General features: G+C 42.0%; 5 protein-coding genes and 2 long non-coding RNA genes across 25 annotated transcripts in view; 3 read left to right on the top strand and 4 right to left on the bottom strand.

Moving 5' to 3' along the window:
* The window catches only part of SETD2 (SET domain containing 2, histone lysine methyltransferase), a 142,863-nt gene extending 8,303 nt beyond the window's left edge, over positions 1–134,560 (top strand). The window contains exons 2-21 of one of the 4 annotated variants that reach the window (XM_072653431.1): positions 23,641–23,656; positions 25,655–30,090; positions 33,302–33,433; positions 36,717–36,845; positions 42,709–42,832; positions 44,850–44,927; positions 49,900–49,997; positions 52,222–52,348; positions 57,658–57,792; positions 58,407–58,526; positions 59,650–60,327; positions 76,854–76,902; positions 78,131–78,311; positions 78,817–79,486; positions 87,247–87,381; positions 95,949–96,088; positions 107,558–107,669; positions 132,672–132,752; positions 133,001–133,102; positions 133,676–134,560. In XM_072653431.1, the coding sequence (XP_072509532.1) occupies positions 23,641–23,656; positions 25,655–30,090; positions 33,302–33,433; positions 36,717–36,845; positions 42,709–42,832; positions 44,850–44,927; positions 49,900–49,997; positions 52,222–52,348; positions 57,658–57,792; positions 58,407–58,526; positions 59,650–60,327; positions 76,854–76,902; positions 78,131–78,311; positions 78,817–79,486; positions 87,247–87,381; positions 95,949–96,088; positions 107,558–107,669; positions 132,672–132,752; positions 133,001–133,102; positions 133,676–133,837 (7,705 nt within the window). In that variant the 3' untranslated portion in view covers positions 133,838–134,560. Of the gene's footprint in view, positions 1–23,640; positions 30,091–33,301; positions 33,434–36,716; positions 36,846–42,708; positions 42,833–44,849; positions 44,928–49,899; positions 49,998–52,221; positions 52,349–57,657; positions 57,793–58,406; positions 58,527–59,649; positions 60,328–63,044; positions 63,328–76,853; positions 76,903–78,130; positions 78,312–78,816; positions 79,487–87,246; positions 87,382–95,948; positions 96,089–107,557; positions 107,670–132,671; positions 132,753–133,000; positions 133,103–133,675 lie in introns of those variants that run through there. The other 3 variants (XM_072653422.1, XR_011976980.1, XR_011976981.1) reach the window with 3 other exon arrangements.
* Positions 134,561–138,334: 3,774 nt separating this feature from the next.
* Positions 138,335–147,292, bottom strand: LOC140533583 (tumor necrosis factor receptor superfamily member 16-like). 3 transcript variants are annotated; one of them, XM_072653501.1, is made up of 7 exons: positions 146,268–147,292; positions 144,548–144,686; positions 143,731–144,024; positions 140,542–140,710; positions 140,230–140,372; positions 139,772–140,091; positions 138,335–138,461 (listed from the first exon to the last, which is right to left on the bottom strand). In XM_072653501.1, exons 1-7 carry the CDS (start codon positions 146,850–146,852, stop codon positions 138,420–138,422), a joined length of 1,692 nt encoding a protein of 563 aa, XP_072509602.1. In that variant the 5' UTR covers positions 146,853–147,292; the 3' UTR covers positions 138,335–138,419. The 3 variants fall into 3 exon arrangements, with proteins under 3 accessions (XP_072509602.1, XP_072509611.1, XP_072509622.1); XM_072653510.1 differs by having other exon boundaries at positions 144,554–144,686; positions 146,268–147,286; XM_072653521.1 differs by lacking the exon at positions 138,335–138,461 and having other exon boundaries at positions 139,323–140,091; positions 144,554–144,686; positions 146,268–147,278.
* A 1,199-nt stretch (positions 147,293–148,491) lies between these two features.
* On the bottom strand, positions 148,492–302,500 carry NBEAL2 (neurobeachin like 2). Of its 6 annotated transcripts, none has more exons than XM_072653420.1 (55): positions 302,142–302,500; positions 234,967–235,055; positions 233,960–234,109; positions 231,790–231,871; positions 230,842–230,969; positions 228,694–228,776; positions 219,021–219,106; positions 216,793–217,099; positions 214,928–215,034; positions 212,388–212,474; positions 208,882–208,965; positions 207,422–207,520; positions 203,675–204,288; positions 202,797–202,929; positions 201,629–201,748; positions 198,910–199,246; positions 194,512–194,594; positions 193,596–193,688; positions 192,272–192,443; positions 191,235–191,368; positions 190,104–190,263; positions 189,604–189,706; positions 189,319–189,472; positions 186,992–187,150; positions 185,494–185,653; positions 185,065–185,150; positions 183,544–184,119; positions 181,647–181,825; positions 180,831–180,990; positions 177,911–178,048; positions 177,133–177,438; positions 176,367–176,516; positions 171,390–171,547; positions 170,667–170,791; positions 169,858–169,984; positions 169,516–169,676; positions 168,329–168,462; positions 167,851–167,958; positions 167,022–167,117; positions 166,538–166,662; positions 166,290–166,430; positions 163,001–163,131; positions 162,551–162,660; positions 162,129–162,246; positions 157,653–157,750; positions 157,423–157,539; positions 156,875–156,964; positions 156,567–156,676; positions 156,154–156,326; positions 155,936–156,030; positions 154,823–154,939; positions 154,502–154,660; positions 153,214–153,362; positions 149,388–149,523; positions 148,492–149,298 (listed from the first exon to the last, which is right to left on the bottom strand). In XM_072653420.1, the coding sequence occupies exons 1-55, from the start codon at positions 302,190–302,192 to the stop codon at positions 149,197–149,199; spliced, it is 8,250 nt and encodes a 2,749-aa protein (XP_072509521.1). In that variant the 5' UTR covers positions 302,193–302,500; the 3' UTR covers positions 148,492–149,196. The 6 variants fall into 6 exon arrangements, with proteins under 6 accessions (XP_072509521.1, XP_072509491.1, XP_072509497.1 ...); XM_072653390.1 differs by lacking the exon at positions 302,142–302,500 and adding an exon at positions 273,046–278,509; XM_072653396.1 differs by lacking the exon at positions 302,142–302,500 and adding an exon at positions 252,003–252,358.
* LOC140533613 (uncharacterized) lies at positions 302,461–305,955 on the top strand. Of its 3 annotated transcripts, none has more exons than XR_011977007.1 (3): positions 302,461–303,118; positions 303,700–303,832; positions 304,330–305,955. It is a non-coding gene; the product is annotated as an uncharacterized lncRNA (long non-coding RNA). The 3 variants fall into 3 exon arrangements; XR_011977005.1 differs by having other exon boundaries at positions 302,461–303,832; positions 304,330–304,381; positions 305,845–305,955; XR_011977004.1 differs by having other exon boundaries at positions 302,461–303,832.
* Positions 305,956–320,910: 14,955 nt separating this feature from the next.
* On the top strand, positions 320,911–459,884 carry CCDC12 (coiled-coil domain containing 12). 3 transcript variants are annotated; one of them, XM_072653352.1, is made up of 7 exons: positions 320,911–321,166; positions 358,918–358,982; positions 375,785–375,864; positions 381,918–381,979; positions 382,322–382,356; positions 387,614–387,690; positions 388,280–389,099. In XM_072653352.1, exons 1-7 carry the CDS (start codon positions 321,071–321,073, stop codon positions 388,345–388,347), a joined length of 483 nt encoding a protein of 160 aa, XP_072509453.1. In that variant the 5' UTR covers positions 320,911–321,070; the 3' UTR covers positions 388,348–389,099. The 3 variants fall into 3 exon arrangements, with proteins under 3 accessions (XP_072509453.1, XP_072509464.1, XP_072509442.1); XM_072653363.1 differs by lacking the exons at positions 387,614–387,690; positions 388,280–389,099 and adding an exon at positions 459,799–459,884 and having other exon boundaries at positions 320,991–321,166; XM_072653341.1 differs by having other exon boundaries at positions 320,991–321,166; positions 387,614–388,372.
* LOC140533529 (uncharacterized) lies at positions 339,480–343,015 on the bottom strand. The gene is made up of 3 exons (XR_011976951.1): positions 342,427–343,015; positions 341,066–341,145; positions 339,480–339,784 (listed from the first exon to the last, which is right to left on the bottom strand). It is a non-coding gene; the product is annotated as an uncharacterized lncRNA (long non-coding RNA).
* Positions 450,935–524,359, bottom strand: PTH1R (parathyroid hormone 1 receptor). Of its 5 annotated transcripts, none has more exons than XM_072653291.1 (15): positions 524,212–524,359; positions 512,571–512,678; positions 485,535–485,637; positions 481,699–481,824; positions 477,577–477,687; positions 476,624–476,742; positions 472,135–472,229; positions 469,299–469,485; positions 468,676–468,829; positions 464,222–464,282; positions 463,819–463,885; positions 460,155–460,249; positions 459,841–459,982; positions 456,894–456,935; positions 450,935–456,196 (listed from the first exon to the last, which is right to left on the bottom strand). In XM_072653291.1, the coding sequence occupies exons 2-15, from the start codon at positions 512,643–512,645 to the stop codon at positions 455,816–455,818; spliced, it is 1,758 nt and encodes a 585-aa protein (XP_072509392.1). In that variant the 5' UTR covers positions 512,646–512,678; positions 524,212–524,359; the 3' UTR covers positions 450,935–455,815. The 5 variants fall into 5 exon arrangements, with proteins under 5 accessions (XP_072509392.1, XP_072509420.1, XP_072509401.1 ...); XM_072653319.1 differs by having other exon boundaries at positions 469,308–469,485; XM_072653300.1 differs by lacking the exon at positions 524,212–524,359 and adding an exon at positions 514,593–514,733.
* Between the last annotated feature and the right edge of the window lie 52,357 nt (positions 524,360–576,716).

The following is a 576,716-nucleotide window of genomic DNA, read 5'->3' as shown; positions in this document are numbered from 1 at the left end:
ATGAGAGTTGGTATACTTGATAAATTGGAAATAGTCAACAGAGGGAAGTTTAAAGGCTTCTTGTAGAAGGTGGGTTTTAAAGGAAGCTCCCTCTGTAGACAAATTCCATAAAATAAAGTAATATTCTTTTACTGTTGTTAACATCATATAAAGTTAACTCAGGAGCGTTTCTTGGACAAGTAACTTAACTTCTCTGTTTAAATATCTGAGGTCCATTCTGCCTCCTTGTTTTGAAATAAATCAGGGAAAACTCTTCAGTGGATATTATTGAAGCACCAACTTGACATTGGTCTAGAAAACCTTTTAGTGATGTTAAACTGTGAGATCTTGTTTTCTCGTAGATGAACTGATGCTTTTTATGTCTTCCAGAGACAAATGAGCCAGGTCTTTAATGTAAATCATTTGAAACATTGCTGTAAGGTTACACTCTGGCATTCGTTATTGCTAATTATGGTTTTTTTATTTGCTTCTGGTGTTTTGGAAAAGGTATTGCTGAGACTTGAGCTCTTGCTTATCAGCACTAATGAAATGGAACTCTGCAATAGCTAGATAGTTTAAAAAAAGTTATGTTTGCTTTCCCCATTATTTCACTAGCTACCTACCCTACTGCTACCCTGTATTTTGAGCCAAAAGACATTTTCCCATCTTAATCCCCATGTTTCTCATTAAGACTAAGATGAATTTATTTTGTCCTTGTCCAAGGAGACAGCTGGCTTAGAAATGATGGGAATAAGGAGAAAATGCTTTATTTCTATCAGCTGACATGTATTTTCCTCATCTGCTTCACCTCTACCTCTTTTGAGCATGCTTCTTAACTGCCTGACCACCACTCTCTCATATATTATCTCTCCTTTAGAATGTAAGTTTCCTTAGGGCCTGGATTCTTACTTTTTGTATGTGAATCATCTGGGCATAGGACTCACTGTTTGCACCACTTTTTTGCTGTTGAGGTCTTTGCTGTGTCCGACTCTTTGCAAACCCCTTTTTGGGGTTTTCTTGGCTATGGTGCTGGAGTGATTTGTCATTTTCTTCTCCAGCTCTTTTTACAAATGAGGAAACTGAGACACACAGGATTAAGTGATTGCCCAGGATCGTACAGCTAGTGTTTGAGCCTGGATTTGAACTTGAGTTTTCCTGACTCTCCTCCCAGTACTCTGTCTACTGTGCCCTTACATAAAATACTTTTTCATTCATTCAAGTTACTTTTCCTTGAATAGCCTTCTGTTCCTTCAGGCTTAAGGTAAGGGAAGCACTTTGTATACAGTGATGCCTTGCCTTACCAGTACTGTTGGTGACATGTCAGTGGGCTATGTATCTGCTGCAGCTTTTCTTCTGGGGTCAGATATACAAAAATGCCAGATGTGAAAATTGGAAAACTTTCTTAAATGTCCTCTTCTGATAATTGACAAAGAATTTGTTTCACTTTGTCTTTGTTCCAGTAATACATAAGCAACAGCAGTCTTTTGTTTCATACTGTACTTTCAGGAGCACTAAGAATTGCTGAAAAGAGGTGTAAATGTTGAAAGATTCATATATATTTTTTCAAGTATATCTCTTGTTTTTATATCAATTTTGCATTGTAACTATCTCCCCATCTCCAACCCCCACCTCCAGAGCCATCTCTTTTAAAGATTGATATCTCATTGTTCAATACCCATAGTCTCCTTTCCCTACAAAGAAAAGGGAATGTACCTTCTCTCTCTTCTTTGGGGCACAAACTTGGTTATTATAGTTTCACAGCTTTCATTTTCAATTGTTTTCTTTTCGTTATTTCCACTTAATTGCTTTAATCATCATGTATAAGGTTTTCCTCGTTCCTTGCTTTGCATCAGTTAATGCAAGTCTTCTCATGATTGTCAGTATAATTTCTTATAGTGTGGCAGTGCTCCATTACATTCTTGTATCAACTTTTTTTTTCCAATCTCGCAATCCCTGTGAGCTTGGAAAAATATAGGTTCTAATTCTAGTGTGTACCGGGATGTTAGTTAATAAGTGAGTGGGGCCCTCAAACGTTAATGAAAATTGTTTAGGATGATGGTACATGCCTGACATAATCCTCTCCCCATTTTAGTCTTCTGTAATTGACTGGTATATGGTATGAGGGTCTTCTTTCCCTCTTTCCGCCTTTAAAAATATACTTTAATTTGTCTGCCTTTGTAGAGTTCACCATCTCGTAAGGAGATAATGTAAGTACCTACTTTATTTCAGGTCTAGGATGGGGGAGATAAATACAACAACTTTTTATAATATTTTATTTTTTCTGAGTTACATGTAAAAACAATTTTTAATATTCACTTAAATATGTTTTTAGTTTCAAATTCTTTTTCCATTCCACTTCCCTGAGATGATATGGTAATCCATTTGATATGAATGCCACAACTTATAGCACCTTCATTTGCCTTTATTATTTTGAAGTAGTAGGGAAAAGAAGTGGTGGATAGTGAGTGTCTGGTCATTTCACCCAGGCCCTGAAATGTTAAGCAGTTTTTTTCTAATCTGTTTTGATTGCCTGCTGTGGATGTGGATACTCCTGGAGGGGGAACATAGTCCATTCATCCTACTGCCTAAACACTAGCCTTACTTTTACTAAATACTGCGTTACTTCTCTGGCTCATACTTGTCTTGAGGCAAGGGAAATAATTAAGTGTTAGTTTTTAAAGCATCCCTTTTTCTTCCCATACTACATTAATCGATGGGGGAAAATAAATAACATCCATTAAACTTTTTGTTGACTTAAGATTTCGATGTTAATTCAGCAAGCGTTAAACATCAGCAGTGTGCCTATCAGTAGAATGTGGATACAGAGGAAACGGGCAAGAGTCAAGGAGTGGGGTGTTTTTTGGGGGGAGGGAGAATAGAAGCATTTGCCTTAGCCTGATCACCAAGGTATGGACTTCATACATTCTACCCCATTTGGCATCTTGGTCCATCTTCTGAGCCTCATTTTCCTCTATGCCTACTAGAAATGATATCATTGTATCCACAAAGCAACAGTATACAGAAGTCCCACACCGGTTTATAATCGTTTGGTATTTTTCTGTTATTATGATTTTATTATTTTGCTCATGCCCTCAGATCTAAAAATGCAGTTCACTTAATGTAAAATGTTTTTTAAAGGGAGCTGTAAGGATATTCTTAGTAATATAAAGGCCTTTCTGTTTTGATTATATTCTGTGAGTTTGAATTTTTTAATATGAATAGAATATGAATTGTTTTATATTTCTTGAATTTTGCGGAGGTGAAAATTAATGTATCTTTAACGTAACTTTTTAAAGGAAAAGACAAGCATATGTTTTAAAAAAGTTAGTTTATAGGTAACTAATTCTTGAGTATTTGAATCATGACTGGGATATAAATTTTTGTTCAGTGTGAATTTTGTTTCTCTATAACTTAAATTTTGTAAACTTGTAATATGGTTGGTTCATGATCATCTTTAGATCTTATCTTTATATCTCAAATATGTTTACTCTTGTCATCCAGTTAGCTTCTGGGTCAACCCCCAACCCTTACTGGGCATGAGCTCAGGCAGTTTTAATATGTTACTTGCAAAACCTTACTATGGAGTTAGTTCCAAAGTCAAACAGAAATGATTTTTGAACAAGTGAGGTTTAATTTGATTTAAATTACTGCTTTAGACAGATTCCATTTTATCAGTTCTTTTTCACCAAAAGTTCTTTTAAAAAAAACATACCATACACAACTCAAATAAATTTGATGTCTGAAAGTACTTTCTTCTCTTTCCCTGCCCAGCAAGTCATTGCTTTAATGAAAATTTTTTTAGTTGAGAGATAATTCAATAAAACTAACCACATCAACCCAGTCTGACAGTAAATTCAGTGTTCCTCACCTGTAGTCTCCCACTTCTACAGTGAAAGAAGGGATGTGTGTTTTCTTTTCTCCAGACCAGCTTAATCATAACACAGCTTTCAGTTTATTCTTTCATTTACGTTGTTACTATACATTTTAAGGCAATAATTGTTTACAGTTATTAAAAAATAACTCTGAAAATGCTAGGCAAAAAGGTTGATTTTATTTTTTTGTTTGCCACTGTTGTAAGACAAATATTTATGAAATCTTTGGATAGCAAACCATCTTTAAATCAATAGTTTATTCATCCTTTTAAAAAGAATTTGTGCCATCAAAATTTGTAAAAACATTTTTGCCAGTAAAAATAATTTTTAGATTATTATAAATTATTTTTGATTGAAAGGTGTTTGCATATATTGCTATCCTTAGTGAAAATAGAAGGGCAGATTTTGTGTAGCAACATAATTTCAATTATGTTTTATATTGTAAATGATTCAAAAATCTTCATTGTTAAGTTTTGATAAAGCATTTTGACTTAGGAAATTTGCTTTAACTTGCTGACCCAAGCATAAGTTGAGACCTTAATAAAAGTTGATGGTGAAAGTTTACTGAAATAGATGGAACTAGGGATTGCTTTCTTCAGAACTTCTTTAGGTTTCAGTATCAAGTGAGGAGGCATAAAAGAAGTAGTACTTAGTGAAAGTGTTTACCAGTTGGGAGAATGCTCCGAGAACCCCAAGATGGAAGGTTTCCTGAAAGCTGGCAAAGTTTTCTAAATGCATGTATATGTGAATTATATATTACTTCTAGCATCAAGCTCTAGAATGCTTTGGGGTCACTTAAACATAGATTAACTTAGTAATGTGTATATATACTCAGAAAAATCAAGTGGATAAAGAGTGGATATTGCTCAGGTTGTGACATGAATTTAGATGGGAAACTCATTGAATTTAACCCATAATTTCTAACCCTAACCCTAAATGCGCTCTTCTACAGTTGCTGCAGTTGGGCAAGTAGTATAAACAGTCAGCATGTTGTATTTTAGGAGATATTAAAGTAAATGAAGGCCTTCTACAGGAGGAGAACTAGATCTTCTCTAGGAAGCTTATGGAATCACATGGAGAAAAATTGAGTAGGAAGAGATGATGTGGAGAAAGTTCCCATGCCCCAGAGGGTACTCCTGCTTCCAAAAATCTGCTGACAGCACCCGGATACATCTAGGATAAATTGGAACATCTTTGTTTGGCATTTAACGCCCAGCACAATGTGGCTTAAGCCTGTTATCTTTCCAGATTTATTTCAGGTTACTCACTCTCATGTATTCTATATTCCAGGCAGACTGGCTTATTTATTTAACGTAAACAGTCGTCTCATCCACCTCTTTCATATGCCCGGAATATATTTCTTCCTCACCCTTTCAGGTACTCAGTTCTGCTGCTTGTTCTACATCAGGCCTTCTCTGATTCTGGGCTCTCCCTATTCTGATATTACTTAGTATTTACTTCTGTAGTTGTATCTTTCCCAGTAGAATTAAGCTCTTTGAGGACACTGTCTATTTCTTAATTGTTTTGTATCTTCAGAGCCTAGCATACTATCCTGCCCATAATAGATACTTAAATTATTGTTGAAGTTTAGTTGACTCATGGCCCCATTGAAGTCAAATGAAAGACTTGTTAGATATCTTCAGTTAGTATGTATATTCCAATAGAATAAGCCTGTTCATATTTAAAAAATAGCTTTGTAATATAAATCTAAGTTTCTAAAAGTAAAGATTCAATGTCATTTGAGTCAGATCACCATAAAAAAAAATATACACCCCATTCTGTCCTATGAGTTTCAGTCTCTTTATCATCAATTGTATATTACAAACTGGATGTCTGGAGGTGGCTCAACTCAACATGTCTAAAGTGGAACTCAACCAATTCCTATCTTATAAACTTCTCTGTTTCTGTGGAAGATACTGCCATTCTTTGTATCTCATAATTTTTTGCCTCAATTCTATCCTTACCCCACTTAACTAATCAATTGCTAAATGATGTCATTTCTGTCTTCACAAAATCTCTTACAACCAATTCTTTCTATTCATTTACACAGTTACCACCTTAGTTCAGGCCCTTTTCAGTTTTTGCCTAGATTATTCCAACAGCCTTCTAAGTAGGCTCCTAACTTCAGATTTTTTACTGCTGAAGTCCATTTTTACACAGTGGTCCCACAATAATTTTCCTTAAGCAGAGATCTGACCGACTCCCTTGTTCAATCAGCTCCATTGGCATCTTATTGCCTTTGGAGTAAATTAAAGCCCCTCTGTTTAATTTTTTTTGTTTTGTTTTTGTCGAGGCAGTCATAGGTGGGTGACTTGTTCAGGGTCACACAGTGTCAAGTGTCTGAGGCTTTTCTTGACTTCAGGGCTGGTGCTCTATTCACTGTGCCACCTGACTGCCCCCTTTTTTTCAGTTTCTAAAAGAAATTCTATATGCAACATACCCCCACCTTTCTGACTTCATTGGGCATCACTCCCTCTCCTGCCCTGTACAGTCCGAACAAATTGACTTGCTCCCTTGTTACTCGCTTGGCACCCCGTTTCCTGTCGCAGAATGCATTCCTCCTTCACTTTTGCGTCAGATTTTCTCTCGTTAAGATGTGATTCAAACACCATCTTTTACATGAAGCCTTTCTTAATCTCCCCGAATGCCAGTGCTCTCTGTCCCTCCTAAAGTAACTTGTATTTAACTACTCTTTGTGCGTGTGTGTGTACACAGATGTATTAATTAATTTTATATTTATGTGGTACATGTTATTTGTATTTATTTATTGTTTCCCCCGTAGAATGTAAGTAAGCTCGTTGTGTGAGGAGGTATTGTTTTGTTCTTGGGAATTATATTTCCAGTACCTACCACAGTGTCTGCTATATAGTATGTGCTTAATAAATACTTGATTAGTTAACTGCAAAACAAAACAAAAAAACCCTTAGCAAAAGTTCTCTTTAGTTTTAAACTGTTTTTCCAGATAGTTCTGTTTAAAATATTCAAAAACTTCAATTTGAAGACTGCTGGCTATCTGATGTAATACCTAACAAGTAAATCTGTCAGAGGATTGGAAACTTTAACCTTCGTTAAAAGGTCCGTTGGGCATATTGGAAACCTTCAGGAACCAACCTTTCCTAAAGGCATATGGAGCTGAGGTTTTTGGAGCAGAACTTGAAGGAAGTAATCCCAGTTGAAATTCATGCCCCAGTCAAATAACAAGTGTAACTTGTTTTTTATTGAAAAGTAAAGTTAAAAACTTGAGAAATTCCTTTCAGAATTTTGGGGAGCATATTTCTACCCTTTTTTTTTTTCTTTAGTATTGCAGGTACTGTAGTTTTGCTCTTCTCATCATGCTTGTCATGTGTAGGCAGGTTCATATCACATAGAAATAATAATTCAGAATTGATATGTCTAAAGGAAATCTTTAGGGCAGGGGTGAGGAGCTTTCAACATGGATTCAGTCAAAGGGCTGCATTTAAGGACCTAGAGGACCACACTTAAGGACGGACCTAGGAGGCCACATATGGCCTCAAGGCTGCAGGTTCCCCACCCCTGCATTGGAGAAGCTATTGACTTACTTAGTCTGGGAAAAAAAACACAACTTAATTTGTACATTTGTGTTTTTTAAAATATTCTTGCTAGGAAGACTTTAAAATTCAATTTAGCAAGCATTTAAAAAAATTATTTATTTTTAGTTTTCGGTGTTCACTTTTGTAAAATTTTGAGTTCCAAATTTCTCCTCCTTCCTTTCCTCCCCAAGATGGCATGTAATCTGATACAGGCTATACATGTACAGTCATATTAAATGTATTTCCACATTAGTCATGTTGTGAAAGAAGAATCAAAACAAAAGAGGAAAATCATGAGAAAGAAACAACAAAAAAAGAGAAAATAGTATGCTTCAGTCTGCATTCAGAATTCATAGTTCTTTCTCTGGATGTGGAGAGCATTTTCCATCATGAGTGCAAGAAAGATTCTTAACAAAACTAGGAAAAATAAATTTTAGACTCATAGAGTCTTGTTATAGATAGATATTGAATTCCCACAATCAACTAATGTTTGCTGACTTGAGCTTTTCATTAATACACCTTTGCCCTATGAAGAGTCTTATTACTTTATAATCACAAGATGTATTGTATGCTTTTAAAGATGGTAAATTACTAGAGATCAGGCCCAGGTTTCCCATTCTCTTTCTGTAAATGGTATAGACATCATTCACTTTTAGGAACAATAAATGATTTTATGACACTGGACATCTATATCCAGGTGAGATTGTAGAATGGAAATAAGTAAACAGAAATTTAAAGAGTTAAAAGTATATTGGCTGTCATGCTTACCTTTGACTTTTTATATAATTTTATTGATGTATTTTGTCACTTTGATTTATCTTTCTACAGGCCCTCCCCCATATATCTATATGAACTTTTCTTGTAACAAGATTTTTAAAAAGAAAAAAAATCAGAAAAACCAAACATATTAACTAAGTTTGACCTAATTATATAGTGTTCCACATTTTTAATTCTCTCATACCTCCAAAGAAGGGAGATCTTATGTCTTTGGGACCGAGCTCGTTGTCAAATACTTTCATAGTGTTCAGTTTTGGTTTTTCCATATATATTATTTGTTTTTATTGTGTGTAGTTTTCCTAGTTCTACTTACTTTAACTTCACATTAGCATAAATATTCTCATGCTTTTCTTATTATCATCTTACAGTGTAGCAATAGGCCATTGTCAATCATAAATGTGTTATAAATATTTTAGTGTATTTTGGACCTTTTATATATGCCTAGCAGACATGGGATCTTTAGGGTTATAGATATTTTAATCTCTTAGCATAATTCTGAATTGCTTTCCAGAACAGTTGGGCCAGTTGATAACTCTGTCAACAGTGTATTAATGTGACTGGCTTTCTACAACCTCTCCAGCTTTGATTAAATCCCATTTTTTATTCTCATTTCCATTTATCTCTGCCAATTTACTGGCTGAGAGGGAAATCTCAGGGTTGTTTTGATGTGCATTTCTCTTATTAGTGTTTTTTAGAGCGGTGGTTGGCAAGACCAAATCTGGCCACCTATCTGTTTTTTGCTGGCTCACAAGCTGAGAATGGTTTACGTTTTTAAGTGAAGTTTTATTGGAACATCTTTGAAAAAAAATATTTTTGTTTCTGTGGGGGTTTTTTTGAACCATGATTTATTTAGGATTAATTTATTTAGTGTCTAGTTAATTTTTAATCTTTTATTTAAAGGCCTTTAATTGAATTTAATTTTTGATAGAGGATTTTTTAAATTTTTCTGTACTTAGGGCAGTTTTAGTGCCCAGTGACATGGTCATTTTTTGTAAAGGTACCTTGCATAGCTGAGAATATGTATAGTTGTTTCTGTTCCCATTCAGTAATCAACAGAAATCTGCCATATCTTACTTTAAAGAGATTCTGTTCTAAACTTTTCCTTAATTCCTTCCCCCTCCCCAACACCCACCCTACCTCCCATTCAGGTTGCAAACTCTCTTTTAGCTAGAATTGTTTAGGTCTGAGGAGGTGGTGTAGTGAGTGGTACTTTGAGGTTCACCACCATTAAAGTTTTACTATTTCTAGTAGTAATAAAGATGACTTTTTCCTTGATTAGATCTTATACCATTAAGCTTAATGTAGTTTCTGTTTGCTTTGGATCCAGTCTATTTTTATTGTTTCCTCACCTAAGATCATGATTGCTACTCTGATTTTTTTTAAGGTTTACCAGAAGCACGATAGATTTTGCTCCAGACCTGATTTTAACCAACTCTTTAAAATGTTACTTGTGTATGTCTATTCAGTTTTCTTTGGGTGCCATTGAAGGTGAGGTTCATGTTTAGCCCTCTCCCTCCACTTCTTCTCTCCTATTTGTAGAGTCCTCTTTTTCATGGGATTCATCATATTCCCTTTTTCTTCCCTTGAATTAACTTTTTAGTTTTCTTTTTGCATTTAAGTTATCAAAATATAACAAAGCTGCTCCCAGGCCTTTAATTACGTTAATTACTTCAATGAAGAGGTGAAGACGTTAGGATTCTGAAAAGATATTTATTTCTTCTTATTATAATAGAAGCACTTGTGGCGTAGACCCCTCCAGTTTCTCAGAACTTTGTGTTTTTTATATGTTTGACTGTTGGCAATTTTTTTTTTTTAACTCATTCTTTGAACCTATTTCCTTAATTGGGACTTTATGTTAGGGTCAGGCTCTGTGCACTTGAGGGAATGTTGGGGACTTGTATGATCCTGATCTGTTTACTCTGGGGTCTTGTTATTGTATTCTCTGGTTATAAATACTGTGATCTTTAATGACCATGAGGGCAGCTCAAATTACAGAGCTACAAACTTTCATCAGGCATAAAGTGGTGAGATTGGTAACCTGCCCTCCTTGTCAGACTCCCCAACCTAGTTTGGAAAAATTGGCTCCGTTAGATAGTAGCTAGCTCTAGCCCTAGGACTGGGAGGCTCTGTAGAGTTCAGAGTGATAGCTATCAACGAACCCGTAGTCCTCAACCTCATCACTGGTCATTTGTAATCAAAATGACAAAGTTGCAAGCCTACCCTGAGTGTTTGACCCTGGATTCTGTTGGATTTTTCTCTGAGGTCATTAAGCTAAAATTAGAGGCACAGTGTTGGGGTAATTAGTCATTTTCTTAATGATTTTCTTAATGATCATTTTATTAATAAAAGGATTAGTGACACTCTTGAATGCCAAAGACCATCATGGCACCGGACTCACAGTTTATATGCTCTTGGAAGAATTGGTGTTCAAAGGTAACAATCTACTCTGGTTAACACGTAATGAGAGAGAATGAATATTACAATGAGATGTAGACCTATTCTAATGAAGGGGTAGAGGATGGAACTTTGATTATGTCATTTACTTTTAAATTGCCCACCCTTGGACAATCTAATCAAAGAATTTATACCCCCTACTGAAGCCTGGGCAGAACATAATGGGCCAGGACTTTCACCTTACATTAAATTCCTTAGAAGGTTGGGTAGGATATAAATAACTATCATCAAGTCCTGTCCTTCAGAGGCAGAGCTTCAAAATGAGGACTTTAGAAAAAGGGAGAACTCTAAATCCTCCCAAATCATTGATTATTAGTAATAATCATTTCTAAGGCTGGAAAAGTGACTCACTGTGGATTTCTTATTTGCTCCTTGGTCCGGTAATTTTCCTTGACTTTTGTTGGAGTAGTTGTATGGCCTTACTTGGGCTATTTTGCTTCCATTTACTCTTCCATCTTTGCCATTTCCTCAACAAGCAATCAAGTGCCTGCCTTGGGGCTGGGGGGACAAGTGAAACACTTGCTATCTTGAAGTATGTTATATTCTTTTGGGGGAGACAAAAATTTTTAAATACGTGTGTGTTTGGAGAGAGTGAGAGTGCTAAATAGGTAAAAGGTGATGAAGAGAGGTTACTAACAGCTAGGAGAATCAGGAAAGGCTTCAAACAGAAGATAGTACTTGCACTAAGCCTTAAAGGAAGACTAATAGAAAGTCTAAAAGGTGAGAAGGGAGTGCCTTCAGAGGGGAACAGCTTATGCCAAGATGTAGAGGTAGACAGCATTCCATGTGGGAGGAACGACAAGGAAACCAGATTTCACTGGATTATAGATGGTGTAAAGGGGTATAATGGTTTGATGAGACTGGAAAGGATGGTTGGAGCCAGTCTGTGGAAGGTTTTATGTCAGAGTGTGACAGAGCTTTTAGAAACTAGTCTTTGACTACTACAATAATTTACATAGCATTTGGTTTCTGTAGTTCTGTTCCATTTTCACTTTTTGTCGTCGTTCTTTTTTTAATTGAAAATTTTTTTCTTTCCCGCCTCTCTTCCCTATTGAAAAAGAAAGAAAAAAGAAAACTCACATAACAAGTATGTCTAGCCAGACAAAACAAGTTCTCACCTTGGTCATATCCCAAAATAAAATTGTCATTTTGCATCTTGAGACCATCATCGTCATTGGTGCCCTGCAGTTGTTAATGCCCTGTATTGATCAGAATTCTTTTTTTTTTTTTCAAAATACAAAGATAATTTTTATTTAGTATTTTTATTTTTTCCCCAGTTACATGTTAAAACAACATTTGTTTTTAAAACTTTGAGTTTCACATTCTCTCCCCTCCCTTCTCATTGAGAAGGCAAGCAATTTGATATAGGTTATGTATGCATGTGTAGTCATGCAAAACATTTCCATAATAGTTATGTTGTGAGAGAAAACATGTACCCTCCCTCCCCAAAAAAACAACCTCAAGAAAAAGTAAAAAAAAAAGTACGTTTCAATCTATATTCAGACACCATGTGATCTTTCAAAATTGTCTTTATAATATCGTTTTACAAATTGTTCTCTTGACTCTGCTCCCTTCACTCTGCAACTGTTCACTCTGAGGAACATTGAATCAGTATTTTTTCTAGAGAATATCTACATACATGCATAGATTTATATATGTTTATATCCGTGTGTGGATATATATATATGTATGTATATATCATGTAAAATTTGCTTTCATATAGTTTAGGAGTTCTTAATCTGGAATCTACAGATCCATAAATAGATTTCAAGGAGTCTAAGAACTTGGATGGGGGAAAAAATTACATCCTTATTTTCACTAACCTCTAATAGAAATTTAGCTTTTCCTTCAATTATGAATTAAAGAAAATAATTTGAAAAGGGGTCCACGTATTTCATCCAATTCCCAAAGAGGTTCATGACACAAAAAAAGTTAAGACTAAGAATAGTTGAAATCTCAGTTACAGTGGAAAAAAACTGATGGTTAAAAATGTTATATTTGGAAATTATTTGAATATTTCCATGTGCATTGTTTCCTTATATCTATTTTTGTAGACTGGTGTGTATTTCTGTCTACTTTCTTACCTTTCTCTTTCAAAGTAATGAAATAAAAGCAATAGCTTTTTATGAATTATTTTTACGATTCTAGTTTGATTTCAGGTTCTAGTTGTTACTTGGCCAACTGCATATTATAACATATATCCCCCTTTTTTGCCCCTGTATGTCCTCTGGCTTTAAGAAATGTTTGAATTGAATTGGTTTCTGGTAATGTTGACTGAGAGTAGGCATTGTAAAGTAGCTAGGTCCTAACCACTACATGTGGAAGAATGGCATCATCATAAATCCAGAGCTGTGATTCTTTAAGGGCATGGTTATTAGAATCTAGCAAGAATCGTAAACCAATGTTTGGTTTGGTAGTCAGGCAATATGGGCAGTATGGTAGGAGCATATGGCATGACTTAGGTTTGAAAGGACTTGATTGAATACTAGTTTTGGTGCAACTTTGCTAATGCAATCTTTCTGAGTCTGTTTCCTCATCTCAAAATGGATGTAATTATACTTCAAGTACCCATCTCCACAGTGTTGTAAGAAAGATAGTAAACTTATTGGTATTTTTTTGTTTATGATACCAGATAACAATTTTGGTGACAGTAGTAGGAAAAATTATTCATATTTGTACTCTGTTTTACAGTTATCTTATAGATATAATCTTATTTGATCTTTATAATGAGCCTGTGTGGGAAACATTACTTACTATCCTTTCCACACTTAAGGAAAACAGACTATGACTTGCTCAAGGTCTGACAAAACTAATGACTGAGAACTTGATTCAAAATTGGGTCTTCCTGAATTCAGAATGGGAGTTTTTCACTAGCATGTTGCCTTTCGTGGTCCATGTGATGATATCTGAGAAAATTGGGTTTTACATGGCAAATTAATTTCATTAAATATGTTTGGAAGCTCAGTATGGAATCCCTTCAGCCAATAAGAGCTGTTAAATGGGATGGTTTTTAATATAATCAGTTGGTTAATAAACATTAAGTGCCTCCCTATGTACCAGGCACTGTGCCAAGTTGTGAGAATACAAAGAAAGTCAGAAGACACTACCTGTTCTTAAGGTGCTTACAGTCTAATTGGGAAGATAATATGCAGACAGTTATGCACAAACAAGATATATACAGGATAAATTAGAGATAATCAACGGAGGGGTGTGTGTGTGTCTGTGTCTGTGTATCTGTGTGTGTCTGTGTGTGTGTGTACACATACACATATATACTTGTGATAGGCTAACCAACTAGCAGACTATTGTTGTAACCCAGATGAGAGCCTGAACAAAGGTGGTGGCAGTTGGAAAGTGACCCTTAATAGCAACAGGGAAGTTAGGAATAGCAGAAGGTTTGGGGGAGAGATAGTGAATTTGGTTTTCAGTGTATTGAATTTAAGATATTTGTAGGACTAGTTCAGGATATCCAATAGGCAGTTAGAGATGGGAGATTGGAGGTTAGCAGAGCCATTGGGATTGCATAAGTGAATTTGAGAATCATCAGCATAGAGATGGTGATTTGAATCCATGGGAGCTGATGAGATCACCATGTGAAATAGAATCGAGGGAGAAGAAGAAGAGGGCCTTGAAGGATCCTCAAGGTTAGTGGACATGACCAGACCATACTATGCTACGGCTTTCTTTGTTGCTAATGAGAATTATTAAGGATAGGTCAAAAACAAAAAAATATATATCCTCTGCTCTCTAGAAGCTTATGTGCTCTTGTGGGAGACAATATGTAGGTATGTAAATATATACAAAATAAATTTGTGAGAACAATAATTAGGTAGGAGGGAAGGAAGGGGGAAAGCACTACCAGCTGGATAGAAATCAGGAAAGGAGTTAGAGACAATGCTTGCTTGAGCTGATTTTTGAAGGTAATGAGGGATTCTCAAAGCTTAGATAGAAGAAAGATCCTTTGGTGTGAGGAACAGCAAGAAGGTCTGTTTGATCAGACATCAGACATGTATACACACCAGACTTGTGTATGAAAGGAAATATTGTGTCTAAGATGATAGAAGTAATTTGGAGCAAAGTTGGGAAGGGCTTTAAGTGCTTAAGAAAGGAATTAGTAATTGCCCTTAGAGGTATTATGAAGCCTTTGGAATTTAACAAGTGAGTTTATATGTTCAGGCCTTTGCTTTAAGAAAAATCTCTTTTACAGCTGTGAGGGAGATGGATTGAAGAGGGAGAAGGAAGGAGGCAAGGAAATTAGCATTTATTAAGTACCTACTGTGCTCCAGACATTGTGCCAAGCACTTTATAGATATTGCCTCATGTGATCCTCACAACAGCCCTGTGAGATGAGTGCTGTTATTACCTCCATTTTATAGTTGAGGAAACTAAGACAGAGGTGGAGAGACCCATCCAGGGTCACACTGTAAGAATCTAAGGCCCCATTGGAATTCGCATCTTCCCCACTCCAGGCCCAGGACTCTATTCACTGAACCTTAACTGCCAAGACTTGAAGCAGGTATATCAATTAGGAAATTGTTGCAATAATTTGTGCCCAGAGATTTCCACACATTCTAGTAAAAAATTAATTGTATACTAAAACCATAGTTGTGTTCTGGACAACAGTGAGTATGGAGAAGGGGAGGAAAATGATACCAGTGTTCTGCTAGAACTTAGGGTTATGCATGTTTTATTGTGGGAGGGACCTTCTATGTTTGCCTTTTTGGGTGTGGTAAAGGAATAATCATACCATTTCTTTTTTTAAAAAATTAAATTAGTTAGTTTAAGTTTAGATAACTTTTTAATATCCCCTACATTTCTCATCAGATTTCTCTCCACCACTTCCAGATTGTCATCCTTATAATTAAGAATAAAAAAAGAAAGGAAATAAAGTTATATAAAACCAACCAACATGTTTTAAAAGTCTGATGTCATATGAAACTCTGTTTACTCATGGTCTCCCACCTCTGGGGTGGAACTTGGTCATTTTTCAGCAATTAGTTTTGATTATTTTGTTTCTTTCCATTTACGTTATATATAATTTTTCTGATTCTGTGTAGTTCTTATTTCATCATACTAATTCTTTATTTGATTGTCATTTTTTAAGGTCAGAGGTGACATCAGTCTTTTGTGCTTTCAAATGCAGGTAAAAATGTGACGAGCTCTTTCAGCTATGTGTAGTTTGGTTTTTGCATTGATCGTAGTAGTGATTTTTAGATTGTCATGCATATCAGCTTGCCCTTTTGGTGTTCCTAAAGCATCATGCTTCTACTTTGTATGTAGTTGCTTTCTTTGCTTTGTCATAAAGCAGTGGATTTGGCACCTGTCAAATCAAGCCACTTCTCCATGCCCATTCACCTAAATGGCCAGTTATCAAGTTATGCTTGTCTGTGGAATTACTGTTTCGGGCCCCTTGTCTTTCTTTGTAATATTGAGGAGAGTACAGAGTTGTTATGTTAGACTATAAAGATAAGGAGGTTGTTTAATCTTCTTCGTATACTCAAATAATATTGGTATTACCTAATGGTGAAAGTTTGGGAATTGAATAAAAGTCAGTAGGTCCAGATAAATTCATGCAACAAATATTTACTAAGTGTCTATCATTGGAGAACATTGTGCTGTAGGGTAGGACAATGATACCAAATATTAGCTACAATTTTGATAAAGCTCAAAGTCTTTTGTTGGTCCAGTTTGAGTCCTGACTTCTAGACTGCCAGGTGATAGGAATTTTTTAAAAAATATTTTTAATACTTCCTTTGGATCCACCTCATTTAAAAAATATAAGTATATAGTATATGAAAAATTAGCATTATGCTGTCATTCACTTTAAAATTGGCAAAAGACAAAGTTGTGAAATTTATTTACACCTTCAGAGTTATAATATCCAGGAGAGGCAACCGAATGCAATAGAAAAAGTGCTGGATTTGAAGTTGGATGATCTGCTCTGTTACTTACCTGTGTTACTAGGGTGAGTCACTTCTCTGTGGGCCCCCATTTGACCAGTTAGTAAAACCTAGGGGGTTGTTAGGTCCTGTCTTTTGTCTCTGCTTTTGTCTCATTGGTTATAAGTTGAAAGAAGTGGGTTGGCTCTTAACATTGCCTTGTTGATAGTATTTTGTCATCCTTTCCTTTAAAACTATCATTTCCAAGAAAAAAATACAATTTGTTTTTTTAAAAAGTATTGAATTTTTTTTACTGTGTACTTGACAGCCATCCACAAACCTGAATGGTTCTGTATTCAAATGACAGAAAAGGAGTGGGAGGCGGTGGTGGGAGGTGGCTTGAGTTTCAGACCGCTTAGGAGGAGGGTGGGGATCAAGGCTGCTAGTTAAAGGCTTGACCTCAGGGAGAATGAAGAGTCGGTCTGTCACCTCTTTATATGAGACAAAGAAGGGGGTGAATAGTAAGGGAAAGGGAAGGAATAGTGGAGTTAGGCAGCCTGGCTTCTATTTCTGACTCTGTCACTGGTTTTGTTCCTTAATGTTTTTTTTCATTAGAACTTTTTACGTGTCTCCTAAGACATGAACTTTCATTCTATCTCAGGAATTATTCCCCAGTGGGAAGTATATCTTTTCTAAGAATGCCTTATACATATTATAGTTTACAACATTTCACTGTAGTCGAATATTTGTGAAGGAAATTTTCTTTTTGTGGAACCAAGAATTTGAAAATTGCTTGAGGAACGAGGCTATTTTCAGCAACAGTTTTATCAGATAATAAGAATGTGTTCTGAAGAGAATACATACAGACCTAATCTCTTCTGTGCTTTACCTAGAAACATTATAACCACAGAAAAGTTTCACTTTTCCATTGTTTCCTTTTCTGTGGGTAAGTTGTATGTATGTGTTTAAACCTCCATTTGGTTGGTTGTTGGCCTTCGTTTTGGAAGAGGAACCAAATGATATCACCATGTGAAGTTTCATTGTGTCCCACTGTGGATGACCAGACCAATATGAGCTCGAAATGTTCTACTACAGGTTGGGCACAGATAGTCCTGGTGAATATTTGGGGTGGATACTCCAGATAACAGCGTATAACGTTGTGACAGTAACTCAACCTGTCCATTCATCTATGTTAATATAAGTCCACAGAACAATTATGATTAAATAAAGACAGAACAGAACAGAAAGACTGGCATACAGTAGGTATGTGATTGGGAAGGGCAACTTCAAAGTAGAAACAAGATCATAGGGTCAGATTTAGAAATAGAACAATTAGAATTTAGATTGTTTTAAACACCTGTTATGTTACAAGCACTGTTAGGTGCTAGGAATACAAAGAAATATGACAGTCCTTACTCTTAGTGTGCCTGTAGTAAATCAAGTGAGGCAAGTTGTTTGTATTGATATACTAAAGAATTACAGGGTAATTGGATTTGGGGAGAGAAGGCTACCAGCTGGGGGTGATTGGGAAAGGCCTACTATAGGAGGCCAGTGCTTGAATAGGTATGACCATTCCCCTTTCCTCAAGGGGTTCCTGATGGAATTAAAAAACAAAACCAAAAACTCCTTGACTTTTAAAGTCCTTCATACCTCCTTCCTCTTCCTGATTTTTTAGACTTCTTATACCATACCTTCCCCTCCATGTACATTGTCATCCAGTGATACTGGCCTGTGTGCTGTTCCTCACACAAGACACTCCTTCTCCTAAGTCTGGGAATTTAAGTCGTCCCTCATGTCTGCCATGCTTTCACTCTTTATCTTTGCCTTCTTGTTCTTCCTGTCAATCCTTCAATTCTCAGCTAAAATACTGCCTTCTTCTGGAAGCCTTTTCTCATCCTTTTTAATGCTAGTGCCTGCCCTCCATAATCATCTCCATTTATCTTGTATGTATGCAGTTGTTTGCATATTGTCTCCCCCAATACTCTGTAAGCTCCCTGAGGGCAGGGAGCTCACCTTTCTGTATATCCTCAGCAGTTAGCATAGTTCCTGGCACCTAATTGGGACTCGATAAATGTCCTCAACTTAACTAGTTCTGGTTTTGGCAGAGAAAGCTCCACCAAATATCTGACTAAATGAAATCCCTATCACTGCTTTGTAATACTTGTGTGCTAGGCCTGTAATCTGTTTCCCAAACCTTCTCATCTATTTCTTCTTTCTGTTCAGGTGATCTGTAGTATACTACAGTGATAAAGAATTCTGTTTCTCCCTCCATTGATCTTCAGCCAAATACTTTTCATTATTCTTCCCCTATCTGGTTCTTTTTCTCTCTTTATATGATTGAATGTATTGTTGTAATGTGCACTGCTGCTTCCCCACCCCTCTCTTATATTTACTGAAACTGTTTCTTTTTTTAATTAAGGTATACTTAGTCAGAGCCATCGTGTACCTATTCACAGTCATAGATTTTTTTTTCCTGACATGTTTCAATAATATATAATGAGGTCAAATTTGTTTTCTTGTTAGACTCTCTACTTCCTCTTGTTTATTACCTAAACTTTGAAACTATGGGTTTTACTACTGGCTTATTTAATTGATTTTGTTTAACTCTAAAAAAGTTTGTTTTAAAATTCACTTTGACAAGACAAACAGCTGCACATAAAATGAGTAAATGTTACAAGATTGTCATTCTCTGGGAAGCCTTTCTTTTTTTCCTTCCCCAAAATTTGCACTGCTTATTTCACTTTTAAATTTTCTTTATTATATTAGATTTAGTGCTACATTTTTTATTTGACTTAAAAACTCCCTGGGGTCAGTGCTGTGTTTTATTCTTTGTATTTTTCTTACCTTAGGTTTTCAGTTTGTTCAGTGCTCAACAAATATTGAGTGAAGTGCCAGAATACGTGGTTCATGTATTAAGTTTCATAGGCCTTCAGAGGTGGGGGGAAATGGGTTGTGAAAAGATTAAGTCACTCAACCAGCCTTTATTAAGTGCCTAGTATGTATCAGGAACTATGCTGAGTGCTAGGGATACAAAGATAGGCAAAAAACCAGTTCTTTCCTCCAGGACCTCACAGTTTAATGCGGGAGAGAATATGCAAACAATTATGTGCAAACAAGAAATACACAGGATCAATTGATATAATTTCAGAAGGAAGATACTAGCATTAAGAGGGGCTCTGGGAAAGGCTGAAAAGTGGTTAAGAATTGAGGTAGATGAATAACTAGGAATTCTTGCTCTTTGGACATTTTCAGTTGGAGAGAAGTGCAGAGATCATTTAAACTGGGGATGCATTTCACTGACAGGGGGTTAATTTGGCCCATTCCCAGAATTCATCCCTCATCTCTGTGCAAGTGTTAGTTGGGAATGTGAATCTGATAGCACCCAGGAGAGAGGTGTATCAAGACAAGATATCAAGGGTACTGGCTAGGCCAAGATAGATCAAAAGGAAGTGTGCTAGAACCCTTGTCAACTCAAGATCTTATGCCCCTATATAAGGTTCAGTATTCAGAAAAGCAGAGATGATCTTTAGCAAGCAGTTACGAATATTGGAACCCTGATAGTGATTTAAGTCACCAGCATAAAAATGAAGCCATTGAGGATCAATGAAGAATCTAAAAGAGAAACAATGAAGATCTAAAAGAAAGAGAGTATAAAGAAAGAGAAGAGACAGAAGATAGAGGAGGAGCCAAGGGATGGTGGAACCATCCAAAAAGGACAGAGCAGTTAGCTGGGGGAAATAGTACTGGAATAATATGAGGTTACCTAAGGAAAGGAATTTAAGGAAAGAAATGGACATGTCTGTTACCGATGCTTCAAATTCATAAAGGTTTGCTTTAATTTTCCATTGCTGTTTATTATGATTTTTATACTCTCTTATTATTAGTGCAATAAAATGTTTTTTACAGTGGCTTGCCTACATAACTACATTGTAAGCTTTTTAAAAAATTATTTTTATTTTCTTAAATATTTCTCAATCATATATAAAAGTGTTTTTTAACAGTTTAAAAACTTGAATTCTAAATTCTCTTCCTCCTTTCTGCCCCTTCCCCTTGAAGATAAGAAGTTTGATTTTGATTATACTTATGTAGGCATGGAAAACATATGTCCATTTTAATCCTGTTGCGAAAGAAAACACAAAATAAAATAAAAATTTTAAAAATAAAAAAGTGTGCGTCAGTCTGCATTCAGAGTTTTATCACCTCTTTTCTGGAGGTGAATAATATTTTTCATCATGAGTCCTTTGGAATTGTCTTGTGTCATTGTCTTGATAAGAGTAGTTAAGTATTTCACATTGATCATCTTTCCAATGTTGCTTTTGCTTTGTACAAAGGGTTGTTTTAATTTGCATTTCTCCCCTGAAGTATTATACTCAGTTTTGCTGGGTAGGTGATTCTTGGTTTTAGTCCTACTTCCTTTGACTTCTGGAATATCATATTCCACACCCTTCGATCCCTTAATGTAGAAGCTGCTAGATCTTGTGTTATCGTGATTGTATTTCCACAATACTTGAATTGTTTCTTTCTAGCTGCTTGCAATATTTTCTCCTTGACCTGGGAACTCTGGAATTTGGCCACAATGTTCCTAGGAGTTTCTCTTTTTGTACCTCTTTCAGGAGGTGATCAGTGGATTCTTTCAATACTTAGTTTGCCCTCTGGTTCTAGAATATCAGGGTGGTTTTCCTTGATAATTTCATGAAAGATGATGTCTAGGCTCTTTTTTTGATCATGGCTTTCAGGTAGTCCCATAATTTTTAAATTGTCTCTTCTGAATCTATTTTCCAGGTCAGTTGTTTTTCCAATGAGATATTTCACATTCTCTTCCATTTTTTCATTCTTTTGGTTTTGTTTTGTGATTTCTTGGTTTCTCATAAAGTCATTAGCCTCCATCTGTTCCATTCTAATTTTGAAAGAACTATTTTCTTCAGTGAGCTTTTGAACCTCCTTTTCCATTTGGTTAATTCTGCTTTTTAAAGCATTCTTCTCCTCATTGGCTTTTTGAACCTCTTTTGCCAATTGAGTTAGCCTGTTTTTCAAGGTGTTATTTTCTTCAGCATTTTTTGGGGTCTCCTTTAGCAGGGAGCTGATTTGCTTTTCATGGTTTTCTTGCATCTCTCTCATTTCTCTTCCAGTTTTTCCTCCACCTCTCTAACTTGATTTTCAAAATCCTTTTTGAGCTCTTCCATGGCCTGAGCCCATTGAATATTTATTTTGGATGTTTGGGATACAGAGGCCTTGACTTTTATGTCTTTCCCTGATGGTAAGCATTGTTCTTCCTCATCAGAAAGGATGGGAGGAGATATCTGTTCACCAAGAAAGTAACTTCTATAGTCTTATTTTTTTTCCCTTTTTTGGGCATTTTCCCAACCAGTTACTTGACTTCTAGGTCCTTTGTCAAGAGTAGGGTATACTCTGGGGACCTGTAAGATAACAGTTCCTCCAAGGTGGCACAATCAAGTGTGTACTGGTCTGGGCGCAGGAAAGGATTTTTGTGCCCAGAATCTTAGCAGCGTTTCCTCTCCACAGGTACCTGACCTCCAGTTCTGCCAAGCTAGTACTGGGGGGGTGGGATTCAGTCAAGCTTGGGGGCAGGGCCTCCATTCAGTGCAAGACAAAGACCAGCTGCCTCAGGGCATCTACACAGGGCTGAGGTAAGACTCAGTTCTTCAATGCCCCCAGGGGTTTTTACAATCCATCTATGGTCTCAGGCTGTAGGGGCTGCCCTGAGAACTCCTGCTGCCTGCCTGATGTGAAGGCCCTTCTCCCTTCCTGTCCAGCTGAATAAACCCCATCACTGACCTTTGGCACCTGTGGGTTGAGGGAATCTGTGGACCTTCTGCTGCTGGGACTGGGGATTCCGCCCCGGAGGGCTCTGCTCCACCTCTGGTGCAACTGACATTTCCTGTGGGTCTTTCAGGTCATGCTGGGTTGGAAATCTCCTCCACTCTGTTGTTCTCCACTTCTGCTGCTCCAACATTTATTGAGAGGCCCTCTCTACAGGTGTTTTATGGGCTGTGTGGGGGCAGTGTCCGTATGTGTGTCTTTCTACTTCGCCATCTTGGCTCCGCCCCCTTAATTTGCATTTTTCTTATCAGTAGTGATTTAGAACATTTTTTCATGTGACTATTGATAGCTTTGATTTCTTCTTGAAAACTGCCTGTTCACAATTTAGCAGTTGAATAATAGTTCTTTTATTATTATTATTATTAATTTGACTCAGTTCCATATATATTTGAGAAATGAAACTTTTATGAGAGAAATTTGTTGGAAAAATTTCCCCCCAGTTTCCTATTTCCCTTCTAATTTTGGTTGCCTTTATTTTATTTGTGAAAAACTTTAGTTTTATGTGTGCAAAATTATCTATTTTACTTCCTATAATCTCCTGTCTGTTATTTAGTCATAAATTCTTCCTTAATTCATACATCTGACAGGTATATTTTTCCATATCTCCCTTATGTCTAAATCTTTTATCCTTTTTGGCCTTATCTTGGTATATACAGTGCGAGATGTTGGTTTATGCCTAGTTTCTTCCAAAGAGTTTTCCAGTTTTCTTAGCATATGTTATAAGCTCCTGGAGGGCAGGAACCGTATACTAATTTTCTTGTTTCGCACAGTGTTATTAATTGGTTATTGAATGAACAAAATTGTTAATGCCAAAGTGTATTTAATACGTAAATGAAGATTTGTGATTGGTACAGCAATATATTATTAAAAACACATGATACTCACCAATGCAGTTGTTTTAGATTGAAGAGAGACTTTTTCATTTGGTTTGTTGACTGGTATTTCTGTTCAGCGAGAGGCTAAATAAGATGATTGGGTCTGGTATATTATGTGTTTAATTTTGTGAAGTATAATCCTCTGTACATTGTCATGGCATCAAAGTTTCACCAAAACATTGGAAATGTTAGATTTTAAATCGTCGTGATTGAAACAGAGGCACATTCTATTCAGATTGTGTATTTTAAAATGACCTTTCTTACATAGTCCTAAGACATTTATTGTTTTGGGGTAAAGGGGAATAAAAAAACTTGTAAGTATTGCATTCTTCAATTTCTAAAAATTCTCAGATATTTACAGGGTTTTTTTTTCTCTTTTCTTTTACATGTGTTTTTGGCTGGACTACAACAGAGAAGAAGAAAATGAGGTGAGTACAGTTGAATCAATTTTTTAAGAGTTGTGGATTGACTTGCTTTTGTATGATAGTGCCTATTAGATTTGGATACAGACTGCAAAAATAAATTTGATTCTGTAAGGAATTACTATGGATTCAACATAAACTAAGGATCATTTTGCCTAGTTTTATCTTGATCTTTAGTAATGCTTAGGTCAGAGGAATTCTAATCTTTTCTGTCCTTTTCAACTAAAACATTTCAGTGCACAGCTTTAAACTGATTTCAGAATTCTTTGCATTGATACAAAATAATTACCTGAAAATAGTTTTACTAAAAATGAATTGGATAATAAACAGACTCAAGTATCCCATATTTAAGTTAAACTGCATTTTATTATCTCACAAAGCCTTAGTATTCATTTTGGTGGTTTATATCATAGTTACATTCTTTCTTTGATGTATGAAGGCACTTTGTAATTCCTGCTTATTAAGCAATGTCAGAAGCTATCTAGGGCTTTCTGTCTTTATAGATTTATTTGTGATCAGGCAAGTGCAAGCATTAATAGGAAAAAAGGAAAAATATTAGGCCTTCAAAAATTGAGTGAGATTGTTAAAAAGCACAAAAGATGTGGAGCACCAAAGTTATTATGGTTTCTCTCCCCACATGTTTTCTTTCAAGAGTTGTATTACTAGTTAGCATAATTTGGGGCAGTCTTTAAGATGATTGTATCTACATTTGTACACAAATGGACCCACCGTAATATTAGGGGAGGAGAATTTGATGGGGTCCTTTAGGAAGCCTAGGTTGTAGTTGTGGCTGCCAGTGCTAGCTATGGCATTCAGTGAAAATTTTTGAACCTTCCTGGACTTCAGTTTTTCCCTCCCTATAAAAGTGAAGGCTATTAGATTTTCTCTTTAAGATTCAATGAAGTGTATGCTATGGTTTATCTCAGGAGGAAAGTAGCCCCTTTCTGATTTGTGATATTATTAGCCTTCGTTCTTGATAGTTTTATGTTAATTGCAGTAATCACAATCAAAAAAGGATTTTAATTGAATTAACACAACTTTTGCTTTTATCAATAAAGTAGAAGTTGAGGAATATTTGTGATAAAACTTTTGAAATGCCATCACTTTGGCTACATATTCTTGGGTGAATTTCAAGGTTAGAGTGAATAGAAGTTTGTTTGGGAGATGCAGGAAACCTCCTGTTGGTCAAGTTCCTTGGAGCTACTTTGATCTGGGATGGCTCTATGGCTTGTTACCCCTTTCTTCTCTCTGTATGCCTCAGGACTTGGCCTACCTGTACCTTTGGGTTTGAATCCTGTTTCTGCTATGTACTACCTGTGCAACCTTGGGCAAGTCACTTAACTTCTTTGAGCCTTGGTTTCCTCATCTGTAAAATGAAGGAGTTGAACTAGATAACCTCTAAAATCCTTTCAAGTTCTGAACCCATGACCATGTGATCTGTTCTCCTACTTGGTTCTTCTAGTGTTTACTGTGCAGTGGTATACAGATTTCTGCTTCTCCCTCTGCCCTGATGTTTCTGAGAAAGCACACCACCCTTTTCAGATTTTCTAAGGGAAACAGAAAGTTTAGCTTCTTCACTTATGCTAACATCTGGACCTATTATCTGTAGCGCTGTCATTCCCTAGAACTCCCTCCTAGAACCAGCAGCCAAGCCACCTTCATCTCTTTCCTATATCTAAGCTCTCGCTCCTTGTTGAACCTTTCGCAGGTTTCCTCACTAGAGGGAGCCCTCATCAATTCTACCTACTTCCTCATGTTCTCTTTTATTCAACTCTCCAGAGTTCTCCTAAGTGGTAGTTTTCCAGGATCTTATAACTGTAATTGTATGCTATAAAAAATTTTATGCATATAATGATCACAATTCCCAGGACAAGTAAGAAATTCATTTTCTCAGACAGTAGGAGGCTTTTGAATTTATTTTCACCGTCCATTGAAAATTCACACCAAGCAGCCCAGTTTGAAGGAACTGTTGTAGTAATGACTACTTGTTTTTGTTCAATACAGGGAAAGATTGAAAATGTGCAGAAAATGGGTTTCATCAAAGGTCCAATGTTCAAAGGTGTTGCATCTAGTCGATTTCTGCCTAAAGGCACCAAGACAAAGGTGAACCTGGAGGAGCAAGGGCGACAGAAGGTTTCATTCAGCTTCAGCCTTACAAAGAAAACTTTGCAAAACAGGTTTCTAACTGCACTTGGAAATGATAAGCAAAATGACACTCCAAACTCCCCAGCTGTTCCCCTTCAAGCAGATTTTGTTCCCAAAATTAAAATGGATCCTGGAGACACTTCAGCTATTACAGAAGACTCTTCCCCACCAAAACCAAAGGTGGAATTGGGCAAAATCCATTTTAAGAAACATTTGCTTCATGTTACATCTAAACCTCTACTAACTGCTGTCCCGTCAGTAGCAGCATCACCACCTCTTTCCATAATACCATCACCAGTAGTAACAGAATCAGTAGTGGCAGAATCACCACCACAGTCCCCCCCTCCACCACCCCCAGCCCTACAAGTTAGAACACCATCACCACCAGCACCAATATCAGTAACAACAGCCTTGCCACAAATACCAACATCAGTACCAGTGGGGACATCATTACAATCCCCACCAATAGATGTAGCAGTTAGAGCCTCAAAAGAGTCTTTAAATATAGTAGTACCAGAATCTTTAGAATTGGACACTAAGCAAGATACATGTTCTTCTGAATTATTAGATATAGTATCTCAGAATGTGTCTGAGAAAGCAGATACATCTCCACGAAAAGAAGATTCCCATATTGGGAAGGAAGAAGAAACTCCAGATAGTTCAAAGAGTTCTCTGTGTTCTAAAAAAACAAGTTCTAAGAAGAAATTCTCACAATCTGAAGGCATGTTTCTTGGTTCAGAATCAGATGAAGATTCTGTACAGACTTCCTCAAGTCAACGGTCACATGATTTTAAGAATTCAGCAAGTGTGGAAAAGGAAAGAGATTCAAAAAAGAGCTTAGCTCCCTTAAAAGTTGAAGATTTAGGGAAATCTTCAAGATCTAAAACTGAGAGAGATGACAGGCATTTTAGTTATTCAAAATTAGAGCGAGATTCTCGCTATATGTCTTCCCGTTCTAGATCAGAGAGAGATAGAAGGCGAAGCAGGTCTCGCTCTAGATCTGAGAGAGGATCTAGAACTAGTTCATCTTATTCCCGGTCAGAGCGGTCACACTATTATGAGTCTGAACGAAGATACCATAGGAGCTCCCCTTATAGAGAGAGGCCACGGTATTCCCGTTCTTATACAGATAATAGGATGAGAGAGAGCTCTGATTCAGAAGAGGAATATAAGAAGATATATTCCAGGTCTAGTGATTCAAGACGTACATCTTCTCATTCTTCATTTTACAGAGACTCAAGGATATCAACTTACTCCAAATCTGATCGGGACAGCAAAATTGAATCCTTCCACATGGATGCAGAGAAAAGAGGAAAATATTCCTCAAAACCAGAAAGAGAATCAAAAAGGACTTCAGAAAATGAATTAATGAAAAGATGTTGCTCTCCCCCTAATGAAGTGGGATTTCGGAGGGGTTCATCTTATTCTAAGCATGATAGTAATGCTTCCCGTAATAAGTCTGTCCCATGGAAAAGTACACAAAAGCCTGATAAAATTAAAAGTTCTTTCTGTTGTATAGAATCAACTGAGGAGATTAAACATCACTCTCATTCTTTAAATTTACAGACTACTTGTTCAAAATCTAATGAATTAAGAATGGTTGTGAAAATTCCTGAAAGAGATAAAACTATATCTCCATCCTCAACTAATCGATTAAATGATTCCCCTACTTTTAAAAAGCTAGGTGAATCTCCTATTTTTAAGTCTGAATTTATGGGAAATGATAGCCATGATAGTATTAAGGAATTAGACACTTTATCTAAAGGGAAACACGATCAATTAAGAACTTCTTGTCCCATGGAATTAGATATAAATGGATCTCCTGGGGAGGAATCTGATTTAGCAACTTTTTGTGCCTCTAAAACTGAGGATATTTTTACATCTTCAGATGATAGTGTAAATAGATCAGAGGTATCTCCTTTGATAAAATCTAGTAAATCATGTGTATTACCATCAAATGGGTTTCAGAGTATAAACAGGTCTAAAGAAAAGAATTTGGATGATTCCTCTGTACAGCATAGTGAATTAAAAAGCTCACTTAAAGAAATGGACCCTTTGGTTCCTTCACAACAAGATAAATTTGGGTCTTTTCCAGTTATAACTGTAGGTTATTCTAAAACAGTTAAAGAATCAGTTGATTTGAGAGTTTCTTACTGTAAAACCAAAGATTTGGACTCTTATAATGCTTCAGATGACAATAGCCCTTGTTTGTATCAACTTGAAACTGAAAATACTGAACCTACAGTTATGAAGGTTATCCCAAACAGTTTTACGAACCAAGATTCAGAATTACAGTCAGTAATATGTGACAATAAAAGCTATATGAATCTTCATTCAGTACAGCCTACAGCTGAAGAATCTGAGCAAAACTTTAGGGTAAAGTCAGCATCTGTTAACCCACGTGACTCAAATTCACCTGTAGGAAGTTCAAGTGTTGCTTCTGTGTGTAGCCTTACATTAGGAATCAAAGTAGACAATCCATCTGTAGTACAACACTCTGAAGGGAATTTGCCTCTTGGTTTGGATACTGTCCTACAAAACCAAAGCACAGAATTTTTCAAACACACAGGAATAGAAATCATAGAATTGAATGAACAGCAAATAAATCCTGAAACAGGAAAAAGAATTGTATCCTGGAAGAATAGACATAACAGTGGACTGCCTATGAAATCTTTCCAAACAGAGGAGGTACAAGAGGAAACAAATGTCACATTTCCCAGTGGAAGAGAGAGAGCTGCATCCACAGATGAGCCATTTAACAAACAGGAAGGAAGTAGAAACATGTTTATTTCTGGTGTTTCAGAGTCTTTGTTTTCAGCTTGTAACATGATTAGAACTGTAGAAGAAGGAGATAGTGTTTCTCATGCCCCTAAATGTGACAGTAGTGGTAATGCATCAGAGTTTGTTTCTCCCCTCCATGGAGATTATTCTGATTCTTCACAGAGCACAAGTGAAGAAAGTGATTCAGAGGATACAGATTCTGATGATAGCAGTATTCCAAGGAACCGTCTCCAGTCTGTTGTTGTTGTGCCAAAGAATTCTACTTTGCCTATGGAAGAAACCAGTCCTTGCTCATCTCAGAGCAGCCAGGTTAATAGACACTATTCTGACAATTGGGAAGATGACAGACCAGAATCAAGCAAGTCTTATGAAGAAAGATTTGAGGGAATGATGAACAAAAATTGTTCTCAGACTGAGAAATTCTGTCTTTCTAAAGGAACAGATAAAAGCCCAGAAGTTCCTTATGTGGAGCCAAGCAGAAAACAGATGGAGAACCTTGAGCTAGAAGATGCCCAGCCTCAGAGTGATGGGGTTGATAGTACAAGTCAGGCAGATATTGTATCTGATACGATTGGTTTGAAAAATCTAGAAGAAAGAACTGCATCCAAAGAGTCATTGATCATAACTAAACCCATCCTGAGGCAGCAAGAAGAGCTACCAACTTATTCTTCTGATGGTTTTGAAGGTGCCCTAACAAAATCTCGGCAACAGAATAATTTCCCTAATAGGCCAGACAGTAGACTGGGGAAAGCAGATTCTGATAATTTTTCTTCTTCAGGGGACTTCTCTAGAGTGGATGGTTTCCATTCAGCAGAAGACCTCGGCAATCTGGGTTGGGACTTCTCCCAACCAGAAAAACCCAGTACCACTTATCAGCAGCCTGATAGCAGCTATGGAATATATACTGGATACAATTATCAGCAAAGTGCAGAACAGTACCGTAGCACACATAATTACTGGCAAGGCAATGGCTATTGGGACCCAAGATTGGCCAGTAGGCCTCCTGGGATTATGTATGATAGAGTACAGGGACATGTACCAGATTCTTTAACAAATGACCATGAAGAAGAAGATGAGGAAAATTGGGATGATCCTCGCAGACCTCATTTTTCCAGCCAGTCTAGTAAACTTCTTGCACATATTCATAGAGAGAAAGGATCTGTGCAGGCACATGAAATAAGTAGCAATTCAATTAAAGACCTTTCAATTGTAAATGAAAAGAAAGTCCCTCCAAAAAACCTGGAAAAAGGGGATGTGAAAGATCGAGGGCCTCCAAAGAAAAGACGGCAGGAATTAGAAAGTGACTCAGAAAGTGATTCAGATATGCAGGACAGGAAAAAAGTGAGAGTGGAGGTAGAGCAGTTGGAAACGATGTCCTCAGGTACAGCATTGGTTGGTCCACTGTGTGTTATGGATGACTTCAGGGACCCACAGCGTTGGAAGGAATGTGCCAGGCAGGGGAAAATGCCTTGTTATTTTGACCTTATTGAAGAAAATGTATACTTAACAGAAAGGTAAGTAATGCAGCAGGTACTCAATAACAGTTTGTCTAATTTTTGCATCCTCAAAGTTGGGGAGGTTTTTTTGGTTTGTTTTAAGTCGACCAACTAGAGGTCTGGTTGGCCCTTATATTTCATTGCATGGCATAAAAATTACTCATCCCTGTTTTGATTTGTAAAGGAGGTGATTTTTGTTTTGGAATTTTAAAATTTTGTAGATAACTACTTTGTGAGAAGTCAATTTTAGGCATGTGCCATTTATTTTTTTATGTGTAAGTTACTAGGGAAGGAACTTTTTTATTAAGAACAGTTCAGTCTTTTTTAATAAGTTCAATCTTTTTTTTCCTAAGATTCTTTTATTGAACTCCTGAATGAAGTATGTATGTAAAATTCTTGGAAATTATTCACAAAATTCTTTAAAAAAAAATTTTTTTTAAAAGAAACTTTTATAATATTCTTTTGTCTTTTCTGTCACTTGACAGAATTTGACAAGAGTCAAAATTCATAGTACCAAATAACTCAATTCAGTCATAGGTTATGTATATAATTATCCAAATTAGCAAGAATATGAAAGCATTTCTAGATGTTTTGAAAATTTCCAGTATGGCTACCTCTCAGTTTTAAAAGATTCATTAAGTTCCTTTAAAGTAACTTAATTTTTATGTCATGCAAAAGAATCTTCTATTTTAATTGTTGTCCATTAATAACCTTTAGACTTTAAGGTTGAACTCTGCAGTGTCCAATGATAGTTGCATGATAGGATTAGTAGGAGCCTCACAAAAGTATATCATCTTTTGAGTCAAAAATAATAAATAGAATGGCATATGTTTAAGATATCTGAAACAAATTTCATCCTTCTTTGGAAGAACTGGATATATTGAAACTATCAGATGGAAGAATAAGTATTATTGTAATTTGAGCATCTTTAATGGGCCAGTGGCTGACTTTTAGAGCTCTAAAATCAGTTGTGGAATGTTAAGAATTATGAGAGATCTCTAAGGAGATTGATTTAGTTGAATTTTCCCCCACTTAGTGAAAAATCTGAACTACAGCATCTGTAGCAACCATTCAGCTTCTGCTTAAATTCCCCTAGAGAAGAGAGGTCATTAGCTCTTAGGGCACCCTGTTCTTCATTTGGGTACTTCTTTTCATTAACAAGTTCTTGCTAGTCAAAATCTGCCCTTTTAAAACTTAAGTCCATTGCTCCTAATTTTACCCGTTGGAATGACATGAAATGAATCTGCTCCTTTCTTATATGACAGAGGTCTTCCAGATATTCAAATCTTGTCTTCCTAAGTCTTCTCTTTTGCAACCTGAACATAACTAGTTCCTTCAGTTCTTCATGGTTTCCAGGCAGACCCTTCACACATTGTTTATTGTCCTTTGGATAATATTTCATTTTGTACTCTGTTTTAAAATGTGACACTGGACCTGAAATAATAATTCAGATTTCTGACCATTACAAAATACAGTAGAAAAGTTGCTTTCTTTGATCTAGATGCCATTTTAATATTTGACCTAATTTCTGTGTTAGCTTCATTTTTATTTTTTGCAAGGCACTTGGGGTTAAGTGACTTGTCCATGGTCACACGACTAGTGTTTAGTAGTTGAGACCCAATTTGAACTCGAGTCCTCCTGACTCCAGGGCCTATCCTCTATCCCCTGCAACACCTAGCTGCCCCACATTAGCCTTATTTTTAAATAGCTGTGTGTCACTCAGCTGAAACAGTTCAGGAGCTTCTACTACCAAAGATAATATATTTTATATAAGTAACAGCCAGATACTGTTACCAAATGGCAATAAATTTGATTGGAATTTTTAGTGGGTAACACTTCCCAAATGACTTCTGTTAACATAATGTTGGAAAAAGCCACAGAGATCATATAGTTCAACCCCTTAACAATTCTTAAATCCTATCTATGGTCCGAATATAATATTTTACAATGAATTCAGCCTAAAATCTTGTTAGTTTTGCTGTGAAGTCATACTCCTATCTCATTTTGAGCTCCCAAATCTCTTTCATATAAATTGTTTGCTAACCATATTCCTCCCTTGTCACTTGCACAGTTGATTTCTTTGAACCCAAGTGCACAACTTGATATTTTCGGTATATTGATAGATAGCTCCATGTAAAGGCCATCTGAGAGAAGTGAATATATTTAATTGGCACAAGCCAGTCATTTCTGAAATTAATGTTGAAAGTTTTGACACTCATCACACTATTTAGATACTTTACAAAGATATGAACCACTGTATATACAGAGGAAAAAAAGAGAGACAGGCTAAGATTAAAATGACACTGTTTTCTCCTCTTTGTCATTTGAAGGGATTATTATTCCATCCCATTTTGTAGAGGTAGTTTTATTCAGTTCTTCTTGGCACTGCAGATCTAGTGATCTTCAAACATGTTTAAGGTACTAGAAGTCATTTAGCTTGTCCTCAAGCATGAGAGATGTCACTATATCCTTTCTTCAGTATTTCCTATTATTAAGGACAGAGATAAAGTAAGAGGCAGGAAGTCACATTTTTAGTTGAATATACATTTGCTTTCCTTTCTTGAAAGAACTATACCCATGTAATTGAATGTATTTCCTTTTTTCTTGGTTGATTTCTACACCTAGCACAGCTCAACATAGGGGTATGATGACTACTGTGTTACAGAATCGCTGTCTTTATCATCATTCTGTTTTGTTAGGTACTGGTGGGTAGTAGTTTTGAAGAAGTACATGAAGGAATCCCCAATCCTCTTAACAGAGAGGTCAATAAAAAGTTAACATTTAACTGCATATTCTGTATTTCCTACCTTATTTCATGCTCCTGTACCCATTGCATTTTCTTCAAGACAACTGTATCTGAAACTTGATGAAGCTGATCCTTAATTAGCCAGCTGAGTCACTGTTGTGCGACTCCAACTTATTTTATTTCTTCCTGAGCCTAGCACAGGTCTGTTCACGATTTGATTTACTTAGTGAACTCCTAACAGACCTGGAGGGAAGGAATCAAGGTCTAGGTTCCAAGAGAATAGTCTTGAGTTAACCCATACCATTACTTATAAGGGCCTTGGTTGACTAAAAGTCATATTGTTTTGAATTCTTATTGTTAATAGATTTTATCTCATTTAAAAAGCAAAAAATATACAATGAATCTATTTAAGACTAAGTTTGACTTAGAGATATCATTTCATTTGCTCTTAGTTAACCCATTTTTAAAAATTTTACTTATTAGAAAGAAGAATAAATCCCATCGGGATATCAAGCGAATGCAATGTGAGTGTACACCTGTTTCTAAAGATGATAGAGCTCAAGGAGAAATAGCATGTGGGGAAGATTGTCTCAATCGTCTCCTCATGATAGAATGGTAAATATAATTTTATTTGGAATACTAGCTTTTTAAAAATTTTTTCAGTCATTTTATTACATTCTATGTGCCTGTACTTTTAATATTTTGTCTGCTCTGTCAGATCACTGTCATCAGTACAGTTGTCTGTAGAGACTGTCATGCTTTGTAGTAGGGCCATAAAGAAAGTTCTCTTGTGATGGATGGCTTTCTGGAATTCCAGATGATCCTGATTGGGACAGGACAAATATCTTAGTGATTTTTTGTTTGCTCTTTTAAATCTGTCTTGTCATTTGCTATCTCTTCTAGGTATCCTGAAGTAGTTTAACTATTTGACAACATTATAGGATGAATAAAGGGGATCTTAGAAGTATTATGTTAAAATAATTTACAGATAAGAAAACTTGAGGCTTATCTACACGAGTTAAAGTGACCTTGAGCAAGGAACACACCTAGGTATTGACAGCTTAGGGAAAGGGGAAAAGTTAAACTAGACATTTCCATTATTTAACAGAATTGGCAAAACATTTGAAAACATGTTGTTTAGATATTTATTGGTGAACTACTTTAGGATAAGAGACTGTGCCAAGGCTTATTAATGATTACATTTTTTTTTTGTAAGTCTAGAATTTAGTGCTGCTCAATAAATGTTTACCTAGTGATGGACTATAATACCATCTCTGGCTACTATTGGCTCTGCCACTCTTGCTAGTCATTTAACCTTTCAGTGCTATAGGCAACTTTCTTAAGAATATAAGATGCAGAGAAAGTATGATCTTCATTGGTAGAAATAGTTTCTTTATCTAAGATATCTGTATACCAGTAAAATTACCAGTCCAATCCCTGTCCTTACCAGAATGATATTTTCAGGAATAGCAGTAGAAAAGTTGCTGTTGTCTTTAGACATTTGGATTTGGCCTTTCCTAATTGGTTTGTAGCATATTTGTTTATATTATGATGGCAAGTATCATAAAGGATCTGGATCTATATTTATGAATTATGTAAGGATGGTGAAGTGAGACACCTTAAAACATGGGCAGTAGGCACAGTTCTTTCTCACATTGTTTATGCTTAACTGAGATGAGACTAGTAAAGAAAATTGAGAGAGTCTGGTTTCTTATTCTGTGGTTTCCAGACATGATTTTGGAAATTGCCATGTTTTCTTGTACTGCTCTTTCTTGTGTCAATTCTTTTTCTCTACCATACTTCATGTCCATTTCATTATGCATGCTTAAGGTCCCTTTTTGCCTTGATACCTAGGCTCTTTCTGTTTTTTAATACAAATGTTTGATGCCTTCAGTGATTATGCTGGAAGCATGGTGAAAACTTACTATTAAATATGACTTCTATACATCAAATGGAAATTAATGAAATGTTCATCTAGATTCCTATCTGATATATCCATTTATTTGGTAGGGGAGTATGTTTTTTAATATGAAAAAGATATGATTGTTTTGGCAACTGATAACTATATGTACATTTGACCTCATATATTTATGTAGTGTTGTAAAGTTAAAAGTCACTTTCTTCACAAAATATGTGATTGGGTAGATAATATGAATATATTTTATAGATGAGGAAACAGTTTTGGATTGTGATTTGTTTTTCAGGAGCACACAACTGACGACTGAACTAAACTCAAGTCCTCTCACTGTCTAGAACTGTTTCAAATATAGCACTCTCTGAAAGTAATGTGTGTTTATATAGCATTTTCTAAAGCTGTATACACACAACAATGTTGAAGTAGTTAGAATAGGTATTATTATGGCCATTTTACACATAAGGAAACGTACTCAGGGAAATCAGGTGACTTGTCCAGGGTTGTAGAGCTGGTAAGTATCATAACTTGGGACTTGAATGCAAGTCTTCAGGCTCTAAAACCAGTTTTCTTTATACTATGTAACCTGTTACCTTTGCAGGAAAAAAGGAGGAAGAAGCCATTTTTCTCATTTTTTTAAGATATTATAATTCTTTTGATTAATCTCAAGGCATAGTATTCTGATATGCTAATTGCCATGTTAATCCACATATAACCCAAAAGGAGTTGGAGAGATAAGAGTGGGTGTTATTCTGGTTTTCCCTTTTTCAAACAAGAAATAAAGAAATCTTCATAAAGAAAAGAGAAAAGCAAATAATTAAAATGAGTCTTCTTGCCTCTGGTCCCTCCCTTTGCTAGTCTTTTCTGCCAGATAAATTTATCTAAAGCTTTCCTTTGGTCTTGTCATTTCCCTTCTTAAAAACCTGTTTGCTATCAGAGTAACATTCAGATTCTTTATCCTGATTGTCAAGGCCCTCTGTACCCATTCTGCTCTTTCCACTTTATCCCAAATTAGCCTTCGTCTGTGCACATCCAGCTCAGATGCTTCTTCTCTGAAAGCGTTTCCTCTTCACCTTGACCTGAAATGAGTTCTATTCTTTGTTCTATTTTAAACGGTTGTTTTGTTAACATCTCTTCTCTAGTCTTGAAATGGCATTTTCATCTTATTGTTCAATATTTCCTGTGTTTTCCAAGTAAGTTACTTGAGAATAGGAACTAGATCTTCAACTTTTTTTTTGTCATTTCTTGGGAACCAACTTGGTACTTGGTGTTTGTTTTAATTTGGGTCATTCCTTTTGGGATACCGACCAGAGGAAGAAGAAAAGACTCTTGTCATTAGTTTGCATCCACTCTGAGTAAACAAGTATTCTCAAGTGGCAGGCCTGTGTTTGTGAAGCTAGACCTTTCCTCAAATATTGATCTGGCAGTAGAATATATCAAGTGGCCCAAACTAATGGGAAGCAGATTTGATGGGGATGATGGAAAATAATGAATTGTGCAGATTAATAAACATACTTCATACTGATTTAGTCTTTGCGAGATAGCCTGTATGTATGTGTTATATGAGATAGGAAATTAGCATTTTCTTGTCTAAAATTCTAAAAGAGTATTGTTTACAGTCAGTATTATCAAATTTAATGTAACAGTTACTAAAATGACAACAATCAGAACTCTTTATCATCCGTATGTAGTAGAAAGAGAACAAATAGAATTAGGAGACTTCATTTGACCCTGGTTCTGAAATTTAAAAGTGTGGCCATAATCAGGTCATTTAGCCTCTTTGTTGCCTAGTTTCCTCATTTATTATTAGGGGATAATCATTTACTACACAAAACGATTGTGAAAGAATATATAAATTGCTCTGTAAGTGTAAGCTTGCTGCTCGTAGGAGTACGTTGAATTATATATGAATGTTGTATCTAAGAGTCAAACTGACCATTTTGAGTTAGTTCCTAAACTTTAATTTTTGCTACCATCTAATTTCAGTTCTTCCCGGTGTCCAAACGGAGACTATTGTTCAAATAGACGATTCCAGAGAAAACAGCATGCAGATGTGGAAGTGATATTAACTGAAAAGAAAGGCTGGGGTCTGAGAGCTGCCAAAGATCTCCCGTCGTAAGCCATCTCTCTTTCCTTTTTCAAACCAAACTCTTCCTTTATTGTGTATCTCTTGTAACTTGAACATGTGAGGTGCAGATAAATGAACTTTCTGCTTTGAGCATTAGTAACCGTCCAGCTAATGAAGTTGTCTAATAAATAGTGAAAATGCCTCTATTTGGGGAGCAGTTTGTTATCATGCTTGCAGTTACGAAACATCTTTTTTTTAATATTGCCAAAATGTATTACAGACACTTGTTTTTACTGTGTTATGATATCGTTTACGTTGTTTTGAATCGGCTTATCCACATTTTTCCTTCTTCTTTATGAAATCATTAAAAAAAGTAAATTCCAGAGCCAGTTACTTTGTATCCCATTTACACTGTGTGTCAGCACTGGGAGGGTTAGGCAGGTGGAGCTGAATGGGTAGGAGAGTGGAAGGAAGCAGGTTGGAGGGAAGAGCTTTCCATCCTGGTTTGTAGCAGCTGGTTACGCAGTAGAGGAAGCAGATTTTCCTGCCGTGTGCAGCATGGCCTTGAATAGAACCTGAGAACTCGCCCTCAAAACACTGCACATTTGGTGCTTTCCCTAAAGAACGTTCCGTGGATGTTGTGTCATGCTTTGCTTTAAATCTGTTTTTTTATCACCGTGTCTCAGCACTTGAAGAATGAGTGCTGTATGACGGCCAGTGTAAAAAGGCAAAGCAGCCTGACTGTGGGGTACAAAAGCACCCCGCAGAAACAGAGTTCTTGATTTGAAGACTGTGTTTGTAAATTTTACTGGCTATTAGGAAAAGTCTGATTCTCAAGATTCTGCGCATGGTCCTTTGTCTCTGCTGTGACCATATCATCACGTGATTTCAGCTATTATCTTTCTGCTTAGGACTTCCCAAATCCCTGTCTACAGCCTTGACCTTTCTGAAGGATAGACCCATTTTTTCTTTCGCCTGCTAGACACCCACAGTAGATGTCCTGTTGGCATTCCAAATAAAATATGTCAGAGAGTGAACACACAATTTAACTGCATTTCAGAAGCGCCTTTCTTTCTCACTGTTTTACACCATTTCATGACTATATGGCTTAAAACCCATTTTTATTCTGGACTCACCTTTCAGATCTAATAAGTCATGTTCATTTGATTTAGTTTGCCTTTCCATTGCCACTGCTGTAATTGAGGGTCTTGTGACTTCTCACTTGGGGTTATTAGTTCCCTACCTCCTTCTGATCTTCCTATATACTGTTACCAGGTGAACCTTCCTAAAGTCCATCTCTGGTCATATCACTTCTGCTTAAAAACACCTTCTGACTTCTGAGTCTGGTATTGAAGGTCTTCTATAAATATGGCTCACTTTATTTAAAAAAAGAGGTATTGTATTGGTGTTATGTCTTTTATTTTATAGGAGTCATTTAAACCTAAACCTCCCCCCCAAACTCCCCACCCTGTTCTCTGCCTTTGTGACAAATAAAGACAATCAAAGGCAAGTACCTAATGAAGAATGTGTCATCAGGCAGTGTGTATGTATTATTTTCGTAGTTCCCTGCCTCTTTCTGTATACAGCCCCTGATGTATGCATATGCATATGTTTGCGTGTCCTGGGGAGGAGAAGGAAAGCATACTTTACTGTCGGTTATGCAAGGTCTTCCTTGTATTTTCAGTTATTCAAGGTTAGATTTTTTATTTACATTGGTTTTATCTTGTATATTCTCTTGGTTCTACTTATTGTACTCTGTAGCTATCCAATAAAATTCTTTCCATGTTTTTCTTAATTTTCTCTTGCCATTTATTACTGTACAATAGTATTCCATTATAGTCATACATTATCATCTCTTCAGTCATTTCCCAATTGACGGGCCTTCACTTTGTGTCCTTGGCTATTACAAAGAAAGTTGCTGTGAATACTTTAGTATATCATTGCACCTTTATTTCTTTGATTTCTTTGGGGATGTAAGTCTGGTATCAGAAACAGGGTGCATATGATAATGCATACCACTGTCTTGCCAGTCACCTGGGCTTGTGGCCTTTGTCACTCTCTTCCCTTTCCCCCGTAACCGGTCTGTTGTCCAGTTCTGTCAGTTTTACCTTCGTAACATCTCTTGTAGATATCTCCTCTTCTTTCTCTGACAGTACTTCCACACTGGGGCAGGCCCTCGTCACTTTGCCCCTTCACTATGGCAATAGCCTGCTGCTTGATCCCATGCCTAATATCTGTTCCCACTTCAAACCATCCTTTATTCAGCTGGCAACTTGATCTTCCTATAGCACAGGTCTGATTTTTAAGAAATTCCAGTGACTCCTGTTACCTTTGGGATCAAATATAAAATGACATTCAAAATCCTTTGTAACCTGACCTCTTCCTCCTTGCCAGTTTTCTGATGACTTATTTCCATGTACTCTGTGACTAAATGACACTGGATAGACATCTCCCAACTCCAGACATTTTCACTGGCTGTCCCCTCCATGCGTAGTTTTTGCTAAAATCTTACCTTTTACAAGAAGTCTTTCTTGATCCCCCATAACACAGTGTGTGGCATATAGTAGATACTTAATAATTTTATTTAATTAATTTATTGATTGACTAAAAAATCAATTGATATTGACAAAAATTGACATTTTTCTTGGTTAATTTCAGATTGGCATTCAGAATACTTTAGACTTACAACTCTGATAACTGTGTGACTTTGTATATTTATAGTTCCACAGACCTTCCAACATCGATTGCTCCCATCTTTTGTTAACCAGTGTTGACCATTGTGTGAAATGAAACCTCAGAGTTTTAATTTGTGTTATTCTTAATATTGGTGATTATGTAATTTTTTTTGAAAAACTTTATTTTTCAATATGAACATGAAATATCAAAAGAGATAACATTTGGATATTCAAAGAACAGAAGGAGAATTGTATATAAAACTATGAATCTTTGTCATACACAGCTTATTAGTCTAAAATGGTAGGGAACCTTCAGGTAACATGTGGCCTTCTAGGTCCTTGGGTACACCCTTTTGACTGAGTCCAAGTTTTACAGAACAAATCCTTTTATTAAGGGGATTTATTCTGTAAAGTTTGGATTCTGTCAAAGGGCCACATTTGAGGACCTAGAGGGCCACATGTAGCTTGAAGGCTGCAAGTTCCCCACCCCTGGAAGGATATATTTAACATGATAACACCAGCACCTCTCTGCTTGTCTCCATCCCTTTCTGAGCTTTTTCTCCCTCCTTTGTTTTTTTTTAGTGCTTCATTGATGCTCTTCTTTTTTCCATCATCACTACTTACTTCTCCCACTTATTCCCCCCCCCCCCCAAAAGCCCTCCCTTTTAACATTCACACGTTGATCATTGTCTGAAAATACATAGTGCACTCTGCATGTCTTGTCTTTTACCTCTGCCCACAGTTCAAGACAGACTTTTTCATCAGTCTTTGGGAATCATGATTGGTTATTTCGTTGACCAGAGGTCTTAAGTCTTTGATTATTTTTTTCCTTTATGTTATTATCATCATATAAATTGTCTGGTTCTGTTCACTTCACTGTGCTGTTAATTCATACAAGTCTCAGTTTTCTCTGAATTACCACTATGATCATTTCTTATAGTGCAAAAATAATTCCATTGCATTCTATAAAATGACAACACTGACCTGAGTGTCTTTAGGGTCCTTTGAAGAGATAAAATTATATGATTATGAAATGACCATTTAAAGATATGGTGATCTGAAATAGTTAAGATTAGGGAAATAAGGCTTAATATTTTCTGCTTTCACAACAGGCATAATTAAAAATGAAAAATGTTTTCTTAAGACTTTTTCTTCAAGAGGAAGAAAAAGCGAAGTGTTTAAAATTAAGCACCCACTGTGCATAAAAGATAGGTGGGCACAGGAAGGGTACAGAGTAATTGTGATATATGATTCTTGTTCTCATGATACTTTATAATAAGTTTGAGCTATCAAGAACTAAACAGGTTGAAAAATAAAAAACACAGAGTTTTTAGTCTTTCTATTCTGGTTTTCAAAGGATCCTTCATGATTTGACCTCAGCCAAACAGGACCATCTATAATCCCCAAATAGACTTCATTGTTTCCCGCTGCTTATTACTCTGTTCCCCTCTGCCTATCTGTATCACACTAGCCCTCGAAAATTCGACCTAAATATCTCTTCAGATTCAGTCTGCTTTGTACACAGCACACTTCCACTGTTAGTAGTTGGTACTGATTCTATGCCATTCTTCTCTTTTTTTTCTCTTCATGTACAAATAACAGGTCTGTCATCTGGTCACCTATGATACTTGGTCACATGTGCATTGTTGCAAATGTCTTCAGTTTCTTACCATTTTACAAGCTCCTTGAGAATTCTCCAAGAGTGGAAATTTTCCTTGAAGAGATCATTTCAGTTCTACAGGCATTAAATACCTGCCATAGTGATTCATTTTGCTAGATTTTGGGGATGCAAAGGCAAAACAAAGCCACAGCTTTCAAGGAGATGTCATTTTTATTGAATATTTAATAAACAAATCACATTTGTTTGGGTACTTTAGTCAGTAAACAGAAGGATGCACACAGGATTTGAATAAATTGAGAGTGGAGGGTGGGTGGGACAAAACATGCCAAATGTGACTTATGGTGCTCAGAATGTTGTAAGAGGCATTGGGGATAAGGACTTCACATAAGTTTGTCAGATTCAGCAAAGCTGAACAGGAAATAGGATTGGTCATCTGGGACCAGATTTCACAGTTTCTTGGATTGCATCAGAGAGATTGAACTTTTATACTCTGAGTAGTGTGGAATCACTGATGATGTTTGAGTGATCAAATCTAGTGGTAGCATGGAGGAAGAATTGGATAGAGGAGAAGCAAATGCAGTTAGGAGATTTTTCTGTTTTTACAGTAGTTCACACCATTAGTTCTTGCTTGAAATAGTCTAGTAGCATTAAATTGTAGAAGAGAAGAAGAATATAAGAAAAAGTGCAGTGGAAAAATTAGTGACCCTTGGTGGCTGATTATGGGGAGGCAGAGAAAAGGATCCTAGAAGATTTTGAATTTAAAGATGACTTTGTACCTGGGTAACCGAAGAATGATCATGCCCTTAAAATGCATGTATAGAAGAAAAAGCTTGTTTTAGCAAAAGTGAGCCAGGTCTTTGTACTTCATAAGTTTGAAGTAATTAGGAGATGTAATTAGAAAGCTATAGCAAGCAAATACAAATGTGGAATGGAGCGATGAGAGGTTAGAACTGAAAATAAATATGAGAGCCATGTGTTGTATAGGTGAGAGTTTAGAACAGGAGAATGAAGGTATTAGGAAGTGTGTCTGTATGTGTGCATTTTGGGCAGAAGGGAGAGTGTGGGGGAGGGAGAGTGGAAGCTAACATGAGCCAAATACATCAGAACATAAAGGAAAGCCGGTGTAGTGGAGCATCACACCAACTAAGGGAAGAATTACATGAAAGAGCAGAAACTAAGTATACTAAATGCTACATAAGAATAATTGAGAAAAGAATACTGAATTTTTAAGATCCATGGTCATTTTAAATAAAGTTTAGGTTTGGGAACATTCTCTTTAAGGTCTCCAATAACTTTAGGATGATGTCAAGAGAGTAAGAGAATCAAGAATCAAGTAGCTTTTTGTTTGATTCAATTACATGTGCTAATTGTTTTCCTCCAGAGTATACAGCTTAAAATTATTCAGGTAAATTCCCATATTGCCTTAAAGCTCTTAATCTATTATACTGATGATGTTAATGTCTATACTATTTAAAGCTAAACTAGTATGCTCATCATTGTGTCTAGTTAGAAATAAGTTGATTGTCTAAAGTCATAACTTTTTAATTTGCATGATTGGGTAACTATTTGCAGTTTTAAATGCATTGTGCTTTTTTTCCCCCTTGAATTTTATAGGAATACCTTTGTTTTGGAATACTGTGGAGAGGTATTAGACCATAAAGAATTTAAAGCCAGGGTGAAGGAATATGCTCGCAACAAGAATATCCACTATTATTTCATGGCTCTGAAGAATGATGAGGTAAGTTAACTCTCAGGGATTGTTTCCCCTGGAACAAATAGAGAAATAATTATTGCATAAAATATTAGCTATTTTGTTGGACTTGGTAATTTACTATGTTTACTTTAAAATAACAGGGTCCACAAAGTATCAATAATAGTTTTAGTAGAAGAGAAGCTTTCTTTGATAGTCTAATGAAAGTGAAAGCAATTAACTTGGAGAAGTAAAAGGGAAGGGACTGAAAAAGGGGCAGTTACTTCATTTGTTTCTCTCAGAATAGAAGTTGAATAGGGTACCAAGTGATATACTGATGAATAGGAAGAGGAGCAGAGATCAGGGAGCAGATTGACTTAACAGAGAAAAAAATAAAGATGTTAAATAATGGTTTGAAGGAGAATGCGGTACTTTGTGTTTTTGCCAAGGTTAAGGTGATGTGAAGTGGAAAGACAGGAAAGTTTTTAACATAATAAATGCGAACTTAAGTTGATTTCAACAAATGAAATATAATTGGGTCAGGCATGGGAGTGTACAGAAGGGGAAAAAGTATCAGCATGGGAGAAATCTTTTAAAGTAAAGACACTTCTTTGAGTAAGGAAACAATGTTCTTGTACTAAATAATTTTTTATATGGCTGTATAAATCTGATGGGGAGACTGAGAGGGAAAATGTGATTTTGTTTTCCTTGTATACTTTATGCCAGACTCTTAGTTGAATAGATTACAGTCCTCTTCTTGTCAACAATTTTGAAGGCCCACTTCATGTTTCTACAGTCATGTATTGCATACGAGACATTGACAGCTGAGAAAGTAGTCTTCTCAAGAACCTCTAGAGCAAGGGTCGTTAATTACTTTTGTGTCATGAAACCCCTTTGACAATATGTAGCCTATAGATCCCTGGATTTAAGAATAATAATTTTAAATGCATAAGATGGAGTACATAGGAAGGCAAAGGAAACCAAATGTGCTGAAATATAGTTATAAAGATATCAGAAAAACAAATTCACTAGCTCCAGATTAAGAAGTACTGTTTTAGAAGGAAGTAGTTGATACAAATGAGAAGGAAATAAAAGATTAGACATGTCAAAAAGATGAGCAGATGAATTGACTTTCTTTTAACTTGCACATAGTAGGCTGCTAGATGGTGCTGTGGCTAGATCTCTGGGCCAGGACTCAGGAAGACCTGAGTTCAAATCTAGCCTCTCAGACACTTAATAGTTGTGTGATCCTGGACAAGTCACTTAACTTCAGTCTGCCTGAGTTTCCGCAAATGTAAAATGGGGATAATAACAGCATCTCTGCCTGTGAAGAAGAAATGAGCTGTTTGTAAAGTACTTTGCACGGTGCCTGGCACATAGCAGATGCTTAATAAGGGCTTTTTTCCTTCCCTATGTACAGAAAGAAGAGAAGTTATTAGGGAAGCTTTGCGTGCTTCACTGGGGGGAATGGTCATGTAATTTAACAAATGAGAAAAGTAGTATGACCTCTTAGATGAGTCAGAAAAAAGAAATTAGATCTTTGTTTAACAAAGAGTATGGTGTGGTATTTAAAAGTGAGTTTTTATAGACATTATTGTTGTGGGAAGGGACAGTGGATAGAGAAATAGCCTTTAGGTCTGGAAGACCTGAGTTCATACCCTGCTTCTAGTAGATATTAATTCTGTGATCTGGAGCATATTACTTAATTTCCCAGCTCCCCACACAGTTCTCCAAGACTTTTAAAGTTGTAGATTGCTAATTTATAGTCTTAGTGGAGGGAATTTCCACATGGAGAGTAAGTTCCTAACACAAATATAATCAGAAGCCTGGACCTTCTTCCATGCTCCTGTGTTGGGATTCTCAGTTCTTCTATTCCAATGGTACATATGTAATAAGGGATATAGCTAGGAATAAGAATTTTGTGTGTAAATATATGTGTATATGTTTTATATTGGGGTTTTTTGAGAATGTGTACTATATTAAGTTCCCCTCAGAATTTTGCTAATACTATGGGAAAATATAAATTTAAATCAGTTTTTAATCATTTTAAAAATTGCATTTGCAGATAATAGATGCCACTCAGAAAGGAAACTGTTCTCGTTTTATGAACCACAGCTGTGAGCCAAACTGTGAGACGCAGAAGGTAAGTAATAGACAATTGAAACTTTAAAAAAAAATGATGAAAAGATCAAGTACAAGTGTAAGTTCTTTTAGCACTTTATTGAATAAAATTTTAACTACCTTTAAAATAGTATAAAATATTTTAGCTTCAAGAAAGAATATATGTTTTTTACACACTTATATCATTTACATAATTTGTTACCTTGAAAATTTGTATATAAGTCAAATTTTTGTGTGTCATATCATTTAATGAAACTCTTTGTAACAATCATTGGTAAGTTATCCCAACCCTTCCCCCCACTCCCAGATGTTTTAAGTCAAGGTTTTTATGTATTAAAATCTTTTTACATTAGGGCACACATCTAACTGCTTTATTGCTCCCTATATAGATTATACCTGAATATAAGCATATGTTCTAAATTGAGGTATTTTTAAAAGTAGAAAAAAAACCATACATAATAGCTATACCTTTAAAATATTATTTTTTTCTACCACTGCATTTTAGAGAGAGGTAGAACTTGGACCTTAGCCTTCATAGGGCTTAGAAGGAGGCTAACAGAAGTGAGTTCATGGAGGCAGCTAGGTCGCACAGTGGAATCAGGAGGGCCTGAGTTCAGATCTGGCTTCAGACTTGACACTTACTAGCTGGGTGACCCTGGACAAGTCGCTTAACCCCAATTGCCTTGAAAAAACAAACAGAAGTGAGTCAGTGTCATTTATACCCCACTGTCATTTATACTCTGTTATACCCCTTTACCAAAAAAAAATTTCTTGGGCAGCCTTAGATGCTTCATGGAGTAACTCCAAGAGCTGGAACCCAGCAAGAGGTAGAGCTTGTGAGATAAAATGTACACTTTTGTTTTGGGGAGTATGGAGGAAATGCCTTCCATCTTCTGCTAGCACTTCACTTTCTGGGATATATAGTATTGAAGAGAGCTGATAGATTTCAAAAAGATGCTTTCAGTGCAACATTAGGAGGCATAGGGGAGTCGTCTCTCAGTGACCAGCAAGTCTGACCGCTAAGATTGTGATGATAGCAAGAACATTTGGTGGGAGAAAGTATAGGCCGTGTTTGAACCCATCATTGCTTGTTTTTCATGAGCCTTAAGAAATTTTTTCCTAAATTGAAATGTTACTTTTTATGTTGACTGACTTGGGATTTTTTATTGTGGTTCTTAATTGCTCTCACTATCCTCATCCCTAACTTAGCTTGATTTTGCAGATCATTAATCTGTCTGCTTCCTATCTGCTGCCTGCTTCCCTACTGCCTATAAACACATCCAAGGCTTCCCGCACACTCTCCTTTCTTTATGGGAAACCCCATAAGGTTTTCCTCAAAAACTTTCACTTGATCTCCCCAGTGTTAAGAAGGTCATCTACAATTGGTGCCTCCATTTCTGTCCTCTCCTTAAAACTCATTATTCAACTGAAATTACTCCCTTCAAAGTTAACAATGATGTCTTAATTGCCAAGTCTAATGTCTTTTTCTCAATCCTCCCTGATCTTTCTGCAGCCTTTGACACTGTTCATCACCCTTTTTTCTTTGACACTCTTTTTAGGTTTTTCTAGGTGTTCTCTCCTGGTATTCTTCCTACGTGTCTGACCACTCCTATACACAGTATGCTTTGCCAGATCTCGATTCAGGTCATGCCCAGTAGGGTGTCCCACAGGGCTCTGTCTTGGGCCCCTTGCTCTCTCTATACTATTTCACTTGGCAGTCTCATCAGTTCCCTTAGATTCAGTGATTATCTCTATACTGGTGATTTCCAGACTTACTTATTCAACCCTAACCTCTCTCCTGACCTCCAGTCTCACATCTCCATCTACCTAGTTGGACATCTTAAACTGGGTGTCACATCTTAAACAGCATTGTATAAAAGTGAATCCCTGCCCCCTTTCCTAACTTACCTATTTTGTTTAGGGCACCTCCAGTAACTTGGTCACTCAGTCTCATAATCTTTCATTCTTCGTCTCTATATCCAGTCTGTTGCCAAGTTGTACTAAGTCTCTTCTACTTTTACATCTCGTATATATGCCCTCTTCTTTCCACTGACCCTGCCACCACCCTGGTACAAGTCCTCATCCCCTTATGACACGACTTTTGCAATATAGCTTTCTGGCCAATCTCCGTGTCTCAAATATCTCCCCACTACAATCCATCCTCCACTAAGCTATTAAATTCATTCTCCTAAGTCACAAGTTAGGCTATCTTCCCTATACCCAGCCCCCTTGTTTGATAAACTTCAGTGACTGTACTCCTTCCACCCCTACCCCCATCTCCTCACCATATACTTTGCAATCCAGTGACACTGGCCTCCTTGTTGTACTACGAGCAAGAGATCTCCCAGTTCCATACGCTTTCGCTGACTGTCCCCATGCTTGAAATTCTCTCCTCATTTCCACCTCTTGACTTCCTTCAGATCCCTTTGACAAAAAACCATTCCCTGTGTTCCTTAATGCTTGTGGTTTGCTCTGAGATTATTTCCCATTTATCCTGGCTGTATCATGTTGGTTTATATGTAGTTGTTTGCATGCTGCTTGAGAACAGGGTCTGGTTTTTGCCTTTCTGTCCCTGTTGCTTAGCACAATTCAAGATATAAATGAAATTTTAAAATGTTGTCATTTCCATTTATCAGCAATACAAAATCACATAGTGAGAAGCATCAGGCATTAATATCATCAATTACAAACTAGTATTCCCCTAATGTCTCAAAATCCTGTAATGTTGTTCATAACTCTTCATCTCAAAACGCTTGGTATCATTCCCACTCACTAACGGAAAGGTTACCACATCAAAGCCATTTCCTCTACTTAGGCGCTGGTTCCCATTTCCTTCCCTACCCATCTCCATCAGATTGTAACCTCTCAATTATGCTTTGTGTTCTCTGTCTCTCCCTTCGCCCATTATGTCCTGCTATTCCCCCAAATGATCTTTTATAACTTCACTCTTCCACCTATATACCCATAGAAACTATGAGCACACATTGTGTTCACTTGCTTTTCCTCTCATTCATTCCAAAGCTGTCTTCTTAAAATTGCATTGTCTGATGGTCTTTTCTCAGTCTTCCTTCTTCTCTGCTTATGTGCAGTTTTTTGGCACTATCGATCGATATTCCACCTTTTCTCTTTATATAATCTCCCTGGGTTTTTGTGACACTACTGTCTCCTGGTTTTCATTCTTATTTTGTTGAAGTTTTTTTTTTTTTTTAACTAACTCATCTTCCTTGTCAGACCCATGGCATAGTAGGTGTTCCCAAAGTTCTGTTGTACATCTTTTATTCTCTGTCTTGATGCTTTATCAGTTACCATGTATTTTATTATTATCTCTGTCTAGTTGTCTCCCAGATCCCTCTAAACAGCCTCACTTTGTCCCCTAAGATTCACTTCCACATCGCCAGTTGATATGTTTAAAATCGTCTATACCAGAGACATCTCAAAGTCAACTTGTGTAAAACTAAACTCATTGATTTTCTACCCTTCCCCTGCCTCACCCTGCCTCACCCTTTTTACAGCTATCCCTAGTTATTTCAAAGGCACTGTCATTCTTTGGGTTTCCTGGGTTTATAATCTTGTTATTCTTGACTGTCTCAGCCTTCCTTAATCCATTTCTAGCCAATCATTTGTCAGATCTTGCCTGTATGTCTTGCAACGTAGCCATATCCACCTCTAGCCTCAGTTATTTCAACAGCCTCCTAATTGCCTCTCTACCTTAAGTCTCTTTTCCACTCATCTCCATCTTTCACACAGCTGTTCTAAAGGATAGATCTGATCATATTTTTACCTTATTAAATTCCAGGGATTCTCTATTGCTTCGGGAACAGGGATTCTTAATCTTTTTTTGTGTCTTGGATCCTTTTGGTAGTCTGATATATGAAGACCTCTTCTCAGAATAATGTTTTTAAAATGCATAAAATACATTCAAAATATTTTTTAAAACAAATTCATGAATCTCAGGTTGAGAACTTTTGTTCTAGGCAGGGGTGGGTAACCTGTGACATTCTAGACTGAATCTAAATTTTACAGAACAAATCCTTTTATTTAGGGGACTGAGGACCTAGAGGATCACATGTGGCCTGGTGGCTGCTGGTTCTCCACCCCTGCTCTAGAGTGTAATGTATACTCATCTGTTTAGCTTTTAAAGTTCTTTATAACTTTGACCCAATATATTTGATTTTAGGCCTCATCATACATTTTTTTTTTTTTGGCTTTCTGTGATTCAGTTGTACTGGTCTTCTCTCTGGTTCTTGCACGTGACATTCCATCTCCTGTGTTTATGCCTTTGCACCAGTAGTTCCCTGTGTCAAGAATGCTTTTCTTATTCCCCCCTACCTAAAAGAATCCCTGTCTTCTTTCAAGGTTACTGAAGCACCACCTTTTACAAGAAGACTTTCTTAGTCCACCTAACCATGATGCTCTCTGTCCAAAATTTCTTACATTTCAATAACTTGTATATATTCTCCCTATATTTATATATGTGCATGTTCTTGTGTCCCCTGATAGAATGAAAGCTTCTTGGACATAGGAGTTTTCATTCTTTATCTTTGTATCCTCAGTATATAACCCAGTACCTGACACTTAGTAGGCACTTTATAAATGCTTTGTTGGATTGAAATCCTTCTCCATTGGTAACATTGTTCCTATGACTTGGTTCATGTTAGGCAAGATCTAGCCATTTCAGACAGGACTGAGATTACTCAAGATTGGTTGAGGCTGCTGTCGTCTGTCAGAGCTTCAGTGTCTCATGGTGAAAGGTTGGGTGTTCTATTGAAAAGAGCGCTAGTCTTACCCAGACACTTTGTAACTCTTTGTATCAGTCTCAAGTCTCTTTCTCTGCAAAATGGATGACACTTCTATGCTAATTCTTTTTATTCAGATTGCATGATTATGTTCTGAAATGCCCTGTATTTATTGACATTGAATGTTAAAAATGAAAATGGTTTTTTAAAAAATTGTGGTTCCATTATAATTTTCCTTCTCATCTCATACTCTTCCAGTGGACTGTGAACGGACAGCTGAGGGTTGGCTTTTTCACTACTAAATTGGTTCCTTCTGGTTCAGAGTTAACATTTGATTATCAATTTCAACGATATGGGTATGTTGAAAAAAATTTTTCAACCTATTTTGACCAGGTATCTTCTGGGTTGAAGGTCATGGAAAGGATGTGTGAGATTAAAAAACTTTTTTAATCTGATGGTTTTTGTAAGGGTCTGAAGGACACTAATGCGTACAGTGAGATATTTTTCAGGTATCTAGATTTAATCTTTATCAGTATGGCCCTGTTCAGTATTTCCAAAGGGTTATTTGAAAAATAACGGTCTTGGGAATTAATTTATTCCAGTAGATAGGAGATTGTTTGGTTGATATTAAAATTACCTATTGTATCCAGAGCTGTTATGAAGATTAATTGAGAGTATATAAAAGTCCTTTGTAAACAATGAAGTACTCTGTCAAGTGTCACTTATTATTATCAACATTACTATTCCTACCATTATTGTTATACTTTGAAGTATTTTTGTTACTTTGTCATACCACACTTGTCACTTTTATTTTTTGTATAACCACGTTCATACAATTTCTCTTGCGTATGTGCAGACATGTACATGTTTCCCTTATGTAACCGTTGGCTGGAAGGGAGTAGAACTCCAATTACAATAAGCTAATTTGAGATGATTGGGCTATCTGCTTAATAGAGGAAAGCTATGTAAATGTGATAAACTCCTTTCCTCACCACTTAAGTGATATTCTGTGTTCCTTCATGTTGAGTTCCCTTCTCATTTATATTTTTCTCTATGTATTTTAGATTTGGAGAATTGATGAATAAGATAACTAAAAAATTTTTTCCTGGGTAAAATATTAATACACTCAACAACTTGTAGATGTTCTTACTCTGGAAGGCATGGATGCTATAAACAGTATAATTGAGTGTCTTGCATTTCCAAGAGGTCTTATTCCTAGATATTTTCAACTAAGCATTTTTCCTAGTTTATACAGCTTCTTTGCTTCTGTCAGAAAAACCATATGCTGACTACTTCAGAGTTCTAATTTAGTAATGTGGCATGCTATTTACTTTTTATTGAATTGTGTATTATTTTCAGCTTTGCTATTTTATGTCATTATGGTCAGTTAAGTCCTCTAAAAGGTAATTTTTTGGGGAAAGTGTATCCTGGAGAAAATGCAGATTAAGAAACTAAACAATCCAAAATAGCTGAACTTGGTTCCATTTGTAAGAATATAGGTACACTTAAGGGTTGCCTTGTGACTAATATGTCCCAAATGGAGCAAGTACAATATTTTTTTCTTTTACCTACTTAAGTCATTACATGGCTGTCACCTAATACAATAGTTCACACATAGTGGTACTGGGGCAGAGTACGATGAGACTCATACCTCCTCTGTTAGTAAGCCTGTGCAGAGAGGATGGTAACAAAATTGGTTAGGAGGATTAGTTCAGGTTTAAAGTAATGAGCATCTGATCTGGGATGGTATCAAGAAATGATGGAGAGATAAGAATGATATTGTGAGCAAGAACCTGGCCAGTGATTACTTACAGGAAATAAGGAGGCGCAGTCAGACATTTCAAGGTTTTGATTTGTGTTACTAAGAGAATCATAATGTCATTAAAAAAGACAAGAGGAGAGAAGCTCAGGGCTTAATAGACACTTACTAGTGTGTGACCCTGGGCAAGTCACTTAATCCTGATTGCCTCTGCGGAAAAAAAAGAATAAATTAGATGATAACTAATGTCCCTTCTAATTCTTAATATTCTCTGGCTCTGCTGTCAAGTCATAAAATCATAAAATTGAAAGGGATTCTAGAGAACATTGATTATGGCCCATCCCTGAACAAGAATGTGATAAAACCTGATAAGGGTTCATATCCTTTGCTTAAAAACCTCAAACGAGGGGGATTTGATTTCTGCATGAGGTAATCCAACCCTTTGGATAAGTCTAATTATTGTGAAGTTATTACTTGTTTCAAGCCTAAATTTATCATTTCAGTTATCTGTTGCTCATGTTCATACCTTCTCAGACTAAGCATGTGTCCTACACCTTGCCCCCCTGCCTGTCACATAGTAGGTCCTTAAGAAATGCTTGTCAGATTGAATGATCTTGAAGTAATAGCCCTTCAGATACCATGGTCCTTTTTGTATCCCCACTTCTGTAAAACACTCCGCAGTTCCTTAAACTAATCCTTGTTATGATATGAACTCCCTTTGATATATTTGCAAATATTTTCTGAAGATAATACACTATTTAACATTTTTATTGTCCTGTTTATTCAGTTTAACTGATACCTTCCTTGTGTTCCTTTGCCAGGAAAGAAGCTCAGAAATGTTTCTGTGGCTCAGCAAACTGCCGCGGATACCTTGGAGGAGAAAATAGAGTCAGTATCCGCGCAGCCGGAGGAAAAATGAAGAAGGAACGGTCTCGTAAGAAGGACTCTGTAAGTGTTCCATCCTCTTTCGTAATGAAGAAAATAGCTTCCTTATTTGTACTTTAAAAAACAAAAAACTATCTGAATATCTTAGTAATTGAGGAAAAAATGTAATTTCTAGGGTAAGTGTGGCAACTCTCTAGAAGTAAACATTGATAGAAGCTCAGTCTTGCATCCGTTTAGTTACCATTGAGGATCATTTCACAGATAGTGGAGCCCCTTGTCATTTCAGGAGCTTTTCAAACATTACTTCATCATTCATTTGAACAAATTGTTTTCACCCCAGTTATGGGGCTTTTCTGGTAGTAGATCACGGATGTAAGGTGGACAGAACGAAGCTCTAAGAGACACTAAATGCTGCTCCATATAGCAATTAGTTCAGTGGTGGGGGGAGGGCAAGAGTTAGATGCTAGAGTAACTATAGGCAAAATTATAAAGGGCTTTTCTCATTAAATACATTTTTAGGGCTATTTAAACAAAGCTCTTAATACAGTGCCTGGCACATAGTAGGCACTATATAAATGCTTATCCCCTTCCTCCTACTTACCAGTATAAAATTGAGATTAAAGGCTTTACTACATAGGTTTGCTGTCAGCCTAAAAGAGAAGAAGAATGAAAATACCCCACTAGGTCACTATACTTATTTCTGCATACTAGTCATAACTTACCTAAGAACTTTAGAAAGTATACATGAATTGGAGTTTAGTCTATATCCTTGAGATGACGGTCTCTCTGAGAAAACAGAACATGCCATTTTAAAAAATTTTGAACATGTCTCTTAGGTAGAGCAGTTGGGTGGTGGCGTATTTTGTTAAATGAGTATTGTGCTAATTGGTGACGTATTGCTGGAGAGTGAGAGAAAGTGGCTTCCAGGTTACGAGAGGAAACATCCAAGAGTTTCGTTGAAATCATTGATGCAAGTGATATGTGTAACGTGTTGACAGAAGGGACAATATTTAGTATCTCTTTTGGTTTGACCGGTACATTAAATATTTGGTTATTTCCTGTGAGATTTCAGTGAGTGTTGAAATTTGTCATGGATTTTGTAGTTGCGCAAGGAGGCAAATGCTCATAAGCAGATTCTGTTTTTCTAAATTCATGATAAAGCTTTAATTTTAAAAAATTTGAAAAGGTACTCTCTGTGTCCCCCTCCCTCTTTGATTTATAAAATATTTGATAAATTTTAAGTCTAAAACTTTGAGATGGGAGCTGAGGACACTACAATATTTAATTATTTTTGTGCTAGTCATTCCAGAAGTAGGTCTTGGAATTTGTGTCCATTTCAGGGTCAACTTCAAGAGTCTTAAAGGAAACTGGATTCACTTGATCTAGGCAGATAACAACTCATTTGGACCTTATCTCTAGCAAGTCTCTTGTCTCTGCTTTACTATAAATTCCCCTTTGAGAATCTGCCCAGTTTCCTCAAGCACCACCCTGTTATTCTTTAAGTAATTCAAGGGTGCAAGTACCTGTTGTTTTGTTTATCTGTCGTCTCATTGATCTTCTGTCTCCTTCTTAGAAGATGGCCACCTTGCTTTTTTTTTTTTAATTGGTAAGTCATATGTGATCGCAGTGAAGATGATCATTATTAGAATGTGGCAGCTCGTTTACCCTTATCATGGTCTTTCATATACTTTTGAATTACTTATAGTTTCAGTTCTTCTGAGATACTTTTGTTCCATGAATCTAAATGTTCTAGCATAATACCAGTTATAGACTTTCTTGTTGGTTTGATGTTCAGAATCTTTGAAGGCATAATTGTATTTTCTGAAATTCAGTTTAGCCTGACTAGTTCATTCTCTTCCTGCAGTGCTTGTGCAAGATACACACATTTGTGTACTGATTCAAAAAGTTGCCTTTCTAGGCTCAATGTGTGTTTTCCTTCATCTTTGCTTCTCAGTATTGGTTAGAATGTTCTTTATTATTTGCTGTAATTTTTAGTAAGGAAAGTTTGTTCTGAGGGGAGGCAGTGCAATTCCAGTATAAATAACAGCATACATAATATTTGACTTTTACTAAGAAAAAGACTTTGGTTGAATTGCACATAAAACATCTATAAAACCTCAACCTATCTGGGTGTCAGCAATTAATTGCATTATTGAAAAATGTAATTTCTTTAGTCACAGACATCATATAATCTTGCCTAATTTTTACATACTTGTGGGAATACTTTAAGGCTACATTTTAAGCTACTTTTTGCTATACTGAATCAATTCTTAAAAATCAACGAACAGTAGAATTACATTTTATGTTATCAGCTATGTACAGAATTCCATATCCTGTAATTCCAAATCTTCAGTTCTACTCTATGAAAGTCTTTTTTTTTTTTTTTCCACATTTGCCTTCCTTTACAAATCCTCAAGCAGTAAATTGCCTAAGGAACCAAATTTGGGGGTTTTTTGTGGTTCCAGTTCTGAAAAACACTTAGTCACTAAATTTAAGTGTTTTCATTGCATCTGCTGATACTTTGAGAATGTCAGTAGAAATGGCTGTAGACTTTGTCTACAAATGAGCTTAAAGAAAAAAATCTTTGGTTTTCATAAGTGGGAATAAACATCAATCTGTATCTGTTTTGTCCTTTCTTTTCAGAGATGGCATTGGATTATGGCTAAGCAGAACCATAATGGGTTTAATTCTTTGAAAATAAGCACGTTTTCTGTTAATTATTTTTGACATTTTTGTGTTGATGTCATTTTAAATAAAATTTTCCACTTAGACCTCACATATTTCAATATACTCACTATATTTTGGTCTCCTATTTTCTTAGGTCTTCAACATTTTTTTTGCGTGTATGTGCTTTATGTACATAAGCCATGAGTGCAGAACTGAGTCCAAAGATTTGTGATAGTCAACAAAGGCAGTGTGTATCATCGCATTTTCCAACTGCTTGTATGGTACTGAACTGATAACATTCTTTTTTGCACTGCTGGGCATGTCTTTTTTACTCAACAATATTTTGGATTTTTGTTGTGAGAGTTGGTAGGTTTTCTTTTTCTTTCATGATACAAACTATTGAATGCTTTCCAAAAAGTATATAAGCATATATTGACCGTTTTGGAGGGTTCAGGGGTCATTGGCATACATATGCTTTGATATAAATGTATATGCCATGACTTATGGTAGGAAAAGGAGAAAAGGTATCACTAAAATCCTAAAATGCACAGAAGAGAGCAGAAGGAAGTTCAGAATCATGTTAAATTTGGTGTGATGTATACTTTTTAAAATTGAGTAATAGAGCCTCACAACTTGATTACAGTCTGGGTTTCTTTTTCCTTCTGGTTTGCTTTGCATGTGGAAATGATGGTGCTCGTTGATATGTAAATACATACAAAGGAAGTTGGTAGAGTACCTTCCTAGGGATTTGTACATAGCTATGAAGTGTTTGATCCAATAATCATGGCTCTTATCTGGCCCTGCCACTTACCAGTTTTATGGAGAAGCTCCTCAACCTCACTTGACGTGACTGTTCTTTATGTTCTTTCGGTTGATGGTGTGAAAATTTTATTTTTCATTTGATAATTTTCCACTTCTTCCTTCTTTAGGAGTTCTGTTTCACTTCTGATTTATTTGCTTCTTAATAAAGTTTTTGATTAGTACTGAATCCTTTCTTGTGTACTGCTTTGACTTTTTAATCTTTGTGTGACTGTAACTTTTTAATTTTTGTTTTCAATTGCTGATTTTAAGGGAGTCTGGAATTCCTGCATTCTTTTTTTTTTTTCTCCTTCATTCTTTTCCTTCTGTTTTTGTTGTTGTTTGTAATCTCTTTTAGTTGGGCGGGATGGTGTTTAGGTTTTCACAACTTGTATCTGCTAGATATTGATGAATCTTCAAATTCCTTTTCTTAGGTCTTCAATAACTCTTTCAGGTTGCTTCTTCTATGGTGGTGTTTGCTTCTTCTTTAGGGGTATTTACATGATAGCTCTACATTTACTCCTATAGTTCTTAACATAACAATGATTATTGCATAATATTGTGTGCACGCCCTAAATTTTTTAAAAATATTTTAACATATTGTGAGAGAATGCATTCATTTATGGTTGTTATAGCAGATAATAGTTTTAAAAATTACTGTTTTTATGTAACTGGCTTGGTACTTGGATTCATGCCAGTCGACTCCAAATGTCTTTCAAAATTCCAACCTAAGTATGCGTATCTTTACAAAATCATTTTGGACCTAGGTGCTATTTTTATCATAATAAGTGTAATGTCTGGAGTTGGCCTTCATTTTTTTAGTCACCCCAGAATTTTTCATTTTTTTTCTAGTCAGATTTTTGGGGCTCTTCAATTACTTTTCTTATTTTACCTAATATAGGCTTAGGAATAAAGTGGGGGTTATTTGTTTCGGTTTAGAATGTTTGTGTGTGGGGAGGTGTATCTTACCTTCTTTATAAGTAGTTGTAGTTGCGGTAGTAATAGTAGTACTAGTATGAGGAGGCTGTTAAGGTGATCACATCAGTATGTCGTAGGGACTACTTGTAATCCTATGCCAACTTGACTCTAATATTTCTTGGGAACTTTTAATTAACATGATTGATATGCTAACTCAGCCTATGATATTTGTAGAGCCCAGTTGTTGAAGATTTCTGGGTTCCTTCCAGGCTGTCATAGCTCTAGAGCGTGCACAGTTTCTGCTTATCCATCACCCTAAGCTGCTGACATTCCTTTATTTTGCAAATCTTTATCCTTCCCACCTTATAACCCTTAGTGTTAACCTTGTATTCCAGATCCATTCTGCATTACCAAGGCCAGACTGATCTTTTCAAAAGACCACCCACATTAATCATGTTATATTATCCATACTCAGAAATTCAGATTTTTCTGCCTTTTTTTCCTCCATAATCAGCCCATATCCTCCCTTCCAGCCAAGCTGATCATCTTTTATATCTTTTACTCATTTTGGCTTCTTCCTTCTTACCTTTGCTCATTCTATATCTCTTCCCTGTCAGCTTTCCTTTCCACCCGCCTAAAATGGAATGCCCTCTCCTCTCTATATCCAATCTGTATCCAACTTCAGAGTCTGATTTGAAGTCTTATTTCTTCCATGAAGCCTTCTCTGACTTTTCCAATAATACAGTCAGTATTTAATTTTTTTTGTTCTTGAAGTGTGTTAGATTTGCCTTACATAAATTTTAAATTCCCCGAGGACAGTGACCTTCTGCTTCTTTGACTAATATCTTCTTTGGTTTCTAGCACCAGTTATGCCACGTAAGTACTCAGTCTATACTTGTTGATCGGTTATTTTCCTTTAACCTATAAAAAATTGTTATTTTTGTAATCCAGTTTTCTTTTCTTTTCTTTTCTTTTTTCTTTAATGCTAGGTGGATGGAGAACTTGAAGCACTTCTAGAAAACGGTGAAGGCCTTTCTGATAAAAACCAGGTGCTCAGTTTATCAAGGCTGATGGTTAGAATTGAGACTTTGGAGCAGAAACTTACCTGTCTCAAACTCATACAGGTGATTATTTGATTTCTAGTCTAAAGTATGAACAGGAATATTTAATCAGTTACATCAAGTCAAAATAAAGGAATTAATTCTTACTGGAATGGGTGCATTTCTTCCTGTTTTGGTATTTGTAAATGAATTTTTTTGAAACTTGGACATATCAGAAATTTGTTAACATAAAATAGTGATGACATCCAAGCAGTATATCTAGGTCTTCCCTGACTTTACAACCTTATCTTTATGCACTCCATCATGTTGCCTCTTTCTTTTTGGACAGAATGACAAAATAAAATCTAAAAAAATTTATTTTAAGGCATACCTACATTGTTTCAATTTGTTGGTAGAGACTGTAAAAAGCAAACCAACATTTAACTTTTTAACCACTTAGGATTGAACAGTTATTTTGTTAACCTTCATATATTTCTATATTACAGTGCTTTACATAGAATGCAGTTTTTCCCAAAGTGCATTTTTATGACAGTATCATAATATTGTAACTTTTTATATTTAAATTAATTCTGTAGCATAGATTCTAATTGTGACTCTATAAGATTTTGGCAGATAAGAATAGGATTGTTCCTATATATTCTACTTTGACTTTTCTTTCTCTCTTCTTTATCTTAAAGAACACCCAGTCTCAGTCGTGTTTAAAGTCCTTCCTAGAATGCCATGGGCTCTCTCTTCTGTGGATCTGGATGGCAGAGCTAGGTGATGGTCGAGGAAACAATCAGAAGCTGCAGGAAGAGGTCAATAATTTTAATTTATTATTCAATATTTGGCTCTCCTTTAGTTTTTTATAATAACTTTTATGGAGGTCTTTATATATGACCCAATTTTGGTAATTCAGTAAATCCATAATAATTATTTAGGTGGGGAGATTACTTAATCTATTATATATATTTGGGAAATCCATTATATACATTGGGAGCCTATGAAATACTATTAATGATAAACTTATACATCAACTTTGCCAGCAGTATAAAAATGCAACATCTTGTTTTTCTTGTGTATATCAGCTAATAATCTACAAGGAAAGATTATATATGATGGGATCTTATCAACGAATTTAGGGGAGGGGTCCTATACCTATAATTTTCATTGAGGTAGGAAATTTCTAGTGAAAATATTTCCTCTACCAAAGTTGATTAGCATTTGTTCCAGCCTTTATAGCCCGGAGACACTCAGAGGTTAAGTGACTTGCGCAGGATTATATAGTTAATATGTGATAGATCTGGGACTTGAACCCAAATGTTCCTGACTCTGATGTTGGTGGTGTTTCTATGACACTGTATTTCTTCTGGAAAAATAGTACCATTATTCAGTGAGGAATGTACTTTAGTTTCTCAACCTGTATAGGTGGAAAATGGAAGTTCATATAACCTGATTTGGCTAGCAGACACTTTAGAGATTATCTAGTCCAAACCATTTAATTTTATAGTGTAAGAAACTGAAGGTTGGTAACATAGTTTGCCAAAAGTCACACAGCTAAACCTGGGAACCAATTCTTTTTATTTCTAGGGTGGGAGAAGGAAAACATACGTTTTGACCCCTTTTTTTTTTTTTTTTTTGAAAGGCAGAAAGTTTAAGTTTATCATGCTGCATAGAACCTTAATAAGAGATTAGATATTTTGGATGATCCTTTTAACCATCTTATATCCTTGTGGTTCAGTTTTGATAGATTTTTATAGTCTAGTTTTCCTTTCATTCTATGGGAAACGGATGCAGTATGTTATATACTTGAGCTTTTGCATAAGCTTGTGGCAAAAAAAAAAAAAAAATTTCTATGAAATTCTTAAGCTTTGATCCAAGGGTTTAAAAAGTGAGCAATATATAAAATGATGAATTTTTGTCAAAATTTTGTTTAATCAGATTATAAAGACCTTGGAACATTTGCCTATTCCTACAAAAAATATGTTGGAGGAGAGCAAAGTACTTCCAATCATCCAGCGCTGGTCTCAAACCAAGACTGCTGTTCCCCATTTCAGTGAAGGTGATGGTTATTCCAGTGAGAATACATCACGTGCGCACACACCACTCAACACGCCTGATCCTTCCACCAAGCCAAACATAGAAGGTGATACAGATACTCCAAAGAAACTTGTGTTTCGTAGACTTAAAATTATAAGTGAAAATAGTATGGACAGTGCAATCTCTGATGCTACCAGTGAACTAGAAGGCAAGGATGGCAAAGAAGACCTTGACCAGTTAGAAAATGCTCCTGTGGAAGAAGATGAAGAATCACAGCCACAACAGCTACAGCCACAGCAGCTTACCCCACAGCACTTGCCACCAACCAAAGGTGACATTGAAACCTCAGTGGACAGCAGTAAACAGCCTGCCTCAGAGCCAGAGGCTGAACATGAAGCTGAGGCCAAAGAGAGTAATGGCCCCAAACTAGAAGAACCTATTGCTATGGAAACACCTTCCCAAGATGAAGAGGAGGGTGTATCTGATGTGGAGAGTGAGAGGAGTCAAGAGCAGCCAGATAAAATGGTGGATATAAGTGATCTGGCCACTAAGCTCCTAGATAGTTGGAAAGACCTAAAGGTAAGAGTAAATTGTGATTAGTTTTTAAAAGTGTAATAGACTTGAAGTTCAATGAAGGAGTCTAAATTAAATTATTTATATTTCACACATAAAAAGGATTGCTTTCTCCAAATTGGCAATATCTATTAATGCTAAATTCATATCAGCGTTTTCAATATTTTGCCTTGATTGTAGCCTCAAGCAAGTAAGGTTTACTACAGTCAGGCAAGTTATTTAGATGGCTCATTTTCTCCCTTGGTGGTAGCTAATGGTTTCTGTTTACTTTCAGTTTTCTATCACAGTTACATATTCTTATCACCACAAAGAGTCAATAGCCACATTAAAAAACTCATTACACTAATATAGTATATCATAGAATTTTCTTCAAAAAATAAAAGTCTGATTGGCCCTACTATCTTATTCAGTGATTATTCAGTTGTTTTTATGCATAAAATGTTGTGTTTTACTTCTTCCCCAGTCAAAGAGATTGATATTACCTTAGCTCTCAGAAAGTCTTCCTTCATATATATTTTTTTGTCAGAAGAGAGTAGAGATCTGTGAACCTTGTCCCTTTTCCATGATCACTTTCTGGAAGAACATGGCAAGGTGGGCAGTATTTACAAGGTTTAGGTTTTTATTTACAAGGATTCTGGCAGATCACATATGAACTAATGTGAGTCTGGACTGCAATCCTTTCAGGTTCTGAACTCAGACCTGGATTTTAAGTTTTAATAACTGTCAGGACTATAGGTTCTTGGCCCTTATGTCTTTAAGGTTTGTATCATTCCATTGTGGACCTTATATGGTCACAGGCCTGGTGCTGGCAGCACCGTGACCATCTGAGGAATCTGAGAAGTATTCAGATTTCACTCTGTCCTTCCACCCCACCCCTGGTTTAGTTACAATGGGGCTCCTGCTTAGAGGCAGCCTGTGAGAGTTTCCCACATCTGGCCCCAAACATCTGAGATTTGGTCCAGATAGGACTATGCTTTTATCACTGAAGTGATTACATGTTGGGGATTTTTTTTTTTCATTCTACTTCATAGGTACAATATCATCCATTTGTTGTGTTGAAATTCTTAATTGAGGGTTGAGCAGTTTGAGAAGTATTGTTGTAGATTCTTGAACTCCCTTGACTGCTTTCTTATTCGTGCCCCTATTCCATCACTTAGTTGCCCACTGTAACAATTCATGGAACACTTCCTCTTTCTGTCTGATCTTCTGGAAAGAATTCCCAGTGAATGTGCCTATGATAGAGTATAAGCAGCATTGTAGTGATCAGAATTATTAATAAGAATGGATGCAGGGTCATTCATTCAGCAGATTTTTTTTTGAGCACCTGCTGTGTGCAAGATAACTGGATAAAGCAAGGCAGGAGAGATAACTTGAAATATTTGGGGAAAGATTAGCAAATTCCATACCAAGGTGGCAGCACAGTAGGTAAGGTAAGGTTGGGAATATTCTAGAGGTTATAGTAAATGTATTGTGCTCTCCCTGCTGCAAAGGAATTATAGGATTTCTATTTAATTTAAATATGCTTGCCTCAGTGAGTAATGGTTTCAGTGATGGATTTTGTGTTTACCCCTTTGCCCAATATGTTTCGTAACAGCAAGTGTATTGTTGTGATTATCTTACTTTGCCATGTATGGGTAGAAAAATAATAATGTTTTTAAAAAATCAGGGTTTTTGTCAAACCTTGCTTGGTTTTGATATAATTAGTATATAGTATTAGCCATAGTTGAATGTGTCTGTCATATTATTAACCCAATTGAAATTAATTGTGGCAATTTAAAATTGTCATCCAAAACTCAAATTTATGAAGTTTACATAAGTTCCTCCTCTAACTTTTCCAAGACTGTTTTATCTGAATAAAAAATTTCACAGTAATATGCAGCCTGATGATCATGTGGGCTTGAGGTTTAAGATTTTTTTTTTCTAATTGAATAAAATGTGTACTTTTCAGTTTATATTTGTGTTCATCTTGACATTCTTGTCATCTAGAGCCACTGAATATAATTCTCTTTCTCTAAAATTTAATTTGTTCTGAAGTCATTCTTCATACAGATTTGCATTTCTGTGAAATTCTATACTTGCCTGTGAGCTGTGCTCTTGTTTTATATCACTGATGCTGAGAAATTTTTAATATACTTATGTCCTTAGTTACATTTATCATGGCTCTAATCTCAGAAATGTGGATAAGGTTGCTGTAGTTAACTTAGTTTTTTAATCAGTATAGCAGTCATTTTTATCTACGCATCTGAAAACAGGATACCCACACAACAAGTTATATGTTGTTTATAAACGTAGATGTGGTTTTTAAGAAATATGATAACCTAGTGTATTTGTTTTGTACCATCTGGGCACTGAGTTAACTACTTCTGTCTGACTTTCACCTATGTTATCAAAATAGATGCAAATTGAAAAGAAATGTCCTTAAAGTTCCAAGTCTTAGCAAATTTACCAGCCAGTAGATTATGATTTATCTGCTCAATTCATGACTTCTTGACCGTCTTGGGCAGTTGTATCCTTACTGGATTTATTTCACTTTACCTTACCCCTGACAGGTGAATTCACAAGTTTTATTAAACCTGATTTAACAGTAATTATATAAAATATGGATCATCGTTAGAAATAAGTCTAGGAGAGGGTGGGATGAGGGTATGAAGACTCATTACTTAAGCTTTGTCCTCCCAGATCTGATGATGATCCCCCTTGTAACTTGAACCATTTCCATCTAGCTTCTCAGGGCAGCAAGGAGCTTGTTAACATCACCAGCTGACCATGTGTCTCCTTTTCTCAACTCCATTTTCAACTCCGTGCTGAAGAAAAGAGAGAACCTAGCGTGCATTCTGTGAAGAAACAGGAAGATGGTTGGGAAGCTGGATGATGCATGAAAATTATAATAGGTGAAAAGAGGACAGAGGTGGTTAACTCACTGGCGCCGGCGTTATTTTGGTGCGTCCATTGCCGACAATGGACGTCGTTCCGGGAAAATCCCGACTCCTGGCGTGAAAGGATTAAGTGAGCTATCTTTTCTATACCTATATACACAGGACAACTGCCTTGGCTATACAAGGCTCACACATTTTCACTCTAAGTTGCAGAACCTGTGAGGAACATCAATAACATGTAATTCTTTGTCACCACAAACATAATCACATTATACATATTCACATGCACAGCCTTTACTGGTCTACATTTTCAGCAGAGACACTTGCATACAATTCCAATTGGAAAAGGAATTGTTGTACAGTATCTCCTATGCTGAAAATGTGCCCAAGGTCCAACAGGTCATGACAGTTGGAACAGGTAAACAGGTGATGGTTAAATGCAGCTCCTGTTCAAGATGACTGCAAACATCTGTGTTCGGTTGGATCCTGAGAAAAGGAGGTAAGACTCCTGTGAAATGACTAGTATTCATTGACATTGAGTAATTAGAGACTGCAGTGGTTAATATTTCCAGAGCCTTTCCTGTTGATGCTTATGGTGGATATGTAGCCAGAGGAAAGAAGCTTTGATGCTTAATAATAAGAAATTTAGAAGCAAGAGTCCCTGCAAAGTAATAAGCTTAGTACTTCTAGTTACCTGATTTTGACTTTTCCCTCTTATTCATCTTTATCTTAAGACAGTTGAATTTTTTTTTAATTCATAAGAATATATGTTATGGGTTTAGACACATAGTCCATTCAGCCCTAGGCTGTGCCCTCAGGAAAGCATAATTGCCCTAAGTAACCACATACCTAATAGGTTTGGGTTATATGCTCAAAAGAACTTGGAAAGAAAATGTGAAGGAGCCAGAAGTCTCAAGTTGATTTGAGTAAATATAACTCAAGAAGAAATACTTCTGTAGTACTAGTATAAATTATAACTTAATTCAGTTGTAATTTGGTTAAAAAATGTCCTCAGTTCTCTCTAAATTCCCAATAACCTCTACAAAGGCCTCTACATTTACTTATTTAAGTTGAGTTGTCTCACATTGTTGATTTTTCTCAGATTTTTTTTTTTTTTGAAGAGAAGAAAAGATATGCTAATGCTTCAAGTGTTAGGAGAAGTGTTAGCCTTAAAGTATGTGGTATTGAGTAAGTAAGCTAAAAATTAAGGGTAGGATTTTCAAATATCAAAGTATTCATCACCAAGTAACTAGTCATGTGCATGTCTGGCTAGTATTACTGAGTCATGAATGTATTGCTCAGCATATGGGGCAATAATCTGAAATATTTGGTAAGATCGTTAGGTTTTTTTTTTTAATTTTTGAATAGATTTTTAATGAATTGTTTTTTACTCCTATAGTTTCACCAGTATCCCTCTTCCTTCCCTTCCCAAAAAGCTATCCCATATAGCAGAGTAGTCATTTAAGACAAAAAGAAAAAGAGGGAAAAATCAGTTTAACTTATCAATACATTGAAAAATTTTCAAATTTTTTCAATGTTTAAACTTGTTAACCTCTCACCTTTTAATTTTTTTGTCATTCTCTCCATTTATAGTGATTATTTTTTAAATTAATATTTTATTTTCCCCCAATAACATGTAAAAAGTTTTCAGCATTCATTGCGTGTGTGCGTGTGTGTGTATGTCTCCTTTACCAAGCTGTTGACTTTTTTCATAATTTTCTTGCATCACTCTTGTTTCTCTTCCCAATTTTTCCTCTACCTATCTTACTTGATTGTAATAATTCTTTCTGAGCTCTTCCATGGCCTGAGACCAATTAGTATTTTTCTTGGAGGCTTTTGATGTAGAAATTTTGGACTTTTCTGTTGTCTTCTGGGTGTGTTTTTTTTAATCCTCCTTGTCACCAAAGTAACTTCCTACACCCAGAATTTGTTTTTTCTCTTGTTTGTTCATTTTCCCAGCCTGTTAGTTGACTTTTAGCTCTTTGGTAAAGTAGGCCTCTACTTCCAGGGTAAAAGGCGCACTACCCCAAGCATCAGGAGTTTTGTGCAGCTGTTTTCAGAGATATTTATAGGGACGTGTAAGTTCACATGGGCTGAATTGTCATCTCTTTGCAGATGACTCTCAGATCTTTAATATAGAGCCCTAATCTTTCCTGAGCTCAAGTTCCGCTGTTGGTTATTTAGAACTGTACTGCAGGCATTCTAAAATCAACATGTCCAAAACAAAGTTGATTATCTTTCTCCAAAGCCCTGTCTTTTTTTTCCAAAATGTCCTTATTTTTGTCCAGGGTATCACCATCCTTCTAGTTATCTAGATTCAGAGCCTCTTTGTTATTCTTTACTCTTTGTTTTCTCACCCATCTTTTCAATTAATTCCTGAATTTTATAGTCTGTATCTCCATCACACATATAGTATCTGTTCCCATTTGTTATGTTCAAATGACTTCCATTCTAATTAAGGCCCTTATCACCTCTTTGGCCAGGATTATTGCCTTCTAATTCGTATCCCTGCCCTAATTTTTTCCCATCTCCAATCCTTCACATAGCTACAGTTGTTATTCCTTAAGCAAAGGTCTAGCCTGTCTAATGGTGTGACCAGAGCTGCATGTAATATGTGAATGTACTATATTTTCATAATGAAAAGGTGTTTTCTCCTTTCATTACCTTTAACGATCACTTAATTAAGCCCTTATGATGGCCAAAATACTGCATTAGATGCAGGGGTAATTATTTGGCAGAAGTCTTGCCTTTATGGAGCAAAAAAGATATAAGCATATTCCTTATGCATTCCTTTCAACAAAAAGGAAAATAAAGAATAAAATAAGAAGAGTAGATTGATGGAGAGGATGATGTCTCCGCTTGTGGGGAGGGAAGCCTTCTTAGAGCAAATGATGTTTGAGATGTTTGGGCAGAAGTTCAAAAGAGAGAGCAGGAGATGGGCTTAGGGCACTCTGACCATAGGAAGCTTTGGAGGTCAAGGCATCCTAATAGTAAAGAACAGGGAAAGATGGAGTGGATTTCAAGTAGATATTTAAGATGGGATGACTAGAGAGAAGACTAATGCCATAGAAACCAAAAGAGGAGAGAAAGTAATTAGCTTATTGAAAATACTGGGAATGGGTGGAAATTTTAATCATTACTTTGAAATAGGTTATTTAAAAATTTTGCATGTCCCTGATTAGCTGTGGATTCTTGGAGCTAGAGGTTATACACAAATTTCTTGTCACAATACAGAAAAGGGTTACAGGAGGATTTTTAGATGATCAGCCTTTGAGCTGCCTTGAGCAAACTCTTTTGTTCCTCCAGAATGAGTATTTCTCACCTTTAGAAAGCATGTGAGGGAGCTCCATGTTATGGACCTGTAGAAGGAGTTATATAAGAGGGCTTTCAGAGCTTTCAGGGGGTTTGAGGATATGGAAGTTGTTCTTTGGATTTTCTCTTTAGATTATACAAGCACTGGTAAAATAAGTTGCATTAGAAGAAATCACTTCATCTTATTCAACAGAAGATTAGGTTTCATTAGAATTGTAGAATCAAAAGAGACATTACTTAAAGAAAAATCTGAAAATTCGTATTCAGTCTTTGATACTGTCTCGCTGTAAGACTATAGGCCTGCGTTCTTGAAGTTTCTTTCTGGGCCTTAATTTCCCTGTCTTGTAAAGTGAGGATCCAACAAGGTCCTCTCTAAATCCAGTGTTCTTTCCACTATATCATGCTGTGTGTCTCTCAAAAAAAAACCCCCAAACCTGGGTTGCCTTCTTATGCCATTTATATGATTATTTTTCACTCTTTTTCTCAAGAGTTTCTGCACTGTGCTTTTTGAATTCTGTTTCAGGCCATTACGTCTATAGACCATAAGCCCTTCAGTTTCATTTCAGAACTATAAAGAAGTTATAAAAAGTCCTAAGTCATCATGGGATTATTGACATTCATTACCCAAATGTAGATAGAGATACCTGTTAAGTTCCCTACCAGTATGGAAGTTGTGTATGTCCTATAGCTTATGCTGCTTTACTTTTTACAAAATTATTTTGATTTTAATAACCAAACATACGAAATCTAAAATTCTCCCTTCCCCCTTTCTGCATAGGTACAAGAAATTTGTGTATACCTCTCAGTTCCAGAAATCCATAGCTAAATTAGGGACTTGCAAAATTGCTATTATACTTAAACTATTTGAAAAATGTCTTTAAAAGTTTCTATTCATGCCTAGTATAAGTAACAAAACCCTTAGCATATTTATGAAAATTTATCACCCCCAATACATGGCTCCTCAGGTAGTTTGAAAGAAATATTTCTACTTCAGGAAGCTTTAAGCCAAAGTTGTTAGACCTTATAGCCTCCAGCTCTACAATATTGCTACAGTCCTTAGCTGAAACAGCACCAGTTGTATGCGTGATGGAGCTCATCCTTCTTGACCTCTGCAACATTTGACACTGTTGGCCTCCTGAATTCTCTCTCTCCTTTGAATTTCCATGTCGGTGCTTTCTCCTAGATCTTCTTCTTGTCTAACCAGTTCTCAGTCCCCAGACACTTCTTTCTTTGCTAGGACTGTCTGTGTATCTGTATCTACATATAGGTGTATCTATACATAAATATAGATGCAGATATAGATATACACACATAGATCTTGGGGGGTGCGTGCGTGTGTGTGTATAAATAAATAAAAGGTTACCTTAGGAAATAGTATTCTTTATTCTAGTGTTCACTTAGCAACCCTGAGGTTGAATTATCCTCTCTATCGATGTGATTCCAAGATCTATTATTTCCAGCCTCAGTCTCTTCCTGAAATTAATTTGTGTATTTAATTGCCTGTTAGACTTTACAAATTGAGTATTTATTATCTTCCCATCCCTACATACATATCCTTATACTGAACTTAACTGTTTCTTTTTAGATTTGCAATCTCACCATTGATTCACACACAGTTCCTCCATTCTCTGGTTTTTGGTTATAATATCAACATTATTCTTACCCTCCCTACATATCTAATTACTTAGCAAATCTTATCAGTTGTATGCCTGTCATCTATTGGTCCCCTTTTCTTCATTCACATAGCCACCACTGTAGTTCAGTCCTCTCCCCTTTACCATTACAGTATCCTTTTAATGAGTCTCCTTATTTTGAACTTCTCGCCTATATAATCCATTATCCGTATAGTGGATTGCTGTTCTGTAAGCTTATATCTGACTATGTCTCTTCTGCTCTAAATTCTGTAGCTCCCTATTACCATTACGTTCAAATGTAAATTTCCATCTAACCTTTAAAGGTGATAGTTTGTCCCCAACTTATCTTTACAATTTCATTTTATGTAATTTCCTTTCCAACTTCACTGAACAATACAACTAAACTGAGCAGCACTTTGTTCCTCACGTGGCTCATTTGTTTCCTATCTCTGTGCCTTTGTACTATGTCCACTTTGCTTAGAATACATCCCACTCTCCTAGAAACTTTCCTTGAAGATTCAAATCAAGCAGTGCCTGCTACACAAAGTCTTTTTTTCTCCTTACCTCTCTAACTTCTTTGTATTTAACTTCCTTGTATTTATATTGTATTTAGTATGTGTACATATATATACATATAGATGTGTGTACACATGTGTGTATATGTATATATACATGCATACATACCCACATATAGTATCCTCCAAAAGTATGTAAATTAATTACTTGATGGATTTTCTCTTTATTTAAAAAAACTTTTTGTGATATATCCCTAGCACAGTGCTTGGCACATAGTGTGAGCTTAATAAAATGCTTGTTCACTGATTATTGATTTACAACTCATCTTTATATAATTGCTTTACAGCTCAAAAAGTGCTTTTTGTCTCTTATGACAGGAAAATGTTACTAACGCAAAATATTTGTCCCATTTTACAAATGAGGAAATTGAGACTCAGAAACTAACTGGCCTTTAAGTCACAAAAGTAACAATTGTTAGGATCAAGACTTAGTGTCCACTATTTTCTGTTTTCATCACGCTCTCTTTCTTAGGAATAAGTCCAGATTAGTTCTGAATCATTAACTTCCAACCAGAATAGAAGGTTCTTTGGAGCCGTATGTTTATCTCCAAAGAACAGAAAAAGAGGGCAGTATGTGAAACCACGTCTCTAACGTACAACTTGCTTCTTTAAAATTATAAGGAGACAACACTATTGCTAATTAATTTCTCCCTCCAAAATAGTCCTTCCACCACTTTAAGAAAAGAAAGAAATAAAAGTTGTTGTACAGAGAGCGTAGTCAAGAAAAACAATTCAAACATTTACACTGTCCAAAAATATGTCTTTGGGAGGCGTAGCTTGTTTAATCATTGGTCCTCATGAGTTGTGGTTTGGGCTTTGCATTGACCAAAGTTAAATTTTTCAAAGTTGTTTTATATACCATGTTGTTTAGTTAATCGTTCTCATTTTCATTTTCACTTGGTATTAGTTCATACAAGTCTTCCCAGGTTTCTCTCAAATAGTTTGATTTTTTTTCTTGCTTCATAACAATATTCCATTACATTAATATACCATAATTTGTTCACTCTTTCTTTAGTTGATACATAGCTATTTAGTTCTATGTTGCTACAAAAAGAACTGCTATATGATATTTTTGTACATATGAGCTCATTTCCTATCTTTTTTTTTATCTCTTTGGTATGTAGGCCTAATGGTTGGATTCTAAGGGGGAGTATATTATAGTGACATAAAATTCCACATTGCTTTCTAGATGGTTGAGTGGATCCAGTTCTGTTTTCCTATATTCCCCTCCAATAACTGTCATTTTTGCCAATATCAAAGTATGGAGTAGAACCTCAAAGTTGTTATAATTATTTCTGACAGGGATTGGGGGCATTTTTCATGTCTTTGGATGGCTTGAGTTTCTTCCTTTGAGAACAATTTTTTATTCTTCTTTGACCATTTATCCACTGGAGAATGGTTCCTGTTCTTATATATTATAATGAATTCCTTATTTATCTACTATTATCAGAATTTATCAGTAAAGCTTAATGAAAAGTTTTTTTTTTCCTTCAGTTCACTGTTTCCCTTTTAGTTTTGACTGGCTTGATTCTGTTTGTACAAAAAACTTTTGAGTTTTATGTAATTAAACTTGTTCCTTTTGTGCTTTATAGTTCTCTATATTCTTATTTGGTCATGAACTCTTCTTCTTTCCATGACTGTGAAAGGTCTTCTAATTTGTTTATCATGTGACTTTTTCTATCTAATTTGTGTATCCAATTGGCTCTTACCTTGATCTTGGTCTAGTAGTTTTGTCCAGTCATGACACCTTAGCCTACCAATTGAGGTCTTTAAGGTCATCAAGCCTGATACTTCTGCCATTTTCTTCTCTTGGTTATGTTCTTGTTGTTTTCCACTCTTTTACTGTAGTGGGGGGTTTGTAAAAACTGATTCTAAAGAGTTTTGCTGCTTTTTAGTACTTTTTGGGATCTGGAATTATTGGATACTTTTCCTTTAAACCTTTTTAAACTCTTCTGTCAGTATGTTGGATCATTTCAGTCAGCTCTTTGTGATTTCATTTGGCGTTTTCTTGGCAAAGATACTGGGGTGCTTTGCCATTTCCTTCTCCAGCTCATTTGACAGATGAGGAAACTGAGGCAAACAGGGTTACGTGACTAGGAAAATAAAGAAAAAGGAAGCACATGAGAGAGAAGGGAGCAAGATAATAAAGGAGAAAAAAAGGGGAAAAGTTTGAAAACTGTACAAATGCTTAATTTTGATGAGGCTTAATGTGAGATTTTTCAAAACCAAAGAAAATGCATATAAAAATATTGATTTCGGTAGTAGGGTGAGTAATTTTAAATATTTTGTGAAGATAAAATGTTCCAAGTGGTATATTTCTGATGTTAACAAAAAAGATATTCCATGTGGTCTCTCTAAAATGAATATATGCTGGTAGTAAATGAAATATTTTTTTTCTTTTGGTTATTGAAAAGGTGCTTTGAAAGATGCAGTGACAGAGTGAAAATAGGATGAAAGTTTCTCACTAGATAAGAGAATATTTTCAAACTTCAGAAATAAAAAGAAATCAAAAGATTTATTTAAGCCCAAATTATTCTGGAGCCTTTTCTGTGGTGATATAAGGGGTAGAGTGCTAGAGATCGAGTCAAGAAAACTTAAGAGTTCTAGACCTGTGACCATAGGCAAATCCAGTTAACTTCCTCTTTCCTCCTTCCCCTATTTTAGTTTCTTCTTGTATATAGTAATGATAATACCTCACAGGGTTATGAGATTCAAATGAGAATTTATATAGAATGCTTTGCAAACTCTAAACTTCCCAACAATAAGAGTTATCCATGATGTCTTAGGAAGGTAGTGAGTTTCCCCTCATTGGAGGTCTTCAAGCAAAAAGCTATGTGGGTGGTTATTTATAAAATATGTTATAATGGGTTTTCCTTTGTGGTATAATTTGAACTAGATGGTGGCTGTGATCCCTTTCAGCTCTAAAGTGCTGTGATCTTTTGAAATCAGTCTGTGTGGCAGTTTATTATTCCTCAGAAGAGCTAGAGAATGTACTGAAATATGGACTGCTTTAAAATTTAACATCTATTATTTATTTTTTGTGGCATTTCCTTTGACTAATACCTGGCATTTTCATTGTGCTTTACAATTTGCAAAATGTTTTCCATTCACTCCCATTTGATCCTCAGAACAGGACAGTGAGATAAGCAGTGCAAATATATCCCCATTTTACAGATGGGGAAACCAAAGTTCTGAGAAGTCATTTGACAGAACTAGAATCTGAGCTAGACTCCAAATCCTTTACAGTTTGCATTATACCTCATCTGCCTATATAACTTGCATTGTTAACTTGTACTATTTTTGTGGAATAATTTGAATGTGCTTCTTATTAAGGGAAGAGAAAGTTTCCTACAAACAACAATGAAAACCTAAAATAGAGTGTGATTTTTTATTTTTTCATGGCTTGTCTTTTACACTTATATTTTACTATCAGGAATTGTGTATATGTGTGCATGCATATATACATCCATGCATATATACATCCATGCATATGCTGAATACTGGATACATATACATTGTATATCCAGACATCTATATATTCTCACAAAGTGTGTGTTGTGTGTAATACATATTAAGAGGCGTTGTGGTATACTGGAAAGAAATTTGATTTTGGTGTAAGACATGGGCCAAAATCTCAACTTGGGCAGTTCGCTTTAACTTTGAGTCTTCATGTCCCCCTCTGTAAAATGGGGACATTGAACCACATTTTTCAAATGCCACTTACCACAGCCAAGTCTTATTGTGTGTGTGCATGCATGTATGGGTGGAAGGTGTGTATCTGTGCGTGTAAGTAGGGCATGCTTTTTCTTATGGTGTGGAAGCAGTTTTGGTCTCTCAGGTTTGTGATAAAGGAACATGAGTGGTCTTCCCTAAGCTTGAAAGGCTGAGTGTGAACCTGTCTGTTCAGAAAGCAACCTAGAAAAGTCAGGCACTTACCAGATGGACAACAAGGTGTAGAATTTTTCTACTATAGTACTTACAGCCTGTGTACTAAGTCACAAAGGGAGTTACAGTTTATTACTGGAGGAAAGAGTGAGTGTACCCCTCTTGAACAAAATTTTGGATCCTTGAACTATTGGAAATTGATAGATACATATGTATATGTGTTTACTTGTAGGAGTACCTACATGTAGATTTTTTTCCCCTCTATAATGCAATTTACAGTTAAGGTAACATCAAGTTATATTGATTGTGAATTGGAAACATCTGAAAAGCTCATGGTGTTACTTTCTTTGTCCAAAAACTAAGCCTCATATCTATGATCAACCAGATCTGGATAAGGTTTTTAGTGACTTTATAATTGGCATTTAGAACATGACCTGCATTCTCTAGTATGGGAGGGCAAGAAGTAGTAAAAGTATGAAGTGAAGCGTAAGGGAGACACTGCAGCATTGAAAGACACTGGCATATGGATCAAAGAAAGCTATAGATGTTGTACATGAAAAAACTACAGTACTATATTTGGATTTAAAAAACAGTCTTGAATTTCTGTGATTGCATAAATATGTCAGCCTAGGGAAGTGTTCATAGAATCTCAAAGGGATAAAATGGAAAAAGAACTTTTTTCTCCTGAAATGATTCAATACACCTCAGTTATACTTTTAAGGAATCTGAGATTACCATTTTCCTTTCCAGTTTATCAGCAACAAGAATATTTCTAAATATCTGGTAATGGCTAATGACAGTGGCTATTAGATGGGTACAGATTTATTGGAATAGGTTCAGTTTCATACGTGAATATAAACAAAACTACATGGTGAGGTTGAGCTCGAGTTAAAAAACACCAAAAATTAGCTCTCTTCCATTTTCTCTCTCTCTCTCTCTCTCTCTCTCTCTTTCTCTTTCTCTTCTCTCTCTCTCTCTCTCTCTCTCTCTCTCTCTCTCTCTCTCTCTCTCTCTCTCACACACACACACACACACACACACACACACACACACACACACACACACACACACACCAGCACCAAACCCAAAAAGAAGCTGTTATTATCCTCATTATCTACAAAATCTCAGTAATCACTTAAGCTAATGTCAAAGATAATTTTTGTTATTTTTTTTAAGGACACATATGTAGAATCAGAAGTATAGTATGAGATCATGTATTCCAGTCCCTTCATTTTTAGGGGTAGCTAGGTGGATCAGTGGATTTGATTTAGCACCAGGCTTTGGAGTAAACAAGACTTGAGTTCACATATGGCCTCAGACACTTAATAGCTATATAACCCTGGGCAAGTCATTTAATATCTCTCTGCCTTATTTTCCTCAACTGTAAAATGGTTGTGAGGATAAAATGAGAAATTTATAAAGCTCAGTACAGTGCCTGGTACATGGTAGGTGCTATATAAATATTAGCTGCAGTAAAATATATAATATTTTATAGATAAGGAAAATGAGAGCAAACATTTGTACTTGGGCTGTCAGATTCCGATTTCAATATATTTTCCACTCCTTTCACATTTTTGACAAAACTCTAGAAATAATAACCTTGCTGAGAAGTCCAGAGCTCTGTATCAGTTAACATAATGTGATGATGATATCTAGATATTTTTCATGTTTTCCAGTGAAAAATTCACATTAACTCTTGTCATGAAACCATTTTAAATTATCATATTTATATGGTAGAGATCGTGGTGTTGCTTCCAGCTCTTGTGGTCATTTTATTTGTACTACTGCTATTGTGAATGATGGGAGTAAATTACTAATGTCAAGGCTCTAGCCGTTAGATTCTGCTTTCAACAGCATTTGGCACATCTTTATTTGGTAAATGTTTTAAAACTAGTTTGAGTTTCTGGTTTCAGTTTACCAGATGATTTTTTGAGTAGGGGGAAAATCTTTGTAAAGAATTTCCAGTGCTGTGTGTACTGCCTCCCATACTGTGGTGCTTGAGCTTTTTGAAAGAAATGTGTGATTACATATAGTCAGAAATGTCAGTTATTTGGAAGATAAATTTTCGTGTCAGTTAATTATGTCACAGCTTCATTTTTGCACTTAGGCATACTTGAAAACTCAGCCTGAAGCCTGGGGCCTTCATTTTTTTTTAGAGATGCCTAATCTTTCTGTGTCCTGCATTTACCTGATTACCCTCAGATACTGAACTTGCACAGCCAAGTTTCACAGTCTGCAGTTAACAAAGCCACAGAAATGGAGCAGGACTAAGACTGGGAATTTATCTCAATATAAAATTTTTATGCCAGGTTCCTAAAGTGAAGGAAGTGGAATGAATGTGTTTGTTTTCATATACTTCATCATTGAAGAAGGGCCATGTTTTACTTTCTTTTCTTCGGGGGCCAGGAACTGTGAAAGCTCCCTCACTGCCAGCCTCCCAAAGTGTGTGCTTCTGTAGTCACACTTTCAAGTCTTAGGAAGATATTACCTTCCTTGTCTTGGGCACTGACTTCTTTATCCTTCCTATTCTGTTTCCCTTCAACCCTCAGCCTCAGATCCCATCATTTGCGGGATTAAGGGGTGCTAATAACCCCAACCTCAGAGAAATATAGTTATTACTATATATAGTCATTACTAAAGGCTTAAAACAATTTTGTTGGGCAAAAATTTTTTTCCAAATTTTTTTTATCTATTTTCAATTCTGTTTCAAAAAAGGTTGTAGCTATTCAATAGTTCATGTGTTTTGTCACTGTTGCAGAAACACTCGGAGACTTAGTATGTACTAGGTTAGCTTCTTAAAGTGTATTAACTTTAGATCAAGGTTTCTTAACCTAAGGTCTACAGATCATATGGAATTTCTGGAAAGTTTTTGGCAAGAGGAGGGGGAGAATGGGAGGAGATGCCAAATTACATCCTTATTTTCCCTAATTTCTAACTGAAATTTAGACTATCTTTCAATTATTATGATTTTAGGAAAAACCCAACATTCTGAGAAGGGGTTCATTGGATCACCAGATTGTCAAATGAGTCCATGACACAAAGAAAGACTAGTCATCCCTGAGAGAGTCCAAAGGAGAGGAAGTAACCATAATGTCGAGAGATCTTGAAACTATGTCATCAGATGAATGGTTGATGGAAGAACTCTTAATATAGTATTAATATGATATGATATGAATTTTTAAGCAATTTAAAAACAATCTTGTAGAAAAGGAAATAAACTTCACATTTCTATAGAGTTCAGAACTAGAACCAATAAGTAGAAGTGACAGGAAAGCAGCTCATTCTAAAGAAGTACTTTATAAAAATGAGAGTTGTCCATCAGGGAAATGGGCTAACTCATTAATTCAGCACGCTGGGCCTGCTGTTTACCAGTCACTTGGAATTCCCTCCTCTCTCCCTCCCCACACCTTGTCCCTCTTTTCAGTGTTCAAGTCAAAACCTGACGGAAAGATTGGGAGGGAAGTTGAGCTAGATGCTCACTTAGTCTCTTTTAACTCCCAATGCTTTGTCAGAGCCATGGAAGAAAAAGGTTTTAGATGAATTTCATAAAACTGAGATGATATTTTCAGATTTATTTGAGGATGGGGGAAACAAAGTGAGGCAAAAGGCAACTTGAGAAGGAGATAACTATATCTAGGAACAGACTGTCCCCCAGCATTATCCAAAGTGGTCCTCCCTCCAGTTAGCAGGAGTACCCTCAGATGTCATGCTGCTCATTTTCAACTGCTGTCATATGTGAAACACTATGTAAATGTAAGCTCTTAATAATTATTATAGTAACCTCTGCTGCACTTACTTATAAAAAAAACTTCTGTAGTTTTTGTTGTTTCTTGTTCATACTATTTCTTAAAGGAAGGTTGATATAATTAACTCCAATTTATATTTGAGGGACCTGAGGCATACATTAAAATCAATAGGAAAATTCTTGAAAAAATTGTAACAAGCCCCTAGTCATCTTATTGCTAATGAAGACTATGCTAGATATAAGTGAAAGTGAACATCTCTTTTTAAACTTCCTGTTCATAAATCTGTAGCATATGTACATATTACCCTAACTCTTAAGCTATCTAGAGCATAGCATTTAAAACTTAATCAATGTGAACATTAATAGAGTATTGTGTAAATTATAAATGTCATATCCAGTTCTTTCCATTTCTCTCTTGCCATGTAAGGTTATCATTGTCAAATAATTGAAACTCTTTCCACAAAGTCTTTCCACAAAACTAACCTTCTTCCTGATTTGTTTTTAGGAGGTGTATCGAATTCCAAAAAAGAGTCAGACTGAAAAAGAGAACAATGGTAAGTATTCATTGATCCTCTACAAATGGGTTTATGTGTTTCCCTAGTTGGACAGAGTTCCCTGAGGGACTTTGGGTACTGTTGTTCTTTCTTCCTTGTGACTAGCATAATGTGCTCGATAAATATTTAAGGATGAATACCTCTTTAGGACCTTGATTCCTTCATCTATAAAATCAGGTGGTTGAAGTAGGTTTTCTCCAATGTCCTTTCTAGCTCCAAAGTTCTGTTTCAGTATAATACTTACAGTTATATCTAATGAATTGATAAAAAAATCATAGTGTTGTAGATACAGTTGCCTAGATTTTAACAGAAAGCTTTTGATAAAATATATCATATTTTTCTTGTGGAAAAGATGGAAGAGATGTGGGCTAGGACATTGGTAAATTTAGATAGATTCAGAAATGATTGACTAAGCATGATCATTATTACTTCATGTCAGCCTGAAAGATCTCCAGTGGAATTACCCAGGGATCTCTGCTTGACCCTGTGCTGTCTAATCTTTTTATCATTAATCTGGATAATGGAATAGATAGCATAAATTCAGATTGACAGAGTCCAAAAAGATGTTAAGACATTGGAAAATCAAGTTGAATTACTAAAAATGTACTTTGGTAGAGATAAATAGAGCAGTTAAGTGGCATAGTGGTTAGAATACCAGGCCTGGAGTCAAGAGGTCAAATTCAGCCTCAGACACTTAGTAGCAGCATGCCCATGGGCTAGTCACATAACTCCTATTAGCCTCAATTTTCCTTATTTGTAAAGTGGGGTGGAGAAGGAAATGGCAGACCACTCCAGTATCTTTGCCAAGAAAACCCCAAATGAGGTCACACAGAGTCAGAAATAAGTGGACAACAGCATCTCTGGGTACAAGCAGAAGATATTTGCTTTTAGGATCACTAAAGAGGAGCTCTAAGTATTAAAAGTTAAATTACTGAGATTTTATTATGGGGGGGAGCTGAGTTCTGTCTTGTCTTGTGGAATCAGTTATAATTATTCTATATATGAAGCATAATTCTTTCCTTTTGAGTTTTGGGGTTAGAGAACTTTTTAGAAAAGAACTATTTCATCATCCTGATGGTCATGAATAACAGTATCTCTTTTAAAGTTGTCAACCCATCCAGGATAGGTAACGAGTTCATTTAAGTTGAAATTTTAATTTATTTTGATAATACTAAAGGGGAAAAGTCTACTGACTTGGTTGTTTTAGTTAACCCTTTTTTTCTATCAGGTGATCGGGGAAGGGATAATGTAAGTCTCAGAGACCAAGCAGCTACTCCAAAAACTCCTAACCGATCCAGAGAAAGAGAACCAGAAAGGCAAACGCAGAGCAAAGAAAAAAAGAAACGAAGGAGTTCCCTTTCACCACCACCTTCTGCTTATGAACGAGGAACAAAGAGACCTGATGATAGGTAAGTGGGGTCAGTAACTGCTCTATAATTTGATCAAGGACAGAAGTACCTAAGGAAGCATTCCATAATTTCAATAGGAGGGAATTTGGATTGACGAGTAACACTACAAATAGACCTGCAATTTATTGAGAAATTGTTGATAGCCTTGAAGTGTGTTTGTGTGGTTGAAGTTGGAAGTTAAATTGCAAAGAGTGTGAGAAGTGATTGCCAAATGTGAAGGTAACAGGTACATTATAGAATGGTTTTCTAGGAATTTGGTTGTAAAAGGAAGCCAAGTTATAGGATGATAGCCTTGAGTGGAATAGCAAGGTCAGGGGAAGGTAAGTGGAAGCACAGGCATGTTTTTTAGGCCATATTCCAAGATGGAAGAGATGAAGAGACTCAGAGGGTTGATCAAAAAGGACAGGCTTCTGGAGAATATAGACTGTGACACATTTTGAAGTGCTTTGAAATTTTAAAAAATGGGCAAAATCTTTCTTGATCCTCTCGTTTTCTTCATTTTCAGATATGATACACCCACTTCTAAGAAAAAAGTACGGCTCAAGGACCGCAATAAGCTTTCCACAGAAGAGCGCAGGAAGCTCTTTGAACAGGAGGTGGCCCAGCGAGAGGCTCAGAAGCAGCAGCAGCAGATGCAGAACCTTGGGATGACGTCCCCTCTTCCCTATGAGTCCTTGGGCTATAGTGCTCCTCACCATAGCTTTGTTGGCTACCCTCCTGGTTATCCCATGCAGGCTTATGTGGATCCTAGCAATCCTAATGCTGGGAAGGTGCTATTACCCACGCCTAGCATGGACCCTATGTGTTCTCCTGCCACCTATGAACATGCCCAGACTTTGGGACATTCAGTAGAACCAACCCTTGCCAATCCTCAAGCAGTTCCAGTAGTGCAACATGTAGCAACACCAATGGAGGTTTCAACTTCACAGTACGTAGCACAGAATGAAGCTGTTGTCCATCAGGAACCTAATGTAGCTGTTTTGCCAGTACCTGCCCCAGGTCCTGTACAGGGACAAAGTTATGGTGTTTGGGAGTCTAATCAACAGACTGTCCCTGTGCAGCAGCCATACTCCCCTGCACAGTCTCAGACAGCCATATATTACCAGGGACAGACATGTCAGACTGTCTACGGTGTGACACCACCTTATTCTCAAACGACTCCACCAATTGTACAGGTAACTACTTTGCAAAATCAGTTTATCTTTGTTAGCATTCTGCTAGTCATTGTGCAAAAGACTTTTTGTAAAATGAGAGCAGTATTGGATTAAAATTTTAGGATCTTATTCTCCATTTTTTATGTTAATAGTTATTCCATGTTATTTTTATATCCTCAGATCTTTTCAAAATGGCAGCCATTTTACTACTGTGATTGAGAACTTGGTATCTTAATCACAAAACGTTTAAAAGACAGTTTACTTTCCCTCTTCTTGTCTGCACCTCACCTTTCACACTTTGTGTCCATTATTTTTGTGCCGTCTTGCATACTTCAGTACATGAATTAAGACGTGCTCTTATACGCCCAAGGTCCTTTATAAAAATGAAACATTAGAATTATTGATGCTACATGATGTTCTTGCACCTTTGGGTGAATTTTGGGATAATGACAGGAGTTGACAAAAGAATTAGTTATATTCTTTGTAATTTCTTTTTCATATCTGAATAGATTGATTCAGGAATTGGTATTAGGTCTGTGCTGAATCAGGAATTACTTAGAATGTTTTTTATCCAGTATTTGACTATCATTTGCAATATCTATGATGTCTTAACAATAAATACTTGGTATTTAAAAATCTGACTATAGTGTACTAATTAGATCTCTAATTAGACTTGTTTTTGTTACTTCTTCCTTTTTTATCCTTGACTTGTCATATCATTTGAAATTTACCAGAGTAGAAATTTTCTTGACACATTTGAGTGCCTACTTGCTCATACAAGTGAAACCATTCCTTTTGCAATCTGTTATCTTGAATCTAGTCATATAATATAAATTAGAGCCTGAAGGAATTTTAGAGAGGTCATACCTAAGGCCAGGGGTGGGGAACATGTGGCCTTGAGGCCGCAAGTTCCTCACCCCTGATCCAGACAGATCCCCTCATTATGAGGTCCAAAGATGCCAAAAGAATTTAAACAAAGTCTGTAATTAGAATCTTAGAGTTATCCAAGATACACCTCTATATAACTTGCAGAATGCGTATGACAATGGTGATTCTAAGCAAATGTCACCCTTTGTTATATAGAAAGTGTAAAATAGAATCCAGTTTCTCCATCCTGGTGGGTGAAAAAAATTCTTTAAGATTAGTCATGGACATCATTTAATAAATCTTCTTACTTTTTTCCCATCCCTGCCTACCTGCCGCTCATACTTTACCATCTGTAAGTAGGTCAGACCCACCTTCCATCTGTAATTGACCTGAAGTCTCATACATGCTGAACCACTAGGTATAATGGAAGGATTCAGGAGTAAGAAAATCTCTGCTTTCCATGTATTCTAGGTCATCTCAGTTGACCAGAGTGGACGTTCGTTGGGCCTGTACACAACTTCATATATAACTGAGGAAGTATTAGATAGGATGGCCCTGAAACAGAACTGGAATTTTACTTTTTTTTGCTGTTTTGTTTTTACCATATCTTGATTTCCATACATTTTCCTTTTTCCGCCCTTATGGAGAGCTATCTTTCCTGACTAAAAAATAAAAAGGAGGTCAAAAACAGTTCAGGAAAACCAGCCAGTGCATCAAAGTAGAATCTCACAGTATTCAGTTTTGATTTTGTTTCCACTGACATTGTTGTTTTGTTTTCCTAGTTCTGTTCATATGAGTCTGCTCTGTTTCTTTGAATTCTTTTTTGTTAATCATTTCTTAAGGCACAGTAATATCCCATTACATTCACTTATTTTTAGTTGTTAGCCATTTCCTATCTACTTTATTTCTAAGTCTTTGCCGCTACAAAATTGCTACATTGGATAAAAAGAAAAACCTGTTTTTTGTTTTGTACTTTTTAAAAATTCAGTAGAAATTCCTTCCCCTACAGGCTAGAGAGGAACATAGATAGAAGAAACTGATTGAATGTTTAGTTTACTTCATTAGCATAACTAAAAATGGGTCTCCAGAATAATTTTCCTCTCTTCTCTGGCATTGACTATTTCTGTCTTTTTCATGCTTTGCCAGTTTGGCCATTAGTTTGAAACTCAGGTCTGTTTTGATACTCATTTCCAATAAAGAAACAAAGTGGTACCATGGATAGATAATGCTAGGTCTGGAGTTAGAGAGACCTGGATTTATGTCCTGCCCCAGAGATTTAAGAGTTAACATGACCCTGAGCAAGTCATCTAGTTTCCGTCAGACTCAGTTTCTTCATCTGAAAAATAATAGCACCTACTTCACAGGATTGTTGTGAGGATCAAATGAGATAACACATAAAGTTCTTTGGAAATCTTAAAGCTACATAAATGCTGTATGACATTTTTTATTTGGAATAATTTTTCAGGACAATAATAGTTTTTGAATCTTCTTTTGAAAACTGTTCATGTCCTTTGAACCACTTATCCTTTCAGAAGTGGCTTTGGTCTTGATATTCATATTAGTTTCCTATATTTCTTGGATGTAAGGTCCTTAATGGAAACATGATATAAAAAATTTTTCCCAGTCAACATGTCCTTATCCTAGTTGTATCAGTTTTTACTGCAAAAATTCAATTTCATATCATTGAAATTATCTAGTTTAATAATCATATCTCTTGTTGAGTTACAATTCTTCCCCATCCTCCAGTCCTAAATGTGAAAGGTTGTCCATTTGGGTTCTCTATTTTTATGACATATCCTCTAATATTCAGGTCACAAAGTCATTTTGAGTTTGTTGAACACTGAGTTTGTTGAATTTGTTTCCAACTTGTCCTTTTCTAGTGTGTTCTACTGAGTTACTTTCTATTTTATGACTAGTACAAAATAACTTTGGGGAATACTCTTCACCCTGATTTTTTTTATTATTATTATTATTATTTTCCTTCTACTTCTAGACCTCTGAATATATTTTGTTATTTTTCCTCACTCAATAAAGTATCTCCTTGGTTTTTTGATAGTTTATCACTAAGTCCAAGTTAGATTGATGCCAAGGATACAAGAACGTGCAGCATTAAGAAAACAGTACAATCATATTGAAAACAAAGACAACTTCAAACCATTAACAGCAGATTTTTTAAAAAGAAAAGTTGTTAAAGTCCAGCACTTATTTATGCTAAAAAAAAAATACAAAAACTGGCATAGAATTACCATTTTTAATGTAAAAAAGGATACATGTGAAACCTCTTTACCATGAGGAAACTTTCCAGTAAATACAAGTATTAAACCCCCTTTTCCAACTACTTGATCTAGTTCTAGAAATACTAGAAACTGTAGTAACACAAGAGAGAAATTAAAGACAAGCTGAGAAGAAGGAAAATGAAAACGTGTGTTCTTGCTCTTGAATTTTATAGTTGAGATAGTAACTTAGATGAAGTAGCAGAATACAAAATAAACCCACCACAATCAGTAGGATTTGTGCATATTAAAAATAAAATCTATAAGTAAAAAATAGAGGATTGCAATTTTAAAGAATTAGAAAATGCATAAAACATGTGGAAATAATGTTTAATACTTACATAAAAGCAATTCTAAAACAATCATTAACGAAGTAAAGAAGGCCTTAGATAGTCTTATGCTTATGGTTGTACTGTTCCAATATAGTAAGTTATATTACCTAATCTAACAAATTTTATTCTATACCAATCAAACTACCTGGGGGATACTTTATAGAGCTTAGAAAAAATGATAAAATTTGTTGAAGAACTTTCTTCTTGGACAGTGTTTTTTATGTTTGCTTCAAGAGCTGTTTATCAGCGGTAGCATGCTGAAGCCAAGACATGCTCAGTATGTATCTCTTTTCCTTTGAGTCTTTGGAGATCATGAATTGCCATTCTTTAGGCACATAGCTTGAGACATTACTGCCTCAGTAATCTAAACGTTGTCAGTTTTAGCATCTATCGCTTCTGTGTGCTTGAGCTAGCTAAATTGTATCTTCCCATCTGTCTTAATGCCATTTCTGCTTCCTTAATGGGGAGTATCCAGACATGCTTCCTTTATCATTAATAGGATAGTTTCTTGGAGGGACTTCAGTAGACCTTTTTATTATTTATCTGTCCACTGTCTTCCCAGTTTTATCCGAAACATTGCTAGAATTTAGCTTGATTGCTTTGTTCACCAAGCTTTTTGAAAAACTTGTTTTCCTTTCTTTAATTTTTTGTTTTATGAGAAGATATTCATAAGGTTTTTGAATGATTTCCTATTCTTAATCAGGGTTTCTTCAGCTTGTTTGTATCATGGACCCCTTTGGCAGTCTGGTAAAATCTGTGGAAGTTGGAGTGGGGTGAGCAGGGCAGGTTTTGAAGGGCTTTGAATGTCACACACTTCTCTATTTAATTCTAGAGGTGATAGGGAGCTACAAGGTTTTATTGAGTAGGAGGGTGTGACATGGTCAGACCTGTGCTTTAGGAAGATCCCTTTGACAGCTGAATGGAGGATGGACTAGAATGGAGAGAGACTTGTGATGGGCAGACAGGTGTGGGATGCTGAGAGCTTGCACTGTCAGAGGAGAGGAGGGGGATGCATGTGGGAGGCATTAAAAAGGTAAAATTGACAGGCTTTAGCAACAGATTGGATTTGGGGAGTGAAAGAGTGTGAAGAACAGAGGATGACACTTGGGTTGCAACTGAGGGACTGGGAGTATGATGATGTCCTCCACAGTTATGGCAAAGTTAGGGTTAGGGGAGAGATAATGAGATCAGTTTTGGACATGTTGAATTTAAGCCTACAAGACTTCTATGGTTTGAGATGTCCAGTGCCAGCTGGAAATGGGAGACTGGAGTTCAGAAGAGAAGATAGGTCTGTGTATAAAGTAGATTCAGTGATCATCAGCATGTAGATGATAATTGAATCTATGGAAGCTGATGAGGTCATCAAGTGAAATAGTATGGAAGAGCTCAGGACAGATCCCTGTGTGATACCATAGTTAGTCAGGGGCAAGGGTAGAGTGTGACTTGAATGAAAGTCCAGCAAAGGACACAGAACCAGCATCACAGAAACCTAGAGAAAGGAGAGCATTAAGGAAGATCAAAGGTGTCCTCCTCCAGTGAGGTCAAGAAAGATAGCAATTGAGAAAAGATCATTGGATTTGACAGTTAAGAGACTTTAGGTATATTTTGAAGAAAGCAGTTTTGATTGAATAATAGGTTTGGAAGCCAAACTGCAGGGAATGAAAGGCAAGCAATGAGAGGTATTTTATTGTAGGATGGGTAAGATGACTTTGTCAAGGAGTTCAGCTGCAGCAGTGAGGAAAGGTGTGGGATAAATCAAGTGAGGGTCTTTTTGAAGATGGGAGGCCGTGTGAGCAGGTCTTTTGGCAGTAAGGAAGTAGCCCAGTAGGTAGGCTGCTGGGCTTGGAGTGAGGCATGTCAGGTGTGAGTTCTCAGGTGGCCATAGACACTTCCTAGCTGTGTAAGCTCTGCCTCCCTTTCTTCAGCTGTAAAGTGAGGATAATAACAGCATCTCCCTCCCAGGATAATTGTGAGAACAAATGAGATAATGTTTTTAAATGCTTGGCATAATGCCTGGCAGATAGCAGTGTACCATTCCAGGGACAACTTGAAGATAAATGGGAGAATGGGAACATCAGAGAGGGCAGTCTCCTGGAGAGGATGGAACATAGAACAATCACTTTGGCTTGTGTGAGTTTGGTTTTTATACATTTCCCTTTTTTTGACACCAGTAGTTTTTCTGCACAGGTGAGGTTGGAATTGTTTAGAATTGCATATAGTTTACTTCCAGTTTAGTACTGATTTTGGTCAGTAGTCTGACTGTACACAAACAGGTGACTGGGAAATGGTTCCCAAATTCATGACCATTTATATCATGCCTACTAAGATATACTTAATTTTATTTTTTGATGCTAGTTATAAGTAGCAATGTCTTGTTTTGATTAGTTGTGCTTTACCATGTCCAGTGCCTCCAGGTTCCTTTTTTGAACCAGAGAATTCAGGCAGTGTAGGCTTCTGACTTCTGTGTTGTATATCTTACTCCTTAATCTCATCGTTAGATGAGTTTTTACTATCTTCCCTTATGCCCACCTTTGCATTAATGTCACCAAATATAAAATTATATATTGCCTTGAACTGGTAGAATTTCTTTTCCTCTTTATCCTCTGCAGTAGAATGTTGTATATTTTCAGATGCAACAGAAGTGCTTTTTACAAATACATGAAAAGTTTTTTCATACACTTAGATTAACATTTAAATCAATCCATTTATTTTCTCCTCCAAAGACTTGTGAGACCTCCATACATTTAGCTGCAACTTCTTTTTGTCTTCTAATTTCATTTATATTGAAAATGTCATAATTTGAAATGATTCATTTACTGTGGTAGGTTACCTGTCTGATCACTGTTAAAGGATCTTGGTTAGAATACCAACAGTTAATTAACAGCTAAGTTAGTTGCCAGGTGACCTTAAAACTGTGATCCTTAGTACCTACTATTTGTTTTTCTGACAGTTACTCACCAAGTGCAAGAGGACTGCATTGGCGTGAGAGCCATTTTTCCTTATACCATTCCTTTCTAGCATGGTAGAACCTGCCAAAGCTTATGTTCCAGTGGCATAACTAAGAACCCAGCTTCAGTGGGACATTGGATTAGGAAAAAAGATAACATTTTTTCAAATATATATAAAGACCTGATATATAAAAGATTAGACCTCTAAAAGATGTCTTTTATAGCTTCAGGCTATAAAAGTTGAGATAGGTAAAAGTGAGAGGGAGACTCAGGAATTTTCTAACAATTCAAATAATGGAATGAGCTGCCTTGCAAGCTTTCTGAAAGCCAATGATTTCTGAAGAAGTGCTCAAGCAGAGATTGTGTGATCATCTGTAAATCATACTACAGAAAGAAAATCCTCTGGGCCTGGTAACAGATGCCTGTAATCCCAATTACAGGGGAGGTTATTGGGAGTCTAGCAGTTCTGAACCGTACTGGGTTATGCAGATCAGGTGTCCACACTTAATTTCAGCATTAAGATGGTGAGGAGACACTAGATTCCCTAAGTAGGGGTTATTCAGTTGAGTGGAAATGGGTTTGGACCTGTGAATAGCCCCTTTATTTCTAGCATAGGCGAGATGGGCAGACCCAGTCTTATAAAAGGCCCAGGTGGGAGGGAGGGATCCTGAGTTAGGAGTAAAATAGTGCTGAAAATGACTGCCAAGGTTGCTTTCATTTCTTTCGTTTCTTTGATTCCTTGGGTTTAATTTTCCCACAAAATTCTGCACTTTGATTCACTCCCTCCCTTTGTCCTTTTCTGGGATGGTAGAAGTAGTACTAGGGTTAAGAAGGTTCTATGAAAAGCAGTATAAGGTTATTTTCAGCACTGTGGTACTTGGCTTTTACACAATTAAATTAATTTCTCTTGTCTGGAACCCAAACATTTGAGAAGCTCAGCTAATCACCATATTTTTTAAGTGCTCTTCTATGACAGAAAAAAATAAGTTGGTGTTGGGAACACAAAAGACCCTTGAAGAAAAGTTTTTACCCCTGTGGTACACTATATTTTTTCCCTTTCAAACTTCGCAAAAGTTTTTAAAAGCGCTGGGTGATTTCATGTTGGGCTTTACTGTGTTGCATGCATGCGTGTGTGTGTGTGTGTGCGCGTGTGTGTGTGTGCGTAATCTACATTTCCTTATTATTTGTGTCTCCATATAAATATTGATGAGTCAAGAAAGCTTATGAAAATTTTAAAGCTTTGTTTCCAAATGTGATAACCTAAACTTTATCTTGGTTAGAAGATTCCACTTTTAATTATATTATCTTATAATTAATATGTTGTTTATTATAGTTTCATTTTCCTTATTTCTCTGTCACAGAGCTACACACAACCAGGGCTTCAGTACATTCAAGGGCAACAGATATTTACAGCTCATCCACAGGGTGTAGTGGTACAGCCAGCAGCAGCAGTGACTACAATAGTCGCAGCAGGGCAGCCTCAGCCCTTACAGCAGGTAAGAAATATTTTTCTTGTAGTTAATTATTTATTCATTGCTCACCATGTTTCTACCAATTTTTTGTTCTGGTTCCTCACAGATTTTTTAAGTATTCCTCAAAGTACATTCTGTTTATTTTTGTTTCTTTCCTGTATTTCATATTGAGAGGTGGTACCAGCACCTTCCTCTTTATCTGTTTATTGCATCCTTTTGTTGATTATTATTGTTTAGACTGTCATAGACAATAGTTAGGTGAAAATGATGAGGACCTTTGGGGGAAGGATGACCAAAGCATCTGAGTGGTTGTGATAGAGAAGAAAAGGAAATAAGTATAGTGACATGTACCCATAGAATTTGAGAGAATTTAAATAGAAAGAAAATAAGGCAACTAAGAGTTTTTTAAAGGGTTCAGAAGAAACATGGATGGGAGCCCATGAACTAAATTCTACAAGGGAACTTGGTCCTGGCAGGATAAAATACGTTCCCAAAGGGAGTTTTGGAAACACAAAGAGTAATAATTTTAATGAGGAAGAAGGGTGAGTGTTTTTATGCCATTGCGAATGTCATTCTTCAAATCACCATCTCCCACAAGTGTTGTACTTCCATGTTCATGAATTAAGAAATTCCTTTGTCTATGAACTCCTTTTCCTATTGTCTTCTAACTCTTCTGTTCATCTTTGCCTTGACCTTCCCATTTTCCTGCTTTTTAGAATCTCCCCCTTTGCTCTGATTTCACTTTGTTCTCTTCCCTGGTTTGACCCTGGGATAGTTGAATATTACAGACCTCTGCTCCCTTCTAATTCCTTGCTACTGTTTTTCCAGCTTAACCCAGTTCAGCCTCTGGATTATTTATTTCCACCAATTCCTTCTCTGCTGTTGTTCCCAGGCAGTTAAAGGATGCTGGACAAAGTGACATAACTTGCTTGACTAGACTTATTCCTAATTTTTTTGTCTAACCTCAATTTTTCCCTTACTGTAGCAGGCTAGTCTATTTACTCTTTTTAATTTTTTTAAAAATCTCACTTCTAAAAGCAATTATTTCGAAACTTTTCTCTCCTCAAGCCTCTGACACTACCTCCTTCCTGTACCCTGTTAGCAGATTTCTTCTCTGCTAAGAATATAGAGGCTATTCACTGAGCACTTTCTTTTTTACATTTCAGAATCTCTTGATGTCATCTCCCTTTCTTTTCTTTTTTAAGTCTCTGATGAAAATGTGGCTACCTCCACTAAAGCCAATTCTCCTCTCCCGCCCCCCCCCCCCCCCTTGTACCCATGATCATATCGCCTCTGGTAGATTTCTGCCCACGGTTATCTTCCCTTGCCCTCTTAATTTTCAAGCTCTTCCTTTCTGCTCTCTTATTTCTTGCTGTACAGATACAGCTATGCCTGTATCTTCCTGTCCTTCATAAGCCCTTAGTAAACCTGACTCTTCAACCTATCATCCTGTATCTCATATCGCTTTACCAAAAGCTATCTACTTTGGTTGCATTTATTTTCTCTTCTCTCATTTCTCAACTCCCTTTGTGCTCTGGCTTCTGATTTCATCACCGAACTAACAACAATCATCCTTTGTCAAGTACAAAGTGAGATTGCTAACAAGGAGAGAACATCAGGTTAAAATATAAGTTCATTTGTGAAATGGTGTAAGATTGATCATTATTATAAAATATTGGGAAGATATGCAAAACAACATCTAAGTTTAAAGAAAGATTGATAAAAGACCTAATTTCAAAAGTCATTGCAAAGACATTTAAGAATTAAACTGAAAGTAGGCTCATAACTGGACAAAAAACTGGGGGAAAAATGTGTAAAAACGGTGCTGAAGGAAAAAAATTAAAAAGCAGTTTGATTAAACCAAGTACACAAAGAGGAACTCCAATCTGGAAACAACACAGTTTTTAGAGTGTTGAAGGATCAACTCTGAGAGTATCAGCAAAAAGTTGATGATAACAAAGCATTGTCTTCTTTGACAACGAAGGATGAACGCACACACAGAACAAAGCCTTAAAAAAAAGAACAGGTTTTATATTTTTTAAAGCTAACCAAAAATATCAGTCACTCTCACTATACTCCCTTCTGCATGTTTTTCTGAAAAGAGCTGGAGGAAATCACATCTTGTTAAGTCCACTACAGATTTGTTGTAAAGCCTTAAACTGAGCCTAAACTTCAGTAAGCATTGTTTTATTCTGATCTTGCCTCATAAACGCCTGAGAAAATAAGAGACATATTTGCTATGAGCTCCCTCTTCATCTCAAAACTGATATTTTCCCCCACTCCTTACTCCTTTTCTCTAGTCTCTCATGCTGTGGCCCTTCTTAGGAAGACACTAACTCTGCTATATGCAATTTTGATCCCATCTCTCTTTGCTTCCCCAGTAGATTGCCCCCTCCCCCAATCATCTCTTTTCCCTATAGTCTTAAATCTTTCCCTTTCTATTAGTTCCTTCCCTGTTGCTTTCAAATATATCCAAGTCTCCTTATCCTTAAAAAACAAAAAAACCTTCACTAGATTTAGTGTCCCCTTGAAGCACTTATCCTTTATTTCTCTCTCTCTCTCTCAACCAAATTCCTAGCAAAAACTGTTTATATTTACTGTTTCTATTTTCTTCTTACTCATTTCCCTACCTTTCCTTTTGGTTTTGTGTTTTAATATCTTGTTTCTCATAAAGTCATTAGCTTCCATCTGCTGCATTCTAATTTTTAAAAAACTATTTTCTCCAGTGAGCTTTTGAACCCTGTTTTCCATTTTGCTAACTCTGCTTTTTAAAGCATTCTTCTTTCATTCTTTCATTGACTTTGGATCTCTTTTGCCAATTGGGTTAGTCTATTTTTAAAGGTGTTATTTTCTTCAGCATTTTTTGTGGTCCCCTTTAGCAAGCTGTTGACTCGCTTTTCATGATTTTCTTGCATGACTCTCATTTCTTCCCCAGGGGCAGCTAGGTGGTGCAATGGATAGAGCACCAGTGCAGGAGTCAGGAGGACCTGAGTTCAAGTCTCACCTCAGACACTTGACATTCACTAGCTGTGTGACCTTGGGCAAGTCACTTGACCCCAGTTGCCTCATCCTGGGTCATCTCCAGTCATCCTGATGAATATCTGGTCACTGGATTCAGATGGCTCTGGAGGAGAAGTGAGGCTGGTGACCTGCACAGCCCTCCCTCACTCAAAACAAAGTCAAGTACAACTCATGTCATTGTTCTCTGATGGCATGGTCTTCTTCGGCAACAAAGGATAAACACACACATCGTTTCTTTTCCCAATTTTTCCACCACCTCTCTTGCTTGATTTTCAAAATCCTTTTTGAGCTCTTCCATGGTCTGAGACCGTTGCATGTTTATTTTGGAGGTTTTGGACAAAGAAGCCTTAATTTTGATGTCTTCCTCTGATGGTGTGCATTGTTCTTCCTCATCCAAAAGGATGGAAGAAAATACCTGTTTATCAAGAAAGTAACCTTCTATAGTTTCATTTTTTTCCCCTTTTTTAGGCATTTTCCCAGCCTGTTACTTGACTTTTGAGTCCTTTGTCAGGTGGAGGGTATTCTCTAGGGACCTGTAAGTTCTCAGATCCTCCAAGGTGGCACAGTCAAGGGAGGGGAGTTTACTTCTCTCCTGGCCTGCTATCTGGTCTGGGAAGAACCATGAGCTTTTCTGCTGAGGATCTGCGAGTAGAATTTCCTCTCCACAACCTCCTCCACCAGCCAGTGCTCCTCCTCATCCCAGGACCATCACTCAGGGCTGAGATCCAGATCAGCAGCTTGATTCCCCCAGGGTCTGTAGGCTGAGAGCTCCTAAAATGGACACTGTGCCTCATCCACTGCTGTGGCTGGCCACCTCGTTCTCTTCTCACCCAGGTGAAAGTGCTTTCTCACTGACCTTTGAAGCTGCCTTGGGCATTTGTGGGTTGAGTAATCTGGGAATCTCAGCTGTTGCCCTGAGGCCTGCTCAGGTCTTGTCCCTGCCATGGTGGGGCCAAGGCTGGGCTGCGCTCCAAGTACTGTAACCTGACCACAGTGCGGTGCCGTAGACCTTTCCTGTTGGCCTTCCAGCTGTTTTGGGCTGGGAGTCTCTTTCACTCTGTCATTTTGTGGCTTCTGCTGCTTTAGAATTTGTTTAGGGTCATTTTTTATAGGTATTTTATGGACTATGTGGGGAGAGCTAGAGTAGGTGCCTCTTTCTACTCCACAGTCTTGGCTCCCTACCTTTACCAGTCTGACCTCATAACTGAGCTGAAACTACTGTCTCTAGATTTACAAGCCATCTCTTAATTGCTATTTCTGGTAGTCTTTTTCTTTTTTTTTTAATTTCTCATTATTCTGAACCTGTCTGTTGCTTTTAATACTGTTGACCTTCCTCTACTTAACTGTAAATGTTCTGAAGGGATCTTTTTTAGGCCTAATCCTATTCTTATTCTTTATTTCCTGCTTATTCTCCCTAGCTGCTTCACCTTTGCACTGGTTGCCTTACCTACCTCAGGGTGACCCCACCCTTAGGCCAACTTGGTGATTGGTGAGTCTCCACCTGGGTCCAGTCTGTTGGGAGCAGCTTCAACCATGGTGCTCACTCTGCTTCCTGATTAGTCTGTGGTCTGCTCCTTCTCCTTACTGGCCCCTTTGCCCACCTCTGGTACCTCTTTTCCCTCTCCCTACTATCTCTGCTTTCCAGCTTCTTTTTTATGTTTTGTCTTCTGGAGAATGTGAATTACTTGAAGGCAAGGACCATGTTTTTGCCTTGCTTTGTATCTTCAGAGCCTAGAACAGTTCTTGGCACACAGTAAGCACTTAATATAAATTAGTTGATAAACATTTATTAAGTGCCTACCTACTAAATAGTTAAACTATCTAATCTCTGTTCTCTCATTGGTTTCATAATCATTTCAGTAACAGTGGCTCTCACATCTATATATCAAGACCTAGTCTGGACTTCATTACCCTATCATTAATTAGCTATTACACATTTCATATTGGAGATGTTCAAACTAAGCATGTCTAAAGAGAGCTCATTATCTTCTCTTTTCCAGCCCACCTCCATTCCAATTTCCTTACTTGTGTCAAAGACACTAATATTCTTACATTCTTCCAGGTTTATAACCTTGATGTTATTTTCTTCTCCTTACTTCTTCCCTCATCTTTCATGTTACTCCCCTTTTCACATGGCCACTGCCTTATGTTCAAGCCCTTACCATCTTCATCCTGGATAATTTCAGTGACTTCCTTGGTTTTCCATGCCTCTTGTCTTTTCCTATTTTAGTTCTCCAAATAACTGCCAAAATGGTCTTCATTAAGCACAGATCTGACCATGTTACTCTCCTACTTAAATGCTCTGCTGCCTCATTACCTCATGTATTTTGGCTTTTAAATTCCTTTATGGTCCGGCCCTAAACTACCTTTCCACATTTATTTTCCCTCTTCCTGTCTTTAGTAGTTTAACAAAATTGGCTTTCTTGTTATTGCTAATAGGTAATACTCCATTTCCCATCTCTGTTTGTGTTTTTTTTACTTCCCATTTCTCATGCCTGGAATTACGTCTCTCCTTGCCTCGTCATAAAATCCCTTACTTCCTTCAGGACTTGGCAAAAGTACCACCTATATGAAGACTTCACTATTCCCCCCAACTACTAGTGATTTCCCTCAATCACCTTATCTTATATATATTTTCTGTTTATGTACATGTTATCTCTTCCATAGAAAACATTAGCTACTTGAGTCAGGATTAATTTCATTTTTGTCTTTGTATCTCTGTGCCTACAACAACAGCTAGCAAATGGTATGTGTTAATAAATGCTTTTTGATCAGTTGATTGAACCATATACCAACTTTACCATTTATTAATTTTTATTCATTCATAGAGGAAATTCCTAACATTGTCTTTTGGGAACAGTGTTTCACAGTAAAAATTCATCTTTATATTCATACATTTGACTGAATGGTGCTGGTAATACATGATCCCACTCTGCTTTTTATTTGACTTTAAAAAAGCATTTGATGCAGTAGAACAAAATCTTACCTTAAAGACCCTCCTGTAACAAGGTGTCTCCCCAAACGTGTTAAATAATGCAGAATTCTTTAAAAAGACATAAGAGAATTTTTTTATTCCCTTAGTTACTAATAATAAACAAGACTTAAAAAAGAGATACTTCTTAATAATGTTTGCCATTCTTATGGAGGATCTCCATCATAGAGTCCCAGTCAAAGGACAATTTCCTATAAATGGTGAGGTCCCCCAGATTTTTTTTTTTCTTGATGTATATATGTGACATTTTGGGGGTTGGTAGCTAGAAGGTTTTAGAACCTGTTAAATTAAATCTCTAATCAGTCAGGATAGTTCAGTTATTAACTAGACCCACTGGCAAATCCAAGGGTATAAAGAAGACTTATGTCGACTATGATATGGACAGACTTACACAGCTTATTGCATGTATGTGCATGTGTATCTATTTTAGGCCAACACTGCATATAGAGAATGACCTCGTTCCAGTATTGAGTAGGCAGAGGATTGTGAAGGGCTATATTGAAACAAAAGTGTATTACTGTTCTTCTTGTAATGGTATGTAGCTATAAGTTATGGAATAAAATAGTTGCAAAGGAATGGAAATTAAGGATCATTTTATAGAGTAATGGCGAAGCACAAATTGAGCTTGAGCAGGCTGCAACATATTCTGTTTGATGAATTATTCAAGAGTGGTAGTTTGTATTGTATGTCAAAGAAATGTATGATTAAAAAACAAATGGAGCTAGTAATGTAGTGATTGCAAATGATAACTAATAGTCTGTATGTTTCATGGAGAGCTCAAGAAATGTTCTCTCCACTCACCCCCCCTTTCCATATGTTGAATAGAATTGTGGGAAGACATGACCAACATTGACATAGAATGGATGAGTTTCTGCATGTTGCTGTCTGCATTATTGGGAGGAATATGCCAATTAGTGAAAATACAGGTTCATTCACATAGTACTATACATTAGGGATACAGGAACATGGTGCTTTTTATGTGTCACATATAAAGCGAATCTATAAGTATTTGGTGAATGCCTGCTCTCTTAGCCTATTGCCAGGCCGTGGAAGATAAGAAATTTTAGACTGCTTCTTCCCATAATAGAGTTTATTGTAGTTGGGGTAACAACACTAATATATATGTGAGACAGTTTATGGGAAAGAGTGTACATAGAAGTTAAATTGAAAGACAGTATGTAGGAGAGATCAACCTTGACTTCAAGAATTAAGAAGTGCTTCCTCAAAGAGAAAAGTTGGGTTGGACTTGCAGGTATATTTGGGAGCCCCGTGTGAAAAGAACTGTGTAAGCACAGACACAAAGACTTACATGTAGACTCCAAACCTTACCTTGCCCAAATAATCTATTTTTAGTGATTGTTTTATTTGTTTTGCTTTCCCTCTGATGAAAGTGCTAATGACCACCAAAAAGCAAGGAGGGCAGGGTAGAGAATGCTATATGAAGATCAGCCAAAGGAATTGCAAAAGTTGCATCTGGAGAAGAGACTCCTTGGAAACTTTTATGATTGTTTTCATATAAGTAAAAGCAGTATTTTGGTTTTTGGACATTTCAAGTACCCTCTTTCTCCACATTGAAGCTTTGCTTAAGGAAGGACAAACAGTTAAGCAAAAAAAAAAACCAAAACCAAAAATGATAAAAATTTTAAATATATATGTGTTCACATTTCTTCATGGTGGTAAAGGAGAGAGATGTTTGGATATCTCTGAAACCTTCAGTTTTTTTTTCAATTAAATATATTTTGATTTGTTCTTGGTTATCTTTTCATTCACATTGTTGTAGTACATGTCTTGGTTGTACTTATTTTAGTATGTATAAATTTAAACAAATCTCATGTCTTTCTGAACCTTTGATATTTTTCCTTAATGCATAGTAATAATCCATTGCATTCATATGATAGTTTTTCATCCCTTCTCATATTTACGGACACGTTTCTAGCTGTGATCTACCACCAGTAATACTGTTATGAATGTTTTGGTATTCAGTAGACATTTATTTCTGTCCTCAGTTTTCTTAGAGGAAGTTCTTTGGTATTCAAAATGCTGTCATGTGGAAGAGGGATTAGACTTGTTCTGCCTTCTCCTTAGAAAGCAGGCAAGAGCAGTAGCAACATGTGACAGTTGAAGAGGCCAGTTTCACCTTGATGAAAGCAAGTACTTCATCACAATTAAAGTTTTCCTTTTCACTTAGAGGTTTTTAAGCAAAAGAGTGGATTCTCACTGTAATATTTACTGTAAAGGACTGTTGTGCCTTATATAGGTTGGACTGAATTACCTCTAATTTCCATTCCAGCTGACGTTCTTTAGTTTTGTCATTGTATTCATAACCCATTGCTGATGAAATTTTAGAAAGAAATCCATTTCCCTGTGCCTTCTTTTGCAGATAATGGTACCCATTGTTCCCCTGGCTAAGAAAGCTTCATGTTAAAATTTTTAGAATGTAAATAAGTCAAATCAAAAGCTCAGTCCATCGGTTGGCATATGTCCATTTTAATTGTTTGCTACAAAATGAAAGGGTTTTCTGTCCTTTTCACCCAGATAGGACCACCACTGACCACAAATTCCTTTTGGCTTTCTTTAGCCAGAGTTAGTTGTGACAAATAACCTCCTGGATTTGCCACCACCTTCACCTCCTAAACCAAAAACCATCGTCTTGCCTCCCAACTGGAAAACAGCCCGGGATCCAGAGGGAAAGATCTACTATTACCATGTCATCACAAGGTAAAATCATAATTCACCCTTAAGTGTAGTTTTTCTTATGTAACTGGCTAGTTGTTAACACTTGCAGAATTTGGTCTTATGTTTGTCATTTGCTATTCCAGAGGCCTAAGTAGAATGACAGTAGCTGATTTTTAAGGGTGGTCAACAGCACGCAGCCACCATGATGCAAACACCTTTTTTAAAGTAGTTCAGGAACTAGCAATGACTTTATATGAACTTGAAAGGACCAAATGAGATGGTAATACATTCAGTTGATCCTCAACATTTGCGCATTTGTGGCTTATAGCTTTAAGCATCCTTGTGATTTTATTAGTAACCATATTTTCACTTTTGTGTTGGAAATCAAGCACATTTATGGCTATGCACATGGCACGCAGGTTTGTGGAGCAGCTGGTAGCCTACTAGATTCTGCTTTCTGTGCTCCCATATTCTGAGACCCTTAAGGATCTTCAATAGGGCACAAAGCAGATGTCACTGATAGAGAGTCTTTCAAGCTTCTGTCCTTCATGATCTCCAGTGCTATCCATCATCTGTGAAGGAGAGTATTGGAGGTGATGTTGAGACCTTTCCAGTCTTAGTGTCTTCCAACAGCAATGATTAAAGTCCCTGCAACCTCATGCTTGGTTTTTGGAGGGTGGCCACAGTAGAGAAGTTTACACCAGTATAATACACAGCAAAATGCCCTCACACTGCCAACTGATATAGTGGAAGGTAAGATTCAAGATAAAAAAATTTTAATTTTGAGAATTTTATTTGCTGTACAGTATTTATGGTACTGTAGATTTAATGTGTTATTGTGAATATGTTAATGTGAATATTGTCTGAAATCAGTGTTTTTTTGTTTTTGTTTTGTTTTTGATTGAGATGTTAGCACAAAAGGGGCACAGAATTCTGTGGAATTACTAGTGAAAAAAGTGTTTTACATGTTACCAGTTTTATTTTGTGTACTGCATTTTGTGAGTTATTTCATGATTAGCTGCTATCTTAAGAAAAATGCATATTATCAAAATTTGTTTTGTAATGAAAAATTTTATGTAGAAAAGTGTATTTTCAGCAATCTGTAGCAGAAGGTGACAATTTTTGGCTGTCACAGGAATGTAAGCCCCTATTTTCCATAGGTTCAGTGTATGAATATTCATACTTTTTACTTTCATGCCCTTTTCTAAGAATGTTACCCCTGTGAAAGTTGAAAGTTGACTATGTTTATAAAATATTTTGTAAACCTTCAGGTGCTTTCAAAATGATTGTTTTTTTGTTTGCTATAGAAAGTGGTTTGTAGTATAAAGGAACCAACCTTTGTTTTCGTAAGTCTGTTGTTGGACACTTTATGGAAACATTTCCCTAGTGTTAAGTTGGTTGTAGCTCATTGAAGGCAGTGCTATTAAATTTGGCCTCATTAGAAAACTTATCTAAAGCAGCCAGTTTTAACTTGATAGTTTTAACCAGAATCTCTTCCTATACTGAAAGGAAGTCTGTATCACATTGGTACAGGCCCCCATCACCTCACATCTAAACTGTAGCCTCCTCTTCAGTAAACTCCTGGAGCTTCCTCTTATCTCCAGAATCAAATATAAAATTCTTTAGCTTTTAAAGCCTTTCATAAAAACCTTTTCCTACCTTTCCAGTAATTTTATACCTTACTCTCCTCCACAGACTGTGTAATACAGCAACACTGGCCTTCTTGTTTTTCCTCTTACTGGACACTCACATCTCCCAACTTCAGGCATTTTCCCCGAATTTCCCATGTGCCCTCCTCCTTATCTTTGTCTCTTATCTTTGCTGGTTTTCTTTGAGCCCCAGTTAACTTCTACTTTTTGTATGAAATTTTTCCCAGTCTTCCTTAATCTTAATGCCTTCCATCTGAGATTATATCCCCATTTTATTCTGTCTTTATCTTGTTTGTGCAGATCTTGGAATCTTGCGATCTAAGCTAGCAAGTTGTCTCTCCCATTAGACTGTGAGCTCCTTGAGAAGAGGGATGAGTTTTTGCTTTCTGTTAACCAAAAGTCACAACTTTACAAGAAATGAGTAGTAACTTGATTTATTTCAAGAGAAAGGAGCACGTATGTTGGAGCTACTTATACTAAGTACCAAGGTGCTTGTGATATGAGCAGAGCCTTGGATATTTATGGATCTCAGCTAAAAGGGAAAGTCTTAGGGGAGACCAAAAAGACCACTCCCTACCCCAAAAGGAAGAAAAAGGGCAGAGAAAGGGAGGCGGAGCGTAGCCAAGATGACAAAGTGAGAGCACAGACTCACCCTAGCTCTAGCACAGATTCCTTCAGATACTTCTAAAAAGAGAATCTGAATAAATTTTAGAGTAGCAGAATCATCTAGGAGAGAGAGTGTGGCAGATTTTCAGCCCGGAACAACCTGAGGGCTGGAGGAGCACAGAGCACACAGACTGCACCAGCATAGAGTCTGCCATAGTGGAGCAGAGCAGGAATTGCCAGGCGGACTTCTGAAGCAGAACCAACAGTGCGGATTCTCAAACTTAACAGTACAGGATGGGAATCCAGCAGAACTGAGTGAGAAAAAACTCAGGCACCCACACCTCCCACACACATAACAGCAGCATCCACTCCTGAGACTATCAGCCCACAGATTGAAGGTTTGATAGTCACCTACTTGAACTTCTGGAAAGCACGATGGTGGAGTAGACTGTAAGTCCTCTGTCCCTCCCCTTGTTGACCTTGACAAACTCGGAGAATACTGTCCCAGGAAAAATCCTGAAATAGTGGGATAAGGTAAAGGGGAAAACAGTCTCTCAGCTCAGGAGGCTAGGGAGATCATCAAAGAAAGTCCATTTTGCTGTGACTGAAGGAGACCAGTTCAGGACCAGAACTCTCCCAGGTAGCCCCACCTCAGCCAACCAGGAGGAGATCCTGAGCCCTTAGTGGGTAAAGCCCGTAAGCGGCAACACTAGGACCACAGGGCATGCCTTAGCTCAGCCAGTGAATTGGGCAGACACCAGCATAGAAGGGGGTTCACCAACCACTGATCGTGCCTGGGTTCTAACTCAGGGGAGATCATCTCCTGTGGCCAGACCACCCCTCCTCCACATCTCACGCAGAGAGCTTCAGGGTAACCCTATGGAAACTCAGAAAGATTTCTCCTTGCCTCTGCCTTGGCACACCAGCCAGCTCAGCAACCAGAGACACTGCAGTATTCCAGCTGAAAGAACCTGAGGCCACAACACACAAAGACTCAAGTTCTCAGCATAAGAAACATGGGACAGAGCCCCCTGTGCCCCAGAAGCAGAAATCCAGGGAAAGGGGGGGAGGAGCCAAGATGGCGAGTAGAAGGATACACATATGCTAGCTCCGAACCCATAGCCCATAAAATATCTGTAAAGAAGAACTCCCAACAAATTCTGGAGCAGCAGAAGCCACAGAACAACAGAGTGGAGGAGATTTCTGTTCCAGAGAGCCCTGAAAAACCCACACGAAAAGGTCCGACACACCCCGGACCCGGAGCAGAGCCCAGCCCTGCCTTGACCGGGCTGCACCGAGAGGAGCAGATCCATGCAGGCTTCAGGGACGGAATCTCCAGTAGCCACGCAAGTCCCTCCACAGGTGCCAAAGATTGGTGGGAGGGTCTTTTCGGCTCGTTGAGAGGGGAGCGGGGGTCCCCATGACTCAGGCCCCCTCGGGAGGGAGGCAGAAGCAGAGGCGGCAGCAGACCTGGGCTCCCCAAGCAGGCAGGAGCCCAGATCCATTGTTGAAGGTCTCTGCATAAACCCCCTGAGGGAACTGAGCCTGAGAGGTGGCCCTGCCCCCACCTGAGCGCCTGAACTTAATCTCACACTGAATAGCAGCCCTGCCCCACCCAAAGCCCTGAGGCTGGGAAGCAGCATTTGAATCTCAGACCCCAAGCCCTGGCTGGGCAGATCTGGAGGCTGGGGGGTATGGAGAGGACACTCAGAAGTCAAGTCACTGGCTGGGAAAATGCCCAGAAAAGGGGGAAAAAAAATAAGACTATAGAAGGTTACTTTCTTGATGAACAGATATCTCCTCCCTTCCTTTCTGATAAGGAAGAACAATGCTTACCATCAGGGAAAGACATAGAAATCAAGGCTTCTGTATCCCAAACATCCAAAATTCAGTGGGCTCAGGCCATGGAAGAGCTCAAAAAGGATTTTGAAAATCAAGTTAGAGAGGTGGAGGAAAAACTGGGAAGAGTAATGAGAGAGATGCAAGAAAAGCATGAAAAGCAGGTCAACATCTTGCTAAAGGAAACCCAAAAAAATGCTGAAGAAAATAACACCTTGAAAAATAGTCTAACTCAATTAGCAAAAGAGGTTCAAAAAGCCAATGAGGAGAAGAATGCTTTCAAAAGCAGAATTAGCCAAATGGAAAAGGAAGTTCAAAAGCTCACTGAAGAAAATAGTTCTTTCAAAATTAGAGTGGAACAGATGGAGGCTAATGACTTTATGAGAAACCAAGAAATCACAAAACAAAACCAAAGGAATGAAAAAATGGAAGATAATGTGAAATATCTCATTGGAAAAACAGCTGACCTGGAGAATAGATCCAGGAGAGACAATTTAAAAATTATAGGACTCCCTGAAAGCCATGATCAAAAAAAGAGCCTAGACATCATCTTTCATGAAATTATCAAGGAAAACTGCCCTGAGATTCTAGAACCAGAGGGCAAAATAAATATTGAAAGAATCCACCTATCACCGCCTGAAAGAGATCCAAAAAAAGAAACTCCTAGGAACATTGTGGCCAAATTCCGGAGTTCCCTGGTCAAGGAGAAAATATTGCAAGCAGCTAGAAGAAACAATTCAAGTATTGTGGAAATACAATCAGGATAACACAAGATCTAGCAGCTTCTACATTAAGGGATCAAAGGGTGTGGAATATGATATTCCAGAAGTCAAAGGAAGTATTAGGACTAAAACCAAGAATCACCTACCCAGCAAAACTGAGTATAATACTTAAGGGGAAAAAAAGTTTTTTCAATGAAATAGAGGACTTTCAAGCATTCTTGATGAAAAGAACAGAGCTGAAAAGAAAATTTGACTTTCAAACACAAGAATGAAGAGAAGCATGAAAAGGTAAACAGCAAAGACAAGTCTTAAGGGACTTACTAAAGTTGAACTGTTTACATTCCTACATGGAAAGACAGAATTTGTAAGTCTTGGAACTTTTCAGTATCTGGGTAGTGGGTGAATACACACACACACAGACACACACACACACACACACACACACACACACACACACACCACAGAGTGAATTGAATAGGATGGGATCATATCTTTAAAAAAATGAAATTAAGGGGTGAGAAATATATTGGGAGGAGAAATGGAATGGGGCAAATTATCTCTCAAAAAAGAGGCAAGCAAAAGACTTTTTAGTGGAGGGAAAAAGAAGGGAGGTGAGAGAAAAACATGAAGTTTACTGTCATCACATTCCACTAAAGGAAGGAATAAAATGCACGCTCATTTTGGTATGAAAACCTATCTTACAATACAGCAAAGTGGGGGAAAAGGGGATAAGCAGGGTAGGGGGGATGATGGAAGGGAGGGCAGTGGGAGGAGGGAGCAATCTGAAGTCAGCACTCTTGGGGAGGGACAGGATCAAAAGAGAGAGCAGAAGAAATGGGGGGGCAGGATAGGATGGAGAGAAATATAGTTAGTCTTACACAACACGACTATCATGGAAGTCATTTGCAAAACTGCACAGATATGGCCTATATTGAATTGCTTGCCTTCCCAAAGGGAATGGGTGGGGAGGGAGGGATGAAGAGAAGTTGGAACTCAAAGTTTTAGGAACAACTGTCAAGTTCTGTTCTTGCTACTAGGAAATAAATACAGGTAAAGAGGTATAGAAAGTTATCTGGCCCTACAGAACAAAAGAGAAGATGGGGACAAGAGAAGGAAGGGATGATAGAAGAGAGGGCAGATTGGTGATAGGGGCAATTAGAATGCTTGGTGTTTTGGGGTGGGGGGAGGGGACAAATGGGGAGAAAATTTGGAACCCAAAATTTTGTGAAAATGAATGTTAAAAGTTAAATAAATTTAAAATGAAAAAAAAAAGAAAAGAAAGAAATCCAGGAAAAGGGCAGTCATCATGAGCAAGAAGCAAACCAGAAAAGCAAAGACCATAGAATCTTACTATGGGGACAAAGACCAAAATATGAATACGGAAGAGGTCAGCATTGAGACTGTACTCACATCTGAAACCTCAGAAGGTAATATGATCTGGTCTCAAGCCCAAAAAGCATTCTTGGAAGAGCTCATAAAGGATTTTAAAAGCTAAGTTAGAGGGGTAGAAGAAAAACTGGTCAATGATTTTAAAAATATAAAAAAAGAATTCACCAAAGAATTAAAAAGGAAAATTGGGCAAATGGATAGATACAAAACCTAACTAGAACAATTGGACAAATGGAAAAGAAGATGCAAAAGTTAACTGAAGAAAACAATTTATAAAAAATTAGAATGGGCAAGTAGAAGATAATGACTTTGAGACCTCAAGAATCAGCCAAACAGAATCTAAAGAACGAAAAAATTGAAGAAAATGTAAAATATCTCATTGGAAAAAAGTAGAGAAAATACAAGAATTATTATTCTACCAGAAAGCCATGATGAAACAAAGAGCCTGGACAATATCTTCCAAGAAATCATCAAGGAAAACTGCCTTGATGTCTTAGATTCAGAGGGCAAAATAGTCATCAAAAGAATCCACCAATCCACCCTTACAGAGATTCCCAATTGAAAAATGCCAAAGAATATTGTTGCCAAATTTCAGAACTATCAAGTGAAGGAGAAAATACTTCAAGGAACTACAGTAAGGATCACACAGGACCTTGTAGCTTCTATGTTAAAAGATCAGAGCAATTGGAATAGTGTATTTTATAAGCCAAAGGATCAGTTTCCCAGCAAAAGTGAGCATAATGTTTCAGGCAAAGAGATGGACATTCAATTAAATAAGGGGTTGCCAGAACTCAATAGAAAATTCGATCTTCAAATGCAGGTCTCAAGAGAAGTCATAAAAAGGTAAACAGGGGGAAAAAAATTTGTTACTCAACATGGGCAAACTGTTTACATCTCTATAAGGGAAGATGGTACTTGTTAATCTTGAGAATTGTATATTTATTATGAAATATAAAAGGGATACACATAGATAAAGGGAGTGAGCATAAATTAAATGATGTGATAACAAATGTGATTTATGGGTGAGAAGGGATTGTAATGGGAGATGTGAAGAGGAGGAGACAGGAAAAAAAATAAATTCCATCACAGGAAGAGGCACAAAAATATTTTACAGTAGAGTGAAAAAGGGGAAGAAGATGAGCATTATTTGAGAGGTACTCACATCTGATTGGATTCAAGGAGGGTACAACAAACTCAATTTTAACTGAGAGTACAACTTAATAGTTGTATTTAATAGAAATATTACTGTGTGTGTGTTCATCCTTCGTTGCTGAAGAAGACCATGCCATCAGAGAAATAATGACATGACTTGCACTTGACTTTGTTTTGAGTGAGAAAAGGCTGTGCAGGTCACCAGCCTCATTTCTCCTCCAGAACCATCTGAATCCAGTGACCAGATATTCCTCAGGATGGCTGGAGATGGCCCAAGAAGAGGCAGTTGGGGTTAAGTGACTTGCCCAAGGTCACACAGCTAGTGAGTGTCAAGTGTCTGAGGTGAGATTTGAACTCAGGTCCTCCTGACTCCTGCACTGGTGCTCTATCCACTGCTCCCCCTAGGTGCCCCTATGGTTCTCGTACCTAAACGAGGAAGAGCCAAAACAGAAAAAGAAAATTATAGACCAATTTCCCATATAACATAGATGTAAAAATTTTAAATAAGCTATTAGGATAAAGATTACAGCAACTTGTCACGAGAATAATACATTATGGTCAGGTAGGATTTATACTAGGAAGGCAGGATTGGTTCAATATTAGGAAAACTATTAGCATCATTGATCATATCAACAACAAAAGTAATAGAAACCATATGATTATCTCAATAGATGCAGAAAAAGCTTTTGACAAAATACAGCATCCGTTCCTCTTGAAAACACTGGAGAACATAGGAATAAATGGAGCCTTCCTTAAAATAATAAGCGGTATCTGCCTAAAATCATCAGCAAGCGTTATATGCAATGAGGACAAGATAGATGCATTTCCAGTAAGATCAGGGATGAAACAAGGATGTCCATTATTACCACTGTTAATCAGTATGGTACTAGAAATGTTAGCTTTAGCAATAAGAGAAGAAAAAGAAATGGAAGGAATTAGAATAGGCAGAGAAGAAACTAAATCATCATTCTTTGCAGGTGATATGATGATATACTTTGAGAATCAAGTAAAAAACTACTTGAAATAATAAACAACTTTGGCAAAGTTGCAGGTTACAAAATAAACCCACATAAATCACCTGCATTTCTATATATTACTAACAAAGCCCAACAGCAAGAAATAGAAAGAAAAATCCCATTTAAAGTAACCGTAGACTCTATAAAATATCTGGGAGTCTACCTGCCAAAACAAATCCAGGGACTATATGTACTCAATCAAAACATTTTTTGCATAAATAAAGTCAGAAAAACATCAATTGCTCATTGGTAGGCTGAGCTAATATAATAAAAATAACAATTCTACCTAAACTAATTTACTCATTCAGTGCCATACCGATCAAACTACCAGAAAATTATTTTCTAGAGCTAGAAAAAATAATACCAGAATTCATCTCAAAGAACAGACAGTCCAGAGTATCAAGGGAATTAATGAAAAGAAATGCTAGGAAAGGTGGCCTAGCTACCAGATCTCAAATTGTATTATAAAGCAGCAATTATCAAAATCACTTTGTACTGGCTAAAAAATAGAGGGGTAGACTATTGGAATAGGTTAGGTGCTCAAGACCCAGTAGGCAATGAATATAGCAGTCTGTTGTTTGATAAATCCAAGCACCCCAGCTTCTGAGGTAAGAACTCACTGTTTGACAAAAACTACTGGGAAAACTAGATAGTAGTGTGGTAGAAACTGAGCATAGACTAATGCCTGACACTATACACAAGAATAAAGTCCAAATGGGGACATGATCTAGGCATAAAGATTGATACTATTCACAGATTAGTGTATTTGTCAGATTTATGGAGAAATTTATGACTCAGCAAGAGATAGAAAACATTTTGAAGTGCAACATGCATAATTTTAATTACATTAAATTGAAAAGTTTTTGCACAAACAAACCCAATGCAACCAAGATTAGGAGGGAAGCAGAAAACTGGGAAAAAATTTTTTACAACTAGTATCTGTGATAAAGTCCTCATTTCTAAAATATATAGAGAACTTAGTCAAATGTACGAGAATACAAATCATTCCCCAATTGATAAATGGTCAAAGTATATGAACAGGCAATTTACAGGGAAGAAATTAAAGCTATCTATAGTCATAATAGAAAATGCTCTGAATCACTTAATTAGAGAGATGCAAGTCAGAACAACTCTGAGGTACCACATTCCCACCAATCAGTTTGACTAAACGTGACAAAACAGCAAGATGATAAATGTTGGAGAAGATGTGGAAGAGGTGGAACACTAATTCATTGTTGGTGGAGCTATGGACTAATTCAGTCATTCTGGAAAGCAATTTGGAACTGTGCCCAAAGGGCTACAAATACGTGCATACCCTTTGACCCAGTTATATTGCTTCTAAGACTGTATCCCAAAGAGATCATAAAAAGGGGAAAAGGCCCCACGTGCAAAAATATTTGTGGCAGCTCTCTTTGTGGTGGCCAAAAACTGGAAATCAAGGGGATGCCCATCAGTTGGGGATTTGCTGAACAAGTTGTGGTATATGAATGTAATGAATACTATTGTATTATAAGAAATGACAAATAGAAGGACTTCAGAAAAGCCTGGATAAGACATATGTGAACCGATGCTGAGTGAAATGAGCATAACTAGGAGGACATTATACACAATAACAGCCACGGTGTGGGAGGACTGTTTTTGATAGACTTAACCCTTCACAGCAATGCAAGGACCTAAAATATTCCCAAAGGACTCGAGGCAAAATGCCATCCACATCCAGAGAAAGAACTATGGAATTGGATCACAGAATGAAGCAGACTTTTCTCTTGTGTTAGGTTTTGTTTTGGTTTGGTTTTTCTCATGGTTTCTCCCATTCATTTTAATTCTTCTGTGCAACATGACTAATGTTAAAATGTGTTTAAGAAGAATGTATGTGTAGAACCCATATAAGATTGCATGCTGTCTCAGGGTAGGAGGGGAGAGGGAGAGAGAGAATACTTAAGACTTACGGAAGTGATCGTTGAAAACTGAAAACAAACAAATTAATTTTAAAAAGCAGGAAAGGGGGAGCATGAAGGAGCAGGATGGCAGGGGCAGCATTACTTTCCCTTGGGAACTGTTGGATCATGAAAACAGAATGGTCTGCTTATCTACAGGGGTTACAGTTTATCATTCTGGTGCAGCCTGACTGGTGCTTGTCTTGTAGCTTGTTCAACTCTCAAGGGCACACTGAGAGAGTTCAGTTAGGGTTGGAAGTAACAAATTGTTGTCGGGATAGGAGAGGACTTCATCCTGGGAAATAGGGCAACTCAAGAAAAAAGTTTGAGGGGGGGGGCCCCTCCTCACTTTATTCCCTGATTACTACACAACGCCTAGAACGTAGTAGGCACTTAACTAAATTCTTGATAGCTTAACAGGTAGAGGAGGTGACCTTGTAAAGGGGAAGGCCCATGTCTTCCTTGGAAGAATGTCTACCTTTTTCAAAATGCTTTTACCCTAACCTCTTCCTTTTGAAATTGTGTGTGTCGCTGACTAGATTAGCGTTCTGAATCCTGTTTTTTAAAAAATCGTTATGATAATGATGAAAAGTGATTAAACTCAGAGCAACACGTTTTCCTTAAAAATCTTTAATACACATGTGTAACTTATGAACTTAGTCTTCAAAATATTGTTTATAAATATTTTCTAGATTTTATTGTATTGTTTCCAGTTGTTCCGCTTTAGGCCTTTCTTCTTACCTCTAGCCCTTCTGTTTTTTTCAACTCTGAAAATATCTGAACACCATAGCAGAGTTATATAGCTATGCAACAATATTTGCTTGAGATGGCTAGCTTTTCCTGAATCCTTGACTTCTTTGTAGGCTTGTGGAGACCTGAAGAATACTAGAGTGAGAGTTCTTGGCCCCAGAAATCTGTATCCTGCTTTTTTTCTCTTTTAATCCAACCTTCAAGGAAACCTTATCTTAAGATGCAGACTACATATACACACTGTGCATGACCATTGCAAAACGGCAGTTAATGTTCAGTCAGCTTTATCTTTAGCTAATTAAGAAAATAAAATAGACTAGATTAGAAGAAAAGAAGTATTGTTACTGGTAATCGTGTCTACTTGACTCTTTGTTTTTTCATATTGTTGTTGAGTTGTGCTTGTTGCTAATCAAAAACTAAATAGTCACTATTTATCTATCTTTTTTTCTAGGCAAACTCAGTGGGATCCTCCTACTTGGGAAAGCCCAGGAGATGAGGCCAACCTTGAACATGAGGCTGAAATGGACCTGGGAACGCCAACTTATGATGAAAACCCCATGAAGGTGAGTATGGCCCTTTTTTTCCCCCTATTTACAAGTAGCCAAGTAGTCTGTCGCTACTCTTTTCACAAGAATAATAGTCCATGTTTATCTCAGGATGTCTTTAAAAAATGCTCTGGCTCTTTTTTAAACTATAGTCTAATCTGAAAATTGTAATCAGTGTTCGTTCAGTCCTGGTTCATTTACTGTTGTTCTGAAATGAAATTAATTTGGTTATGTAATAACTTCCGCAAACATGTAAATCTTTAAGATTTTTTTTTTAAAAGAAGCTCAGAATCCCATTTTGTCCACTGTTGTCCCCTTCCCCTCTGCCCCACAACCTTCTGAAAAAGAAAAGTCAAGAAAGAGAGTGCATTCCTTTACATGTGTCCTTTACATCTGATAGGGACAAGTGCCGAAACAGGAACAGATTGGGAATTTTATGCCTTTTCCAATCACTACGTAAAAGGAACTGTACAATCGTAGCACTTTCCACTCATAAGGCAGATTATCTACTTAAGATTCAAGCAACCTGGAGGAAGTAAGAAACTAAAGGCTTTTGTTCTGTTTAGTTCTGCTTCCCACCATCGTGCATCCAGTGAATATTGTTAGATTGTGCAGGATGGGGAAGATAGGAAAAGTAAAATAAAAGAGAAGCTGAATTCTTACCTTTTTATATTTTGTTAAGCATTAAAAATAAGTTGTTTTTTTCCTCCTTCCATGTATTTAATATTTGTTGGAGAGATGGAAAAAAACAAGTTAAGAATGACTGGAATTTGATAAATATCAGGTAAATAACTTCAGTCATTTTACTACCGCACTATTTACCATTGACTGTTGTATTGCCGTATTCTCTAAATTCAAATTCAAAGCACAACTTGTGTGGCAAAAATTATTTAAGGTTGTTTGGTCGTTTCAGTCATGTCTGACTCGTTGTGGCTCCGTTTGGAGTTTTCTTGGCAAAGATCCTAGAATGGTTTGCCATTTCCTTCAGCTCATTCCTCATATGAGGAAAGTGAAGCAAACAGGGTTAAGTGACTTGCCTTGGATCCCACAGCTAGCTGGTAAGTGTCTAAGGTTGGATTTGAACTTCCTGATTCCGAATCCAGTGCTCTATCCACTGCATCACCTATCTGCCATTATTTAAAGTAGTTGGGAGTAAAATAGAACTTCTTTTTTCCCTTCTGTATACTTTGGTTTTATTAATTGTAATTTGGTGGGGGTGGAATACAAAATAAAGATTTGAATTTCCCAATCTGTTAATTGGAGAAAATAATCTATCCCTTAGGGTTTTGAATGGAAAAAATAAAATAATTTACCTTAAAAGTTCTATATAAATGGCAGTTGTTGTTAACATTTTGAGAACTTTTTTCCTTTAATTTTCTATTTCACTGTTACCTTCTATGGATTCTTGATAAACAGTACACCAACTCAGGATCAGCTAAAACTCTGGGGATAGGGTGGCACCATAATAATCATATCCATAGTGTCCAACAGTGGAGATAATGTATTGTCTGCTGGGATGAATCACAACTTAGTGTGTATGTCAGTATTTGAGTTGGTCAGTCATTAAACATGTATTAAATGCCTATTACGTGCCCACTGTGCTAAGCCCTGGGGATACAAAGAACGGTAAAAGGCAATCTCTACTCTCAAGGAACTCATAGAATAACAGTGGAGACAACATGCAAGCAACCACGTACAAACAAGCTATATGCAGAATTTATTGGAAATAATCAGCAGAGGAAGGCACTAGGATTAAGATGTAAAAAAGAATGGGAAATTGGGGTGGGGTGGTGAGCAGAGCAGGTTGTGAAGGGGTTTGAATGTCAAACAGACATTTCTCTATTTAATTCTAGAGGTGATAGGGAGCTTCAAGATTTTATGGAGTAGGAGGCTGTAACATGGTCAGACCTGTGCTTTAGGAAGATCTCTTTGACAGCTGAATGAAGGATGGACTAGAATGGAGAGAGACCTGTGACAGGCAGACAGGTGTGGAATGCTGAGGGGTGGGCATGTCAGAGGAAAGAAGGGGGTACGTGTGAGAGGTGTTAAGGTAACTTTTTTTTATGATGGAGAGAAGGTACGGCAATTAGAGTTGCTCAATGCCACACAATAAAAGTGTGTTAAGTATCTGAGGCTGGATTTGAACTCAGGTTCTCCTGACTCCAGAGCCAGTGCTCTACTCACTGCACCACCTAGCTTCCCCTCAGAAGGTAAAATTGACAGACTTTGGCAACAGATTGGATATGGGGAGTGAAAGAGTGAAAAATTGAGGATGACACCTGGGTTGCAAACCTGAATGACTGGGAATACGATAATATCCTCCACAATAATGGGAAAGTTAGGAAGGGGAGACATAATGAGATCAGTTTTGGGCATGTTCAGGTCTTATAATTCATTATGTCCAATAGGCAGTTGGAGATGGGAGATTGGAGGTCAATAGAGATGTTAAGGCTGGATAAGTAGAGGTGATAGACTCATGGAAGCTGATGAGATCACCAAACAGAATAGAATAGAGCAAGAGAATAGGGCCCAAGACAGTCCTGCGTGAGACCCTGGTTAGTGGGCATGACTTGAATGAAGATCAAGCAAAGAAGACTGAAAAGGGACAATCATATGATTAGAAGAACCATGAGAGAGCGCTGTCATAGAAACCTAGAGAGAAGAGATCGCCAAGGAGAAGAGAAGCAGTAGTGTCAGAGACTTCGTAGAAGAAGTAAAGATAACAGCGATTTAAGAAATCATTCGTAACTTTGGAGAAAAATAATTTTGATTGAATGATGAGTTGGCAGCCAAACTTTAGAGAATTAAGAAAAGAAAGAAAAGTTAAGGAAGTAGAAGCACTTATTGTAGATAGCCTTCTCAGGCGGAGCCACAAAAGGGAGGTGAGAAGGATGTGATGATAATCAAGAGTTTGTCTCTTGACATTTTTGGTCCCATCCCTAAATGATAAGATTAGCTCCAGTAATCTGACTGGTGGAATTCAGTGACATGAGCACTTGAGTTAAAATTGATCTGTAGTCATTCAGTTCTACTGCTTGGGCCACGTTCCCTACATAAAACTACACATTTTCAACTTCTACCCTAGAATTTTAAAGGAACACAGAATAATTAAAGTTCACTGCATCAATTCTCAATGATTTTAGTTGAAAAGTATGTGGGTGTGATAACTTTATTTCTGTGGGAATCCATTATAAATTCAATCCAGGTTTTATGGTTCATCCTAAAGTACTTAATAAGTAAACACTGAAGTTTACGCTTAAATTTCTTGAAGGAAACATAATTCATATGTTACCTTATTTCTCTCTGCTTGATTAGATCTGAACATTAGAAGAAAAAGACTACATTTCAGGAATTTTGCAGGTTTGAAATCCCTGTTTGGCCATGTATTCTCTTTCATGGATCATGAAAGATGTGCTATGGTGCATATTCCTAAAGACAGCATGAAGTTTGCAGTGGGCATGAAAGAGAACCAGGACTGTCACTGCCCTCTGTGGGGATCTGGGCAGAGGAAATGTTCACTCCTTGTTCTTGACCTCACTACAAAGTACACACTTTTTTCATTACTTAGGTAAATAACATAGTCAGGCGTCTTCCCCAGGATTAAAATGCAAGTTGTGAACAGCAGCAGCAGCAATAGCTCCATGTAACCTTAAATCCCAAACAAGAAACTTCTATCAATTTTTAGTCAAATATCCCAGTACTTTATGTTGCCAAGAAGGAAAACTGAAAATAAAGCAGTTATCAAGATACAGTAACAAATCTACATCATTTTAATACTTTTGGAAAGCAAATAAAAATACTTTTAAAAAATTTATTCTCATTAATCATTTTATTTTTACATTACTTTCATTTCCATGTATCCCTTTCCTCATTTCCCAGTATTCAGTTTTGTTTTGTCTTTTGTTATTTGCATTTATTATATTTTGTGTTTGTGTATATTATTTTCCTGGTTCTGCATCAGTTTGCATCAACTCATAGGAGTCTTCAGTGCTTCTGTATTCTTCATAGTCATCATTTCACACATTGCATTAATGCTCAGTTACATTCCTGTATCACAATTTATTTGGCTACTCTTTCCAGTTAATAGGTATTTATCTGGTTTCCAGGTTGAGGTTCTGTCACAAAAAGAGCTGCCATAACAGTCCTCAGCACAGTATTTTGGCATAGATGAGAACATTCTGTCTTTGACTTCCTTTGACTATATGGGTAGCCATCAGTGGGATTTCAGGGAAAGGGTATAGACATTTAAATGTCTTTATTGTAATCCTAAATGGTTTTCCAAAAGAACTGGTACACTTCACAGCTCCACCAATGGTATCTTAAAGTACCTATCTTTCCACAGCCTGTACATTACTGACTATTTGTAATTTTTCATCCTCTTTGCTAATCTGCTGGATGTAAGGTAGAATCTTGGGATTATTTAGATTTGTATTTCTCTCATTAGTGATTTGGAGCAGTCCTTTTTTATGGATTGTTAGTCTACAGTCACTCCTCCAAGTAGTTCTGAGAACTATGCATATCCTTTGGCCATTTATCTATTTGGAAATGGCTGCTTTATCATATATTTTCAGTAGCTCATATATATGTATAATATTGGATATCAGACCTTTAGTTATGGAAATACTAGTAATAAGATGAGGTAGTGGCACTCAGGAAATATATTGCCTTTGTTTAAAAAAATGACACAGATCGTGACTCATGTATAAGTACATGCAGATCGTGGAGTATAATGGATTGTGTCCCTTTTGACACTGCTTAGGTTAGCAAAAGCTTCTTGATAAATATCCATGATAGAATGTGTTTTCAAGGAATGAATGATATACTTTTTACAGACTTGAAAGTGCTTTATAAATGTCAGTGGTTATCATCATTATCCTCATCCATCTGGTGCCTAGGAATGGGACTAGAGAGACCAAAGGATAGATAAAGCAAAACTGTAATTACATTACAGAGGGGTGCTTGAGGACTAGCCTTTTATCGTACACCTCTGTAACAGCTCAAGTATTCCAGTAGGAGACCCTCAGCGTAACCTTTTGTTTAATTTGTTTTAAACCTATTACCTCAAGACTCTTTTGTACTTAAACCCCACCACCCCACCCCACCCCACCCCACCCCACCCCAAAAAGTGTCTAAAGCATCCTCCTGGCTCTTCTCTTCAGTGTAATATACAAGTCCTAAAAAGTGTTTTTGTCTTGACATTTTTCATACACTTGCCTGCTGACAACTCCCTCTCCTTTATGCTTTTAAATTTGATTTTTGTGTCTTTGAGGGTTATTGGCTTTGGTGGAGCTAAGGAAAGGTATTATTACTATTTTCTAATTTATTTTTTGGTAACTTTATAAGTTCTGAGCTATTTCTCTCCCTTGCCACCACTTAGAAGGTTACCATTTCACTCACACACACACACACACACACACACACACACACACACACACACACATACACACATCACACATCACACATCACACACTTGTAACACCATAGTATGCAGATTTCTTTTTATCAGTGCTTTCTCTAGTGGTGGGTAGCATCTTCCTTTCCAATTTCAGTATTTAAAATGCTCAGAATAATTTAATCATTCAGTTATTCTCCAAACAATATTGTTGTTATGTACGGTATTCGTTTGGTTCTGTTCAGTTCAGTCTCCATTATCTCTTAAATCAGCCAGTTCATCATTCCTTACAGCACAGTAATGTTCCACCAGTTGTATACCGCAACTTGTGTAGCCATTCCCCAATTAATTGATGGGCATCCCTTCAAATTCCAGTTCGTAACTCTTTGGGTATCATTCCAGTTTGCTCTCCAGAATGGTTGGATCAGTTCACAGTTCCAGTTTCATATCTCTTCCAGCAATTGTCATTTCTCCTCTCATTTTAGCCAGTCTAATAGGTATGAGGTTTCATAAAAGGAGTTTGGGAGTACTCCTTTTCCGATTATTTTAGATAATTTATTTAGTATTGAAATTAGTTGATCTTTAAATGTCTGGTAGAATTCACTTGTAAATTCATCTGTTTCTGATGTTTTTTTTCCTTAGGAAGCTCATTTATGCCCTGTTCATTTATTTTTTCTAAAATGGATTTATTTAGGTATTCTGTTGCCTCTTCTGTTAATCTAGGCACTTTATATTTTTGTAAGTATTCTTCCATTTCACTTGAAATGTTAAATTTATTGGCATATAATTGGGCAAAATAGCTCCTAATGCTTGAATTTCATCTTCATTAGTGGTATATTCACCTTTTTCAGTTTTGATATTAGTGATTTGGTTTTCTTTTTTTAATCACTAACCACTTTTTTTATTCATTTTATTGTTTTTTCATAGAACCAACTCAAAATTTTATTTATTCAGTGGTTTTCTTACATTCTCTTTTGTTAATCTCACCTGTAATATTTAAGATTTCCAATTTAGTATTTAATTTGGGATTTTTAATTTGGTTTTCTTTTTTGAAGTGTATATTAAATTCATTGATCTGCTAATTTGATTACAATCATTTAGACATATTTAATTGATTATTGTTTTTGCTGTATCTCATAGGTCCTGGTATGGTTGTCTCATTATCATTCTTTTTGATAAACATATTGTTTCTATGATTTAATCATTAACCCCTCAACCTTTAAGATTAGATTATTTAATTGATTAATCTTTAACTGTGTTCCCATGGTCCCTAAGTATAATTTTTTTATTACATTATAATCTGAAAACTATGCATTTAATTTTTCTCCATTTAATTATAAAGTTTTTATGCCCTAATGTGTGGTCAGTTTTTTAAAAGATATGGTGCACTGCTGAAAAGGTGTATTCCTTTTTAGTCCCATTCAGTTCTTTTCCAAATATCTATCTTGTCCAGCTTATCTAAAATTCTATTCCTCTCTTTGACTTTTTTTTTGTTAGATTTATCTAGTTTTGAGAGGGGAAGGTTGAAGTCCCCCACTATTATAGTTTTTTCTTATTCTGCATGTAATTCATTAGGTTTTCCTTTAAAAATTTGGGTGCTTGTAACATTGGTGCATGTAGGTCTAGTATTAATTACTTAAATACTTTAGCATTGATATTCTTGAATATGGATTGACCTCATTAGCTGCAGTACTGCTTATCATAATGTAATTTCTCTTTTTTCTCTTCTAATTAGATCTATTTTAGCTTTAACTTTGTCTGAAATAATGATTGCTACCCCTGCTTTTTTTGCATCGGCTGAAGCATAATAAATTTTTGCTCCAACCCTTTATTTTCACTCAGTGTTTCTTGTAAACTACATATTATCAGATTCTCATTTTTATCCATTTCCATTTGGTGGATGAGTCCGTCCATTCACATCTAAAAGTTATTATTGCTAGTTGTATATTTCTCTCCATCTTGTTTTTCCTCACTGTTTATCCTTTTCTCCCCCTTCAGACCTCTGATTTGTTTCTGCCTGCTGCCCCCCCCCCACTCCACACACTCTTCTAAAAGTTCCTTCCTTATCCTCTCTCCTTACCCTTCCTTTTCTTAATCTGTACATTCTCCTAAGAGTCCCTCTTTTGTCCTATCCCCTTTCCCTCCTATTTCTCTGTAAGTTAAGAAGACTTCTGTATCCTTCTAGATATGTGTGTTACTCCCTCTTTAGCCAGTTCTGAAGAGAATAAGGTTCTAGCAATATCAGCTTTTCACTGTAACAGTTCTTCTGTTTACCCCTCAGTTTGTATGGTATAATTCATTGCTCTATTTTACTTTTCCCTACTCAGTTTTATTTTTTAGGGTCATCGCCTCATGCTCAGTGCAACCTCCCAACCTCTTCTATCTATGTATGCTTTTTCAAACTACCCTAGTAGAGATAACATTCTTAAGAATTAAAGGTAACATTTTCCCGTATAAGAAGTAAACAGGTTAACCTTATTAAGTCCCCTATAACTGGCCATTCATCTTTACCTTCTTGTGTTCCTCCTGATTCTTATAGGTCACATTTTCCATTCATTTCTGGTCTTTTCCTCCTAAATACCTGAAACTCCTGTAATACATTAAAATATCTGGTTTTTCCCCCTGCAGGATTACACTCAGCTTTGCTGGGTAAGTTATTCTTGGTTGCAAGCCCAGCTCCTTTGCTCCTCAGAATATCTTGTGGATGTCTTGTGGTCTTGTAACGTAGAAGTTGCTAAATCTTGCATTATCCTGACTAGCTTCATAGCATTTAAATTGTTTATTTCTAGTTGCTTGAAGTATTTTCCCATTGAACCTGGGAGCTTTGAATGTTTGTAAGTTTTCATCATGAGATCTTATTCAGGTGGTGATCAGTAGATTTTTTTTTCAGTTTCTCTTTAACCTTCTACTTCTAAAACTTCAGGGCAATTTTTCTTAATGATTTCTTGATATATATCGTCTCTTTTTTTTGGTCCTAACTTTCAGATAGTCCAACAATTCTTATATTGCCTTTCCTCGATCAGTTTTCCAGGTCAGTTGCTTTTCTAATGAGTGGTTTCATATTCTCTTCTATTTTTTCATTCTTTTGATTGTTTTTAAAAATATATATTTAATATTTTATTTTTCCCCAATTATATATAAAAATAACTTTAAGATTTGTTTTTAAAAATTTGAGTTCCAAATTCTCTCCCCTCATCGAGAAGGCAGGCAATTTTATATAGGTTATGCACACACAATCATGCAAAACATTTCCATATTAACTCTGCTGTGAAAGAATATACAAACCAAAAAAAAACCCACAAGAAAAAAGTAAGAGTTTCAAAAAGTGTGCTTCAGTCTGTATTCATACCCTTAATCATTTCTTTCTCTGGAGGTAGAAAGCATTTTTTTCACCGTTAAGTTCTTCAGAATTGACTTGGATCATTGTATTGCAGAGAATAACTGAGTCATTCACAGTTGATCATCATACAATATTGCTGGTACTGTGTACAGTGTTCTTCTGGTTCTGCATATTTTACTTTCCATCAGTTAAGATTTTTCTGAGAGCATCCTACTTCTTATAGTACATTAGTTTTCTGTGTACTACATATACCACAACTTGTTCAGCCGTTCCCCAGTTGATGGACACATCCCCTCAATTTCCAGTTCTTTGCCACCATAAAAAAGAGCCACTTTAAATATTTTAAAATTTTTTTGTATGTGTAGATTTTTTTTCTTTTTTGTTTTTGATCTCTTTGGTACAAAGACCTACTTAACGGTATCGCTTGGCATGATTTTATAGCCCTTTGGCCATAGTTCCTAATTGCTCTCCAGAAAGGTTCGGTTCACAACTCCAGCAGTGAATTCATGTCTTAATTTGCCCACGTTCCCTCCAACATTTGTCGTTTTCCTTTTCTGTCATATTAGTCAATCTGATAGATGTGGTACCTCAGTTGTTTTACTTTTGCATTTCTCTGATTAGTGGTGAATTAGAGCATTTTTCATATGACTAAAGATAATTTTGGTTAGTTCACGTGAGAAATTCTTGTTCATGTCCTTTGACCATGTATCATTTGGCGACTGGCTCTTGTTCTTATACATTTGGCTCAGTTCTCAATATATGAAATGAGGTCTTTATCAGAGAAACTTGATGTAAAATTTTTTTTCACACTTAAGATTACTGTATATCTACCACCATCCTATTTTCCCCCTGTTTATCCTATTCTCTCTCTTTTCATCCTGTCCATTCTCAAAAGTGTTTTGCATCTATCTTCTCCTCCCATGTACCCTCCCTTCTATTATCTCCCCCCCTCCCCCTTCCCCACCTCTCTTATTCCCTTCCCTTCCTACTTTCCTGTAGGGTAAGATACTTTTCTATACCCAACTGACTATGGATGTAATTCCCTCTTTGAGCCAGTTCCATTGAGAGTAAGGTTCAAATGCCCTCCTCCATTTTCCCCACATTGTAAAAAAACAAAAAACAAAAGCTGTTTTTTGCTCCTTTATATGAGATAATTTACTCCATTCTGCCTTTCTCTTTCCCCTTCTCCCAGTGCATTCCTCTTTCTTACCTCTTAATTGTATTTTTGTTTACCTTTTTTGTTTCTCTTGAGTCTCGTATTTGAAAGTTAAATTTTCTTTTCATCTCTAGCTTTTTCATCAGGAATGCTTGAAAGTCCTCTATTTCATCAAATATTCATGTTTGCCCCTGAAGGATTATACTCAGTTTTGCTGAATAAATGATTCTTAAAAAAAATTTTTTTGTATTTTATTTTTTCCCAGTTATGTGTAAAAACAATTTTTAACATTCATTTTTAAAATTTGAGTTCCAAATTCTCTCTCTTCCTCCCTCCCTTCCCCTTTACCCCCATTGAGAAGGCAAGCAATTCAGTATAGGTTATACATGTGTAGTCATACAAAACACTTCTATAGTAGTCACGTTATGAAAGAAAACATAGATGGCCCCCCCCCCAAAAAAAAACTCAAGAAAAATAGTATTTTTTTTTTTTAAGCATGCTTCAGTCTGCATTCAGATACCATCGGTTCATCGTCTGGGGATAAATAGCATTGTTCATTCTAAGTCCTTCACAGCTGATCATCCTGCAGTATTGCTGCTTCTTTGTACACAGTACATTTCACTTTGCATTAGCTCATATAAGTCTTTGCAGGTTTCTCTGAGAGCATCCTTCTCATCATTTCTCTAATATAGTAGTATTCCATCATAATCACATACCATTTGTTCAACAATTCCTCAATTGATGGATATCTCCTCAATTTCTAATTTTTCCTCCCAGAAAAGAGCTGCTATAAGTATTTTTTGTACATATCTTTTTGTTTTTTTATCTTTTGGGATACAGACCTAGTACTGTTATTACTAGGTCAAAAGGTATATGCATGGTTTTTATAGCCCTTTGGACATAGTTCCAAATTGCTCTACAGAATGGCTGAATCAGTTCACAACTTCACCAACAAAACATTACGGTCTCCTTTTTCCCTCATCCCCTCCAATATTTGTCATTTACCTTTGCTGTCTTGTTAGCCAATCCAATAAGTATGAGTACCTCAGAATTATCAGTAGTGAGAGATAGCCTTTATTACTCCATCTGAAAACTGATCATATCTTTTGATCATTGTTTAGTTGAAGAATGGTTCTCATTTTTATAAATTTGATGCAGTTCTCTATATTTTTTGAGAAATGAGGCCTTTCCTAGAGAAACTTGCTTCAAAATTTTTTTCACTTACAATTGCTAACTATAGTTCCCCCCACTATTCTCCCTAGTTATTCTGTTCTTTCTTTCCTTTCATCCTGTTCCCACTCAAAAGTGTTTTGCTTCTGACTAACCCCTCCCCCAATTTTCCCTCACTTTCCTATAGGGTAAGATAGATTTCTATGCCCAATTGAGTGTGTATGTTATTCCCTCTTTGAGCCATTTCTTATGAGAGAGTGAAGTTCATTCACTCCCTCTTAAACTCCACCCTCTTCCCTTCCACTGTAAAAACTTTTTCTTGACTCTTTTATGTGAGATAATTTACCCCATCTACCTTTCTCTTTCTCCTAGTACATTCCTCTCTCTCACCCTTTAATTATATTTTTTACATACCATCCTTTCATATTCATCTCACACCTGTGCTCTCTGTATGTACTCCTTCTAACTAGCCTAATAATGAGAAAGATCTTATGAGTTATAAATATCTTCCCATGTAGGAATGTAAATAGTTTAATAAGTTCATTATAATTTCTCTTTCCTCTTTATCTTTTTATGCTTCTTTTGAGTCTTACATTTGAAAGCCAGATTTTCTATTCATCTCTGTTCTTTTCTCAAGAATGCTTGAAATTCCTTTATCTCACTGAATGTCCATTTTTGCCCTCAGAAAGATTATACTCAGTTTTGCTGTATAGGTGATTTTGGGTTCTAATCTTAGCTCCTTTGCCCTCTAGAATATCATATTCCAAGCCCTCTGATCCTTTAATGTAGAAGCAGCTAGATCTTGTGTTATTCTGCTTGTGGCTCCACCATACTTCAGTTGTTTCTGTTAGCTGCAGTATTTTCTCCTTTAACCAGGAACTCTGGGATTTGGCTATAATATTTCTGGGAATTTTCATTTTAGGATCTCTTTCAAGAAGTGATCAATGGATTCTTTCAGTTTCTATTTTCTGGTTATAGAATGTCAGGGCAGTTTTCCTTGAATTTTTCTTGAAAGATGATGTCTTAGCTTTTTTTTTAATCATAACTTTCAGTAATTAGCTGTCCGGTAATTTTTTAGTTTATCTCTTCTCAATCTATTTTCCAGCTCAATTTTTTCTAATGAAGTATTTCACATTTTCTTGTATTTTTTGTTCTTTTCATTTTGTTTTGTTTGTCGCTGTCTCAAAGTCGTTAGCTTCCCCTTGCCCAATTCCAATTTTTAAGGAGTTATTTTCTTCTGTAAGTTTTTGGATTTCTTTTTTCCAGTTGATTATCTTTTCATAATTTTCTTGCATTGCTCTTTATTTTTTTTCCCTAATTTTTCTTCCATTTCTCTTACTATCATTTAAAGTTATTTTTAAGCTCTTTGAAGAACTCTTTTGGGTCAGTTCCCTATGTATTTTGAAAATGAGGCCTTTTTCAGAGACAGTGGCTATAAAAATTGTTGGCTCTCTGCTTCCCTTCTAATCTTGGTTGTGCTGGCTTTATACAAAATCTTTTTAATTTAATGTAATCAAAATCATCTATTTTGTATTTCATAATGTTCTCTAGCTCTTGTTTGATCATAAATTCTTTCATTCTTCATAGATCTGATAGGTAAACTATTTCTTGCTCTCCTAATTTGATTGTGGTATCACCCTCTGTGTCTAAAACATGTATCCATTTTGACTTTATCTTGATATACAATGTAAGATTTTGGTCTCTGCCTAGTTTCTACCATACTATTTTACAATTTTCCCAGTAGTTTTTGTTAAAATAGTGAGTTCTTATCCCAGAAACTGGAATCTTTGGGTTTATCAAAAAATAGATTACTGTAGTCATTGACTACTGTGTCTTGTGTACCTAACCTCTTCCACTGACCCACCACTCTATTTCTTAGCTAGTACCAAATGTTTTTGATGATCACTGCTTTATAATGTGATTTTAGATCTGGTATGGCTAAGCCACCTTCCCTTTATTTTGGTTTTTGGGGGGTTTTTTTGCATTTCTTTTCATTAATTCACTTGATATTCTGGACTTTTTGTTCTTCCAGATGAACTTCGTTATAATTTTTCCTAGTTCTATGAAATAATTTTTTGTAATTTAATTGGTATGACACTAAAATAAGTAAATTAACTTAGGTAGGATTGTTGCTTTTATTATATTAGCTTATTCTACTCATGAGCAACTCATGTTTTTCCAGTTATTTAGATTTGACTTTATTTGTATGGAAAGTTTTTCGTAATCGTGTTCATATAGTTCCTGGGTTTGTCTTGGCAGGTAGACTCTCAAATAATTTATAATGTTTACAGTAACTTTAAATGGAGTTTCTCTTTGTATCTCTTACTGTTGGACTTCGATAGTAATATATAGAAATCCCCATGATTTCTGTGAGTTTATTTCATATCCTGCAACTTTGCTAAAGTTGTTAATTATTTCAAGTAGTTTTTTAGTTAATTCTCTAGGATTCTAAGTATACTCTCATATCATCTACAAAGAATGATAGCTTTGTTTCTTCATTGCCTATTCTAATTGTTTCAATTTCTTTTTCTTCTCTTGTTGGACAAGCTAACATTTCAAGTTGGTCCCCAACTGAAAAATGGCCAAAGGATATGATCAGGCCATATTCAGATGAAGAAATTAAAGCTATCTATAGTCATGAAATAATGCTCTAAGTCACTATTGATTAGAGAAATGCAAATTAAAATGACTCTGAGGTACCACACCACCTCTATCGGATTGGTTAACATGATGAAACAGAAAAATGGTAAATGTTGGAAAAGATGTGGGGAAATTGGAACACTAATGCATTGTTGGTGGAATTGTGAATTGCAATGTGCAGTCATTCTGGAGAGCAATTTGGAACTATGTCCAAAGGGCTATCAAACCATGCATACCCGTTGATCCAGCAATACCACTTCTTAGTCTGTATCCTAAAGGGATCATAAAAATGGGAAAGGATCCACATGTCCAAAAATATTTATAGCAGCTTTTTTTGTGATGATAAAGAATTGGAAATTGAACAGGTGCCCACCAATTGGGGAATGACTGAATGACTGGGGTATGTGAATGTAATGGAATACTGTTGTTCCATAAGAAATGATGAGCAGGTAGACTTCAAAAAAAACCCGGAAGAACTTACATCAACTGATGGCTGAGTGAAGTGAGCAGAACCAGGAGAACATTGTGCACAGCAACAGTAACATTGTGTGATGATCAACTTTAATAGACTTGACTCTTCTCAGCAATGCAAGAATATTACACAGTTGCCAAAACCTCATAATGGAAAATGCTGTCCACGTCTAGAGAAGGAACTCTGGAATCTGAATAGGGATCAAAGCACACTATTTCCTTTTTTTTTCCTTTGTTGTGGTTTTTTTCCCTTTGGTTCTAATTCTTCTTTACCATATAACTAATGTGGAAATATGTTTAATATACATTGTACACGTATGGCTTATATCAGATTACATGCTGTCCTGGGCAGGGAAGAGGGCAAGGAGGGGAAGAAAATTTAGAACTTAAAATCTGATAAAAGTGAATGTTGAAAACTAAAAAATAAATATAAGAAAATTTTTTTGGGACTTATGACCATTTCCAATTTTTCTTTGAAGTAGAAATAGTTGTTTTAACTCAGTTACTATCTTCTGAGTTTGAACCCAGATCTTCTCTATCACCATAGCAGCAATCAAGTTCTCATTCTCTCTCTCAAGCAACTTATTTCTTAACTGTTAATCTGATGGGCTATAAAGTTGGGCTCCATTTCCTAGTTGTGGGAATTGAACAGTGGATAAAGCACTAGGATGAGCCAGAAATGAAAATGGCAAACTTCTCCAGTGTCTTTGCTAAGAAAACCTTAAATGGGATCAGGGATTGTTGGACATGACTGAAATGACTTGACAGTAAGGGAGGGATACTATCTCAAGCTTCAGGTTTTTCATGCTGTTGTTTTCTGAGCCATATCCAAGGACCTGACTTCAAATAATCCTCTGTGACCCTGAGCCATGACTAAGGCCTCCAGCAATGTTGTCACTGCAAAAGCTCTTACTCCTTGTAGTCCCACCTAGGGTTGCAAGCTTCAGCTCACCCTTCTATCCTGGAACCAAAAACAGTAGCCCCACTCTCATTTAAGTGACTACGGCCAGGAAGGCCCACCTCCCCTCTGTAAGTACTCTTATAAGTGTATACTTGCTCCTTACCTACAGTCACACCCAGGGACCCCCTAATGACCAGAGGAGAGCCCTGCAATCTTCCCTTGATCAGCTGTCTGAACCCCACACTATTAGTAGGTCAAAAGTTCCTCAGACTGAATCTGCTGCCACACAGCTGCCCCTAGGCTTTGTTGTTTGTTGATTTGGAAGTATCTACACTTTGGTCAGGCTAGACCACTACTTGAGAGGTCAGGTATTTCTTAAGATCCTCCCAAGTTATCTTTGTCCAGACAACTGCTTTATCCTGATTTTTAATCATTTCTGCCACGCTAAAGTTCACTTTGAGGCATTATTTTAAATTATTTTGGGGGAAATTTGGGAGACCCCTTCCATTGTAATTTCCTGCCTTATTCTGCCATCTCTTCCCAGAATCCTCTCTGCCTTCTTACTATTCTAATTTTTCTCTCTACCAATTTGATGGTGTTACTGGATAAAAAATATTGTACACTTGGGTAGTTAGAAATATACTTACAATAGTCTGGTAAAGTAAGCAGTTTAAGAATTATCTCTATTTTACAGACAAGAAAACTGGTACTTGTAATACTACCATATATGTAGCACTTGTAAAGTTTGCCAGTCCTTATCTGTTAGTTGTTGTGGTGATTATTCCCATTTTACAGATAAGAAAACTAAGGCTGAGAGAGATTGTGATTTTTCTAGAGTCATCCCAACTAAAGTCTGGGGGCATAACTTTTAAACCTTGCTCTCTCCACTGAGCCATGTAGCAGCCTAGTTGGTGAAGTGACTCACCCAAGACAAACCAGGGAAGGGTTTAGGGCTTCTGCTCCCAGACCCAAAATTCTGTAATTTGTTTTTGTTTTTGTTTTTTACTAAACCTGCAATTTCATTAGTGTAAGAGGCTCCACATATAGATCTTGTCTATGCCGAACTGTATTTCCCTCTGTCCTGTCCCACCCTCCATTTATTCTATTCTTTTTTGACCTGTCCCTCTGCCAAAGTGTTTGCTTCCAATTACCCCTTTCCCCAATTTGCTGTACCTTCTATTGTCCCCCTCTATATCCTCTTCTCTCCCCCACCCCCATTTTCCTGTATAGTAAGATTAGCATCTGTACCCAATTGAGTGAGATGTTCTTCCCTCCTGAAGCCAATCCAATGAAAGGAAGGCTCCATCTTTCCTTTCTTGCCCTCCATCGTCCATAAGCTCTTTCTTCTTTTATGTGAGATGATTTACTACATTCTACCTCTCCCTTTCTCTTTCTCCTAGTTCATTCCTCTCAATACTTAATTTTCTTTTTTAGATATCATCCCTTCATATTCAGCTCACCCTGTGCTTTCTCCCAGCCCGGTGTTATAGACTCTTCCTGTCGACCTTCCAGATTGTCTTGGGTTGGAAATTTGCTTCAGTCTATCCTTTTGTGGCTTCTGCTGTTCTAGAATTTGTTTACAGATTTTTTTGAGGGGTTTGTGGGGAGAGCTCTAGCAGGTCCCTGTTTCTACACTGCCATCTTGGCTCTGCCCAGAAAACTTCTTTTGCTCTCCTTTTCTCCTTAGTTCATAACTCCTTTAGAGCACTGGTTATCCTAATTAGGACATGAATTAATTTGTTTGTAATATTTAGTATTTTTAAAAAATTGACTTGTATTCCATTAAAGATCTGGTATTATGGTATGACTTCTTCCCCCAACTCTCCAAGGTTTCTTGCTGTATCATGTACTAGAAAAATCTAAGGCATGTTAGTCTGGTACTGAATTTGTATGTCTTCTGAGAAGTTTCAATTGAACATTCCAGCTTTAGGTATTTTTATCAGCCAAGAAAGAATTGTAATATATATACTGTAAGGAACCAGTTAAATAGAAGGAGGAAAAGCAAAGAATCAGTAAACTCTTTGCAACTGAAACGATTAGGCAAGAACTTGGATATTTTTCCAAAAGATGCATTGCACTTATAGGGAAAGTGAGACATACAGTAAAATGAAACGCTCCCTGGTCACAAAGAGCTTGCTTTTCAGTGGGGGAGATATAAGAACATATATAAGTATGTACAGAATCAGTATAAAGAGAATAATTACAACGTAGTTAAGTAAGAGATAATTGGAGAAGAGAAGCACTGACAGGGGAGGAGAGCCGAGAGAGGCTCCTTGCTGAACATGATACTTGAGCTGCTTCTTGAACAGAAGAATTCCATGAAGTAGAGCTGGGGATTTTGTACATTCTAGAGATGGGAATATCTTGTGTGAGGAGCAGGGAGGAGGTCAGCTGGCCTGGACTTAAGAGTAGAATAATATCCAGGGAGCTTGGAAAGATTGAAGAGCAGGTTGTGAGGGTCTTTTTAAAAGTTACACGGAGGAGTTGATAATTGATCATAGAGAGAGTAAAGAGCCCATAAAATTTTAAGTAGGAGAAGAACATAGATCTTTATTTAAGGAAAATCAGTTCGGTAGCAGTGTGCAAGATGGTTGAAGTAGAGATTTGAGGCAAGGAGGACCAGTTTGGCCTTTGCAGTAATACAGGCAGGAAGTAAAGGTTTGAACAAAGGTAAGGAGCTGTGTATAAAGAGAAGTTATCAAGTGCTGGAGATGTGATAGAAATAGAAAGATTTCACAGTTGGTTAACGCATAGAGTGAGGAAATGAGGATTGTGCCAAAGTTATGCACCTGGTAAACTGAAAGGGTAGTGTGGTGCCTTTAGCAAAAATAGGGAAATTGGAAAGAGGTAAGATTTTAGGAGAAAGAGCTCTGTGCTGAGTTAAAAAAATGATTAGTAAAACATGGCCCCTTTTCCTTTTAGAAAAGGCAATGATTGTTGTCAGTGATTGTAGAAACAGCGCTGAGTTGCATGAGTGTGTTCCATGCATGACTCAAGAGAATTGGTTAGAATTTTAAGTAGAGTGGATGAGCTTTGATTCATCAACCAGTGCGTGGTACTACTAATATTTCACTTAACATTTATGCTTTAATTCTATCTCCCTCTGTTCCTCTCCCAGTGATATTGAAAAGAATTTTTAAAAAATAGATTGTCTTGTTGCTGGATTTTTTTAAAGGCGTGTTCTGTTGAGATTGCCAGACCTGGTTCTTCATTTATGGTCGTTCCCTTGAAAAGTTTCCGCACAAGCTTTTTTTTTTTCCCTTTATTCCTTTAGAAAGTGTTGACTTTTAAATTGCAGGATATTAACAGCAGTTTGTTACTGCTTTCTTCTCCCCTCTCCTCCTTTTTCCCCTTTAGGGGCATTCTTAGGATAAATGGGAATTTTGGCCTTTTGGTTCCAGGTTTCTGTTTTTCATGCTGGCCCTAGAAAGTGGTTGCTAGGAGTAGATATTTTTGAATCTTTTTTTCACATGCTGATGTGGGCAAAAAAAATCAGATGTGAAACTAATTACAACTATATTTTTGTTTGGTGTTCTGAATGCCACACATTAAATCATTTGGTTCTTGTACCTATATGTTCAAAATATGGATTCAATTTTTTGCTCTAACCAAAACTAAAAATTACTTACTTTGTACAGAATACACCCCCATTAAGGCAATACTTTTTTTTTAGCATTTTACTGTGGTCACTTCATAATACTATACGTAAGTTACTTGGCATTTCCTGTTGCTCATCTGAAACAGTAGATTCCCATTCTTTGTCATATTTTGAGCTTAGACTAGTTATTGAAGCTGATTCAATTTAATAAACATTTATTGAATGCATATTCTGTCTGGTACTGGAAATACGGAGAAAAATAAACCAGTAGCTGCCTTAGGTTGCATTCTACACCTATGGAAGATGGCAGAATGAACACAGTCAAAGCAACAGTACCATCCTGCCTCTTACTGCACCTTGGTGCCTTTGGGGGGAGGAGGAGGTGTTGGCTAGGTGTGGGCAGGATTAAAAAAAACAAAACAAAACTTGGATCAGAAGCCGACTAGCAGCTTGTTCCCTTGCCCCATACCCAGGCTTAACTCCACCTGGAAAAGTCATAGTAGAACAAATCCTAGTCACTGCTTGCTGGGCCAGTTACTTCCTCAACAGCCTTCAGTGAAAAGATAAAAAAGCAGGAACATGGAGCAAGTGAGATAGAGACAAGAAATTACTCCAGGGGACACAAGCTGTGATATTGGACTTTATTCTTGTATAACAAACTTGCAACCCCATGGAATGCAGAGTTAGTTTCTAAGTGGTGATGTTTTAATAAGGATGAATAACCAGAATAACAAGCAGTGTCTTTATTTGCACTGAATCTAAACTAACAGTAATTTTAGGGATCTTGGGATCATAAATTATCCAGTCCACCCACCCCCAGCCCCTTTTAGATTTAAGAGAATTGTTATATATTCCTAGACAGCTTTGGAAATGTATGTCTGCCTCTATGTAGTAGGCTATAAATTTCCCCCTTTCAGAATGTAGAGCTTCAAACTAAATAGGAGCAGACCTAAAAGACATATCAAAGAACTGGAAGTCTGAGCAAATAAAATATGTTCTATTAGCAATACCTTTAAAAAAATTAAGTAGAGCATATTAGCTTTGCAGATTTTTTTTTAGTTATAAAGATACTTTTAGAAATCACAGTATTACACTTTCTGAGGGTGTGTATGTGTAAAATACAATTTAGTCAAAGATTGTATGTAGGAACAATACTCATTGAAGCCAGGAAAGCTCTCATTTTATTTTACATTACTTTTGAATGTGTAACTCCTAAAGGAGTACAATTGCTAAGGCCAATACAAGGCTATTTATTTCCTGTTCCCGATTCAGATTTCCCCCTTGTTCCTCATTGGTTAAATGCAACTTCCTGAACCTCCTCTTTCTTGTTCTTCTCCTTGATATGTTCTCCTTCCCCTGTCAGGCATCACATGCGCATTTAAATTAGCTTGCTCTGTCCTGGGGGTGTGGTGGATAATATTAAACAGCTCATTAAGCATGCATACAGACTTCTGACCTTTTACTTGATCAGAAGCCTGGTTCTTGTAGGTCACAGCTCTGATTGGAACCAGTCCTCTCTGACTGACATCCTGTTGTCACTCCTCTCACTCCTGAAAAGCTGGAAGTAGTGTTAATCCTGTGGAAACAGTATTCCTCCTTTTGTTTCTCACATATGTATGTATGTTTCTAATCAAAAGCCAGACTAGGCTTATGTAGTGAAGGAGTTTCCAGCCTCACCATGTCCTCTAACATTTAATTATCAATTTTATAAAAGCTCCAGGTATTTAAAGTATGAGTATCCAGTTAAGAATGTTGTGGTTGGGTTAAACATGTCGTTTGAAATGCTCCAGAATCTAGGAGATGAGTTAGTGGGTTTGATGCCTGGACTCTCGTCTTGATCGTTAGTACTTGGCCCTTGCCCGTCCAGTGTTTGGGGTGTCGTGATCCTTACTGTGTTTTAATTGGCAGTGTTTTCTCTTTTTAGCCTCTTGTGGCATCTAGGAATCGTCTTGAATTGGTCCCTAAATCTAAGCAGTTGTCAAAACTTGTTACTACTTTTGAACTATTCTCTTCTCAATTGTTGCATCTTCTTCCCTTGTAATCAGTCTTCTTTTTTTTAAGTGTACTGAAGCCATTATCAATATACAAGATTAAAGAATTTTTCACTTGCGAGGAACCTTTGTTCACTAAGTCCATTTCTGTCATTTTACTGATAGGGAAAATGGGGCCGAAGTAGTCATCTTAATATACTGCTTTTTGACATCTGGTTGAGATGTATCTAAAGAATTATTCTTGAAAAGTTTATAGGTGTGGTTTTTTTATTCTAGAACAAAATGAACTCCAAATTAACTTTAAATTTTGCCAAATACCTTCAAGAGTAGTATAGTGTAAAATTATACAATAACCAATGACTCCTCAAATATTAGGAATTATGCCAGCCATTCCCTATGTCAGAACATCCGTACTCTAAAAAAAATTTTTTTTTATATTTTCTGTTCCAAATCCTCCCTCCATTGAGAAGGCAAGCAGTATAATACCCATTATAAATGTAAAGTCATGCAGAATATCTGTATTAGCCATCTTACCTTTTTATATATGTGAATATATATTATAATGTAAATAATATAAAACAACTTGAAAGATTCCAAATACTTGGTGGGTACAATAATCTGAAGTAAATAGTGGGAGTCTCCATGGTGCATACGTGAAGCTAAAGACAGCTCTGAATGGCAGAAGCAACATTTGGATGCACTTCTTCCATTTCATCTTACCAAATGTTTCTTGTGATCATAGTATGTTAGAGCTTGGAATCAGGTTCTTAATGCTTCTAGATTAGAAGCATAGATCTAAAATTATGTAACATATCACATACACAAATTAATCACATTTAATATCCATATTATTCTGTTTAGCAGCTAGAAAGCAAAGGTTTGGGGTCAAAGAGAATCCTTACATTTTGTCTACCCCCATCCTGGCCTCCTTATATGAAAAGGATATTTGAGGATGAATTTTAACAAACTACCTGAAAGGCCTTGACATATAAGTACTGTCCATTGTTAGAAATGCTGTATGATGAGACCAGGGTGCTAAATCGTCTGATTTCATTTTATAAATTGATCTCTTCAAGATTCAAATTAGGTTCTACCCTGTAACATGAAGGTCTACAGTTAAATATTTTCTTCCTGAAAAAAATTCTCATATGAAATTGCTTATTAATTAGGGAGCTTGAAGACTGACGGGAATAACCTTCAGGAGCCTTGATCTCTATAGAACAAATGTTGGAATTGCCTTGTAGCATGGTCTGTCAACAGTAAGAAGAGAGACTCCCCAGTGTCATTTTTACCCTGTGCCAGCACATACTTGACTGTGGAGGACTAAATAAATACTAAGTGGTACCTACTGGAGGTCTCAATTTACAACCATCTTTGGGGGCTTTTCCTCACCTCTCTTTTCATAGAAGGTACAATTGTGAATTTGTGACTCCAGAAAACAGTGTTCTTTCTTATTTTCTAACACATCTTTTTCACCTCTAAAATTTCTGTAACCCGTAATACTACGTTGACCCTCGTTGATAGAGAATAGTAATAGTAGTTTCATGTTTTAACTGGAGACTGCTTTAGAAACGTAGTAAAATTGACTATGCAGCAATGTTAATTTCCCTACTTTTAGAATATAAACACTCCAGTTATATCCTGAACAGGACATGACACTTTGTTATCATGTGCCCCAAGATCTGTGTAGTATGTGCTTGTCTATATTTCTAAGTGTTGTTTTTGCATCCATGATGCCCTTTGCTATTACCAAAGCCCAGATTTTTTACCTAGAAGCCTGGCCCCTATAGTTACAATCTGAGTGTTTTCAGTTCCAGGTTGCCACATGTAGACCAGATTCTTTGGCAGTACAAATGTACTTATGGTGATCCAACCTACTGCTGGTATGGAGTTCAGCTTCTGGTTACTTCTACATTATTTGACTTCTCATCTACCTAGCCAGATTCCTACTAAAATTATGTTTATAGAATTTTTTTATTCCTAATCTCTTTTTGACAAAGTGAAATAATCGGTTAAGATCAGAAGTTATATGGTGTTTCATTACACTTGATTTCTTTGTTATCTATTAATTTATGGATCTTACTGATTACCACTGTAACTTCCTAAAAAAATGAAGATATTTTTCATATTATCTTTGTCCCTTTTCTAATGCTGGGAGCACTTAAAAAATTTTTTATTGGAATCTTTTGTTTTTCACATCATCAGAATTTCTCCTAGTATCCTTCCTAGGGTTCTCTTACTCATCCTATGTAAGAAATAAGGGACAGTAAAACTACATACATCAAAAAAGCCTGAAAATGTCTAACGTTTCCCATCTTTGCAAAGAAGTGGGGTTGGAATGATTTTCTCATGTCGTTTCTTTGGGGGCATGCTTGTTCTTTGTTGTGGTTGTTTTAAAATATTTTTATTTTTTTCAATTACATGTAAAAATAATTTTTAACTTTTTAAATTTCGAGTTCCAAATTCTCTCCCTTTCTTTCCTCTCCCCTGCCTGATACAGCAAGCAATCTGATATAGGTTATTCATGTGCAGTCATGCAAAACATATTTCCATATTAGTCATGTTGTGAAAGAGAAGGTAGACCAAAAATACCCAAATAAATGAACAACTAAGAAAAATAAAGTTTAAAAAAAAAGTGTGCTTCAGTTTGCATTCAGACTCCATCAGTTCTTTCTCTGGAGATAGAGAGCATTTTTTTTTTATCATAAGTCCTCTAGAATTGTCTTGGATCATTGTATTGCTTGAGAATATTCACAGTTGATCATTACACAGTGTTTTGGTTAAGTGTACAATGTTCTCCTGTTCCTGCTCACTTCACTTTGCTTCAGAAGTTCATTGAAGTCTTAGGTTTTTCTAAAAGCATCCTCCTGGTCATTTCTTGTAGTACAGTGGTATTCCATCCCAATCATGTGCTACAACTTGTTCTACCATTCCCCAATGGATGGGTATCCATTCAGTTTCCAATTCTTTACCACCATAAAAAGAGCTCTTGTAAATATTATTTTACATATAGATCCTTTTTTTAAAAATCTCTTTGGGATACAGACATTGCTTGATCACAGATTTATAGCACTTTGAGCATAGTTCCAAATTCATGTTTGTTCTTCGTAATTTGTCAGCGTTCACTTGGTTCCTTCTATTTATTTTGTGTATATTGTTTTCTTAGCTCTGCATTCACCAAAAAAGGAGCGCTGCATTTGCGAGGGGCAGAACAATATAAAAATAAACCATCAGTAATCACTTCTAGGCCTGTCTGAATGAACTACTTGTACAAAGAACCTAGCTCATGATTACTTTTTTTTTTTCCCATGGAAAAGAACGGTTTATTGGAGGTGACTAAGAGGAGGTGGTAGGCCTGTTTCCTTCTAGCATGTGCCAATTCTTAAATCCAGTGCACCTTACTCTTCTTCTAAGACTAACCTTTTAAGGAGAATTAGCTATTCATGTATGAAAGTGGTATAATTGGCCAGTAATAATTCCATGATGGCTTAGGGGACAATGCCTCTTATACATTCTAATTAAACTGCCACTGGTTTTCTTATCTACCTTTGGATGTCACTTTAATTTGTAGCTAGTTTCTCCATCTTCCTAAAGTCCCACCACATAATTCTTTCTGCTTTATTAGAACATTCAGGCTGGATGATATTTATGTGAAGTGCACTGTAACTTATTTGGAAAGGAGGTTGTAGATATTAATCCATGTGAGAGGAGTAACATGCTTATAGGACTTTAAAGAGACAAAGATGTTTTAAGTATATAATAGTAGAGAGGCATTAAAAGATGTCTTCAGTGACCAATTATGATTCCATTTTCATTTTAAGACCTAGAACCCAAGTGGGAATTTTCAGCTTCACCTGAGAATGAGTTTAATAAGGATAGCTCTTAATTATACCTTTATCCAAGGACAGGTCTTCAGTAGCTCTGTCTTACTCATAAACCTAGGAGAGGAGCAGATCTGCTATTTGGAAATTAATAACCCCAAATGTTAATACCATTGAGAGTAGACTTTAAAGTCAGATTAGCTTTTTCTAGGAAACTCTGTACTGGTTATTTTTAGCAAATTCCTCTAGGCCCTGACAACACCAAATGTCTTGGAAATCATATGTTGAATAGCTATATATCTCACTTTACTTGAATTTTTTTCTTCACAAATTTACTTGGTGTGAGCAACACATGTTGAGTGTCATGTGTAGCCCTCTGCATCTTTCAATTAATTTACATGTTGGAAATAAAGGGATGTGACCAGTTACAAGATCTCCACAAGATATACATAGGGAGAATTTTAAGTCAGTAATTGCTTTTCAAAAGAACTTTGAGCCAGCTTCTTATGAATGCCATGTTGTGTTTTATGTTTTGTCTAGTCTTCCAAAAAACCCAAAACCGCAGAAGCAGATACCTCAAGTGAATTGGCCAAGAAGAGCAAAGAAGTGTTCAGGAAAGAGGTGAGGATGTAATCAAAGCTTATGAAGTTAGGTCATCAGTTCTGCTTTCTGTTTCAAAAATATATAAGGACACACTCTCTCTCAGAATAGAGGGGACCAGAAGGTAAAATCACCCAAGAATTTCTATTTCATGGCTATATTTCAGCCTTTTGAAGGACTAGATTTTTACCTAATTTCACATAACTCTGTGAATATCTGGATAGTTAACTTCCTGGGTTGACAGTTGTTGGGTTCCTTTCCTATCACAGATGTCCCAGTTCATTGTGCAGTGCCTGAATCCTTATCGGAAACCTGACTGCAAAGTGGGGAGGATAACCACTACTGAAGACTTCAAGCATCTAGCCCGAAAGGTATTCTCGCAATCCCTAGTCCTTGATCCCCAATTTTTCCCCATTTCACTGAGTTTGGGTGTTCAGGGTAGGCCTAAAGGATATCATTCATACCAAAAGTGCGGTGGCCTTTGGCAACTTTGATTGAGAGTATAAGACAGTTTCCCCTTTTGAGTACCCAAGGAAGGAGAGAATTGGCTGACAACTGCTAGCAACTGGGCTTCATATAAATGTCATTGAAAGCCATCCCTAGGAATTCTGCGGGGGGAAGGGTTTCCCCTCTTCAATTACCCATTTGCTTGTTGGCAGATGTGAGTAGCACTAGACAGTCTACTTTTTGTTCATAAGCCACCTTATAAACTTTTCAGGATCCTTAGGGCAGTGGCAAAAATATCTATACACTTCCCCCCACTTTGCCTGTTCTAGTGCCCCCTCATTTGGTACAATGGCCTTATGAAGAATGTATCTTATACTCTTAGGTGGCTTTAGATGGCAGGATTAAGTCCCAGTGTCAGCTTACCCCCACACTGATTTATCTACCATGGTCTTTCTTGTTCCCTTTTTCCTTTTCCTTGGGATGGGCACTCCACATAGCTGACTCATGGTGTCATGAACAAGGAGCTGAAGTACTGTAAGAACCCTGAAGATTTGGAGTGCAATGAGAATGTGAAACACAAAACAAAGGAGTACATCAAAAAGTACATGCAGAAGTTTGGGACTGTTTACAAACCCAAAGAAGACACAGACTTGGAATAAACTTTTAATGGGTCAGCAAAAGCGGTTTAGAGTGGGAAGACAGAAAGGAAAAAGTTAACTCAATGAGAGAAGTCCATGGGCCCCTCCAACCCATTTCCTACAACCTTGTCAGGGCTGTTGCCACTGATGACTCTTGGCACTTGAACCCTGTGAGTCATGCAAAGTAAAGAAACCATATTCCATTTAAGACAAAACGAGGCCACAGTTTCGATATGCTACTGGGGTAGGTGGGCCAAGACTGTCAGGAACCTGGGAGAGAGGCTATTCCCCTCAATGTATTCTAGGCCTGACCCCGATTCTCTAACTTGGGTCTCCTACTTGGCGGTGCTGTTAGCGCACTGACCCATGCGCACCCCTTCCTCCCCACCCCACGTGCCGGGGAATCTGTATTATATTTTAACGTATATGTGAATATATTGATAAATATTTTTTTCTGGGTTTTGTTTTCGTTTTGTTTTGGGTTTTTTTTTTTGTTTGTTTTTGTTTTTGCTTTTAGACTATGCGTGCTAAGATCACGGGAACACTTTGTAAGGATAGTTTGGGTTCTCCTGCAAGGTTTAATCTGTTATCATGTAAATATTACAGAGTAGGCTACCTCTAAGTTTCTGGTTAGCCTCATGCTATGTTGATAAGATTGATTTTACTGCTTAAAATCATTTTACTTTATCCAATTTTTACTGAACTTTTTATGTAAAAAAAATTAAAATAAAATCAATTAAAGAACTTGGCCTACACTTCACCTATAAAATTAATTGGTTAAAAAAAAAAAAAGCTTTAAGAACCAAATGAACCAAAGCTTTAAGAACCAAGACATTATGAGTTTGACTTCCCAACTTTGTTATGGGTGGCATTACAGTGATATGAACTAAAAGGGAAAGAATACCTTGTATTTCATAGGTCCATGTGAGACAGTAGTAGTCAGTCATATTATGTGGCTTATAGTTCAAGAAGTGAATGATTTTCTAGCCCTTCTTGGAATTTTTTCATCCATGGCCTAAAATTACATAATGAGATAAACTTTAGACAAAAATGATGGTAAGCAGTTGTCCGTTGTGAATCTGAACTGAGTTCTCGAAGTAGGAGTTGGATCATCCACACACAGCCTCCTTGAGACAGTGATCATAAAATGAATATCCTAGATTAGGAACATTTAAACAGCAAAACTAACTGATCTGCTATGGAAGAAAAAATTTTTTCTGCATAGAATAATGATTGGGTGAAAATTATGTGGAAACAGGTTTTTATTCAGTTTGCGGATAATTTCACACAGCTTTCCAGAAGTCAAATGGGTTGTCCGTCTCAGATAGTAGGTTCTGCTTCAGTGGGAGGCTGGATGGTCACTTGCCAGGGATGTTACAGAGGGAATTTCTGTCCATGTGTAGGTTGAACTCGTTGATGACTTGAAGCCTTTCCAGCTTGGTCATTTTTGGCCATTCCTATAATCTAGGCATATTTAACACTGGATTAATTATAATTAAAGAGTACACTGCCAACTGTAAGATGAGGGTCATTTAAGGCAATCCTGCCAGGCCAGAATCACATGATGTTAGATTTGGAAATGATCATCTAATTGAATCTCTACCTTCATTTTATAGGAGAGAAAACTAGAGGCTTAGGGCCTATTAGGCCAATTCCACCTATGTACCTGTCACTTTTCCTGGCTAGAAAGGGGAAACAGCTAGTAGGCTCCAACAGCTTACAAAGCCCTGACTTGGGATTGATGGGTGGAGGGGAGGCAGACATGTGAGAGCTTCCTCTCCACTCTTTAATCACAGAGATGTGGGTGTGCCTGACTTTAGAGCTTATTCTCTGTTAACTCTTCACTATGTCTAAAATCTCCTATTTGCCTAACTCAATAGAGGCTAGAAGAGATAGCATCCCTTACCCCTGGGCCATCCATCTCAGCAAAGAGACAATAAATAAGAGTAAGATCACTTATAGTACATGTCATGCAGTAAGTGCAAGATGGTGGAGATAGGCAAGAAGTTCTGTAGTATTTTAGAGGAAGAAGAAAGTGGAATGCTGGAGTGGGTCCTAGAGGATGGGTGGCAGTGACAGTTTATGCTTCTGAAGTCCTTTATCTTGGCCCTATGAGGAGGTATGGTCAGTGCAAGTCTCATCTTATTCCCACTTTATAGAAAGTCCCAGCATCTCACAGAAACCCTTTCAGGAAGATGTGTGGAAAGACATAGACAAAAAGCACACCGGATATAAGAATGGGTTGAGGTCCAAGTGTTCTAGTATTGGGATTTCTTCCTCTCATCAATAAAATAGGGCTCCATTAAAGTATTTTAAGTTAGTGGTTTCCTCATAACAATCCTTTGAGGTAAAAGTACAAGCATTATTCATTTTTTACAGATAGGGGTGCAGGAGGGAAGGGAGTTGGCATGAGTCATTCAGTGAGTTCATTCAATTAGGGCTCAAACTTGCGGATTTAAATGAGAATGCCAACACGTCGTGCCTGTCTCACAGACATGTGAGAATCAAATGAGATAATGTATTTAAATTCCTTTACAAACTTTAATGCATAATATGAGTGTAAATTCTTTACAATGCTGATTTTGATTGGTCTCTCATGTCTTCTACTTAAGTTTTATTAGGGGGAGAGCAGAGCCAGTTGATTACCCAGGAAGGTTTCTAAAGGTTCCTGGAGGCTTGAACTACTCTGTTTGCCAGGATAGTGTTTATAAGAGATTGGTGTCTGAATGGGGTGAGCTGGTTCATCCCCCCCCACCCTCAGCCTTTCTTTGTGTAACCAGTGTCCCAAGGAGTCAAGTTGAGGTCTCAAGAACTCTTGCTCTTTTATGAGAAGGTTATCAGATGATAAATTCAGTGTGCTAATGGAGGCAGTATGGTGGAGTGAGTAGAAAGATGACTTAGGTGAACAGAACTAGGATCAAGCCCCTTCTCACACATTGCTTCTTTCTATTTTGGAAAAAGGTTTGTTATGACAAAAATACCTGAACCTTTACAAAACAGAAATAGGCACTTAACTATGAACAGACTAACCGTAGTCACTGACTAGCCAGAACTGTCCTGCCCTTCCTCTCCTGAGTTTAGGTTTTCCTTGACCTGGAGAGTCTATAGGCTCCTCAGGTCTGAATAAAGTGGTTCTAAATCCAGGGCTGTCAAAAAAATCCCAAAACATACAAGATGAAACCAAAAAGGTTTGAAATATCCAACTGGATTCTTTCTAGCGAGTCTGGGCACTTTCAGTCCCTTTTGCTTATGAAAGGGCCTAGACTGGCCAAGCTGTGGTCCTCAGCCTGGGGGCAGGGCAGAGTAGCTCCTCAGATTTTCTAAACTGGAGTCATATCAATGGAGGAGACCATACAACATAGAATGGCGGAACTAAGAATGGCTTTATTTCTTACATGTGAGGAAAATGAGGTCCAGGGACTTGCTCAAGGTCACACAGGCAGGTCATGGGTGGCAAAGTTCAGTTTCAAATCCAAGTCCTTTGACTTGAAGTTAAATGCACTTAACCCCTCTACCTTACTATCTCTCCTTGATGATTTTTTGCCATTTCTTTCCTTTGCCTGCTCTTGTTTCTGTTATAAGAAAGGGAGAAAATGCCATGTGTTTCTGAAGTACTTTCCTCATCCCAAAGGGACTTCAGTTGGCCACTTCCTTTTAAGAACTTTAGGAATGACTCAGGGACAGACATGGTTGAACCTAACCCCCTGACTTCATGGGAGCCTTGCACAATATAGTCCTAAAGCTCTGAAACAGATTCTTTAGTGTTTCCCTCAGCTGCTGTGGTTTGATCCAGGAGACAGCCAGAACTGAAAAACTCTTCTGTCTGATCTCTGACCATCATAATGACCAACCATGATTCCAGAAGACTTATGATGAAACAAAGCTACCCACCTCCTGATAAGTGATTGACTCAGAGTGCAGTTTGAGACATAATTTTTTCCTCAGTTTTCCGTTTAGATATGGCCAGGAAAAGGATTTGTCTTGCTTTGAGTATAGGTATTTGTAATAGTGATTTTATCTTTCTGACTTCCTCAGAGGTGGGAGATAGAGAAAGCATATCTTCATTTGAAAAAAAAAATTTATTTAAAAAAAACCAATAGATGGTTGGATGGGCTTATAGTTTTCTATCAATCCATGATGTTTGTTCTGTTAAGCATCTTGATCAAATACAATTGACATTAATGTAATCTAATGAATTTCCATTTTTACGTCAGATTAAAAAAGAAAAACTCCCTTATAGATGGCTGTGGTCACTAATCCTTCCCCAGGGAGTCACAGACTCTCAAATGGGAAGTAACTTCTTCCTTGAGTTGGTTGGGACAACAGAGTTGTACAGATATAGTTCTCAAGGAACCTTAGACAGCAGCTTTCTGTTGCTGCCTTCAGCCCAACCTAGCTCTGTGTCTGGGGAGGGCTTAGCTCTGCCTAAACCTGGAGAACAAATTGACCTCGGATACTGATAGGTAAGAGGTTTGGGCAAGGGCTTTGAAAGTACAGCTAACAAAACAACACGCTCACTGGTAGTAAACAGAAAAGTTTATTTGTATAAAGATAGCTTGTGGAAGAGCTAGGTAGATGTCTCAGCTCTTTTTCTGTTGGTGTGTCACATCAGGCAAGTCACTTCCCAGGACTTCAGGTTCTTCCTCTGTGAAGTGGTTGGACAAGATCAGATTCTTAATCTTGAAAAATTTGGATAACTTGTTAATTGGTCTCCTTTGCAATCCTATATATTTTACTTGATGCATTTTAAAACTGGATACATTTTGAAAAGAAATCCATAAATTTCACCATGACACAAAACCAAGTAAGAATCCTTGGATTAGACTGGTCTCATGTCTCTTCCAGCTGTTACATCTTCTATTGTAGGAAGCCCTTGAAATGGCATCATGCAGTAATAGATCTGGCTTCTCAAGCCTGCTTCTTGTGGGCTCTGTGTGTCTCACTCTGCCTTAGGTCCCAGTCCCTTCATGCCCTTAGACTTTTCTAATCCTACTGTAGGGTGGTTGGTAATCTACAGTGGTAGTTTTCTTACTAGTTCTCTGCAGTGGTAAGCACATGCCTGAACCAAAATTACAAAGTCTCTCCTGATTCTGATGTTAGATTCTATAATCAATAAGTTTGGGGAGGGGTAGGTAAGGGTAGTAGGAAACTCTCGAGAATGATGGTTCTGGTCAAAGAAAAGTGGTCACAGAGATGTCTTCTCTCAATATGTCCTGGTCCCTTAGGGCTGTTTTCAGCAACTCTCCAACATCACTTTCCTCACTTTCTTCCCTTCTCCGCCCCACTTTCATTCCCATCTCCAATGGTCCTGCCACTGGACCCGTATGGCTATGGAGGAGAAAGTGAGACTGGTGACCTCACATAGCCCTGCCTCACTGAAATCCAGTTCACTTGTGAGTCTCGTCATAGTGCCATGATACCATGGTGCCATGGTGCTCTTGGAGAATGAACGACAAGCAACAATAATGACAACCCATCCCTGAAAGACCAGACAGCTGAGAGGAGGTCAGACGTGTTATCCTTTAATTTGTAAACATAAATTGTGAGGCCAATATTGCTGCAGAAGGATGGGTTTGGAGGCCCTCTCCACCCAAGCCAAGCCAAAGAACTAGAAATTTCCCATCCTAGCAGGAAGGTCAAGAGGGTCTTCCATTACTCCAGCCCCTAGTCCTCAAGGGACTTCACTGTGGGGCAGGAAACCAGGTACCAAAGCCCATCCCTATCCATTGGACATTACAACCAGTCTCCAGGGGCCAGGGAAACAGGCCCTGGGGGCTCCACAAGCCCTCCTCACAGGCAGAGCTATGGTACTAGGAGCCTGACTGGATAAGAGGTATAGAGGAGATGGACCCTGAAGTCAAAGCAGCCAACCGTGTTTCCCTGAGAGAAGTGAAGGGTGGTGGAGGAAGGGAGGGAAAGCCCCAGGTTGACAGAGCCAGGACCCAAGATTCATACCATGGAATTACTACCCTCATCAGGACTCCACAGGGCTCTAGCTACATCTTCTCGGCCTATTGCCTTCAGTGATGTCTCCAAGACCTCAAGGGTGGCTCCAGCCCCACCTTCAGTGGCCCAGTTGCATAGCAGAGTGTGAGCAGGTGCTGGGCCTTGACCCATCATTTCCACAGCCTCAGCTTCATAGCCCAGTTGCTTAGCCAAGACCTTCCAGCCTGCTCTAGGTGGGCTGCCTGCCACCAGCAGCTGCTCCACCTCCTCGCGTTGCCTCCTAGGGAGCTGCTCATAGAGATGCCACTGACAAGGCTCTGGCTGGGCCTCTGATGAAGAAAAGGTAACACAGAGACATGGGGAATGGGATTCAGTGATGAGAAGAGGGTAGAGATGGGGCAGAGTGGTCAGTGGCAGGAGGAGAAAGTTTGAGCTGTAGGGTAACGTGAGCACAGAGATGATCTCACCTTTGCCTAAGCCATGGAGTTCATGGAGTCCTGTTGTGTCCAGGCAGATACTGCTGTCACTGTGTAGCTTCTCCCCCTCTGCTATGCCCAGCTCCCCAACCCGGGCCTTTGCTAGCTGCTGTTTCTGTTTACAAGTTCTCCAGCTGTTGAATGGGTAGTTGAAAGAGCATGAGCCTTCAAGTGCCCAGTGATTCATCCTCTCTACCCATCAGCCTCCAGATTCTCCCTATCCATTGATTTGGGTGCTGGGCTTTGGGGAGGGCGTCCAAGAGGGACCTGGGCATCCAAGAGGGACCTAGGCTTCCCACCTACCTCTTGAAAGCTACATAGGCCAGGAGTCCCACCACCACAGCTGCCAGCAGGGAACAGTAGATGGGGATGATGACGCCGGAATCCCTGGGAGGCAAGGGGAAGGTGGAGGAGACATTGGAGTCTGTGCCCTTGGCTTCTGCTTCACGGATCAGGATATGCAGTTCCTCATCTAAGGGACAGAGCACGAGGTATATGGACAAGTTCAGGCTACTGGAATACTGAATGCCAGGTGCCAGGGAAACAAGGGACAATGGGATGGGGAACTTCCATAGATGAAGCCTCATAGGGATTCAAACAGGGTCAGAAGTGTAGGAGTCAGTTATCAGGGGCAGGGTAATAGGAATGGAGGATGGTGTAGAAGAATGGAGAATTCAGAATATAGCCAAGGGGGGGGAACAGAATGATAGGGAAAGCAGTGGTGGACCAAGGGATGGAAATCAGGTATGGGGAAAATCGAGTCTGGTGGGACAGGAGCCGAGGCCTGGATCCCATCATTCTTCCCCTCCCACCTGTGTTCTCAAGGCCCATGAATAGATTGGGCAACGACCCAGAGGGGATGCCATATGTCTCCCGTCCCCAACTATCTCCTGGATTTGCTTGGGATTTCATTCACTCTAAGCTTCACTCCACCCCTCATCCTCTGAGTCAGTTTTCTGCAGTTTTCCTCCCCACATCTTCTAGCACCCCTCCCTCATCTCTCCACCTTTGCTGTTAAGGGGTGGGGGGTGAGAGGGAAGCAGTACTCATGGGATCCTAGGATTTAAAGCTGGAGGATTAGGAGATCACATAGGCCAACCACCCTGCCTTCTCAGCTACCCTGTACACGGCAGTGTTCTAGATACTAAGGAGGAGAAAGAAGGAGCAGTTCCTTTTCCTGAGTGTTTTGTTGGGGAAGATGGATTGTGGAGGAAGAGAGGTGTGCAGCTGATGACCTGGATGGGAACAAGAAATAGACATGAAATGAGACACCCCCCTCCCCCATGTGATGTTGGGTACAACGTGGAGGAAGCATTAGGGGCCAGGACTCATTTCTAAATCCTACCCCAGTCCCTCTGCCTCTCCATCCCTGTGTTCCATGATCTTCACCTTCTTATTTGGGGAGGAGAGTCAAGGATTAAATACAGATGGAAGGCAGAAACAAAAGGGCAGTTGGGGAACGAGGAGAACCAAACAGGAATGCAAATCAGAGAATGAGGTTAGCGCATGTAAAGGGTTTGGAAGGAGATCAAAAGACAAGAGGAGGCTATACCACCCTTCTATTGTGGGAGCTTGGTAAATGATTGTTAAATGAAATGGGAGACAGACATAGAAGGGCCAGAGAGATTAGGATAAGGGGATGGAGAAGAGAGGAAGGGTAACGGGGCAGATGGGTGAGTGACAAGGTAAGGGGTACAGAGGGTTAAAGAGCAACAGAGAACTGTGTCAGAGATGGAGGGATAGGGGACAGAAGGCTAGAGAAATCCTTGTTTCCCTCTTGGTCACTGACCTTTGGACAGTGTGGAACTTTTGCTCCACCTGTGATTGATCTGGGCACAGTCAATGGTGACCACCATTTATCAAGTGGACACCACGCCTCAGCATAGGCTAAAACCCATTTCATTTCACTGGCTTACTGCATTATTGACTGTCCCCTAAAACCTCCAAATCTTTTTCCAAAGGAATTGCTAAGCAAAGGTCCTGCATTTTGTACTTGGGAAATTGATTTTCTGAAGCCATCTGAGACTTTAAATTTATAATGATTAAATTTCATCCTGGGTAAAGCTGTGCATGTGAGGCCCCAGCTCCCTGTCATTTCTAGGCTGAGCCTTGCTTTGCATCAACCTGTTTACCTCCTGAGGCCTCCTCCATTCTCTAGGACATCCCTAAATTTGACATTTCCTCTGTTTTCCCTGGATTCAGGCCCTTTGTGCTTCTTCCTCCAAACCCATGCAAAATCCCTAAAGCCTCTATGGCCTCTCAATATAATGGAAGCCTCCTGGGATCCTAAGCTTTAGAAGGGAAAGGGACCTGAGAGATCTTAGTACTTTGCAGATCAGGGAAAGAGGTCCCAGAGAGGTGACAGTAAACCAACAACCAGGATTCAAACCCAGATCTTTGGAAACCAAGTGCTGGACTCATTCTGCCTTAGAGACTACCACCGCCTTGTGAGGGGCAGGGAAGTCTGGCTTGAGAGAAAGGTTTTGCTGAATAGTAGCAGTATCCAGACCCCACAGATTGACCAAAGGGCTAGAAACTTTCTCTTTCACTGAAAAATCTGGTCTGGAAAGCTGAGGAGAAACAAGGGAAAGAACTGGAGGAAGAAGACGACTGGCCAGCCCTGCTCAGGGCACCGGAGCAGAGAATGGCTTAGCCTGGCAGCAGTGCATTCACACCCAGTTTCCTTAGGCAGGACAGCTTGTTGATGTCTAACCACAGCCCCTTACACCTTCATCTCCCTCCAGTTAAAATTCCTCCCTGGCAATGAAGGATATTACTTCCCCACCTGGGGGTGGGGAGGGGGAGAAAAAACCTGGGACCCTGAACTATATAATCCCTCTTTCTGGAAGGTCTTCATGGTCTGCTCAGTGTGGTCCCCTTTCCTACTGAAGGAAGGTCAATCTCTCCACACTCCCAGCACTTTCCCATCCATCACAGGGTAAGGCCTTGCATATGGTAGCTCCTGAAGAAATGTTGATCTGCTTTTTTGGAACTCCAGCTATTTTTGCTTCCCCCACCCCCTCCTTTCCCAAATGTCCTCCTTGACATTAACTCTGTGATCTGGGCAAGTCATTTCCCTTCTCCAGGACTGTTTCCATCTCTAGATTAGATGATCTCTTAATATTCCTCAGTTGTAGTATTTCTTTTATTAAGGGCACTTCGAGCTTTGTCATTACATCATTTTAAGGTCCCTCCTCGTTTAAACAAGGACCCTTGCCAGCCCAGCTCTGATACTGTAATATCTCTTCTAGCTTAGGGAACTTTCCAGTCTTCATGTTATGATTCTGAGATGATACCACTAAATTCTTTCCATCCAATTTTCCATAATTCTCCCGATTCTTTAAGGCTCATGCACCACCATCTCTTTGAAAGCCTTTCCCTGAGTAACCCAGTCTCCAGTGATCCCTGTTGAACCCTTCACTTTTTGCATCCCAGATTTTGGCCCTGTATTTCTTGGACATGAATGTGACCCCTCCCCTCATCCAGTCTCACCCATGCAAAGGGTGTCAAAGAGTCGAGTACAGGCCAGGACTACAACTTTGCTCTGATTGCAATGGGTACAGGCTTTGCAGGGCTCCTGGACACTGCTCTCCTTTGAGTAGGTGTCCGGAGGACAGGGCTGGCACACGGTGTCAGTGTACTTCCCACAATGAATCCTGGCTTCACTGCCTGGAGGGCAGGCCTTGCATGGCTGGCAGTGGTTGGTGCTGTTGAGAAAATGTCCCATGGGGCAGCTGCAACAAGGCCGGCAGGGCTTGGAAGTGCCTTCTAGGGACAAGGTCTCATCTGTGAGGAAAAGTGGGGAACAAAATAAGGCCTGGCAGTGCTATCGGAAGAACCAAAGGCCAGGAGATCTGGGTTTGAACATCAGCTCTGGTACTGACGCACTATCAGGCCAGTAAATCCCCTTTTTGAAAATTTAGACAGCATTTTCCTCCTAACCCTGGGAGGTAGGTTGAGGCAATAAGAATTGTCCCCATTTTATACCTGAACAAACAGGCTCAAGAAATTGAGACTTAACCAGCTAGTGGCAGAGATGGCATCCGAACCCAGGTCTTCTGACTGCAAAAGTCAATATTCTTGCTTTCTACAACCCTCAAAGTGCTTTGGAAAAATGGAAAAGCACCCCACAGGAAGACTGATTACAATTATATGAAAAAATATCCTTCCTTTCTCCCTCCCCACCCACTGCCTGCCCCAGCTGCCTGCCAGGCCTCCCCCATCATCTTCTCTAGCCCCAAGCTTGGGTGTGCTCAAAAGAGTGTGCGTGCATGCGCGCGTGAGCGCGCACACACACACGTTCACTCACACGTACTGGAAGGACATGGTTTACAGTTCACATCAGCTTCTCCACAGGGCTCTGAGGTCCCCCAGTCTGGGGGGCAGGTGTTGCAGCACAGATCTCCCCAAGGGAAGAGCCCGCTGGGACAGAACTGTCCAGCCCACACCTGGGAAACAGACCAGTAAGAAGGTACACCAACAACTGGGGAGAAGCTACCCCCCAAATTCCAGCTTCCCCAGCCACTCCCCCCTCCCCTGACTCCCTCCTCCTTCCTCTCCCCCAGGCTCAGCCCATGGAGGTAGAGGAGAGAAGGGAGCCTGACAGAGCAGGGGCCAGAACCTGAGGTGGGGGAGGGTGCTGAGAAGAGGACAGAGACCAAGACAGACAAGGAGAAAGTTGGAAAAGAAACGCTGATGTGTAACAGCTGCAGGCAGGAGAAGGGAAGAAAGAGAAGGGGGTGGGGGCCTGAGGAGACTTCCGGTGTGACCCAGCGAAGGGGGCCTTCCAAAGACAGGAGAGAGCACTGGGACAGTCTTCTTCAGCTGAAGACTGGGGAGGGGGGGGGGACAGGGAAGATGGGAAAAGAGAGGAATGGGGAGGGGGTAGATGGGGGAATGAATGAAAGAGACAGACAGAAAGAGACTTCAAAGTACTGACAGAGGCAAAAATAACAGCTAAATACTCCCCCCCCTCCCCAGTCAGTGAGCTTTGCATGGACAGAGGATGGAGGAATGGGCTGGGGAGGGGGGCACAGTCTGAGTCTCCTGTCCAATAAATCATTTCTTGACGTTTCTGCAACCAAATTTCCTTTATGTCTCTGGACACTAGGGATTATTTGCCCGTGTGAGGGGAGATGGGGCCACGACCGTACTCTCCTCCTAGCCTAACAAGGCTCTGGACAGACAGGAGGTATCTCAGATGGGGTCAGAGGATCCTGAGAGCCAGAGAGGTAGCTCCCTTCCCTGGAGTCACACAGAACTCAGGAGGATCCCGCAGTGAGACCCCCAAACTGGCGAAGACCCTCCTGAACCCGGCCAGGTGAATCCCTGCAGCCACCTCCCCCCAATTCGAAAAGTGGCGTTTCTCAAGCTCCGGTGACCCCCCTGGACCCTCAGGTGCAGCTCCACCTGGGCAGGCAGGTCTGCGGAGGGGGCGCCCCGGCTCTGTCGTTGTCTCGGGGGTCTTAGGCCAGAACCCCCCCTTGTCTGGGCCCCAGACTGCGGGAGCTAGCCTAGCCCTAAGGTCCTCCTCAGCTCCAGCCGCGCTCCGTGTTCCGGGTCCCCAGAGCTCTCTGTTCTAGGCTCTGGCCCTCCGTGAGGATTCTGCGGGGCAGAAGCGCCCCTCCTCCGAGGCCGCGACCGCCCCCCCCCGGCTCACTGTCTCCAGGGGGCCGCCCCCCTGCCGGGGGCTCTCCTCCTTCGGGTGTGCGCGCATTCCTGGGCCCTTCCCGGCCCCGCCTCGCTGGGCCGAGGCTCGGACGGTCTACACGGCGAGGCTCGGCCCGGCAGGAGGTGTGGACGGGGCGGGGAGGAGGATCCGCCGTCGGGCCCCAGCTGGGTCCTGGCTTCCCTGCTGGCACCGACTGGATGCGTGAACTTGGGGCAGCTCCTTCCCTGCCTCGATGGGTCCCGTCCCTACGGCCCCCCCCGGGGCTCCCACCCCCCGCCCTTCCCAGTCCGCCCGAGGGTCCGGCCCGTCGGGGGCTCTCCTCCCGGGTTAGGACGGGCAGACGGACGGGGGACCTCACCTCGGACGGGAGCAGCGACCTCAGCAGCAGCCACAGGAGCCAAAGGCGCGGCCGCCGCCTGGCCCCCGACATCGTCCTGGCCCCCGGACCCCAGCTCCCTGCCCGGGTGCACAGGGGGCCCCGGGGCGGGCGCGGGCCGGGCGGAGGTCCGCAGACGAGGGAGCCCGCACGAGGGGGCAGCCGGGGCGGGCAGGAGCTGTGGGGCCCGACGAGGCCGGGGCCGGACGGGCTGGAGCGGGACTGGAGGGACCCCAGCAAAGGCCCGACTCCTCTCCCTCCGCGCCTCCGCCGGGCTCTGGGCTCCGGGCACCCCCCGCCCCCACTAGCTGAAAGCTCCGGCAGACCACAGCCAGACTTCTTGCTAGCGGAATGGGGCGTGGCCAGCAGAGCGCTCCCAGCCCCGCCCCCGGACCCGGCCCCGCCCCCGGCCCGCTCCATCAGGGACCGGCTGGGGCGGGGCACGAACAATGGAAGCCGCGGCCCCGCCCGCTCCGGGCCCTCCGGGCCGCGCCGTCCCGCGCTGGCGGTGCCCACCCGCCGGGGCAGCCCCCTCCCCAGGAGGCGCCTCTGCGGAGCCGGGGCCATCTCCCCAGGACGTCTGGGGCTGAAGGAGCAGGGAGCTCCCCGAAGGCTGCCCGCTGCCCTGCCCGGCCTCTGGGGACGGGCGGCCTGGCGGGGGCTCCTGCGTCTGCACCCCCCGTGATGCTGGGCCGGGCGGCCCCTACCCAGCCAGGCTGGGTGGGTATCGAAGGGGGTGTGTAGTAAAAGCCAAACAAAACCTTCCCTCTCTCCCGAGTCTGACACGCGAGCTTCCGCGGTTGATGTGCCCGCCTTTAACGTGGGCACAGCGTGATCTGAGCCTCAGTGAGGAGGGCATGGAAGTCCAGAGACGTGGGGGGGTCAAGGCCGACGCTGTGCCCGACGCCGGAACTGCACACGCCGGCCTTCACCGTGCCCACAGGCTGCCCTTGGCAATGCGGGCACGGAGGCGGGGCCCGACCTGGGAGCTTCCAGGCCGGGGAGACAAGTGAGGCCCGAGGAGCAGGAAGTGCCAGGGACCGGTTTGCCCCGTCTGGCTCCCTTATTGTGAACCCAGGAGACCCCATGAGTCACCTAGGGACGTTCCCCTCAAGAGAAGGCCAGGGACCGAGCGAGGTGCCCCGGCTTCCTCTGCTGCGGCCAGAATTCGAAAAATTCGGCTCCAGTTCCACGCCTGCTCTCCCAAGGTCACAGAAGGACGTACAAACACCCTGGCAAAGCCCTGCCATCTTAGCTTCCTCCCCCTCCCTTACTCCCCGGCCTCACAGCCTGGGTGAGAGGGAAGTGGTAGAGACAGCAGGGAAGGGGAGGGGGTGCAGACTCCTCTGAGAGGAGGGCCAGAGAGGGGCCATGGGGCCTTTCATTTCCGAGGGGTGGCGAAAGGGGGATGGGGCAGACCGCTTTGGAGCCTCTGGGGCCATAAAACTTTTACTGGGGTGGGGGGGCAGGAAAGGCGACGGGGAGGGGGGGGGGGGAAGAGCTAACAGCCCCAGGGCTCTTCTTTCAAGTTCGCAGGCGCTCCCAAGCCAGCCAGAAGGGGGAGGGAGTGGGGCGGGGGAGGAAGGGGGCTGTAAAATGACAGTTTTAAGGAAGGAAACTGCGGAAGGCTGGGTCCGCCCCATTACTTTAGAGGAAGAAAATTTGCCCCGGGTTGTGCAGCTGGAGGCGAGCCAGCACCGGGTAGAAGCCTGGTGTCTGTCCCCACTGCCCTCGTCCCGCAGGACTTCACAGACGCGGAGTCCAGGGGGCACCTGTCCTGGGTCCCCGGCAGGCAGTTTGGGGGCACCCCCTCCTTCCCTGCTCTCCCCCAAAGAACAGCGGGGCCGCTGTGTATCTGCACAGCACGTGGCGGCGCTGCGCCCGGGGTCTCCGCAGGACACAGTGTATCACTATGTTGATACTTGTTTCTTTGTGTGACTTGTGTCCAAGTCACCCGCAAGATCGCAACTGTATCCTTGTGTGGACCTTACACACGCGCGCGCTGTCCAGCACGGATAAGGCGGTGTGGACTGACTGCACAGAGCGTCTAAGTGTGGGTTGTGCTACATTCCCCCCTTGGCGGGCTTCCACTCCCCACTCCTGCCCAGGTTGGGTCAGCGGGCACTTGGCATGCCCCCAAGGAGGTGAGGGGGTGTGAGACCCTCCAGAAGCCCTGGAGGGCAGAGAGACACCGAGACGGGGCAGCTACAAAAACAGGGCAAGTTTATTGTTGGGGGAAGGCCACTTCCAGGGGCAGGGTTAAGGCCACGGCACCGGGCGCTGGCCCCTCTGTGCTTGGGAGCTCGGGAAGGAGAAGACAGGCTGTCACGGGCACCCCCACCCATCCCACTGTGGGCTGTGCAAAGTGCTGCCACGTGGACAGGGCCAGGGACTAGCTCCCCTTTCTCTCCCCCACCCACCCACCCACCCACAGACAAGCCTGGCTTCCCTGGTCCAGCCAGAGACAGGCTGCGCTGCCTCGCCCCCATACCTGCTAGGGGGCGGGCCTTTCCTAGGGATACCGGCCCCCACCAATCCCTGAGCTGAGGGGTGGGCATGACACCTGCAAACAGCAGTCCCCATCCCCAAGGCCTATTTCTAGGCATGTGCCTGACCTCCGAGCCCGAGCAGGGGGCTGAGGAGAGGAAGGAACTTTCTTCGGCTCCCCAGAAGGGGAAGTCTCCAGTGACCAGACTGAGGGCCCCACTCATCCTCCTAGGCATGCCACCCACACCAAGGGGGGGCTGGGACTGGGGGGGCCTGCCCGTCCAGGGGGCCTAGGGCCAGTGCATTTGTTCTCCTGCCCCACTCTGGAGGAGGAGGAGGAGTGGCCCGCAATAGGCTAGTGGCAGAGCCAGAGCGCCTGGTCTAGGGGGCTGGCACCACCAGAAGGGCTGGCACGGCTGGGCAATCACTTTGCCTCCGGTGGGTTATATTCCGTCTCTCCCGATGACACCTGCGAGATCCGCCGCGTAGATCTCCAGAGTCTCCTGGCAAACTGCCCTGAACGCACCTAGGATAGGCCAGCGGGGAAGGGTCATCCTCATCTTCCAGGTTTTACCCCGCCCCACCCCAAGCACACTTCGGGGGCCTTCCCCTCACCTCCGAGGGCTGTCCAGCTCCCACGACTATCAGCTTCCCGTCCTCCAGCCCCACAAGGATGTGGCTCCTCTCCTTGGTCACAGCCACGCTGTAGATGGGCACCTTCATGGACAGTGAGGGCACAGCTTGGACCAGACTAAGGAGTGAGAGAGGAAAAGAAGGGGCCGAGTGGGACCAAAGCTGGGAATGGGTAGGGGAAAGGAGGATGGCTATGGCCCGAGCATTTGCGAAGCCACATCCATGGTGAAACCTCCTAGTACTCTGGGGAGTACAACTTTATGACGACCCCTGAGAGGGAGGTATCTTTATCACTCCAAATTTCCTGATGAGAAAACTGGGTACACTGCCCACCAGAGTTGGAGCCAGGCCTGGAGCTCAGAAAAAAGTACAGCGAGAGGGCCTGGTGGATGAAGCAAACCCTCCAGTTAGAAAGAACTGAGTTTGAATCCTGCCTCAGACACTAACGACCTGGCTGACTCTTAACCTACCTCTCAGCCTCAGTTTCCTCGTGTAAAACAGGGGATAACAAACAATAGGACTTATTTCATAGGCTTGTGAGAATCAAGTGGATGCACATCTTACAGAATTATATAAATGCTCATTATTGCGGTCTCTTCGTGCTCCAGCACACTCTAACATTGGGTGTACTGCAGGAAAACAGAGCTGAAAGGGGACGTTAGAAAACAGGCTGTCCTTTCTGTGGCTGGGAGATGCAGGCACAGTTACCTCTGGGACAACAGAAGGTGAGGGGAACAAAGCCTGAAGGCTGGAACCCTGGAGACTGGTCTGTGTCAAGATGGACAGACAGAATCTGGGCCTGGAGGTCATATGAGAGGCCTTAATGACAGCGTCCACATCTGGGAATCGGATTTCCTCAAAAGCTAGGAACTGAACTCAGAAAGCAGCTGTTCACTATGGGAGGTCCTGGGATGGCCATCACCAGAATGCCCACTTCTGTGGGGCTTTAAAATGACCAAGCACAGACCGCCCTGTGAGGGAGGACATCCAAGAACTAACCAGCCTTCTTTTTACAGAGACTGGGAAAGGTCACGGTCATTCAGCTCGGAGTTGACCCTAAGACACGTGACTCCAGTCCTGGGCCCTTTCCACTACACCATGCCATGGAGCCTCAGATAAAAGTCCTGGGATCCTTGCTTGTCTGTCGGTGGGCTGTTGTTTGTTGTGTTTGGTGGGGGTGAGTCCCGGCCGGTGACTTCATCTGGGGAGAAAATTCCTTAGAGTAGGAGCAACAATTCGGTAGCTTGGAGCACTAGCTGGGGACACTGAGGTGAAGTGACTTCCCCAGGGTCACACAGCCAGGGTGTGTATTATGTGTCTGAACCGGCTGGTGATTTGCATTTGACCCCTCATGCCTTCACCTGACAGTCTCCTGGGAGTACCCATGACTACTGTGTGTGCACCTGGTGTACAGATCCTGGCTAGAAAGAAGCGGATTGAGATAAAGAAGGCAGAGCCTGTCTCTCAATGCCACAGGCCAAGAGGATACCCTGCAGTCCAGGATGAGGATGGAGAAAGAACAGTATTCTTGGCATAAGAAGACCTGGATCCAAGCCTAGACCTTCCCAAGTTGGGGTTTCCTAATGATAAAATGGGGATGGAGAGATCCTTTCCCTTCTCATACTTCACATGAATATTTTGAACAAAGTAAAGCCACTGTGTGAATGTAGATGGGGACTGGACAGGAAACTCTCTACCAATGCAGGTCTGTCTCTACCTTCTCTGCGTCTTAGGGACTTCGAGAGTTACCCAAAGCAGAGGTATCAAACATGGCCTGCACTCACAGGGAGTATGCTGGCCCACAACACACCCAACCAAGCCAGATTACAATGTAATGGGAAACTGTTTAACCAAATAACAATGCAAACAAGGCAGTGTGGTTTTCTGAGTTAGTACGCCAGCAGAGAGCCATCTCTACGTGAGTTTGACACCACTGGCCCAAAGGAGAGAGAAATTAAGTGGTTGACCCAGGGTCACAGGCCACACTTGAACCCAGATTTTTCCAACCCCAAGTGCAGAGCTCTCCCCAATCCATGACCTCTGCAGACAGAAGGACGAGAGCTAAAAGCTAGGAGGACAAGAGGCTGGCAAGGAGACGATACCCCAGTCAGGGGTGGTGGTAGGCCAGATTTGGGGAATCCATGGAACATCTGAAAACTCTATTTGGTCCCAAGGCAGACCTGGGAACGACTCTGGAAGGCAGGGATCTTGGGATAAGTGCACATGGTCACAAGGACAGTCACAAAATTCTGTAGCAAGAAGGGACTCCTTTGGGGTTATCTAGTATAATCTCATTTTACAGAGAAGGAAACTGAGGCTGAGGTAAGGGAAAGGGCTTCCCTAAAGTCAGGCAGCTAGGAAGTAGAAGAGCAGGGATCTGACCTCAGGTCTCTTGACTCCAAACCCAATGTTCTTTCTTAGGGTTGGGGTGCGAGTAGGGTGGAGGTGATCAAGCGAAAATTGAGGTGATGTAACAGAATGTGATGTAAATTTACAGGCCAGGAGTCAGCTACCTGGAGTTGAATTAGTGTGCCCGAGACAACTGGATTACAAAGTCCTGCCTCTTAAAAGGGCTGCCCAGCAGGTGGGGATGTTTACAGAGAAAGGCCACGACAGATGCAGAGGGGGGAAAGCCAGGCCATGGTGATGGCCACCAAACAAGAGGAGATAATGAAGACAGAGGCAAAGTCCATGATGGGGAGGAGGGGGCCCTCCTTATCTTTGTATCTGCCCAGCACTCAGTCCAAGGCTCTACACACAGCACGTGATTAATGAATGGATTAATTCCTAAATTAATTTCAATTTAATTCAACAAAGGTTTATTATATGTATACCTACTAAATGGCAAGTCCTGAACTGAGTGCTAGCTTTGTGGGTGAATGGGGCAGGGACACAGTTTAGCTAAGACCTGATCCCTGGCCTCGTGGAGCAGAAATGGTCCTCGTCCTTGGGGAACTCCTTGTCTGGGGGCAGAGAGGGCCGGGTGGAGAGCCATGATGCACACAGGTAGAACATTATAAAAGGGGGCAGAGCAATGAAATCCTAGGGAGAGTTAGCAGAATAATTCACTGGAATTATCATTCATTTACTCATCCATGCACACCTGCTGGACTAGAAGTCAGTCAAGGAGCCTTTAGGAAGCACCTACTATGTACCAGGGAAAAAACAAAATGAAACAAACCAAACTAGCCCCTGCTCCCTAGGAGCTCCACCACAGCAGGGGCTAGATCTTATCTGAACCTCAATTTCCCCTTGAGCATAGCATGGGCCCTGGTAAAGGGCAGGTACTTAATTAGTGGATTCATCTATCCATCCAACAAATACTTCCTAAATGCCTGCTCTCTACAAGGCCCTGTGATCAGTTCTGGGGAAAATCAAACACAAGAGCTTTGTCCTCATGCATCCAGTAATCCAGCAGGCATGAATGAATAAACTCAACATGCATTTAATCTGGCCCCTGTAGGGATAGGAAGTTGCTCCATGGCTACAAAAGAGGGGACGGGAAGGGGAAGGAGGGCTTAGCCCTCTTGTGTACATCAGCTGGCCCTGCTGCAGATTCCCCGGGCAGCCCAGCACACACATGCCTGTGTGGACATGGATTTGTGTTTGAGATTGGTCCTCCTCTCCTCTGTCACATTTGAGAAAGTAAATCGATATTATAATTAACCCAAGTTTAGGCATTTTGTGCCCAGCACTGAGTCCGAGGTATCACACAGCATAGGAACTTAATACATGGGTTGTTGAATGAAAGAATGAAATGACTTTTTAGGCATCAAAGGAAGCCCAGAGGGGGAGGGGGAGATCTCACCTGTGCAGGTGGAGGATGTGAAGGTTGCACTGAGCTGTGCCCAGCAGCACAAAGGCATCGGACAGGGCCAGGGCTGTGGGCTGCTCCTCCAGCTTCTGTGAAGCCAGCAGCCGCCCATTCACTGAATAGAGGTGCAGGAAGTAGCTCATCTAGGGCAGAAAAGAGGATCAAAAGTCAGCCTGATTTTCATCCTACTGATCCAGGTACCCCACTGCCTCCCTGTCCCCATCCCAGAAGGGTTGCCCTTCCGGTCTTCTCTCCCAGGGTCTCTCCCCTCATCTTTATCTCTTCCGCTCCATTAGGGGACCTTTCCCTTCTCGTTACAGGTTAAGGTCTCCTTTCACACAGTGTTCTCTTTTAAATATTTTTTCCCAATTACATGTAAAATTTTTTATTCATTTTGAACTTAAAGACAAAAAGACAACAAAGGACATTTCTATCTGAACAGCCCAACATAAGGAGGATTCAATAAGGGACCGTCTCCATGTCAGACTGTTCACTTCAAAGAAAAAAGAAGCCCTTCTTACCAAAAAAAAAAAAAAAAAATCCCAATGGAGGATCTCAAGGCAAAATGCCTGCCACACTCAGAGAGAGAAATATGGAAGTCACTCACATATTGTAGCAGATCATGTTTGTGTATGTGTATGTGTTTGTGTATCATGTTCTGATTTGTTATACGATTTCTTTCATTTATCTTAGTCTGACTACATAGCATGACTATAGTGAAAATATACTCAATAGGAAAGTATATGTAGAATCTATACAGAATTGTATGCAGTCGTGGGGAGGGAGGGGGGTAGTGGGGAGTAGGTGGGGAGGGATAAAATCGCAATTGTATGGCAGTGATTGTTAAACATTACAAAATAAAAAAAAGAAAAAAGAAAAAAAAATGAACAATTTGTATATTGGATTTTAAAAAGAGAAGAAAACAAAATTTCTATATCAAAAATGAATAGGGTGAATATACCACTAATAAACATGAAATTAAAGTAAAAAAAAAAAAGAAAAAAAAGAAAAAAGAAGCCATGCATAAATGCTCGACAGCGTTTTCAAAGTTACCCTGCTTTCTGTGTGTCCTTCTCCTCTGCTGTTCATTAATGTTTGTTTTTTAAAATTTGGAGTTCTAAACTTTCTCCCTCCCTCTCTTGCCCCCACATGGAGAAGGCAAGCGATTGGATATAGGTTATACATGCTCAGTCATGCAAAACACATTTTTAAGATTATTTCTTCCAGGATGTTCACATTCACACAGGCACAGACATGCGTACATGTGTGCATACGTACATACCTGGGCCCCTGGTCGTTCCTGAGCCAAGCTCTGCACCACAATTTGGCCCTCAGGTCCCAAGGCCAGGTGGGCCACAGGCCCGGGCACTGTACCCCCTAAGGGCTGTAGTGAAGCCACAAACTGACCTCTCCGGATTGTGTGGATAATCACTGTGCCATCCTGGAGAGAATGGGACATTATGACATGGATTCAGAACAAAGGAACCTGTTCTGAACAAGGGAACCCTGCCTAGAATCCCGTTCTTATCCCCCCACTAAAAACAAGAGTAAAAACAGGATGCTACCATGGTTCTGACCAGCACCTCTGGGGCCCCAGTCTCACCTTGGAGCCTGATACAGCCATGTCCAGCTCCGTGCTGATAGCCACACACGTCACCTCAGCCTCATGTCCATACAGTACCTGCACTGGCTTTGGAGCCAGTCCTGCTGACAGGCCACCCTGTGGGAGAGAAACCTGGCATAAGCAGGAAGAGGAGAGGTGGGGGGTGGAGGAAGAAGGAGCATCCACATGTGCAGTATTGCCCACCAGGGACAGGAGGCATTCAAGGCCTTTTACAACATAGGGTCATGTTACCTCCCCTCTGCATAGTCTATACTGCAGTGAGGTTAGAGCTCTAGACCCTGAACACACTCTGCCTTAAGTCCTCCTGCCATTGTTGCCTTAGCTGACACTGTTTTCTAGGCCTGGCCTCTCTCCTGTGCTTGTCTGGTTACATTCCTATTTCGCCTTTCAAGGCGGTCCAGCTGGATCTTCTTAGTCACTTCTGGCCTTCCCCTCAGACCTCACAGACATTGCTCTTCCAGGGCGGGCCGGCACCTCAGTGTGTTCATGGAGCAATACTTACTTGTGTCATAAGTATCACGACTTACAACCTCATGAAAGGCAGGGAAAGAAGAAAGGGAAGGAAGGAAAGAAAGGAAGGAAGGAAGGTAGGAAGGAAAGAAGAAAATGAGAAAGGAAGAAAGAAAAAGAAAAAAGGAAAAATATAAAAATAAAAGTCAATGTAACATTTAAAAATACACAAAGGAGAGAAAACAGTTTAGGAGGAGACAGAAGCAGGACCACATGGAACACTCTTGTGTTAAACTGTATCGATACTTTAAAATAATGAGCCCCCCTAACAGCTTTGTATGCAAACATCCTTTTCTGTTCTTTGCATATGCAAATGTGGATGTTTATTGATGTCTATGAAGGTCCATAATGAAAAAGTATTTTGAAAAAAAAAATGGTTTGTGGGTTGGGAATGGGTAAATGGGAAAGACTGAACCAGATCAAACCAGACCAGAAGAGAAACTGAGGACAGAAAAGAGGAGAGAGAACTGAAAACATAAAGGAGAAAGAGTAGTGTATCTCTGTCCCTGGCCCAGCCACCCTACTACCCCTCCAGTTACTGCCCCAGCCTGGGCCCTGGGCCCTCGTCCTTGAGGAGCTCACCTGCTGCAAGACCTGCCACACCATGCAGGTTGTGTCCCGAGAGCCTGAGATGAGGTAGAGTCCACACAGATCCAGGGCCAAGCAGGTCACCACATCTGCAGGCAAACATACAGATAGATGGAGATTTCAGAGGCTTCCTGGCCCCATCATCCTTTGGCCACAGACTTATCCCTCTCTGTTCCCTACCCCCAACCCTCCTGCATCAGGATAGCCCATACCAATATGGCGACTGAGCTGGCTTAGTAGTTTGCCACGGGGCAGGGTGGTCACTCGAAGGCTGCCATCCCAGTGACCACCACTGAACAGGAGCTTCCCATCTGGGGCCACAGCCAAAGCACGGCCACTCACGCCCCCACCAGGTGCCCAAGGGCCACTCAGTAGTCTCTGTGTCCTACGATAGGAAGAGAGCACTAAGTACAAGGCTGGCCACACATGAGCACATACCCTTCTTCCTGTCTTCTTCGTATGTTTTATAGGTGGTGCTAGCATCTGCCCTCCAACTCCCTTATCCTGGCTGTCCCCATCATTTGATTTGGTAACATTCAGTCTATATCCTAACATTCCTTGCTCCTACGCATGCCATCCTCTTCTCAGACCCTCCCTCCCATTCAACATCTGTCCATCCTCATACTTGGTGTTGGACACAGTAGGGTCTTTGCTGAAAGTAAAGTAGTTGCTGATGTTCCTATCATAAGGCAGCCAATTGTGGGTACCCAGCAGTCCATTGGCACTCACAGTCACCTGTGGGAATAAGGAGAAAAACATGTAGCAAAGTCCATCTAAATAGGAAGGGCCAAGAGTCAGAAGGGTAAAGGTAGATTGGAGAGAATGAGGATAGGTAAAGGAGAAATGACTAGAAGATTCAAAGATGGCAGAAGAGTTGGGGGTCCAGGAAGACCACCATCCTGTCCTCCCTACAACTCCTCAATGAGGACTTACCAGCAAGTCTGGAGATCCCTGGGTCATGAAGGAATGAGACTGCCGGTGAGGTACTACGGCCAACACTAGCGGCACTCCATCACTGATGCCCTAGAGCATAAGGAGCACAGCTTATACTTCCTTGCCTAGTCAGACCCCAGGAGTGACAAGAGAAGGCAGTTAAAGTTCCCTAAGCTGCTGGAGAGAATTAAAGGACGGTCTCTTATCTTTTCTCCTTCTCAAGTCATTATTTATATCTAGGTGGGTTTTTTATTAATTTTTTCAGGGCATATTAAATTTTTTCAAAGTGCTTTCAAATCCATCATTTTACCCTCCCAAATGCCCTAACAGGAGATGAAGGAAATGGAGTGTTATCTCCACTTAATAGATGAAGGAACTGAAGCCTGAAGAGGTGAAGTAGCTCAAGGTCATACAGTATGGTAACAGCTGGCATTTCTATAGGGCTATAAGGTTTACAAAGCACTGTACACGCCATCTCATTGGATCTTGATTGTCCACCAGTTTTCTCCTTTGACATGGAGTTCCTGGGTCTGCACGATCCTGCTCACCTCAACGAAGAAAGACTTGAGCTGGTCAAGGTTCTGGAAGAGGTTTGGCGAATAGGTATCAAGTCTTGCCAGGCGACGAGCAGCATCTTCGGCAGAGAGTCGGGGAGGGTGGGGTTCCTGAAGACACATCCAGGAGAGAAGAGGCGGCCCGAGTCAGTGCCAAGTCGGGACTCCAACTCAGGGTACTATTCCCTTCTTCTCTGGGCCCCTCCCACCAGCCCATGCCTCACCTTAAGCAACTGGCAAGGGGTCTGTCCAAAATTGCTGATGATGCCTTCCAAGGCTTTCCGTTCTGTCTCATCTGCCACAGCGTCCAGATCCACAGCCCCTAAGGGGTTTGGAAACACTTTATTGTCCACAGACCCCTAGATTTTCACAGGTGAGAGGACCTTAGAACATGGACTAGCAGAGGTGGAAAGGGACCCTCTGGCACAGTACCTGGCAGACAGGAGGGACTTGATTGACATTTGCTATCTTGGCTTGGTTCCATAAGGTGTGGAGAGCAGGGGGAAATTGGCACAATTTTTCTTTTTCTGCTATGGCCAACTACACACTACCTGTGTTCAGGCTGGCCTCATTCCCCAAAGACAAAGGGTTACATCTCTGTTCTCATGTTATCAAGGCAAAGAAAATACTCCTTTTTAAAAAATGAAAGAACTAAAATGCAAAAACAAAGAAAAAGGACCTTAAGAAACAGAGGGGAAGCCCAATTTGTGTGAGGATGTTGAAGGGTGGAAGAATATGACCCAGAGGGGAAATGGAAGAAGGAGCAGCCGAACACGTGGGGTTAACTGGTAGATAGAGAGGCCCTCCCCCACGAAGGGGAAGCTGGAGCCCTGAGGAGGAGGGAGCTGCCCATCCTCTGAGGATCTATAATGGAATCAAAAGGTGCTGTCAAGTGAGAGTTCAGCCTGTAAAGGTTTGAGAAAGAGCAGGTGAGTCTGGACTGGAAACCACTGAGGGAGACTGATGAGAGCGAGAAGACTGTTGTCCTCTAGACATATACAGGACGTGACGGAGAAGCTCCCAAGATTTGTCAAATTAAGGCTCATGAGATGACAGATTTAGAGGTGGAAGAGACTTTAGAGGACCTCGAGTCCAGCCTCATTTTACATATGGAGAAACTAAGGCAGACCAACTTGCCCAAGTGTACCCAGGTAGTGACAAAGGCAGGATCTGAACTCATATTCTCTGACTCCAAATTCTGTGCTTTGATGAGTGCTACTCATTTCTGGTGATTCAAAGAGAAACAGAGGATACCTCCAGAAAGAATCTAGAAGCATTGCTAAAGATGATAATCTTCGGCAAGAAGTGTTACCTTGGAGGCACTCTTGCCCATTAAAACTGAGATGTTCAAAATACAAAGGCAGAGTTGGGAAGATGATTGAGAAAATGGTGTCTGAAAAAGGGATTTCAATTTCTGAGCCATAGCTTAAAACTGAATGAAAAGTAGACCCATTAGTTAAGATAGCTAATTTCACTTTTTTAAAGTTAATTTATTTATTTTTAGTTTTCAACATTCATTTCCATAAGTTTTAAATTTTCTCCCCCTCCCTATCCTCTCCCCTCCCCAAGATGGCAAGCAATTTGATATAAGCTCCACATAGACATTCCTATTAAACATATTTTCACATTAGTCCTGTTGTATAGGAGAATTAGAATGAATGGAAGGAACCAAGAGAAAGAAAAAACAAAGCAAAAACAGAAAATAGTCTGCTTCCCTCTGCATTCCGACTCCACAGTTCTTTCCCCGGATGTGGATGGCATTTCCCATCATGAGTCCTTTGGGATTATTTTAGGACCTTGCATTGCTGAGAAGGGCTAAGTCTATCAATCATTTTTTTGGTGCTATGTATTGTCATTAGGGTGTTCTACAGACTCCCTGGACAGAAGGAAGAATAAATGGTTGTTGGAAATAGAGATATTGGGTACTTTGGTAGAAATGGCAATAACTTTAAGAAATATCTAGTTACTTTATTTTAGAACTTGTGAACAGAGAAGAAGAAAGCTGGGCTTCATCTGACATGTGCTCTAGATTTGGGGAGGGCAGATTTCCGAATGTTCAGGGGACATCATCCCAAGAGAGTATATCAACGATGACATTCCGAAGAAACCAAGAGAAACCATTCTTATGAGAAGCGGGTATTGTATCCAAGGGGGATACAGAAAGAACTCGTCAGCCAACTTAGGTCTTAATAAGACACCAGCAGAAGATGGCAGGTTGAGTAAAGGAAGATGAATACGAAAGGTCAACATTCTACTTCTCTAAGAACAAAGGGAGAAACATGACCGCTCAGAACGAGAGGTCTGTCTGGGAGCCTGTCCGGGAAAGTCACTGAAGACTTTGACAGGTGTATTGGGGGAAAAGAGAAGTATCAAGGAAGGGCTAAAGCCCATTGCTGTCGGTACATGGGACAACTGAAAATAGATAATGTAGAACTTTTCTTCAGTTTCTTTGCCAAGGAGAACAGTGATTGATACGGAAAGGATAGAATAAAAAGTTAGCAGGTGGGAAAGCCCCTGGCTGCGTTTCACCAAGCAAATATGGATCACATCCCATGGGACTGAAAGAACTAGGAGATGTGCTTGCCCACCCACTGTCAGTAACCTTCGAAATTCTGTGGAGAAATCTGGAACTCAAAATTTTAAAAAAGAGAGAGAGGAGGCTAAAAATTAATTGAAATCTAAAAATAAAAAAAGATTTTGGAGAATAGAAGCATTTCCACCCTAAAGAAAAACAAATGTCCTAATTCCCCAAAATGACGACATAGAATTTATAGAAACTGTAAAATCTGCAAACTGTGGGACAGTTAGCTCTGATTAATGAAAACGTTTTGGAACATATTAATTATGAAAGGGATGATTAGTAACTAGAAAAGGAAGTGGCAGTCACAAAGAGTCCATGCAGCTTTATCAGGAACAGTTCATACCAAAGGAAAAAGGGACATCGAGGACAGAATATGATACACCCTGTCGGAGGGAATCGCCAGAGCAGATCTGCTGCTTAATTGGGTTTTTTTATCATAAGCGAACATTCAATCTAAGCATGGGTTGAAATATGTCACAAAACACACAAGGTATCCATGAAAAAGAAAAAAACACAGGTCATTTCCTTTTTTGACGGTGTAATTGGGCTTAATTGGATTAAGGGAATTCTAGAGTTGAGATGGCCTAGATTTCTTTGAACAATTGACAAAATCTCTCATGACTGTCTTGTGGAAGAGATGGAGAGACACATGGGCGAGACAATACTGTGTAGCTGAATGACTTACCACAGTACACAGTGGTTCAATGTGAATCTGAAAGGTCTCTGGTGGAGGAACCCAGAGATCTGTGTTTGGCTGAACATTTTATTAATAACTTGGATAAAGGCATGGACAATAAGCTTATCAAATATGAAAGTGACACACAGCTAAGAGGGAGAAGTTATATGCTGGGTGACGAGTCAGGATCTAAAAACAAATCCAGACAAGCCAGAATGCTAGACCAAAATTAACGTAAAATTTTATAAGAACAAATGTGAAATCCAACATTTGCGCTCAAAAAGCCAACTTTACAAACGCAAGGTGGGGAAGGGGATGGATAGGGAGTAGTTGGTCTGAGAAGGACGTGGGAAGAATCAGAGGCCATCCCTGCCCTCTGGGAGCTCCCAGACAGAAAACAGTTCAAGCCAGCCTCGAATCAAGTGCCAAAGTGAGTGATTAAGTGTGGTGAACAGTGAGAGGCCAAAGATAGCTGAAGAAGTCAAAGAATGGTTTCTGAAAGAGGTGGAATGAGAGCAGGGTTGTGCAAAGTGTTCCAAGAGGATGAAGACGGTCAAGAACAGATGATGAAACTGAGGCTGCCAGCGAGTGGGGAAATGATTTACCCAGTGTCACACAACTCACACGGGCCAGTGCTGGGACTTTCAAATGAGGGCAGGGGCCATTTTTGGCTTTTTCTTTTATATCTCTGACACCTTCTATACTGTGTGCATTCAATAAATGTAGAGCTGGGTGTCTTCTGAGTCCAATTCCAGAGTTCTTTCTTTGACACTGTGCTGCCTTGCCCCATGCCACCTCCCCTTCCTCGCTGCTAGCTAGGGTTACCTCCAAGGCTCTCTCCCAACCCTGTAGTTACACTCTTGGCTTCTCCACCTGTCTGCTTACACTGCCTGATTAAAAACTCAAACATCCCAGTGTAGCTCAAATCCTCCCCGGCCACCTCGGCTTACCATGATTTTGCCCCCAACTCAGACTGTACTTACAATCAGCCCCTCTGGGACCTGTCCTTTATATCCTGGTCTGAGCTTTCTGGGCCGTGTCTCCCTGACTCAGGCGCAAGAGGACCAAGGTCATAGGATCACAGAATGCTAGAGCTGGGGAGGACCTAAAGTCCTAGTCCAGCCCCTCTCCTCATTTTTGTGGACGAAGAGGCTGGGGTGAAATCATTTCCACAGGGCCATATCAATAGCTAGTGTCAGAGCTGAGATCTGAATCCAGGAGTCTTGGTTCCAAGGCCAGTATTCTGTCATAGCAGGCTGCCTCCCCAGTGTCCGCTGGGTGCGGTAGGAGCTGAGGCCTGCCTATCCTAGTCTCCAGAGCACAAAGAAGCCTAAGGTACATCTCCCACTCCAAATCCAGAGATCTTGCCATCACACAGCACTCCCAGCCCTGCCCTTCCCCACCCAGGGGAGCCACAGCAGGTGAACCACATCCTGCCCTCACCCTCGTAGGTGCAGTAGTAGAAGACATTGAGAGCCTCCACAGCAGCAGGCCCCCGCTGCTTGCAGCCAAAGATGAGGTCGATCCATTCATGGAGGTGGGCAGACACATGCTCTGATTCCTGAGGGGGAGAGGGGGGATGGGCATGGGGGGTCACTGCACAGTCACATACACCCCTCCTGAGTTTGGGACAGTGGGACTCGGGCAATGGTGAGAAGGGGAAAGGGAGTGGGAGGATTAGGGTACACTTGAACAGAGCTGAAGACTGGAGGAAGAGGAGACCTGACATGAATGGATGGATAATGCATGGATGGATGGTCAGCTTAACTCTCCTCTGGCTCACCTCTCTTCCTTTAACCCCATCCCTATCCCAGCTTTGCTCCCTCTCCCAGAGTTCTACACTTGCATAGACCATACCCACTTACCAAGGCCTTTCGGTGCTTATGAATGAAATCTTCCCGGGAACAGGCCCATCGGGGTAGTACCACATCACCCACCTTCTCATTGGTCAACTGAAGGCTACCCAGATCAAATCCTAGAGGGAGAGGGGGTGAGGGTCTTGGTTCAGATCCCCCTGTCCTTGTCCTCTCTTGCCCTGAGGCCCATGTCCCTCCCATTCTTTCTGTTTTGAGGTCCTCCTATACCTCTCATTGTCCCTTAGTTGTATGTCCCCAGAACCAATATCCTTCTCACTTCTCTCTCCCCCAGTCCTATGTCCCACCCATCCCACAGCCATTTTTTTGCACCCCACCCCTGATTCTGGTGTTTCTCCAATACTGTACCTGTTTTCCCCACCCCAGGTTCATTCTCTTTTCTAATCTCTAAGTTCTACTGTTCCCTTCTATCAGGCCTCCACAGCCCCTGATCTCCCTCACCATTCTGGTTTTCTAGGAAATCAGGGAAGTAGAAAAACTCTGGAATAAGCTCCTTGACATCAGCTGGACTCTCCAGGCGTGCCTGCCAAGCAGCTGCCACAGAGTGGAACTGGCGATCTGAACAGTCAAATCTATAGGGGAGAAAAGACAGCTGTGTGAGGTGCACGGGTGTGACCAAGTCAGGACAAACCCAGGCGAATGGGCAGATGAATTTGGAGGAAGAACCCCAGCTCTTCCACTGTGCTCTGTTTCCCTGTATGAAAAATGAAACTGGATCAATTATCTCTAACATTCGTCCCTTCCAGCCCTAAGTCTTATGAAATCCATGAAGTGCAAAACTACCTGGGCACGCCCAATGGAAAGGGTAGATTCCTGGAGATGCACATATGCCCGAGAGCACAAACAAATGAGGGCTGCGTGAGAAACATGGACTGGAGAAATGGAAAAGTTGACTCCTGTGAGGCACGGAAACTACACACGCCAAGAACAGAAATGGACAGGGGGAGGCATAGAGAAGCCTCAGCGACTGTGACAAGCCAGACCAGTCTCCTTCATAGGTGATTTGGGAAATCTGGAGTCACTCCCCTGGGGCCTCTACAGGCTGACTCATCAAAGAGACCTGGAGGAAGAGGCAGAACCGAGAACCTGAGCTGAGAGAAGCAAGAACCTTCACAGAGCTCAGCACATGTTCAACGTCTTGGCTCTGCCAAGTGACGAGGGCTGGAGGCATTCCATGTTTTGAATTTCCTGAAATGGATTTTGGTTGGATTCTTTGCCTCCTGATGGGACAGTCCTAGCCTCTGTTCTCAGTTTCTATCATGATCCTATAGCCTTCTTCTGGCTATAGTCAGTCCCTGTAGGTGCAGGGCTACCCCTGCTGAGACCTATTCACTTATTTTTTTTCCCAATATGATCCCTGTTGAGTGGCCAGGGATCTCATATTGAGGAAACCCTGTTGTATTTTTTTGGCACAATGTCACCTAGGAACAGACCTCACCATGTGGAGAGAATTACTCCTGCGTTTGGACTCTGCTCTGGACACTCTCTATGAAGAACTCGAAGCAAGCACACATCTTCCTGATTTATGTCAGCCAGTATTGATAATCAGAGGAATCTCATATATCAAAGTTATATCAAGGAACCTCTTATACTCTTAACACATGCACAAGAGACATTTTACTAGAGGACAGACTTTAAGGCAATATCTTTTTCTGTATAGTGAAATGCTTTAAACAAAACCCAATAATAAATGCAGTGAGATGTTGGTCATCAAAGTGCTGTCTGCAGGAGAAAAACCATCCCCAAAAGCCTGTTCCTTCACACATTTTCACTGTCTACCTTTGACAAGTACATATGTTATTCTCATAAAAGATTTTATAGAGATGAGGAACTATATACAGATTCACAGTCTTAATATTCCCCCTGTCTAGCTATTAGTATTACCTACAATTTTCCCATTCTTTTAATTTCTTTCCTTCCTTGAGACCTCAGCAAAGACTTCCTCTGACCGTGTTTGCTCAGGTTTGCTGAGCCCTAATTTCTCCTTCTAAAATGCCATTTCGGCTTACTGACATCGCACACTGGGAGGCGTTAGAGGCGTCAGAAACTACAAGTTGTGGTTCCAGCCTCCTCAGACACAGAACACATCGCTACAGAAATCCTAGATTTGTTCAGTCTTCTGCTTACTTGCGTTCTTCCCTTCATTTTCCTCTTTCAACGATCTTGGGATGAACTGGCGTTAGATTTCCTTGCCAAGCGTCCTGCCCTCTTTCTTCCTCCCCTCTGTTTCGGGAGGCAATATTCCTCAGTCTCCCACTACCTTCCTCCATAACATTTTGCAGATGAGCTTGCCTTTGGCTGCCATGTCTTTCTTTGGCAGGATAGTCAAGTGTTTGCTGACAGGTGAATTCAGGGCTCTTTAGGCTTCCTTTTTAAGCTAATTTGTATCAAATATCTCCAAGAAATGGTGAGTCAAAGTCAATGTTTCTAGCCTTTATCCATTCCCCATTTTTCAGAGGTCATTTAAAGCAGCTTGGGTTGAAGTTGTTATAAGGCCATGTGTAATAATTGCCTTCAGTCGGTCCTCTTGTTTATTTTTTCTAATTTAGTGTGGATTTTGACCTATATTTTTCCTGCTTGATGGTCTGACGGCTAATTCTGAAATGAACCGCATGTTACCTCCTGCCTGTTAAGACACAGTAATTTTCATTCTGTGATGTTTTGCTGTGCCTGGTCCCCTTCCAACTCTTCTTGAAGATAGTAGGATGTATTCCAGGTAATGGACAAGCCTTTGATCTTTTTCACTTCCTAATCCTGGACCTGGTTTTCCAATAAATTTTTATTTTTGAAATGGAATCTCCCTACCTTGCCATTCATGGGCCTGATCTCACTAAGGACTTGCACAGGAACTTTGATTTACCCTCTTCTTGAGCCGGGCCAACTTGTTCCTCTCACTGTATTAGGGCTGGACATAGTAGGGACACCTGATGGGTTTTAGTCCTACTACAGCTCAGAGTGAGCTCAAAAGATCCATCAGCCTCAGAAGCACAGATTACAGGCTTGTGCTACCATGCCAGACTCCAAGAGACTTTTCACCTGATCCTCCCTGGGCTCCCTTTCATATCCAGGTTCTTAAACATGAAGGTGCCTGCTGACTATGCTCCCTCCAAATGACACTCCATCCTCCAATCATATCCCATTGCCTCTGTCTCCATGCTTTGGCTCACAATGCCCCATTCCTGGAATAAATTTCCATCAGATGAAATCCTTCCCTTCCTTCAAATCCCAACTTGGTGCCAAATCCTCCACAAAACATTCCCTGACTCGGCGAGATAAACATGATCTCTCCCTCTTTATATATTTCATAACATTTTGCCTCAATTCTTCCTTTGCCCTCAGTCCTTCTCCTTTGTATCATCACTATGTGTGGACTATAAAATATTTGACACCAAGGCCATACTTGTGGCTAACTTAGGATCACAGGATTTAGACCAAGATGTGGCCTCACACATCACTTAGTTAAATCCTTTTATTTTACGTATGAATAAAGTGAGCCCCAGAAAGCTGAAGGAATTGCCCAAGGTCACACAAGAGGTCAATGAGCCAGATTTTTGGCTGCAAGTTGAGCCCTTCCGATCATTATGCTGCTTTCCTACTATATACTGAGAAACCAGCACAAGGCCTCGTAGACCCGATACACTCAATAAATGTCTGTTGAATGAATTATCCCATTTGCAGGAAGAAGAGTGGCAACCCCCCTCATATCTGTGCCCATGTCCTGCCCACATACCGGCCACTCTGCAGCTGGATATGCAGGGAGGTAAATGGTTCCATTCGGATGAGGTAGTGCATGACACCTGCTGCGTTGGAGTAATGGGTGCCATAATGGAACTTGTCGGTGGTGCCTGTTGGGTCCTCGAAGCTCTCATACCTGAAAAAGATCCAGGAGTACTGAGTTTAGCAGAAAGCCCACCTTCCTGCCTCTCCAAGCTCTAGGACTAGACCTACACCCTGCCATGGGACCCGTATGTGGCTCACTTCTCTCGAACAAGCTGTGCATGTTTGGAGTTCACCACTCCAATGGGCTTGGACAGGTCCCGAAACACAGATGGATCATTCAGGTCCAGAGTCTCAGATGTATAATCCTGTAGGATCCAGGGGAACTGGAAGATATGGACATAGGGGAAAGGTGATGGTAATGAGAGGAGAGAATTCAGCCACAAAAAGGAGGCCTTGAGCCCTAATAGAGGAAGGTAGAAAATAGGAATCAAGCAGATGGGGCAGAGGGGGGAAAGCAGGAGAGAGATTCTTAGGGGAGTGAGGTTGCCTGTGGGCAGGGGAGGAACTTTGATGGAGTGTGTCTATGGAAGGTGTAGGGCTGGGATAAGGAAACTGGTTCATTTGGAGGTCAAGTGTTATGGGGGAAATGATCTGTGGTAAACAGTGAGAGTGAAGGCCCTGCTTGAGCAAGGAGAGAACCCTAGAATTCAAGAAGAGAGAAAGCAAGGGTTGTAGGCCTTACCACAGGGTACTGGGAGAGGTCATTGTAGGTCCTCCCTGCAATGGTGTTGAGTTGCATCAGGTACTCAAAATTGGAGATCTCCCGGTGGACCCATTTCTGGGAAGAAAAGAGCAAGAAGGGTAGATGTTCAAGGGGCACAATGCCCGCTCTTTTGGGTCCCTTATTTGATTCTCTGATCTGGGCTCTTGGGTCTCTGCAGCACTCAACTTAGGGCCAATGTGTAGGGAGCAGGGTGGAGGGACCAGCTGAACCTTGCTAGGGGTATAAGACCATAAGATCATAGAACCTTACAAAACATCTAGTCCAATCCCTCTTATTTCTTAGATGAGAATTCTGAAACTCAAGGAGGACAGAGGAACTGTCCAAGGTCACCCAGGTAGGAAGTTGCAGAGTCAGAAATTCAATCTAGCCCCAAAGTTCTTTCCACTACCCAACATGTATTTTCCTGTGCTTACAAAGCTTCCTATGACAGAAATGCCCCCTTTGCCTGTGGCTGTTCTGAAAAGGCAATTCAAATACCATTTCCTCCCTGATACTCTGGGTCAGCAATGAACTCCTTCCTCATATCCCACAGTGGATATCATTTGATATCTGGCGTAGTTTTGTAAATTAGTTATCTGCAGATGCATGCTAGTCCTTTTACCAAACTGTGAACCCTAGAGGAGCAGGATCCGTATCTTCTTTAAATCTGAGATCTCCACCCAGTGCCCAAGACAGTTCCCCAAGCTTAAGGGCTTAAGAAATATTTGTTATGCTACACACCCATCCTTTGGAGATGGAGGAATGAGGGAGCAGACGTGGGGTGGGAATGGAGGTAGGGGTAGCTTACCTGAGTTAGGCCAGACGCTCGAAGCATCTCCTGTGGAGAGTGGCTTCCATAGTAGCCCTGGCTGGGGGGCCGAAGTCCCAGGATGCATGAGTACACCTTGTTCCGCACCTTAGAAGGAGGCAACCTGGTCAGAATGTGGGGCCATACAAGGCTGTGGATTTCTGTCCCCAGCTTCCTCTGTCCCAACATGAACACAAACTCAAGCTCATATGTTGGGAAGATTCAGTGCCAGCCAAGAACCCAAAGCCACAAGGAGTCACATAAGAAATTGAGAGAATCAGTCAATTTTCCCAAGTAGAGGAGGGGCCCTAAGTTCTCTGGAGGACAAAATACTGGGAATCCATACTCTTTGGGGAAATGTCTAAGAAAGCTTCTCAGTGGTATCAGAGAGAAAGTCTGACACTACAATAGGTGAGGTGAATGGAAAGTTTAAACTTAAAGGTATAGGAAGCTCCCAGGGGAAGCCTCAATTTCCCACCTTTCGAGGGAAGTTGAGGAAGTAGTTGGCCTGGTCAATGAAGAAGAGTTCCAGGGCTGAGCGTCGGAGATTGTAACGCCGAAGGTGGACTTCTCGCAGCTGGGAGAGTGGCCGCCGGAAATCATACCCAATGCCTGGGGGACAGAGGTGGGTTCTTTCCCTTGACCTGGTCCACAGTCCCTTTCCATTCCTAGACAATCCCTCTCCCCACTATCCTTCTCCTTCTGCTTCCAGGGACTGTCATCCCTTCTTCTCTACCAGATTCAACCCTGCTATTGCCTACCCGCATGCTCTTATCACTGTTCCCTAGGCTCTTATGACTCCCTATTCCTCGCCAGGATGATTCCCCTTTGTGTCTCTCTGCACATTCACAGGAGGCTGGGAAGAATCCAAAGGAAACGACCAGGGTCCAGGAAAGCACTGTTGTACTCTACCATTGTTAACAATGCTGTGACTGGATCAACAGGGACATGCCCTCCATCCTTGAGGAAAGGTAGTTTCACGAGCCACTGGGGCCAAAGTATTTGCAATGGGGTGGCACTTTCCAGTAACGAGCCTATGTGAACTTAGCGAGATTGTAAACACCTTGAGGACATGCACTGGTCTCATTTTCTTTTTGACCTCTATACTCCGACACTGACCACAGAGCCTTAGGCATCATAAGCATTTCATAACCTTCCCAGTGACGAGCCTATCTGAACTTAGCTAGACTATAAGCGCTAAGCGCTACGTTTGTTTTATGATAACCTCTGAACCTGAACACTGAACACAGAGCCTTAGATGTTGGAGGTATTTAACAAACGTTGGTTGCTAGTCTCAGCTTGTGCCAGTTTGTTAGACTTGCTAGAACTTGTACTCGGCAGTTCAGCTTTGGGAAACCCTGGGTCATCCCCACGTCTTGATAAGATATTGGAGCAGGACATCAGAGAAAGAATAACAAGTGAACATTTCTGTGGCATCTTAAGGTTTACAAAGAGCTTTCCTGCCATTCTCTCATTTGATTCCACAACAGCCCTGTGAGAAGGCAGAGTAGGTATGGCTGTTGGCGTTTTACAGAAAAAAGGAGACTGAGGCACAAAAGTACACTTGCCCAAGGAAGCAGTAAATAGAAGAAACCAAAGAAGTGTGGGTGGCTTGTGCCTCCAGGCCTGGCCCAAGGCCCTGGGCTTCCCAGGCACTCAACTCACCCTCCTCTGTCTCCTCCTTTTCTATACTGCAATCGTAGAAATAGAGGTGCTGGGTGGTCACCTCAAGGCGGCCTGGGATTACAGCCACGATCGTGATGAGCTGGCAGTCCTCCCACAGCACAAGCTTCTCCTGTTGCCCACCAAGCTCTGAGGACTCCGTGCTAGGGAAAGGGGGACAAGCATAGGGACAGGTGAGGAGAGCCAGGCTCCAGGACCCCCACTCCCTTGGTCCCTGACACAGAGACCCAGGGACACAAAAAGTTTTTAATTAAGACTAGTTAACTTAAATCAGATGCTTTCTTGGTTCTCTAGTCTGCGCCCACTATGGTGCCCCATGCTCACACTGTGTCCAGCACAGTCAGCTCCTCCTCTCCCAGTTGGTCCTCCTCCAGAGTGCTGACCTTGGCCTCCTTGGCCACAGACAGAGGCAGGGAATCCTCTGTGGAGGGTGTCAGGTGGTCAGTAGCACCTGTGAACGAAATATCAATCAACAGATAGTTATTAAGTACTTGCCACGTGCCCAGTACTGTGCTAAGCACTGGAGATACAAAGAAGGCAAAATCAAACTCAGTCCCTGCTCTCAGGAGGCTTATATTCTAATGGGGAAGTCAACATACAAATGACAGTACAGGACAGAGGGTGTAGATGGAAGGCAATCTTAGAATGCATTAGCAGGGAAGGGAGGAGGGGAATGGGAAAGGCCGACAACAGAAGGTGGAACCCGAGCTGACTCTTGAAGGACGCCCAGGAAACTAAAAGGTAGAGGTGAGAACTGAGAACCTTCCAGGCATGGCAGACATCTAGTAAAAAGGTGTTGACTTAACAAAGGAGCACAAGAAAGCCGGGTCACTGTATGTGGAGGAGAGCCAAGTATAAGGAGACTCGAAAGGGAGAGGGTCCAGGAATGCTGGAGAGAAGATAAAGATGCCAGGTTTGGGGCAGAAAGCCTAGGTTCTGAAATGTCTGATTTCCCTCCTGCCTGAGGGGAACACAAGGAGGAGGAACAGGGAGAGGAAGTGAGATTAGAACGAGCGATTCCTGGCTCTCCCAACCTCTTCTCTTAGGGCTCAGGGCCTCCATCTCCTTCCTGAATCCCGTGCTTTCAGTAACTAGAAAGGGCCCTGAAATTTCAGCCTCAGCCCCACACTTACCCAGATTGTCTCGAAGAGCACTGGCCTCACTGTGCTGGTCAAAGTGGTAATTGGGCACTAGTTTCAGCCGCATCCGGGAGTAAGTCTCAGCACTGGACAGTTTCCATCGAGGAGGAGGGGGATTCCTATAGGAACGGAGCAGAGAGTAAGGGGAGAGCGGGGGACAAGGGGCCAGTATGATTGGTTTTGTTTCTTTTTGAGACTGAGCTGCTTTATCTCACACAGGAAGCACAGTGGCCTCTCACAAGCCAGATCCTGCCACTGACTGGTGTGGAAGTCTGCACTGGCTACATTTCCAGCCTGGGCCAGTTCCCCATACTGCTACTTGCCTTCTTAATGTCAGATTTAGTGTGGACACCCAAACTGACTTCAGCCTTAGCTCAGAACTCCCAAACTCAAGCAATCCACCAGCCTCAGACTCCCCAGTGGCAAGGATTCTAGGCATGTACCATCACGCGAGGCACAAGGGGTCAGCAGTGAGTCATAAAAGGTCAGGCAGGAGGGTCATCTACAGGGAAAGAGATGCTGCCAAGCCTGCCTCCTCAGGTTCGTCACTACTGTAGCCCTCTAGAAATTAATTTCTCCCAGTTAGTTTCTCCTGTCTCAGAAAGTTATGCCTAGAGACCACTCCAGTTCCCCAGCCCTTTAAATCAGGGCCCTTCACTTCTCCAGTGAAAAAGCTTCCTCCTGTCTATCCAACCCTGGATCCCCCTACAACCTCACCTCTGGGCCCAGGCAGAGCAGGGTGCAGTGAGCAAACGGCCCAGGGCCTTCCAGTGCAACAAAGCTATGGCATGCTGGGAGGCCAACTGCTTTTGTACGCTGCTGTAACGCTTTCCCTCTGACCGGCCCCTCTTCATTACTGGTTCCAGCACCAACTCCTAGGGAAATAGTAAGGGGATGGGTAAGGCAGAAGCCAGAGGTCTCCAGGCATAAAACCCTCAGCCTCAAATAGCACTCTGCAGATCTAATTCTCATTCATTCTCTACAATTCCCACTTAGCAATAATCTAGTTGATTTGACACATGAGGGGGTGAGTCAGAAACTAAGGCTAGAAGTGGGAAGAGGACTGCCCAAGGTCACACAGATAATAAGGACCAGAATTTGAACTTGGAACGTCCGACTCCAAATCAAGTGGTCTTTCTGAAATATCTCCACGTGTAATCCTGAAATAGCCTCCCCATTCCTACCCATCAGCTGTCCCCCTTCAGGAAGGCTCCCTTGACACCTCCAGGCCATTCAGCAGTGCTTAGAGGGTGCCTGACCCAGAGTAAGGGCTTCCTACATGCTTTTTCATTCATTCACTAATTCCTCCATTCTTAGCTCTGCCAACCCTATGATATAATATTTTATTTGATATTACGGTACGGTCAGTTTAGTGATTTAGTATAGCTCACCTAGTACTACGTGACATGCATGAAGTTCTCACCAAAAAGAAACTTTTCACAGAGCATTCTGTGTGGAACTGAATTCAGCTCTGGATGTGGAGTCAGGGGACCTTATTAGCTGTATGACTTTAGACAAGTCACTTCCCTTTCTGGGCCTCGCTTTTCATGTATATAAAAGGAGCGTATATTAATACTCCAATCAAAATAACGTCATCATCAAAGTTGCAGAGTATAAAAGAACCCCATGAATGATCAGTCTTTATGTATGTTAGCAATAAAATCCAGTAAGAAGAGAAAGGGAAATTCATTCAAAATAACTACAGGATATAGAAAACATTTGAGATTCTACGCACAGGAATTATAGGAATACAACTACAAACTACAATTTACAGAAATAAAGACAGACAAATAGTTGGAAAGATATTAGCTGTCCATGGCTAAAGGGGTCATCATGATAAAAAATGACTTTACCTAATTTATTCAGTGCTATGCCAATCAAACTACCAAAAGACAACCTTTACAGAATCGGAAATCATATCAAAATTCATTTGAAAGAACAAAAGGTTAAGCATATCAATAGAAAAAAATGAAAAAAGGTGAAAAGATCATCAAACATATTATAAAGTAAAAGTCATCAAAGCCACTTGTTGTGGGTTAAAAAATAGAAAAGCATGTGAGATGAGCCAGAGGAGAATCCTGAAACAGTGTAGAACTCAATGACCCAGCTTTGACAAAGCGAAAGCAAAGGAACTCTCATTTTTCATTTGATCAGATTGCTGGGAAAACTGACAGAGGTCTAGCAAAAATTAGGTTTAGACCAGTATCTTATACCATATTCCCCACTACATACTGAATAGATACATGATTTAAATAGTAAAGATTTTTAAAATATACAAAAGTAATTCAATGTTAAAAATTAGAAGGTAGGCAAATCCTTATAGGTATGGGTAGGGGATACATTACTGTAGGAACAGGTCAGTTACAAAAGATAATTTTAATTAATTACATGAAACTGAAAAAAGCTTTGCTACAAGAGGAGGAAGGGAATAAGTATTTATATAATGCCTGGCATGTGCCAGGCACTGGTTTTTTTAGCGTATTGAACAAAAAAACAGAAACAGGGGCAGCTGGGTGGTGCAGTGAATGGCCCTGAAGTCAGGGGGACTTGAATTCAAATCCAGCCTCAGACATGATACTTACTAGCTGTGTGATCTTGGGCAAGTCACTTAACCTCAATTACGCTCCAAAAACAAACCAAACCAAAACAAAACACACACAAAAAAGCCAGAGACAAAAGCAATACATCCTTAATATACAAACAAAACTATGCAGTTAGAAGGGTAATCGTTAACTAGAAAAAGTCTTTGCAGAAAGTTTCTCTAATCAAGGTCTGATATCCAAGGTATGGAGGAAACTGAATAAAAAATATGGAAGAACAAGAGGCATTCTCCAGTAGATAAATGGTTAAGAGATACAAAGGGGTACAGTTATCTATCAGATTGACCGAAATGCCAAAAAAAAAGCATAGAAAGTCACAACTTGGGGGGAGGATGCTGGAGGGCACTAAGGTACCGGCGTGCGCTGAGGTTGTGAAATGGCCATTCTGAAACGCAATTTGGATCTGTACCCAAAAGTTATTAAACAGTACGTGCCCTTTGACCTGGTGATACCACTCCCTCGTAGTCACAGACTCCAAGGAGATCAAAGAAAGGAGAAAAGGGCCCCTAAGTATAAAAATTGCTCATAGTGATACTTTCTGTTGTGGCAAAAAACTAGAAACTAAGGGGCATTGGCTATGCAAGTCATGTTATACAGATGTGCGCTGCGTGAAATGACCAGAACCAGGAGAAAAGTTTACTAAATGCCCGTAATAAAGCTGTAGTTAACAACTCTGGAAGACTTCAGGACTGACCAAAGCCATGACCACCTATGGCGTTAAAAACTGATGATGCACCAGCCTCCCACTGCTCGACAGAGAGGTGTTCAAAGAGTGTCAGAACGAGATGTCCATTCTGAAACATGACCAATGAGCTGATTCAGTTTATTGACTATATTTATTTGTTACAAAGGAGGGCTGGATAAATATGCAAAAGTGAAAAAGAGAAAACAAATGAAGAGTTGGCAGATGTCTTCTTGAAGCCAGATCAAAGACTCAAGTGAACCAAGAGTGGAATGAAACCAGAGACTTAAAGGACAGGAGCACAGATATGTCAAACTTAAGGGGAAGACACTCTGCGTCCGCCCCTGTGCTAAGTACTTTACAAATACTATTTCATTTCATCCTTACAACAACACTGGGAGGTAGATGCTTAAGCAAGTGAAACAAGAAAGAAAGGCTTTATTTAAAGACATGTCAAAGGAGTTGAAAGACAAAAACAAAATCCTAGGTTTGTTAATTTAGAGATGGGGGGCCCTAGTGCAATTCCCTCATATAAGTACCCGGTGATGGGGCTGGGATTTGAACGAAGCTCATTGAATACCAAATCCAGTGCACGGCACGCTGCTTCTCATCATCTATCCAAACTACCAGCATGCACCAGAGACCTCATGTTCGCGGTCAGTAGTTGTGCCCAAATACATCATGCTTTACATCCTGCCTGATAATACGTGGTGCGGGGTTTAACATCTCACAATGTAGGAGAACGCATTACCCTTTACCAACAGCTGGCGGCGTTGTACGTAAATGACACAGACAATTACCTGCGTGCAGACAAGGAGAATCCACCAGCACACAGGTAACAGATAGCACGACACCTCGCTTTTCCCTTATGTGGATTTAAAACATTTTCCTTCCTGTGTAGTTTCTTTACAAGGGAATGTGAGCAGCAGCTCTGCCTCACCTGTAGGTCCTGTGGACTGGGAATAGGATTTCTTCCCATCCCACACAACTATACCTTCCTACCTTTGCTCCACAGAGATAAGGCAGTGCTGCGGTCTAGGGCAGAGTCCTGGATTTAGAGTCAGAACTGGCTCTGCTATTGAATATTCCCTCTGCGTCCTAGGGCAAGTCATCCTCCTCCGTAAAATGAGCCAGATGGACTACATAGTTAGGAAGTCCCTTCCATCTCCTCATCCCATTATCAGAAGGAGTCCTCTCCATGACCTTTCATAGTCTCCCTTGATTCGGGAGCTTTCGTATTCATCAGACCCTTCTACCCCGATGGATGGTGAGAATCGGAAAAGATAACATACCTACAGTGCTTGGCATGTTAATTCATTGATATATAATTAATATTGATTAATATTTAATTAATATTCGTAAAGGCACCATATTCATGCCAGCTGCTACTATTATAGACTTCCGTTTTCTATAATGATGCCACCCCTCTGAGGAAATTCTTTGCAAATCTAAAAGCACATTATAAATGTGAGTCATCATCCTCTTCCCTTGTAGGGGGCATCATAGAAGCTCAGCCCCTGAAAGCAGCGCAGGCATCATTTAGCTCAGCTCCTGCCCCAGCAGAAAACCCATCTACAACATCCCTGCCCAGCTGCCATCAAACCTGCACGCGGGCTGCCTCCAGCGAGGGAGTACCGACTCCCTTCTACTTTGAGGCAGTCCTTACATGGAGCAGTCATGCATCTCTTCCTTTGCTCTGTTTGACTCTCTGCAGAGGCCAAGAAGGATGCCTCACCTCTTCCTCACTACAAACCTTCAAAAACTTAAAGACATAAACTACGTGTCCCCTCAGTTTTCTCTTCTCCAGGCTTAAAATGACATTGTTGTCACTCAGTCGTGTCCAACTCTGTATCTGAGGTTTTCTTGGCAGACATACTGGAGCAGTTGGCCATTTCCTTCTCCAGCTCATTTTACAGATGAGGAAACTGAAGTAAATAGAGTTGAGTGACTTCCCCAGGGTCACACAGCTAGTAGGTGTCTGAGGCCACATTTGAACTCAGGTCTTCCTGACTCCAGGCTCAGTGCTCTATCCACTGCACCACCTAGCTGCCCCAAACACAGGCTCTTTCAAATGATCCTCAAATGCCATGATCTGAAGTCTATCATCATTCTCTGGACATGCTCTAGCTCGCCAATGCCTTTCATAAATGGTGACAGACACCCAGATGGATACAACATTCCAGGTGTGGTCAGACTGGGGCACAGTACCCTGGAACTATCACCACCCTTGCTCTGAATTCCTAAGTCTTTTTAAATGCAGTTTCCCATCAGTACTTTTGGTCACTATGTCATGTGATTGGCTTGTACTCAGCTTGCAGTCTACTAAGTCTCTATGAGTCTTCTAGCCATGCAATATCTTGCCCATCTCAATGGTTGCCCCAGCCTCTCCCAGCCTCCCCAATACCCAGGAACCTGGAAGAGGTGCCGGCTCTCGGTCCGCTCTCGATCTCTCCGAAGGCTGCTGCTCATAAGTGCATCATAGCAAGAGTTCCAAAAACTGGACATGTGGTCATGGCTCCTGGCATAAGTGTCCATCTCAAACTGGGACATGGTAGGCTGTACCTGGGGAGGGGAAAATGGGCCCCAAGATGAAAAAAATGAATCCAGAACTGCCTAGCCCAGGGCAAGGCCCCCAGGCCCAAGAAAGACTTAGTGAAGGGTAGGGAGGAGTGCACCTGGGCCAGAATGGATGACTCCAGGCCTCCCATTCCCCCTCCTCCCTATTTTTAGACCACTCTTTTTCACCTCCTTTTTCTTATGCCTTCATGCTCTCTCTCCACTTCCCTGTCCTGTCTCAGTCCTTTCAGCTTCACCTCAATCATCTCTCTTGCCCTCTGATTCCACTCTCCTTCCCGCTCCTTCCTCCTTCTGCCTTCTATCACTGTTTACCCCATCCCTACCCCCATCAGCCTCTTCACATCCTCCCCTTTCCCACTCATTTTCCCCTCTAGAACTCACTCCCTGTCTAAGGTCATAGAATAATTTGATGTTAGAGACAGAAAGCATCTTAGAAATCATCCAGTCCAACCTTTCATTTTACAGAAAAGGAAACTGAGGCACAGTGAGAGTATGACACTCAGTAAATTAGTAGGAGAGTTGGGACTCAAAGTCAGATACAATAACTTCCCCAAGTCCTTACATCTCTCCCACATTCCCAGGCCCCAGGTCCAGCTGGTACCTGTTTGTCAATGAAGAGCCGCCATTCTGGGGATGTGCAAAAAGCCTGGAAGTCCTCATAGAAGGTGGGGCTGCCATTGGTGGGTGGCAGGGAGGGTAGCCCCCATTGCAGGCCCAGTGCTGTGTAGGCCCTGTCCAGTAGGGTCCGGACCAGAGGCACAAGCCAGGAGCAGCGCTCAGATTCTGCCTCCAGCGCCCGAGCCAGAGGGGCCTCCAGCTTGGCTAACAGATAGCAGGCCTCCTCTCGCCTTGGTGGCACTGCTGTCTGTAGCAAGCCATGGAGCTTCACGTAGGCCAGGGCATGGAGCTGGAGGAGAGCACAGGTTAGGGATAGATGGATTACACCACACACAGGGAAGGAAAAGGATGGGGAGGAGGCTGAGGCAAAAAGGACCCTCAAGGCACTATGGCACACTGACCACAGTCAGCTGTTCTTTGGATGAGCCGCTCACTTGTATAAAATCTGACTTTTAGAAATGTTAGTTTTGCTGAAATATTTCTTTTTTTTCCTCTCTTTTTCCTTTTGAAAAAAATAAAAGACTTTGCCATAAGACAGATAGGAAAATGGAAAAGGAAGCAATGTGACGTAGATCACAAGCAAGTCAGTCCTGGAGCTGAAAGGAGGAGCCAGGTTCTCAACGCCTCTCAATGAGATTGGAGCTCCCTTTGCCCATGATGACAAGACAGGCTTCCAGAGGGTTGCAAGTTAAGAGGGGGGAGGGCCGGAGGAGAGGGGGTCCCTTTTCTTCCCTCCCCTGCCAATTCCTTGGCCTGCTCACCTGGGTGTCTTCCAACAGCATGTAGCCAAGGACAAGGCGCAGCCCAATCTGCGCCATCTCCCGGAGGTCAGTGGCTCCATTGGTCAGATGCTGCCACACACCTAGGTGGTCCAGCAGGCTGCTCACACCTTCAAAGAGCTGCCAGAGAAACCATGCGGTTAGGGAGTGGGATGGGTGCCCAAGAACTCTCAGAAGATAGAGGGAGAGACTGAGACCCAAGGGAAGGAGCCAGGGCCAGCAGAGCTGTTATGGGGATAGGAGAAGGTGGGGAATTTGGCCTTAAGCCTCTGAAAGTTCATATGCACCTTCACAGACTTAAAGAGACAACGGGACAGATGATGGAAGAGATAGATCATCTGGTCCAACCTCTTGTTTCCTAAATAGGAACAACGATGCTCTGAGAGTTTGAATGACTTGCCTACAGGCACAAAGGCATATCATTCACACATACACACAGTAATAATAGGTAAATAGACAGAAGGATACATGGATGGATGGATGAGGTATAAACAGATGGATGGATGAATGATGGTAAAACAGATAGATGGATGAACAAACAATGCCTCCTAATTCTTTAGCATTTTACAGTTTACAAGGAGCTTTTCTCACCACAATTCTTTGAATTAGGCCATTCAATTATTATCCCCAGTTTTCAAATGGGAAAATTGAATCCCCCAAGAAGAACTGACTTGCCTAGTAAGGCGAGGACTAGTACGAGTCAGTCAGCATTTGAACCAGGGTTTCTAGAGTCTTCCCCTCTAAGGTTACTTCTTTGTATGTATCATGTATATACCCAATTATTTGCATGTTGTCTCTTCCACAAAGATGCAAACTCCTTGTGGCAATGGGCTACTTTTTAAAAATCTGTTTGCATCCCTAGCTCTTATCACAGTGCCTGGCACAGAGGAGGCATTTAATAAATATTTATTGATCGACCCATCCTAGCCTAATACACTTTTCTACTACAATAGCATTTAGCGCAGTGCCTGGCACAGAGAAGGCACTTTATAAAAGTTTACTGCATGATCTACACCTCAGTGTTGTCTCACTTTCATTGATGCACAGACACACAGCATTAATTAAACTATCAAATATTCATTGAACGATAACTTCCCTATGCCTGGCCTTGTGGCAGTCACAGAAGATAAAACATAAGCATATGAAAATCTCTGACTCCTGAATTCTTGAGGGGCCAGTCCTCAAACCCTTCCTCTTCCAGGAAAGGCCGCCCCCGCCACAGTCCACAGAGTCTTGTCTTCCTCTGAGATATCACAGCACTTTGTGTCAAGTGTTCTAAGAATGGGAAAAACTCTGTATTTCATAGTCATATGAATGGTAGATCTTAGAACTAGGAGGAACCATAGAATTCAGAATGTCAGAGTTGGAAGAAACCTTAGCAATCATCTAGTCTGACTCCGCTACCCCCATATTATAGAGGAAAAAATGAGGCCCAGAGAGAATAAGAAGCTTACCCAAGGTGACCCAGGAAATTTGGGAGAGAAGTAGAACTAGAATTCCCAGGTGTCCTGGTTTGAAATCCAGGACTCTTTCCATGCCACCACAGTACTCCTCATCAGGACCACCCTCCCTACTAGTCTTCTATAGAGCAGAGAATGTGTCTCATTGGTGTTTGCCCCCCAGATTCTAGCACGGGGTCCTGCACATGGGAGGGCTGCAGTGCTTACTGAATATCTTGGGAAAGGACCAGAAGACTAGATGGCTGGAGCAGACTGTAGGTGTATCAGTAAGTGGACTATATGTACAAGACAATCATGACGCCAGATTGCGGAAGTGCCCGAGCAGTCTGGATTTTATGTGGCAGATACTTATACGAGAGAATTTATCATCATAGGATCTTATATACAAGCATATGTAAATATACATATGCACATACATGTATATAAACATATACACATGTATATGAATGTATTCTGGACCAGATTTGAATTTGTTGTTATTGTTATAGGAAACTTCCAATGAGGAAATTCCTTCTACCAATGGACACTGGCACCTACCTGCTTTTCAACTTATGGTCTTGGAGAGTTGCCTAGAGAGAGTTGGGGGGGGCAGGGAACGCAGAGATTAAATGACTCGCCCAGGGCCACAGTTGTATGGGTCAGAAGTAATTTTTCTTAGTCCAAGGCCAATCTCTCTCGAGTGACAGCACCATGCACATGACCACCTGTTTACACTCCGCAGGATTTAGAGAACCACTGATTATATAGGGAATATGGAAAATCATCCATAAAGCCAGGAGCACCCACTGAGGCTTAGTAGCAGTATCCTGACCGACTGAGAGCAAGAGGCTGACAACAGAACCGAGGGGTGGGCCTGAGAGGGGAGGCAACGTGCACATTTTTAGGTATATAGAAAATCGATACAAGTGATTTGGAGGGCAGGCATGAGCAGCTGGGGGGAATCATGGAAGATTTAACATACAAGGTGTACACCTGAGCTGAGCTTGAAGGAAACAAGGTATTCTAAGGAAGGAAGACATTCCAGGCATGGGGAATGGCAGAGATGTGAGGAGGATTCGGGGTTTAAGAAGAAGGCTGGATGGTGGGCTGTATCCCCCAAAAGTTAGTCATGGGGATGATTTATCCAAACCGGTAAGTAAACAGAGCTGGGATTCAAAGGCAAAGCCAGTGCCCTCACCCCCAAGCCACACAGCCTCCTAAGGACCAAGGCCTGAGCATTTGCAGACTCATGGAAGGTTTTGCCAGTAGTGTAGTAATACAATCAAAGAAGGCCTTGTATGCACTCAGACAGATACAAAGGCAGACAGACAGACACACCCCCAGAGCTGCTGAGTGCCCACAGGCGCTGCACATCTCCCTCCATGTCCTGCTATCACACACACACACACACACACACACACACACACACACACACACACACACACACACACACACACACACACCTTCTCACTCCACAGAGCCTGGTTCCCATGGCCCTCAGAGTGCAGGAAGTCCTGTAGCAAACGCAGTAGCTTCAGCACATGGTGGGTAAGGCTGGGCAGGGCCACAGGCAGGGCTTCCTGAATGTCGGTCAGGGCTGAATCCAGCATCATCTCAAGAAGGCTAAGAATGGCAAGGGACAGACATGGTTTCTTCCCTACACAGACACCTTGAGCAGCTGTCACAGCCTCTACTTAGATACGCCTTTGCCAAGTCTCTCTTTGTGATGCCACCCTCTTTTTCCTTCCTTAGCACCCTCCCTGCTCCATCCCAGCATCCTCCTCAGCCTCTTCCCCTTGTCTTCCAGACAACTCTCATCCCTGCCCCTGTCCATAAATTCCCCAGCTTCTGACCCCCTCCCTATTCATCTCCCTATTCTTATCCCTCAACGCCATTCATCTTATTCTCCTCTCTTAACGATTTTCCCCAACCCCTGACCCTCTTTCTCCTATCTGTTGACTCCTGAGCCTTTCTCCACAATGTCTTCTTAACTTGACCTCTTGTCTCCCAGCACTTATCCCATTTTTTCTCTAGGGACTCCCACATATTCTGAGCACCTTGCCTCTCCTGTTCTAGTAGTTCTGCACAGCCACTGCCCCTCTCCCCCAGCGTACCCTTAAGCCTAAGCTTTCCTCCTCTAGTGTTTCCCTATCTCCCTCCAGTCTCATCCACCCTAGCCTTTCCCTCACTTCAGTGACCCTTACACATTTCCCTCCCAGCCCCACAGTTCTAGATAGAGCCCTTGATGAGTCACCAAACTGGACCTTGGAGAGCCTTACCTGCGCTTGATCTCATCAGGTGGACGCACCAGCTCCCCAGCAGCTCCCAGTTTTGTGAGGACTGAGAAGACCTGGCCCCGTTCACGCCATGCAGCCTCATCATCACCCTCCACCCCGCGCCACGTCACCGAGAACAGGATATTGGTCAGCAAATTGCATAGTTCTTCCTCTGGGGCTTGCTAGTGGTAAAACCATGACAGAGGTTCAGGGGGTGAGAACGTTTGGAGGGGGTCTCTGGAGGCTGAGGCAATGATGGGGGGGTGGGGCAGGGGGCAGATAAGGGGACAGGGGAAGAACTACGGCTAGAAGCATACTCCTTCCTCTACACCATGATCTAGTGGGATGACAATGCCATTGGCATCGCAGCATCACCTAGAGCAGGTGTTCTTAAGTTGGGTACATGAACTTTCAAATGTATATATTCTGATAACTGTACTTCACTATGGTTTCCTTTGTAATCTTACACATTTTGTGATTTAAGATCATGATTCTGAGAAGGGTCCGTAGGCTCCAGCAGACTGCCCGAGGGGGCTGTGATATAAAAAAAAGTTAAGAACCCTTCTCTAAAATCATCTCGGATTCGCCAGTCATCACAGATCTCTTACAGAATCATGGAAATGTTAAGATCAGTAAATCGCTTCTGAGTCCTCAGAGGATCATTGTACATATTATCCTTCTATTGGAAGCCATGCCAGCAGACCATCCAGGCCAGCTCTCTGTCTTCCAGGATGGTGACTACAAACCAGGCAATCCCAGCTTTGCTAGAGCAACCAGCCTTTGTCACCTCTGCCAGATTTCTCAATCTCCTCCCCAAGCCCCCAGAGTAAGCAGCTTTTAAAGCTCTTTCTAGAGCTCTTAAAGGATGACAAAGCCCTCACCTTACAACAGCCCTATGATGGAAAGAATTCAACAATTTTATCCCCATTTTACAGAAGGGGAAAACTGAGACTGGAAGAAATAATGTGACCTGCTATAGGTGTCCGACTTCAACTCTACTATTCTGTCCACCATATAACACTGCCCCTGTTATGTGAAAGTCACAGATCTGGGCACTATGGGGAACATGATGGTTAAGACAAGACCCTCAACCTTTAGAAACCTACGTCTAGTTGGGAAGACTGGATACAAACACTTTGATAACCATGGAAGACAGCAATAAGCAAGAGATTGTGAAGAATAAATACCAGCGAGAGGTACGGAAAGTATAAGCAGAGAGAATCTGAGAGGGAAAGATCACTGTGAGTTGGGGTAGCCATCCAGAGAGGGCTTCCTGGAGGACCTGGGACTTGAACTGGGCCTCAAAGGACAGTCAAGGCTTAAGAGACACAGAGAAGAATGGGGAGAGGTATCCCAGGCTAGGGGAATGATATAAATGACACAGAAGTTCACAGTACAGGGCCAACCCAGCACCATGACCATGTGGACTAGAAGAGATCTTTACTATTAAGCAGGTTAAGGTGATATCACCCTCCTTTAACAGAGAGGTTGAGATGTGCCCATTTCTGGACCCTTACCCTAGTCTTGCTCAAAGGGGCAATTGGAAAAGTAGGGAATGATGCCATGAACCTGGTAATTTGCTATAGGCCTGGACAAGTCTTTACCTCCCTGGGTCTCAGCTGCCTTACCTATTAAATAGGGACACATCTAGAAACTTTACTGATAACTCCACGAATGACCTTCAGCAAATCACTTCCTTTGTCTGGGGCTTGGTTTCCTCCTTCTTAATGTGATGGGGCTAGACCAGATGGTTTCTACCTTTAAAGTTCATTGAATGTGTCCAAATGAAACGAACTGAGGTCACCATTGTCCCTATTCAACAGTCCTTTCCTTATTCCAGGCTGAATGAACTATGCCCCTAATTTAGCCCCTTAGGACCTGTTCCCCACAGAGGCCTAACCTGAGGGTTGCTGGTGTTGGAGGTATCATCCCCAAGGCTGGGCTCCTGGAAGCTGGTCTCATCCAGCACATTGGAGAGGCTGGAGCTGTGACGGCCCCGGAAGGGTGGAAAAGGCCGTCCCCCTTCCAGTGGAGATGGTGTGCTAGGTAGGCTGACGGGGGTCAGGTTCTCACCGCTGCCCACAGTGGCCCCAGACCCTGTGCTGGCCAGTTCCGGACCCAGATCAAAAGGTGAACAGAAGGGCGAGAGAGGCTGGTAAGTAGCTTCTAAAGATGGCGGGTCACTGGGGACCGCGGCAGAGGAGGAGTGTCTCACACTGTCAGAGGAGGAGTGTCTGGCACTGTCGGGGGGTGAGGTCTCAGTGTCTGGAAAGCTCTCGGAAGACTCAAGAGATGCCTCAAAAGGCAGAGGCAGGAAGACATCGCCGCTCAGCTCTGCAGGGGCTGGCTCCAGGGAGTTCGGCGAGGGGGCAGCAGGGGCTTCTCGGACGTACAGACGTGTTAGGATGTCCTGCCAGCCCACCTGGCGGGCCAGCTGCCGTACCATATCTGGCTGCCCATAGATCAGGTGGAATAGCTGCATAGGATTAAACCATTGTCTCAGCTCCCTTTCTTATAGCCCCTCAGGTCTGACAAAATACTATCCTCCCCTCTGGGAGGTGGAAGTGCATTGTAGTGAAAAGAGCCCTGGAGAGTAAACTCCCAAAACCAAATCCTGGCTCTGCCTCTCACCTATGTGACCTTGGCCAAATCATTTCTCTCTGAGACTGTTTTCCTCATCCAGAAAGTAAAGGGGTTTCAGCAGATGGTCTCTCAGACTCCTTCCAACTTTAAAACCTATGATCCTACAATAAGTGTTCTTGACTCCACTTTACAGAGTAGAAAACTGAGGCTCACAGAGTCTCAAAGATCATGACATGTCCAACTGTACACAGCTAATAAGTGACAAAGCCAGGATTTGAACACAGGTCTTCTGAATCTGAATCTCATTGGATAATCTGGTCATGAAAGTAGTAAGTAGGAAACATAGGATTTGAACTCCCATCTTCCCAGGTCTTCTTGACCCCCAAGTTCGGTACTCTATCAACTACAACAAGCTGAACCTCATTGTGCCAATGGTGGTGGTCTCCATGTTTACCTAGGAGCTTTCGGGTATTTCTATTATCATCTCACCAGAGAGGAACTCAAACACTCTATATCGTCCTATTCAAAAACTTTGGAAGCATCTGCCAACTGCTGGTTCATTTTCCTTGTTTCTCAAGGAGTTTAGGCTCAAATCTCCCTTTCCACCCCAAACCCTGCCTTCCTTCCATAACACCAACTTGTTTCTGAAGAGGGCTGAAGGAAGGGGGAAGAGGAAATGGTACAGGCGTTAGGGGCATCCTGACCTGGTCCAGTTAGCCCCTGGGCTGGTCTCTTCACTCAACCCTTTTTTCTCCTCTCTGGGGTTCCTGAGTCCTAGCCCCCTTTCCCTCTGCCTGTAGTCCCCACTCCAGGAGGAGGACCTAGCTTGCATACTCACCTTCCTACACATGTCCAGGCGGACACTGAGCTGGGCACGATGGGACAGATATACAACGGCCACCAAGTCCTTGAGGTTTGGGCAGTCTGTGAGAGCAAAGGGAGCATAGATGGCTCCTCCTGTGTTAGACCATTGAGCCTCCCATCTCCAAAGGTGCTCTTCTCTTGTCTTCCCTGGTCCTATTCCTCCAGCCCCACCCACCAATAAGTGACATGGTTTTCCCTCACATCTTTCCACTAAAACCTTTAAGGTAATAAATTATATGACGTCAGGGCCCATCACTGTGCACTAAAGAAATGTCTGGTGAATAAATGAAATTATAGGAGCCCATCCTTGAATTCCAAAGTTCACCAATCTGCTCCACAGGCCCAGACCTTTCCAGCTCTGGAAACCCCCCAGATCTACCCTCCTCTCTTCCCATTTTCTCACCCGCACTCAGGACCTGCTCAGAGAGGCCCCTGCAGAGGTGAGAGGAGACGGGCCCCTCTGGCAGGCAGGCAATGAGGCCCTGAAGGCCACAGTCCTTCAGCTTGAGCCGATGCTTATAACGCTCTGGCACTCGATCGTTCTTCAAGAGCTTATTCAGGATCTGGCAAAAGTTAAAGAAAGTGAGATAAGCCAAGGTGAGAAGGGTAGCTTATGATGCCCATGCTTTCTGTGAGGTCCTATTCTCTAGGTATGGGAACTCAAAAGCAGAAAAAAACCTGGATTTAGAGCCAGGATCTCCAGGGGTCTAGATTCAAACTTCCACTCGCCTACCTGCATGACTTTTAGCAAGACCTTTTCTTCTCACAGTTCTTAGTTTGCTCTTCTATAAAGTGGGCTAGATCATCTGGCTCTAAATTCTATGTCCCATGAGCTAACTCAGCTCCATGGAGGGATCCCCAATTTAAAAATCCAATGTTCTCTCTACTGCTAAATATTGAGCAGCATGTCTGAGACTTGAACCCAGATCCAGTAAATGACTCCAAATTTTCTGTTCCATCTGGAACAACCTGCAGCTTTTAATCAGTTTCTTGCTTAGTTCCCCTGGCCCACTCTCACTTGGTTTGTTGGAGGCAGTTAGGGTGAAGGGACTTGCCCAGGGTCACATAGCCAGTAAATGTCTGAGTCTGGATTTGAACTCATGTCCTCCTGACTCAAGGGCTGGTGCTCCCTCTACCACACCACCTAGCTGCCTGTATTCCTTCTCACCACTCCTTATAGGCCAGTTTGAACCCAGACACAGCAGCCCCCTTCCCTCCCTGGAAAGACTGCCAGTGTCCTTTCCTGGTCCCTTCCAGCTGCTAATGGAAGCCCTCCTGCGGATGGAGTTTGTTGCCTACATGCAGCACAAAGTGTCAGAAGGGAGCTTGGAGACACTCCAATCAGAGGATCTAGACTTATAGCTGGGAGGGACCCTCGAGGACATTTAGTCTAATTCTCTCATTTGACAGGTGAGGAACATGAAACCCAGAGAGGGGACTTGTTCAGGGTCACACAGTTAAATGTAAGAGGGAAGATCTGAACCCAGGTCTCCCAGGCTCCAAGCTCAGTACTCTATCCACAATGTCACACTGCTTAGAGAAGTCATTTATATATAGACAAATGCAAGTACACACACACACACACACACACACACACACACACATATAGCTCGTGAGCTGGCAAAGGTTTTATAGATGTAAAGGCAGGGGGGGACTTTGGGATGTAAAGTAAGATTCTCTGACCCCGAAACCAGTGCTTTTGTGAAGATACCATAATGAGTGGCAGAGTCCTCTTCTGCCTCCATCCCCCAAAGCCTCCCATTCTCCCTGAGATACTGACATAGGGAATAGACACACCCACAAACCTCATGCCTGGATCCTCATTCAAGTCCCCAATGGGGATGTCAGTATAGTGCTCTTGGCGGAGGCTAGAATAAGAGGAGAAGGTGCCAATGGCTCACCTTGAAGACCTTGTCACGTAGCTGGTCAGAGAAGGACCTGTGTACCAACAGGGCAAACAGTACCTCCACATTATTTGGCTCTAGCAGGAAGGTGCAGAGGGGCTCCTGGACCGGTGAGCTCCGCAGCAGGTTCAAAAGCATGTCCAAAACCCCACATACCTAAGGTGGAGGTAGAGTCACTCAGCCCACAGATTCTCCCCAGGATTCAGAACAGGCAGGACTCCTCTTACATTCCCCCATTCCCCACATCCCTGTCATTGTGCCAGCTTTCAGGCTGCTCCCCATTCTCTCACTGAAGTCTTACCCATCCTTTAGGGCTCATCTCAAATGGTGCCTCTCCCAGAAAGCCTTCCTTGACAAGCCTCTTCTCTCCTGGGGATCTTTCCCAGCATGTTATTTGCATTTCTTTCAGAATATTTCAAGAATCCAGGATTTTGTCACTGTGGGTCTTCCCCCTGACCCAAGCAGATTCCTCCCACTCCAAGTCTTTGTGGGTTTCAATTTCTATACCCAGGCAGCCAAGCCCCCATATTTAGATCTGTCCTCAGACTGCACATACAGCCCACCCCCAGGTCTGTGTTGGAAGCCTTTCTTTCTTCTGCAAAGCTTGGCAGAGCCTTTGAGAGCCCGGGGACACGTCCAAGGGACAAAGATGCTCTCCTCACCCAGAAGCCCTCTACCTGCATCCTTGATCCTATCCTCTCTGCTCCCCTGACCGTCTGCCCCTTCTCCCTCCTTCTCCTGCTGCTTACGGCATTCCCTGGGCTCTCTGACCCTTAAGCAAAGCTACGTTTGATCCTGTCACTCCCCGAAGCTCCTACTCTGTATCTTCCTAGGAGCCAAACTCCTAGGGGAAGTGGTCTACCTCATGTTGTCCCCTCTCACTCACTTCTCAGCTTTTTGCCATCCATTTTCTGATGTTTCTGCTGCCCTTTCCAAGGTTGCCAATGGAAACGTTAAATGCAATGACCTTCTTTCAGGGCTCATCCTCCTTGACCGCTCTGTGACTGTGGACGGAGCCAGCCACTTTCTATTCGTAGATAGCCTCTGCTCCTCCACCCCCGTGGTTAGCTTTGGTGACACTGCTTTCCCTACTCATCTACCTCCTTGTCTGACTGCCCCTTCTCAGTCTCCTTTGCCGGATCATCATCTTCCATGCCTCGTCCCCTAACTCTTGGGAGTTCCCCAAGATTCTCTCTAAGCCTTCTTCTTCCTCGGCTCCCTCTACCTTGACGAGTTCATCAGCTCCCATGGGTTTAATCATCATCTCTATGAAGACTTCCAAACCTACATAACCAGCCCCAGTCTCTAGCTTGAATTCCAGTACTGAATCACCAACTATCTGCCTGGGTGTCCTGGAGCATCCCAAACTTGCCTTCTGCCCTAGATTCCCCATTTCCATTGGAGATACCACCACACTTCCCAAATCAGAATCATCCTTGACTCATCTCTCCTTCACTCTCCACATTTAATCAACTGACAAATCTTGTCCTTCCATGGTGTTTCTCTCATATAAAGTACAAATTCCTCAGTTTAACATTTCAAGCCCTTTACAATCTGCAGAGAATTTTTTTCCTCCTCTCTTCAGCCTCTCCAAAATGCACAGAATCAAAGGTCAGCCCAAACCACCTTGTACAGGAAGCCTCTCTTGATGCTCCCTGACCCCCACCAATGGCTAATGTCGCCTCCATACTATCTTGTCTGCATTCTGTGTCCTCTAGGAAAATTATAAGCTCCTGGGACAGAAAGGATTTTTTTTCTCTTTCTTTTGATTACCAGAATCTTAATAGAGGTTTGTCATGTTGAATTGAGGAAGCATTGGAGGAGGATATCAGTACATGCATCAAAGAATACTGTGCATTATATACACTTGTGCCTTGTACTCCTTATATATATTCGTCTGTGTATGTACATATATATACATATATTTTATATATACTTCTGCCTTATACTCCTACTAGTCTTGTGAGCTCAAATATGTATATGTGTATATATATGTGTGTGTGTATATATATACACATATATAATCCATATACACACATACACACAAACACATTTGCCTTCTATACACCTGTGCCTTCTATTCCTACTAGCCTCGTGAGGTCACAAGGACAGGGTCATATCTCGATTTTGCATCTTCCCTAGTGCCTAGCACAGAGTTCTGCAGACAGTAGGCTGCTCTCCAGTCTTTGCACCATGCCCGACGCCTTAGGGCTGCTCCTGAACCACACCTCATGCTCTGCCTCCTCTGGATCCATGCACCTTTCTATGATCCACCCAGATGCACTGCGCCCTCGGGCTGCTCCCAGCCCACCCCACCTTTGTACCTGGCCTTCATCACTGGAGCCAGCCAGGTAGTTGAGCACTGCATGCATCTCCTCTGGGGAGAAGCTTCGAGCCAGGAACTCCTTGACTAGACTGAACAGGGAGGTCTGCACTGTTCTCAAGTCATCCTCAGCAAGGGGACGCTCCCTCTGCGAGCTGGGATACAGGGAAGGGAAAAGCAGAGGTGAGAGATGAATAAACAAAGGCAGAGACACAGGATAGGGAGGAAGGAAGGAGGAGAAAGAGAACACCCCAGTGTCACTCTGTCCCAGTGCCCACCTCCTTACCTATAGTGGGCACGCACTGAGTCAAGGATGTACTGGACTCCGTACTTCTTTCGAACCCTCTGTCTGTGCTCCTTAATGGTGCTGGACAGGTACTGAATGTGACCTGGCCCCAGGGCAGAGAGAGCTGTTTATTTTACATCTCCCAGTCAGACCTGGGCAGAAATTATTCATCCCCCTCAGACTGGGAGTTTCTTGAGGGCAGGGCTGACAAGTTTTTTCCCTTGGCTCTATCAGGTTAGTAACTCCTCAAGAGTAGAGCCATGTCTCCTTTTCTCTTCCTAGCACTCTCTCCTAGCTTCTAGTCCAGGGAAGATGAATGCCCATCATGGGATGGGAATAGGAGGCCCAATTGCAAAGAGGGAGTCTTGTACAGGCTCCTGATCTCCCCTTGAGGTTTTCCACACTCCTAGGGCCCTGCCCCTGCCTGTCCCAGGAGAGCAGAGCTTCCTGATCCCATGCTCTCAAGGGAGAGAGGGGAGGTATGAGGGAATAAGCCTCACCCAGCCGGACGGCAAAGTCACTCTGGCTCCATAGATGGAAGTTGAAAAGCAAGTGTTGGTAGAGTAGGTGCAGGAGGGGCCCGTTGCCCTCAGAGGCTACCTGCTCCATGAGCATCTGGGCAGCCATCAGGACGTTCATATCCATGCAGTGGCTGGGGACCTGGAAGGAACCCCAGGAAGGTTAAGGTGACTTTCCCAAGGTCACGATGGTCTTAAATATCAGAGAGGTGTAATTTAAACCTAAGTCTTCTCATTCCAAAGCCACTGGAGCAGGCAGGAACCTTGTCTGGAACATCTAGTTCAGGAGTTCTTAACCTGGGATCTATGACCTTTAAAAAATTTTTTTGATAAATGTATTTCAAAATAATTGGGTTATCTCTTTAATTCTGTACATTTATTTTATGCATTTCAAAATATTATTCTAAGAAGAGGACCCTGCACTTCCAGACTGCCAGAGGTTAAAAGTCCTTGTTCTAAGCCAATCATCTCATTTTCTAGTTGAGCAAACAGAAGCTCAGAGAGGGTGACTGATCCAAGGTCATTGTGGTAGAGTAAGAATTTAAACCCAAGTTCCCTGACTCCCAGACAATTATTCTTTCCACAGCACCTCGCTAACCCCCAGTCACCCCCAACCTCAGCTCACCATCTCCCACTACCTGTGGGACCTTGGGCAACTGATCTTTCTTGGCCTCGGTTGATCAACTGTAAAATAAGGGGGTGGGGGTGGGGGCTGGACCAGAATGATCACTCAGATCCACTACAGCTCTAAATTCGGTGATGAACCTATGGTACAGATAGTAATAATAACCCCTTCTATTTGCAGGGTGCTTAGTTTACAAAATATTTTCATAATGACCAGATCCTTGCAAAAACTCTAGGACACAGACCCATCAGGCATTACTACCCCATTTGACAGATGAGAAAACTGAGGCTCAGAAATGGGAAGTAACAGTGATCATGACCCAATGTATTCACTACACCCAAATTGGAAGTTAGGGAATGAGTTGCCAAGTCCCAGTTCAGAGCACATAGACCCGTGGAGCCATGAAGGTTAGGACAAGCCCATTCTTTTCCCTCATCCCATGTTCCCCTCCCAAGAGGGCCCAGATCTCCCTCTCTCTAGACCCTCACCTTCTGTAGCAATGCCCCAATGATGGCTGGCCCGTGGCACTGCATCAAGCTCTCCTGATTCACCAGGTGTCCTTGGAGGAAATTCTTCACCATGAGCAAGAAAGCGGCCACGCCATTCCGTTCCACTCGGCCCTCTTGGGTGGAGGGGAGGCGAAGAGGAAGGGGAGGTCAGAGGGAGGGAAGGCAGAGAGGACAGTAGGATGGGGCTGGTGATGGGATCTGGGGGAGGGGAAGAGTCACATAGGGATGGAGGAGGAAAACCTATCACTGGGGGGGGTCCCATGGTGGACCTTAGGAGGTCCCAACTGGGGGCTGGGGGTGGGGGCCTGAGAATGGAGAAACTGCTGAGCCTGGTCAGACTACATCACCATCTAAAGTCTTCGCTGGGGAAACCAAAGCTAGAAAAGTGAAGTGACTTGCCCAAGGGCACAAAGCCAATAAGCAGTGTTCTTTTCACTGATCTGGTTGTAGAAGAGATCTTCTAGATCACCCAGTCCAGGGATTCTAAACCTGAGCTCTATGATTTTGTTTTAAAGTCTAACTGATTGACTGCCATTATAACCCTCAACATCGATTTTTTAAAGATTCTATCCTATTTGGTTAAAAAAAATCCTCTTCGAGGGCGTCCACAGGCTTGCCCAGAACATCAAGGGAGTTGAAGACACAGAAAAAGTTAAGAGCCCTCATTTCCTTGGACTCCTTCATTTGACAGATAAGATACTCTGGCCCAGAGAAGGAACATCACCCACTGAGGGACCCACAAGGAGCAGGAGTGGGGAGTCAAGCCCAGGTCCCTTGGCTCCAGATCTGGGAATCTCATCACTCTGTCAAACTCCCTCAACTGTCATCATACACTCATGGGATCTGGAGTTGGAAGAGGTTTGGGTATAGAGGCTGAAGCAGAGGGTGGTGGGAAAGGGTCAGAAAAGCCACCAAAGACAGAACAGGGTTCTCAAGAGAAGCCAGACCCAGGGGCAGGAGAGCAAGATGGCCTTCAAGGAAGGGCCCACACTCTTCAGAAGAGAGGAGAGGCTTACCTGAGGACTTACCCAGGGGGATAAGCAGCCCCTGGGCATTGTGGGAGGAAGTCAGCTCAGGGCCCACTAGGTCATGGGTTTCAGCTTGTCCCTCAGGTTCCTGGGGTTGGGAACCCACCTGTTCTAGGAGGGGCAACAGAACTCCCATCCCTCCCACGCAGTTCACCACATCCTAGGAAATAACAGGATAGGGGGGTCACAGCACCTCCCTTTGTACACCAGGAAGCCACAGTCCCCAAGCTCCAAGGTTTGCTTGGACTCTTCACCTCCCTCCTTCTCGCTTCTTTTACTCTCCAAACATGACTCCATCTTTCAGGAGCCATTTATACAGTCCTAGCCCACAAAGGTCTCCCCCTGTCTGGACCTTCCCCCCACAGTTAGTCTCAATCACGCAGGCTAGGAGCTTCATTAAACAATGCCTCCTGAGTCTGAGTGAGAGGAGCAGAGCCAGGAGAACTTTGTACACAGCGACAACCACAGGGTGGGAGGAATTTTTCTGGTAGATTTAGTACTTCATTGCAACGCATTTAGTCTTGAGGCAAATCGCCTTTCACATTCAGAGAAAGAACTATGGAATTGGATCACAGATAGAAACAGACTATTTTCTTTTGTATTATGTTTTGTTCTGTTTTGGCTTATGGTTTCTTCCATTCATTTTAATTCTTCTATGCAACATGTATTTAACAGAAATGGACGTGCAGAACCTATATAAGATTGTACGCCGTCTCTGGGAGGCAGTGAGGAGGGAGGAGGGAATGGGCGGGGGGAAGGAATCTAATATATATGAAAGTGACTGGAGAACACTGAAAACAAATAAAATAATTTAATAAAAAAAAAAACCCAGTGCCTCCTATACACAGTGAAGCCTCATCTCTCTAGCCTCTAGATCATAAGGTCCTTGGGACTATAGAAAGGAAGACCAGGATGGAGCAGAATGAGGTCAAATGAATAGAATGGAACACAACAGGACAGAACAAAATAGACCAGAAGTATAGAACACAACAGAATAAATTAGAGAATAAAGTAGATTTTTAAAAAACAGAACAGTATTGAAGGAAAGCTATGACTGGTCTCTCACTGCTCTGACGCCACCTTTGAGCTTGGCCTTCGGACCTAGAGCAGCCATCACCACCTTCTTGTCCATGACCCTGCCTGCCTTTGCTGGCATCTGAGGTATCCCAGCTATCTCGGGCACGGTGACCCTCTAGCCAGGAACCAGGAATCCCAAGGTCATTGTCACTCTATAAGGCTTGGGGTCTGGTGTTGCCTCCCACTTCATCCCACCCACAGAACATTCCTGATGACTGCCATCATACTCACATACCTTCACATCCCAGTTCACCACATTGTGGCCTGTTAAGCGGCCATCTAGCCCATGAGTAGGAGACAGGTCCAGACAGATTTTGTTCTTACAGGCCTGAATGAAGGGAAAAATGAGCCATCAGGGTCTGGGGGTCTCCAATCCCTACTAACCTTACCCAGTGGGAAGGAAGAAAGCTGCTCCCTACCCCACTCTGTAGAACTTCTTTTCTCCCTCAGGATGGGACACATTTGAGGGTGGGGAGAAGAACCTAGGCTCTCCTTTAGAAGTCAGAAAGACAGGCTGGAAATCCCTCTTGGGGCAGAAAGGAAGTGGGAGGATTAAAGGGTAGGATCTGAGGCTTGGCAGTTCAGGATGCCTGCCTTCTGTCTGGGCCAAAGTCCCTACTACACAAAAATCATCATCCCATCTCATTCTAGCCCTTGAACTCTGCCCTGGGTATAAGAATGAAAATAAGGACTTAAGAGTGGAACCCAACAGTGGGCAGTGATGGAGATCGAAGATTGGGGTGAGTAATAAATGTAGAGAGTGTATGAAGAGGGTAGAGAATAGTTGATATGGGAAGGTTGTGGGAAATAGGGGATGAAAGGTTCTTGGGGATAAAAGAAAGAAGAATGAAGTTATAAAGTGAGCGGGGTGCAGGTGGCAGGTATATGGTAAAGGGTGGAGGAGGTAGAGGAAGGAGATAAAATGTAAGAGATGACTGTAGGGAATGGCAGATGGGACGGAGGATGGAAAATGAAGGACAGTTGTGAGAAATGAGGGCGGAGATGGGGAATGGTGATAGAAATAGCAAACGGGATGGGAGAGGGAGAGTTTCAAGTCTGAGGATAAAACATGAAGGACAGAAGCAGTGGAGAGAGGGCAGGGATGGAGGACTGGAGTAGAGGCGGAGGACAGGGTGTGGCAGGGCTGGAACCTGGGGTGTGTAGTGCAGAAGCATCTTGCCGCTCAGCTCCTGCATTTCCCCTTCTGGCTTGAAAGGAGACGTCTCATTGGGCCCTGGAGAAGGGGGAAAAAGTCTCAGGCTTTCGCCCCATCCTCTGTCCTCCCCCAAGATGGGCTGGTGTCAATTTAGTCTGGTCCCACTCCCCTCCCCGACTTCACACATCTGGGCTCCCCTCACTGGATGATGGTCCTATTCTCTGGAACCTCCCAGATGTGGATGAGATTGCTACATGTCCTGTCCTTCAGTCTCGCTCTACCCAGAGCCAGCTTTGCCATGAAACGGAGGTGGCCCAGGGACAGAGTGCAAGACAGAGAGGGATGCCACTGGGGACCCTCTTAATATGACTTCTTATAAGTGAACAAATTTTTAGTAGCACAATCCCTGCTCTCCAGCACATGTAGGGATTAAAGTCACTTGTATTATGGTAAAGCTCAAAGCCTCTGGCAGACAGCCAACAACCTGTATGTGTATGTATGAATGTGTGTGTACATGTACAGTAGTTTTTACACTGTTGCCTGGGGTGCGCAAATGCCTAGGCTCCCCGGCTCTGTAAATGTTTCATTGACTGCTCCAAACCTCAGGGACCTCTCCCTGCAGCACTGCTCAAGGATGATAAATGCCAAATTAGGATATGAACCTGACATGTCTGGCCATGTCACTCCCTTCAAGAACCATCAGTGACTCCCTATTACCCACAGGACAAAGTACTTGCAGAGAAAGGCACTCAACTCCCTCCACGATCTTGCACCAGACCACCTTTCTAGCCTGACTTTCCTCTAGTCCTTTTCATGCTCCTGCCAAACTAGACTATTAGCTGCTCTCCCATCTCCATGCCAGTGCATTCCTCATGCCTGTAACATACCATGTCCTCATCCCTGACTGTAGAAATCCTGAGAGTAACAGTAACAGCTGGTATTTATGCAGCACTTTAAAATTTGGAAAACACAAAACCAAGAATCACCTATCCAGCAAAACTGACTATAATACTGCAGGGGAAAGAAATGGAATTCAGTGAAATAGAGGACTTCCAAGCATTCTTGTTGAAAAGACAAGAGCTGAATAGAAAATCTGACTTTCAAATACAAGAATCAAGAAAACATGAAAAGGTAAACAGGAAAGAGAAGTGATAAGGGACTCATTAAAGTTGAACTATTTATATTCCTACATGGAAAGATGATATTTGTAACTCATGAGACCTTTCCCAGGATTAGGGTAGTTAGAGGAAATATATATATATATATATATATATATATATATATATATATATATATATATATATATATATATATATATATACACACACACACACACGCACACGCACACACCCATCCATATATATGTATATATGCGTGTATGTTATATATGTGTAGGTATGTATGTGTATAGATATGTGTATATATGTATGTGGGGTGTGTGTGTGTGTGTGTGTGTGTGTGTAGAGAGAGAGACAGAGATGTAGAGAGGGCACAGGGAGAGCTGAATATGAAGGGGAGATTCCTAAAAAAAAAAAAATTAAGTGTCGAGAGGAATGTACTGGGAGAAAGAGAAAAGGAGAGATAAAACATAGTAAATCATCTCTCATAAAAGAGGCAAGAAGGAGCTTTTACAATGGAGGGGAAGAGGGGGGAGATGAGAGGGAATAAGTGAGTCTCATTCTCATGGGATTTGACTTAAGTAGAGAATAACACATATTCAATTGGGTATGGAAGTCTATTTTACCCCGCAGGAAGGCAGGGAGGAAGGGGATAGGAGAGGGAGGATAATAGAAGGAATGGCAGATTGAGGGAAGGGATAATCAGAAGCATCACTATTGTGGGGGGACAGGTCAAGGGAGAGAATGGAATAAATGGAGGGCAGGATAGGACAGAGGGAAATGTAGTTAGTCTTTCACAACATGACTGTTAGGGAAGTGTTTTGCATGGCTACATATGCATGACCTATATCGAATTGCTTGCCTTCTCAAAGAGGGTGGGTGGGGAGGGAGGAAGAGAGAGAATGTGGAACTCAAAGGTTTAAAAATGAATGCTAAAAGTTGTTTTTGCATTCAACTGGGAAATAAGTTGTAAAGGTAATGGAGTATAGAAATCTATCTTGCCTACAGGAAAATAGAGGGGAGGAGGATAGGAAAAGAGGGGTGATAGAAGGGAAGGCAGATTGGGGAAAGATTGGGTTGGAGTGCACCCTGTCGTGGATTGGGGGGAGGGGATAGGGAGAAAATTTGAAATTCAAAATCTTGTGGAAGTGAATGTTGGAAACTGAAAATAAATAAATTATATTTTTAAAAATTTGCAAAACACTTTACAGGCATTATCTCATTTGAACCACACAACAACTTTGAAAAAGGAGGCACTACAGGCTTATTATCCCCATTTTACAGATGGGGATTTAGGTTTAGGAAAATTAAATAAGTGACTCACCTAAGGTCATATCACTAACGTCAAAAGCAAAAATCAAACTCGGGTCTTTCTGACATCAAGTACAGCATTTCATGTAGTCCTCTCCAAACTGATTTTCAATACAGCTCTGGCCTCATCACTCCCCTACTCACTAAACTCCACTGAAGCTCCCTATTACCTATAAGAGCAAATATAAACTCCTCTGCTTGGCATCAAAAGGAACTTTTTTCTTCTGCTTGGCATTTAAAGCCCTTCATAAACTTGACCAATCTTTCCAAACTTATTCTTTACATACATCATTCTTTATATTACATTTATATACATTATTCTCTATATTATATTTCTATACATCATTCTTCATATTATTCATTATATTCTATTTCTCTATATATTGTTCTTTATATTATATTGATATATACATTATCTTTTCCAACACTCTTCCTCTTCATGTACACTATCGACTAGCCAAACTTCCCTTCCTCTAAATCATACACAGTCCCCAGTTCCTGCCTCCACGCCTTTGTACAAGCTGTCTACCATGCATAGAATGCATTCCTTCCTCACTTCTACCTCTCAGAAATCCCAGTTTCCTTCAAGACTCAGCTCAGTCAATACCTCCTCAAAGAAGACTTCATCCCCCTTTCCCTTCCCCTTCTCCAAATCACCCTTTGTCTGCTGGTGTAGGGGCAGGGTCTCTTGTCTTTGTATTTCCACTGTCTATCACTGTTGGTGGCACACAGGAAGCACTTAATAAATGCTTTCTGATTAACATAAACACCGTTATCATCAATAATGATAGTGATCATAGACAGCAAATAGTAACAGTTCACATTTCTCTAGCTCTTTAAAGTTTAGGAAGCACTTTCTTTGTGACGGCCTTATCAGCAGGGAGGGTGAGTGTTCTCACCCTTAAGTGACTTATCATTGGATTCAGATAGATAGATAGATAGACAGATAGATAGATAGACAGATAGATAGATAGATAGACAGATAGATAGATAGATAAAGCATTTATTAAGCACCTAATATATATATATATATACACCAGGTTCTGGCTAAATTGGAAAAGACTTTACAGATTACTGAGTCCAATTCTTTCATATTACAGATAAGGATACCTAGGCTAAGAAAGGAGAAACAAGTTGCCTAAGGTCACATGGACAATGGGTAATAATCACTGATATAGGGCACCCCCTCCCCTGCCCCCAGTGACCGGAGGGTGCTTGTCTTCTCTTTATCCTTACATGTGGAAATCCTGCTTTTCCTTAAAGCCCTAACTCAAGGGTCACCTCCCCTCAGGAGCCTTCCCGGATTGCCCCAGTGAAAGCCCGAGTGCACTTTAGTGGACTCTCCCCTTCGCTCCCAAGATGGCTTTCAATGCAATCTTGAACTGTGCTTACATGGGCACAAATCTGCATCCTCCCCTTGCTGTGTTCTTAGAACTTGAAGGCAAGGAATGTCCTTTTTATTCCCAGTGATCAGGAATGGGGCCTCACACATAGTAGGCACTTCATAATACATGTTGAATCAAATTAAGCTGGCAGCTGTCACTCACTGACTTCCTGTTTTTGAATTTTCATGATGATACACACATGCCTCACTTCCCAACTAGCTAGTAAAATCTCTGAGGGCAAAGGTTATGTTTCATTCACCTCTATGACCTTCCCCCGCTTCTACGACACCTAGCACATGCACAATGCTAAGTAAGTTTTGGTTGAATGTGTGATATAAGAAACCATTTTCAGTCAATCAGAAGTCAGGCCTCTAGTCTCCAACTTGTCCTGCTGTGATCTAATTGAATAGCTTGGACTTTTCAGTCCCCAGTCTGGTGAATGGTATGGAACAAAAGCACCTTCTCCCACCTGCCCAAGAAGGGGGAGGTCCTTAGTGTTTGAAGATGGTGTGGAAAGGAGCCCTTATCTTCAACCCCCTTTCCCTCCTTCCAGCTCCTGGGGACATTAGAATTACATACCTAAAGTATAAAGGGTTCTGATGTGTGCTGGCTGAAGGACTTCATGGAAGATGACAACAGAGCCCAGTTGGCCTTCCAGGGAGGTAGGGCTGCCCCACTCGGTGTCCTGGCTCCCAGCCAGAGTGGTGCTCACTCCTCCCTCCCGTGAAGGCCCCACCATATTGGCACTGGGCCCCCAAGAAGACATGCTGGCAGGGAAGGACTGAGATCGAGAAAGGGATGGGTGGGCAGAGAATGGCAACGGCGGTGGGTGGGTTGGACCAGGGAAGATGGGTGGGCCTGTGGTGGTTGTGGTGGTTCGCTGGCCAGCCAAGCCAATGCAACAGGAAGAGAAGGTCTAGGAAAGAAAACAGACAAAGACAAGAAGAGAGAGAGAGGACATCAGAGATGGGTGAGGGCTGGAGTCTGTGCAGACCAAACCCCATCTCAAGCTCCTAGGATCATGGGTGTCAGAACTGAAAAGGACTTTAGTGACTATCTAGTCCAACCCCCTTATTTTACAGGGGGGGAAACTGAGATCTGCAGAGTAGCAGTAAAAGAGCTGGAATCTGAGCTCATGTTCTCTGATTCCAAAGTCAGTACTTTTCCTACTGTGCCACACTGACCAACAAAAGAAATAAAAGGGAAAAAACTGGAGAGAAAAAAACATTTTCTTCTCTTTTATTTCTGGTTTAAAGAATTTAAGAATATAGATTAAAAAATATAGCCCCTATGCGTACACATAGAAAAACATTTCTAGGCTTTTCAGTTCTGACTTCTATGATTCTACGAGCTCTAAATATACCCAAATGGGTCATGTTATAAACAGTTATCCTTAACACATTTAATTGTTCTTATACTAACAGAATGATTTTAGATTTAGAAAGGAGGTTTTAGCAGTATGGATATATTTCAAATTTCCCCACAAAACTTTTAGTTTTCAAAATTTCTGGAAATCTGCTTCTAAACTTTTGAGATGTGCGTCTTTTTCTTGCCTAAATTATATATCGTCCCCCAAACTCAACCCCACTGAGTTTCCTGGTGCTTAGCATAGTTCTCTGTATACCAAAAGTGGCTAATTAAGGTTTGCTAAGATAAATGAATGGCTAGACCCAGTCTCTGGGTCCCCTACCTTCTCTTTAGAGAAGGGCCTTGGTGAGGCTGATATGACTATAACTGCCAGCTGCTGGACCATGCAAGCCAGGATGGAGGGTCTTAGGCCCTTCCCTTTGAGACATAAATGCAGAGGAGGGGGAGGATGAAGCAGACTGATCTGTCTTCACCAGCTATTATAAGACTCTTGGGGGTGTCCCTCCCTTTAGGGAACAAGTCAGGAGAAAAAAAGCAAAGGGAGAGAACAGTAAAATGTTTTTCTGTCTGCAACACATGAGGGTTTATAAAGCATGCTCCTAACAACTGGAGGTACTATGAGCCCCATTTTAGATACAAGGAAACTAAGTTCCAGAGAAGAGAAGTGACTCTTCCAAGGTCATACAGCAATTTAGTACCCAAGACAAAACTGGAACCCAGGTCTTCTGATGCCCAGGTCCGTATACTTTCTACTATACCAGTGGTTATCAAAGTGTGGTCTTCTGAGTCTCCAAACCCTTTCAGGAGGTCTGTGAGGTCAAAACTATTTTCATAACACAATTTCTAATACAGTAAATGTTTACAGATATAGGAACCACATAAACAAAAGCTCTTTTATCCTGAATAATTTTTGTGTAAAGGATAAACTATATAAAGGGATCCTAAGACCAAAAAGTCTAAGAACTTCTAAATTACATCACGCTGCTTCTGTCTATGAAGGACAGGGATCAGGAATTCTGCTGGGACATCTTGCAATAGCTACAGCGTCTAGGTAATGGAAGGTAGGTAGTGTCCTTTAGGTCTAAATAGAGCCAGAGGTATTGGGGTCAGTAGTAGGGGACGCAAAGCAGACTGAAGATATTTGTACCTCCCAGGGAACTCCCAACATACATCTACAACCAGAAGCAGCCCACGGACAATCAGCTGGAGGGGAGGGACACCCCCAGGATTTTGCTTTGGCCAGTATCCATGTGATACAGAGCAAAGGGCTGGGCACAGGTGGCCATGTAGTGCTAGGGACTGAATCTAAGAGATCTATGGTCTAGTCCTAGTTCTGTCACTTGTTCGTTGTGCACCAGTCACAACCTCATGGGCCTCAGTTTCCTTCTGGGTAAAAATGAATGGGTTACATGCCAAATTCATTATATATGTTTTAAATTTATTACATACTTAAAAAGAAAAGCTATACATAATAGAAATTCATAATTTCACGTATAACTAATTCTCTTTTTCTGTTCTACTAAGTATATGGAAAAGTTCGTTTTATTTGGTGTTTGTTAACTTCAGAATTTAGATTTTTTTTTAAAAATTACAAAAGTGGGTTGAACTTCAGCAGCAGTGCTCAGACATTTTGGTGTCAGGAAACTTTTACACTCTTAAAAATTACTGAGAAGCCCAGAGAGCTTTGGCTGTGGGTTACGTCCATAATAGAAGCTGAAATATCTTGGTAATATCATGAAAACAGCATGATTGTCTGGTATATGTAGTATCTGAAGACAGGCTGCTAGAGGAAAGACCTGCTCCTTGCCTTTTCAAACCTGTTCCCACACCCTTAGCTACTTGGAATTCAAAGGGCATCTGCCTTCATGATCCACTAGGAGAAGGGGCCAAGAAGAAGTAGGTGGTCCAGTTCCCCCAACCCAACACTCACCTCATTGAGGGAAGGGCATCGGAGCGGGGCTGTTTTCAGTAGCCGCCCATCAGCATAGATGTACAGCAAATTTTGGCTGAAGGGTCGGCGTCCAGGAACGTGGATGATGGCAACACTGTGCTGAAAGGAGAACCTTTCACATCAGATTTCTTGTGTTCTGTTTTTGGGAAGCAGGAGGTTTTTGGGGCTGGGCCACAACTCCTGATTCTACCAAGTCCCCATTCTGCCACCTATCCCAGGACATCTGTCTCTTCCATTTGAAAAAGGAGGTGGATGGCTACAGGATCTTCCTCAGCAAACTAGGGTTTACCAAGGTGGGGGAAGCCCTACATTATCCTATCACCACAGCACCTCATACAGGGCTGGGTACTTAGCAGGTACTGAAGTCCCCACGATGGAGGAAAGGTCACTAGCCCAGTAATCAAGAAACCTGACTCCTCTCCTGAATGACCTTGTCTCTTTCCCTCTGTGACTTATTTACAGAATGACAGACTCAGATTAAATTGCTGCTGAATTCAGAGCTGAAAAGAGCTGTGGAAATAACCTAGCTTCCTACCTTCATCTAACAAAGAAGCAAATGGAGTGTGAGAAAGGCTAAGATAACTTATGTGGGCAGTTAAGGCAGTTCTACTCAACTCAAGCAACTGTTAAACACCTAATGTGTCAGGGATGTAGAAACAGAACCGATCACAGCCCTGCTCTCAGCCAGATTACACTCTATTGGGTAAATACAGAGCCATACCTTCAAGGTCTCTAAGATTCCCTTCAGCACTGACATTCTATGACTGATATATAGCAGATCCCTTTTACCTAGCACTTTAAAGTTTTTAAAACTGCACTACAACCCCTCAAAGTTAGAAGGTCGAATGGTAATGTCTTTGTTTTCACAGAAGAGTAAACAGACATTCGCACTTCACAAGGTGACTTGGGAAGGTTCCAGAGCTAGTGAACCCAAGTACACCAACTTCAAGATTGGGGCTCTTTCCACTCTCCCACATTATGATTCCCAATCTCCTCTCAGTAGTTTATCAAGATTGCTTACAGAGACAGGTTGGGGAAAGGTAGAGAAAGGGCGGGAAGGAAGAGACAGAGAGAAGGTGAGGTTGGGGGTAGAAATGGCGAGGGTATAAACTCCACCTTCTCCACCTCCCAGCACATCCCTGCTCACCCAGGCAGAATCATTGAAGGGGAACTCTGGCAGCGATACTGTCATATACTCCTTCCTGGTGCACACAGCTACCACCAACATTCCAGCAGGTGTGAAGAAGGCCTCAAAGCCTGTACCACTGGGTGTGAAAAAGCTGGGCGGGGACAACCGTGGGCTGTTGTCACCTTCCCTTCCCAGAAAGGGTAAGCAGGAGAGGTGGCCCGTATGGATACCAGTGCCTTGGGGCATTGGTTCATCCAAGGCAACGGTGCCAATGCCCTCCCACTCGTGATCCACCAGCCCACATGCCACCCAAGCACATAATTATATCCCCTATCTACCACCCTGAATCTGATTCAACAAACACTTATTATATGCCTCCTAAGTGTAGGGCACTGTGTTTAGAACCAGGGAAGATACAGAGATGAAAGAAAACACAGTTCCTGTCAAAGAATCATAGGATTTGGAGCTGCGAGAGATCATAGAGATCATTTAATCCAACCCTCTTATTTTCCAGAGGGAGAAACTGAGGCCCAGAGAGTAGAAGGGATTTACTCAAAGTCACACCTGTAGTAAGTAATTGGGACTCAAATTCTGGTCCTATGACTTGACAGTGTTAGGGGAATAAGCTCTGGATTTAGAGGTGAAGAATGTGTGCTGTAACCCCATCTCTGTTATTTTCGAGTTGTGCGGCCTTGGGCATTTCTCTCCAGGCCTCTTTCCCGCTCTGTGCCTTTGAGACATCTTCCAACTCTAAATCTTAGGAAATATATTCAGTACGATTCTAGATTCCCTTTGTCCAGCCCTGACTTTAAGTTCTGAAAGCACCTTTCCCCTCCTCCTCCTCCTCCTGCTGTCATGGGGCACAGATCACCACCACCCACCAACTTCCCCCTTACCTGTACAGCTGCTTCCTCTTGAGCTGTGGGGGGCCAGCAGAGGGGAACATGGAGGATCCTCCCCTTTGGAGGCTGGGGGTGGGTGGCTCCTGATGAAGGCAGAGCCAGGCATGGAAGGAGAAGGCAGGTCCCGGCCACCGTTGAATAGAAGGCACCATAATGCCTGCCATGCTGGGTGTCAGGTCAAAGTAGCGTAGGGCCCGCTCTGGCCCCTTCTGACGGGCCATTCCTGACAGAGCCCTTATCACAGCAGCAGTGTAGGGATGGGCACCCTTGCCTGGCTCTGTCCAGAGCAGGCGGAAAAGGCACCTCAGCTCTGCCGGCCTAAGGGAGACGCCCCCCAGGGCTTGCAGGAGTTCTAGGAGGTGCTCGGCCGCCTGACGTTTCAGAGCTGGCTCCGTTCCCAGCGCTTCCAACAGGTAGCTTACCAGGCCAGCTTTCACACACGTGGTGCGGCTAAGAGGGCCCCCATCACACAGAAGGCGGAGCCTCTCTGAAAGGTACACCTGAAGGTCACTAGAGGACAGGACTGGAAGCCACTGGGCCAGAATCAACAGGGGCTGCTCATTCCGAATGGGGAGGGGTGGGCAGGCACTGTAGTCCCCCTCCACAGCCTGTCAGGGTAGGGAAAAAAAGTTAATCCCAGCACAGTAGAGTAGAAAAGACACTGTGGACTTAGAGTCCAAATGTCCAGACTCAAATCCTGTATCTGCCACTTATCAGCTATATGGTATTGGGCAGCTCATCCTTCTGGGCTTTAGCATCTTCATTTGTAGAAAGAAGAGGCCAGACCTCATGGTCTATAAGACCTATGGTCCATAAGGTCCTTTCCAGCACAGACATTGACCAATTCTAACATTTTTGCCTCTAATCCTCATGTCAGTCTTGAGAAACCAGTCTTGGGGATGAGAGCAGGAACTTAATTTCTTTGGATTTCAGTTGGTTTTACTTGATTAATTTGGAGAGCGCATTATAAAAGAAAGGGAGCATGTCACTAGCCTTTGAATTAGTGTCACAATTCTCCCAGCATTTAGAGGAAAGTATGAGGAACGAGAGGTGATTAGTCACAAAGTCAGAGCTCGGGGACACTGCTAACACTGTAAGACAGGCAGAGAAGGTGAGCTGGGGGTGGTGGGGTGGTGGTAGAAGGCAGTGACAACAGCCCTCAGGGAGACACTAGCCTCTCTCCTTCTTCGATGCTACTTGCACCTAGTGTACAAATGGAGAGAGAAGCTTGGCTTTTATTTGGAAGCCAGTCCTCCACACAGTGACTTAGAGAGCACTATAGAGTCTGATAGTGTTAGAAGAGGAAGAGAGGACACGGTAGAAAAAGGGAGAAAGAAGACAGCTGAGTGGTTGTGGAGATCACGTATTCTTGAGATTTTTGCCTAGTACGGGTGTGCACCCCTTGAGGTGTGAGCACTATTGCAGGGTGATGGGTGAGGAGAAGCAGAGATGAGGCTTGTGTGCCAGGCCAAGCTGTAGAGCAGCCTGAGGTTTCAGACAGAGAGAGCGATCAACTAATCAATCAGCCATCATCGGCATGGAGGATGGAAGCCAAAGAATAGTTCCAGTACAAAGCTTACAAGCTAGCTAGGAGATTTGTGCATATGATGATTTTTTTAAATTACCTTGTATTGCATACATATCAAAGGTACCATCAATCAATAGAAGATGATTTTTTTTTTGGCAGAGGGGATGGGGAGGCGCTAGTGGCCAGAGGAGGTAAGAAAAGGCTTCATTTCAAAAATGAAGCTGAGCCTTGAAGTGAGAAGGCATTCTAGGTATTAACGGACAGTCCATCTAAAGTCAAAGAGATAAGAAACAGTGCTTAATAATAACTGTTGTTGTCATTCCTGTTGTGTCTGACTCTTCTTGACCTCATTTGGGATACAGTGGAGTGTTTGCCATTTCCTTCTCCAGCTCATTTTACAGATGAGGAAACTGAGGCAAACAGGGTTAAGTGACTTGCCCAGGGTCACGCAGCTGAGACCAGATTTAAACTTACATCTTCCTGTCTCCAGGCTTAGGGCTCATGAGAAGGGCTAGTTTAGCTAGACCAGAGCATGTATGAAGAGGAGCAAATGTAACAAGGCTGTAATGGAAGGTTTGGGTGCAGGTTTTGATGGGTCACTAGAATTTATTTTATAGGGACCTGGAACTTAAAGAAAATTTCCCTGGTAACTGGACTAGATTGGGGAGAGACTTGAAGCAAGAAAACAAATTTAAAAAGCTGTGTGACTTGAAAGAAGAGAGAGAGAGAGAGAGAGAAGAAATGTTATGAATGTAAAATAACAAGATCTGACAAATGACTGGATGGGGATGGGGTATGTGAGAGAGAGGAGTCAAGGACGGTACTGAGCTCAGAAACCCAGACGACTGGCAGAAGAATGGTGAGCTAAGTCAGACTTCTCTCTGTCTCTGAAAGCCTGACTCAAATGCCACTTCAACCAGGGAAGCTCTTCGGATTCCATCCGAATGGTAATGATGACACACCATGGATACCTCGTTCTGTACCCCTCTAATGCACTAAAATGTCATCCTCATTTTTGTCTCATCTCCCTAGTGGATTATAAGCTTCACAAAGACAGGGATTGTATCTTATCTAACCTTTATGTCTCCTCCAGCACAGGTCTCTAAACACAGTATGTTTTTTAAATGAATGAATAAGATCCCTCCTCCCTCTCATGTTGCATAAGCTCCTTTTCAGCTCAGATGGTCTGTGAGTCAGTCAAGCCATGATGAGCAGAAACACTAGTGGGGATGCTATCTCACCATAGAACCAAATTCCCTCAACTCAAAAGACTCGGTGAATTAGTTCAATATTATTTGACAAGTAAAACTTTCTTATTAATAGGATCGTAGACTTCAGATTTCAAAGGGACCTTGGAAGTCATCAAGTCCAACCTTCTTATTTTACCGATGAGGAAAATGAAGTCAGTATGGGTAAAGTGACTTCTCTAAGGTCACACAGGCAGAGAGTAGCAGTCAGGATTACAAACCAGGTCTCTAGAGTCCTAATCCAGTATGTGTTTGACTAAACCATAAAACCATCCTGAAAACAAAACCAGCCTCAATGAAATCCATATGAATCCTCCATTCAGGCTGCTACCATTTTCCAGATGAAGAAACTAAACTAGGGCCAGGGAAGATAATTAATTTGTTTATGTCATGTTACAAAAATTATATTATATGGCACCAGACTAGGATTCTTAGATTTCAAGTCTCAATTCTGGTATTAAATACATACACATATCTATCTATTCATATGTATTATATATGTGTGTATACATACAATATATACATATATGAAATATTAATGCAATTTTAACTTATTAAAAGCTTCTAAGGAACCCTAGATATGAGGTGCTGAATAAACACTGATTAAATGAATTAATTAATGAAAGAAAAATGAATGAATGGATAGTTGAATGAAGAAACAGATGTCTTCATTATAACCAGGCAGTATCTAAGGTGGGAAAGACAGAGACACAGAGACATTAAATGCATACTCTCTGGATGCCAACCACTGCACATGACCACTCCCACCCACCCTCATCTTGTAAAAATTCTGCATGTGTGCCCTATTTGGGATACAGGTAGAGTTCAGCGACTGGTGAAAATTGGACAAGACAAGGTAGCTCAGATTAAACTTACAGAAAATTTGCAAATTTGACTAATCAGTGTCTGACTGATAATAGAAACTTCATTATTCCTCCAACCCTTTCCCCATTTCCATTTTCTTACCATGTTGAGCAATTCCTGGAGAAGCCTTCTAGTGGGTGGACCCTGGCTCTTCAGAACCTCATACAAGTGGGAATAGCCAATTCTCTCCTTAAACACTTCCTGAAGGAACAAGTTTATACAATAAATTATAAAGAAAAACAACTTTGAAAGAACTCTTTCAAACTCTTTGAGAACTCTGATCAATGCAAATGACCATCCCTAATTCCAGACGGCTAATGAGAAGGCATGCTACTCACCTCCTGATAGAGGAGTAATGGATTCTGGGTAAAGAATGAGACGATATTGGTGGGGGAGTGGGGAGATATGGCCAACACGGGAATTTGTTTTGCTCAACTATTCATATTTTTTTTTGCAAAGATTTTGTCTTCCCCCACTCCCAGTGGTAAAAGAGTAAAGTGGGAGATTGAAAGGAGATTTTTATTAATAAAATAATTTAATTTTTTAAAAAAGAGAATGAGAGTTGGAAGAAACCTCTGGAAGAAAACTCATATGGGGACGTGACCCACAGTTTAAGAAGCACTGAAGGGGTCACAAGTGGAAAAAGTGAAAGAAGCCCTAATCTAGTTGAGTCCATACATGAAAGAATCCTCACTATAACTTATCTGACAAGTACTTGTCCAGCCTCTGAGACTTGAGGACCTCAAAAAAGGAGGAGACAACCAAATCTTGAGCAAGCCATTCCACTTTTGGCCAGCTTTAGTTCTTAAGAAGACTCATGGTTTGTAATGACTTTTGAGACCTGTCTGACTCTTTCAACTTTGACTGACTACGTGGTCTTCTTGTCCATTATATGCTTTGCTATCTGAATGCATCTTGTTTCTGGATTAATAACTGGGTCCTAGATCTTTAGCTCTGCTTATACCCCTTTTAGAGTCCCTTGACACAGAGACGTCTGAGCAAACAGAGAAGGACTCAAAAATACAACTACTCTTTCGACAGAGTCAACACTGCCCCACATCCTTCTATTTTTTGTGCCCAAGACTTCAGGTGGCTTACAACGAAGCCTGGCACACAAGACCCTTTAGGTATATACAAAACTTAAACAGGTAAGGAAAGTCATATGGGACCACCAGAAAGAACTCCTGTGATCTACTTTTCTGACATCAAGAGGTCTCATCTATTTCTCTTCCCCCATCAACAGTCAGTCATAGTATAAAGTTCTATTTAGGAATACAAGCACAGCTTCAGAGTAGGAAGAAGTTGGGTAAGATTTCTTTATGGATAATGATAGCAATTGTTCCCTTATAAGCCCCAATGCTAAGGTGCTCTGCCTCCCTGATTGTGCTAACACTTTTCTTATATCTCTGTCCTATCCCATACTCTCAGTTCTTCCTTGCTGCACCTGTTCACTATGCACCCGTAGCCCATTGCAGTCCACCCCACCCTTACTCCTTGCTCAGCAGCTACAGGAAGCACCCCAAGATGTCTCCCATGCCTTGTCCTGCCCATCAGAGCCCTACCTTGGCAGACGGAGAGTTGCTCATGATGGAAGTAAGCACCCTGACAGCATGGACAGCAATGGCATCAGTGTCTTTGTCCAGCACCTTCAGGGTAAGGAGAAGGAGTTAAACTGTAAGGGACTAGGAGTTCACAGAGTTCTTTGCTCCCTCCTTATCCAGTCACTTGGTCCCCAGGGTCTAAAGTCTTTGGGGGATTGGGAGATTATGAAGTGGAAGGAGAAGATGTGTGTTCCCCATAAAGGATGACAAAGGAAAACTTTCTGAAAACTTTCCCGGGGGAGAGAGCACTAAGGTCCAATGTCCTATCTTCTCATCCTAGTCATCTCAGATCATCAGCTGGGTCCAGGAAGGAAACAGCTGGTCCTCTGCAGATCCAAAGCCTTCTTCTGCTCAGTGCTGACTGAAGAGGTCTGGTATCCATGGGATAGGGCAGCCATGACCCACAGAACCTTGATGCTGAAGCCCTTGCCAGGAGCAATCATTGGGCTGAGATTGAGAGATAGGACCAGGTGTTTCGGTAGTAATCCAGGAATTCTTGGTGCCACACGCATGCTCAGTGACCAATTCCCACCAGGATTCAGAACACATAGGCAATGAAGTACCAGGGGAAAATGGGGAGGTTGGGATTTGTGGGTTGGCTTAGTGGGAGACTAGAGACTCTTTCCCTGAGTCAGCCAGACCTTTGATTCCAGGAAGGGTTCTGACTCTCCCTATCCCCAAGACTTCTGTTCAGTTCCCATTTCTCTGGACTTCTGTCTTCTCCTGCAATACCCTCCCCTACACCCTTCTCCATCCTGCCCAAAGTATGCTGATCTTATCTACAATCAAAGAAGTATATGAATTGATTCCTCCACCGATTCTAAGCAAGCAAGGGAATGGGGAGGGAGGGGAGGATAGAGAAATGGAGAGTAGGTTCTGAATTTGGCCAAAAGTGGGGAGCTCTCATTATCATGACCTTCAATTCAATCTTAAGAAATTTGTTGGATGCTGCCTTGCTTGGGGGAAAGAGCCCAATTGAGAGGCCAATACTACTACCTCGTTTAATAAATTCACCTATTCCCTCCTAGTCAACCCTTCTGTGAGGTTAATAATATCTTAGACTCCAAAGGGATCCAGACTCCCCAGACTCATAGGTATTTGGAGATGAAGGGGTCTTAAAAAGATTTAAACCAACCCCCTCACTTTACAGACAAGGAAACTGAGGCCCAGTTAGGATAAGTGACTTGCCCAACATCAAACTGTTAACAAATGGCAGAGCTGGATTTGAATCCAGTTTTTGGCCACTGATAAGCTCCCATCTCCCACAAACAGTGTCTTCTCTGACAGAGAAAGATTCCTATTTTTCAGACAAAGGCATTTTTCTCCTGAACAGCAGGAGAAGCAGTGGGCAGTAGGAAGGGGTTGGATGACTTCTTCAGCAGGGCCAGACAGATTGATCAGATTTGTACCATTTGGCCTCAGAGCAAAGGACTAAGAGCAAAAAGGGAGACATCACAGAAAGGTAGATTTTAGCTCAATGAGGAGAAAGCTGCTAAGGATTCAAGTAGTCACAAAGGGATATGGGCAGCCTCATGAAGCAATGAGCTCCCTCTCACCAGAGGAGACTTATTGGGAATGCTGTAAAGGTGATTCTTGCTCAGAGGTTAGACTGGGTGCTCTTCTAGCTCTGAAACTCTACAATTCAATAATCCACCAACCTGAGATGCTTTTGACCCCAGAAGCCAGTTCCTGTGAACGTATGACTTGGCGTTGAGGTTAGAACATAATTGGAGTTGGGGACATGAAGGATGGTTAACAGGGAAAGGAACAGACAGAGAGAGGACCAGGGGAATCTGGAAGGAAAACCAGTTTCATTCACCATCATGCATGGCCAGGACACACCACCAGCCACCACCAGACCCACACTGGGGATGCCAGCACTGGAAATCACCCACCCCAGGGGCCATGAGAAAATCTTGTGTTGGGAGAGATTAAGGGTCTTCCCTTGGGTTTTAATGCTGACCTACCACCCTCAACTTGGGGTCATTTCATCCTGTCCTTTCCTGCTAATAATCTAATCTGAAATACTCTCAGCAGTAGGGTCCTGTGGGAGGGCAAATGAACCTGGCACCCAATCTGGTAGCCACAGGACCTCACCTGTCCTCAAAAAAAGTAGGATCGTGTGTGTGTGTGTGTGTGCGTGTGTGTGTATGGGCGCACATGCACACACAGGTTGAAGGTGCACATATTAGGCTGTCATTTCTGCCTCATAGCAAGAAGAACACTTTACAATTTATAGCCCTGTGAGGTTGTTGGCACAAGTATTATCTCTATTTTAGAGTTAAATAGAAAAACTGAGGCACAAAGGTGAAATGACTCGAGTGATAAAGTCAGCCAGCTAGAAAATGTTGGAGGTAAGGTTTCCTCACCCTGAGCTCAGTCCTCATTCCACTACAGGCACGAGCCTGTTCTCTCCACACATATGTTGTCGATGAATGGAAGGGATTAGACAACCCAAAGCAAGGGCTAATCAAGAATCTACTACGTTTACCAGGCTTGGGGACGTATGACACAATACTTCTATACGTATTTTCATATGTTATTCTCATTCTCACTGACAGACTGAGTTTTTCCTCACTGAAGTCCTGATCCATTCATTGCCTTATAGTGTCGCAGGGGGCTATGCCCTGGTAAACCCTACCAAGCTAGAGGGACTCCAAGTATGATTGCCCAGGGACAGTGAAGGACCAGCCACAATGAGTGCAAAGAGATGGCTTAGGATCCTACTGGCTACCAGGTGACTGGTTTTGGTTTTGTTTTTGTTTTAAAGCAAATATAATTCCTAAAATTTCTAAGTTGTGCTGGGCCTAGATCTGTGCCAGCTGAGAGGAGAACATTACTCCCAGCTTACCAGGGATCCAGAAAGCATATATGATGAATTTTTGGTGCTGGAACACCATGAGCAGACAATGGGAAAAAGCATCCTGGCAGCGCCAGAGGTGCCCCTTGAGGTTGAGAAACAAGGGCAGTATTATAATGACCCTGAGGACAAAGAATTCTTCTGTTTCAAGGGATCTGTGACTTTACATAGACAGGGATTTCATTCCACTGATCTAGAATGTACATCCTCCACTCAGTAGACTTCTTAGACAACAGGTCTACAGTGATTTCCTATGGAATCTGGCATAAAACACAACTCCTTAGCCTAAGATCTAAAGCCTGCCACAATCTGACTCTCACCTATCTCTGTCCTTTATTTCACATCATTTTCCTTTGACATCTCTATCTCTTATTTTTCCACTTGTGTTCTCCTTAGCCCCTGAGAACAGACCGGTAAGGGATTCGAACTCAGCACTCATGTTGTATTCCTGGCAAAGAGGATAGACAACTGCAACCACCATGAAGCCTTCTCTGCTTTGCTAGCATGGGGCGGGGCACACAGGATTTGGGGGTGGGGGATGGTGCTGGCATCTCTAGGCGGCCCCGAAGCTACCCCAGGAAGCCCGAACCAGCACATCAAGCAGTACCTTCTGAATATCGAGCTCGGTCAGTAACTGAGTGGCGAGATCATTGCCCCCTTCTGGGGCCACTGGGCTTCTAGCCCGCAGGTAGAGCTAGCGGAAGGAGCAACAGGCCGATGTGAAAAGAGGAGGAAGAGGAGGAGAAGCAGGGGAGGGGATGGGGAGGAGGTAAGGCAGAAAAAGGAGAGAGACAGAAAATGAGTTATAGCAGAAAACCTGGCTGTCGATATTTTTCCTAGAATGTCAGCTGGATCTCCATGTGTGAGTGTGTATGTGCGTGTGCATACGTGTGTGTGTGCATGCATGTGTGTGTATGTGCATGTGTGTGTTATTATTCCTAAGAAAATGTAAACTTCCTGAGGGCAGGGACTATGTTATATTTCATCTTTACATCTCTGGTGCTAAGCTTAGTACCTCGTACATAGGATGTGCTTAATTAATGTTTGTTGGGGGAAAGAAAATTGAAACTAAATACCGTGGAATACAATGACCAAGCTTGGTCCCAAAGAAGGGCTCTGAGAAGGCACCTCCCCCACTCCCCTACAAAGAGGGGAGATTGGGTGGGGCGAGAACTGCATATGTCAACTATTTTGACACCCTGGTTAATTTTGCTGAACTGTTTGCTTTCTTTTTCATTCTCTGTTACAGAGGATGTCTTTCTGGTGGGGGCAGGGAAAGATACATGAGATATGAAAGTGATGTAAAAACAAAAGAACAGCAGCCAATCGTTTGAAAAATAAATGTCTGTTGTGGTTGAGTTGCCTATAAGCTGTGAGCACAGCCCTTATTACAACCATCACCTCCAGTACAGCTTAGAGTAGCTGAGGTTCAGCCTGGGGGCAATGAACCATGCATGGGGAGACATGCAGTTGGGCACCACTGGCCACAGCAGCTGCACTGGGGGGCAGCATGACCAGGTACAGTTAAGGCAGAAGAAGGTCCATCACAAGGACTGGTAGACTTAATTAGGGCAAACTTTATGCCCTTGGGTGGATTTAGCAGCTCACAGGTGAGCAAGTGGGTCATGAGAAGTCACCACTACCTTGAATGTGCTTCAGAGGAAGCCACTCCCCTAATGTATCTCTCCTCCAGCGGGCCAATGGTAGGGAAGGGGGGAAGGAATAGAGAAGTTGTGTGTCCTTTGTCCAGGTATCTGCTATCCTGTGGCAGGGTCTGGTACTGTCCCACTGAGTCAAGGGATCAGCTTTCAATGACAGATGAGGCCATACTGTGATGAGAAGACCTTTCCAAGACAACTTTTACTACATTTCTGATGCAGTTCTGGCTCTGAGATTCTGCCCCATAGCTGCAAGGGTACATTGTGAGAATCCAAATGGAATAATTTCCATTGTGAAGTTGGCACGTAATAACACAAAGAACTTTTCAAATGTATCTTATTTGATTCTCACAACCACCCTGGGCAGAAGGTGCCATCAGCCTTAATCCCTACCTCCCCTTCATTCCATGCATTCTTAAGGGTCCTGGTACTCCCCTCCCTGGCAGCAGGCAGCCAGCAGAACTCTAGGGACCAATGTAAAGAGGCCTGACCAGCAAAACATCCAAAGGTTCAGAGATGGGCATGTTAACAAGGAGCAGGTTGGAGAGAACCTGGAACCCAGAAAGAGCATGCTCACCTTTATGATACTCCAGCTCACTAAGGGACTTAAAGGCTGAAGATCCTGGTGTATGTGTGTGTGCGTGTGTGTGTGTGTGTGTGTATGCACTACTCTGCTTCTCTATCAGAATATAAGCTCCTTGAGGGTAGCGATTACTTCCATTTTTCTCCCTAAATCTCTAGAACCAACTGACTACAGCACATTACCCCTAGTAGTCACTTAATATCTATCAAGTTGGGATTATAGAATAACCCTTTCATTTGACAAATGAGAATACTGAGGTGGAATGACTTGCGTGAGGTCACATGGAAGGTTACTAGGAGAACTGGAACTCAAACTCAAGACACATGGGAGAACAAAAGGAAAGGATGAAGGATAGGAGAGAAGGCTGGAGGAAAGATGGGAAAAGGTAATACATCTAAGTGTGTGGTTCTACTCCTGACTCCCAAGGGGCTAGTCAGGAACCACTCACGTAAGTCCATCTGTCTATCCCAGAACTGCAAAAGAAAAAAGAAGAAATAAACACAGAAACATAGAAAAAGAGGGATAAGAAGAGAAGGAAGAAGGCACATTGGGCTCCCCATCCAGGGGCACTGCCAAGAGAAAGAGGCTGCAAGGAGTCAGGCAGGGAATTCCCAGGTGTTGAACCCACCAAATCCCCAAGCCCAGTGAAGTAACTAAGGTGAGGCCCTTGCCTTGAGGCAGACCAGGGATCTGACCCTCGCAGATGATGGTGCCCACTCCCAGAGTCCTCTAGCAAGAGAGCCCCCATTACCTGCCATGATCCTCCAGTGATACCACAGGGGAAGCTAAGGCAGGTGGGCGCTAAGGGCGGGAGCTTTGGGAAAGTCTCAGGCAGAAGGCACGCATCTCTACCCATAGGCTGAGCCCTGTCATTGCCCACCCCACCACCTGAAGTCAGACCCCTACCTTGCTATTTTGAATGAGGCGCGTGATGTGTTCAAAGCAGTTGTTGCTAAGGAAGACAGCTTGGAGGACAGGGCGGTCAGCACAGTCCAGCATCTCTGGAATGGCATCTGGAAAGGGGCAGAGAGAAGAGGAAGATAAAAAAAGCCAGGATTCAAAAAAAAAAAATCTTACAGTCAAGAGTACTGGGATCCATCTAATAAGGTGCAATTCAAATAGAGAAAAACAAACTTTCACACCAGGGTTCAAACAATCAACTTCACAAGTAGCAGACGGTAGAGGTGTGGGTATAAAGCAGTTTATCTGAAAAAGATCAGGAGGGTTCAGTGGCCTGCAAGTTCAGTATGACTCAACAGTGTGTCACAGTAGATAAGGAAGTCACTGCAACGCTGGGTTGTGTTAAGACATGAACAGGAATCAGAACTAAAGAGGAAAATAATTCTCCTCTCATCTGCCCTAGTCAGATCAGATCTATGTTCAGTTCTGGGCACCATGTTTTAAGAAGCACACTAATAAGTTGGAGAGAGTCCAGAGACCCAATCTGGGATGGGGGAGAGCCTTAAGTTCATTCTGTATGAGGGCTTGAGATCTTTAGCAAGGAGAAAATTTGGGGAACAAATGATAGTTGTCCTCAAGCACTTGAAGGCTGGAATGTGGACCAATGGTTACATGGTTCTGCTCAGGCCCAGAGGGCAGGACTGGAAGCTGCAAGAGGCAATCTGAGAACTGAAGGAAAAACCCTCCTAACAGTGTAGTGTGTAGCGAGGTTAGTAACTGTGTATCTGTCATCTGAGACTACCCTAGCAAAGGGAGGAGATGCTCGCTCATCACCAGAAGGCCGGTGACCAGGGAGATGGAATTTTTGGCCCCAGAAACACATGGAGAGGTCTGGGAAAAGGTCTAGAGAAGATATGATGTGTTGATAGAGGAAAGCCCCACACGATGAAGTCCACGAAGTATTCAAATGTAAAATACAACTCTTCATAAATTTATAAATGATATAAATGACTCTTTCTAAAATTGTGGCCAATCCCTGACCTAGACTATTTTTTTCTTACTGGCCTGGAGTCAACTCTCCCTCCTCTCCACCTCCTTTCCATCTGGAAAAATCAAAAAATTAAACCCAATGCCTCACTGTCATCCCCCCAAACTCCTCAATGAGGCAGTGAAGTAAAGGCTGAGGGGTAGATGCTAAATCAGACTCCAAAAAGATCTCAGCAAGCTAGAACCTATTAAGATAAATGTGTATAAGGGCAAATATTAAGTCCTGCACCTGAATTTTAAAAAAAACCAACCATAACAACAGGAAGAGGAAGATGATTGGACATCAGTTGCAGGCAGGCAGATTTTGGCTCAATATAAAGAAAAACTTGCTAACATTCAAAACTATCTCAAAGTGGAATGGGTTGCTCTGGGAAGTGGAGGGTCCTTATTCCCTGGAGGTCTTCAAATAGAAGCAGGATGACTGCTTCTCAGGGATATCGTAAAGATTTCTGCTCAGGTATGAGCTGGATTAGATGCCTTCTGGAATCCCTCCCATCTCTGAGATTCCTACAAAGACTTTGAGATTCCAAAAGAATCAAGGGAGTAGAAATACTGTTGGTCAGGGAATCAGGAGATCTAGGTCCAAGACCCAGCTCGAGTACTAAGTCACAGCGTGGCTGTGGACAGGTAGCCTAACCTCTCTGGGCTTTAGTGTCTAAGACCCAAGCTGGAGAGGGGAGGAGCAGTCCAGGGAACTGTGGCTGAGTGGGCCTATGGCAGATCTGGTTTCACTTGCCTGAAGATTGTGATACTGTGCCATTCAGTGCCAGGCATTTCCCTTCCCATATGCCTTTCCCTAGGGTAAAGTTTTAGATTTTACATACCAAGCATGTTGACCCGGAGCATGATAAGGCCTTCTTCTCCACCAGTAGGGCTGGGGATGGGACTACTGGCCTGGGTGGTGGTTGGGGGTCGGTCTGTGTTGAGGACCCGGAAATAGCCTTCCAGAAGGGCTCGGAGTTCTGGGCCCCGCTGAGAGGCACCACTGGCATGGAGGAGGTGTACAGCTCCCACTAGCCCCCGAAGGGCCAGCCGCAGGAGCTGGGGGTCCTGGGAGGGGCTGCCCCAGCTGCGAAGCACCCCCAGGAGTCCCTCCACAGATGCTGGGGTGACGGCAGCCAGTGCATTCTCCTGGATTGGGGGAAGCGGATCACAGAGATAGGGTATTGGACCCAGCACACAGAACACACCTGTCTCCCAACTCCAAGGTCTAGAGATCCAAGGATTAGAGAAAAATTCCTATAATTCCTCCCTTCAATTAGCCAACTCTATCCCCTCCCAGAATGATCTCGCACTCCTCTCTGTTCTCTTCTGGGATAGGTACAAGATAGAATGTAGGATTACAGGATTTAGAGCTACATGGGACAAAGAGCATTTAGTTCAAAGTTTCGTAACTTTGGGTCCACAGGCAAAAAAGATGAAGAACTTCCAACCCCTTATTTTACAGATGAAGAAACTGAAGCCAGAGAGATCTATGTGCCTTGGTCAAGGCTACACAGGCAATACGTAGCAGAACAAGGTTTCAAACCCAAATCTTCTTAACTCTAAATCTCATGTTCATACCATCCTGATGGATGACTCAAGATCACCTCAAACCCCCCCGCCCCGAGCTGTGCCCCATTTTAAGCAAAGCTGAGGAATGAAAATCAACCTTTACACAATAGTTGATCCTCCAAGACTGATTTTTCCGGTTAGAAAGAATTGTCTTAGTTCCCCGAGACCCTTAAACTAGGATAATTTAACCTCTCTCAGCTTCAGTTTCCTCATTTGTAATGAGGAAAATAATAGTATCCATATCACAGGATTGTTGTAAGGCTCAAATGTGATAACATATACAAAGCCCTTTGTAAACCAGAAATAAAATGCTTTTAAAAAATTGAGTGCTGTTATGTTTGGATTCTGTTTACAGATAGCGTAACTATCCTGAGAAATCCTCCCCAAGTCCTCTAGATCTTGGTTCTCACACTATTCTGGACCTCCTCTATGTGGAGCAAGACCTGCCCCTGGTAGCGTGTACCCACTAAGGGAGCTAAGGATGGTCACCAAATCTCCTGCCTGTATTCCAAAGGAACCCTTGCGTCCTATTATCCAGGGTTTAGAGAATATGGCTGGAGGCTCCTTTTGGTCTCCTTTAGGAACTTCTAGGTGGGGAGAGACCAGAGGACTCAACTGACCTCTTTCCATCAGGATCTTAATCCACCCAAAAATATAGAACACAGAATGACAGAACTATGAGAATGCTAGAGCTGAAAGATCCCTTTGAATATACAGAATATCAGATGTGAGGGGGACCTTGAAACACAGAGGCAATGAAGGTAAGGGTTGAGGAGTAGACACTAAATCAGATGCTAAACACAGAATGCCAGAACTGGAAGACCTCAGAACACAGGCTTTCAAAGCTAGGAGAATACAGAATGTCAGCTCCAGGAAAGAAGGAAGGGGGGAAGGGGGGAAGGAAGCAAAGAAGGAAGGGAGGGAGGGACAAAGGAACAGAGGAAGGAAAAAGCATTTTTTAAGGCTTACTACAAGTCAGGTAGGTGCTAAGAAACTTAGAACAATGAATACAGAATGTTAGTCCTGGAAGAGATCTTTGAACACAGAAGGTGAGAGCTAGGAGGAAACTTGGAATGCAGAATGTCAATGATATTTAAACACAAAATGTCAGAACTCAGATCTTATAACACAAAAATGGTGGGGCTGCAAGGCACCTGAGAGATCCTGCTGTCCAACCCACTCATTTTATAGAGAAGGAAACTGAGGCAGAGAGAGGATAAATGACTTAAAGATACAAGACTAGTAAGTGGCAGATTTAGGCCTAGAAGCTAGCCCAATGCTGCCTCCTAGGTAGCTTTCAAAGTCCGTATCCCTGGAGAGAGGCCTCAAATACTAGGCTATTTAAAAAAAAAAATCTTTCTGGCCTCCTAAGATGGCAGAAACTGATTCCCTTAGCTTACATCCCAGAGTGCAGTTCCTCAGCCTCCTAACTCTTCCCCTCCCTTGACCAAGATTCCCTTCTCTCTTCCACCCCCACCCTCACCCTATCCAGGCACACCTTTCCGCCAGTGATGATGGCTCCAAAGAGGTGGATAAATCGAAACTGCAAGACAGGAGGAAGAAGATCGACATCCTGAAGGCTGTCTATGGGGAAAAGAGAAAAAAAACCAGTCAGTGATACTGCAGCTACACCAAAGAGACAAACAGTGTCTTTCTTCTTCTTGTGTTGAGAAATGTCTCCGCCTCTCCTTTTCTAACCTGGCTGGCTGTGTCTCCCAGGGGCTGGATCACAAGACCCAGCAGGATATAATGTTAATACCTCACCTCTGGAACAAAATTGTTCCAGAGCTGACATTCTGTATTCTCCCCAAGTCTGGTAGGGAATATAAGACTCTTCCTTTAGGGAGCCCTGGGTCTGATGGGGGAACTAGGCAGTATATAAGGGAATAAATGGGAAGGAGAGCATCTTCCAGTCTCTCCTTAGATCCCTAAGTAGAAGAGGGTCCCTCTGGGCTACATGGTACCCTGAGGCATCTCCTGGTTCTCCCGCTGCCTTTTGAAAGGAAACGGAGACATACTGCAATTGGCCTCCGTCTCACTCAGAGCTAAGTCTCAAATGCAAATTTCCTTCATCCTCTCAGTCTCCAGCCACCTGTTGGGGGTGTTGGGGGCTTTCCTGTTCCCCTCCCTCTGGAGACCCCAGTTTTTCTCTAAATGAGAATATAACGGCTACCGGCAGGACTTTTAGGGGCTTTTCCCCCCTAACTCAAGTCAACAAACATTATTAAGTGCCTATTACATGCTTATGCTCTATGATGTCACTGTTTCAGCTCTTAATAAAGCAAAACAGGTGGAGGCGAGGGTTGGGCAGGGAAGGGGACCAGCTCCCAATTAATTATTCTTTAAAAAAGAAAAGAATTTTTGTTCCACACAACCTTGGCAAAGAGAGATGAAGGAAGAAAAAAAAGCTATATGTCTCAGAATCACAGTTTTAGGGAGAAAAGTGATTTTAGAGATGACAGAATTTCAAGTCATCCTCTTGTTCAATCCAAACCCCAAAGAAATCTCCCCCCTAACACATCAACGGTCATCAAGGAGAGGCAAGAGGATGAAGAGAGAAGTATCCCACCTCCTGAGGCATCCCACGCCCTTCGGAGAACTTCCCCTTATCAAGGAGGTTTTTCCTGACATTCTGCCCATATTTATTTACAATCTGTGGAAGTCTCCCCTCACCTGATGCTGCCAGTTCTGTCCTGTAGTCTCTTTCTCACATAACAGCCCTTCACACACTTGAAGACAGTTTTTTTCCAGGCTAAATCTTTCCAGTCCTTTTAACCATGGTCCCAAGGCCCTTCACCACCCCCGGCGGACACTTCCCACCTTATCAATGTCCTTCTTAAACTGTGGCTCTGTCCACACATACACACACACACACACACACACACACACACACACACACACACATATGGAGTTACCCAAGGTCACCCAGATCATAAGAAGCAAAGTCAGGAATAAAACTCAGCACTTCTGACCATAAGTCCAGTCCACGTTCCTTTCACCTCAGATCCCAAACTAGGGAGCTTTGAGCACACACTTCTCGAGGACAGGCACCCTCTCTCTTTCTCTCATATCTGTATTCCTAGCACTTAGCACCATGCCTGGCACATGGTAAATGCTTTAAAAATGCTAAATAACCACTCTCTTCTGCTACTAAAGGAGGGAAGTCATCCACCAAAGTGAAAGAGAGACAGGGCCAATGCCAGTAAGAGTAAGAACAGCTGCAAAAATGGAGATGACAAGACACAGGAAACTGAAGTGCTGGAAATACTGAATGAATCTTGGAAATGATTTATAAATGTTATTGGTGATATAGTCTGAAATGCGACTTATTCAAATTTTATAAAAATGCTGAATTTTTGTTTTACTTCCCATCTCTGGCCCTCTGTTCCCCTATCAGCATCAGAAATTTATTGCCTGCATGACCCCAGACAAGTCACCTTACCTCTTTGAAAACTTGGAAATGCCATATTGTCAGTTATTATCATTGTTATCAAGTAGAAAAGGAGGGGATTGGGTTAGATGACTGCCAGTGTCTCTTATAGGTCTAGACTGGTAGTCCTCTTGGGGTTCTTAACCTTTTTAGTATCATGGACGCAATCTAGTGAAGCTTATGGATCCTTCCTCAGAATTATATCGTTAAAGGCACAAAAGACATAGGATTGCAAAGGCAAGAAATTATGTGAAAATACAGTTCGTAATTTTTTTTAAAATCAAGCTCATAGATCCCATGTTAAGGACCCTAGCTCGGGAGCAGCTGAGAACTAGACTCATTCTCAGACTCCAGGCAGATCCCTGCCTTTTCTGACGGTGCAACTTCTCCCCACAAAGACATGCACCATCTCCTGACTATGCTTTGTTTCTTAGGAGGCCTTGAGCTCTCAGCTATGCAGGATGGAAAGGGAGAAGAGGAAGATTCTGATAATAAAGTGTTCTAAGCTAGTGATCCTGGGAAGGGCATCTGGATGCTGCCACCATCCATGGAGGAGCCAGGAAAAGTAGGGTGGAAGGGAGGGCAGCTTTGAGGGGAAAGTGACAGCCTTGGCCATAGGAAAGAGGAAACTTTCATCTATCCTTCCAGGCCCAGCTCAGGCTGAGGAACCATTAATCACTGGACACTGCCCCAGGGAGATGATAAGCAGGGAGTGAAGGGCTCAATAGGGCACCCATGTGCATGCATACGCACACACAGAGCTGCCCACAAAGAAACACTCACATGTCTGTCGGCATCATGGCCTACATGAACTCCATTTTGGAGTTGGGGGAGAGATCCTGAAGCCCAGTTCTGTTACTCACTACCTCCATGGCTGTGAGCAAGTCCCTTCCCTCCATAATGAGAGGGAGGAGCAAGATCGGGAGTTTTTAAACTGGGTTCCCCAAAAGGACCAGAGAATTTAGGTAGGAAAAAAATGACTTCTTTATTTTCACTAACCTGGGGCTGAAAGTCAGCATTCCTTTCAATTATTTAAGAACACCATTGTGGACAGGGGTCCTTAAACTTTACCAGGCTGACACAAGTAAGGTTGGAAATCCCTAACTCTGTAAGGTCCTTGCTGTAACACAATGTCACCACTGTCTGACTCACAGAGATGCACATTTTTCAAAACCATAAAGACAACCTGTACAGATACTTGAATGCTAGAACACATGTGGACTCGTGTGGGAGAGAGAGTGAATTTGTGTTTTGTTCCAGAGGGCAGAACTAGGGTTAAAAGGTGGAACCTACATGAGAATGACCTTTTGCTCAGAATTAAGGTCTCTGCTCACAGAACAGTAATGAAAGCTGCCTAAAACTGGAATGGGCTATCTTGTCAGGTGGTGAGCTGTCTGTCACTGGAAGTGTTCAAGCAGAAGCTGATGGCCATCCCAGCTGAGATGCTTTTGTGGGAATTCCTGCACTAGGTAGGAGGTTGGATTAATACTCTGATGCCCTCTGGGGCATTCATTATGTAACAGTGTCGATCATACTGGCTACCTCTGCTCATCCCTAAGGTCTGTCTCCACGGAGTCCTTGCAATTCCATGACACTCAAAACCCAACATACACATATACACATTAGACACATTCAGGAAGACACAGAGTCAAAGGTCTAAATGAAATCACACATACACACACCATACGTGGCCCAGAGACATAATCTTAAGAACAAGACTATAACATAGAAATACATGTGTATACACATGTGTACAAAAATGTACAGGCATGCAGACATATACAAAGTCAAAAAGAAACAAACAGGATATCTATATACAGTCACAAGAAGAGAGTGACAGAGAGACAGAGAGTCAGAGAGAGAGAGAGAGATGTGTGTGCACACGTAAAGATGCCCAGAACCATTGGAAAGACAAGTGCAGCACAGAGGAAAGCAACACTGGCTTTGGAGTCACAGGATCCAGGTACAAATCCCCATTCTGCCACATATTAGGGATGTGGCCTTAATTTCTCTGGATCTCAGTTTCCTTATCTGTAAAATGAGAAGACTGCATAAAATGGCCTCTAATGTCACATATAGCTTTAAACATGTGATCCTCTATAAACTTATCAGTGCCCCCCCATATATACAAAAACAAATATTGACCCAGGTGGAGGGCCAAAGACACATAAAGAAAAGTGGATATGAGAAATCGTAGAATTTCCTGTCACACCCACAGACCAGACTCTTTCTTTCCCCTAGGCATGACAAAATACAGTTCTTCCTATTTAGGTCACATCCCTATGCACATGTCCCTCTCCTCACTCTATGTGTGTGTGTGCTTTTTCTGAATCAATGAGGAAGGGGAGATGGAGGGGGAATCAGCTCCTTTTGGCTTCTTTCTCTTGGCAAAGCTCCCAACCCCCTCTTTACTCCCCCTGTGGCCACCAGTGAACCAGTGATTAGGAGGGGAAGTTGCTGGGGAAGTCCCGACCCCCCAGCAAGTGCTGACTTAGCAGCTGACCTCACATGTAACTGGAATCTCCCCTCTCTCTTTCAAGGAAACTCTCCTTTCTCTTTCAAGGAACCTCCTCTCTGAGACATCCTGCTTTTCCTTTCCAGTCTGGAAAGATTTATCAAAGCTCAGAGGAACACAGTCATGAGTAGGGCAAAGACACAGAGTACAGGGATGCTTACACAGTAAGTATAAAACATAACTTTATTAGATTGAGATTAGAAGAAAAGCCAGGGGTCCTAGCTCCCGGTTTAAGGTTCCACAGGAGCTCTCCTATAACACATAAAAGCTTTTCCCATCTCTGACTTCCTTAGTGCTTCCCAACAGCCCTGGAAGGTAGACACCTGCCCTAAATTCCTCTCTAGTCTTGAATCTCTCCCAAGCCCCATTCTTTCATCTGCCATAGGAACAGCTCCACCTGAATGCATCAACAATACCTCAGACTGTTAAAAACCACGATTTTTTTCATTCCCTCTAAAGCTGCACCCCTCTCTGACTTGACCATGTCTGTGGCATTTCCATTCACCCAACTTTCCATGACTCAGTTTTCTCAACTGTAAAACAGAGATAATAACAGCCCCTACCTTGCAGGGCTGTTGTGAGGATCGCTCTAAGCACAATGCCTGGCATAGAGTCGGCACACTAAACACAACGCCTGGCATAAAGCCGGCACACTAAACACAACGCCTGGCATAGAGCCGGCACACTAAACACAACGCTTGGCATAGAGTCAGCACATTAAACACAACGCCTGGCAGGTAGTCGGCCCCGTATAAATTTTTCTTGCCTTCCCCTTGCTTTTAGCTGTTAGTGATGCCTCCCAGCTGAGTCCTCTACAAACGTGATAAGCTCGCTATCTGTGTCTTTAACCAAGACAAGAATAAAAATGATAAAGAAAAGCTTCATTGTTCAGATGGGCTTGGTCTAGAGGGTCCCTTCTCACTCTGAGATTCTATGATTCTCCTTCTCCCTCACCTTTCATATTTAATCGGTTTTCAAGTCCTCACCACTGCAATGGCTCTCACATCTATTCCCACTGAAACCACCCTCGTTAACATCAGTCTAGAAGAGTTCACTGGTCTCCTGCCTGGTCCTATTGCCTCTCTCCCTCTCCAATCCACCCCTCACGCTGCCAAATGACTTTTTTATACATAGTTCTGAATCACATAACACTTCTGTTGCAAGCTCCCTAGTGGTTCCGCATTGCTTGAAGAATCCAAGCTATTTTTCCTGGCATCCAAGGTTTTTACTGTCTGGGGTCATCCCACCTTTCCCATGTTACCTTATTTTATTCACCCCCAAAAATCTAGGCTCCACCCAACCCCAGGGACAAAATTTGATTTAAAAAAGGAACTAGAACATTAAAAAAAATACTAATCATACAAATGGAAGAAAACATAAACCTATCACAATTTTAAATACGAATGTATTAAAAAATCCAGAAAAAAAGAGAGTAGCAGAAAGATTAAGAAAACAAAACAAAACAAAAAAAACCCCACCCCGTAATCTGCTGCCAATCAGAAACACTGGAAAAAAGCAAAGATATGCGTAAAACAGAAAGAGAAACTGGAACAAAATTTACTGCGCATCAGGTAAATACAAAGGAGCAGGAGCTTGCAATCAGGCATCCCTGGCTGACTTTTAAAGTGCTTCATAACTGACGCTGAGTGAAATGAGCAGAACCTGGACAACATTACGCCATATACACACATCCCTTTCCTCGCTCTGTGTGAGCGCTTTTTCTGAATCAATGAGTACTCAGTAACAGCCACAGTGTTCGAGGACAGTTTCTGATTGACTTAACCCTTCACAGCAATGCAAGGACCTAAAACAATTCCAAAGGACTCATGACAGAAAATGCCATCCGCATCAAGAGAAAGAACTATGGGGTCAGAACGCAGAGCGAAGCCTTTTGTTTTCTGTTTTGTTTTGTTTTTTCTTTCTCATGGTCCCTCCCATTCATTTTAATTCTTCTATGCAACATGACTAATGTGAAAATATGTTTAGTAGGAATGTATATGTAGAGCCCATATAAGATTGCATGCTGTGTTGAGAAGGGAAGGGAAAAATTTAAAACTCATGGAAGTAAATGTTGGAAACTAAAAATAAATAAATTGAGAAAAAACCAAACCAAAAATCCCTTCATAACCTGATCCACGCTTACTTCTCCGTGTTCTTTCTCAGCCCCTTCCACATACTCTTGTGATCCAGGGACACCAGGACCAATACATTCCATCACTCAGCTCTGGGGGGTTTTACCGCCTATTTCTCATGCCTAGAATCTGTCTCTTCTCAGCTCCACCCCTGGTTTCCTTAACTTGCTTCAGATCCCAACTACAACTTCATCGTCTACAAGAAGTCTTTCCTGCTCCCCCATAATGCTAATGGCTCCCTTCCAAGATCATCTCCAATTTATCCTTATTTGCATATATCAAAAATTTGTACATATTTTGTAAATCTCTTATTTGTACATAGTTGTCTGCATTTTGTCTCCCCCATTAGACTCTGAGCTCCCCAAGAGCAGAGACTGATTTTTGCCTTTCTCTGCATTCCCAGGACTTAGCACTGCCCCTGTAACACAGTAAGAGCTTGGTAAACGTTTGTTGAGTATCAAATAAAGCAAAAATAAAAATTCCTTATATAAAGAGAGATAAACAAAATAACATTATTCTTAGAGGAATCAGAGACAATAACCCATTTGAATATTAAACTCATATGCACCAAATGGCAAAGCTTGTAAAGTCATAAAGGAAAACTGAACTGAACTGCAAGACAGAGATAGTAAGAAAGAAACAGGAGGAGATTTTAATGTTCATCTCTTTCTGGGCTGAACACAACTTAACAGGAAGACAAAGGGAAAATATAATGGGGGGAAGGGAAAAGGTTGCAGATGAGATTTTATCAGAGTATAAGGAAAAATTTTTCAAACACTTAGAGCTCTGCAAATGTAAAATAAACTGCCTTGAGAAGGTGTTTAGAGTCACTGGAAGCTTCCAAATAGAGACCAGATGACCATTTGTCATGGATGTTGTCTGCCTCACGAGGTCTGCAACCTTGCTGTCATCCTTGACTCCTCATCGGCGCTCATCCCACGCAGCTAATCTGCTGCCAAATGTTATCATTTCTATCTCTACAATATCTTTCATCTATGCCCTCTTCTCTCTGCAACTGCAGCCACATCCTGATTAAGGCCCCATCACCTCTCTCAGGGACGACTATATACTACATCAGTCTTCTGGCTGGTCCTCCTGCTTCACGCCTCTCCCTGCTCCAAGCCATCCTCCACAGAGCTGCCAATGTAATTTTCCTGATGGATAAGTCTGACCATGTTTCCTTCTCGAAATAAACTAGTCGTCCCTTCTGGCCTCTAGGATCAAATATAAACTCCAGTATTTGGTGTTTAAAACCTTTCACAAGACAGTCCCAAACTCTCTGACCTTGTTATATATAACTTCCCTTTATGCACTCTCTGCTTAAGTCAAAGTGGAGCTATTCCTTACACATGATACTCATCTTCCTCCTCCATGCCTTTGCAGTGGCTGTCCCTCATGCCTAGAAAGCACTTACTCTTTCTCTCCACCTCAAAGAATCCTAGATTTCCTTTAAAACTCAAGCCAAATACCACCTTCTATGTTTACCCTTTTCTGATCCCCTAGTTGCTTCTCCCTGTCCCCCAATTCTTGCATTTATTTTGCATGGACTTCTATATGTACATGTTGTCTCCACCAACTGAGTATAATCTCCCTGAGAGCAGCAACTGCTTCACTATCCTCTTCATGTGACCAGAACCTGGCTCATAATAATAATAGGCACTTAACACATGCTTGTTGATTGACTGACTCCAGTAGAAGTGGGACTGAAAGACAGATATCTAGTCATTTCCCTTCTCTAGGTCTCAACTTCCTCCCCTGTAAAATGGGGCTACTAAAGCTCACACTTCCTAACTCACAGAGCTGTTGTGAGGACAGCCTTTTGTAAAGTACTTGAAGTACTTCATAAAGTGTGACGAAGTGACCTCCGAGGGTCCTTCCAAGTCTCCGATTCCGTAAGTCTATGACCTGGGTTCAGACAGTTCTGGTTCTTATCTGCCATGACTTGACCACGAGCATGTCACTTCCCCTTTGCCAACTTCCTCATTGGCAAAATGGGAAATATCACACTTGTACTTCCTATCAGGCAGGGAGGACAGGAGGAAAAGCACACTGTAAACCTTCCAACACCACAGAGAGTTCAGCTACTAATGCAAATACACACACACACACACACACACACATATACATACACACATTTTATTTTCCCCAATTACATTAAAACAAACATACACAATTTGACTTTTAAAATTATAACAATTTTTAAATCTTTGGGCTTTTTTTGAAGTTTTCAGTTCCAAATTCTATCTCTCCCTCCTTCCTTCCCTTCCCCACTCCCTGAGACGGTAAGCAATCGGATACAGTTTATACATATGCAATCATTTAAAACATTTCCATTATTAAAGCACTACAGGTTACTTTAAGATGTTCTACGACCGGAGGGTTGTAAGGGGCAAGCACCAGATTTGGTGTCAGGGGACCTGAGTTCAAATCCTAACTCTACTACTTCCTACCTATAGGAAATCCCATGGCAAATCACTTCCCCTTCCTTTTCCTTCCTCCCTAGCTGTATGATCTTGGGCAAGTCATGTACCCTCTTGCCTTGGTTTCTTCAAATGTAAAATGGAGATAATAGCACCTACCTCCCAGGGTTGCTGTGCAGATTGAATGAGATAATATTTTCATAGTGCCTGAGTTCATGGGACTCAGTTTCCTCCTCTGTAAAATGAGGGGGTTAGACTCAGGGGTCTCTAGAGTCCTTTCCAGTTTCAAAGCCTATGACCTTATTAAATGAATGGGTGACCTTTGAATGATTGATGAATGAATAACTAAAAGGAGAAGTGGAAAGGAACAAGCATTGACTAAGGGACTACTATGTGTTAGGCATGTGCTAAGCACTTCACAAATATCTCATCTGATCTTCACAACAACCAGGGGAAGTAGCTTACTACTGTTATTCCCATTTTACAGTTAAGGAAACAGACAGGCAGAAGTTAAGTGACTTGCCCAAGGTCACAGCTAATAAGTGGTTTAGGCCACATTTGAACTCAGGTCGTCCTGACTTGGGACTTGGAGCTCCATTTACTGCATGACTAGATGCCTTCTCACCAGCAGGGGAGAATAGAAAAAAGAGAGGAAAAAAAAGCACTGGACTCACCTTGAAAGAAAGTGCTGAAGTCCTTTGGCAGAGCCGCTGGAGCAAACTTGTACTTGCTTTTCTCCTTGGGGCTCACAATTTCCCTAAAGGAAGAGAGGAAGGAAGGAGCCCCTGAGACTGGGAATTGGGAGAAGGAGGTGTGGGTACAGGTAACGCACTGAGGGCTCCTCCGAACCCTGCCTGCCTGTCCATCACCCCTGATTTCTATCCTCAAATATATGCCCCCCCACCACCCACCCACTAGGGCCACAGAAATAATCACCCTGCCAGGTCCTCCAACCAGACCCTCTTCCAAGGGCCGGTGAGTGATCCTTCTTGGAAAACACCCCTAAGAAACCACCTCCTTCAAGGGACCCACCAAAATCTGATGGATGGGGGGTGACAACCTCAACTCTCCAGATCAAAGCCTAATGGCTCACTCTACAACAGATATTTATTAAATATCTTCTCTACTCCCTTCTCTACTCCCACCCCTCAAAAAAAGAGGGGAGAAAAGCCCTGACACAAGTTCCATATATCCTATCCTTACTTAACCCTTTAACTCCCCAAGGCCAAACCCTGGAAGTAAAAACTCCTCAATCTAGAATCCCAGGCTTCCAATAATCTCCCTCCACGTTACATTCTACCTTCACCAGACTGGTGGACGCCTTGTCTCCCTGTTCACTGACCATACCGTGCTTCTTCTCCACAACGTACCTTTCTTACACCATTCCACTCTCCTAGTTCTTCCTTCAAGGTCTAAATCATTCATTCAACCGGTCAGTAAGTCAGCAAGTCATCTAATAAACACCTATTAAGTGCTTCCTTAGTTTCTAGCGTATTTACCAAGGTCCTCCTTCCTGCCCTGGGGTTATTGCAACAGTATCCTATGTCTTCTTCCCCTCACAAAAGAAACTAAACCACCTTCAGTCTAACCCACTGGACTTCAGGGTCTGCCTGGTGGAATGTTCCTGGAATTCAGAATTCATCACGTCTGCAGTGACGTTGCTCAAAGATCTGCAGCAGCATCTGGGGGCTCCCGGGCACGGCTGGAGTTCAATCCATAGCCCCCATTCTCCAGTCAAACTAAACTTCCTCCTAAACATTCAACCTCCGAGCCTTCTCACCCAGGCTATTCTGTGTCCGAAATGTCTTTCCTCCCCATTTCCACCTGCCAAGCTTCTAGAGAGATTCTAAAGCTTATCTCAGAAAACACTCTTCTCCAGGAAGCTTGCTCAGTCACTCTGCAGCCTATGAGAGCGTTCCCCATCAGACCTCAAATCATGCTCTGCTGCTCTCCCAATATTAACACTTGTACTGTAATATCGCGTATGATAACTATCTGTGTTGATTGTGCTTCTCCCCTCATTAAATTGTGCCCTCCATGAGGGCAGGGACTGTGTCTCGGCTAAACCTTGTGCTTCCCCAGTGCTGACCAATATTTGGTACACAGCAGGTACCTACAAAATGTTCTGTTTTGCTTTAACAATTGAGTGGATGACATTTAACATGTATGTGAATGACCTGGAGTAAGTCACAGGAACCACTCTGGGCCTCAGTTGGTCCATTATAAAATAAGGGGGTTAGATCAGAGGGCCCCTAAGGTCTTTCCTTGTTCTAGAATCTATGCATGAACAAATTGTAGATTCTCAGCATGGGAAGGAACCTCAGAGGCCCTCTGGTTCACCCTACACACCAAGAATCTGCTGTGAATAAGGCAAGGCATGGTCCCCAACCTCAGGTAGCTCAAGGCCTTAGTCAAATCCCACCCCTTCCTGTAGAAAGGGCCTCCCTGCTATGACTCAGGCTGCAGTGACCCCCCTTTTCGGGGTTCTTTTAGTACTCAGTGTCTCTAGTTCCCCTTTAGGCAGTGTCCGGTTATCACTGGTTTTCTTTACCTGTCTGGTGTCCCCAAGCCAAGCTGGTACTCCCTGAAGGCAAGGACACTGTGTGCTCCTTCTACCTCACCAAGCTTCTACCACCACCATCACCACCCCCAAAGGCCCAGTACAGTGCTGGACAACAGGGTGGGGTGGGGTAGGATTGGGAGGGGTTGTTGTTGCTACTTTCTGATTGGCATAATCACAGTTCTTTGGCCCTTCTTTCTCCACCCCACATACATACTGAGAGTCCCTCCATGGTCTTCCCACCCTCTCCTGCCAGTCTCACCCACTCAGTTGCCGTCTCCAGGTCTGATAGGGATCGAAAAGGCACTCCAGAAGATGGAGGGCATGAAGGGCCACACTCTCCAGCTGAGATCTGCAGGGGCTGTCAGGGGCTGGGGCACCTCTCTTTAGCTGGAAATGGAAGGGCAGATTACCAAATCAAAGAGACTACCAGGAGGGCAACAGAGTCTCCCTGAACTGGACCAGGCAAGGTCACCAAGCAGGAGGTGTTGTACTGTCCCTAAATCTGGTCTTCACAAATGAACTGAGAGTTCCCACTGTCCCCCGCACAGCTCGGCACTGGGCTAGGCACAGGGATCATTCAACCAGCACTAGCTGAGATTTTCAGGCCCCAGCACAATTAGGAACTTTCAGATACACATTCACAACATCCACAATCACACAATGGCACACGCATATTTTTTGGGACAAGATCTGTGATTTAATTGGTATGGGGAACTTCAGAGAGAGGAAACTCTCTACCAATGCAGATATTTAATGATCTGTGATCACAACTACCAACACTCAAGCACATACATGTTCTTTTTCTTTTTTTTGAGGAAATGAGGATCAAGTGACTTGCCCAGGGTCACACAACTGGTAATTGTCTGAGGTCAAATTTGAACTCAGTTTTCTCCTGACTCCAGGGCCAGTATTTTATCCACCACACCACCTACCTACCCCCATAAACATACTTAAAGGCACACGCTCACAACCAAGCAGTTATGATGCCAGGAGTGATTCCCCGTAGCTTTGTTTGTCCCCTTGAATAGGAAGGGCTCTAGGTTTGGAAAGGGTTCAGGCTCAAGGGACTCCCTGCTCCCCTAGGTCAGGGGACTTAACATCAGGCCACAAAAGAGAAGACACCTTGAGAGAGGTGGCAAGAGCTGCTTATCTTGAATTGCACAGACTGGGGAAGGGCTCTACCCACTCTCTACCCAGAGGGCCTCACCTCTGTGCTGCAGGCCCTCAGCATCATTATCACTGGGGGGATGAAGATGGGAGTCGTCTCTGCCTGGACGTTCTCTAGGTTTCTGCAAGGATAGAGGAAAAGGGACATGATTAGAAATTCAAGGGGAGGGCTGTAAGCATCCTCAGTGTTTTCCCAGGATTTAAGTATACATATAGGTGCATACACATTGATACAGGATGTCCTGTCCCTGAAAATGAGTATGTGGTTGGGTCCATGATGATAAAACAACAGAGGGCCTGACCAGGCCCTACACACATAGGTATAAAGAACCCTCTGAACACAGAAACGTATATACACACAAAAGGACAGAGAAAAAAATGGGCGTGAGATGACAATGACACAAAACCAACTTAGCCCTAACGTGTCTAAACACACAAAGACATACACAATCACTCTGGTAGCCTCTGCATAGAGTTGCTCTCCTCTTTTAGAGTGATGGGGGAGATAGGTATAAGGGAAAAGAGAAGAGGGGAGACAGAGGCAGAAATGAAGAAGGAGAAAGGCGTCTCCCCCTTATTCTACTTAGAGAAGTCTTCCTCTCTCACCACACCCCGTAACACATGTTATTAGGCGTCACTTAGGGGGAGAGGTAGAATGTGAAAGGACAGACACAGAGAGCCGAGCACATCGCTGGCCTTGGTCTGCTTGGTGTACCAAGGACAAGAATGCAAAAATGGCCTTGGTCTGCTTTGGCCCTACTAACCTCAACCCCAGATCAGTAGGGGCACCCCCTGAGAAGCTATGTGGAACAACGGAACAACCCCTGAATTGGGAGGCAGGAGACCTGGGTTCACACATACTAGCTGTCTGACCTGAGGCAAACTTCATCATCTGTCTGGGCCTCAGTTTTCTACTCCAGAGAGCAGGGACAGTAGTCCTTATAAGGCCAATTTTAAACAGGATATCCAAACTGTTGCCAAATCTTGTCACCTCTCCACCTTTACAACATGTCTAGCACACATCCTCTTTTCTTTGCACACACACAGCCACAACGCTCACTGGGGCTCTAACTGGGGCCATCTTCCTCTGGACTATGGCAGGTCTCCCTCCCTTCTCCAGTCTAGCCTGCGCTCACTCAAACCTCAAGGTGATGTTTCTAAAGTAGCTCTGGCCATATCCTCCTCCCTAACTGCTCACTGAGCTCCAGCAGCTTTCCAATTATCTCCAGAATCAAATAGGAAGTCCCCCGGCATACAAAGGTTTTCATAACCTGGATCCTTCCCTACCTTCCCAGTCTTTCTACCCTTTACTCCCTATGTGCCTACTCAGCAATTCAACAATCCAGCAGCACGCACTGTTTTTGCCTTTCTGTGGATCTCCAGAGCTTAGTACAGTGCCTAGAACATAATAAGAACTTACTAAGTACTTGCTGACTGAAGAAATGCTTTGCAAACTATAACATGCTAGATGAATGGGAGCTGTTCTTTCAGTTCCCAGGGATGAAGGAGAACCTCATTTTGTCCCCCATCCTTGATCCCGCTCCATCTCACTGAAGATGTTTGCAGGGTCCACAGCCCTGCCTTCTCAGCCTTGGCTGTTAGCACCCGGGCAGGGCTCTGCTTAAGATCGATGTTATATTAAGCATGTTCTATGCAATGTTGTATTGCAAGCATGCATGTATCATCCATGTGTGCAGATAGGCAAACATACATACATACCCACACAACAGGCTCTGCTTATAAAGGTTTACTGAACCGAATTGAACTGGAAGGATCCCAAGGCACTCAAAAGGAAAAGTTCTGATTCAAGAAGCAGCCAACAAGAGGGTGGAGTGAGAAGATGAGCCCTCCAAGACTCAAGGAACAGAAAAGAAAAAACCAAAGAGGTGACCTTTCTACTCAAGGTTCTCAGAATGTTGGAGCAGGAAAAAAGCCTTAGAAATCATCACATCCAACCTCTTTTCCCACTTTAGATGAAGAAACTGAGGATCAGATAGGGGAATGACTTGGCCATGGTCTGAGAGCAGGCATGATGAAACGTCCAAGAAAGCCAGAACTAGATGGGACCTTCGATGATAGAAAGTTAGGGCCTGAAGTGGATCTTAAGACCTTACCAGTTAATCTGACAAACATCTCCATGGTAAAGAGAGGATAACCAAGTCTCCAAGAGGGCACCCCTGCACTGGCATCTCTCTCTTGGATGTGCCTACCTGCAGATAATGATGAAGAACTTGAGAAGCAGCAGGGCTTGGGTCAGGTTGGCCTCCCCCAGGCACTCGGTACATAGCCCCAGCTGCTGCCCCAGGACCTGCAGCACATTCTGGGGCAGGAGGGGAATCTCTGATGTAGCCTCTTCTGGCCTGGGGTGGAAAAGAGGGATCAATGACAGAGAGCGTGGCTGCCTCCTTCGATCTCCATCCCCACGGTGTCTACTAACGGGGCAAATCCATCTGCCACACCCTGAAGCCACCTTCCTCTCTACCCCAGCTGGTTGGTCTCTCCCTTAGAGCCACTCCCCAGGGGCACAGGAGCTGAGGGAAGGGCCTGAGAGCATGCAGAGCAGTACTGATGACAACAGTAATGATACTAAATAAAACCCAGCATTTATATAGTGCTGACTATGTGCCAGGGACTGTGCTAAGCCTTCTTATAAACACCATCTCACTTGATCCTCACAGCAAACCTGGATGGCAGGGGCTGTTAATATCCCCATTTTTTTTTACAGCACAGTTGATTATGGCTAATAGAGATTAAGCGACTTGTCTATGGGTTAGCCATGTAGTAAGTGTCTGAGGCTGGATTAGAACTCAGATCTTCCTGACTCCAGGCTCAGCACTCTAAACACTATACCATCTAAATGCCTAGAAGGGTAGAAGGTTCTCCTCTAATCTTTTCCCTTTAATACAAATTAGCTGCTGACTTGGAAGGTAGAGGGAAAAGAAAACCCATGAAAGGAAAGCCAAGGATGGGTAGAATGGCAGGGAACATGACAGGGTGGGGAAAGTCAGGAAAATCAAGCCTTAGCCAGGGGTGGGGAGAACATGTTTTTATGTGTGTTTGTGTGTGTTTTTATACTACTTCCATATATTTGTGGGAGTCATCCTTCTCTACCCACTTTACCCCCAGCCACACATAGGTGGAACCTGGATTGGGGATTAGTACAGGGATGGGTCTGTGCCTTGGGACCTTATTCCCCTTGATTCCCCCTACCCTTCACCTTCGAGGCTCCAGAGAATGCACCGCAATGACCTTCTCAAAGCTGGCGACGAAGGCTTCCAGCCACTGATGCAGGTAGCTCAGGTCCTTCTGCAAGAAACACAAGGCCCAGGACTTGGTGAGGTTTCTGTTGGAGGATGAACAGGCACCAGACGCCCCAGGTGCTCCTACTGACCAGGCCTGCTCATGGTGTAATACCAAGAGCAACAAGTGTGGAGTCAAAAAAACCTGGGTTCAAATCCTAACAGACACTAACTAGCTGAGGAATCATGGGAAGAACACTGCTTCAATTTCCTCATCTGTAAAATGAGGCAAATAATGCTACTATATGTAATACAGGAATATTATAGGAAGAGAAAAAAAAGAAATGGGGATTTTTTTTAGGAAGTTAGGGCTGAGTGACTTCCCCAGGGTCACACAGCTAGCAAGTATCTAAGGGCTGGATTTGAACTCAACTTCTCCTGACTCCAGGGCCATTGTACTATCCACTGAGCCACCGAGATGTTTATTTTTAAAAGTTACCATTATTATTATTGTAAAAGCACATTAGAAATGGGAGATACTTCTAACCTTTTACTTATATGTGTAAATATTGTGTCCCCAGTAGAAAGTAAGCTTCTGGAAGGCAGAGATAGAACCATAAGGTGAGGTCTCACCTGCTCCCCCAGGGACTCTTGTCTTCTACCTGTCCAGGTGCCATAGTTTTCAGCTTGAAGTTAATCCCAGTCCCTGGTCCTCCTCCTCCACTGCCTGTAGCATCAGTCTGCTCTTCCTAAAACATGGTTCTGATTTCTCCCCTGCTCAAACACCTTCAATGACTCCCTATGGCCTATGGGATAAAATTCTGCTCTTTATCTAGGCATGTACAGCCTTCTTGAGTCTGATTCTCATTTACCATGCCAGCCTTTTCTCACACTTTTCTCCTTCACCAACCCTATACTCCATTTCCCTGATCCCTGAATAAGCCCCAGACTTCCTGCCCCTACTTGTCTCAGTCTTACCCATCCATCCTTCAAGGCTCAACTCAAATAACTTTCCCTGACATATCCCCCTCTGGAAGTACTCTCTCCCACCTCTAACTCTAACAACTCTTTCTTTATACCTCTCCTTGCTTTTTGTGCTTCTCAGCGTATGCCTTGTATGATAGTTATTTCCTTATGTATCTTAGCTCCCTACTAAAATACAAGCCCCCTGAGGGCAAGACCTGTGTCTTATCCCAAACTTGTAACCTCAGACTGGCTGTGCCCCTTCCCTCTTCCTAACCCCATCAACTGCCAAGTCTAAAGAGAGCATCCTGGTGTCAAGTACAGAACTGGTAACTAAGAACCTGCATGCCAATGCTGGCTTACTGCCTGCATAGCCCCAGGCAAGACCTTTCCTCTCTATAAACCTCAGTTTCATCATCTGTAAAATGAAGGGGTTGGATTAAAAACCCTCCAAGGTCTCTCACAGCTGCATCCCTAGGATGCTGCTGCTCCCTGTCTCCAGCCCATGCTCTCTTTTCCATTCCCACTGCCCACACCCACTCTCACTCAGGCCCCCATTTCTTCTTAACTACTATTATTGTAACACTTTCATAACTAGCAGCTTCTTGCGGCCTCTGGTGTCTCTTCCTTCCAATCCAATCCGCTGACCTGCTTCAATCACATTATTTCCCTTCTCAAAACCATTCAGTGACTCCTCATTACCTCCTGTATAAAGTAAAAACTTTCGATTCTGGAGTCCAAGGTCCATTCTACCAGTACAGCCTTCCCTTATCCTCCTGAGCAGTTGGCACACACGAGTCTCAACACAGAAAAGAAGATTAGGGGTCAGGAAGCCCTGCTTAACATGGGAAAAGGTCACAGTGGGATCCTTGCACATCATGAAGGAACTGGGGCCCCCACTGAAGGGTACAGAGAGCCAAAGGAAAAGCCATCACCATTTAGCAAGGGATGGCCCTCTCCCTGATCTCAGCTCTCCCAGATCTGCCAGACAAGAACCACCAGACTTCAAGTCACCATGCAGGGATCTAGGAGTCTAGATGTTCAGGGTCAACATGGGGTAAGTGTCGGGCCAGATCAGAGATCTCAAGGTCACAGGGTGGAGGTACAAGGCTGTGAACCCATTGTCCAGTATATGCCTACTTCTAGACTCCCCTCCCCTCCCACTCACGATAATAATCATTCCATTTCCACAGTATTTAAAGTTTTCCTAAGCACATTCCTCCCAACAACCCTATTAAGGCGAATACTGAGGACTGCTCTCACCATTTACAGAGGAGGATACTGAGGCTTAGAGAGCTCAGAATGTCAAATCTAGGAAGGAGCAGAGCTGAAATTGGAAACCAGGTGGCCTAACTCTAAGACCACTGCTCTCTTTCCACTACCCCAGCGATGTCAAATGCGCTGCCCCAAATGTGGAACCGGATTAAAGTGTAATTGGGAAATAGTTAACCAAAATAAATTAAAAAGATAATATTACATTTTAAAACTGAGATCCTTTTGTTCCAATGAATACCAGATTAAAATGTAATTGGGAAATATTTAACAAAATACAAAAATATTTAACAAAACGCAGATAACATGACATTTTTAAGCTGGCCCACAGAGATCCTTTCATGCCAATGAATCAGTCTTGCTTCTATTTGAATCTGACACCACTGCGTTTGTCTCTCCAAATCCTGTCAAATCCTTCAGTGCCCAGCCCAGGCTGTCGGCTCCGGGAAGCATTCCTGGGCCATGTCAACCCAGTGACCTCTCCTTCTTGGGGCCTGTGACACCTCATCTGGCACAGACTACACATAGGAACTGACCTCTCTCTAGCACTTTACGGTTCATAAACTTCCCCTTTGTCTACATCATCACACCTGATTCTCACTACCCCATCAGGTGGGAAAGGCAAGGTATTTTACAGATGAGAAAAGTAAGGTCCCAATAAGGGACCAAGTGTACCCAAGGTCACAAAGCTAGCAAGGGGCAGAGAGGGAGACTCTAAGCCAGATTCCCTCATTCCAGATTCTGCTCCAGGTCCCATTCTCAACAGTTTTATGCAACATGTTATCTTTGCACGTGTCAGAGCCTGGAGTGCGCACAATGTCTAACCAGGTTAGGAGATCCGTCTCAATACACCCCTCCCTCAGCATTCTCCAAAGGGGAGCCAGAGCAGGACCAATGCACCTGGGGGCATCCATGTAGACAGACTATTTGGAATGAATGAATGAATACATGTAGATCAGTGAAGAGAAGTTCTACCCCATAGCCACTCCAGGTTCCATATACATGCTAGAGGCAAAGCCCTAGGATGGGGTGAATAAACATTGGGGATAGGTGGACACAGCCACTAAGAGGGATATCTCTACTGGGCAGAGGCTCAGCAAGGGGGAGAGGACTTGGGAGGGATGGGCACTGAGACCAAAAGGACTAGGAACTGATGCAGGGAAACATCTCACAGCCAAAGCTGACACAATTCTGGCACAGTGTCCACTGGGGCAGAGCTGGAGGAGTGGTCTGTTTGAGGAGGAAGAAGCACAGATCCACTGAGAAAGGGAGAGAGAACATGAGCGTGGGTGAGAATGTGTGCTTTGGAGGAAGATGGGCTGGTGCCCCTAAGTATGGATGTGTCCTGTTTCCCCACTCCACTCCCCTCATCTTGTACATATATGTTCTGCATTTGTCTGCATATGGAGAAGCACCTGCCAGGAAGCAAACTGGGTTGGGATCTTGGCTGCCCCACTAACTACCAGCTGGGGTGCCCCTCACCCCAAGCCTCATTTTCCTTACCCATAAAGAACCCAGTGTAGCGGAAAGAACATCAGTTTAGGAGTCAGAGGACCTGGGTGTGAATCCACTTTGTCACTTTCCAGCTGTGTGGTCTTAAGTGACTCACTTATTCTCTAGGAGACTTAGTTTCTTCTCATCTATTAAAATGACCCAGTTGGACCATCTAGATCAGGGTTTCCTAAGGTAGTTTGTGTCCTAGACCCCCTGGGCAGTGTCTAGAGAAGGCTATGGTAAGCCCCTTTATAAATGCCTAAGATAAAATCCCCAGGATTACAAAGAAAATCAATTAGATTGAAATAGTCAATAAAATGAGAAAATCAAGTTCCCAGTTTAAGAATCCTTGCTCCAGCCCAGCAGGACTCAAAGTTTTGGGTCTCAGGATCCCTTCACACTCTATAAAATGATTGCGAGTCCCTCCCAAGAGCTTTTGATTTTTGTGGGTAACACCTATTGCTAGTTACATTCTGGGCCTCGGGGACCAGAACCACACTTGATCCTAAGCCCCACTCAGCAGACTTTGGAGTGCTACAGAAAGGGCAGCTCTGAGGGCGATGCTGAACTTCTCTGTGCATGTATGTGGAGATCACATACATAAGCATGTGTGCACACATCTGTTGCTGTGGATGCCCCCCATGAACCCATGCCAGGGCGTGTGCCTGCAGTTGTGGTATCGTGTGTTTACAGCTTGCTGGCTCCCTTGCACAACTCAGGCTCTGCTCTGCTCTGCTTTGCTACTGGGAAGGAGCAGGTAGCTTCAGTTTCCTCCTCTGTAAAGGGAGGACTGGACTCAGTAGTCCCTAGTCCCCTTCACCCTCTGAAATCCTATGATCCCTATGAAATGAAATACATACTTATGTAGCCCACAAGCAATATCTTCCACTGTGATACCTGGAGATGTTCAGATACACACACCTATCCACACAGCATAGTCACAGAGACACACAAAATGAAATTTACGGGTACAAATAAGACAGCCATAAAAGCACAGATCTTGCAGGTAACTACTCTCAAAGAGATTGACTCAAACACACAGATGTACACAGACACATCTACACTGACTCAGACATAAACACAGGTTCTCGTATGTGGCATACAGACACAAGTCCCCCTATCTTTTTCTTTCCCCCATGGGAGCACCGACTCCCCCAAGTGCTACCTTTTTTGATTTCCCTAGACAGCTCACACACATTGACATAGTTCAAGCTAGTGGTGTTGGCTGAATGACACTCAGAGATCCAGGACTCCCAGAATCATATCCTCTACCTGAACCCCTAAGCAACTCCCTACAAACCTGCATGAAGACTTCTAGAGCCCATCCCCTTCTGCTGACCTAAGCAACCCCTGCCCACCAAGCTCCCTATGTCTGCCGCTGTCCCCAGAGTTACCTGGAGCCCCATCCCCCAGACTGGCTCCTTGGAGTGGGGTGGGTACCAGTAGATCTGAGAAGTTTCCATGAGGTTGAGCACTGGGGTAGGAGCCAGAAAGGGAGGGCAAGAAGAATGCGAGAGTGGGGTACTGCCTCAGGAGAAGATCAAGTCTTGTGCAAAGGGGAAGCAAGTCTCACATATGCAGGCCTCATATCCCCACTGCTACCCCCACTCCCCCCCCCCCTGCTCTCACAGGACTGGTGGCAGGAAACGCAGAGTCAGGGTTGGGGAGAGAGTCAGCTTCCTCTCTGGGGGAGGGGGCTGGGGCCCCAGACCGCAGGGGATGGGGAGGAGGGAAGGGGGTGCATTTAGGAACAGGCCTCCCCAAACTGTGTCGTCCAGGCAGCAGCCTCCCCCTTCCCGTTCCTTGTCCCCAACATGTCCTGCATTGCTCTGTCTGGGGTGTATGTGGAAGGGGTATATAAACTTCCTGATCATCTCAGGCTCTTTAGGGGGAGTCACAGGTAATGGAGAGAATTTATGGGCTAAGGGGAGGGCCTCAAAAGAGTGCTGAAAATATGGAAGGAGGCAGCGTGGTGGGACAGAAAGAGACAGGTTCAATCTCATCTCTGCTGTTGACTGTATATCGTTTAGCAAGTCAATGAACCTCAGAGTCTAATTGACTCAGCTCTGAAATGAGGAAGGTGGGCCAAGCAACCTCCGGAGAGATTCAATACAGTACAGCCTGGACGAGGAACTGGAGAAAGGAGCCTGGGTTCAAATTCTGACTCTCCTGTTAACTGCGTAGGTGAATCTGGACAAGTCATTCAGCTTCTCTTGATCTTTTCAACTGAAAAATGTGGGAGTTGGACTCGAAGACCTTGAAGTTCCCTTCCACCTCTCAATGGGATTCTTTAGTCCCTCCCAACTAGGTGGCACAGTAGATAGTGCCTCAGGGAGACCTGAGTTCAAATCCAGACTCAGACACTTACCAGATGTTGACCTTGGGCAAGTCATTTAGCCCTTTTTGCCTCAATTTCCTCATCTGTAAAATGATCTGGAAAAGGAAATGGTGAACCCCTCCAATATCTTTGCCCCCCCAAAAAACAAAAACAAAACACATAAAAATGGGGTCACAAAGAGTAGGTCACAACTGAACAACAGCTCTGAAATTCTATGGTTTTCTGAGGTGGAAGGATGGGCTGGAGGAAGAGGGAATGAGCCCGAGAAGGGGCAGCCACAGGGCATGCATCAGTGGGAAAGAGGAAGTCAGAACACCCGAGTGAAAGAGCCCCTGCCACAAGATGAGGGACAGACAACACCCCTATCGTCAACAAGGCTTCCCAACACTGTGACCTCTAGGGATTAGCTTCCCCTTCAGACACAGCGTCTGCTTTGGCTTTAGAATGTCATACCTTCGAGGGACCTTTGAACACAGAATGTTGGAGACCTTAGGACACAGATTGTCCATGCTAGAAGGGCTGGCCTGGAGTCAAGAAGAACCAAGTTCAAATCCAACCTCAGACACTGATGACCTTGTGTCACCCTGGGTAAGTCACTTAATACCTATCAGCCTCTTCATCTGTAAAATGGGGTAATAACAGCACCGATCTCACAGAGTAGTTGTGAGGATGAAATGAGACCCTGTTGGTAAGGCTCAAAGCGCTGAATAAATGTTATTATTGTGTTTATTAGTCCAACGCCCCCCCTGTAAGGAGGAGGAAAGGAAGGCCCAGAAAAGGAAGGCCCAGAAAAGGAAGCGAATTGCCTAAAGTCAAATAGTCAACTGGTTTGGGAGGAAAAATCAAGTCAGGGCAGAATTCTTCCCATGACCCACAGCTGCCTCTCTTACCTTCCTCTCTCCTCCTAAAAAGGTTGCAACTGCGCCCCCACTTCCCTCCAGTCATGGGAAAAGAAAGTATCTTTCCCCTTATCTCTCACAAGTCTTGACCACCACAAGAACAGCTTTCCTCAGAAGCTCAGTCTGCCCCAAATCAACAAAGATTAGGGAAAATGTGTAATGCCACGAGCTAGAAAAACATCACAGTCCAACAACGTTACTGAATCCTGCTGCTGCCACACAGCTTCTGACTCTGGGTTGGGAGGATCACCCACCACAGCACACATTCACCCCAAACCAGCACACACAGCTGCCCTCGTGCATTTATGTACACGAGACACTTACACATAACATCCACGACTTACTACATATTGACATGTAGATAGATCATCCCTATAAATGTGTACAAATCTTCATAATATGAATGACTCCCATTTCTGCAGCACTCGACTTTCCTCACTACAGCCCTATGAGAGAAGCTTCATCTCCATTTCACAGGTGAAGAAACCCAGGTTCAGTGATGGGAAAGAGATTGCCCAAGATCTCACAACCAGGAAGTGTCAAAGCAGGGAAAAGAACTGAGGTTTCCTGATGCCAAGCCCAGAACTCGTTCCATTGCACCATATTGACAAGGTACTTCCCTGGTTGGGCATGTTGGTCCATGCCTGCAATTCTGCCTCCTGGAGAGGCAGAAATTCACTTGAATTTGGGAGTTCTCAGCTCCAGTAGGGTTAAAGTCAATCAGGTACCCCTACAAAGTCTTCCACCAATCTTCCTCTAGAAACAGAGGGGAGTGAGTCGGGGCAGGGGGAAAGGGCTACCAGGCAGCCTAAAGAGGGATGAATCATCCCCAGTCATGCAGATCAGTAGTGGGACTGGATCTGTGAGTAGCCACTGACCTTCTAGTCTGAGTGAGATAAAAGAGACTCACTCTCAGAAAGTCCTTTGTTTACTAAAAAAGTTGGTGAGGTTGGTTGTGTACACATTATCATTATTGCCATTTTACAAATAAAGAAAAGGTGACTCAGAAAAGGCTACATTCACAAAACCAAAACCCCACAGGTCGAGAGCTGGAAGGGACCTGAGAAACCATCTAGTCCAAGAATTCTTAACCTGGAGTCCAGAGACCCTGGTGGGGTCCATTGATAGATTTCAGAAGGTCTGCAAACAAAAGGATGGCAAAAAAAAAAAAAAAGTGGGGGGAGATTTTTATTTTCATTAATCTCTAAGTGAAATTTAGCATTTCCTTCAATTATATTAAAACTTGACTCTGAGAAGGAGAAACTGAGAAGTTTCACCAAAGGAGTCTGTGACATACCAAAAGGTTAAGAACCTCTGATTCTAGCCCAACCCCCTCATGTCACAGATGAGGGAACTGGGCCCCTGGAGGATACATGACTCACCCAAGATCACACAGTCAATAACAGCTAGAGTCAGACCTCAAACCCAGACCTTCTGTCTCTAAGTTAAAGTTCTTTGTCTTATACTGTGGGGCCTCTTGTTCACATGATGTATATGATGTACATACATGTAAACATGCATACACATACAAATTTGTGCACACGGGTATGTGTACCCTCACACCTTCCAAGCTGTCACCCACCCCAGCAGGGCCTGTCTGACAGCTCAAGCTTGAGTCAAAGGGAGGGACTGGGTGCCTGGGCGAGGTAACTGGGCTCTGTGCCTGAAGTGTCCCAACCCAACCTCTCTCACCACATTGCTTGCTCCACCTTCCTTGGTTCCTCACCAAGCACTGATATATCTCCACTTCCAGGGATCTCCGTGGGCCAAACACCACTTACCCACTCTAACCCTTGGAGAGCCAAAATCCTGTCATGTGCTCATCAATGAACACTAGAGGGAAACCAGGAGGTAATCTACATACCACATCATCATCTCTCCACCCTGATTTCCTGTCTGGTCAGTATGAAGCATCGTGGGATAGGGGAAAAAGTCCCTGGATGGGCCTTTCATCATAGTATTGAGTTCAATAGCTAATGCGTCCTTGTCAAGCCATGTTCCTTACCCCACTCCCAGCCTCAATTTCCATAAGTATAAAATTAGAGGGTTGAGTGCTAGGATTTTTAAACCTCTTCTTATTCTGATATTCTACATTCTAAGGACCCTTCCAACTCTGACATTCTGTTTTACAGGAACATTCTCCGTTTACAGGATCAAACAAGAATATTATGGGGGCAGGGAGGGACATGCTAACTGAGGGAAGAAGGAATGATGAAAAAAAGTATGTTTTGGAAGAAGCTAGGTATTCCAGGATGTAGCATGGAGGAGGAAGTGTATTCCAGAAATGGAGATACAGCTGTGTGAGAGATGGAATGTCATGTATAGAGAACATCTAGTGCGCCAGTTTGCACAAAAAGTGCCTGAAGGGGAATAATATGAAATAAACCTGGAAAGTTAGGTGCAAGGCAAATTGGGTAGAACTTTAAATACCAGACTAAGAATTCTGCATTTTATCTCAGAAGCAGTAGGAAGCCACTCAGTCTGAATGGGAGAGAAGCTGGTCAGATCTGTGTTTTAGGAATATCAGTTTGACAGGTGTAGAAGATGGCTTGAGGGGGAGATGGGGGTGGGAGACTGGAAGCAGAAACACCAGCGAGGACACTTGCAATAGGCTAGGCAGAGAGGTTAGGAGGGTAAAGACTTAGAATGGAGCAGAGATAGATGTAGGAAATGGCGTAGAAGGAGGAGAGACACAGCAAGTTTTGGAGCCTGGGTTACTGAAAGAAGGCGGGTAGTAACAATAACATTTATGGATCACTTTAAGGTTTGCAAAGTATTTTAAACATGTGATTTCATTTGATCTCAAGGACAGTGGTGCCATCAATAGAAGTGGGGAAGTTTGAAGGAGAGGTGGATTTTGGGAAGGAGGCAATGAATCCAATTTTAACCATGCTGAGGTTTGAGCTACCTGTGAAACAGCCAGTAGAAATATCGAATAGGTAGAACTGAGTATAGAAATCTAGGATTCATCTGCATAGAGATAATAACTGAACCCACAGGAATTGATGAGATTGACAAGAAGGTAGCCAGAGAGGGGGAAAAAGAGCCCAGGACAAAATATTCCACACTCTGTGTTTTAATGTATATTCCAACTCTGAAATGCCACAATCTATGAATGAATGAATCCATTTATTAAGCACTTACTATGTGCAAAGAACTTTACTAAATGCTGGGAACCCAGAAAAGCAAGACAGTCCCTTTTCTCAAGGAGCTGAAATTCTCATGAGAGAGACCATATACATAAAAGGCTTTAATGGTAACTCAGATGGAAAGGTCCCCTGATCCTTAGGGTACAGAAGCAAAGCAGGTGGTTATGTGTCCTCTTTAATGCTGTTTCCACTGATAAAATCATATCTCTTTCTGATTTTAGACCACTTGTTGGGACACAGCACCCAGAGAGAAGCAGTTGCTGGGTTTCCCCTCCACTGGAATTTCTTCTAGGCTTGAAGGTTGTGGGAGTCTATACTAGAAATAAGGATGGCGGTCTGAAGGGTGGTGCTATTTCAGCACCTCTTGAGCTTACCTGCCCGACGGTGGCATTTGGTCAGCAGTTAGTGTTGGTGGTAGTGAAGAAGGTGGGTCCTTCCTTTACAAGGAGCACTCCCTTAATGATGGCCTTGGGGACTCGAATGCAAGTAAGGCAAGTAGTCTGGACAGTGCCGCTAGTCCCAAGGCTCTTGGGTCCAGAGTCCTGGGCTATCTCCATGGTTGTGTGAAAGGAAGTGGTGACCCAGGTGATGGGATAGTTTGACTTGCCCTACTGCTCTCTGATCCTAAGTTGGCAAGTCCCTCTCAGCTCTGAACTTTTATGATCTGGTAAGCTACAAGCTACTTGATCCTAGAGGGCATAATAAGGAAAAATGTAGAGAAATGGACAGAGGCAAAGTTACATTTGAAGTAAGAAAAAACTTCCTAACAAGTAGGGTAAAGAGCCACTTCAGGAAGCACTATTATCCTTTTCACTGGAGGTGTTCAAATAAAGGCTGAATGATCCATTTGTTGGGTACTTTGAAGAGAAAATAACTGTTTAGGGATGAATTGGATGAGATGGCCTCTGATGTCCCTTTCAAAACTGAAATTCTACAGTTCTGTGAGTGGTCTATAAATACTAACTATTATTATCAATATTATTATTGTGATTTTTATTATACAATGATGCTGAAGCTTCTCCTTCTCACTCATGGAGACCCTTCCTCCTGCTCCCCAATTATCCTAACTCATAAGACAGAGAGTTTCAAGTCAATGGAAGTCTTCAAATGAAGACTGGGTTGCAAGCTGTCAGGAATATTATTTGCAGCATGAGGTTCACAACCTCAGCATCATCCTTGACTTCTCATTTCCCTAGCCCACTATATCCAATCAGTTGCCAAATTTTGTCCTTTCTTACCTCCACAACATCTGTCCCATATATTCTTTCCTCTCCAATGTCACAACCATCACCCTGGTTCAGACCTTGATCACTTTTAAATTAGATTCTTGAAATAGCTTCCTAATTGTTCTCCTTGCCTCTCTTCTCTCTCTCTAATTCATCCTCCATCTAGTTGATGAAGTGATAGTCCTAAAAGCACATGTTTGAATATGGCACTCTCATACTCAATAAACCCTGGGGGCTCCCTCATAACTCTAGATAAAATGTAAACTCTTCCCTTTGGCATTTAAAGCTAATCACAGTCTGGTCCCAATCTACCTTTCCAACATTACTACATGTTATTTTCCTTCATGATTTCCTGATAGAGCCATCCATTCAACCTACTCTCTCACCAATCCATTGGGTCACATATCTCTTAGTTTTTTTCTCCAGAATTATAAGAATAAATGGGAATATCTACAGAAATACGGCAACTTCCCAGTGTTTATGAATAGGAATAATGAGGACTAAGTCATGGGTTTCAACCAACTAATTTTACATACACATACATATATGCCAAATTTTTTATGGTCATTGGTTGTTTGGTTGCTGTCCTTCGGTCTTGAAGAGGACCAAAATGACATCACCATGATAAAGTCAAGTTTCAATGTGTCCAACTGTGACTGAGCAGACCAACAGCAGCTCAGAATGCTCCACCATACAGATTGGGCACAGGTAGTCCATGTGAACATTTAGGGTGGATACTCGAAAATTTGCGCATCTATGTTTCCTCTGTGCTGTCTCAATTCTGCTTTGCTCATAGAGCATAGCACCCTTTTTAACCCAAATCCAAGTTGAGGAAGTGTGACATAGTAAACACAACACTAATTTGGAGTCAGGGAAGATGTTGATTCAGACCTCACTTCTGCTACTTACTAGCTGTATGACTTTGGACAAGTTACTTCCCTAGTCTGAGTCTCAGTTTCCTCATGTGTGAAATGAAACATGACCTTTAAAGTCCTTCTGAAGCCCTAAATCTTGTAATGCTGTTGCATACTGATCCATTCTTCAGGGGCAGACTGAACCCTAAACCTGGTCATAGACTTAACTTAGATTAACTTCCCCATACAGGCTATGTATCTCTATCTGTGGTTGTAGACTCCTGGCTAAGTACCCAGTATCAGGTCCTAGATGAGTCCTGAACCTCAGGTTTGGCTCTTATGATAATTCAGTCTCTTCGGAGGTCAAAGAATTATGAACCCATCAGTGCTGAAAGGTTCTGTAGATCATCTGGTTCAACTTGCTCATTTTACACATGAAGAAAATAAGGTCTGGAGGGCTAAACAACTTGCCCAGGGTCACACAGCCATTTAATATAATCATATGTCTAGAATTCATCCCCTTAAGGAATGGGGCCACAAAGGGAGCATCCCCCCTGTATCTTTTGGTCCCACTTCCAGGAGCTGAGCACCAACCTCTCACTGAACTCCAACAGTAAATCAATAAATTTACCAAACTGAAAGGTAAAGAGCTCTTGAGCCAGCAAGAATGGTGTATAAGAAAAGAATTTCCAAGATAGGAAATTTCCATTGATCACTGTGGGATGGCAAGGACCAATCTTTTCCAGAAGAGGTCAATCTCATCATTTCCCTCCCTCCAACACACTACCTGGCCCTTTTCTACTTCTGCACCTTGTTTCCTATCATTTATCTCTGCCTGAAATGCCTTTCCTCCCACAGAGTCACAGAATTTCAGAGTTAAAAGTGTCCTCAGCAGGCATGTAAGTTTAGCCTATCCTCAAAAAGGAATCCTCACTGTACCCAACACAAGTAGTCATCCAGACATCGCTTAAATACTTCCAGTGAAGGGGAATAGCAGCCTTCCTGGATAACTCTAATTGTTAGGAAAGTTTCCCTGATTTCAAATCTAAATTTTCTTCTTGGAAAAGCTTACAGAGTACTCATAGTCCTGTGCGCTGAGACCAAACAGAACAAGCCAAATACTTTTTCTACGTGACAGCCTTTCAAGTATTTGAAAACAGTTATTACATCCCATATGAAACTTCTAATCTCTAGTACCTTTCACCATCCTGTCTGCTCTCCTTGGGATGTTTTCCAACTTTTCAGTGTTCTTCCTGAAATGTGAAGCCCATACCAATACACTCTTGATGGAACTGTGAACTGATCTAACCATTCTGGAAAACAATCAGGAATTATGTTTTTAAAAAAAAAGGTAGGAGGAATTGGGAACTATAAAGTCTATACCTTAGACCTAGAGATCACACTGCTAGGCATACACCTCAAGGAGTTCAAAGACAGAAAGAAAGGCTCCAGATGGACCAAAATATTCGCAGCAGCATTTTGTATGGTAGCAAAAACTGTAAATTAAGTAGATGACAGGCGGAGGTGGGGAGAGAGGCAGGAAAACAAATGACAGTGTCTGGACCTAATAGAACATTATTACACCATAAAAACAACTATAAAGAATTCAGAGAAAGATAGAAAGACATAGGAACTGAGGCATAGTGAAATAAGAGAACCAAGAAAAAAAGCAGACAATAGCTATGATCATGTAAACAGAAAGATTAAGGCAATGCAATTAAACTCTATGTAATTAAAATGGTCAAGCTTGGCTCCAGAGGAGAGCTGAGAAAATGCAACTCTCTCCCTCGTTTCTGGAAGTAAAGGTCACAGGAGGGGAACAGTGCGTCTCCTTTAAGTCACAACTGCCCTGCTGGCTGGTTTTGGTGAACACTATTTTTCTTCTTTCTTTTTAAATCTTTGGCACCATGTTTGGCTCACTAGGTAAGGGGAAGAAGAGGGAGGGAGATGTTCACAAACAAAGGTGATGCATAAACAAAAGGAATCAATAAAATAAGAGAATTTCTTTTCAAAATAGCTTTGTAAAACCTGTTTAAAAACCCTCTATTATATAAAAGGGAATTATAGTTCTTAAAAAAAAATGTGGCACCGAGAACTGAATAGAATTCTCTAGATGTCACCTAGCTGAGCACAGGAGGAGGCTCACCTCCTTGTTCCTAGAAGATGGGTATTTTCATTTGGCCCAAGATGGCTTTGTTGACTGTCACATCACATGCTGATCCTCGTTGTTCAGGCTCTTCCACTCCACCTACTCCAACTCTCCTGTTCCTTCAGGGTCCATCTCTGGCCCTAAACTCCTCCAGGAAGCCTGCCCTGATTCTGCCAGCCCCCACCTAATTCTCCCTCCTCAGAATCCTAACTTAGAACACTCTATCTGTTCTGTGTTGTTCTCTTTCTCTCATCCGGGTCATGTCTTCCCCACTAGACTCTGCTATCACAGGCAGAGGCTGTCTGATCCCACAGCATGGGATCTAACTTAGAGGGGGCAAGCCAGGGTCTCCAGAGCATGCCCCTGTCATTTTCCAGGCAGTTATACCTTCTTTGTAGAGTCGATCGGAATACTTGAAAGACTACTCCACAAGAGTCTTCGTATGGCAATAGTGACACTAGGTTAACTTCCCCGGCTTTCCTGTACTGCTCTGAATTCTGCATCTTACCTCCCATCTGATCCCTTGGGCTTTTCAGCTGGACAGCACACAGACTCTAGTTCACATCCTCTCAGATTTTGACTCTGGTCACCCTTTCTTAGGGCCCTGATGATTGTCCTTAACCACCAGTACTATTCTCTGGCCCCATCCCTTTTTTCCCCTCTCCCCTCACAAAGTCTAGCATTCAACCATGTCTTCTTTTATGTTCAGTCCAATACCAAAATTATTTAGTGCCTATGAGGCTGTATGCAAAGAAATATTCCAGGTACTAAGGATAGAAAGATAAAACAAAAAACAGCTCTTGCCTGTAATGAACTTACATTCTACTGAACAATATAACATAGCGTGGTCTAAAACATGGGGTTAGCACACTGTAAATTTTCAATAAAGTGAAGTGGGATAAAGCGAGGTAGATTAGAATTAAGTGGAGTGGTTTACTGTGAAGGAGAGCTGAACTAAACAGAATGCCTTTGAATGGATTAGAGGGGGTCAGGTAAAATGGGATGGAGTAAAGTCGGTAGTGGAGTGAGGTCAACAAGTCAGTTTAAGTGAATTCATTTGGAGTAGAGCCAGAAGTGCATCGGTAAATATTTAAATACTTAACCACCAGCACTTCTCCGGGGTGGGGGGATGTATGCAGGACACATTTTTAAGTTTAATCTGAATTATTAACATTTTCCCTTCACTTCCTTAAGTCTAGACAATCAACACAACAAGAAATCAAGTCCTGATTTTCAGCATTTGTCAATTTCCAAGGTATAAATGCTTCTACCGAAAAGGTAACGATCAGCCAGCTGGCTCCAGCACACCTGGAGTGAAGGAGAATGGACTGGCTTATCAAACCTTGGGGAAAACCACTGAAGCTCCCCTGGGTCTCAGTTCTCTCCTTTGGACCTAAATGGCTTCTGAATTTCCTTCCAGCTCTATTTCTATGATCCTATGGATCAATGAGGGGGACTTTTTAGTTAATTGAGTAAAGTATCTTGGAGTAGAATAGAGGGAGGCAAAATTGACCGGAGTGGATTGGAATGAAGTGGAGTATAGAGTTTAATTAAACTGAGTGGAGCAGAGTAGCCCAAGTCCCAGGCCAAAGAAGACAAGCCCCAGGTAATGGGGTGACAGAGAATGTAGGCTAGATGGCATCAAAGACAAACTGCTTAGTCACCAGTTTTCATGAAGGTCAACTCCCTGAAGAAACAGAAGGGTCTAATGGGGCATGTCCTAGTTATTACTGGGGGTAGCCTTTGGGAGATGGATTGAAGCCCCATAGAGAAGGGAAGACTGAGCCACTGACCAAGAAGAGGAGAGAAACCATTGCTGGGAGCAGGAAGTCTGAGTCAAGCAGGTGTCCAAAGTCAGTGAGTGCAGGATGGAATGAGATTCCCATCCCTGCCACATCCCCATCAATACCCTCACCAAGTGTCATACTAGGGAACTCTAATGATACCCCAACCAGGTAACTCAGCATTGGGAACAACGAATTCCATTTTAATATGATATTAACTATAACATCCTAGCTAGATAAAACAAATCACATTACTATTAGGTAGTCCCAAAATACACTCAGCAAGGTACTCCTAGCATACCTCTAAACAAGACACATTATAAACCCAGTAACCCCAGCACCAGGTATCCCAAACTCACCCGACTCAGTACTTCTAGCAATACACTCTAACCTAGTACCCCCCAAAACACACATTACCAATTTCTTTTAGTCACACTGAATCCTAGAACCCCCAGCATGAGCTATTAAGAAGACTCTAACCACAGGGTATATAATGATAAAATCCAGAAAAGCAGCACACATTACAACCAGCTATGATCAAACACACACTATAACTAGGTGCCCCTAATAATGCCCTTACTAGGATCATACCCAATTATCCCACTTACATCCTAAAAAGGTGTCCTCTGCAATGCCAACTCCCCTGCCCTCACACACATATGGGTTGATCACTGCACACCTTTTCAGGATCACAGCAGCTCACAGCCAGTCACTAGAAACTCTAGGCTCTGCTGTCCCCATTACATCTTCTCCCTTGTCCCAGTTTTCCCCAAGAGGAAACTCTGTATCCAGGTCCTTCCTTCCAAAGAAGTTTGGGAGGGATGCCTGGAACGTGAATGCCTGCACTTCCTTTCCTCCCCCTTCCCCACTTTCACCTCACTCTCACCTCCACATTCTGGGTGTCCATGGTGCCTGAATGTCTTTGCCCCAGAGGTCTGTCTTTCCAATTCAGACCCAGGTGAGGTTCTTCATCCACTGCCTGGGGGCTTCCCCCATCATCAGGGCAAGGGAAAGGGGTCAGGCAGGAGGTAGTGAGCATGTTAAATGATGAGTCCCACTCCCTTACACGGTTGCCCACCACCAGTTGCTACTCAAGCTGCCTCCCTCTAGGTATTGCTTGGGAGCGGTAGAGGAAATGAGGAAACCTGCTTGGCTTTCTCCCACACCCCATGCAGGCTGGCCTAGCCTCCCGCCCTACCTTGGGGGAGGAGGCCTGGCCTGGGATGAGGGGAAACAGGACAGGTATGCCTGCCTATCTCCTCCCCTTCTCACCTGAAGGAGGTGGGACACCCCCCCCCCCCACTTCAGGAGGGCCCTTGCTGTGGTGTCATCAACAGGCTCTGTCCAGTCTCGCCCAGAAAGCCGGAAAAACAGCTTAGGGCCCTGCCAACAAGAGAGCAAGAGGTAGGGAGGCTTTGGGGGAAGAGGGATGGAGACCCTCATTCTCCACAAAAATACCTCGCAGTGTAGTATCAAGATTAATCAAACTGGAGACCTTGCTTCGAGTCATCGGTTCTGATACTGGCCAAGTCATTTACTCCGAACTTCAACTTCTTCATTGTTACATGGGGATTATAATCCTTGCCCTATCCACTCCACAGGATCATCATGAAGAAAGCTCTGTAGGAAATCAAGTTATGATTTCCTTCTCCACTCCAGACTGTGGCCATCCCTCTGCACAGCACTGTTAGAATGATGCTCAGCTCCTGCCGTGTTCCCTCTTAGGAATGTCGTTCCCCACCCCCACTCTCCCCATAAATTCCTTAATACCCAGAAGCTTCATGGTGTATCGGGAAGAACGAAGGATCTGGAGTCTGGGGTCCTAGGTTCTAATCCTTGTTCTATTATCATTGTCCACATGACCTTGGGTAAGTCTCTTCTCTATCCTGTGCTTCAGTTTATGCATCTATAAAAATAAGACGGTTGGATTAAATGATCTCTAAGGTTCCTTCTAGCTTCAAATCTTACGATCCTTCTATGATCCTGGGAAGAAAGACCATATGGCTCTGCCCTTCCCTGACTCAGGGCAGGGACAGCATAGCCAAGAATACAAGGAGGGCCAAGCAAGGAAACCTAGGGCTAGAAAGTCAGGTGGTCAGGCCTTTAAGCCTAGAGGTACCTCTGACAGTCTGCCCAGAAGACAATCCTGGACTAGAGAGTCTAAGAAAACAGTACAACTGTGTGTGGTCCAGATCCAGGGATCTTCAAGCCATAGGGTTAATGGGTAAGCCTGGATTCTCACAGTCATATACACAAATTCAGAGAAACCATACCTCAAGCTAGACCCAGAAAGACTGAGGCAGGCACAGATGTTAGTCAGGAATACAGGTAAGCTCAGACACTGACAGGAAAATGCAGAGGGTGCTGTACAGAGGCAGAACACATGTGAAAACTTAGGATCCTGGACCCTTACAAATCACGCGTCCTCACCCACATTCATAGATCTGGAGACATTAGCAGGCACATACACTAAGCTGATAGATACATGTGCAGTGTCTCTCTGTATATATATGGACCACATATACATATACATTCATTCACTCAGAGCTATAGAAAAGCATAGGTCATCTAGTACAACCCCCTCATTATGTAATAGTCTGTAATAATGTCTAATAGTGTCTTATCCTCCTAATAGACTGGGAACTTCTTGAGAGTAGAAGCTACGTATTACCTCAGCTATGTATCTTTGCCCCAGCGCTGAGCACTGGTGTATGAATCCCAGGACTGCTCAGTAAGTGTTTGTCAAATCAAACATCTTATCCTTCCCAATAAGTTTGCTTGATCAATCAATGAAGCATTTGTTAACAGACTACTATGTGCCAGGCACTGAGAGGACAAAGAATGAGGCTGACATTCCAACTGGGGAGACAACCAACACATATAAGTATATACGGAGCAAATACAATAAATACAAGGTGTTTAGGGAGGGAGACCACTAACAGGTGTGTGTGTGTGTGTGTGTGTGTGTGTGTGATCAAATCAAGACTTCAGTAGAAGTTGGTGCATGAGTTACATCTTGAAGGAAGAAAGGGTTTTGATAAGGAATTTAGGATGAAGCACATTCTAGGCAGAATGGGTCATTAGAACGACCTGGAGACATGAGATGTAATGCCATGCATGACAAGCAGTCAGCTTGTCTAGATCACAGAGAACACGATGGAGAGTAACAAACAATGAGGCTAGATAATTGCTATAAGAGTTCAGAGGTGGGAAACATCTATCATGCACAATTTTTTTTCTTTGTGTACATACTAAAGTTTTGGAAGGCCAGCAAAGAGTCTTCTTGAATTAGAAGATTAAGCTACAATCCACAAGCATTTATTAAGTACCTACTGTAAGACACTTTGAGTACAAAAAAAAAAAAGGAAAGAAAAAGAAACAATCCTTACTGTCAAGAATTTTATTACATTCAGTGGGAGAGATGTCCAAATTTAACAGAAAAAGTATCTACACAATGCATACAGGGTAGTTAGGATGAATGGGCACTAACACGGGATGACGTAGAAAGACATCCTATAGGAGTGGTTCTTGAACTATGTCTTAAAAGGAGAGAGATTCAATGAGGCTGAAGTGAAAACTACTTGGCTTCCAGGTGAGGAGAGTGGTCAGCTCAAAGGCACTGAGAAAGGTGCTAGAAAGCCATGTCTGGAGCCAGTTTGGCTTAATGGAGGATGCAGGAAGGAGAACAATGTACAGTGAAGTTAGAAAGAACCTGAACTAAAGGTGAGCTGTGTGAACAGAGAGGAGACGTTGGCTATATAAGATATCGTGGAGGCAGAAACAGCAAAATTTGACAATAAATTGGAGATGAGAGGTGAGAGGGACTGATGAATTGAGAATGATGCCACGATTACATATGTGAGAGTCTAGCAGAATGGTGATCCCTTCAACAAAAATAGTAAAGTTTGGGTGTTGGGCAGATTGCAGGGAAAGGATAATAAGTCCTGCTTTGGATGTGTTGAGTTTGAGATGTCTATAGGACACTAAGGCTGAAGTGTCCAATAAGAAGGCAGTTGGTGTTATGGGACTAAGCTCAAGAGAGACTGGATAGATAGATTTATGAGGCATCTCGATAGAAAAGACAATTAAACCCAAAGAAACCAAGTGACCAATTGAGAGAGTGTAGAGGAAAGAAGTGCACCATGGCAGAGCCTTGAAGAACACCTACAACTGTGGATATAATATGGATAATAGTCAGCAGAGAAGTTCAAGGACAGATCAGACAGGAAGAAAGAGAACCAAGAGAGAAGTATGTCATGAAATACCTGAGAGAGGAGAGTTTCCAACAGAAGAGGGTGGCCAGCAATATCAAATTGCAGCAGAAAGATTAAGTAAGACAAGGACAGAGAAAATACTGACAGATTTGACCATCAAGAAATTATTGGTAACTTTGGAGACAGCAGCATGAGTTGACTGATGTGGTCTGATGCTAGATGGCAAAGGTTAAGGAAGAAATGAGAAGAGGGTAAGTGGTAGCAACAGGTACAGTTTTTCTAGGAGTTTGGTTGAAAAGGGGAGGAGAACTGTAAGACAATAGCTTGAAAGGGTGGGAGGGTCTAATGAATACTTTTAAATTATGGGCAAGATTTCTGTGCATGTACAAAGGCAGCGGCAAAGGAGTCAGCAGACAGCTAGAAGTTTAACATTAGAGGGATGGTGATGACTGAGTTTGAAATCTACTGGAAAGGACAAGAGGAGGTGGAATCAAATCTTTAGCTTTAGCAAAGAGATGGGCCAGATTATCAGTGGCTAAGGAAAAGGAGTAGAGTGGGAGATGACGGCCGGGTATTTAAGATGAAGAGAGGAGCTGGCTCATAAGGAATGGCCTCCATTTTCTTAGTAAGCAATCTGTGGATGGGGACCATGTCTCATCTCAACTCTGTATCTTCCCCAGTCATTTGGTCAATAAATATTTATAATATCATTAATATTTATTAAGTGCTTACTATGTGCTAGGTACTGTGCAGAAAGAGGCAAAAGTCAGTCCTTGCTTTCAGGGAGCTCACAATCTAATGGAGGAGATAATACTCAAACAACTAGCAACAAGCCAGATACGTATGTAGGATAAATTGGAGGGAATCAACAGAGGAAAGGCACTGAAATGAAGGGAAGTCAGGAATTAATTCTTGGAGATGGTAGGACTTGAAGAAAGGTAAGGCTCTGCACATAGTAGGTGTGAAATTAGTGTCTGTTGAGCTGTAAACTAATAGTCTCTCCTGGTCTATCACTAAAGACAGAAAATGGAATGACTAACTCTAATTCCATGAAAAAAGAAGGAAAACTTGGAGTTCCCAAACTAACTCTCAGTACTTTCTCCACAGGAAGATGACCCCTTCTTCTGCCAGTTTTGCTCTTGACCTAATTCCTCACCAATTTGGCCAGCCAAGTATCAACAAAGTCACTAGACCCTGAATACAGCTGATCACTTTCACAAGAAGTCCTTAAATGTGTCCTCAGCACAAAGTACCATGGACCACACATGTACAGCAACTATTATATGATATAAAAGGATAAGTACATTAAGAAAAGTCCAAGCCACATATTATGTGAAGTCCTAGTTCATTGTTGATTAGGGTTAGAGGGAATTAGGAAGGTTTCCTGGAGGTGATTATGTTTGAGCTGATTAGCAAAGGATGAGGTAGATTTCAAAAGGGAAAAGGGAGGGAGGGAAGAACATTCCCCATGTAAGGAGAGCAGGAATAAAAATTCAGAAGCAAGAGAAATGTGGCATGTTCAGGGCAACAAAGTCACCTAGTCTGACTAGAACAGAGAACACATGAAGGGGAGTAATGTAAGATACCTTCACTAGCGGTTGCCAAGTGGAAGCTGGATTGCTGCTAGTGAGGATTTCTGTTCAGGGATGGTTTGGACCAGACATTCTCTGGAGCACCTTCCAATTTACAGTCTATGATTTTATAAAATGCAGCCAGGAAAGCTAAGACAGAATGAGATTCAGGAGGATCTTGAATTCCAGGCAAAAGAACCTTTTACTACAGGGGATCAGAGCAGAGGAGTGATGTAACTAGATCTGTCAACAAAGAACAGTCCTTCAAAGGTTCAACATGGGAGCCCGTGAAGGATGATTTAGAGTTTAGGAGTAAAGAGGGTAAAGACTGTCAGCAGTCCCACCCACTATAGAAAGCCTGCAATAAGATCTTCTTCCTCCCTGCAGGACTCACTGCTTTCGCTTCTCATTCTGACACTGAGCATACAATATATAGTCCTCTGCTTCACTTGTGACTCATGTCTCCCTAATTATGTGGGAGCTCACTGAGGGCTTCAATCACATCTGGTTCTTTTCCTATGTCTCCCACGGGAGGTAGTATGGAGTAGTGGAAAAAAACACCATGCAAGATCACTTAGAATCAGAAGATCTGAGCTTACATCCTAGCTCTGACATTTAGCGCATTTGTGACTCTGAGTTAGTCATTTTGCCACCATGTTTCCTATTAATAACCCATTAAATTCTAAAAATCAACCACTGAATACTTTAAAAAAAACAACCTAGTGATCACTAGGAGCCAGTATAGGTTCCTTCACTAAGGCCACATAACACCAAATCAGACATATCTCTTTTTTTGAAAGGATCCCAGACTCACTATATTTTGAACCAGATCTATAGTTTCATTGGTTTAGAGCAATGGTTTAAAATTCAAATAGAAATGGGGGACATTAATTTGTACGTTAGTACCTTAGTGCAGCTAGGTGGTGCAGTGGATAGAGTGCAGAGCCTCAACTTTCTGAGTTCAAATATGGTTTCAGAGACCTTGATAGCTACGTAACCTTGGGCAAATCATTTAACCCTGTTTGCCCCAGTTTCCTCATCTGTAAAATTATCTGGAAAAGAAAATGGCCAACCACTCCAGCATCTTTGCCAAGAAAAGCCCAAATGGGGTCACAAAGATTTGGACAAAACTGAATGATGCGACAATAACAAAAAATCTGTTCATAAGGATCCTTGCATATTGACTTACTTTTAAAATTAAATGCTATGTTCATTATTTATCAATCATATTTTAATCTATATCATGGATGTACTGCAGAGCACTGGGAGGTCTACAGGACATGTAATTGACACCTCTGGTCTAGAGAAAAACCAGCAAGGAAAATTCCTCTACCAATGCAGGTTGACAACCCCTCTGAAATTTATAGTTGTTGACAGACAGATGCCTGAAACACTCTTCTAAGATCACAGAGCCATTACATGGTAGGGATAAGACTTGATCCTAGGTCTTCCCAGTTCTTTATCCACTGAGCCCATAATGCTATAAGGCCTCCATATAAATCAGAAAAATGTTAATATGTCTTTATTTCAGCAAAGAGTTTAACAATGTATTTTATTATATTTTGTGAATAAATATGAAGTTGTCTGGATGAAGGTATAATTAAACAGATTCAGAACAGACTCAACTGTCCCCTGGAAAAGTTGATTAACATATAAATCAATAACTCAATCTGGAGGGAAAGAATTTTCAGCCCAGTACATAAATTTAAAGCATTCTTTTTTTAAATGGCAAGGCACACTCTCTCTGGCTCTATCCTATGTAGCACTTACCAACAATTGGGCTGATCACAGAAAACGCTGCTGATCAGGTCCTTTAACTAAATAATGTACCCTCTCATGGCTTCTGCTTCTCCTATCCATCCAACACTCCTTAAATGTTCCTCAAAGGTTCAAACCCTAGTACTGCTCCCTAAGGACAGTTGTTCTCCAAGGCTCTGTCCTTGACCCTCTCCTCTCTTCTGACTTTCTCCCATGCCAATCTCATTAATAACTACAACTTTAACTACCTCTCCTACCCCAAAATTCAGTCCTAATTCTAATCTCTCTTGTAACTCCATCCTGTGAAACATCTCTATTTGACCACTGTACCAATACCTCCAACTCAACATGTCCTAAATTGAATTAATTATACCCCCACCCCTGAACATGCCCTTTCTCCCAGGGCTCCGTCCTGTTGACAGCACCACGATCCCTTCCAGTCATGCAGAGTTATCTGACTGCCCCCTCCGCCATATCCAATCAGTTGGTAAGTCTTACAAAATCTTACCTCTAAAATATTCTGAGCATCTATTCCATTCTCTCAACCTAGTTTAGGCTTCGTTACATTGTACATAAACCATTATAATAACCTCCTAACTAGTCCACCTGACTCCAGTCTCATCCCTCTACTTCATCATTCATATAGCAGCCAACATAATCTTCTTCATATACAGGTCTGACCATGTCACTCCTGGTGGAACTTAAATACCAACAGAATAAAATAAAATTCCTCAGCATGGTAACACCCTTTCCCCCAATTTGGTTCCAACTTGCCCTTCCAGACATATTTCCCTCTACAAATTCTTTGTTTCAATCAGACTGGACCCACTGCTCCCTGATCTCATCCTGTCCTCTCTTCCCTCCACGGCTTTCAGACTGTTCCCCAAGGATTGGATTAGGAGTCTTCTTTATCTTGACTAATTGAAATTCTCTCCCTTAAAATGCTCACTTTATTTAGTATTTATTAATTTCAGAATTTAAAAAAAAGGTCTATCTCAGGTGTCATCTCTGATTTCCACAGCTAAAAACGATCACTCCCTTCTTCAAATGTTCCTAATGAACTTTAGATTCATCTCTCATCTTATTACAACCTATCTTGAAAGATATTAATTTGTTTTCAGTTTTGGTACCCTAGTAGACTATAAGCTTCTTAAATTGTTTTGTTTTCATCTTTGTATCCCCATTACCAAGCACAGAGCCTTGAATTTATTATTAAGAATAGTAGACACCTGTTTGTTGATAGTAGATAAAGCAGATAAGTGTTCATTGATGAATTAAAGGTATTCATATCAAATCTACAAGCGATACAAACTGAAAAGAATTATTCATATTTTGGATGACAGAATCAGTATTCAAAATTATTTTAAGCTAAATTCTGCACTGAAATCAACAAGAGGAAATAGAACAAAGATAAACGTAAAGTCCTTCTTTTAAAGCTAAACTATTGGTATAGCAAGATATATGAAAAAGACCAGCAGTTTTATCCAGTCTCTAATACCTTGATATGACCTGGCTACTAAAAAAAACAATTAAAAAAAAAGCTAACGTATCTTAGATTACATCATGAGAAGAAACGTATCTAGAATTGAACAGCAGTTGTCATGCTGTCCGTTGTCTGGTCAGATCTCATTTAGGATGCTACATCCAGTCCTTGGCCCTACATTTTAGAAAGGACTTTTAACAAGTTGGAGCCCCTTCATACAAGGGTGATCAGGATGGTGTGGGCACTGAAGATAATACCATCCTAGTACTAGCCGAAGAGACTATAGAAGATAAGACTCTGAGGGAGACACAATATAGCTGCCCTTAACTTTTGAAGGGCTACATATGAAAAGGTGGAACAGACTTGTTCTGCTTAGCTCAGGTATAGAACAAGGAATAACAGATAGAAGACACAGAGAATGTAAATTTCAGCTCAGTACAAGTAACTACTTAAAAAAAAAAACCAATGAGCATCATCTAACAAAGAAATGAATGGGTCGTTTCAAAAGGTAGTGAGCTCCCCACCCCCTGGAACTTTCAGAGCAAAGATTGGATATGATAAAATTCTGGCATGAGTTATGAGGTTGGATTATATAACCTCTAAAGTCCCTTCCAAGTCTAAGGTGTGCTAATTTGATGCCCCAGATAGAAGGGGGAGCAGTTGCCCCAAGGGATGAAGGGAGAGGAGACAGACTTGTGTTGCAATAAGAGACATAGAGGTCAGAAGGTAGGTTAAACCTCCAGACCACAACATGTTGGAATGTGCTACTCCACGGAAGTATGTGGATTCTCCTAATGAAAAATCTAAGTAAAATGTCAGTGATTAACTCTGCCTGTGCTGGGTTTGGGGAAGAAGGAATATTGCTGCCTGGATCCAAGAGAAAGAACCGTCTACAGATTCCAAGGCTCCAATGAAAAAAATAAAGATGTCCTTCAGAATTTTAAGCAATTGGAGGAGGAGCCACATGGTACTTCCTTTCTGCATGTGAGACACAAACCTCAGCACGCTTCTCCTCGGGTAAAGGGGAGGGATTAGAATTCAATGACCTTCATCTCTTCCTCCCAGGCACCACGTAGCTCAGACACAAGAATACAAGCTTCTAGAGCCTACCATATATTTCTCTCACATACCTGCTGAGGATACAAAGAGTCCAAAGGGCAGAGTGGGAAAGACAATTGGGACCTTTCAGCTTGAAGGAAGCCTTCCTGGCCTCCATGACAACCCCCTGGAATTCACTCTCCCCCCTGTCTCCACAGCAACTCCTAGGATTACCCTCCAGAGTCGCTATGGTAACCTCAGAACTCTCCTACCTCTTTATCAGTTTCCATGGTAATCTCCAGAATTCCTCACCCTCTCTCAGAAACAGTTGTCATAGCAACCCTTGGGATTACCTGATCTCCCCCCGCCCCAAATACTGGTTTCCATGACAATCCTCAGCTTCAATCCCCACTCCTGGGATGGATGCCATGGTAACTCTTCCGAAGGGGAAAGGGGAAAAGATCATCTTGTAGTATTTAGGAGTGGAAGAGATTATCTACCCCACACTTCCCCTCATTTTACAAATGAGGAAACTGAGGCCCAAAGAGGTGAAGTCACCTTCTCAAGATGTCTTTGTTGGAATTGCTTTTTTGGTCTGGACAATGGCACCAGGAGCCACAGAACTGCTGTCTGTCAGAGCTGGACAAGCCCCTAAAGATTATCTTGTTCTAGTCTCACCCATTACTCTGTTATAGATAAAAAAAATTGAAGCTCATACAGGGGAAATAGGTAACCCAGACGATGAGCACCAAGCCTAGCACTCAAGTTCCCAGATTCTCCATTAAAATTCTGTCCAACAATGCCATTTCCTGCCCTGCCCCCTCCCCACCCTCTATACATGGCTTTCTCTTCCCTCCAGCTTCTACAGACATTCCCAAGCCCCTTCCATCCACATGTCCATTCACTGTGTTTCTGAGAGGGTATAACTCCCACCCCCCACTGCAAACATGTTTAGAGGTACTCGAATCCCACATTTCACTGGAAGAGAAAGGGAGATGTGGTCATGAATGAATGTCAGAATTGATGGTCCTTAAAGACCATCTAATCCACGGTCATAGACATCTTTTACATAGGAGACTGAGACTCAGAGCTTAAATGACCCTAAAATCACAAGTAAAATAGATGAATAAGACAATGAAAAGTCACACAGGAAGCAAGTTGGAAACCTGCTCAAATCATGGTTCTGTTACGTGACCTTGGGCATAAGACTTATCCTTCTAGACATCTGATTCCTCATCTATAAAAATCAAAGAACTGGACTAGACTGTCTCTCAAAGGCTTGTAACCTCTAAACCTAAGGTCCTATCCTAGTAGCAGACTTGAAATTTGAACTCAGATCCTCTACCTCCAAAAATCTATCTGCTGCTTTCGCCCCTGTCATGCCAGACTTATGAGCTACCCTCAGCAGGAAGTGTCAACATCTACCTTCCCAAGCAATGGCACCCAGAAGGACCCCACCTGTCCCTAATCATCCTGAAGCCCCCCTCAAGCAGGAATTCATCCTCCCCTACAGTTAAAATGCAAAGTATTTCCCTGGAAGACAGTAACACATTAATTTTGGATCCTTAACTGGGAGCAAGCCCTGAAATCAGAATAGGAGGGTTTTGATTAGGCAATAGGCTGGGCTTTATGTTGGGTTTTTGTTTTGTGTTTTTTGCTTTTTGAGGGGTTGGAAGCCAGGAAGAGAAAGGGAGGAACCTGGCCCCTAGCCTCAATACCCATCAACTGTCCCCTTCTCTCTGGCCTTAGGGCAAGCTGAAGTGATTTGGGGTGAGTGGAGTGGGGATGGGGGTAGAATCACAGGATCACAAAATCTCTGAATCCCAGAACTGGAAAAGACTCAGAGGTCATCTAGTCCTCTAGACAGCAACTACCTTGGACAAATTACCATCTCTGCCGCTGCCTGGAGACCACTAGTGAAAATAAAGCCATGACTTCCCAAGGCTTATGTATTTTGCTTTTGGACAATTCTATTTTTGGATCACTGGTTCTTGTCGGAGTTGAGAACTTAGATATCATCTAATCCAGTGGTGTCAAACTCAAATAGAAACAGACTTAGAAAACTACAAATCAACATTATCTATGTTGTATTATAGGTGGCACACTGGATAGAATTCGAGACCTAGAATCAAAAAGACTCATGCTCCAGGGTTCAAATCTGGCCTCAGATTAACTGTGTGACCCTAAGCAAGTCATGTAACGCTGTTTGCCTCAGAGTCTTCATCTATAAAATAAACTGGAAAAGGAAATGGCAAACTACTCTAGCATGCTTGCCAAGAAAATGCCAAATGCAGTCATGAAGTGTCAGCCATGACTGAAAAGCAACTGAACAAATGTCGTATTATAGTTTTCTTTGTTTTGTTAAATAGTTCCCAATGACATTTTAATCTGGTTCAGGCTATACTGGGGAATTCTGAAGCACACAGGTTTTGGAGTCTGACATTTCTGAACCAGTCCAACCTCCTTATTTTAAATATGAGGGAACAGACTCACAGAGAAGAGAGAAATTTGTCTAAGTCACAAAGGTAGGAAGGAGAAACGTCGGAGTGGGAGAGAAGAAGGTAGATGTCCCGAAAGCTGGAGTTTGGCCAGGACCACAATGGAGTCCTCTCCTATCCTATGAGAGAGGAAGACACTGTCCTCCTCCTGAACCCACTTCCTTCCTACAAGATGGACTTCAAACATCTCCGAAGAAAACTGGCTCTTTAGTTCCCTAAGAAGGGAATGTCTGCCTAGCAGTGTTCCTATCATAGATTACAATCTATCATTATCTATTATCATCAACAATCACAGAAGTTAAAGCTGAAAGAATCTTGAAGATGACCTAGTCTAGCTCCTTTCTTAGAGAGAGAAACTTAATTACATATAGTCCAAAACTGGTTTAGCTAATATCCCCTCAGCACAGCTGGGATTCAAAGCCAAATTTTCTGCCTCCCAAAAAAAAAAAAATCCTCTTCCTTCAAGGTCTAGCTAAGGTGTCATCTGTCCATTGAGCCTTTCCTGATTTCCTCTAGAGCACCTTCACCTGGATTATACCCTCCTTTGCACTTTCATTATACCAAGATCAGCAAGTGACTGCCCCTCCCCACCTCACCAAACACACATAGTTACTGTCCCCTGCCATGTGGCTTCACATTGTATTCTACCCACCTCTGAGGCACTTACCACGTAACAGATATTAAGGTTATTTTGTATCTCATCCCTATTCCTACATGGGGAGCTCCATGAAGATACCCCATCTAACCTTTGCGCAAGAAAGCTGCTTGACCATTGTTAGCTGAATTAAAATTGAAGCCTCCACAGCATATGATGTTTTCCCACTTGGGATATTTCCTCATGTAAACAGAGTTATTGCTAGTCTCTCCCCATGGAGACAAAAGAACAGAAATAGAACACATTGTGTAAAGTGCTTTGAGATCTCCAGGAAGGCATCCTCTCCACCCAAAGAAACACAAGTTCATACATATTATTCTGCTCCACCTTTGTCCCCAAGGAGGGAAATAGGAAAGTGAGACAGACAAGCAACAGCATAGCTTGCTTTATCCAAGTAGCTGCCTCCCAGGGTTTCGGGTCAAAAAACTTACAAAGTGCTTATTCCACTAAAAACTGGACTAGCTCCACCATGACTCTGAGGGAGTCTGGTGACAGCCAATCACACCTATCCCAGTGTGGGCAAACTCAGACCCCTTGCCCTGACAGGAAGTTAAGCTTCTTCAAAACCAACCATCCTAGCATGCCAGGTCCTGGGCCTGGGCAAACCCTTTCTAGGTTAAAAGCATTACCCAGAGAGGCCACTATCTATAGCGCACACAAAGCTGGACTTGGAGTCAGGGAGACTGGTTCAAGTTCCATCTATGAGACACACAGACTGTTTAACCCTGAGCTAACCTCTCAACGCCCTAGGCAGCTAGCTCTCTGAACCTGCACTGTAAGTAGTAGAGCAGGTACTGATCTGTATTAGTAGAGGTGGTTTCCACACCAGGAGCTCCCTGATAATCATGGGATCATGATGACCATGATAGCTAGCATTGTATAGAGTGTTGTGGTTTCCAAGGTACTTTACATATGTTATCACAAGTGATGCCCAAAACAACCCTGTGGCAGGAGCTCTTCTTCTTCTCATTTTACAGATGAGGAAACTGAGGATGAAGGAAATTAAGTGACTTGTCACACTTGTCACACAGCTAGAAGTACCTGGGCTGGAATTCAAACTCAGGTTTTCCTCACTCCCAGTCCACTGCATCACCTAGGTACCTCTCAATGAAATATTTCCACAATAAAATAAAAAATAAAATGCTAGTAGGGAGAGGATTAGCTTCTTGAGGGAAGACTCTTAAGAAAATACAAACCATTCAATCACTCCTTGCTTCAGGGAGTTGAGCTAGCATCAGACAATGCACAGTACAATGGTGCTGGGAGCTAAAAAAGGGACTTGTTTCTTCATAAGGATGAGTCTGCTATTCTTTCCTTAGCTCCTTCACACCTGGTCACACCTGCTTCTGAAAAGTTAGACTCCTCTCTCATGTCAACAAGGACCCGATATCTCCCTTGGTGCCCTCCCCACCCCACCCCCAAATCTCTTGCCCACATCTCTCCATCAACCTCCACGATTGGGAAAGTACTTCCTGACATCAAACTTCAACCTACCTTGCTGCATTGGGAATAGTAATATATCTCTTGTCCCTCACTTTCAAGGTCTGTATAGTCTCTTTCTACCTCTGTGGACAACTTGGATATGGAGCAGCATGGCATAATGGAAAGAACTTCAAAATGGTTTTGAAGTCAGAGTGTCTGGGTTCTAATCCTAGTTCTGTCACTTGCCCTCTGTGTGACCTCAGGAAAATCACTTCAACTCTCTTATCCATTTTCCTCATCTATAAAATGAGGGAGTTATTTTATTTTGCATTTTGTTTTTAATTTTTTTCTCTTTATTTTTTCCCCAATTACATGTAAAAAAATTTTAACATTCATTTTTAAAAACTGAGTTCCAAATTCTCTCCCTCCTTTCTTCCCTTATCCCCTCCTCAGAAGGCAAGCAATTTGATACAGATCATACACATGCAGTCATGCAAAATATAGTCCCATATTAGCTATGTTACAAAAGAAAACAGACCAAAAAAAAGCAAGAAAAAGCAAGAAAGTAAAAAAGTCTCCTCTGATCTGCGTTCTGATGCCATCACTTCTTCTGGAAGTGGATAGCGTTTTCATCAAAAGTCCTTTGGAATTATCTTCCATTGGATCACTGGATTGCTGAGAATAGCTAAGTCATTCACAGCTGATCATCACACAATATTGCTATTACTGTGTCCAACGTCTGGTTCTGCCCACTTCATTTTGTATCAGTTCATATAAGTCTTCAAGGACTATTTTAGATGACCTTTTAAGGTACCTTTGAAATCTAAATCTGTGATCCTTCAGTGACTCATCACCAATCCTTTTCCTCTTCTGGATTTCTTAATATGGGCGCCACCCAAAAGTCTATACTTGGCTCTCTTCAATTCAACAATCATTTATTAAACACCAACATTGCGTTATGCTCTGGAGACACAAAAACAAACAAACAAAAAAAACCAACCCCTGCCTGCAAGGAACCTCTATTCTGGTTTTCTTGGCGGGGAAAGAGGAGGGGTGGCACAAGTGGAGGAAAAACAACACATACCTTTAAATACAGATACATACAGGGTAAATACTAAGTAATTTTTTGAGGGGGGACCACCAATTCTATGCTTTTTTGCACAGTCTGTTTCCCGTACTTCGAATGCACTCCTTCCTCTCCTTCATTCTCAGAATCACTTGCTTCCTTCAAAACTCACCTCAATAATCGGATCCCTCCAGCAGCTAAGTGGCTCCCCTTCAAAATTACCTCGTATTTACTCTGTATATACTTAAGTGTGTATATGACAGCTCCTCCAGTAGAATGCAAGCTCTTTGAATGCAAGAATGATTTCATTTCTGTCTTTGCATCTCTAGAACCTATCACAATGTCTGGCACACAAGGGCTTAATAAATCTTTGTTGATGCATCAGAATTATAGGACCTCAGATTTAGAAAGAGAAAAACCACAGAATCTGAGAGTAAGAAGGGATCTTAGGAGCTCTCTAGTACAAACTATATATAAAAGATATTCTCATTATAACATGCTCAATGAGTGGTCATCCAGCCTCTGCTCGAGGAGCTTCAGGGAAGGAGAACCTACTATCTCTAAATACATCCCATTCCAATTTTGGGCAGCTCTAAGTGTTAAAATGTTTAAGTGCTAGGCACTATACTAAGTTTTGGTTACACAAATTCAAAAAGTAAGAAAGTCTCTACCTTCAAGAAATTTATATTCTAATTAGGAAAGACAACACCCATAGAAGAATGGTGTTCATAGAGGGATGTTTTGGTGTAGGAAGTTCCCTAGATACGTTCAATATGGAGACTACTTTTTGTTCCCAGACTCGCCTCTGGAGTCAAACATGAATCTAATCCTAATCTCCCCTCTACAAGACAGTCCTTCACACATAGCAAGACAGCTATGGTATCTTCCCAAAGTTTTCTTTTCCCCAGGATAAATATGCTTTCTTTAGCTAAAGATCTCAGAGGCCCTCTAGTCATATGGTCATAGATCAAGAAACGAAAGAAACCTCAGACACCAATGTCTCACCCCTTTAAAGGATGATAAGTGAGGATGAGCATTGCATCTTAAGAAGGTACATTCAAATGAAGCAATACAGGAACTGAGAAGAAAAGCATGATTGAGACTATGTGGGTGAAAGTCAATCTGGGGAAAAACAAGTGATTTTGTCATTGGAGCATGCTATAGACAACCTAGAAAGAAGGAAATAGCTGAAGAGTTTGGGAAACACATCACAAGTCTAGTACAGAGGTTGGATGTACTGGTGATAGGGGACTTGTCGAGATAGCTCCTGGAACTCTCTCTGCCAGAAGCGGAGAAGCTAAGACTTTCTCAACTTGCCTTAGTGATCATTTCATCCTTCCAAAGATGGAAGGAACTAAGAAGAAGAAATTCTATTCTGGTTATGATTCTCAGTAACAGGGAGGAACTGTTTGTTCAGAAGGAAATGATGGGTACCTTGGGAAAAGTGAGCCTTCCATCCTAGAGTCTGGGATAAAGAAGAAAAGGAAATATGGGCATATTTTGACCCATACTCTAGATTTTGGGAAAGAAGATTTCAAAGAGAGAGGAACGCTAGTTACAATCACACGGATTAAAATGCTTCAGAGGGAGTCAGCTGAAGAGAGATGGGAGATGCTCAAGAATGAAATTCTGAAGACAGAAAGAGAAATAACTTCAATAAGGAGTTAAAAATGGAATTTGTCGAAAGAGACAAATGTGGATGCACAGGGAGCTCACCAATCAATGTAGATTTTAAAAACAAATGTAAGAAAAATGGAAACGAAACTAGGCCAAAAAGCAGGAGGTAAATACAAGGGTATGTTATGGTCCCATAAAAAAAGAATGTCAGGAATATTAATGCTCAGAATAAGCTGAGACTGGACAGAGCAGCTAAGGACAATTAAAAAAATAGGATTTTCTTTTTTCAGTTACATCGGGTGAAAAGGGAGGATGAAAGTAGAGATGGAACCCTTACTTAGGGTCGATGAGATAACTGACAATGAAGGGGAAAAACTTTTATTTTCTCTGCAACGGAACGTGATTTTAACATATTAAAATGGCAGAAAAATGACTAACAGAGATGAATACCCAAAATGATTTAGGAGATAATAAGAGAACATCTGGCTGTCTTTGATAAATTCAGGTAACTTGGCTCTCATTCACTACATCCTTGGGTACTGAAAGAACTTGCAGATGTGGCTTCAAAGTCACTCTCAGGGATATCTGAAAGGTTATGAAAAATGGGAGAAGTGCCGTAAGATTCGAGGACAAATGTCCCAATTTTTTAAAAGGAAAGAGAACAAAATCAGGGAGCGTGACTTATTCCTGGGAAAACTCTAGAATGGCTTATTAAAGAGATGGTTAGCAAACAGTTCCAAAAAGAATCCATGATTACTAAAAGTAGCTTTATCAAGAACAAGTCATATCATCTAATCTCGTTTCTTTTTTGGAAAAGATTACTAAACCAGTTGCTAAGGGGAATTCTATGGATATCATTTACTTAGATTTCAGCAAAGTGTTAAATTATCTCATACTATCCTTGTGGAAAAAATGGAGAGCTGTGAATTAGACTATGATACAGTCAGATAGATTTGGAATGGTTGGATGGCTGGACTCAAAGACTCATGAAATGGTTCAGTGTTAACTTGGCAGTAAAGTGCTTCAGGGATCTGTGCTTGGCCCTGTATTGTTTGACATTTTTTACCAATAACTTGTATAGCTAGCACAATGGATGATAAAATTAGGATTAAATAGGATCCTGAGATGCCAGACTTGCCCTGTGTTGAACTGAATCATGAGACTGAACAGCAATAAATGTAGTGCCTTGTGCTTGAGAACAAAAAAAAATCAATTTTACAAATATAAGATAGGGGAGATAAGATTAAACAGTTGTTTTGAAAAAGATCTGGGGGCAGCTAGGTGATGCAGTGGATAGAGCACTGGTCCTGGAGTCAGGAGGACCTGAATTCAAATGTGACCTCAGACACTTAACATTAACTAGCTGTGTGACCCTGGAAAAGTCACTTAACCATGATTGCCTCACCAAAAGGAAAAAAAAAAAAAGATGAGGAAGAAGAAAAGAAAAAGATCTGGTGGTTTTAGTGGATGATAAGTACAATATAAGGAGGCAAAATCACCAATAAAGTGATCTTGGGGTACATAATAAGGGGAGGAATTTCCAAGAACACAAAGGTGATTGTCCTATTGTAAAGACTGTCTCATCTGCCCTTAGCTCAAACTAATCTGGAGTACTGTGTTCATCTCAGGGTTTAAGAACAATATGAATAAACTGGAGAGCAATCAAGAAGCACCTGGGGTCCATGTCACCCGAGAACTGGCTGAAAGAACTGCACTAGATTTGCCTAAACTTTATTTTTTTTAATTAGTTTATTTTTGGTTTTCAACATTCATTTCCATAAGTTTTAAATTTTCTCTGCCTCCCTACCCAAGATGGCAATATGCCATCTGATGGAGGCTCTACAAGTACATTGCTATTAAACACATCTTCACATGAGCGATGTTGCACAGAATTAGAACGATTGGGAGAACCAGGAGAAAGAGAAAACAAAACACAAAAGAGAATAGTCGGCTTTGCTCTGCATTCGGACTCCAGTTATCTCTGTGAAAATTTCCCATCATGAGTCCTTTGGAATTGTTTTAGGTCTTTGCATTGTGAAAAAAGGTTAAACCTCTCAAAATCAGCCATCACACACTGCGGCTGTTACTGTGTACCATGGACTGGTTCTGCTCACTTCACTCAGCATCAGCTCATGTAAGTCTTTCCAGGTTTTTCTGGTCTGCCTGTTCATCATTTCTTACAGCACAATAGTATTCCATTACATTTATATGCCATAACTTGTTCAGTCATTCCCCAATCGATGGGCATCCCCTTGATTTCCAGTTTTTGACCACCACAAAAAGAGCTGCTATAAATAATTTTGTACATGGGGGTCCTTGTCCAATTTTTTTTATCTCTTTGGGACACAGACCTAGAAGCATAGCTTTGACTAAACTTTAAAGGGAAAATGATAACTGTCTTCAAAGCATTTAACGGACTATCATGTGGCGAAGGGTTTAGCCTTATTCTGTTGGGCTCCAGAGGTCATAAACAGTTATTTCACCAGAATAGGTTGAAGTTACAAAGCGGCAAATTCCTAACATTTAGAACTATTAAAAATTGGAATAGGCTGCCTAGGAGGTTACACTTTTTTGGAGGTTTTTAAGCAGAGGCTGGATGATTACTTGTTGCATATATTCATGTATGGGTTGCATTAGATGGATGCTAAGATCCTTTCCAACTTTCAAATTCTGTGACTCTGTAAGTGACAGCGCTGGGTTTGGTAGACAGGTGGTCTGGTTCCAAATCCAGCAATCTTTCCACAGTACAAGATGCCCTTCCCCATCAGATCACATATAGCACTCAGTTTACACCTCTCTGGGGGTAACTGGGTGGTGAAGTGTATAGAACACTGGGCCTCAGACACTTACTAGCTGTGTGACCCTGGGCAAGTCACTTAACCTCTATTTGCCTCAGTTCCTCATCTGTTAAATGGGGATATACTGGAGAAGGAAATGGCAGACCACTCTTGTATCTTTGCCAAGAAAACCCCATGGAAAAAAGTCAATGGAGTCACCTAGAATTGGACATGACTGATCACCAACAATGTACCTTTCACGTAACTTTATGTATTATAGTTACCTGTATACCTGCCATATCCCTGCTCTCATTGCCCTCACCTGGTCTATTGCAATAGCCTCACTGGCCCCTGCCAAGTCTTTTCATTCTTCCAGTTCTTTCTCCACACAGCTGCCAAACTGCTATAACTGTTCCTTTTCATGGGAGACTATGTTTCATCTAAACTGACACTAAACTATCTCCTCTCAAGCCAAGCACATGATCCGGCATCGAGCTCTGCACACAAGAGGATTTAATAAATATTTGGGGAATGAATGAACAAATGAATGAGTGGTGCAACCTTGGACAAAGGAAAGAAGGATCTATGTTAAGCCATTCTCCAAACCCTGAGACCTCTAGTTACCTTCTCCCTTGGAATGAAGGTCAGCTCTTTCCCCTGCAAACTCCACCTAGGCAATGGCCCCTCCTAGTCCATGGTTCATGCATCATCTTTGCAGTTCACGTTTCTCTAGCCCTTTAAACTTGATAGAAAATTTTCTTCACAAGATCCTTGTGAAGGAAGTAAAGTATCATTATTCCCATTTTATGGATGAGGAAACTATTTCATAGGTCACCATGAAAAGGAGGTGATGTCTCATATACTAAGAGTAAATAATAACAGATGGACAGACCATCTGCTGGGCTGCACAGTGATCCCCACAGAATTCAAACAGACCTGAGGAAGGCCTTCGCCACATTAGGTGCATTAGTGTGGGAGGAAACACATGAACAATTAGCACGGAGAATGAGAAATCATGACATGAATAAGATGACAGATCTAGCCAGTCAACAAGCATTTATTAAACACCTACTATGTGCCAGGAATTGTGCTAACCCCTGGCAGTATAACAAAAGGCAGTGGAAGTGATTGTCAAACACTGAAAACAAATAAAATAATTTAATTTAAAAAAAAGAGAGAAGGGCAAAAGAGAGTGCCTACCCTCGAAGAACTCAATGTAATGAGGGAAGACATCATACAAACAGCTATGAGAGTACAAACCTGAGAAACGACACCCTGATAGATGCAGTGACTTGTCAGTTGTCAAAAAGCTCACTGGTAACCAGTCACTCAACAAACAAACATTGACTGTTAACTCCAAGGTCAGTGTGCTCTCCACCATACCACAAGGTTACACACACACACACACACACACACACACACACACACACACACACACACACACACACCCCATAGAATTTACATAACTGCCTAAAATTCACTCATTTAACAAACATTAACATCAAGAACTCATTATTTGCATGAAACCCTGGACTAAAAAATGACAGGAAATCCCTTCCCCACCTATAGCCCAAGGCCTGGTTCCTACAAGTTGCCCCCCTGTTTGGTCCAGCCTGGGGTAGGGCAGGGTGGAGAACACAAACAAAAAAGATTTGCCCCCTTGCCAGTTTCTACTGTGCCTGATGGAGAAGGCAGGGAATAATATGGGTAAGACACAGAAGTCTTGGGTTCCCCCAGTTGGGATGGGGGATTAGGGAGAGAAGGGGCAGGACAAAGCAGGGAAGGAAAGAGAAACAGATGGGGTGGGGGATAGGGAGGAGGAGGTCTCACCTGGATCTCAGAATCAGCCCCATCTGCTTCCACACCCAAGAAAAGCCACACCCCAGACTGGGAAAACAGGTTTGTGTCTAGAGCTGGCCAACTCCCCAGGAGGGTGACATCATTGCCTCTTGGGGACAGGGGGAGGGTGGTGAAAAGGAGAAAGAACTCAGGATCCCTCTTCAATTGCCCACCAGCTTGAGGAAGGGAAAGAGGAGGAATCACAGGAAAAGAAAGATAATGAGACATGAGGATCTAGAGCCACGGCCAGGAAGCACCCAGAGCTGAGTCCTAGATTCCGCTGGAAGCTCAAGGTTTGAGTCTGCCTCTTGATGAGGCAGGATGGTTGACCCACAGAACACAGAAGGTCAGAGCTGCAAGGGACATTCCCCTGGAAGCCACCTGTTTCAACACCATCCTTTTACAAGGAGCAAATTGGGGTCCAAAGAGGGAAAAGGATTCATCCAAGGTTACACACCAAGTTAATAGCAAAGCAGGGACTGAGACTCAGGTCTCATTAATCCTACCCAAGGGCTCTTTCCACTATGCTATAGTGGCCTGGTCTATGAACAACTCCCTCAGCTCTACCCCAAGTAAGATCGCTGACTTCTCCCTAAATACTGTGGCCTTCATAAAGGAAAATATGTTGGCCAATGAATCACCTAGGCAGTTAGGTGGCACAGAAAGCACTAGACTTGGGAGTCAAACCTTGCCTACTAGCTTGTAAGTGTCCATAGGCAAGTCACAGAACTCTCAATCTCAGTTTCTTCATTTGTAAAACAAGGAATAAGGATAGCACTCAGCTGGCAGGGCTGTTGTGAGGATCAAATAAGCTAACCACGTAATAACGCACTTGGTAAATGTTAAATTGCTGGATACATTCTATCATCATTCATCAAAAACTGGAGCCTAGACGATGGCACTGAGAGAAGTTTTTACTTTCTCAAGGGCACCCGTTTCCCCTTAGACCAGAATTACTCTAAGGGCAGGGGGCCAAGTTTCCACCAACGTCCTCAGAGCTCCCAGGACATGGAGGGGGTTTGATTACCAGAGCCAGTTTCCTCCTCGTTCCAGCCAGTCTACGCTGGTCTAGGGCAGGAAGGATGGGCCTGGCCAGGCCCTGTCCCAGTAAACATTTCCTCTCTCCTCCCTCTCCATGCCTGGTCTGGACTCCTGCATCACAGGATTCATATCCTGGTTTTGTTTCCTAAGCCTTGGGGCCCCAGAAGCCCAGCTCCTGTCTGGAGGAAACAGGGCCTTTCAAAATCCGTTGACTCCATTTCCCCAAATCCATACGTGTTACCTCCACAAGATGTCCAAGGATCCCCAGACTCCTGAGACCATGACTGATGTGCTCCTCTCTTCCCGATGAAGGAAGCAGGGCTATCTTTACCTCTACCTTCCCCTATCCCAGGCACAGACTCCTCTTCCTCCAACAAGCACCGAGTATACAAACTTCCCTCCCTGAGGGAAGCGAGTCCCAGACGCTGGATTTGAAGTCAGAAGGCTTAGATATTAATCTCAACTCTCTGTATGACTTTGAAGTCATTTCCCCTTACTCTGCCTCAGTTTCCTCTGTTATACAATAAGGGGATGGGAATGAATGATCTCAAAGAGCCTCTCTCACTCTAAACTACAAAGACAGAAGGCAAAGCAGATGTTGAGCCAAAATTAGAGTGTGTAGCCAGAGATGACAGTGATTGCAGAGTAACCTAATGTGAAGGGCACTAGGAAGACCTTCCATCCAGAGGACCACCATCTCGTCACAGTGCCTGAGACTCCACCATTAGGGCTTCATTGTTAGTAACACTAATAGCCGACATTTACACAGCACTTTAAAGTTTACGAAGCATTTTTCTCACCAACAACCCCATAACTCCTGATGAAAGAGGTTATACATCTCCAGACAGAGAACTGATGGACTCTTGTACGAAGACTGAAGCACACGTTCTGCACTCATTTTATTTTTCTGGGGTTTGTTTTGTTTTGGCAACATGCTTCTTATGGAAATATGTTTTGTATGATTTCACATGTACAACTGACAGCATATTTTTTGACTTCTCAGTGGGTGCAGAAGGAGCTACAGGGAAAGAATTTAGAACTCAACAGTTTTTAAAATAAATGTTAAAAAATAAATAAATGATTAATTTTTCACAAAACAACCTATAAGTTCACCCTAGCCCTAAGATCATAGATATATAATTGATAATAATAAAATAGCATTCATGTAATTCTTCAAAGTTTCCAAAGTGCATTACAAATAATTTATTTTACCGTCACAATAATCCTGTGAGATATGGACTATTAATATTCCCATTTTACAGATGAGGAAACTGGGGCAGACAAAGATTAAGTAACTTGCCCAGGGTCACACAGACTAGTGTACGTCTGATGCTCTATCCACTGTCCCACTGAGCTGCCTCTAAAGTTAGAGCTGGCTGGTCATCACATCCAACCCTTTTATTTTACAGAGGCAGAAACAAGCCCAGAGAAGTGACAGAAGGTCACACAGGTGAGCCAGCTGCAGGGGCAGGATCCCAGCCCTCCAGCTCCAAAACCAGTGATCTTTCAGTTATATCATTGTCAGCAGGCTCAGCGCCTATGACCACGCCACTAATACCGAGTGAGTCAGAACTCTAGCTATGGCCTCTTCCTTGACAAGAGTCCCAGTTAGAGGGAAGAAGGCAATGAAGGCGGGGAGGGTGATGGAAAGAATGCTGCAATCCTGGTTCAGCTACTCTTATGACCTGTATGACCTCAGACAAGTCACTTAACCTCTCTACAATTTTCTCAATTGTAAAATGAGGCCCTTTACATCCCTAAATCCATGATCTTAAGGCAGAAAAAGGTGCAGATAGAGGAGAGAAAATAAGAGACAACTTCAGGGACCATGAAATAAGCTTTGAGGCGTGACAGAAAAGGAAACCAAAGCAAGGACAGCCCCACTTCCACCAAGAACTCCATCATCCACCTGGCTAACCATACACCATGCGATAGCACTGCTCTCACTACCATCCACACAGCTGTCTCATGTTCAGCTGGAGCCCAGAGGTCCAGACTAAGGGCCTGGAAATACCAGAAATACCTGTGAGAGGTGAATCTATTCCTTTGGTTTTGTGATTATATTTCCTGATTAGCTTAATAGTTTTTGCAACTCACAATCAAAACTCAAGATTTTTAAGTTTGCCCTGAGTTTCCCCAAACAATCCTGGGAGGTTCACTTATCCCTATTTTACAGATGAGAAAACTGAGGTTCAGAAGAGGGGAAGCGATTTACCCAAGGCCACACAACTAGCGAGTGCACCCTGAAGATCACATCCTCAAATGGAGATGGAAAATCAGCGTGAGCTGGGACATGACCTCAATCGGACTGGGAACTCCCTGTAGTTCAGGGGAATTTTGTCTTTCCTTCCTCCTGACTCCCTCCATACTGACTAGAACGGTCTCTCATCCAGAGGGTGAGTCATGGAGGGTTGCTGGATTTGAGGTCAGATAACTTGGATTCAAATCCTGGCCCCAAAATAGGTACTATTTCTGTGCTCCTTTTAAGGTTTAAATGCCTTTCTTAACAACAGCCAGTGAGATCAGCAGTGCAAGTACTGTCACTCTCATTTTACAAAAGAGAAACTGAAACTCAGAGAAGGGAACTGACCTGTTGATTGTCACCCAGTGAAGAGGTGATAAGAGCCCAAGGTCCAAAGAAGGCTTTCTGCCTCCGGGATCAGTGCTCCTTCCCACAAAGATGCTGCTTCTTCCCAAGCCCTGGCCAAGCTACTTAACTCCTCCTCAGCAAAAGAGGGATGAGAATATCTGTCTTCCCTACCCACCTCACAAAGTGGTTATGAGTCTTCAGATGCTTCCCCAGAGCTATCAGGTAGTGTCTGGGGTACTGAGGTTTCCCTACTTTTCAGGAAGGCAGAGGAAAAAAATAATTAGAAACACATGACCTTTTGTCCTGCTGTGGAGAGGGGCAACAGTCTTATCTCTCACCCACACCCTGCTCTCCCCACCCCAGCCCAAGCTGGTCAGAGATGAGGGAAGAATCAGACAGGGCTCTCTTTGTTTTACCCACTTCCCTGAAAGAGAAAGTGAGGCACGGGGGAAAAAATGCCTCACCCCAAACCATGATTCCGGTCAAAGAAGGGCAACCAGGTGTTCTGGCTCCCTGCCTTGGCCTGCTGGCTCCACCCAGCAGGGCTCTGTTTGTTGGGATTGCTGGCCCCAGGGAGGCCCTAGAAACCTAGGGAGAAAGCCAATATTGACCAAGTACCTCTCCCTCTTTCCTTTCCCAGTGAAGTTAAGGAGGGTGGGTCAGCCAGCAATGATCCAGTAAGGGTCAAAATTGCTACCCCCCAAATTCTGCCCTCAAAGGGAGTTTCAGGGGTTGTTTTTAACCCCTCTATTTAACCCAACGAACAGCAGCACAGTGTTTTATGTCCAACATACAGCCACCAATGATAAGTGCACCCCAAAGTCTCCCTTTTCTGAGTAGAAAAAGTGGTTTCAAGAATACAGCTGTGGGAGGATTTAGCAGGTCACCAGAAGGTTTAAATGGGTCTAAGGAACAATTGTGGCAGAACAGAAAAATCACTAGTCTTACTTAGGTTCAGAAGACCAGGGTTCGAGGGGCCGCTGGTGCATTCATTGTGTGACATGGTCAAGTCACTTAACATCTCTGTGCCTCAGTTTCCTCATCTGTAAATTGGAGATAATCACATTTGCACTACCTTCTTTATAGGGTTGTTGTGAAGAAAGTCAATTTGCAAAGCTATAAAAATGGAAACTAATGTTCATATTTACATATACACTCTGATCTCACAAAACACCCACAAACACACACGCATACAAATACACACGATGTGGTACTGGAGGACATCAGCTGAAATCTCAACTATACTACATACTTTAATACCTGGGTGACCTTGAATTTAATGTCTTTGAGCCTCAGGCTCCCCATCGGCAAAATGAGGGAGCTGCCAAATATGGTGATGCACTCCTAGAGACCCTGCTGGTAGGGAGCTACAGGAGGGCTAAAGTCAATTGAGGGGCCCCCCCACCCCCACCTGGGAAAGGGGGAAGCCATCAGGATGCCCAGGGTGGAAACAGCAGATCCAAACTTCTGCGCTGATCAGTAGCAGGATCAAGCCTGTGAGTGATGGATACGTTTCCAGCCTGGGCAAAATAGGGAGACAGAGATAGATTAGAGAGAGAGACAGTGTATTACGTGTGTACATATATGCATATATACATACGTGTATGTATATATTATGGATATATAAATTTCTATCGTACAAATCTGTATTAGATATTACGGATAGCATTGTTTAATTACTCAGGGTCACACCTAGTATATTGTGTCATATACACATATACATATATAGATGTACATATATGTTTTGTAGTCTCCTACATAGAGATAACAGATATCTCTAGATCTACATAGATATCTATATCTATGAATATCTACCTATATAGATTTAGAGATAAATATATAGATAGATTATAGACATAGCTGTAACCTATATATAGATGTATCTATAATTTATATCTATAGACAGATTTTTATACCTATGTGTATGTATATATACATGTACATGCTATATAAATACGCGTATATATGTATGTATGTAGGACAATACAATACAATATATGGTTATACATAAGACTAGCTCTCCCAACTGCGTGACCCTGGACAGCTACATAGTCCTTACACTACCAATCTCTCATATAAGAAGGGGCCGGATGAGATAATACACAGGGTTCCATAATGATGTAAATGAAAAGAAGAGCCTCACCAAAAGAAATTCAAAAGCGAATGTAACAAAACTATAAAACTCAAGCAGGGCTGGAACGAGAAGATGGCAGGACAACTCCCACCCACCCCTTTGTAGAGGTGGGAGCTCCCAGGGGTGCACACGTTTCAATCAGGTGTGCTGCCTTTTTTCATCTTTTAAAAAAAATTGTCATATGAGAGAGGAAGGGAAAGGATCCTGGGGATAGCTAGGATGATGTAAGAAGCAGAAGACAACAATAAATACTTATTTTCAAAATATGGAAGGTTCCTTCCAGCTCCTGTGAAATTCTCCGTTTCCCTATAAACATAGGACAACCTCTTTCAGCTCAGAGTGAGGTGACAGACGGGTTCTCTGCTTCACCTGCCCTCCCTCCAGCTGCACTCGGAGCAGGCTCCCCCAGCAATCTTTCCATTCCTGTTTCCCACACTGGGGGGGAAGATGTGGATGGAAAAGACCAAACTGAATACTGTGAAATTCTAATGTCCGAGCTTGCCCTGTGAGAAGAGAGTGGAGAAAGTCCCTTTCCAGCTTCTTCTTTGCAGAGATAGGGGGTGCTGGGCACAGATCCCTGCAGATCATAGCAGATTTTTCCAATGTGCTGAATAGTTCTAAGCTGGTGTTTTTCCCCCTCTTTTTTACTCTTTGTCATAAGGGATAGCTTTCTTGAAGAGGAAGGAGTACATTGCAAAATGTTAAGTTGGACCAAAAAAAAAATTCAATTTTTTTTTTAATTTTAGAGGGTATGATCAGGGATCCCAGACTATCTGAGATGCTTTCGTGGACTTGAAGGCAATTAAATTCCCTCAATTTCCCATATGTTAATGGATAATCACTGATGAAATCTCCTTTCCTATAAGGGAAATGTCTGAAGGGAAGGAAGAAAGAGAAGAGAACAGGATGACAGGAGAGGGGCAAGTCCAAGAACCTAGATCCTGCAGCCAAATTCTGATAACAAATAAGTGGTCCTGCCATGCCCCAGCCTCTCCAGACTGGCAATGGAAAGGTCAAAGTCCTTAGGTCCCCACCTCTACCTCCCTGATGGGCCTCTAGTGAGCAAGGCCTTGGTTGAGGGAAAGAAGATTCTCCAGGCATCTTCTGGGCTGATAGGAGACATCATCCTCAGGGAATCTCCAGTTTTAGAGGGAGATAAGTCTCCTCCCCACTGCCGTCTGTAGGCAACCTTGTTATAAGAGGGGGATACTATCCCTGGTCTAATAATTAAAGCTGTCCCAAAGTGAAACCAGGCCCTTCAAGGGGCACCAAGTACCCCACTCGCAGTTCTTCAAGCACAGGATGGATAACTAGTTTTTGGAGTGAATCCTGGGGTTCAGAAGCGAATCTTCTTCAGATTGTCCTGGCTGCCTCTGAGGTCCTTTCCAATTCTGAGATTCTGTGATAGGGAGGCAGATATTTCATTCTTGGGGTGCCATGACCTCCAGGACAAACACAGAAAGGCAGAGAGAATGAGGTGGAGAGGTGCAAAATGCTGCCTCCACTGTGCCTATAACTGGTCCCATTGCCGCTCAGTGCTCTCAGTCTATCTTAGGGTATTGCAAGGCGGTGAGGGAGAGATCAAACCTTCCACTGCCCCTTCTAGAGCCTCACCTTTCCTCTTCAGTTACAAAGTAGTAGAATACTGGATTTGGTATCTTTAGACCTTTAAATCCTGGCTCTACAACTCACTGAGACCTCAGGCAAATCTCTTTCCCTCTGAGGGTCTCAGTTTCCTTGTCTGTAAAATGAGGGGGTAGAACTAGACCAGATATTCTTACCTTGGGGCAGACAGCGTCTTTAGAAAGATTTCAAGGAGTCCGTAAACTTGGATGGGGAAAAAACTGCATCTTTATTTCAAATATATAATTAGTTTTTTATGTCAATATATTTTATTTCATGAATTTAAAAAATACATTATTCTGAGAAAGGGTTTACAAGCGTCATCGGACTGCCAAAGATGCACGACACAAAGTTAAGAACTCTTACAGATCTCTAATGTCTCTTCAATTCTAAATACTATTTTCTTCCTGCAGATAAGACAAGGCTCTGTCTGCCCCTCCTCTCCACCCCAGAGAGCCTGAAAAGTAGCGTTGGGGTGGTAGACTTTTGAGAGCTGAGATAGAATTCCAGCTCAGGCACTTACTAGCTGAATGCTCTTGGGCAGGTCACTATCCCACAAAGAGCCGTAATTTTTAAAATCTCTAAAATTGGGATAATAATAATACTGGATCTATTTACTTCAGAGGATGTCAGGGAGGAAGGCAGTTTGCAAACCTTAAAGCTACAGAAATGTGAGTAAGCATTGTCACTCATCACCATGACAATATGTGAGTCTGGAATGCATCTGTCTGCCTCAGATTTAGGTTTAGGACTGAGAGGAGGAGTTGTTTAGAACCAGAATTCCCAGGGAACACTTGATTGGAGACAGAACTCCTCCTCACAATGCAAAAGGTAGTAGAATGATGTGGTACTGTTAACTAGGTGCATAGCCTCTTTCAGTTCTGGGAATACAATAAAAGATTCAGCACAGACCCTGCTATCGGAGCTTAAAATTTAATAGGGTAAAATGACATGTACACAGAAATCTGACACAGGAAGAGGAAGATAAGAACAAAGGAGAGGTCCAGGCAAAGGGCTATGGGTAATTTAAGAAAGAAAAGATTGCTATCGTTTTCACTTTTCACATGAGCAGTGAGGGAAATCAGGAAAAAGTTCATGGACAAAGTGGCATCTGGCGGACACACGCACACACACACACAGACATACACAGAGACACACATGGAGACAGAGACAGAGACAGACACAGACACACACATACACACAGACATACACAGAGACACATACAGAGACAGAGACAGAGATAGAGACAGACACAGACACACACACACACACACATACACACACCCCTTTACCCTCTTTTTCCTCCGGTTTCTGAGAGAGGGCTGGTCCTTCTCCCTGAATCCCATTCATTTCAAGCATCTGAATTCTTCCTCCCACCTCCTCCAGCACCTTTCATCTCCAATCCTCAGCTCCTTCCTGTTTTCCTACAAACATAACCAAGTGTCTCCACTCCTTTCCCTGCATCTCTCATTGGTCATGTGTTTTGTGGAAACAGACCAGAAGCTGGAAGCAGGAAACCTGCCTTCCAGTTGTTGGCTCTCAGTGCTTCTCTGTGTAATTGTGGACAAAGTCACTACCACCACGACCTTCAGTTTTCTCACTAGCAAAACGTGGATTTGTACATTTGACCTGCCTCATAAACTTGGGGTGAGGAAACCAAGTTTAAAATCTTAAGGCAGAAGAAAAATGTGAGCTGTGCTTATTATATGGCAGGGTTCTATTTGATGTCAGAGGTCATGAATCCAAATCCCAGAACTTCTATTTACCCTCTGTGACCCTGGACAAATAACTCCAGCAAAATGAGAGGAGTGGGTTAGGTAAATTCCAAGGTATCTTCAATTTCTAACTCTTTAATCCTATGATTTTTTTTACTATAGACTTGCCACATCAACTCGTCTTTCCTTCCTTTTCAGTCTGAATCTTTAGAAAGAGGCAGCTGTAACCAATGCCTCTACTTTCTTACCACTCTTCTACCAGAGGTCTGGTAGCCACTTCCGATTCAAACTCAACTTGTCTAAAACTAAACTTTTCATCTTTGCTCCCCCTCCTAACTGACAGATTCTTATAATGCCAGAGCTAGCAAGATGACTAAAACACAAAATATCGGAGCTTTGGAGGGACCTTAGAACATAACGTCTGAGCTAGCAGGGACCCTAGACACCGAATGTCCACGTCAAGGAAGGATCTTAAAAGATCATCAAGGCTAATGATTCTCAGACTTTTTGATTTCAGGAGCCCTTCAGAACATCTTTACACTCTTAAAAAAAAACTGAGAAGCCCCAAGGGTTTTTGTTTATATGGGTTACATACAAGGGTGTGTTGGGAAATATTTAACAACCAGCTCTCCAAAAAGAGAAGCCACACTTTTAAGTTAATGCTGTCGCTATCACTTTTGGAACACATTAATACTTGCTCTACTACTTTCTTAAAATTGGACAATCAGAAAACCAATAAATCAAGTCCTGATTTACAGCATTTGCTAATTTCAGAAATAAAAATGCTCACAATGAAAAATTAACAATTGATGCTAACTTGTATGAGCTGGTTCCAGCATACCCCTGTATGTCTATCAATATTTACCATATCAGAAATTAAAATTGCTCAAATGTTGAAATAGTTATGAATCCGTTTTAAAATAACAAACAATAAAATATAAGCAATAATAAACCCTTCTATATATTAGCAAAATTAATACATTTTAAAGAAAAGTACCTATTTTTCAGAACAAAAAAAATGAGTGGTATTATTTTGCAGATTTTTGCAAATCTTTTTCATGTCTGGCTTAACAGAAGATGGCTAGACTCTCATATCTGTTTCTGCATTCTATCTGTTTCAATATGTTGTTTTGGTTGAAGGACTAAAGAAAATCTAGCCTTACACAGACATGTAGTTGGAAAAAGGAGGGGAATTTTAATAAATAATGTCCTAGTATTATGAAAATAGTTTTGATCTCCTAGACCCCCTGAAAGGGACTTGGGCAACCCCTAGGAGTCCTGGGACCACACTTTGAATACAGCTGATCTAAGCCGGTCTCTTCATTTTACAGGTGAAGAAACTGAGACCTGGAAAAAGAAAGTAATTTAGTCAATGTCTTACTTGTAGCAGGCAACGAAGGTAAAGTCTGAACCCAGGTTTTTGTCAGTGGCCCTACAATAATCCCAGTCACCTAGACCTCAAACCCTCAAATCACCTTTGACTCTTCCCTCTTCTTCCCATATCACATCCAGTCACTAAGTTCTCAACACTCTTTCCTGTGAGCCTTCCCCTCGATTCTCCTTACATGATGTCTTACATTTGGTCTCCCCCCTCCCTGCCTTTCCATTGCCACCACCCAGGTCCTTATCACCTTCACCCAGAGCAGAGAGGGACTTGAAGCCCGGTCTTAAAAAAGGAAACACCCCAAATGGGATTTAAGACAGCTCGGAACTTGTCTCAATTTGATTGGAAAAAGCTGCTCAAGCAGAAAAAGCACTCTGAAGTCAGAAGACCTAGGTTCCAATCTAGGCTACATGACCTAGGACGAGTGACTTAGCCCATCAGAGACAGTTTTCCTCATTTGTAATTTGAAGAGGTTTTTGTTGTTGAGTTGTTTCAATTGTGTCCAACACTTTGTGACCCTATTTTGAGGTTTTCTTGGCAAAGATACTGGAGTGGTTTGCCATGTCCTCTTCCAGCTCATTTCACAGATGAGGAAACTGAGGCAAACAGGGATAAGTGATTTGCCCAGGGTCCCACAGCTATCAAGTGTCTGAGGTGGAATTTGAACTCTTTTACCTAGCCCTGGAGTTCTTTCTTATGAAGATTTCAATTTAATTCAATAAATACCTATTGATCACGTACTACTGGGCAGGCACAGTGCTAATCACAGAGGACACAAAAAAAGGCAGTCCTCACTTCAAGGAACCCACGATCTAATAGATCAAATGAGATCGATCAGGTGAAAAGTCTGAAACAATTTGCAACCATCACAGACATGCTAGCAATGACGTTATTATTGCTACGATCAGTTTCTGTAGGCTCCAGGTTTCTATCTCTTCCCTGCTGGGGGTGGGGGTGAGAACAGAAAGGCTCTTTCCTGCCTGAATTTAACCCTCTGCGACTGCCTCATGAAAGAAAAACGAAGTGGCATGGAGGTAGGACTGTGAAGATGACAGACTTTGCAATGACCATAGATTATTTCAAAGGATGAAAAATAGCATTTTCTCTACACTACTCTAAAACTCCAAAGGACCCGTGACCTCCTCAACATATACATCCCCTTCAAGAGTACAGATCATAACCCTTCCATGCAGGTCCTTGTTTCTCTCTCTCTCTCTCTCTCTCTCTCTCTCTCTCTCTCTCTTTCTCTCTTCTCTCCTCTCCTCTCCTCTCCTCTCTTTCCCTTTCTCCTTTTCTTCTCTCTCTACTCTTTCTCTCTGTAAATAAATGTATACACATCACACACATATGTATACAAGTATTTATATACACATATGCATGTATACATATAAACACACACAAATGTCCCCTGGGTGGGGGTCAATTTCAGTTCTTCAAAGATTGTACATTACATGACTCAATGCCACAACACATCTCAAGAAGAATCTCCATGTTCAAAGGATAGGCTTGTTTTGAGGAGATGCTTGGGGATCACTAAAAGCACTATACAATTTCCCAAAGGAAATCTCTCTCACTTTCCCTCCTCTGATGGAATTCTGGATCTCACTCATCATCCATTTCCACTCTTTGTTCAAATTATATGCCTTTAAAGTGCTTCTACTCCCAATTCCCAGGGAAGTAAACAGCACAAACATTGGCTTCATCTCCATTTGACAAAAGAGGAAACAAAAGTTCAGTGATTTGCTCGAGATCCCACAGCCAGTAAGTGTCAGAGCTGGGATGTGAACCCAGACTTATTGACACTAAAGTCTGGCACTACTTTCCACTGCGCTGTGTTCTCTTCCCAGCATCCACTCATTTTAATATTTACCCTTTACAAAACAGAAATTAGGGAAGTAAATCTGTTCCCTACCCCCACAATCACATCACTTTACTGTTGTCATTTCAGTGTATCCAACTCTTTGTGCCCCTATTTGGGGTTTTCTTGGCAAAGATACTGGAATGGTTTGCCATTTTCTTCTCCAACACATTTGACAGATGAGGAAACTGAGGCAAACAAAGATTAAGTGAATTGCTCAGGGTCAAATGGATGTAGCAACTAACTACCTTGGAGAGCTACTAAATTCAACCAGCATTTTAAAAATGCCTATTACATGTCAAGCTCCAAGTTAAACTCTAGCAATGTAAAGGAAAAAAAAAATAAAGTCCTCAAAGAACTTACATCCTACATTGAGTGGGATCTGGTGTTCTCCAGTAGAAGGAGGGCTGCATTTGAAGTCAAAAGTCCTAGGTGTGAATCCTGACTCTGCCACCCTACTATCTCTGTGACCCTGGGCCCAGACAATATGGAAGCTTCCTGGGATCCCTTCTCTTCATCTCCACAGTGTAGAGATTGGACTAGACATGTCAAAAGAGATAATTCTTGGGCAAAATACAAGTTTAACTCAAACAATTAATAATTTATTGTCTATTCTCTGTAAGACATAGTTCTGGGAATGAAAAGATGAAGTCCACAGAAGATCCTACCCTCAGGGAGTTTATAATCTACTTGAAGGGGGGAGAGAATCATACACATACATACATGTATAAGAGGGATACAAAGCAGACTGTGATCATAACAAAAGAGGGAGAAACAGACAGACAAAGATGCCAAAAGGATCTAAGAAAATTTCAGAAGGAAGAGAGCACTTTCAGCTGGAAAAATCAAGGAAGGATCCATGGAGAATGTGGTGCCTGAGAGAGAACTTGAAGAATGATGTGAGGAATTATAAGATTCTGACTCAAACTGCTGAACCTCTTAGAACTTTACTCACACCATCTATTCAGGTGGCACAGTACATGGAGCACTGGCTCTGGACTTAGGAACACTTGAGTTCAAATCCAGCCTCAGATATACTTACTGTGTGACCCTGGACAAGTTACTTAAACTGTTTGCCTCAGTTTCCTCATCTGTAAAATGGGGTTAATAATAGCACCTACCTCTCAAGGTTATCGTGAGGATCAAATGCACTTACCACAGTGCCTGGCATGCAGTAGGTGCTAATGTATATTTGTTATCACCATCATCACTAGGAGTCCTGAGCCAGAAGGAAGGCATCAGGAAGACAGCTACCCCTTTTAGGTGACGTCTTCCTTCTCCTGACTCCGAGACTCTAGCAAGGTTCAGCCGCTTGATCCCTTTCCCTCTCATCTCCTGAGCTGACTTGGCAGCTCTGGCCTGTTAGCACCTGTCCCAACCAATACAGTGATAGAAGCAAGAAGCAAATGCCAAGCTCCTTTCAGGTAGGAGGGGAAAGAAAGAAAGCAGATGGAGCCTGGGAGAAGCTGAAAGGTCAGAGGGCAAGTCCATGACAGGTAGTGGGAAAGGCCTACTCAACCACAGGCACTGAGACAGACCCCTTGGTTATCAGTCAAGGGGCCCAAGGTTCTAGCTCAAGTGATGCCATCAACGCCTTCTGGGACCTGTGGCCAGTCACTGCAATTTTATGAGCCTCATTTTCTTCATCTGTACAAAAGGAAATGCTTATCATCAGCAAGCTTTGTGTGACCTCTTACAGTCTGACTCTCACATGCATACACACAATCTCTCCCAAGTTTGTCACAAACACAATTTCTCTCTGCTCACAACCAGTTTTCTCACTCATACACACAATCTCTCAGTTTGCTGCTCACACACAACTCCCTTCTCACTCCCACATTCTCTATGGCCCCGAGTCACTATAATTCTCCCCTTCTCAAGCTCTCTCACCCTGGGAACCTCAAGGTCTGGAACCTGGCAGCAGCACTGTGTGCCAAAGCAGAGGATCCTCATTCAGCTCCCCCAGAGCTGGATTAAACACCATCTTCCAGTGCCCCAACCTTTCTAACCCCTTCTTCTATAGAGGCAATACTCTCTATAGAAAAAAAAAAAGAGCTCTGGGTGTGGCCTTAGAGGATCTGGGTTTGGCACCCACTATCAACATGACCTTGGACAAATCATTTCCTTTCTCCATGACTCAAGCTTCCTCATTGGTAAAATAAAGGGTGGGACCAGATTCAATTCAATTCAATTTAACAAGCATGCGTTAAGAGCCTACGGAGGGGTCAGGTATTATGTAGGGGCTGGAGATAACAAAACATAAAATCAAAATCCACACCTTGGAGCTTGCTTGCATTGGACTGGTTGATTAAGCATATAAAAGAATAAGTAAATATAAGACAATATGAGAAGGGAAAGAACACTCAAAACCAAAGAGATCAGAGAAATCCTCCCAGAGGCTGTGGTACCTGAAGGAAGCTAAGAATTCCAAGAAGAGAAGGGAAAAGGGAGTGCATTCCAGGCTTGCAGGGCAGCTTCTGCTAAGGCGGGCAGGCTGCAGATGGAATGTCAAGTTCAGAAAATAGGCCACTTGAGCTAGGTGGTAGATTATGTAAAGAGTGATGTATAATATGGCTCAGTCTGGTCTAACCCCCTCATTTTACAGAGGAGGAATCGAAGGTCTAGAAAAGGGAAGTGATGTGCTGAGGGACACACAGGTAGTGGTAACCAAAATACATAGAGATTCAAAATTTACAAAGGTATCTAGTGTTTTATGATTGAAATGTTTTACATCTATTATTTCATTTGCTCCTCCCAACAAATGGGTGAAATGAGAATGATGAGTATGCGTTAAAGAGGGTCAGGCCTTGACTTGATCGCACAGTTAAGTGTCAGAGATGGGTTTAGAATCTAGGTCTCCCCTGATTCTACTACACTGCACACTTCCCATCTTTTGGTCTCAGTTTTTCCATCTATAAAATGGGTTTAATAACAACCACCCTGTACTGGCCTTGCAGGAGCACTGGGATGATTAAATGGATAATGAAGAACAATCTTTGTAAGCTATTAAACGTCATTCGTTGTTGAGTCTTCAGACTCTTCGTGACCCCATTTGGGATTTTCTTGGCAAAGATAATGGAGTCCTTTGCCATTTCCTTCTTCAGTTCATTCTACAGAGGAGAAAATTGAGGTAAACAGGGCTAAATGACTTGCCCACGGTACCACAGCTACTAAGTATCTACGGCCAGCAGATTTGATCTCAAGTCTTCTTGACTCCAAACCTGGCACTCTATCCACTGTAGCACATAACAGCCAAAACATCACTGGTCTACCCTATAAAACTATAAAGCACTATTATTACTGTACTACTAAAAAACCCCCATGATCTTTCCCTCTCTACTTCTCTAACATAGTTAAATGGAAAATATACTGAATTTGGATTTAAAAGGCCCTACTTCTAATACTGGTTCTGACACTTGCTGGTTTTCTGACCTTGGACAATTGGTGGCCTCAATTTCCTTATCACTAAAATGAAGATAAATGGTCCTTGTGCTTCCTCCCTCAAGATTACTGCAAGGAAAGAGTTTTATAACTTTAGGGTGCCTGAGAAATGGGAGTTACCATCTCTTGCTAATCTCCCTGACCCCCCCATAGGAAACCTCAATCCCAGCCAGACGTTCTGATCTCACCACCACTCCCCTTTATCCTCCCAACACATTTCTGCCTCTGCTTGCACTGTTTCCCTAGCTGAAATTTTCCTCTTCCTGTCACACCGGCCCACAATCCTTTCTGCCTGTCTATTAACTCAACCATTAACCCAACTTTACCATTTTAGACTCTGATTTCTCCTGAATAATATGATTTCTGTGAAACTTCAGGCATAAAGGTTAACTTCCTGAAGATGTGAATTCTCTCCCTTAGGGATTCTGGTAACATTCCCCTTGTTTTGGCACTTGCCATATCATAGCTATTAAAGCTTAACTTAGACTTTCTGGGACATCCCTATTTGTGACTACTAGCAGACACTATAATAGGTACAAATACAAAAGTCTCTGCCTTCAGGGAGTTTACATCTTATTGGAGCACACAAGTAAGTAAATATAAAGTCATTCTGGGAGGGAGCAAGCACCTGGAAATGAAAGGCCTTGTGGCACCTATACAGTGCTTTGAAGGAAGGCAGGTTTTCTAACTGGTGGAGGTGAGGAAGTGTTTTCCTGCACAAAGTCAGAGGGAATATCACATACAGGGAAGAACTAGTAACCCAGCTGGAACAAAGAATTCTTAAAGGGCAGTAATAGGAAATAAGACTCAAAGGATAGGGAGGAGCCAGGTGGAAGGGCTTTAAAGGTCAATCCAAATAGTTTTCTTTTATCCTAGAGGAAACAGGGGGTAAGCGGTGAGGGGAGACAGGGCTGGATCAGTATTTTAGGAATATTCATTTGATGCCTATGTGGAGGATGGAGTGGGGAAGAGACTGGACATGAGGAGACTAATTAGAAATCTACTCCAATAGTCCAGGCAGGGAGGTGATGGGGGCCTGAAGTAAAGTGAGAGAAGGGATATACTGTGATGGTGGAATAGAAAATACTTGGCAATGGATTGGATATTGGAGATCAGAGAAAGGGGAGAGTCAAGGAAGGCTCCATGGTTCCAAACCTGTGTTACAAGGAATGGTGTTGTTTTCTAAAGAAATAGGGAAGTTCAGAGGAGAAATGAGAAAGTTTGTGAGAGAGGGGGATGGCGAATTCTGCTTTAGATCAAATGTGATATTTGTAAAAAGCACTTAGCACAGTGCTTGGTTCTCTATAAATCCTCCCTGCTTTCCCTTTCCCCCTAGACATGTCCAGTTTGAGATTCCTGAACATATCTCATCTCTCCAACTAAGTCCCCAGGTCTTATATATCTTTGTATCCTGGAGGGCTCAAGTCCTGATCCAGTATATGTTCAGGAAATACTTACTGAACTGGCTCCTTATTTCCTTCCCCACCCCGTTCCCTCACCTCAGGGTGACACTGGGGCTACAGAGAGGGTCATGTTTGGGTCACCTGAACAAAGGCTGGCGAATTAGGAGGCCTAGATCTCACTCCTGTGGCAGCCAATGACTCACTCTGTGTGACTCGGGCAATTCACTTCCTCTCTCAAGGCCTTCTAAACTGATAAACTTCCCTCTGAAAATTAGCTCAGAGTGGTAGTGTGATTCCCAGGAAAATTAGGAAGCTGAATGGAAGCCTCTAACCCAGGGTGGGCTCCCTCTCTCAGTGCCAGAGCCTGGAATACACCAAATGGGACAGTGTACAAAAGGCGCTTTATAAACCAAAAATCTGCCAAGTGTCTTTACATGTGTCCTCATTTGCTATATAAATATCATTCATCTATATAAATGTCATTACCTCATTTGCTATATAAATGTCAGCCATTCTCCTAGCTACTTTTTCACCACTTTATGTCCTAGCCCACCAGGGGCAAAGACTTCTCCAGAAAAAGCTTTTTCGCCATAAATTTCAGTATGAACCTGAGTTATTAGTAATGTCCCCCTACAACACAGGCAAGCACATAGTGGGCATGTGATAAATTTTGGACTGGTGGACTGGAGGTATAGCACCATAGGACTTAGAGTTGGAAGACCCCGTACACCTCAAGACCAACTTCATTTTACACTCAGAGAAACGGAAGCCCAGGCAGGGAAAATGACTGGCCCAAAGCTCACACAGGCAGTAAACAGAAGTCTGGATTTGAACAGACTCCAGCTCCTCCAACTCCAAGTCCAGATATAACTCCTTCTGCTACATCACGTAAAGGGGAGCCAGGGCAATATAGTAGAAAGAGTGGTAGATGGAACAGTGGACAGAGCACTGGACTTAGAGTCAGGAAAACATGAGTTCTAATCCTGATTCAAACAGCAGCTATATGACCTTGGGCAAGTCACTTCTCTGGGCCTCAGAGAAAATGAGAGGGCTGGAGTAGAGGCCCTCTGAAGTCCCTTTCAGCTCTACAGATATGATCCCATGATGCTATGACCTGTTTGAATCTCAGCCCTGATCTGTAACATCCTTGTTGTAGTGGAAAGAGTACTGGATTCGGGGCTGGATTTGAGTTCTGGCTGTATCATTGAATACTCAGGTAACCTTAAGCTTCATCCTCAAAGCCGCAATTTTCTCCTCCTTTATAAAAATATATTAAATGATCTCTAAGCTCCCTTTTCAGCTTTCAAGCCTATGATATTGTAACTCATTTTTTGCTTATGTAAGCCTCAGCTTCCTTGCTATGTGACCATGAGTTGGTCACTTAAAGTTCTTGAAGCCTCCATATCTCTGTAAAATGAACACAATAAAACATCTATGAAGTTGTGAAGCTCAAATTTTTAAAAATTCATGTATATATGTGTATATATTGCAATATATATTCCTGTAATACATGTGTATGTGTGTGTGTGTGTGTGTTCTGTAAGCTATCGACAGGAAATGGGGTCTAGGATGGTGTTAAAACCAGCCTGACTCTTGTAAATACAGTCTCTGCCACTTACCAAGCAGCAGGACCATGGGAAATTCATTTTCCTCATCTATAAAATGAGAATAGTAAAACTTACACTAATTACTTCATAGGGTTCTTATGGTTAGGGAAGCACTTTCTAAACCATATCATACCATAGAAGAAAGAAGTATTATACGAATCTATATAATTAGTCATGTTATAAGTAGGCTGATCCGGAAAAGCCCCTCCCCAGAATATCCAGTGCCCCCAACCCAGAAAACTCCATTTCCTACAATTCGTACCTAGCACCCCAATTTCTTCTCACTCTGAGCCCAGTTCATTTGTAACCTCTGTGAAGGCCTCCCAGATTAACCCAACTGCCTTGGTCTGTGATTCAGTCAGAAGCCCAGAGGTTGTCGGGAGCCCAAAAGTTCTACCCAACACTGGGCTTGAATCCCAGGGCTCTGGACTTATGTCATCTTGAAATCCCCTCTCACTGAGACGGGAACAGCCTCCCTGTGGGAGGGGAAGGAAAAGAGAGGAAGATCCGGAATCCTGACGAGCATTCTGGAACAGGCCTGGGATGACAATGCCCCATTGTGCAGCAGGCACACAGAGCGTGTGTGTACACACACACACCACACACAGACTGTCTGCCAGTAAGGGTGGGGCTAGTTGGAGGTGGGGCGCTGGGTCCTACCATTAATCCATGACCCTGGGATCCCAGCTCACCAAATTGGCACCTGCTTTGGAGACCATTAGAAAGCAAGAGGCTGCCAGAGGAGGGGGGAGGGGAATGCAAAAGGAAACTTAGCAAATGAAAATAGCAACAAGCTGCTGGACTTGGAGTCTGGAGGTCTGGTCTACCATTAATAGCCATATGACCTTGGGCCAGTCATTTCCTCAAATTGGAATCAATTGCTTCCTGTGGAAAATGGAGACCATCAGTGTTACCTACTGTCCTCTTCTTCCACAGGATGGTTGAGAGACTCAAAAGTTCAGCTCAAACTCCTTTCCTAAGCATTCTCCAGGCCCTCCACCACATGAGGACACGGCATTTCCAGGCCTATCTAGGCCTATCTCACATGATTCCCTTCCACACATCCTATTGCTCCAGTCAAGCTGGACATGAATGCGCCCTCCAGTTTATATACCTAGATCTGAAACATTTTCCTTCCCCGTTAAAATCCAAGCCAGCCTTTAAAGCCCAATTTGCAAGCCTTTCTAGAAATCTAACTAGGCTCACCACCACTCTGCCCAAAGCAGGTATTTAATCAATGTACATTAGACTGAACGGAGACAAGAGAGCTAAAACACTCTGCAAACTACACAGTGCTTCATAAATGCCACTGTCCCTTTGGGATGGGGGAGGGACAGGAGGTCTAGACCAGACTTTACTAGTGTAGAGAACTCCTGGTAAAGAAACTCCTTCTACCAATGTCAAATGGAATGTTCAGCAAAGCACAGTCATTTTAAAAACTTTTATCGATAGCCTTTTTAAAAATATTCCTTTCATTTCAAATCTATCCCTCTCCAACCCATACTCAGCAAGCCATCCCTTATAACACAAAACAAAATAAGAGAAAGAAAAGCCGTTCAGAAAGACTTACCAATACATCAGTTAAGTCTAACAGCATACTTAATATTCCACACCCATAGTCCCCCACTTCTACAAAAAATGGAAGGAAGGTCTTTTTTCTTCTTTCTTCTTCAGGACCAAGCTTGATCGCTAGGATTAGTGACACTTAGGACGTTGCCTGGTTAAGCGACTTGCCCACCACAGTAACAAAGACCAGTGTGTCACAGGCGGAACTTGAACTCAGGCCCTCCTGAGTCTGAGGTCAGCTCTCTATCTACCAGGTTACATTACCTTTCATAAATATCAAATGACATTACCATATTCAAATATGGAAAGAATCTCTCCCAATCCATCTATGGCTTCCTAAGAAATCCTACGTGCCATAGAAGCATAGAGGTTACATGACCTCTGACTCAGTACATATGAGAAGCAAATCCTCAGATCTGAGGATTTGAAAGCCAGGTCTCCAAGACTGTAGTCCTAAGCAATCTACCTAGTATAAGACAGTGCCTCTTTTCATTACGGTAACTGTCTTCTACCTTCCAGCTGCGACGTGTATGGGAGTTCTCTCTCTTCAACTAAACCCCAAATTATGTGAGAACAGGAATATGCTTTTTCTTGCTGAATCTGCAAGAAGGGCTTAGTATGTACTTGTCTGGAATTTGGACCCAGCCTTGAAAGCTAGTCAGAAATTTTGTACTGGCCCAGGATATGCTATGTACCCCTAACATTTCATCCAGGATCACCCCAATCACAGATGGCTCACTCCAAATCCTAAGGAAAAGCTCTCAATATGACTTAGAAAATTAATCTCTTCCCTTGGCCTAAGTGAGACCAGTCAATCCAATAACCCTATTTATTAATAATTAGAGGTAATGTAGTATAGTAGAAAGATCACTGACTCAGGAGTCAGGATACCCTAAGTTTCCCATTGGACTCTGCCTCTTACTCCACCTTTGTAACCTTGAGCAAGTCATTTCTACTTAATTTCCTCTTTGATAAAACTAGGAGGCTGGTTCCCTTAGAACTCTAAATCCTCAGATAACATTATCTTAGCTCACATTTATTTAGCACTTTTCTGGTTTGCAAACTTGATTTCCTTACAACACCTACTGTGACTTAATCGGTGCTGTAAGACAGAGGTGTCAAACCAAGAAAGGCCCAACCAGATTAAAATGAAATTAAGAAATGTTTAACAATAAATAAAAATACCACAAAATACAGAGAATGTTAATTTCAGGTTATCGAAGTCAATATCTCTCCTCTTTCCCCAACCTCTATCCCTTTCTATTTGTTATACGAGGATGACAAAAGATAACACTGGTAAACGTGTGGGAAGGCAGACATGCCAATGCAATGGTGATGGAGTTTGGAAACAGGTCCAATCATCCTGGAAAATAACTTGGAATTATAATTAAAAAATAACTAAACTATATATGCTCCTTGACCTAGCGATGCAGACTGATACCAGAAACAACACCAAGAAACGCAAAAGAGAAGAAAAGGTTCCACACATACAAAAACATTTACAGCAGCAATTTTTGGGGTAGTAAAAAACAAAACAACTTAAACTAAAAGAAAAATGGAAAAGCCATCCATCAGGGGAAGCTTGAAAAACTGTGACATATGAATATAATAAAATAGTATTGGACCTTAAAAAGTGACAACTATGAAAAAGGAAGAGAAACTTGAGAAAACTCAAATGAACTAATGCAGAAGGCAGTCAGCAGAACCAGGAGAACAACGTATATAATCATCAAAATATCTTATTGTTTGGGTTATTTGTTATACATCGTATGTTTTTATCATGAAAACAGCATGGAGAGGACAGGAGAACTCAGATCAGCTGTGACTTCAGAAGGCTGCCCTCCTAGCAGAGAGATGGACCAGAGGGGAAGAACGAGGAATAAACGTTGTCATGGCCAATGGGCCAGTTCGTCACTTGTTCTATCCAAACCTTGTTTTTTTAACAAAGGAGGGTTCCATTTAGCAGGGTGGAGATGAGGAGTCATTAGGAAATGTCAGAATTGTTTAAGAGACCCTCAATGAAATACTTGTTTGTTAAATTTTTTAAAATCATAAGCACTATACGCATTATTTATATTTTACCAGTAAACATAATTCCCTGCTTTAATGTTTCCAAAAGTAATTTTCTCCCAACAAGACACGTAAGATAAATAATTATTCTCATGTAATAGGTGATAAAAGACTCTAAAAGGAACAATTATTTACCCAAGGAAAGAAAAGGAATAAGTGGCAGAGTCCATATTGTAATTCAGGCATCATAACCTTTAGTCCAGGCTTCTTCCCCTGACCCCTTGACCAAGCATCTTCAGCTCTGACAGAGAGGTGATGGGCCCCACTGGGAAGGAATGGAAAAAGGAGATATTTCTCTGGCCCTCAGGGAGCTACTAATCTAGTCAGGAACACAAGAAGCCACTGCTAGAGTGTAAGTGCTCTTCCTCCGAAGGAAACAGATTTTAAAAAAAAATCCACTCTTCTGTCAGTCATAGCAGGGAGGCTTTAGGGAGAAATTGTTTAGGAGAATTCCTTCTCTCCTGTGACAAGGAGCACATTACTGACCCTTAGAGGGAGTAACCCTAGGAAGACTGCTGAACCTCGTGTTCTGAGAGCCAGAGCTTCAGGGAAAGGGCTTGGACTTGGTGTCAGAGAATTTGTGTTTGAGCTCCAATACTTGTTCACTGTGTGACCATGGGCCTAATCACTCCAACCTCTATGAGACTCAATTTGATCATCTACAAATATGAAGATGTTTGCTTTTTTAAAATGGTAAAATGCTAAAAGAAAAAATAAGAGTTTTCATTCTCAGGTAACCCTGATCAGGGGGGCTAAGGGGAAGTTAAACACAGTGATCCACCCTCACTGACCCTTCTTTCCCCTACTCCTTCCCCAATGATGTCAAGTAGGAGGGGGTAAAACAGATAGGAAAATGAGGGCAATGTAAGAGTCCCTCCCCAAGATGACAGCAGATTCAGACAGAACTCCCACTCAGATACCCCAACTCCTAGCAAAGAGCTCTGTCTTCCTCCTGACATGTTCGTGGCGTCTTGTTAAAGTTTACAAAGCACATTCCTTAGGTTATCACATTTGATCTTAACCATATGGGTTGACCTTGTACTTTTCATAGAATTTTGGACTGAGAACTAGAAGCATTTTACTTATTGGAAAACATGTTATATATTAGAAAACTAGAGGCAGAGCCTGGACTTGAGCCCAGGTCTTCTCATTTTAAGTCTGGACCTATTTCTACTGTGTTCTTCCCAATTAAGTTAATGTCTAAAGGCAGAATAAGTCCAGGAGGGAAATGGAGTCACTCGTGGGGGTGGTGAGGCAGAGCTGGACTTGCCTGAATATTGAGATGTTATGAGACAAGAATGGCAAGGCCTTATTTCTCTCATGCCCATGGATCTTCAGCTGAGTTCCCATTTCTTTAGCCATTTAATATTTACAAAACACTTTCCTTTCAACAAACCTTGATGGATACAGGAATATAAGGTTTATTACCCCCCTTTTTAAAAATGAAGAAACAGACTCTCAGGGAAATAAAGTCATGTCTGCCCAAGGTCAGACACATATTCAGTATCACTACTCAACTCTAGATCTCTGTGTTTTCAAATCTCTGTGATTCCAAATTCTCTATCCTTTCTACTGCAACATGGCATCATTCAAGCAACATTCTTCTAACATGCTTTTGCTCTGTCTTTCCAGAAACCACGTTCATTTCTCTTTACAACACAATCTTTTCATGACCTTGGACAATCTGAACTTCTCTGAGGCTCAGTTTCCTTTCTGGTAAAATGTGAGGATTGGGTTAGAGTAAGCATTCTTAATCTTGAGTCCACATACCTCCAAAGAGCTAAGCCCCCTTTGGACGAATATAGACAACAAACATTATTCTGAGAAGTCCAAAGGTTTCACCAGACTGCCAAGGGGATCCATGATACACAAAAAGTTAAGAACCCTTGGACTAGGCCAGGGGTGGGGAACCTGTGGGTGTGGCCTCAAGGCCACAGGTTCCCCACCCCCTGGACTAGATGAATTCTAAGGAAGGGCCTTTCCCTCTCCAACATTCTTCCCTCATCTTTCCCTAAAATTGTTACCTGATATCTATACAGCACTTTTTACTTTCTAAGTACATTATCTCTCTGGTCCTCAAAATAATCTTGTGGGATAAGGAGAACAGAAGCATTCCCATTTTACAAATGAGGAAACTTAGACCCAGAGAAAGTAACTAGCCCAAAATCAGAGTAAGTTTATGGTAGTTGGGACTTGAACTCAAGTTCCCTGACTTATAGTCCAATATTCTTTTCCCTACATTATACTCCCCCACTAGCCTGACAATGCGTGTTGGTCCCCAGCACCATCAGGAAATAGTTTCCTATACTCCCTTCCCATTTAAGGGGACAAGAAGGAAAAAAAATCAGATTCTTTAGGCTGAAGAAAAGGAACATAGGATCTAAAGCTAGAAAGGGCCTTGGGGATCATCTATCTAACCCACTTATTTTGTGGTTGATGAAACTAAGGCAGCAAATTTCCCAGCACTGGAGTTATTCAGTTGAAAGCTGGATGACACTTTGTCAAGGGAAGTTATTCCTCAGGTCTGGGTTATAGTAGATGATTTCTGAGGTCCCTTCTCATTCTGAAGTTCCATGATATTAAGGCTCTCTGAAGTACCCGCCCCAGATCATAGATAGAGCTGGTTAGTAAACTCCAAATCTAAAGCTGAGGAAATGTTCAATGATTTCCTCAGTCAGGTAGTAACTGGCTAGTTTCCATATCTAAAGAGGAAGTAAAATAGAACTGAGATGAAATGAGCAGGGAATGATACAGGGGTTTAGAGTTATCATGGAATCTCCTAGTTGAAAGGACACTCAGCAGCTATCTAGGCCAAAACATACCTCTCCATAAAGAATTCTCACTACAACACCCCCACTAAGTGGTCATCTTTCCAATGCTTGAAAACCTCTAATGAGGCAAAGAGAGTCAGGACCAAGAAGTGAGACCCATGATCAGATTTTCCTCTCACCTCTGTCCCTCCTGCTTATCATTCACTCACAGAGTGAGGGAGGGAGGGCTGTGCAGGTCACCAGCCTCACTTCTCCTCCAGAGCCATCTGAAACCAGTGACCAGATATTCATCAGGGTGACTAGAGATGACCCCAGGATGAGGCAGTTGGGGTTAAGTGATTTGCCCAAGGTCACACAGCTAGTGAGTGTCAAATGTCTGAGGTGAGATTTGAACTCAGGTCCTCCTAACTCCCACACTGGTGCTCTATCCACTGCACCACCTAGCCGTCACACGCACTGTGTGGAAGCCTTCCTCTCCATCACTCTCCCTGCACTGCTCCACCCCACCCCCACTCCCAAGCAAAGGGAATAATTGAAAAAATCCTTCAGAAGCCCTGGACTTGAATCTCAGTTTTACCCCTTGTGGAATCTTGGACAAGTCAAGTCATCTCTGTGAGTCTCTGTTCTGCACCTATAAAATGAGCACGTGGGGCTATAGCCAAACTTTAAGGTCCTCTCCAAATCTAAAACTCTATAATCCTATGACCTTTCAAATCTGAGGTAAAGACTGGGCTAGGTGACGAGAAATCAGAGTTCAAGGCTCTTAACCATATTTGGCCTGAATTTCTCTAGCTAAAAAAAGTGGAGAACTCCAACTCAAATCCCATCTTCTACAAGAATTTTCGTGCTTTTCATCTTTTTAATTTTTATTTATCCCACATATACAGCTTGTTTTGGCATAGCTGTTTGTTGTCTCTCTTGTTAAGATTATCCTCTTTGAAGATAGGACGGTCTTTGGCCTTCTTTTGTGTCCCCAGCCCTTAGTACAGTGCCTGGTACGTAGCAGGAACTTGATAAATGTTTCCTGAGTATTGATTAATCATCAGAGAAAAGAGAGATAAACAAATAAAAAGTACTCCCAGAAGAAGTCAGTGCACATCTACCTCTTCTTTGTGTTTCTTCTTCCGCTCTGGAGCGCCAGTTCCACGGAGGCATCCCCCATCCCACCACACCAACAGTGACCTGCTCCCCAAAATCTGGCCTCAAGGACCTGGGCAAAACGTCTAATCATGCCCAGCATCAGGATAAACCACACAAATGTCACTTGTGAACTGGTCCATTCAGGTCCCTTCAATTCAAGGGCAAGGGTCTACGTTCTCATTTTTGTTGTACCAGGTGTGAAGCACAAGTAAATGCACTCAGTAAATGTTAGCAAAATTGAGGTGAATTGAATTGACAAACGACCATCCTCAGACACAGATCCCTACCAATCGTACCCCTCTGCCACCCATGACTTCCCAATATTCTCAGCCTGGACCCCACAAGTCCCATTTATACACATACTAAGGAAGTCTATCTCCCCTGCTGATCTATTTGTATAAATATTATTGTACCCATTTTTCAGATGAGGAAATTGAGGCTCAGAGGGGGAAACAGACCTGCACGCAGTCACAAGGATGAACCTCTACCGAAAAGAAAAGACATAGCAACCTCTCCTGAGCCCATAGTCTCTCTGTCTCTGGAACCAGACTACACTTAAACCTTAACTTAAAGTTCTAGCTGTGCGGTATTCCCTCTCCATGGTCCCCCCTCTATTGTCCCCCTGCAAAGTCTCTTATTCTCCTTCCTCCCCATCAATCAAGAATCCTACAGGGAACATGGAGATACATGGAGACCAATGGTTAGTTCAGGGGCTAAAGTTGGGGAGTTTGGAGATAGAGACAGTTCTCAAATAACACCGATTCTCCCTCATCTCCACAGAAGGGTTGACTGGATCCTTGTGGGCTATTAAGAGTATGGGGTGAAAATGGAAACCTTGTCTTGTGGCTTGAGGAAGTATTATGAACTCAGCAGTACTGACCGCTGTGAGGGTAAGGAAGATGTGCACTATGTCCCTACAGGTGGTAATACATGCTCACACGTGGGCACATGCACACACACACACACATGCCTGTAGCCATATCCAGGTACATATGTCTTTTCCCTGGTCTTAGGCCCCCCTCCCCACATACACTCTGCTAGCTTCAAAAAGCAGCTGCCACCCCAACTCTCCTTCCCACCCCACCTCACAGGTAGATAAAGGGTAAAAGGTAACACAGAGAGGGTCTCCTCAGCTCTATGGAAGACATAGGGAACTATATTTCTTTGGTCTGTGGGGAAAGCTAATTGAAGGATGAAAGGGAGAGATACAAAGAGGGGGCACATGGGATGATACAACAGGGGATGTAAGTTGGGGAGAGGACCACACACAGTTAGAATAAGGCAAAGAGGGAGGGAGGAGAAAGGTTGGGGGAGAAAGTGAGGGGAAACACGGGAGAAGGGAGGTGAGAGGACACAGAAGGAGATGCTGAGGGGACACAGAGGGAGGTGTGAGGGGACACAGAAAATGGGAAGTGCAGGGGGACAGAGGGGGAAGGGAGGGGACATGGGAGAAAAGGAAGGTAAAGGATCACATAGAAAGGAGGGAACATGGGGGAGAAGGGAAGTGAGGGGACCCAGAGGGAGAAGGGAAGTGAGGGACATGGAGGAGAAGTGAGGGGACCCAGAGGGAGAAGGGAAGTGAGGGGACACAGGGGAGCAGTGAGGGGACACCGAGGAACAGTGAGGGGAAAACGAGGGAGAAGGGAAGTGAGGGACACAGGGGAGAAATGAGGGGACCCAGGGAGAAGTGAGGGGACCCAGAGGGAGAAGGGAAGTGAAGGGACACAGGGAAGCAGTGAGGGGGCACCGGGGAGCAGTGAGGGGGCATCGGGGAGCAGTGAGGGACACCGGGGAGCAGGGAGGGGGCACCGGGGAGCAGTGAGGGACACCGGGGAGCAGGGAGGGGAAAACGAGGGAGAAGGGAAGTGAGGGACACAGGGGAGAAATGAGGGGACCCAGGGAGAAGTGAGGGGACCCAGAGGGAGAAGGGAAGTGAGGGGACACGGGAAAATGGGGTGGGGGACACAGAGAGAGAAGTGAGGGGACCCAGAGGGAGAAGGGAAGTGAGGGGACACAGGGGAGCAGTGAGGGGGCACCGGGGAGCAGTGAGGGGGCACCGGGAAGCAGTGAGGGACACCGGGGAGCAGGGAGGGGGCACCGGGAAGCAGTGAGGGGCACCGGGGAGCAGTGAGGGACACCGGGGAGCAGTGAGGGGCACCGGGGAGCAGGGAGGGGGCACCGGGGAGCAGTGAGGGGGCACCGGGAAGCAGTGAGGGGCACCGGGGAGCAGGGAGGGGGCACCGGGGAGCAGTGAGGGACACCGGGGAGCAGGGAGGGGGCACCGGGAAGCAGTGAGGGGAAAACGAGGGAGAAGGGAAGTGAGGGACACAGGGGAGAAATGAGGGGACCCAGGGAGAAGTGAGGGGACCCAGAGGGAGAAGGGAAGTGAGGGGACACGGGAAAATGGGGTGGGGGACACAGAGAGAGAAGTGAGGGGACCCAGAGGGAGAAGGGAAGTGAGGGGACACAGGGGAGCAGTGAGGGGGCACCGGGGAGCAGTGAGGGGGCACCGGGAAGCAGTGAGGGACACCGGGGAGCAGGGAGGGGGCACCGGGAAGCAGTGAGGGGCACCGGGGAGCAGTGAGGGGGCACCGGGAAGCAGTGAGGGGCACCGGGGAGGGCAGGGAGGAGGCGCGGGGCCAGGGAAGTGCGGGCACCCTGCGGGGGAGGGCTCCCGTAAGCGGACACCCAGCCAGCCGGCGGCGGCCCAGGCCGGCCTGCCGCCCGGAGCGGGGCTGGCTCACCTTGGCATAGTAAAGCATCCAGAGCTCGTAGAGCCTCTCGGTGGTGGCCATGCCCGGCCCTCCGGCTCCGCTCGGCTCCGCCTTCTCCGCCGCTCCACCTGCCGCCGCCGCCTCCCGCCCTCCTAGGGGGCCCGCGGGGCCGGACGCCAGGTGTCCCGGGGCCGGCCCATGCCTCCCGGGGCCGGGAGGGGACGGGAGCGCGTCCCCGCGGGGCCGGCCGGGCGCCGCTGCAGTCCGCGGAGCGCCCGGGCTCGGAGCGCCTGGGCTCGGGGCTCCCCGTGCCCGCTGGGCACCGGCCGCCGCTGCCACCGCCGCCACCGCCGCCGCCGCCCGGCTCCGTAGCCCGCCGGAGGCTTCCTGCACCTCGCGGCCGCCTCCCTACCCCCCTGGCCCCGCCAACTCCCTCGGCTCCGAAGGTGCTAGGGGCGGAGAGGACGAAAGGAGGAGCCTGAGGTCAGAGGCGGCCCCGGAGGCGGGCCCAGCCCAGTCCCGGCCTCCCCTCTCACCCCGAGGCCCGCCCCCTGAGTGTCCCCAGGGCCCTAGGTGAAGGGCCCCGGGGTGGGGCCCCGAGCCGTCAGGTGAAGATCCTAGGTACCCGGTCTGGGCTCAGTTTCCCGCTACGTGCCAGGGGTTGTGCTAAGTGCCCCGGGGGGCACCCTGACCGTGTCCAGGACTGAGCCTGGTGCCAGGGTCCCATTTTAGGAAGGGCATCGGAAGGGGTACCCGTCCCAGCCTGGGCAAGAGCAAGTCGGGGGCACGTGATCGGCTTTTTTCCCAAGTCCTTTAAGGTTGTCCTGAGGAAGGGCACTGGGAGTTGGCTTTGTTCTGTGTGACCCCGAGAGCAGAACCGAGCCGCGTCTGAACAGCGAGACCCGACAGGTCCAAAGAGCTGAGCTGGTTTTCCCTTCCCTGAAGGTCTGCGAGAAGGGGACTAACCCTTTATCAGGGTCCTTGTAGACAGAGGAGCTCCTGCTCAGGTGGAGTCGGGCTGAATCATCTCTGAAATCACTTCCAGCTCTGAGATGCTGGCATTCTCTGGGCTCTTGGGGTGGGACCCTTTCCACTCGTCCCTCCCCTCTTTCAAACGCTTTCTTTGCACCCCTTACTCCCTTGTCTGCTCTGCATGCCTCCTCCCGAGGGCTAGCCCAGGGCTAGGCATGCAGGAGGCCTCCAAGAAGAACGAGGTATGGAGTTATCCTTTCTGGGTGAGCCACATCTAGGAGGAGGTGAAGTTCAATTCATTCCAGAAGCCTTTATGGAAGCATCACTAGTAAACCAAAAAAGTCAAATAGTCCCTGATCTCAAGGAGTTTAAGGGTAGAAGGAAAAAACAAAGTAATTTCCAGAGAGAAAGAGACAGCTAGCTACTAGGGAAGCAGGATAGGTTTTCTAGAAGAGATAAAACTTGAACTGAGCTTTGAGGAAAGCTAAGAAGTGTTGGGGCAGTTAGGGGGCACAGTGGATAAAGCGCTGGAATTAGAAATCAGGAAGACTCATTTTTGTGAGTTCAAATTTGACCTCAGACACTTACTAGCTATGTTTAACCCTGTTTGCCTCAGTTTCCTCATCTGTAAAATGAGCTGAAGAAGGAAATGGCAAACCACTCCAACATCTTTGCAAAAAAACAACAACAACAACCCCTAAGGTCATGAAGAGTCAACAGGACTGACAAGCAACACGGAATTACTGAAGGTAGAGCATTTCAAGTATGTGTGGTAAAATGTTGTGCATCATGTGGTATTAGAAGGAATGTCTAAAAAAGTCCCTTGACATGTGAGCTGGAGTAGTTCTTTAATTTGAAACCACAGAGTATAAAAGTAAAATGCCAAAAGAATCTCCAAACCCTCTCTGGTGACTGGCTGTTAGACCAGTATGGACAATTCGGAGGCAGGAGAGCTTTGGTCAGCTAAATCAGATTGGGGTGTCCTTACTGTATATAACCTTATTGAATAGCCTTACTCTGCTATTATACCTAAGTAAGTTCCAGTTGAACAATCCATTGCATTTCAATACTGAACATAAACTGCCAAATTAACCAGCTTGAATTAGTTCTAGCCCAAAACTCATGGGACCATTAAGAAGGACAATGTAGTTCCACATAGTAACAATGATAGCTAGTATTTAAAGAAAGTACAAATTTTCTCCTTACAACCCTAAGAGTTGGTCCCATTGTTATCTCCATTTTACAGATGAAGAAACTGACGCAGAGGCTAGCTGACCTGCCCAGGATCACACATCTAAGTAAGTATCTGAGGGTCAGATTTGAATTCAGGTCTTTTAGACGTAAAGTCCAAAGATCTATCCACTTCACCATCTTACTGCCACTACTAACTGTATACCCTAAGGAAGCCATGAATAATAAAACATCCTTATGCACCAACATTTTTGTAGTAGCAAAGAACTGGGAACAACCTAGATGCCCATCGATTGAAAAATGGCTAGACAAATGATGATACATTAATGTAACTGGGCATATTGTGAGAAACAATGAATATGATGAAAACAGAGAAGCATGGGAAGACTTAAAATTGATGCAGAGGGAAGTAAGTGGATCTAGGAAAACAATATATGCATTGACTATAACAAGGAAAATGATCAAAAGTGGGTTTTTCAAAATTTCAAAGAACCATCAGTCATGGCGCCAAACAAGAAATATGAGAAGACATCCCTTATTCCTTTCCTTCACAGAACTGGGAGGTGCTTGAGTATAGAACACTGTGTATATTTTAATGCCTTTTGGATATATTGATCAATTTTGCTGATGTTTTTCTCTTCTTCCTCTTTTTCTTGTCTTTCATTTGTTCTGAGTGAATTTTATAAAACTAAGAGCCATTCCCCAGTTGATAAGTGGTCAAAGGATATGAACAGGCAGTCTTTAGAAAAAGAAATCTGTCAATGAAAAAATTCTCTAAATCTAAATCACTACTGACGAGAGAAATACAAATCGAAACAACTCTGAAATACCACTTCATGCTGTCAGAGTAGCTAACATAACCGAAAAGGAAAACTACTAATGCTGGAGGAAATGTGGAAAACTGGAGACACATGTACTATTGGTGGAGCTGTGAATTAGTCCAATCATCCTGGAGGACAATTTAGAACCATGCCCACAGGGCTATCAAACTAAACTGTGCATACCCTTTGACCCAGTAATACCACTAATAGGTCTGTATCCCAAAAAGATAAAAGAAAATAGAAAAGGACCTAGTTGTACAAAAATATTTATAGTAACTCTTTTTGTGGTGACAAAGAATTGAAAATTGAGAGAATGTCCATCAACTGGTGAATGGCTGGACAAGTTGTGGTATATGAATACAATGGAATACTATTGTGCTAGAAGAAATGTTGAGACAGATGGTTTCAGAAAAACCTAGGAATACTTATATGAACTGATACAGAATGAAGTTAGTAGGGCCCAGAGTTCATTGCAATAACAACAGTATTGTAATGACGATCAGCTGTAAAAGACAACTGTTCTGATGGAGACAATGATCCAAGACAATTCCAAAGGACTAGTGATGAAAATGCTATCCACATCCAGAGAGAGAACTGATGAACTCTGAGTGCAAATTGAAGCACTTTTTAAATGATTTTTCTTGTGCCTGTGTCTGTTTTGTGTTTTCTTTTGCAAGAGAGTTAATATGGAAATATGTTTTGCATGACTTCACATGTATAACCAATATTATTTTGTTTGCCTCCTCAAGGGATGGGGGACATGTAGAAAGGAAGAAGAAAATTTGGACTTTGAAATTTTTTAAAATGGAGGTTAAAAAAATCTTACATGTAATTGGGAAATATTTAACAAAATAAAATATGTTGGAAAAATATTATTTGTGATATGGGATGGCTTTCTGGGAGGAAAGAAGAGAAATGGTAAATACTGGGAGAAATTTAGTGATGGGAAAATAAAACCTCAATAGATTTGGGCATCAGAAGATGGAATTGAATCAGGGCTCTGCTAGTTAATACCTGTGTTTCTAGAGGGAGACTGAATTACCCTTCCCTCATTGCTTTCTCAGCATTGGGGACAGTAGATGACTGGACAGCTGGCAAAGAGGCCAAGGATATTCCCAGGAAGCTGGAATGGTTGGTATTTGGAGAATTGATAAGGACATGAATTTAAAAAGACAGAACTGGCCTGAGAGCTAGGAAGGAATGGGGTGGGGAGGGGTTCTTCCTTTATCGGCTTTTCTAGCTAGATCCGCCTGTGGCTTTAAAACTTCAGCCTAAGGTTCAATCTGGGCCCAGAGCTACTTCCCCCTCACCCCACCAGAGGGACTGAGGGTAGGGGAACAACTGTTAGCCAATGAAAAAAGTGTTCTCTCTTTTTCACAAGTATTTCCCTTCCAAACTCCTTGTTCAAAGGTCATCCTAGATTCTGTCTCCTGTGAGAACAAGATCGAGGACTTTCCACACTGGCTCTCTGCTGTGTTTCATTGAATCTCAGCCCATTGTTTTACCTGGCCAAAGGGTCTCTGTGTTTCCCTAGATAGGTACTTTTTTCTAGCCTCACTCAACCCCCCCACTTTAAGGCAGAACCTGGGCAGATTTATCTACACTATATCTTATTGTCATAAAATTCTTGTTCAATAATCCTTAAGTACTATCAATCAGTGCTTAATTTAACCTTGGTCTTATCCTGAGATTTAATTATAAGAATATCTTTTTTCCCCCAGGTAATTCAAATAAATATCCTTTCTTAAAGAGAAAAAGGAATATTGTTAAGTACTAAAACTGTATGTTTTTACATCACATGTACAAGAAAAATGGTTGCTGTACCTGGTGAGGATATCTTTCTAAGACAGCCTGAATGCTTAAATTAGATTGAGATTCTTCTCTAGACTGGTATATGGCTTTCGGGGCCATTGTTAGTCCTCTTGACTTTTGTCTAGCCGCTAGACTCCAATGACTCTGGAGGAGAGAGTGAGGCTGGTGACTTTGTGCAGCTCTGCCTCACTTAAATCCAACTCATGAACAAGTCAAGATGTCGCCCTCTTGGTGTCATTGGTCCTCTTCGAAAACAAAAGATGAACAACCACAATATGACTCTGACAACTCAGGTCAGTATGATATCAAAATTATCTTACGTGATATCTTTCTTAAAGAGCTTTTATCTTCAGTAACAAAATATTATATGTGGAATAGCATTTTAACATGAAATTTAATAAGTTGTTTTACATAGAGATCTGATGTACAATTGTTTCATCCCAATGTAGGGAGTATACTCTGGTCTTACTATTTCCCAGGAGGCTGCTATTTTCCCCTTGGGGATCTAGGGGTTAATGACAGATTGGGGTGTCTCTCTTCTCCATTACATTGGCCCATCGTTAGATGCCAGTGACAAGCACCCCAGTTCAATTTAATCACTTAACATTAGTTACAAAGGGATATTTACTTTGAAAACAACATGAACAAACATACAAACATTTTTTCCCAATGCCTCAGTTCTCTTTCTCTCCTATACCACCTGTTTGGGATGAGTGGTGATGGTAGCATTAATAGGCTCAAAACTTATCTCAATTCCTACACAACACTGTCTCACCAAATTCATGTCCAGAGGCTTCATGACTGTTAGAAGAGTAGGGCCTAAATAATGAACAAGAAGACTTCAGAGAGACATGGAAAGACATATGCACTGATGCTGAGCGAAAGGAGCAGAACCAGGAGAACTTTGTACACAGCAACAACCACAGTGTGCGAGGAATTTTTCTGGTAGACTTAGTCCTTCATTGCAATGCAAGGACTCAGAAAATTCCCAGTGGACTCTTGAGGCAAAATGCCTTTCACATCCAAAGAAAGAACTATGGAATTTGATCGCAGATTGAAGCAGACCATTTTCTTTTGTATTATGCTTTGTTTTGTTTTATGATTTCTCCCATTCATTTTAATTCTTCTATGCAACATGACTAAGGTAAAAATGTATTTAATAGGAATGTACATATAGAACCTAAATAAAATTGTATGCCTTCTCAGGGACGGAATGGCGAGAAGGGGAAAAATAATTTAAGATATATGGAAGTGATTGTAGAACACTGAAAACAAATAAAATAATTTAATTTAAAAAAAAAGAGTAGGACCTGCTAAAACTCTAGCCCCTTCAGGTCAGAGGCTTTGTGAAGTTATAATCTGGAAGGAAATGGCAAACTACTTCAGTATCTTTGCCAAGAAAACCCTGAATTGAGTCAGTCAGACACAACTGAAAAATGACCACAACAAAAAACTGACTTAATCAAAGCTTCTTTATTCCTTTTCTATATTACTTTACCTTGGCCTGAAGCTGTAATGAAAAGGATCATCTTCTTGGTAATCTGAGTTTCAGGTTGAACAATTTTAGGTTTGAGGTAATAGAAAAATTTTAATGATAATAGCACACCTTTATATAACAATTTACAGTTTCAGTTTAATATAACAAACATTTATTAAGTGCCCCCTAAATGAAAGACTGTGTGCTCAGTGTTGAGGAAATGAAAATGAAAATGACACAGTCCTTGCCAACTAGAAACTTAAAATGCAATACACAAATGAGTATTATACAAGGAAGAATAAGAGGGGACCAAGGGAGAATTAAAAAAAGTGCTATGAAAATTAAAGAGAGGAGAGTTTGTAAAATATTTTCCTTCTAAGCCTCTGATTTCGTCAAGAAAGGAGCTGCCTGTGTGGACATGAAGGGTGAGGAGAGACCTCATATAGTTATATTCTGGGCAAATTTCAGCAGTTCAGAGTAGGAACAGTTCAAATCTGGGAACCAAAAATATTTGGAGAATGAAGCACTTGAGAAAAAATCGACTTGGGGCAAGGGATAGTGTTTCTCACCACGATCCACCTTCATTGCTTTGGAGCAGGACTACTCAACCTGTAGGAAATGCTGTATCCATCTGGCAACAGAGACACACGCTCCTGACAGATACATATACAAAGAGCCAGTCACTTGAGGGAGGAAGCAGCTAAGACTAGGAGCAGAGAAGAGAACAGAACTGTGGAGAGACCATGGGAACCCAGCTGATCAATCCATGCAGGGAACCCCTCTGAAACACTATGTGGAAATTAGTTATTTCAATTTCCCAAAGGCATCATTAATTTGTTTGCTCAGCCAAACTCAGTTCCTTTTTTGACACAGAGAAGTAATCAGCCTCATAAAGGGATCACAGGCTCCTGTTAACACATTAAAATCTCAACATGTAGGTCTACATTTTGTGTCTACATCAGCTGAGACAGGATTGGTGGAATCATGTGTCCTCTTCCCTTACCATCTTGCTCAGGGCTAAGCCAAGTCATTATAATCAGACCAAATTCAATTTTGCTTTGCTTTTGTTTTTTCTGTTTATATTGTTGTACATCAATGAGTTTCCTGGTTCTGCTTTTTCCACTTTGCATCAGTACATGCAAATTTTATGCTTCTCAGTATTCCTCATGGTTATCTGTTCATCTGGTACATTACTATTCCGTTATATTCATGCTCAACCATTTATTTAAGTAATTCAGTTGATGGACAGCTGTTTTATTTCTAGTTCTTTGCTTCTGCAAAAAAAAGTGTGACTCTAAATATTTTTTAATATGGTAGCTTTATTTCTATTTCTGATTTCCTTTATGTAGATGTCTTAAAGTGGAATCACTGGGTGTAAGAGTATGAACATATTTTGTCATTTTCTTAGCTTAGTTCCAAATTATCTTTGGAATGGTTTGACCAGTTCACAACTGATAGAATTCTTTCTACGTCAGTTACCTAGAGAAAGGGATAAGCATTCATTAAGTAGTTACTATGTGCCAGGCATTATGCTAAGCTCATTTTCTGGTTATACGTGTCTTTAACTATGTATTTCATTCCAAGTCTCTGTATACAAGGAGGATGGGAAGGGGGTTAAGTATTTATTAAGCACCTACTCTGTGTCAGGCACTATGCTAAGCACTTTTTACAAATGTCACCTCATTTGATCCTCACAACAGCACTGTAAGGTAGATGTTATTACTCTTCTCATTTTACAGTTGAGGAAACTGAGGCAGAGAGGGATTAAATGACTTGCCCAGGGTCAAATAACTAGTAAGTATCTGATGCTGGATTTGAACTTGTCTTCCTCTCTCTGGGCCCTACTCTATCCTCTCTACCCACCAGTTACCCCACTATAGTAAGTCCTTGCTAGTAATATGCTACTAGGGATTTTTTTTAAAATCTGGACTTATGATTTCATTGGCACAAGGAATTCCCTGTGAAAAATCTTGCCTGTCCCTCGCCCCCTCCAAATAAGCAACTACGCCGTAGCTTATGGTCTTAGAAAGTTGTTTTAGAAGCATAAAGGAAGAGGTAGAGAGATGACCTAGAAGTCAAGACAGCTTACTGCCCCCTTTAAAAATACTCAGTGCCCCCTTAGAATCTACTTCCTTTAATCCTTTAATGTTTTTTTTTTAATTTGCATCATTTAAAATACAAAATAAATAGATTTTTAAATAAAATCTTAAATTTGATAATTTGTTGTAAATTTATGGGTTTTTTCCTGCATTGAAATTTTGATGACCCAACATTGCATTATGTAACCATATAGTGTTGTATTGTAAATAAGTCATTACACGAACATATTCCTGCTGATGCATGCTGGACTTCCTGACAGTGTGCAATGAGCTCACCTGCCACCATTAGCTCATTAAGACCTGTTGGCTGACTTGACCGCTGATGGATTATAACTTGCATTTTGTGTGTTTATTTGGAAAACAATGTGATCGCACGACTTTAACTCTGTTACACAACAAATGAAATGTACAAATGGCTTTTCAAAATTTTCTCATCTTCTCTTCTTTCCTTATTTTCATTCGATGCCCCCCAATTGCACACAAGGCTCCTACCACTTCCCACCATCCCTGATCGGTCCAGTGCCCTCCACGGGGCAGTATCACTCACTTTGGGGACCTGTAAGTCAAGACATGGGTTCAAGTCCTGTCTCGGACACATAATGGCTATGTGACCCTAGGGAACTATCTTTTTTTCATTTCTGGGAGGCAATTGGGGTTAAGTGACTTGCCCAGGGTCACACAGCTGGTAAATGTTTGAGGCTAGATTTGAACTTAGATCCCCTTGAGTCCAAGGTCAGTGCTCCATCCACTGTGCCACCTAGCTGTCTTCAGTTTTGTTTTGTTTGACCTAGGCAACTCTTTAAGGTATTAGGCATATCAAGAAAAAAGATGAGCCCTGACATCAAGAAATAGCCTTTTAAAAAAATATTTATTTTTAGTTTTCAACATTTACTTTTATAAGATTTTGAGTTCTAAATTTTCCCCTCTCCTTCCCCATCCTCCTCCCCAAGATGGCACAAAATCTGATATGGGCTATGCATGTACAATCACATTAAACACATTTTCACGTAAGAAAGACGAATCAAAACAAAAGGGAAAAACCACAAGAAAGAAAAAAAATTAAAAGAGAAACTAGTATGCTTCAATCTGCATCCATAGTTCTTTTGCTGGATGTGGATAGTATTTTCCATCATCAGTCTTGGAATTGTCTTCGATCACTGCATTGTTGAGAAGAGCTAAATCTATCAAAATTGATTGCCCCACAATGTTGCTATTTTTGTGTACAATGTTTTTCTGGTTCTGCTTATTTCACTCAGCATCAATTCATGTGAATCTGAGTTCTTCTGAAATCTGCCTGCTCATTATTTCTTATAGAACAATAGTATTGTATTACATTCATTATACCACAACTTGTTCAGCCATCTCCTCACTGATGGGCATCCCCTCAATTTCCAATTCTTTGCCACCACAAAAAGAGTTGCTATAAATATTTTTGTACATGTAGTCCTTTTCCCTTTTTTATAATCTCTTTGGGATACAGATCTAGTAGTGGTATTGCTGGATCAAAGGGTATGCACAATTTTGTAACCCTTTGAGCATAGTTCCAAATTGCTCTCCAGAATGGTTAGATTAGTTCATAACTCCACCAACAATGCATCAGTGTTCTAATTTTCCCACATCTCCAACATTTATCATTTAAGGCACATTTATTCTACCAGGAAGATGTTATAGATACACAGATAAGTGTATGTATAAATACACACACTTACATATATATGTATATATACACGCACATATGTATGTATGTGTACACAAAGTAGGCTATAGAAAGCAAAATTCTCTAGAAAAATTTAAGAAGGGAAATATGGGAGAAATTAGAGAAAGGTTCATAGAGGAAGTAATGCCTACATTGAGCCCTGAAGAGAGATTATGAAAGGCAGAAATGATGATGAATAGGCAAAAGGACTATATAGAGACAAGAGACAGTATATTATATTTGGGGAATGGCTAGTAGTCCAGTTTGGCTACCTCAGAGAGTATGTAAAAGTGGGTAATACGAAATAAAGCTGGAAAGATAGGATGGAGCAGCCAGATCATGGATGACCTTAAATGTCTTTTATAGTAAAGATAATAGGAAGCCACCAAAAATTTTTTGAGCAGGACAATGATATGGTTAGGAAGATTATTTTTGATATCTGTGTGGAAGATAGCTTGGAGAAGGGACAGAAGAGAAGCAGAGAAATCAACTTTTTAATAAATAATAATAAAATTGGGTGAGAGGTGATTAAGAAGCCAGAACGAGGATAGTAGCTACGTGAGTGGAGAGAAAGGTATAGATTTAAGAGCTGTGAGGGTACAATTGAGGTGACAGATGACTTCATAATTTTGAACTTAGGTAAATGGGAAGATGCTGGTATTATGAACACAAAAAGGGAATTTGGAAGGAGGAGAAGGTTTAGGGGGGAAGACAATTTCAGTTTGAAGTTTGTTGTGTTTAAGGTGTGGGAAGGGAATTATGATGATTTTTATAATAATTGATATGATATGTGTGATGAATAAACTGATAGATTAGATTTTTCAGAATTGCCTCTCTTGTGAGTCACATTTACAAGGCAGCTTGAAATCATAAATCAAATCTTTGACAATGCTCACAATCATTGGCATCCTTCTGTACATGAAGTGAAGCGAATCAAAGACTGTAGAGCCTGTTCCTGTCACAGAACTCTGGTTCTGTGACCCATAAACTAACAATCCCCAAGTACTCGATCAGTATTGCTCCCATAGGACTCCAGAATTGTTGTATTGTCTTCCATTTGTGAGTTTGTTATGGGAAACCACTCAGACCCTGGAAACATTGTTTATAATTTGCCTTCTCCCTTCCCTTCCCACTTGTGATTTAGCTATATAATCTTTCTTCACTTTACCAAGGTGAAATTCTGATCAGGAGAATTCCAGATTTGCAAATATGCTCCTCATAATAAAACTAATTAATTAAATGGCTACCTGATTACTGGCACTTTGTCTCTGGCCTGCTGTTCCCTCATTCTCAGGGTAGATAAGAGACTGGCTAAGTAGAATCCTGTTAATAGGTAGTGGCAGGATTTTCAGAGGGAAAAAATTAGAGATGTAAGACTCTAGCTTGCTTACACCAACCATGTGTCTTTCTGTTGTTTTCTGAATTCTTCGGATGAATAATCTTTATTCTTCTGAGATTGTGTTATATAATTTTTCAGCCATATAACATCACTGGTATTGTATTCGTTGTAAAGAGGGAGATAAAACTAAAAAATTTGCAACACTAAATGATGGGGGGGGGGGTGGCTGAATAACTAATTCACAGCCATAAATGTTATAGGAATTTAGAGGGGACAGCAGTCAATGGATGGAAACTGTATATAAGTAGGATTTCTTTGAAATTCGGTCATAAGTATCCAGTTACTTGTCTTAGCTCAGAGACACTTTTTCTTAATTTCTTTTAAAAGCTTCTTTGTATACATTTTGTTTTAACATGGCACAATACACTTCCAAACAAACCATCCACAAAGTACATTTCCACAAAAACTGTTAAGCAAAGTCACTTAATTTATGATTGTGACTGACAACACATATCATTTTCTATCTGGGGCTCACCTTCACCCCTAATTGCCACATTTGAGAAAAGCAGGACTTGCTGGGGACAGGTTATTCTTTCTCTAGGCACAACGGTACCTGAATTTGTATGTCTTCTGCATATTTGTTGGTCTGTAGTCTGTACCACTTTTCTCTGTTTCCATCATCTACTTCATCCCCTCCAGGTTAAAGACTTTCTGTTGATGGCTGTGTTCTGCATTACCTTATCCAAGTCCTCCCATGTTTCTCTGAAATCTCCTTATTTGTCACTGCCTTTCTCATTTCTGAGGGATCTTTCACAGTGTTCTAGATTCACTGGACTATTTCCAGGGTTGGAGAAGTGATCAAGCTCTCACTCATTCCCCAACATTTAGCAGCATCTGCTTTCTAAATGAATAATCATGGTAATGTAGTAAACATTACTCCTGCCACCAAAAGATGAAAGCAAAATTCAATGTATAACTCACATATGTTCAAGTAAGATTTATTGAAATGCATTATTATAGAGGATGAATTACATTTGGCCAGATCTCAGGTAAACAGTGACTGTAGGGAGTATGAAAGATGCCAAGTCCCTCTTCTGTATTTTCAATGAAGGCCATGCTTCTCCAGGCTTGTCTCTCCTAATCTTCTATCAGCCTTCTTGATGCCAGTACAAGTACCGGTGTCTTTGTAAGGGTTGGTCAGAGTGTGTCTTCAGGAGTGGTGAGTCAATAACAGATTATTCTTGCTTATATAGTTAAAAAGCTCGTCTTCTGATGTTAGTCCTAAAATCCTCCACCCTCTTAAGGTCTTCTTGAATGTGTAGAATTGTTAAATGGTTAGAGCAAATGAGCCTAGCTCATTGATAGTCTTTTCTGCACTCATTATCTTTCCCTCTAAACCTTCTCTGAATCTCCCCACTCTGCTGCTCTCCCCCCTTCCCTATTGCTGTAGAGGGCAACACCATGCTCCCCATCCCTTGGATTCATAACTCAGGTGTATCCTTAACTCCTATCCCTCACCCCCAAAATCCAATATGTTGTCAAGGTCTGTTAATTTCACCTTTGCAATATCTCTTGAATATGCCCCCTTCTTTCTTCTGAGACTGCTACCACTCTGCTACAGCTCCTTATCACCCATGCCTTCATTTTTACAATAGCCTGTTAATGGATCTGCCAGCCTCAAGTCTTTCCCCACCCCAACTCATCCTCCATTCGGTCCATGACAACCCTTCTTCTCCGCCCCTCTTATCCCTTCAATATTCAATAAAATCCAGTGGCTCCTTATCACCTCCAGGATACAAAATCCTCTATTTAGATTTTAAAGTCCTTCATAATCTAGCCCTCTCTTAACCTTGCTCCTGTTATCTACTCTTAAATCCAGTGACAATGGCATCCTTGCTCTTCTAAGAATGAGACACTCTATTTCTCTGCTCCTGGCAATTTCTCTGGCTGAACCATCATACCTGGAATGTTCTACTTTCTCATCTCTACCAACTGCCTTCTCTCATTTCCTTTAAGTCTCAACTAAAATCCTATCTTCACCAAGAAGCCTTCTCTAACCCCTCTTCATTCCAGTACCTTCTGTCTGTTAATTATTTCCTAGTTATCCAGTACACTGCTTCATATGTACTTATGTCATCTCCCCCCTCAGATTATAAACTTCTTGAGGGTAGGAACTGTCTTTTCCCTCTTTTTTGTATCCCCAGAACCCAGTACAGTTCCTGGCACATAATAGGTGCTTAATGAATGTTTTTTGATCAATTGTTGTTGCCTGCATTTGATCAGGGACTGTCTTTTGCCACTTTTTGTATCACCAACACAGTGATTGGAACATAGTAGGCCCCTAATAAATGTTTATTGATTGACTGAGAAAAACTTGACCTTGGCACATATTCAAAAACCTCAGTGGTTTTAGTTGTCAACACCTCTTGTCTAGGAATCAGGTTAGATTTGCTCTGCTTGACCCTACAGAGAAGAACTAGGAGCAGTGGGGGGGTTGTTTTAGCTACTGGGTTACTAGGAGTCACCTATTGTCTTATGATGAGTCAGTTCTTATAAATAAACTAAAAATGATATATAGTTAGTGACGTTGGAAGGTGTCGGGATGAACAGTCTGCTTGGATGCCAATAAACATCCCAAGAAGGACCTCAGCAGAAGCACTGTTATCTATGAATAGGCATGGGGGGAGGGGGAGGAGGGAGAAGTAGAAACCTTTCATAGAAGTTAGGAGAAAGAAAAACAATCCGTGAACTTTTTTTTAGTAGAGTTAGGCTACCACGAGCAGCTCTGCTTCAAAGAAAACTAATAACTCAACTTGAAAGCAGCAAAAAGGATTGCAGCAGACCATACCTAATGCAAACCTTTCTTCTACTTAGGATAGCTGCATCCCAAAGTGGTGGTTGGGATTGCGTTTTCAGTGGCAAACGTAGCATCTACCTCAGAGGCTTGTTGTAAAGACTCAATGACATAATATATAGAATATCCTTTGGAAATATTAAAGCTCGAAATCCAGTTATTGTTATTAGTAGCAGTAGTAGCAGTGGTGATAGTAGTGGTGGTGGTAGTAGTAGTAATAGTAACGTTAACGTACTAGTGAATGAAGAAAGGTCGCCCAGGACATGTAGGCAGGGTCTCTCATCTTTAGAGCTTCAGAGGTGAGGGTTTTCACCCCTCTATCCATTCAGTCCAGATATTAACACTCTAAAACAATGCTTACATGCACTGGGAAAGTTCAAAATGTGTAGGAAAACTGCTAAGGAACTTTTAGTAAAGGGACCTCAAAATGAATAAATTATTTTGTAATTTATACAATTATCCCCTATTCTTAAAAGAATATGAGTTGAAAGAAGCCTCAAAAGCCAGCCTCATGAATTCTTAGGATACATAGTAGAGTGAAAAGAGTGTTAGATTTCAAGTCAGAGCCCCTAGGGCGTTTCTGAGTCCCAGCTTGGTTAGTTACTGCCTGTGAGACCTTGGGTGTTTCTTGTTTTTCTTCTTCTCTTTCCTAATGTGGAAAAAAAAAAGAGAGATGTGTATTTGATCACTGCTAAGGTCCTTCTGATGGCTCAGGATGAGAAAGTGAGGCTGGTGACCTGCACAGCCCTCTCACACTCAAAACAAGGTCAAGCGCAAGTCACGTCGTCATTTCTCTGACGTCATGGTCTTCTTCGAACGAAGAACAAACACAAGGACAACCACAAAGGTCTCTTCCATTTCTAGATCTAGTCTAGACCAGAGACTGAAAAATAATCTTCTCTACAATACATCCAAAGAATGGTTTGTACTTTGCTCTTGAGACTCTCTGAACTCTCTTATCCAGCCATGCTGGCCTCCTTGCTACTCCTTGACCAGAGCATGCTCTCTTTAACTCCATACCTTTCCATGGCTGTGCCCCATCACAGGAACACTCTCCCTCCTGCTCTCCAACTTTAGGATTCTCTGGCTTCCTTCAAGACTCAGCACAACTCCTTCTTATTGTTCAGTTGTTTTGAGTCATGTCTGACTCTTCCTGATTCGATTTGGGGTTTTCTTGGCAAAGATACTGGAATGGTGTGCCATATCCTTCTCCAGATCATTTTACAGATGAAGAAACTGAGGTAAACAGCATTAAGTGACTTGTCTAGGGTCACACAGCTAGTAGATATCTGAGGCCAGATTTGAATCTGGTAAGATAAATATCCCTGACTTTAGGTTTGGCCCTCTTATCTACTCCATCCACATTTCCACTTAGCTGCCCCAACTTAGCTTCTACCTTCTGCCTTTCTCACTTACCTCAATACTGCTATCCTCTTTCCTCTGAGGTTACCTCCAATTTACCCTTTATGTATCTTGTTTGTATATAATCATTCGCATACTGTCTCTCTCTCTAGAGTGTGAGCTCTTTGAAGGCAGGGCCTGTTTTTTTTTCTGCCTTTCTTTGTATCCTCAGTTCTTAGCAGAATGTCTGGTATATGGTAAGTGCCTAATAAATGAATGGTGACTTGATCTCCACTTTACTTGAAGTCTTGAGTGAGGAGTAACCCAGTACTTAAAACAGCCCACTCACTGCTCCTAGTTCTTCTCTGTAGGGTCAAGCAGAGCAAATCTAACCTTCCTTTCATGTGAAAGCCCTCCAAGTACTCGAAGAGAGTTATTGTGTTCCCCTTTAAATTTTCTCTGATTCAGACTGACTCTCTGTCTTGGTCATAGTCCTCTGGATGCTCTCCACCTTATTCAAGTTGTTGTTATTCAGTCATGTTTGACTCTGTGTATTCCCATTTTGTTTTTTGGGGTTTTTTTTTGGCAAGAGATGCTGAAATGCAAATTGCTATTTTGTTCTTCAGCTCACTTTACAAATGAGAAAACTGAGCCAAACAAGGTTAAGTGATGTGTACAAGGTCACAAAGCCAAGTAAGTGTCTGAAGGTGGATTTGAACTCATAAAGATGACTCTTCTTGATTCCAAAGTCCAATGCTCTATCTGTCTTGCCACCTATCTGTCCATATCCTTCCTATAATTTGGTGTCCACAATTAAACTTAGTACTCCCAGGCAACTTATACAGACCAAAAAACTGTGACTTCCTCAGTAAAAGTCTTACTTGTGTGGAAGCTCCCTTAGAAAAGAATCCCAAAGGGTAAGGGATATCCCTAGGCCCGACAGTCCTCACATATTGCATTTAACAACTATCTTTTAGGTATCTCTTTTATGCATAGCCATAGGGCCAGAAGCTGAAGAAGAGTCATTGAATGTCTAAGTTGGATCTTTGAGATCATCAGTCCAACATCCCACAATTTTGCAGTTCATAGATCAAGAAACTGATGCTCAGAAAAGTTAATTGACTTGTCTAAGGTCATCCAGGTAGCAAATAGTAGAGTGAGAATCCCAATTCATGTGTCCTGTTTTTAAACTCAATACTTTTCCCACTAAATTTAGTTGTTTCCAGAATGAACTGGGAGAGACTTCAGAGATTATCTACTTCAAAACTTCCTCTTATTTAAACCTTTGATTACTTTTATCAAACCCTGAAAATAAATGATCAAAGAGTCACAGAATGGCTATGCAGTGAGTGGTAGATAGCCCAGTGTGATGCCAAGCCAATCAAGTACCTCTGATTGAATCTTACCTTTATCAATCAGGAGTCTTTACTGGAGTAAACAAGAGGTTCTTTAACTAGAAACAGTACATGTATTTGTATTGTTAATTATTAATAATTAATATATTTAATTAATTAAATTAATTAATAATTAAAGAGGGAAGAGAGGAAAGGAGGGAAGAAAGTATGGAAGATTAAAGATCTTTCCCACTCATTAATGGGTATGCCCATTAAGGGGAGTTTGATTAGGGAAAATTTGTGAGAAGGCCAAGCCGTTCCTTAATGAGGCACTGGTTCTTAAGGGGTGGGATGCCCTCTGGCTCTAAAAAAGGTATAAAGACTCTGAGGGTGAGATTTTACTTTGGTGCTCACTGACTAGAAGTGTTTGGCTAGAGGAGGACTCTGGAAAGCCATTAAGGAGTGGTGCCACTTCACCCCTTTGAAAACCTAGATGTCACTGCTTCCCTCTCTGGTAACTATGGTCAGGCAGAGGAAGTGTATGTATGCTGATGTATGTTGATCTTTGATTTCTCTGTATTTTCTTTGAAGTTCAGGGTGCTGATTCCCCTGAACTAGGTGAATGATAGATGTGTTTGGTTAAAGGAATGCTTGATTAAAGTGACAGTTAAACCTCTCACAAGTTGCCTTTCCTTCTATGAATGCAGATCTAAGAACCTGTGGTAGCAGGCCCCCCTGTGTTTGTTGGGGTGCATACTGGGACAATGAGGGGTAACAGCAACAATGAGACAAGCCTGATACATACTAGGGCGTCCTGATTGGAACATGGTTCCTGCAGGTGAAAGGACTGTTATGCCAAGCTCAGGGCACAGCTGACTTGCTGGGTCTTAGCCCTGGCAAAGAGGGGGTTTCTTAATAGCAAAAAGACAGGAGGTAGAAAAAGAAGGGGGTGATGATCTTGGCATGGGGATCCTGATACTTTTTTCAATGAACAATTCTTAATTTTTCTCCCTTCCATCTTACCACCGACTGAGAAAAAATATAAATAAAGCCCTAATAACAAACATTCATATTAAAGTAAAAAAAAAAAATCTCCCATTGGCCATGTCCAAAAATCCATGGCTCATTTTGCATATTGACTCATTCTGCACCATCGGTCTGGAATCACAGTTACATTGATCAGAGGTCTTAAGTCTTTCAGTTGTTTCTTTTAAAATGTTTTTATTATATGCATTGTTCTCTTGGTTCCGTTTATTTTGAATTGGTTTATACAACTCTTCCCAGATTTTTCTGAAACTATCCCTTTCCTCACTTCTTAAGACACAACAGTATTCATAGACTAAAATCTGTTCAGCCCTTCCTTTTTACAGATGAAATCTTTGCTAGCTTTAGCTTCTCTTCCCACCGGTCTGATGCCACTTGTCTCAGAGGCATGGTGGCAGAGTGGAAAGAGCGCTGGGTTAACATCTCAGCTCGAGTCATCTTTAATATCTGTGAGCCTTAATTTCCTCAGATGTACCAGGGGAAAAATAATTTCATCTTACTGCAGGGAGGCTGTGGCCAGGATCAAATAAAAAGTATGTCAATTGTTTTGCAAAGCTTAAAATGCCCTATAAAGGAAAGCTACTATTATTTGAAGAGTTAATTACGCTAAATGAAATGAAAGTGTTTCTAAAAGTCGTGCATAAATCAAATCACCTTTTAAAAACTGCAGTAGATGAGCTCTGTTCTACCTATGGACCTAGAGAAAGAAGGCGCTATCGATGCGCTCTGAGTTCTGTTAATTAGACCTGATCAGAAACGCGCTTCTAGGGATAGGCGATGGCTTAATGGGGCCTTCAAGCGACCATGTTACACCGGGCTGCCTTTAGTCGTCACCCGATCCCGCCCCCTCAGCCTTCTACGCTGCCACGATTGGTCAAAGAGCCCTGCCCCCTCGCTTCTCAGCCCATCGCTTCCTCTCTTGGACCGTCATCTTCGGGGTCGCGCGCCGTACCCGACCGGAAGCTAATTGAGAAACAAGATGGCTGCGCCGGTAGCTGGTGTTGGACGGCTGGAGGAGGAGGCGCTGCGGCGGAAAGAGCGGCTCAAGGCGCTTAGAGAAAAGACTGGGCGGAAGGTGAGAGGAGGAGGAGGAGGGAGAAAGGCGGGATGGTTGGCTGAGGCTGCCTCGGGGAGAGGAGCGTGGTAACGGCCCGGGGCTCGCGCGGGGCCAGAGCTGGCCTGCAGGACTCTGACAGGCGCATGCGCGTGGATCTCGGGCCGCGCCGGGTCTCCCCGCGAAGTCCCCTTTGCCCGAGCGTCTGAGGACCCTCCTCTGTCTCTGTCGGGAGCAGCCGGCGAAGGGCGAGCGAGCGTGGCAGCCAAGAGATTCTTTTCCCTTCCCATCCTCAAAGGGGAAACTGAGGCATGGGGAGGGAGATGAAACGAGAGGAGATAGTTGCTTTTCAGCCCCTCCCGGGGGTCGTTTCTCCTCTCTGTGGGGGAAGGGAGAGGGTCTTTCTCTGCTCTGGGCCCTTGTCAGCCTTAAAGAGTGACAGGAATCTGAACAACACTGACCATCCTCCGAGAAAGTTAGGCGAAGTCTGAAGACAGGGTTTGGTATCCCTACTCCTCTGGCCTCCATAGTTCGTGTCTGTCCGATACAGTTGAACTAAAGTCGAGCCCAGAGGGAAAGGAGTGAAAAGTAAGGGTCTTTCCTCAAAGTCCGACTTGGCGTTTGGTGTTGGATATACAAAGTTACTACGATTGAGTCTGTGCCGAAAGAGGTTACAGTCTATCCAGAAGATGATACAAAGTACATGGATCTGTCCGTATGATGATACAAAGTACATGGATCTGTCCATATGATACAAAGACCAGGAATCGGGAAACCCTGGTTCCAGTTTCGACTCTGACACAAGTTACTGCAGGAGAAGGAGATGGCAGATCTCTCCAGTGGCTTTGCCCCAAACTGGAAAATGACTGAACTGACAAATTACTTCCCTGCTTTGAGGATCAGTTTCTTCATCTGTGAAATGAGGGGGTTGGACTAGAGGGCTTCTTAAACTTTTTCCACTGCTGACCCCTCAGCTCTTAAACTACAGTTTAAGAAGAAAGTTGCTCCTTCTTGCTTTAGGGTTTATGAGTCTATGGATCTAAACCATATGTACATCTGTATATGCAAGTAACACACCATGGAAAGGTTAACAGAGGAATCTGTTCCCTCTGCCCTAGGAGGCTTGTCTTTTCCTACCATTATGTTCTTGATCATTCTTGATATTATTTTGTATGCCACATCTTTCTATTAGACTGTAAGTGGTGTTTTGTTTTTTTTTTTAACAACAAGGATGGAGCAGTCTTAGCAAACTTTGTTCCTGAGAGTCTCTTTTAGAAGTTAGAGATGAGGAGGGAGAACTGAGATGAAGTGAGATATGAATGATGTGCTAACTCCACTTCTGTCAGATGTGTCTGTTCACAATAGTCCTATCTTACCCCTCTCCACAGATATCTCATTCTGTTCACCCCTCTCCACAGATATCTCATTCTGTTCACCCCTCTCCACAGATATCTCATTCTGTTCCAAAGGTGGATATAGTCTCACGCTTTGACTCTCTTCTTATACTATATGCACTATATATTTATAAATATACTTTTATTATAGGTCTTTGTTACTTATCCCTGTGCTAGATTGTAAATTCCTTGAGGGCAGAGGCCATATCATTTAATCTTTGTATCAACAGTGTCTAGTTGCACATCTAGTATAAAGATGTTTATTATTTGTTGAATTCCTAACTTGATAATTGGTGATGGAACACTGGACTATTCTAGAGAAGGTACCAATAGGTTTAAAAGCAATGTCATATAATGGAGAGAGTACTGAATTTGGAACCAGGAAATCAGGGAGAGGTGGAATACTTAGGGGTTGCACTGAGGATACAGAAGAGATTTCAGAGGAGTGAGAGAGGGAGAAATGGAAGGATAGGTGCTTAGAAATTTCAGAGTTGTAGATGATAGAGGTAGGCAGTTACTGATGATTGTGAGCTCTAGGGTATCACAAACCCTGAGTGGGGCTGGGGTGGAGTGAAATTGTAGGTTGAGGGAGTTAATAAACTGAAAGACCAGAGTAACTGAGTGTGTATGTTGAGGTCCCCAAGTACAAGGGCATGGGATAGGGTGTGAGCAAGGTATTGAACTTTTTGACATGCAAAGTGAGCCAGCAGCTAGTAAGATGATATAGTAAAGGTCTGGATAGAGAGATCTGGAGTTCGTGAGCCTCTTTGCAGTGAGAGGGTAGTAGAGGTTAGAATGGTACTAAGCAGTCCTGGGCACAGTCCCTTGTGAGACTGTGAGAGGTGGTGAAATGTAGTGCATGTGTGCTGAACTTGGAGTCAAAAAGACCCACAAAGACTGAGGTTCAACATTGCCTCTGATAACTTAATAACTCTGTGTGAACGTGGGTGATTCATTTCACCTGTGTGAATTTCAGTATTCTCATCTTTAAAATGGAGGGATTGGACCAGGTGATTTCCGAGGTTCCTTCTAGCTATTAATCTATGATCTACTATTCTTACTAGTTTTTGACTGTCTTTGATAGTGTTAAATGCAAGTAATTAAGTCATTATGACCTTGAGAATCTTAACTGCAGAGAGGGTGAAGAAATGAAGGAGGAATGGATTGAACCTCAAAAGAGGAGATATTGATGAAGGATATTGACAGTGAGGAGCAAAGAATAAACCATTCTCTTTTCTGGCCCATTGTGTTAGAGGCTGTGAGAGAAGGTGGGCTCCAGTATTGGAGAGTATGTAAAAGGTTGAGAATGAACTGTTATTGAGTAGTGAGTGGGAGATTAAGAAATGGAGGCACTGAGTATATACGGATGTCTCTTTCTAGGGTTTGTCTGTGGAAGAAATGAAACTTTGTAGGACATAGTGTGAGGAGATGGCAAGGTTTTTTTTCTCTCTCCAGGGTTTGGGGAGAGCTAGGGATCTTTTTAGAAGGCAGGGAAGGAACTAGAAGATTAGGAGAGATTTGAGTTTAAAAACATCTGAGGGGGCATATTCCTGGAGGAATGGTAGCATGGCCCAAGTAAAGGGGTGGGAGTAGATTGGAAAAGGCTGCTGCAAAGAAGGAGGTAATGGGGAATGAAGAGGGTTTTTGAAGTGTACAATAGGGAAAAAGAGGGAACAAATGATGGATAGTTAAGTTTTGTAGTTAAGTAGAAGGTGGGATCTTCATTGGGATGGAAGAAGGTGATTTAGGAGTCTTGAGAACAAAGTTATGAAGAATCACTATGCAGAGTAATAGAGAATGTCAATCAGGGAAGAAGAAATATTAACTCTGCTTAGTGGAAGATTAACAGTAGAGTGGAGGTTCCAGAGGGCATAATAGAAGAGGAGACCAGACTAGGATAGGGATTTGGCAGTGGTAGGGCTGAGGTGAATGGGGACTGGGGGACTTTGAATTTCAAAGGATTAGGAGAGGAGAAATTTAGACAGCTATAAAATTGAGAAGAAACATTTGATTAAGACCACTACCTTCAGAGAGCCTGTGATGGCTAAGGTAAAGTTGGTCTGTGGATCCTCAAAACCTAGAGAAGAAAGGAGATACAGTTGGGTATCATGGTTAGATATTTGGGTTCCAGGGACCTGCCATTGTAGCTCTCTCTGCCTTCTTCCAAGATGTGTGGGGAGGGAGAGAGTTGTTGAACGCAACATGTGAGGACCGTCAGGCCTAGGGATATCCCTTATCCTTTGGGATTATTTTCTAAGGGAGCTTCCACACAAGTAAGACTTTTACTGAGGAAGTCACAGTTTTTTCATCTGTGTATTTGTATTCAAGGGAACATTAGGAGAGGTAGTACAAAGTAGTATATGATTGTTAAATTAGTTGTTTAGATTATTGGTATAAGAGTTCAGAGGAGGGAAATACCTACCATGTGTTTTTTTAAATCCTTATTTGGGCATATCCTAAGCTTTGAAAGGCCACATCCACTCAGACAGTAATCAGCAAGCATTTAAGCTCGTACTATTAGTAAGGCATTGTAGATATAAAAAAAGAAGCAATCTGTGAATTCTACGGTAGAGACTTGTCCATATTCAAGCATAAACAATAAATGCACGATAAGTACAGTTTGGTTAGGGTGGGTGGGCACTAATTTTTAGGGGGATCAGGAAAGACACTCTATAGGGGGCAGTGCTTGGGCAGAGTATTGAAGGCAGAGAGATTCTGTGATGAGAGGTGTGGGGGATGATCCATTAAAAGGCACTGAGACTGGATGTGAAGTGAGTTTGAGGCTAGTTTGCCTGGACGTTAGTGTGCAGGAAGGAGAATAATGTTAGATTCAGGCCAGGTTGTATCCACATTATGAAGGGTTTTAAAAACCAAACAGGAATTTTGCCTTTGAAGGAGTAGGGAGCCATTGGAGTTTGTGTAGGGAGTTGTAAATCTTGCCTTTTTAAAAATGTGTTTAAATTTTTTTTTCCACTTAATTTTTTCCAATTACATATAAAGATAGTTTTTAATATTCACTTTCATAAGATTTTGGGTTCCAGATTTTTTTTTTCCTCCTTCCCCTGCTCCCTCCCCAAGACAGCATACAGTCTGATGTAGGCTATACATATACAATCCTGTTAGACATATTTCCATATTAGTCATGTTGTGAAGGAAAAATTAGAACAAAAGGGAAAACCATGAGAAAGAAAAAAGAAAATAATATACTTTGATCTGCATTTGGACTCCATAATTCTTTCCCTGGATGTGGATAGCATTTTCCAACATGAGTCTTTTGAAATTGTCTTAGATCGTTGTATTGCTGAGAAGAGCTAAACCTATCAAAGTTGCTCATCGAATAATATTACTGCTACTGTGTACACTGCTCTCCCGGTTCTGCTCACTTCACTCAGCATCAGTTCATGTAAGTCTTTCCAGGTTCTTTTGAAATCTGCCTGCTCATCATTTCTTATGGAATAATAATATTCCATTACATTCACATACCACAGCTTATTCAGCCATTCCCCAGTTGATGGGCATCCCCTCAATTTCCAAATGCCACCACAAAAAAAGCTGCTATAAATATTTTTGGACATGTGAGTCCTTTTCCCTCTTTTGTAATCTCTTTGGAATATAGACCTGCTAGATCACTACTAGATATTGCTGGAGCAAAGGGTATGCACAGTTTTGTAGCCCTTTGGGCATGGTTCCAAATTGCTCTCCACAGTGGTTGGATTAGTTCACAATTCCATCAGCAATGCAGTAGTGGCCCAGTTTTCCCACATCTTTTCCAACATTTATTATTTTCCTTTTTTGTCGTATTATCCAATTTGTTAGGTGTGAGGTGGTACCTCGGAGTTTTTAATTTACCTTTCTCTAATCAATAGTGTAAACCTGTCTTTTAAGGAAGCCTTTGGTAGCTGTATGGAGAATAGATTGGAGTAGGAGGAAACTTTAAGGCTGGGAGAACAATTATGAAGCTGTTGTAGTCTAAATGAGAGGTGATTAATACAATGGCTGGCACTTAATAGGGGCTTAATAAATGTTTATTAATTGATTGAGGAAAGTCTGAGCTAAGATGGTTTCCTTTCTCTCTTCTTATATTTCCTTTTGCCTTTATTATATTTTTCTGTTCTTTAAATTAAATTTTATTTTTTCCAATGAACAAATATCTACCTCTCTCCTTCCCCTCCAGTTGAAAAAGAAAAACAAAATTCTCTTAACAAATATGCATAGTCAAATAAAACATTCCCAAATTGATTGTGTCCAAAAATACATATGTTTCAATCTGCATCCTGTATTAGAATGTGGGTAACATGTTTTATCATGAGCCCTCTGGAATTGAGGTTGGTCATTGCATTTCACAGTTATTTGTCTCTAAGGTACAGTTATTGTGTGAATTGTCCTCCTGATATGTCTCACTTTACATCTTATCATACATATTTTTCCAGTTTCCTCTGAAACTATACCTTTCATCTTTTCTTATGAGACAATAGTATTTCATCACATTCATGTGCCATAATTTGTTTATCCTTTCTGCACTTGATAAGCACCCACCCTTTTAGTTTCCAGTTCTCTGGAGTCCTTTTCCTCCTCCTTTGATCTCTTTGGGATAGAATAATGGTTATCACTTGGTCAAAGAGTATGCACCGTTTAGTACCTTTTGGGATATACTTCCATATTGCTTTCCACAGTGGCTGGACCATTTCACAGTTCCACCAATAGTGCACTAATCAATGTGCCTGTTTTCCCATAACCACTCTTGACAGTTGTTATTTTCCCTTTTGTAAACCTCCAACATCATGGAGGTGAGGTAGAACCCCAGAATTGTTTTAATTTGCATTTCTCCAGTTATTATTAATTGGGAGCATTTTTTTCATATGACTATTGATAGCCTGGATTTCTTTCTCTGAAAACTGTCTGTTTATATCCTTTGATCAATTATTGGTTGAGTAATAACTTTATTCTTAGATATTTGAATCAGTTCTTTATATGTCTTAGAAATGAGACCTTTTTTCCAGAAACTTGTGGGATGAGGGGATTGGACTTGATTTAAAGAACTGTTGTTCTAAATATAGTCAATTCTGCTATAATGGAACATACGAATTTCCCCAAAGTACTGGCACAATGCAAAGTCAGGCAGTTAAAACTACAGAGTTTATGGGGAAAATGGGTTAGGGATACAGTGTTCAAAAACATCAATGTCACACACAAAAAAGATAGGAACTGAGTTAAAAATGGTAGCACAGTTTTATACATGTTACATAGTTAAGAAATATTTAATTACTGCAGCAAATGGTAGAGGTGTCCTGGGCCTCATGTTGTGCCCTGATTCTGGCAAAGTTGTCTGGTAAGTTTGGCAGGTGGCAACTTGGGCCAAGGACCAGAGACCATGTTGGAGAGAGAGAGATAGAGAGAGAGAGAGAGGGAGAGAGAGAGAGAGAGGGAGAGAGAGAGAGTGTGTGTGTGTGTGTGTGTGTGTGTGTACGTGTACATACGTACACTTAGGACCAGCTTTTCTCCTGCACCAGAAGATACATGATAAATATGGCCCTTTATCCAAGACCTGAAGTTTGCTTGAGGAACTGGAGGGTTGTAACTTGCAACTTATTGTGAAATAGTTATTTTTTATATTCTTGATGTTTCTCAAGGAAGAAGTTGCCATCAGTGAACTTGAAATGTGAGTTATGCTCAAAATATTCCATATATGTTGATATATCAATCAATTTGTAACATTCAGGTTTTCAAAACACAAATTATAGTAGAACTGACTGTATATGATCCTCTTGAAGTGAAGTCAGAGCAGGGTATGACTTGAGAAAGATGCCCATTCATTCATTAACATGCTAACATTAAAGATCAGGTATTCCAGGTGGTGTTAAATGAACAAGTTTGTTGGTTTGCATGTTGACCTTAATTGGTTTCTTTTTCTCTGACAAGTCATTGTATCTGATGTAGGGTTCATTTAAAAAAATATCCTTCTCCCTGTTCTCCTGTGAACTTTACTAAGACATGCACCTCCAGCTTGAGAAGACACATGCATGACCTTTGGTGCCCTTGTGTTGTATGAGCTCTTCTCATTTGAGAGACTATTAGAAGTAGCATCATGCTGCTAGGTAACTGTGGAGGATAATCTTGGCACATCTGTCCTTACCATCTCCTGGCTATAAGATGATATGAAATGCAAGTAATTTAAGTGGAAGGATCACTACTTTGGTTCATTGTGAGCTGGAGAGTCTTAACCACAGCTGGGGAGGAAAAGAACAATTAGGATTTCTTTCTCTTGCTGTTTCTCCTATTTCCTCAAATTGGAAACAGTTGATTGTAGAAATAGAGCTACCCTTTGAATAAGGACTCCTTAGGAAGGCAGCATATCTCTGAGGTCAGAGAACCTGGGTTCAAATTCTGCCGCTGTGTAAACATGGGCAAGTCATTTAACCTGACTAGGCTTCAGTAATTTGTGGGATGAAGGTTTGGAGCAGGTGGCCTCTGAGGTCCCTTCCAGCTATATGTTATCTTATGAAGGATTCAAATCTCAAATCACTTAACCTTAATGAACCTCAGTTTCTTAGTTAAATGGGGATAATAATCCTTGTGCTTCCTACCTCACAAGGATGTTGTGAGGAAAGCACTTTGTAATCCTTAAGTTGCTATAAAAATGTGAATGTTATTGTTATTAATCCCCCTGCTATTATGATGACTCCATGACCTCATTAGTGTGACTGCTTCCCTTGGTGCCCCATTTAGTTTTTTATGTTTTTCTGTGTAGCTTTCATGGAGGATCTGACCAAGGTGCTGGAATCCTTTGTCTGATTCTTTTTAATGTTTCTTGGATATTGTTGGCCTTGTTTTCTGATTTAGCATGCTTCCTTTTCTAGTCATCCCTGTTCTTGATGTCTTTTTTTCTATTTTGGAAAGTCAGCTCATACTGTGTCTTTTAATTGACTTTTGGGTCATCTGCAAATGATAATAATAGTAATTATATTTATTGCAATATAGGGATTTGTTAAGATTGTAGGCCTTGTCATTTGGGACGAATTCTTGTGTTGTTGTTGTCATGCCATGCTTTCAGCAAGGTTTGATTTCTTTTTCGGTTAATTCATCCTACATTGTATTTGATACTCAGAAAAAGGAAAGACCCAAATCTTTGGATGAATGTGATGGAGTGGTGGAATCTGTTATTAACGTTTGTTTGTCAGTCTACCCAGATAGTTATTACTCTGCGTTGTGACATATCTGCTGCAGTTTGTTGCCAGAAATACTAGTCTGAGTCTTATGAGTAGTGCTTTAGTACCCTAAAAAGTTATTTGCCTACTTGTTGTGACTGAGGTTAGTGGAGTTGGAGCTGCTGTCTGACCCCAAGGGACAAGACTTTTTTAAAGAAAGGATTTGAGTCTCCAGGAAGTTTAGACACAACTCTGGGTAGTTCAAAGAACCCCTTTTTGCACATGGAATGGGCTTTGACATTTCTATCCACACATATGTAAAATATCACTGTGGGCTGAAAATATGGCCTTTTTATTATTTTACTTCTAGTAAAGCCCTGTCTTTCTGGCATCAGAAAATTCTTGGCTATGAGCTCATTTCTGAACAATAGGCACCCAGAAATCACATGGTTTTTCTCTTTCCAAATTAAGAGCTAACTTGTTATTGAAATCGTTTGCATTACCTTTGAGAATGTTACTGTTCTTAAAGTAGGAAACTGACTACCTGATTGGCGCCAAGAGACTTGTAGAAAGTTTTGGAGTCCCAAGAATTTAGGAATAATTATGGAGTTCCAGGAATGAATTCATTTTTATGTTTGAAAATATAGCTAATTGTAAGCCTTTCTTCTTTTTTTATCCATGCGCCTTTTACCCAAGGGTTAATTGTTGTATCACTAAATAAGCCCTTTTCTTTGTACTTGGAATTTTCTTTTGTTTCTTCCTTATGCTGAAAAAGAATCTCTCTCCTCAGGAGTCTTGTGATAATTCCTAGGTATGTTTTAACCGAAGCATTTGACAAGGTAGTGTTGGACATTCCTGGGGTGGAGAAAATGTATATGGGAATGTATAAACCTCCCATTTGCCTTTTCAACTTTAATTATTTTCTTTTGTTTGATATTTTCAGTCTTGCTAGTGAAAGTAAGGCTGGCTTCTTCTTTCTTTTTGTTTTTGCTGTTAGCCTTTATGGGTTCATCTTCAGAAAAAAGCGATGTACCAAGTGAAAAGGAAACCTGAAAAGGCAGCTTTTGTGTCAGCTGAGAAACCGGTTTCATGTTGGCTTAGGCTTTAGTTTGAAATCTTGGTTTAGAACAGGGGTGGGGAACCTATGACTTCAAGGCCACATATGGCCTTCTAGGTTCTTGGATGCAGCCTTTTTGACTGAGTCTAAGTTTTATAGAACACATTCATTAAGGGGATTTGTTCTGTGAAGCTTGGATTCCATCAAAGGGTTGACCTTGAGGGCCTAGAACGTCACATACGGACTTGAGGCCACGGGTTCCCTACCCCTGGTTTAGAAAAATCTTTACACAGACAGAGAGAGGAAGAGTTTATAATTCTGTATAGGAATTTGATTTATCTCAACTCCCACCCTCCCCTTGTCTAAGCTGTAAGTTTTCCAGCTACTTGGTTTAGTTAATCAACAGATATTCATTAAGTATATATTATTTAATGTTTTTCTTAGAGGTAAGTGAAAATTGGAGAGAGGATATATCAGTGAATCATATTAGAAGTTGGAGTTAAGTTTGCTGCTTAGTTTCCAAGGCTAGAAGGCTGTCTTGTGGGACTTTGAGGTGCTGAAACAAGTCAGGAAATGCTCATTGACAGCTGTTTGTGAGATAAGGTTTAAGGTTTATTCTTGTTATGTGGAGGAAGCTGCTATGCATCGTTAGGTCATATTTCTTCTGCCACAAATCAAGCACTCTCATTTGATAGGTGATTAGCACCTTTTGCTTGAGCTTACTCAATTAATAATCATGAGCTATGTACATATGTGATTATTATCTCATTGATCATTACCACATCCCTGGGAGGAGGCAGAAAGACACAATATATACAAATAAATTAGTCCAAGGAAGTGAGGAAGAGAGCACCAAGAACTGGGGAGACTGGGAGGTGTCGCTGCATCTGAGTTGAACCTGGAAGAAGATGAGAATCCTGTGAAGCAGAGATGGACAAGGCCCAGGGGATTGCACTGAGTTTGGGAAATAGCTCATAGTTCAATTTGACTGGAATGGAAAGTTCAGAAAGAGGAGCAGTAGAAAATAAGACAGGAAAGGTAGGTTGAGAGGTCTTTAAATGCCAAGCTGTTAGGTATAACAGATATAGGGAAGTGGACTTCCTTGCAGTAGAAATACTTAGAGTCAAGAGGAAAGTAGGAAAAGGTCACAGTAACACCAGTCTCACCTTGGTTTGCGGTCAAGAATAAGGCAAAGGGTAAAAATAGGCTTAAAGTATGCATCTTTCATAGCCTTATAAATATTAACTTCTCAGGAGGAGCTAAAGCTCATTTTAATGGACATGCGATGTCTGTGGAAGGAGAGGGAACACATCAGGGGAAGACATGAAGTAGATATACCAAAAGTTGTACACCTCAGAGTACTCAGCCAGTGAGGAAGTGAGGGAGGGACTTTGCGTTTTGGAACACAGATAAAGGTGCTTGCTCTGTTCTAGCACCACACCTGCTTCTTGCAAGAACTGTAAAGTAAATGAGCTTGCCTCATCTATCTCAGTAGTCTTTGGCTGTTCCTCTAGAAATTTTATTCCTAACAAAGCTAAGGATTTTTATCCTCCGACCAAATGGGATCCAGGGGAGTAACATGGCCACACATGTGCCTTGGGAAGATTTTCTTTTGGGGACAGCTCTGTGTTGGGTGGTGAGGGTTGCTGGAAGGAAGTTGCTTAGATGGTTATTATAGTAGTTCAATGCATGAATCAGGGGAGTAGAAGAGGAGGAGTGATGCAGTACAGTAGGCAGAGCATGGTATTTAGTTGGTAAAAAGGACAGGTGTTTGAGTTTGTGCCCTTCCCTTTGCTTGGTGTCTTTGAATCTCTGGGATAAGAGGTATCTTGGGACCCCAAGTCTGTCTATTCACTCTCCACTGTGATACCTTCATGTTGTTGTTATTACTGTTAGGAACTTCCAGAGATCTAGCCTAAAGCCAGGTGGCAGTAGGCTGTAGATTAGCCAACTGAGGATCAGAGATTTGCTCAAAGTCACCTGGCTGCTAAGTGTCTCCTAGGATTTTCCCAAGACCTAGAATGATAGAATTGGAAGGATCATTTGAAAGCTCATGTTCCATAAGAGGAGAGAACAGAGGAGAAGTGAAGTCACTTGGTAAAGAACTTTGCACATATTATCTCATTTGGTAGTTAGCTGATATGTTGTAGAACTGTTTTTGTAATGTTACTACTGTGACAACATAACCGCCTTGTTTGCAGCTGGCTGTAACACCAGTGACTCCTTTCCCTTTCTGTCCAGTCACTCTTACTACTAAATAGGAAGAAGTACCATCAATTCTACTGATTTCTCAAGAATAAGCAGAAGTGAAACTTAGTTTTTAAGATGACCTTAATCATTATAATTTTGGATTCTGGGGAGATGTTCAAAGGAATTGATTTGAACTGGAATTTTTTTTTTTTTCTGACTTATCTTCACTGTCATGGCATTGGGGAGATGAATTTCCTCTCATGTCACCTGACCTTCAAGTTTAGCCCATCTCTTTATTTTTTTTCCAATTTATTTTTTATTTTTAGTTTTAAACATTCACTGCCATAAGTTTTAAGTTTTCTCCCCCTGCTTCCCTCCCCAGGACAGCATGCAATCTGATATGTGCTCTACACACACATTCTTATTAAACACATTTTCACATTAGTCATGTTGCATAGAGGAATTATAACGGATGGGAGGAACCATGAGAAAGAAAAACCAAACAGTAAGGAAAATAGCCTGCTTTGCTCTGCGTTCTAACTCCATAGCTATTCTCTGGATGTGGATGGCATTTTCCATCATTAATCCTTTGAAATTGTTTTAGACTCTTGGATTGCTGAGATGTAGCTCATCTGTTTAAATGTGTGGCCTGGGCCTTCCCCTTACCTTCTTAGTTTGTAGCTAGAGCACTTCCTGCCAGAAGCATTTGGTTAGGGTTTTTTGTGAAAACAAAGGACAAACCCTTTTCACTCAACTTTGAATGATGTGGGTTAGGGTATCGAAAGGACAGAAGCAGAGGACTGAAGTTGGGTTTTAAGTATTGCACTAGAAAATGATTTGTTTGGGGACCTTTTTTTTCTTGCCTATACACTCTTCAGTGTGTCTTGGTAGCTATTAGTATATAGGATGCCTCAAAAGTCTTAGTGCAGTTTTAAACTTTAAAAAGCTTAAAGCTGCACTGACTTTAGAGACACCTTATGTATAAATGTTACATTTCCATTGTTTTTGTTAAAAGACTTTTATTGCTACCTTTTTTAATATTATGTAGATTTTTTTCTTTATTCCACTCTTTTGCCTTCCCAGAGTGCCATCCCTTATAACAAATAATTTTTAAAAGAAGAAAAAGAGGAGAGAAAAAAATGAGCAAAACTGATAAGCACATTGAAAAAAATATGACTTTTTTTTTTTTTTTTTTTTACAATTTCATTGTTGCATTGCTGACACTGAAGAAACATATTGGAAGTCGAAGAAGTCTTGGTATTCAAACTAGTTCTTTTCCTTGGTCCTTGGCTTTCATAACAAAGTATGTTTGTTATGTTAGGTATGAGATTGAGGTTGAGTTATTTCTGTTGGTTCAGTGGTATCTGTTGATACTGAATGTACTAACAAAGTTATTCCTTTTTAGTTTTCCCTAGAACTGTTAGTGTTGGATTATTTTTAGTATTCTTTTCATCATTTGCATAGTTCCTATCAATAAAGCACCCAGATGGCTTTTGTGATTATTCTATCTTATTTAATATTTGTTTCTTACAATTTTCCTGTGTAGACATTTGGAATATAAATCCAATAGTTTCTTCCTAATATTCTTGTTCATTTAGATTATATCTCATTTTGTTTTCAATTTCGGAATGGTTTTTCCGTATTTAATGTCTCCAAGAAAGTTTTTGGTTTTAATAAAAAAGATTATGAAGTAATGGTACCATTAAAATTAATTTATTTTTGTTACATTTCAGGTTCTGAATGGTCTCCTTTCCTTCCTTCCTACCTCATATTAGAGAAGGCCACCATTTGATAACAGATTTATAAATAATTTAAAACCATACTACGCATACTTCTGTTAATCAGTTCTTTCTCTGCAGGTGGAGAACATCTTTCTTCATAGGTCCTTTGTATTTATAATACTTAGAATGATTTGGTTATTCGCAGTTGTACTTTGAATAATATTGCTGTTAACTGAATACAGCATTCTTGTGGTTCTATTCATTTCACTTTTTATTATTTTCATGTAAGTCTTTCTGTGTTTTTCTAAAATCAACTAGCTCATTATTTCTTACAGCAAAGTAGTATTTCATCACTGTCATGTGCCACAACTTGTTTAGCCATTCCCCAAGTGATGGATGGACATCCCCTCAATTTCCAGTTCTTTGCCTCCACAAAGATAGTGGATATAAATATTTTAGAAGATAGAGGTTCTTTTCCTTTTTCCCTGATCACCTTGGGAAACAGACCTAATAGTGGTGTTTGCTGGATCAAAGGGGATACACAGTTTTATAACTCTCTGGGCATCATTCCAGACTGCTTTTCAAAATGGTTGGATAAGTTCTGCCAGCAGTGTACTAGTGTCCTGACTTTTCCACATCCTTTCCAGCATTTGTCATTTCCCTCTTCTGTCATCTTAGCCAGCCTGATAATTGTGAGATATCTCAAAGTTGCTGTAATTTGCATTTCTCTAATCAATAATGATCACATCACTATATATAGTTTTGATTTCAGTGGTACTATTTTTGATATCTTTCTTCTTTAACCTACCTCTGCTTCTCTTTCCTTCCAAGTTCATAAGCTCAGAATTGTCTTCAACTTCTTACTTTCCCTCCTACCATATAATCATTTGCCCTGTCTTCCACAATACTTCTCTTATCTGATCTCTTCTATCTGCTCTCCACACCTTTTGCGTGGCTTTCATAAAAGTCTCCTAATTGGTTTCTCTGCCTCAATTGTCTGCTCACTCTAATCTATCCTCTAAATAGCTGCCAAAGTGAATGTTGCTGGAGTGCACGTCTGACTAGGCCACTTTCCTCTTTAATCCTCTGCAATGTGCCTTTCTGTTGTCTCTATGATGCATATACTATAAATGGTTCTGTTGCCTCCCAAACCCCTTTACAGGTGGCCCCAGTCTATCTTTCTGGTCTCATTCTTAACAACACCACCACCAGCCACCACAAAAACACCCATGTACTGTGATCCAGTCAAACTGCCCTCACACGCCTCTTTATTTTTGGTTTCGGTGCCTTTGCATAGACTGTCACTCAAGTGTGCAATGCATCCCCTCTTACAGCTGCCTCCTAGAAGCCTTCCTTTTCTTCAGCTTGCAGTGTGTGTATGAAGCCTTTCCTGCGATTACCGGTGCCCTCTTTCCTTAACTTCCTTATATGTGACTACCTTGTATTGACTTTGCATATGCTTATGTTTTTTGTGCTTGTTATTTCCCCAAATTAGAATACAGGGATCTTCTTGAGGGTAGGGATTATTTCATTTTTTAATATTCATATCACAAACTCCAAGCATATATGTTTGTAATACACACACGTATATGTGTGTACATATACTGTATATAATATACTTATATATACGCAGAAGCTTACACATACATATGTATGTATCTATGGAGAGAAAGAGAGAGATTCCTCACCAGGGGTTCCTTATAACAGTAAACTAAATTGTGTCAGTGAGATCACTACACAGGGTATCCCAAAAGTCTTAGTACAGGTTTAAACTTTACCTGTGTGAGGATTTCATTTATGTGGGAAATTAGACATGAAGAAACTTCTTAGATAGGTACCAGCTCTTTAAATTTGGTCGTAGAATTGCCAGTGTGGGCATTAATAGGTTAAGAGACTTGTTCTGGGCACATAGCCACCACCTGAACCTGGATCTGCCTGAATCTTAGGTCGGTTCTGTAACTGTTAAGCCACACAGCTTCCCATTAAAAAAAATTAATATAAAGTAAGATCTTATGTTTTCTGCATTTAATTTTATGACTGTAAGGGTGTGTTCTTTTGTAGAATTTTGTTCATAAAAGCCTTCCTGTTCCCTTCATCCAAGATGTCCTTGTTGCATGTATAGGTATCTGGAGAAATGATTCCTGAATGTCATCAAACTCATATTGGCTCCATCTCAAACTTCCTCTGTATACTTCATCTGTTCCACCTGGGTTTTTTCCTTCGTGCCATTTCTCTTTTCTTTTTTTTTTTATTTTTATTTTTATTTTTTATTTAACTTTTAACATTTATTTTCACAAAATTTTGGGTTACAAATTTTCTCCCTTTTTATCCCCTCCCCCCCCCAAACCCAAGCATTCTAGTTGCCCCTGTGACCAATCTGCTCTCTCCTCTATCCTCCCTCCCTGCCCTTGTCTCCGTCTTCTCTTTTGTCCTGTAGGGCCAGATAGCTTTCTTAACCCCTTAACCTGTATTTCTTATTTCCCAGTGGTAAGAACATTACATTTGATCCTAACACTTTGAGTTCCAACTTCTTTAGCTCCCTCCCTCTCCACCCCTTCCCCTTGGAAGACAAGCAATTCAATATAGGCCAAATCTGTGTAGTTTTGCAAATGATTTCCATACTAGTTGTGTTGTATAGGACTAACTATATTTCCCTCCATCCTATCCTGTCCCCCATTACTTCTATTCTCTTATGATCCTTTCCTTCCCTATGAGTGTCGACCTCGGATTGCATTCTCCTCCCCATGCCCTCCCCTCCATCCTCCCCCCCACCCTGCTTGTGCCCCTGTCCCCCACTCTCCTGTATTATGAGATAGGTTTTCCTATCAAAATGAGTGTGCATTTTATTCTTTCCTTTAGTGGAATGTGATGAGAGTAGACCTCATGTTTTTCTCTTGCCTCCCCTCTTTATCCCTCCACTAATAAGTCTTTTGCTTGCCTCTTTTATGAGAGATATTTTGCCCCATTCAACTTCTCCCTTTCTCCTCCCAATATTTCTCTCTCACTGCTTGATTTCATTTTTTTTTTTTAAGATATGATCCCATCCTCTTCAATTCACTCTGTGCACTCTGTCTCTATGTATGTGTGCGTGTGTGCATGTGTGTGTATGTACTCCCACCCAGTACCCAGATACTGAAATGTTTCAAGAGTTACAAATATTGTCTTTCCATGTAGGAATGTAAACAGTTCAACTTTAGTAAGTCCCTTATGACTTCTCTTTGCTGTTCACCTTTTCATGGTTCTCTTCATTCTTGTGTTAGAAAGTCAAATTTTCTTTTCAGCTCTGGTCTTTTCATCAAGAAAATTTGAAAATCCTCTATTTTATTGAAAGACCATTTTTTCTCCTGAAGTATTATACTCAGTTTTGCTGGGTAGGTGATTCTTGGTTTTAGTCCTAGTTTCTTTGACTTCTGGAATATCCTATTCCATTCCCTTCGATCCCTTAATGTAGAGGGTGGCCATTTCTTTTTTCTTAAACAGCATTGGGCACTTGAGTGTTGGAACTCGCATATGACTGTTTCCCCACCCTGCCTCATCTGTCATTGACAGGGAATAGTTTGTTCTCATAGTCTTGACACGGCTTTTTCATTTCTTCTTTATTCTAGTCTTCGTTTCATCCTTAGACTAACTGACTTTTTGTCAAAATTTGTTCTCCAATGTTTCTGACTTTTATGAAGTGATATACTGCTCATAAACTTTTACCATCCTCTATACAATTTTACAAGCCAATTTGCATGCTAAATTGGTATTCCCATTGGCTAGCATATATCTTTGGAAAGGAAATCAAATCTGTTGGCCAAGATGTTTTAAGGACTTTTGGTTTCCTTGTTTTCTTTGCTTTTTCCACTGGTCAGAATTCCATAGAAAATGGTGATAATTTATGTCATGTATTATCCATTCATTTCCTGTTTTTGTCGACCAATAACTATTTAAATAAGTCATGCTTGGGCTGTTCTTCAAAATTGGCCCAACATCTATGTAATTAGTATTTTTAGGTTTCATTTTTTGTGATTTTATTTGGTTCTCATTGTGTCCAACCCTTCCTACTTCTCAAAGAAAATATTTGATATATATGTTGTGTGTGTGTGTGTGTGTGTGCGTATGTGTGTGCATGTGCATGTGCACACAAGAGAGGGAGAGGGAAAGGGGCAGGCATCTGTGTACTATTGTAAAACTATTCCCTTTTGTGTCTTGATCCTGTACCATATTTTCCAATATTTTTCACTATTCTCTCTAATGTTCATCTTTACGTAAATGTTATGAAATATTAAAGTACTTGTTGATCTAATTTGGAGGATCTTATCAGGCCTTTAGAAAAAACTTTTTACCTCTTTATTCTCTAGAATATATGTTGGTGTGTAAGCTGCAGTTTTATAGCACTTTGAGTTTTGCAAAGCGCTTTCTACGTACTATCTCGTTTTATTCTCATGAAAATCCTAGGGTGGGAGTAGGTGCTGCTATTATCCTTATTTTTCAGATGAGTCCACTGAGGCAAACAGGTTAATAATGTGACTTGCCCAGGGTTAAGCAGGTGAGGTCAAATTTGAACTCAGCTTCTTCTCAACTCCAGGTCTGGTGTATCTTCTGTGCTGCTTGTCTGTTTCAGTATCTTCGTGATGATCTTTTTCCTAGTGCTTATCCTGGGCACTGTAATATGACTGAGTTATCCTTGGGACACAAAGTAAAACCAGCTCCACTAACCCTGCCCCCCCTTTTTTTTTCTTCTCCAAGGAAAGTCAATGAGCCTTACTTCCATTGATATGAAACTTACTTTTGTCCTCTGTTCTCATTTATAACCAGAATATTGTTCTGATTGAGTTTCCCCACTGGTGTGCTCACTTTTTAGTTACCTATGACAAGAGCTCATAGTTAAGAGTTCCACTAGAGTGGCTTAAAACCTTGCGTCTCCTTTACTTCCTTTTCTGCCACGCTGCCGCTACTCCAGACAAAAAAAGAGGACAGGCAGAGAAATGAGAGCCATTGTTTATTTTTCTTAATTTCATGGGTTGCCATGAGAATTTTTTAATGAACTTCAACCAATGGAAGATGAGCTTCTTTATACTTAGCTAGAACCCACGATCTCTTCTATGCCATCAGGTCAGGAAGTAGGACTCTTGTGAAGAACTGGTAATCTGGTAAGGGTCATAAATCTTAATGTAATGGTTTTCTGTATTGCCCTGTTTTAACTTAATGATGTACGTTTTAGAAAGTTTTACGTTGTATAATTTATGTCATGTATGGCATTATATTTAACATTAAATGTTAATAATGGTTGGAAAAGTTTCAGAGGAAATGCCACTTGTGGGAATTAGAGAAAAGTGACATTGAAGGAGAGGAGAAAGGTTCTTGTAGCTTTAGGTGATTAAGAGTCACTGACCAGGAAAGCTGAAAGTGTGTGTTAACATTCTTGCTAACTCCAGTATGACCAGTGTAAATTTTAACATTAATAACCTATTTCATATGACAAATGTTATTACATGACAGTGCTGTAGTTCTGTTACTAAATATCATATTCAGTCCCCTCTTCTCCAGTAATTTCCTTCCTTTTCTCTGGCTTACAAATAGTTGGGTTTTTTTAAAATTGGAAGCAGAAGCAACTGCTTGTGCTTTCTGAGACAGAAATCCATGCCTGAGCAAACTAGTTGCTGTGGTTACAGCAGAGCAGAGTAAGCTCCTGTGCTCTGCAGATTGCAGTCTGCATTTCAGGCCCATTTCAATTTATGCATCAAGAACTAACTTCCTGAGGTAAGTTTTGAATGGATAGTGAATTAGGGAGAGAACTTTTGTCCTTTCAGGACTTCTCTCCCCTACACCTCCTTTGTTTTTTAAAGAGTCACATTGTCACTTTTTTGGCCATGGTCATTTGAATCATGGGTAAAGAACATCTGCTTTTGATGCTGTCAAGTTGAATGTACCTAGTAAAGCAAATTGTGATCTAAGCTCTTTCCATCTGCTCAGCTACTACTGTAGCCTGGGTTTGAATTTAGGATTTGCCACTGACCAACTCTTTTTCATGGCTAATTAGGAGGACACTACAGTTTCATTAATATCCTGTGAGGTGCAGACTCAGAGTATTGGACACCTTGGTCCTAGTTCTGTCTCAGCCTTTCTGGGGTTTTACCTTTTTAAAGGAGTGATTGTTGCTCTATGTGCCCATGAAAGGCACTGTACTGCTTTCAGAGGAATAACTGGTTTTGCACTCAGAGCATCTGGCTTCCAGTGGGAGCCTCTACCTTGGGCAAAAGACTGCTTAACTTATTGGAGCTTCAGTTTTCTCATCTGTAAAGTTGAGATAATACTTATACTGCCTCCCTCACCTCACAGGGCTGTTGGGAGGAAATTCCTTTGTAAGTGGGAATTGTTATGGTTGGTAGTTTGTAGTCTCCTCTCTGTAGTCTACTTACTCAACTCACCTTTGTTGAGTGAGTCTCCTGGGGACAGTTGCCTTCTCTATACTGTATACCTAGTTCATAGGCCCTAATAAAGACATTTGCTGAAATGGAAAAGCAAGAATGATCATAATAAAGCATCTGCCCCATAAACCCTTGGGACACTCTCCTGCAAATCTACTTTCTGCCTGGTGTAAAGGCTGTATAGCATCCGTGGGAAGAGAGAAAGGAGAGAAACACACATGGAGGAAACCTGTGGCCAGTACCGTTTAACTGCAGCACCACAGGACCCTCCGGATAACTTGTTGTGATGTCCTTGAACTGCCAGGAGGGACTTCTCTGCTCCAGCCCCTCTGTGACGAGGATTTGGAGATGTTGTGGGACTCTGCTGATGTCTGTGATGTCTGGCTGTAATTTCCACTATCTCTAGCTTTAGGCTCATCTGAAATCCTGGCCTCCAATATGACTGTGCTCTTTTAGGAGGAACCAAAGTCTAGGACCAGCAGGAATTAAGACTTGGGACTGTCTTCTGAAAAGGATTTCTACTCCAAACTCTTGACTCCCCACAGCTGAACTCTGCTATGTTCTGCTTCATTACACCATATTGGGGGTGGATAAGTGGATGCAAAAGGCAAAGAGAAGTTCCCCCTCCCCCGCCTCTGCTGTACTCTGGAAAAGGTACAAGGGAGAAGATGCAAGTCATCTTCCAAGCTGACTCTCCTGACTCCTCAGAGTTGGGTGTCTGAGCTCCTTCTCTCAGAGATGGCTATAGCTTTTTATAGGTTACCAGGAGCTTGTCTAATATCTTTTAGCCAGACAATCTCACAGACCTCATGGGGTATCATTATTTGCTTTCATCTAGTGGTAGATTTCCTTTCATCTTATCAGCTTGATTGAATACCTTTTCCTTAACTTCTTTATATAAAGTGATTCTTTAAGGGATGGTGAAAATTGGGGGATAAGTTCCATCATAGGTACTTGGATTTGGTATGAGGTACATATAACCCTAGAAGAAAGCTTCTGTTGGTCACCTGAGTTGAATCTAATTTTTTCCTTAGCAATAATGTTGTATAACTTTCCCTACCAGAGACCTAATCCCTAACAGAAGTCACAGTGTATGTAAACTGGACAGCACAGTAACCAATCACGCAGAGATAATTTATTTTACAAGTATTTTAGAAAAGGGGCTGCATAGAACTGGGAGAGTGAGAATGTAGTCTTACGGAAACAACAACTTTGGAGAAAGTGGTGCTGTGCCATGCCAGGCCCCAGAAAACGCTTCCTTTATGCATTCCAAGCTTTTCAGGCGTTCTGGTTCTCCTCAGTTTATAAAATCACTCCTAAGCTGTATTGCTCAGAACTAAACACAGTACCCAGGTACTTACAGAGGTGCTGGGCGCCTCCTCCTTTGGAGATTGTCAGACAGAGGCTGGTAGGTGATTTGTTGGGTCTGTGATAGCAGAGATTCCTTTTGTGTGTGTGTTGGATTATAAGGCCTTTTCTAATTCTCAGATTCTGTGATTCTGTGATGTGCTCTGACCAGGGTGAAGTACAGAAGGGACTATTTACTTCCTTCTTCCTGGAACCTCTCTGTTAATTAAGCCCCAGATCACATTAACTTTCTTGGCTGCCACATCACATTGTTGACACATAATGAACTAAATCCTCAAATATTTTTTCAGAAGAATTATCATCTAACCAAGCCATTCTTCTCACCTTGTGAAGAACATTTTTTTAAACTATGTAGAACTGTCAGATTCATCCCAGTGTTCTAGAACCTGTAAAGAACTTTTTGAATCTTGACTGTTCATTGTTTTAGCTATCCTGCCTAGTTTGATGTCAAGAGCACATTTGTTAAAGGATCGTTTTATTCAATGTTGAATGCACTGGGCCAAGCCGCTGGGGACCTTTCTTATACCCCTTCCCCCATGCTCTTTGGTATGCAAATAAAGTTAAATAAGAACCAGAGCTAAACTTGGAACACTAGGTCTTTAACCTTCATTCTCCTGGTCCAGATTCCTTGTCTTTATCAGATATATCTGTCAGCAGCAAACAAAACAAAAAAAAAGCCTTTTGATTTTTTACCTTGTACTGGGGATAGTGCAAGACCTCCATGTTTCTCTATATAATCTTACTGTCTCGCTACGTTATGTTTTTTATTTTCTCTCTTTCTCCTCATTTAACATTTGTGTAACCAATTATTGTTCAGCACTCAATAAATCTTAGTAGGACTTCAAATTCTTGTTAGTTGATTGAAATTCAGAATTCCCTAAGATACTTTTTTAACCATTTTTTTTTAACATCAAAGGGAAGCTCTATTATTGATGGTCATAATAGCTAGCATTTATAGATCACATTAAGATTTACAAAGAACTTTATCCTCATGACATTTATCCCCTGAAACCAATTTTACATATGGTAAAACAGACTTTTAGAGGTTAAATGACTGCCTAGGGTTACATAGCTGGTAAATATCTAAGGTTTGATTTGAATTCTGGTCTTCCTGCCTCTGTGCCTAGTTTTTTCTCCACTGCCACCTAACTGCCACTCATAATATGAATTATATATGAAATTTTGGAATTTGACTTTGTTGTTTTCTCCCTTCCACCCACTCATACTATGCTGTTTAGTACTTGTCAAGAGACATGGGACTCCAGCAGTTAGAACTTTTGGATCAATTTAAACCAAGAAAAGTTGGGAACTGATGCCTTAATGTAAACAGCTCCTCAACCCCATTTGGGTTATCACTTTGCCCCTCTCCTCCTCAGAAGTGTGAGTTCTTCACATAGCTGACTTTGGTGACGCTCAAGTCATTCAATCTTGGCACTGTAGTTGTCTGCTCCTAGAGCTAGGAATTCTATGCTGTAAGTACTTTCTGCAAGTAAATACTTTTTGTAAGATCTAGACTTAGGTAAATAGCAGCATCAAATGAAACGAGTCATGGTAAGTGTTGTACCTGAGTGTAGAGAATTTCTCAAATATAGGTAGTATGTGGTTTATTTGCACTGCTTACTAGGTACTTCTTAGGCAACGAGTGCTGGTGGTTTTATGAAAAAAAATTTTATTCATCAAGAGTTACTGACTAAGATTGTCTTTGGTTATATTAGGTGAACAGTTAGATTAGATGACCTAAGATTAATTTCAAGTAATTTATCTTTGCATTTTAGATAATTGTTTCTTTTACTCAGAATACCTGGTTATTTTTTATTTATCTAATTTTGATGGCTGAGGTCTGTTTTAACATCTATTACATTTAGTTAAGATGATATATTCTTCCTCTCCCAGTGTTCAATATCTCTTGACATATTCTTTTCTAACATTCTTGCTTTTTAAAAACATTTTCACCAGTTTGGGGGAACTGGAAAGATCTCTAAGGGACCCCAGGATTTTAGGGGGAAAATCCTTTTCTTTGTATTCCGCACATTTTTAAAAAGCAACAATTGAAATGCTTTCTTTTTATCTTCATTGTTAATGAAATAATAATAATAGCTAATTTTTATGGAGCACTTTGCATGTTATATCTAATCCTGTCCCAGTTCTATGAGGTGAGTACTGTTATTATCCCCATCTTACAGATGAGGTAATTGAGGCTGAGAGAGTTTAAGTGACTTGTCTATACTCTAGAGTATCTGAGGTAAGATTTGACCTTAGATGTTCCAGACTCCAAGTCCAGAAACACTTAACTTACCAAAATAATTAAGGAATAAATTGTATCTTACCTGAAAGGAAATGTTTATGGATGAGTTTTATAACAAAGTGTTTTTTCCCCGTAGTTAATTATACAATTTCTGGCTTATAATGCACGTTTAATTCTAATTATTCTTTCAGCACTTCTAGATCACACCGAAACCGAGACTTGCCTTAAATTTAGTTTATTTCTTCTAATGCTGTAACACCCTGGGAAAAACAGTTGATCACGTGTCAAAGTACTTTTTGCTTAGATTTAGTATCCTAAGATGAGAAGACTTAACTTTTAGAAAACTTTTGACTTGCTTGGGAATTGACTTATGAAGTATTTTGATTTTGAAAGGTTGGTGCCATATTGATTTGTCCCTCTATTTAACCCTTTCATTCTTGCCTTTTTTTTAGAAATTAGACATTCAAAATTTAGGGACAGCCATTATACAAAGTCTAAATAGCTAGAGAAGTTATTAAATGGAAGCCTCGTTTGACCTAAGGTCATTGTCATTGATTAATGTGTTAAAGTGCTCATATTTTGCCAGTTGTGTAGTACATGTAGGAGGCAGAATAATTTGTATGAAGTAATATTAAAATTACAAATCAAAAGATTGTACCACTAATAAGACATCTCTAATACAGATGTAGTAATGGTACCATTCATCTAAGAAGATACTATAGCTGACCTCTATCACAGGTTGGAGGACAAGGTGAAAAGCTGGAGAAATGTGGAATAGTGTAATAGAAAGGAAATTATATGTGGTGTGGCTGGATACATAGATTAGAGCCAGATTGTGAAGGACCTCAAGTTCCCGAATAAAGGGCAAAAAGGGTATTTTGCCTCATTTATGAACAATGGACAAATATAGTGTCTGTTATTACGAAAGACAGTCTGTGCTACCATTTCTTCCACATCTTTTCAGAGTTTTGCAAAAGCCGTAACATACTGGCCTTATCTTTGCCTCTAGACTGGGAGCAGTAATCTTGGATCAAGTATCAGATGAGATTTAGGGTTTGAATCCTACCTGTGGTGCTTAGTAGTAGGTGATTATGGTCAATCCATTTCCCCTTTCTTAACTTCATCGTCCTCATTTGTTTAGAAAACAAAATACATCAAATGGGGTGTAATGGATAGAGGTCTAGCTTGAGTCAGGTAACCCTGGGTTCAAATAATACCTCTGATTCATACTGGCCTTGGGAACACAGACCAGTCTTTTGACCTCGGTGTTCTCGGCCAGTGGTGTCAAACTCAGTTGGGAAAGGATTGCTGTTGGCCTCATCTTGACTCAGAATACTACAAATGAATGTTATCTGTGTTGTTTTGTATTTTTATTTGCTTTATTAAACAATTCCCAGTTTCATTTTAATCTAGTTTCCACCAGTGTGATGTAGGCAACACTGGGAAGAGCTTGACACCTTTGCTCCTAGGTAACTCCTTAAGTCTAAATTGTAGAATACTTCTTTGTATGTTTTGGTGGTGGGAATTTCATAGAATCACAGTATTCTAGAGTTGGAAGGGACCTCAGTGGCCATCTCATCTAACTCCAGGAAAGACCTCCCTCTGTAACATGCTGGACAGGTGTCATTCAGCCTCTATTTGAAGACTTCCAGTGAAGAAAACCTACTCCCTTCCAAAGCAAACAGGTCTACTTTTGATTGCTCCAATTGTTAGGGGAAAATTTTTTTTTTAATGTAAAGTCTAAATCTGCTTCTTTGCAACTTCTCATCACTGCTCCTGATTTTGCCTACTAGGGCAAACAGAACAAGTCTAAATCCTTTTCCAGGTATCAGCCCTTTAAATTCTTTAAAACAGCTCGCCTGTTCCCCACTGATGTTTAGGCTAAACATCCTCTATTCTGTCACTTGAACATCAAAACATTAAAAGTACTTACTGTGTGCTTGACAATGGGGGTACTTGCTGGCCTAATGTAACTGAGAGCTTAGAATTATTATTATTAGGGGTGTTAAGGTGAATATAAAATACTTATAAGACAAATTAGTCAGTCAGCCAGCATTTGTTAAGTTCTTGCTATGTGTCAGGCACTCTGTTTAGTGCTGGAGATACAAAAAAAAGCAAAAGACAGACCTTTCTCAAAGAACTCACAGTCTAATGGGGAAGACAACATGCAGACGACTATGAACAAATAAGATCTATACAGGATAAAAGGTTATATTATAAAGAGATGGAAAAATTCCCCATAGAGTGGTATACAAATTTTGAGAAGGAAGAGGTTGATTCTAAATTGGGAGACTATGGAAGTCTTTATAGGTGATGTATCTGAATTGGATCTTGATGGAAGGGAAGGATTTCACAAAGCTAAAATGTGAAGGGAAACCACTCCAGGTATTGGGAGATAGGGGAATGTCAGTTTTTGCAAGAAGTTGGAGCCAGGAAAGAGCAAGGTGATATCAGGACATGTTTAGAGGAACATGGCATGAGTAGATGAATAATGTGAGATAAGGTGTAGGGAGTAAGCTAAAACTAATGTCCTCCTTATTCCATGCCTATCACAGCAGACTGAGTACACCTTCTTCATCAGAATGTTCATTTATGTAATTTCACCACAGTTAAATGAAAATTATGAAAGGGAAAAGGATAAGTGAATAATCAGGGTCTCGGATTTCCAGAAAAATTATTGCTTGAATGGAGGCAGATGGCCTAGCTTCTCCATACCTATCCCAGCAAAAACCTTAAACTCACACTTCATTGAATAAGGATCAGAAAATCTGATGAGAAGCTATAGTAAGGGACAACTTCTTTGCAAGAACTACATGGAAAAAAAGTCAGTCAGAAACCCATGGGCAATAGGAAAGGAGAGTGCTAGTAAAACCATCCCTCACCCAGGCAAAGAAATCCATAGCATCTCAGTGCAACCAGAGATAGGCCAGAGGCACATATAGTCAACAAGAATGGAGGGCTCCCCCTAGAGAGAGTCCCAAGGAAAGCTAGTGTGATCATAGAGGGATAACTAAGGTCTGAGCCTCAAAACAGAACCAACTACTCTGTTAAAAAATTTTGCAGATGGTGGAGGTTTGCCCTCTCCAAGAAATGATGAAAGATGGTTTCAGAGAATCCTGGTTAGTGTAAACTGATGCAGAATTAAGTGACCAGGAGACAGTTAACTTTTTTTTAATGTGTCAGGTAGTGTTTATTTTTTTTTAAAATTTGTTTGTTTTTGGTTTTCTACAATCACTTCCATAAGTCTTAGATTTTCTCCCCCTCCCTCTCCAAGGTGGCATGCAATCTTATATGGGTTCTACACATACATTCTTATTAAATACATTTTCACATTAGTCATGTTGCATGGAAGAATTAAAATGAATTGGAGAAACCATGAGAAAAACCCAAACAAAACAAAACATAACACAAGAGAAAATATTCTGCTTCATTCTGCTTTCCAGTTCCGTAGTTCTTTCTCTGGAAATGGATGGCATTTTGCCTCAAGAGTACTTTGGGAATGTTTTAGTTCCTTGCATTGCCATGAAGGGCTAAGTCTACCAGAAAAATGCCTCACACACTGTGGTTGTTATTGTGTACAATAATCTCCTGGTTCTGCTCCTTTCACTCAGCATCAGTTCATATAAGTCCTTCCAGGCCTCTCTGAAGTCTTCCTGTTCATCGTTTCTTACAGCACAATAGTATTCCACGACATTCATATACCACAACTTGTTCAGCCATTCCCTGGGCATCCTCTTGATTTCCAGTTTTTGGTCACCACAAAGAGAGCTGCTCTAAATATTTTTGTACATATGGGACCTTTTTCCATTTTTATGACTTTTTGGGGGGATACAGTTCTAGAAGTGATATTGCTGGATCAAAGGGTATGCACATTTTTGTAGCCCTTTGGGCATAGTTCCAAATTGCTTCCAGAATTGTTGGATCAGCTCACAGTTCCACCAACAATGAACTCTCCCACATCTTCTCCAGTATTTATCATCTTCCTGTTTTGTCATGCTAGCCAATATGATAGATGTGTTGTGGTACCTCAGTTGTTTTGATTTGCATCTCTCTAATCAATAGTGACTTAGAGCCAGGAGACAACATGGCAAAGAAAAACAACTTTAAAAGACTTGAGACCTCTAATCATCTGCAATATTGATGCTAAAGAAAGGGTCATTGAAACATTTCTTAAGATTCACAGAAGTTCTTTTTATTTATTTATTTATTTATTTATTTTTATTTTGTAATGTTTAACAATCACTGCCATACAATTGTGATTTTATCCCCCCCACCTACCCCCCGCTACCCCCCTCCCTCCCCACGACTGCATACAATTCTGTATAGATTCTACATATACTTTCCTATTGAGTATATTTTCACTATAGTCATGCTATGTAGTCAGACTAAGATAAATGAAAGAAATCGTATAACAAATCAGAACATGATACACAAACACATACACATACACAAACATGATCTGCTACAATATGTGAGTGACTTCCATATTTCTCTCTCTGAGTGTGGCAGGCATTTTGCCTTGAGATCCTCCATTGGGATTTTTTTTTTTTTTTGGTAAGAAGTTCTTGTGTTATTACAAAAATCTAAGTCTACCAGAAAAAACTCTCACACACTGTGGTTGTTGCTGTGCATAAAGTTCTCCTGGTTCTGCTCCTTTCACTCAGCATCAGGTCATATAAGTCCTTCCAGGCCTCTCTGAAGTCTTCTTGTTCATCATTTCTTATGGCACAATAGTACTCCATTACATTCATATACCATAATTTATTCAGCCGTTCCCCAATTGATGGACATCCCCTTGACTTCCAGTTTTTGGCAACTACAAAGAGTGCTGCTATAAATATTTTTGTACATGTGGGACCCTTTCCCATTTTTATGATCTCTTGGGGATATAGTCCTAGTAGCGATATTGCTGGGTCAAAGTGTATGCACATTTTTGTAGCCCTTTGGGCATAGTTCCAAATTGCTCTCCAGAATGGTTGGATGCGCTCGCAGCTCCACCAACAATGAATTAGTGTTCCAACTCTCCCACATCCTCTCCAGCATTTATCATTTTCTTGTTCTGTCATGTTTGCCAATCTTATAGGTGTGATGTGGTACCTCAGAGTTGTTTTGATTTGCATCTCTCTAATCAATAGTGATTTAGAGCATTTTTTCATATGATTATAGATAGCTTTAATTTCTTCCACAGAAGGAAGTTCTTAAGGAGGCATAAGGAGGATGACTTTGAAAATAGTGTGTGAAATTTATTATATCCTTTTTTTTTAAAGCAAGTGACATGAAATGGAGAGTCACTCTTTTCATATATAGTACTCTTTTTGTGTTATCTTTGTATGTGGAAATGCTCATAGTTGGTGGATTCTTTTCTTCTTCAATTAAAACCCCTCAAAACTGATCCAGTCTCTTCCCAGGTCCTCTCTTTTTCTCATTACCTCCCTCATGCCTCTTTGACATGAAAGTTCTGAAGGGAGTGTCATTTTCTTTCCTACTGCCATTAGAACGGTAGCTTTGCATCATCATGCAACCCCTTCGAGTAGTTCAAATAAATTTATTTTTCCAGGTTTCTGTTCAGTCTTGTGTTTCCATTTCAAATAGAATTAGTTTTCAAAAATGAAGGTTCTATGGACGGAAAAATGTTGGAAGCTTGATGAGAATCCTAATGGTTGTAAAACAGTTTAAAAGACTTTTTTCCCCCCAGTATAACTCTGTGGAGTGAATGTGTATGTATACATAAGCATACACATATATGAATAAAAAAAAAAGATACCGTAGCTTCGTGAGTCATAATTTAGTGAACCAAAGTCCAGCATATCTCCCTTGTTTTACAGTAACAGCTTTATTGACATGCAAATTCAAAGATATTTGTTCAGTTTTTATACCCACACTTATGAATGAGTGTAAACGTCCCCTCCCCCACCCCCTCTCCCACTCCAGAGAGTACTTACATGGTGTAGTGAAGTGAAAATTGGATTTCTAGATTTGGAATCATAACAACTTTGGTTCCGATCTCAGCCCTTCTATTCGTTCCCCAAGTAACCGTAGCATCGCTTGACCTTTCTGGGTCATCAGTTTCTTCATCTGAACTAGGTCCAGTCACTAAGCTTTTTTTCCCCACTTCTGATTAACCTCTTGTTTCTGTTGACGAAGGGGTATAACCTTCAATAAGCACAAAATTAGTAGTCCCACCATGCCAGAAACTCAGCTGCAGAAAATTTGGAAATTTTCTACTAGAGAGAATTGGAAGTACTGATAAACTAAAAAAGGTTAAAGGGAGAATCAGAAAGATTTATACACCTGTGTGTCCAGCGATTTCCATACTTGAAAGTTTTCTATTGAATTTACAAAAGAGTACATTGGCTTCAGAAAACAGGTTAATAATAAGCTCACAAATGCAGAGTTAGATTTGTCTTACACTTAGTACTTAGATTTGCATTTGTGAATTCTTCAAGTATTTTGATTTTTAGCAGGTTTAAGGAATTAAAATACTTGCAATAGAGTTGGTTTTTTTTTAAGAGCAAAGAAAATGAAAGGGCAGGGAGATGAAACTTGGTTATTCAAAATTTATTGTTTATTTGGCCCATCTGAAATTTTTTAGCACTGGGTAATTGAAATCTTTGTGCAAATTTAAGTGAACTTAGCACCCAGTTTTGGTGGTTAAATTTGACTTTTTTTTTTTTTTTATCTTACTAAAGGTAGCAAAGGTGATACTTGCAAAAAGGAATACTTATGAAAGCCAGATGTCAATCTTCTTACAACCTAGAAATGACTTTTTTTAAATAAATGCAGAAAAGATAATTAAAATATACCCATGTTTTGTGTTTGATTTGATAAAGGGCCTTCTGTACTGAGTAAACCCAGTTTCCTTGCTGCTTCTTTGATCAAAATGCAAATTTACCTCAGTCAAACTGAGACCTATTAAAGACCTTAAATTAAAAAGACCAAAGGTCTCCCACTGCATCCGAGGCCATCTCCAATTGTCCTGATTTGTATCTTGCTGTAGACCCAGATGCCTCCAGAGGAGAAAGTGAGGCAGGTGACTTTGCACAGCCCTCCCTCTCTTAAATCCAGTTCACTTGCATGTCGTGGCATCACCTCCCTGATGTCATGGTCTCTTTGAGAACCGGAGGACAAACAACAGCAGTAGTCTTTTCATTGACTGTCAGCCAATGTCTGGCATGCTTGGTCCAGAGTCAGGAAGACCTGAGTTCCAATCCAGTCACAGATACTTAGTAGCTGTGTGACTTGGGAAAGTTGCTTAAACCTCTGTTTGTCTTAGTTTCTCTGTCTCTAAAATGGGGATAATAGTAGTACCTACCTCATATGGTTGTTGTAAGGAGCAAATGAGCTAATATTTGTGAAGTGCTGAGGACCCAGCTCAGAGTCAGATGACAAGTAAGAGGCAGCATTTTGGTCTTAACCCTTGCACAGTCTCCTTCACAACAACCTTGAAAGCGCACCAGACCAAATTCTGATCAGGAAAATGAAGAAAAAATCATGGTCATTTTTCCAGCCCAGGGCAGCTTAGGAAGATAGGTCTGTGAGCATTAGAGTGGAGGCTGGCCAGGAGTGGAGTTCAGCAGAGGCTGATGGCCGTGGAGGTAACCACAGTGGAGTGGAGAGTTTCAATACCCAGGGATGGGAAAGGGATTATCAGGGCAAGAAGAACCTGTTGAAAGATCTCGGGGGATCTCTGTACTAACCCTGGGAGTGGGAATGAGTGCCGTCTGGCAACTCTGTCAGCTGTTGTCCTGTCCCAGGTCACTCTTGGAGGGTGTAGAGGAGCAGTTACAAGGGAGCAAGGGCACTACCTTTGCAAGGAGCAAAGAACAATTTCCAGAAACATAGTTATGTGGTTCTGAGCCTAAGAGCAGAATGGGGATTCTGTATTAATCTTTAGCCTTGGCCATGTCTGCAATGGACTCAGAGAAGGAGGAGCCAGCACTTCAGTCACTTTGAATCTGCAGAACCTTCTAGCAGGCTAAAGTGACTGAGTCGAGTAGCAGTTTGAAACTTAACAACATACAAACCAAGAGACCCACACCTGGGTCAGGGACTTGCAGAGCACAGATCCCGGAGAGCAGGGAATCTCTTTCCAAAGTTCCACACACCATTCTGGAAACACTGACAACAGGCTCTTGGGCTTATCTTTGAGAGCATCTGTAAGACAGAAGCTTAGGTCAGATATACTCCCCAGAACATAAAGTCTAAATTTAAAAGTAGGTTGGGGGCAAAAAAATGAGCAAACAAAAAAAGAAAAAGCTACTATGGTGACAGGGAAGATCAAGGCACTAATGTAGAAGACAATGACTCAAAAATATCTACAAGCAAAGCCTCATAGAAAAGTGCAGTTTGGACACAGACCCCAAAAATTGAGAAAACAAATGAAAACTATGCAAGAAAATTATGAAAAGAGAGTTAATAGCTTGTAAAAGTGATACAAAACAATACTGAAGAAAATGACTGTTGAATTATCAAGAAACAATAAAACAAAATCAAAAGACTGCAAAAATTGAAGAAAATGTGAAATATCTCATAGGAAAAACAACTGTCCTGGAAAATAGGTCAAGGAGAGATCACTGGACTACCTGAAAGCCATAAACAACAACAACAGAAGAGAAGCATACATCATATTTCGAGAAATTTTAAAAGAAAATTGCCCAGATACCTTAGAACCAAAGGGCAAAGTTGATGTTGAATTCATGGCTCACCTCTTGAGAAAAATCTCCAAAAGAAGACCCACAGAAACACTCTAGCTAAAATCCTGAACTCTCAGGTCGAGGAGAAAATACTGTAAGCAGTCAGAAAGAAAGGGTTCAGATATCGTGGAGCCGTAGTCAAGATCACACAAGATTTAGCAATGGCCACTATCAAGCAGAGGGCTTGGAATATGATATCCTAGAATGCAAAAGAACTAGGGTCACAACTAAGAATATACAGCAAAACTGAGTGTAACCCTATGGAAGAAAAGAATAGATGTTTAATGTAAGAGGACTTCCAGGTGTTCCTGATGAAAAGACCAGAACTGAGTAGAAAATCTGATATTCAAACACAAGACTTCAGAGAAACATAAAAAGATAAACATGAATGAGAAATCATGAGGGACTAAAGAAGGCTAGACTGTTTCCATTCCTATAACCCTATAACCTTCAGAATTTTATGAGCAGGGGTCTTGGGGCAGTCTGCTTGTCTGGGTGTGATCCTGTTATGTTGGGATGCTCTCCAAGGAATAAGAGTGCGAGACTGGGACGTGCTGGTCCTGTGTTTTCTTCAGACTCTGGAGATGTCTGTCTGCTGCTGTATGATCATTTTCAGAAATCCATGCTTATCCATTTTCAGAAGACAGATGTCTTTGTCTTGGATAGTGCCTTGCAGGCTAATTACGTATTGATAGGGTGAGCTGCATTATGGAAGTAGTTTTTGTGTTCCAGAACACTTCTTGCAAAATAATTGTGAATACGAACAGAGTGTGCTTCCTGAACTCTCAAGGTGGGTTTGATTTTTAGGGGAAATTGCCCCTGGTGCACGGTGGCTGTGAGGCAGCTCTTGGAGAGTCTCCGTGGTCCATCCCTGCCAAAAGGCAGCTTACTGTCAGAATATGGTCTTTGTTGTTATGAAATTACCTGAGCACTTTTGAAACCAGAGCAGAGAGAAATGACTTTTATTTGAAATTCTACCTGGGAGAATTTTACCACTTCCAAGAACATAGTATATGTTGACCTGAACTTTGACTTTCCTTCTCAGCCATTGTCAGTCTCTTTAAAACCAAACTCATTAAAAAGGCGTAAGGGAAAAATAGAATCTGCATTCTCTAAATCAGTAGGCTTCACTTATATTTCTGGCAAAATTCTAAAATGTATAATTAAAGAGATGGCTAGGGAATATCTAGAAAAAGAATCTCTGATCACAGAGAGCCAGCATTACTTCATTAAGAACAAGCTGGGCCAGATTAACCTTGTTTCCTTTTTTGACAACATTGCTAGTCTGGTAAAGTAGGGGAATTTTGCATTCAGCTTAGTGGATTAGAGTGCTAGGGCTGAAGTGAGGAAAATTCATCTTCCTGAGTTCAAATCTGGCTTCAGACATTTACTAGCTGTGTGACCCTGGGCAAGCCACCTTAACCCTGTTTGCCTCAATTTACTCATCTGTAAAATGAGCTGGAGAAGGAAATGACAAACCACTCTAGTGCCAGGAAAACCCAGATGGAGTTACAGAGAGTCCTTTATGACTGCTTGTTTTTAAAAAATACATGACTGTCACTTTATAATAGGTGCTTTTTCTTATGCTATAGAACCTGACCCTCAAGGAGTTTACCTAGGCAAAACAAAATAACACTTTGGCCACATCTGATGATTTGTTCCATTCTAAACCCAGAGATCATAATCTACTTAGAGGAAAGAGGGCCTGCTTTACCTGGATTTCACTGAGATTATCAGTAGTCGCAGCTGTTGTCTTTCAGTATTATTACTTAGATTTTAGCAAAGTTTTGATAGAATATCTTTTTCTCTTCTTGTGGACGAGTGGAGAGATGTGAGTTAAGTATAATATAGCTAGACTAATTTGGAATTAGGTAAGTGACTAGACTCAAAGAGCAGTCATCAGTGGTTTGATGGCATCTTGGAATAAGAGTTCTTTAGGGATCTGATCCATTTGTGGTTGGCCCTGTGGCTAATATTTTTATCAGTAGATAGATAAGGCATTTATTAAGTGTTTTTTATGTTCTAGACACTGTACTAAACGTTGGGACAATGGAGACAGTCCCTCCTTCAAGGAGTTTACATTATAATAAGCAAGAAAACACATAAAGAGAGTCCTGGAAAGAGGATATGGGAGAGAAGTCTAGAGTCCTGAGTGAAGAAGAGGAGCGTAGCTAGGTCTCCTCCTGGAATAGTGGTCAGGGCAGGTAGTTGTCAAGTAGGAAAGTGGGACCCACAGGTTGGGAAGGAGGCTGGCTGATGAGGAGGATGTGGAGACTTGGATTAAGGTATGGATGACATACTCATCACATTTGTAGATGATATACCTGGGAGGGATAAGTAAAACACTGGAAGACAGTCATGATTTAAAAAGTCTAGAATGTTGGGTCTAGTCACATAAATGATAAATTGGGATGTGTCAGTTTTTATTCTTGGGTTCAAAATTTTTACTTCACAAATACAAGATTGGGTAGGCACAACTGGTCAGTTCCTTTGGAAAAGATGTAGGGTTTTGGTGATCTGCAAACTCACTTTGAGTCAACAACGTGTAATGACATCCAGGCAAACTACTATGACTTTGGGCTGTATTCTGAAGGGTACAGTGTTCAGGGATAAAGAACTAATGGCTCTGTTCTGTTCTATCTGGGGTGCTCTAGTTAGTTCTGGGCATTTTGTTTTAGAAAGACAATTGCTAGCACAGACACTGTCCAGAGGATAGCTACTAGGAGTAGAGGGCTTTGAGTTTATGCCACATGAGGATTGGTTGAAAAAATTGTGGATGTTTATTTAACCTGGAGAAGAGTTGGAATAAACACGCTAGCTGCCTTCTATTATCTGAAGAATCGTCTTGTGGAAAAGGGATTCGATTTGTTCTTGAATGAAGGGTGGAAGTTTCAAAGAGGCAAATTTAGGCATAGTTTAAGGAAAAATTTCCTAACATATCTTTCTGCAAATGAAATGGGCTGCTCCGTGGTGATAAGGATTTGAAATGGAGGCTGACTGAGCACTGCCTTGGAACATCATAGATGTGATTTCTTTATCAGCAGTGGAATAGTGATCGTGCCCCCTTGGAACTAGGAAAGCATAATATTGTCTTTGTGCTGGAGAACTGATAGTCAGGACTTGTAAAGGAAGGCAGGTAGCAGCAGGGTGAGATTGGAAGTAGGGAAGGAACATGATTGAACTAGCAGTTTGTAGCAGTCCATGGTTTCTGAGTCTGTGGGGGAAAAGGGTGGAATTTGAAATAATTAGTATTAGTGCAGTTGGTGATAATAGTTGTAACATAAATTCTTGTGTCCTTAGATTATACCTCATTGAAATCGTCAAAACAGATGTCATGAAATTTTTTGCTTTTATCTGACAAACTTTTAATTGTTTGCATTTTGGCACTTGCCTTTGAATACAATTGTATTGCTGTAAGGTTGAAGATGTGAACATGACTTGGGGAGAAGAAGAAAACAACTGGATTTAGAATCAGTTTTATTCCTATAATTTAAAACATAAAAATTCAGAATTTTAATGAGACAGTTTTTCATTTTGTGCTTCCATTTATGAAATACTCCATGGCAGTAGATTCTATTAGAGACTGAAAGCTTGAACCCTGCTGTTGGCTATAGTTGGTGTTGTGTTTCAGTATAAGTATCAAAATAATTTTTTTCTCTGAAAAAAGTATTGATAGTCAAGACTTCTCATTAATTCTGGTGGATCCTCCTAATTAGTTGAACTTATGAAGTTTGAATAGAATATTCCTTGTTTTTTGTGTCTGTGTACTCAGAGACTATAGTATACACTGGTACTTTGATTAAATTTTAACCTTTCAGAATAACAACTGTGTCTTTTCTTTCTCCTTTATCTATGTCAGCGCTGAGTAGAGTGCTAGGCATGCAATAGGCATTTTAAAAATAAAGAAAATTAGGATCATAGACTAGACTAGAATGAATCTTAGAGATCATGTAATCTAATCTTGTAATTTTATATGTAACAAACCTACTGGGTCCTGGAGGACTGAGTCTGCCTCTCTTACTAAGAGTCCTGAACTCTGGACTCATGTGGTTGAGTTCAGTCCTAGGAGAGCCTGGCTCTATAGAGAACGAATAAGAGTTTTCTCCTTATTGTCACTGAGTCACTACACCTCTGCCCCTGAATATAATTCCAGGAAAATGTCTTTTTTTTTTAAAAGCAATTTTATTTTCAACTTGGTATTTTCTAACTCCCCTTTCTCTTCTCTCTACATTGAGAAAACAAGAAAAAACAAAACCTGTTACATACATGTATAGTCAAGCAAAACAAGTTCTTTGAGGAAGTATCTTAAGTAAAGCTTGGAAATGGTTCATGTTTCTAGAATCTCCACCAAAAGGAATCAACAGGGTTCATTTCGGAAAACTACTCAGTGTGTTAGTAGATCATGTATAGGGCAGCTATTTATTTCCTTCATCATTATAGAAATGATTAAAACATGGTTGCTCATGCCTGTAATTTCCTTCTACTGGAGGAGGTTAGTGGATCACTTGAGTTTAGTGGTTTTTGTCTATGATAAGGCTAAATAAAGTCAATCATTTGTCTGCATTAAGTTTGGTACTCCTGTGGTGAGACCATAGAAGCTCAGGACCACCAGGCTGCCGAAGGTATATACTTATCAGCAATGGAGTATGGCCTAGGAGGACCTCTACACTTCAGACTTTGGAGGGATAACCCTGAAACACTCTCCCTCCCCCTGACTCATAGGTTTAAAACATGAAACAATAACCCATAACTCCTAAAACGTGAACTGTTTGGTGGCCAGTGAACAGCCATTTTATCTTTTTCTTGACTCTGTGCTGTCTGAGTTATGAGGTAGCCACTGAAGTGGACATGTCCATCTTGGGACCATTCTTTGGTCACCTGTGCTCAGGGAAAGAAACATAAAGTAGAACAGGCAGCTAGGAATTCTGAAATTAGATCTCAGACTCACCCAGATGAATATATGCTCTTCCTGTCATGTGGGAGCAGCCACCATAGCTTGGGGATGGGAAGTCAGAGAAGCTGTCCAACTCCAAGCCATACCTTCAGAAGAGAGGAAGGAGGGAAGCAGAAGTCTGAGTGGGCAGTTCTTGGCTGGTCAGTGGCCAGTCCTCTTTATAGTGCCCCAACATGAGGGTCAGGAGGCAGTTGGGACCAACCAGAAGCATTTGATTTTGAATGCCCTTTAGGAGGGGATATGCCCAGCAGAAGGGGCCAAGGCACGTGCTCGGATCTCTAGGCAATGCGCTCCAGTCTAGCAGATGGGGGTGAGAGTATGGAGGGCAGCATTACACAGGAGAAAACAGACCCAGAGAGGAAAATGACGATGTAAGTAGAAAGTACCTGGAACAAGTTCTGAACTACCTGCTTGGGATGCCAGCGCCAGAACTCTTCTGCGCTTCACCAGACTTAGTCAACACAGGAATTATAGCAGTTGCTAAATGCTCAGAAGTGTTCGCACTTTATCCCGAACGTGTACGTTTTGATCGCTTGTTATTTCAAAGACGAAAGTCAAATTTAGTGTGGGTTTTTCCTTTATCATTTTGCAGAATAAGGAAGATGAGGAACCAAAAAATAAACTCTTCAAAGAAGAGGAAGAAGGCGAGAAACACAGGTATTGGGTTTTTTTGTTTGCTTGTTTATGATATGTGGTAATGCATGATACACGGTGACCTGTTGTGTCATTTGGGGCAGAGCATTCAGGCAATAAATGTTCTCATTTCCCTCTTTCCCGCATCTAGCAGTGTTTATTGGAAAGAGCACTGTAATGGAAATCGGAGAGCCTGGCTTCTAATGCCATTAATGAGTTGTGTGAAAGCAGATGATCTCAAAGGGATCTTTAGTTTTAATACTTTGTGGTGGTAGAGGTGATGGCAGTGGTCTGAAGGAACAGTACCTGTTTAGGTGATTTGGTTTTGCATTTTTATTTTTTTTTAAACCTGACCCAATTTCTTCATGCTCTGAGGTTCTGTGTGTGCCAGTTTGCACGGCTGATTTAACTTTTTAGTATCCCTAGGGAAAGTGTTGTCTGTCTCTCCCCTATCTTACAGGTAGAAAGAATAAAAATAATAGCTGACATTTATGTAGAATTATATGGATTATGCAGCACTCTCACAAATGTATAACTTGATATTCATCACAGTCCTGTCAGGTAGGTAGTACAAATATTATATTTTCCCCATTTTATAGATGATGAACCTGAAACTCAGAGGGTTTGGGTTGGGGTCTTAGAGCTACTTAATGGCAGAGGCTGGACTTAAGCCTATGTCTTTAGACTTCAAGTACACTGCCTTTTTCATTTCATAACTACTGCCTCCATGAATTAAGAAGATATTTATTTATATCTATATAAGAATACTGCTAAAATTCCCCAGGTCTTCATTGTGGGGAGACAGAGTTTGGCTCAGCGTAACACACACCTCCTGATACGGCTTTCCAGAACCTGGATTCATCGTTTTCTCATAATATTAATAGTAAAAAAAAATGGACTCTTACATAGCGCTTTAAAGTTTGCCTAGTATTTTATATATAAACAACATGTACATATACATGTGTGTACATATATAAATAACATGTGCATATACATACATACATACATACATACATATATACATAGATATTCCCCCCCTTTACAGATGTATATATTAAAAAATCTCACTTGTGTCTTACAACAGTCCTGGGAGGTAGACATTTCAGGGAATTTACCTTCATTTTCCACAAATGTATGTCATAGAAAGTGATGCTTAGAAAGGCTGACTCATTTGCATATGATCACACAGGTACTTGGTGCTAAAGGCAGGCTTTTCACCTAGGTCTTCCTGTTTCTAAATCTGTCACTAGGTCCCCTGTAACATGCTTCCTCATTGTGGGCTGTTTCCGTAGGTCCTAGAGGCAGATACAACTGGCAACAACAAGAGTTTAAAAAAGGTATGAGAAGTCTAAAAAACATGATGGACTCAGGCCATTTAATGTAGGGGCAAACACCTACCTGTCTCTGTTGACAGTACTCTAGTATATCATTATAAAGTCCTCAAAGTTCTGTTCTGATGCCTCATTGTGGTATGGTGATAACCAGATTCTTGAAGGCTACACTTGTAGAGTGCAGCCTCAGGCAGGTGCTGCCATGTTATTTATGCCCTAAATGTTGTCCTGGCAGTAGACTCTGCTTTTTGATTGACCGATGGCTAAAAATGGAGAGTTTCATCACTGATAGGCAGTCCACTTGTTTTTTGACCATAGCAACTCATGAAACAAAGAAATATACAAACAGTTCTTAGTCCACTGCAGCTACCTTTCTCTTCTGTGGTGATAGGGGCAGAGTGGTGGAAAAGGTGACAGAGGATACTGAGAGTCAAATAGTTTTTAGACTATTTATAAACCTTTACTCAGCTCTTGGTACTTGAAATGTGAGATCTGGTTCAGTGACTTGGTAGACGTACTATTGGAGTAGACACACTACTGGATTGTAATCATATTCTATCTTGACATTCTCATTATAAATTAAACTAGAAGACAATGTTCCACCTAAATTGAAGACCAGCATATACATTTTTCTTAGGCAAATAAAGTTGGTTTTCTTATGCTTCCAAAGGCAACATTTGGTCATCTCGTATTATGTTGCTTATGCTAAGCGTTTGCAGAGAAGCCACTATGAAAATAACTGGAGCTTATATGCCAAGTATCACAGAGGATCAGGAGGTCGAGAAATTCTATGAAGAACTTGATAAGACCATATGTAATGGTGACATTTGATTCTTCATGACATCAATGTAAAAGTAGGAATAGAGGAGGACAGACAAAAGTAGGTGGGAAAATATGGTTTAGGATTAAGGAGCCTTATGAAATAAAGAGGAAGCAGTTTGAAAAGATTCAGCATCATTAGACAGGAAGGAGGCCTCTTCAGGTTATCTAGTCCATCCTTCTTTCTTGAGAATTTAGGAAAAATTGAGTGAGCCTAATATAATCCAAGTAGTTTAGGGGTAGTTTGGATTTAAATTTCTTTAGTAAGTTTTTATTGATGTCTTGTGTTATTTTTTTTTTTTTGGAACATCATAATTTTTCCCCATATATTTGTCTCTCCCTCTACCTGAGAGTCATCCTGTTGCAGGGTGGAAGGTGCTTCCTCATTTCTTTTTCTGTTTTATGATTGGTCATTACAGTTAGTTGGCATTGGACTTGTTTTAGAGTTTAGTAAGCTTTCGCTTACCTTATTAACCCATGCTGTAAAACATCTATATTGTTTTGTTTTGTTTTTTTGTTTCAAGTTCTTTATTATTGTCACTTTATACAAATCTTGCAAGGTTTCTTGAATTCCTCATATTCATTGTTTCTTATGATGAAAAAATATTCTATTATGTTTATAAACAACCCTTTAGACATTGATGGGTACCACTTTGTTTCCAGGTTTTTGCTTCTTTAAATAGGCTTATGCTCTTAAAATATTATGCACTGTTGTGTTCAGTACATTGTATGTTTTGGCTATTCTAAGAGATTCCCTCTATTCTTTTTGCATTTTTTTTTCCTTTCTAATTATATACCAGGGTCCTCTGAAATGGCATTAGGGTTATTTCTGCCTGTTTACAAACCCTTCACCATACTTTTGAATGCTGTGGTTAGCCCCTCAGACTCCCTCACAGAAGGCAGAGGGGAAAGGTAGATGTGTTTACAGGGTTACCTTGTTGGGCCAAAGCACACAGGTGAGCCCCAACAGAAAGGCAGAGACAAGGAGACTGGTGAATTATGAATAAGGTATGATTCTTTTCCAGCCTTGTGCCATTTGAAACCTAGTCCTTGTGGACATAGGACGGGTTAGGAGATGAAAGTGACACAGACTTGAGAGTTGAGGGTCTTTTTATGTATTTCTAGGTTGAGAGAAATTTCTGTTCCTGTAACCATATTCATCACCCTTGCATTTTGGAGTCAAATCTCGTCCCTGACCATGAAAACAGAATGTCTTGTGGCTTTGGTCTTTTGCCTTCCTTCTTTAACATAATTTAAATTTCTTTCTCACATAGTTCTATTACCTCTGCACCCTTCATTCTTTTTACAAATCTTAGCTAACTGACCCTGTTCACACTGCTTTCTACTTAGTGAGTAGGGAGAGGGAGGAAGAGCTTTGACTACTAAGCCAGTTTTATAAGTGAGGAAAAAAAAAACCCATGGCAGTTGGTGGAGTTGGAGCCATGACCAAAACTCTCCAAAACTAAATTTTAGCAGACCTCTTTGACCTCTGGGGAGTGTGTTCATTGTAACAGAACAGAACTGGTTGGCTCTGGCTGCTTTTGTGGGAAAGTTCAGAAGGGGCTCCTTCCCCCCCAGTTTTCTTCTTGATGTCACCTGTAGACAATATCTCACCTCCTGAGAGGATGGACATGGCATCAAAGTCCACATGTCATTTTGCTTTGCAGATTAGATCAGAAATCTATCTTGAAATTTGTAATACAAATTCAACCAGAATAGAGTAGAGATATGAGAAATGATTAGTTTCTTAGAGGAATTTGCTGGTCTTATTAGAAAACACTGGTGAAAACACATACTGCTAAGAACAATTTTTTCACAGAAAAACTCTTTACAGGATTTATAAGTATTTGGGGATATGGTAGATAGGATGCCTCAAGTATGGGTTGGACTGAGTAGATGAATTTGAGATCTTTTCAGTTCCAGAATTCAATGATTCTGATGTTAAGTGACAACTAAAGACAGTGAATTATCAGCAGTCAGAACAAGTGCTAGTGTACGGTACAGAGACACTTGGCGAGCTTTGTTTCTTCCCTGTTTGTGGCTGGGTGTGTTACCCCATTCCTCCCCTCCCCCTACTCCTCTTCACCTTCTCTTTCTCCTCAAGGATCTGGCTTGCCTGTTTCCTCTTTACCACTTCTGGTTGATTGGGTAGGTTGTTTGGGAAGTGGCAGACCAAGTCTTATTTCTTCTGGCACTGGCAGAAGCTGTGGCATTGTAGAGCCAGCAATCAGATTGTTAGAAGATTAGGGGTATGTTGGGTAGAGATGATGGAAGGGCAGGGGAGAGGCTGTATTTCGTGTGATTCCTTTTCCCCTTCACCCTCAGTTTTTTATGTGTGTGCGCATGTGTGTGCATGTATATGTGCATGTGTGTGCATGTGTCTGTTTCTTAGGAGTTTTTGGGGTTCCTTCTAACATCCTTTGCTCCTGTTGACTTTGCACAACTTAGTTGGGTTCATGTGCTGTGCTTGTGAGGGATGGGCTGACACCTGCGTCCAAAGGTTGAGTTTTTAGGATAAGCCTTTTTGGGGGAAGCGTATTCCCTTCCAGACCAACACTGTGGAGCTGTAGTACCCAGAGAGAGTTTGAATGCCAAGAAAACTAGACAATCTTTTTCTTGAATGATCCTAATTGGCTGTTTAGACGACACGTCCCTGAGACGTTTCTATAAAAGCCAGGACTTCAGCTACACCTTTTCCCATCGTGCTTTAGGTTATAGCATTGTACCTGGTGGTTCCTACCTTTCTTCATAGATTTTTTCTTTTTCTCCCCAGTAATAAGCTTTGCCTCATTGTTTCTCAACTGTTGTGCTGTAAGAAGTTTCTGAAAGCCTAGAATAAGTATAGAAAATACTCTTGTGTTTACAGCTAGCAGTCTAATCCTGCTAATGGCATGGCTTTTCCATTCTCAGTGGTGAGTCTCTTGTGCATTATGCAAGACCCTCTCTTTTCTGCAGGGAATCTGTTATGGATATTATCTGCTTGAAGTGGTTGGACTGCATGGTCTCAGAAGTCTAAGGTTTCTACTACCTTTAACATCCTGTGATTCTCTGATTTTATTTCCATGGGTTATACAATCTGAAGGGAAGATAGGCTTGACCTGTGCTTGAACAACTAGCTCCAGAAATGCAGGCCCATGGGTTTAATTAATCCTTTTCTCTTTTTTTCAGCACTTAGTCATTTCCTTACAATTCAGCATTGGGCTGTGTCTGCAAAGGATTTATGGCTTGGTGAGATCAGTCTTGCAGAAGTTTTGTGCTGGAGCAGGTCAGTTAGCAGGGGCATTGCTTTAGATCGAGCTCAGGCTCTGGGAGTTCATTGCGTTGATGCTGACTGTAAGCAGAGGGCTTTATTCAGGCATGATGGGTCTTCCTGACCTTGTGGAGAAGTCATGAAGTTCTTTCCTACTGCTTCAGTTGCTTGAGTTCTACTAGCCATTTTTAAAAATGATTTATTTATTCATCTTTAGTTTTCAGCATTCACTTCCTTTGAGTTCTAATTTTTTCCCCCTCCCCAAGTCAGTGTGCAATCTGATATAGGCTCTACATTCATATGAAGTATATTTTCACATTAGTCATGATATAAAGAAGAGTCAGAACTAATGGGAGGAACCACGAGAAAGAAGAAACAAAACAAAACAACAAAAGAAAAGGACTGTCTGCCTTCAAACTCCAGAGTTCTTCCTCTGGACGTGGGTGGCATTTTCCACGAGGAGTCTTGGAGCTGCCTTAGATCCCTGCCTGCTGAGAAGGCTGCGTCTGTCAGGGCTGACCATCCAGCTGTGCTGTTTTCCTGCTCCTGCTCACCTCACTTAGCATCAGTTCCTATCAGGTTCTTCTGAGTGCAGCCTGCTCATCATTTCTTACAGCCCAGCAGTGCTTCATTGTTCAGGCATTCCCCAGCTGATGGATATGTCCTCAATTTCCAATCTTCACCACCACAAAGAGAGCTGCTATAAATATTTTTGTACATGTGGGTTCTTTTCCCGTTTCTATGATCTCTTGGGGACACAGACCTCTTAGAAGTAGTATTGCTGAGTTAAAGGTATGCACAGTTTTATAACCCTTTGGTCGCAGTTCCAAATTACTCTCCAGAATGGTTGGATCAGTTCACAACTCCAACCAACAGTGCATTAGTGTTCCAATTTTCCCACATCTTCTCTAGCATTTATCATCTTCCTGTTTTTTATGTTAGCCAATCTGATAGGTGCAATGTGGTACCTCAGAGTTGTTTTGATTTTGCATTTTCTCCAATCAATAGTGATTTAGAGCATTTTTTCATATGACCATAGATAGCTTTAATTTCTTTCTCTGAAAACCGCCTGTTCATATCCTTTGACATTTATCAATTTATCCATTGTGGAATGACTTGTATTCTTGTAGATTTGACTCAGTTCTCTATATATTTTAGAGAGGAGGCCTTTATCAGAGACATTGGCTATAAAAATTGTTTTTCAGCTTTCTTGCTTCCCTACTAATCTTGGTTGTATTGGCTTTGTTTGTGCAAAAACTTTTCAGTTTAATGTAATCAAAATCATCCATTTTGCCTTTCATAATGTTCTTTGTCTTTTGTTTGGTCATAAACTCTTCCCTTCCCCATAGATCTGACAGGTAACCTGTTCCTTGCTCTCCTAGCTTGCTTGTAGTATCAGTCTTTTTTTTTTTTCTATTTTCTTCTTCTACTTCTTTTCTGGTATCAGTCTTTATATCTAAATCATGTCCCCATTTTGATTTTATCGTGGTATAGGGTGTAAGATGTTGGTCTGTGCCTAGTTTCTGCCATACTATTCAGTTTTCCCAGCGGTTTTTGTTACATAGTGAGTTCTTATCCCAGAAGTTCTGCCAGCTATTTCAAAGTACATTTTCCCTATGGCTGTTTCTTCCTCACTGTCTAGGAGAATGATAACTTCAGGTTAGGCCTTGGGCAGTGGTTTCACATACCAGATTGGATGTCGTTTGCTGTAGGACAAATTGTGGTACTTGCCTTTTTATTGTTAACTCTGAAATAGGTCAACCAGTTCTATCCAAGCACATGACTTTAACCTTTCTGAAAAGACTTCACTCTCAAGTTTCACTTTTGGGACTTTAATTGCTGATTCCATATCACTTAGAGCCAGCCCAGCCCAGCCCGAGTGTCTAAGCCCCTAAGATGTTAATTACCTGATACTCTCTTTCCAAAAACTCAGGCTCAAGAGAATGGTATTCTTGGTACAGTCGCAGTCTCAGCTAGTTATCCCAGGTGGCTGTATTTCAGTAGTTGTGAGACTTTGACGACAGCCTGGCATACTGGAATTATTTCTTAACTTTTATAGTAAAAATTAATCATTTCTCACTTCTGAGTATTTTTAGATCATATGATACCATGCTCACTTCCTGATGTTTCTGTTGATGCTTGTGAAAATGAGAGAGGCGGATTGGGAGCTTAGGGGAGAAATTCTGTAGTGCCAGCTTGTTGACAAGAAGGAGAAGATCACCCTCTCTCTTCCATGGTCATAAACCTTGTCACCAACTATGAGAAAGGAAGTACAGATAAAAAAAGGGAAAAAGCATTAATGCTTAATTAAGATATGCTGTAGTAGAGAGAGCTCTGGACTGAAAATCTGGACACTCAGGTTCTATTCCTGGTTCTACATCTGGAGAAAATGAGTGAACAATTAAGTGAACCTAAGGCAAAGTATTCCCTGGAGCATAAGAGGACCCCATCACACGGCGTACTTCTGCTCCTGTCCTGTATACCCATGAGGAAAAGCTCACTTGACTCTCAAGTTATTAGACTCTCAAGTACATCCAAAGTTCCGTCTGAGAGGAGTGCTGCAGAATAGCCTCTTAGTTCCTTGATAGCCTTTGTGATTTTTTTTTAAGTACCAGCTATTGGCATCTCTTCCTTATCACATTCTCTCTTTAGTTTCTGTTGGGCCCAAAGGCTGTCCCATAACTTGGGCTGTAGTTGACAGCAAAGAGGAATTTAGAAAAGGAGGGAAGGGGAAAAGGGACAGATAATGAGATTTGTTTTAGATATCCTGAGTTTTAAATATTAGCAAAACAGTAAAGTAAATATTAAACTTATTGGACTAGAGAAATCAGGAGTGGGAGGAAGTTAGTGTGTAAGAGGACATTTAGGGGCTACCTAACCTCAGTTGGCACTTTGGCAGTCTTTCTGTTGGGGAATGCCATGTAGCCATTTCTGTTTACCTTTTGGTATCGTTGTGGAGTTAGTGTGGTGTGGGGCCCCATGGATAGTCCATGTTAGTCACTGTTATAACCTGTACCATTATAAAATTTTAGAATCCTAGACATGGTAGAGCTGAAAGGGACATTACAAAACATCAACTCTAGTTTCTTCATTTCATAAGTAAGGAAAGTGAGACTCAGGGAAGAAAGGTGATTTCCTCAAGGTCACAAGGCTAGTTGGGGGCAGAACTTAAAATCAGACCCGAGGTCTCCTGACTTCTGCTCCTTTATTTTTCTACTTATATGACCTAGTTTTTATTTCCCTGAAATCCTGTTTTTTGATCACTGACTGGGGTTGTGGTGCTGAGAAGCCTGTTGCTGACATTAGAATAGAAGAGGATTTTGGTTTTATAGTGGGGAGTGGGCCTCCAGGGTGCTGCTTATTGCCTTTGGGGACTTCCTACACCACAGGAATTCTGGAGATGGAGGGGTGTGGAAGAGCAGTGAAAGTGCCAGGTGAAATCACAGTGCTTTAAACCCCTGTCTGCTCGGGTTGGAGATTAACTAGCAGTTTATAAGCAGTCTGTTTGGGGGCCCTTCTGGTGGGCAGGACCTGCGAATCTCGCACAAACCTGCCAGGGTGGTTTGAAAGATAATATCTTTTGATTTGGGTGTGGTGAAATAAGGCACCCATGTCAGCAGCACAGCTGTAGTGAAGTGGCGCACCTGGGTGGTGATCTAACAGGTGATGAGGGGGCCTTAGAGCTCCAGTGATAAATGTGGCGAGAGCCTTGTGCATGTGTTTCAGATTCTCCCCTCAACACTTTGAGGGGCCAGAAAAGAAACTCTCTGTGCCTGTTCTCAGCTACTGGGTCACAGCCTTTGGGAATCACCAGGAATACTTGTAGGGCTCATTCTTGACCACTAGCATAGATTCTTGAGGATTTACTGGGTGGAGGGAAGTACAGCAGACAGTTGAAGAAAGTGCTTCAAAAATAGACCAGAGGTAGATTCAAGCCATTCCTGTTCTAAAGAGTTTATTTTGATTCAGACAGTGAAATGAGGGAAGAAAGCACATGTTTTGCCTCCTCATTGTACATCTGTACAGAGTTCTGCCTCTTTCTCTGCTCTCCCTGTCTGATCTTGGGCAGGGCAGAGTGGAGCTACTTCTCACTTGCTGGCTTTTCTTCTCGTAAATGCTCACATCGCATAAGACTGGTGAGACACCCGGCCTTCAGAAGTCCTTGTGTTTTGTAGATTATTTTAAATCTTTTTCTTCTGCTGAGTAGTATCCAGTGGGGTTGACCTTTTCCACTTGGGACGATCTCTGGGCTTCAGTGACCCAGAGCAGAACTATTTGTGGCATGTGTCTTACTTCTTAGGGTGGGAGTATTGATTGATTGAGTTGTGAGCTGTTTCTTGCCTCTGTTCTTTGGCAGCTGCCTACAAGGGCAGCAACCAGAGGTCCTTATTACACCCCCTCAGCAAACATGACTTAAGTTCAGTGACAGTCTGATTTTAAGGTGTTAACTCTTGACTTGACATATTTGACTCACTTGTACCCCTCCTTGTTGTGAATTTTCACATGCCAGGGGCTAAGGTGCAGTGTATAAGTCACAGAACCTCAGAAGTCATCTAGTCCAATGTATTAGAGCATCCTTTATGAAAGGACCTTTGGCTTTTGCTTGAACATTACCTTCCAAGGCAGCCTGTTCTACTTTGAGATATCTGATAAGAGGTTCTTCTAACTGTTAGAAAGTTAGGGGAGTAGGAAGACTAAAGGAATGGGAGTGGAATTTACAGTGTGGGGCCCGTGGCCGATTTTCCCCAAGTAACAATGCTCTGGAGCAGAGAACTTGACCCATTTCCCATCCTGAAGCTAAACCTTAGTCCTTATTACTCTTTGTTTCTCTGAGATAACAGGAAGGCAGAATGACTTCTTATTGTTTGGTCTTCTCTTTAGGGATTCTACTGGGTGGGAGGCAGAAAGGGCAAAAGTCACAGGTTGGAATTGGAAGGAATTAGAACTCGCCTGCTAGGAGAAATAAAGCCTGCTTGTCTCTGAGAAAAGAGAATGTGCATCTCCTCCTGCCCTTTGTATCTGGCGTACAGATTGAGGCTCAGTCATAGGAAGGATGGGTAAAAGGCACCATTTATCAGAAAGGTTTTTTTTATAATGCCATGTTTCAGTATAAATGTCTCAGCTCCCTTACTTTCAAGACCGCCTTTAAATCTTTCTCGTTTGAATTTTATTTTCTACTTGTCTGAACTATGAGAAGACCCAAAGGAGGGAGGGCCTATGAAAATCTGGCCCTGGCTCGCTGCCAGAATGGCTTTGATGTCTCTAGAGAGCAGTTAGTGGCTTGTTCTGACTTGGGGGTTTCTGTCTCTGCCGAGAAGGAGGAAGTCTGGGAAGGTGCGCGGTGCTGTGGGGTAAAGACTGAGCTCTTGGGCTGTGGAGTATCTCATCTAGGTCGAGCAGTTGTGTGAGAGGAGTCAGGCTGATGAGTGATGTAACTTGGGGGTATTGAGATCAGACAAGGACTTTTATTTTTGAATTTTCCTTCTAGCCACGCATGTGCTTATTGCTGGCACTTACTAGATAACTGTGTTAGGAGTGTGAAAAGGGTTGTGCTTCCTCTTGTGGTGGGGGCAAAGGGAAGGCACATAGGAGAAGGGGGGAGTCTAAAAAACTATTATGAACCAGATACTTATAAACACGTTTATGTGGAAATGTCACTCCATTATGTACAGCTTGTGTTTTAAAAATTCATATCAAATTTAGTGGTGTCAGCACTGCCCTGTTTGTGACTCGTTCTCAGCTTCCTTCTATCTTCTGTGCAATTTAAAAACATCTTTATTTGATATGTTTTGCTTTTTATCCATCCCATACAACAATGGAGTTAAGAAAAAGGAAGAGAAAAAATTCAGTAAAATTATCAATATCTTAAAAACAGTCTGACTTGTGTAATATTTCACACTTGTGAGCTCATCACCTAGGAGTGGAAGAAGGAATTTTTTCATGTCTCTTCTTTGAGCCAGGCTTGATTTGTATCATTTTGCAAACTTCATCTTTGCTTGTTCCGTGGCGGCCGTTCTGGCCGTTTGCACTGCGGGTAGTTGCATGTGTGTCGTTGTTGTGGCTCTGTCCGCTTCACTTTGCGTTAATTCACGGAAGTCTTTTCCTTCCGATCACAACGTGGTTGTGTCCTTGTCATCCACGCTGCCCTTTGTTCAGCTGTCCCGCTGAGGAGCTGCTTTGTTTCTAGCGTAAACACTTAGTTGTGTAAGGGACCTTTCTTCTTGTCAGCGTCCTCCTTGGAGATCCGGCTGACCGCGGAATCTCGGGTTAAAGATTGTGGATGTTATAGCTACGTTGGTTTGGGTTTCCTTCTGAATTTCCTACTGTTCTCTTCTAAGGATCGTAAAAAATTTTTATTCATACCTTTTTCCCTTCTCTCTCCTCTTTATTTTTAATTTTTTGGTATCCCTGTTACTTCCCCTAACTCCTTTTGCACAATTCTGGCCTCCCCAATAAAAACCCCTTTTTGTAAATAACAAGTGTGGTGTCCAAGAAATACATTTATTTTGTACTGTTCACGTCTGAACATGCACGTCTCATCCTGCACTTACAGCTCCTCGCCTCTCCAGCAAGCGCACCAAAAATGCGTTTCATCGGTCTTCTGGATCCTCACTGGTCATTGCATTGATTAGAATTTTTTGTGTCTAAATTTTTTTTTTTTAATTCTGAACTTTACAAACACTGAAAGCCCCTTACTTTTAAGTAGAACAGAAAAAAAAGAGAATTTGTGAACCTTCTTGTACATATACAAAGCAGTACAGGAAAAAATTACATGTGGTTTTTGTGAACCTCAGTTACATAAAGCTTGCTTTTTAAGAAACTACATAATAAATTCAACATTCTGTTTTCAAAGCTGTCCTGTTTGTGTTTCCTTCTAAACTCCTGTGCTTTTCTGTACCTTAAATAATGTTGTAGTGACTCATTCTTCTTTTCTTTCTTTTTTTGGGGGCAGTAGTATCTAGCTACTGTCCCCATGAGAAAAAAGAAGAACATGGTACTTGTAATAAATAAGTTTGTAACTAATAAACATAGTCAAGTAAAACAAATCCACTTATTTCCTATATCCATAAATACGTCTCACCCTTCTGGGTAGCATATTTCATCTTCAGTTCTCTGGAGTCATGGTTGGTCACTGCACACTTATCAAAGGTCTTAAATCTTACAAAGTTGTTTTCCTTTACATTATTATGGTCACTGTGTAAAGTGTTCAGGTTCAGCTCAAAAGTAAGTAGCATTTACTTGATGTATGCAGAGGAGAGGATGCCAGGAAGTGACCTAAGCTATGGTATGGTTCCTTGTGGCCCTGTGGGTATATGTGTATGCTCTAACCAACCTTTCTTGTTTTTGCTATACATTACTCTTCCCCCTGCCCTACAGTCCAACTTGGCTGTTACTCTGGATGTTCTCATGTTCCCTTTGCTGTTCCCAAGCCTCTGCACTAGCTGCTCCCCATGCTTGTCAGTGCATCTCTCCTGCTTTACCTGGTAGCATCTCATTTCCTTCAAAGCTGATGAAGGGCTGGGATCCATGTGAATGAAGCCTTTCCTGATTTTCAGCTCCTGGTGCCCTCCTCTCTTTAGTATTTTACATACACTTATGTATGTGCATGTTGTCTCCCTCCCCCGTGGAATCCTTGCTCCTTGTAAGAAAGGACTACTTCATTATGCCATCCAGGCCTAGGACGGGGCCTGGGACACACAGAGTGTGTTTATTGATTAATCAATTGACCCCATACTTCAGACTCCATTTGTGGAGGTCTTATGACTTCTGCTACCTAAGAGTTGGTGTAGTAGATGAGCTTGCCAGGATGATAGCGGGCATGCATTGGACAAAGCCAGGATTCAGAGTTGGGATGTTTTGAATACCACCTCCTATGATCAAGGCTGGGTAGTGCCCATTTCTGTGGTTTGATTTATAGAGTGCCTTGCCCCTTGGGTGACTTCTCAGGAAATACTGTGTTAGCACTGTAGGAGAAGACTTCAAATTAACACAAACCAGAGAGTGTGGCGTGATCAACAGCTTCTTAGTTTCTCTGACTGAGCATTCAGTAAACTGAGCTAAAGCCAAACCACTATTTTGTGTAGTGGTGGGTGATGGCCATTCAGGGAGCCATTTTGTTATTATTGATGGAATGTTAAAGTTTGTGAAGTGCTTTACGTATAATATCTCATTTGATCGTTGAAGCGCCTCTGTGAGGTAAGTACTTTTATTAAGTGAGAATTTGAAAAATAGCCAAGAATCATTGGCAGGTGATATAAATATTTTGTGGGTACCAGATATAATAGGACCTTATATTGTAGTATCTAAGATAAGACTTTAGAATTCAAGTACTTCAACCCAGTCATTTTATAGATCAAGCAACTGAGACCTGGAGAAATTATTAGTGTCTACTCTTAAGGTCACATAGCTTGAGTCAGATCCAGGCCTAGAATCTTGATTTCTTGGCATTCAGGCCAGTGTGTACTTTACATTAGTATATACCACTAAAACAACACCTCTAGCTTTTTTCCAGGAAGGCTTCAGAACCATAATAGAGGAAATATGGGGAGATTGGGAGAAAACACATAGATGGTTGAGGAAGAGGCCTCTTTTGGAAGATTCAAGATTTGAACGTAGGACAGGGTTTTTATTTTATTTGTGAAGAAGGTGTGATGGTTTTCCCAAGCTCTCACAAGTACTGGGTTAGAAACCCAGGTGCTCTTACTCCAAATCCACCCCTTTTTATGCTTTCCCACACAGATTTCTGTGATTTAGAATACATTGCGTAGCCTCTCTGCCCCTCTGCTCTCTGGAGGTGTTTCAGATCAGAGAGCGTATACATTTCCAGGGTATTTGGCTTCTTGTACTTCTGTTTTTGTGCCCCTGGCTAGTTGCTGCCTTTGTGCTTCCAGGGTATTCCAGAGAACAATTTTCATTCATTTGGCATAAACAGCAGTGGCTGTGGGGAATTTAAAATCGTCACTCTGACTGAGAGTTTTCATCCTAAAAAACCCTCACTTGACTCTTCCATCTCAGTTAACTATTGTCCTATATCTCTTCTGCCCTTTGTAGCTAAACTCCTCAGAAAGGCCATCTACAAATTGGTGCCTCCACTTTCTCTCCTCATTCTTTTCTTAAACTGCTCTCTCCAAAATTACAATGATCTCCTAGTTGCCAGATCCCAGTGACCTTTTCTCAATCCTCATTCTCTGCAGCCTTTGGCACTTTTGATAACTTTCTCTTCATTAATATTCTCTTCTCCCTAGGTTTTTAGGACACCACTCTTTCCTGGTTGTCCTCTTAACCTGTCTGACCATTGCTCAAGTCTCCTTTGTTGGATTACCCTCCAGATCACACACTCTAACTGTGGATATCCCTCAGGACTCTTTCCTGGGCCCTGTTCTCCCCCTGTACGACTTCATTTGCTGACCATCTCTATGCTGATGATTCTCAAATCTACCTTTCCTGCCCTAATCTTTCTGCTGACCTCCAGTCTCAAAACTCCAGCTGCCTTTCAGACATCTTGAATTGGAGGTTCAGCAGACCTCTTACAACATGTCCAAAACAGAGCTCTTTCTCTCTCCTTGTAAGTCTTCCCCCTATCCTACCTTCCCTATTACTATAGAGGGCAGCACCATCCTCCCAGTCTAGGGAGTCATCCTGAAGTCCTTGATATCTTACTTTCCTCCTCCATATCCAAGCTGTTGCTGAGATCTATTTCACTTTTGCAGCATCTCAAGAATATGCCCGCTTCTCTCCTCTGACTCTGAGACCACAGCTTGTTCAGCCATTCCCCTGTTGATGGACATCCCTTCAGTTTACAATTCTTTGCCACCACAAAAAGAGCTGATATAAATATTTTTGTATGTGTGGGTACTTTTCCCTTTTTGATCTCTTTGGGGTACAGACCTTGTAGTGATATTAGCACTCCCTTTCTTTCCTCAGTGTATTCAGTGCTAGACTCACATTCTTTCTCTCATCTCCAATTCCTGCTGTCATACTGGAGGCCTTCAGCATACATATTGATACTCCCTCAAACTATACGGTTCTTTAATTATATACACCAATAGATACAAGCTCCCTCTCACTAATTTCCCATGACCTGCTGTTCCACCTGACCTCAGCTGCACACAGAGATGGTTATACATTTGGTCTTGATGTCACCCACGAATGCTCCCCTTCCATGTTTGTGAGCTTTGAAATTTCCTTATCTGATCACAGTCAGTCGTCATTTCTGCCTCTTCCTCTGCCTTGCAACCTCAGACCTTTTCCTTAGTTCTCACTGTGACGTTTAGTTTCTTGATTCCCCTGCACTACCTGTGCTTTCTTCCCTTCCCCAAGATGACCCTTTGGAGAACCGGTTTCGCTCTACACCATATTCTTCCGTCCAGTCCTTTGCCTCTGTCTCATTGAAGACCTTGCCCTGCCAAGACGTGGCCTTGAAATGCTCAGGCCATCTGCTGCCTCAGTCCTACTTCTGTGCTGCCAAATGAAACTGCAGAAGAATGTCACAAAACTGTGCTGCCCAGATCCCCTCCAAATTTATGTTACATAATTTCAACCGGACCTTCACTGTTACTAATTGATTCTCCATCCCATTCACCACAGTGGTTTTTCCTAACCTTTTCATCCTTCCTCAAACCTTCCGTAGCTTTTCCTCCCCCTACCATCAATGCTGAGAACATTGCCTCCTATTTTACTTAAGAAATTTGCTGAAAGATCCTTCTCCCCTCCTTTTCATCTTGCATCAGTCAGGTGTCTTCTGCTACTATTTCCTCCTTCCCTCTTATCTCATGTGAAATTGTGGCCCTTGTTGAGGTAAACCTCTATATGCACAAGTGATCCCTTTCCATCTTGTCTTCTTCAGCAGATTTCCCCCTCTGTTATCCTTACTTTGTCACTTATCTTCAGTCTCTCTCTGTCTACTGGCAGCTTCCCTACGGCCCCCAAGTATGCTCATGTGTCCTCTTTCCCTCAGAATCCTCACTTAATCCATCCATTCCTAGTAAGGTTCCGTATCTCACCTTCCTTCACTAGCTAAACGTGAGAAAGTCTTCTACAGTAGACACTTGGATTTCCTTCCCTATTACTCTCTTAACTCTCTACAGTCTGAATTCTGCTCTTACCATTCAACTAAACCTCTTTCCAAAGTTAATAGTGGTTTCTTCATCGTCAAATCTAATGACCTTTTCTCAGTCCTCATCCTTTTTAACCTCTGCAGCTTTTGATATTAATGATTGCCGCCTTCTCCTTGAAGCTTTCTTCTCCTTAGGTTTCGGTGGCACTATTCTTTTCCTGGCTCTCCTCCTATCTATGTGACTGCTTCTTCTTGGTCTCTTTTGCTGACTCTTCATTGTGGTCATACCTCATGGATTTCAGATTTTGCAGCTTTTATAGAAGAATACTGAATGTTTTAATGTAGTCTTTCTTTGTGATTGATTCCACAGGGAACTCAAATTGCGGAACTATGTACCTGAGGATGAGGAGCTAAAGAAGAGGAAGGTGCCTCAGGCCAAACCAGCCTCAGGTAGGGGGTTGGAGGTAAGAGATAAATGGGATTGATAGAAAAGAAGAAAGACAGGGGAAAGGGGCCAACAGCGCCACAATATTTTTGTTAGTCTGGGAAAAGTTAATAGCCACAGATTTTAAAGTGTACCTTTCCCATGCTCTTTTGTATTTCCATTGTCAACATAGTACGTGGCACATAGGTGCATGATTAATGTTTATAGACTCACTGGCTTGAGGGATTTGATCTATTTGTAATTGTGAGTAGGAAAAGGGGATCAAAATAGTCCCATGAACTACTTAAATTATTTAGCCAGTGCTAGGTAGAAACAAGTTTTAGCAGGTCCCTTCCTCCTGTTTCATTCACTGTATCGATAACACTTATTAAAAATGCACATTACCACTCATTTAATAGTAAAAATAAAGCTCTCAGTCTTATAAGGAGACAACATGCAAGCAACTGTGTACAACTAAGATATGTACAGGATAAACTAGAGAGAATGCCAGAGAGGAAGGCACTAAGATTAAGGAAGACTGGGCAAGGTTTCTTGCAGAAAGTGGGGACTTTGGCCAAGCCTTAGAGGAAGCCAGAGGGTGGAGATGAGGGAGAGAGTTCCAGACAGTGGGGGACAATGAATGAAAATACAGGGAGTCAGGAGATGGAGTGTTATGCTGTCTATTTTCTCAGCATCACTGTGCCTCTGGCTGGTGGATTTCCAATGCCACTGCAGCCCCCTTTGGTCAGTGCATTCTTTCAAGCATTAATCCTAAGCAGTGAGCTTTGCAAACCTTCAAGAGCTATAGGTGATGATGAACGTGGTGATGATAATGACAGCAGCGACAGTGGGAAGATACATGGTGAACATAGATAAACTGTAATACATCCTCACTGATGGTGTGAAAAAAGTGTCCTAAAAGATGTTATCCTTGAGCTTTATGACCATAAAAAGAGGTGACAGTAGTCCATATGGTGTAGGGTAGCCATCTAATGTTTAAAGACATTTTGAGAGAACGGCCCCCAAAACACTGGGTAGATCCTTTTTGTCTAGGATATATGAAAAGTCACGGACAAAAGCTTAATACTGGAGGGAGGGGTCTGGATGGGTTTTAGTTTGTGTCCACATTAATAAGGTCATAGATCCATTGGATCATCTGATAGTTACGTGAAACATCAGTTTTAGGATCTTAAAACTTAGAGTTTGAATGAACTTTTTAACTATTGGTTCTAAAGCTGGAGTGTACCTTAAAAGCCAGCTAGTGTAACCCCTTCATTACATTTATTTTTTATTTTTTTATTTTAATTTATTTACTTATTTAACTTTTAACATTCATTTTAACAGAATTTTTGGGCTCCAAATTTTCTCCCCCCTTGTCCCCTCCCCCCACCCCAAAACACCGAACATTCCAATTGCCTCCATCACCACTGCGCTCTCTCCTCCATCATTCCTCTCTGCCCTTATCTCCATCCTCTCCTCTGTCCTGTTGGGCCAAATAACTTTCTATACCCCTTTGCCTATATATCTTATTTCCTGGCGGCAAGAACATTACTCGACAGTTATTCCTAAAACTTTGAGTTCCAACTTCTTTTCCTCCCTCCCTCCCCACCCCCTCCCTTTGGAAGGTAAGCAATTCAATATAGGCCAAATCTGTGTAGTTTTGCAAATGACGTCCATAATAGTCGTATTGTATAAGACTAACTATATTTCCCTCCATCCTATCCTGCCTCCAATTACTTCTATTCTCTCTTTTGATCCTGTCCCTCCCCATGAGTGTCGACCTCAAATTGCACCCTCCTCCCATTGCCCTCCCTTCCATCGTCCCCCCCACCCTGTTTATCCCCTTATCCCCCACTTTCCTGTATTGTAAGATAGATTTTCATACCAAAATGAGTGTGCATTTTATTCCTTCCTTTAGTGGAATGTGATGAGAGTAAACTTCATGTTTTTCTCTCACCTCCCCTCTTTCTCCCCAAATTAAAAAAGTCTTTTGCTTGCCTCTTTTATGAGAGATAATTTGCCCCATTCCATTTCTCCCTTTCTCCTCCCATATATTTCTCTCTCACTGCTTGATTTCATTTTTTTTTAAGATATGATCCCATCCTATTCAATTCACTCTGCGCACTCTGTCTCTATGTGTGTGTGCGTGTGTGCATGTGTGTGTGTGTAATCCCACCCAGTACCCAGATACTGAATAGTTTCAAGAGTTACTAATATTGTCTTTCCATGTAGGGATGTAAACAGTTCAACTTTTATAAGTCCCTTATGACTTCTCTTTGCTGTTTACCTTTTCATGCTTCTCTTCATTCTTGTGTTTGAAAGTCAAATTTTCTTTTTAGCTCTGGTCTTTTCATCAAGAATGCTTGAAAGTCCTCTATTTAATTGAAAGACCAATTTTTCCCCTGAAGTATTATACTCAGTTTTGCTGGGTAGGTAATTCTTGGTTTTAGTCCTAGTTCCTTTGACTTCTGGAATATCCTATTCCATGCCCTTTGATCCCTTAATGTAGAAGCTGCTAGATCTTGTGTTATCCTGATTGTATTTCCACAATACTTGAATTATTTCTTTCTAGCTGCTTGCAATATTTTCTCCTTGACCTGGGAATTCTGGAATTTGGCCACAATATTCCTAGGAGTTTCTCTTTTTGAATCTTTTTCAGGTGGTGATGGGTGGATTCTTTCAATATTTATTTTGCCCTCCGGTTCTAGAATCTCAGGGCAGTTTTCCTTGATAATTTCATGAAAGATGATGTCTAGGCTCTTTTTTTGATCATGGCTTTCAGGTAGGTCCATAATTTTTAAATTGTCTCTCCTGGATCTATTTTCCAGGTCAGTTGTTTTTCCAATGAGATATTTCACATTATCTTCCATTTTCTCATTCTTTTGGTTTTGTTTTGTGATTTCTTGGTTTCTCATAAAGTCATTAGCCTCCATCTGTTCCATTCTAATTTTGAAAGAACTATTTTCTTCAGTGAGCTTTTGAACCTCCTTTTCCATTTGGCTAATTCTGCTTTTGAAAGCACTCTTCTCCTCATTGGCTTCTTGAACCTCCTTTGCCAATTGAGTTAGCCTATTTTTCAGGGTGTTATTTTCTTCAGCATTTTTTTGGGTCTCCTTTAGCAGGGTGCTGATCTGCTGTTCATACTTTGCTTGCATGTCTTTTATTGCTCTTCCCAGTTTTTCCTCCAGTCCTCTAACATAATTTTCAAAATTTTCTGAGCTCTTTTTGAGCTTTTCCCAGGTCTGATCCCATTGAGTGGGCTGGGATACAGAAGTCCTGACTTCCTTGTCTTTCCCTGATGGTGAGCACCGCTCTTCCTCATCAGAAAGGAAGGGAGGAGAAACCTGCTCACCAAGAAAGTAACCCTCTATAGTTTTGGTTTTTTTCCCTTTTCTGGGCATTTTCCCAGCCAGTGACTTGACTTCTGAATATTCTCTTCACACCCACTTTGCCTCCAGATCCACCCAGCCAGTGCTTGGGGTCTGAGATTCAAATGCTGCTTCCCAGCCTCAGGGCTTTGGGCGGGGGCAGGGCTGCTATTCAGTGTGAGATTAAGTTCAGGTGCTCAGGTGGGGGCAGGGCCGCCTCATGGGCTCCGTTCCCTCAGGGGGTTTATGCAGAGACCTTCAACAATGGATCCAGGTTCCTGCCTGCTTGGGGAGCCCAGGTCTGCTCCCACCTCCGTTGGTGCCTCCCGAGGGGGCCTGAGTCATGGGGGCTCCCCACTCCCCTCTCGACCTGCCAAAGAGACCCTCTCACCCACCCTTGTCACCTGTGGGTGGAGGGACCTGCGTGGCTGCTGGAGATTCTGTCCCTGAAGCCTGCTTGGATCTGCTCCCTGCTGGGATCTGCTCCTCTTGGCACCGGGTGGCCGCGGCAGGTCTGTGCTCGGCTCCCAGTCCGTGGAGCGAAGGACCTTTTGCGAGAGGTTTGCAGGCTCTCTGGAACAGAAATCTTGTCCGCTCCGCTGTTATGTGGTTTCTCCTGCTTCTGAATTTATTGGTAGCTCTTTTCTACAGATATTTCATGGGCTGTGGGTTCGGACCTAGCGTATTTGTGTGTTTCTACTCCGCCATCTTGGTTCCGCCCCCCTTCATTAAATTTTTAAAAAAAACTTAAAATGTAAAATGCCAAAAAGGGAACAGATTAGAACATAAAAGGATTATATAGGAACCATGAATCTGTTTCATACTGGTTGCTTTTTTAAAAGTATCTTTTGTATAACAATGGTCCTAATCTCTTTTCTTTTTGCATCACTGTTACTCTTCTCTTCCTGAATCTCCTGTTTAAAAAAGAAAAAAAATCCCCTTGTAATAAACATAGTCATGAAAATCAGATCCTTGTCCAAAAATGTATATCTCCCTCCACACCTTCGGCACCTTCTCCACCATCCCGTCTCTGCCCATCGTCTTCTGGCTAATGTTTTATCTAGTTCTGGTATGGAAAATGTCATTTAGAGTAGTTTCTCATTGGATTTCTTCATCATCATTTGGTCTACTGTGAGGCAGCCTTCTTTTTTTTTTTAATTTAATTTTATTATTTTTTTTAATGTTTTACAATCACTGCCATAAAATTAAGATTTTATCCCCCCCACACCTACACCCCACTACCCCCCTCCCTCCCCACGACTGCATACAGTTCTGTATAGGTTCTACATATACTTTCCTATTGAGTATGTTTTCACTGTAGTCATGCTATGTAGTCGAACTAAAATAAATGGAAGAAATCATATAACAAATCAAAACATGATACACAAACACACACAGGAACATGATCTGCTGCATTCTGCGAATGACTTCCATATTTCTTTCTCTTGAGTGTGGAAGGCATTTTGCCTTAGAGAACCACCATTGGGATTTTTTTTTTTAATAAGTTCTTGCATTATTACGAAGTTCCAAGTCTACCAGAAAAAACTCTTGCACACTGTGGTCGTTGCTGTGCACAAAGTTCTCCTGGTTCTGCTCCTTTCACTCAGCATCAGATCATATAAGTCCTTCCAGGCCTCTCTGAAGTCTTCCTGTTCATCATTTCTTATGGCGCAGTAGTATTCCATTACATTCATATACCATAATTTATTCAGCCATTCCCCAGTTTGATGAGCATCCCCTTGACTTCTAGTTTTTGGCCACCACAAAGAGAGCTGCTATAAATATTTTTGTGCATGTGGGGCCCTTTCCCATTTTTATGACCTTTTGGGGGGATACAATCCTAGTAGGGCTATTGCTGGGTCAAAGGGTATGCACATTTTTGTAGCCCTTTGGGCGTAGTTCCAAATTGCTCTCCAGAACGGTTGGATGAGCTCACTGCTCCACCAACAATGAATCAGTGTTCCAACTCTCCCACATGTGAGGCAGCCTTCTTGCCCAGCCTCCTCTTTTGTATGTAAGGAAACTAAGGCTTAGAGAGTTGGGGTGACTTATCCAAAGTTGCACAGTAAGAAGCCAAACTGAGATTCTAATGAGTAAATGTTTAGAGCCAGTGGCATTCCCATTAACCATGCTTTCCTTGTCTAGTTCAGACCTTTGCCTTTACCACTTTCCCTTCCCACTTCCCCTGTTCTGCAGATGAAGATATTTGGAATGCTTGGTTACAGGACTTTGCCAAGTTCTTATAGCTAGTCCGTAGCAGAGCTGGGATTCGAATCCCTTTGACTCTCAATCCAGTGTTTTATTTAGTCATCTGTGTGTTTTCTGGGGTTTAACTAGTTCTTCCTTGCGTCTCGGAGCTGCTTTCAGGGGCATGTGCTCTGGGAAGGGTTAGCATCCAGTGCAGTCCAAGCCTGGGAGAAAGAAGCAGCTCTTGCCGGCAATCCTGGTGTGCGATACTGAGGCCCAGGGCAGGGCAGTGAGACACAGTCCCCCAGATGAGACAGAAAGCTTCCTTGGCACAGGACGCAGAGAGAAGACGGTGTCCCTGCCATGGCATGCGATAGCTAAGAACACAGTGGAAAGGCGCGTTGGGGGTGCGCGCCTGCTGATAGATGAGCTGGGCTTCCAGGGGCCTCTCCCTGCATGGCTCAGCTTTGTCTTCCTGCCTGAGTCACTGCCTTCACCTTGCATTGTTTTCTTGCTCCTTCTAGTGGAAGAGAAAGTGAAAGACCAGCTGGAAGCAGCGAAGCCTGAGCCCATCATTGAGGAAGTGGTATGTCTGTGAAACGCCGCTGCTTCTCTTCTCCCCCACTGCCTGATGCTCCATCACAGCAAGCCTTTGTCGAGGCTCCTGTCTGAGCACTGAGTAATTGAGTTAAACTGATAGAAATCCTGCTTTCGGGGAATGTAGCATCTAGCCCAGGCAGTAGTCACTGTTAATCTACTTTTGTAAGCAAACACGGCTGGGAAATTATTTACAAAAAAAATTGATGCAGTGGAGCAATTGATTCTAATGGTGAGGAAGTGGTTGAAGGGTGTCCCTTTTTGGAAAGAGCAGAGTCCATAGGAAGCCATGAAGATGCTGCTTTTGACATTTACGTTTCTTTTCCCCTAGGATTTGGCCAACCTTGCCCCCAGAAAGCCAGATTGGTAAGTGTCGCTACCCATGACGTTTTCTTCTTGCCGTAAAGAGATCCCTTACTATAGTTTTTGCTGCACACGTTCCCATGGTGCCTTCCATTTGATAAATGTGAACTCTTACATAGTCCTGTGAGACAGGAGGAATTTTACAGATGAAGAAATGAAGGTTTGGCAGAGTGATACTGGCCAATATTCATATCTGTTATTAAGAGTGAGAGCCAGAATTTGAACCCAGGTCTCTTCTGTCCAAGTCTTGCATTTTTTCCACCCATGGGTTCCAGCCCAAACATGTTTGTCCTTTCCATGCTAGTTTTCATTTTGATGATTTGACTTGACAGTACCTTTCCCAAAAGTATGGTTGAAGTTGACTTGCATTTTTCTGCATGAGTTCAGTGTAGCTAAAATTCTGGGTACCCTGGCATAACAGACAGGCAGATCTGTGAAGCGTTTTCCAAAGCTCAGTAGCAGCAGCCAGAAAGCTCCCAGTCACTCCCAACCACTCCTTTTGTTTTCGCCTCTCCTTAGCTGCCTGTGAGCTGAATTGCAATAATAATAGAAAGAAGAGAAAACAGTTCCAGTTTCTTTTATATCCTGAACACTCAGGTCTTCTTTCCATCGCTGCTCTAGCCAGTTCTCAGGGTGAGAATGTCGGCCAGCATAGATACAGACAGTGCCTTTCTGGTCTGCCTCCTGCCTCCCCACCCATTCTGGAATGGAACAGAGTGGACCTTTTTCTCATTATGGAAGACTTTGTAAGGCTCTCAGTGTCAGACGGCTCAAGCATGCTTTAAGCATTCTCTTAAGACAAAGTGGAGGGAGAGAGCTTAGGGCCAGCTGCTACCCAGCAGAGGCTATGATAACCAGATTCTGAAGAAGGTCCTTGAAAGCCCAGGATGTCTTCTTTAAAGAGGCCTGGCTAGAGAGGTGTCCATTGTGGAGGAAGACAAGAAGGGCCAGGCCTACTAAGCTCCTGATCCCTTTGTTAATGGAGCCCAGAGAGGGAGAAACACAACCTGGGGTCCATCTGCCTGTGGTTTGACCATAAGAGAAATTCCTAAAAGTTTATTTTTAAGAAGTGGGGGATTTTTTTAGTTTTTTAGAACTTTGGTATTTATAAAGTAATTTTTGGGGGAAATAGCTCAGAACGGTTTTCCACATTATCTCATTTGTTTTCATCACACCCCTACAAAGTATGGAGGAACAGGCTTTATTCTTCCTACTTTATAGACAGTGAGATTTCGGATGTGGATTCTGAGCTCAGCTTCTCGGCTGGCATGTTCTGCTGCTCCCGCGGGAGTGGATGCTGCTGTTTCTCTCTCATTTGTTCATCGGTCTAGGATGGCTCCCTGCTTCCAGCAAATCCATCTTCTTGGAAGAGGGGGAGTGAGTCAGGGCAGGACAGCAGGGGACGGGATGAATTACGAAGTGCTCCATTCTGTCTTTTGTGTCTGTGTACATGTGACTTAGCCACATGCTTTCGACTTCAAAGTGAAACAGGTTGCTGCAGCTCCTCGTCTGTCCTTGTGTTTTGGAAGAAGTTCCTGGAGGTCTTGCTCCAGTTACCACCCAGTGGCAGTTGCCTAGGTCAGAAAAATACTCTTGGCTATTGTATAGCCAGTGCCAACTAGTAGTAATGGAAGGGAATGCTAGGCTTGGAGTTGGATGACTTGAGTTTGACTCTTGGCTCTGCTACTTACCAGTTTTATGTCCTTAAGCAAATTACTTTTTCCCTCTCCATAAAACAAGAGGGTTGGATTATATGATCTCAGGGGCCATTGCAGTTCTCTCTGTTGATCACAGACTATAGAACTTTATAGAGCGATCATAAAATTTATAGTTGGGAGACACTCCTAGATGAGATCTAGGCTCATTCAGGAGCATTTGACCTAGCCATTCACCCAGGAAGAAATGATCTGGAGAATGCCTTGTGTTCAGACTACAAGATAGAGCTGGTCCATCTCTAGCAACAACAGCTGATCACATCTAGAGTACCTTCAAGTGGATAAGGCCTTGACATCCATTATCTCCTTTGAGCCTCATCACAATCCTCTGGAGTAGATATTACAGGTATTATTATCTCCATTTTGCCTGTGAGGAAATTGAGACCCAGAGGGTCACATAGATAATAAGTAGCAGAGCTCAGATTTGAACTCTGACCACAGATGTAGTGTGTTTACTTCTGTGTTGCACGACCTTTATTTTGTGTGCATGCATTGTGTGAATTGCAGGAAGAGATTTCACATACACTTGATCTATGATGGTTAGAAATTGTTAATGTTCCTTGATGAATAAACATGGATTAAATTCTCTTTGCATGTCTGTGCCCTATTCTGCCTACTTAATTGATAGAGGAAGCACAGAATTCCCAGTTTGAGAGGAGCTTGCCAGATCACTATCCTTAAGGAATTCTTGGTCTGATCTAGGTGAGGCTTATACGAAAAATACTTAAACTGGATGAGAGACATGCACAAACAGTGAAGAATGTAGCAGCTTCCATCAGTGCTGAGGGTTTGCTGGAATAATTAGAGATGGGTAGGATTAGCCTAAGAACTTCCTGGAGGCACTGAGTTTGCAACAGACTTTTTAAGATAAATGCAGGCCACAGATGCAGAAAGCTCTATGTCTCTTAATAAACACAGGAGATAAATTATTCACAGTGCATGTGGTGGGGCAATTAAGCCTAGTGAGAACTGAATACTAAGGTGATAATTAATAGACTCTGCATCTTTTTCTGCTTAGCTGGCATCTGTGTCATGGGCAGAAGCCTGTTGTCCCAAGTGGTTATGAGAAGTGCTCTGGGTCACTTGTCTCTTGGTTCTCCAGAGAAACAGCTGCCCAGGGGAGGACCCAGAGTCATGTCACTTCAGTGCAGCATGAGGTGTTGACTCTGTGGCACATCCTTCCCTTCTCTTGTAGTGGGCAGAAGTCATGTGCTCAGCAGCTTCTTGGACCACATGCTGAGGCGGCCTTCTCCACACTGGTCTTCTTGTGTTCTCCACCCATTTCAAAGACTTTTCTAGTCAAGGGCTATACTTGTTTTCTTGTGGGTAGTTTTCATTGCTTTCCAGCTGGGAGAAAATTACTTTGACAACACTAACCCCTCGCCCCTGGTCTTTGCCTCTTTGAATTCTTCTGGACAATGCTTTAGAGGCCAACTCAAATACTGTCTATTCCATGAAGTCTTCTTATTCCCCCAGCTGAAAATAACTATTAACTCTGAACTCTTAGGGGACAATTTCTCTTTCTGTTACATACTCAGTATATTCCATTTTGTTTTAGCCTAGTGTACTTGGTTGACTCTTGACCTATTGAAGGAAGGAGTGAAACCATAGAATTCCTTTAAGGCTGTTTCTGTTTGTCTCAGAGTGAAAAGTTCCGTAGATCACTGGCCCATCTTTTCTTACTCTTGCATGTAGGAACAACCCCACCATGAGGCAGCTACTGGCACAGCAGATAGTGTCAGGCCTCAGACCTTGGTTAGTGGTGCAACCCTGGGCAAATAGCTTAATTTCTCTCTGCCTCACTTTCTTCAACTGTCCGATGATGGTAGTAAGAGCACCTACCTCCCAGGATTGTTATGAATGAGATAATAACTGCAAGTGTTTAATACATTCTTATTCCCATCCTCACTATAATTAATGAGGATGACACTGTTTGTGATGAAATAACATTTTTATTATACTGTTTCCACAAACCAGGGGACATGCACTGTTAAAGTATACACTGGTATTGCTAAAGACACTTGAATTTGGAAAAAGGCTATTGGAGTAGCACAACTTAGAGATTACCCTTTGTTAATTTTATTTTAATGTGAATTAGTTTTGGAATCTTTTTTGAGAACAAATTCTGATTAGAAGAGAGGGAATGTCTTAAGACTGACAGGTAATCATATTACGTGCCCCTTTACATTTATAGAGCTCTTAACTTTCAACAGTCTGTGAGATAAAAGTGGGGTGTGTACTGCCATGTGGAACTGAAGATATATTCCTTGAAGACCTTAGTTTATCTTCTCCTCTTCTGCCTCCCCCCATCTTTTTTTCCCCACTCCTTTCCTCTTCATCAGATCCTTTTTCTGCACTTGACCCTTCTATTTATAAAGATGCTCAGATGATCCCTATCTAAGACAAATTGTTTCCTTCTAGTAAGCTTTCCACACTCAGTTGTCTGTATTTACTGTTTACGCTGCTTTACTTTGATGTGGGTACTCCCTCCTTTGGTTCAGATTGCAGCCCATTTTATTCCAGTTCATCCTGTGCTTCCTCTCCATCCGTGTGTGTCTTTCCATGAATCCTCCAAAGGTGCCATCTCTGTGCACAGGCCTTTTTCTGCATCTTTTGACAGGAGCACCCAGGACTTTTCACTGGTTGACCATTACCCTCCATTATGATTCCTTTCCTTGTCCGACATTTCTTTGATCATATATTTAATGTTGCTTCTCCTGTTATTTACTGGCAGTAGGCTTTAGAATACTCATATTTACTAGAAATATATTCTCTGCCCTTTGAGTGACCTTCATCTTTTAGTTCTTTGGACACTCCATGCTCCCTCACCATTGTAGTGTCCTCTGAGAACATTGGTGTTGTGACAGCAGGCCTTTGTTTCAAGGAGATCATGGTCATTGAAAGCATCATGAAGTTTCTCAAGTCTAGTTTAGCCCAAAGTGCTTTGTAAAATGTTAGCTGTTATTCTCCTTCACTTCATTGTCTGTCTGCAGGATCTGTTCAGTTGACTTAGTTTGAGAGATAGCATGGCATAGCAGCTGGAATTCTAGACTTGGAACCAAGAATACCTACATTTAAATCCTACTTTTAGCACTGTTTTTCCCTGCCTTTTTATGTTTGTTCATGCTTGGAAATGCCCCTTCTTGGTCTGTCTTTTGTGGTTTGGTTCAGATTTAAAATAGTTTGAATAGTCTCCCCCTTTATATCTGTCATGGAACTTAGTGTGTACTTAGCATGTACTATGTGTTATGTTCTGAGTTATAGTATAGTCCATTTAATATGATCATCACCTCTGCTAGGTTACAAATAAAGTTCTTTGAATCCCTAGGCATTATTCTCATTTATATCCTTTTTGCAGAGTAGAAGTTTAATAGATACTGAATTTCAGTGAGTTAAGCTGCCTTTGGTCTGGAAGACACTCAGTCATAGATGCAAACCATCTCTCCTCCACCTTCTGTGAGCAGACCTTAACTTTCCTTTGAAGAAAGGACACACATATTCTTGTGTGAAAATAATCTGTTCTCATTCTTTTTTCTCATTTCCAGGGACTTAAAGAGAGATGTGGCTAAGAAACTGGAAAAGCTAGAGAAAAGGACGCAGAGAGCCATTGCTGAGTTAATCCGTAAGCTTATTGACCTCTGGCATAGGTTTCAACCAGTGGAGTATCAGAAGCAAGTTAAAGAAGCACTAGCTGTCCACTGAATCCGAGACAAATTCTAGGGGGTGTTGTCTTGGCCCCTTAAGGTCTACACTCTGATGATGCCCTCTTCCTAAGTTTCAGCAGCCATTTTGGAGCTAGCATTGATTAGGATCATCAATTTAAAGCTGAGTGACCTTAGAGGTCACTTTGTGTAGACCTCATGTTTTGAAGCCCATAAAGGTTAAGCCACTTGTCCTAAGTAACATGGCTAAATGGCTAGCATCAAATCCAGAGTTCTTTGATTCCATTTGAGCAATTTTCCCGCTGAATTAGTTTCTCATGAGCCTGGTAGTGTGGCATGTGACCTTTAAGCCTGGAATAGAGTATGCCCTGTACCCTCCTACTCTCAGAGTCCATCCTTTTGAATATATTTGGCTTTGGACAAAGACTTTTAGACTGACTCTGCCCAGAATGGACTCACTAATGAGTCCATTAAGCCAAAATGTCATTTAATAGGCCATCTGTGAAGCCCCAGTTTTATAGCTCTTCTGAACTGTCTTTTTCCTTGTAGGAGAAAGACTTAGAGGCCAAGAAGATGACGTGGAATCTGCAAAGCCAGAGGAGAGTGACTCAGATTAAAACAGCTTCTCCCTTGACCATACAAGACAGTAGTGTGGACTGATCCTTTTAGGTCAGGGACAAAGGCCCACCTTCCTTCTTGGTCCCCAGAGTGATCTCCACTATGGTGCTCTCTTTAATGCCCATCTGAGTGTATCTTAGAGTACATTTTAGAGGTGTGACTTGAGTATGTCTAGTCTCTGATTACCACAATCTAAATTTAAAAAAAAAAAAAAAGCCTTAACATGATACATCAGTGAGAGCTTCTCTTCTGCTATCACCATGTTAGCATTTTATACCATGTAGTATATTCCATTTTTATTTTACTTTTTAAAAAACATCTGCTTATTATTTATTTTTAACATTCTTTTTACGTTTTGAGTTCCAGCTTCTCTCCCTCCCTCTCACTCCCTTCCATACCCACTGAGAAGGCAAGTGGTGATATCAGTTATCCATGGGAAATCATGCCAAACATTTCTACATTAGCATTTTTTTAAAGTAAGAAAAATAGATAAAGTGAGAAAATTACACTTGAGTTAGCCTTCCGAGTTCCATGATGGCATATTCTGAGTAGGTATCTTCTGTCTTTACTGACAGCAACAAGCTTTTGTGATAAAATATCAGTCAGGTTGATCCAGTGCTGTCCAGGTGGCCCCCTGATTCTGGACGGGGAGGAGGCAACATTGCTGTGTATAACATGTATAGATGTACAGATGTATATATTTTGGACTTTTTCTATTCTTTCAAAATAAAGACAGACCCACGTGTGTGAATGAGATGGATTATTCCTGTTATGATCCCAAAAAAGAGGCAGTAGGTGACTATTCTGTTCTGCCAATACTTTACCATGCCTCTGTGACCCATGAATGGAAAAGGGTTGGAATAATCTTGATGTGAGCTATCTTTTTGTCTAAGCCAGGAAAATGGTAATTGTTGGAAAAGTAGGCCAGTGAGGAGGAGAGGGCAACTCAGGTAGTGGCAGGTACTTTTGAATTTGTAAGGCCTACTAGCACCCTAATGTTACACCTTCCAGCTCTGGGAGCAAAGACAGCCAAATAAACTCCCTCTGTTCCAGCCTAAAGGAAAAGTCCCAATGGAAGCTGCAGGGAGCACCATTCCTAGGGCATATTAGACCCACAGAAGTGTCCTTGTGGAGTGGGAGAACCGCTCTGTGTTAAACAGGAAGGTCTGAAGGGTCTGAAGTGGGAGAGGACAAACAAATGACCTTAAAATAAATTGGACAGAAAGTCATGGCTATGGTTCGAAGCTGGTGAACCCTGGTTGTGTCTGCCCCACATCTGGGGCAGCTGAGGAACAGTAAATGTTAGTTATTGTGAGTGGTTGAATCGAAGCAGAGCAGCCTACAGACCACATCAGGTACTGATTTAGTGCTTCCCAAACAGCCAGGGCCTAGCCAGCCAGAGCATCTCTCCTCTCTTCTGCCTCCATAAAAATGACCCACATCCTTCTCTTCCTACCTTTCTAACTCTTACTCAGGAAGCAGTAAATCAGTATTCTCACTACTAGAAATGTTATGAGCATTTACTGCTCTAGAGCTCCACTCATGTCCCTGTGCCTCTGGCTCAGAGCTCCTGTTCCTGCCTCTGTTTGCTCCTAGTACAATGGTGCTTGAGGGCAGGGACTCCACTTTTATATGTGTATCCACAGTTCCTGGCACCAAATAGACATTTAATAAATGCTTGTTGATTCATTGGTCCTTGGTTCAGAGGACTGTGCTAGGCTCTCGGAGAGATAACTGAGCTAAGACAGTTCCTGCCTTCTGAAGCTTAAGTAATCGCAGTGTATAGCATCAGTGCGGTACATGGTGGTGGTGCTTGACAAAAGCTTGGTGACCATTGACAGCATCCCAGACAAAAAGACAAAACAAGGTATTGGTGAAGTCCTAAAGGTGGTGCCTGTAAGTGACCCGTTAAGGCAAAACTGCTTCCCCAGGCCCACAGCCCCCAAATACCAATCTCTATTCCTGTTTCACCTGGCCCAGCACTGAATGAGAGACACTGTGTTATAGGGGAACTAATGCTTCCTTTGGATACTTGAATTAAAACTTCACTTGGTCACTATGTGGGTGACTTTGAGTAAGCTGTTTAGTCTTTCTGGGCTTTTGTTTATTCATCGGTAAAATGAGGAAGTTGAATTAGATGATCTCTAAAGCCTCTTCTGGGCCGCTAGGTGGTGCCATAGTGCTTAGAGTGCTGGGCCTGAAGTCAGAAAGACTCATCTTCCTGAGTTCAAATCTGGCCTCAGACACTTACTGGTTGTGTGGTCCTGGGCAAGTCACTTAACTCTGTTTACCTTAATCTCACTGGAGAAGAAGATGGCAAACCACTCTTGGCAAAACTCTTTGCCAAGAAAACCCCAAACTCACAAAGAGTCAGACACAATCGAAAAATGAACAACAAAGCCCCTTCCAGCTAAAAATTTATAATTTTGTGATCTGCTCTCGGTCTAGGTAGGTCCTATCATTTGTCAGTAGAGCAAAGGGATTCTCAGGGAATTTTGAGCATGGTGATAGGAAAGTCAAGAATGCAAAGGGTTAAATAGAGGTCTTGGTTTCCGTAGGGCCTACTGGGTCCTATTTCTGTTCTTAAAGGAACACTTAAAGAAGCAGGTTTGCTCAAATCCAAGGTCCATTAAGGAGACAGGCAGTAAATACTGAACCCTTCTCCTTCCTCAGTGACGTGAGGTAGGTGATTGATTGATCTGTCTCCGTCCTTTCCTGTAGGACTAGGCATCCCTTCCTGTGCCTTTTAGCTAGTGCCAGAAGGCTTTTTATAGCTCAGTGAACTCACTCCATTACCTGTTATCAGGCAGTTAAATGCTTTCCCTCTCAGTCAAACACTGCTTTCCTTTAGTCAGCCCAGTTTGCCCAGGAAGAAATCATTACACAGAACCCTTTAACTGACCTTTGGTAACTAAAGCGCCCTTCTAGGGGGCTTCCAAAATTGAACATTGAATAAGTTGAAAATAGATAATTTACTTACTGTTTTATTTATTCAATTTGAAGGCTCGAGCAGTAAAGGAAAGGTTTAGCCTCCATGAATCATTGGAAACTAATTGTCTAGCTGCTTTCACATGGGGATCGTCGTGCTGTAAAAGTAGGGAACCTTTGGGTCTAGAGTGGACCCAGAGGAGAGTTGTTAAGTCTTCCATAGATTCATGAATTTGGAGTTGAAGAGGACCTCAGAGTTCACGTAGGCCCAACTAGTTCTCAAACTTTTTGGTTTCAGGACTCCTTTCAATCTTAAAAATTATTGAAGACCTCAGAATACTTTTGGTTATGTGGGTTATAGTTGTCAACATTTACTGTATTAGAAACCAAAACAGAGTTTTCAACTATTAATTCATTTAAAAATAACAAACCCCATTTTGTATTAACATTTTTTGTGTGAAAAAATTTTCCAAAACAAAAAATAATTAATGAGAAGAGTGACATTGTTCTACATATTTTTGCAAATCTCTGTAATGCCTGGCTTAATAGGAGACAGCTGAATTGTGATTTCTGCTTTTTTTTTTTTTTTGTGGTGGTGGTGAGGCAATTAGGCTTAAGTGACTTGCCCAGGGTTACACAGCTAGTGAGTATTTCAGACCAAATTTGAACTCAGGTCCTCACTTCAGGGCAGATGATTTATCCACCATTCCACCTAGCTGCTCCTTATATCTGCTTCTTCATTTTGTTGTGATAGGTTGTTTTGGCAGATGTATTTGAAGATAACCTGCACATGACTGTAATTGGAAAAGGGAGAAATATTTTAATAGGCAGATAACATCTTAATTTTATTAAGAAAATAGGGGTTTTTTTGTTTGTTTTTTTTAACCTTCACAGACACTTTGAAAAGTCTCTGGACTACAATTTCACAACTGATCTGGTCCAGTCTTCTCATTTTATAGACAAGGAAACTGAGTTCCTAAAAGACTAATTTATTTGCCTAAAATCACAGTGGTTGTAAGTAGCAAAGTAGCATTCAAAACCAACTTTTCCGACTCAAAACCTGCTCTTTACTGCAATGCATTGATCAATTATAAAAGGTCACATGATAAGGTTTCCCATTACAACTTCCTGTTGCATTTTGAGGTGATACTGCTTACACCATACCAGGGTCTTTTGTAAAAATTTTTCAAATGACTTGCTATTCTAAAATATTGTTTCCCTTGTCCATCATTCTCTGCTTGGCAGAGAGAATAAGTCTTGGCTGAAGTGGTTTTTAGGCTTCCTTTGCTTGCACGTAGTAGTGATTGGCCTAAATGTAAAATTTCATATGAACTGGTCAAAGCCAATGTCCATTTCTTTTTTCATTTCTGATGTTTAAATAGGTCAGGTTGGAATTAATTTAGTTGCATACAGTATTTTCTTCTGATCTTTATCTTTTTAAATGATGTTGATTTTTATATCTGCTCTAATAGTTTGGTAGTCTACACTTCCACATTGGTAACCAGTCATTTCCTGTTATGATATAGTCAGTTTCATTTTTTTCTTTGATGTTTGATGTTTGCCATGTTTAATAATGCCTTCCAGCTCATACTGAAGAAAGAATTCATGCTTTCTTTCATGAGAGGTACTGAAGAGTGCTTGACTCTGTAAAGAATTAGGAGAAGAACTAATCTAAGACACTTTCTCTCTAAAACAAAACAAGTTTGACATTTTATCTGCATAACTAATGGAGGGGCTGGTTAACAAGTTTTGAGAGCCAAGCTGAGAGCTAGAGAAATTTCTTAATAGTGTTTATACCATTTTAGTTTGGGGAAATAACAGGTTGGAAGAAATAAATTTTGCTGTTCTTAAATCCTTTGAGATTTCATATTTCAAGTTCTAGAATATCTAGTGTGTGGTTTATTTAAATTATTAAGGATGAAAATAATGAGGAAATTTGGCCTTCCTCTTCTGGAAGGCCAAAGAAGAGTTGGCTAACTCCTATTTTTGCTAGTTTTTTTAAAAGTTGTATTGATGTCCTTTTCTGTACCATAGCAGTGTCCTCATATCCCATTGCACCACTTTCCTCCTCCTGGTATTCTCTCTCATGGGGAAGAAGTTAAAGACAACACATGTGCAGCATTCTTTACCAGTAGTCGCCTGCCTTTTTACTCAGAAGAGGGAAATGTTTCATTGCCTGTTTTCTGACACCAAGATTTATCATGTCATTTAATCTGAATTCAGCTGGTCTTGTATACATTATTCTGGTCATTGTCTCTTTGTTTTCCTGGTTCTACTTTCTTCACATTGTGTTAATTTATTCATATAAGTCTTACCACAGTTCTTCAGATTCCCACGTAACATAGACACGTACTCAGGTATTAGCAAAAACATGGAAACAATTTATGGGGAAAATGAGTTGTTGCATAAGAGCGTACAGAGTGCTAGACCTAGAGTCAGAAAGACCTTGATTCAAATCCTGCTTCAGACACTTCTGAAGCGTATCTTCGTACCCACATCATTTACCTGTTTCCTCATCTACAAAATGATGAGGTTTGACTTGATGACCTCTGAAGTCTGAATCTGTGCTCCTATGTAATGTTAATACTTAATGCTATGAGTAATATCCCTTCACTGGGAGTTCCTCATACCAATGAAATCACAGGTTCAGTCAAAAGCAAAACACACAAAAAAGAATTCAGAGAAACATGTGCACACACACATGCGCATACACCCACAATCCCCCCCCCTACCCCCACTGATGCAGAGTGAAAAAAATCCCCAAATCCAAAAGAGTACATAAAAGAAGATACCTTTTAACAGCTGTAAAGGTCAAGGTAAGTACAATGGTACTGTTGTGTTCAAGCTTATAGCTTAACTATTTTCCAGGTTTTTTATTTATTTTTAGTTTTCAGCATTTATTTCCACAAGATTTTGAGTTTCAAATTTTCTCCCCATCCTTCCTCTCTCCCACCCTAAAACACCATGGATTCTGATTATCCCTTCCCCCAATCTTCCCTCCCTTCTATCATATCCCTCCCTTCCCTTATCCCCATCTTCTCTCTTCTCTTGTAGGGCAAGGTAGATTTCTATACCCCATTACCTGTATTTCTTATTTCTCAGTTACTTGCAAAAGCAATTCTCAACATTCATTCCTAAAACTTTGATTTCTAACTTCTCTCCCTTCCACCCTCCCCATCCATCCCCACTGAGAAGGAAAGCAATTCAATATAGGCTGTATATGTGTAGTTTTGCAAAAGACTGCCATAATAGTCATCTTGTAAAAGACTAACTATATTTCCCTCCATCCTTCCTGCCCCCCATTTATTCTATTCTCTCTTTTGACCTTATCCCTCCCCAAAAGTGTTTACTTCTAATTATCTCCATCCTCCCAATTGCCCTCCCTTCTATCATCCCCCATACTCCACTTATCACCTTCTCCCCTACTTTCCTGTAGTGTAAGATAGATTTTCATACCAAATTGAGTGTGCATGTTATTCCCTCCTTAGACCAAATGTAATGAGAGTAAGCTTCACTTTTTCCTTCTCATCTCCCCCTTTTCCCCTCCATTGAGAAACCTTTTCTTGTCTTTTTTATGAGAGATAATTTGCTCTATTCCATTTCTCCCTTTCTCCTCCTAATATATTCCTCTCATCCCTTAATTTTATTTTTTTAGATATCATTCCTTCCTATTCAACTCACCCTGTGCCCTCTCTCTCTCTCTCTATATATATATATATGTGTATAATCCCCTCTAACTACCCAAAACTGAGAAAAGTTTCAAGAATTACAAATATTATCTTTCCATGTAGGAATGTAAACAGTTCAGCTTTAGTAAGTGCCTTATGATTTCTCTTTCCTGTTTACCTTTTCATGCTTCTCTTGATTCTTGTGTTTGAAAGTCAGATTTCTATTCAGCTCTGGTCTGTTCATCAAGAATACTTGAAAGTCCTCTGTTTCATTGAATGACCATTTTTTCCCTTGAAGTATTATACTCACTTTTGCTGGGTAGGTGATTCTTAATTTTAGTCCTACTTCCTTTGACTTCTGGAATATTGTATTCCATGCCCTGTGATCCCTTAATGTAGAAGCTGCTAGATCTTGTGTTATCCTGATTGTATTTCCACAATACTCTAATTGTTTCTTTCTGGCTGCTTGCAATATTTTCTCCTTGACCTGGGAACTCTGGGAATTTGGCTACAAATAGGAGTTTCTCTTTTTGGGTCTTTTTCAGGAGGTGATCAGTGAATTCTTTCAACATTTATTTTACCCTCTGGTTCCAGAATATCAGGGCAGTTTTCCTTGATAATTTCATGAAAGATGATATCTAGGCTCATTTTTTGATCATGACTTTCAGGTAGTCCCATAATTTTTAAATTGTCTCTCCTGGATCTATTTTCTAGGTCAGTGGTTTTACCAGTGAGATATTTCACATTGTTTTCTATTTTTCATTTTTTTTGGTTTTGTTTTGTAATTTCTTAGTTTCTCATAAAGTCATTAGCTTCCATCTGCTCCATTCTAGTTTTTAAAGAACTGTTTTCTTCAGTGAGCTTTTGAACCTCCTTTTCCATTTGGCTAATTCTTCTCTTTAAAGCATTCTTCTCCTTGTTGGTTTTTTGGGCCTCTTTTGCCATTTGAGTTAGTCTATTTTTAAAGGTGTTAATTCATAATTTTTTTGGGTCTCCTTTAGCAAGCTGTTCACCTGCTTTTCATGATTTTTTTGCATCACTCTTATTTCTCCTCCCAACCTTTCCTCCACCTCTCGTACGTGATTTTCAACATCCTTTTTGAGCTCTTCCATGGCCTGAGATCACTGCACATCCACTTTGGAGGTTTTGGATGCAGAAGCCCTAACCCCTAGGTCTTCCTCTGATGACATGCATTGCTCCTCCTCATTGGAAAGGATGGAAGAAAATACCTGTTCATCAAGAAAGTAACCTTCTCTTGTCTTTTTCTTTTTCCCTTTTTTGGGGATCTTCCCAGCCAGTCACTTGACTTTTGAGTTCTTTGTCAAGAGGAGGGTATACCCCAGGGATCTGTAAGTTCTCAGTTCCTTCAAAGTGGCATAGTCAAGGGAGAGGAGTTTATTCCTCTCCTGGCCTGCACTCTATTCTATGAGCAGGATTCCCTCTCCAGAGCCTCCACCAGCTCCACCACCCCCAGCACTCCTCCTCACCCACTTTTTTTTTTTTAAACAATTGTTTAATTTCTAAGATTGGTTTCATTGAAGAATTTGGTTTGCTCATTTTACTACTCTTCCTTGGGATTTTGCTTTCACTTTCTTCAGTCATTGTGTAGACAACTGGATTCATGTATTTGATGATAGAAGTGAAAATAAAATTTATCCATTAAAAAATTCAATGGACTAGGACACGAGTTCCCAGTCTTCAGTACCCACACCTTTTGGCTTTTCTGCAGACTTTCCCATGCCCTTTACTCAATATAAGAGAAAATAAAGACTAGAGTTAGCCATGTAGGTGCACAAAGGAAGTAAAATAGAGATGATTTTTTTTCTCTAACAGTATGCCAAAATTTTTATTAACTTCTTTGTTTGGAAATCAGTTTGAAGTTTCTGGGATAGTTCAGTAGGATAATTTATTTAGTAAATACTATTCCTCATACTCTTTTTTTTTGAGGAGTTACCAATCACTTTAATCAAACACATGTATCATTCAGTTAGTGCAGGAGAAAAAGTCAGCATCCTGAACTTCAGAGAAAATACAGAGAAATCAAAGATCAGCACTTCCTCTGTCTGACCATAATCAATACATACATCACAATTCAACAGACAGGTCTACCTGTCTGACCATAGTTACCAGAGAGGGAAGCACCAACATCTGGGTTTTCAAAGTCAAGGGGCTCCTTAGTGGCTTCCCCGAGTCCTCATCTGGCCAAACACTGCCAGTCAGTAAGCCCCCTTCCTTATACTCTTTTGACAAGCTTCTTGTCACACTGGAGTAGCAGGAGGTGGGGTACCTCAGGTTGGATACCCCAGAACTACATGGTTTCTGTGATACTGCAGTAGCCTTTTTCCCCTCAGCACCTTATTTACCTCTGCAGGGATCCTAGAAAGAGGCCCTGGACCCAAACAGAGAATCCTGATGTCTAGGCCCTATTTCTGAGAGCTTCCCAGGCAGGACCAGGTTTCTTCTGAAGCAGTGAGGGAGGTGCCAATAATACCAAGAAAGCCTTGTTACTAAAGTCACCTCTTGGGCCCACCAGGCAATATAACTCTACCTCATCTTGGTCTCTTAACATATATATGATGATCGACTGCATGATGAGAACACTTCTATGAGGAATCCTCAAACCTATCCACAATCCTTTGAGGAAAGGAGTTCAAAGATTATTGCTCCTGTTTTTCAGAGAAGATAATTGAAGCTGAGAGGTCCAGTGACTTCAGTGCTAATCCTGTGTCTTCAGATTCCAAATTTAGAGCTCTTTTCAGGATGCCACCTGCTAACCTCACCTGGACACTGACACACTTCTTTATATGCCTGGACAGATTGGCACAGCAGGCTGGCACTAATGGTATGCTTGTACGTAGTAGTGCCATAAACAATCCAGAGAGCTCTTCTGTGTATTTGGTGCATCATTTTCTCATTTAGAACAGTGCTGTGGAGTAGGGCAGGAGAGCTTACCTTCATCTGACAGGAGAAAACACTGAAGTTCTGCAGCTTGAATGAGGTCACATCTAATTAGTTACAGAACCCAGCCTAGGCAGTTACTGAGCCCAGGCTGAAGCCTCCTGTAGATCTGATTTATCCTGGATCTGTAGATTTGGAACCTGTACACACTGTTGTAGTTAATATTTTAACCAGAGCTGAATGCCTTCAAAGTAGAATCCCTAGGACTTAAATAGGGGGAGGACAAGCCCCTATGGAAGGTCCTCTTCTGTGAATGTGTAGGGGGCCAATTCCTGGAGGAACACAGCAGATTTGCCACAGGAGGACAAGGGGAAGGAGCTTTTGGGGGCTTGCTAGCACATGGGTTGAAATGCTTGGCTTCAGTGCATAGAATTTATGGTCTGTCAGCTCACAGAAGGGTTCACTAATGAGCCTGTGATGAGACGACTGATGATTTAGAAGACCTGACTTCTAATATTGGCTCTGCTTTTTCCTGCCTGGATGGCTCTCAGCTCCCAACTAAAATCCCACCTTCTGCAGAAAGCCTTTCCCAATCCCTCTGAATTCTAATGTCTTCCCTGTATTATTTCCTATTTGTCCTTTATAGAGCATATTTGTGTATAGTTATTCGCATGTGATTGTGAGCTCCTTGGAAACATGGACTTTTACTTTTTTTGTATTTCTGCACAAAGCACAGAATCCAGCATGCAGTGGGAGCTTAATAAATGTTTACTGACTAGAATGAGAGTTAGACAATGATCTTTAAAATCTTCTTTAGCTTTACATCTTACTAGTGCAGCAAGATGTCAGGTAAGGAGCACAAGTCTGGGTTTTGGCACACCAACATTCCAATGGATTCTGATACTTACGATTTATAAAGCACATTATATTATATATGTATGTTCTCTTCTGATTCTCACAACAATCTCAGGAATAGTAGGTGCTAAAGGCATTTATTATCCCCCTTTGGTTCAAGTATCTTTATTTTCCTGTGGTCACAAAGCTAGTAACTGTCCAGGGTTCTTTCCTCCATATAATATTAGCCCAATTTAAAAATTTTATCTACTCCCCTTTTCCAAAACCCTTGTAAATAATTGAATATGTGTATCCTATATCAAGTTGCTTAACCACCTCAGGGAGGGGGGAGGTGAAGGAGAGAGGGAGGAGATTTAGATCTCAAAAATTTTCTAAAATGAATGTTAAAAATTGTCTATACGTAAATGGGAGAAAGTAGAATATTGCTAAAAAACAAAAGAAAATGTGAAACTGGCTGGTTCATTGTCTGCAGATGCCATTTCTCCTTTTCCCTCCTACGCTTTAATTTTGCCAGTCCTTCAAGACCTATTTCAGGTTCATATTCTAAACTTTTATTCTGTAGCCAGTATCTGGGCACTCACACGAAGGCGTGTTCTTCCTTCATTGCCGAAGAAGACCACGCTATCAGAGAAATGATGACATGACTTGCACTTGACTGTGTTTTGAGTGAGGGAGGGCTGTGCAGGTCACCAGCCTCACTTCTCCTCCAGAGCCATCTGAATCCAGTGACCAGATATTCATCAGGATGACTGGAGATGACCCAGGATGAAGCAATTGGGGTTAAGTGACTTGTCCACGGTCACACAGCTAATGAGTCAAGTGTCTGAGGTGTTATTTGAACTCAGGTCCTCCTGACTCCTGCACTGGTGCTCTATCCACTGCACCACCTAGCTGCCCCTCACTCACACAAAGAAGACTGTATATGACTGTATAGATCCGCTGTCCCCTCTGGGAATCCGGTCATTACTTTGTACTTCCTCGTATCTCCCTTTAACACATAGAACTCGTGGTTGAATCTAGGATCAAGCAATGGTGATGCAGATTCTAGCTGCTTCTTCCATATGCCTGACTGCACTTAGCAAGATCCAACTGGTGCAGCTACTGTTGCTTAAAGTCTCTATTATGGGAGAGAAAGCAGAGAGTTCATGTGCAGTGTGACTACTACTGTCCCTTTGGGAAAGGGCAGCTGGGACTGAGGTAGGACATCAGGAGAAGGCTTCTGCTGCATGAAGATGTTCAGAGCTGGGCTTTCTTCATACACCAGGCAAAAACAGAATCTGAGGAGAAGTTTGATCACATACCACCAGTAAAAACATTTCTGAGTGCTCCTGTAAGTGTATGTTTATTTAGAAATTATATGCACTAACAACTAATAAAAATTATGCACATTTATAAAGCATGTGAAATTTAAAAGGATCTGGTAGATGGCATAAAATGTTTCATCCTAGAGCCGATAAGGAGATAATTATTACTTAGTATTAAGTAGTGATATTAGACATTAGGCCATCACTTAAAGAAAATCATTTCAGTTAATAACTCTTAACATGCTCAAGTGCATGCAGTTTTATTGGTAATCTTTGGAGAGACATCTTTAGGCACCTGTAGGGTATCACCGAAGAAATACTTGTACCCGTTCCCCTGAGGGTGCTCTTTATCTGAACACAGGGAGGAATAGGGTTTTAAATAGTTTTAAACTGTGCTTTGGACAATCTTCCAGACTGAGAGAGAGGCTCCTAGAGAGTATTACAATTGAACTTTATAGGCTTTAGGTACAGTAAGTCGAACAATATCTAATCAGGGCCACTAGGTGGCACCAGTAGACACTATAGTAATGTGGTGGTGGTGGTGGTAGTAGCAGCAGTAAGTAGTAGTTGTAATGACAGTGATGATTTACATTGCTGCAGCCCTTTAGAAACAGCTTTCTTTATAACAACTCCCTACAGAAAGGGAAACAAGGATTATTATCATCAGTTTATAGATGGACAACCTGAGGCACAGGGAGAGGAGGTGAAGGTGAATTGTTCAGGGCCACCCAGATAGTATTGGTGTCTGGAACTGAATCCAGGTCTTATATATACATCCTCTGACCGGTGTGTTTTGGACCACACCACACAACCATTTCCCATTCTTCCCTTCCAAGTTGAGTGTAAATTGAATTTTGTGATTGGAAGGGGAACTCCTGAGGAAGTATGTTGTTATTAGTAATTTTCAGTCATATCCCACCACTCTTTTTCTGGTATTTCTGGTTTTCTGCTATACTATTTCTTTCTCCAGCTTATTTTACAGATGAGGAAACTGAGCCAAAATGGTTAGATGGCATGCCCAGGGTCACACAACTAGTAAGTATCTGAGGCTAGATTTGAACTCAGGTCTTCCTGGATTCCAGGCCCAGCACTCTATCCCCTGGGTCACCTAGCTGCCCCAGAGGATGTATATAGATGATCTTTCTGTCAAGTGAATTGTTCTTTTGTAAAAGGGTTAATCTTCTAAAAGACCTGGGGAGAAGGGTCTCATGGAGAAGGCCAGTCATGAGCTAGACCTTTGGGACGCACACCCACTGGGTAAGGAGTGAGGGATCAGTAGTGTTGGGAGGGGAGAAGATACAGTAAGTCTAGGAAGTCTTCCTGGAAGAATTGTCATTTTCACATGGTCTTGACCTAGAGGTGAAGATGGCTGGGGAAGTCTCTATGAAGGTAGAGTTGGTGGCTAGAGTGGAAAAATCCAGGCCAGGTTGCTGGGGCTCCCTGGAGGTGGTGGGGAATGAAATAGGATGGAAAAAATAGGGTGGGAGGAATCAAGCACCTTCCAAACCCCAGCCCTAATGCAAACATGAAACTCAGTGATTAATAAAGCACGCAGGGGACGGCTATTCCCTGAGGAGCCATTGAGCAAGTCCAGAGAGTGGCGGGCAGCCCGGCTCCGACCCCAGTCCCTCCCTCTCCCCGGAGTCTAGCTGGGCACACACACACTACCTGCTTCATGCTGCCTGTTTGCCCTTCCCTCTTTAATTTAAATAAACAAATTGGATAGAAAACCAACCCCACAGGGCCTGGCTCAGACCTTGCTTGACTTTCACTCCCGGGCCAAGTTCCTTCACTCAGGCTACTGTGGCCTGGGCCCATCCTCCTCCCATCTTCCTTCACGCCTGACATGAGACCCATCAATTGAAGCAGAACTGTTAACTTGCCACTGCCATCATGGAGCATGATACTTGGTGCTAGAAGACATCTGTTGCAGTCATCTCCTTTTGTAGATGAGGAAACCGAGGTCGCAAGCTGGGGGAAGTGACCTCACCCTAGGTCACACAGCTAGTAAGTGACGAAACCAGAACTCAAACTTAATTCTTCTGACTCCAGTGTCCCTTTAAAAACATTTATTTTTATCAATTTTTTTTAAAACATTGGTCATTTTCTGACATTTCCCTCCTCAGTGGAAACAGGTTTGTGAGAAAGACATCTGAGAAGAGTTAACCCACACAGGGACCTTGTGGGAGATCATCTGTAACACACCACACCTGTAGTTCCTCTGCCTCTCTTCTGAGTGAGAGAAATTGTTTCATTATCTGTCTTCCAGATCTAAAATTGGTCATTAATCTTATTAAATGCTTTAATCTGCATTTAGTTGCCATTTAGCATTGGTTTTGTCTGTTATTTGAGCTCACCTGTATGTATTTACCTGGCATCATTGTGTATCAATTCATTTAAGTCTTTCCATGTTCCTCTGAATTCTTCATTTTCATTCTATATTGGTATAATTTCTGATGACATTCATCTACCACAGCTAGTTCTATCAGTTTCCCAATTGGTAGGCAGCCATTTTATTTCTAATTTTTTGCCAGTCTAAGAAACTCTACTATGGTTGGTTATCTTAGTATCAGTGGGACCTTTCTTTCTGTCTTTGACCTCCTTGAGGCACATGCCAGCGTATACTTACTGGTAGTGGGGTGGCAGGGTCACCTGATGCCAACTTTTCTCTCATTAAGTTCAAATTGTTTTCACTAACATTACCTTCATATACTTGTCTTTCTGTAGCCCTTGGAGTGGTTATGTGTGTTTTTAAATCATCTTTGCTAATCTGATGAGTATGAGGTGAAAGTTTAGAACTGCTTTAATCTGCCTTTCGCTTATTGTTAGTGATCTGATGCATTTGTATGTGGCTGTTTGTAGTTCGCATTTCATCCTTTGAAAACTGTTCCTATCCTTTGACCCAAGTGCTTTCCTCACAATCCCCTTCTAAGGCTGGGTGGTTGAGGGTCATTATTCCCATTTTGCAGCAGAGGCAACTGATGCCCAGAAAGGGCAAGTGTTTTGCTGAAGATCACACAGAACAAAAACCCAGTTAGAACCAAGACTAGAACCCAGGTCTCCTGACTCTTGGCCAAAGGCTGTTTCCCCTATTCCAGGCTGCAAGCAGAAGCCCCAACAAATCGTGTACACCCAAGTGAAATCATAGTGATTTAGGATTTACCAGCATGAGACCACCTCCCTTCCCCCCACCCCACCTCAGTATAGATGACTGAGATGCTGGTCGACTCCCCAAGTGCCAACCTCAGCCTCTTAAGATTGTGGTACTGTGGCCAGCTAGCTGCGTGCACTGCCCCCCCTCCCCAGAGATGTGTATCAGAGAGATACCCTCATCTGCTTTCAGAGATACATAAAATACACCCAGGTTTGAGCACACCAGTGGATCTGTGATCTCAGTGATATAGGTAGCACAAATCCCAGCCCACCCACACCTATCCACCTGTGTGACTCTCCATGTTCTGTAAGTTTCCCTCTGAGTGGGGAAGGGGGCAGAGGACCAGGGGAGCAGGTGGGGGGCGGCTTTTTTGGATGACACTGTTCGTCCCATTTCTCCTGCATAATTCTTTGCTTGTGATGTTCCCGAAGCTGTTCTTGCCCACTTCTTTTGTCCTTTCAGTGATCCTCTATTTCACTTCTGCAGAGAATAGATCTTTCCAAGACTCACAGCTAGCACTGAAGAATGTATTTTAAAAAAATGGAACTGTTTCCGGAAGAAGCTTGGGGTCATTAAAAGCAGGGTATGATTTCCAAAGGCAGCCCATCCCACTCTTTTTCCTCTTGCTTAACTCTGTCCTCAGCTCCTTCTCCATGTACCTCATCTGTTCAAGACATGCGTACTAATGGACACATAAGTACCCACATAGGCAGGCCAATCCAAGGAATATTTACAAATCACCATGTGCAGAGACAGACCACCATAATACTAGCTCACGTTTGTATATCTGCTCTACAGTTTTCATAGCACTTCACATGTTATACTTCGGTGATAACACAGGTTATACATACAGACACTCAACACATATAGACACTCATGTGCATACAAACATAAATACAGATAGCTATTTAGATGGATGGACACATGGAGATGGACATGTATAAACCCAGAAAAAATAACCACGTACATATAAAGAGACAGATGCATGCATGATCCTTCCTCCTCAGCTATCACCTCCCCTGAACCATTAGAAACCGGAACATGCTAGGGAGCACCCCTGGGAGTGCCCACTATTCCAAGTGTACCTTCACAAGCCCTGAGCACTGTTTTCCATCTGTAGCTGATTTCAGAGAGAAATGACCTCTTTTTGTCTTGAATCCAGAAACAGAGCCAGGATTTATGCTTTACAGAGAGACTGGTGCCTTAAACCATTGTACTTCATTACCTCCTTTTATCAGAGGTTTGATTCAGGTGTGAGAAGGCTTTGATCAGGGCTCAACGTCCGTCAGAGTGATATTGACCACCCCTAGCATGGGAGAGTAAAGGTAAGACCGTAGGAGGAAGCTGGACAGATAAAACATTCTTCAGTTTTTAAAGTGCTAAGAGCCCCAATATTACATTCCCTAAAACTCCAAAGCCAGGTGAATGTTGTTTTAAATTAATTTTTTTATTACATTTTAAGTTCCAAACTGCCTTGCTTCCTCCTTCCCCCCTCATTAGAGAAGGCCACCATTTGACACAGATTTACAAATACATGTAAAACCATACCATGCATACTTCCACTTATCAGTTTTTTCCTTTGGAGATGGATAGCATTTTCCTTTACAGGTCTTTTGTAGTTGATATGAATATTTATAATACTCAGAACAATTGACTTGTTCACAGCTGTTCTTCAAACAATATTGCTGTTACTGTATGCAACATTCTGCTCATTTCACTTTTCATTATTTCATGCGAGTCTTTATGTGTTTTTCTAAAATCAACCTGCTCATCATTTCTTACAGCCTAGAAGTACTCCATTGCCACTTGTTTAACCATTCCCCAGTTGATGGGCATCCCCTCAATTTCCAGTTCTTTGCTGCCACAAAGAGAGCTGCTATAAATATTTTAGAATGTAGAGCTTCCTTTTCTTTTTCTGTGATCTGATTGTTTTTATTATATATGCCACCTTCCCTTTTGAGCCAGTTCATATTGGCTCTGGAAAGATTGTTTATTAAATTTGCAGTGTGAGCATTTCAGTGTGACCTTGGAAATCAGCAATGCCACAGATGAGGGCTTGTTTTAATATTTGGTTCATCAGGCAGACTTAAGAAAGTGATGAAGAAAGTGTTAATAATGCAGATTAAACCTAAAAACCTATCATGCCCCTCCCCCCCATTGATACCATGTCATTAGGAATCTTTTCATAGTTCGGAAAGATTGTCCTAACCAGTGACTCTTCACTTTTGGGATCGAATTATTAGGTTCTGGTCTGGCATTAATAATCACCATGAATGCTCCCTCTGCTCCACCCTTCACTCCAGCTGTTAGACCTTTGTCTGTTCCCCAACACTTACCCTGATGGCTTCTCTAGGACTGACCTATGACATTTAATTATCTCCCATTACTGCACAACCCCATTGTGGGGGAGGTAGTTGGATTTGGATGGGGGGGGCACACTGGACATCACAACCATTATCTTCTTTATAGGACCTCTCCCTGGAGGGGGAAGAGGACACTCTAGGATTTTAAGCCATAATTTTTAATTATAGCACTTTTTGTTAGACAAATCATGTGGCTGGATCAAAATTCTATACACTTCTTAGTTACCTCTCTTTACGGAAAACTCCGTGGAGTGGGCCAGACTTTTCAATCAGAATACTTCATTATCTTCCTTAGGCAATTAGATAGTGTACCTAGTGGGATGAGGGGCTGGATTAAAGTGCCACAATACTTACCTGTATTTGCCAGTGACCCCTGATTTTGAAAACACATCACTTAGTTCCCTCCCTTTATATATAGAAAATTCTGTGGAGGTGCCTGCCCTTTTAGGCCATGACACTCAATTATTTTTTTTGACAGAATGCTCTCACAGAGAGGCGGCTAGACTTTGAAGTGGATGCTAAACTCGTCCCTCTTTTGGCTACCTTAATTGGTGAGGCCGGTTGTTTCTGACTAATCTCTTCATTTTCCCCATATCCTGGGAAGAAACCTTATCTTGGTTGGAGTGTGTGTGTGTGTGTGTGTGTGTGTGTGTGTGTGTTTCCCCCAGACCAAAGAAAGGATAGAAAGAGTCTTAATTTGAGAATCTACAGGTCAGGATTATGCTTCCAGTTCTGCCACTGACAAGTCAGGGGGTACACTGAGCCAGGGCAGGGGGAGTAGGTTCCTATCAAGAGCCTCACCTGATTAGTGACTTAGGACAAATTGTGTAGCTGGAGGGAAGCCGGGGGGGCCGTGGAAACTGAATGTTATGCCTGATGTGTGGGATCTGAGGAGGTTTTTAAGCACTGTATTGTGCATCTCTGTCCACACCCCTCTCATTTTTAGAGAGAATGATTTCCCAGAGAGGTTTAAACACTAATGGAATGTCACACTACACGGCTGGCCAGGCTGGGGATCTAGGAGGCCGGGTTGGGACTAGGGAGAGGTGTGTTGGCCAGCCTGGGAATGGCGTCCGTATTTGGGCTGTATTTATTGGTTTTCTTTAAACGTTCCCATTACTCAGAGGCCTCTGGGCAGACGTGGGGACAGAAATAAATACCACATGTTCACTCCAGCCAGGAGCCGGGGAATCCAACTCCCCATCAAAGGCAGGGAGGGAGGGGCTCAGCCACAAGGAGGGAGGGAGAGAGGGAGAGGAGCCAGACCGCACAGACACACAGCACAGTGTCCTGTCCTGGAGGTGATCACACACACACACACACATATACACACAGAGACATAGATATACACAGACACGTATAAACAGTCACCCAGAGACAAAGTCATGCACAGACACAAAACAGACACAATCTTACACACAGATACATGTAAACATGGTCACACATAGCTGGTCACAAGCCACAATTATGGGGAGTGGGGATATTGAAAGTCTGTAGGCAAAAATTTCCCTTTTTGTTGCTGTGTCTCCCCCTACTCCTTGCCCTTGCCTTGTGATAATGCCTATGGATCCTGGGGGATAGTTTGCTCCCTACATCTGTCCCTAGGATCATCCCTCTCTCTACCTTCTACTAGCTTTTCTTGCCCCACACTAGTACCCTTGAGCTGCTTCCTCCTGCCCTCCCAAATCTGCTCCAAAGACAAGAAGAGTGATCTAAAGGAGGGGAGATGTGGGAGCCTTGTCATGAGGCAGTGCAGACCAACTTGTGATCAGTCTAAGGAGATCCTGGGGGTGGGATGAAGGGAGTGGGGGAGATGGAGGAGGGAGTCGTTGAAGCCACACTCAGTCCAATAAAGCCACAAGTCCAGAGCCAAATCAAAATGACTTAGGGCAGCTAGTCAAGAGCTGCTGATCTCAGGGCCAGCAGATGTTTGGATAAAGGCATTGCTTGCAGGTGGGGGCTTATTCATTCTTCAGCACTTATTACATCTTAGTCACCATATTAGACATGCATATTAAGGATATAAAGACAAAGACCAGAACAGCCCCTACCCTCAAGGAACTTACATTCTGTGGGCAAGAGACTGTCAATATACACAGATAACTAAATACAAAATAATGTGGGGAGAGGGTACTAGCAATCAAGATAAGTCTTGTGTAGGAGGCATTACTTGAGTAGAACTTCGAAGGAAAGCTACGGATTCTAAGAGGTGGAGAGAATCTTGGGTATTGGAGATGATCTGGATAAAGGCATAGAGATGAAGATGGAATGTCCTAGAGAGGGAGCAAACAGCAAGTTTGACTAGTCTAGAGCACAGAGTGAATGAAGGGAGTCAAGGTGAAGTAAGTCAAGAGAGGGTGGTGGAGGGAGCTTATGATGTACATTTGCAGACAAACAGAGGAGTCTAGACTTTATCCTAGAGACCAGAAGAAACAGCTGAAACTTCTCAAGCAAGGAAGTTAAGATCTTTAAAAAAGCAGTCCATCAGCCATGTGAAGTATGGATTGGTGATGGGAGAGGATGGATGCCAGGAGACCAATTCCAAAGCTACTACAATAGTCCATACCAGGGGTGATGAGCCTGAACTATGGTGGTAGCTGTGTTAATGGAGAAGTGACAACCGAGAGAGATATTGTAAAGGTAGAACCAGTTGGACATTGGTAATAGATTGAATATAGTGGAGTGAGGAAAGTGAAGAGACAAGGATGACCACTAAGGTGCAAATCTGGGTGACTGGAAAGACATCATCCATAGACAGGAAGTGAGGAAGAGGAGGGAAGGGATTGGGTGGAAAGACTGATGAATTTGAAATTCAGTGAGGTAATTTGAAATCTGAATCTCATGCTTTGTCTCTCTTAGGAAGTTTCCCTAGATTGATAAAGAGCTCGTCCTATGCTCCTTAAGCTCAGGGCTCCCACATCTGCACTCCACTCTTACACTCTCCTTATCCAAGAGATACATGGTTCAGTGGCAAGAGAGTTGAATTTGACATCAGAAGATCTGGGTTCAAGTTCCATCTCCAACACTTTGGCTATTAGCTGTTTGACTTTGAACAAGACACTTTCCTGCTCTGAACCCTACTTCCCTTCTCTGTAAAATGGGCCAATAATGCTTGCATTACCTCTCCCTCCTCACCTATTTGAAGAAAGTACTCTGTAAATGTTAAAAGTGTTAGGGAATCCTGAACTTTTGGCATTGCCCTGACAGGAGTTGTGTTAATATTTCCAAAGTAACTGGAAAAAGAAATGAACCAGTGCCAGGTGGAATCAACACTCCTCCTCTCTCCAAAGGGCTATGGTAGGGACTTGAGATATCCTTTCTTGCCTGTCTGAGATTATTCATCCTAGTCTGGGAATGGGACTGAGTCTTTCTTTTCTTCTGCTCCACTTCTCTACTCCTCTTCCTTAGGTCTCTTCCATCCTAAGATTTGTGATTCTGAAATGGACTTCCCTGCCCCTAGTCTCTCCCTGCACCAATCCTTTGTACCAAGCTGCCAAAACTCCACCTAAGGTTCAGGTCTGACCATGTACTGCTTTTTCTTTTTCTCTTTTCCTCTCTCATAGATTATAGATTTAGAGATGGAGGAGACCTTACAGATCCCCTAATCTAACCTTCCTCTTCTATAGAAGAGACATGAAGGTCACATAGGTAAGAAGTGGCAAAGCCAAAATTTGACCCCTTGCCCAAATCCAGGGCTCTTGCCCTCATACCACACTTAAGCTGCCTCCTCCTCCTTTTCCTTCTATTCCTTATCCTTCATTATACTTGCCTTCACAGATAGTGCTTCCAAATGGACAAAGTGCTTTACCAACAATGGTCCTTTGTCAATATTTTACCAATGGGGATGATGAGGTCCAGAAGATCAAGGGGTCTTAGGTTTATGGGTTCATCTGTTGTTTGAGCCAGATCTTTCAAAGAGACTTTAAGAAATCATCTCGTTCTGAGTATGATCCAGAGAAGGAATTTGCTTGCCCAAAGACACAAAACAAGCTGATGGCAGAGAAAGAGTTGAACCCAGGTCTTCTGCCTCCCAGTCCAAGCTGCTTCAACATCAAAACCTTGAAGGGTCTTTTTTTTTTCTTTTTTGGAAGTTGTGTGAACACAACGACCTTCTGCCAAGGTCGGTCCTAACTTCAGTAGACAGGTTGTTGATTTTTTTTTTTATTAAACTTTTAACATTTATTTTCATACAATTTTGGGTTACAGATTTTCTCCCCTTTTTTCCCCCTCCCCCCCCCAGACCCAAGTTTTCTAATTGCCCCTGTGACCTATCTGCTCTCTCCTCTATCCTCCCTCCCTGCCCTTGTCTCCGTCTTCTCTTTTGTCCTGTAGGGCCGGATAGCTTTCTTGACCCCTTAACCTGTGTTTCTTGTTACCCAGTGGTAAGAACATTACATTTGGTCCTAACACTTTGAGTTCCAACTTCTTTAGCTCCCTCCCTCTCTACCCCTTCCCCTTGGAAGACAGGAAGTTCAATATAGGCCATATCTGTTTAGTTTTGCAAATGATTTCCATACTAGTTGTGTTGTATAAGACTAACTATATTTCCCTCCATCCTGTCCTGTCCCCCATTACTTCTATTTTCTTATGGTCCTTTCCCTCCCCATGAGTGTCGACCTTGGATTGCATTCTCCTCCCCATGCCCTCCCCTCTATCCTCCCCCCCTTCCTGCTTGTGCCCCTGTCCTCCACTCTCCTGTATTATGAGATAGGTTTTCCTATCAGAATGAGTGTGCATTATATTCTTTCCTTTAGTGGAATGTGATGAGAGTAGATCTCATGTTTTTCTCTTGCCTCCCCTCTTTATCCCACCACTAATAAGTCTTTTGCTTGCCTCTTTTATGAGAGATAATTTGCCCCACATAACTTCTCCCTTTCTCCTCCCAATATTTCTCTCTCACTGCTTGATTTCATTTTTTTTTTTTAGTATATGATCCCATCCTCTTCAATTCACTCTGTGCACTCTGTCTCTATGTATGTGTGCGTGTGTGCATGTGTGTGTGTGTGTACTCCCACCCAGTGCTCAGATACTGAAATGTTTCAAGAGTTATAAATATTGTCTTTCCATGTAGGAATGTAAACAGTTCAACTTTAGTAAGTCCCTTATGATTTCTCTTTGCTGTTCGCCTTTTTATGGTTCTCTTCATTCTTGTGTTAGAAAGTCAAATTTTCTTTCCAGCTCTGGTCTTTTCATCAGGAAAATTTGAAAGTCTTCTATTTCATTGAAAGACCATTTTTTCTCCTGAAGTATTATACTCAGTTTTGCTGGGTAGGTGATTCTTGGCTTCAGTCCTAGTTCCTTTGACTTCTGGAATATCCTATTCCATTCCCTTCTATCCCTCAATGTAGAAGGTGCCAGATCTTGTACTATCCTGATTGTATTTCCACAATACTTGAATTGTTTCTTTCTAGCTGCTTGCAATATTTTCTCCTTCACCTGGGAATTCTGGAATTTGGCCACAATGCTCCTAGGAGTTTCTCTTTTTGGATCTCTTTCATGCGGTGTTCTGCAGATTCCTTGAATATTTATTTTGCCTTCTGGTTCTAGAATCTCAGGGCAGTTTTCCTTGATAATTTCTTGGAGGATGATGTCTAGGCTCTTCTTTTGATCATGGTTTTCAGGTAGTCCCAGAATTTTTACATTGTCTCTCCTGATTCTATTTTCCAGGTCAGTTGTTTTTCCAATAAGATATTTCACATTATCTTCCATTTTTCGAATCTGCGCGGTATGTTCTGAGATATCTGTCTTTCTCGAAAAGTCCAAAGCTTCAATCTGTACCATTCCAGATTTGAGAGATCTATTTTCTTCAGTAAGCTTTTGAATCTCCTTTTCCATTTGGTTAATTCTGCTTTTGAAAGCATTCTTCTCCTCATTGGCCCCTTGCACCTCCCTTGCCAGCTGAGTTAGGCTAGTTCTCAAGGTGCCAATTTCTTCAAGATTTTTTTGGTTCTCCTTTAGCAGGGAGCTGATCTGTTTTTCATGCTTCTCCCTTATCCCTCTCATTTCCCTTCCCAGTCTTTCCTCCACCTCTCTAACTTGATTTTCAACATTCCTCTTGAGCTCTTCCATGGCCCGAGCCCATTGGGTGGGCTGGGACACAGAGTCCTCGATTTCTGCGTCTTTGCCTGATGGCAAGCCTTGTTCCTCCCCATCAGAAAGGAAGGGAGGAAGTGTTTTTTCTCCGATAAAGTACCCTTCAATAGTTTTATTTCTTTTCCCTTTTCTTGGCATTGTCTCCACCTAGTGGCCTGACCTCTGAATGTTCTCCTCACACCCACCTTGCCTCCTGGTCCTCCCAGCCAGCGTTTGGGGACTGAGATTCAAATGCTGTTTCCCGCCTTAGGATTTTTGGTGGGGGCAGGGCTGCTATTCAGTGTGAGAATTAAGTTCAGGTGCTGAGGTCAGGGGCAGGGCCGCCTCTCTGGCTCAATTCCCTCAGGAGGCTTATGCACAGACCTTCCACAATGGATCCAGGCTCCCGTCCATTTGGGGAGCCCCGTCCGCAGCCGCCTCTCAGCCCCCACCTCCCGGGGGGGCCCGAGCTATGGGGGCACCTCACTCCCCTCTCGACCCGCCAAAGAGACTCTCTCACCTACCCCCGTCAGTCACCTGTTGGTGGGGGGCCCGTGTAGCTGCTGAAGATCCCGCCTCCGGAGCCCTCTCAGAACTTTGTCTCTCGGAGCCGCGCCGCCGCAGGTCCAGGCTGGGCACCGTGTCTGCAGCGTGACGGACCTTTTGCGAGAGGTTTGCAGGTCCCTCTGTGGGTGGGGGGACCCGCGTGACCGCTGGAGACTCCGTTCCGCAGCCCTCTCGGATCTCTTTCCCACGGTGTCGCTGCCGCGGCAGGGCTGCTCTCCTCTTCCTGCCCCGGCGCCCAGTCCCCAGCGCGAAGGTCCCCCTGCGAGAGGTTTGCAGGTCTCTCCGGAACAGAAATCTCCCTCGCTCCAATATTCCGTGGTCTCTGGGTGCAGAATTCGTCCTGGGTTAGTCCCCTCTGCCATTCTGTGGTTTGTGGGTTCGGAGCTATGTGTATGTGCGTCTTTCTACTTCGCCATCTTGGCTCCGCCCCCCCAGGTTGTTGATTTTTAAAAACAACCCAATAGGTAGTTTTTTGTTTGGGAGGCAATTTTGGTTATGTGACTTGCCCAGGGCCATACAGATGGTAAGTGTCTGATGTTGCATTTGAACTCAGGTCCTCTTGATTCCAGGGCCAGTGCTCTATCTGCCAGTACCAATAGCCAAAAAAACCAACTAGTGGTGGCCAGCCTCTGGCCAGTTAGAGAGTCAGTGAAGGCTCTCTGAATGAAGCTAAACTACTTCTCAGTCACCAGATGTACAGTACTTTCCTAGGTCTGTTCTTTATCTCTATCTGGGTATGACGTGCCAGAACCTGGGATCTGGGGATTTTGCTTGCTTTTTCTGATTCCTCGTATGTATTACCGTTTTGCATTAATGTAGTTTGCATGTATGCAGTTATTTGCATGTTATCTCCCCATTAGACTTTGACAGAGTTGGGTCTGTCTCTTTTTTGCCTGCTCCTTGAGAACAGGGACTGTTTTTTGCCTCCCTAACACTTAGGACAGTGCTCGCCACCTAATAGGTGCTTCAAAAATGTTTATTGACCAACTGACCTTTAGGACTCACCAAAACACAAAACTAGATTCAGTTCGGGGGAAAATGTCTAAAGGAAGGAACTAAATATTGGCAAGATATAAAATATTTTAGTACAATATTTTTTCCTCTCTTGATTTCCTCTGTATTTGGCCAAAATATTACCCTATTATTTTTTCCATTATGTAAGGACAAATGGGTGCTGATTAGGGGAACCCCTTGGTCAGTTTGCTGAGTTTCCCAATCGGCTGAATGAGGTTAGAGGGCATAAGACACTGTTGAAAGGACAGTTCCCATGGAAGGAGATCTGTGACTTGGCACCTTCTAAGAGGACACAGGGAACTCCTTTGATTAGTCCCCAAGTAACTGGGGCTGCCTCCAAGATGATTGGCTACAGAGAATCAGAAGAGACAGACTCTTGCTGGGAGAATCATATATCCCCTGTGGTCTATAAAAATGAGCTGTGAAAAGGGTTGGCCCTCGTTCACTCACTTTCTGTGCCCTAGACTTTTAGAATGGCGTGTAGGAAAGGAGTTTAAAGGGATTTCTCTCTCCCTCTCCCCCTCTGGGGCAGAAAATGGTGATTTATAGAAATATATAGTAGTCAGAGATGGTAGTCTCTGGACCTCCAGTTCTTGGCTGACTTTCTGTTTCCTTTTCTGAACAAAGTCAGAGACTAGATCTCCTGCCTGGACTTTTCATGTTTTGGGGTTTGCCTACTGGACAGTCTCAACTCTCATATTTCCCAGGTTTGAGAATTTGGGCACCAGGGTAAACACCCCAAGTATTAAACCAGATCCAGATGACACCAGCGTCTTGGTTAGGTCCTGAGTGACATTTGGCGGGGCTGACCCCCAAAGGGTTAGTTTCTCTCTTTGACTTGTGCCCCATCCTCGAGTTGCTTTGGGAAAATCTCTGAAATAATGCTTAGATATGTCTTATGTTTAGTTTTCCCCAGAATTGTTTAATAGCTCAGTAACAGGGGTGGGGAGTCCACGACCTTGAGGCCACATCTGACATTTTATGTCCTAAGTTGCCTCTCAGCTCTGGACATGAAACCTTGTGGCCTTCTAGGTCCTTGGGTGCAACCTTTTGACTGAGTCCAAGTTTAACAGAACAAATCCTTTATTAAGGGTTCTGTGAAGTTTGGATTCGGTCCAAGGGCTGTACTTTGACTGGACTCTCCTTGAACTTTTAGGGGTTCTTAACCTGGGGTCCATGAACTTAAAATATTTTGATAATTGTGTTTTAATATAATTAATTTCCTCTGTAATCCTCTGTATTATATTTTAGGCATTTAAAAACATTATTCTAAGAAGACTGAGGTGATGCAAAAAAGGTTAAGAACCCCTAAACTACAGGTAAACACACTGAGATCCAAGAGGGCAATCCCTTCCCTTTGGGCCTTTGTCCCTCAAGATGAGGCTCCAAGAAGCAGGATGCTGAGGCAGTCTCTCTCTAGGAGGCCAGTTTCTGAGCTTGAGCTTGGAAACTCTTGAATTTGCCCATGAGATGACCCCAAAGGCAGGGAAAGACCATCTTCAGGGTCTCCCTTCTCAGGCCATGAACAAACATATTGTCCACAACTATCCTGCCTCTGCTGAATCTCAGTGTGAAAAGTCCTTCTCAGGAACTTTGGTCTCAGAAAAGGACACAGAAAGTCAGTAAACGCAGGTCACTTGGGCACCTGCTTCTTCTCCTGCAAGTTAACATTTTATGCTTCTCCAGGGGAGGAGGAGTGGGAAGAAATCTCTCCTTTCCACTCCCAATCCCCATTTACTGCACTGATGTCTGAAGATCAATGGGGAAAGCAAGAAAAAAAGGCACTGAGTCATTTCACAGCTTGCTTTTATAAACCTCAGGGGAGGGCCAGCTCTTCCTACAAAAATCTATTCCCCTTGACTTTCAATCACTTGTCATTTGTGGTGCAGTGGATAGAGCACCAGTGCAGGAGTCAGGAAGACCTGAGTTCAAATCTCACCTCAGACACTTGACACTCACTAGCTGTGTGACCTTGGACAACTCACTTAACCCCAACTGCCTCATCCTGGGTCACCTCCAGCCATCCTGATGAATATCTGGTCACTGGATTCAGATGGCTCTGGAGGAGAAGTGAGGCTGGTGACCTGCACAGCCTTCCCTCATTCAAAACAAAGTCAAGTGCAAGTCATGTCATCATTTCTCTGATGGCATAGTCTTCTTCGGCATTGAAGGACGAACACAACATCCCAGTCACTAGGGACCAATCAGAGGCATTTACAGTGTCTTCTCAGCAAGGCGCCAGGATGAATGTGTCTAGGTGCCTAGGACATAGTTGAAGCCTTTTTCTTTCATTCATTCAGTCACTTATCCCTGTATGGGAGGTGGCCTGAAAACAAAGGTGCACGCTCTGTAATCTCATCAAATTCACTGGAAGATTCTCAAGTTGATTAGATCAGGAGGAGGGAGCCTGTGATAGGGAGCTGGTGCCGGATTGGGAGAGCTCTAGAGGGGATGTACCCTCATGGGGTTCTGAACCTAAAGGGCCACAAAAAGTCTGCTTCTAAGAGTTGGAGGAGAGCAGGGGAGAGCACTTCTGCTTTGGGGGATAGCTGGAGATTAGAGATGGAGTATTGTGTGTAAGGAATAGTAAGGAAGCCGGAGTGGGGTAAAGTGTAAGGAGAGCCTTTGGTGAAGGGCTTTGTTGGTAACATAAAAATGCTGATGATTTATGTGGGTTTGTTTTATATCCAGCAACATTGCTGAAATGGTTAATTATTAAAATTAGCTTGTTTTTTTTTTTTAGTTGACTCTCTAGGATTGTGAAGGGCTTTAAATGCCAAACAAAAGACTATGTATTTGATAGTGGAGATAACAGGGACCTGCTGGAGCTTATTGAGGAGGGCAGTGACCTGTACTAAAGGAAAATCACTTTGATAGTTGGGTGGAGGTTGGATTAGAGCTGGGGGAGAGGAAGCTGAGGACCAGTGGGGAGAGGATGGTAGTGCAGCGATCCAGACAGGATTTGATGAAGGCCTGTCCTGGCAGGGGATGGGGTGAGGGAGGCAGGGGGTTGTGTGATGAGGGACATCTGGGAACATATGAGAGATATCGTTCAGGTAGAAATGACATGATCTATCTCAGGGTTGTGTGCATGGGCACACAACATCATCACCCCCATTCTCCATTCCCTCCCCTGCCTTCTCTGTCTGATAAAATGTTCTTCTCCCCCTTCAAAGCCCAGTTTAGCTACCACCTCCTCCTTGAGACCACTGGGGAGAAACAGGAGGCTGGCTGGGCTGCTAGAGATTCCAATGCAAAAACAAAAATTGTAGATGTTTTTACTGAAATTATCCTACATCTCATATTTACACTTTTGGTTTCCAGTGCTGATCAACAAACAATTTAGTTCACAAACAATAGATTCCTATGAAAAGGCCCCCTTGCCACATGTGTATAGAGCTCACAAATGCTTCTTCTCTAACAAGCAGAGAATTCGTAGCTTTTCCCTTCTTTCTTCCCTCTTTCTCAATAATAATTCGCATTTCTGTGATGCTTCAGGGTTTTATGTAATGCCTTTCTCACAACAGATGTGGGACACGAAAGCATATGCAAGGAATAGTCCCATTTTACAGATGGGATAATTGAGGCCCCAAGAAGTTAAATGACGTGTTCAGCTGGGAAGTGTCTGAGGCAGTCTGATGTTCAGTTCATGCTACTCCGGCTTCCTCTTCCTCATGCTTTCACTACCTCCATTCTTTTTTTTTTTCTTCTCTTCCTATTCCTCTCCCCATTCCAATTTTGTTTTGCTTAGTAGCTAAAATAGTTTTAATGATCTGTCTGCCTACATCACTTCCCTGGCTCCTGTTGTTTCTAGGATCACACAGGAATTCCTCATTCGTGGAGGCCTTTTTGTTCCCCTAATCCTTGGGGCAGTGGCACATTTTTGACAACCCCTATTGAGAGTGGCAGCCTTCATCTAAAATAACAAATGTGAATTTTAGAATTAACAAAATTCTCTTGAGTTTCCTTTCAGAGCTGAGATGGGTCTTCTTTTCAAGCTCTCTTTGCTGGTTTCTGTGGCACAAAAACATTGTGCTCTCTCCCTACCTCTTTGACCACTCCTTTCCTCTCTCCTTTCTGGCTTCTTATCCTCCTCCTATCATTTCCCCCGTGACTGGAGTCTTTCTCATCCCTTTCTACCCTCCCTTGGCAATGCCACACATTATACTACTAACATCACATGTCTCTGCAGATAACTCTCATATCTTTATATTGACTTCTGCATCTTATCCACCACACCTTATATATTGCACACCTATTAAGCCTGGCTCCATCCATTCAGATCTTGCCTGGTTGTCTTGGGAGAGAGTTTCAAGAGAATGCTGAGAGCCTGAGGACCTAGCACAGTGTGTTGCACATAGTAGGTACTTTGTTAGTGTTTATTGGATTGAATTGGAAAACTTTTTACTTAGTTTTTTCTCTTTGTAAGGTCCTGCATTCATCACCTTGGTTACAGAGAGATGTGAGAAACAAGCTTTGCTCTCAAGTATCTTATAATCTCTTGGGATAGAGAAATGAACGCTGATGTTATGATGTGAGCGGAAGGGAGGCAAATGCAAAGGAGATGCACAGGCAAAATGCTGTGAAGATTTTGTGATAAAACTCTCACTTGGAAGGGGGAATGTCAAGGAAAGCTTCATGGAGGAGGTAGTCCATGAACTGGCTCTTGAAGTGAACACTTATAGCAGCCATTGATAAAACACAAGTACTGTGGATATGGTTTGAATATTTCCTACCCAGTTCTGGGTAGGGGGATGGGCAGGGAATGAACCAAGAACAGATGAGAACCCCCTAGATTAATAGGAAATGGACCCTGGTGGATGGAATGCCCAGCTGTAGGATCACAGTTTAGGGCTGAGAGGGAACTTTGGAGTTATCTCGTTCAATTCTTTATTTTACAGGGATTGGAAACTGAGGCCAGAAAGGGGAAGCGATTTGCCAAAGATCACACAGGCAAAACAAAGATTCAAGCTCATTTACTTTGATTCTAGATCCCGTGTGTCCCCCCGCCCACCTTTATTTTGTTAATTTAAAAAAAATGAACATTCTGTTTCAACACATCATAGGAAACTGTAACATACAATTTACAACCTCAGAAAGCAGTTGAGCAAAACGGCATCAAAGAGCAGTTGAAATGGTTGGTACAGTCAGCCTTGCAGTTGAGGGGCTGAACCTTGTGGAAAGGAAGGAAGGAAGGGGTGATTGCAAGATGCATGTTAGTACCAACGTTGCCCAATGTTTGGGATCAGAGTTTTGTTGTTACTAAAGCTGGCCTTCGTTTAGAGAGTTGGAGGGATTGCAGTTCATGGTTCTCTTGCTCCTTCTGTGTTTACTCTTTCACTTTATACATAGGATCAAAGAATTCCTGATTTGGAATGGGAAGGGACCTCAGAGACCTCTTCTGCCAATCCTCATTTTACACCTGAGGAAACCTGAGATTCAGGGATTTTAAGACTTGCTTAAGGACATGCTGGCAGTAAATGGCAGAGCTGGAACTCAAACCCAGATCCTCTGACTCTGGAGGCTTGGGGGCATCCCTAATGAATGAAGCTGGCATGCCAGAACTGGACTGGCTCATTCACTCTAGGCCCCAGGAATAGCTCTAAAGAGAGAGTGGGGCAGAGTCAGCAGTGATTTTCTGATGCCATTGGTTTGAGCTCTTCCCTAGGTGGCACAGAGGATGGTGCAGGGTGGGGGCCAAAAGATTAAATGAGATATTTGTAAAAGTGCCCAGCACATAGGTTCACAAGAAATGCTCATTTCCTTCCTTCCTTGAGGGTGGGGACTATTACATTTTTGTCTTTGTATCTCCAGCACCTAACATAGTGCCTGTTGTATATTAAGAACTTAATAAAAGCTGATTGATAGATGTGCAATTTTTATCAGAGATGTTTAGTGTGAAGATGTTTCCCCCTTATTCAGTGTTTTCCCCTCTTATTCTTGCTAGTTTTTTTTTAACCTGGGCAAAAGCTTTTTATTTTCCTGTCTTTTATAATATTTTTTACCTAGATTACAAATTCATCCCCTTTCCACAGTTGTGAGAAATATAACCTTCGATTTTCCTCTAAATTTTTAATGGTACAGTTTCCTTCCCTTCCCCTTCCCTTTTTCCTCTCCCCCTCCTCCTCCTCCTTCTCTCTCTCTCCCTCTCCTTCCTTCCTTCCTTCTTTCCTTCCTTCCTACCTTCCTTCCTTCCTACCTTCCTACCTTCCCTCATTCATCCATTTGAAGGCTCTTATAGTACGTAGTGGAAGTGACATGGTGCTCTAGACCTATTTCTGTCAAAATGTTTTCTACTTTTCCCAGCTACTTTTGCTAAATAATTATTTCCCTAGTACATTGTGTTCTTGAGTTCACTATATATTAGTCTACTACTGTTTGACTTTCCTTCTAAATCTTAACATTGCTGTCTCATTAGTAACTTTAATATTGAAAAAATACAGTAATGGATGTTTTTTTAAAAAAAACAACTACTGCTTTATGACATTATTTGAGAACTGATTTTGCTAAACTTCTTTCAGTCTTGCTTGGTTTCATTATCTCCCTGTATAGTTTTGATCTTTTGTTTTGTCTTTATGAATTTTATTTTTGTCTACATATAAAAAGTATTCATTGATACTTTGCTATAGTGTTACATCTGTTAGTTAATTTGAATAGTCTCATGTTTTTATTGTACTGGCGCAACCTCATTGTGAATACCTTCTCACTTATTTAGTACTTTATTACTGTGAAAATTCTTTTACAGCTTGTGTTTTAATAAGTCCTTTGTGTGCTTTGGTAGATCAACTCCCTGGTGTTTAAATGCATTTTATTATTATTTCAAGTAGTAATTTTTGTTTCTAGCTCTTCTTGGCTTTTGTGAATCATATGTAGAAAAGCTGATGATTTTTGTGGATTTATTTTGTATTTTGCAAACAATTAATGGTTTTTATTAATTTTTGTTGATTCTTTAGGGTTTTCTAAACAATGTTAGAAAGTTTTGCCTCCTCTTTGTTTTCTTTCTGCTTTATCCATTGTCAGTTTGGGGAGTTGAGACCATGCTTATCTTATGATTTGGCAAAATGCCTTCTTTCTGTCTTTTTAAAAAATAGTTTGGGGGAGCCAAGATGGTGGAGTGATCAGTAATTGCTATCTCCCTCCCCTTGTTGACCTTGATGAGTCCAGAGAATATCTGCTGGAGAAAAACCCTAGAACAGTGGGAGCAGCAGAAGGGGTAAACAGTCTCTTAGACCGTGAGGCTAGGAAGATCGCTAAGGAGGGTCTCGTTTGCTGTCACTGAAGGGGACCAGTGCAGGATCAGAGCTGTCCCAGACAGCCCGACCTTAGCAAATCAGAAGAAGATCCTGAGCCCCAGTGATGTGAAGCCAGCAACCACCAACACCAGGACCCCAGGCTTGCCTCAGCACCCCAGGGGATTCAGGAAGACACTAGGACAGATGGGATCACCAACCACTGAGCTTGCCTATGCTCTAGCTCATCAGAGGAAACCTCCTGTGGCCAGACCACTCCTCTGCCACACTTAATGAGCTCGCTCTAGGGTATCTGTGGGGAAACCCAAAAAGACCTCACCGGGCCTCTGCTCTCCATCACCAGCCAGCTCAGCACCAGGTAAGCTGCAGCATCTTAGCTTCTAGCTGAAAGAACCAGAGACCACAATACACACAGGCTCAAGTTTTAGGCACAAGAACTGTGGGACAGAGCCCCCTGTGCCCCAGACACAGAGACCTATTTTAAAAGTCAGGAAAAGGGTGATACTCATGAGTAAGAAGCAAAGCAGAGAAGAAAAGACCATAGAATCTTGCTATGGGGACAAGGACCAAAACACAAATACCAAAGAGGTCAGCATTGAGACTACTCACATATAAAACTTCAGAAGGGAATATAAACTGGTCTGAAGCACAAAGAACCTTCTTGGAAGGATTTTAAAAGCCAAATTAGAAAAATAGAAGAAAAACTGACCAATGACTTAAAAAATATGAAAAAGAAATCACAGAAGAATTTAAAGGACAATTGGACAAATGGAAAAGTACAAATCCCAGCTGGAGAAAATAACCCCTTAAAAGGAACAATTGGACAGATGGAAAAGGAGATGCAGAAGTTAACTGAAGAAAACAATTTGATAAAAATTAGAATCAGGCAAGTAGAAACTAATGAATCTGAGACATCAAGTATCAGTCAAACAGAATCTAAAGAGTGAAAAAAATAGAAGAAAATGTAAAATATCTAATTGGAAAAACAACTGACCTGGAAGATAGATCCAGGAGAGAAAATCTAAGGATTATTGGTCTACCAGAAAGCCATGATGAAAAAAAGAGCCTGGACAATATCATCCAAGAAATCATCAAGGAAAACTGCCCAGAAGTCCTAGATCCAGAGGGCAAAAAGTCATCGAAAGAATTCACTATTCACCTCTTCACTGAAAAGGACCCCAAACTAAAAACACCAAGGAATATCGTTGCCAAATTCCAGAACTATCAAATGAAGGAGAAACTACTGCAGGCATCCAGAAAGAAATAATTCAGATATCAGGCAGCTACAGTCAGGATCACACAGGACCTTGCAGCTTCTACATTAAAAGACTGAAGAAATTGGAATACGATATTCCATAAGGCAAAGGAGCTAGGACTACAACCAAGGATCAGTTACCCAGCAAAGTTGAGCATATTTCAGGCAAGGAGATGGACATTCGGTGAAATAAGGGATTTCCAGACCTTCCTGATGAAAAGACCAGAACTCAATAGAAAATTCGACCTTCAAACGCAGCTCTCAAGAGAGGCATAAAAAGGTAAACTGGGGAAACAAAAAACTTGTTACTCAATATGGGCAAACTGTTTACGTCTCTATAAGGGAAGATGATACTTGTTAATCTTGAGGATTGTATATTTATTATGAAATATAAAAGGGATATACATAGAAAGAGGGAGTGGGTATAAATTAAATGATGTGATGATAACAAATGTGATTTAAGGGTGCGAAGGGATTGTAATGGGAGATGTGAAAAGGAGGAGGCAGAAAAAAAAATTCCATCACAGGAAGAGGCACAAAAATATATTACAGTAGAGTGAAAGAGGGGAGGGAGATGAGCATTGTTTGAGAGGTGCTCTCATCTGATTGGATTCAAGGAGGGTACAGCAAACTCAGTTTTAACTGAGAATACAACTTAATAGTTGTATTTAATAGAAATATAACTGTGTGTGTGTTCATCCTTCGTTGCCAAAGAAGACCGTGCCACCAGAGAAATGGTGACATGACTTGCACTTGACTGTGTTTTGAGTGAGGGAGGGCTGTGCAGGTCACCAGCCTCACTTCTCCTCCAGAGCCATCTGAATCCAGTGACCAGATATTCATCAGGATGACTGGAGATGACCCAGGATGAGGCAGTTGGGGTTAAGTGGCTTGCCCAGAGTCACATAGCTAGTGAGTGTCAAGTGTCTGAGGTGGGATTTGAACTCAGGTTCTCCTGACTCCTGCACTGATGCTCTATCCACTGCACCACATAGAAATACAACTAGCTCTATAGGCAATAGGAGGGGAAGGGGGAAAGAAAAGGGAGGGGAGGCTAAAAGGGAGGAAAGAAGTAGCAAGGCAAAAGGGGATTAAAAGGGAGAGGGGCTGAAAGGTGGTCAAAAAATTAAAACTCTGTTGTGAAGGGGAAGGGAGAAGGGAGAACTAAAAGCACAAACTAAGGGAAAGGGGATAGAGGAAAAGAGATAGTAATCATAACTGTGAATGTGAATGGGATGAACTCTCCCATAAAATGGAGATGGATAGCAGAATAGATTAAAAACCATAATCCAACAGTATATTGTTTACAAGAAACACATTTGAAATGGGGGCATACACACAGGGTAAAGGTAAAAGGTTGGAATAGAATATTTTGTGCTTCAGCTAATTCAAAAAAAGCAGGAGTAGCAATCCTAATCTCAGACAAAACAAAAGCAGAACTAGATCTAATCCAAAGAGATAAAGAAGGGAACTATAATTCTGCTAAAAGTCACCATAGACAATAAAGCAATTTCATAACTAAACGTATATGCTGCAAGGGGTATAGCATCCAGATTCTTAGAGGAGAAGTTAAGGGAATTATGAGAAGAAATAGACAACAAAACTATACTAGTGGGGGACCTCAACCTCCCCCCTCTCTGAACTTGATAAATCTAGCCTCAAAATAAACAAGAAAGAAATTAAGGAGGTGAATAAAACTCTGGATAAGGTAGATATGATAGATTTCTGGAGAAAACTGAGTAGGGGTAGAAAGAAATATACCTTTTTCTCAGCAGTACATGGCACATATACAAAAACTGACCATGTACTAGGCCATAAAAATCTCACAATCCAGTGCAGAAAGGCAGAGATAGTCAATGCGTGCTTCTCAGATCATAATGCAATAAAAATTATATGTAATCAAAGGCCATGGAAATATAAACCAAAAACTAATTAGAAACTAAACGATCTAATCTTAAAGAATGAGTGGGTTAAACAACAAATTATAGAAAAAATCAACAACTTCATTCAAGAGAATGACAATAATGAGACAACCTACCAAATCTTATGGGAAACTGAAAAAGCAGTTCTTAGGGGAAGTTTTATATCTTTGAACCCCTACATGAATAAAATAGAGAAAGAGGAGATCAATGAATTGGGCAGGCAGCTGAAAAAGCTAGAAAAAGAACAAATTGAAAATCCCCAAGTAAATACCAAATTAGAAATACTGAAATACTAGAAATCTCAAAGGAGAGATTAATAAAATTGAAATTAAGAAAACTATTGAACTAATAAATAAAACTGAGTGCTCTTACAAAAAAAAAATAAAATTGATAAATCTTTGGTCAATTTGATTAAAAAAAAGAAAGAAGAAAACCAAATTACCAATGTCAAAAATGAAAAGGGTGAACTAACCTCCAATGAGGAGGAAATTAAAACAATAATTAGAAATTACTTTGCTCAACTGTATAACCATAAATTCAACAATCTAAATGAGATTATTTTACTTTTTTTTGTTTTTTTAAAATTAATTTATTTAACTTTTAACATTCATTTTCACAAAATTTTGGGTTCCAAATTTTCTCCCCATTTGTCCCCTCCCCCCACCGCAAAACAACGAGCATTCTAATTGCCCCTATCACCAATCTGCCCTCTCTTCTATCATCCCTCTCTTCCCTTGTCCCCATCTTTTCTTTTGTCCTGTAGAGCCAGATAACTTTCTATACCCCATTGCCTGTATTTCTTATTTCCTAGTAGCAAGAACAGTACTCAACAGTTGTTCCTAAAACTTTGAGTTCCAACTTCTCCCCATCCCTCCGTCCCCACCCATTCCCGTTGGGAAGGCAAGCAATTCAATATAGGCCATATCTATGTAGTTTTGCATATGACTTCCATAATAGTCATGTTGTATAAGACTAACTATATTTCCCTCCATCCTATCCTGCCCCCCATAGCTTCTATTCTCTTTTTTGATCCTGTCCCTCCCCAAGTGTTGACTTCAAATTGCTCCCTCCTCCCATTGTCCTCCCTCCCATCATCCCCCCCACCCTGCTTATCCCCTTCTCCCCCACTTTCCTGTATTATAAGATAGGTTTTCATACCAAAAATGAGTGTGCATTTTATTCCTTCCTTTAGTGGAATGTGATGAGAGTAAGCTTCATGTTTTTTCTCTCACCTCTCCCCTTTTTCCCTCCACTGAAAAGTCTTTTACTTGCCTCTTTTTTGAGATAATTTGCCCCATTCCATTTCTCCCTTTCTTCTCCCAATATATTTCTCTCACCCCTTAATTTCATTTTTTTAAGATATGATCCCATCCTATTCAATTCACTCTGTGCTCTCTCTCTCTCTCTCTCTCTCTCTCCCTCTCTCTCTCTCTCTCTCTCTCTCTCTCTCTCTCTCTCTCTGTGTGTGTGTGTGTGTGTGTGTGTGTGTGTGTGTGTAATCCCACCAACTACCCGGATACTGAAAAGTTTCAAGAGTTACAAATATTTTCCTTTCATGTAGGAATGTAAACAGTTCAGCTTTGGTAAGTCCCTTATGACTTCTCTTTGCTGTTTACCTTTTCATGCTTCTCTTCATTCTTGTGTTTGAAAGTCAAATTTTCTTTTCAGCTCTGGTCTTTCCATCAAGAATGTTTGAAAGTCCTCTGTTTCATTGAAAGACCATTTTTTCCCCTGAAGTATTATACTCAGTTTTGCTGGGTAGGTGATTCTTGGTTTTAGTCCTAGTTCCTTTGACTTCTGGAATATGATATTCCATGCCCTTTGATCCCTTAATGTAGAAGCTGCTAGATCTTGTGTTATCCTGATTGTATTTCCACAGTACTTGAATTATTTCTTTCTAGCTGCTTGTAATATTTTCTCCTTGACCAGGGAACTCTGGAATTTGTCCACAATGTTCCTAGGAGTTTCTCTTTTTGGATCTCTTTCAGGAGGTGATCTGTGGATTCCTTGAATACTTATTTTGCCCTCTGGTTCTAGAATCTCAGGGCAGTTTTCCTTGATAATTTCATGAAAGATGATGTCTAGGCTCTTTTTTTGATCATGGCTTTCAGGTAGTCCCCTAATTTTTAAATTGTCTCTCCTGGATCTATTTTCCAGGTCAGTTGTTTTTCCAATGAGATATTTCACATTCTCTTCCATTTTTTCATTCTTTTGGTTTTGTTTTGTGATTTCTTGGTTTCTCATAAAGTCATTAGCCTCCATCTGTTCCATTCTAATTTTGAAAGAACTGTTTTCTTCAGTGAGCTTTTTAACCTTCTTTTCCATTTGGTTAATCCTGCTTTTTAAAGCATTCTTCTCCTCATTGGCTTTTTGACCCTCTTTTGCCAATTGAGTTAGCCTATTTTTCAAGGTGTTATTTTCTTCAGCATTTTTTGGGTCTCCTTTAGCAAGGTGTTGACCTGCTTTTCATGCTTTTTTTGCATCTCTCTCATTTCTCTTCCCAGTTTTTCCTCCACCTCTCTAACTTGATTTTCAAAATCCTTTTTGAGCTCTTCCATGACCTGAGACCATTGCATATTTATTTGGGATGTTTGGGATACAGAAGCCTTGACTTCTGTGTCTTTCCCTGATGGTAAGCCTTGTTTTTCCTCATCTGAAAGGAAGGGAGGAGATATCTGTTCACCAAGAAAGTAGCTTTCTATGGTCTTATTTTTTTTCCCTTTTCTGGTCATTTTCCCAGCCAGTGACTTGACTTCTGAGTTTCCTCTCCACCCCCACCTCACCTCCAGATCCACCCAGCCAGTGCTTGGGGTCTGAGATTCAAATGCTGCTTCCTAGCCTCAGGGCTTTGGGCGGGGGCAGGGCTGCTATTCAGTGTGAGATTAAGTTCAGGTGCTGAAGTGGGGGCAGGGCCGCCACACGAGGCTCAGTTCCCTCAGGGGGTTTTTGCAGAGACCTTCAACAATGGATCTGGGCTCCTGCCTGCTTGGGGAGCCCCTGTCCACTGCTGCCTCCGCTGTTGCCTCCCAAAGGGGCCTGAGCAATGGAGACACCCCGCTCCCCTCCCAGCAAGCCAAAAAGACTCTCTCACTCACCCCTGGTGCCTGTTGGTGGAGGGACCTGCGTGGCCACTGGAGATTCCGTCCCTGAAGCCTGCTCGGATCTGCTCCCCTCAGCGCCATGCAGCCAAGGCAGGGCTGGGCTCTGCTCTGGGTCGGTGCACGACGGACCTTTGGTGTCTGTTTTTCAGGACTCTCTGAAGTCTCCTCCACTCCATTGTTCTGTGGCTTCTGCTGCTCCAGAATTTGTTGGGAGTTTTTCTTTACATTATTTTATGGGCTGTGGGTTCAGAGCTAGCATATGTGTGTCTTTCTACTCTGCCATCTTGGCTCTTCCCTCAACAAACACTATTTTCAAAAAGAAAAAGAAAGAAGAGGAAAATAGTCAGCATAACCAATCTATATATATATATATATTTTAGAAATCAGAGAATATATGCAGTGATCCACACCCATGAACATCCTCTCTCAGCAAAGGCAACATTCTTGTTCTTTATAATTTTACAGCCTTCATTTAAAAAAAAATTCTTTTTAGCTACTGATGTTTTCCTTTTCATTATAATCATTGTATATGTCGTCTTCCTGACTGATTACTTTACTTTGCATTAGTTCAGGTAAGCTTTTTCTTTTTTCTCCTAAGGTTTATATTGACCTATTTTGCCCAGTCTGAAAGGACATGGGGCTACACAAGGATCTGACCCTACTATTGATTGACAAATGGGAGTTTTGACCCATTCTTATTTCCAACCTGGGCTGGTTTACCCTTCTTTGGGCAATCTGGTGTTCCCTTTGTAGGGGTTCACATATTGGTGCCCCACTTAGTTCAGACACCAGATGGACTTAGTCCACTACAGTCCAGAACTCCTTAGCTCAGGAGATCCATCAGTCTCAGGGTCCTCCGTAGCTGCGATTACAGGTGTATGCCACCTTGCCTTTCTCATAGAAATCTTTCCATGTTCCTTTGTAGTCATCATATTCATTTTTTCTTATAACAGGGTAATATTCCATTACCTTTATGTAACATAATTAGTTTAACCATCAACCAAAACATCTATTTTGTTTCTAGTTCTTTATTACCATAAAAGTGTTGTTGTAAATATTTTGTGTATATAAGGGGCTTTCTTTTTTAATTAATGATTTTCTTTGGTTGTAAATCTAGTAGTGCAATCTCTGAGTCAGAAGGTATGGGGGTTTTAGTTACTTTGATGTACGTATCCCTTATATTATGAGTGAACATTCTTTCACAAAGTTAATAGTTTACAATTCTTTTGAGAACTATTTGCTCATATCCTTTTATCTATTTTTAAAAATTAGTTTAATTGCTGAAAAAATTTAGGTGATATAGGCACTGTTTTTTCACTTTTCTATTTGTATCCTTAGCATCTAGCAGGGTGTCTGTCATCCAGCGGATGCTTAATATTTCTTCTTGATTGATTGATTATAGGTTTGCAAATTTAAATTTTTGATCTCTTACTCATACCCATATTATTTCATTTTTGTATTGCCTGTGTCATTCTTTTCTTTAGAGAATCCATTGCTTCCATGAAATTTTCCATTGTCTTTTCTGTGCTGTTCTCAAGTTTGCCTTCTTGAACTGATCTTTCCATGGTTTTATTTTCATTCTTATAGATGTCAGATCTCCTTCTGTATCTCTTACTGTGATCCTTAACCATTTTGGAAATTTCTTTATGTCCATTTTCTCTTCCAGAAATTTGGTTGTTGTTGAGGCACTGTCCTTTCGTTCTGAACATTTCCCATTATTTCCAAATTTCCCCTTAATGTTTATTGTATTAAGACCTCTTTTTAAAAGCTCTTAATTCAGTCATTTTGTTAGTTTTCCCGTAAAAACTCTTTTTCCTTCCCCTATTTTTTAAATTTGGCTCCTTTGTCATTGAGGTGGTTCAAAGTAATGGGACTTATTCATGGCCACTCTCTCAGCTACCCTGCCAGCATGTTTCCCATTACACTTTTGTCAGACAGATGGAGAAGGGATGATGGACTTGGAGCAAGATCTTTGGCTGCTAGATATGCTTTTAGAGTCAGTTGGGTACTTTTATGTAGCTGTCAAATGAAGGTTGGGCTCGAGGGAGAACTCCAGTGGATGAGATAGTCTCTGTGTTTGCAAATCCATGAAAATTGTTTCTATCTCTTCCTCCAGGAACCTTCCTTTAGTTGCTCCTTGTGCTTTGGGTAACACCCTTCCTTTCCCTTCGGATCTAACATAACCGTTTATTTTAGAAGTCTGTACTATACCTACCTGTCTTATGTTGCATTATAGTCAGTATTTTATATTATATATACATCTCCACAAAAGTCCTAATAATAACAACATGAATGATAATAGCTAGTGTTTGTATAACACTTTAAAGTTTACAAATATCATCTTATTTGATCCTCACAACAACCCTGAGAAGGAGGCACTATTATTACCCCCATTTCACAGATGAAGAAACCGAAGCCTAGCTAATAAAGTTGCTTTGTGGCCAGTCCTGCTCTTCTATTTGTATGCTTAGCACAGTGCTTTGTGCACAGTAAGTCCTTAATAAATACTGAATTCATCTATAAAGATATTTGTAGCCTATGTGCAGAGGATGAAGTGGAGAAATTCTGTAAAGAACTTTTGTGTGTGTGTGTGTGTATATACATATACATATATGCACATGCACACATATATACATAATAAAACAACTTATATTTTAGTACTTGATGACTTGGATGTAAGGTGATTATAGGGACATGTGGCAAAAGAATGTCAGAAAGTATGGTTTGGTATCAAGAAACCAAAGAATCCAAAGGCTTGTAGACTACACAGAAGCCTCATGCCTATGTATCATGAGTACTTCCTTCACTAAGGGAGTTAGAAGGTGCTGGAAATGGTGAAAACCAAAAAATATAGTAAAAATTGAAATTGACTATACTTTATCAGAAAGGAAATGATAACTGTCTCTGTACAGTCAGACCAATGACTTGGTAGAATAAAGGTCAATGCCAAATGAGAAGAAAAAACAAAAAGAAGAAAATATAGCATACAATTTAAAAGAGAAAAAAACTCTCTGACCATACTTGCTTAAACAATGTATTGATGCGCCCCCCTCACCCCCCGATGTCAATGGACAAAGGAACAGACATTGATGGGAACTTTTACCATTTCCTGTAAAAGTTTTACTGATGTAAAGAATTGCCACAACAAGGAGACCAAAAGAGTCTAGAAGTCACCTCAGTCAGCAAACACTCAATCTTCCTGCCAAGCAGAGAGAAATGGTAGCCAAAGGTAACACCAGTTTCGAATATAAACTCACTTATAAAATGTCATGGAGAAGGATGGTGGAAAAATATGAGCAATATTGTCTCATAAAACAGTGAGAAGTGGAGAGAAAAAGCAAGTTTACAGAAAACTTGTCAAGCAACCCAATTAAGTCAGATCATTCGGAGAGCATTTAAGGAGGAAAATGAGAAGATGATAATAGATAAAAAAATGGAAAAGATTTACAAACTTGTTATGAATTAATAGTGATAACTGATATCTACACAGGGCTCTGAGGTTTACAAAGGACTTTATATATAGGTTATCTTCATTTTTTATTCATTGATTCATTTAACAAGCGTTTATTAATGTGCCAGGCATTGGTATTGGAGGGAGACAAAGGCAAGCAAAGCAACTCCTGCCCTCAGAAAACTAACATTCCATTGGTAGTGGTGGTAAGGAACGATAGGTACATAGAAAAGTAAATAACCACAGGAACATTGTAAGTAGGTACTAATGGGGTTTATCCCTATTTTATAGATGAAAAAATCAATGTAGTAAGGTAGTAAGTTACACATAGATAGTAAGGATTTGGAGTAGAATTTGAACTCAAGTCTTGCTAACTTCAAGGCTAACATTTTGTTTACCATACCACATTATCCGTCAGTGAGATGTGGCTGTCAAGAAAGCTAATTCAATCTTTAATTGCATGAAGAAAGGCACGGTGTCCAGGACAAGGGAGATGAGGGCCCTGTTGTCTATTCTTTGCCCTGATCAAACCACATCTAGAACACTGTGTTCAGTTTTAGGTGGTGCACGTTAGGCAGAATAATATTAAATTGAATAAAATTAGATTGCCACCCAGGGGAAAGCAATCAGGGGAGTGAGGGGCTTCAAGATCATGCCATGACCAGGAGAAGAATTGGAGGTGTTTAGCTTGGAGAAGAGAAGAGAAGACTTGGGGGCCTGGAAAGCAATTACCTTCAGATATTTGAGCCAGTGTTATTGTGTGGGAGAAAGATTGGAGTTGTGATGGTTGGCCCCAGAGGCAAAGAACTTGGAGCCTCAGGGAGAAGTGGATTCAAATGGAAGCTCAATTTAAGGAAAAATTTTTTGATAATTAGAGCTATCCAGAAGTGGAATGGGCTGCCTCTGGTTGTAATGGGCACCTCCTCCCTGAAGGTCTTCAGGTAAAGGGAGGGGTCATAATTGCATATCAGGTAGATTGTTGAGGGGTTTTGTGTTCAGTTATAGGTTGGACTAGAAGGACTCTGAGGTAACTCTGAGACTGATTTGCACAAACTATTTTTTTCAAGGACAATGGAGCCACCACATTTGGATTCTTAACATCACAGTCCCTAACGTGACATATGGACAAAACAAAAGTGTCACTATAGACAAAATAGTGAAGTCCATATCACATATCCATGGGAGGTTGGTATCCAAGTAGGCACAGTTTGGGGAATGGTGAGGAACTGATCTTCAAGATTTCTGAAAGAGCAGAAGATACTGAATGACTGGGGAAAAATCATGTATATTTACTATATCTCTAGAAGATGATTGAGAGGACATCAGGACCTCCTGACCCAGATACTCTCTGTATTTGTAGAGATAAGATACTCTCTTGTCTCTACAAATGCTTTATGAGCATGACATACCCCTAGAAGGTAGGACAAGACAGGGAGCCTTTTGTAAATAACATTTTAAAGCGATTACATCTGGATAAAATTTATAAATGAGTTGTGGTCTATGCCCCTGGAGGAAGAACCCATGTTGATCATATTATGGATCTGTTGAAGAATAGCGATCTGTGCTTTCTTTCTGTCCTCTCCCCATTCCGTTGGACAGTGAGTTCAATGAGGACAAAGTATTGTGTCTTATCTAAACATTTAATCTCAGACAGTTCCCCATACTCATAGGTTCCTAAACTTATTTGGCTTCTTAAAAAAAAAAATTACTCAGCACTCCCTGGAAATCTACTTTCTTTAACCATTTGATGTTTTTTAAAATTTGCATCATTTCAAAAAATATAATTTAAAAAATTGACATCTTAAATTTAATAATTTATTGTAAATTTGTGGAGTTTTTCCTTCATTGAAATTTTGATGATGCAGTATTGTGTCATGTAACCATATAGTATCATACTGTAAACAAGCCATTAAATATACATATTTCTGCTGAAGCACAATGGATTTTCTGACAATGTGCAACATATTCATCTGCCAACACTTACTCGTTAAGACCTGTCAGCAGACTTGACCACACATGGATTATAACTTGCATTTTGTGTATTTTTTTGGAAAACAATTTAATCACTATGACTTTAACTCTGTTATACAATGGATGAAACATGTACAAACAGTTTTTCAAAATTTTCTTCTTTTCTTTCCTCATGTTTCCACTGCCCCCTTATTTTTATTCAACATTTTTCAGTTGCACCTAGGAATATTACCACCCTCCCCCCAATTGTTCTACAACCCCCCAGGGGGCAGTATTACCCACTTGGGGAACCTATGCCCATACTCTTGACATATGATAGGATCATAGGATTGTAGGATTTATAGTTGGAAGTGACCTTAGAGATCATCTAACCTATTCCTTTTATAGAAGAGGAAACAGGGACTCAGGGAGTCTCTTACCCAGAGTCACACAAGGTAGTAAATAGTTGGAGAGCCAGGATGCATACTCGATTATTCTGTCTCCCAGTCTAGGGCTTCCTATTACACCATGATACATGTTGGTTGATTTGAATTGGCTATATCCAAGTAAGCCTCATCTGGTTGCTAAACTCTTTAGGTGAGACTTGTACCTATACTGTTCCTTTTATCCATTTATTTATTTTTGGATAAGGCAATCAGGGTTAAGTGACTTGCCCAGGGTCACACAACTAGTAAGTGTCAAGTATCTGAGACCAAATTTGAACTCAGGTCCTCCTGATTTTAGGGCTGGTGCTCTATTTACTGTGCCACCTGGCTGCCTCTATACTGTTCCTTCTAAACCTGTCCCTAGGTGGGAATGGAGAAGGGGATGGGAATGCCATAGAAAGCTGGTTCAGGTACAGTGTGAAGTCTGAAAGGGAGAGAGGAAAAAATGAATAAATGCTGACTTAGTTATCATTATGGGTAGCAGTGGCAAAAGGGTCTCAGGTATGGCAGATGACTGAGACCACGGAGCAGAGCAGGCTCTGGGGGTCAGGCAGCTCATGGAGCTCTGTGCCTTGGGCCAAGGATGAAGATATTTAGAAAAGTTGGTATTTTACTCAAGGGAAATCAAATGGGCAGTGCTGTTTTCTCTGATGCAAAAGAAAACTGACCTCAGGTCTGAAGACCTGGGTTCCAATCTCAGATTCATTTCTTGTTTGATTTGTCTAGGCTGTCTTTCCCTTTAGTATGTAAGCTTCTAGGGGGCAGGGACTGTTTCTGTCTTTTCTTAGCATCCCCAATCGTTTAGTACAATGTCTGGCCCACTGACAAATGCTTATTGATTTCTAGGATTGTGATCTTGAGCAAGTCAGTTGATTTCTCTGGGTCTTGATTTCTTTATTGGCCAAATTAGGAGGTTGATCTGAATGACATCTAATGCCCTTTTCAGTTTTGAATCACACAATATTATAAGACTTAGAAAGACCCCAGAGTTCATTACTAAGGTATTATTAAACCCATTCTATAGATGAGAAAACTAAGCTTAAGGGAGCTTAACCAGATTGTCACAGGATAGTAAGTGTTAAAGCTAGGTTTTAAACCTGCGTCTCCACTTCCCATTTCAGTGCTCTTTCCCAGCCAAATAATTTTTTCCTGTGAATAAAGACATAATAAAACACTTAAAGATGTCACAAAGCCACTCTTCCCTCCCATTTTTTTTAATGGCAATTAGGGTTAAATGACTTACTCAGGGTCACATAGCTAGTAAGTGTCTGAGGCTGGATTTGAACTCAGGTCCTCTTGACTCGAGGGCCAATGCTCAACACCTAGCTGTTTCCTTTACTGTCATTTTTCCACAAAGCCTGAGGTTCTTTGGAGGCTTTAGTTCTCAGAGATGATAAGGAGGATTAGCCCTAATATCGGGACAAATCATTGAAAAGGAGTTTAAGCCCCTAGTGGTGTCCCTGTTTTCAGTTTCTTCCCTTTTTAATTAACCTTGATATTCCCAAAATATAGGTCTTATCGTATCATCTCCAAATTTAACAACAACAACACTTTGGTGACTTCCTATTTCCTCTAGGAAAAAAAATACAAAATCCTCAGTCTGGCATTTAAACTCATCACTATCATCTGGTTCCCATCTGCCTTTTCAGTTTTTTTTCTTGTACTCTCTCTTCCTGCTAAATTAGATTCCATCTCCAGCTTGCATACCTTTGCACAGGCCATCCTCCTTCTCTAGAAAGCACACAGAGCCTCAGAGAAGTTATGGGATTTGCCCAAGATGACACAGGCAGTAACTTCCAGGGTCAGAATTTGAACTCATGTCCTTGGACTCTAAACCCCTCATTCTTTTTCTTTTGCTGTCTCTTGCTTCCTACTTATCTTTGTGCATGATTGTAATGTTAATAGAATAGGAAGATCTTCCTCTCCCATTAATAGGCCTCACATGGAGCCCTGGTGCAGAACCAGTTAGGCTCTGGCCCACAAGGATTCCCACACCTCTCTGATTAAATGCTGATTTCCGAGCTTCTTGATACTAAGCCAATCAAGTGCTGAGCCTTTGATTGGAGACAGTATATGTTGTATTGCTTGGAGGGAAAGGTGTGGGTGGAGAAAGAAGCTGGCAGAGAGAAATAGGTGGGGGGAAGAACTTGTCTAGGGGAACTTGCTTGAAATGTTGGCACTCCCTAGATTGGTGATGAGTACCTTATTAAATCTTACTTTCTATCCTAATAGCAATATCCCCCCAAAATATTTTGGTTTTGTCTTGGAGGAGGCCATGGAGATATGCATGTATATTCATAGCAGCTGCTTTAAGTATCACATTGGTGTTACAATGATGTATTCCCTAGTAGGATGAAAATCTCTTGGAGGGTAGGAACTGTTTCATTTTTGTCTCTTTACCTCTGTAATAGGTAAATAAGTGCTTATTGGGTCGGATTGAAAAGTGGGCTGGATTTAAAGCCTGGATAGATCCTAAGCTCACCAGCCTGGAGGCAACACCAAGTGTAGATACCTAGTCAAGGTTGATGCAGTATCTGCTCCACACTCTGAGAATAGGATGAATTCCGGAAGCCTGCACTGTGGCCTTACTACTATTTGTTGGGGGCTGAAGGCTCCAAAAATGACCTTTGCTGCTGCCTTATTGACTTCTGTACTTGTCCCACCAAGAGCCCAAATAGCTGTGGGATAGATGAGGGGCTGAAGGATGTTGGCCTGGTCCCATGCACAGTGGTCAGTTGCTTTTAAAAAATTTTTTTTAAAATTAATTTTGTTAAATATTTCCCAATTACATGCAAAATGTTTTAACATTAACTTTTTAACATTTTGAGTTTTAAATTTTCTCCCTCCCTCTATCCCTTCCCCCTCCTTCAGAAGGTAAGCAATTTGATATAGATTATACATGTGCAGTCACACAAAACATATTTCCATGTTAACCATATGGCAAAAGAAAACAGACAAAAAAAGAAAAATAGAGAAAGTAAAAATGTTTCCATTCAGAGTTTATCAGTTCTCTGGAAGTGGATAGCATTTTTCATCACGGGTCTTCTGGAATAGGTCTCAGATCATCATCTTGATTAGAGTAGCCAAGTCTTTCACAGATGATCGTCTTTACAATATTGTTGTTCCTGTGTACGGTGCTTCCCTGGTTCTGCTCACTTCACTGTATCAGTTCATAGAAGTCTTCCCACGTTTTTCTGAAACCCTCTAGTTTGTCATTTCTAATGGTACAATAGGATTCCATCACCATCTTATACCACAACTTGTTCAGCCTTGATCAGTCGCTTTGTAGTCACACTTACCTTTACCTGTTGAGAGAGGGAGACAGGAAAAAAAAATGGAAAGACAGAGATATTAGAGGCAGAAACAGAGGTGGAGAAAGAGAACAGATGCAAAGAGTAGGAATCAGAGATATGCAAAGACTTCTGGGGCTAATGAGCAAGAGCTCAGAATTGGTTTGAGCTGCTTCAGGTACCAGCCTGCCTGCAGGGAGAGAGATGGAGGAGAAAATCCCTGTTTCCTCTTCATTTAGAGAAGTGCTTCCAGGGAATGGGCCCAGTCTGTACGCTGGACACTCAGGGGCTTCCCCTCAGACTGGGGGCTCCCTGAGGAGAGGTGCTGTGTTCATTCTTTCCTCAAGAGTCTTGTCCCCCAAGGGCCTCTAAGCCAATCTTGTCACCTGCCTTTGTGGACATTCTCCCTAAAATTTCTAGGAATCCTGTCCTGCCATTTGCTACTTGTAGGATGTTGGGCAAGTCATTTGATGTCTCTGAACCTCAGTTTCCTCATCTGTAAAAGGTGTGGGAGTTGACCTAGATGACCTCCAAGGCCTCCTCTAACTCTAAATCTGTGATCTCTTTTCTAGGGGGTTCACATTGGGTCAGAACTTTGTCTCATTAGTCACCTCCTCCAACTCCTCCTTTCCTGGCTCAATCCCCAGTTCTCCCAGAGGCAGGCAGCCTCAGAGCAGAGGCTGAGAGGGGGCCTATGTGAATAAGAATCTTCGTATTAAATCTTTCAGGGGACTCATTCACTTGTTGTCTCCTGATGAAAGGAAGGAAGGAAGGAAGGAAAAAAGGGAAGGAAAGAAGGAAGAAAGAAAGACAGAAAGAAAGAAAACCCTACTGGGTAACTAAAAGCAGTTCCCACTTTCTTTCAGTTTTTAGCTGAAGGTGGAGTGGAGTGGGTAGGGAATCCCCTGCATCATACTTACTGAGAGGGGATTCTTTTCCCACTGCAGGGTGATGGAAGAGGGGGATTTGAAAAAAAAAAAGTATATTCTGGCTTTGGAGACCTCACTAATTCCTTTCAGGAGAGATTTACTCTTTCTTTCTCTTTTGACAACTGACTGAAAACTATGCAGAGTTGAGACCTAAAATATCACTTTAGCTTCAATTACCCTGGTCATTTGCAGGAGTGGTTCGAACCTCCATCACTGAGGGGAATTGAGGTCTTTCTTTTAGCCTAGAGGAAATATTGAGGGCAGCTATGATACAGTGGGAAGAATCCAGGACTTGAATACGAGGCTCCTGAGTTCATATCCCATTTCGCTGCCCCATAATAGCAGTGTGACATTGATTCCCCGTGCCTCTGTTTTCTCATCTGTAAATGCAAATGAAACACTTGTTCTACCTACCTCACAAATTTATTGGAGGATCAGATGGATAAGCTCTGTGAGGTCTGGAATCGTGTCTTATCAGAACTGGGTTATCTCTCCCAAGCCCAGCCCAAGGCTCTACACCCAGTTTTATAATAAATATATATTGTTTGTCTGAGTATGTATGGTGTTCAATAAATGTATGTTGAGTTGAGTCCTCTGACTCCAACTTCAAAGTGTTTCTTTCCACTGTCCAATGCTGCTTTACCCTCTCTCCCCCTCCTCTCTCCCTTCCTTCTAAATTGAACAATTGAGACCTAGGGAAGCCAAAGGAATTGGCAAAGCTCACACAGTGAGTCAGCACCAGAGAAGGTATGAGAGCCCCAAGGAGTCCAAATTCTTCATGCCAGCATTCAAGGCCCTCCACAATCTGGCTCTAGACTTCCTTTCTAGGCTCATCTCCCAACACTTCCCAATATCTACCCTATGCTCCAGCCAAACCAGCTGACTCACCCTGCTCTTCCTGGCCTCGGTGCATACTTTTGCTCATACGGTTCTCTAAATTTGAAATGTTCTCCTGTTCTCTTCTGCCTCTCTGCTCCACACTTCAAGGCTTGGGTCAAATGCCACCTCCCTCAAGAAGCCCTCTCTGATTCCCTCCCCCTCCCCAGAGCAATCTCTTGCCTCTGAGTTCTCATTCTCTTGACACTGATAACATTCTGCCTTCCTGTAGCTAATTACTTGTCTACATTGTCTTGTTTTGTCGAGTAAGTCAAGACATCACCCCATGATGTTATCTGTCCTCTTTGAAAAGGAAGGATGGACAACTTGTCTACAAGCTCCTAGTCAGCAAGCTCTGTGTGGAGAGGAGCTATGTCCTGTAACCATTATTCCTACTCCTGACATCTGCCTTACGACCTTTACAATTTACAGAACTCTCTTCTCGGAGTAGCACAGAGGGTAGGTCATACAGATGTAATATCATCCCTGTTCTCCTATGATCACATTGAGACTCAGAGAGATGATGAACTTGTTCATGGCTACGTTGGTAATTAACAATAGGACTCAAACCCAAACCCTACTTATCCTTCCTACTATTTGCCAGGCTTGAGGATACACATAAAAATAAAAACAAAGGCAATCTCCTTTCCTCAAGGAATTTTCAATCGAATAGAGAAGACCACACACAAAGAGAAACTGAGGGAAGTGGGAGAGGGGTGGGGAGTTCCAAGGAGGTCTCAAACCACTCCAGCCAACAGTTGACCCCCTATTCTTACCTTCCCCAGCCCACCAGTCTGTCGTTCAGTCATTTCAGTTGTGTGTTGTTATTCTTTGTGACCCTATTTGGGGTTTTTCTTGGCAAAGATATTGAAGTGGTTTGCCGTTTCTGTCTCCAGTTCTCTTTATAGATGAGGAAATTGAGACAGAGTTAAGTGACATGTCTGGGGTCACTCAATTAGTGTATGAGGTGAGATTTGAACTCGGTCTTCTTGATTCCAGGTCTGGCACTCTATCTACTGTACCACCTAGGTGCCCCTCCCCTTCCCAGCCCACACTATAGCCCTTAATTCTCTCTTGTCATGTAGTGTTCTTTGATAAGAATTTTATTTATATATATCTTGTCTCCATTACCCGTCAAGCTTGGTAAGTTTGATGAAGGTGGGTGTCCTTCATGTACGTATTTGTAGCCCCCACAGTCAGAGAAGTCACTGTGGTATTGTGGAAACAGCCTTGCCTCGGAGTCAAACCTAGACTAATTATTTAACTTTGGACAAGTCTCATCATCTTTCTAGACCTCAGTTTCCTTCTCTGTAAAATGGGGATGATCCTTTGACCCCTTACCTTAGGGTCATTGTGAAGCAGGTACTATCTTTGAAATCCTAATGACCTATAGAGAGGAGAGCTGTTTTTAGAAGGTACTCAGTAAATCCTGAAGTGGTTAAATGAAGACCACCATAAATCCTGATTCCTCCAAAGGCAACTGTTGAAAGATCTAGTTCATTGGATCCATCAATCTCATTGTGTCGATGCCATTGTCTCTTCCAAAACTCAGTCTTTCTTCGGAAGCCCTGCCAGAGGAGCACAGTGGAAGAAAGCTCTTTAAACCGAAACACTTAATAAGATCCCATGCTACCAGCGAACACTGTTAAGGGGGAAGAGACCAAGAAATTCAGGGACCTGTTCTGCCCTCTGCTGTTCAACAGCTTTATCAATGACTTGGAAGAAAGAATAGAAAATTTTACTGGTCCAATGTGTAAATGACAGGAAGCTGAGAAGGATAGCTAAAACTTTGGACAACAAAACTAGAATTCCAAAAGATTGAGGCAGGCTGACATGATGGGCCAAATCCAACGTGAAGTTTAATAGGGATAATTGTGAAACCCTGTGCTTGGATTGTAAAAAAAAAAAAAAAGAAATTAGCTATGCAAATTTCAAGATGGGGGACACATAGCCAGGCAACAATTTGACTGAAAAAGATAGTGGCTTTATTGGACTCAAAGCTCACGGTGACTTGTTGTGACGTTGCAACCCCTAAAGCTAGTGCGATCTTATGCTACATTAAAAGAAAGAGGAAGGTAATACTACTAATATCTACTTCTAGTTAGACCTGTGTCTAGAATATTCAGTTGTAGGCACAATATTTTAGGAAGGAAGTAGATAAAGTACAATGGAGCCATCGAGATGGAGAGGGGGCTGGAGATCAACCTGTGGGATTTGTGGAAGGAAATGGGAATATTTAGTCTGAAGAATAGAAGACTTGATGAAGGCAGAGTAGAAGCAGTAGAATAAGCACTGGCCCTGGAGCCAGGGACCTGGGTTCAAGTCTTATCTCAGATGCTTATTACTTTCGTGACCTTAGGCAAATCACTTAGCCAGCCTGGGCCTCTGTTTCCGCATCTGTAAAATGAGGGAGATTGGACTAGGTGCCTCCTGAGGTCCCTCCCAGCTCTAGAATTATTTGAATTGGGTGGGGCAGTGGGTAGAACATGACAGTAGTCCTCAAGTATTTGGAAGAGGGACTAGAACTTGTTTTGCTTGGCCCCAGAGTGTAGAACTAAGAACAGTGGGTGGAAATTGTGGGAAGGCATATTTGGGCTCAATGTGGTGGTACAAAGAAATCTTTCCTAACATTCAGAGCCATCCTAAAGGAACTGGGCTCCCTGGGTGTTAAGGGGGATTCTTGTCCCTGGAGGTTGGCTAACCACACATCAGGGCTGCCTTAGAAAGTTCTCTTGCTCATGTACAAGGATTAGATGGACTCCCAGGTCACTTCCAGCAACTAAGAGCCTGAAATTCTGTGCTTCTGTGATTTCGAGAAAAGGCAAAGCAGAGGAACCTTAATGATCAGATCTGCTCCTCTGCCTGTCTGTTTACATGTTCCCTGCGGCTTGGCTAGGGGAGCAGGTCTTGCGCCCTGTGCCTCTGGCCTCCCTCTCCCGCCCCGGAATGGTCTCGCTCCATTGACTGCCTGGCTCCGGCCCCTGCTCAAGGCAAACAGCTCTTGACCTCTCTCCAGCTTCTGCCTTCCCCAGCCAGGGCTCTCTTAAAGTAATTCCAAGTTTTCATATCCTCTTCCCCATCCACCTAGGTGAAAATGGTCCAGGCAGGGGATAGATGGAGCTTGAAGTGGGGGTGGTGAGTGTGTAGTTTGATCTTTTAGCAAGACCTCAGCTATCTGGAGAGATCTCAGGATTCAGAGGCATGGGGAGAATGACAGCCTGTGCCCTCAAGGAGGCCTTAACGTGTCTGAGAGGGGAGCACAGACCCTGCCCCTGGGGAGCCCATGGTTTGAGGGGAGACACAAGCCTATCTTTCATCGGCTTCCCTTCTGACTAGAGAGACATAGATCCCATTTCTTTCAGAGGAACAGTGTCCTGCTGGGGCTGCCAGTGACTGATCAGTGTCAGAACAACGTAATATATTCCTACTCTTTGAGGGGGTATTTTTTAAATCTCTGGATTTTTTAAAAAATTTGATTTTGGTGACCTTAGGTCCTGGCTCTTGCCTGGTCTGGTGAGGGGAGAAGGGAAAGTTGGAGGGATTGGCGCCAGGTGAGCTGTCAGGGTTGCTTCCCAAAGCTGAGTGTTTCCAGATGATGTGTGCATCTTCTTGGACTCTGTTTCCAGGAGGGTTGGAAAAGGTGCTGGGGAAGGACTGTGCTGAGGCAGGGTGGCTCATGGTCCCTCCTGGCTCAGCTAGTAGAGGCCAAGGTTAATTCCATAGAGGAGAGGGACTAGATCTGTGATTTCACTGATGCGGGGACCTCCCAGATGAGGATACTCCTCCAAGTGCAGGTTAGCACGTTTTTTGAAACTTAGAGAATTGCCTAGAACAGTGAGAGGTTTAGCGAACTGGCTGGTGTCACACAGCAAATATCTGCAGAGTCACGACTTGAACCATCTTCTTGGCTGAGACCAGCTCTCTGTCCATTATGCCGTACTGCCTTTCTCTTTACAAAAGAATTCAACAAAACTCAACAAATATTAAGTTCCTAGCACGTGTCAGGCCTCATGCTTAGGGTGAGGAGTAAAAATGCTGATATCTGTCCTACTCTTAGGGAGATTGTGATGTAATGGGGAGTGTTCTGGGTTGATTCAAAGATGAAGACATGATTTCCACCTGGGGAGAAGGTGTCAGGGAAATCCTTATGGAAGTGGTAGCATTGAAGTGGGCCTTAAAAGAAGGGAAGTTTGGGGAAAAGACTTTCCAGGCACATGTGACAGTGTCAGCCGTGATGCAAGAATGAATAGAGAGGGAACAGGGTGTGCACAGAAAAGGGACCCAGTTTCGGTTTAGTGTAGAGCGCATGGCATAGGAGTAGCATAAGACTGAAAAGGGTAGAGGGATGCCATATTGTGAAAGCCCTTGAATGCCAAGTTATACCATCACCCACCTGCCTCCTGTCCTAGCTTTGATAATAAAGACAAGATGCTTAGGAGTCAATCATTTGATGGTGATCATGGTGGGAGGTGAGGGGAGGAAAAGGAGGGAGCCGGAACTCTCTCTATACAAACGTTTGAGTTATAGGTAACCAGCAAGGTTATATTCTATTTGACTTCCTGACCAGTGAGGTTTGGTGTGATGGAAACCATGAGTGAATAGAGAAGGGTATACCTTCCTTATGAGGAATGGAATAGATTAAAGGGTGGAGAAAAAAGGAGAAAAAAGTTTCTCACTGCATATTGGGAAACATACTTGTGAATAAATTTAGGAACAGGAGTAGGGAAGCATGATGGAGAGCATTTGGATAATGATTAACAGAGGGACAAAGAAAAATAATATTGTTATGGGATTATGCTACAGACTGCCTGGCAAGAAGGAGAAATTAGATTAGGAATTTGGAAAAAGATCACAAGCCTGAAATCATCTCTGTCCCACTGAGGTCACCTATGGAGATACTCACACTTTACAGTATGGCTGTATGGGGTGGTCAGGAAGACTCATACCTCTGGTGGGAAAGCTTGCTGAGGTTTTATCAGGGTTTCTCATCCACCTTCAGTGTCTACCTGTGGCTCCAAGAGACTGTAGCATGTACAGTGGCCATAGCCTGATAAAACCATCTTGACAGAGGAGCTAAACTAGGTTTAGGATAACCAACAGGCTTTAAACCTGTTGGTAAGGTAAGGGAATGTCCACCCCAAGCATGTGAAGAATTTCTGGGTGAAATGGATAACAGTTTGTTCCAGTGGCCATGAAGGCAGCTGAAGGAGGTGCTGTGGAGAGTTTTGAGCTCAGTCAGACATCAAAGTTGTCAAGGTCATCCACTACATTCTGGGTCATTGTCCATCATTCTGACTTTTGCCTTGCCATTGTACTTTGATGACTAAGGAAGCTCTGTGTAAGTTGGCCTCACTAAAATCTAATTCTTTCACAAGTCAAGACATGACTCCATGACGTCATTGGTTCTCTTTGAAAATGAAGGACAACCAACGGTAACATCTAGGATCTAATTCATCTCTCATACTGTGTTACCTCCGTGATCTCAACCTCTTGTATCCCTTTTTGTTCATAATCTGTTTTCTGGCATTTCTCCTTCTGTCTGACTCTCTGACTCCCCCTTCATCTTTCATCCTCCAGCCCCCTAAGTATAATTATTCCTCAAGGCTCTGTGGGGCCTCACCTCCTTATGAGATCTTCCCCAGGTTGATCTCAGCAGTTCCTGTAACTTCAGTTATCATTTCTATCCAGATGCTTCTCAAATGCAAAGCATTTCCTTATTTTCCCACTCCTGCATTGCTAACTACTAGACATCTCTAGGATACATCATTGGCATCTCAAACTCAGTATGTCTAAAGTGGAGCTCATCATCTTTCTTCCTAAATATACTCTTTTTTCTGAACTTCTCCGTTTTTGTCTAGGACACAGTCATCATTCTCCAGGTAAACCAAGTTCACAGCATTGGAGATGTACATCCAGGAGAATCTCCCCTCTCTCATAGCCTCCCTCAGTTCGATGACACCAAGCCTTGTTGGATATCCCTTCAGGACATTCCTTGCTTTTGTCCCTTAATTTACATTCACATGACTCTCACCCCATCATGTCTCCCCTAGATTCCTAGTATTTCTCTTCTCTAATGCATCCTTTCCAAGGTGGCCAAAATAATTTTCTTGAGACAGGTGTGCCTGTGTCCCTTCTCTGCCCCAAACCCTTTTCCTTATTGCCTTGAGGATGAAAAATAACTCTTCAGCTTGGCACTCAAAGCCGTTCATGATTTAGCTCCAGCTTACATTTCCTGCATTATGTCACCATACTCTCTACATCTCAGCCCAAATGGACTACTGTCTTTTTTCCCCTGAACCAGTAAATTTCATTTACTGTATTTTTGTGTAAGCAATTGGCCATGCCTCAATGATGCTTATGCTTCACACCTGACTCTTAGATTCCTTACCTTCCTTCGAGGCTTACTAAAGTGCCATCTCCTATATGAACCCTTTCCTGATCCCCCACCATTTGTCAGTGCATTCTCTCTTCACAGTTGTCTTTGGACTACACTTATCTGTGCGTATACTGCATTTCCCTCCCCCATTAGAATATAAGTTCCTTGAGGGCAGGGGCTTTTTTTTTTTTCATTTTTGAGTTTGTATTCCCAGTACCTAACACAATGCCTCACACATACAGTAGGCACCTAATAAGTACTCATTGAATTGAAGGGTGTAGAGGCATAATAGAATAGTAATGGGGGACTTCAATTATCCCAACATCTGTTCGAGTTCTTTCACTGCCAAAAGCAGAGCGGTTAATAATTTCTTGGCTTGCTTTTGTGATAATTTCATCCTTCAAAAGTTGGAGGAAGTCATGAGAATGACTGCTGTTTTGGACCTGAATGGGGAAGAGAACTGGTTGCTGAATGAGAACCCTTGATGGAAGGGAAACACTGACTCGGAATTTGTGGTAGGGTAAAGGAGAAAAACTAAGCAGTCTGACACCTCTCTCCCCCCTTACAAGATTTTGGGCAAGCTTATTTCAAAGGGTTCAGAGAAAGGATAGGTAGGATTCCATGGGCAAAAATCCTATAGGGAAAGTCATCCCAGAGGAAAAAATAGGAAGCCACCAGGTGGCATTCTTCTTCCCACTGGCAGTCCTTCTGCCAGTGATCCCCTTCTTCACCCAGACCACCTTTCCACTCCCTCCCATGGGAGCAGACTCTCTAGCAGCAGCCTCAATATGTTCCAGGGTCTCTACCTCCCCAGCACTGGATGATATCTCAGAGTTGATCCCTCCATATGACCTTATGTCCTGCTGTCACTCCCCTTGACAGAATTTATCTTAAAAAACTAATTTTCTGATGTCTTTCACGTTGCCTATTCTGGGCACCAAAATCACTAGTTATATCTATTGGATCAGTTGAAGGAACCAGAGATGTTTAACTCGGCAGAGAGAAGGCTAAGGGGAGTGGGCAAAATAGTCACCTTTGAGTATTTGAAGGGTTGTCATGTGGAAGTGGCAGAGAGATTAGATTTGTTTCTGCTTGGTCCCAGAATGCCCTAGAGTAATTAGTAAAAATTATGGAGAACTGAATTTTGGCATAAAGAAAATCTTCCTAATAATTAGAGCTATCCCCAGATAGCATGGGCTGCCTTGAGTGGCAATGGATCCCCCACATTAAAGGTCTTCATGTAAACTCTGAATAAAGATCTGTTATGGCCATAGAAGGGATATTTGTTCAGGTTGACCTTCATGGCCTCAGAGATGCCTTCCAACTCTGAGCTTCTGTGTGAATTTCTGTGAAGAGTACTTTCTTATCAGACAAAAGTTGAGTAACCATGGTGTAGGTAATCCCCTCTTCTCCCCTCAAATTCTTTTCCCTGAGAAGGCTCCCTAAAGGGATCTCCCTTGTATTTGTTGTGTACCATAGAATTATGCATGTCAGTGCTGGAAGGGATCTTAGGACCCATCTAGTCTAACTCCTTCCTGCTATAGCCAGAGGAACCAAATCCCAGAGTGGTTAAGTTATTTTCTCATTTACACAGTTGGTGGTAGATTTGGGACTAAAACCCAGTTCTCCTGACCTCCGGTCTATGTCTCTTTCCATTACACCATGTTACCTCTGGTTCCTCCCTTGGACCTCCAGGCCCCTGTATAAACTTTACTTATTTGCAATTCATCAGTCAGTTAAACAAACAGAATTCTTTGAGTGCCCCACAGACGAGGCTTATGCTAAGAACTTGGGGATGGGAAAGGGAAAAGAAGGAGAGAACATGTAGTCCCTGTCTATAGGGAGCTAACAAACTGGCTGGGGAAATGATTATACATCACAGAATCTCAGTTGATAATCATATGGTTCTGTGCCAAACTGAGCAGGAATTTGGTCTATAATACTTGACAAGAAGACATCCAGTCTCAACCTGAGGCAGTCCATTCTGTTCTTGGACAACTCTGATGGTTAAGTTTGACCTTCCATCCACATCGTGTTTGGCTTTTAAAGCCCTTCACAACGTGACTTACTTTTCCTTTCTTTCCTACAAATTCCTTGACTTCTACCATTTTTCCCCAAGGGCGTAGAATCTTTGGGATGGTTGTGTTTCACTTTTTTGTTGTGTTGCTGTTGTAATTATTCTTTGTTCCTTGGTTTCAAGAAGACCAATGACGTCATGAAGGAGTGATGTCTGGACTTGCCCATGAGTCGATGTTAAGCAAAGCTGAGCTGCAAAATTTCTCTCAGTGGAATGGGTAGAAGAGAACGATTTGTTCCAAAGGCCATGAAGGTGACTGAATCAAGTGCTGTGGAGTACTTAGAATTTAATAAGATGCTGAAGACTCCAAGGTCACCCACTGCAGTTGAAGTGAGAAGAATTTAGAATAGTAGAGTCAGAAGACTGTGTATCTAGAGCCAATCTAATCTAACTCTCATCTTACTGAGACCCGGGGAGGACAAATTACTCCTTGTACTCCCTGCACAAAGTACATCCAAGGTCACACAGGTAATAAGTGTCAGAGTTAGGATTTGAACCCAGACCTTCTGGTTCCAAATATATTGCTGTCTCCACTGCACCGCAGACTCTAACTAGGTTATAGCACAGAGTCGGGAGGGATCTTAAGGGTTATTCTTTCCGACAGCCTGTTCTATGTAAAATTCCCCGATAAAACTCCTTTGAGAGGCTATCCATTTGCTGCTTGAATACTTCAAGTAAAGGGAAATTCACTGCCTTACAAGAGAGCACCTTCTCCTTTTGAAGAGCTATCCTTGAAGAAAAGTATTTCCTTATGAAACAGCTATGGCAGTTAAGATAAGAAAAGACTACATTTCCCAGGATGCCTGGGCCAAGAAACCCAACAAAGAATCTTTCCCATCAGGCCATGTGGATATATTGGAGTAAAAAAGGTGCTCTGCTGGATTCATGACCACATGGACCAGAGAGTAGTGACTGAGAGCCAGGTAAAGAGTTATGGCTTGTAGACCTATGTCTGTGGTGATGGCATCAGGGGAGCAGGAAATGCAAGATGCCTAGACTTGGCTCTTAAACGATGTCTTCATCCCTGGGTCCTTTCCATTGGCATATTTAGGCTCTTGGATATCACCCATGCCTTCCAGATTGGAGCTGTGGATCTTGGAGGAATTTGAGTCCCTTGTAGAGAGGGTGAGGGGATGAAACTGTTCTTCAGGAATGTGGTCAACATAGTTTTTGTTATTTTTTCTATTTACTTCTACCACAATTAAATGTTTTACTAGTTTACTGCTGTCCCTTACCTGGGCTTGTTAGCATGGTGAGCAACCAAATATCTAGACATGAGTGGGTTAATTCAGAAGGTCTCTCTTTTCTAACTGAGTGGGTCCAAAGAAAGCCAACACATGATTTACTATCGAAAATCTCTCACTCTTTAAATATCAGTTGTGAATGGAAACCATTCAAATATTCATAGCATGATGCAATCTCAGAGGTGGAAGGAACCTCAGGAGTTATCTGGTCCAAACTGAGCAATAATATCTTCTACAATAGCCAGTCTCTTCCTGAAGAATTCCCATGGTGTAAACCTCAATACTTTATATGGGAGCCTACTCAGAAAACTCTGGTTGTTAGGAAGACTTCCTTTTTTAACTTAAGCCTGACTTGGCAACTTTCATTTGTTGCTTCTGGATATACCCATTACAGCCAACTTGAACAAGTGTAACTGACAACCTTTAAAGGACTTGAAGACATCCGTCATGTCACTAACATCGTACCACCATTACCTTTAAGACTTCTCCGGCTAAGGATCCCTCTTTCCTTCAATTGATCCTCTATGGCGTAATTTCTAGTCTTTTCACCATATTGGTCAGTCTCCTCCAGACTCACTCCAGCTTGCCAATGTGCCTCTTAAAAAGCTTCACCTCCAGAGGTGAGACTATGCCTTCTCTTGGATGGGTCAGACATCACCACTTCCATCACTCTTTGTTTCTAGTTCCCTCACCATTCTGATCCGCCACTAGGTGGTGAAGTAGATAGAATGCTGGGCCTGGAGTCAGGAAGACCTGAGTTCAAATGTGATCTGAGCTGTGTGACCCTGGGCAAGTCACTTAACCCTGCTTGCCTCAATTTCTTCATCTGTAAAATGAACTGGAGAAGGAAATGGCAAACTACTCCAGTATCTTTATAAAGAAAACCCCAAATGCGGTCATGAAGAGTTGATTGAAAAATGACTAAACAATAACAACCATCCCTCTAGCCCAGAGATTTGTGCTCAAATGATCACTTGGTCCTGGTTGGGGGCTTGGGTGTAAAAGTTGAGAATAGACTGAGCTAAAAGGGAGGATGCATGGGGGGCGTACCAGGAAAGCAGAGCTGGCTACATCGGAAGGGCAAGACTGGATGTGTTTGAGTGGTGGGGGGTGGGGAGGGGACAGGCGGGAAGTGCCAAGCCCTCTGACCTGAGATTTGTTCTCACAGGGTGCCCTTCTCAATACCAACCACACTGAGCTTGCAGGACTAGAGAAGTGTGCGTGTGTGTGTATATGTGTGTGTGTGTGTGTGTGTGTGTGTGTGTGTGTGTGTGTGTGTGTACAGTGTAATTGCTCCCTTCTTCCCCTGAAGCATGATAGCTTTTAATGGAGGTGGAGTCCTCTTCTTTTCCCACCCCAGGCTTTCTTCTTCCTCTCTCCCCCCAGCCCCCTCCATATACACCTTGTGAGAGTGGGTATAGAGCACCCACTGTCAGTGCCAGGGGCAGGCGCCAGCCAACAGCCATATAGGGATGTGGTGGCCTCATTAATGAGAACTTCCTGCTAATTAAAAGCTTCCCCTGGGGACTTCTTGGCTCCTACCTGAGCCACCTCTCCCCCCTCCCCACAGACTTATGGCCAGTGGTTGTTGAGGATTCATTCTGTATGGGCACCTAGAGGGATAAGCTAGCTGGAGAGGCAAGTTCAGGTTTGGGAAGGACAGTGTTTGTTTCTAGAGCCAGCACAGGTTTATCTAATTCTGCTTTCTGATGCTCCTGTGGTGATCTTGGTGTTCCCCATTTACCCACTGCATTCATGCATGGGGGCTTGAGAAAAAGAGCCTTTTGATTCAGCTGATCTGCTGTAGCAACTAGGGCTATGGCCAGAGCTCCATGTTTACCTTCCTAAAGGGGGCAGGCAGGACTGGGTGGGGGGAGGCAAGGGCTGGGGAGGCTGGGCAGCATCTACAATTGAGAGATCACAGATGGAAGGTACAGGGGCATTGGGATGTAAGAACAGGGAGAAGGGTCCTGTCTGTCCTTGTCCCCAGACCCAGGGAGCCAAGGGCCAAAGGGGTGGAAGGGGATGGGATTCTTTGTACAAGAGTCATTATTATTACCACAATTACCACCATAACCTGAACCATTCTGGTTAACAGTACCATTGCCATTGTAAGCATACATAATCATCACTGTCATATCATCACCAGCTCCATCATCTCCATCTCTCCATCTCCATCATCACCAGCTCCATCATCTCCGTCTCTCCATCTCCATCATCACCAGCTCCATCATCTCCATCTCTCCATCTCCATCATCACCAGCTCCATCATCTCCATCTCTCCATCTCCATCATCACCAGCTCCATCATCTCCATCTCTCCATCTCCATCATCACCAGCTCCATCATCTCCATCTCTCCATCTCCATCATCACCAGCTCCATCATCTCCATCTCTCCTTCTCCATCATTACCAACTCATCATGGTCATTTCCATTACTTCCACTGTTATAATTACTATCATTACTATGTCACACACCAAATAAGTAGCAGAATTAGGATTTTAAGCCAAATCTTTTGACTCCAAATTAAAAATAGTTTACACAGCATTAAGCCTGCTTCACTTAGGAATCTTGGGACTTCAGTAAAACAGGGTTAACAGTCCTTATACTGCCTAAGTTATAAAGTATCCTGGTAGGTTATTGTAAGGAAAGTCCTTAGCAAATAAATCTTAAAGCATCACAGAACATCTGCTATTGTGCTATCAATATTATCTTTATTATTCTGTATCCCTGCCTCCTGGTACTGACCTCTTTTCATGAGGCAGGGCCTCTTGGGTCAAGCCTTCAAGAGAAGAATGAACAGATGACACTGTCCTCCGGCTTTCTAAAGAGCCATGTGTGGTCTTGGGGTAGAAGTAAGTGTGTGGGAAGTGCTGCATGGGGGTGAAATGCTGGGGGAAGGAGACTGACTCTCTCAGAGGGATGTTCCATGCAGTGGGAGCCTTTGATCTACAGTGGCTTCTATGGTCACAATTCCCTGCATGCCCTGAAGAGCAGTATTGGGAGACTAGGGAGAGTCAGAAAGCAAACCTTCCTCTCTTCCCAGTCCCAGTGCCTGGGGTAAGGGTGCATGACAAGCATTAGGCAAAGAATTATGTCCCAATCACTGGGAGTGGAAGGAAAGAGGCCAAGGCTCAGGGTGGCCCACAGATCTCCCCCAAGATTGGGGTTTTTTGGGCCCACCCTGAAACAGGCTCTGGTGAGTGAGCAGGGGTCACTTTGTCCATACCCCTGCCTCCCATAAACTCATCTAAAAGAAATAGTTGTGTCTTCTGAAACACAAGTGGGTCCTGGACTCTCCTCTCACAATACACATACAAACACACACACATACACACATGCTCAAATATCATGAAAAGTCTTGTTTAGGGAACTCTGAAAGAGATAAGGGGAGGGAGACCCTGGCTGGTGTGGTGCTGTTTCTACTGTCCCCTTACCAGTCTTTCTAGGGGCCTTCTCTCCCCGGTCATCCACCAACTCCTTCTGGTGCCTCCCACTCTGGACCCATCCTGGGAGCTTAATTCCCTGTGATCAGCCCTTACCTTCCCCCACCCAGCCCTGCTTGCCCCCTTTAAAAAGATAAACAAGGACCTTTTTTCAAGGTCATATTCCCTGAGTCTGAAGCAGCATCATAGCACAGTAGAAGGAACATTGGAGCTGGAGAGAGAGTATCTGCTCCTACCTGGGTGATGTTGGGCAAATAACTTCCTTTCTCTTGGCCTCCAACGTAAAAGAAAGAGTTTGGACTAGGGGATCTCCATGATACCTACCAGCTCTAGCTCCTATGAACTCAATGATGAGAGAAGCTCACTTTTGGCCATGGGCTATGAGACAGGACTTTCCCCTTGCCTCCCTCAGTGCCCTGGCTTTTATGCTTGTCATATTGTAGGAGTGTAATCCAGTAAATGGGATAAAAACCAACCTGTCCCTAATCCTTCCTTGGATTCCAGTTACCACAGCATCCAGTTACAATTAATAAGTGTTGTTGATCTCTATAAGTTGAGGGCATAAGACTTCTCCCTAGCCCTGGCATTCCCACTTCAACCAGGTCCCTGTTCCCTGGAGGGTCATGCCCTTTCCTCTACCTGTTCACATTCTATATTGGTCAACAACCAGGCTAAATGACAGTTGTCCTATATTGGAATAGGCCAACCTGGAAGCTAATGAGTCACTTGAAGAGTTCAGGCAGAGACTGGGTGATCCCCTTGTGGAGCTGCTATGCTGTATGCAATGTGAAATTAGACAAGGTTATATGTCTAGCTGCTTTAAGATTTACAAAATGCTTTTCTCACAGTTCTGTGATGAAGTTAGTATAGGAATTGTTATCTCCATTTTACAGAAGGGAAAACTGAGACTCATAAAGGAGAACTGACTTGACCAGGGTCATATAAGTAATAGGTGTCAGTGGTGCAACCACTAAGGTTCCTTTCAGTTCCAGAATGTTGTGATTTCATTACTTTCCTTCCTACATTCTAAGGTTCTGGACTACTTGCTCTTCCTTGAATGTGGTATTCCATCTCTATGGCTTCCGTGTGTGACTCCATGCACAAGCTCTCCTCCATGCCTGGAATGCACTGCCTTCTGCACTGTTGCCTCTGAGGAGTCTTAGCTTCCTTCAAGGCTCACCTCACAGGATACCTCCTAAAAGGACTTTTCCTTGAAATTCCCAGTTCCTATCATGTTCTCTCTCCTTCCCTCTCCTTCGCTCCTCTCTTTTCTCCTCTTTCTCCTCCTCTTTCTCTGTTTCTCTGTCTCTGTATCTCTCTCTGTCTCTTGTTTTTTGTCTCTGTCCTTCTTCAGATTATACTGCATTTGCTTATTTATCTAAAAGTAAGTAGAATGAAGCTTCAGGAAAACAGACTGTTTTTCCTTTTGTGTTTGTATCTCCTCCAGTACCCAGCACAGAGAAGGCCCCCGGTTAGCCGTGCTTGAACTGGGGAAGGGAATAAGCATTTATACGGAAACTACTATGTGCCAGACACTGTGCTTAGTGCTTTACAAATATTGTCCTGTTGGATCCTCACAACAGCCCTGCAAGGCAGGTACTGTTATTAGCTCCATTTTACAGTTGAGGAAACTGAGGCAGGGAGAACTTAACTCACTAGCCCAAGGTCATACAGCTAGATAGTGTCTCAGGCTGGATTGGAACTCAGGGCTTTCTAACTCCAGATCCGGTGCTCTATCCACTGTGCCACCTGGTAGCTGTGTGACCTTCAGAAATGCCTCAATTTGGACTTCAGTTTCCTCATTTGCACTACCCAACCCACAGGGCTCCAAGATCATAGAGCAAAACTTAGAGTCAGAAGAGACTTTGGAGGTTCTCTAGTCCCCCTGGGCAGGATTTGAACCCAGGTCTTTTGAACTTTCATGATCCAGCATGATTTCACTGCATCACACTTTAGGGTTTTGGTTCAGGGTGGCTCATTATAAACAGAGTGATTTAAGGGGAGGCAGGAAAAGATAGAATTAGGGAGTCCTGGAAGAGAGGCCATTGAAGAGGAAGCAAATTTTGGTTGCTTAGGAGTATTTCAGGGTAGGAAGTATTGGAAAGAAATTATACTCTGCCAGCTCCTGTGGGCTTTCTTTCCACACTAACTCTTGTATCTGCCTGGTCTTCTCTACTGCCATGGTCATTTCCCTAGTTGAGTCTTCCTAACTGGTTTCCTTTATCCAAAACCTTTCCATACTTATTTCCCGTTCTTCCTTCTCTCACCTCCCTATAGGCATTTTATGTACTGGCCAAATTAGACAACTATTGCCCATTTTATCCTCCCCTCTTCTGCTTCTGTGCATGCAGACACTATATATGGAAGCATACTCCTTTTTCTGCTTGTTAATATGCTTTTCTCTGTCTCCAATGCCCTGTCCAGGTGCTACTCTTTCCTGAAACTTTCTTTGATTTCTGTCTTCCCTCATGCCCAGCTGAAACTGTTCTCTCTTCCTCAGATGGTCTTAGAACACATTGACTGGCTCTCTCCTTAACTCCCATCACATACCAGCTCAGCACACTTATTTGTGTGACGGTCATAGTTCTCCCTTAAAGTTATAATATCCTTGAGGAATGGGGAAAAGGCAGGGAACAAGCATTTATTAAATGCCTACTATGTGTGTCAGGCATTGTGCCAAGTACTTTACAGTTATTATCTCTACATAATTTTTTTTCTTTTGAAGCTCCATTGTCTAACAAAGGGCCTGGGATATAGTAGGTGTTCAATAAGTGTTTGGTGAATTTGACTGGGGCTAGGAGATTTGGGTTCTAGCCTGGAAGTTCCAGTCAGATTCTCCATCTGACATTGGGTAAGTCACTAATTTGTTTTTAGAGCAGAGTTCTTCACCTATTTTTTGTGTTGTTCAGTGCAGTGGATAGAATGCTGGAGCTGGAGTCAGGAAGACACTTTTTCGCTGTGTGACCCTGGGCACATCACATAACCTCTACTCACCTCAGATTCCTCACTTATAAAATGGAGATAATAACAGGACTCATCTCGAAGGGTTGTTGTGAAGATCAAATGAAACAGAATTTGTAAAGTATTCAACACAATGTATGGTACATAGTAGGTGCTATGTAAATGCTTACTACTACCATCATCAACGTCATCATCATCACCATCATCGTCATCATCATCATGATCTCTTCCAGGCCTCTTTGATCGTGTCTTTACCATAACTTCTGACTGGGCAACCCCAAGGAGCTGTCCAGGGTACACAGACTCTGGTATCAGAACTGAATCAGTGGTTGGGATGGTCAGTGAGTTACCCAACCCTGTTATCTCCATAATGTCTCTCTATTCCAGTCCCTGCCCTCCATTTCCTAACCTAGCCATTCATCTTTTCTTGTCTAGACTATCGTAATAGCCCCAGTTACACCAGTTTCTCCCCTTTCCAATCCACTTTGTACACATTGTACGCATAATTTGTACGCACAAAGTATTCTTATTCTTATTGTTCCCTCTCTAAGGTCACATAACTTTTCTACTTGGAAAACTTTAGTGGATGTGCCTTGTCTGCTGAACAAAATGTAAGCTGCTTATCTGGCACTTGGAGATCTGTGGAAGCTGATTCTACATGATCTTTCATACCTTGTCTCATATGACTTCTTGCCAAACAAGACCACTCTTCAGCTGCTGCTGTTCTCATCCCACCCTGTCCCATCTTTACGTCTTTGTTCATGGGATTTCTTCATATCTGGAATGAACTTTCCCTTTCCCACCTTGCCCTGATATCCTGACCTGCTGAAGTTCCTTCCCTTCTGGTCTAGTTGAAATCATGAAGACTTCTCTAGTGACTCCCCAGCTGGTTATCTCTCACTCATTAATTTTTTTTATCACAGCATATTGCCCAGATTCTACTTGTGTACTTATTGCTGTATCCCTTCTACAATAGAGTTATTTGTGTACATGCCTTTCCCTGCTTTGAGAACAGAAGTAGCAAGGTATAGAATGTGCATGAGACTTTGAGTTAGGAAAGTGATGGACTCCACCCCCACCTCGTATTGTCTTATTGTCTGTGTGATGCTGGATAAGTCAGCCCATCTGAACCTTAATTTCCTTATCTGTAAAATGAAGCTAAGAAAGTCCCACGTTACTTGCAGGGTAGTTATGAGGAAAAAAGCTCTATAAATGTTAAAATGCTCTAGAAATGTGCACTATTGGTATTTCTGTATACCCAGTGCCTTATGCATAGTAGACATTTAATATACTTTTGTCAAACTGAATTCAATCAACATAAAATGGGTTCTGCCATCCCTGAGCTCATGAAAGATGCAAAAGTGAGGATATGTTGGATACTCTCTGGGGGATCAGTTTTCTTGTTGATTGGCAATTATTATGAACATCCCTCTGGAACATGTTCAGTCTTCTCCAGGACTTCTCCCCCAATGTCTCCCAGATCTGATAAAAGGCCTGAAGGTTGATATTTTTGGAGACTAGACCTCTCTCTTCAGCTTCTTTCCCCAGTGGTCAAGGAGTCACCCCTGAGGATTTCTTCCTGCCCTCCCAGAATAGCTTTTTGCCCCTACTGTGTCCTGGCTCAGGTCACATGAGGATCCAGCCACAAGATGCTCCTTCCCCCCACCATCCTTAGCTCAAAATAAACACATAGCCACTCCAATCCTTTTTTCTTTTCCTTTCTTTCCTTTTTTCTTTTTTTTTTCTTCTTGGTATTTTTTTCTCCCTGACCTCCACAATTTTCCCTCCCCTCAATGGAGTGTCTGTCCATCCCCCAGGTGGCCCCAGCTCCATTCCTGGTCCTGAGAAGGCAGCCATGGCCCCTTGAGCCTGTGTACTGAGCAGTCCTGGGAGCATCTCCTTGACCCCAGGCTCAGTCAGAGGGACTTCTGGTTTGGCTTGCACTTGGGAATGTGGGGTCCCCAGGGCCCTTGGGGGGACCTGGCCTGAGTACAAAGGTGGGGGGCAGGCCTCAGAGTTCAGGCTCAAGCCCAGGGTCTCTGCCCCCGATAGGTGTGGGGGGGGTATAGGTCACATGACTGTCTCCCTCTCCTCCTCCAAAAGTGGAGGGGGCTGTTCCCCAACCATTGGCTCATAGATTCCAGAGCCGTTGAGATACCCGTCATCCTTGGTGCCAGGCTCTGGGCCAGATGAAGGCAATGAGTTCTCAGAAATGGAGCCATGCTTCACATAGCCGGGCAACTGGTGATGGCCATTGGCACTGGCTCCAGCTCCAGGAGCTAGCCGAGGGCTGAGGGACAAGGCCAGCCCCCCTCGGGGTCCCACATTGGTGACACTTGTGTGTGACACCATGGGGCCATAGCTGTAGGTGCTGCTGCCGCTCCGGGCCTTCCGCTTGAAGTCCAAGGCCAGGGTCCATCGGCTCCAAGACTTCTTAATCTCTGCTTGGACCTTGTGGGGAAGGATGAGAGACAGCAAGTTCACCCCTAGTGACCCTCTGTCCTCAGTGTATGGAGAGAAAGTTGGCCTGGGAGGTAGGAGAGGCCTGAGTCTGAATTCTGCCCAGGGGCAAAAGACTTCACTTCTCATAGGGTTAATAATACCCATACCTCCTACTCCACAGTCTAGTGGTGAGGGTCAAAGGAGGTCACATTCCTTAAATCACTCTATAAAGCTTACAATTGGATGCCTTTCCTGCGCCTCTGCTTTACAGCTAGGTGGTTCAGTGGATATAGGGCTGGGAATGAAGTCAAGAAGACCTGATTTCAAATCTGGCCTAAATCATTTAGTAGCTGTGTGACCCTGGGCAAGTTACTTAATTGCTGACTGCCTCAGTTTCCTCAAATGTAAAATAGGGCTAATAATAGCACCTACCTCCCAGATTGATGAGAGAGCCAAATGAGATATTTTTAAAGTGCTTACACAGTACCTGGCACATGGTAGGTGATTAGTAAATGTTTGTTTCTTCCCCCTTCCTTATCATTCTTCCTCATGTCATATTTGGTACACATATTGCATCACCCTGTCCTGGCTTGGGTCTGTAAGCTTGCTGAGGGCAAGGGACATGGCTCCATAATCTGATTTCATCTTTATTTCCACTGGTCAAGCAGAGGGCACATTCCAGGAGTGGGGCAGGATTCACACTCACCTCTCCATTGCAGAAACAGTATATTATGGCAACAAAAAATCCCTGGGGAAAGAGATAGACAAGACAGAAAGGTCAAGAATGCCTTGAATAGTTTTCTCAAGATCTCCACTGCCTAACCCACCTCCTATCCCCCAAAGCCTTCCACTTCCAGGAAGACCTCTTTGCTGAGCTGAAAATTTTGAAGCCCCATGTCCAGAACATCCTCCCCACATTTAACTACAGTTTGAGGTAGGGAAGGGGTAAAAAGTCCACCCTATTTTGAAATGTCCTCTAGAGAAGGAAGATTTCATCACCCTCTTCCCTTTTCACTCTAGATTGAGATCTCAATATACAGAGTGAACAATGGGAAGTTCTCTCCCTGTCTCCAACAGCAGAGCAGGACAGATGTAATAACTGACATTTTACAAGTTAATTCACAACTGCATTTGTCATATCGAGTTAGGTTTCTTCCTCAACTACTAACTGCCCCTTTCCCCCTGAAAATAAAATTCCATGTCTTGACCACTAGGGGGAATTGTATGTAGTTTCATTATTCGTGAAACAAAAACTCTAAAAGCTGGAGGGGGCTGCATGGGGGTGAGTTTGGTTGGATGGACATTTTCTTGGATGCAAGTCCTTATAAAATGATGGATAATGGCTTGTAAATTTCACAGTTGGCAACAACTAGTTTATTGGCTCTGTAAATCTTTGACGCTCCTGGTGCTTGTGAAAGACCCAGCTTTGCTACTGCAGAATAGAAGGGTGTCAGTTTCTTTTTCTTTGTCAGGGTGGTGCAGGACCAAGTACCCTGGGGAAAACACCATCCTTACGGGGTCTGCAGATTGTCCGGGACACTGCAACAGCCTTCCAGTTGTCCTCCCTGCCTCAAGTCTCTTCCCCCTTCAGTCCACCTTCCCCTCCTCTGTCAAAATGGTCATCATGAAGTATAGGTCTGATCATCACCCCAGAACCCCCACTCAGTAAACTCCACTAGCTCCTTCCTACCTCTAGGATCAAATATAAAATCCTCTATTTGGCATTTAAAATCCTTTTTAACGGATCCGTTCTTCCTTTCCAGTCTTCTTATATCTTATTCTCACCGATGTACTCTGCAATCCAGTGACACTAGCCTCTTTTGCTATTCCTGGCACAAGATATTCCATCTGCTGTCTCTGGGCGATTTACCAACTGTTTCAATGCCTGGAATGCTCTCCCTCCTCATTTCTGACTCCTGGCTTCCTTGGCTTCCTTCAAATCCAGCTAAAAATGACCTTTTGCAAGAAGCCTTTCCCAATCCCTCTTAATTCTAGTGACTTCCCTCTGTGATTATCTTCAATTAATCCTGAATAGATCTTGTTTGTACATAGTTGCTTTCATGTGGTCTCCCTTATTAGACTGCAAGTTCCTTTGAGAGCAGAAACTGGTTTCTGCCTTTCTTTGTATCCCCAGGGTTTAGCACAGGGCATGGCATATAGTAGGTATTTAATAAATGCTTGTCGACTTGTCCCAACCTTATTCTTGGGCATGAGGATGTGTGTTTCCATGAGGGCAGCCCATCAGGCACTGGTCCAGTTTCCTACCTAGGCAGGTAGGTTTCAGCTTGTGTCACTGCCAAGGGCATCACCACCCTTCTAGTCACCCAGCTTTGAACTCTGGAGTTGTTCTCAACTCTTTGGTCTCCTTCACCTACCAAGTTCAATCATTTACCGACTCTTGCCAACTCTATTTCCACAACATCTCCCATGTCTGTTTTTCTTTTCTTTCTGTTCACAAAGGTCTCAACCCTTGCTCAGGCCTTCATCACCTAGACCAATAATTCCCTCTGCTCTTTTCCCATCTCTAATCCATCCTCCACATAAAATCATCTCCCTAAAGCAGATCTCACCATCTTTCCCCCTTTCCCTGCTCAAAAAAGACATTAAGGGCTCTTTATTTTCTCAAGGATAAAATCTAAAATCCTCATCATCTCGGCATTGAAAACCCTCACAATCTGATTCCAGCCTACCTTTCCAGACTTGGAGTAATATTCCTCTTAGAGGGTTTGAGCAAGCTGAGTTTCCAGGTTCCACTTTTTGCTTTTGCATTGGCTTCCTCTCCACTCTCCCCATGCCTGGAACATTCTCCTTCCTCACCTCTTCTCTTAGAATCCCTAGCCTCCGTAAAGCCTCATCTCAGAGTGCCAGCCTCTACTCATGGCCTCTAATGATCCCCCAGGTAGAATGTAAAATTTTTGTTTGTATTTTTGCGTTCTTGGGGCTTAGCAAGGTGCCTTGCACAGAGTGAGTAGATAATGAATTATTGAGTGTTTTGTGCCTGAGAATATGATTCTAACACACTTCTCCTCCACTATCTCCTCCTTCCCCCCATTGCCCGTGATTGCTTTTGTGAGCTATTGGGGAAGGCTGCAGTTATGCTGGTCTAGGTATGGAACATTTATAGTCTCAAGTCCATTGGCACACCCATTAGATACCCTTTTCTACAGCTAAAAGAAAAAGCTGTTTGCTATTGTTTATACCTCTGTACCCTCTCTGCTCAAACCTTCTTAAGGGGGTATAGGAGGCTTGGAGGCTGGGGGCCACCTATTACCCCAGATTCCCCTTGATCAGTTCAGCCTGTAGTGGACCTCAGATCCTGCCTGCTATCAGGTGGAGGAGGATTTATGGAAACAAGAAAGGCAAAGTGAAAGTTCTGGTTGAATGTGCATGCAGGGATGTGCCACAACGCACTCTTAAATTTTTGCTCTTTTTATGTCTAGGAGATTGGCAAATGCTACAGATGTGGGTTTGATTTATTGTTTTGGTGATTGCCCAGATTTAAGAAAGAGACAGAGAAAATGTTACTGCTGTGGGTTAAACTTTAAAGTGTCACACATGTTCCAGTGAGAGAGTTGTTAAACGTTTGCCAGCCTGTCCCTATCCCACAACAGGCCAGTGACCTGCAGTGCCCAAGGCCCCATGGCCATGCCTACCTGGAATGAGTTAAAGAGCATTTCATAGTGCATCTGGACGTGCCAAAGGATCCCTGATACGTCTGTGTACGGCGTGGCCATGAAGACTATGTAGTGCACCCCGAACAGCGGCATGAGCACCAACGTGGACTTGAGCAGCTTTCTGCAAGAGGAGGCCAAGGTCAAGGCCAAGGTCAAGGGCAAGGGCAACCCTTCCTCCCCCTCCCTCTGAAACTTTGCTAGTCTATTCTCCTCCAGGAAGTTTGCAGTTTGTTGAATGAAGGGTTGGGAGTTGGAATGGGGAGATGAAACATGGGGCAAAGAAGGAGGCTCACCTGTACTGTTGCCTCGTATCACATCTCCCTGCATTGGTCTCCCGGAGTTTAGTAGCCAGCACTCTGATTATATTGATAAAAAGAATAAAGTTCACCTGTGGGAGAGAAAAAATGGAATATTATAATTTAGGGAGAAGGGATTTCAGAGTTCTTTGTAGCTGGGGGAAGAAAGTGACAGCAGTGCCCGTGGACTCTTTCCCCTGAGAGAGAGTAGCAGGAGTCGGATTTCATTGTAGCAGAATAGAAAGAATGCTGATTTTGGGAATCGTTCAAGTTCCAGGTTTGACACTTAGGAGATACGTGACCTTGGGAAAATCACTTAATTTTTCTGGGTTGCAATTCCTTTATCTATAAAATGGGTAGTTTGGACAAAATGCCTACATTCCCTTCCAGATCTGACATTCTGTGATGCTGTCAGACATGTGGAATTCCCAGGGATGAACACAGTCTCCTGCCCCTCCTCCTACTTATTTTACTTCCCAAGCATTGTCTCTTTCTGGGTCCAAACAGTCAGATCTCCCATGAAACCTTTCCACAATATGCCAATGTATCAAACACCTGTGATTCAGTTGGTATAGGACTACTCAGTGTGAAATCTGTAACCTTATTGACTAAGGGAGGTCAAAGATGGGCTCTATCCATAGATACATAGCTAATTAAATGCCAGAGGCAGAATTTAAACCTGAGTCATCCTGACTCCAAATTCAGCACTTTATCCAATATACGACACTGGTCACTTTCCACAGGACCAGAGGGATTAGACTTGCAAAAGTCCTTAGATATATTTTAGTTCCTCACCTTCATTTAACAGATGAGGAAACTGAGGCCTAAGAATGAGGAAATATGATGGACTGAATGAGAAGACAGATGAGAAAGCTGACTTGCTGAAGATCACTTGGCTAATAAAAAAGGACCTTAAATGTGAGTTGCCTCAACTTCAGCTCTTCTGTTCTTTCTACTGGACCAGTCTTCTTTATACCCTCTGCTCTCTCTAGCCTGCCTCTTATACTCAAGCCTGGGAAAAGATCCAAAGAGGGACTATCTACCCTTTATTGTTCAGTCATTTTCAGTTGCGTCTGACTCTTTGTGACCCCATTTAGGGTTTTCTTGGCAAAGATACTGGAGTGGTTTTCCATTTCCTTGCCCAGTTCATTTTACAGATGAGGAAAGTTAGGCAAACAGGGTTAAGTGACTTGCCCAGGGTCACACAGCTAGTAAGTATCTGAGACCAGATTTGAACTCAGGAAGATGGGTTAGGAAGAATAGCCTGGCACTCTATCCACTATGGTGCCATCTAGTTGCCCATGGTTGGACAGATAGACCTAGATACCTGATTGGCATGAGGATGGTCAGGTCTGTAGGCTCCTGGGCTGTTGGACAGCTTTTTAACTGAATCTCTTGGACTCAATGGCTTTCTCTATCTAGTGTGTTCAGCACATCCCACCAGGATGCTCTCAAATGAGATAATGTATATAAATTCCTCTGTAAACTTTAAAGCACTCTATAAACACCGGCTGTCACTGTTACAATTATCTTTAACAAGCAGATGTTATATACTAGATGGTCCTTAAGACTCTACTTCATAGCTGTCATCCTCCTATGATTTCATCTTTTTCAAAGATTCCCCTTTGTCCCTCTCTCTATCCCCCACCTCTCAGATCTCAGCCTAGCATTCAAGGCCCTCCATCAGGGAAGTGCTGGTAAATGTTTAATGATTCTCCAAAAAATCTGCAGGCCATACTTTTAAGTTTAATCTGCATCTTTAACATCTTTGCTGTCACTTTATTAAGTCAGCACAGCCAACAAAGCAATAAATCAAACCCTAATTAATTTCTAAGGTGTAAATAAATGTTCACACTGAAAATTTCACAACTGGCTGGCTCCCCTGCCCCTCCAAGGCTCCATCTTCTTATATCATGTGACTCCTCTCTTGAGCCCTTTACTCAAGTCAGGCCAGACTCCTCATTCTCAGCCCCTTCCACACCCATCACCCCAATCCTCCAAAGACCCATTCTTTGCCTCTCTCCTGCCTAAGGCTCAATCTGTACAAATCTTTCTTGTCCTTCACAGGTCCTCTAGAGAGTCTTCCCTGGCCATCCCAGCCCACTGGGGTCTCTTCCTTCCCAGAGCTCCCATAAGACCTTTCCTCTACACTCCTCACTTGACCCTAGACACAAATGAACTAGAATTGCAATGATTTTTTTTTCCTGAGTGTGGTTGGTTTCACTGTCTAAAATGGAAGTACCCTGAAGGAGCGAGTGTGTGTTTCAAATAATCACAGAATATCAGAGTTAGAAGGTGCCCCGGACCTGTATCTTGTACCTGAGTAGAAATTTCCTTTGCAACATCCCTGACGAATGGTTCATCCAAACTCTGCCTCAACTTCCCTTTGGTGTCTTTCTTGGGTTGATCATATCCAGATTATCCTGTATACAGCTTTTTTGTACATAAGAGTTTGCTTCCCTCATTAGAACTAGGGATTGTCTTTACCTTCCTTTGCATTCCCAGTGTTTGGCACAGCCTGGCATGCAGTAGGTACTTAATAAATGTTTACTGACAGACAAATACAGAGAATACAGGGCATTTGTGAGCAAGAATGGGGGCAAGATTAGAACTGAAGATTGCATTCAGCACTTAGCATTTAAGCACTTAGTGCCTAGCACATAGGCACTTAATAAATGTTTATTGATTGATCAATTAGAAGTTTAGATGATTCATCTTCCTAACAAGACCTCAGGGCTACATAGCAGTTTGTTTGAAAAAAGGATTTGGGATTTTTAGTGGAAGACAAGCTTGATGTGAATCAACAGTGTGATGGAGCCACCAAAAAAAGCATGTATGATCTTGATCTATTATAAGATTAGCACAGTTTCCACAGATGATGAAGGCATAGTCCTGTTGTCTTTTACCATAATCAGATCATATCCCAGAGTGCTCTGTTCTCCGGGCAACACATTTTATATGAGACGTTTATGAACTGGAGGGCAACTAGATTGTTCAAGGACTTTGAATCCATTCCATGGAAAAGGGGTTGGAGGAATGGGAATGTTTGCCCTGAGAAGGGAAGGCTCTGTGATAGGTGGGACAACATGATAGATGTGTTGAAAGGCTGCCAAATTGAAGAGGGATTTCACTTGTTTTGTTCCAGTCCAGAGGGTGGAGTTAGGAGCCCTGAGCAAAAGTTGCAAAAAGGCAAGTTTAAGTATGTTCTCAGGAAAAACTTCCTGATTATTATTAGAGTTCTCCCAAAGCAAAATGGACTGCCCCTCCCTGGTGGCTTCAGGAAGAGGCTGGATGACTACTTGTGGGGTAGGTTTGTAGAAGGGGTGCTTTCCCCACAATGGACTTGACTAGTTGACTGCTGAGATCCCTCCCAACTCTAATTCTGTGGTTCAGTTCTCCCTGAGGGCACGACCTGTGTTTCCCTATCAGACCAAGGCAGTTTGGTCCCTCCATCCAAAATGGAAACCCCTTGAAGGAGGGTCCATGAGATTCATAAAAATTGGTGGAAGGGATCCCATACTCCATTGGGTCCAACCTGTACAATGGTTCCAACATCCTTGGAAAGCTGGGAGATCATTTCCCACATAGGTTGGGGCTCCTTCAAGGTAGGAGCCACATGTCTTCCTCAGACCTCCCTTCTCATCCCCCAGGCCCTGCTCACCACAATAGCTGCCAGGATGGGCACCTGTATGATCCATTTCTTATTCCCCGCACTCAGGTCCCAGCACCTGGGGAGACACAGGTTCAATGTGATCAGCCCTCAGTGGCATTCCTGATGGGCTCCCCCCACCCTGGGCACAGCTTTTCCTTAGACCACTCCTCTGGGCTCTCATGCTTAAAGTAGCATGTGCAAAGTACTTGGAAACTCCCTAATTTGTTGTCTATAGAAACCCCCCACCCTATTTAACCACCCCCTGAAGTGTCCTTCATAAGGGACATAACTGTGCTTCCTGATGCTGGTCATAGATCATGGATGGACCTTGGATATCCTAAGACAACCCTGTTCTGAGGCTTCCCCCAAAACTTCAGGGCCCAAAAGGCCCCAAAGGAGGCCCCGGACTTACTCGGTGTTGGCCAGTGTGGCCCTCACGGTCACCCACACAGCGACAAACACGGCAGGGAGGCCTGGGGAGGAGAGTAGAGGAGAAATACAGAGAAGAGGAAAGAAGGGAGAGGAGAGACATGGAGAAGTAGGTAAGGAGACATATGGAATAGATGAAAGATGCAAAAGAATTAGAGAAGGAAGACGAAGGAAAGAAGAGACAGAGGAGAGGAGAGGAGGCATGAGGCCCCAGCTCTCCTACCCTCCCACCCTTCAACAGTGAGTTAGTCCATGGTAAGACATCCCCCTCCCCACCTCCCTCTTTCCCTTTCCCTGGCCCCTGAGCCTTGATTTACCTCTCTGAATATAGATGGATGGCACAGGAATGTCTAGAGAGGGGAGAGGGGTGGGAGGAGGAAAGAGGACTTATCAGAGAGGAAAGTTGATGGTAGAGAAGAGAGAGGCTGACATTGAGATCTGAGGAGATACAGAAGAGATATGAGAGAGGGTCAGATTAGGGAGAATGATGCAAAGAAGGAGAAAGACAGAAAGGAATCACTGAACTGTAGAGTTGGAGGGAACACCATGATTATTTAGTCCAACGTAGCACAGATGGGACAAAGGTAGGAAGAAAAATGAGAATGGGGGAGAAAAATGACAGGTGGTGAGGGTAGAAAAGGAGGCAGTGTTAGAAGGGATGGGAGTGAAGGTCTGGCATAGGCTGAGGACCATGGTCACTAGGGTGGGAATCCCCCAAAATCTGTGGGTTGTAGCTGCTCTCCACTCTCAAAATGTGGGGTTCTAGAAGTTGTGGCCTCCAGGATCGAGACCATTTTGATGACTAATCAGAGAATGCCCAACATCCTTAAAATAACAGTTGGTACTTTGTCTCCAGTCACTTTGTCTTTGCATTGATTTTCCTCCATCCTTGGAATGCCCTCCCCCTAACTGCCAGCGCCCAGAGTCTCTGACTTCCTTCAAGGCTAGGTGCGTGTGCCTTCTCTCCAGCGCAGTCTTTTCCGATTGCCCTAGTTGTTAGAATTGTCCCCCTCCTCTTATGAGCATGACTATCTTTTTATATGATGCATCCTATCAGTAGGCTGTAAGCCCCTGCTGGGGGTGAGGGGGGAAGTAGTCATTTTATCTTTGTTTGCTGAGCACCACCTTGTACACAGCAGGTGCTTAGTCAATGCTTGCTGCATTCCATTGCACTGGAAACCTGTCTACTATCTGGCCTCTTTCCCTCTTCTTTGCTTTCCTTTCTCCTCTGCTTTTCCCTCCCCCCTTCCTCTTGTGTCTGACTAGTGATATGATCCACAAATGTCTGTCTAGTGTCAGACACTGTGTCTGATGGTCTATGTGGGCACATACTCCATCAAATTTAAAGAATTTCTCTGTCTCTTCCAGGATTTCCTTGTTTTGGTTCCTCTTCCATATGCTGACTGTGACCATTGGGAGTTACTGTCCTTGCTAGCCCACCCTTCTCCAGTCGGAGGCCCAGGTTATGCTTTCTTTCCTGATCTCAGCTCCCCAGGTCCCTCAAAGAGGTAGGGAGGGGCCTTCTCTGTCTGGCCTTTAGATAGAAAGTGTCCATCTGAACTCCAGCTCAGCAAGCTCTCTTTTGGACCCACTCAGCTGTCCTGTTGTATTTCCCTCTCTTCTGATTCAGAACGTGGCTCTCTGCTCAGTTCCCCTTATCTTTCGGTCTTTCTTTCTCCTAGACTCTTCATCCTTCTCCCAACTTCCAAATCCCTCAGTTTTCTAAAAGCTCTCATTCCAGCACAAACTACCACATTATTGAACTATCTCCCTTATCCTACCTCTAGCACCAGCAGCCCAGATGGTTGGCCCAGAGGTCAGCTCTGCCAGGTTCATAGAAGTAGGGAAAAAAATCCTAATTTAGCACTTAGGGAGTTTACTTGACCTGGTGGAAAGAGCCATAGAGAAGGAATCGGCCCTATAAACTGTCTTTATGGCCATGGGCAAGGTATTTCCTCTTCTGGCCCTCAGTTTCCTCATCCATAAAATGAAAGGACTGGATCTCATGACCTACCTATGGACCCACACACCCTGTCCCAATGTTGCCATCTTTCCTAGAAGCGCTTACAGTGGCATTAATTTCCCTGGTAGCCCGATCTCCCCATCAGTTCCCAATCACTTCACTGGGGAAGATGGCTGCTTGAAAATTCACACATAGACTCACACGAGTACATACATACAACATAAATGTGCACACAGATATAAAAATGCATGCTTACACAATGTGTTATAACACACCCACACACCCATGCACACAGATACACCTAGTCTACATGGGCACGTATGAGACTCCACATACATACGTACACCTGGTTACAAATGCCCACAGAGATACAGACACATGCATTCGGATCCTTATATGTATCCGTCCCTACACATCCACACATGCACACAATTACTCCTCTGTGGGCACAGAAAGGGTTCCCTGGGTGGGCACCGATGCTGTCAGTGACTCTTATAGTATCCACATTGTATGCGCTGTGCATAGTAGTGAAAACACACAGTGTGTACAATGCAGGTTCTATAAAGTCAGGTGTGTCCCCCCTCAGGGCTCACCCCTGTGGGCTCATTCAACCAAGTGAGGCCCATATCCTGACCTAGCTTGGCACAGCCAATACTACACATCATAGCCAACACCCTCCCCCAACAAACACTGGTGGCCTCCTATCAGCTCAAGAACGTTTCCTGGCTCCCTATGGCCAATCGGGTCTCAGACAAAGTCCCTGGTCTGAACTTTAAGGCTACTACTATTAGCTCCCCAGTATGGTCAATGGATATACCTCACTGGGCTGGCCACAGTCCTGGTCAGAAGATCATAAAATTTATATGTTCTATGATGGACAAGGGCTAGGTTTTTGCCAGAGGGCTTTGTCTTAATATTTGGTGTGACCATTGGTCTCCCTGAATTGAATGTCGTGGGGGAAGAGCTTTCTGGAGGCATCTATTTTGGAGGAAGTAGAAACATTCAGCCAAAGCCACCATCCTACCATGAGTATCCAACCGTTAGGAGTAGCAATAATGGTGGGGAGGGAGGGAGAAAAGGAGGGCATGCTTGGCTCAGCCACCTCATCAGATAACAGAATAAAATAACTTTTAGGGCAGGAAAGGGCCTTGGAGATAAAGTAGCTAAATCTCACAGGTGGGCAAACTAAACCCCAGAGAGAAGAAGCAATATGCCTGATATGTAACAGAGATGAGATTTGAAACCAGGTCTTGTACCTTCCAACTTAAGATTCTCTTTCTCCTCTACCATGGAGTTTTTTAATCCCCTCACACACCTGCCATTATTGGGGCTGCCTGTTCATAATGAGCTGGTTCAGGGTGTGGTGGGCAAAGTTGGGTACCCGTTTTGTTAGAGGGGCCTCTGTGTATTCCTAAGGAGATGGGGGCTAGTAGGGCTCCTCTGGGAATTCCAGTGGTCTTGATCACAGGCTGTCAGATGGATTGGTGGGGAGAAGGTTAACATCCCAAATTCCAGGAATATTTTCTGCCAGAGACAGGACAAGAGAGCTACTAGGTAACGGTGGGCCCAACCCAGGGCTAAACAGGTGTCTTTGGTCATCATCTGCCGACCCCTGTTTTCTGGTTACAGACTGAGTTCTGACTCTAGTCACAGATTAAGCTCTGGAGCTGACCACTGACATTAAATCTTTGGAGGTCAGAGCTAGAAGAGACTTGGGAGTCCAACCTCCTCTTTTTACAGATGAGGAAGCTGAGGTTCATAGTAGAAGAGATTTGCCTAAGGTCACACAGAGAGCTAGGGGCAGAGCTGAGACTCCAGTCTCAGTCCTTTAATCCCTGCAGCATGCCCTACATCTCCCTGAACTTTAGTCCTTTCTGCGGCAGTGATCAGGTCTTGGGCCATGGTCCCATATTCATTTTCTGTCGTTGATAAAACTTCATTCCTATAAGGGCCCCTGCTGATTGGGAATAGTCAGCTCATTCTAGGTCTATGTGGGGGATTGCCTGAGGCACCTCTTGTATGTGGAGGCCGGACAGACAGTGTGCATGCATGTGTAAGGGGAATTTCCTGGTGTAGGAGCAGAATGATGAGGCAGCTACGGGACAGGTACACAGGACAGATATAATGTAATCCATATATGCACAGGGAGTTCTCATGGTACAGTTATAGAATCACACATGCATAGAGACATACCCACACACATGCAGACACAGTGTGTACATTAACCCATGGAGCTATAAAATGCATGTATGCTTATACACACGCACACACACACACACACACATGAACATGTGTCCACACACAAAAACCCACAAATACACACCTACCTTCCATCACAGACACACACACACATATACACACTTGCACACAGCCACAAGCAGGCATAAATTGCACATAGATAGCTGTATTAGGTCATTGCCAAGGGCAAAATGGGATGGTTCAAAGGTGGGCTTTTAGCATCCCAGTGGACATACCCCAGCCGAATAATGTGAAACCCCAGAGATACTTTTTCTCAGAGAAAAAAGCCATGAAGATGAGACTGTGAAGGTATAGGCCTTCCACCAGAATCCAGTAGTAGTTGGTGGTCAGGAAGTAGAGGAAGACGGTTACAGCCACTCTGCATCCCACCTGGATTGAGAGAAGACAATGGGCAGGGAGTTAGATGGAGTTGGTGATGCTTCCAGGGCTACCCTGTTTCAATCCACGCCCCAGGTGGAGAAGCATTCTGTTAGCATGGAGTTAGTCCTCCACGGACAATCCAAGATGGGAGAAAGCATATGGTACCCGTCCATATTTCACTTCCACCGTTGGAAGACTGAGCCACTTATTTATGTCTGATTATGTTCAGGCTGGTGTATAAATTACTTTGCACTTTCTTCTATTTACATGTTGGGGGTAAAGTGAGTGCTTAGGCCTCTGAGAAGTCTTCTGGGCTACATTCTTCTCTGGGAGGGGCCAGTAGTGGGAAGGGACACTGAAAGTGGGAAAATATAGGGAGGGAATGTCCAAAGGGGCAGCAGATGAGAATCTGGGGGGTGCAGGGTAGTTGGGCTGGGTGAGAAGGGACAGGACGTAGTCTGGGGCCTGGGACACTCACTAAACCCGCCTTATCAGCAGGGGAAGGCTCCGCGAAGGCCCTCAGCTCCTCCTCGGTGATGCGCTCAACTTCATCTGGGGAGGCCCCGGAGTAGAGCACGGCATCCTTGATGAAGATGCTTATGGCTCGGAGAATGAAGGACACAAAGAGGTGCATGTGGATATAGTTTCGGGTGCAATGCAGCCTTCTGGATGGGGCACAAGGAACAGGGCATCAGGTTAGCAGATGCTCACAGTGACCTACATGTCACAGGAAGCACTGACTGACCCCTTCCCTGCTCTGTCCTCTCCTCATGTTCTGGCCCCAGGTCTTTGATGAGCTCAGGAAAGAATGAACCATTTCTGTAACATTAAGAATGATAATAATATCTCCCATGTCACTCAAGACCTAATTCCTCTTTCTTCTTCATCAATTCTGTGACATGGGTAGTGGAAAGATCATTGTTCCCAATTTATGGTTGAGGTTCAGGAAGGTCAATTAGGTGCCTTTTAGCCTCAAAGTGAAGGCTGATTGCCTTCCTAGAAGAGAAAGTAGAAAGGCTGGAGGACCAGAGGATCAGAGCTTTAAAGGTCACCTAGTCTAATGCCCTCATTTTATATAAGGGGAAACTGAGGCCCAAAGAGGTTAAGGGATCAGCACACAGTGAGTGAACAGCAGAACAGGGAACCAAAGTTATATCTAGATAAGAAGAAAGATAAATCTACCAGGAATGATGACTAGCTTTGGAGAATAAAAACATGCACTGGTTCTGAATCATCTGTGTGTTGCATGGATAGCAGAAAGGAGACTACGTATTCTATCTTACTTGTCTGCCAATAAACTTCCACCTAAGTCCCTGCCCTTATACGTCATCAAGTCCAGCTTCGTTGAAGTTGTGTATATCAATCTGATAAAGTGACTATCAAGTCCTGAGCTGTAGAAGGCTGGGCCAGTATGGCATAAGCATGGCTAATTCCTAGCCATTTGGAAAGGCTTCAAGGATAGAGTGAGTCTCTGAGGATAGATTGTGTCTGTTATATGAGGACCAGCCTAGTTAAATTTGGGAAGGAAGGAAATGAAAAACTGTCTAATGAGATGTACTCTTTGGTCCCATGACACTGGCCTCCTGGCCCTGAGAGACCTTGTATCTCTCGGCTCTGGGCCTTTTCTTTGGCTGTCCCCCAGGCTTGGAATGCTCTCCCTCCTCCACTCTGACTACTGATCTCCTTGGTTTCCTATAAGTCACATCTTTTTCTGGAAGCCTTACTCAGTCCCTCTTAATTCCACTGTCTTCCCTCTGTTAATTATTTCCTATTTGTCTTATATATAGCTCACTCTGTATAGATTTTGTTTGCTACTTGTCTCTCCCATTAGATTCTAAGCTCCTTCAGGGTAGAGATTGTCCTTTGCCTCATTTTGTATTCCCAGCACTCAGCACAGTGCATGGCACGTAGCAAGTATTTCATAAATGTGCATTGATTGGATTGGGAGGTACGTTATAGATTCACAGGAGTAATAGAACTGGAAGAGACCTTAGAGTTCATCTGGACATGGAGACAGAAAGCCCTGGGTTGGACTCCCACCTGGGATTACTGTCCATATGTTAACCTCTCTGTGATTCAGTTTCTCCATTTATGAAATGAGGAGGCTGGATTAGATTGCCTCTAAATCTCTGATCCAGTGAAGCCCCCTCACTCTATAGATGAGGAAATTGAGCTCTAGAAAGTTTGGGTGATTTGCTCAAGGTCATCTAGGGACTGACTGAGAAATTCTGTGAATTCTGAGAGAGAACTGAGATTTAAACTGAGGTCTTCTGTTTCTCAATCCAGAGCTTTTTCCCCATGCCACACTGTGTTGGCCGAAGAAATGACTCCTGATGAAATCCCAGAACTTTGGAAATACTGTGGTAGTGAAGGAATTCTATTAATAACTGATAATAATAGTAACAACTGAAATTTATAAAGCACTTTAGTAACAAAGCACTTAACATCCATTATGTCGATAAATTCATGGGTCTAAATGGACAAACCACATTCACTCACTGAGCAGAGAAAACCAGTGGGGATGAATCAGAATTCAGTTGAGTTTTACATTCTTTCCCTTTTCTGAATTCTCATCTCCTTGTGGTGTCCCACTGGCCTTTTCATCCCCAAATACCCGAAACTGGGCTTCTCATGGGATCACAGATCAGAGAATGTCAGAGCTAGAAAGGACTGAACTGAGTTGAGAGTGTGCTGTATGTAAAAAGGGTCTACTGCTTTGCCTCACTTAGAATTTCTTTCTTCTTTTTTTTTTAGAAGGTGAAGCCTGACTGTGGTTCCAGGCCTGATTCTAACCAATAAGGGGAAACTTGTTGCCAAAAAAAGAAATTATAGGACCCTCAGGAGGAAGTGATCTCTCTGTCTGAGAGCGTGATAGATGAGGGGAAAACCAGGCCTATTCTGATGGGAATCTTACATTTTTGGCGTGCAGTTTTCAGAGATCAGAGAAAGGGGAGTTAGCATCCTGGGGCCCAAAATTCTATAGAGTAAATCCGCCTAGGAGACAAGGGAAGCTCTGAAGAATGCCCATACATGCTTCCAGAGGGTCTGCTCTCCCCCAGAATCTACACTCGATGACTTGTCTACAACCTGCTGAGCAGTGATGGAGATGGGATTGTGATTTCCTAACAGGCACCATGCATACTTCCTAGGCATTCTCTTTGGTCCTGCCCTCAGACCATGCCCCCTAACACTCCCTGCTCTAGGTTCCTGGCTCCCTGATTTTCTTGTGTCACCGTTCAGTTGGGTTTCGGACATCTAGGGAGTGGGAAATCGGGCCCTCTCGGATCTCAGTAGCTAGGGCTTCAGTGCCTTACCTAAAGTAACCCAGGATCAGCACAGCCACAGTGAGGGAGCTCAGAGACATGGAGTAGCCCACAGTATAGATCATTCCAAGGCGATCAAAGACTTCCTGAAGGCCAAACAGAAAAGAGTCAGTAGGAGGAGGAATCCCAGGGAATGTTTAGGGTCATGGTGGGGAAACCTTGCTATCCCCAGATCAGCATCAAGGAAGCAAAGGATAAGAATTCTCTCCTCAGGGAACCTTTTGGCTGAGGAGGGCCTCTAAGGGAGGAGGTGGAGGAACACAGAATGTATACACAGAATTTGTATACATATAACAATGTAACATATATGTTTATATACATAAATGTACGTATCTATTCTTACACATGTAATATATGTATATGTGTATATAGGTATATATAGCTGTATAAGGATAATCACATATACATACATATGTGCATACATGTAAGTATATAAGATTATCCTTAGCAGGAAGGAGATAGGGGTGTAGGCCGGATTCTAAATGGTGTGAGGAGATGAGAGGCAGGAGGAATTAATCAGGGACGGGCTCCTGGAGGAGAATTTTGAGCAAGGCTTTTGTTTTATACTTTTTTCTTACGTTCCCCTCAGACAAGGGGCACCCTGGAGGCAGTACCCTCATTTGCCCTTTCAGTCTGAGGACTAGTGTTTCCCCAATACTTCTGAGAACCAAAGACCAACTCCTTACCAAGGTGGGAGCTAGTGCTTGGGGGTTATCCCTATTCCCTAGCCTTGTTAGGTTCAGTTGCCCCCTCAGAGGCTGGCCCAATTCCCAGAGCTGAGGAGGAGGTGGCTGATGTCACCGGGCAGGGATCCCAATGCATCGTCTTGATCTCAGGTTCTGGACCACATGTGAGCCAGGGCTCTCCGCACCTCCCTGCCCAGTGGTAGCTGAGCAGCCCTTCCTGGAAATCTCGCCACCGGTCAGGCCAGTGCCAACATAAGGGGCTGGGAAAGAGGGAATGGGAGTCCGGCCAGGTAGTACTGGGGCACTGGGGGAAGTTTCATCAGGGAAGATGGAGTCTATAAATGAGAAAGCAGAAAGGGCAGATGGGGTGACCCAGCTCAGCAGAGGCTCTCCATAGGTAGAGTTTCTTGATTTAGTGTCCTTGAACTGGGGATGGGGAAGACCTGGCCCCCCTCTGAAGGGGAGGTTTGGAGAGAGGCAGAGACAGACCAACAGATAGACAGAGGTAGATCTCTCTTCTGTCCATGCCTTTGCTGAGATTTACTCCCATGCTTGGAATGCCCCCCCCCCCCCTTTCAATTCAGATGCCGTCTCTTTCCTGAAACTTTCCTTGACACAGGTCCTCCTGAAGCCTCCTGTCCATCCTGGCCCCCTACCCGCCTTTACTGGAGGTGATATGTCCTTGTACTTCTCCCTGGGCTTTGCCTGGACCTTTCATTTTCACTTATTTCAGCTTTCTTCTATTGGGATTTTTCGTGTAATTATCCTTCTTCCCCTCCCACCCCCCGTTCCCCTTAGAGCTAGATCTCTGTCAAGTTTATCTTTCGTATTCCTAGTGCCAAGCCCAGCACAGCCATATGATAAATGTTTACTGAATTGGCTTGAGGTAGATTCTAAGATGGAAAGACTGGGAGAGGGACAGGGAGGGAGAAAGGGGGAGACATATAGAGACAGTGGAGGGACAGGAGGAGGCAGAGGACGACTGAGACAGAAGGAGATGCTGAGACAAGGATATACACCCAAAGACACAGAGATAAAGTAAGTAGAAGGGAGAAACATCTAGAGGGAGATAGAGATATCAGGCCAAGATAGAGAGGAGAGACAGAGCTCAAGAAACGTGGAGCTGGAGGGATGGAGAGGGGGAGGGGAGGGGCCGGAGGGCTGGCAGGGCAAAGCTGGGGAGGTGGGGCAGGCCAGGGCCACGCCAGCGGCTGGTAGCTGTGTGATGCTCATTAAGGACGACGCAGCCTGAATGCTGAGCGGAGGGAAAGCCAAGCTGTTGTTGTTGGCTCCTTGCCCTGTCCCAAGCCCTCGGAAATAAATCCGAGGCAGGAGGCCCAGCCCCGCCTGCTTGCCTGGCCACCAGGGCCTTCCCGTCAGGGAGAGAAGAGGGGGGTTGAAGCCCAGCCACAGACTGGGAGGAGAGGAATGAATCTGTTGTCCTGGTCCCCAAAGCAGGCCAGGGAGGCCTTCTATCCTGCTCTTCCTTTCCTATTTCATTTCAGTCACTTTTCCCTGGCCTCTTCACAAGGGACATGAAAATCCCCATTGTGTGTTCCTTGGCAGGCGATAGGGCCCTGCAGAATGGGGTAGCGAGGGGTGTCAGCGACGAGGGGTTGGAGTGTACATCCCCTAGGCCTCTGCCGTGAGTATAGGTGTTGATTATATTGGCTAGTTATCACCTTGGAAGTCCCTTAGAACAGGTCCTCCCCCTACATCTAGCACTCATGGTGGGTTCCAGGCTCAGCTCTGATGTTTTACTAGTTCTGTGGTCCTGGGTTGGCTGATTAACCTCTCATCTGGGAGTCAGGGATAAAGACGCTCCTTATCTCACAAGGGCCATTGTAAGAAAGACACTCTAAATCTTAAAGTGCTAAAGGAAATGGGAGACATTATTTAGGACAAATAGGGAAGGAAAGGGGTAAGTCTCAGGGCTACCCGGTACACACACACACACACACACGTATATATGTATAAGTATAGATGGATGGATGTATGCACATATATATCCATATCTATATCTCTTTTTACCTTCTCAAAGGATGGAGCAAGAGAAGGTGAAGCTCTGACTAGAACTGGAGGGACTGAGGTCAGACACTAGGAAGACCATTCAAACCATCATTGGGGAATACTGAGTATTAGAGTTATCCATCTTTCTGTCTTATCCCCCTACCATATGGTAAGATCCACAAAGGCAATAAGGTTCTTACCTACACTTTCTGTCTCCCTCAGTGCCTAGGACAGTGTTGGGCCTTAATGTTTAGAGAATGTATGGCTAGGCAGGGAGGTAAATGATGGGGATGGTGGTGGTGATGAATTCACCTTTTCTGGAAGAGGTTAAAGAATAGGAGAGATCTGACTCAATTCCCTAGTACTGTCCCCTCACAACCCACCCCAGTCCATCTGCGGCTGTACGAGTCATGATGGGAAAACAGAGAGATGGGTGAGAGGGCTACTCGTCAGCCCAGGGAAGGAAAAGTGGAGGAATAAGGAGGACCTTAGGGCAGTTCATGGTCTCCTTTGGGGGAACAGTGCCAAGCGCAGAAGACAGGACAGAAACCTTGGCCCAGGAAGTTGGAGCTCTGAGAACTATCTCCCAGGGGCCTTGGGAGATGTCTCCCCTTCCCCAGTAAGCACGTGTGAGGAACACCATTATCTTTTTCTGATGCAGAGGGATAGATTTGCCCCTTCTCTGCTCCATGATCTCTATGTCATCTCACTTTGGCCTCTGTTTTACTCTGCAGGGATGAAGAAATAGATGAACAGAGCAGTTCCTTGCTTTTCTAGGCAAACTACAACGTCCTCAGGTTCCCCCCTTTACCAAACACTCTGACCCTTTGTAGGTAGAGCTAGAAATAGCTTTGAGAGGGATTCTGGGGAGGCAGGGACAGTGGATTAGAACTAGGTGTCTGGTATACTTTAAGTCTCTAAATAGCCTCACACCCGACTGTCTCCAACTTTTATTTGGCTCATTCCCTGCCCAAGAACCTTCAATAGCTCCCTATTGGAGGATAACCCATCCCCCATCCTTTAGCTCAGCATTGGAAGCCCTTCATAATCTGCCCCCCATCCTCCCATCCAACCTTCTCTCTCTCTCCACTGCTCTTTACTTCTGCTCAGCTGCTGCTCTCTTACTTGCCCCATGCATAGGTCAAACTAATTTCTCTCTGTACTTTTGATTCCTCCCAAAAGGGTCCCTCCCAGCCCTGAGGTTCAATAAGGCCCCTCATTACACTGACATGTTCTGAGGCCCTCCCAGCTCTGACATTCTGGGATTTGTTTAGATTTCTCCAATTTCTCTGACCCTCACTGAGCTCCCTCCTTCCAATTCCTGTCACTTTTCCAGTTAGAACCACAACATTGCCCAGTTGTTCATACAGTGTTTTATGTGTTTAATATGCATGAGTTCTAGACGATAAGTTCCTAGAGGACAGTGCTAGGTCTCCCCCTTAGGTTAGGGCTCCATCAGAGCAGGTCCTATGTCTCTCCTTCAGATCAGAGGCTCCCTGGGGTCAAGAGCTGTATCTCTCCACTCGGTCCCTGAGTTCAGGGACTGAGCTGTCCATCCTTGACTCTGGACCTTAAGTGACCTTTGGGAAACTTAGTTCATAGTTGATGAGGGACAGAGGAACAAGACATGGTTGTCAGAACCCTGGAGAAAACAAGGGGGAAGGGTCAGCTAGGGGCTGGGGAATTCCCTAAATTCAGAGTTAAGTTCCCTACTGGGCATAGAGGAAAGGTGCCCTATGCTTGGGTCAGAGTTTAGAGCAGAAGATGAAGACATAAACACGTACCCGTTCCCGGGTCTCGTTGGTCAGAAACTTGACACACTCGCTGTAATTCGCCCATGTCCGGTTGTTCCCAGGTACCAGCTCCCAGCTGCCATTGCTGTCACAGCGCCGATAGGCTCGGCCTGGCCAAGGAAGGGAGAAGGGACAGGAGGCCTGGTGGGTGAGGAATTGGGCCAGCAGGCAGCTGGGACCATTCCTCCCAATTTCTGGAGAATATTTTTCTGCCAGAAAGCCTTCCCATACTATTACTGCCTCCTTAGCTCCCCACTCTCCTCTCCTTGGTGAGACATAAAAGAAGGCAGAGTATGTCCAGGCCAGTAACTCTGAGGGATTCCAGGAAGTGCCTTAGTTATGGGGCCAGGTAATCTGGGGAGTAGTCGGAAGGATAACAAGGAAAGGTTGAAGGAGAATTAAGGTGAGAGAAGAGACAGGGAAAGAGAACAGGAGAGGCAGCAGATGAGAGGGAAGAGGAGAGAGGGACAAATGCCGTGGAGAGAGAAGAGAAAATCAGGACTCAGAAAGAATAAGTCAAAGAGAACAGAGGGAAGAGATAGTGAAAAGGGCTGAAAAGAAAGGAAAGGGGAGAGAAGCTGAAGAAGAAAAGACAGAAGAATGAGATACGAGGAAAGAAGAGAGAAGAGGGAGGAGAAAGGAAAGAGAGATGACCCGTGGGAAAAAAGATTGAAGGGAGAAGTCAGGGGGAAGAAGAAAGAGGACAGAGGGGAAAGGATTAAGAAGAAAGGAGGGGGAGAAGAAAGAACAGAAAAGAGAGGAGAGAAGGAAGCAAAGAGCAGGGAGAAGGAAAGATGAGAGGGAAGGGAAAGGGAGAGACATCACTGAGGAAGCCAGGTTCCAGATAAGTCCCTTGCACCTGACAAGGAAGGCTTCACACCTAGCCTTCTTATGCTCCCTTCTGGCAGAGGTGAAAGCTGGCAGCAGCGCCAAGGTGGGTGTACCTTTGTGGTTGAAGTCGTAGATGTAGTCAGGGCAGGGCACGGCCACCACCTTGCCTGGCACTCCAGCAGGCCAGCACAGAATGTTGTCCCACTCAGGTAGGCAGAAGCCATCTGTGGGGGCATAGATACTATTGGAGACCCACATGGCCAGACACGGAGACTAATGTCCAGAGGCACTTCAGTGGAGGAGAGAGCTGCTGGCATGCCTGGCCCAAAGCCAATGGAGTAGTTTGCTCTCTGCCCCTCCCTACCTTCACTCCAGCCCTCACCCGTGGCTTGACTCAGAATCTCAGAATGTCAGAGCTGGAAGGAACCTAAGGTCATAGAACAGAGGGGCTGCAGTGGATCTTAGAACATAAGATGCCACAACTGAAAGAGCCCGCAGGACAAAAGACAGGACAGAAGGAACCTTAAAACATAGTTATTGAGGTTGTCAGTGGCAGAAAGGACCTTAGAACAATTAATAGCTGATGCTTCAAGGTTTGCAAAGCAATTTGCATATATCTCTGGGAGGTAAATGCCTTTACTATCCCCATGTTAAGGATGAGGAAACTGTGACACAGAGAGAAACTTGCCCAGGGGCCACACAGTGAGTAAGAGGCTGGGTTTAAACTCGAGTCCTGAATTCAAGTCCAGTGCTTTATTCACTATGCCATCTAGCTGTCTTCTAAGAGCAGAGACTATCAGGAAAACAAGGGACATTAGAACGTAGAACCCAGAATGCTAGGACTGAAAGGGACATTAGAACCCCAAATGTTAGAATAGAAAAGAGCCTCAGGCATTGTGAAGCTCAGTCCTCTTGTTTTGCAGAATAGGAAACTGAGGAACACAGAGATATGAAGTGATCTGCAAAGTCACATAGCCAGTTTTTTGTAGATCTGGGACTAGAATCGGTGTCTCCTGATTTCTAGCCCAGGGCTCTTTTCCCCATTATAAACACCCCTCAACTCATCTAGGGACCTCAGTGGTAGCCCCTCAAGCCCAGACCTTCCTCTTCCACCCTGCCTTGGCAGTTTTTCCATCCTTTGCCAGTCTAGTTCTCAAGGAACTACCATCGAAAACAAGACCATCCTAGAACTTAATGAGCACTTGTGTTGATGGCTGAGAATTGTTTCAAATGAGTGAGACTTTTCCCCTTTGTATCTAGAATGATGACTTCTATTTCTAATAGCACATTAAGGACTTATAAAGTATTTCTTTTACCACCACTCAGTAAGGGAGAGAGGGAAAATATTAGAATTCCCATTTTGCAGATGATGCAATTGGTACTCTGAGAAAGGGACAAGCTCAGGGTCCCACTGCTGGGAAGTAGCAAAGCCACAATTCCAGTTAAAACCTCCTCATTCTCAATCATCCAGCTGCTTGACCTCTACAAGAAGTGAGTGACCTGGCCTGGGAGTCAGAAGTCTTGGGTTCCAGTCCAGGCTGTATTTGTTGTGTGGCCTTGGGTAAGTCCTTTACCTTCTCTGGGACTTCTCAGTTTCTATCAATTAGTAGTGAAGGCTTTCACAAAGAAGTCATGTTAAAATGAGTCGCTGGATGGGAAAATACCCAGGACTTGTAATAAGACGTTGCTATTTTTTTCATAGACCTAGAGAGGGGGATGCCTTAATTCAAAAGAAGGAAATGCTAATGGTGGACACTCAAGGAGTAGACCAGACTGACAGGGGAGATTTTGTTGGACCAGAGGCCTCTCTGGAGAACTTCCCACTACACAGAGTAGATAGTTGCCTCCCTACCTGTAGTCAAGGCTGATCAGGTTACAAAACTGCTATGTGACCTCAGGTGGCTTGGGAACCCATCATCTCACTTGCTCTGTTTCTTTTCAGGGGAGTCCTCCCACCCCAGGAAATGCCTCTGACCCCTCTTCTAGCCTTTTCCAACTTTCCCCTCTCCTTCTCACCACAGGATACTAACCATTGGATTGTTCCCCACCCCACCCCCACCCCCCAACCTGGAAAGAGGCTTTCACAGCCGGCCCCCATGAAAAGGGACTCTGTCCCAGGCCTGGTCCATCCTCTTGGCCACATCCCTTCCCAAGACTCCCCCAACTCCTGCTTCCCGAATGCCTCACCCCACAATATCCCCTTGTCTCCTTGATACCCTCCCAAACCTTGGCCTGCTGGGGGGAGTGTGGGAGGGATCCTGTGGCCTGGGGAGGGGGCCAGGAGGATGGGAAGCCACCCCAGGTAACCACTGCTCCACAGATGTGGCTGCAGCTGGAATCTAGCTCCAGAAGGCCACTGGGCACCAAACAATCTGGAGTTCTGCTTTCTCTATGTGTCATCTCTCCCTCACCTGTCTGTCTTGCTCTATGCCTTTCCTTTACCTTTTTTCTCTTTTTTTCACTCTCTTTTTTCTTCCTTCCTTCCTTCCTTCCTTCCTTCCTTCCTTCCTTCCTTCCTTCCTTCCTTCCTTCCTTCCTTCCTCCTTCCCTTCCTTCCTTCCCTCCCTCCCTCCTTCCTTCCTTCTTTCCTTCCTTTTTTCCTTTCTCCCTTCTTTCTTTCCTTCCTTCCTTCCTTCCTCCCTCCTTTCCTCTTTCCTTTCCTTCCTTCCTTCCTTCCTTCCTTCCTTCCTTCCTTCCTTCCTCCCTTCCTTCCTTCCTTCCTTCCTTCTTTCCTTCCTTCCTTCCTTCCTTCCTTCCTTCCTTCCTTCCTTCCTCCCTTCCTTCCTTTCCTTCTTCCCTTCCTCTTTCCTTTCCTTCCTTCCTTTCTTCCCTCCCTCCTTCCTTCCTTCCTTCTTCCTTTGCTCTCTCCCCATCTCTTGCTCTCTTGAACCTGTTTTTTCTCATTTTCTCTTTCTCCCCCTTACACTTCTCTTTTCCTTAGCCTCTCTCTCCTCATGTCTTTAGATCAACCTCTTTCTCTCCCTTCTCTCTGCCTTTTTCTCCCACATCTCTTGCTTCTCTCACTTTTTCTTCAATTCCAGATCTGCATTTTTTTAGGGTTCCTGGCTAGGATCTCCCCCTTCTCCCAGCCTGTTTTCTTTGGATTGTGGATGGGAGGGAGGGAACAGCCTAGGCTGGGAACAAGGCTTCCTCAGCCCTTTCCCACTCTCCTCCCCCTGGAACTGTGTCCCCTTTCTGGGCCTTTTCTCTTTTCCAACCTAGGCCAAAAATTTCCCAGCTGTCCTAGCTCCCAATGCTGCTCCTCTACCTCATTCTAACTTGAGATTTCTTCCAGGGAGGCTTTCAGGATTAATCCCATGGGGGGAAGTCTCTTCCAGCTTCTGAAGGCTGACTCTCCCTTCTTCCTCCCCACTCCCCAATGTCCAGATCCTTGAAATGTATTTAAAAATCTTATCCAGACAAATCTATTTATCTGGTCTATAAGCTGTACCCCTTCCCCCTCCTCCAAACAGTGTGGGGACTAAGTCTGAGTCTCCTGCTCTGCCAGGTTACTTAGACTGAATCCTGTCTCTGCAACTGTATGACCTTGAACAAGGTATTTTCCATTTTTGTGGCTCAGTTTCCCCCTCTATAAAATGAGTGGGCTGGAGTCAATGAGCTCCAAGGTCCCTTACCTCTCTAACAATCTGCAGATCTAAGAAGCTTTCCCACCCTTTGGCCTCTCTGCTTCCTTAACTGTTCTCCATCTTTCCTATCCCAGCTCAAGGATCATCTCCTCCAGGAAGCCTTCCCTGCAGACTTCTGGGAGTCCCTGTTGTGATCCCCTCTTATCCCGTGGGGCCTGATGGCTTGCCTTAAGCCTCCTTTACTTTGCACATGCTTATTACCTATTTTAGGAAAATTATCCATCTTGGAATTTTGGATCTGTGAGGGACCTTACAAGGTCACGTACTCCCAAACCCTCATTTTGCAAAGGGGGGAATGAAGGTCCAAAGGAGGGAAGGGATCTGCCCAAGGTTGCAAAGCAAGGCCATAGCTGAACCATTACTAAAAGTCAGGTGTTCTGACTCAGCCTTGACCTCTCTCCATTACTCCATATCCTCTCCATTATTTCATATCTTTGTTTTCTCCTATTATGGATCAGGTTACAATTAGATACACAGAGAAGTCGATAGAGAGGCAAGCTGGCAGAATGGGAAGAGTCAGGACCAGGGTGCCCCAGTGGGAAGCCCCCCTATCCCTGGGGGCCTGTGGCCTGTGGGGGTGGTACCTACCCTGGAGCCGGCTCCTGTCAGACACTTCCCCAGCCTCCTCTGCCTGGGAATAAAGTTTTTCTGCAGGTTTCTCCTTCTTTGCCTTTCCAGACTTCGACATCCAGTCTTTGGCTGATTCAGCAAGTTCTGGCAGATAAACAAGGGGTGTGTGTGTCATTATTCTGCACAAAGGCTCTAATTGGCCTTTTTGCCTCCCCTTACCCCAAACTCTACCATCCCCCCCATCTGATTGCTATGGAACTATCTTCTCAGAGGCAGGGGGTTGAACAAAATGACCCCATAGCGCCATGGAGAAGCGTTAGACCCCACTGACTGTGAGTCTGCTGATGCCTTCCCGCATTGGGGGGGAAAGGGGGGTCGCTAAGTATTAGAGTTGTAGAAGGCCTTCTGATTAGTTGCAAGGGGGTAGGAATAGATTGAGAAGCAAAAGTAAACAGGGGAAATGAGGGGGTCAACCAAACTCCTGTGTCAATTAAAGAGTTAAACATCTGTGTCATTAAAAGAAAATGTTTAGAACCATTGAACATATGATCGATTGATCATTTAATTAAATCAAAATCCTACATCAGGGAAGAAAGGAGAGAGAGGGCAAGGTTAAGGAGAAAAGTGAAGCTAGAGGCTGTGTGTCTGTCTTTCAGAATTGAGGGGCTCAAGGAGAGATGATGTCCAAAGAAGGACAACGAGCATTGCAGGGATGGGCTCTAGGCACAGAACTGAAGAGTGGAGGCATTCTGTAAGCCCCTCCCTCTATCCCAGCTGCTAGACCCTCAATCGGGAGGGCATGGGGATGGGGGCGCAGATCTGTTTCAGGCTTCACCCTAACTCCTGCCCCCTTTTCAGCTGAGCATTGCTCTTAGCGGCTTGGCCCTGTACCTGCTGGGGAAGGGGCTCCTTATCTGAGACTTCTCCTGCTCCTGGGGGGCGGGGTCTGTACGTGGAGGTGCCTGAGGTTCTCCTTCCCCACCCCTCTGCATGGAAGATTCCCAGCTTCTCTCCTGGCTGGAAAGGACTTCCTCACATCTGACTCAAATCCTTCTCACTTCAGCGTCAAGTCTGGTTCCTCTTGCTGGGCCTCCAATATCTGGAAACCATTGGGATGGCTGGGATGCTGTTGGATTGGCTGGGGCCTGGCCACAAAGGGGAGGGGGAGAGAGACAGGGAGCAGGAGAGGAGGAAAGAAGGGAGAAGGAAAGAGAAGAGGGGAAAGGGAGGGAGGGGGAGAGGTTGAGAGGGAGAGACTGAGAGAGGAGGAGGGTGGGGGGAAAGAGAGACAGAGGAAAAGAGGAACGGGGAGGAGGAGAACGGGGAGGGGGGAAGGAGAGGGGGAGAGGGAGAGACAGACAGACACAGGGAAAGTCTGTCTAGACTTGTGTGTAGTATTTTTAAACTTCTATTATTGTTTCTTCCCTTTTGCCTTGGGCCAGGTGGGGAACACATTAAAAGGGGGGGGGGGTGTTTCAGGGAATCCCTGAATAGTTTCTCTTGGGGGAGGGACAAAACAGAGTTGAGAAGGACATTCGGGAAGGGAAGGAGATGGGTGAAAAGTCTGGCAGTGGGCAGGCTGGCTGGGGCAGGAATGAGAGGGGGAGGGTCTTTGGATGGAAATTGTGTTTGTAGAAGAGCTGAGGAAACTGGAGTGGGTGGGGGAGGAGGAAAATGGGGGGAGGAGTGTGTGAGGTAAAAAAGAGAGAGAGAAGTAGCAAGGAAGAAACACATAGAGACAGAGAGAAAGAGAGGAAGGAACCAGAAGGGATCTGTCTGTGTGTAGGGCTTGTGTGTGTAAGGATGCATAGTGTCGTGGGTTTGGACCAGAGGATAGTCCATCGCTGAGGAGTCAGGGTGGAAGAGCGAAAAGCAAGGCTCCGTCCCCAACTGACAAGTCACCCCACTCTGGGCTGAGCCCTAGCCCTGGTCACAGAGACCTGACACCAGCCCCAGGCTGACTCCTGAGCTCTGTCAAAGACGGAGCACTGACCGATGGTCCCTCCTTAGCCCTCAGACCTCTCCCCTGATTAGATCTTGGAGCTGGATGTCTTTCTCGGACAACTCTGTCTCTCATCGCTCAACTTACCCATCCCTTCCATACCTATAGGATACTCAGTGGCAGTGAGTGGGGAGGGGAGGGAGCAGGATCGGTAGGTAGGGAACAAACCTAGGTCTGCTGGAGCCTAGCCCAGCCGTGGGACATGAGCTTTATCTCAGGATCATCTTTAATCTACCTAAACCATCTAAAGCAGACCCGGTCATAGGCTCTTCTCTAGGAAAGGAGAATCCTTGTCCTTGCTCTGCTCTCTCAAGTTAGGGGTGCCCTGAAGGCAGAGGCTGGGGCTGTCTCCCCCCAGACCATGGGGTTTCCTTAGGGCAAAGCCTGTGCACTCCCTTCAGAGCCAGGATTCACTGTTGGCAAAGGCCGTCTTCCCCTCGGACCAGAGGACAAGGGGTGTGTCTCCCCCTGCCTAGGGGCTCCCTGTGCATTCCAAAAAACTGAAGGAATGCTTAACACTTGGCTTGACAGCCTGGACTCAAAAGAGAAAACCCTAGTGACCCTCAAGCCCCTCTTCTAATGGAAAGTGAGCTCTTGCTGTGGAAGTCCCTCCCCTTCAGGTGACGGGGACTTTGGCCTTTGTCCTCTCTCCTCCTATTGGGCACTACAGATTTCCTCACTGCCCCCATCACCTTCTAATACCCCCTCCCCAACCAGTCCCTGGGGGACTGGAACGGAAGGGAGGAAATAGCTGTGTTTGTCTTCTGTTTGGTGGCCTGGCCACCACTAATAATATTAGAGAGACAAGAATTGGTGGCTTTAATGGTGTCTAATTAGCCCCAATCACTGCTTCCTGGAATTGTAGTCTGGGCCCCTTAAGGAGCAGAGATGGGGGAGGGGAAGAGGAGATAAATGGTCTGGAGGGAGCCAGGGGAGCACCCACTCAGGGTGTCCTCAACCTAGGGGAGAGACAAAGTCCTTTCCCCAGCGAAGCCTCTGCACTGAAGGGGAAGATTGGGAAACCAGGACCCTAACCTCAGGAAGTTTCTGGTGTGAACTGATCAAGTTTTGGGCCCATCCAGGGGAGAGGATGTTTGTACTAAAGTTAGTGAAGGGAGAGGCTCCCAAATCTCAGGAGTTCACTGTGGGACACTCTTATTATGCTTATTTGGAGGGCTCCAGAGGACAAACCTAGGGCTAAGTAGGTAGAAGTTACAGGGAGGCTGATTTCAGCGGGGCATGCACACAACTGCCTGACGTGACAAGAGTGTCCTGAGCTGCTTTGGGAGGTGGTGAGTTCCCTGTCAGAGGAAGGGTCCAAGTAAACTGAAGGATCCTTTGGTCAGGGAAGCTAGAAAGATGATTCCCACACAGGGTTGGCCTAAACCTCTGAGATTTCTTCCAGTTCAGAGATTTGGTGATTCTGTCATCCCAAGATTCTAGAATTTTTTAAAGAGGCTAAGTTTATGATTCTAAGAACCCTCTGTCCAGAGATGGGCTCAATTTGCTGCAGGAAAGGGTCCCAGAAACAGTTTCAAGTGGAAATAGCTTTGCCAGGTGTTTGGAGATCTCTCCATGGGACTGGATTCCAGTGCTATCCTCCCCCAGCCTTGTATAGTAGAAATACCCCTGGAATTCCTACCAAAAGACCTGAGTGTGAGTTCCCAGTAAAGGTGGGTGTCCAGAGGGGCACTGAACAGAGAAACCCGGGCTGGGAAGCGGCTTCTCAGCTGCTCCTCCTTCCCCTGGGCAGCCTTGGAGGTGTGGCAGACAAGGGAGGTGCTGGCCTCCCAGGGAGCGTATGTAAATGAAGTCTGCCGTCATGCTGCATGCTGGGAAACTCCCAACTCACCAGAGACCCTGAGGACCTCCTTAACGCGCTGCTCGCACTGGGCGTGGGCATTGTGTAGGAGGATGATCTGCTCCTCCTTGGTTATGACATCATCAGCATCCACCTACGGGGAGGAAGGAGGAAGAAGGGGGATAGGTTAGATTGTAGGCAGGACTTCCTGAGTAGACAAGGAGCCGGACCCAACTTGCCACTCCCTCCCTGTCTGCAGCAGACAGCTCCTGCTGGGATCCATAGCCTCTATGGTCTGGAAGATTTGTTACAATGGAATTGGTTTGGGGCTGGGAGTCAGGAAACCAGGACTCAGGCCTTAGCTTTGATGGTCACTGTCTGAACTTGGCAATCCCGGTTACCCCTCGGAGGCTTAGTGAAGTGAGGAGGAGAGTAGGGGTGGCCCAGATGACCCCCAAGATTCCTCCTGGCTCTATTTATTATGGCACTACGTTTCATTTTCTAAGGACCCTTAGTGTAGCAGCCTAATTCTTTCTCTATTTAGCGTTCTGTGGTGTCACAGGATGAATGTTAAATTTGAAATAAGAAGGGGACAAACATTTATATAATACTTACAACACACCAGAAACGAGACTAAAAGCTTTACAAATATCATTTCACTTGATTATCACAATAACTTTGGGAGGTAGGTGCTGCTATCATTCCCATTTTACAGTTGAAGAAACAGAGGCAAACTGAAGGTAAGTGACTTACCTAGGGTCATACAACTAGCAAACATCTGAGGCTAGATTTGATTTCAGGTCTTCTTGACCACAGGCCCAACCGTCTATCCACTGAGCCACCTAGGTGTAAATTCTGATTTTGCTACCTATTAGCTGTGAGGCCTTAGGCCAATAATTTTTTTTTCTGAGTCTCAATTTCCTTCTTTGCAAAATGAAGGGAGGTTGGATTTAGGGGTTCTTGGCCTGGCATCCATGCATTTTTTTTAAATTGAAAATTATTTCGATGATTTTCAATTTGTAATCTGATGCATTGTTTTATGCATTAACAACATTATTCAGAGAAGGGTTCCTTAACTGTCACCAGACCACCAGGTCCAAGACTTTGGGTCCAGGACACAAATAAGTGAAGAACCACTGGTTTAGATAGTGTCTAGAGTCCTTTTATTTTCAATGGCTAGGTGCCACTGACACTCTAAGGTTTATAACAGCTGGGTAAGGTGACTAGTGAAAAGATGATCATCTCTGTTTTCTAGGGGAAACTGAGGCATAGGAAAAGATAACACGATCAGCTGAACTAGACAGTCTCTAAATTCCTTTGCTACCCAAAGATTCTATGACTTGTCCAAGGTCATCCACAGCTGGTGTCTTGGTCTCCTGACTCCTATGCTGGCATTTTCCCAAGACCTCATCATACCTCTACTGTCTATTAAATGTGCCATAGGGAGTTGGGGGGAGGAAGAGGAGAAAAGGTCCCTCTGGTCTATTACTGCCAATCAATCCTGGAGGATTCTTTTCTGAATATCCTCCAAATTCTTCCTGGCCATGAGGCATCAAGGTGGTACAACGGATAGAGTTTTGGATTTGTAGTCAGGAGGACTTGAGTTTGAAATCCTGCCTCAGACACTTACTGGTTGTGTGACCTTGGGCAAGTCACTAAATCAGTCTCAGTTTCCTCACTTTTGGGGATAATAATAGCACCCACATCCCTGGGTAATTGTGAGGATCAAATGAGATAAGTACTTTGTCAACCTTAAAGTTCTATCTAGATCCTAGCTATTATTGTTAGAACTTAGACTGGCCATACTGCCTTGAAGCTCAGCAGCTTTTGGTGACTGGCCTTTCTACCTTAAACAAACAAAGCAAAAAGCCTTAATTGATGCCTTTAAACAAAATACCACAGTCATTTCCTGATATCCACCCTCCCTCTACCCCACTATGCTGTTAAACTCTTCCTGGAAAAAAGAAAAAAAAATTCAGGAAAATTGAGCCACAAAGCAGCCTTGGCTGACAGTGTATGTAACATTCAGCAGCTCTAGACCCCCACCTCTGCATTTTGCAATTTCCCTCTAGTTTCTAGGGCTTGTGATTGGAGTGGCCAATTCCCCTCCTTTGCCTTAATCCATAAGGTTTGATTCGTGGGAATTGTTCCTCGTTAGATTAAATATTTAGATCTGGAAGAAACGTTAAACAAGAATGAAGTCTACAGAACAAATGGCGGAGTCTAACAGATTCATTTGAAGAAAGGGAGGAGTTTGCGAGAGGGATGTGAGGTCAGATCATTGCTACAAGAAACGACAGCAAACTCGTTCTTAGGGCGTCCGGACTTCCTGACGCAGACTTTGCAAGGAAATATTAGAAACTGTTGGACTTATGGCTAGTTTCAAAAGTGTAGTGCCTACCCACTACCTAGCCAGACTCTCAAGGTCCCAGGATTTATATAATTCATCAGGGGCTGTACTTTCTTTTCTTCTTGAAATGACACAACTCTACTACAAATTCTAATTTCAAAGTAGCCTTGAGAATTCAACAAATAAACTATTGAAACTGGAGTATTAGCAGAGACCAAATGATCTCTCCCGTCCCTCCCACGTATGACACTGACCACAGAAATTTCAGAGCTAACTTCTTTTAATAGATGCTGCTATGCTGAAAAAGACTAACCTCCAGACGATGGGAAATGAAGAGTTCTCAAAATACAGAGAGCTAGTGAAAGCCTTCAGACCCACGAGGGACTGGGATGAGGTGGATATCAAACATGTACATGGTCCTATCTACTGCTGGAGTGATCCCAAGGATGCTTTCAGCTCTTCTAGTACTATATCCCACTGTTTTATTCAATTATTAAAAAATCAATCATTTTATCTATCTGTGTAACAGTCCCATACTGCTAAATAATAACGGCTAACATTTATATAGTGTGTTAAGGTTTGTAAAGCACCTTACCAATATCTCATTTGATTTTCCCAACAGCCCTGGAAGGTAGCCATTTCCTCATTTTACAGATGAGGAAACTGAAGCAGACCAAGGTTGCACACTTATTAAGTGTCTGAGGCTAGATTTGAACTCAGGTCTTTCTGGGGTCCTCCAGTGCTCTATCCACTTTGCCACCTAGCAACAAAACAGTAATGCCAGGATGGCAACTTGTCCCAGGATCATTTCTACCTGAGCTTCACTGTACAGCAAGATGAGACTGAAATCGTGGTCTTAGCTGACATTTGTGAACTTTAAAGTTTACAAAGTACTTTGTATAGTTATCCTCACAACAACCCTGTAAGATGGATTTTCTAGGTATTATTCAGTCTTGTCTGACTCTTCCTGACCCCATTTGGGGTTTTCTTGTCAAAGATACTGGAGGAGTTTGCCATTTCCTTCTCTAGCTCATTTTACAGATGAGGAAACTGAGGCAGAGTTCAGTGACTTGCCCAGGGTCATGCAGCTAGTAAGTGTCTGAGGCTGGGTTTGAACTTGGGAAGATGAGTCTTCCTGACTCCAGTCCTATACTTTGTGCACTATGGCACCACCACACTGTCCTGCTCTAGGTATTATTACAAATGAGAAAACTGAAACTCAGAGAGGACTATAGGTTTTGTTTGGTCCACAAAGGCAGTCCAGTCCAATTCTCTCATTTTTAGGATGAGGAACCTGGGCATCAGGGAGGTTAATAGATTTGCTTGAAGCCCTATATCCCTTGGCCATGTTCGTTCACAAAGCTACTAATTCTCATAAAATGTTAAAGCCAGACAGAACCTTAGAACACAGGGCATAGGATGCTTGAGCAGGATGAGCCCTTTGAATATAGAATTTTCCAAGATCACCTACCTCAAACTCTTCATTTTACATCTAGGGAAACTGAGGCCAAAAATCGTGAGGTGATTTAGCTAAGGTCAAACAGCAGAGTTGGGATTAGAATCCAGATTACTTGATTTTAAGACCATATTTTAAAATCTTTCCAAGTTTCATGTTCTAAGGTGTCTAAAGAATACTGATTTAGAGTCAGGGGACCTGAGCTTGGATCCTGTCTTAGCTGTTTATTACCAGCATGAGCCTGGGTAGGTAACTTCCTCTCTCTAGATCTTCCCTTACAAAATAAGGACATGAGACCAGATGAGCTCTAAACTCTTTTTTACGCTTAAGCCCCATGACCTCCAGATCTGAGGTTCTATGATGAGTCTATGAGGAAGCCCAGGGTCCTGCCAGGTTTTGCCTCTGGCCTCAAGGCTCAGTGTCTCCTCCCACATTCTCCCTGCCATCATTTCCTGGAGGAGCCCAGTTCCTGCCCAGTCCCACCAGACATCCAATGAGCAGGGAAAACTTTCAGTCCAAAGGGATCCTATCCCTGAAGCCTGGGGACATTCCATTCATGAAGCCTGGGGACATTCCATTTCCTCAGCTACTCCCAGAGACACTGGGGATAGTCACTATGGTTCTAGAAGAACCCTGGAGACCAGGGACACAGTGCTACACATGTTGTTGGTGGTTAATCATTTCAATTGCATCCAGCTCTTAGTGACCCCATTTGGGGTTTTCTTGTCAGAGATACTGGAGTGGTTTGCCATTTCCTTCTCTGGTTCATCTTAAAGATGAGGCAAACAGGGTTAAGTGACTTGCCCAGGGTCACACAGCTAGTAAGTGTTTGAGGATCAGATTTGAACTCAGGTCTTGTTGACTGCAGGCCTGGTGCTCTAACTAAACACATAATCTTCATCAAAGGGTCATGGGGGACTCGGAGCTGTCCTGAGGAGTGAATGAAGAGGGATGGTCTGAGGTCCAGCTGTTTTGATCTATCTTTGTATCTTTGTTATCCTGCTTCTCCCCAGTAACTTATTGGTCTGGGAGACTTTCAAGTGTATGATCCTCCCCTCCCTTTTTATTCTCTGGGCCTCAGTTTTCTTATCTATAAAATGAGGGGAATAATAATGATGCCAAGTCCATTAGAGAGTTTTGGCAAGGAAAGCACTTTGTAAACTCCCCTAGTAGCGATTCATCCTGAGGTGACTGACGCGATGGCAGAGGTTGGATATTTCAAAACCAGTTGGGTTGGATATTTAAAGATATTTAATTTAATTTAAATATTGAATATTTAAAGACCAGCTCAGCTGGATATTTAAATTTAAATCTAGGGTTGGATATTTAAAGACCAGTTGGACTAGATGGTTTCTCATCAGCTTTAACAATCTATGTTCTATGTCTGTTCTAAGGCTCCTTCTGGCTCTAACATTCTGTGTTCTAAAGGCTTTTCCAACTCTAACATTCTGTGTTCTATTAAGCACAACCTATCTGTGAAGCATGTTAAGTGACTGGGGTACTAATACAAGCCGAAAGAAAGAAGTTACTGTTCTCAAAGAGCTTCCATTCTAATGACCAAAGATTACAGCTTTAACATTGTGTGAGTCTAAGAAGGCTGACATTTCTGAGAGCATGAGAAGCCGTGAAGGTGATATTTGGGGACAGGGAGTATGTGAGGAGCATTTCTGGTACATTTTACCCCTCTCTCTGCTTGTGTCTTTCCATATAAAAAAGAGGGAAGCCATCTGGCTATGAGAACAGACCCTAGTGATACATTCACTGCATCTTCTCTGGTTTAGAATCTCAAATGTAAACATATACCAATAATCATGCAAATAAAACAGTATAATTTGTCTTTCCCTCCCCTTTTCCTGGGCAAGTCAATGTCCCCCTCCTAAGTGGGGACAGTGTATCATCCTATATGAGATTCAGAAAACCACATCACCTGAAAAGTTGGAAGGAAGGCCACGTAATGGGACCTGAGTAATTCTCCTCTGGGAGAAGGTTGTGTTGAGGTTACAACTGGGGCTCTGGAAACCTCCCTCCTTTCATTTCTGATTCATGATTCTGGGCCCAAAGGGTTAAAGCTGCTGCCTTTTAAGAGTATTCCAGAACTTCCTTACACCGAGGCCCCAGATCTCACACCTACCCGGAAACCCCTTTCTCAGGGCCTCCAGATGACCTGGGGGCATGGGAAAAGGAGGGCTAGAAGGTGGGGGGAGAAAGGGCTGGCCAGGAAGGTCAAGTCCAGGACCTCAAAATCTCCAGGGTGGCCACTGATAATGACAAAATTAATAGCAGCTCCCATTTCTAGAGCTGTTTCAGTGCTACAGTTGATATATGAATTAAACTATGAATACTGTTATTAATAAGCCACTCACATTTCAATAGCTCTTGATGGCTAATAAGGGACTGTCCCAGAACCACAGTATCTCAGAATTAGAAGGAGCTTCAAAGACCATTTGGTTTAACTTCAACCTAAAAAAAAGTGATCCCTAACGGCTCACCAGACTTTGCCTGAAAATCTCAGATGAGGTCTTATTTCATTCATTCTCCCTTGCAGCCTACATGGTTCTAATTGTTAGGAAACCTTTCCTGCACCAAGCCTAACCTTCCTTCTTAGCAATGTCCACCCTTTCCTCCTAATTCTGCCCTCTGGGTTCAACCATCACAAGTCCAATAGGATCCTCTTTCACAAGACTGTCCTTCGATGAAAGACTCCCATCAATGAGTCTTCCTCATTTTATTCCTCTAGACCCCAGGTCCTTCATCTTTAAAATGAGGGAGTTGGACAACATAGCCTGTGAAAGGTTCCTTCCAGCTTCCAACCTGTGATCGTATGATTCCCAAGTGCAAGGTTCTGTAAGTCAGTCCCTCATAAGTGTTGGATGTCGAGTCAGGAGAGCTAGTTTCAAATTCTGCTTCAGCTACTATGAGCTGTGTGTACCTGGGTAAGTCATTTAATCTGCCTAAATCTTATCTGTCGTTTACCTCGTCGTTTAATAGCCTCCACTTCACCGGAACGTAAGGATCAAAGGTGATAATGTATGACAAGGGCTTTGCAAATCTCAGAGTTGTTGTTGTAAGGGATCTAGGTGGCATGGTGGATAGAGTGCCAGGTCTGGAGTCAGGAGGACCTGAACGAAAATTTGACTTCAGACACTAATTGCCTGGCCATGGGCAAATTACTTAACCTTGTCTACCTCCATTTCCTCATCTGTGAAATGAGCTGGGGAAGGAAATGGCAAACCACTGCAGTATCTTTGCTAAGAAAATCCCCAGTGGGGTCACAAAGAATCAGACATGACCAAAATGACTGTACACCAACAACATTATTATTACTAAGGTGCAAAGGAGTTTTGATCTGGAGGGTCAGATTGGGCAACAGCACTGACAAATTGGGACATCCCTGAATTACTGGCCATGTTGCATTGTCTTCTTCCTCTCCTTCATATAAACTTATTCTCATCTTGTTTGGTGAAGTTCAAGGGGCAAGCCACTATCTTTTATTTATTTATTCCTTTTTACTCAGTGAATAAAATTACTGCTTCTTGTAGCTGAATAAAAAAATTTGGATATCAGGTCATTCTCACTGAAAACATCCTTAGGAAAACTCCAGTAGTAGACAGTATGATGAGAATGATACAAAACCTCATCCTGTTCCCATAAGATTTTGATTTCTTATACCTTGTCTCTATATTTTGAAAATGGTTTGTTCCATGCCATTTGGAGATTATACATATTTGGGATGGAGACATTTATCAAAAATGTTTTTAAAATTTGTGAGGTCCAGGCAACAGTACTGTTAGTGATAATGGACTGGTTTCAATACAGGTCGTTGGTTGAGTTCTCCAGGACAGTTTGAGATCTGTATTTCTAGAGTGGAGATTAGCCATCCCAGGTCATCTTGCTAGGTACATAGCAGGCCCTAATTTTTATACAATCTGCAGTGAGGCTGCAGAGAGTCTGCTATTTCTTGGAATCATTTCTATCGATCACTAGATCTGTACTCCTTGTGCATAGTCCTTGTGTAATTTCTGACGGCAATGACCCAGTCCCAAATTACCATCCTAAACCCTATTTCCATGAACAACTTTGCAGGACTCAGTCACTGCTTATGCACTTCATGTCAGCCTGCTGTTGGCTCAGTTCATGGAATACCACCTTGGATCTTAGCCATTTCATAGGCTTTCTCCTGAGGCACACCACTTCTGATTACGAATCTCATGGTGTGCACCTGTTATGGCATTTGTTATTGCTTGGGGAATTGATAACTGCTTGTTCCAAAAGTATTTCTGTAAGTTTCTAACCTGTTCGCAATGTTCTCTAAGAATGTCTCTCAATTTTCTTCCTTTTTACAAGGAAGTATTAAGAAAACCATAGCTATATAGTTTTGGATTGCAAATTCAACTCAATTCAGTCTAATCCAAGTCAATTCAAACATTTTACTAAGCACTTACTGGGTCCAGAAGATGGTCTCAGTATATGTGGGACTTTGAATGCCAGGAAAAGGAGACTGAAATTTTCTCAGGAGGCAAGTGGGAACCACTGAAGATTTTTGAGCAGAGGGAAATGCCCAGTTAGAAATATAAATAAAGAAGATGTCCGGTAGCATGTGAAGGATGGATAGGAAGAGATAAAGGGTAAAGACAAGAGACCTCTTAAGAGATGGTATGAAATATAAACTGTCTCACTAATAATGTGATCTTGGACAAATCACTTTAGTGCCTTGGAATTCTCTTTCCTCTCCCTAAAATGAGGGGGATGAATAAGATGATCTTTATAGCCTCATCCAGATCTGATACTCTATACTTTGGAGAAGCTTTTACAGTGATCCAGGCAGAGAGTAACATCCTGACCCAAGGGGGTCTAATTGGATCTTATTGACCCTATATCTGAGAATTCCCAGACTTGATAAAGGTGATCAAGGGAGCAGAGACTCAGAAAACAGGGGAAAGTTTGGAGGTTTTCCCCAACTGTCCCTCTCTTCCCTTCTCTCCGGATCATACAGGGCACAGATGGCATCTCTTCTCAGATAGCTATGGAATTCTGAACAGGGAAGGGCCACTGAAGTTGCTGGGAGTTGCCACCTTCCCTGTGTTTGAGGGAGAAATGGGATGTTTGGATTTCTAAGGCCTCCTACGAGGCTACAAGGTTGATGGGAGGCAACAAGAGATGGGGAAAACAGTGCCAAGAAAGGCTACCCAGCCAAGGGTTCCTGTGAGAGGGAGGGAGGACAAGTGAAGTAGGAGTGAGAGACAGGAGCTGGGAGGGAGGGTTGAGGAGGAGAAGGGGGAGTCAGGGGCTGGAGGGAGAAGTTAATTGACCACATCTCTCTGGCACTAAAGGCTTCCAGGGCCAATGATGATTCAATTGGCTCTGAAGAGAGTTGATTTCTCCTGGTTTCAGTTAGCAGTGAGTGTGTATGTATGAATCCTCGATGTGTGTCTCTGCATGTCTGTGCACATCATTGATACGGGTTGGTGTGTCTTTGTATGTGTATACCTGTGCAGGTGAATGTATTTGTGGGAAAATGTCTATGAGTCCATGCATGTATGGGTATACATTCGTGTTTAGGGTGCCAGCACAGGTATATTTGTTGTATCTGTGAATTTCCTATGTGTCTTCTGTGTGTCTATGTGTCCATTGTGGTACTTAAACATTTGAGTATGTGGGAGCTTGTGTGTATGTGTCTGCTTTGTTCTGGATGTAAACATATAGGTCTGTCTAAAATGTGTGGCTGTATATGGTTGCCTCTATACATTTCTATATGTGCCCACATGTCTGTCTAGGACTGTGTATGTGTGTGTGTGTGTGTGTGTGTGTGTGTGTGTGTGTGTGTGTGTGTATGTGTGTGTTCGTATGCTGTGAAAGGAAGAGAGGGCCTGGGTGGGGGGGCTCCCTCACAGCAGGCTTGGCTCCAGACTTCCCTCAATTGGAACCAAATGCCTGTTCCCCGCCTTCTCCTCCTGGCTTTCCCGAGGGCTTAGGGCCCAACCACAAGCTCCCCAGGCCCCGCCACTCGCCTTGGCTCTTGCCCAGCCAACATGGCGTGACACATCTACCCACAGCATTCCTTAGCCCCCTAGGGATCGAGTCTACTCTTATTTCATTTCAATTCCCCCTTCCCAAGCTACCAGCAGGGACTAAGGGTGGGGACAGACAGGGAGAAGGTAGCTTTAGACAGTCAGAAAAAGGCAGGAGATGTGGAAGTGGGGAGGTGATGAAGGCTAAGCACTGAGGACCATGGGGAGGGGCAGTGGCTGGCTGGGAGAAGCTGCTGAAAATATGTTTTTGGGAAGAGGAGAGGGAAAGAGGACATGATCTCTGGATTCACTCACTGGCTATTTGGGGTTTCCAGTTCTAGAATGTTTTTTTCCCCCAGTCTTCTCCATGAAACCTTCTCTGTTTAACTCCATTCTGATAATTTCTTTAGCTGGTATCTACATACCATGAAGGTCTCCACTTGCACCATAATTATTTGTATTTGTTGAGATGTTGTTGTTGCTGTGATCTGTGTCTGTTTTCACTGTATTTTGTCATTGGGCTGGGACCTCTTTGAGGGTAAGGGCCCGATCTCCTAAAATCATCATGATTGCCATTTACCATTACCACTACCACCATTGCCACCATCACCATAATCTAAGTGCTATCTGGCCTTTCTGGTTGATGTCAACAGAACATGAACACAAATCATCCTTTATATATTGTCTTTTCCCGTTAGAATGGGAACTGTATGAGAAATATTCTATTTGTATTCCCAGGACTTAGCAGAGTGCCTGACACGTAGCAAGCACTTAATAAAGACATGCTTTCCCATTCTATCTCCATCACTGCCGTTTTCATCATTGTCATCTCTGTCCTGATCACCATTACCATCTGCCATGTCATCATCACTCTCATTCGATCTTCATCACTGTTAACATCACAACATCCACCATCTTTATCAGCACTATTGTTATTATGTCACCCCTCATCACCATCATAATTCTTATCATCATCTTTATCCTCTTTCACACCATCACCAAGGTGGGATGTTTGTACCTTGCTGTGCACTTGCAATATTTAAGATTGTCCTAGAGAGAACTTGTCCTTTTCTAGACCCCAATTTCCTTGAAAAAAATGAATAGCAGAGTTGGGGATGGGGTTCTGCTCCTTGTCATTTATATGGTAACAAAGGGGAAGGAGTGGGTCTTTCCTCCCTGGATCTCCCCCCTGAGAACCTAAGGTACATCTCTTTTTGGTACGACTAGGCAGCTGAATGATCACTTGAGCAACTGATAAGCTGACTGATTGATTGAACAGCAGCTTTCTAGATGATTGACCAGGTGACTGATGGCTTCAGTGACTGACTGATAGGCCAGCCAACGATGGAATAACTCACTGCTTGTATAATTGACTGATAGACCCGTAACTGGACATTCTAGCTGACTTCATGGCTTTCATGCCAATCAATTAGCCAAACAACTAGTTGACCAAAGGACAGACTCAATAATCTCTGGGGGTTTCCAGTCTCTTTTTGGCCACCCTGCCAGAGAGCTGGGACCAGGGCCAAGGCTGAGCATTCAGAGAAGAGACATACCGTAGCTTAGACTGTAACTCTCTGTCCCCAGAGCACCCTGCCTTTTCCATGTGCTCCGAGAGCATATGATAATGATGCTTAGTTATACAACTGTATTCTGTTGTGAAATTTGGAATTAGGATCTAGACTACTTCTGTGTTGTTTATTTGACCAACATGTAGGGGGATTCTTGTTCAGGCTGGACTAAATGATCTCTGGGGCCCCTTCCAGCTCTGAGATTTGGTGATTTTGAGTAGCAACGCATGTTTATATAGCATATTAGATCATCTATATAGTAGTCCTTCTGTTCAGAACATGTGCAAAACCTGCATTCATGAGCATCTGATTAGACCTAAATGTCTCTGTATGTCTGAATGCTTACTCTTTACCTGGGTGACCTTGGACAAGTCAGTTGCCTCATCTGTTTTATGAGGGAATTGGACTATATGACCTCTGAAGTTTTTTCCCAAGCTAGATTTATGTTCCTATGTGTTTGGGGTGAGTTTGTGCAGGGAATTTGTGAATGTATCATTATCAGTCTTTATTGTTAAAGGGGTCAGGTGTCCAAACTGAGCCCTCACCTTGGTCATAGATGAGCCATGAATCTTGACCATATTTGGACGTCTATATGTTTTGTCTCTGTGTTGTGTGTATTTCTCTGGGTTGTCTAAATCCCTGTATATCACATGTTTGTATTGGGTGCATCTTTATGGATTTGCACATGTGGTAGGTTTCTCTATGTGTATCTTCCTGTCCTTATGTTTTCTCCTTGAGTCAGGCCTTTTACTTTTCTCATTCCCTAGCCTGGATAGCTCCAGATGTCTCCAACCAGCTGTTGCCCCTTCCCCCTTCACTTGGGTCCCAGCCTAGCCTGCCCCACTTGGTCAGAGGATTTCATGTCACCCACCTTTCCTTTTGGAATCATATTTATGAGGTCAAAGGGCTAGGAGTAGACTGTCTGACAATGCATTACTGCTCTGTAGGCAGGTCTCTTTAGTTATTAAAAAAACAAACCATTCTCTGCTGCCTCAACCTGCTGTTCAAGGAAGAGGGAGTAAGGCTAGACCCATAGAAACACCGGTCTTTGGAAGGAACAATGGTATGGCAGAGGCACCAGAGTCTGGTAGGACCTTCATAAGACCTAAGAGTTGGACAATTGACCCAATTGTCTAACCCTCCAATTCCCACTAGAGCTCCTTTGGTTCCCTGCATTCAGGAGAGAGATATATCTGAAACCCACCAAGGATGGGGACCTGTCCATTGAGGTTGGAATGAGCTATGGCAACAGGAATTGGGGTTAGGTCAGAAGCAGATACAACCCCCGAGTCTTTCCTGACTGCGTTTGCCCAGGCTTTGCCCCACCCATCCAGCCCGGAACATTCCCCCTTTCTCTCAGCTTCTTCTTTCCCTCAGATTCTTCCTAGTTCTTCAAAGGTCAACTTAAGTCTTGCTTCTCCAAGAAGTCTTCCTTGACCATGCACGGTGATCTCTTACTCTTCTGAGTTTCCACAACCCTATCTACAGCACCGTAACATTGAGTATGGCCTACTTTGTATTGTCTCTAATTAGTTCCTGTTTTTAAGTATGTGACCCTGGGTCAAACTAGTGACTTACTGAGGGCAGATGATGTGGCTTCCACTCCTTTCTTTCCCTAATAATCTCTAGCACTGGATTAATACAGAGGAACTTAATAAGAATTTACTGGATGAATGGTTGTGTGTGAGTAAATGAATGAGTGAATAAATAAGTGAATTGTGGTGAATGAATGAAGGAACCAGTGAATAGTAAGTAAATGAATGAGTAGGGAGTGAATGAATGAACCAATGATTAAGTGAATGAATGATTAGTGAGAGAGTAAATGAATCTTTCCCTCTAGGTCTTTATTAAGACCATTGGTTCTTCTCTGACCATATGGTATTACGAGAGCTGGGAGAGATGACCTCTGGAAATAGCTGTAAATACCTTGGGAGGTAGGCTAACATCCTATGGGAGAAGGGGTATCCAGAAATTGTGCTACCATCCACTAGCCCCTGGTTTAGAAGATCACAGATAATGCTAGAATCAATGTAAGGGCAAAATCTTAGGTAGGGAGAATGTGTGTCTGCCCCTCGGGAGGCTCTCTGCCTGGGAAGCTTTCTCTTTACCCTGGATGGCCATCATGGCCCTGGGAGTATAGATGTAGACCTAAACAGCTGAGTACGATCATCACCCTTCTTCCTATATACAACATTATGCCTCTGTTGTGGCTGGGAGCAGTACTGAGGGGTCACCATCCCCCACAATATGTGGCTGTTTGGTCTTCTTCGTGAGTGATTGGAAGATCTAAGATAATACAAAAAACAAACAGCAAGATCCCAGCCAATTGATGAAGATGCCTAGATAGCTGGTGATACCAGGTGGAGGAATGATCCTAGACCAGAGGTTCTTTGAAATCTATGAACCCCTTCTCAGAATAATGGATTAAGGTGCATAAAATTAAAGACATGGCATCGTAAAGGAAGCCATTTATATTGAAATATAGTTATCAAAGTCTATTTAAAAAAAACAATCGAGTTCATGGACCCTCAAGTTAAGAAATCCCTGGGTTAGAGGGAGTGTTATGCATTCCTTGATTTCAGAGTCCCTCCCTCCTTCCTTCTCTCCATACTTCCCCATCCCCTGGGTTTATTTCTTGGCTCGGGGCAAGGATTTGTTGTTCATCTCTCTGGTGGTCAATCCTGCTTATTGGGCTCTTTCTGGGCTTTCCCTCTACACTTTCCACAAGGAAGAGTCTTATCTTCTGGGAAGGAAGAGGAAAAAATGCTGACAGATTCAGAAAGAACAGATATCCACATCCTTCCCTCACTGCCCGACTCCCATTACCTCTTCTCCCACAGATCTGACTCCTCCACACTCCCCCTTCACAAATCCTCCTCCTGCCTGAAACTAGTAGAGAAGAGGGTCCTGGTTTACAGGTGGTCCTGGGGGGCCAAGGCCTCTTAGTGATGAGAGACCTGGATTTGGAGGACCCAGGTTTAAATCCCAGTTCTGTTCCAGGAAGGTTGCTGGACATGGAGTCAGGAGAGATGTCGGCTTTGATGTTTATTAACTACATGACCCTGGGCAAGTCCCCTTGGCTTTCTAATCTTAAGTTTCCTCCTCTATAAAATGGAAATAATAATATTTGTTGATAACAGGGATGCTTTCAGGAAGGGCTTTGTCGACCTTAAAGCTTGCATTTTCATTAATATGGGTTATTTGAATTGTTACCTGTGCGTTTTAGGGGAAGTAATTTCCCTTCTCTGGACCCCTGTTTCCTCTTCTATAAAATGAAGGGATTGGACTATATAATGTCTAAAGCCTCCCAGCTGTGACTTTATCTCCCATCCATTCCTTGGTGTCAGATTCAGGAGAAGAAAGGAGCTAGGATTGTCTGGGTCATCTGTCTGAAAGTCATGGCATCTGATCCCTACCTTTGTGCATGGTGGTCACTGCTCTCCTCTTGATTGAAAGGAGATGATAGAGAATTGAGTGACATGAAGGTGAAAATATTGCAGCCCTTGTGGGCTGGCAGGACTTCTGGGGTTCACCTCCTTAGGGAGCCCCTTGTCTTATGGGAACTCCACAGAGAGAGGTGATAGGACCCAAAGAAAGGGAAAAGCTCTTTACAAGTTTGGAAAGTAGCTCTAGAGGATAGATAGTATAGATGTTGGTATCCCCATTTTGCAAATGAAGAAACTCAGCTCCACAGAGGAAAAGAGACTTGTTTAAGATCATACAGCTGATGAGTATCAGAGGTTAAATTTTAAGCTCGCATGTCTCGACTCCAGACCCAAAGATCTTTCCATCATACTATGGGATAACCTCCAGCTATGGAGGATCATAGGGTGGGGGTAGTAGTGTGATGATAGTGGTAGAAAGGGTAGTGGGTGTCAGTGAGGGGAAATGACTCCAATCTCTCCTTCCCAGTAATATGATCTAAGCGCTTAGCTGCCCACCGCACTCTCCCCCTTGCTGTAGGCTGATTTCTTTGTTCCAGCTCTGTCTTCCTTCTGAGGACTGGGAAGGTTGGTGTTTGGGAAAGGTCCTGCCACCCAACACAAACAAACAACCCTCTCTAACTACTTGCTCTGCAGACTCATCTGCTTTGCTTTTCTCCCTGCCTGAGGCCCTAGGGACTTGAAGGAGGTGAGGGTGACGAGGGACGAGGGAAAGAGAAAAGGAGGAGGGAAGGAAGGGGGAAAGTGGAACCAGCTATTTGCAATCTCAGGAGAGGCCCTTCCAAGGCAGATAGAGATCTGCAGTGAGGAGGCCCAGGGCCAGTACCAGCATCAGACCTCCTGAATATTGGAGAGAGGAAAGAATGAACAAAACATTGGCTTGTTTGCCTCTTCCACCAGAGCTTGGAGTGGTGAAACTCTGCTGAGGATGAGGGTGGGATGACAATGTTAATGGTCCTCATGGTAGATGAGAGCGCTAAGTGGGGGCTGCAGGGTAATGGTAAGTGGTAACAACAGCTAACATAACCCTTTAAGGTTTGTTAAGCGCTTTGTATACATCCTCACTCAGTCCTCACAACAACCCTGGGAGGTAGGTGCTATTACTGAGGATAAGATTTACCCTGGGTCACACAGCAGGTAAGTCCTGAGGTAGGATTTGAACTCAGGTCTTCATGACTCCAAGTCCAACTGTGATTTATACTGAACCACAGGGGAGTACTTATTCCACTAGCTTTGGAGTAGGAGAACTGGGTCCTGGAGGGTGTGCTGGAGCCAGCTCACTGAGAACTCAATGGTTAAATTTTTAGTGTTGGCATTTATACTTGGGAAATCAGTAAACACTACAGACCAGGGCTTGATTTATTTTTTTGTTAATTATCTAAACTCTAGACTTAGGAAAGTAATGAAGAAAAATACGAATGTTGTAGCTTCAACATACAAGTGTATCGTGTGTACGTTATTCCCCCTGGGGAGCCAGTTGTTAAACATTTATCAGCACACCCATTGTCTAGGTTCAAATCTTGCCTTCCTAGACAGCTAACCTGTCAGCATCAGGCTGCTCATTGGTAAAATGGGAGGAGGCAACAGTAAGAGCTTAATAAGTAATTATTGATCAATTGACTTGTGCTGCATCTCACATGATGGTTGTGAGGAAGCAGCTTTGTAAACCTTTAAGTAGTATAGAAATAGAAACGATTTGGGGTGGCGGTGGTAGGGGTTAGTGGTGATAATCACAATAGTTAACATTTCTAGAGCTCCTAGAATGAGCCTCCTAACAATGCTGTGAGCTAGAACCTACTGGTATTATCTACTTAGCAGGTAAGGAAGCTGAGGCTTGAGTAGGAGATGTAGCTAGCTCATGACCCTACAAGTGGGAAGTGATGGGGGCAAGTTTTGAACCAGGTGTCTTCTGGCATCCCTGGTATTGATGATTGCAGGTGATGGTGGCAATGGTAGGTGGTATTGCCATGGTAGGTGATATTGATGTTAAATAATAAGGAGGGATGGTGTTGTGGGTAAAGGATGATGGCAGCAGGGGAATTAGAAAAGCACTCAGATCTTGGAGAAGGAAGACTGGCTTTCTCTAACCTCCCCTTCTCTTGAGCCCCACTGCCAAATTCCACATTGTGCCTGTCTTAGCTCTCACAAAAGTGCTGAATTCTCATCTTCTAGAGAAAACCTCAGAGGTAATGAAAGGGCTCCCTTTCTCAGTTTCCTCATACTCCCTCCTTGCCCCACCTGCTCTGAGGATCTGGGTCCTGGGAATTCATTTCTTGAGATTGTCACACCTACCCCCCCTTGTCTCCAGGTAGATCAGCCTCCTCTGGGGAATAGTCAACTATGCTAGACTATAGGACTGGGGGTGGAGACTTACTGACTTTCCTCATACAGGTGTATGGGCACTGGGCAGTTCTTCCTGAGGTCTACCCTAAATCCTTGCTGAAAGCTCTTGAGTTATTTCTCTCTGTAATCTGCCCCTAGGGGGAGTGCCATGCACATTCAGTAAAGGACTGACAGATGGATATCCTATTTCTAAACAGACTGGAATTTCACAGAATGAAGGGATTGGGAACTGGGGACACCAAAGATAATTTAATCCAACCCCTCATTTTTGTAGAGAAAGAAACTGAGGTTTAGGAAGATCGAGACAGTACTGTGCAATAAAATTGGATTTTACATCTCACCCTTTGTGACATTGGGTAAGTTGTTGAACCTCGATGTTCCACAATCTTTTTGGGAAAAAAAGAGGGGATTAGATCACCAATAAGCTCCCTTTTGGCTCTAAATTTATAATCTTGTGGAAGTGATTAGCTCAGGCTCATATGGCTATTAAAAGATACTTTCATAATTTGAACCCAAGACCTCTGACTCTGAATTCGGTGGGTATTTTTTTCATGTGTGACAGTTCTGAGGAGACACAGACACTAAGAAAGACAAGTTTCACTTCTTTGACCTTCCTTTTCTTTCCTCCACTCTCTGCCTAGATCCTTTCCATATGGAAAGACTTTCTGAAGACAGCAGAGTTTGATGAAAAGAGCATTGGAACTAGAATTGGGAAACCCTCCTGGGTATGAGTCCTGGCTGTCTGACTTACTTACTATGTGAGGTTGGTAAGCCACCTTCTCTGAGTCTCAGTTTTCTCATCTGTAAAATGGGGATAATATACTGTCCAACTCACAGGTCTGGTCCTTCATAAACTTCAAATTTTTATAGGAATGAAAGTTATTACCATTATTATTGAAGGAGAAAGAAGGAAAACATGGAATCAGGCAGATGGAGATTCTCCTCCCAAATTTCACAGAGACCATCTGCTTTCTTTCGTGCCTCCTACACAAAGTTCTTGAACTTCCAACTTTTCCTGCAGTCTCCCCTCCTGTGTTGGGTAATTTATTCCTGCTCTCTCACACAGTATCCTAAGCCTGGATACCCTTTGTTGCCTGACAAGAAGCCATCCTCCAGAACAGTCCTCATCACTTGACCCTGTTTCCCATAGAAAACTATCCCAAATTGAAAGACTGTCCATCCCTGGAATAATCTTGTTCCCTCAACCAAGTGAGAGACGCAGACTGTAAAGTCATCTTGGCACAATGGGCAAATAGGATCTTAATAAAGGCTTGGTGATGGTGATAGGGATGGTGATGGTGATAGAGACAGTGGGGATGGGAATGGTAGTTGATAGTGTTCGAGTAATGATGGTGATAGTGACTGAGTGGGAAGGTAGCAAAGATGATAGCAAATGTGCAGTGATAGAGAAGGTGGGGATGGTGATGGATATGATAATGGATGGTGTGAGAGAGGTGATGAAGGTGATAGGATGGTGGTGATGAGGAAGGAGAAAGGGACCATAGTGATGGTGGTAGAGAGGGTAGTGATAATGACAGGTGATGATGATGATGGTGATAGAGAAGGTAATGGTGATGCTATGGAAGGTGAGAGTGGTGATGGTAATGATACTACAGTGAGTGATGTATGGTGAGAATCTTAGAGGAGCTCTACTTTCCATGATATAATTTCCCAAGCAAGATTCCAGTGGCCACATCCAGTGGCTGTGTTCTATAGCTGTTGAGGTAAGAAAGATATTGCTTGCTTGATCTCGGAGCCTGGCTCACATTCAGGGAGTAAAGAGATCAATAGTTATTGAAAAGACAGACAGTAAGAAATACATCCTTGTGGATCATCAGCATGGAGGCGCTTTCATATATTTCAGTGTGAAAGCTGAGCCCTGTGGTTGAGGCACAGGATGGAGAGGGATGGGTGGGGAATGGGATGCAGACATCTCTCCAGTTTCCCCTTAACCTACTTTTCTACCTGTCTTTTAATTCTGGACAACAGATAAACGTGAGGAGCTAGGTCCCTTGGACAATGGGCTCAGTTAGTCTGAGAGACCCTACCCCATAGCAATGTGGTGACATTAGGGTTTCTGCCCTTTATATCAGCTAATTCTTCTTCTCCAGCCTTAGGGAAGGTGCAGGTGTCAACTGAGAAAATGGCAACCCAAGGATCCTGCTGGTGGGGAGAGCTCTGAGCTAGGAGTCAGCTTTAACTTACAAGCTGTATGACCTTGACAAATCTCTTATCCTCTTATAGCTCCAAGTTCCCCATCTGTAAAATGACCCAGGTAAACTGAATGGTTTCTCATATCTTTTTAGCTCTAACATTTTATGAGACTGTGGGGCAGGAGACAGAGGTGCCCCATTCCCATGCCCTATTCTGACCACTGAAGCTGATGAGTATGGAGTTGTTTTCTTCCCTCCTGGGACCTTCCAAATAGGTAGTCTATCTCTTATACTGCAGAGAAGACTAGAATATAGCAGCTCATTGTCATATGTATGTGGTTTTGGCCCTGCATCCTAATTTTCCCAGAATGGGATAGGATCTCCCAACACACTTAGGACCACATCTACCCTTAATCTAAGCTGCTCCTTTTCAGAGCTTTTGGCTAGGACCAGGAGCTGTCTTTAAACAGGCAACCAATCAGTCAACAAACATTTATTAAGCACCTACTATGTGCCAGGCATAGTATTAGGTACTGAGGACACAAATACAAAGAATGATTCAGAAAAAATGCTTAACAGAGGGAAAGGGGAAGAAAATCCAATGAGTCCTGAAAGTTCATTCACAGATTTGTTTAAAAAAATTCCTAATGAAATTACATTTTCTCCTACAACTCTGTCTCCACCAATCCCTGCATTCCAGAGAAAGAGATATGTAAAGGGATGACCTTCTTTTCCACCAGTATTTACCACCCAAACCTGTTGTTGCACTTTAAGGGAGAGTAAAAAGTTGAGCTTTTCCAAAAATAATATTATTAGTAATATTGGCAGAGTTATCTTGCTATAGTGGGAAGAACTATAATCTCAGAGAAAGAGGAGCTGAATTCAAGTTCCAATTTTGCCACTCATCAGCAATATGACCTTGGCCAAGTCAGTTCTGAGTCTTTCGGAGCCTCAATTTCCTCATCTGTAAAGCGAGGATAATATTTACACAATGTACTCCACTGGGAGGAAAGCTCTTTGTAAACCTCCCCTGTAGCCGGGACTGCTTCCTTACAAATTCTCTCTTGTATTCCTTAAGTTACCCACTATGGTCATTCTTGCATTAAACAGAACTCCTGCCCAAAATGCCCTCTCTCTTCCTCTTCCCCTCGCCAAATTCTCCTCACCCTTATGATCTAGCTTTAGCCTCAATTCCTCCAGAAAGCCCTTTTGGATCTCTCTCCACCTCTATCTCCAGCTCACACTAACCTGGCTCTCTGAACTCCTGAAGTTTTGGTGATGTGTATACTCTATGGTCACTGAACACATGGGAACCTGCGATTGTGAGTCATTTTGGCATCTGTGTGAATCTGGTATCTCCATCCACACTTGGAGCTCCCTGAGGGCAGGCTTTTCTTTTCACTGTCTCCTTACCTCCCCCCACCCAAATAACAACCATAAACACAAACAAACCTGAGTGCAAGCCTGGGTATGATAAAGATTCACTGAATAAATATCTATTGATTGAACAGAATTTTTAAAAAATAATAACATAAATTATTCAGTTGTCTATGAAGATATGCCCTCTGTGCATTGAATGGCTTGGGACAGAATAGGAGAGGCAGTTTGGTGTAGGACGGTGACATCAAACTCAAATAGAAGGGGGGAGGGACACTGAACCATACAACCCTGTGGGCAGAATATTGACTTAGTTTGAAAATGTATCATTATCTATATTTTATTGTATTTTTATCATTGTTAAATATTTCCCAGTTACATTTTAATCTGGTTCTGGCACACTAGGGAGAGTTGCAGACTGGGTCTTAACACTATGGCTAAAGGGGAGAAAGCCCTGAACTTGGCATCCGGAGACCTGGGTTTCATTCCCAGATGTAGTACAAGTTGTGTCACCTTGGCCAAGTCATTTACTCCTCTCTAAGCCAAATTTCCCTGACATGTTAGTACAATAGCATAACAATTCTGGTACTGATGTCCAGGGTTGCTGGGAGGAAAGGACTTTGCAAACTTTCAAACTCTATAGAAATGGGACTTTAAAAAAAAACGAACCATAGCTTCCAGCTTCTTCAGACCAGAAAAGGGAAAATGACTTGTCCAAGGTCAGACAGCAAGTTAGGAGCAGGGTTTAGACTAGAACCTTGGTTTCCTGATTCCCAGATCTATTCCCAGTGCTATTTCTATTATGATGCCACATATTAACTAAGGAAGCCTCAAGTGGCTGCCCTAGGAAATAGGATGGGAAGAACTCTTCCCCCTCATGTCCCAAACTCTCTTCTCTCCATATTGATTCTCTGATCTGGGAAAGAAAATGTGACCCTTCAATCTGTCCTCTGACCTTACCACAAGTTGCTACTCTTACACTATCTAATATAGTCTTTTCATCCTTTGAGAGCCCCAGATCATCTCACAGAACATTCCTTTCAGGAAGACTTCCTTAACTGAACCCACCAAATTCTACACCTTCTGTACCTTCTCTCAGCACAGAGATACCCTGGATGGGCAAACAATTCTTTTACACTGGATGCGAGGTAGGATTGAAAATATTTTTATTTTTGCGTCCAAGATGTCTGGCTTGCTCTCCTACTCACATCGGCAGCTTCCTGAGAGCAGAAATTGTTTTTCACACTTGCCCTGTCTCCCTGACCTAGTCAGAATGAGCTCTAACCCAGGCACAAACCAAGCCTTAATCCCAGTCACAGACTGTGCCTAACCCAACCAGTTATTTTAAAAACTCAGGGAATGAATGAGTTACAAGAGAGACCAGGATTGAAAGTGTGGATGACTCTGTGACCCATCCTTATTGCTAGAGCCAAGTCCCACTGATGGGAAGGGGAGATGAGGCAGAGTGGCGTCTAGTGGCAGGTTTTTATATCTTCTCTGTCTCCACTCTGCCCCTGCTGATGTGCCGCCCTAGTCTTGGCTGGAGGGCTAAATAATCCATCAGTGTGTGATTTGTACAAAGCTGATGGGTCCATTGTAGAGAAAATATCTTGATTGATCCCTGACATGGGAAGGACGGTACAGACTGAGCTCAGCAAGAGGATATTTGGACATTGGCCAGGCTCTCACTCAGGGCTCAGACCCCTGGTAGGTGGCCAGAAAGGGATGAGGTGAGAGGTGGTGAAGTAGGGGAAAGAAGGAGGAAAGGAAATCTCTTTGGGCACAGAAAACCAACAATACTGTGACAGACAATATCTCCTAATCCTTACACTGAATTCTTCATTGATGGAGCCTCTGTTCTTCACGGAGCTCCTCATCCTCTCAGGGAACTTCATTCTTCTCTCTAAGCACTCCTCTCTTCATTCCCATCACTGAGCCCCCATCTCTTACAGAAATTCAAGCTCTTTTCACAGACTCTTCCACCAAATCCTTGAGCCCCTCTCCTCTCATTAAGCTTTGATCTCCCTCACTGAACCTTCAACCCACTCACTGAGCCTCATCCCAAAGCTATCAGCCCCCAAATTAAGCCCTTTCCACTTAGAACTGGAGAATTTTGTCACCTTCCCTCATTTGTGAAATGATGAGAATAAATATAGTACTGACCTTAAAAGAGATAATGTATAGAAAGCATTGAACAAAAGTCAATTATTATTATTGGTGATGGGAGGGGCATTGGGGGCTCAAGACCCTACTGGTCCCTCATAGAGCATGAGCCTTAAAGTGGCACTCTATGGCCAGAGGGAATGTAGAATCCCTCCCTTAGCCTGGAAGGGACCTTAGAGAAAACCTAGCCCAAACCCTTTCCTTTTACAAATGAGGGAACTGAGGCCAAACAGGTTAAGTGACTTGTATGAAGTAATAGGTACTAAGTGGAAACCCAGGTCTGATAACTCCAAATCCAGGGTGCAGTTCCTATTTCTCATGCATCTTCCCTGGATCTCACCTCTTCTAACATACTAGATTTGATGCCTCTTAGACGCCCACCTGTGTAGCTGGGGATATTTAAAACTGTTCTCTTGAATCATTTTCATCAAAATACAAATTCTCACTGACATTAAAACCTACTGACCCCAAGATTAGTACTTTTTCCCTTCACTTATTCCTAAACACCATACCATATGGTCCTGTCACTTTGTCCAGACAGTGAATGTTGATCCCTCCAAATTTCTCTCTCTCTCTCTCTCTCTCTCTGTCTGTCTCACTGTCTCTGTCTCTCTCCATTCTCTCTTCACCTCCCCATCTGTCTCTCTAACTCATATATACACACAGGAGCATATATTCCCATACTTGGACACACATATATACTTGCATGCTCACTCAAACATATGAATTTTGACATACCATATTCTTTAACAAACAACTGAAGACAACATATACCCACGTATTCATTCATACTCATGCATAGAGACACATAAATTTTCATTGCCATATATATATACACACACATACAAACATAATAGGCATGCAACACCTACTCATACTTAAATACATGCACATATATGTATGTGTGCATATGTAATATATGTAATATACACATACACTTATATGCCTTCATACCAACACATCCGACACACTCCCAGGTTCTTTTCAGACGGACTCAATAATGCTCTTCTTCCCCCTGGCCCCAGTGAACCTAGCTTTCCTCTAAAGGTGTGATATCCAACTTACTTTAGATGTCAGTGTCTTGGAACTGAAGGGAAAACTATGTAGGATATGGCTCAGGCTCTAGGGCCAGATGAAAGGGTCTGGAACCCAGAAATGGCTCTGGAACCCAGAAATGACTCAACTGATCCTTTATCTCATCCTGGCACTGGGCATATTTGTCAGAGTGACAGACAGGCTAGGTCTGGGGCTCTATCCTTCCCAATGAGAATTTAACTTCCACCTCCTCTAACCAGGCCAAGGAGCACTGGAAGACTACACTCCAGTCTTTGAGTCCAGATGCTCTCCAGGGGCTAGCTGTGCTTCTGGCTCACAAGCAGAGTAAGGGAGAGCACTTTAAATGTAGGTTATTATTACATATAAATAACAGAGCTGGAAGTATTTTGATACATGCATAATTGCATATTTAATATGAAATTATATCTGTATCCTTTGAAACAGATGAGAAAAAAAAAAGATCACTATCACCGAAATCATAGAATGATAGAACCTCCGAACTGGCGGGGGGCCCTTCAGGATTATCTTATCATTCATCCTCATTTTTCAGATGAGGAAACTGAGGTCCCTAGAAAGGAGGTAACTTTCCTAGGATGAGACTAGTTATAGGCAGAGTTGGCATCTGAGGCACTCGGACCCAGGGCTTTTGGCTCAAATTTAGTGATCTTTCTGTTACAGGGAATGTTTTCTCAGAAGCCCCATTCACCAACAACGATTCCAGTCCTCAAGTTCTAACAGTCTATGAATTATTACAGTTATGATTATTTTGAGCGAAAGGTTTACTAGATCAGGAATTAGCTGGGTCAGAGAACAGCATCCTGAGAGGGTGGAAGGCAGGACAGACAGTACATTGTGGATAGGGTGAGATGGCGAGAGTGGGAAACTGGGGTAGGGTGAGAAGAGGAAGCATTGCTGGAGTGTAGTCGTGAAGCAGGAGGAAGGTGGACCACTAGGAACCCTTGATGAAGGAGGTAGTCCCTGTCCTGAGACTTAATGTGTGGTCTTTGGACACTCATTTACCTTCTCTTGGCCTCAACTTCCCCATCTGTGAAATGATGGGGTTCAGCTAGGCGCCGAGGTTTCTTCCAGCTCGACATCCTATATCTGTGATCCCATGAAATGGGAAGTAGATGGTAAAAAAAACTAGCCATATGGTTCTCATGGCATCTCACCATGGGGACTAAGCATTGGAATCGTTGGCTCAAAGAATTTTAGAATCTCTAATCTTGAAAGGGACCTTCCAGATCAAAGGATTATAGGACTGAAAATTGGAAGAGTCCTAGAGATCAGCTAGTCTAGTCCTCTTCTTTTCTTCTAGATCATATGCTATCTCAGCAGGAATCCTTTTTACAAATTTCCTCCCAGCCTTTCTTCTAGGGAGCCTTGAGGCATGTCTGTGATCTAGTTTAAAAAAAAAAAAAAGGCTCTTTCTCCCTTTCTATTTTCTCCCCTTTTCTCTCTGCCACTGTCCCTCTGTCTCTTCTTCACTGTATTGTTCTCCTCTGTCTTTTTTTTCTCTTTCTTCTTCAGTCTTTCTCCTTGTTCCTTTTTTTCACTCGATCCCAAGCTTTCTCTGTTCAGTTCTATCTCCATTTCTTCTCCATCCCTCTACCTCCTTCTATCTCAACCTGTCTGTTTCACATTATTTTCTCTGCCCATAAACTGGGCACTAATCCTCGCCTTGAGATTTGTCACCTCACTACTTGAGTTCCCATTTAGAGCAAGCAGCTCTCATGAGCCAGGAGATAGATCCCTAAGGGAGCTTGGAGATATGGCTCTACTGATGCCACTCATAGTCAACTTCTCTGAGTACTAGGAGGGTTGACATGTGCCATGAAGGAGAAGCAGTCTCCCTAGCCTGAGATTCACCCCTACATCCTGTATTCTGGCTGGGATTTTATTCTTGATGGGAGAGCCTAAAGCTGACCTCCTGGAGATTTCAAGTAACCTCTATATAACAAAGCTGCCAAGAATCCTCAGAAGTACTGGTAAATACTGAACAATTAAAGAACTTGGGAGGGAGATGCTTAAATTCAATGTGACCAAGGACCAGTTAAAGGGAACCTCCAACACAGGACCACTGAGAAGGAGAGCCTTTGACACAGATTTGCCAACTGTCTTTAAGGAGAAGATCTTGGCACACTGATGCCAAGAAGCCCTGGGTAGGATCCTTTAGACACAAGAGACTCCAAGGGACTTCTGGAAGGGGGATTTCTAAACAGCCACCAAGGATTTCTTGGTGCTATGCTATGCTAAACACAGCATAGCTAAGGACTACTGTGGTCCACCTCCAAATACAGAGCTGCCAAGAACTCCTGGGGAGATTTAGACAGTTACCCAGGAATGCTGAAAGGAAGACCTTTAAATGCAGAGAGCACAAACTCCTTTGGGGAGGGAAACCTGAACACAGATCCACCAAAGACCTTTAGGGAGGTCTTAACCCAGAACTTCCTAGAACCCCTGAGGAGACCCCTTAGACATGGAACTAACAAGAATGCCTGGGAATGCGAACCCTAAACCCAGAATGACCAAGGTCTCCTGGGGCAAACCATCAAGGGTTCCTGGGGTTGACTGCTAAACACTATTGTACCAAGGATACCTAGGAGAATGTCTAAAAATAAGGTCAACCAGAACCCCTAGGAGGGACCCTTTAGGCACAGCCCATCAAGGACTCCCTGGGGAAGCCCTAAAAAGAGACTAACAGCTAATGAGAGGAACCCACAAATACAAGTCACCAATATCCACGGATAGCGGGCTCCTAAGGACCTTTTGGGGACCCTTAAATATTTAGCTGCCAAGGAAGACGGGGTCTTAAAAGCAGAGCCATCAAGTTGCCCTGAAGAAACCCTTCGACTTTGCCCCCCAAACTCTAAAGAACTCTAGCTCTTCCCCAACTCCCTACCCAGCCCACCTCCTTTTTCCTAGGAGTTGACCTCTTCACCCTAGAATTCCTTTTCCCCCCACCCCACGTTTGCTCTAGGCTCTCATCTCCAGCCACGAATTCTTCCTCTGGGTAAGGATGAAGATGCCTGCATATTCCAGGACAGTGGAGAAACGGGAGACCCCTTCCCTAGAGGAGTCTGCTCCCTTCCTGCCCCTTTCCCTAGCCTCTGACCAGGGAAGGAGAAAACGGTCGGAAGGTCTGAGGGAGCTACAGAGGGACTTACCAGTGCGTAGACGGAGCTGAGCACGGAGCAGCAGAGGAGCAAGGCAAGGCTGTGCGAGATCCGGGGCGCTCCCATCGCCGCCGTTCCCTAGGGCCGAGTCCAGCGGGGCTGCGGACAGAATGGGCCGGGCCGGGACAGGGAGGGGTGGTGGTGATGGCGAAGAGAGAAGGGAAGGCCTGCGGGTTAGCCGAGGGGGCGCAGGAGGCGTCTTCGACCCCCTCGCCCCCCGCTCTCCTTTTGCCCTTTTCCTTCTGACTCTCCAGAGGTTCGTTCCCAGACCTAGGCTGCAAGAAAGAGGCGGAGGCAGAAGCTACCGCCCCGGGGCTCTGGACGTCCCCTCCCGAGGCTCTGGGCAGCCCCAGAGCCCGGCACTGGCTCCATGTGCTGGGCGAGCGCGACCGAGTCAGAGAGCAAGAGGAGAGGGCGAGAAGAGCGCAGGGCGCTCCGTTAGCTCGCTGGGTATCTGCCTCGGAGCGGGGAAATCACATCCATATGTCAGAGCGCTCTTCTCCCCCTCCCAGCCCCGCCCCCAACTCCCCCCCTCCCCTTAATGGGAAGTTCGAGTCGTGGTTTTGTCCGACGCTCTGGGGGTGGGGTGGGGGTAGCAAAGACGGGGGTGTGGCCTGGGGGGTGCAGGGGCTGCAGAAGCTTGGAATCCTGGGGGGCTACGTGGGAGAGGGGCCTGGGGCGACTTGGGCTAAGGAGGCGGGGTGTGTGTGTGTGTGTGTGTGTGTGTGTGTGTGTGTGTGTGTGTGTGTGTGCGTATGGATGCCGGTCTCCGTGTGTGTGGAGGGGTGGAGGCTAGGGGGTGTGGGAGCCGGCACGTGGGGGTGTAGAGGGGGTGAAAAGGGAGCTGGGGCAGGAGTGGGATGGGGTGTGGTAATGAGGTGAGGATGAGAATGGAGAGGAGAGATGAGGGTGGGTGGGATGGGATTAAGGAGTGGATTGGGAAGGAGTAGTGGGAGGATGAGATGGGATGGGGAAGGGGAGTGGTCAGGCGCGGGTGGGGGAGGAGGAGTGGTTTTGACTGGGGGAAAAGGGGGGGTGGGCTGGGGAAGGGGAGTGGTCCGGGCCCAGAGGGGGAGTGGGCGGGGCTGGGTGAGGGGTGGTCGCCGAAGTCCGGGTGTATTTTTAGATCTGGTAATTTTATCTTTTCCAGGTTTCTAGGGAAGGGGGGAAGGAAAGCTCCGAAGGAGACAGTGAAGGGGAGGGGAAGGATGGGGGTTGTGGGGACGCGTTTTTCTGCAACTTGAACAGCTCCTGGCCGTGGGGGGAGAAAGTCTTGTTTAACTTTGCAATCACATTGAAGCCTCCAGTAGTCGGAGGCTGGCGGCCGCCAGCACCCGTCCCCAGCCCCGGCCCCTTCTCCTCCCATCCCTTCCCTCCCCTCCCAGGCCTGGCCCGCCGGCCCGGCGGCTTCCCTCTCATTCCCTCATTTTTAGTCTTTGGGCCCAGGATCTGCTTCCCCTCCTCCCCCAGCCCCCTCGCACGGTCTGCCCGTCCAGCTCAGCCTCGGTCTCTCCCTTCTCAGTCTGCCGGTCTTTCCGACTCCCTTTCAGTCTGTTCCCCTCTCCGTCTCCCTACGTCTTTTTTCCTCCGGCTTTCTCTGCCTCCTTCCAGGCGTCCACCTCCCCTCCCTTTGGGTCTCTCTCAGTCTGTCTCTGCTTATCTCCCCTCTCCCTTTCTCTTTCTGTAGCTGTCTCTCTCCATCTGTCTCTGTCTCTTTCAGTCTCTGGCTGTGATGTCCGTCTCCCTCTTCTCTCGGTCTCCCCCCACCCTCATCCCCCGAAAATATTTGCAAGTTTCCAAGAAATCCCCGAAGCGGAGCGGGAGAAGGGCGGGCTCTGGGCCCCGGGGCCGCTGCACTCGCAGGCTGCCCCGAGACGGCGTCCTAGCAAGGGAAACGTACCGGCCCCCCGGCCTGCTCGGCTCCGCATCTGTCCTGACTGCGGGCTCCCAGCACATTCACTCCACCCTCACATTACATGCACACCACACATAGATACACACGCCAACACTTACTCTGAGCCGGTAGCCTCGGGCCCCGCTTTGCCATGGATGTCGGGGACCCCCCGACGGCCCCCCGAGGACAGCGCCCCGTCCGCGATCCCGGGGGGACTTCATCGGGCGCCGGGGCCCCTTCCTACCCTCCTCCCTGCCCCCGCCCTCCTCCTGCTCCTCCCCACCTCGTCCCCCCACTCCCCTGGTCCTCGGCCTCCTTTCTCTCTTTCCAGGATCTCTCTCCCTAATTCTGTTTTTGCTGCCTTCCTCTTTCTCTGTCCCTTTCTCGGTGTCTTTCCCTCTGGTTCCCTCCTTCGCTACCCAGCTACTCCGGCCCGGAACACTACACTGACAGTGTTTACAGGGAGGGGAGGGGGAAGAGAGGAGGAGGAGGGAGAGGAGGGGGAGGAGGGATGAATTGGGGGAGGAGTCCTGAAGTCCCAGGTTATAGGGCAGGGAACGGGACGCCATGAGCTCCCCCCCCCAACCCCACCCCAATAACCTCCGAGCCCAGACCGAGAGAATTCTACAAAGTTTGTGTGATGCTGGTGGGGTCCAGGGTATTTGCCCCACAGTCCGCGCTGGACCAGTTCATTCATACCCCCTGGAGGCCCAGGGATTGACTTTGGGGAGAGGGAACTGATTTTTTTTCTTTTCTTTCCCCCACCCCACACTCCCCAGTTCAGGTTTTGGATTCCTGAGAAGAGGATAACCGGGGAGGGGAAAGTTAGGCAGAAAACAGAGGGATTACGCCCCCATACCAGGGACTATGTGACCTCAGAGAATGGGGCTACCTATCTGTGGTCCTTAGTGTGTCCATCAGTCCCTTCATCTGTCTCTCCTTTAGTCCTTCCCCAGTTCACCCCGAAGGTGGGGGCTCCCGACGACCCACTTTATTATTCTTTTTTCCCATGAAATTACTATTGGGTTAATGTTTTTCCCTTCTAATTGCAACAGCCCCTCAGCGACTGAATAGGTGCCTTCAGTTCCTTCATGAAAAGGCCCCTCTTTCCAGGGCCGAAGCAAGGTTTCCTGGTAAAGCCAGAAACCTCCCTCTCTCTGGATGCTCTCTCTCTCTCTCTCTCTCTCTCTCTCTCTCTCTCTCTCTCTCTCTCTCTCTCTCTCTCTCTCTCTCTCTCTCTCTCTCTCTCCTCTCTCTCTCTCTCTCTCTCCCTCTCTCTCTCCCTCTCTCTCTCTCTCCCTCCCTCTCTCTCTCCCTCTCTCTCTCTCCCCCCTCTCTCTTTCTCTCTCCCTCTCCCTCCCTCCCCTCCTCCCTCCCTCTCTCTCCCTCTCTCTCTCTCTCTCTCGTTTTCTATTTATATCTATCTCTTCTCTCTTTTTTCCTGGTCTGCCCTTTCTGCATCCCTTTCCCTCTTTTCTTTCTCCCTGCTCTGAAATCTTTCTCTCCCTTTTCTTTGTCTCTCTTGCCCTTGCTTTCCTTTATCTGGTTCTTTCCCTCATTTCACTCTCTTCTTTCCACCTTATTCTTCTCTTCCCTGTCTCTCACTTTCTTCTCTCCCTATATCCTTCTCTTTTTCTCTGTCTACAAGTCCAGCTTGGGTAGTTTATGTGGGTAGAGGGGCTATGGGATCTGAAAGACAGATATATAGCAGGGCAAAGTTGCCCCGGTTTCTCTCCCTCTTTTTCAGTCTAGGTCCACAGACACAGACCATTGAAAAGGCAGGAAACTGGAGGGCTAGGTCTTTGAGGGCAGGGAGCTCAGCTGTATTATTTGAAGACCCTTTCTTTCCTCATTTCCCTCCACTAAGATACCTCAGGTAGTCAGAAAAAGAAGAAAGATCCAGAGGAGGGGAGGCCTCCTGTGGATTTTTTGGGTAAAGACAGGGATGATAAGGTTCTAGTCTTGGGTTACAAGGTGAGAAAGGAGAGGGGAGAATTTGAGACCTCCAGAGCTGGCTTAGAGGTGAGCTGGAGCAATCTCCTGCTACCCCCTCCCTCCCTCTCCATTCATTTAAGAATTAGCAAACTGAAGTCTAGAGAGAAGAAATAACTTGTCCAGGCTCATATATCTAGTTAATGAGAGAACTGAAACTAGAACCCAGGTCTTTTCCTTCTTAACTCAAGGTTCTTTGTATTACATATGGGATGAAGGACCAAAGATGGGCTTTTTGAGGAATATGGGAGCTCAGGAAAGGAATCTAGACTCAGTGGAAAGGATCTATGATCAGAGAGAGGGATGAAAACTTATTGGAAGGAATGGGGACTGACTCAGTTATGAGATTGGGGGAGGGGTCTCTTTCCTCTCAAGTTTTCATTGTTTTCCTTTAATGATTAGTGAAAGTATCAGGGGGAAAAGAGTTCACTTCACTTTAGAGTCTCTGATGGGCAAATCCCTCTTAGCCATTTTTTATTTGCTCTTTTTTTAGTCTAAAAATTATTCTCCTTGATAGAGATAAGAGAAGCAAAATAGGTGTTGAGTGAATGGAAAGTGCACTGAACTGGAAGTTAGAAGACCTGGATTTGAGTTTTGGTTTACTACCTTCGTGATCTTGGGCAAGACCTTTGTCCTCTATGAGTCTCAATTTTATTTTCTGTAAGAATCTAAAGTCTCCTCCAGCTCGGACATTCTGTGATTTTGTAATCTAACTGTATCATCATCTCTCCCAACTGAACCTACCACTTCCTTGTTCTTTGTATCTCACCTTAGATAGTAGTTGCTGCACTGAAATAAATAAAGGACCTTTACACTGTCCTTTAGGTGCCATACAGAAGAGTTATCATTCCTCAGACTTCCACCATGGGGAGTTTCTCTGAATGAACGAATATGTCTTTCTCTTGTGTTTAGGAGACAGGGGCCAACTGGGAGACAATTAGCACTCCTGGGAGATAGGTAGGGGGTCACAGTCATTTTGCAATGAATATCAAAAGGGTTTAATAGCTGATTTAATTTCTTATTTTCTTATATTGTTTCATAAGCTACCTTTTTTCGAATTCCTGCATCATCTGACTTGGTTTAATACAAAGAGGCAAATTTATGGGTCCTCCAAGCTAGGAATTTGAATAAATTACTGTTTCAGTAATACCATGTAACTGAGTGCAACTAAGAGGGAGACAACAATGGAGGGGGACCCAGCGTACATTTGGAAAAGATCTGAATTTGGCGTGGGGAGGGGGGTTGCAGACCGTAAGTTCAATATGAGTGTAATATGGTAGCAAAAAGGTTAATACTATTAGAAGCTGCATTGAGACCAGTATCCAAGATGATAGTTCTCCTATCCTAGACTAAACCTAGAATATTGGAACCATATTTTAAGAAGGGCATTGAAAAACTGGAGGTTGCCAATTAGAACTTTTTAAAAGTAAAATGGCTATCTTGGGAGTTAGGGAATTCCTGGCAGTTTTTAAATGAAGGCTGGATGGTCATTTGTTGGACATGCTGTAGAAATGTTTTGTGTTCAATGACCAGTTGGGCAAGATAGCCTTTGACCTCCCTAACTCTCAAATTCTACAGTTCTGTGAGTTCAAGTGCCTAGGCCCAGAAAAATTATACCACATGGATGGTGCCAAAAAAGCTTAAAAATGTAATTCTGAAACTCATTAATAATACCTGAGAAATCAAGGAGAGGTATCATAAGATGATAGGTAGGCAAATGGTAGCTTGATTTTCTTACAGGAGAGGAATGGGGATGAGGATAGATATATTCTGGAAACTATAGGCCTGTGATTTAACCTTGATCCCCAATAAAATTCTAGAAGGAATTATTAAGTAAGTTATTTTGAACTCTTAGAAAAGAAAACAGGTGATCATTAGAAGTCAACATAGGTTCAATAAAAGCAAATCATGCCAGGATAATTGTTTTTTTTTTTACATAAAATTACTAGAGTGGTAGATTGGAGGAATTTACAGAGAAATCATATTGATCTTACCAAAGAATTCTACTAAGTCTCTGATGATATATTTGTGGATAAGGTGAAGAAATGCTGTATGAGTTATAGTGCAACTAAGTAGGTACATAGCTGGTAGAACATTTATATCCCCAAGCTGTTAATCTTTTTGGATCAATGTCAACCTGGAGAGAAGTATGCCATAGTCTACTCCAAGGTTTTGCTTTATTAAGTGTTTTGGTGCATGTCTTAGATGAAAATCATTCACTTGAGTCCTCTTCTGGTGTCTAATCATGGTGCAGTGGTGACCCTGGAATCCTTGAAGGATATGTTGGAAAGGTTCCAACTCTGTCATGTTCTACCAAGCTGGAAAGGCTTTAAAGACAGCTTAAAGACTGGCTGTGTATCTGTCATTCAAGGACTAGACTGCCTAAGTTTGGAGACATTCATTGACAGAAGGTTGCCCAAGAGAGGATGATTTTTTTTTTCAAAAATGGCCATTTATTGAGGTGATGAAGGATGGTGATCTGTGTCAATGGAGGGAATACCTACATCAATTAAGTAAGAAGCATTGGATAAAGACAGGTGTGGCAAACTTATTACAATGTGCAAATGACACGAGGCTAGGAAGGATAACTGGAAAGACAGGAGTGGGATGAAGTGAGACAGGCTGAAATGAATCCTCAAGAGGATAACAAGGATGGCAAAAGGCTTAAAGACCATTCCGTATGAGAAGCAGTTGAAGGAATTGGGATTTTTTAACTTGGAAAAAAAGACTTCAGGGGTAGGGAGAGACCACAAATTTAAAATATCTGAAGGCTTGTCATATAAAGAGACTTAGTCTGCTTGGTCCCAGAAGTAAGAAGTAAGTGACAGAGAAGTAGATTTTGGCTCAATAAAGTTCAATTTCACAAACATTTATTAAGTGTCTACTTTGTTCAAGTCACTGTGCTAGGAGTGTCAGGTCAAATTTCCTAAAAATTATAGCTGTCCTGAAATGGAGCAGTAGTGCACCCCACATCACTGGAATTCTTCCAACAGAACCTGGATGGCTATTGGTCAAAAACGTTGTAGAAATGTTCCTGTTTTAGCAGGTGTTAATCTTGCCAATCCCTTGAGGTCCCTTCCAACTCTAAGAGTCTACAATTTTATGAAACAATTAGAGAAGAGTGTAACAGTGAGGAATTAAAAGCTCAGACATATTACTGATAATAATTGCTATGGAAATTCTGAGAAAAATTGCAAGATGATTAGAGAAAAAAATCATGTGGCTTGGAATGGTCAAGGAAGGCTTCCTGGAGGAAGACTTTGCTTTGGGAAGTTCAAATGATGAGGTATACAAGATGGAGTGTCAGGGGGAAAGATGAGACAATCAATCGGTTTTGAGCTGTGTCAGGAAGAATGAATGAGATTTGGATAGATGGAAATGAGCAGATGAGATGTGGCACATGGAAGGATGATGGAGACTATTTTGATTGAACAAAAGAAGGCTGAAAGGTGAGAGAGGCTGAGAAGTGAGTTTGTGACCAGGGTTTAGCCAGTGACTAACGTTAAGGAACATCCAGTGACCAGGACCAAGGGTCAACCAATGACCAGGGTTAGGTTTTCAGCCTGTGGCTGCTGTTAGGTTTTTGTCTGTGACCAGAGTTAGGAGCCAACCGCTGACTTGGACTGGGGCTCATACTGGAGCAAGGGAACAAATTTTCTCTTCTTGAGATAACTTTATCTGTAAAGGTATGGTAAATTTATGAATTTGACTTATGAATTCTTTCTTGTTTCTCTTTGGTTTTCTATTTCTATCTTGTTGCTCTGACCACATCCCCACAATATACCATCCTGTGACTTGGGAGGATGGCTAGTTGCTCCCCTGAGTTAAGATCTGGTTTGGGGGCTCTGAGCAACTTGGACCTTGGGATAGGGACACCGGGGTGCTTGAGACAGAGAAAATTGGCTGTGGAAGGATCAAGGTTACTGAATTCCAGAGAGGGAGAGAGAGAGAGAGAGAGAGAGAGAGAGAGAGAGAGAGAGAGAGAGAGAGAGAGAGAGAGAGAGAGAGAGCGCTCTATTTACTAGGATCTTTGGATTGGAAGGAACCTCAGTGGGGCATCTAATTCATCTAATTCCCCTTTATAACACTCCTGGCAAATTCTCATCTGCCTCAATTTGAAGAACTTTTGTGATGGGGAACTCATTACCTACCAAGGCAGTTTATTTTCCCTCTTTCTGGTTTTCAGTCTCCTCATCTGCAAAGTAAAGGTTTTGAACTGATGACTTCTAAGGGCTCATGTAGTTAGCACATTCTGTCTTATGATTCTCTTGCAGTGACTCTGCTTGGGGAGTGGGGGTGGGAAGGGATAATATACAGGGTCTAGTCAGTCCTTTTTTCATGGGGAGGAGAAAACTTGGAAAATGGAGGAGTCAGCAAGTGGAGTAAAATATGACCTGTAGTCAGTCTGTTTCTTAGCCCTAAAACCTGGAAGCCCTGGCTGGATTTGGAAACAGGCAGGCTTCTGTCTATGAATATATAAATACTTGAGGGTTAAGCAAATATATCCAGACATTCAACGGGACCCTAGAGAAGAAGGTCTTGCCAAGGCTTGTCCCAGTTCCAAATAACTCTCTAGAGTTGAGGACTTGCATAGTTAGGCTCTGCTTGGAGAGAGTCAGTTAGTCAACATTTATTAAACGCCTACTATGCACCAGGTACTAAATCCCAGGCATGCAAAGAAAGGCAAAATATGGTCAGAGGGGAACATGGGCTTATCCAGGCAGATTCTGTGTGAGACTGGGTGGATGAAGTCCCTAGAGGAATGGAGTCGGAATTCAGGATGTCTCTAGCTGGCTACATTCAGCACAGTTAGTGAAAAGAGCCAGGATATTTTCCAACTATAGGATTTCAAGCGATTCATTCCCTTTCTCTCTCAATTTCCTCTTCTGTTAAATGGGGATAATGGTACTGGATTTCTTTCCTCCCAGAGGTACTGGTGAAGAAAGTGGGTTGTAGAAATGTGGGTTGCTATTGTGATAATCAATGATTATGAATATGATTATGATATGTTCTGTTTGAAAAGCTCAGTCATATCACTTTGTTGGAAGAGTGGAATGAGTTGCTGAATTTGGACTCCAAGGACCTGGGTCCGAATAGTATCTGTTACTATTTGTATGACATTGGACAAGTAAGTTTCTTGGTCTCTCTGGGCCTCCTCTGCTGTGAAAGAGGAGAGCTTAAGGTAAATGACGTCCAATCCCCCTTTAGACAAAGAATGTGCTCCCCTCCTGTCTCTGACTCTCAGGATCCTCTTGCTTCAAGATTCAACTCAGGGGTGAGAAGGCCATCTCTCCAGTTCCACGTGGTGCAGGTTCCCTTCCCAATTTACCTTGCCTTCTTTTCTGTGTATGAGTTGCATCCCAGAGTAGAATGTCCGCACCTTGAGGACAGGCACTGTAACCTTTCTGTTTCTGTCTTGACTTTGTATGTCCAGTAGATAGAGCGACGTGACCTTTAGAAGGGCCTAATTCCATTTGACAAATTGAATTCCCTCTCTGGGTTTCAGTTATTTTCCTTGTAAAACAAAGATCTGGCTGAGGGGATGATCCAAGGTCCCTTCCTGTTCAAAATTTCTAATGTGGGTTCTAAAATTCTATTTTTGTTGTGAGGGGTCTGTCCACTGGATAAAAAGCAAACAAACTCGCCTCTGCACCCCCACCTTCCATTTCCGTGCTGAAATTCCATCATTAGCTGTTTATTGCTTTTGCTCGAGGCTGACTCTTCCCTCCCACCCCCTACCCCAAGTCAGTGTAAAGATGCAGTTATACTACCTTGGAAGTGATACATTAACCTGTTAGCACCCACTGACCCATTAGCAGGAATTAGTTAGCCAAATTAGTAAGTACAGAGCCCGGAGGGGATGAAATGCAAGGCAGGTCAGTTTCTGAGAAGGGAAGGGGGGGTGTGCGGTAATAATAATTGCCATTCACATTTTTATAAAGTTCTAAGGCACACATTTTCCTCACAATAATCCTGTAAAGGATGCCATTATCCCCATTTTACAGATGGGGAAACTGAGGTTGAGAGCGATGACTTGCTTAAGGTCACACAGCTGGTAGCTGCTAGAATCAGGACTGCAGCCCAGGTTCCCTGGCAGATTTTTTAGGCAGGGAACTCCTGAAAGAAATGGAACACTGAGGCAAGGCAGGTGTTCAATAGATAGAGGCCTTGTTCATTAATGGCCCGGTGATCCTGAAAGATCTGTCTTTGGGTGGCTATTGTAAGCATGACCATGTGTCCCTGGGCTGAGGCCTTTGGCTTGAACTGAATTGAATGGTATTGCATTTTTAACTGAATTTTTAATGGCATGGGATTGAATTGCTCTGTCTACCTCTGAGAGTAAATTGTCCACTCCCCTTCCCACCCACCCCCCTTCCCCATTTCCCTCCTCCTTCTAGGGCTCATAGCCAGGGCTTTTGGGATTAGAGAATGGAGGCCAAAGGAGGGGGGCGGGGTGCTACTGGCTTAGAGCCAGAGTGGGAGAACAGAGCGGAGGTAGAGAGTTTGGCTCTGTCCCCTTGCTGGCTCCATCATCCTCAGCCCCTGTGTGTAAGGCACCAGCCAAGGTACACAGGGCTGCCCTGAGCCAGGACCCAGCGTGAGTAGCAAACAGGAAAACCACTGACTTTGCTCACTGGACACTGCAGTTGTGTGCCCACCGACCCAAGCTGCTCACCTGCCCATTCCCTTTTCTCCAGGGATTCCACTTCTCCATCCCTTCCTGGAGGGGGATAGTTTGATTCCCTCATTCTGAAAGAGACCCATTGGGTACTGAGCTCTGACCTTGGTCACAGACTGGTCCCTAATTCCAGTCCCAGACTGAACCCTAACCCTGATTACAGACTGAACCTTAATCCTGGACACAGACTTGAGTGAGCACTTACCCCAGTTATAGAATGAGCCCTAAACCCTAGTCACATGCCTCATATCCCTGGGAAGGATGGTATTTGCTGCATGAGGAGTGAGCAGGGGGTTGGGGGTGGGAGAGGGCTCGAAGCTCACACCCCTTCTCCCCTCTTCCCTGCCCCCTCTGAAGCTCCTTCAGGGCAGTTAGGACAGAGGTGAGCCTTCCCTATGACACACACACACAGGTCATACTCTGAGTCTCACTGCAAGAAAAGGAGGTGAAAACAGAAGCAGAGGCAGAGATAAGCTGAAGTTAGAAGGGGCCTTGAAGATTATCTAGTCAACCCTCTCCTTCTACAGATCAGGAAACTGAGCCCTAGAGAGTCAGGGAGTCAGTGGCAGAGCCAAGACTTGAATCCAGAGCTCTCCCTACTATTTAGTTTCCCAAATTCCCATCATTTCTGCCCCATCTCCAGCTCAAGGTCAAACCCACCTTCCCTGAAACATGATAGTCAATTCTCTGTACTGGGGAAATGAGACCCTGGGTCATTTGAAACTGGGGGTAATCACCCCCAGAGTGAGAATCCAAAGCACCAAATTAAATAACACCCACCCAACAAACACTGGACAGTTTCCACACAACTTATAATTAAGTAGAATGTTCTCACTGATTTTGAAATGTAGAGTTACCTCCACATGCTCGCAAATCAACCAAGACATTTCCATAGGATGACCCCTTTCTATTCCCTTTGTTTTATTCTAGACATGTCAGAAGGAAGGAGAAATAGTCTCCCTTGGGACATTGGGTCCTGGCTGCAGAAAGCCTGGCCAGGGGCCCTCTCCCTATGACTTTTTCAACAACACTCAAGGCTTAAATAAATCCCAGCTCCCCAGACTCACCCACAAGCTGATGTGCCAGCTCAGTGGGCTGGCCCCTGGACTACCAACAGGATGGCTGTGCCCAGATTGGGGGGCACCAGGAGTTAACGATAAGCAGCAGCCTCTGAGGCACCCGGTCCTGCCTAGGAGGAGAGGAGGAGGAAAAAGGGGAGGGAGGACAGGAGGGCATAGAAGAGAAGAAAGTCTGAGTCAGAGCTTTAAAAAAAAAACACACAACAATTTTAATTAATTTTTTGTGAAGCACCATATCTGTTGGGGAACTTTGCTCCTCTGACCACTGGTGTAGCACCAGGGCAAAGGTCAGGCTGGCACAGTGCCTCATGCATTCTTGTCCTCCCTTCAGGACCTAGCTATGGGATTTTCTATTAGTCTCTGTCATTTTGGACTTGTCTTTTCTCCGTGGTTATGTCTCTCTTTATTCTTCCTGTTTCTGTCTCCTTATCTCTGTTTCTTTTTGTCTTTGTCTCTGTCTTTCTTTGTGTCCCCGATTCTCCTGCTCTCCCTCTGTTCCCATGTTTTTTTTCCTCCTCCTGCTCCTCCCCTTCTCTTTCTCCTTTTCCTCCTCCTCTTCTCTTCTCTCTCTCTCTCCTGTATGGCCTTGTCTTTCTCTTCCTCTCTCTGTCCCTATCTTTGCTTTTTTCTCTTTTAACGCTTTCAGGCTTAATAGGCATGGACTCTCTGTTTCTCTCTCCACGTCTCCAATTTTATTTGTCTCTCTGTATTTCTCTATCTCACACTGCCTTTCTTATACTCTATATTTGCCTGTTTTTCTGCCCGCGTTGCTCTCTCCCCCCCCCCCCTTCTGCCTCTGTACCGTCATGTACTTCGTATTCTTATTTTGTGTTCTGTTCAACGTTGTTATCGATGGGATAAAGACACAGGTGTCAGGCTTATCGAATGACAAAGATTTGGGAATGATAATAAATATGTCGGACAATGGCACTAGAATCCAAGGAGATCTGAAAGGTTGGAACAATGGATAAAAATTTAATGGGATAAATGTAAATTCTTATGCTTTGGGTTTAACAAATTAAGTACACAGGTAGAGGATGTGGGAGGAGCACTAAGATAACAGTTTATCTGAATAAGAACTGAGGTTTCTGGTGCAAGCACGCTCAATATGAGTTCACAGTGCACCATGGCAGGCAGCCAGGAAAGCTAAATTCATCTGAGCATGCATTAATAGAAATATAGCATACAGAACGAGAGAGGTGATGGTCCCACAGTCCAACATCCCAGTCAGATATCATTTAGAATATTGTGTTCAGTTCCAAAGGCCACATTTTTTGAAGGATGTTGACAAACTGGAGAGGTTTCTGGGGCTCCAAGAAGCTTTACTGGAACTCACCAGGGCCTAAGAACCACCAAAGAGAAAGAGCTAAGTTGTATGTTCTTCTTTTGGGGGCGGCCTCAGTCAAGTCCCTGGAAAGTCCATCAGCATTTGGTGACTAGAATGCCCTACTGGTCTTCCTCTTTCCCTGACGTCTTCCTCTTTTGTCATAGTGCCTCTCAGTGTGAAAGCTTGGTGAACTGGTGTTTGTAGGCCTATACTAGCAAATTCTGTCCTTTTCCTCCTCTAATCACTGTGATTCCTAGTCACCAGCTGCCTAAATATAAACCTTCCTTCCCCTACCACTCCCTCCCGAGCTTAGCTCAGCCCTCCTGAACCTTGCCTTCTCCCCCATTGTCTCTCCTACTTTTCCCTTTTTCTTACACCTTACTCCCCAAGCCATACTCCTTAGTCCAGTGACACTGACCCCCTAGACATTTCATCTCCCAGCATTTTCCTAACTATCCTCCGTGCTTGGAATGTTCTCCCTAACTTTCTTCAAGTACCAACTAAAATTCTACCTTCTACAGGAAGCCTTCCCCAACCCTTCTTAATTCCAGGGCTTTCCTTTGAAATATTATTCCCTATTCATGTTGTATAGAGCTTGCTTTGTCTGAATATTATTAACCCAATTAGATCATTAACTCCTTGAGGCCAGGGACTTTTTGTGTCCCAAGTGCTTAGCACCATTCTTTGTATACAGCAGGTACTTAATAAATGTTGATTGTACCCTCTTGAGCTCCATTCCATCATAAGCACATTTCCTGTGACTTGAGGACACTTCCCTTCATGTCTTTTTGCACTCATGGAAATCTGATGGCCCGGAAGACCCTATCCCTGGGCACCCTTGGCAACATCGGAGTGCTTTTTTCATAATCCCTAGCACATGGATGCAGGAAGGTGAATATATACACCTCTTGTTTTTTTTTAACTTCTCCTTCTGCACTTTCCTAATGCTCCCTTCACTAAGCAACCCTCCTGTTTTTTGAATTTGCTCTGCCAGTCCATCCAGAGCCTTGTTGCCATCACCTACGACTCTCTTTATATCTTTCTCAAGGAGTTGAGGACTTGGTTCATAGCCTTAACCTTTGCCCTTATAAGAAGGGTCTTCAAAATGCATTTTAATGTCCCCTCACACACCTGGGCCTCCAATTTCATTAAGTTCCTCCTCGTCCTCTCCTATGACCTGTACTTTCATTCCACCTCAGCCACAGACAGGAATGCTTGATCTCACCATCACCAATGGTGATGTCACTTCTGTGATATAGAACTCTGAGATCCCTCTCTCTGATCACAACTTTCCCACCTTTCCTTCAATTGATCCTCTATGGCGTAATTTCTAGTCTTTTCACCATACTGATCAGTCTCCTCTAGAGTCACTCTAGCTTGCCAATGTGCCTCTTAAATTCTAGTGCCCAGATCTAAACATGATACTCCAGAGGTGAGACTATACCTTCTCTTGGATGGGTCAGACATCACCACTTCCATCAATCCTTGTTTCCAGTTCCCTCACCATTCTGATCAGCCACTTGGTGATGAAGTGGATAGAGTGCTGGGCCTAGAGTCAGGAAGACCTGAGTTCAAATGTGATCTGAGACACTTTTGAGCTGTGTGACCCTGGGCAAGTCATTTAACCCTGTTTGCCTCAGTTTCCTCATCTGAAAAATGAGGTGGAGAAGGAAACAGCAAACCACTCAAGTATCTTTGCCAAGAAAACTTCAAATGGGGTCATGAAGAGGTGGACATAACTGAAATGACTCAACCTCATCAATCACAAACACAATTAATTGTGTGAATTATTACATATGCCATCTATGCCTTTATCTAAGTCATTGATAAAGCTATGAAACAGCACAGGGACTAGAACAGACACCTGAGGCACTCACCCCATTACAAACTTATTTGCAAGTTGATATGAAAATGTTAAAGGTAACTCTTTGGATCTGGCCATTTAACAAGCTTTGAACCAATTTAACTATACTATTGTTTACATTTCCTTGTCTTTTTCACAAGAATAGCATGAGAGACTTTGCTCAATCTAAAAAAAAATCTGAGAAGGCTATTTTTACAACATTCCCTTGATCTCCCAGCCTAGTACTTTGACCCTTCACTATTTCAGTGCATTTGTGATACTGATGTGAGTACTCTCTCCAATGACACCATTTGCAATCAAGTCCTATAAATCCACAATACAGGACAGAGACATTCTTCTAAACCTCTTGACATTATGTCAAGATGACTCGTAAGCTACTAACACTCAACCTAAGAGGTAGGTCATGATCTTACACCCAAAACTCATCCCTTTTCCTAACTTTTTGATTTCTACCAAGGACACCATGGCCCTTCCAGTTGCCTATGTTCAAAAAAGAGAGTCATTATCAACTCTTCATCCTCAGTCACACCCCACCCCATGTCCAATCACTTATTGTTTTGTCAATTTCCCCTCCACAACACCTCTCACACTGGTGCCCTTCTCGCCTTTGACACCTCCACCAACCTACTTCAAACCCTCACTTCCTGTCATCTGGATCATTACTATTTCCACCTAACTGTTCTCCCTAATTTAAGACCTTTCCCTCTCTTATCCATCCTCCACCCAGCTGTGAGATTGATCCTCTTCCAGCACAAGCCTGCCCATGGCACTTCTTTGCTCCACAAAGATCAAGGGGCTTCCTATTACCTCTAAGATAGAACACAAGCTCCTCTCTCTGACATGTAGAGACCTTCATAGTCTGGCTGCAGCTTATCTTTCCCTGCAGATTTCACATTACTTCCCTCACATACTCTACATTCCAGTCAAATAAGCCTATTTGCTGTTCCCTGCACATAGAATTACATGTTTTACTTCTATACCTTTGTATGGGCTGTTCCCCAGATCTGGAATGCTCTCCCTTCTCATAGCTGCTTCTTAAAATTTCTAGCCTATTTAAGGACTCAGCTTGATGACTGTAAACCTACATGGGGCTTCCCCTAAGTGACCCTCCTCTACCCAGGAGTGCTCTCCTTCCTCCTGAAATTGCTTTGCCTTTATTTTCTGTATATTTTGTATCAGCTTTTCTCTGTTCATGCTATTTCCTCCAGTCACATGTGAGGTCCTTAAAAACAGAGACTATTTTGGTTTTACTTCTTTATCTTTAGTGTTTGGCATATAGTACACACTTAATAAATGCTTGTTGAAATGATTTTAATTATGTAGATCATCAGTACATATATTTTGCAAAGATATCGTAGATGGACGTAGATGAACTAAGCCAAGAATTGAATAGGAAGCAGAGAGCAGACTGGTTTGCATCTGGGAAACTGAAGACTGCTTTTAATTTTCCAAAACTTTTCCCTGAAACAAAGGACATTTTTTTAAACATCAATATTCTTCCACGAGCCTTCCAATAAAGATAAGGGGTAAATCAAGGATGCCCATTATCACCACTATTATTAAATATAGTGTTAGAAATGTTAGCTTTAGCAATAAGAGAAGAAAAAGAAATCAAAGGAATCAGAATAGGCAATGAGGAAACAAAACTATCACTCTTTGCAGATGACATACTTAGAAAACCCTACAGAATCAACCAAAAAGCTACTTGAAATAATTAACAACTTTAGCAAAGTTGAAGATATAAGATAAACCCACATAAATCATTATGATTTCTTTATATAACCAACAAAGCCTAGCAGCAAGAGATAGAGAAATTCCCCTTAAAATAACTGTAAACAATACACTTGTGAGTCTACCTGCGAAGAGAAACCCAGGAACTATATGAACACAATTACAAAACATTTTTTACACAAATAAAGTCAGATCTAAATAATTGGAAAAATGTCGATTGCTCATGGATAGCCTGAGCCAGTATGATAAAAAATAATATTAATGTATAATAATTATAATATGTAATATGATAAAATAAATATAATAATATTAAAAAGTCTACCTAAGTTAATTTACTTATTCAGTGCTATACCAATTAAACTGCCAAAATATTGTTTTATAGATCTAGAAAAAAATAACAAAATTTGTCCGGAAGAACAAAAGATCAAAAATATCAAGAAAATTAATAAAAAAAAAAACCCAAAGCAAGGTAGCCTAGCAGTACCAGATCTCAAACCATATTATAAAGCAGTAATCATCAAAACTATCTGGTACTTGCTAAGAAATAGAGTGGTGGATCAGGAGAATAGATTAGGTACACAACACACAGTAGTAAATGATCATAGTAACCTAGTGCTTGATAAACCTAAAGACCTTAGATTTTGGGATTAGAACTCACTATTTGAGAAAGGTTTCTGGGAAAACCAGAAAACAATAGGGCACAAACTCGGTATAGAACAACATCTTACACCATATACCAAGACAAAATCAAAATGGGTACATGATTTAGACATAAAGGGTAATACCATAAACAAATTAGAAGATTAAGGAATAGCTTACCTGTCAGATCTATGGAGAAGAGAAGAATTCATGATTAGACAAGAGATAGAGAGCATTACAAAATGTAACATAGATAATTTTGATTATATTAAATTAAAAAGGTTTTGCACAAACAAAACCAATGCAACAAAGATTAGAAGTAAAGTGGAAAGCTGAGAAACAATGTTTACAGCATGTATCTCTGATAAAGGCCTCATTTTCCAAATATATAGAGAACTGAGTCAAATAAGAATACAAGCCATTCCTCAATTGATAAATGGTCAAAGGATATGAACAGGCAGTTTTCAGTTGAAGAAATCAAAGCAATCTATAGACATATAAAACAGCGCTCTAAATCACTTTTGATTGGAGGAATGCAAATCAAAGCAACTCTGAGGCAACCTCACCTATCAGATTGGCTAATATGACAAAAAAAAAAAAAGAAAATGATAAATTTGGAGAAGATGTTAGGACAGTAATGCACTGTTGGTGGGGCTGTGAACTGATCCAACCATTCTGGAGAGAAATTTGGAAGTATGCCCAAAGAAGAACCAAATTGTGCATACCCTTTGAGTCAATAATACCACTACTAGGTCTGTATAACAAAGAGATCATGATAAAGGCAAAAGGACTTACATGTGCAAAAATATTGAAGGCAGCCCTTTTCATGTTGGCAAAATATTGGAATTTAAGGGAATGCCCATAATTGGGGAATGGCTAAACAAACTGTGCTATATGAATGTGATAGAATACTATTGTGCAATTAGAAATGATGAACAAGCAAATTTCCGAAAAACCTATATAAGAAAAGACGTGTACAAACTGATGCAAAGTGAAGTGAGGAGAACCAGGAAAATATTGCTCACAGGATCAACAACATTGTGTGGTAATCAACTTTGAATGACTCAGCTCTTCTCAGCCACACAATGATCCAAGAAAAGTACAAAGGACTCATGAAGGAAAATGTTATTCACATCCAGATAAAGAATTATGGACTCTGAATGTAGTTATTGAAGCATACTTTTTCACTTACTTCATTCTTTCTTATGTTTTTCTTTTGATCTGTTTCTTCTTTCGCAACTGTGACTGATATGGAAATATATTTTACATGATAGCACATGTATAACTTATGTCAAGTTGCCTACCATTTTTGGAAGAGTGGAGGGAAGGAGAGGGAGGCAGAAAAATTTGGAACTCAAAATATTGTAAAAATGAATGTTAAAAAATTGTCTTGACATAATTAGGAGACAATACTACAAAATTTTTCTTTCAGGGATGTTGCATGGCTACAAATCCTGTAACTCAACAGTTTCTGAAGAGTTAAGGTTATGAGTCTGCCTCATACTACCAACAAAAAATGATATCTTTGAAGTCACAAAAAAGATACCACCAAAGACATAAGGATCATATTAAACATCATATTATAAAAATATTAGAAGAGAAACAGATCATATACCTGTCACAGCTGTGTGTAGGAGATGTATTCTTCACCAAACAAAAGTTTAAGATGATTACAAAAAAAAAAATAGAATCACTATTTGTATCAAATTTCCCTGATAAGGGTTTGGTATCCAAGATATATATATATATATATATGTATGTATGTATAACAATGAATAAATATGTATAAGAATGACAGCCATTTCTCAATAGATAAATAGTCAAAGGACATGAACAAATAGTTCTCAAAAGAACTGCAAAGTATTCACAATCATAGGAAAGAATGCTCCAAATCACTATTAATAAGAGAAACACAAATCAAAACAACCCAGATGTTTTATTTCACATCCTAAAAATGGACAAAAATGACAAAAATAGCAATGGTCAATGTTGGAGTATTGTGGAAGGATAGGCACACTAATATATTGTTGATGGACCTATGAAATGGCAAAACCTATTTGGAAAGCAATTTGGAATTATGCAAATAAACTGATGTAAAATGTCCATACCCTTTGAGCTAGAGACTTTATTACTGGGCTTATACCCCAAGGAAGTCATCAAAAGCCAAAAGTCCCTATATACTTCAAAATATTTATAGCAGCAGTTTTTGTTATAGCTAAGAACTGGAAACAAGGTAGATGCCTACCAAGTAAGGAATGATTAAACAAATTGTAGTACATGAAGGTAATGGAATATTACTGTGCTGTAAGAAATGATGTGTGATGGATACTTGGGATAGCTATGATGAAGTAAAAAACACGTATATCAATAAAAACTTAAAAATTTTAAAAAGAGATTGGGGCAATACAGTGGTACAATGAGTAGAAAGTTGAACTTGGAGTTTGAAGGATCTGAGTTCAAATTCTGCCTCAAATACTTACTAGCTATGTGAAACTAGGTAAGTCAGTTAACCACAGATATAACTGTATCTATATTGATAGCTATGTCCTATAGAAGAAAGCTGTCTTCCTCTTGTTCAATTCTCAGCTCAATTCTTTTTCTACTTTAACAATTATTATTTATTTACTTTTCACATTCATTTAAAACAATTTTCAGCTCCAAATTCTCTTTCTACCATTCACCCCTCCCTTATCCATTATGAAAGCAAGAAATGTGATAGCAATTATACATGTTAAATCATGCAAAACACATTTCTATGTTAGCCATGTTGTAAAACAAAAACAAGAAAAATTAAGGAAATGAAAAAAAAAATCATGCTTCAATTTGCATTCAGACTCCAGTTCTTTTTCTGGAGTTGGATAGCATTTTTCATCATAAGTCTTTTAGAATTATCTTGGATCATTGTATTGATCAGAATAGCTAAGCCATTCATAGTTGATCATTGTACAATGTTTTCCTGATTCTCTTCACTTCACTTTGTATCAGTTCATGTAAGTCTTCTCAGGTTTTCTTGCTCATCATTTCTCACAACACAATAATATTCCATCATATTCACATATCACAACTTATTCAGCCATTCTCTAACTGATGGATGTTCCCTGAATGTCAAATTTTTGCCACTGCAAAAAAGCGTCTATAAATATATATTTGAAATATTTTATTTTTTCCAATTACATGTAAAAACAATATTATAAATATTTTTAAAAATTTGAGTTCCAAATCTCTTCCTCTTCCCCTCATTGAGAAGGCAATCAATTTGATATGTTATACATATGCAGTCAGGCAAACCATATTTCTATATTAGTCATGTTATGAAAGAAAACACACACACAAAAAGAACCAAAGAAAAATAGTGAAAATTTAAAAAAATATACTTTGATCTGCATCCAGATTCCTTTAGTTCTTTCTCTGGAAGTGGATAGTAGTTTTCATCGTGAGTGCTTTGGAATTATATTAGGTTATTGTATTGCTGAGAATAGTGAAGTCATTCACAGTTGATCATTGTACCGTATTGCTGTTACTGTGTACAATGTTCTCCTGGTTCTCCTCACTTCATTTTCCATAAGTTAATATAAGTCTTTCCAGGTTTTTTTGAAGTCTTCCTGCTCACCATTTCTTATGGAACAATAGTATTTTATTACATTCATACAACATAACTTGTTTACCCATTTTCCTCAATTTCCAATTCTTTGCCATCACAAAAAGAGCTCCTCTAAATGTTTATACATATAGATCCTCATCCACTTTATTTGATCTCTTTGGGATAGAAAACTAGTGGTGATGTTTCTGGGTCAAAGGGTATGCACAGTTTTATAGCTCTTTGGGCATAGTTCCAAATTGTTCTTCAGAATTTTAGAATCAGTTCACAACTTGACCAATAGTATATTGGTGTCTCAGTTTTTCCTTATCCCCTCCATTTTTCTTTTTTGTCTTATTAGCCAATCTGAAAGGTATGAGGTGGTACTTCAGAGTTGTTTTGATTTGCATTTCTCCAATCAAATGTGATTTAGAGCACTTCTTTACATGCCTATAAATAGTTTTGATTTCTTCATTTGAAAACTGCCTGTTCATATCCTCTGACCATTTATCAGTTGAGGAATGGTTTGTATTCTTATAAATTTGACTCAGTTCTCTGTATATTTGAGAAATGACGTCTTTATCAGAGAAATTTGCTGTAAATTTTTTTTCCACTTTCCCATTTCCCTTCTAATCTTGGCTGCTTTGGTTTTCTTTGTGTAAAAATTTTAAATAACCCCAAATTATTCTTTTTATGTCTTGTGATACTCTCTGTCTCTTGTTTGGTCATAATTATTCCTTTATCCATAGATCTGAGAGGTCAAACATTCCTTTCTCCCCTAATTTGCTGCTGATGTTACCCTTTACTTCTAAATCAAGTACCCATTTTGACCTTGTCTTTGTTTATTGTGTGAGATGTTGATCTATACCTAGTTTTTGCCAAATTACTTTTCAGTTTGTCAGAAATTTTTGTCAAATAGTGAATTTTTGTTCCCAAAGTTTGGATCTTTGTGTTTATCAGACACTAGATTGCTATGATCATTTACTACTGTGTCTTGTGTACCTAATCTATTACACTTATCCACTGCTCTGTTTTTTATACCAGTGCCAGATTGCTTTGGCTATTACCACTTTGTAATACAGTTGGAGATCTGATATGACTAGGCTGCTTTCCTTCACATTTTTTCCCCATTAATTGTCTCGATATTCTTGACCTTTTGCTCTTCTAGATGAAGTTTGTTATTATTTTTTTCCATTGTTCTATAAAATAATTTTTTGGTAGTTTGATTGGTATGGCACTGAATGGTAAATTAATTTAGGTAGAATTGCAGTTTTAAGAATATTGGCTTGGCCTACTCATGAGCAATTAATTTATCCATTTATTTAGATCTATCTTTATTTGTGTGAAAATGTTTTGTAATTGAGTTCATATAGTTCCAGTTTGTTTTGGCAAGTAGACTCCCAGGTGTTTTATATTATCTGTGCTGCTTTAAATGGAATTTCTCTTTCTATCTCCTGCCACTGGACTTTGTTGGTAATATATAGAAATGCTGATGATTTTTGTGGTTTTATTTTATATATTCTGCAACTTTGCTGAAGCTGTTAATTGTTTCAACTAGTTTTTAGACGATTCTCTAGAATTCCTTTTATTCCTAGGATTTATTTATTTACTTTTACTATATGTCCCAGAATGTACAAACCGATGAACAAATTCTATAGACTTACAACATAAATATATGCCACAATCTGGTCAGTCAGCATAATTCATCCACTTAGTCTTTGCTGTGTGGTCAGGCAAAAAGTCTTTTGAATGGTTACAGATTATCTTCCAGGAGTCCCTGCAGTGGCAAGCGACTTGCTGCAACCAATACGATATTATCTGCAAATAGGAGCACTTGGTGAAGCACCACCCTCACAGTGGTGAGCGCTTTTAATGAATATATGCCTTCCTCTTTTATACCTTACCTTATAATGAATGATTATAGTGTTATATGAACAAGACTATTTTTATTGTTTTACATGTATATACATGTAAAACAATAAAAATAGTCTATGTATATATATATATATTTAAGGAATCTTGACTTATGAATGGGAGGGAATTGAATTGGAAAAAAGCTTCTAAGTCAGTATTTTACTCTATTGTCTCAAATGCTTTTTCATAGTTAACTAACAATAAACACACTGGAATCCTATATCTTCTATGTCTTTTAGTCAATTATAAAATAACAAAGATCTGGTCCACTTAAAAATATAGATCACAGAAGCCTGCTTGTTCTTTATTCATACACTTGTTAAGGATGCTCTCTATTTGCATATAGATTACTCTCATAAAATTTTTGTATAGATGGGATAACAGGAATATAGCTCAGTACTTCTTAATTTCCTCTCAGTTGCCTTTTTTTAAAGTTAGTAAGGTCCTAGATTTTTTCTAAACTTTAGTGTCTTTCCAGGCTTCAGATACTTTAAATACCAACCTTTTGATACCCTCACAAATGTTGTGGGGCTGCTGAGTGGGACAGTAGATAGAAAATCAGGCCTGAAGTCAGGAAGACCTAAGTTCAAATCCAGCCTCAGACACTTATGAGCTGTGTGACCCTGGGCAAGTCACTTAACCCTACCTGCCTCAATTTCTTCATCTGTAAAATGAACTGGAGAAGGAAGTGGCAAACCACTCCAGTGTCTTTGGCAAGGAAAACCCACAAGGGATAATGAAGGGTCAGACACAACTCAATGACAAAAGCATTTTTTCCCCATGTCTTTAATGTCCTACCATCCTTCAGATACCTTGTATACCAACCCTTCTATACCCTCACAACTGTTTTACCCCCAGCATGGATATCCTTTTTGAAAACTTGGTTTGATATGGTTGCTTCCTCCATTTTTGTTTTCTTTAGTACCAAGCACATCTAGGACTGTGATGTTAGAGTACAAATTTCAGAGTCCCACTTCCTTCATGGTGAGAAATGTTTGTCATAGTAATCTTCATAGCTCTTTTCCCTATTTGGTTTAGTTGTTGTCCTTCTTCCATTTTTATCCTTGAATGCCTTTGGGATGACTTTGCTTAGCTGGATCTCTTGTTTCGCTTCCTTTAAACTGGCTTTACCCTTCATTGTTTCTATCTGCTTTACGAGATGTTACTGTTCATAATCATTCATTATCCTTCTAAGATTAAAAAAACAAGAATTTGTAATGGTGTTGGATTCCAATCATTTGCCAAGATCTTTTGATTTCACCTTTGCAACATCTCTCAAATAAGTGTCCTTCTCTCCTGGGACACTGCCACATTTTGGTGTAGGCTCATTACCTCACACCTGGATTATTGCAATAACCTGTCTATTAGCGGGTCTGCGTGCCTCAAATCTCTGCCCACTCCAATTCACCTTCCCTTCAGTCACTGAGGTTCTACTAAAGCACAATACTGACCATGTCACCCACCCTATTCAATAAACTCTAGTGACTCCCTGTTGTCTTCAGAATCAAATACAAAATGTTCTTCTTGGTATTCAAATCACTTCATAACCTAGCACGCTCCCTTTTCCATCTTCTCACATCTTACTCCCCACTACATACTCTTTGATCCAGTAACACTAGCCTCCTTGCTGTTCCAGTAACAGACACTCTATCTCCTGGCTCTAGGCATTTTCCTTGGCTCTCCTCCATACTTAGAACACTCTCCCTTCTCATCTTTCTCTACTGGCTTCCATTAACTCCCAATTAAAGTTTCATCTTCTACAGGAAGCCTTTTCCAGTCTCTCTTAATTTTAGTGTCTTCCCTCTCTTAGTTATTTCCTATTTATCCCGTACATATAATTTGTGTATTTTTTTTTGTTTTCCTCATTAAATTGTGAACTCCTTAAAGGCATGAATTATCTTTTGCCTCTTATGTTTGTCTCTAGTACTTAGCACAGTGTTTGGCATCTAGTAGGCTGCCATCTTTCTTTGCCTAAAAAGTCAGTTTTTATTACATTGAGTCATCTTACCCATGAGCAATTAATATTTTCCCAATTATTTAGGTCTGTTTTTGTTTATGGAAATAGTAATTTATAATTGTATTTATAAAGTTCTTGTATATATTTTGGGAGATAAGCTTCCACAAGCATTTTATGTATTCTGTAGTAATTTTAAAAGGAATTTATTTTTCTATCTCTTTCTGCTAGATTTTATTAGTATTACATGGAAATGCGAATAATTTGTATAGGTTTATGCTATGTCCTGTAAGTTTCTTGATGTTATTGTTTTAGTTATTTATTTAGCCACATCATAACAAATTAAAGAAACACAGGAGAACAGTTCATGACCAAACAAGAAATAGTGAGATCATAAAAGACAAAATAGATCATTAAAAAGTTTTTGCATTAAACAAATCTAATAAAACTGACGTTAAAAGAGAAACAATTGGGGAAAATGTTTTCCTTAAGTTTCCCTGATAAAGGTCTCATTTTTAAAGTATACAAGGAACTGATTCAAATTAATAATAAAAAGATCCATTTCCTAAATGATAGATGATCTCAATATATAAACAGGTAATTCTCACAAGAAGAAAATCAGTCAATCTGTGATCATATGAAAAAAATGCTTCAAATATGCAAAATATTGCAAAAATGCAAAATAAAGCAATTTTGAGATTCTACCTCATATCCAGCAGAGTGGCAAAGAGGCCAAAAAGGAAACTGATAAATATTGGAGGGGCGATGTGAAAATAGACACACCAATGTACTGTTGGCAGAGCTGTGAATGGATACAACTCTTTTAATGAATATTTTGAAATTATACACAAAATATTATTAAACAATTTATGTGTGCCCTTTGACCCAGCTACACCACTGTTTTCTTCAAAGAGATCAAAGAAACAGGAAATATATTTTATGTACAAAAATATTTTTAGCAGTTCTTTTGGTGGTGACAAAAAATTAGAAATGAATGGGATAACCATCAATTGAGGAATGATTATATAAGTTATATATATGACTTGGATGTAGAAGCATTATACTGTAAGAAATGAGGAAATATATGATTATCAAAAGACATGGAAAATGTGTATGTATCAACACAATCCTGAAATAAGCAGGATTAGAAGAAAATTTATACTAAGATAAATATTATAAAAATGAATGATTTTGAGGACTTTTATAAACCAATGATGAATGAAAATAAGCAGAACTAGGAGAACAATTTGTGCAATAGCAACACTGTAGCAACAAACAACTTTGAAAAATGAGGGGCCAGGATGAACACAATGACCGTCATGATTTCAGAGGACCACTGGTGAAACATGCCTTTCATTATAGAGACGTAACAGATTAAGGAGCAGAATGAGACATATGCTTTTTTATACAGTCATGAGGGAATTTGTTTTGCTTGACAAATATATTTATTACAATGAATTTCTTTATCTTTTTCAATGGGGAAGGAATAGGAGGGAGAGAAAATAGGTTTCTGTTAATTAAAAAAATAGAGAGATGGATGGAGGACACAAGATATGTGAAATGCTGGGTGTATTTTTGGATGAAGTCACTATATTATTAGTTTTACTTGGTTACGATTGACCTTTCATGAAGTAGGAGTAATCTGTAAATATTTGTAATGTGAAAGCAAAATACGTCAACAAAATATAGTGAAATTCAAAAGAGAAATAAAGTGTTTGATGACTTAGGTTCTTTTTCTCCTGGACTCTTGATATTCTTGTGGCAATTAATTGACATTAGTTAAATTTCTACATAAAATTGTTATAATTGGTGGGGATGACATTTTTGTCGCCTATTTCCCATTTTTCATGATTTGTTACTTGTTTAAATAGTTTTCCATGCTAGGTATGTCCAGGTCTTTCAACGCATCCCATTGCTTTAACTGTAGCATATCTTTCTCTTATTCTTTCTTTTCTCTGATAAGCCAGGGGTCTGACTGTACACAGATGTCTAGTTCTGACATAATATTCGTATCAGAAGTACTTTTGTAAAGTAAAAATTAAAAAAGTAAAATTTGATCAGTTTTATTTCTATTTTTTTGGGGGAGTGATATTTGCTGTTGATCATATCTAGAAGCTACACTTCTCCTTCTCCTTCTCCTTCTCCTCCTCCTCCTTCTCCTGTTTTTTTCTCCTCCTCCTCCTCTTTTTCTTCTTTTCCTCCTCCTCCTCCTCCTCTTTCTTCTTCTTCTTCATCTCTGTCTTCTTCTCAGTCTTTTTCTTTTTCTCATTCTCCTCCTCCTTTTTTCTTCTTGTCCTTCTTGTCCTAGTTCTTCTTCTCTTCCCCTTCTTCTTCTTCTTATTATTATTCTCCTTCTCCTCTTCTCTGAAGTGCTTTCCATTTTGTTTCTCACCACCCTCAACTTTCTTCATTCTTGTGCTGAAGTTATTGAATAGCAGCGTGTGCATTGATTCAATTTGGAGAGTCTTCTTTAGTACACCATAGAATTCCTTTACTTTGTCTCCCATTGTAATGAATGTTGCAGCATAAGAGCTGTAACTGTTTTCATGGATTTTTTGTTGTTGTCATTGCAAATTTTTTTAAAATTTATTTATTTAACTTTTAACATTCATTTTCACAAAATTTTGGGCTCCAAATTTTCTCCCCATTTGTCCCCTCCCCCCACCCCAAAACACCGAGCATTCTAATTGCCCCTATCACCAATCTGCCTTCTCTTCTATCATCCCTCCCTTCCCTTGTCCCCATCTTCTCTTTTGTCCTGTAGGGCCAGATAACTTTCTATACCCCATTACCTGTATTTCTTATTTCCTAGTAGCAAGAACAGTACTTGACAGTTGTTCCTAAAACTTTGAGTTCCAACTTCTCTTCATCCCTCCCTCCCCACCTATTCCCTTTGGAAGGCAAGCAGTTCAATATAGGCCATATCTGTGTAGTTTTGCAAATGACTTCTATAATAGTCGTGTTGTGTAAGACTAACTATATTTCCCTCCATCCTATCCTGCCCCCCATTGCTTCTATTCTCTCTTTTGATCCTTTCTCCCCAAGAGTGTTGACTTCAAATTGCTCACTCCTCCCATTGCCCTCCCTTCCATCATCCCCCCCACCCTGCTTATCCCCTTCTCCCCCACTTTCCTGTACTGTAAGATAAGTTTTCATACCAAAATGAGTGTGCATTTTATTCCTTCCTTTAGTGGAATGTGATGAGAGTAAACTTCATGTTTTTCTCTCACCTCCCCTCTTTCTCCCCAAATTAAAAAAGTCTTTTGCTTGCCTCTTTTATGAGAGATAATTTGCCCCATTCCATTTCTCCCTTTCTCCTCCCAATATATTTCTCTCACCTTTTAATTTCATTTTTTAAAGATATGATCCCATCCTATTCAATTTACTCTGTGCTGTGTGTGTGTGTGTGTGTGTGTGTGTGTGTAATCCCACCAACTACCCAGATACTGAAAAGTTTCAAGAGTTACTAATATTGTCTTTCCATGTAGGAATGTAAACAGTTCAACTTTAGTAAGTCCCTTATGACTTCTCTTTACTGTTTACCTTTTCATGCTTCTCTTGATCCTTGTGTTTGAAAGTCAGATTTTCTTTTCAGCTCTGGTCTTTCCATCAAGAATGCTTGAAAGTCCTCTATTTCATTGAAAGACCATTTTTCCCTTGAAGTATTATACTCAGTTTTGCTGGGTAGGTGATTCTTGGTTTTAGTCCTAGTTCTTTTGACTTCTGGAATATCCTATTCCATGCCCTTTGATCCCTTAATGTAGAAAGTGCTAGATCTTGTGTAATCCTGATTGTATTTCCACAATACTTGAATTGTTTCTTTCTAACTGCTTGCAATATTTTCTCCTTGACCAGGGAACTCTGGAATTTGGCCACAATGTTCCTAGGAGTTTCTCTTTTTGGATCTCTTTCAGGAGGTGATCAGTGGATTCCTTGAATACTTATTTTGCCCTCTGGTTCTAGAATATTACTCAGTTTTCCTTGTTAATTTCAGGAAAGATGATGTCTAGGCTCTTTTTTTGACCATGGCTTTCAGGTAGTCCCATAATTTTTAATTGTCTCTCCTGGATGTATTTTCCAGGTCAGTTGTTTTTCCAATGAGATATTTCACATTATCTTCCATTTTTTCATTCTTTTGGTTTTGTTTTGTGATTTCTTGGTTTCTCATAAAGTCATTAGCCTCCATCTGTTCCATTCTAATTTTGAAAGAACTGTCTTCTTCAATGAGCTTTTGAACCTCCTTTTCCATTTGGCTAATTCTGCTTTTTAAAGCCTTCTTCTCCTCATTGGCTTTTTGAGCCTCTTTTGCCAATTGAGTTAGCCTATTTTTCAAGGTGTTATTTTCTTCAGCATTTTTTTGAGTCTCCTTTAGCAAGGTGTTGACCCACTTTTCATGCTTTTCTTTCATCTCTCTCATTTCTCTTCCCAGTTTTTCCTCCACCTCTCTAACTTGATTTTCAAAATCCTTTTTGAGCTCTTCCATGACCTGAGACCATTGCATATTTATTTGAGATGTTTGGGATACAGAAGCCTTGACTTCTATGTCTTTCCCTGATGGTAAGCATTGTTCTTCCTCATCTGAAAGGATGGGAGGAGATATCTGTTCACCAAGAAAGTAACCTTCTATGGTCTTATTTTTCCCCCCTTTTCTGGTCATTTTCCCAGCCAATTACTTGACTTCTGAGTTTCCTCTCCACACCCACCTGGCCTTCGGATCCACCCAGCTAGCGCTTAGGGGCTGAGATTCAAATGCTGCTTCCTAGCCTCAGGGCTTTGGGCGGGGGCAGGACTGCTATTCAGTATGAGATTAAGTTCAGGTGCTCAGGTGGGGGCAGGGCCACCACACGGGGCTCAGTTCCCTCAGGGGGGGGGAGGGTTTATGAAGAGAACTTAAACAATGGATCCCATCTCCTGCCTGCTTGGAGAGCCCTTGTTCACTGCTGCCTCTGCTGCTGCCTCCTGAGGGGGCCTGAGTTATGGAGACACCCCGCTCCCATTTCAGCAAGCTGAAAAGACCCTCTCACTGACCTTTGGCTCCTGTGGGTGGAGGGACCTGTGTTGTTGGTGGATCCTGCTCGGATCTGCTCCCCCGGTGCCCCACGGCCAAGGCAGGTCTGGGTTCTGATTCAGTTCTGGGGCATGACAGACCTTTGGTGTTGGTTTTTTGGGTCTCTCTGGAACAGAAATCTCCTCCACTCCGTTGTTCTGTGGCTTCTGCTGCTCCAGAATTTGTTGGGAGTTCTTCTTTACAGGTATTTTACGGGCGCTGGGTTAGGAGCTAGCATATGTGTATCTTTCTACTCTGCCATCTTGGCTCCTGTCATTGCAAATTTGAATCATAAGTACAAGAATATGAGATGATCACATATCCCACAAAATAATGTTTCTTGTTTCCTTTGGGAATATTAAAGGCCAACTCTGTCAACTCCTTTCTTCACCTTACCTAAGAGTATTTGTGAGCCATCCCTCCATTTAGCTAAAATTTCCCTCATTTATAAGATGAGACTGTTCATTATCATTTTTGACTTATTTTCACAAGATTTTATAAATGTATTTGTAATGGTGTTGGATTTGGCCACCATTTCTCTCTGCCTGTGGAAAGTAAGTCAAGTGTTGGCTAACTCAGGATTTTATTTGTTTATGACAAGAATGTCAAGGTTAACATGATTTTGTTTTTCCATGTCTACTACTCATCGGTTATAGGCCTCACATTTAGAGAACTAAATGAAGGTTTATAGAGAATCTCAAATCTGGTGATTCATGGCATCCTTTGCCCCTCTTTCTGCTGCTTGGCCACATTATTGCAGAAGTGGAAAGGGCAGAGGACTGAGAACCACTTTGTATTGCTTGTTGTTTCATAGGCTGCCCAGGCCAAAGAATTCAGCACTCCCTGGGAGCCCAGGGGTCATATTCTAGGTCTGATGCTTACTTGCTGTGTGACACTGATGTTCCCTCTTTTACAACTCCATTTCCTCATCTAAAAATACAGATAACAGTATTCATAATGTTGTGAGGAGAGTGCTCTATAAACTTGGAGGCATTATGGAATGATAGACTACTTTTTACATTATCTTTGTAGCTCCCAGCACTGTGCTTTACATGTGGTTGTTTGTCAGTCATTTGTGTCCAACCCTTTGTGGTCCTCTTTGGAGTTGAAGGTGATGCTCTCTTTGGTGCCCATTTCCCATTTCCTTCTCCAATGGATCCATTTTTTCAGGCAATCAGAGATTGAGTGACTTGCCCAGGGTACACAGTTAGGAAGTATCTAAGGCTGGATTTGAATTCTGGTCTTCCTGACTCCAAGCTCAGTCCTCTACCTACTGAGCTACCAGCTGCTTCACTTTACATGTAGTAGGTACTTTGGAGCAGCTAGGCGGTACAGTGGATAGAGCACCAGTGCAGGAGTCAGGAGGACTTGAGTTCAAATCTCACCTCAGACTCTTGACACTCACTAGCTATGTGACCTTGAGCAAGTCACTTAACCCCAATTGTCTCATCCTGGGTTATCTCCAGTAATCCTGATGAATATCTGGTCACTGGATTCAGATAACTTTGAAGGAGAAGTGAGGCTGGTGACCTGCACAGCCCTCCCTCACTGAAAACAAAGTCAAGTGCAAGTCATGTCTTTATTTCTCTGATGGCATGGTCTTCTTCAGCATTGAAGGACGAACACACACAGTAGGTGCTTAATGCAAATTTGTTGAATTTGAATTTGTACTTCACATGTAGCTTGACTCCTCATAAAATCAGTCCCTATGGAATAAGATGCTGTCTTATGATTAGTCATTTCATAAGGATCATAGATTTAGAATAGATTTTAAGCACTGCATCCAGACCCTTCACTTTACAGATGAACAAATCAAGACACAGAGAGATTAAGTGATTAGCCCAGGGTCACGGCGCTAGTGAAAATTTGAGACTGGATTTCAACCCAAGTCTTCTTGCCTTCAACTCAAATGCTCTATTGACTGACTATGCTACCCTGCATCTCAAGGAAATGAAGATATTTAATCTAGAAAAGCAGCATGATTGCTATATTCAAGTATTTGTAGGGTTATTATATGAACAAGACTTGTGCTGAAGCTCCCAGAGGGCAGAATCAGGAGCAAAGGGAGAATCATAGAATTCAGGAACTGGAAAGAACTTAAAGCAGCCATCTAGTCCCACCGATACCTTAAAGGGATCCCAATTCTAACACATCTGACAAGTGGTCATTTCAACCCCTTGAAGAGTTCCATTGAGAGGGAGCCCACCACCTCCTAAAACAGCCGGAACCCTGGGATTTTGAAGGATGCTCTCCAGTCTTCTCTCTGTAGCTTAGCACAGCTCTGAGTACTTTAACCATTTTCTGAATTTTTGTTCCAAATGCCTAAACTGCTCAAATTGTCAAGCTGTCATGAAATAAGACCACTCCTTGAAGTAGGGTGACAAAGCAGGAGAGTCTTTTTCATCTCTAAATCCACAATCTCATTATCCTATGATCATCTGCCCCTCAAGGTGAGAGAATCTCCTTGGGACCAGGTCTGACACTTTCCACACTTAACTATTCAATTTCCCAGAGAATCTTTTGGTGGAGGCAACATTCCCTTCCTTTCCATCTCAGCCAGACCTATTTTCTTGGTTTTTCCCTTCTCCCTCTCTACCATATCTCAACTTACACACCAAGTTCATTCCTGATTCCCTGATTTTGCTCACTGTTAGTCTCACATAAGGAGATCGCAAAATCCAAATAGGATTTGCTGTTGCATCTACGTATAAGAGGCCAGAAATGTGGTTAAGTAGGAGACTATAACCTTTGTCCCCACCCCTACTCCCCTAGTTTAGCTTTTGAACTTGTTTAGATTTATCTGAATAGCAGAGGTAACATGTCGGGCCCCCAAAGATGATAAGGACTTAGACCACTCTTTGTTTCTTTGATAGGGTTTATTCCCAGGTGGGTTGCTGGCACAGGATTCTTATAAACGGAATTAACAGGAAGTCACAAAGATTTTCTAATCCCAAACTAGAGAACAATCTTTGGCAGAGCCTTAGTGACCAGGAAATGTAGTTTAAAAAGTAGAAATAAGCCTGAGGGGCTAGCTGGCTAGCAGTCTTGCTTTGCTTTCTAGAGATCTGGACCTCTGGGGGTGGGGAGTGTAAAGACTCTTCTGGAGAGAAAAGTCCATTTAACCCAAGGCTTTGAGAAGCAGACAGACATCTAAATGAAAGGGAAAAAAAAGGCTGAGAAGGGTATTTTCCTGCTAGTTCAATAACTGGGCATATTAGGGTTTTTGCTTTTCTAATAAGGCTAAAATAGAGAAACCAGCTAGGTTTTACTTATAAGAACCATATCAGAGCTTTTTCATCTTTTGAGGAAGAAATTTCAGTCAAGAGCTCCTGCTGAAGCTAAGAATGGAGGGATGCTCCAGGCTGGTTCTCCACCTCTACCTTCAGGGCAGGGAGTGAGACTCCTCTTTCTTCTATCTTCATAGCATCAGAGCCCAGCACAAGACTAGGCACGGAGGAGGTATTCAATATGGACTTGTTGAAATGAATTTTATATGATCTGTGGTAGGTTTTACTCTTCAACTTCTAACTGAATTAGGTAGGCCACTAATTCCGGAAGAAACAGTTGAAAATTGGGATGCCTGGACTAGATGATATTGGCTAAAGCTCTTTTCCTGGCTGGACCTCAGTTACTTCACCTATAAAATGGAGAGATTGGACTAGAATCATCTCTAAGGTCTTTTTCACTGCTTTTGATATTTTCTGTCTTCCAAGGAATCTTCCAGTTCTGACAGTCGATGATAAACTGAAATGAAACTCAGGTTATCCCTCTTTCTAATCTGGCAGCTACCCTTTATCCCTTGACCCAAGGCTCAAACTGGCTCCTGAGAGACAATTGCTAAATTATCTATGTGAGCATGTACATTTTGGACATTATTAGCAAAAGCTACAAATCAGAACTTGATTTATATTTTGTTAATGACTAGACTTAAGAAAATGCTAAAAATGTAAGTTAAACTTAAAAACTTATGATCTGTATTTTCTTTTCTTTTCCAGGCAGATGGTTGTTAAACAGTTACCAGTACACCCTTGCCCTGACGCTACCCCTCTTGTGTCACTTATGATTCCTTCCTCATTATGAATACAGGAATTGATTAACTTCTATTCTGAGAATAGGAACAAAATAGAAAATAATAGGGACATTGGGGAAGCTTAGGAGGGCACCTGGCCTCTCCTGCCTAAGACTGGTTTGGAGCTGAATTTTATAGGCAGAAAAGTCCCTGTGGGCCTTAAGATTGGGGGAGGGCAAGTGGTAATGATTCCTGGAGACATTCAGTCAAAGGAGGCATGTGAGACCAATGGTCCAGAACTAACCAGTGCCCTTGGCCTGAAGGCAGGTCAGTTGGAGAGGCAGCATGGACCTCAGTCCTCTAATAGGTGGGACAGCCATGAGAACAAGAGGGATAGTACCCTATAGCCTGCCTTTTACTCTGATCTAGCCTCATTCTCCCATGGTGAAGAAACTGCTTTAAGTTGTACATCACGGGTCTAGAGTAGGAAAGAGCCTCAGAGGCCACCAAGTCCAACTCTCTCATTTTACAGAGGGTGAAATGGTAACTCAAAGAGTTATAATTGACTTTCTCAAAGCCGCCTGGATCGTAGGTATATCAGAACTTCCCATGAAGCCTGAGATTTCCCTTCCTTCTTTATAGGAAAAGGTCCATTTCAATGTACCACTTAACCTTGCGCCCCAAGACAAAGCGCACAGTCCCCACTGAATTTGGAGAAGACCCCTTTCTGTAGTTAATTTTCTTCCCTCCACATCACACTCCCGGTCTGCTCCCCTTCTCTGAGTACTTGCCATGTTAGTTTATTCTCCATAGCATTGGCTGCCATATTGGTTTGTCTGTCACTGCTTGAGTGTTTGTCATGTTGAGATGTAGGAGGCATGTAAGTACCTGTCTTAGGAAAGAGGAGAAGACTGAGAACTTAGAGGGCAGGAGCTGTGACTGTTAAGATTCTTGTTCCACCAACTGTCAATGTCTTTCCTAAAATATGGCACCCACAAATGTTATCTGATCAGAATTTGAGTGCAGTGAGATTTTCATTCCCCTTCTTCTATGTTTTATGTTTTTCAATGGAGCCTAAGATCCTGTTAAAGTTTTGGTTCTCATATTATACCCTGCCATATATTGAGCCTTTATCCCTCTTTATGTGAATTGCTATCTAGGTTTTGCTTCCTCATTCTTGTCACTAGTGGATTTTTAAAACAAATCAGAGGACTTTGCAATTATTTCTAAAAGATTCATTATCTTAGTTTACTGGGCCACAAGATCTAGAACTGTAAGGTCATCTAGACCAAGCTGTCACTATCAATGAGGATAGGACGTAGGTATTTTAGGTGATTTGCCCTAGCTCACAAAGTTATAAATGTTGAAGGTCGGATTTAAATCCAGGTCTTTCAACTATGGAACCAGACTGGTTTGGATTTCAACTTTGTATTCCAGTGCATTATTGGTCCTCCATAGCTTTGTGTTATCTGCAAATTGGATAAACGTGTACATCTATGTTTTTTTCCAAGTCGCTGATAAATTTGTTGAACAATTATGCCTATATGTATTTATGTTGATGTCTTGCAGAGGGCTAGTAAATGAGGCACTCCACAAATTGCTAATGGATAATTGAAGGATGATTTCCGGCTTCTCCCAGAGCAGACTAGATGGCTTTAGGCCATGGTAAACAATAACTCAGAGGTAAAAACAGGCATGGGGTTGGTGAGTGTATAGCATTTAACAGATTACAGTCAGGGAAAGAGAACATGGAGCTGTGGGGAGCTAGACACTAGGACAGATTGGCTGCTTCCAGAGCTGGGAGAACTTGTCTGCCATTGGGGAGAAGATCTGAGGAGCCAGATGGGTCTGTTGCTTCCTTGGATTCAGGAGACAGAATAGGAGGGGCTCTTGGAAAGTTCAGCCTGGAAGGGGAAGGGAGCTAGAGGAGCATGACAGAAAGCAAATGACAACTCAGGAGTCAAGGAGAGTCAAAATAGAGAAATAGAATCCCAGAACTGAGAGGGACCTTAGAATATAGAACAAAAGAGTGTTACAGTTAAAATTGGCTGGAGAACATAGAACATTAGACTTGGTAGGAAGAGAGAATGCAGAATATCAGAACTGGAAGGGATAGGAAACTGTGGAGATAAACCATTCAGAAAATGGTTGAGAAACTTGACATTTGCCACCTATGGATCCTGGCCCCCTCTATCTTTCCTTTCTAGCTTTTGAAAGCATTCTTGATGTGCATTTTCAGCATTCTCTGCCACCAGGTTTTACACAAATAGAAAAATGGACATTTTGATGCTTTTCTGTGTCATACGTATTGTTTTCTCTCGGTGCCCCACACACGGTGCCAGTACTGTAGTCATTTAGTTGTGTGACTAACCAAATTTGACTGATTCAGAGCATGTGGGTCATTTCCTGCGAAGGTTTCCGGGTTGGACCCCTGATCTCCCTGTGACATGAGAGACCCACACTCAACACTCAGGGTGGCATCGTTTCCCAGCTTACGCAACATGGTGCAGTGAATAGATTGTTGGGCTTAGAATCAGGAAGTGTGGCTTCAACTCTCCCCTTGACATGGGCTAGGCAAGTTACTTAACTTATTAACCTCTTTTGCTTTAATCTCTTTGTTTAACCTATTAACCTCAGTTTCCTTATCAGTAAAATGAAGGCAATTGGACGACCTCAGGGTCCCTTCCAGCTATAAATCTATTTCCTTTGGAGGCAGTCCCAGTGACTGAGAGTGCTGGTGATTGTGAACCAGAGTCCTCAGTCATTGGAACTGCCTCTCAAGGCAGGAAGGGTTCCCGGCATCCTCTTAGAGAGATACTGGGGTGCACTTCTGTGGAGATAAAGTTTCAGGCCATGGAATGGAAAACTGGGGTAGCTAATGGTGCAGTGGATAGAGTGCTGGTCCTGGAGTCAGGAAGACTCATCTTCATGAGTTCAAATATGGCCTCAGTCACTTACTAGTTGGGTGACCCTGGCCAAGTCACTTAACCTCACTTGATTGTAAAATGAGCTGGAGAAGGAAATGTCAAACCACTCCAGTATCTTTGTCAAGAAAATCCCAAATGTGGTCAAAAAGAGTTCGACATGACTGAACAACAACAATAATTGAAAATTGACCATCATGATCTCAAGTTGAGATCGTCCAACTGATGGCCAGGAAGGTGCTGATGTGAACAGCTCCCCCAGACCAACACCCCTTATATACAACCTGATGGGAAGGGAACTTGAGATTTTGTCATCTGCATTTTGCTGATGAGAAGACTGAGACTCTCTGTCTACTGAAGTTTCTTTCTTCCTTTAAGGCCCAGTTTTCAGAGCTATCTCCTCCATCTTGAATGTGATCCCACCCTAGGATTTCTCATTCACTTTACTTCATTGATGTCTCTCATTGGTGTACATTTCACACTCTTTTGTATTATAGTTATGTGTGCAATCTCTTTCATTGTCTTTTCTTTTTTATTTTGAGCCTAATCATTATTAGCAAATGTAAACATTTCAGTTTATAAAAGAGAACAAAAATATATTGTTTGCAAAACTGTAAACTTGTGTTATACAATATATATGTTAATATATGTATATATATTATGTATACAGGGCAATTTTGTTGCTACTTCACATATATATGAAATTTAACACAATAGTAACAAAATTGCCTTGTGTCTCCTTCTCTACTTTTTTTCTTCCTCTGTATTTAAAATATTTTATTGGGGTTCTTTTCTTTCTCTTTCTTCCTTTTTTTTTGGGCATCTTAATCACCATCCACTATCCTTTTCCAGCTCTGAAAATATCAGTCATTCCATACCTCTAATCTGTCTCATTATTTCTTCTACCTTGGAAGCAGAGCTTATGTTCTTTCTATTTATCTGTATCCCCCAAAGGCCTCAAATATATTAGGTCCTTAAGCAATTTTGGTGGAGCTGGATTAAATGTTTCCTCCTCCCTACCACAACTCCAATACCCTATCCAGAACTCTACCCCACGAACCATCTGACCATTCACTGGCATGTCTGCCTTACCCCAAAAGGGTACAGTGTTAAGAGTCTAATGATAAGCTGAGGGGTAGAGAAAGTAGACAGATAGACATATAGACAGATAGACAGGGCAGAGACATGAGCAAACATGGTTTGGAGCCAGGAAATTGTATGTCAGGTCCCCTGGTCCCACTGAGGTGGGAGAGAGAAATGTGGCTTAGACTTACTCGTGTTTATAGCTATTTTAGACTTCTCCCAAGCTGAAGGATCCTATTCATCTGGGCAGCCCCTATAAACCCCTCCCCAAGCTCGGGAAAGATTCCTGAAATGCTGGTTTACCCAAGGATAGCCGTCTCCTTACCTCTACACCCCCACCCCCAATACATATACACACAAATCTGTGGTTTAAGTTGGAGGGGACAGGAAGGACCCAGTACGGACCCCTGTCTGGACTGTCCTGAAGCAGGAAGGGGGAGGCATGGCTCCAGGAAGGGGGTGGAGGGGCAGTGCCAGATTTACAGCCTTATAGCCTATAGCTTGTGGATTCCAAGTAAAAAATCATAGCTAATTTCATGTTTTAAAAAAATTGATTTGCAGAGAAAACAGGCATGAAAATAGACTTCATCACCATCCTCTTCTTGGGGTTCCCATTTCTAGAGAGCTTTAAATTTATAGAGGAATTTTCTTAACAACTATACTAGTAGGAAGGTGGTGTGCAGATTTTTAATCTTATTTTGCAGATGAGGAAACTCTATCCCAGAGAAGAAAAGTAGGATGTCCATAGTCACACAGCTGGGAAATGGGAGAGCCAGGACTGAAAACAGGCTTCCCCATCACAAATCCAGTCCATAGTCCCATAGTCCATGGTATTATCATCTTGATAGGATAGATAAACTCAATTACTATGTGATATTTGTCATACTGTGCTTTCAAATAATTATAATTGTTATTTATGTCTAGTGTTTTGACAGGAGGCACTGGGTTTGGTATTGGGAGCCCGAGTTTTTTGGTTTTTTTTTTGCTTTAAATAGTATTTTATCTTTTCCTCCAATTACATATCAAGAAAATTTTTAGCATTCATTTTTACAAGATTTTGAGTGCCAAATTTTTCTCTCCCTCCCCTCCCCTGTTCTGAATATGGTAAGCAATTTGATATAGTTTAGACATGTGCTATCATGTAAAACATACTTCCATATTCATCAGAGTTGTGGAAGAAGAAACAGATCAAAAGAAATAAAAACATGAGAAAGAATAAAGTAAGTGAAGAAAATGCTTCAGTCTTCATTTAGAGTTCACCAATTTTTATTTAATTTTTTTTGTATTTAAATTTCTTTATTTAAGTTTTCAACATTCATTTCCACAAAATTTTGGGTTCCAAATTTTCTCCCCATTTCTCCCTCCCCCACCTCAAAACTCCAAGCATTCTAATTACCCCATCACCAATCTGCCCTCCCTTCTAACATCCCTCCCTTCCCTTATCCCCATCTTCTCTTTTGTCCTGTAGAGCAGGATAACTTTCTATACCCCATTACCTGTATTTCTTATTTCCTAGTTGTATGCAAGAACAATACTCAACAGTTGTTCCTAAAATTTTGAGTTCCAACTTCTATTCCTCCCTCCTTCCTCACCCATTCCTTTTGGGAAGGCAAGCAATTCAATATAAGGCATATCTGTGTAGTTTTGCAAATGACTTCCATAATAGTTGTGTTGTGTAAGACTAACTATATTTCCCTCCATCCTATCCTGCCCCCCCATTTCTTCTGCTCTCTCTTTTGATCCTGTCCCTCCCCAAGAGTGTTGAACTCTAATTGCTCCCTCCTCCCACTGCCCTCCCTTCCACCATTCCCCCACCCTGTTTACCCCCTTCTCCCCCACTTTCCTGTATTGTAAGATAGGTTTTCATACCAAAATGAGTGTGCATTTTATTCCTTCCTTTATGTGATGAGAGAAAGCTTCATGTTTTTTCTCTCTCACCTCCCTGCTTTTTCCCTTCTACTGAAAAGTCTTTTTCTTGCCTCTTTTATGGGAGATACTTTGCCCATTTTTTCCTTTCTCCTCCCAACATATTTCTCTCTCACCCCTTAATTTCATTTTATTTAAGATATGATCCCATCCTATTCAATTCACCCTGTGCTCTCTGTCTTTGTGTGTGTGTGTGTGTGTGTGTGTGTGTGTGTGTGTGTGTGTGTGTGTGCATGATCCGACCCACTACCTGGATACTGAAAAGTTTCAAGAGTTACAAATATTTTCCTTCCATGTAGGAATGTAAACAGTTCAACTTTGGTAAGTCCCTTATGACTTCTCTTTCCTGTTTACCTTTTCATGCTTCTCTTCATTCTTGTGTTTGAAAGTCAAATTTTCTTTTCAGCTCTGGTCTTTTCATCAAGAATGCTTGAAAGCCCTCTATTTCATTGAAAAACCATTTTTTCCCTGAAGTATTATACTCAGTTTTGCTGGGTAGGTGATTCTTGGTTTTAGTCCTAGTTCCTTTGACTTCTGGAATATCCTATTCCATGCCCTTTGATCCCTTAATGTAGAAGGTGCTAGATCTTGTGTAATCCTGATTGTATTTCCACAATACTTGAATTGTTTCTTTTTAGCTGCTTACAATATTTTCTCCTTGACCTCTGAACTCTTGAACTCTGTAATTCGGCCACAATGTTCCTAGGAGTTTCTTTTTTCAGATCTCTTTCAGGAGGTGATCAGTGGATTCTTTCAATATTTATTTTGCCCCCAGTTCTAGAATATCAGGGCAGTTTTCCTTGATAATTTCATGAAAGATGATGTCTAGGCTCTTTTTTTGATCATGGCTTTCAAGTGGTCCCGTAATTTTTAAATGGATCTATTTTCCAGGTCAGTTGTTTTTCCAATGGGATATTTCACATTATCTTCCATTTTTTCATTCTTTTGGTTTTGTTTTGTGATTTCTTGGTTTCTCATAAAGTCATTAGCCTCCATCTGTTCCATTCTAATTTTGAAAGAACTGTTTCTTCAGTGAGATTTTGAACATCTTTTCCCATTTGGCTAATTCTGTTTTTTAAAGCCTTCTTCTCCTCATTGGCTTTTTGAACCTCTTTTGCCAATTGCGTTAGCCTATTTTTAAAGGTGTTATTTTCCTCAGCATTTTTTGGAGTCTCCTTTAGCAAGGTGTTGACCCACTTTTCATGCTTTTCTTCCATCTCTCTCATTTGTCTTCCCAATTTTTCCTCCACCTCTCTTACTTGATTTTCAAAATCCTTTTTGAGCTCTTCCATGGCCTGAGACCATTGAATACTTAAATTGGATGTTTGGGATACAGAAGTCTTGACTTTTATGTCTTTCCTCTCCAATATTTATCATTTTCCGTTTTTGCCATTTTAGCCAAGCTGATTGATGTGAAGTGATATTTCAGTTGTTTTAGTTTTCATTTCTCCAATCAAAAGTGATTTAGAGCACTTCTTCATTTGCTTTGATTTTTTCATCTGAAAACTGCCTATTCATATCCTTTGACCATTTATCAGTTGCAAAATGGCTTGTATACTCACAAATTTGACTTGGTTCTCTATACATTTGAGAAATGAGTTCTTTATCAGAGCCACTTGCTGTAAAGATTGTTTTCCAACTTTTTGCTTTTCTTCTAATCTGGGTGGCATTGGTTTTGTTTGTACAAAAGCTTTTCAATTTAATATGATCAAAATTATTTATTCTATATTTTGTAATGTTCTCAATCTCTCATTTGATCATGAATTCTTCTCCTCCCCATAGATCTAACAGGTACATTATTCCTTGTTCTTCTAATTTGATTACTTCATTTTCTATGCTACCTGTTAGCAAGATGTAGTTTCCTTTCTTATCTCTTTTATTTAGGTCTATTTTTACTTTTGCTTTGTCTAAGATCAGGATTGCTACCCTTACTTTTTTTTTTTACTTCAGCTAAAGCATAATAGATTCTGCTTCAGCCCCTTACTTTTACTCTGTGTGTGTCTCTTTGCTTCAAGTGTGTTTCTTGTAAGCAGCATATTGTAGGATTCTGATTTTTGATCCACTCTGCTATGTTTCCATTTTATGGGAGAGTTCATTCCATTCACAGTCACAGTTATGATTACTACCTGTGTCTTTCCATCCACCCTATTCTTCCTCCTGTTTGTCTTCTCTCTCCTTTCACCCTTTCCCTCCTCATCAGTGTTTTGTTTCTGTTTCCCACCTCCCCTGATCTGCCCTCCTTTCTGTCAGTTTGCCTCCCACCCCTTACTTAATTTCCTTCCCTCCTACTTCCCTGTTGGGTAAGATAGATTTCTATATTCAACTGACTGTATATATTATTTTCTCTTTGTGCCAATACTGATGAGAGTAAAGTTCAAGTGATGCCTAATCACCCATCTTCCCATTTATTGTATTATCTTAAGTAAGACATTTTCCCTCCATGGTCCTCATTTTCCTCAATGATAAAATGAAGGCATTAGAGAAGATGATCTTTAAAATGCTTGTTAGCTCTGAATTCTGTGATTCTGTTGTCTTGTGAAAAAGCAGCTTAGGCTTGCTATATAGGAGAAAAGCAGCTGTGTGGTAGTCAAGGGATCTACGTGGCTCAGTAGATAGAATGCCAGGCCTGGAGTCAGGAAGACTCATTTTCCTGAGTGCAACTCCGGCCTTAGACACTTACTATCTGGGTGACCCTGGATAAACCACTTAACCCTGTTTCCTCAGTTCCTTATTTGTAAAAGGAGCTAGAAAAGTAAATGGCAAGCCACTCTAGTATCTTTGTCAAGAAAATCCCAAATGAGGTAACAAAGTGTTGGACATGACTGAAAAATGATTCAATAGCAACAATGGTAGTCAAATAAATTGGAAGTATCTAAGAGATCTTGTTTCAGGGGCCAATTCATTTGGTGAGGGGATGGTAGCAGCAATTGCAAAGACCACAGTACAAGAGCAGGGGCAGTCATGAGCAGGGAGTGGACTTCTGTGAGAGGTCCCACAGAAAGTCTGATCTTTGCCTCCATGGAGTTTGGGGAGGAAGGCATCCCCAGGAGAGGGGGTCCAGGGTAATAGGATTCTGGTGGCAATGGCTAGTGGGTGGATTTTGCATCTAGGTAGCAAACCCTGGCTTTGTCAACAATTCACCTACAGTTTACTTCAGTTTAGTTTATAGTTCATCGATAGTCCTTAAATTTTAGGAGTTTGAAAGAATGTTAAAAATCATCTAGTCCAACTCCTTCATTTTATAGGTGAGGAAACTGATGTCCAGAGAGGGTAAAGTAACCCCTACGTTACACAGCTATGCAGTAGTGAAGCTAAGGTTCAAGTCCAGCTCTCTTGTCTACCAAACCAGTGTCATTTTCAGTTAAATTCAATACAACAAATATTTATTAAGTTCTTACTATGTGCCAGATCCTTTGTGGACTGTCAATAATACAAAAATGGAGAAGAAAAATCAATAGACACTTTCTGCCTTCAGAAAACTTATGGACCAGTGGGGAGGAGAATAACACACACACACACACACACACACACACACACACACACACACACACATTCTCATTTTATAAGGTAGAGAATGATGGTTGAAGGAAAGCTATAGTTCAAATGTCCTATGGTCATTTGTGGAGGATGAGATCATTTTTAGCTAGGGTGGGGGGAAATCAGAGTACTTTATCCATGATAAGGGGTTCAGCCAATTTTTCCTAAAGTTAACAGAGTAGATTTTCATTCTGGGGGGAGGGAAAAGGTGATTTATCCCTCAGTTCTCTGATCCCCCTTAGGGCAGGGAGCAGAAACTGATTTCTCTCTCAGTTTCCTGCTTCCTACTTTGAGCAACTAGTTAAGGATGATAGTCAGGAAAAGCACATCCCAAGCTTAAATTGCCTGAGTTCTTGAACCTTCAGACTCCTGGCTTTCTTCTGACTTCTTTTTTCCTGAGAACTAAAAGTTCTCAAACTAAAGTTACTGAGAATGGACTTCCACTGCCTGAGTTCAGATGGAATCTGGGACACTTTTATAGCACATGAAAGCAGTGGTCATGTGTTTTCACTTGGCCCTAGAGGGGAGATCCTGAGAGTGGGTTTTCCCAGACATGGGTGCTATTTCAGAGTTTACTTTCCTGAGTTGGAAGATTGAACACTAGCCTCCTAGAGGCATTTCCTGGATAGTATGTTCTGATAGGTGGAAGATAACTAAGGTGACCTTCCTAGCCAGACAGGCACATCACTTGGGGCCAAAAGATGGAGGTCTTTCCAACCCTGGTGGCTATTTCCATGAATTGCTAAGGTACTACAAGTCCTGTGTGAATGCATGAATGAATACAAAAAGCATTTATTAGATTTTTGGACTATAAAGTAAGACAACCCATGTTCTCAGAGAGCTCATATTTGAAGTGGAGGAATCAACACATATAGAGGGTTCAGCAGGATGGAAGGTACCAGTGGTTCTAAGATGACAAGGCCAAGGTGTCCTTAGGGAGATCAAATGGTCATGTCAGGGTCTGGAGAGTGAAGGATAGGACAGAAAGTAAAGTCCTTTTCCCTTTTTGACTTCCCCTCTCTGCTTCACAATGGGAGTAATCTCTTAACCTCTTCATTAGCAGGAAGGTTGGAGAGGCCAGCTCAAAGTGCTCACTTCCCTTGGGCCTGCCAGGTGAGAAAAGGGGCAGCTTCCAAAGTGTTCACCATGGCGGGGTAAGTGGGCTCTTAGCCATGTCTTTCCTTGCTATTCCCCTCTGATACCTCATCATGGTAATCTTGGTATCTTCCAGCAGATTGAAAACCATGGCAAAATCTACCAGGTTTGGAAAGGCTTTGAGTATGGGTCAGTGATGGACTTTTCATCTGGACCAGCCTAGCTAAGTATAAAGAGAGTCATCCCAAGAAGATTGACCAGCAAGGAATGGAATTTTCTCAGCCTTGGCAACCCATGGAACCATTTCCTAAGACAAGGAAGGGTATCAATCTGTGTGTACTTGAGGCGACCTCTCCCAAAATACTGAGCATCTTAGGTCTCCATTGAGCTCTGAAAAAATTCTCTGATCATTTTTGTTAGCAGCATCAGGTTTGTATGTTAGTTTGAAAGCTTAGTTAGTTGCATCCTTACTTTATTAAACATCTCCATTTCCTTCGGCTGTCAGTATATTTTTCTGTCCTCCCGCCATCTTGGTTGACTTGCTTGTCAAGCTTATTAGAAAGTTCCCAAAAAGTTCTAGATGGAGTCAAAAGACCTGGATTCAGACTCAGACTTTGCTACTTACTATGTGATCGTGATCATAAAGGAAGTCTTTCCCCTCTCTCTAGACTTCTGGTTCTTCACTTCTAAAATGAGGCCATTGTACCTAATGATCTTTGAGCCCCTTCCAGGTCTAACAATCTATGAGAATTAGGAACGATACTCCCTATTGGGTCTCCTCAGGGTAGAGGAGAATGGGGCTATTGCCTTTTCCATTGTGGGCACAATGCCACTCTTAAATCATCTTAGGATAGCCTATGCAATTTTTGGCTGCTAGGTTTTGTGGCTGACTCATATTGACTTCATAGTCTTTATAATTTGATATAAGTTTAGAGTCTCAGCATGAATTTATCAGAGATGGAGCCAGTGGTCAGGAGGCAGAAGGTCACTAAGTAGAAAGTCTGGGATTTCCTTGATGGGAGTGCACTGGAAAGAGTATTAGACTTGGTATCAAAAGACATCTGAACTCAAAGGTGTCATCATGGACAAGTCATTAGCCCCTTTCTTCTTCTGTAAAATAGGTATAACAGCATCTTCAGGATTTAGCTCAAAGGGTGGTTATGAAAATCTAGTAAGATAAGGTGTATAAAGTATTCGACATGTCCATTGTGATTATTATTATGGAGTGGGCATGGTCATGAGAGAGTATGGGGAAGGAGAAAGATGTCCTAGCATCTTCTAAAGACTCTGAAGGTAATCAAGCTCCTGTGCATCTGATCCACATCTCCTTCCCATCCTCCACCCAAGACTCCATTTCCTATGACATGTGGCAGCAAAAGACCTTAGGAAACTCAAAACTTTGCATCAGACCTGGGTAGAGCAAAGAGTGCCTTCAGACTCCAAATTGGGCAAGGGAGATTTACTTGCCAAAATGGAATGTTTGATCATAGTGATAGTGAATCCGTGCATTGTTCTGTGCTTCAGAGTCTTCCTCCTTTGAGTCTCACAACACTTCTAGGAGGTAGATGCTTTTCGTATGATTGCTCCCATTTTACTCATGAGGAAAACTGAGTTTCAGAGAAGTGAAGTGTCTTAACTGCCCAAGGTCATACAGCTGGGGAACTCAGGACTTCCTGACTCCACATATAACAGTTTTAGTTACTATATACATATACATGTAAACACATATCTTTATATGTATATGTATGTATATATGTATATATATACATACACATACATATATATTTCTCTCTCTCTCTCTCTCTCTCTCTCTCTCTCTATTTCTTTAATGCTTCAGTGTTTGAAAAATCCTTTCTTACTAACAACCGTAGGAGGAAGATAACACAGGAATTATAATCTCCATTTGTTGTTCTTAAAGAGGAGCCAGAAGGTGATGTCAAGACTTGCCAGTGAATTGGATTTAAATGAAGAGTCTCCAGTTAGAAAAGGAGTAAACAGACTCAGAGAGGTTATGTGATTTGCGCAGGGTCACACAGCGAGGAAGTATCTAAGGCTCTTTCTGCTTAGCCGTGCCTATAATAACTCCTATACTCCTCTCCAGTTCTGATTCACCTCTCTGCTCCTGTGCTCTGAAGTTCCTCCCAGTCCCCTATGTTTGTTCCCCCCATTCCTTTCAAATCTCTGATGAATTCACTCGTCCTGACTACAACCCAGCAGGGCTCTGAACTCTCCAATCACCACAAGGAATCTACAGCTCAAGAGGGGTCCCTAAGACATTCATGTAACCCTGTATCCTAGGTCTGAGTGTAGGTATGTGTGTATTTTCTGTTCTCCAAATTTCTGCAGACCTGAGACTCTCTGAGGGGACATGTGGTTTCCCCTCCTCAGGGCAGCTGAAGGTCAACAGCAGGTGTGTGTGCGTGTGTGTGTGTGTGTGTGTGTGTGTGTGTGTGTGTGTGTGTGAGAGAGAGAGAGAGAGAGAGACAGACAGACAGACAGACAGACAGATAGACAGAGAGAGAGAGACAGACAGACAGACAATGAAGAGAGAGAGAGTGAGGAGAAGAGAGAGAGAGGAAGGGGAAGGGGGAAGGGAGTGAGGAGGAGAGAGGAGGAGAGGGAGGGATAGAGAGAGAGACAGAGACAGAGACCCTGTGGGTTCTGTACTAGTTAATCGAGGAACATCAGTAATTTGGCTCTGGGGATATTGTCCTCTCCCCACCCCTCCCCCCTGCCCCCAGGTCTGAAGTCCACCTTATAGCAGAGAACTTCAGAGATAAAAGCTTTGTATTGGGACTAAGAGGTCTTGGATTTGAATAAAAGTTTTGCTACTCACTAGTTGTGTGACCCTGTGAAAGTCTCTCTCCCCTCTATCTCTGGGTCTGAGTTTTTTCATTTATAAAACAGCAAGCAACATATGTTTTGAAAGGAGTTATCAAAAGACTTCTGGCTTTTGAACTAAAAGAGCCCAGCAGAATCCACTCTTCTCTTCAGGAAAGAGATAACGCTATAGCCAAACCAGAAAACTGAAGCAGAAAGAAGCTTCATAGCCTCCCATTCGGTGTCCTGTAGAGACGTTCTAGTCGAAACAATGAATCTAGAGAAGCATCCAATGAAGGAGCTCGCTGTGGACTCTGTCCATTAGACCATAAGCATTTACTAAGTACCTACTATTCGCCAGGCACTGTGTTTTGCCCTGGGAATGCAGAGAGAGCAGAAGGACCTGCTCTTAAGTTCATAAGCTGTTGGGGGAGACAGCCGGTGGAGACCAAGGAGGACCAGACCTGGTAAAGGCAGCTGTGCGGCATCACCAGAAGATACTAGTGGTCCTTTGGTAACAGAACCATGAGTGGCTCCTCTGCGTGTGTGCCTCACATTATGCCTTTACGTTTGAATACTATAGCCACATATGTTCTATATGTCTATACTTTTCTGCCTGTGTTTCCCGAGAATATCCAATTTTCCCCATAAGGGCATGTGTATTTATGGGAAAGTGTGCTCTGAGTTTATGGAGGAAATGCTTTATTACTACTTTTGTCCCATGCTATTGCATTAAATTCCTTTGCCTTGAAAAGAACATATGAGGGGACTAGATCAGATGATCTCTAAGGTCCTTTCCAGCTCTGAAGCCTATAATCTAACTCCGAGGTCCAAATGAAATGTTCTATCCTGGACCTAGGGTGGTCACTCTGGACAGCATTCAAAACCAACCCAGATGTTGCAAGAAATTCTTGGGACTGCCAAGATGCAGGGAAATTACTTTCCTTTATTCTTTGCTCCCAATGAGCTGGGTGGGAGGGGGTTGGCTCACCCTTGGAACAAGGTTGGAAACCCCAAACCGACATCCTGTAGGATATAATGCTTCAGAGGAAAGAGGCACAGGCCCAACTGGACTAGGCGTTGGATTAATTTTTCAATTCATGGTGCAGTGCCCTATGCGCAGGGCATTATGCTAGCCACTCAGGATAGGGATAGAGACCGGACTCCGATTTCATTGATGTAGGGAATTCCCAGGTGTGGAAACTGTACCAATGTGGGTTAGCACCTTACTTTCAACTTCTGTATGGTTTTAGCTTGCCCAGGGTCACAGAATATGCGACAGAAACAGAATTTGAACCCAGGTCTTTGGGGCTTTGAAGCTGACTTTCTATCCACATTACACCAAGCTATCTTTAGAGGCTGTGGGGATGCAGACAACCATTATAATCCTTGCTTTCAAAGAGTTTATATTCTCCTGGGAGGATGCACCATATACACAGATAAGTAACATGTCAAGAAAGAGAGGGACAAGGGTTTGAATACCTGCTCTATTATTTCTGACCTATTGTCTAGGCCACTTAACCCCTTCAGAATCCAGCTTCCTCAAAGACTATGTATGATTCTGGAGTCAGAGGGCAGGGATCAAATTCCACCTTTGATTCTTACTATGTGTATGCCTTTGGGCAGGGAAGCCAGGTGGTGCCATGGGACATGGAGTGCTCTGCCTGGAGTCAGGAAGACTCATCCTCATGAGTTCAAATGCAGCTTCATACCTTTCCTAGCTGGGTGACCCTGAGCAAGTCGCTTCACCCTGATTGCCTCAGTTTCCTTATCTGTAAAATGAGGTGGAGAAGAAAATGGCAAAACACTTTAGTATCTATGGCAAGAAAACCCCAAATGGGGTCACAAAGAGTCAGACATGACTGAAAATTGACTGAACAACAAAAGTCCTTGGTCAAATCATTGACCTTCTTTGAACCTCAGTCTCCTCACCTGTAAAATGAGTATGTTGGATTCTGAGGTCTTTTCTAGCTGTAGGTGTATGATCCTAAGAACATTCTGTGATTTAGTGATCTCTAAGCTCCCTTCTAGCCTTCTGTCTTGAAGTAAATAACAAGGTCATTTTTGGGGGGAGGGGAAGGAGAAAGCACTAGCATCGACAGGGATCAGGAAAAGCTCTGGGAAGAAGTGACCCTTGCTGTTGCTAATTGAACTTTGCTCTTCAAGGGGCCGTGACATCAGGGAGATGATGCACCTTGAAGGAGGTAGCCCAAGTTTAAAAAAATAATAAAGCCCATTAAGTTTTGCCAAGCACCTTGCACATATCATCTCATGGATGTGTTGTGCTATTATGATTCCATTTTACAGATGAGGAAACTGAGACAGAAGTTGAAGTGACTTGCCCTAGGTCACATAGTTCATAAGAGTCGGAGCAGATTTGAACAAAGCCTTCCTGATCCTAAGTTCAGCATTTTATCTGCTAGGCCACCTTGATGCCTCCTAGCCACCTCCACCCCCCCTGCTCCCCCGCTTTATGATAGTCCTGGACTGACTTTCCCTTTCTTGTACATGTTATCAGATTAAGCTTTCCAAAGTCCAGAGCCTCTCCCTGGTAGTCAAAGTCCTTTGTAAGAGGTGAGGAGGGAGTGCATTCCAGCCTCATACAGAGTTACAGAGATAGGAAATGGAAGGTTAAGTCTGAGAACAAACCCAGTTTAGCCAGAAAACAGGAGAAATGGAGAAAAGTAAAGTAAGTCAGAAAGGGTAAGTTGGAGTCAGATGGTGGACAGCCTTAAATGTCAGACCGAAGAGTTTACATCCTACATTTCGGACAATAGGGAGTCATTGCAAGTGTCTGAGCAGGGTAGAGCTATGGTCAGACTTGGGCCTTAGGAAGGTTATTTTGATAGCTGCACAGAGGATGAATTGGGGACAGAAACTGGAAGCACAGTGACCAATCAGGAGGTTATAGAGATAGTCTAGGCAGGAAGTGATGAGGATCGGGTCTCCAGTGGTCTTGGGATGGATTGGAGAGACTCTTTGTAGGAAGGATCATTAAAACTTGACATGGGAGATGAGGAAGAGTCAACACCCTTGACCAGGTTCAACGTTTTGAACCTAGGTGAGGGGCAAGATGGCGGTACCCCTAACAGAAATGAATTTGGAGTATGTTGCCTATAAGAAGGGAAGGCCATCTTTTCTTCTCATTTTATAGTTTTTGTTCTGGAAATCTCTTTGGCTACCTTCTCAATGGCAAACTATCCTTGGTGTCTAGCCATTATCATCTTAGTATGAATCACAGTTCATCATTCTCTTTCCCAGAGTCAGGGAGAGGGAGAGCCAAGTTGGCTGGGGAGAAAGGAAGGAAGGGATAGCTGAAGAAATATTGGGAGTCAGGCAGCTTAGGTTCAGGTCCTAGCTTTGACATTAACTGGTTGTGTGACCTTGGGCAAAGTCATTTTTCCCTTTCCGGGCCTCAATTGACCCATCTATAAAATGAAGGCATTTATACTTGATGATTTCTAAAGTTCCTTCCAGCTCTAAATTCTATGTTTTATGTTCTAAAATCCACCCCTGTCAATTGTGACATTTTATGTTGTTTGCTTCTGATATAATTCATGTTATAATTTTGGGATAAGGTGAGTATTGGTGGTCAGCCAGGCTCGTTACATGAAGGCATTAAGAGAGAGGGTAGGGGAGAAGGTGTAGAAGACAAAATCCTCCATGCCATCGAAAACAAAGAGATCTCAGGTTGATCTCCATGCCCAGGGCCATATTTTTTGGGTACAGTTTAAGACCCTAAAGGGTCCAGAGACTCTTATCTCCACAGGCAGTTTCCTTCATCTTGCTGAAAATGTTAGCAGGACAAGGAGAGGGTCTGTTTCCCAGACTCCTTTCAGGCAGGGGTGTGATTTCCTGGCTGATTCTAAAATCCCCCCAGAGTCAAATGAGCACCCCAGGTGGGCAGAATAGTGGGAGGGAAGTAAGGCCAGGCAGTCTCAGATCCGCCCCCCACAGCGTCCTTTGCCACGTGTTTCCTACGCCCCTCTGGGATACTGCTATTTATAACCTTTAAGAGCTCTTGCCCTGCTGGAAAGTTTTCTTAAGCTCAAAATATCGGACACAGCAGAGAGTCCTGGGCAGGCTATCCAAGCCGGCAGGTTGGGTCCTGTGGTTTGAGGAGGAGGGGGATGGAGTGGGTGAGGAGGGATGGGGAGGGAGCAGAGTTGGCCAGATTCTTGTCCTTGGCTGTCACTGGGGTATACCTACTGATGTCAGGAGGTGGGGTGGGGAGAACGGGGCCATGTTCTCAGAATGAGAGGGCTGCCTAGACTAGAAGGAGGCAAGAGATATATCTATGTGTGTGGGCCACTGGGGTGCTGTGTTACCTGTCTTCTCTGTGTCTTGCTTTCTCTTGTTGGCAGCCCTACCTCTATGAGCTTAAATTGGGCCAAGGTATGATGAGAATGAAAAGCTATCATAGGATTTTGGGTGGAAGGGACTGTAGAAATAGATAGGGACCATAGAGATATTCTAATTGAATCTCTTCGTTTGACATATAAGAAACTCGGACCCAGGGAGATTCAGTGACTTGCCCACAGCGGGTAAAGGCAAGAGTTGGGATTTGACCCCAAGTCCTCTAATTCTAAATCTAGAGTTCTTTCTACTACACTACACTGCTGACAAAGGAGAGGAGGGCCAAAAAAGATGAGTAGATTGCCAAAGGTCAGGCAGTGAATTAGGCAAACAGTCAGGAACTAGAATTCTGCAAATCCCAGCTCATAGATTCCCTGGTGGAATGGAAGTACCCAAGGATGATGATTTGAATGACTGGTCCCCAGGACAGGATGGGAGCAGGGTGGAGCAGGGGTCTGTGCCAGGACAAACCATGAGGAGCTCCAGGGATAACAGGACAGCCGTTTATTAATAGCTCAGAGACCTCCCCAGAACAGTTAGGGCTTTACAGCCTGCCTAGGGCTCCCTCCTTACAAAGTACTACACCCCCAACCCCACCATATCCTGCCCTAGAAAGGATCGAATAGGCAGGGAGTGCTCTTTTCCTCTACCTCCCATCCCCGGCAGTAACATCTCTAAAGGCAGCTGGAATCATTGATTCCTTGCTTCTGGACTCTGTCTGACCTCATCGGCCCTTCCTGAGTGGCATGGACCCAAGGAATTTGCTGGACAGAGAGGGTTAGTGTAAGGAAGCCCACTTTCTAGGTAAAGAAATAGAAGCTCAGAGAGGTTCAGCCACTTTCCAGAAGAGATGCTTGCATGCTGGAACCAAGCTGGTCCAAAGAGGCGATCTTCTGATGCCCAGGCTAGATAATTCCTCTCAGCTGTAAGGAGGCAAGGTAACTTAAGATGTAAGAATTGGAAAGGACCTTGGAACACTTGGCAGAGAATTCAAAGGGACCTTAGAGATCATATATCTATGTATTTCAATACTTTCATTCTATAGGGAAGGAAACTCAGGTCTTGAGAGGGAAAGTGACTTGCTTTAAGTCAAAAAGCAAACTAGTTTAAAGGACAGGATTTGAGCCTAGGTTGCCAGGCTGTCTCCTAGCCCAGGCCTCATTCTACTACATCATGCTTCCAAGTTGGCTGTCAATGTCCTTGACCACATACTCTTATCTATTTCTCTACTGGTTAGTTTGTCTTACAAGGAAACTCCCCATGGTCTGAACCTCAGACTAAGAACTTAGAGGAATTTCTCAAGGGTTGGATACATCTGTCTCTTCCTAATACCCTCCCCTTCTCTCCTTCACCCAGAAAGTGACCTAGGAGTTGAGAATGAAGAAGACTATGGGACAAGGATATGGGGACAGGGAAGCTAGGGAGAAAGGAGGTGCAAGAAACTCTCTTTCCCTTTATAGAGCCCTAGCTAAGGAGACTGGAGGTCTTACCTCTGCCTCTAACTCACTATGTGCCTTTGGGCAAGTTGCTTAAAGTTGGAGTAGATCATAGAGTCATAGACTGTAAAGATTATTGAGGCACTCCTGCCCCCATTGTACAGTTTGGAAAACTGAGTACTAAGAAGAGACGCAACTAGGTAAAACTGGAACTAGAGGGTACAAAGACTCACTTTACTTCCTAAGCTAAGGCTTTTCCACAGAACCAGACTTTTAGGCCTGGAGCGGACCTTAGAGAAGAGCTAGTTCAAGCTATTCATTTGACAAATAAGGAAACTGAGACTCTGAAAAGGGGAAATCCATCCACTTGCTCCAGTCTCTCTGTGAGCCAGTCAGTGGCAGAGCAAGGACCAGAACCCTGGCTTCCTGACTCTCAGGCCTCATTATAACATTCCCTTGGCTAGGACAGGCTACCTCCCTCTGAAGTCCCTCCCAACTTTAACATTCTCTGATTTATGACATTCCTCCCAGCTTTCCAAAGCGGTTCCGGAATTCCTGCGCTCCCCTTTTCCGGAGTGTGTGTGTGTGGGAAGGGGGGGAACAGGAGAGCTAAAATTAGATGAGCTTGGGGAGGAGTTAGTTCTAGCATAGGGAGTGGGGGGTGGAAAGCCAGGGTTAGGGAATGAGGAGGGAGGTGAACAAACCCTGTGGAGACAGATGCCCTGCTGAGGCCAGCAGGCTGTAATAATAATATGAGCTCCTGTTTTGCTGGTACTTCACAATTTACAACTCACTTCCTCATGACAGGGCAGGGATTATTATGCTTTTTACAGAAGAGGGTACTTGCTCAAGGTCCCACAGCTACTGGTCCCCCACTCCCCCAACACCCTCTCCTAATTTGTTTCTCTTAGCTGTAGTCGGCTTAGGAGAGCTGGGTTCAAGTCCTTATTCTACCACTTAATAGCTCCATGACCTTGGCAAGTCCTTTCCCTTCCACAGGCCTCAGTTTCCTCAAGTGTACAATTGTTGTGTAGACAGCATAATTTTAATGGTCTGTGATTCTGTGTTCTTGTTCAACCTCCTAACTTCATAGGTAGCTAGCATTTGTATAGCATTCTAAGGTTTGCAAAACACTTTATACACATTACCACATTTGATCTTCACAACCCTGGTGCTCATTATTATCCCCATTTTACAGATGAGAATACCAAAGTTGGGAGAGGTTAAATGACTTGCCCAAGGTCACCCAACTAGTAGATGTCAAAGGCAAGAATTGAACTTTGGCTTTTGAGCTCCATCGTCTGTACGACCTAGTTTTCTCTACATGATAGACTGGAGGAAAAGGAAGTCTAGAGAGAACAACTGCCTCAAGGACACACAGTTGGGGAGTTCTTTTTCTTTTGTGTCTTCATCTGTTAAGTGATGGGATTAGACTAGAGGACTGCTTCCATTTATTTATTCTCATTCCAGAAGAAGTGAATTCAGGCATAGCCTGCCATGATCTCCAAAGAATCAGAATCACAGGGGACCCAACACTGGCAGAGAGAGAGAGTCCATGGTGGCCATGCATGTTACCAATGATGCCTTGTGTCTGAAAAGTGGCTAAAGAATATCCCTGGGATATTGGATAACTGGAAAAAGAGAAGGGTTGGTTATGTAGCTAACAGCCCCAGTTCTTGCACTGGTGACCAAGAAAGGGTCAAAGGTCCATGAAATCACATCTAGGAAATAGTAAATGACAAGTTAGTATAGAATGACCTAAGAACTGTGTGAGTCTTTGTACTTCATAGACTCTTTCTTGATGCTCTCACTCTCCCATTGCAGAAGTTAAAGAGGTGCCATTTAAAATAACAATAATAGCTCTAATTATCCCATCAAATGGGGAATGGCTAAACAAGTTATGGTATATCATTAGGATGGAATGCTTAGTGCTATAAGGAATGATGAGCCAGACGGTTTCAGAAAAACCTGGGAAGACTTATATGAGCTGATACAAAGTGCAGTGAGCAGAACCAGGAAAACACTGCACACAGTAATAGCAACTGTAAATGACTTAGCAATTCTGATCAATACAATGATCCAAGACAATTCTTAAGGACTTAGGATAAAAGATACTATCCATCTCCAGAGGAAGAACTGATGGAGCCTGAGTGCAGATCAAAGCATACTTTTAAAAACGTTATTTTTTGTCTGTTTTCTTTTGAAACATGGCTAATGTAGAAGTAAGTTTTGCATGACTGCACATGTATAATCTACATCAAATTGCTTGCCTTCTCAGAGGTGGGGTGGGGAAATAGGGAGAGAATTTGGAACTCAAAATTTTTAAAAATGTTAAAATTGTTTTTCCATATAATTGAGGAAAAATAAAATAATTATTATAGCTAACATTTACAAACACTGTTATCAAGCAATTTACAATTATTATCTCTTTTGATCCTCACAACCCCGGGAGGTGGGTGCTATTATCCCCATTTTTACAGATGAGGAAACTGAGGAACAGAGGTTAAGTAACTTGCCCAGTCTCACACAGCTAGTAAGTGTCTGAGGTGGGATTTGAACTCAAGTTGGCCTGACTCCAGGCTGGGCACTATGAAGAAGGGGAAAAGAGGCAGGTCAGATGACTGGGCTTGTAATAGTAATAGAAGCCTGGAATGTTAAATTTAGAGCTAGAAAGGACTTTAAAATTAATTGAGTCCAACTCCCTCATTTTGCAGATAGGGAAACTGAGACCCAGGAAAATGAAGTTATAGTTAAGTGACAGAACTGTCATTTAAACTCATGATCCAGTTAAAGATATTCTTTTCCTCATGCCATGCTGCCTAAGCCAGCCATTCCCTTCCCATGTCTCCTTACCCCCAACCTCAGGAAGCCACCTTTCAGTGTCTTCAAGTAGCTCTTACTTTCACTCTCATGTCTCTATCCCATAGGGCAGGTCCTGCCCTGGGATCTGAGCTCACCCTTTAAAGACCACTGTAAGTTCTGCACTTCCCAGGAAGTCATTCTTAACTCCCCCACCCTCCAAGCAGACAAAGCGCTTCTTACCTGCACTGCTACATCCTGACTGTTTCTTCCATACTGCATTCTGTTCTCTCATTTTCATTTCCTTTACCTGAATACAGTCCCTCTGCTCAGAACAGGGGCTCCCTTAGGGCAGGGGCTATATATCCCATAAAGTAGCAGTTCTCAAACTTTTGGGTCTCAGGACCCCTTTAGAGTCTTAAAATTTATTGAGGACCCTCCAAAGGACTTTTGTTTATGTGGGTTGTATTTATCAATACTTATTGGATTGGAAATGAAAACATCAGCATTAATTATGAAGATAGTTTTGATCTTGTGGACCCCCTGAGGTCTGCCAGGGATCCTTGGCACCACACTTTGAGAATTACTGCCTCAGTAATTCTTTAATGAACTCTTGGTTGGAAGAGGAATGATCCTTTCCTCGGGGCCTGATTCTCCGTACCTCCCCAAGTGACAGAGATATGCATGGGACAAATGATCCATGCTCATTTACCGGTGGGAGAGGCTTAGGGTGACTTTACTCATAGGACTCTCCTTCAGTCTGTGAAGGTGTACCTCCACATTGCCATGGGAGTCTTCTGGAGACATAGCCCCTGTCTAATCCAAGGACAATTTGTTCTATCTCCTCTCTTTCCACCCCAGTCTCAGTCTTATTCCTCTTGTCTTCTCTTCTCTTTCTATCTCCCTCTCTTCCCCTTTACCCTTTGCTGACAATTAAGGGAGGTGGTGTAGACTGGGCTAGGTCTTGGCCCAGAGGTAGGTGAATATGTGGAACCCATTCCAGGGCATCAATTCTCAATGCTTCTTTACAGTATCCCATCCCTTTCCTGCCCTAGAAGACGTTCAAGTTTCAGCTAAACCTAGAGCTAGGGGCAGCCCACAGTGAGGTCCTAGCGACTCATGATTTATTCCCACCCCTGGGGAGCTCACTTATTTATACCAAATCGATTTTCCGACTCAGTATGAACATAACCACAGAAGGCTTGGTTGGGTGGAGAGAACAACACCATATTTCTCCCCAGGAGGTCAGAGATAGAATTATAGGGAAAAATGAGAGCAAAGAAAGATCCTCCGACAAGCCCAGCCCTCCCTCCATGGCTCCCTGGATCCTACCCTACAGCCCTCCCGTGGACCACTGGGGCACCTTTCTTTACTCCAAAGTCCAACTCCTTCCTAAAATTCTAGATCTACTAAGGACTTTAAGACATAGAACATAGCATCCAAGAGCTGGGAACAATCTTAGAACATAGGACAAGATGAATTAGGGCTAGAACACGAAGAGTGGGAAGATACTTTATAACATACAATACAGAATGTTAGAGGGAAGCAAACAGAGGTAACTGGTCCAACTCATTCACTTTTCAGGTGAGGAATTCAGAGAACTGAAAAGAGCTGAAGTGACCAAAGTCAATTCAAGACTGAGGCTTGAACCTCTAGGGCAAGTCCTGGACTGCAGGCTATGCTTACTGAAGGCAAGGACCATGTTTCTCTCTTTAGATTTGGGGCTCATGGAGGGCAGGAGCCATGGTTTCCCCTTCAGGACATTTCTTTTGAAACCCAAGCATGATGAGGACAAAGTAGGCTCAGTGTTACAGCAGGAACAGGGCTGGGTTTGGGTTTGAGTCCCAGCATCACCATTTGTTAGCTGGGCGATTTTGGGTATGTTGCTTCTGCCCACTGGATCTCAGCTTCTTCATCTGCAAAATGGGAGGAACTGGACTAGATGGTTTCTCAGGTCCTTTCTAGCTCCACAGCCTGTGACGATGGAGTCTCTGAGGGGAGGAGAAGGACATTGGCAAGAAACCAGGTCATTAGGCAGAGGGTGGGGTGGGTTGAACTCCAGGGCTAATGGAGGGATGTAAGTGGGGTCAGGACCCACCTGAATCCCACCTATCCCATTGTAGGGGTCAGGCAAGTAGGAGCCCCAGCACTCCCTGCTCAGTGCTCAGCTTCAACTTTATCTTGGGCTGAGCTGGGGTTCCCAGGCCCTTGATGTGGGTTGAGTGGGGGATTACCAAGCCCCATTCCCCTCCTCCACCAACTTTAGGGAAGGGAAACATTTACCTTGGCCCAGCCCAGGGCCATAAATTAGAAAATCAGCAATCCCTTCCCAGTGCTCCCAGGGGGGAGGTTGGAAGTAGAGGCTGGCAGCCCCCTTCCGTTACCCTTAGCTCCTAAGCATGGGGGTCCCATTCCTTTCCTTCCAAATAATTAGTATGATAGCTACCATTTCCATGGTATTTTATGCTCTTTAAAACGCTTTTCTTACAACCACCCTGTGATAGGTAAGTAGTGCAAGTATGACAATATCTGTTTTACAGATGAGGAACCTGGTGTTTAGAGATGGAAAAATGTCTTGCCAAGGTCAATTATACAACTAATGACTCAACCAATTTCTTACTCTAAATTCAGTTAAAAGCGTTGCCTTACTCCAATATTAGGGTTCTTTCTTCTTTCCTCTGTTTCTCCCTTCCTACCTTATTCCCTCTCCCCATTCTCTTCTCCCTCTCCCCTCCCCTCCCTTCTTTTCCTCTCAACTTCAGGGAGAACCACTGACCCCAGGCCAGTCCCCCTTCTCCTGTACTTTAGAGAAAGTTGACAATACCTTCTGCCACTCCTAAGATCCTAGAGGGTGGGGTCTGCAGCCAAAAAGGCTCTATTCCCCTCCCATGGTGAGTAAGCTCCTGCCTCTTCCTCCACCACTCCAGGTGATGCAGAATCCCCAGCTACCTAAACCACAGTCACACCTTCTTCAGAGATCGTTTCCCTGGCTTTCATGCCTATCCATGCCAGCCCTACCATCTCCTGACCTGAATCCAGTCCTGCTCATCTCTCGCATTGCGTCCTCTGTCTGGAGCTCCCAACCGATAAGTTGCCTTTTCATCTAAGACTTCCTCTGCTCTAGCTCCTTCCATTTTATGGAACTCATGGAGCCCCAGCTGGGTCTCTGCTAGAAGACGTTATATCCATGGCCGTCCTTTCCAGCAATGGACATCCTTTCCGTCCTCACTCTGAGATCTATCTGGTAGATTTCTTATTTGTACATAGCTGTTTCAATGTTGTGTCCCCTTTTCCTTCTGCCATATTCAGACCCTATCTCTGCTGCTGTCACTCTAAAATCTCTTCAGAGGTTCATTCTGTCTGAAGGTCACGCTTTCAGATTCTGGCAGCAGTTACCTCCCCACTGCTGTTTGTCCTTTGTTCTTGAAGAGACTCCCATGACATCAGGAGGGTGATGTCTTGACTTGCTCCTGAATTGGGATCACTCTGTCCTCCAGTCATCAAAGTTCAGTGTCAAGACAGAAGTCAAGACAACTGGCCTCCCCTCCTCTCATCATTCTTCTTCTTCAAGCGTAGTCCCTGGCTCGCAGGTTTCCTTTCCAATCTAAACTCTACCCTTCTACTTGGGGACTTTATATAGTGATACTCTTCCAAACACCCCAGACTCACCAAGCCTCCTTAATTCCTTTCACAGTGACCTTCACTCCACTTTAGCCACACACAGGAATGGTCACATCACTGAGTTCACCATGACCCATAGATCTTCCATTTCTATTATCAAGAAATATGAAGTTCTTCTATCCAGGTACACTCTTCTGTCATTATGTTTTCTCCCTGCCTTACTCTTCCTAAATCCATTGTCCAAGTCCTTCAGCCTTCAGTATTCTCTGAGGCTATCACCCCTACACTGGTCTCATGTTTCTCCTTTCACAGTCTTGACACTATACCTACCTAGTTCCACTTTAGACTGTTCTCTACTCTCAAATTCCTTACCCCCTTGCCCTATTGGTCACAAGGAGACCACCTCAGCTCAGACCCTCTTCACCTATTTCCTGGATTATTACAATAGCCTCCACATTGATCTTCTTGCCTCCAGCCTCTCCTCTCTTCAATCTATCCTTCACATAGCTGCTCATGTAATACTCCTAAAGCACAGGCCTGACCATGTCATTCCCCTGTTCCACAGCTCCTGTGGCTCCATATTGCTTCGAAGATAAAAAAACAATCTGGCTTTTCCCAGTGTGTTTCCAGCTTACCTTTCTGGGTTCCTTATACATGACTCCTACCCATGCACTCCATATTCTAGCCTAAGTGAATTATAAACTTGCTGTCCCTTGTGCAAACATTCTGTCTCTCATCTCTCCTCTCATCTCTCTGCCTTTGCATGGGCTGTCCCCTGTGTTTGGAGTACATGGCTTCCTCCCTTCTACCTCATTCCTAGCTTTGTCCACATCTCAGCTCAAGGGGCACCTCCTACATGAATATGTATACACACACACTCACACATATAAAATTTGGAGGTAATTGTGGTTAAGTGACTTGTCCAGGGTCACATACCTAGTAGATGTCTGAGACTGGATTTGAACTCAGGTCCTCCTGACTCTAGGGTCTATGCTTTATTTATTGCACCACCTAACTGCTGCCTACCTGAATATTTTTGTGCTCCCCAGGTGCTAGTGTCCTTTAAAATATTTTGTATTTGTAGCATGGATTTCAGGTAAATGTTTAACAACCAGCTCTCCAAAAATAAACGTATCCAGGATATTCTGCATCATAGACATTTTCTCCATCACTTTCCTAATTTCAGAGTTCAACAAGTTTTGATTTATAGCTTTTGCTGATTCCTGAGAGATAATGTTCACACTGAAAATTTAGAAATTGACTATCTTGATATGGTACTTGTACGAGCAGACCCCTGGGTACTTTTTCTCCCCCCTGTCCTCCCTCTACAATCAATAAATATAATCACAGAGGGCCCAGAATACAATTAGTGTTAGAGAGCTTTGCTCCTCAGCTTAATTGACACCGTTATAGAGTCAATGAACTGATCAACAGGTCCAAAATATGATCACAAAGGAGTAGGTAGCAAGGCACATTGTTATCATTTGGGGAAAGATTTGTAGTCTGGTTTGGTTAAAGCGAGGAACTTCTGAAGGGTGTTGCACATATGCCAGAAAGGTAGGGTGGAGTTGGTTCACATTTCATCCCATTGGTGCTAGGGAGCCACAGGACTTCTGCAAGTAGGAACGTGATGCCTCCAAAGTCATGAAATAGGAGAATTCCTCCAGCAGCATGTGAAGAAGGGGCTGGTTGGGAGAGAGAGCAGAATCAGGGAGAATGGTTTAAAGGTTCAGGTAGCTACAGTTATGTGTGTTCGTCCTTTGTTGCCAAAGAAGACCATGCCATCAGAGAAATGATGACATGACTTGCACTTGACTTTGTTTTGAGGGAGGGAGGGCTGTGCAGGTCACCAGTCTCACTTGTCCTCCAAAGCCCTCTGAATCCAGTGTCTGGATATTTATCAGGATGACTGGAGATGACCCAGGATGAGGCAGTTGGGGTTAAGTGACTTGCCCAAGGTCACACAGCTAGTGAGTGTCAAGTGTCTGAGGTGAGATTTGAACTCAGGTCCTCCTGACTCCTGCACTGGTGCTCTATCCACTGCACCACCTAGCTGCCCCTGGTAACTACAATTATAACAAAGCCCAAGGCAGAGAGCTAATAATTATAGCTCACCTTTATGTAGTCCTTTAAAGGTCTGCCAAGCTCCTTTCACACATAGTGTCCCATGTTATCTAGAGATGATGATTCTGGGATCTCCCTGCTGGTCCTGCTTGGTGCTACCTTGTGAAGCTCTGAGCACCTACTCTGAGGGGGAGATCCCCACAGGGGCTGCTCTCCCAACACTCTTGGTTCTGTCGGCAGGAAGGTCTTTGTTCAATGGAGCAGAGGAACATAGAGCTCCTGCCCTCAGGTAACCTCCAACCCGAGGGAGAGAGAACCATGTTGGTCACATGAATGCCCTGTCTGAGGGAGAGGCAGAGACTCTGCCCTCAGGGAAGGCCTGATCTGAGAGGGAAAATGGCATCATCACCACCAACAATTACATAGAACTTTAATTTCCACAAAATGTTTTACATCATCTTGTTTTTTATAATGACTCTATGAGGTTAGTGGCCATGACTATTCCCATTTTACAGATGGGGACATTGAAGCTGGGAGGTTAAATGACTTGTCCATAGCTATACCATTAATAAATGTGCATGGGAGATTTTCAGCTCAAGTCCTTTTGACTCCATGTCTCCAGTAGTCTCCACTGGGCCAGCTAGCTGGGGCATCAAGAGTAAATATGACACAAGCGTGTCTACGGAGCGGGGAGCTGGTGGGTTGACTGAATTTGAAAGTCTTCCTTGTGAAGGTATTATTGCTCTCCCTGGAGAGGAAAAAGCTTCAGAGAAGGAGGGACGAGGGGTTGGGAATTAATTACTGCCATCCAAAACTCAAGGAGTCACCAGGACTTTGATTCTTGCCCATTGTGGCCATATGAGTGAGTGGTGGGTTGGCGATGAGGCCATGAAGAAACTTAAGGTCTCAGCATGAGCAGGGGTGAGGACCCCAACTCAGCTCTCTCTTCTGTTATTTCCTACGGAGTCCCCTTCAGCTCCTCCCAGCGGCCCCCACCCCTCCAGCCCCTGTCATGCTATGGCCTCATAGCCTACGCCCCACACCACAACCCAGTTCCCTCGCTCCTGTGGGGAGCAGACTATGGGCTCCGAGCCTATAACCCAAGCTAGGCCTGCCCAAGCCCTGTGGTCTGGCCCCTGCTTCAAAGGATGGGCGGGGTTCTGCCCAGCCACAGCCCCCACTGAAACCCCTAGGCTGGGCACAAGGGTGGTGGTAGGGGGATTCTCTGGAAATACAGCCCTCCCAGGAGAATGGAGGCTGGGGGGTGGGGCAGGGCAGAAGGCCTAAGGCCTTCTTGTTCTCCTTCAGGAGGAGTGAGCCCTCCAGTTCCCTGTAGCCCAGACTGGCTGGCTTTGTCTGTCTCTTATTCTCTGGTCTCTGGCTCTCTCTGCCTCTTTCTATCTCTCAGTTCCTTTATCTTTGTCTCTTTTCCCTTCCTTCCTTTTCTTCTGTCCTTCTTTCTCTCTTTTCTTTTTTATTTTTCCTTTATATTTGTCTGTTGTTTTATTTCTTCCACAGTGCCATATTCTGTCCTAAATTTTTTTCCTAAATTTTTCTAAATTTTTTTCCCTCGTTACTGAAAAGGGTTTCATCGCTGCCTTCCCTTTTGTACACCCCCATCACTTTTCTGATTTCCTACACAGACTTGCTGCTTCTTTCTGCTGCCTCCTCCTCTCTGCCCCTCAACCTTCTCTTGTAACAAAGAAAAAGAGTTTGACAAAATTGACGGACGGGGCCAAAGAGACTGAATCTGACAGTAGATGCAGCTTGCTGTTTGATTGAGTCAGACTCTTTGTGACTCCATTTGGGGTTTTCTTGGCAGAGATACTTCTGTAGCTCATTTTACAGATGAGGAAACTGAGGCAAACAAGTGTCTAAGGTTGGCTTTGAACTGATAAAGAAGAGTTTTCCTACCAGGTCCAGCTCTCTATCCATTGAGCCACGGAGTTTCTCCTAACTGGAACACTCTGTACCAACAGTCTGCCCCACATCTTTACTGAGAGGAGTGAAGTATGTCTGCTCATCTGTCTTCAAGACCTGGATTATTTCCTTTATTTTTAAAATATTTCTAAAATGGACTTTATTTTCTCTATTCTTTCTTAATTTCTCTTCTCCCATCTTTTAATTTCACCGATAAGACGACTCATAAAATCAGGATTCAAATCTCAGCCATGCTGCTCACTTCTTGTGGGACTTTGGGTTAACTCACATCTTTCTGGGCCTCAGTTTCCTCATTGGTAAAATAAGAGGGCTGGAAGAAATAAAGTCCTTCCCAACTATAAATCCTCTAAACTTAAGCTCTCTCTCTCCTTCTATCTCTTTCTCCCTTTCTGTCTCTCCCTCTCTGTCTGTCTGTCTGTCTGTCTCTCTCTCTCTGTCTCTCTCCATCTTCCTCTCTTTTTCTCTATAACTTGTTTGTCTTTGTCAGCCCCTCTGGCCCTGTATTTGATTTCTTTCTCTGTCTCTCAGTCTGTCTCTGACTGTCTCTCTGTCCTTGCCTGTTTCTTCCATGTATATTCTCCCTTCTCTATAACATTTGCCTCCCCAAAGAGAAAGCTGCTCTTTAGTGCTAAATCTATGAGTGAGAGTCATGCAGTCCTCCATAAGCCTGTCTGTCTGATACCTTTCTGCATGATCTCAGACTATTTGCCTTGGTCTCTGGGCCTGCTTGCCTTCCCCTGCCCTGAGTCTGGGCAGGGGGTGTCATTGTAAAATGGCAGATGGGGGTGGGGTTGAGCTTTTGCCTGGGAGCCCTTGGCTTGGCCCCTTG

Source organism: Notamacropus eugenii, chromosome 1, assembly GCF_028372415.1.
Source record: "Notamacropus eugenii isolate mMacEug1 chromosome 1, mMacEug1.pri_v2, whole genome shotgun sequence".
NCBI classification, from domain to species: Eukaryota; Metazoa; Chordata; class Mammalia; order Diprotodontia; family Macropodidae; genus Notamacropus; species Notamacropus eugenii.
The sequence above is the reverse complement of the archived record's forward strand: the minus strand, read 5'-3'. Positions and strand labels throughout refer to the sequence as shown.

Bases quoted from the DNA above. Each gene is read 5' to 3' on its own strand.
- NBEAL2 (XM_072653390.1), bottom strand. From the start codon at position 273,282: ATGTCTCATTATCTTTCTTTTCCTGTGATTCCTCCTCTTTCCCTTCCT. The intron at 228,777-230,841 runs GTGAGACTGGCA...CTCTTCCTTTAG, and splicing joins TGGAGACGGCAACTGAGTGG to GGAAATTGTGAGCCCCAAGG. The intron at 156,965-157,422 runs GTGAGCAGGATC...CTTATGCTCTAG, and splicing joins TCAAGTCTTTCTTCGTTGAG to GGCATCAGTGATGGAGTGCC.
- CCDC12 (XM_072653341.1), top strand. From the start codon at position 321,071: ATGGCTGCGCCGGTAGCTGGTGTTGGACGGCTGGAGGAGGAGGCGCTG. The intron at 321,167-358,917 runs GTGAGAGGAGGA...ATCATTTTGCAG, and splicing joins GAGAAAAGACTGGGCGGAAG to AATAAGGAAGATGAGGAACC. The intron at 381,980-382,321 runs GTATGTCTGTGA...CTTTTCCCCTAG, and splicing joins AGCCCATCATTGAGGAAGTG to GATTTGGCCAACCTTGCCCC.
- LOC140533583 (XM_072653501.1), bottom strand. From the start codon at position 146,852: ATGGCCCCGGCTCCGCAGAGGCGCCTCCTGGGGAGGGGGCTGCCCCGG. The intron at 144,687-146,267 runs GTGAGGTCCCCC...TCTGTTTCCCAG, and splicing joins GGTCGCTGCTCCCGTCCGAG to GTGTGGGCTGGACAGTTCTG. The intron at 138,462-139,771 runs GTATGAATCTTG...ACCACTTCACAG, and splicing joins ATGAGGGTAGTAATTCCATG to AGGAAGAACCTGAAGTCCTG.
- PTH1R (XM_072653291.1), bottom strand. From the start codon at position 512,645: ATGGGAGCGCCCCGGATCTCGCACAGCCTTGCCTTGCTCCTCTGCTGC. The intron at 468,830-469,298 runs GTGAGTGTCCCA...CTCTCAATCCAG, and splicing joins CTGCTGATAAGGCGGGTTTA to GTGGGATGCAGAGTGGCTGT. The intron at 460,250-463,818 runs GTGAGCAGGGCC...TCTCTCCCACAG, and splicing joins CCATCCTGGCAGCTATTGTG to GTGAACTTTATTCTTTTTAT.